The 484,260-nt window shown below is 53.2% G+C and overlaps 4 protein-coding genes across 11 annotated transcripts; 3 read left to right on the top strand and 1 right to left on the bottom strand.

Annotated features, from left to right (window-relative positions):
* Positions 1-55,722: 55,722 nt before the first annotated feature.
* On the bottom strand, positions 55,723-65,343 carry TEDC2 (tubulin epsilon and delta complex 2). Its single transcript, XM_058849942.1, has 11 exons — positions 65,128-65,343; positions 64,760-65,028; positions 64,586-64,684; positions 63,970-64,019; positions 62,839-63,514; positions 61,397-61,450; positions 59,471-59,555; positions 59,026-59,134; positions 58,718-58,819; positions 58,107-58,318; positions 55,723-55,933 (listed from the first exon to the last, which is right to left on the bottom strand). Exons 1-11 carry the CDS (start codon positions 65,341-65,343, stop codon positions 55,790-55,792), a joined length of 2,016 nt encoding a protein of 671 aa, XP_058705925.1. The 3' UTR covers positions 55,723-55,789.
* A 13,449-nt stretch (positions 65,344-78,792) lies between these two features.
* LOC131584575 (ankyrin repeat and fibronectin type-III domain-containing protein 1-like) lies at positions 78,793-323,239 on the top strand. Of its 6 annotated transcripts, none has more exons than XM_058849854.1 (24): positions 78,793-78,924; positions 83,401-83,503; positions 155,739-155,932; positions 161,915-162,132; positions 250,262-250,302; positions 283,718-283,846; positions 307,690-307,891; positions 308,209-308,416; positions 308,714-308,908; positions 309,162-309,275; positions 309,843-309,940; positions 311,380-311,470; positions 313,240-313,347; positions 313,547-313,646; positions 314,174-314,306; positions 315,063-315,182; positions 315,533-315,748; positions 316,044-316,210; positions 316,570-316,720; positions 317,398-317,566; positions 317,830-317,996; positions 318,864-319,074; positions 319,334-320,004; positions 322,041-323,239. In XM_058849854.1, exons 2-24 carry the CDS (start codon positions 83,469-83,471, stop codon positions 322,326-322,328), a joined length of 4,026 nt encoding a protein of 1,341 aa, XP_058705837.1. In that variant the 5' UTR covers positions 78,793-78,924; positions 83,401-83,468; the 3' UTR covers positions 322,329-323,239. The 6 variants fall into 6 exon arrangements, with proteins under 6 accessions (XP_058705837.1, XP_058705838.1, XP_058705839.1 ...); XM_058849856.1 differs by having other exon boundaries at positions 78,879-78,924; positions 83,401-83,539; XM_058849858.1 differs by having other exon boundaries at positions 78,908-78,924; positions 83,401-83,495.
* A 44,227-nt stretch (positions 323,240-367,466) lies between these two features.
* Positions 367,467-370,210, top strand: LOC131584700 (noggin-2-like). The gene has a single exon (XM_058850070.1). The coding sequence runs from the start codon at positions 368,427-368,429 to the stop codon at positions 369,057-369,059; it is 633 nt and encodes a 210-aa protein (XP_058706053.1). The 5' UTR covers positions 367,467-368,426; the 3' UTR covers positions 369,060-370,210.
* A 19,413-nt stretch (positions 370,211-389,623) lies between these two features.
* Positions 389,624-424,195, top strand: NTN3 (netrin 3). Of its 3 annotated transcripts, none has more exons than XM_058849706.1 (9): positions 389,624-389,671; positions 390,717-390,828; positions 400,263-401,258; positions 406,295-406,333; positions 407,545-407,733; positions 413,383-413,532; positions 414,473-414,526; positions 421,232-421,306; positions 421,560-424,195. In XM_058849706.1, exons 3-9 carry the CDS (start codon positions 400,292-400,294, stop codon positions 421,886-421,888), a joined length of 1,803 nt encoding a protein of 600 aa, XP_058705689.1. In that variant the 5' UTR covers positions 389,624-389,671; positions 390,717-390,828; positions 400,263-400,291; the 3' UTR covers positions 421,889-424,195. The 3 variants fall into 3 exon arrangements, with proteins under 3 accessions (XP_058705689.1, XP_058705688.1, XP_058705692.1); XM_058849705.1 differs by lacking the exon at positions 389,624-389,671 and adding an exon at positions 390,220-390,319; XM_058849709.1 differs by lacking the exons at positions 389,624-389,671; positions 406,295-406,333 and adding an exon at positions 390,220-390,319.
* Positions 424,196-484,260: the final 60,065 nt, after the last annotated feature.

Here is a 484,260-nt window from a genome sequence, read left to right as displayed (position 1 = left end):
TGTCCCAGCCCGGGCTGGGGGTGAGCTGCTGGCAGCAGCTCTGCAAAGAAGTCTGGGGGGGTCACTACTGTCCTTGACCAGCCCTGTGTGCTGGGGCCAAGGTGGGGCACCCGGGGGTGGGAAGGGCATTGCCAGCTGGTCAGGGAGGGGATCCTTCCCATCTGCTCAGCCCTGGTGATGCACATCTGGAATGCTGTGCCCAGTTCTGGGCTCCTCACGACAGGAGGGACGTGAAGCTCCTGGAATGGATATTTCACAGAATGAAAGAGACCTCAAAGACCATCTGGTTCCACTCCCTGCTGTGGGCAGGGACACATTCCACTATCCCAGGTCCAACCCCTGTCTGATCCGGCCTTGAACAGTTGAACAAGAGATTGTGCAGCCACAGCTTCTCTGGGCAACCTGTGCAGGGCTCTCCTTTCTGACAGCCAAGGATTTCTTCCTAATAAGCCAACCTTTTCAGTGTGAAGCCATTCCCCTCTTGTCCTCTCTCTCCAGGCCTGTGTCCCAAGTCCCTCTCTAGTTCCCTTGAAGGCCCTTTAAACACTGGAAGGGGCTGTAAGGCTTCCCCAGAGCCTTCTCCAGGTGAACGCTCTCAGTTCTTCTACCCTGGCTCCAGAGCAGGAGGGCTCCAGCTCTTGCAGCATCTCCATTGCTTCCTCTGGACCTTCTGGAGCAGGTCCACAGAGGGAATGTGATGAAGAGACTGATGCATCTCCCTGACGAATAAAGGCTGAGGGAGCTAAGGTTGTTTAGCCTCAAGAGGACACACAGATGAGAGTGGCCCTCGTCCATATCTGTCAGTGTCTGCAGGGAGAGGTCAGAGCATCAGACCAGGATCTGCTCCATGGGGCCCAGCACAAGAGGCAATGGGCAAAAAGTAAAATAAAGGATGTTCCATCTGAACATGAAGAACTTTCCTGTGCACGTGACTGAGCACTGAAGACACTGCCCAGAGAGGGATTGGACTCTCCCTCAGTGGAGTTATTCAAAACCCACCTGGACAGTCCTGTGTCAGGTGACCCTGCTTGAGCAGGGCAGTGGGACTGTTTGATGCACTGTGGTCTTTTCCAGAAAGAACCATTCTGTGATCCCTGCAGGGGGATGGAGCCAGGGGCTGCACGGACAGAGGCTGTTTCTGATGTCCTGAGCTGCAACCTTGCCCCATCCCTCCCCAGCACACTCTTGTTCCTGCCCCTTCCTTGCCTTGTGTGGGGGAAAGGGGAATAAAGCAGACAACCAGGGGTCAAAGTTCAAGCCTGAGTACAGGATTCAGAGGAAAGCCCTGATCCTCACAAGGCAAAGGGCAGAGTGGGATAAGGAGGTATGTTGAAAAGGCTGGCAGGCGAACAAAGCAATGTAGGGAAAGCAGATATCGAGTTTGCTCAGCTGAAGACTTTTGTGAGTCTTAAGTCTTACAAGACTTAAAAACATGAGAAGAGGAGCTCTTGTTTTGTAGGACATGAAATGACTGCATCCCAATTAGTGGTGGCTGGAAACCTTCCCAGTGTTGTTACCTTGAATAAACATCATCAATCCCAGCAGAGCTGAGGTTTCTTCCTGGTAGCGTGTATGAGATTTGTTTGAGGATTTTACAAGCACTTTTCATTGTTAGAACACGAACTTCTGGATGCTTCTCTTCACCCACATCCTTCTACCCCACAAGGGGTTGGAATAGCTTTGAAATCATGCTAGAGATCTCATTTTATGGTTGGGGAGACTGAGCTGGGGTAGCCTTATGACATCTCTGAGCCACACCACAGTGCTGGCCATGCTGGGCCTGGCACCTCATGCATTGTCCCCCAGTCCCGTGAGGTGACCCCAGAGGGAGGAGCAGCTGTGGACAGTCTTTGTCTTGTGCAGCCCCACCTCTGCCTCCATCCGTGAAACTGTGTCATGTTCCTGGGAGCACAGCAGCTGCCAACATGGAAAGTGGCACCAGGAGCACAGGGAGTATTTAGCTTCTTTTAATTGAGAAGCAATTTGAGTTAAAAAGTTAATCATGCTGTCAAGCTTCTGTTCCTCATTTCTTCTCCCCCTCACAGCTGTTTCTGTCAACTAAAAATAAATTGAACCAGCAAACAAAACATGAATAATCAGCTGCCTATGGAGAGCTCAGATCCCAGCAAGAGATGCTCCTTGGGTGATCTGCAGTGCAGAGCCCCTCAGATGGATTCCATTCTTCCCAAACATGGCAGCAGCAGAGGAAGGCTGGGCATGGAGAGGGTTATGTTTGAGGAACAGGTAAAACCAAAACCTGGGTGGGCACTGGGAGGTGAGATTCTCAGCAGCAGTACACCTTGGCCTGGTTTGTTGTCTCCAGAATAGGATGGAAGGACATGCAGGTGGTTTTATCACTGACAGACAAACCAGACTGACTGGTGTGAAGTGGGACTTGCATTACCTGAACACAGCCATCCGACTTTGCTAAGCCTGTGGTTTGTAACCCCTGACCAGAGGTGGCAGGCAGGACAGCAGTGGGACCTGCTCCTTCACCAGCAGGCAGCTGGATGCTGGGTGGGATACACCATCCTAAACAGCTGCACCAATTGGGAAGCCATTACACAGTGAAGAGTCAGTCACTACACAGGAGAAGGTGGATTTGTGCACGCTTTAATCTGTATTGCCAGGTCTTGAGCTGGATTTCAGATCCGTTTAGAGAGGGACTTTTCACAACAGGGAATGGCCTTAAACCATTCTTAAGCCTTGTTGTGTCACTGTCCTATCACACTGTTCCCTGGGAGGGTGCTGAGGCCCTGGCACAGGTTGCCCAGAGCATCTGTGGCTGCCCCATCCCTGGCAGTGTCCAAGGCCAGGTTGGAGAGGGCTTCGAGCCACCTGGGATAGTGGAAAGTGTCCCTGCCCATGGAATGGGATGAACTTTAAAGTCCCTTCAACCCAAACCATTCTGGGATTCTGTGATTTTCCTTTTATGCCTTTTCCTCCACTGAAGAGCCTGCAGAGGGTTGTGTTTCTCCTCAATTCAAATGGCTCCTTGTTTCCTTCTCTTCTGCTGGCTCTGGAAATGAAGGTAAATACAATAAAGGCATTTTTTTTGCCTTGATTGCTGTGATTTAAGCAAGACTCAATATAGGTGTAATACTTCCTTGTGGTTCTGCCAATCCTGGGATTCTCTGGAGGCAAGAGTTGTTACCAGCTCCAGTTTCACTCAAGGTGTTGATCCCTCTTCTGAAGAGACCCAAGGGCCTGAGACCATGGCATCTAAGCAAGACATCCAACAGCAACATTCTCCTAGGAAAACTGAAAATTTGCTGGAAATATCTCTTAGCCAGAAAATATCAGCTCCCACTTTCACAAGTCCATATGTGAGAGAAAGAGGTTCGTTGCTACACAGATCATTTCTCACTCGCTGCCTCCACCACTTCAGCCTTTAAAGCCTCTTCAGATGGGCATGTGTGAAAATCTCTCCTATTTTTCCACTCAATTTGTATATTGCAATCAGATTCAAATGTGCGGATTTTATGGAACGAGCAAAGATGAAGAATTTCAGTCAGATAGGTTTTTAAGAGTGATATAAATAAAGATTAATGTAACACCCCCTCTAAACACTTCAGATAGTGAACAGCTTAACAAGCTGTATTTAGACATTTGGAGTGTGTTCAGTCTGGTGAAAAATTTGCAGACAAACACCTGAACACTAGAGATTGCATTACACACCATTGCAAAAGTAATTTCATACACATAGACAGTGAAATGACATCTGTCTCATTGCATGGCAGAGCTGCATGATTTGCAGAGCTTTTCCCCCTGATTAACATTGTCAAACATAGTTCTAGAACTGGAAAGAAAATGCCTGTGATATTACAGGGCTACATAAAAGTTAATCAGCCAAGCTGAAACTTAAGAGTAATTAGCTGAGCTGCAGTGGTGCCCCAGCTCTGCTGCCTTCAGGACCCAGTGCTTCTGCAGGGCCTGACACGATGGATATGAGGGGCCTGAGGCTTGGGGGAAAAGTGAGGAACATCGAGTCATTTCACTGTAATTTGTACCCGGTCTGTGATTATTCAATCAATGAACGTGAGAGTTTTATATTAGAATGGCCCAAGAATGCATTCTGGCAGCTGTAAAGTGGTGTCTTCCCTGCAGTTCAGAGGGCAAACAAAAGCAATCTGAGCCATTTGCTGCATGAAAGGCTCTAAAGCTCCATGAATGCACCTGGCAAATCACTGTCTGCTAGAGTGGTGAGAGGGGAGGAGGAGCAATTTTCTTTTGAAAGAGCCAATTCTTGGTTGAAATATTTGTACTAGTCCTAGTAATTTCTGTTCCCCTTTTTAAAGGGTGAGATAATTCAGCTCTTCATTACACCCTTAGCACAATATAATGACAACTGGGCTGGAGAGGGAAGTTGCTCTTCAAGGGAGGAAAGAACTCCTCCAGATTTGAAAATCTAACTGTGAATTCACTATAATTGTTTGTCTGAGGTCCCAGGATGATGAGGCAACTATGGCTAAGGTTTTATATCAGGACATCCCAGCATACTCTGTGATGGCCACATCCGTATCCTGAAGGTATTTCCACGTTACCTTACAGAATAATGTGCAATCCCTCTGTTTTACACTCATACTAAAATATATTAACGGTGCTGTGGAGCTGCAAATCAGCAGTGAAGAGCTGGACATCTGTCTATCTTCATCCTTTTTCCAAACTGGTTCTCTCTTAGGAGGACCCTGCTTGGTTATTGGGAACCATCCCAAAAATGAAACCTTTGCCTTGCAAATCATGACATGGAACTACCACGAGGTGGCATCAAACTCATGTGATGGGACATCCAACTTTCAGTTTCGGGGCATTTTTCCAGTTTTAGGACATCTCAGGGCAGGACTCCTAATCCAAAAGGGCTGCACTGAGAATAGTACTCCAGGGTGGTACATGAACAGGCAATCTGCATGGAGTAGGTTAATGCAGTGCTTTCCAAAATCCAGAGCTGGCCCCACCAAGGAAGAGGCGGGGTGAGCATGGCTTTTAGGAACAAATGATTTAGCGGAAGTGTCATGCAGAAAGTTTATTTTCCCGAAAAGATGACTGTGGGTTCTGCTGATGCTCTCTGCCACCTGCCTCTGAAGGCTCAGCCCAGAAGGAGCAATCAGCACGTGGCACCCTGAGCCAGCTCACAGATGTGTGCCTGAGCTGTGTGAAGTCCTTGTCCTGGCAGGATGTGTGACAGGGTAGACCCCAGCCCTGTGTGGGAGGTGGTGGATGATCCAAGAGGACTCCTGGGGGTCCTGCAGGACCCAGGGTCACACTGCACAATGCACACTCAGCCATGAGCAGCAAGGGGGTACTGGGGGTGGGAAAAGTGCAGTGCTGCTGCAGGAAACCCATGGAAAAGGGAGCATGAGGAGTAATGCTAATGGCCCACGGGACCAGCTTTGTGGTTGTGGTGCTGTGGGTGAAACCAGTGCCTTGGCTCAGCTCAGGTCCAGTGCCAAGCCACCAGCTGTGATGGCCACACACAGCTCGGGCAGCCTCAGGAAAGGCTGCGGAGCAGTGACTGGTCTCCAGAGGTTCTGAGGTGATTTCTAAAGGTTCTGAAGGAGGTTCTGGAGGTTCAGTGACTTCACTGTCAGCCCAGGCCTTTCCCATCCCCTAGCTGGTTCCATGTCTTCACTTTGGGGGTCTCTCAGCAAGGCAGCTTTTACTTTCACTCCATTCAAATGGAAGCTTATCCCCTCCCCAGCCAGAGAACACGGAATCTGGCAAACTTCTAAACAGTATCTGATTCTCTTTAAAGCCTTGCACTTTAAACACTTGAGAAGTACTACTTCTTAAATACCCCACACTTCTGTGGAAGCGAGGCGCCTGGAGCAGAGCCAGGGAGCTGAAACTGGGAGACAGGATTCCAGGAGGCAGGGAGAGGAAGCAGGGATGTATCTGCCAGACAAGCACTGGCTGTCATAGCAAGGAGCCAAAGGCTCTCACTATCACCAGACATTCTCCTCCCAAGCTTTTGCTGATACGAGACATTCAGTTTATAACTTTTAATTTATGATTTATTTTTATTTATCTTTTTGTGCCATGTTTACTTGAGGCAGATCCTCAGCATCCTAGAGGCTGAGGTGCCAGGAAGGAGCTGTTGGGCCAATGCCAAAGCCACTGACACTACTGGGTAAGGTGAGCTATAAGTTGGCTCTTGCCTGTGTGAGCACATCTTTCCTACAGGTCCTTAAATGCCACTAAAGAGGACTGGCCTCACAATTCCAGGACAAAACTTCAGAAGTAAAAGCCCCTGGATACCTCTATAGTATTTTTACATGTTATCCTCCTCTCAAAACAAAGTGATTGTGAGCTGGGTCTTCCTTATCTTGCAAGGCTGAAAGCACAGCTTCCCTTCTTGCATAAACTCATCCCTTGAGGACTTCTCACCTCCTCCCTTCATTGGGAGCCCCTCACTTTGTCCCTCCACCGCAGGAGTTAGAGGCACCCCATCTTTCTATTTCCCCTTTATCCTCCAAAGAATTGATTCCCTACTCATCTTCCTTTTCTTTTTGCCTTCTTTCCCCCGAGTTAGGGAAGCACAACCCTGGTTCCTGCTGGGATGGTGTGGGAACACAGGATAAAGGGGGCACCTGGATCACTGAGCTCAGCTCCCACTGTACACAGCACCCATATACTAGGTTTGCTTCAGGAGAGACCTTGGAGCTTCTTCACTGCACATCCTGTGGCACTATGGGCAATGGAGAAGTCTTCAGGATGTTACTGGATGTTTTATAGGTACAGGTAGAAAATGAAAACTTAGAAAGTAAAACACAGGTACTTAACTCCAGTATGCACAGGAGGCTTACAAGAGAGCTGGAGAGGGAGTTTGGACCAGGGCATGGATGGACAGGACAAGGGGGAATGGCTTCCCACTGCCAGAGGGCAGCATTAGATGGGATATTGGGAAAGAATTCCTGGCTGGGAGGGTGGGGAGGCCCTGGCACAGGGTGCCCAGAGAAGCTGTGGCTGCCCCTGGATCCCTGGAAGTGTCCAAAGCCAGTCTGGGTGGGGCTTGGAGCAGCCTGGGATAGTGGGAAATATCCCTGCCCATGGCAGGAGGTGGGATGGGATGAACTTTAAGGTCCCCTCCAACCCAAACTATTCCATGATTCTGTGCCTGGTGCCTGCAGGCCACACCACAGCTCAGTGCTTCCCAGCAGCTGTGGATCTTTGGGAAGCCCATGTGAAATCTTGGAATCAAATAATGAATAATGTCATTAGAGCTGAAGCAGTTTGCCATGGTGAGCTCCATACAAGTGGCTGAAGGAACCGCTGGGCTCCAGCTCTCGCTGTGCTCCGCTCCTCAAGCTCAGCCCCCCTGTGCTGCTGACCCCTCCCAGCCAAGCACTAATTCACAGCAGACAGTGGCATCTGTGGCACCCCAAGTTTTGGGACACATCAAGGAATACTGTCCCAGTTCCATGGTTCCATGCTAATTACACTGCCTCAGCCACTTCATACAGGTTGTAGGGTTGTTTTTATTTCCTGTAAAGAACAGAATGTTTGGCAAAAGAGGAGAGTGAGAATGACAACTGTGTACACATTTCACATGTTTCTAATATTATTTCTCCTCCAGAGAAGAACAGAGGTGTTATTAATAATCACCTTGCCAAGTTTCTGAATTGCTATTTTGAAATGAGCTGGGTGTATAATTTAGGAACCACAAGCAAGGGAGAAAATGTGCTTTCAATTGAATTTGAAATGGGTGGAAAGCTGATGATGCAGTGAGATAGATGCTGGTGATTCTGGAGGGCTAAAGCTGAGTGAAGAAAGCTGTAAAACAGACATTTTGCAGATTTTGTGAAGTTGGAGTCATCTCTAGGACTTGTGAAGTGAAAGGAGGTGCAGGTGGGAGAGACACAGGCAGAATCCATGCACTTGAAGTCCTTAATCTGGAATGGAAAAAGCATTTATGTGGGGCTGAGCATCATGAGGTTGTGTCTCTGCACAAGCCAGACACAAGAGCTGGGGCCTGGGTGGTTTCAGGAGGGAAGGAGGCTGCAATGATGAAGATGCTTGGCAAGTGTGTTGTTGCAGAGTTTGCAAGGCACTGCAAGGAGTAAGCCTTTGGAAATGTGCATGTGAAGGATGTAAGGTAAACTGTGGGGTAGTAGAAGTACTGGGCAACTTTGTCAGTGTTCCCTCTCTTGTCATCTCTGACCTCCTACAGCACTAAGCTCCTGTTTGAAAACAGATGAAAAGAATGTTTCATCTGTTGGGGCATTACAATTCCAGCCTCTTCAGCCATGACTCGGTGTTGCAATGTCTGCATGAGCCTCCATCCACTCAACCCGGAACAAGGTCACTGAAGGAGAAGTTGTGTGGGGTTATTTCTTGCTCTCTGTAACTCCAGCAACATTAAATGTCTTTCCTGCAACAGGCAAAATCCCTTTAAAGCCCTGCCTATGGCTACCCTTCCACCAGAGGTTTCTCTTCTTGCCTATGTCCCAGCACAGACTGCTCAGTAGCAGAACAGGTATTCATTTATCACAGCAAACCCATCTCTGCCAGCCTTAGACCCAGTGCTGCAAATGTTCTTGAGTGTTTTCTGCATCCTGGCCAACAGGCCCCTTGTCAAAGGACAGGCAACAAATGGGTGACAGAAACTCCTGGTTGTGCACTACAACCATTGGCCAGCTGCGGTCACAGAAAAGCTTTTTTGGGAAATGAAGCAACTGTAGAGCAACCATTTAATAAAGACCAAATGCCACACATTAGGAAATGTGGCATTTCCAGCCAGCAGACTCCCAGCCCTGGGAGATGCCAAGATCCCTCAGAGACCCCCATGGCTCCCTGAGCCTGAGTGGCTCAAGCCTGAAGTGCACAGATCTCTGGAGTTCCCCATGGTGCATTCCCTCCTGGCCTTCGTAACACATGGATAATTTTCCAGGATGTGGGTCTCCAAACAGAGCTGCCTCCCTTCCTCAGGGCTTACGTGCCTGGATCCAAGGCCAGCTCTGGTGTGGGTGTGCATATCCCAAATGCAGGAGTGGGGTGCTGTGAGGACAGGGCAGTGAGAAGCCTTGGGGGGTCTTCAGAGCTGCCTTTAAGCTCAGGCTCCTCTCCTCAGGGCCACTGCACGAGCCACATCCCAGCCATGGCCACACTCTAATGTGTCTCTCTGGTTTGGTCCCTGGCCTCTGATGGAATTCTTGGCTTGACCTTGGGCCAAGTCCTTCTGCATGAAGAGATGCTGTGCTCTCCCTTCTCCAACAGGCAGGGTTTTCTCTGCAGTAGCATATATCCACATGGAGTCTGGAGCGTGATGAGAAGGCTGGAGCACAATCTCCCGTGACCTGACTTGGATTAAACACAGCCCTGCCAGGCTGAGCCCTGTAAACAAAGCAGCTTCCAAGGAGCTCCCAGTGGTGCATCTGCACTTCTTGTGAAATCTAAGCCTCAAAGGCCTGCACACACGGTACAAAGACGTCAGTCACTTCCCAGGCTCAGCTTCAGCAAAGAGCAAATTTATGCAGAGCCATGATGGAAATTCATTTCCCTGAGTCTTGCACTGTTGGAATTTCACGGTATCTCCTGTTAAGTTCAGCGGCAATTTTACAAGGTAGATCTTTAGAGACTTGGATTCTTAATATGAAAGAGAACTGGAATATGAAAGGTTGAAGAATATCTTCTAAGCTCTCTGAAGACTGAAAGAAGCTGCTTTCCCTCATGTCATTGGTCTCTTGCAAATAGCAAATGACATGCGTTAAATACAGGTCCAGATCCTCAAATGTATTTTCCCAAATGCCATCGATTTTATTTATGGATCCATGACTGCTTTCTTTGTACTGTGCTCCTCTTCACGGCAAACTTTGCAGAAGTGTAGTAAAGACCCTGGCTGCTGAATCTAATTGCATGAGAATGAATCATTGCACATTTCTAAACAGTTTAACTAGAACAGAAAACAGAATCAAGCTGTAAGACCATCATCTGATTAATTAGAAGGGCAGGGTTCAAGAATTAGGCTGGAAACAGTTTCCCATATGAATTCTTTTGCAATGGAAAGTTAACAATTGCAAAGCAAATCAAATTGGGCAAGCTCTGACAAAATTATTTTTGATTGCTTGGGTTTTGTTTTGTTGGTCTTTTTTTCAATTTGGGACAAATTGTCTGGTTTGTTCTTTTGAATATAATAATTTTCAGACACAGCTGTAAGCAGGGGGAGAAATCACAACTCCCCCTGTATTCCATGAGGCAGGAAAAAGGCCTGTGCCACTGTGGGACACAGTCAGTTTCTTTGCTGTCAGTTAATTACAACATAAGAAGTTGGAATGAATACAAAACCTTTCTCTCTCTGTCACAACTGCCTTTGTTGAGTTTGCTTCCCCCAAATTGTCTCTAAGTTGGTACAAGTGAAATGTCTGTGTCCTGTACTGAGAGGCACCACAGACTGTACTGGCCACAGCTGTGGCTGGAATCTAGGCTAGAACAGAAGAATTGATTCTGTATTCAATGGCTATTTCTTAGTCTTCTCTACTGGATCAGTGTGGAGCTTCTCACATGTAGGTTCAAAACACAAGGTGTGTACACCTGGGCAGCCTTTGGTGAGGATAGGGAATTCCACAAGGTGAGGGGATGGGTGCAGGGTGATGTTCTCCTGCCTGTGAGGCTTTTCAGCTTTTAAACAGCTGACCTGTGTGCTCTAATGACATGTCCTACAATCCATCAGCTTGGAGCTTCCATGCTCCCAGAGGAAACTCTGGATTTGCACTGCCTGAATCGATGCAGCAGAGCAAACCTCGGCCAGGAGCAGAGAGCACGTGGGAGCTCCTGCCTGGCACAGCCTCTCTGAAACACAAGTAGCCCCAGGGCTGGTGGGGGTGTGCTGGGGGCTTGTGTGAGCTCCGGCTTCCAGTGACACTTCTCGGAGAACCGGCCTTTTTCACTCCCTGGCATGGAGCTCCAAGGAGGAAAAGCTTCTTAGCAATTCTTTCTTCAACAGCTGTGATCTTTAGGAGTGGATGAACACTCATCTGCAAAGGAGAACACAGCCAGCAGAGCTGGCTGATGCTTGTCAGTCACCCAAGTCAGCTTTGGGTTTTCCTGCCCGTTCTTGGTCACGGGATTAGCTCATGGTTCTGGTGGTGCCACTCAGCACCTCAGCAGCTGAGGCATCCCTCTCAAACCTGACAAAATCCCCTGAGGTGATGAAGATGCTCAAGTCAAATGGCAGGAGCCACTGCATCTCCTTTCTGCCACCAACAAAGCAGTGGAGGCCACCACAGAGGGCACAGACAAGAAGCCCCAGAACTCCCTGGTTGGTTGAAAACCAGCCTTGTAAAAGTGCATTTTCCCTGCACAGCCTCACAAAGCTGGGGAAAGGCCATAGCAAAGGGGAAAGTGGGCACTGACTGCATGGATTGCATGAGCCTGAGCCCTGCAGGAGACTGCCTGCGGGTCAGGTACTTCCACTGCAAGGACATGTGGATTTCTAAGCAAGAAATCTGTCATCTTGCTTCAGGAAAGTAGGCTTTGGGTGTATTTTCTGTGCATGTGTCCCATCACACTGAGGAACCTCACTCCTCACTCTCTCTCCAGCAGATCAAGCCACACCAAGTCCCACCAGATGCCACAAAGGCTCAGGAGGCCAATTTCGACCTCCCAAATCCCCACTGAGTAGGTGAGTGAAATTTTCACTTTGTTCTGTGATGACCATGATGGGAATGAAGAACTAACACTCATCCAGCCTACATTCAGACCTTAATTAAATCACCTAACCTGAGTCTTGGTGTCCACTGGTGCTGGTGGAGCCAGAAGTGAAGGGCCAGAGCCAGGGCTTCTTGGGCATGTGCATCACACACTGTGTGGGTGTACCACCAAGGCAGACCCCATTTTTTAGGTTCCAAATGCATAAAGTGGGGTGAATTCAGGCAAAAGGGACATCCTGGATGCTGGAAGTAAGATCTGCAGCAGGCAGCCACAGGCTGGTAACTCAGCTGTGGAACTGCCTTTCCTCTTGCTCTGGTGTAAGTTAAATTTAAAGTTAAATTTTTACTCCTGCAAAATCACACCCCTGCTGTATTTCTGTTGTTGGCATTACAGTAGCCCTGAGTGGTCCTTGCTGTGTGTGAGGCCCCTCATATTTCAGGCTCTGCACAAGTGCTGTCAATTGGTTCCAGCCTGAAGCGTGTGCTTGCTTGGCACTGCATGGCAATGTGATAAATCCAAAAAAATTGTGTCCAGGTAGTCATAGATACCAAATTTGAAGATAACATTTTCCAGTTTCTGCTGTAAGTCAAGGTTTTTTTAATATCCTGTGAAATAAACCATTTGCAAGGGAGCCTTGGTGTGAGAAAAGGAAGTTACTGATAGGCATATAATTGCATTTCTGGCTTTATGAGCTACAAAATTACCGGTGATTTCTGTAAGTGGGCTGAGGGTGTAACAGAAGAAGCTTGAGCAAGCAGATCGGAAGAGACCAGCATGGGAACGTGTTCAAAGAGCTGCCGTGGGCTCAGCCTGAGTAATGTGTCACTGACAGCTGGCCAGGAATACACCCAGCACAGTCACTGTCCCGGGAATCTGCAACCCAACACCGGCAAACTCAGAGCCAGGACATCAGCAAGGAGGAAGGGGAGTGTGTCTGCAATAGGAAGAGAAGAGCAGTAAACACAGTTGCAAAAGGAAGAAGGTTGGTGGAAGACCTTGGAACACAGGGAGTGACTGGATGAGAAGGGACAGGATGGAAAAGAGGCAGTCTGCAGGACAGCAAGAGGAGACAAGAGCAAGAGGAACAGTGGGAAGGAAAATAAGCTCAAATTCAAATTTTAACATTATTCATTGTGGATTGGGGCACATGCCAAGGCCTACAAGCATCAGCCCACTCTGGGTGTGACACACTAGGAGAGCTCTCTACAGCTCCCAGCCAGCAGAGCAGCACCTCTCTGGGAGGTTGCACCAGGAGGGTAAAGAATCAGGCCAAGACCTCTAAAAGTGCCATCCTGGCATTGCCCCAGTGCTCAATTGCCCAATTCCCCAATGCTCCAGCGTGTCCACAGTTAAATTATTACTCTATGCTGGTATCTGTCCTCAATAATTACAAAATTTCATTTTCTTTGTGGTGATGCTCTAAGTGAGTGAGCTGGAAACATTCCCAGAGAGAGAAGAAAACTGTATTCTGAAGATATTTATTTTAATTGTTTTATGAGGCGCCCGTAGAAAATGACACTAAGTTCTCTCTGAAGAGGCAGCATTAAAGCGTGGGAGTTTCTCCTGCCAAAGAGGCGTCTCACACTGAGTCTCTGACAGGTCCACTTTGCCTCTAATGGGCTTCTTCATGCTGCTGTACACTCTTTGTGCATGACTGATGGCTTGATTTTCCGCTCTTCATCTCTGCTGACAGTTAGTCAGCTTGACTTGGACTTCTCCAAATTGAGATAAGAGCAAAGTTGCCAGGAATCCAGGTGATCTCAGAGAAGGTCTCAAAGGGATAAAGCTTTCCTGATGGGGTTTCAAGATGTCAACCTGAAGCCATTTTCAAGAATAAAATCGCAGGGGAGGAAAAAAAAAAAAAAAAGGGGGAACAGCAGAAGAATAAAAAGTTAAGAAGAAAAGCTTCAGATGCTCTGGAGTGAGCACTGGACTGGCAGGACCCCCGTGAGGCTGTGGCAGTAGAACTCCTGGACTGTAATTACAAACTAAATATGGCCTTTCAGGGCAGTGTTAGGTTCATGCTTGGTGAAGAAACCGGAGAGTAAATTTCTGGAAACTCTGGTTTGCCACTAGACAAGTTTGGTGAAGATGCTGTGGCCTCTTTCAGTGCTCTGGGCTGTGCTGGGGAGCCACAAGTGACACCATCCCAGGCTGTGAGAGGACCCAGAAGTCATCAGTGTCCCAGGAGCCTTCCCTTGAGCATGACACAGACCCAAACAAGCAAATCTCACATCCAGTGCTTCAGAGTCTGGTTTAAATATCCACAGGGAGCAGTAACTCTGAGAGCCAGATTTCCTTCACTGAATAGGCTCTCTGTAACCACAGCCAGTACAAACTGAGTTCAAAAAAATGTGTTAAAGTCATTAGCTGAAGATTGGGTGAGGAAGTTATCCAGTCCCTTGTGATTATCCATCAAGGCCCAGCACTGCACTCCATTAGCTTTTATGAAACATGCAGGATGTCTGTATGCAGAGAAGATGGTAATTGCTTTAATTATAATTCTTTTGACTACCAATTTTTTATTCACTGTCAAGAAGGTTGCCTGCTCCTGCATTTGAACAGTTTTTATCTCCTCCTTCTCAGGAACATGTTTAGCATTAGCAACAGGTCCTTTAATCTCTACAGCTCCATTCTGGATCAGAGCACAAGGTGTTTGCATGAGGAGAACCATCAGATTTTGGTGCTTCCAGGCTCTCTGCACCTTCAGATGCACAGCACAGCTGTTTCAGGAGCCAGCAGGCACCTGCTTTCCTCCTGTCTCATCTGACCTCAGGTGGGCTCATTGATGTTGCTGCTGTCTTGCACTTCAGCACTTGCTTTGCTCAAATCTTGTAGTTCCAGAGGTGAGGTGAGCTGGCCCTGACTGGGAGCCAGGTGCCAACAAAGCCATCAGTCTGCTCCTCAGATGAACAGGGGAGAGCAAATATAATGACAGGCTTGTGGGTTGAGATAAGGGCAGGGAAAGATCATCCAGCAGCTACTGTCACAGGCAAAACAGACTCAACTTTCCAAACTAGTTTAATTTATTACCAATCAAATCAGAGTTGGAAAATGAGAAATAAAACTAGATCTTAAAACCTTTCCCTGCCACCCATCCCCCACCTTCTTCCTGGGTTCAACTTCTCTCCAAATTTTCTCCCTTCTTGCCATGCAAATCCAGTAGGAAAAGAACTGTTTTGATTGCAGAGCAAAGTTGTATTTCCAGAGCTCACAACTGATGGGAAAGGTCATTTGAATGCATGGAATTAGGATGGAGATTGGGATAGTGCAAAGCAGAATGTTGGAAGATTGCAGAATCTGTTTGGAAGAAGACTGGCAAAGCCATGGATGGCTTTGGGGTGAAGGGAACAGATTGAATCACATCACAGAACTGCCTTGCATGTGCTGCTCCAACTCCGTCTTAAAACTTGAGGCTCTGCTTACTGAAAAGCTCTTCCAGAACCCTGTACTTCTAACAGTCACAAATTGTATTCTATTTTCTAGCCTAAATTTTTCTCCTGGTATATTTATAGACATTAATTATTGTACACACTATCTGTTACATGATATAGTTCTTTCTTGAACTGATGGTTTCTTCTTTAATGTAAATATAGAAATAATAAGGAAAGCAGCACCCTTCAATTGCCTAACAGTTGAGCATCACACATTGACACAGCCTCTTCTCCTGCCTACAGGGAAGTGATGGACAAGTCAGTGCCAGACTTCTCAGAGATGTGCAAGAACAAGAGAGCAGATGCAAAAAAGAGTTCTAAACTTGGCAAGGGGAGATTTGGGTTCAACACTAAGAAAACTTCCTTCCCAGAAGGGGTGACCAGATATTGGAACAGGTTGTCGAGATGGATGGTGGAGTGCCTGTGAAAGGAGATGTTGAAGAAAAGCCTGGGGGTGACACTCAGGGCTCTGGGCTGGTTGCCATGGTGGGGATGGTGCCCAGGTTGGACTCAGTGATCTGACAGGGCGTTTCCAGCTGAATCGATTCCATGATTCTGTGAAATCACAGCCTTTGGGGACAGTGTGGTGGTTGATGAGTGTCCCCAGCCTGTGACCATGCCCAGAGCCCAGGCAGAAGAGGGCTGGGAAGGACGTGCAGAGCCTGTTGAGCGGTGGCAGCATGGCCTTCAGCAGCACCATGTTCAGCCAGAGGCTCTCCTGGCTGCTGCTGCTGCTCTCGGTGCTGCTGATCCTGATGCAGCCCCTGGATCCTTCCAGCCACGCTGCTGAGGACACAGGGATGGCCCTGGAAGAGCAGGACATGGCTCTGATGAGGGACGCCGTGCTGGTGCTGGAGGTGCTGCCGTTGATCTGTGCAGCCATGGCCCTGCTTCTCAAGGGCCTTCCCCTGTGCTGGGTCCTTGGCCAAAGGGCTCAGGAGCCGCTGGGGAGAGGTGAGGGAGGGGCTGGGGCAGGTGGGCCGGTGCTGGGGGCCACCAAGGCCTGGGGCCAGGAGGGTGTGGGGTGAGGGCTGAGAGCCCCGTGGGGAGCAGAGCTGGGCAGGCCCCGGGGGTACCGGGCCTCTGGGGCAGCCCTTTGGCCGAGGAGCGGAGGCAGAGCGGGGACCGAGCCCATGGCTGGGCAGGAATGGGGCCGGGCCGAGCCCCGGCAGAGGCGGCCGGAGCTCTTCTTGCTGCAGCCTGTGCCCGGGGCAGCCTGGCCAGGCCCAGGGCTCTCTGTGCAGGAGAGGCCAAAGGCAGTGCCAGAGGGCTCAGCCCCCTGTGGCCCCGCTGCCCCTTCCATGGGGCTCCCACTGTTTGTGTTGCAGAAGAGCCGGAGCTCCTCGGCCTCTGCCCAGCCACGGCTGCTCTGAGGAGCTGCTGCTGGAGAACAGGGCCTGGATGAGCCCTGGCAGAGGCCGGAGCCCAGGGGGACAAAACCAAGGACATTTGGCCTTTGGCAGAGGAAGGGACTCCAGTTCTCCCGTCAGCTGTGGCTCCCCAGCTCCCACCAGGCTCTGGGCTTGCAGGACTGACAGGAGATGTATGAGCAATGCCAAGCCCTGGGCACTGCGACATTTCCACTAGATAGTGAATCCCTTTGGCCTTTTCTAGGCATAAGTTTCTTAGAAATCTTCCCAAACCCATTTAAAAAAAAATTCTTATTTTTTTTGGCCCTAGTAATAGTTTCACCCATTATTTCTTTAACAGTAGTTTAAGATTTTCTAAGTGTTAAGGTTCAATAAAGTTCCTATGTTCTTTACATTGATATGTTATATTAGCATTCCATATGTGCTGGGGGGAATCCAATTGGTGGTTTTGCACATGAGCTGCAGACCACTTGTATTTTAGAGCTTGGTGCCACAGCAGTATTTGAAAGATTATTGAGTTTAGTGGTGATCTGGGGGAGGGGGTTGAATCTCCCATTAGCAAATTGATGAGGACACCACATGGGGCAGGAGTGTGGTGTCCTGGAGAGTGGGAAGGCTCTGCAGTGGGCCCTGGCCAGGCTGTCTGGGCACAGCACCCAGAGGTTCAACAGGACCAACAGCCGAGCCCTGAACTTTTGACACGAGAAGCAGCTGCAGCTGCAGGCTGGGACAGGTTCTGTGGAAAGGCTCCCAGCAGGAAAGGCCCCGGGCTTCTGGTGGACAGCAGCTGAACCTGAGCCAGGTGTGCCCAGGTGGGCAAGAAGGCCAAAGGTCCCTGGCCTGTGTCAGCCATGGCAGGAGCAGGAGCAGGAGCAGGAAAAGGAGCAGGAACAGGAGCAGGAACAGGAGCAGGAGCAGGAACAGGAAAAGGAGCAGGAGCAGGAGCAGGAAAAGGAGCAGGAACAGGAGCAGGAACAGGAGCAGGAGCAGGAGCAGGAGCAGGAAAAGGAGCAGGAACAGGAGCAGGAGCAGGAGCAGGAAAAGGAGCAGGAGCAGGAACAGGAAAAGGAGCAGGAACAGGAGCAGGAACAGGAGCAGGAGCAGGAGCAGGAAAGGGAGCAGGAGCAGGAGCAGGAAAAGGAGCAGGAGCAGGAACAGGAAAAGGAGCAGGAACAGGAGCAGGAACAGGAGCAGGAAAAGGAGCAGGAAAAGGAGCAGGAGCAGGAGCAGGAAAAGGAGCAGGAGCAGGAGCAGGAGCAGGGCAGTGCCTGTGGCCCTGTGCTGGGCACTGGGGAGGCCAGAGCTCCAGTGCTGTGTCCAGCTGTGTCCAGCTGTGGGCTCCTCAATTCAGGAAGGGCCCTGAGGGGCTGGAGCAATTGCAGGGTAGGGTAATGGAGCTGGGGAAGAGGCTGGAGCTCCAGGAGCAGCTGAGGGAACTGGGAAAGGGGCTCAGCCTGGAGAAAAAGAGGCTCAGGGAGACCTCACTCTCCACAACTCCCTGACAGGAGGTGGCAGTCAGGTGGGGATTGGTTCTGCTCCAGGGAACAAAGGGAGGAAGGGACCCAGAAGGATCATTGAAGTCCAGCTCCTGGCTCTGCCCAGGACAGCCCCAAGAATCCCACAATGTGCCTCAGTGTTGTGCAAACACTGCTTGATCTCTGTCAGGCTGAGTGCTGTGACCAGTTCCCTAGGCTACCAGTTCAGTGTCCAATCACCCTCTGGGGAAAGAAGCCTTTTCTAAAGTCCAACCTAAATCTCCCCTGACTCCAGGCCATTCCCTCAGGTCCTGTCACTGGTCACTGGCAAGGAGAAGATATGAGTGCCTGCCCTTCTTCCCCTCATGAGGAAGTTGCAGACTGCAAGGAGATCTCCCCTCAGTCTTCTCCAGCTGAACAGACCAAGTGCCCTCAGCCAGTCCTCAGATGGCTTCCACTTGAGGCCCTTCACCATCTTCATAGCCCTGCCCTGGATGCTCTCCAGTCACTTTATATCTTCTATTTTGGCATCCGAAACTGCACACATGTCACTGAGGTATGGGAGCACCCCCATCCTTTGGGTGCACCTGTGCATGCACCACCACAAGGCTGATGGTTAGCAATTTGTCTCTGCTCAAAGTCACCTGAGGTCATTTTACTGACATCTGGCTGGAAGGTGGTGTGTCTTCATCAAGGGCTCCAAGGCTACAGAGTCAAATACCCAGAATCTGTGAGACTAAAAATTCTGTTATTAAAGAAAAAAGCCAGGGCATTGCCAGGGATGAACACCGGGAACAAGACTTGTAGGACTGCCAAGGCAGAAAGCATCTGTGACACTGCATTTACAAAACACATAAAATATCAAAAGGATGGGAACCCCTGCTGCAGCCAAATAACAGTATCAGAACAACCTGTAGGCAGAGTGTTCCTGTGTTGATTGAAATCAAGCCAGGTCAAGGAGATTAACAGGCTCCTCCTGGGAATGTATCAAGGGAACTCTGCACGACTGCAGGCAGGCTGAGCCTCCTCTCTGTTCAGTTCCACCAGCAGGAGGACAGCCTTGGACAGGCATGGTCATCCTGCATCAGGGCCAGAGCACTGCCAGTGCAGTTCTCTGATCCCCCTAGGGAATCTCTCACCTAATCTTGGGCCAAAATTTGTGCTGTTTCAGCTTAAGATCTGGCAGAGGAAGCCCCAATTCAAGCAAGTGTTAGAACCCCATTAAAAGCATTCATTCACCTGAGCCATCCAGTGGGAAACTCCAGATCCAGCACCAACACCTGTGACCTGGGCAGCGGCAGGGCCTTGGGCTCTCCCTAGAGAACTCAATATTTCTGTGTTTCAGGAGGGATTGCTTATGGGTGCCATGCTGCCTGGCTATCCTGAGTTTGCTACCACCACAAAGCAGTTTGTGGTGAGAAACATCTGGCACGAAGCTGCAGTTTGTGCCTCTGCTGCTGGGGTTTGCTCTCATCCCTGGCCGATAGCACTGCTCTGCAGCTCAGCACTTCATCAACATTGAAGTGATGGCACAATACACAATAAACATTCTGAAGGCTGCATTAAATACCAGCTTAACATCTTGTCAAGCAAAAGTGACAAACAAAAAAATGAATACTGACAATGTGGGCATCAAGATGAAGATGAATAACATACAACCATTCCTGTGATGTGCAGTGGGCTTACACTATAATATGTTTTAGACACAACTGAAGTTTCCTCAGGTGCCATTTGAGAAAGTAAAACAGCCATTCCCATCTCACCCACCTCACCTTCCTTGCATGCTTTGATCAGCAGAGACTTGGATGAACAGATGGGATTCAGGTCAGTCACTCACCCCAGCATCTGCATTCACTCTGCTCAGCCAGGCACCGCGAAGCACATCAACTGTGCAGCCTGGAGACAGACACTGATGGATCTATTTGCACGCTATTCCACATTTGAGCTTTTTGTCTCTACAGCCTGAAGAACTGGAGATTAAGTGGTTTAATTTGGATGTAAGGCTGGAGCTTCACGGAGGAAAGCAGCCTCCAGAGCAGCAGCATGGGCTGAACTGCTGCAAGCCTACCCTGAAGAGAAATGTGTGTGCAGTCCCATCCCTCCCCTCTCCTAGATGGAGCTGTCTCCAACTCTGCCACACTTCAGGCAAAGTTAGGACCCACAGATTAAAAGTCTGATTCTCTGAAGTTTGGGGGAGCTAGCAAGACACTTAGGAGAGAAGAATTCACCTGTCCTTACACTCAGGGAAGAGTGAGACAGGAACAACGGGAAGCTTTTAGAGAGCTATTTTCAGCCTTTCCCCCAGTTGAAAAGCTTTACAAATTGCAAGTGAGGGTTGTGCCACAAAAGCTTCCTCGGTGTCAGTCCTGTCTCCCAGGAGAGCACAGGTTGGAGAGGTGCATTTCAAAGGGCAGCAGCAGTGCCAGCTGCCAAACAGGGATGGCTTCCATTTAGGATGAATCATCACCAGACCTTATCACAGCATCCAAGGGCTGTCTTTTAAATCATCATCTTCTGACACAAGGCACTGCAGTCCCTGGCCTGGTGCTCAGAGCTTCAGCAGGACATGTCAAGATGAAAAGCAAAGGCTTTGCCTAAGTCATGTGTAGGATCTGCAGCAAAAATGGGAACCAGTTCCAGATGTCCAGTTCTAAAGGCAAAGCATCTGCCTTAAAACCATCTTTTGTCTCCAACAGGAGACAATTTACTTACATTTACTGCCTTATCATAGAGAAATTGAACCCAACACCAGCTGCTAGCAGCCAACAGCAGAGTTTCTTAGAGAGCAAAACTTCCATGTCAGATCTTCAGATCTCTCTCTCATAGCTGAGGGCTATTTTCCATTGGGTTATTGCACAATGCTTAAACAAGAGGATGGGAAGATTCCTGTTCTCAGCAAGAAACCAAGTGAAATGTCAAGAGGAATATGCCTGCATGTTTAGTATTGAATGCAAATATGCATGGAACCCCAAGGCTGAATCCTTTCCTCTGAGAAGATGTTAATAAAATTTTACCCTTCAGCTCACAAGCCTGAAAACAGATGAATAACAGCCACATCGTGGTAAGCTCTGAAAAATTTCATAGCAGAAACAGAAGAACCTTCTGGGCACTCTTTCATTAAAACATGAAGGAAAAAAATAGTGGTTTTTTTAGTAAGACTAGGAATGTCCTCTTTGCACAGCAAGGCTGCTCATGCTCTGTGTTCTGAGGAGTGGCAGCCTGGGAGAGCTGCTCCCTCCTCCAGGGCCAGGTCAGCTCTGTGGCAAAGAGGAATTTGTCCAGTTGGAGCACACAGGGGCGAGGGCTGCCTCCCAGAGGAGTGGTGTTATCCCCTGGGGGAACACGTGTGTCTGACAGCCCAGGGCTGCTCGAAGCTGAGATTTACACCTGCAGAAGGCAAGAGCTTTCCTCTCCTTGCTGGGGCAATCTGTGCATGCCCAGGGGATAAAAAGTGTTGGTGCTGCCTGCTTCTGAGGGACTGCATGGCTGCATGTGCTGGGAGTCAAGATTTAATTCACTTGTGCTTGGTTTCAATATATTGCAACATACCTGCAAGACCCTGAGTTCTGCTGCACAGGGACATGTCTCATCTGAAATTAAATTTCATCTAAGGTGCTGTTTTAATAAAGAATAAGACCAATCATTTCTATGAATCTGCAGTGAAATTACTGAACCCTCTTCAATGTGTGAAGCTACAGACCAGCACAACTATTGAGTTCTTATTCCTCATGGCAGAATTCACTGAATTCACACCAGAATTCACACAGCCCTTTGTTTTTACTAAATTAATCTGTGGTCCTTTGAGGGGGTTGGCTGTTAACACATTCTCCCTCCTGCAGAAATTACACATTAGCATTTCTCCATTCCAGTGAATTCCAAAGAAACTAAGGCATAAAACACAGATGCTTCCACCTATGTTAAACTGGTGTTGAAGAGAAATGAAATGCATTTATGAGTGGAAGGAGAGGACAGGAGTTCATGAGTAGTTCCTGGAGCCAAAAATCCTGTTAAATCCTATTTGTCCCGCAAATACTCTGAAACAACACATCTGACCCGGAGCCTGACTGTGCTTGGAAACAAGGGCAGCTGTTAAGGATGCAGAGGGAAGCTGGAGCTCTGCAGGATGAGGGCTGGGGAACTGCTCAGAAATAAAAATGGTCCACGTGTAAGGGGTGAACTCCAGCAGCTTGATGTGAGATTGGAGGAAAAAATTCTTTCCCATGGTCACAGCTGAGGCATCTGTTAGCACTTCAAACTGGGACCACTGCACTGCTGCACTGTTTGGGGCTTTCCTTTAAAGAGAAGAGGGAAATGGTTCCCTTTAGGGGTGGGAAGCGACTCCGAGGGAACTGCAGAGCTGTGACAAGTGACAATGCCCCCCTTGACTCACATCTCACATGGCTCTGTGCCTGCTCAGCCTTTGTGGGGACTGTGCACCCCGTCACCTGCTGGCAGGGCCAAAGGGGGCAGACAGGCTCAGCACAGGACTCAGACCTAGGCTCATGTCATGGTCAGGTCAAGGCTCAGGACAGGGCTCAGACCTAGGCTCATGTCATGGTCAGGTCATGGTCAGGTCAAGGCTCAGGTCAAGGCTCAGGTCAGGGCTCAGGACAGGGCTCAGGACAGGGCTCAGGTCAGGGCTCAGGACAGGGCTCAGCTGCAGGCTCAGGACAGGGCTCAGGACAGGGCTCAGGACAGGGCTCAGCTGCAGGCTCAGGACAGGGCTCAGGACAGGGCTCAGGACAGGGCTCAGGACAGGGCTCAGGTCAGGGCTCAGCTGCAGGCTCAGGACAGGGCTCAGGTCAGGGCTCAGGACAGGGCTCAGGACAGGCCTCAGGACAGGGCTCAGGACAGGGCTCAGGTCAGGGCTCAGGACAGGGCTCAGGACAGGGCTCAGGTCAGGGCTCAGGACAGGGCTCAGGTCAGGGCTCAGGACAGGGCTCAGGACAGGGCTCAGGACAGGGCTCAGGTCAGGGCTCAGCTGCAGGCTCAGGACAGGGCTCAGGACAGGGCTCAGGACAGGGCTCAGCTGCAGGCTCAGGACAGGGCTCAGGACAGGGCTCAGGACAGGGCTCAGGACAGGGCTCAGGACAGGGCTCAGGTCAGGACTCAGGACAGGGCTCAGGACAGGGCTCAGGACAGGGCTCAGGACAGGGCTCAGGTCAGGGCTCAGGACAGGGCTCAGGACAGGGCTCAGGACAGGGCTCAGGTCAGGGCTCAGCTGCAGGCTCAGGTCAGGGCTCAGGACAGGGCTCAGGACAGGGCTCAGGTCAGGGCTCAGGACAGGGCTCAGGACAGGGCTCAGGACAGGGCTCAGGTCAGGGCTCAGGTCAGGCTGTCGTGCTGGCCAAGGGAGGCTCTGGCTGCACGTCCCCTCGGATGTGCTCCCCAAATCTGCTCCCCATCCTCCCAGGTCTGGTGCTGCACTGGGAGCCTGTGATGCAGCAGCTGCCTTGTCTGGGGCCTCTCTCTGACTCTGTACAGGGAAATGAGTCAGGGTAATGAATGGGGGAGAAAAAAGAATAAGTGAGTAAAGGTATTTCCCTGAAACTCTCTGTGAGCCTGACGGGAGAAATTTAATAAACTTATCTGGGACTGATTCCTTCTTTCCCCTGAGCCCCCCCTGCACCCGGGGCTGGCATGGCTGGGATGATGGTGGTGGTGGATGCACGGCTGGCACCATCCACAGGCACGAGGCAGCCCTGGCCAGCCTGCACCAGGAGAGAGTGGAAAACTACAGAACAATCTGAAGAGCTTTCTATAGCCCCAAGGAGGCCAACGAGGCAATCTTTAAAGCCGTGTTACTATAGCAGCCCTGATGGTAATTTACCAGTACATCTCCTTTTCTCTTCTTCACACCCTTTTCACAACAAAAAAATGAGATTAGGCTCATCTTCCCCAATTACCTCGCCATGTTCCCTCACAGCCCTCAGCTAACAGCTTTCCAGAAAAAGCCCCACAACATCTCTGCACAGCCCAGGGCTCCTATTATTCTCCCCTAGAGCCGTGAGGAAAACAGCCTGTACCAGGAATATCCTGTGGGGACACGGAGGATGGCACAGGAGAAAGCTGAAGCACTTGCACCACAAGTGGTGCCTCTGCTGTGCCAGCCACAGCTCGGGCAGGAGCTGATGCATGAGCAGGAGAGAAGTTTTGCTGGAGGTGGGCAGGAAATATTGCCCTGTCTCAAACCCCATGAACTTTTGGGATTAGGAGTAAAGACACAGACCAGGGCCGGATTGCCAGTGTCTGGTTTTGCCTGTGATAATCTGTTAAAACTTCCCTGTTCCAGGCCAGGTTGGACAGGGCTTGGAGCAACCTGGTTTAGTGGAAAGTGACCTTGCTCATGGCAGGGGGTTGGACTAGGTGATCTTAAAGGTCCCTTCCAACCCAAACCATTCTGTTACTCTATGATTATATGTTAATATGTTCTTCTCTGGACAGAAGAATGAGGTTTGAGGTTTGGTCCCACCTTGGAGGCTTGAGGACTGTAGAGGAGGGGTTTTGGGGCATGGTCCCACTTGAGGAAGCTCAGAGAACATTTAATGCCTGTTAGAAAGCAGGTGCTGGGTGCCCCATTCTCTGTTGCAGCCTGCTCTGAAGGACACCCCATGGGGATTAAGGTCCTTTAGGACCCTCAGCCAGGGCAGTGATGCTGCAGCCCCCTCATGTGCCCACTGTTCCAGTGGCACACTGTTGGATTTTTCTACGCTGATGGCACTGTGAGTGAGGAGCAGAAGAAGCCCTGAGTAAAACTCCAGGCAGGACAGCCAGTGCAGATCTGGGGCAGGTGAGCCTGAACCAGGCTGGTTCAACCACTGCACCATCCTCCTTCCTCATCTACACTCCCAGCATGGATCTGGGGACCACCAAGAGCCAGCCCCTTATCTCTTCTGCTCACCTGTCCCTTTCCATGTGGCAGTGGCTCTGGATGTGCTGAGGATCTCCGTGCCAGAGCTGGTATTCAACATGCTCTTTCTTCCTCAGTACTCTTCCTTTATTCTGTACCAGAGGGGCAATGGGAGCTCTCCCTTCTCTGTTGGTGGTGCCTGAGGAAGAAAGATTGCTCCCACTGTGCTTCCTGCACAAATCAACCTAATTACTGTTCCACTGGCAGCTAATGAGCTTAAAGCTTTCATGGCCAGCACCTCCTTCCCTCCCTGCGGGAGAGCAACTTCAGTCGGGCCTGTCCTTAGCTGAAGAGCTTTGATGGTGGTGGAGGAACAGGAGGAATAATCCGTGGGGAACAGCAGAGCATCATTGGTGCTGTGAGGCTGCTGAGCACACAGCTGTTAGTCCTGGGCAGGGCTCTCTGTGTGATTGAAAGCCTTACCATGGCAGCAAGGAGCAATGCTGATGGAAGGGAGTCTGGGGGCTCACTGCTGCAGGTGCCTCCCTGTTCCCAACCCTGTGACCTGCAGCACCACGTGGACATGGGGACACATTCCCAGGCTTGGTATCACAAACTCCACACACTGCAGATGTGATTGGCAGCACATCTGTGGGGCTGTACAGGCTGCTGGGACATGAAACCCCTGGGATGGACGGCAACACCAGTAAGTGCTGCCCATGGTGACACCTCTGGGTGCACGGCGATCTGGCTGCTTGCCCATGCTGGCTGTCCCCAGAGCAGCTCTTCTGGGGAAAGCCAGCCCATTCCCATCACCAAACAGAGTCACACATCATAAAACCATAGAAAGGTTTGGGTTGGAAAGTACCTTAAAGATCCCCTCTTTCTACCCCCTGGAAACTTTCACTGTCCCAGGTTGCTCCCAGCCCCATCCAATCCCACTCTTGAACACTTTCAGGGATGGGGCAGCCACAGCTCCTCTGGGCAACCTGTGCCAGGGCCTCACCAGCCTCAGTACAATACATTGGTGCTTGTTCTCCCAGTGCCACGTGTGCCCCTGTGTCACCCCAGGATGAGGCAGGTGGAGCTGAAGTCCCTGTTGTGTGCAGTGCTATCACAGATCAGCAGCACAGCCTGGCTCTGGGGTCCCCTTTCAGTGCAGCCCCTCACCCCCAGGCACGGGGCTGTTCCAGCCCTGCAGACCCATCCGAGCTCTGGGCTGCTGCCAGTGACTGAGTGTGCATGGAATGTGCTGCACAGAGGCAATAATGCCATTTTTTAAAACTATGATTGGTTTCCCAATTTCAAAAAAGTTGTCTGGCAGGCTAGGCCCCCTTCCAAGGTTTCCTGGAAATATGAAGATGTCAAGAAGGTGCTGCTGGCAGAGGCACTGAGCCAAGATGAAGCCCATTGCTCAATCCAGTGCTGGCTGGTGCTGCCAGGCCAGGACTGTGACTTCCTAAAGTGCAGTCAAACCCACAAGGGCCACCTTGCTCACAAACCCAGAGCCGAGGAAATTATGTCTGAATTCCAGCTTGGCTGGCTCATCCCACACAACCCAGCTTGTTTTCAAGCCAAGCCCAAGTTTATCCTTTGCTTCCAGGCCTGAGCTGTTGTGCAATGCTAGGCAGCATGTGCTGCCACGCTCCTCCCACCCTCACAGATGTCTTTTGGGGCTGAGTGAGGTGATTGCAGTACACAGAAGAATGGGAAGTGCTTGAGCACCTTGGATGTGAAAGGATGAGGGCAGAAGAGGGGGGAAATGCTCAAAGAAGGTGGGTGAGGAAAGAAGGTTGTGAATATTTCAAGAGAAAGTTCCAGCCATGGCTATCCTCCAGCTACTCAGCAGATTATTTATTACCTTTATTAACTGTGTGTTAAATTATCCTCTTCCTTTAATTTTTCAAGAGGTTTATTGTTTAATTTGTCTGGCTTTTTTTTGAAATGCCTCTTGTAAAAGTAAAGCTTTCAGGAGAGACGAGCATGAAAGGGCATCTATCTATTCCCAGCATGGGCACAGAGCAGTGCCAGGGGACAAGGTACCCTCTGCACTGCTGCAGTCTGGGCAGCATGGCACAGCTCCCTTGGCCAGGCACCTGATGCAGGTGAGAGAACATTTCTTCCCTGAGCCTGATTTCACCAATTAAAATCAACACATTAAAACAAGAATCAAAAACATGAAGTGCCACCCCAGCTGAACCTTTCCTTGCAGACATGCTGCCCTCAGTGCCTGACAGGGGAAATAGATCTTTTGTCAAGTTCTCAAGCAAATAAATTTCCATGTCTTCGATGATGAGGTGCTGGCTCTGAGGCTGAGGAACCCTAAAGGGCCACATGTCCTCACAGCCTTTTCTGTTCAGCTGGGGAGAAGGGGTGAATTGCAGCTGGGGGGATGAACCAGGGGAGAGAAAGGGTCCCTTGTGCAGGTGAGAGCTCAGGCTCTCTTTGGGGTTTGAGAGGGGAACAGATGCCAGTTTACATTTCTGTGTGGATTTAGAACCATAGAATCACAAAATGGTTTGGGTTGGAAGGGATCTTAAAGCTCATCTCCTTCCACCCCTGCCATGGCAGGGATACCTTCCACTATCCCAGGTTGCTCCAAGCTCTATCCATCCTTGTCTTGAACACTTCCAGGGATCCAGGGGCAGCCACAGCTTCTCTGGGGACCCTGTGCCAGGGCCTGTCCACCCTCCCAGGGCAGAATTTCCCCCCAATATCTAAGCTAGACCTACTCTTTGAATTTCAGCTTAAAGCACACAGTAGGTCTGGGCAGCCACCTCTGCCAGGGGAATGTCCCTGGAGTCCCCCCAGCCCAGCACAGAGGAGCTGCAAGGACGGTGCCAGAGCCTGGCAAGGGCTTCTGGAGCAGCGAGGGCACCTGGGAGAGGGGGTGCAGACACTGCTGGGAGCGCTGGCACTGCAGGAGCAGTGACACCGGGAGTGGTGAAACCAGGAGCAGTGACACCGGGAGCAGTGACACCATAGGAGCAGTGACACCGGGAGCAGTGACACCAGGAGCGGTGACACCACAGGAGCAATGACACCGGGAGCAGTGACACCAGGAGCAGTGACACCACAGGAGCAGTGACACCACAGGAGCAGTGACACCGGGAGCAGTGACACCCCAAGCAGTGACACCGGGAGCAGTGACATCCCAGGAGCAGTGACACCCTGGGAGCAATGACACCCTGGGAGCAGTGACACATGGAGCAGTGACACCCTGGGAGCAGTGACACCTGAGCAGTGACACCCCGAGCAGTGACACATGGAGCAGTGACACCTGAGCAGTGACACCCCAAGCAGTGACACCTGAGCAGTGACACCACAGGAGCAGTGGCACATGGAGCAGTGACACCCGAGCAGTGACACCCTGGGAGCAGTGACACCTGAGCAGTGACACCCCGAGCAGTGACACATGGAGCAGTGACACCTGAGCAGTGACACCCCAAGCAGTGACACCTGAGCAGTGACACCACAGGAGCAGTGGCACATGGAGCAGTGACACCCGAGCAGTGACACCCTGGGAGCAGTGACACCCTGGGAGCAGTGACACATGGAGCAGTGACACCCGAGCAGTGACACCCTGGGAGCAGTGACACCCCAGCAGTGACACATGGAGCAGTGACACCCGAGCAGTGACACCCCAGCAGTGACACCGGGCCGGGAGGTTGTTGATGAGCGCGGCTGTGCCGGTGACTCACAGGCTCTGTCTGTACCTGCGGGTGACTCAGCTCTCACATCCCTGCTCTGGCAGAGCTGCAGTGACATCCCAGCCGTTCTCTGGGAGTTTTTGTCACCCTGGGGCAGGGTCGGGGCTGTCACCCGGTCCCCAGCAGGGTCACAAGGCTGGGGACACAGCCCGTGGGTGATGGGGAGCCTCCTGTCAACGAGGCTGAAAGGCCAAAGACAGAGAGGCACGGTTAAAATGGCACTAAAGGAAAACAGGTCCAGACTCCACCGAGCCTGGGTTTGTGCCTGTGTGAGTGTGGGAGGGGGAAGGGAAAGGCCCTTCCCTCCCTCCCCAGCTCAGATCCGCAGCTGGGTCTGCTCTGCTCCGGGTGAGGAACAGCAGCGCACTGCAGACACTGCTGGAATATCCTTCAGGTTTGGTGGCTGAGAACGTGCTGCTACCTTCACTGAGCACCACCAGCCTCACAGAAAAGTTCACATCATCTCTTCATATGATTTCTTGGAGCTCCTGACTGTAGAAGTTGACATTTTTGCCTTGGGTTTTGGCCGGGAGAGGATTGCAACATTGCTCCTTCCCTCTCCCCAGAGATGCCTCCTGAGCCGCTCTTCAGCCATGCAGGGACATGCTGATAGATGGGCTGGGCTTTCCTGCTCTTTCTCTCTTGGACACTGCTCTGACACCTCCCTTTTCCCACCACTTCCTCCTTCCCAGCTCTCCTCTTCCTCATGTCACAGTAATCTTGCACCCTTCCCACTCATTTTTCAGCCTCAGTTTCTCTGGCTATGGATGGTGTGTTCTCTGGATGGGATCTCACTGGCCTCTCAGCCAGCTACAGAACAGAAAATGTGGCCTTGTAGAGAGCCTCTTTGGGTGCAAAACAAGTCAGGGATTTTTACTGTGTACCCCCAGAATGCTGCAGTGCATCTTCCCACAGCGCCTGTGGCTGCAGGTGAGGATGTAGAGCATTAATGCCACAGAGACTCCTCCAGGGAGCTTCTGTCCCAACAGATCAACTCTGCCAGAATCCCACTGAGGAATACTGAATAAGAACAGGATTTTTGACACTGCACAGCCTCTTCCTCCTAATATTCCCACAAGAGATGGTCTAGATCATTGTACTTAAAAGAAGAAATGCTGCTGATATATCTCCCAGAGTGGGTCTGAAACGTTCAGGATGCAGCCACAAAGGAGGGTGATGGTCCCATCCCAAGAGCTTCCCATCCAAATCAAGCAGCAGCTGCAGCCTGTGGGCAGAGGGAGCAGGAAACAGCCAGGAATTGGTTCTGATCAGAAGATGCAACTGAGAGCACCTGTCCCCATCTCGTGACTTGTTGGTGACACAAGAAAGGCAAACGCTGGAGAAGGTCTGAAGAACAATGGGGTCACTTTCTGGCTCTGTACAGGGATGTTCTCCAAAAAAAAGGGAACAAATAGTCCAGAAAGTATTTAGGTCAGAGCCTCAGCAGAAGGCCTCGAATGGGTGGCTCTGTCCAGAAGCAGCCTGGACACAAGAATGAGAGTCCTCACCACCATGGAGGGGGGACCATGTCATTTTGTAATGACAAAAGCTCTGAAGTCCCCAAGCCAAGGGACGAGGTGTCCCACATCCTCCAGGGGCCCAGCTCACTGCCTGCTGCCCACAGAGCAGGCAGCCCTCGCACCCTGGGGAGTGCCCTTGGAGGGGACCTCTCCAAATTGCCAGCTCTCCCCAAAATGTCAGTCTGAGGCCTTCTGGAATGTGGGGTTTTGGAAACAGCCCTCACACTGATGCCATCTCTTTGCCCTACTTTTATCTCCTGTTTACAGGCCAGAGTTGTTTCATGCTCTTCTGTCCCTCATTTCCACTTTTCATGATTTATTATTCCATTTTTATTTAATTTAGCCTATATTTCCTGCTGGAGGGCTGGTCATAGAGTTCAGTGCCTTCTTAACCTTTTCAGCACTGCTTCCTCTGTAGTTAAGACTGTGCCTTAATATTAATATTAATATTAATACATCCTTAGAGGATGAGCTGACAACTGTCTGTGTCACGTCAGCACATGGCAAGGTTCTGTCTCTCAGCCCAAGCAGGTGTTTTCCAGGTGTCTTCCATGGGGTTTCCAGACATTGACTGGCCCCACTGGAGTTACTCTTGATGTCCAGAGACCCCAGACAAGCAGCCCAGCATACCCAGTCCCAACAAATCCAACTGATTCTGGTGATCAGCCATAGGACCTGAGCTGGGGGTGGGGGGGGAGATTTAGGTTGGATATCAGGAAAAAGTTCTTCCTGAGTGAGGAAAAGGTTTTTTTTCCAGAGGTTCTGGCACTGCCCAGGCTCCCCAGGGAATGGGCACAGCCCTGAGGCTGCCAGAGCTCCAGGAGTGTTTGGATGATGCTCTTGGGGATGCCCAGGGTGGGATTGTTGGGGGTCTGGGCAGGGCCTGGGGTTGGACTGGATGAACCCTGTGGGTCCCTTCCAGCTCAGGCTGTGTCTCATGCTGTGGACACCACTTCAGACTAAGGTCAGTGTCTGCACAGGGATTTAGCCCTCAGTTAGGAGCCCTCTTAAATCCATTCTGTGCATGAGGTTACTAGCTTTCTCCTGTTCTTCTTGCAGTAAATATGGAAATTCTCAATTCCTGTAATGGCACTATGATATTTGGCCTAAACAGACTGGATTTAAGTCTGTGCAATGTCCCAGCACTTGGAGCTCTTCACTGGTCAGTTCTAAAAAGCCTTTAAAAAAAAAGGCTTCCTCCTCCTTTAGGAAACAAGGCATTCTGCCACTGAAGGCTGTTTCTGCTCCCATGAAGATCTGCAAAAAAAGGATCCAACCAAGCTACAGGCAGCAGAGTGTTGCAAGAAGATTGTTTTGCTAATGAGAGAGCAGAAGGAACATCAGCAAGGCTGGAAAGCATGAAATGGAAAAGTGATGAAAACAGTCTGCTAACATCTGGCCAGCTCACTCCATTCCCTGCCACCAGTTATTGCAGGAGGGGATATTCAGCAGAACCCCCTGAAAATAACCCCCTACCCTGACATGGGGAGGTGCAGGGGTGTTGTGGGACTTCTAATGCCAATAGCAAATTGTTCAAATTTTTGATTTCTTTCTCAGTGCAAAATGCCTTGGGCTGAGGAGGAGGCACAGGAGAGCATTTGGTAGGGGAGTGAACCTGAGTGTGCCTCCAGATCTGAGCTTTCCTCAGTAGATTAAACCCTCAAATGCCTCTAAAAGCATCAGAATCCCCTGGCAGACACTCTCAGAGGCTGGGGTTTAGCTCCTGTGCTTGGTTCCTGCACTTGAGGTTGGTTTAACTTGAGAACTTCTCTATGCTGGCTCCGAAGTGCTTGCTGGGAGAGCCAGGGGCAGGATAAACAGGCATGCAAACCCAGACTGAGCTGCCTGAACTCTGCAGAGCAGGCTCTGCACCCCAAGAGATCAAAGCTGGCATTTGGGGACTCCTGGGGACACCTGGGTGTGGCACAGAGCCCAAGGCAGAGAGCAGAGACGCCCATGGTGCTTTAGGGAGGTGCTGAAGTGGGACCCTTGGATGCCATCCCTGATATTTTCCATGAACACTGCATCTGTCCCAGGCAGCAGAACCCCACAGGCCCATGCTCAGCACCAGCCAGGCAGGCAGAGGCCAAACCACTCCTGCTCAACACATGCAGGTTTCCCCTCACCCCAGCAGACTCTGGGGACAGTAAAAGCAGCTCAGGGCAGCCCTGCACTGATGTACTGCAGGATTTAATCACAATGGTGAGGCTCTTGCCTCCTCCTCTTGATCCTGTCCTACCCTGATATGGTCTCATCCAAAAATTAAACACTTTAAAAATGTAACAGCTTTTTTATGTCTTAGATCACAAGAAAGCCATGGGTACATTCAGCAGGTCCTTCCTAGAAAAATGCCACCCATCATAGATCAGAATCACAGAATGGTTTGGGTTGAAAGGACATAAAAGATCATCCAGTAACAACCCCCCTGTCATGAGACTGAACAGGGTTTGGAGCAGCCTGGGATAGTGGAGGATGTCCCTGCAGGGAGTGGAATGAGATGAGCTCTAAGGTCCCTTCCAACCCAAACCATTCCATGATTCTACAATTCTATGAACTGTCAAAACCCCAAAGACATAAAAGAGCAGTAATGTTGATTCAGGGTTTAGAAATGCCAGTCAGGTCCTCTTAGCTCTGCCCCCTTGGTGCCCCATTCCTCTGCTCTCCTCTGTGGTTGCTACATCCCTGTGGGAGCACAGCAGCCCCAGCCCGGGTGACCAGGCAGCCCAGCTCTCCAGGAGGGCTTGGACACAGGGACGGGATGTGGAATTCCTAATTATTTGTGTTTGTTCACCTAATATAGCCCAAAATTTTTAGTCAAACTGAAAATCTTGATGTAAAGGTTTGGTAATGTTGAACATTTTTTAAAGCTGAAAGCCAACACTTGCTGTGAGGAAGAACAGATTTTGCATGATTTCTTGTCACCTTTATCCCAGCAGGATCTGGGTCTGGTGTAGCAGGCTGTGAACTAACCCACTTCAGATTGGACTCAAGGATTCACTTAATGTGTAAAACTCACCAGTTCAAATCCTTCTGAGCTCTGGAAAAACATTCCAATATATGATCTTGAACAAAGGCTTAAAATAACTCCCATGGGAATGCTCCACCAGGCAGGAGCACTGCCACGGGCCATTGGCTCCAACCTGGGAGTTCTGAAAATCTTTATTGGGCAGTTTTTAAGCCCAGCAGAGGCAGATACTGCAAATAAAACCAGGCAGCAAAACCTAACCCACAGGGCCTAAGCTGGAGCCGTGGGACTGGTGAGATAAATTTTGCTGGTGTGTGTTGTGCTTTTCTTCCTCCAAAGTGTCTGCTGGGTGCCCTGGGAAGAGTCATTGTAACAGCTCAGTGTAATGAAAAACCAGGGAAAACAACTGAATTGGTGAGTGCCCTGTGGGAAATCAAATCCATGAGCCAGCCCTGCAGGATTTCTGCCAGGCAGCTCTTCAGGAAAACATCCTCAGGACAAAGGACTCGGAATAAATCCATGACTTTGCTGTGAACAGAACATGGAAATGATAAAGTCCTAAAAATGTCACAGGATCATGGAATCATTAAATTTGGAAAGGACCTCCAGGATCATTGAGTCCAACCATTCCTCCAGCACTGCCAAAACCACCACTAAATCATGTCCCCAAGTCCACAGGTGCCTTTTGAACACCTGTGACTCCATCACTGCCCTGGGCAGCTGTGCCAGTGTCTGAGCACCCTTCTAGTGAAAAGATTTTCCCAATATCCAGTGTAAACCTCCCCTGGCCCAGCCTGAGGCCGTTCCCTCTCCTCCTGTCCCTGTTCCCTGGGAGCAGAGCCCAACTCCCCCCGGCTGTCCCCTCCTGTCAGGGAGTTGTGCAGAGCCAGAAGGGCCCCCTGAGCCTCCTTTTCTCCAGGCTGAGCCCCTTTCCAGCTCCCTCAGCTGCTCCTGCTGCTCCAGCCCCTCCCCAGCTCTGTTCCCTTCCCCAGTGCAGAAAGCTGCAGTGGTTTTGCTCACAGGGATCTGGGTTTTGGAAGCAGTGAGGATCCAGGGATGCTCAGGGCTGGTGCAGGGGGGTGGAACATTGCCTGTGTGGGGCTGGAGCAGCACCCAAAAGCCTCCAAAAGCCTCCATGGCATCTCAGCAGAGAAGAACAAACTCACAGGCATAATGCTGTTGAGTATCTAAATGGAATGTTGAAAATGGAGACTTAGCAAATTCATAATTATAATAAATGGATAGTGTGATGTTGGCTCTGGCAAATATTAAATGTAGGTTAAGAAGTTCTGTTAAGATCTGGAGTTTTCCATAGAAGTTTTGTAATGTTCCCATTGGGAAAGTTGAAGCAAGAAGGGCTGCACAGACACTGAGGAGGGATGAAGAAGGAGCTGGGTCGGGAGAGTGACGTGCAGGAGTGTGGGGAGGGTCACTGGGGCTTTGGCTTGTCAATAGCAGAGGTAAGAATTGTTATGGCTGTGAGCTGGGTGCCTCTGGCTGCAGTGAAGCATCCAGAACTGTCTCTTTTTCCTTATTCAGTCCCTTGTTGTGCTTCAATAAAATCTTATAAAATTTTAAAAAGTGAGGTGTTGTTTCTCACAATAATCATAATCCAAGCAGTGCTTTTAAAGAAGGGTTTTTAAATAAATGTTGCTGCCTTGATCTCACTCAGTCAGAGAGAGTTAACCTGTGAGACCTTCAGTGAGAGCTCTCCAGCCCTGACACCGGGAGAAAAAACCACTTCAGTTTCAACAGGACTTCATTATTGTCTCTCTTAATTCCAGCTATTATTATTTTTCCTGATTCCCTCTCCAGAGCCTGAAAACAGCCTGTGTTTTCCACCCTCTGCTGTGCTACCTCCTGCTAGAACAGCTTTCACTGTCCTTTCTCCTCCTGCTCTCTTGAGGATCTCACTGGTTCTCTGCAGTCCTACAGGATGACACCTTTTCCAGAGGGATGCAAACCTATTCCTGGCTGACAGGTGCTGCAGAGTTCCCCAAAACATCCTCACTGCCCATCTAACCTCCCTTTTAATGATTTCCAAATTAGCTGCCATTAAATAGCTGGGGCTTTGCCTGGATTTTTAATGTATTTCAGAGTGTGCATGATCCTGCGCGATGGAGTGGAGATCCTTAGTGGATCTCCTAGTGGAGAGTGATCACATTTTTGACTTCATGTTATCACAGAACCACAGAACAACCTGAGTTGGAAGGGGCCCACAAGAATCATCCCCAGGTCCTGCACAGACACCCCAACAATCCCACCCTGGGCATCCCCAAGAGCATCATGCAAACACTCCTGGAGCTCTGGCAGCCTCGGGGCTGTGCCCATTCCCTGGGGAGCCTGGGCAGTGCCAGCACCTCTGGGGGAAGAACCTTTCCCTGATCTCCAACCTGAACCTCCCCAGCACAGCTCCAGCTGTTCCCTGGTCCTGTCCCTGTCGCAGGGAGCAGAGATCAGAGCTGCCCCTGGTGAGCTCTGCCCTCAGTCTCCTCTCCAGGCTTCTCTAGGCTGAGTGTACTTTTCCTTTAAAACATGAAAGTGAGATTTCAGTTCCTGTTCAGAGCTGGGAGTGCAGGAACAGCCTCTGTAAGTGCAGTGGGATGAGGAGGCCTCTAACAGGACCTGATTTCAGCCTGGCAGGAAGCCCTGACGCTGGAACTGTCCCTGGCATTTTACCTTGCATGCTTTGTGGCCTTTTTCATACACTTTGTGACATCCTGCTGCTTTGTACCTGGTGTTCAATGCGTGGGAATGATGCCTTCTGTAATTTTCTACCATCTCCACAAGTTCCCTGTGCACGGATTTAGGAAAAATGGGGTTTGCATCTTGCCAGATGGGAAACACAGACCAAGGGTGGTGCAGAGAGTCATGGAATCATTTAGGGTGGAAAAGCCCTCTGAGATCAAATCCAGCTGTTACCCCAGCGCTGCCAAGGCCACCTCTAAAACACATCCCCAGGTGCCACATTCATGTGTCTTTCAAACCCCTGCAGGGATGGGGACTCCACCACTGCCCTGGGCAGCTGTGCCAGTGCCTGACCTCCCTTTGAGGGAGACAAACCAAAATCCAATCCAAACCTCTCCTGGTGCAGCCTGAGGCTGTTTCCTGCCCCTTGTTCCCTGATCCCAAGGAGGGTAGTGGGGAACATGCAGGTTTTTTGTCCTGCCACATCTCAGTCCCATATTAAAACATCTCCTTCCTCCTGCTGAGCAGGAGTGAGCTGGGGGAGGCTCTCTCCTCAGCACTGCCCACTGGGCACCACATATTTTCATTTTGAATAAAAAAACAGCAGAATTTTGTTTTAACATTGGCAGTTGGCATTCCATGGATCGTTTAGCTGCATCCTGAATGTCTGAAGAGCTGTGCTTTCCTGTTTCCCTTGGTCTGTGTATTTTAGATGGGCTTTAAATGGAATTGCTGCTTGCTGGAATGAATAGCCACGGGCAGCTTCTCCCTGGTCTCAGAGGCTGTCAGGACAAGGTGGCTGAACTGACACACAGACCCCAAAATGGAAAAAAAAAATGGAGACATTGGTGGAAAGGTCATGGGAGAGATTTTTAAAGATAGTGGAGTCCACGGATCTCATTCTTGAATGAAAACTGAGTGTTTCATGAGCATAGAGGCCATGGATGAGGGTCATGATTTAGCCCCAGCCAGCAAGGAAACAACACAGAGCTGGCTCAGACACTTCACCCTTCCCCTGTGGGAGAGAAGAACCAGAAAGAAAAGACAAACTTGTTGGGTTAAAAGCAGTTTAATAATTAAAATGAAATAGAACATAACAAAAATACTAATAGTGAGGATAATGCAATGAAAAGGAGGGAGAGAGGAATAAAGCCCAAGACAGACAAATGATGCAGTTGCTCCCCACCATGACCAATGCCCAGCCTGTCCCCAGCAGATGGCTCCTGGCCAACCCTCCCAGTTTCCATACTGGGCATGACATTCCATGGTCCGGAATATCCCTCGGGCTGGTTCGGATCAGCTGTCCTGGCCATGATCCCTCCCAGTTCTTGTCACCTCCTGGCTGCCAAAGCATGGGAAACTGAAAAGTCCTTGACTTAGGGAGAGCATTTCCCAGCAACAGCCAAACCAGCAGTGTGTTATCAACACTGTTTTCATCCTGAACCCAAAACACAGCCCTGGCCCAGCTCTGGGGAGAAAATGAACTCTGTCCCAGCCCAACGCAGGACAGGGAGCCCATGCCTTGGCTGCAGGCCCTGCATCCCACTGCCCCTTCCAGGAGGAAGTGAGGAGGCTTTCACAGCCATCTCCCCATCCTCCCCTGGCAGCAGGATCACAGCCTGGCAGAAGGAGCCACCTGTCCCCACCGTGGCGTGTGACACCGGCCGCTCCAGCCCATCTGCTCCTGGCCGGGGCCGCGCCAGCGCTGAAGGACAGAGAGCTTTGTCCCCGTGGGCTCTGCTGTGGCACAGTGCCACTGTGTCCCTGGCAGGTGCCAAGCACAGCGAGTCCTCTGTCCCCCCCTGCCTGATGGCAGCCCCGGCTCAGCTCAGGTGCACAGACAGTGACACCCAGCCCTGCCGGGACCAGGCACGCGGTGCCCGGCTGAGCCCGGCCACTGAGAGCTCCACAGGCAGCAGCTGCTCCACTCACAGAGAGCTGAGCTCAAGCCTCAGCTTTGGAAAATTCTGTGTGGGAATTGGGACCAAGTCACAGGGTTTCTTGTGTCTCAGTTCCATTCTGGCTCAGGAAGAAAATATCTCCCGGTTTTCTTCACAGCTCGAGTGGGAGGTGTCCCATGGCAGGGGTTGGAATGAGATGAGTTTTAAGGTCCCTTCCAACCCAAACCATTCTGGGATTCCATGATCTTCAGGCTTGCACCAAGGATGACTGCCCATGGATGAGGCTCCAGACACTGCTCCAAAACTGTGCAGAAAGCAAAAACAGAAATAAGGGCTTTCTTTTCAGCCTTGTGGCAAACCCACATTGTTTCTACTCCCCATCTGGGGCTCCTGCCATGCAGTGTCACCTGAGCTTTCCTCCTGGGCACTGAAGATGTCACATGGTGCCTTGATGTTTTGCAAGAAGGACAAGCTGTTCATTTAAGATGTGCTCTGACATCATGGTGACAAACAAGGTTAATCAATTTTGGGCTGATGCAAGAGATACCCTGAGCTGGGAGCACAGTTGGCCTTTTCCAGGGCTCTGGAGTAGTCTCTGAACTGAGCCTGCATGTGATGACACAGGGAGAGAGCTGCCAACCCCCAGCAGAGCTCTCAGGAGGTTCTCAGTGCTTGAGAAACTTCAGAGGGAGCACATGAGAGCCTGGGGATCGTTTTGGGTCACAGCATTTGGAACCAGGAGCAGGGGAGCAGAGATACAGGCACATAGATTCTTGGAATGTTTTGGCTTGGAAGGGATCTTAAACTCATCCCATTCCACCTCTGTCCTGGGCAGGGACACCTCCCACTGTCCCAGGCTGCTCCAAGCCCTGTCCAACCTGGCCTTGGACACTGCCAGGGATCCAGGGGCAGCCACAGCTTCTCTGGGCACCCTGTGCCAGGGCCTGCCCACCCTCCCAGGGAACAATTCCTTCCCAATATCCCATCCAGCCCTGCCTTCTGGCAGTGGGAAGCCATTCCCTGTGTCCTGTCAAGCTTTGGCCTTTGAACACCACCAGTGTCTCTGCTGCATTGAGCCCCCATCTCTCTGTGATGCATTTTATGTTACACGATTTGCAAAATCCTTCCAAACCTTGTTGCCCTCAACCCCTGTAAGACCCCAGGGGAAGATGATATAAACCCAAACCAGGGCTCAAGCAAGCAGCAGTGAGAGGAGCTGAACCTCTGAAGGTGTGACCTGCTGATCTCATCTTGGAGATGAGCAGTGGCCTCACCCTTGGCTGCACCCACAGTCCCCTCTCCCCCCCAGGTATCCCCAGCAGTGACGGGGACCTCGCCTGGTGCTGGAGCACCACCAAATGCTGCAGCTCAGTCTACTGGGGGGGACTCCACATTTAAGATATTGAGAACCAGCTTTGAGAGCTGTTCAGAGCTCCCAGGAGGAGCTGGAGTTGGCTGGGACAGCAGGGACACAGGGAGGCTACAAGGATGTTTCTGTGACATTAAGTCTTGCATGCACACAGACCATCAGAAATGGCATTTATTTGGGAAAATATTCTGTAGTTGTCCATTTGGAGCTTCCTAAACCAAGATTAGAGCAACCCCCTAGGAGGGAATGCCAGGTAAGGCAGTCTGTTGGTCATTTCCATATTCCCAAAGGTCTGCTCCCAGTGCCCACCCTGTGCCTGCCATCCTGTCCCTTGTCCCTGCCCTGGGAAGACAGAGCTTTCCATGCACAGATAGGGGAAAAAAGCTGTTAAAATTTCCATTTGTGTCCCTGCACAACAAATAACTATCAGAGGAGTAAATAAATTAGTTGATTAGCCAGGAATCCAGCCCAGCTGTCTCAGAGTTACTCATTATTTTGCTGGCAGCTTTGGAATGGAGCCAATTAGCTGGGCTTGGCTGTTCCCACACCTCCCTGGGCACATGAACATGTTTTTGAAGTGCAGGGAATGGTGATTTTTTTGGTAGGGACGGATGTCCCAGGCTGTGCCAGCTTCCCTGCTCCTGGCAGGATAAGGAGACCTGCACTAGTGCTGTGAGCTGTTCTGGACCTGGACTCTGCTTGTGGGACAGCTTTGGCTCCTCTTTCCTGGAAATTTCCAGACCCAGATGACACCTGGAAAAGCAGCAAAACTAAATGTGGTTTTAAGCCTGTAGGAGCTTGTGAAGGAAGGTGAAATGTGTGTGTTTTTAGGGGGCCCAGGGGCAGCATGGACACACAGTTGTGCAGGGCTTGGGTCACTTCTTCCACTGGTCACAGCTGGTCCCTGACACCTCCACTGGCCTGGAGAGGGACCTCCTGCAGCTGATGGAATGGGTGTGACCTCAGGTGCATTCCCCAGCCCCAAATCCTGTCCCCTGGGACAGATCCTTCCCTGCCACACCAGCCATGGCAGTGGGAGAGCAGAGTGGGCAGAGCAGGGAATGTCCCCTGTCTACAGACACCCACTGCCACCAGGCACCTCACCCCATGAGATGTGGTGGCTCCATCCTTCCATCAGCCCTGCTGGCATCCTGAAGCTGCCAGGACACACAGTCCCTCTCCAGCTGTCCCTCTGTCACTGCTGCTCTGCAGGGCTCAGGGTGTGGGAACAGGGGTGCCCATGGTCCCAGTGAGGACTGGGAATATCCTGAGGGGACCCGGGCTCCACCCTCTGCAGCCAAACCCAGGCAGTGGGAGCAGCCCCACGTGTCAGCCAAGATAAGAAATGAATGTCAGGTTTATTTTAGGGATGCATATTTTTATTTTTATGTTTCCCTTTTGCAACTGTTCCCAATCTGGCAGCAATAGTTCTTAACCCTTCCTTTTGGTGCCACAAAACCTGCATTTTTCCTTTGAATCCTGTTTAGAGTTGAAAGGGAATTGGGGTGGATCTGTCAGAAGCAGGGCCCATTGCTGGGATGGGTGCAGAAATCCCCTCCTTGGGGAGGCTGCCACTGCAGGTGAGTGTCCCTAGGCTAGGGAATGTTCTCCCTACACTGGAAGAGCAGCCCCTGGCAGGGGCAGGTTGTATCGAGCCCTGACTTTGGGAAGCAAGTGCCTTGCACAGCCTTTGAGCCATCTTCCTCCCTGCAGAGCTCCTGCCACGCCTCTGGAGGGTGCAGGTGAGGGCAGTGAGGCGGCACAGCTGGGCCTGGCTGCAGCTCCAGGCAAAGCAGATGAAAATTGGTGTTTGAGTGAGCTTGACAGGTTTATTAATTTTTGCTTTGGTTCCCCTGGAAAAGGTGAAGAGTGTCTCTCAGTCCCAGGTGTGGGAAGGCAGCCACAGCCCTGCCAGCCCAGGGCACTTCCCTGCTCCTGGAGGCAGATGGATCCAACTGTGCAGCAACAGCTCCTGTGCCAACACCTCAGCTGCTGCCTTCGACAACACTCACAGCATCCACGTGAGGCCGATCCCCCAAAACAGGGCTGGGGCAGGACAGATGGCCTTTGCCATGATGCAGGGCTGAGGCACCTGGATCCAGGGTGACTGCTGGGCACCAGAGGCCAGGAGCGGTGCCAGTGTGCGCTGGCATGCCCAGGGGGGATGCTGCAGGGGGGTGCCTGGGTGGGAGGTCCTCTGGAGCCTCTCCAGCTCGCACAAGGAAGGGAATTGCTGTGGCCAGGCAGCTCCCACACATCTACAATGCCACCAGTGGCACCAGATGCCACTTGAGAAGGAGGAGGTGTGATGGTGGCAGTAAACACAGAGCCACTGGCTCAACCCCTACACTTCCCAAGGAAGAGCAACATGGGGTGGTTCCACCTTGTGGCAAATTCTGGATCCCCAGGTGCTCTATGAGTGCAGCCAGACCATGTGGCTCCTTTCATCTTCTTCCTTCCAAGTTCTTTGCTGACCTGAGTGTAACTTTCCCAGCCATCTCTTCTTGCAGCCACAACCCCCACTCAGGGCTGTTTAAGGGGCTGAATTTCCCCAGGACTTGCTCTCAACCAGACATACATACACAAGTTCCTGTGGGGGAATTTCCAGAGTCCCATTCATGTAAATAAACCCTCAGAGGCAGCAGGAGGGGTGGTTGTGTCTGTGCCTCTCATGGCAGAAATCAAATCACTTAAAGCTTTTAACAGAAACAAAACAGAACGTTGGCCTGTGCAGGACTGGCATTGCAGCTCATCCAGGCTGTGTCTGGGATGGGCTCCACTCTTCCAGGTCGTACTGACAGCCAGGAGAGAGGTGATTTGGCTCTGGGAGCCAGGAGAGAGGTGATTTGGCTCTGGAGAACTGGATTTCAAGATCAAAGAAGGGTGAGATGTAACAGGGACTGATGCCAGACGTTTTGGGCTGGCTCCAAGGCTTTCCTCAGGTGCACCTGGACAACCATCCCATCATCCTGTTTAGATGGGTTTGCTTCAGAACGGGGGCAAAGAAGGGCTGAGCACTTGAAAAGTGAGATCAGTTTGGGCAGGATTAGGAGCAGAACCCCTGATCCTGGCAGTGATGGTGACGGGCAAGGTGAGAGCAGAGGGGTTTGCAGGCAGCCACAAATGTGTTTGCTGAAGTATTATAGCAAGGAGAATGAAATAAAAAATTATAATAAAATTGAACTGGCACCTCAAACCCTCAATACATGAACTTATCACTGAGCATCCCTCACACCACACATCCACCACTGAGCCCCCATGGCTGGAAACCCCTGGTTTGCTGACCCTGAGAGGCTGAAATCACACACTATTTAAACACCTCAAAACAATGACCAGGCTTACAAAGAACAGCCTGGGCTCAACATCTGCTAAACTCATCACCTGCCACAGAGCGGGGCTCTGTGACACTGTCCCAAAAAAAAATAAATCCTTGGTCAGATCTGAGGCTGAAAGTGTCTTCAAGCCTTCCGAACTCTGGATATTTGAGGCTGGATTTGTAGGACTGGGCCTCCAAGCCCCGGTACCCCAGAATCCTGAGAATGGTGGCTGTGACAAGCAGCAGCTCCTGGGGCTGTGGAACACGATATAATTATGAAACCAAGAATTGGGCAGGGAGGGTTGAATGTGACAGGGCCCATGCAGGAGCACCCCGGGTACAGGCTCAGCCTTGCTCCTGGCTCTGGGCTCCTGGCTCTGGGCTCCTGACTCTGGTCTCCTGGTTCTGGGCTCTGGGCTCCTGGCTCTGGGCTCCATCCCGGGCTGTGCTGGGCTCTGGGCTCCTGGCTCTGAGCTCCTGGCTCCGGGCTCTGGGCTCCATCCCGGGCAGTGCTGGGCTCTGGGCTCCTGGCTCTGGGCTCCATCCCAGGCAGTGCTGGGCCCCGAAGGGCTCCGGCTGCCGGAGCGGGGCTGCTCTCCTGCTCTCCTGCTCTCTGTCTGCAGCTCTCGGCACGGCCCCGGGGCAGGAGCTGCTTTTGGGAGGCCTCTCTGGCTGTGGGGCTACCTGGGCCAGGGTAGCAGCCAGAGAGGGAGCCCCGTGCCCAGGTCTCACACTTGTTTTTAGAGTAATGAGTTCAAAGCTAAATTCAAAGAATGGGAGCATGGACTTCTTAAAAAAAAAAAAAAAAAAAAAAAAAAAAAAAAAAAGAAAAGAAAAAAAAAGGTGGTAAAAGTGTATTTGCTCTTTTTGGCTGAACCTCCAGTTCCTTCTCCACAACAGCATCGCCGTCAGGCTCCCGCAGCCGGAGGATGCTGCTGCGAGCTCACGGCACGAGCACCCAGCCCTGGGCATCCCCGGCACACGGAGCCCGGGACAGCACCGGGCTGGGCACCCGCAAGGGCAGAGCCCGAGCTCCTCCTCCAGGAACAGCAAACCCCACTCCCCGTTTCTCCCCTGCCGCTCCCAAGATCCGCTGTCCCCCGGCAGGCTCAGCCCCCGACCCGTCCTTGTCACCGTGGCTGTCGCTGCCAGCCCGGCCCTGCTCCCGCATCGCTCTTTGCTGTCCCCCGCACCCCCGCGCCCGTCCTGGCCCGCAGCTCTCCCGCACCCGGATCTTTTCCTCCTAAACTCCTTCTGTCCTGCGCCACACGGCTCCGAGCCACAGCGAAAATCCGCAAGGGGACAGAAGTGACGCCGGACTCTTCCAGCAGGGGTTGCCGGGCTGCCTCAGTTTCCCCGGCACAGAGCAGCGCCCCGGGCTCGCTCCGGCTCCCCGGCGGTGCACGGCAGGGACAGGCAGAGGGTCCCTATCTGCTGACTTGTTCCTTGGCCACTCTCCCGCCTCCTCGGCCACTCCCCGGGCTCTTTCCATGCTGGTCCCAGGCAGGACGGAGCCTCTGGCGTGGCTGGGCTGCCCGTACCCCGTGCCGGGAGCGGGGTGGCCGGGCGCTGGCGCTGCTGGGGTGGAGGATGACGGCAAGCTGACCTCGGGCACGGTCCGGACCTCCTCGGATGCGACAAAGCCGGTGCTGTCACCCCTCTGCTCGCGGAGGGGGCTGTGTGAGCAGGGGGCTCCGGGTGGAGCTGAGCCTGTGCCCCCAGCCCGGGTCATAGCGCTCCCTGCTCCAGGGGAACGGGCTCCTGGCGCTGCCTCTGGCGCTGCCGCTCCCGCTTGGCCCGCCAGCACACATAGGCAGCCACCAACAGGCCCACCCCGAAGATCAAGGTGGCCACCGAGACCACCTTAGCGATGTCCATTTGGGGGCCATTGATGGTGAAGGTGATGCACGTCGCTGCGATGCCGATGACCACGGAGACGATGCCGAAGGGGAAGATGCAGCGGTACCAGGATTTCTCGGTCCCGCCCGTGGCCAGGGCCAGTTTGTTGAGTGTAGCCGTGGAATCGGTGGCTGCGGCCAGCGGCAGCCCTGGTTTTCCTCCCTGCAGACAAGTGAGTGAGTTGGACTTGCAGCCCATCATGTTGGCAAGAAAACCCAGGAAGGAGCAGCGCGATTTGGATGGACGAGAGTCGCTGTGCCGGTGATGGAGGGAAGGTTCCGGATCCTACATGGTCACTTTGTCCGGCTCTCAGGTGCGGACGGGCCGGGATCTCCTCTGCCGCCGCTCCCACTCACAGCTTTGGCTGCCGGCTCCTTTCTGCCAGCCGGAGCGAGGGCTGGAGGAGGATCGGAGCGAGGGCTGGAGGAGGATCGGAGGAGGATCGGAGCGAGGATTGGAGCGGGGATTGGAGCGAGGATTGGCGGTGGCGGCGGTGATCTCATGGCGGTGGGAGGACCGGCTCAGCCTCGCCTCCCGTTAACTGTTTCGGGCTGTGAGCGAGCCCTCAGCCCAGCTGCGATCTCTCTTGGGATGTGTTTTTCCAACTTGCATCTGTTTTCGCCAGCCCGGCCCCTGTCAGGCAGCGCTGGGCAGGGACCCTGTCCCGACAGTGTCCCCAGGGCCACCCGGCTGCAGCCCCTCGGGCAGGGAGATCCCGAGGGATCCGAGCGGGACTTCAGCCACTCCCCTGAGCCCTTCTGCCTCCTACGGGGGCAGTGCCAACACCATCGCCTCATTCCAAGTTGTTTATTCTCCCGGTGCCACCCTCGCCAGCTTTGTCCCCTGGCACAGGGCTTGGGGCGGCCTCACTGGGGAGCCATGGACTGGTGATGCTGGTGGGACACTGCTAAGGGTGACACTGGGGGGAACAGAGTGAGCAGTCACGGGACCTGGAAGGAAAGGGGCTGGAGCTGAGGTGCGAGAGAATTTGGGATTTGAGATGAGCAGGGTGAGATCCGGGAGGGCAGGATGCTGAAAGGCAGCGAGCAGGAGATCAGCAGAGCCACAGGAAGCTCTCCTGGGAAGAAACCTCTCCTTTCCCTGCAGTGCCCACATCCCGACTATCACGATTAACCATTTTTGAACAGCAGTGTTGAGCACAGGTTGGTGATGTTGGTTCTGCACTGCTCCAGCACAGAACCACACGTGCAGCATGTGGCAGAGCCCAGTGATGCTGCCCAGAGCTCATGGGCAGGGAGGAGGCACACACAAACAGCCTGAAGAAGGTTAAGTACTAAATCCTTTTGCCCAGCTCTGAACATCAGCAGATACTTATTTCTGAGGGCAAAAGCTTTTTGTGCCACCTTTACCATGAGTGGATCAGAGAGGCACCGAGACTGGAGAGGCACAAACAGTTCCCATCTCTTCTGGCTTCGCCTGCACTGTTTTATTTTTTAATTGGTTTTCCTGAAGGAGAGAGAAAAAGAATGAGCTATTGCAGCAAACCTGAAGACCTGGAGCCTTTCCCAGGTCAGAGCTTCCCCCAAGCCGATGGGGCCCAGCTGTGTTTCTGCATCAACTGAGAGGAAGCCAAAAACGAGGGAGAAAATCCACACTGCAGGAGAAGCAAAGCTGGGCAGTGAGAGGGAGGCTCTGTGGAAGCTGAGATGGAGAATCAGAGGAGCTGATGGGACTGACTCAGGAAAGGGAAGGTTCAGGCATCAGTCTGCACAGGGGATGTATTATCCTCCCTTTTTTTGTGGGCACTGCTCTTGCCTCCAGCATCCCCAGGGAAGCTGTGCCACTCTGGGAAAGAATAGAGCTGGTTTGGATCAGACTTTGCCCCTCTTCAGGTCTGGCCTGGAAAGCTGTGTGCAACCTGTGAGCACCAATACAAAGGGGGCTGGGTCTGCAGGACTCCTGGCATTTCTTCTTGCTCCCAGTTTCTTAAATAACATTCAGAAATAACAAAAGTGGAAGTTGATCAGGTATCAGCTGAATTCCCAAAATTCCCATGGTATGGCCAGAGGCAGGCAGCTGCAGACCAGGGACCTGGGCTCAGGGGCTCTGGCTCTGCACAGAGATAGCAGTGGGAAAATAGATTAGGCAAACATGCAGCACACGGTGCTCTGCAAACCGAGTTTTGTTATTTACTCTCCTGATTGCTCATTAGAGGGGAAGAAGAGCAGCAGAACTCCATGAGTCAACACCCTTTGAGTGAGGGCACAAGGCTGGTACCACCCAGCACAAGCTCCACTCTCAGCTTTGTGAAGCTTTGTCAAACTTGAAAATGTTCAGTTTTAAATTCACCCTAAGCCAAACACATGAAGAAAGTATCAGCTAAAATAGTTCAGCTGCTGCTGACAGTGGGGTCTGGAAGAAAATACTCCAAGAATGAGCCTGGCAGTGGGCCACTTCCCAAACTTATTCTCAGGAAACTGGTGATGTGGTACCACCCCTAAACACAGCTCCAGCCCCCCATGCTGGTCATACTTCCCTGCAGCATCCCCACACCTCCAGCCTCCACTCAGAGGGTTGAGAAGGACTCTTGGCTTCCATGAAAACCCAGCAGCATTTGTGGATTGACAGCTGTACCTGTTTTTTTTGAGTTGTGCTGAAGAGCAGTGACTGGCCCTGAAAAAGCAGTAGGTGAGAAAAGCAGGTCCCAGCTGGTTAGGAAAACACCCATTTTCATGTCTCAGTTCTGATGCATGAAGGCTTTGAGAATTTGAGTCAGCAACACCGACATGATGCTGCTGCAGCAGCCCTGTGTCTCCTGGGACCAGCCCTCACACCCTCCCTGCTTGCAGTTCCACTGGAGTAAAGCACAGGCACACCCTGTGCCAAACTGCTCCCTGCTCCACCGAGACACAGCTCACCAGACAATGTCCAAACAAGCACCTCCACAACCCCATAGATGCTTTGAAAGAAATTATCTGCAGAGAACCCAGTGCATGTCACAGAGCCACGCTGCCTTTGCTCCTGGTTTGAAAGAAAAAGCAGCACCAGGACAACTCTGCACAGGGCTCGGACTGGGACAGGGTCACCACCAGGAAGTTTCTCACACTCCTGTGTGGAAGGCAGTTGGATGAATTTTCCCTCCTTCATTCAGAGGCCAAATTCAGGCAACTTTCTCTGATTTCATGGTTGTTTTCTATGAAATCACAAATGTGCAATGGGTGCATGGTGTGAGCCCATATTTTTGGGCACTGAATCTTCCACCCTTGGTGGGGCTGACAGGCTCCTCTGCCTGGGTGCTCCACTCCTTCTGTACCCAACCTAAGAGTGTAATTTTCACAGCAGAAATAGAAACTTGTGAATCCTCCTCCCTCTTCCCACAGGAGATGGAAGTGCAGCTGGGACTGGATGAGTCACTTTGCAGGAGCAGAGAGGGATGACATCCCCTCCACACACAGACACCCCCAGGGTCTCTTGGGGTGATGGCTGGGGCACAGGAGCTCTCCCTGCTGTCAGAATCCTGCCCAGAGCCCAGCTTGGCTGGGGGAGAGGCTCCAAAACCTGGCAAAGAGCTGCAGGAAGGAAGGAAAAACCTGGGAAAGTCCTGTTGAAGAAGAAAAGGAAAGAGCAGAGGTGAATGGCTTCAGTGAGTGATAGAATGGTGGTGGCTGAGTAAGAAACCCAGACTCCTAGAAGGGAATGAGGAGGAAAGGAAGGATGAGGAAGCCAGGATCCCTCTAAAACAGATTAATTTCTCCAGTTTTGAAGAAAGGAAGCCCAGGATCAAATGTGATGCTGAGCAGCACAGAAGAAGCAAGGTGCAGGAGGAGATCCATGTTCTCCAGCACTGCCCAGAGCTGTGGCAGGAGGAAGGAGTCCCACGGTCCATAATTACCTGAGTGACCAGAGACACTGCCACCACCTTCTCAAAGCAGACATTAGAGCCAAAATAATTTGGAGACCACATGGAAGTGCTACAGCAAAGAGGGCAGGGCCAGGATGCAGAGTCACCCTTGTGCCACCTGCTCTGCTTATGGCTCCAGGTCCTGCTGTGCTTAGGGTGAACACACTCCCTCCTGCAGCTAAACCACTGCACAGGGGAATTTTGTGTATGAAGGAATTATGCCTTATTTTCTCCAGAACTAGAAGGTAATGGGGCTGGAAACAAGAACAGAAAACTACATACCTGGCAGGGACATCTGTGGGCAAAGATAATAGGAGATAATCTCTGTTACACAATTCATGTATGTCCCTGCATGAGTCAAAGAAGTAATACTCACTTGTGCCCACCTCACTGCTCATTTTTGGAGCACACAGCTCAAAACTGGGGTCTAGATTGTAGAAATTGAGCAACTGGCAGTCCTGAAGCCTTCTCACACAGAGAACTGTGCTCTCAACAAGTGACCCTCATTTGGTTAAAAATTAAATGCCAACAGACCACAGGCATGGACTTATCACAGAGAGGAACTGGAAAAAACAACAAACACCACTAGCTTGTAATAACTTAGAAATCCCTACAATGTTTTTTTTCCTTTAGGTCTGTGAGGAAATTAATAATTCTGCCTTTATTTGGCTAATACAGAATCACAGAATTGTTAAGTTTGGAAAATCATCAGCTCCAACCACTAACCCAGCACTGCTGTGGTCACCACTAAACCATGTCCCAGGTGCCATATTCACACATTTTTTTTAAATCCCTCAGGGAACGGTGACTCCACCACTGCCATGGACAGTCAGTGCCAGTGCCTGACCCCCTTTTCACGATGAAAATCTGGTATGGTTCATGCAAGAGCTTCATGATAGATTAAGACTGGGGTAGGAAACACTGAATAACAATTTATTGCTCAACTGTCCCCCACCATAAATAAACTTTGACTGCAATGAAGAGCTGCAGAGAAATGGGAGCAGGTGAATATGGCACCAACAACCACAGCTGACTGTGGAAAAAACCCTGGCAAAGCCAGTGTTAAGCTTTGAGCAGCTCCATTAATTTTAAGATAGAGCAGGGAAGAAAGTCACACAGCAGGAAAGTGTCATTAAAGAAGCACAGGTGGCATCTCATAGTCCATTTTAAGTTGCCTCATGCCAAGTAAAGCTGGGAAACAGGCAGCAAAATAAATCAGGAGGCACATTCTTGGATCCACAGTGACCTAAGAAGTATTTTCCAGGTCTGTGACTCAGCAAAAGGGAAATAAATAATCAAAGCGGGGGAATAAAGCACCAACAGCCATCAGGAAGCGTGGGGCTGAAAATAGCAGCCAAGTGTCACCTTGATCCAATCCAACAAAGACTTTGGCAACAGTGACAAGTTGCTGGGTGACATCTCTGAGCTATTTTGGGCCCATGGCTTTAGAAGGTGTGGGGAGCCCCTCTGGGCCATCGGCACGGGGAGAATGCCAGTGCCAACCACAGCAATCCACAGGAACTTCCAAAGCAGAGGCTTGAAATGAGGGATTCACATGTCTCACAAGAAGGATGCTTCCCTGTGCATTCAAAGATGGATGGGAGCAGATGGAAAAGGATCATTACATCACTCCCTGGCCACAGCCCCACTCCTTCCCAGCATCAGGGCTGAGCTCGTCCCACCTTCTGCTGCTCCTCAGTGCCCAGCTCGGGCCACAGCGGGCACTCAGCACACACAATACTGAGAACCAGCTATGAACAGAGACAGGAAAAACCACAAAACTGGGAGAAGAGACCCCCAGCAGCTTTGCTGATATCCTCTGTCCTTGGAGAAGGAGCTGTGGGTACCCCTGGCACTGCTTGGGAGCTGGGCAAGGCATCATTGGAGCCGAGTGACTCATACACCAGGCACACTGGTCTTAAGGCTCACAGATAAGAAATGCACCTAATACATTGAAAAAAGCTATTTTACTGTAATTAGTTCTTGAAAGAAAAAAAAAAAAGAAAAAAAAAAGAAAACCCCAGCCTTATCAAAAGCACAAACCACAAATAATGCTGTTTGCATTGTCATGAGCAAGACCCTGAACTCCTCCCTGTGAATGGAGGCCGTGGTGCTCCTGCTGGTAGGAGGAAGGGAGATGGAATCACATATGATTCAAATCATTAAATCTGGGGAGTTTGCTTTTGCAAGGACAGCAGGATCTCTGCTGAGAGCTCTGTCACCCTCAAGAAGACTCCAGAACAGCACAACACAAAACACCATAAAACTGAGACAATACCAGGTAGTTAAGACTGAAAATAGTTGAAAGGATATTGGCAAACACACTGAATTTCCTAATGACCCTAAAAGTGAGCCTGGAATGGTCACAGAAACATGTGGTTATGTTTAAATTTATATGCTCAAATTTGCTTAAATACAAAAAATACTGTCTGATTCATCCCTGCATCCAGTATCCAACCATTACACAGTCAGCAGAATATTATAATTAAAGCACTCTTTATGGATTCACTAAGTTTTTAAAGTTTTGGGGTTTTTTTTTGTTTGTTTGTTTTGTTTTTTTTTTTTTGTTGAGTCACTGTTCCTGAAGGGATTTAAAAGATGTCAAGATGTGTAGATATGGTTTAGTGGTGGTCTTGGCAGTGGAGGAACATTTGGACTTGAAATTCTTAAAAGTCTTTGCAACCTAAATGATTCTCTGATTCCTGTGCTCTCTCCTTTGTGTTCCTATACCTGGTTGGTATCCAGGACTCCAATCTGGAGGCAGTGAGAGCTGCAGATGTCCTCACCTTGCATGACAGCACTCAGCTGCCCAACAATTCCAAAAGCAAGATCTACTGCTAACATGTCCTCTAAGAGACTTCACCTCAAGAGAAAAGTGCTGTATGTTCTGAAATTCAGAGCCTGAAGGAAAACAAAGCCCTGAAGGGTGAGATCCTCAGAGAACACACCTGCAAATTGCAAATCTCTGAGGTTGTGCCAGCTGAACCAACAGCTTTGGCACAATGGTTCTGAGAGAGGGAAAAGGATGCTGAAGTGCTGCAGTGAAAGGCAATGTACAACCCAACATAATCTGTGGGCAGGAAGGAGCTTCCACTGGAGTCCTGCTGACCTGGACATGCAGTTAGGCCTTCCTTAAATCTTTCTTTTAAGCTGGAGCTCAGATGAGACAAATCAATTGTTTCCCTCTACAACATGTAAGGGCTGAGGACAAAGCCAGTGGCAGCATGAGCACACCTGGGAGCTTGTGTTCCCAGAAACCAGGAGGGAAGACTCCAGATAACCTTTTTTGCAAGGCCAGGCTCCTCCACTGTCTCACATCTTGCTTCTAGTTACTTTTTCTTATCCAAACTCCTGATCCACTGGTTATCTTTCTTGTTCTGGATAAAAATAAGTCAAACATCTTCATTTGTGTGCCTAAATAAGCCATTACTGTAAACTTTTGCCTTCTGAAATTACAGTTCAAAACTCCCTTCCAATTTTTTCCCCCTCCCATTCCCAGCTCTTTGTTCCCTGGCACATGTGGCACACTCCTTCCTGCCCTCTTCTTTCTAACTGAGCTCAGATTAATTAACCAGCCATAGATTTTTCTTGATTACAATGCTAAACCCCTTCTTTCTCCACAAATTAAAACCAAGATGATAGATCTTTTCTTCTGGGTGGTGGTTATAAGAATAGTACTCAATCTGCATGGTGGATGGTAGGAACTTTAATACCTATTTAATGAACTGTTTTCATGTCAGACTGAGCAATGGTTAGGGTTTTTCTTTTGTGAGGTTGTTATTAATGTATGTGGAGGACTAGGAAGCTGCCAGTGAAACCAGATGTCAGCTGCACCAGTCCCAGTGTACATGCTTATAGAAGTCAACCAAAATCCACCAGAACAAGAGGCCTTGCTGCAGAGAGCACAGACATACAAAACCAAGCTCATGAGCAAGTGAAATCCCATCAACTTCTGTTTTACAGATAACAAGTGACAAGCCGTGGTGTCAGATCCATCATTTGCTGCAGCCTTTTAGTAACTCCACAATGGTGACAGAACTCAGGACTGGAAATGCACAGCCATGAACTGGCTGCCTGCCCACCAAAAATCCCTGTTGGCTCCTTCTCCTGCATTCATAAGGCTATTAAAGCATTTCCCACTCACTGCTTACAGTATACTGATAATTAGACACCCTGGGACAGTCTGGAGGAGCATCCTGCAGTTCCCACATCCAGCATCCTCAGTGTGCTCTGCATGCATATGGAACCCCAAAATATCCCTTTCAGATTCAGCAGAAGCACACGAGATTTCTCAGCAAAGCTTCAGGTGGAAATCACAAGCTCATACTGAATTCTGTAACTCAGGGAGAAACTGATTTGGGTAAAAGAATATAAAAACTAAAAAATGTGTGTGGAGGACATACAGCTCCCCCCAAGTAGCTCCCTTAAAATCCGAGAGCTCTGTCCCAGCATTTTGCAGCACCAGTGCTCTTTCTAGAACTCTGGACTGGCACAACTTGCTGAGTCAGGTGTTAATGCTTCAGGCTTGACTCACACACAGTTTTAATCAAGTAACCTGCTCTCTGGAGCTCACAAAAAACTCATTTAGAGAATAACATCAACACCAAATTTGTCATCTTCAGAGGGGGCTGGGAGTCTTCCTCCCACTTCAACATTTATCATCTTAAACTGCTCTTTGATGAAATTCTCTTATCCCTCACACAGCTCATCAGGGTTTCCCTCTCCAAACCCTAACATGTGCTCCTGGCCCAGGGAGCTCCTCCTGCCCTTTTCCAGGGCTGGGAGTGTGCTGTGGACAGCCACAGCAGCATGGCACAGGCTGTCATGCTCTGTCACCACTCACATGCTGCCAGACCCCTCAGAAGGACTTCAAGAGGCAGGACATTCCTCCACAGCACTGCTGGTGTCACCTCTCTTACCTGAAGTTATTCAAGTTTGACTCAAGTTATTTCTGTTTTAGACAGGGAGCACCCCTAAAGCCCCACTGTTGAGTGTCTACGTGTGGCACCACCCAAGGAGGGACTTCAGCAGCACTTGGTGGCAGATCTGGTAACACATGCAGGACAAACCCCTTGGAAGGCTCAACAGAACTTCAGAATTAACCACAACTGAGGCGGGGGTTGTCCCTGGATCCCTGCAAGTGTCCAAGGCCAGGTTGGATGGGGCTTGGAGCAGCCTGGGGTAGTGGAAGGTGTCTCTGCCCAAGCAGGGGTGGAATGATCTTTAAGATCCCTTCCAAGCCACATCAGTCTGTGATTCTGTTATTCTCTAATGCTAAGCAAAGATGACTGGTGCACGTGAGATCCTCCAAGAGGCTCTGCTGTTTGCAGTGTGCACTGCTGCTGTTCCTCCACTGGCCAAACACATTTGCAAAACCAGCACAGTCCGTGGAGAAGCTGCAGAGGGGAAGGAGAGAAGAGAGCCAGGGGAAAAGACAAACTGTAGCAGTTGGAAATACTTAGTCACAGATTCTGGAAAGAAAAAACCTGCCTCCTCTTCAGGATCCCATCCTTCAGTATGAAAAACCCAAAAACCTTTTAAATGCTACTGCATGGGACAAAGAAGGAATAAGAGTTGCTAGTCCTCCCTGACCCTAACTGTGCTTTCTCAGCTCATATCTACACAACACTGGGATCATCTATCACTTTCCAAAAATACTGCTCATTTCCTGTATTTCTGCAATTCTATCCCTTGGCATCAAACACTACCTTATGTCTTTGTTTCCTCATCTCAGATGGATGTACTTTCTTCTGGTAACAATGGCACATTCTATAACAGAGCCCCCCCAGCCCCTGAGTTCAACTGCTATTAAATCTCTCTATTTCTGCTATAGCACAAGACTGGTTTGAAAGAGTGAGTCATTCAAATGATTTAAAGTCTTACACATATCTGAAAATTTTAAAATGTGGTGTAGGAAGAGAAACAAAACCCCACTGCACCCAGAAGCAGACAACAACCCAGCTACCTGACATTCTGCACCCCTTCTGCACAACTCCTACAGTGTCAGCTTGCCTCCTGAGTTAGCAACAGCCCCTGTGAACCCTTTCTTGTGGGCTGTCTCCTTTCCCCAGCCCTTTCTCACCTCTGCAGTCCTTGCTGTAGTGCTGAAGTTGCTGCCAATTTACACTGGCCTGCTCTGTGCTGAGCAGCAGATGCTCCATGACTCATGCAGTGCTTGCAGACACAAGTTATCCATAACAGCACCCTAATTAACAATACCAAATGTCAGCTCTCCCATTCAAACATGGGCATGTTCATGTGTATGACCACGTTAATTTAGGAGGCAGTGTCTGCTCCCTTGCAGTGTTCAAGGCCAGGCTGGATGGGGCTTGGAACAACCTGGTCTAGTGGAAGGCATCATCCCTGCCCATGGCAAGGGTGGGGTGAGATGAGACCCCTTGCAACTCAACCCATTCTGTCATTCCATGACAAAAATACAAAGGGAAAGTAAGAGATGTTGATTTTCACCTATCATATGAATGATTTTTATTGAATTTTGAGTGTCAGAAATAGCCAGACAGCAACCTGGGCTTGAAAAAAGATAAGGAAAAAATAATTAAAGTCTTTTCACTGCTAAGAGCTAAATTACGCCACACACACAGGCAAACAGAGTCCAGCTTTGAGATATGGGTCAAAGCCACTAGGCTGTGGTACACTTCCTGAATGGAATTTTAAGTACTCACAAGCAGAGGTTTTCCACTTCACTCCAAATCTTTACCTGTCACTGAAACGCCAGGGAATCTGAGGATTACACACGAAACCAGGCAGCGTTTCTCATTGCGGTGGCAAGGTGGGAAGTGCTGCAGGACCCGCGTTCTGCAGGGCCGGGCTGGCATTGGCGGCTGCAGCGGGGAGCGCGGGGAGCGCCCGCCACCTGCCGGGCACAGCCACACACACCGAGCGAGCCCCTTCTCCTTCCCTTTATCCTTCCCTTCCCATTACTTCAGCCCGCTCCATCACCCCTCTGGCAGCTGGTGAACAGGGAAGCAGCAGCTCAGGTTCTCAGGATTCCTGGATGCTGGAAGGCCGTGCCCCATGATCCTGATCTGATCAGTATAAACCATGTTTTATTCCCAGCTACACTGTCTGCATCCAGGAGCCTGATGTCCTGAGGCAGTCAAGAATCTAGAGCTTGGTAGAGACAGCCTTGGAAGAAAAGCCAAAATCAGAGTCTCTGAAGCCCTGAAGGAGCTTCACAAAACCTCAGCTAACAGGTCAGGAAAGTGATATAGAACAATAGACTCACAGACTGGTTTTAGATGTTGGAAGGGACCTTAAACTCGTCTCATTCCAGCCCCTGCCATGGGCAGGGACACCCTCCACTATCCCAGGCTGCTCCAAGCAGCCTGGCCTTGGACATTTCCAGGGATCCAGGGGCAGCCACAGCTTCTCTGGGCACCCTGTGCCAGGGCCTGCCCACCCTCCCAGGGAACAATTCCTTCCCAATATCCCATCCACCCCTGCCCTCTGGCAGTGGGAAGCCATTCCCTGTGTCCTGTCCCTCCAGGCCCCTGTCCAAAGTCCCTCTCCAGGAGCCCCTTCAGGCACTGGAAGGGGCTCTGCTGGATCCTTCTCTTCTTGGGACTCTCCCAGCCTGGATCCAGAGTAGAGGGGCTCCAGTCTCCTGCTACAAAAGGAAATTTAAAGAAGAAAATAAAAAAAGCCCAATAACAAAAACAACCCCCTGGAATTTAGGTGAATAAACAGGCAGAGTAAAGAAGTTAGTAGAAAAGATTTATTGCTTAGAGCTGTCTTTGTGCAGGACTAGCAGGAGGCTCCCCAGCTCAGTCCAGCAGCTCATCTCTCACCAGCACAGGGAAGTGCCGGCCACCCTCACAGAGCTGGGTGTGGATGGCTCGGAACAGCCCTGCAGAGCCCTCCAGGAATGGCCTGGGCTCCAGGACAGGCAGCAGCTCTGCCATCATCACCTGGCAGGAGCAAAGGAGACACTGTCACCAGAGCCAGCAGCACTCCAGTATTCCTTGAAGTGGCTGCCTAACAAGTGAAATCGAATCAGAGCAGTATGACTAATAACAGGCTAATTGATTGATGGGTATTCTCTTTTGTCATATTTAATAAAGGCAGTGGTTCATTTTCTGCTCATGAACTACCTCAGCTGCCACCCAGCATCTCCAGAGCAGTAAGACAAGTGGCAGCACTGCTGCCCTGCTGCAGGGAAGGCCCAGCACCAGGATGAGATCAGCATCCTGCAAGAAACTGAAGCTGGTGTTGGTTCAGGAGCTCTGCAGCCACACAGTGAAGTGCTCACTCACCCAAGGGTAAGTTCAGCCCTCCACTCAGGACTGTTCCCATCACCTCCCAGTTATGCCAGAGGTCTTAGTGGCCAACTCCAGCCCAAGCAGGCTACAGGGACTGCTCAAGCTGTCCAGCATTCCCTGGCCTGGCTGCTGCTCCGTTAAGCCTATGTTTGGATCTCAGACCATGCTGTCAAACAACCCAGTGCAGCATCAGTATCAGCTCTGGGACTAGGACTGACTGACAACTCAAGCACAGGCCACTTCAATCACTGGACAAAAATGGGTCTTTGGTGCCCCACTCTTGAACAGACATTTTGCCTGGGATTTTTATTTTTTCTTTTTTCATCTGGCATGAAATGATGAAGTCTGAGCAGCCTGCACACCAAAACCCACTCAGCCTGCTGCATGCCCAGGAGAGAGGACAACTGCATGTGTCAGCCACCTCCCTAAAAGCTGCCAGAAATCCAGGAATGTTTGGACAACACTCTCAGGCACAGGGTGGGATTCTTGGGCTGCCTGTACAGGGCCAGCGGTTGGACTTGTGATCCTTGTGGGTTTCAGCTCAAGTTATTCTGTGATTCCATGATTGCTCCCTGCTGGATACAGAGGAAGACCCAAACAGAATAGAGTACAGGGACAGGGGAGCAGGACACGGCTGCTCATCTCTGGGAAGTCTCTTTCTACAGACATGAAAGCTACCTAAGGGGAAAGATGGCACATGAAGGAGTGCTGCACTGCTCCACCTCCATCTACCTGATCTGCTCCTGATACTTAAGAAACAGATCTTCATCATCAAAGACAGGCCAAGAGCTACCAGGAATTTCTATGATGCTTGGCATTCCTCCATGGAAAGGCAATGGACAGGCTTGGCCCAGAAATAGGTATATCCTTTTCTGGGATATTTCTCTTGTAACATGTCCACTTGCTTCACCTGTCCCAAGAGTTTCACTTATCCTGCACACTCTGCACAGAGCTGCTTCAGACCCTCAGGGCTCACCTGGCACAAAGCACCTATTTGGGTATACGTGCAGAAGGAACTTGAGTCAGCCAACAGAGCAGCAGGAATCAGGCTTTGGTCATCACTTCATTTTGGGTGGATAAAAAAAACCCCAAACCCTTCATAATCCATAATTCAGGATTATAGTGCTGAAATCCCATTTGAAGTCAGGTAGCAATCTGTCTTCAGCCACAGAGCTGCAGCCAGTTATTAATAATGCCTCTCTGGCTCACAAAAAATGACTTTGCCAAAGCCTCTATCATTCAGGTCAATGGCAAAGAATAGGTCAAGGAGTAGATTTGATTTCACAGATCTTCTCTGCCCTTTGCTGCTGGCTGAGAAGAACAAGTAATCCCTGTGTGGCAAACTCTCTGCTCAGGCTGCTGAAGAAGCTGACACCTCCTACCCTGTTCTAACAGTCTTGAATGGTAAAAGCAAGAATAGCAGCACAGTGGTTTGAGATTTAAAAGGAAAGTAACAGAACAGAGGAGTTCACTTCAGCTGGATGTCACACAGGAGGGAATGAGGGAACGGGTGCCCTAATAGGGCTGTAAAGGCCTGACAAGAGGGACATTACCAACAACATGTCCACTGCCAAATTCTTTCAGAATAGGTAAATAAAATCTTATCAGGAGAGGGTCAGGCATGTAAGGGCCTCTACTCTGCCCCTAACAATAACAAAATAAGTCCCATTCACCAACTAAGAACAAGGCATAAACACAGAAACATCACTGGGGGAACTTGCTATGCTGCTGCTGCCCATCAACACCTTCTACAGCAGCTGCTGCCCCACAGTTATCCTTTTCTTTCCCTGCTCCAGGAGCACTGACACTTGTCCAGACTCACCTTTTGTATGGCAATCTCTTGGTGCAGCATTGACACTTGCAGCTTCAAGGCAAACAGGTCCCTCAGCTCCTGGAGACTGGAGTAGTAGAGGAGAGGCACAGCCAGCATGTCTGCACTGTCACATGTCTGTCCCCTGGCAGGGACACAGGCTGGAGAGCAGCTCCCCACATCCCCAATGCAGTCTGGGCACAACCTCAGCTGGGACTCCAGAGCTGCCAGGGTACAAGAAAAGGCAGGAGACAAAAACATTCAAGTTAAATCTGTACATGCAGACTTTATGATCTACTTATTGTTCCCAAAAAGTAATGGCTAAAGACACTGTATTAATCAAGGTAAGCTCCTCACACATGGCACAATCAGGACACCCTAAGCTGTGGCCTGCATTGTCCCCTCCCCAGCCCTCTTGACCTGCAAGTGCAGTTCAAAGCTCCAAGTCTCTCCTGAACACAGAGGGGTGGCACACAGGTACCACAGATTTGTTTGCCACCAGAGAATTAAGTGTCCCATTACCATAAAGATAATCAGGAGAAAAATGACCTTGGTCCAGTGTCCTGCAGACAGATGGCAAAGGGCCACCTTCATACTGACCACAAACACAGGGACTGTCTCACCTGCTCGCAGCAGCTGCAGCTTCTGCAGGCACTGGGACACTGTGGATTGCAAACCCTCCAAGGTCAGAAGGCTTTCATACTCTCCTTGCAGAGTGGGAGGGTCTACAAGAGAAGCAGAGAAAAAGTGTGAGCACTCCTCCCCAAACAGCTTCCAGAGTGGCCTTGAGCTCACCAGCCTTCATTTCAGGCAGAGAATGTTCCTGTCCCTCATGTCCAGCACACACCAAGAACATAAAACACATGGAACTGGAGGCCAAATCATCCTTATTCCACCTTCTGCACTCCCACTGCCCTTTTTCCCTCCTTACCTACAGGCTCAGCTTCCACATACTGCCTCAGATGGGAGAAGACATCCTGGAGGCCCCTTAACTCCTCCTCTATCTCTGCAGGACTGAGGCTCAGCTTCGGGGAGCAAAACTCAAACAGCAGCAGATTAAGGAAGGTTCCACAGGACAGCTCTGTGCAGCATCCTGAGCCCCAAGCCAGGCCAGCTGGGATCAGGGCAGAGGGGACCAGCCTGGGAAGTGGCACTGCAGGGGGAAGGTGAGGATAGCACAGCACAGCTGTGCAGGGCATGCTTGCCTTGTGGCCACTTTTGGCTGGATCAGAAGTTTTGTAAGTGCTCAACATCTGTACTGTGAAAAAACCCACTGCCTAGAGACCCAACTGGAAGTGCTGTTATTGGAGGCATAACTCTCCAGCTGGGAGCTCACTGCAGAGCAATTGCACCCCATGCCTGCTAGGAAAGGATACAGTTGTCTGGATCCTCTCCATAAAACGGGTCCTTGCAGCTGCTGCATCTGCACTTGTTTGGTACAGACGACATCTCTGCCATGCCCTGAAATTCCAAAGGGGCAGGAGGTGGAAGTTATGCTCCTTTGTACCAGACAGTGCTCACGCTGAGCTGTGACACACCAGTGTGGCACATCAGTGCTTTAATTACAAGTGTGTCCCTCCCCTCTCTCTCTCACAGGTTATTTATCAGCCATTCCCAACTCATTCCCATGGCTGCTATCAGATCAACAAGGACACCCTGCAGAAAGCATCAGACACTGAAAAACACCTGTTACTCTCTCATTTTGAGAGGAAGGATCAGAAGACAGACAGCACATTTCCATAAGCAGAGTATGAACACATAGCACATCCCTCATTCTGTTGTATTGTCCTGCCTGTGTTTATACCCCATAGGAAACAACAAATCTTCCCTTCCTTTTTTATGAGTAAGTAATTTGCATTTCTGTATATTTATTCTGTTAGTATAGGTGTACAAAAAAAGAGCAGACAGAACAAACTCTCACCCTAACTACTTCATATTCCAAACTTCCTCGAGATTCTTCTTTGATAATTTTTTTGCAGGGACAAAGTGGCATGTTTGGCAAGCAGAATGACAGCAGCGTGTCAGGGATGCAAGGTTCAATGACATTATCAAGAGGAACCTGGCCAGGACTTCATACAAGAGTCCACCAGTTTTTTAGATAAAGCATTGCACAAATAACAGCACTACCAGAGAGATGCATTTCACTCACAGAGTTCAACATCCTCATGGATGCACTGTCCCCATAATATCCTTTCCTTAAGGATTGTCTCCCAAAACCTGCTGCAGTAAGCGAGAGCCATCAGGAGGAAGCTTAAAATAGTTCTGCAGTGCCTGACTAACTCAAGTGTGCATGTGTCTTCTTTCTAGCCTAATGGGTCTTTTAAATCATGTTACAATCTGCAGATTTCAGAAATACATTATGCAAAGATGTGGCAAGGTTAATGGAACAGGAAAGAACAGAAGTTCCCAGGCAAGATCTCCCCTCTACAAGGGATCTTTAGTGCAAAGGTTATTCTCAATCTGTTACTGAGTTGAAAGCAATAGTGGGAAGTATAAAAATTACACCAAAGTGATTAGAATGCTGAAAGGCTCAATTTAGAAGTGAAAAATAAGGATATAAAGTCTTTACAACTTGCAGAAGGGCAGCTAACAAACTGGTGTCTGATGACAGTTTCCAAGGGGAGGAGGAATTCTTGAGGGCAGCACAAGGGGCTATAGCTAGATTTAAGAAAGGGTTTATGCTTAATATCTGAGCAAAGCACATAATGGGCAATCTGCTGAATTACAGCAAGAATTTTCAGAGGAAATGTGGGAAACCCTTCTAGAAGAGTGAAGAGTGGACCAGAGTACACAAACCCCAACCACCTGCATCATCCCTGTAGTAACACTGTAGCTGGCGCTGTGTTAGAGCTCAGCAGCAGGAACCAGCCTCAAACAGAGACAGCTGTGGTGCCTCCAGGCTGCAAAGCCAGGGCAGGGATGGCTTGGGAAACTCTCATCGGATACTGTATACAGCCAGCCATTCCACAGGGTGTCCTGCCTTCAACAGCTGTATGGCACCAGCAGAGACTTCTGCTGCACCGTTAAACTCACGATTAAAGCATTCCAGGAACTTCACCACTAAGTGATTAATGGTAATTAGCACCTGGAAAACCAAAGTACCACTAGTGGCTACAATAACAGGAGAACACATCCTGAGCAGCAGCCTTGCAGTATGGGAGCTCTTCCTGCTCCCAGTTCAGGCCCCATGCCCTGTGGGGTCACTGCCTCCCCTGGGCATGAAGAAAGAGCCACTCCTGACCCCTCCTGACAGCCCTGAAGCTGAGGGTAGTTCTGGACTGAACTGGTCAAACTGGTCTTACCTGGAGTTCCTGGAATAGGCTTTCCTGTAGGAAAGGGGGAGCTTCAGCTGGCATCTGTAAAACAGGAGCAGGATCAATCCTGGCAGCTGGAAATCAATTAACTGAGCCTTGTCCTCCAACAGGGAAAAGGGTGTTTTGTCAAAATCTGAAATTAATTTAGCTGGATTGGGAGATGTCTGCAACTCTGGAGGTTGGATCCACCACTGTCTTCCTCAAGGAAGGAAGATTAGGCTGCTCATTTGACTCCACAGGCATCATGAAGCTGAGCTGGGAGAGCTCCTGCATCCTGCCACCAATCAAAGGTTCATCCAGGATGAGCAGCTGGGCGCAAAACCATGGCACAGCAGAGTACAGACATGGAAACACCTTTAGGGAAGCTTGTCTGCCACACCTTGTTGCCCTACCTTAGCAGGACAGGGCAGCTTTGCTTAGCACCATGTCACACTCAAAGAAATAGGAAAGGGACATTCCAGCTTCCACTGGAAATATGATTCTTAACCCTAAATTGTTATTACAAAAACAAGAGGGTTGACAGTTGTTAGTCACATGCAGACTAGGAATGCAAGGCCACAGGTGGAAATTTAAGTAAATGTTTGAATCCAAATCCCTGTTCCCACAGCAACTGTCACTAAAGTGTCCTGGGGCCTTTCCAATGCTAATGAAGAGGGGTAATTTCCTCCCTGCACAAACACAAGAGTTAGGTTGTGGCAGCTGAAAGAATTATGCCTCAAAACTTTCCAGGGACATCGGATTGAGCCTCAATGTTTTGTTAAAGCAAAAGAGGAAAGAAATTACTTAAACAAGACAGGCTGGCATGAATGCAAAGCCAATCTTCCAAGTATTATTTTGCCACTTTTCCACAAAGAATCTCAGTAACATTCCCTTCACAATCCTTCCTACACCAAACCCTTGAAACAACTGCACTCTAGTCAGTCCTGATACGTGTAGTTACACGGGCAGTGTTACAGGTTAACAGGGACAGTATTAAACCCAGTTGCCATCCCTCCAAACAGCACCAGGCACATGCTTTAGAGAGAGAGAGAGAGAGAAAATTCATGCATTATGTATTATCGCTGTGTAAAAACAGAATAAATAAAAAAATCAATGTGCTATAATAGAGAGTACGCTCAGAGGAAAGCTAAGGCTCAAGAAAACTCTACAGAGACAGCTTTCCAAAACACTCACAGGGGACTATGAAAAATCAGAAGTCTTAATTGAAAGGCTTTCAAAGTCCCAGCCATCCAAGAATAAGCCCTTAAAATGAAAACACTTACTCAACCACAATAAAGGCTTTTAAACTGTATAGGATCCTTCCTCTTGAGAGGCATGTGAGGAGGATGAAGCCAGGCTAGGACCCCCAGAGCAGCCACAGCCAGCAGGATCTGTACACGTGCCTGTGAGTGTGGAGCAGAACAGAAGAGGTGCCCACCTCCCACACTTACCCCTTTTCCTGCAGGGTGCCTGGCCCCAGTGAAATGCTCCTTTCCCATGGCCCTGCAGTGTCCTCCTTTTTGCTGGACTCTCCCAGGAAACCACAACTTTTCTTCCCTGCATCAAGTAACTGCTTGCCATCAGCTATGGAATTCTTTCCCACAGTTGAACCACCTCCAGAAAAGCTTTGCTGCTCATTTGGGGCAGATTCAGACAAGCCAGGTGTCTCCCAGGGTTCAGCTGCAGCACAGACCTCTCTGGCACTGGCACCAGTTGCTGTCCTGTGACTCCTTCCTTGTTTGGAAGTCATTCCTTTTGAGGTAATCTTCCCAGCTATCCTGGGGCCTTGAGAAACACATCTGGCTGGGACTTTCTGCTGCAGTTTCTTCATGTCTGGGTCAGTCCTGTAAGGGGCTCTTAACAGGTATGGAGAGGGCTTCTTCAACAACAAAGGCTTTTTGCTTCCAGCTCTCACCTTCCTGCACTCATGGATATCCTGAACAGGTACAGGCACCTGCTGCTCTTCAGCTTTCTTGGGAGCATGTGCCTCACCTGCCCATTTCTTTCCGGTAGCTCCCTGAGCCTCTAATGGAGTTTTCAAGATGCTTTTCCTGACTTTCAGTGCCTTCTCTAAGGCCCTGTTGAGCAGTTCCAGCTCCTCTAGCTCCTTGGGTGAAGGCCTGTCTTCTGCGAGAAAACATGTCAGAAGGCTCAAACCTGAATGTTCCCCATTTGACACTTCACTAACTTACTCTTCCAGGTAGTACAGAAAGAAACTAAATACAATGAATGGTGCAGGAAGCTATTCAGCTTTTTAGGTGTGGGAACAGTCACTTCACAGAGGATGCAGGCAGGATTGCCAGAAGCTTTAAAGACCCAGGATGGATGTGAGGATGAACCCAGGAGGGCAGTTCTCCCGAGTCAACCTCAACAAGTGACATTCCCACACTTGGGTCAAGCCCACTTTATTGCCGGCCTTGGCTAACGAGGCACGACTCCAAGCTAACCCCAAGAAGGAGAGTGGGCAGAAAAAGGCAGAGAGGGTATTTAGGTGGATGCAGAGCACTGGAATGACTCCTAACACCGCAAATGGCCCGGGGCCGGTGTGACATGAGGGGCACCGGCCCGGGGGAAGCGCTCACCATGTTCAGTGCTGGAGCCTGGCTGTGGCTGCTCCTCTTCTTCATCATCCCTGGAGGGAACAAACAACGAACAGGGGCCGGCGTTGCTGCACCGGGACGAGATCAGCACCTCCGGCCCGCGGGGCCTCGGACACGGCTGAGGGACCAGCGCCCGGGCCTCCCTCCTCCCTCCGGGCAGCCCGGGGATGGAGGGGCCCGGGAGGGCCGTGCCGGGCGGCTCAGCACACACACCGGTCCCGGGCGGCCCAGCACACACCCGGGTCCCGGGCGGCCCAGCACACACCGCTGCCGGGCGGATCACCACACACCCGGGTGCCGGGCGGATCACCACACACCCGAGTCCCGGGCGGATCACCACACACCGGTCCCGGGCGGCCCAGCACACACCCGGGTCCCGGGCGGATCAGCACACACCCGGGTCCCGGGCGGATCAGCACACACCCGGGTCCCGGGCGGATCACCACACACCCGGGTCCCGGGCGGATCACCACACACCGGTCCCGGGCGGCCCAGCACACACCCGGGTCCCGGGCGGATCAGCACACACCCGGGTCCCGGGCGGATCAGCACACACCCGGGTCCCGGGCGGATCACCACACACCGGTGCCGCACTCACCAGCGCCACAGGAGCGCCCGGCTCCGCGCCGCCCGCCGCTCCAGCTCCCGCCGCCGCTCCGCGCCCTCGCCCAGCGCCGTCCTCAGCGCCGCCGCCGCCCTGCAAGGCCCAGCGTGCTCAGAGCCCCGCGGGACCTGACCCGGCCCGCCGGGGCCCTGGCCTCCCGCCCCTCACCTTCGGCCGCAGCCCGCAGGCAGCATCAGCCCGGCCGCGGCCCCGCCGCTCCTCCCGCCGGCCCCGGCTCCGGCCCCGCGCTCGCTGCGGCCCTGCCAGGACCTGCGGGCGGGGCGTGTCCCGCGCGCGGCGGGAGCGGCCCCGGGCCTGAGGCGTTCCGGCTGCCCCCGGGGTCCCGCTGCGCCGCGGTCCGAAGGGTGTCGGGCAGGGGGGTCCCTGTGGTCGCTGTGCTTGCCTGGCGCGGGCGGGACAGTGCCGGGGATTCCCCGCTGGGCCCGGGGAAGCCGGTTTTCCCTCCGCTGCCTTCAGTGCTTCCCTGTCCTTCCTTCGCCCTCTGAGGGGGCTCGGGCACCGCGGGCCCGTCCCACAGCCCGAGGCGCCCGGCCCTCCCGGGGTTTGTTCCTCCCAGCCTTGGCAGTGGAGAGGCCCGAGAACCCAGAGCCCCTGGGCTCCGCACGGGCCCCGCAGCCGGAGGCGGGCCCATCCCGGGCCGGTGTCAGCCCCGGCAGCCCTGGCAGAACCGCCTTCAGCCCAGCGGACACAGCGCACGGCAAACTGCTGCTGCTGCCGCCCGTGCTTTGCATCCGCAGAAAAGATAATTTGTGGGGTGTTTTTGATGGAGAGGGGAATCTGCTTTGCCCTGCGGCCGTGGGAGCTGCCGGGTTTGTAGCGAGGAGTCGGAGTGCTGCTGGATCCCGGCGGGATCAGCTCTGCTGCGGAGCAGTGCAGTTCTCAGAACAGCCCGTAGCTGGCACTGTCCAGGCAGCTGAGAAGCAGGAATCCTGTCCTTCCCCTCGCACAGCAGAACCAAAGTTAACAAAAAAGTTAGGAAGTAGGAAAGAAGTGGTTCTTTGCCTTCAGTGGCTCAGGCTTGAGGTTGAGATGCTCGTGATTCTCTGCAGCCGCGTGACCACAGACTTTTAAAAAGAGAAGCTGAGAATTCCAGGTGATTCATCGAGACAGGGCTTTAAAACCCCTTATAAAACATTGTAAAATATCAGAAAAATCCTCACACATCGTGAGTTTTCACATTCGTGAACTCAACATTCTTCCAACTGTAATTTGCACTTTTGGCACAGACAAAGAATGATTTCTCTCTCGATCGTAGACTTTGCAACGAATCTGGCAAATAGGCTGGCCCCTTCCTGCCCTGAATCGTATAAAGAAGTGTGAGTTCACTGTCAGAGCACTGTGAGCAATTATGCTTCTGGGGCATGAGCCAAGGTAGAGCCCAGCCAGATATCTCTGGGCTCAGCAGGGCTGATGGGAATATCAGACACTCTGAAAATAGTTTAATCAACAAAGTGGCACTTCTCCTCAGGCACCTGCATGCTGTTGGCATTTAAGTATTAAAAACAACCAAAAAAGTGATCAGGCTGCTGTAATTCTGGAAAGTCACCTGAGGCATGAAGCCTGCTGGAGCAGCACTACTGACATGGCTACCTTTGGCATCAAGTCTCTGTGGTTTGGCAGTGCTAAAAATTATCCTCAAACCCCAAAGATCCCTTTGTACAGGAGATGAATCAAGTGTGTGCCCCTCCTGAGCCTCTGGCTTTGTGCAGGCAGTAGAATTCCCCCCAACAGACAGGAAAGGTTTAATGCAGGCACTTTGCTGCTAAGCTGCACCTTGCTGGGAAGAAGGTCTGATGACTATCTGCATGTTGGCTTAAAGATTTAAGTGAGGTAAGGGCTGCTACCATCACAAAATCAGGAGGGGCAAGTGGGGTGGGGAGGGCAAGGCTTTACCTTGTCCCTTCCAGCTACAGCCAGCTCTGGTTAAACCATGGGTGAAACCATGGCAGAGACCTTGAGGTGAGGTGATAATCAGCAGGTGGAGAGCAGAAACCTCCTGAGAGAGATAAAACCACTCCTCTGCTGATGCTCAGGGTTTATAGGTGCTGACACCGGACATTACAGCCCAGCTGCTCCCACTCCTCTCTCCTACTCCCCTCCACACCTCCACGATGGGCTCCTGCTGCCTCGCCTTCTGAGGAGTCTTTCAACCCAGGGCAGGTGCTGGGTAAATCAGCTCCTGCCTTGTCTTATGGGTGGTTGACTTTCCAGTGGATTATTTGACAAAGCCAGTTGAAGAAAAGGTCCCAGGTGTGTGTATCTGACTCTTTTCACTGAGATCAGCTTGTGCTGGAATGGGTAAATGTAGCAACAGGCCCTGCACCAGTACAGACCTGATGTGGCACAGCTGGCATAGGCGACATTTGTGCCAGGGCCTGGATTTTAAGCTAACAGAATCTGAACTGTGTTTCTGCTTCATGACATTGCTTGCTGGGCAAATGCAAGCATTGCTAAGTAACAATTCAACTGGTGCAGAGATTTAGTTACAAAAGGCAGGTTAAAATACTTGTGTGATGTACTGCTGGTACACAGGTCTGGCACCAGTTATTTTTGGGCCTGAAGTCATGAGAATTTGGCACAGGTGAGATGTAATGGAAGTTACACTGTCAAGACTCATTCACTGCTCAGGCTGCCAGGTGCCAGGTGATTTTCTGCAATCGGTATTTCTATTTTCATGAGAGTCCAACTCTCAAATACTTGTGAGTATATAAGTGCCCATAACCCATCATGATAGGATTCCTTGGGGCAAAAGTAGACATCACTTAGCAACAAGAAGAGAAAAAGATTAAACCAGGAGATAAACTTCATCACGAATACACCTCCCCATACTTTCTATGTTATTGCTATATTATATTATTCCATGAGCTGTGCTCCTCCTGTGTGCTGCCCCGGGGATCAGTGCTGTTTGCAGAGCTGGCACAGGAGAATCCTCCCCATGTTGTGGCTTAACCCCAGCCAGCAACTCAGCCCCACACTGTTCACTCACCCCTTCCCAGTGGGATGGGGAGAGCATTGTAAGAGGAAGAGAACTCATGGGTTGAGATAAAGACAGTTTAACAGGGAAAGCAAAGGCCATGCAAGAAAAACAGAACAAGGAATTCATTCCCTGCTTCTCCTGTGGGCAGGTGTTCAACCATCACCAGGACATCAGGACACTGTCACAGGTCCCTTGTGACAGGAAAGGTGTGTGCTAATGTCTTTACAAACAATTCCATGGGTGAGGGGATGAGTAATAACATCTTTGAAATGGATCTTAATGTCTCTACCAGCTTCAAGCAGCAGGTTTGTTACAGAGCCCAGACAGCTTTGACTCTTGAAGCAGACAAGTGGGTCTGCAAGAGCTTGAGTTTCTGAACTTTGGGGTAAAATGACAGGTTCAAGGGGCATATGTGGTAGGGAAAGCTGTACCTTCCTCATTCCTCAGCAAGGGGGAAAGGAAGAGGGCAAAATGTGGCTGGGAGTTTGGGATAAAAGGAGGCTGCACCCTCTGAAACCTCGGGAGAGAAAACCCCATGGGTGTGTGCCCTGGTGGACTCTCTCCCTTTATTAGAATAAAGTTGCAGGACTCCTCTGTCTCCTTTATGAGCCCTGGCTTTTCATAGTGTGATCTTCTGTACAAGCCCTACCAGTAACCACCACTAAACCACATCCCCAGGTGCCACATTTATGTGGTTTTTTTAACACCTCCTGGGCTGGTGACTGTACCACTGCCCTGGGCAGCCTGTGCCATGCCTGACTGCCCTTACAGTGAAGAATTTTTATCTCTAATATCCAACCTAAAGCTTCCCTGGCAGAACTTAAAGTTGCTTCAGCTGGCTGGATAAAAAATGCTGACAGCAGGGACATTCTCACTGGAAAATACTCTGTATCCTCACCCTCTTCCTGAATGTTACATTGGATCAGCCCAGTCTGAAACAAAATGGGGAGGACAAAGGAAATCTCCTGTATGTGAAACCATGAAGCAGATAGTCAGAAAAATTAATCCACAAACACCAGAGGATTATATCCAAAAAGGGGACAGAGGAGTCCTGTAAATTTATTTGAATAAAGGGGGAGGCCATGGGGCATTTCCCCTGGGGTCTCTCAAATTTTTGGAAGATGCAGCCTCCTTTTTATCCTTATTTCCTGACTGCATGTCCCTTTTTCTTTCCCCATTGGCTGAGGCACTTGAGAGGTACAGAATCCCCAAAACGCCTAATACCTGAAATGCCTAATACCTAAGACAACCTTCTAATGTTTACCTCTCCTCCTCTTTGTCTTTTCCTTGTGTCAATTAGTGGAACTCCTTATGGAATTTATGACTCTTCTCATTGTTTCCTTCATCTCTCAGTATTCAGTTTTATATATCAGCAGACCTACAGTTTGTTTGTAAAGACAAATCTCTCATTCCATTTATCAATCAGTGGGATCCTTCCCATTGTTTCTTTTATCTCTCAGTATCTAGCTTTATTTACCAGCACATCCATAGTTTGTTTGTAAAGACAAATCTGTCATTCCTTTCAAGATGGAGTTAGTGTGTATCCAATGGGAAAAGACTGTCGCTGAGGTGAGAAGATCCAAAAGAAAAAGGAAATTCTTTCCAAAGATGTTCTCATGTGTCCAGTTGGGAGTTTGGGCTAGGGGAACAGCCGGTGTGGGGAGTGCAGGGCACTGGCAGCTGGGTTTCCCTGTTCTGGGTCACCTCGGGCTCCAGCGCTGCTTTCTCTGCTTGTGGCCCTGCCGTGGCTGCAGGGACACAGGAGCTGCTGGCATCAGCCTTCTCCAGAGGCTCTGATTTCACTGCTGGAGCAGAGCACTGTCTCACAAGAATTTCCGCCAACAGCAGAAGCCAAAGCCCCGGGCTGCAGTGCAGGTGATCCCTGGCTGGGCTGTGCCAGTCCGGGCTGGCTCTCAAGAGATCCTGTGTGACCGAGAGGGAAGGAAGTGAGGACCCGTGGTTTGGTATTCCAACAAGGAGAGCTGGGCTGTGGAGTGACACCTGCAGAGAGGGAAGGCTCTGAATCTGGAGATTTGGCCGGGGTGTTTGGAAAACATCTGCAGCAATTCATCACTACCCCTCTGAGCACCATGTGCAGGAGTGTTCTGCCTTTGCTGTGTTACTCTGCCAGTGGAGTTTTCTGATGTGCTGCCCTAACAAGTGGGTCTCTCCCCCCTTGTTTCAGTAGAAAATTATGCATTTAACACATGCAGGTCCCCATAAAGCCAGACCAGGAGTTTACAAACCACAGGGGTAGCAGTAGATTAATACTGCCCCTGGGGACTGAATGTGTTAAGGATCATCACATTAACACATCTTCAAAATCCTGAGCCCAGGCTGAGATCTCAGTTCACACCAAATGAAAACCATGTCCCTGGGAGCTTTTGGACAAGGGAAAGGCCTTTCCCGGTTGTTTGCAGAATCACCCATATCACTGAGGTATTTATGGGGCTGTTTTGCCCTCCAGGCTTCTCGCTACCTGATTTACAGGCTGGGAAAATGCAGCCAAATGGAAACCTGAGGGAGATTTCCTTTTTTTCTCTCTGGCCTTCTCACAGGACAGACTTGAGAAAAGGAGATGGGGTTTCTCTGGGACAAAGAGTACCCACCCATTGACCAGAGCTTCTCCTGTTGAGGCATCATGCAAGGCCTTAAACAATCCTGGGACCAAGTCTGGCAGTGAGATTGGCATGATCATTTCATGCTCTGAGTGCTTTCACAGCACTTTTAGTTCCCTGGGAAGTGCAGCTTCTGGGATTGAGGGGTGAACTCTGGGCTCATCACCAGTGGAAGCTGTGGGTACTGAAGTTTGCATGAATTAAAAGGGAAAAAAAAAAAGAAGCTCAAACTCACAGGAAAGAAGAACAAAAACCAAACACAATCAGGAATGAAATGCAAAGATCTGAGCTCTGGGGAAGTTTGAGCCTCATGGAGAATAGAGAGGAGCAAGGGCCAAAGACAAATATTTTTTTATTTCCCTCAGAATTGCTAACAAAGTGTATAACAAATGTATTTTCTTGTCTTCCATTATAACATTACTGGATAAAAGCTAAAACACTGCTGTCTGCTTCCTGGAGAAAGTACAAATAAGGGGCATGCACACCTTGGAGAGGCAAGGCCAGACTCAAACACATTCACATCTATTCCCAAATGTTTGCCTTCCATCTGAAGAAAAGAATGGCAAGCCTTTGGCAGGGCCTAGATTTCCCATCTCAGGACATTTTGGGCCTAGATTTCCCATCTCAGGACATTTTGGGCCTAGATTTCCCATCTCAGGACATTTTGGGCCAGCACAGTGAGGGTTGTTTGTGAGATCTCTGTGCAGGGAATGGAGCAGAGCACAGGTGGGCTCAGCCTGACCACTACACTGCCCCACTGCCTCTGCCAGCTCTGCAGGCACCTTCCCCTGGGCCCATGGCCCCTCCCTGCCCTCTGGCATCAACTGGGCAAACTGGGTAAACTGGGAGCTGCAGCAGGAGATCTTTCTGGCTACTGCCCAGGTAGCAGCTGCCTGCTGGAGGAGCAGATGCCTGTGCTATGTGAGCAGGTCCTGATGGGACCACGTGTGCTCCTGGTGGAGGTGGTCCTGTGGTACAGGAAATTAAAACTCTGGGAAAAGTCCAAAAGGTTGGAAAACCACGTGGTGTAAAGGCACAAGAGAGAAGTGAGCTGGAAGTGATTGTACAAATAAATCTACTTCACTGCTAACTGAAAAGGAGCAAAGACTGAGAAAGAAAAACCTCTGGATACTCCTGTATCCATCAGAGAGATCCACACTATCCACAGGACTGTGCTGGTAGCAAAAAAAGGACAATAAGCCATGGCTTTATTGATTGCTTCTCCTCATTGTCTTTTATTATTTTTCCTATTTAGTTAATAATTAGAAGTTAGATGAGAAGGGAATGGTCAGTTCTGAGTCTGGGGTGTGGTGAGTGATGCTAGAAGAGATTGCAGTAATATATTTAAATTTTACTAAAGCACTTGACACTGTGTCTCAGTTTTCTGCACAAAACCGATTAAGTCATTATACGTGAAAGCTGATCATGGAGAAGACTGCATCAGGTGGAGAAAGGTTTCTAAATTTCTGTAGACATCACTGCCAGATTAAACTCTGATTAATCAATGCAGATTAACATCATCTTTATCTTTGCTGCTGGTGTCAGACAAGACCTTTCAGCTCCAGGCCATCACATCATCTATTGCTCAGGTGAAAGCATTTGATGAGCTCCATCCTGTTCCCTGTGGGCAGCAATCAAGCTCAGAATTGAGCTTGTTTTTCTTTATTCAGTTTCATCTTCCTCTTCTAGAATTCAAAAATTACTGCAGGTCTTCATGTGTTGGAAATCTCATTTTCATTACTCTGAACTTGATTTAAGACCTAAGTTGGAGTTTTTCAGCACAGTTGAAATTCACTTACAAATTCAGCTGTCCATTTTGCATCTCTCTGAGGGCATTCAGCTGAAACCAAGTAAAAGTCTTTCATATACACCAATCTTGATGTGCAAACCCATGTCATCTCTGGAAGGGCTTCTGATTTCTACTTGCATCTCACACTCAGTTTCTAACCCACGTGTCTGCTCATCCTTTCCTTCACTGGTGATATTTGTACTAAAATCACCTTCCACTTCTCATCCTTGTGGAGAAAGTCAGCACTATCAGACAGGTCCAGCTCTCAGATTTTTTCAGAAAAAAAAATAAATTCCCCATCTGCTGTTTTTGGTGCCATAGAAATAAAAACTACTTTTTGTATCATCATTTTAATGCATCATCTCTGGGAAAAAAATATTAGTGGTGGGACCTAGATCATCTAGGAAGGGTTGTTGTTTCCATACCATGCCAGCTGCCCAAAGCAGGAGTTCTCCATCTCTTGAGCAGCTCCACACTTTGATAAGATCTCCACTGGGTGCTTGAGTTTCTGTCTGACCAGAGGCAGAAATTCAGCCATCAGCAGAGGTGGTTGTTGGTTCCTAGCAGGGAACCAGATCAGCCTGCAGAGGAAAAAGTTGCTTCAATTCTCCTCTGTGCTTTGAAGCAAGGGCTGATTATGAGCCATCAGAGGGGCTGTGTCCTAATCAGCAGCTGTGGCTTTTATAAGTCAGCTTTTATGAGATAAGCCAGCCACAGAGACTCTCTTCCATAACCTCCTAATTTCCCCAGGCAGTTTGGTCATGCCTGACACCCTGGAAGACCATGGCAACATTGAAGAGGTTTTGTTTCCATCATAATAAATCAGATACTTCATTCCAGAAGGCATTACAGGATCTGCATCACATCATCTGTAAAAATACAAGGTGAATTCCCTGTGAATTGGGTTTTTATTTTGAACAGGCCTGAACCCAGCTTTGGCCTGAATGAGGAAGGATCTGGTCCAGCTCCTGTAAGGTGAGGGGAGTGCAGGAATCAGTGCAGAGCTGCTGATGGGGTGGCTGAGAACATCTCAGAGACCCTGATGGCCCCAAAACATCCTCCTGGCCTTTATCATAGAATCACAAGATGATTTAGCCTGGAAGGGACCTTAAATTTCATCTTGTGCCAGCCCTGCCCTGCCACGGGTAGGGATGCCAGTCACAGATAAGGGACCAGGAAAGTGTTTTACCACCTTTGTTTTCAGTTTTTATCTCTAATTTGAGCTGACAAAGTTGTTCTGTAGTTCTCTTACTACAGGGGTTGAGTGGCCATCGGCTCCATTCAGATTCAAAAGCTCCAGATAAGGAGCTAATTGTGACTGTGGTGATGTGGTTTATAGGGGACATGTTCCCCTGACAGTGAAATCACCTGGGAAAAGACTCTTCTCTCCTGCCAGATGGAGTAGGGTGTGGACAGAGTCGGGGAGAAGTACTAGAAACTGGGAATAAAGAATTTTCCTGTGTCAGATGAAATAAGCTTTAGCGGGAGCTGAAGGCAGGAGGGGACCAGCCAAAGCCATGGCTCTTTTCTCGAAGCAGAACAGATGCACCAAGTGGTGCTTTCAGGTGCCTGTGATTTTATCCAGGGCTTCCCCTCCCTGACAGGCATGGGAAATATCAGTGGTGTGCTCAGAAATTTGTTGCATGGGCTGTGGTTGGGGACTGTTTGGTCAAATGTCTCTGTTTGTGTATTCTAGACCTCAGATAGCTGAGGAGTTAAGCAGGAGGGTGTCAAGGTGAAGTGGGAGTTGAGAAAGGGGGGATTAAGCCCTGTGTGCTGGCGGGGGCAGGAGTAAACCCTGGGAGTTAATGGCTTGGACATAACCTGGGAGTCTCTGGCCTGGTGAGAAACTGGACAGTTCAGGCCCAAAGAACTGCCCTGACCTGGTTGTATTGAAGATTGAAAAGGATTCAGCAGCTCTCATTCCTTTCATTTCTCTTCCTCTGAGGCAGGGATCTCCCAAACCACTAAAAAGACTGTCTGCTTGCTTGAAGCAGGCTCTCCAGTTTACTGCTGATGGTATCAGACCCCTCCATCCCCACCAGATGTGGGGATGCACCAGATGTGCCAGATCTCTGGAAGTGGGGCAGCACAAGAACCTTGAGCTCCTGCTGCCCACAGAGGGATGGTCCCATAGCACTGTGAGCCCTCCTGGGGCAGATCCATCGCCCTGCAAGCCCAAGAGATTGAGCCTGCTGGAAAAGGAACAAAAGCCCTTCTTCTGCCTGGGGAGGAGGGACACCATCCTGAGTTTATACTGCATCTGTGCAGCAGATCATGAGACACTGCAACACTCTTGAGCTGTCAGATGGCATTTTTAATAAACCCAAACTTGACTTTTTAGAAATTGTTGTTAATTAAGCTCTCCAACCAGAAAGCACAGGGCTTTGATCAGTGCTTCTCAAAGCAAGTATGATCCAATGCTGCATCTTGTGTCAGCTCATTAGGAACTGCCTTCATTATAAATCCTGCTCGTTATCTGAGTCTGAACTGGAAGCCTGTGAATTAAGAGAGGAGTTAGACAAGGTTTTGTAGCTGGGTCTCAAACCATAGACAACATAAACATGGTTTATGCTTTATAGACATAAATATAAACATAGTTTATAAGAAGGAGCCCTTGATGGGAACGGTGCAGTCACTGATGAGCAGAAGGTAAGGCCCAGCAAGTGTCCCAGAAGTGAAACAGGTGTGTTAAACAAGGATATTTGTCATTGTGTCACCTGCACCCCAGCCTGGGTACCCATAGCACGTTTGGAGCAGGACAGATAAACAGGAGAGCACGTGCACCAGGTTCCTTGGAGCTGAACTGCCAGGGAAGGGTCTGGGGGGAGCAGTCCCGGTGTTGGTGTTGGTGTTGGTGTTGGTGTTGGTGTTGGTGTTGGTGTTGTCAGCTTCACTCACCACACAGACAGCACAGCTGGTGTTTTGACCCTGGAGAAGCAGCTCACTGCAGAAGTGTCACCCTGAGAATCAGGCCCTCGATATTGTTTTTCACAAGTTCTAGCCACTTTCCCAGGAAAGTAACTATAAACATAGGTGTTTATACATTCCATTAAAGATATGCCTTTTGATGGACATTTCTCATGGCCAGTGTGGTTGGGAAGGTGTTAACCTGACTATCCAATCCCTGGTCATGGTCAGAAACCTATAAATACTGAAAGAACAAATAAACTTCGCTCTTTCTTTCACCACACCTCGAACCGTGTCCGTGTGACTCATTTTGTGTCCAACAGTGACACAGAAATCTTGTCCATGAGGCTGCCCTGCCATCCTGGAATCATTGCTCTTCATAAGCTTATATAGGACTGGAAAGTGAGAGATGTTCAGTGTCAATTATAGTTCATTTTTCTGGTAACTCACTGTTCCATGGTAGATTTAGAGCTGCCTGGAGGGAGGTTAAGAGTCACTTTGTCCAACTGTCTGGAGAATCAATCTAAAATAGGAAGAGTGGGATGAGGGAGTGTTGAGGAGGCTTGTAAAATTCAGACACAACGCATTCAAACAAGATTTATTTTATACACCAGTTAAACCAGATTAATTTGTTTTATTAAACCAATTCAATAAATTAAGCTAATTAAGCTCCATCAGCATTTGAATACAGATTCATGATGTCCAGTGGAATTGGTTCTACTTGAATGATTTCAGATTTCTTAAGGTCTAGAAGAGTAACTGAGAATGAGCTGGGTTACCCCAATGAGGTGAGGGTTCTCAGCCTCATGGAGATATCAGAGACAGCACCCTGACACAAGGGAAGAATCCCAACTGCAGGCTCTGACCCCCCAACATCTACACCCCAGTTGTTTCTGATCTGTGGTCAGACACAGCCCCATGAGCCCTCACTGGCTGGGGCCTGACATCCCCCAGAGCCACCATGCAGATGTGGTGGGGTTTATCCTGCACAGGAGAAGGGCAGCGAAGCCAGCCAGGACTGGCCAGACTGGGGCCAGGGGCAGTCACTGACTGGAGGGAGAAGGATGCTCATGACACTGTGTCAGCCCTTTGCAGCAGCCTTTACTCCCTGCTGAGGCAGAGTGGTGAATCACAGGATCATGGAATGGTTTGGGTTGGAAGACACCTTAAAGTTCATCTCACTCCACCCCCTGCCATGGCAGGGACACCTCCCACCATCCCAGGCTGCTCCATGCCCTGTCCAGCCTGGCCTTGGACACTTCCAGGGATCCAGGGGCAGCCACAGCTTCTCTGGGCACCCTGTGCCAGGGCCTGCCCACCCTCCCAGGGAACAATTCCTTCCCAATATCCCATCTAACCCTGCCCTCTATCATTCCCCCTTGTCCTGGCACTCCAGGGCTTTGTCCAAAGTCTCTGCCCAACTGCCTTGGAGCCCCTTTAGGCACTGAAAGGGGCTCTAAGGTCTCCTGGAACCTTCTCCAGGCTGAAGAGCCCAGCTCTAGGTGAGGGTCGCCAGCCCTCAAAGCATCTCTGTGGTCCTTTGGAATGGAATATTCATTGAGTAGGAATATCTGAAGTAATCTAAAATCAATTAAACTGGAAAGCCCATCAGCATTCCTTGTTTCCTTTCACTTGTCTTGAGACCTGTGCATTGCTTGGCTTTCAGGAAATGCACATTCTGGACCCCCAGTACCATTCCCCTCATGGACTCCCCATGGCAGAGCAGCATCAGGAACACCTGGGGCCAAATCCCTGCAGAGGAGCAGCACCTGCACTTTGCTCTGCTCTAGGGGGGCAGACCACGTAGCAAGGGCTGTGAAATGCTCCCAGAAAAGCCTCTTCTCTACACCCTGTGGCCATTAACTGCTGTGTGGGTCAGCACCTGCACTCTGCACTGTGGGAGCTCCAGAGCAGCTGCTCAGCCTGAGCCCCTGAGAGGAGCCACATCCATCCCACCAGCTCTCTCTTGGTGCTGATGCTTTGCATCAAGGGTGCTCTTGACTGAGAGGGAAAGTGTTTTTCTTTCCTTATTCAGAGCATTCCTCAAGCATTTTAGCTTGGGAGCTCAGTGTATGCCACAGGTCCTCTGCCAGACATGGGCCTTTCATAAGATTTTTTCTGTCTAATCACACAAAGAAAAATGCATTTGCCATTCTTAGCAGACTCTTTCACTGTGGTGTCTCTTTCTTCATCCCACAGTACATTTTCCCTGGTAAATTCATGTGTTTTACTCTGTGTATGTTTTGTCAAATGTGAAGAAAGAGGGGGATACTGTTTCAGAAACAGACTTATGAGGCCCAGCTATTCCCAGTAAAAAGCCTAATGCTAACAGGGTTTCACAGATGCTTTTTGGGCTGCCCATCAGCACATTTATCTCCACTGGTAAATCCCAGAAGTCTTAACCTCCAAATCTTGCTAATGAGAGATAGTCACATAAACCTTGGGCTGGCAGCAGAGGCTGCTGATACACATCACCACAGTGTGAGTGTTCTTAGAATTTTTGAACTGAAATTAAATGCTCTGTGGCTCTGCAGCATGGCAGGTGGATGTGCACAAAATAGCAATGGGAAGAACATGGAAATACAGGCAGTTCCCTGCCTGAATTTAACAGAGGTGTATATAGTGTGCTCTGGAGTTAACACCAGGGGGACATTATGTCCGTAGCCTCCCATGGTTTCCAGCCCACCCTGCACTGCCCAGGCAACTGGATATCACTGACAAAATCCTATCTAGCCCCAGCAAATGGACAAAGGCAATTTTTGGGCTGGCTGATGAGTCTGCACAAAGAGGCCCTGACCCTGCTTCAGTCTGCAAGTCTGTGCACAGGTCTGGGGAACAGAGCAGGAACACAGAGCAACCTGGAGCTCGCTGTTGTTGTGCACTGCAGCGCTGAGCCACAGGGAAGTGGCGGTGCCAGGAGTCTGTCATTGGGGCAGGAGATGCAGCTGATCCCCACGACACTGGCACACAGGGATGTGCAGCCCCAGCACACAGAGATGCACAAGAACACTTTCCTAAACCCATCAGAGCTGTCTGCACTCCCTGGCCTCAGTGCATGTGGCAGGCTGGGCTGGAGCTGCAGGTGCCCCCAGGCAGCCGGCAGAGGGGTGCTGGGGGCTGCAGAGAAGCATTACCAGCTCCAGCTGCATCACCGGTGGAGAGCAGGACAAGCAGTGGAGGAGAAATGAAATGATCAGCAGGGATGGAGGGAGCACATGGAGGAGCAGCCACTCTCAAAGAGGAGTTCGTAGTGATGGCAAAGCAGTGTGACTCCCTGATCCTCTGGCTTCTCTTAGGGCACCAGGAATCCCTAAGCCATCGAAAGTGCGGGTGTGGAGCCCTGCTTTGATGCAGGGGGAGCTGACACGTGAGCCTGGGGAGCAGTGTGTGTCCTGCCCGCAGCATCCTGCCTCTGTTCACGAGCACTGTGGGTTTGCATGATTTAAAATTAACATCTAGCCCGGGACAGCATTTCACTTTCTCCAGGCATCCTGCTCTAGCAGATGTCTCCAGACTCTGAGGTTAGAACCACTTAAGAACTAAGAAAAGCCACGGGACGATTTCCAGCGGGGTGCGGAGGGGCTGTCCCTGTGCCCGTGTCCAGCGGGGCTCGCAGCAGCTCCGAGCGCTTCCCTTGCCCTCCAGCAGGCTCGGGGGGCTTTGCTGCTCCCCGTTCCTTCCCAGCGCTCTAAGCAGTGATTTCAACCGGTTCTGTTCAACTCGGGACGAGCCGCAAGTGAGCAGCGGGTTCCCGTCCCGGCCGAGGCACGGTGAGCGGGGCTGGGCGCTCCCGGCTCGGGCGGCTCCATCCCGTCCCCCGCGGCCGCCGAGCATCCCGGGGCGGGGCTGGGCCGGGCTGTGCGGCGGGCGGGGGTGGCTCCGGGGCCGCCCCCATCGCCCGTTTCCTCCCCCGGGCCCGGCCGGAGCCCGCTGCCCTCCCTGGCGGCGGTAGCGGGGCCGCAGCCCGGCCGTGCGCTCCGGCTGAGCCGCGGGACGGGCCCGAGGGACGGCGGAGCAAGTGAGCGGGCTTCTTCCCCTTCTTCCCTCTTCTGTCCCCTTTCCCCCTGCTCTCCTCCCTTCCTCCTGGCTCCCCCCGCCTCGCCCCTGGCTGTCGGGAGCGCAGGGATCTGCTGCTGCAGGAGCCCGGGACTTGCAGAACATCTCCTGGCTTTGCGGCATGTTTCAATTTTCTTTTCCTTTCCCTTTTCCCTCTTACACTTGGAGTAGCTAATTGGGTAGGAAAACACGAACTGCAGGGGTGGGATTACTTCATGCTCTTGCAATGCTGTTTTGCTGTTGGATTTGAGTCCTTTGGTGTGAACAGAGCCTGCCTGGCGGTGCTGCCCTGGAGCGCGGCGGGGCCCGGGCGCTGCTCCTCCACCAGCGCCTTTATTCCTCAGCAGCTCTGCGCTTGGAGGGACCATTGTCTGTGCTGCTGCCTTGCTTTCGGAGGAGGCTTGCTCTTTTGAACAGCGGGTCCCGCAGTAATCCCTGTCCATGGTGTGTGCCCAGACGCTTCCTCATCTGGCAGGTTCATTCCATCACCAGGGCTTTTCTCCTTTAGTTTGGAGATTTCTGTAGAATATGTGATGATCTCCAGGGAAGCAGCGATGCCGACAGCGGGCTGTTCGCTTTCCAGCCTGCTGGCTGGTGTCCTGGCTCCTGCAGCCGTGGATTGTCGCTCTGTGGAGCAGCTCCGATTTTTCTCCTCTGTTTGTGAAAGCTGGATTTCTTCAAGTTTGTCTAAGAATGGGGGAACAGGGGAATTTCTTGTGCAGGTGGCACTGAAGTTCATCTAGCCAAATCAGCAGAAATTGCTTCCCTGAGAATACATATGTATAGATATGCTCCCTGAACAATTTATTCTTGAATATGAGCAACAAGTTGTGTGTGTTTTATAGAAATAAATAGAGGAGGTGAGTGCCGGGCATTGATTCCTGAGGCCTGGAGTCAGCAGGATGCTTCAACGTGGGGATGAGCGAGTTGGAGTTGGTCCTTGGGTTGGCTGGATGCATGTTTACACCACTGGAACATCTGCAAGTGAAGGATCAGTTTGTGTTTGTCTCATGCTCAGCTTTCCTGTGTATTCCCCTCCAGAAGGGGATGCAGTGTGGTGCTCAGGAACTCACTTCTCCTTGTTACTCTTCCCCCTAAGGGCACTGTTTTTGCTCTCAACTGGCAGTTCCAGCAGTGAAATAAGGAGGGGGCAATTTGTCTTCCTTCTTTACCATAAATATTTTACCTGTAAAACGGTAACCTCAGAAATACTTAAACCCAGGGAAATTTGCTTTGTGTTTCTTAAGCTTGGGCTGTCTCCAATGGTATCATGCTCTGGGATTGGATGTTCTGCTTTATTTCCCTGAATTAATTTCATTGTGGCACTGAGAATTCCCCTGTGGTCCCTGGAAGAATTTTGAGAAGCATTTTGAGAAGTTCGGAATTGCTAAATAATGTTTTTTCATCCTTGAAATAGAGGTGGGAAATTTCCTATCCCAACCTGCCCCTGGGTACCTGAAAGTTGACTTTTACAGCTTTCAGCTCGGCAAAGCTGGGCTTCATTGACAAATCTTTTTTAAAGTGACTTTTCTCATCTAAAGTTATGAAAAGTTGATACCTCTCATAATAGGTGGATGAATTAGATAAGTAGAGATCTTCCTGCTCCCCTTCTGCTAAGTGAAAATACACATGTTTTTATGCTGACAACAATTGTTTAAATGATTCCCAGCCCCAGGGAGCCTCCAGTCCATTCCTGTTTGCACCCTGGAGCTGTGTCAGTCTCAGATGGCCTTTCCCAGTGTAGGGAAGGCAAATGTTCTTGGTGAGGTTGTTCCCCAGTGAGCCAGAGCCCCACAGAGAAAGCGATGTCCCCTTGGTGTCTCTTTCTGGAGAACAGCCTCATTGGCATGAGACATCTCCATCCTTGTGCAGCAGCAGGAGCTATCACAGCTTTCTCCAGTGACACCTGCTGTGATGCTCATGGGGAGCTTGGGGTGTTCATCTGGGAGAGAACTCAGTGACAATGTCGTGTGTGTTCCTCCAGGATTATCAGAACAGCTGTCAGAGAGGGGTGGGATGTTCTCTCCAGCATGGAGGTCGTTATGGCAATGGGAATGTCAATTCTTAGCCCTTTAGCTCCAGCGAGTCATAACTGAAAAGCAAACACTTTTCTTGTCATCTCTAAGGTTTTGGTTTTTAAGAGGGCAGATTATCACCATTTGCACAGAACTCAGCTGCAGTAATTCCCATCCCTGCCATCCACGTGCAGCATTGCTGCTTTTGGGAATGGCTTGGGAGCAGTGCAGGGCTGGGGCAGAGCCTGTGTGTCTGGAGCCAGCAGCAGAGTGCCTGGGGAATCCCAGGCAGTGTCTGGAGACAGAGCTGCAGAGGATGCTACATGAGGGGAAGCTGAGCCAAAATGTACCCAAGAGCTCTGTCTGTCCTGGCTCCTGGCAGCAGGAGCTGACGTGAGGACAGCCTTGGGGCACTGCTGGCAGGGCCTGGCTGCTCTCAGGTGCAGCAGTGCTGAGGCAGCTGCTCCCTGTGGGGCTGTTTCTGTCCCAAAAGGAGAAATGTTGTGTTGGCAGCTTCCCCAGCACCAGGATGGCAGCGAGGGCCAGGGCTGTGCTCAGCTCCTTGCAGCCTGCATCCTCTCCAGGCTGGTCTTGCACTCCCCTTCCAGCTTGCTTCAAGTTTTCCCAGCTCTAAAGTTGGGATGTTAAATGACATCTTTGTGGTGAGCTGTGGCAGGCGAGGGATGCTGTGTCCTGCTGAGGCTCTGTGGAATGTCACAGCCTGTTTGCTGCAGCCCTAAGACAGGAAGGGACAAGCACCAATCCCTGTGGCTCCTGGCCCTGGGCAGCCCCATGATCCTGTTGCTGCATTCCTGTATTCCACAGCTGTCTTGCTGAGCTGCAGGAGTCCCTCACTTACCTGTGAGACACTTGACCTGTGTCTCACTGGGCCAGAATGAGAGCATAGGGACCTAATCCTGCCTTGGCTGGCACTGCTGTTTTTTGGGGGGGGGGATGCAAAAAGGTATGAGGAACAACCACAGAGCTGGAGGATGGACACAGAGCAGGAGAACAGCAGTGCCATTTCAGTGGCACTGAATTGTCCTGGGCAGGGTTACAGGGTGGGCTGGATGCTGTTGCTCAGGTGGAACCAGTTCCTGTGGTCTCTGCTCCCCTTCAGCTGCTGGGTGGGAGAGGTCCTCAGGCTCCCTTGCTCTGCTGGTGCCATCCCAGTGCTTTCACGCTTTGGGATTGCACCCGTGCTTTGCTCACCACGTGCTGTCCCCAGGGACAAAGGGACAGGATGTTGCTGGCTGGGATCACTTCATGGGTGGGGTGATCTCTCTCCAGGATGGTGCCCAAAGGAAAGGCAATGCAAGAGCACAGGTCCCGTTTTTGTTTTTGGGAGGGAGGGTCCTCTCTGCCAAGACCCCCTGCACAAGCAGGAGAGGTTGTCCCACCAAACCTGGTCCCCTTCAGGGCAGTGGCTGATGTTTGGTGGCAGCGGCTGTGGGCACGGCCCCATTGGGCTGTAGTGGCAATGCTGAGTCCCCAGTGGTGCTGGCAGCCCTGGACAGCAGGGCTGGCACAGCTGGCTCTAGGTGGAGTGTTTGCACTGGGGAGCCCAGGCTTTCAGCAGCTTTAATAGGAAGTTACTTTTTGTGATAAATTGATGGCTTCATTTTTTGACCTTTCAAGCTTTTCATGCATTAGCTACATGTAGGAAATGTAATTTTCCATGCTGAGAAACCAGCTCTGAAGCAGAATGACTGATGTGATCTTTTTTTGGATGTCTGGCAGACCAAATTTAGTGTGAAACAAGGCTTGAGTCCTGGACTGAGCTCTTCTGCCTCAGAGATTTGGTGTCTGCATGATAGAGAGTTGAAAAGGGGAGCAGGGAGAATTCAGTAGAATTATTTTCTTTTGATGGCTGTGAAGTTCCTGGAGAGACACCAAGGCACAAGGGTTTCCAGACTTATACAGGGATTTCAGTGACTGAAAAGTAATTTGAAGGGAAAAAAATAAATGTTAAAATGAGGGAGGCTGAGGACTGCTTGGTCCTGAGCACCTTGGTCTGCAGAGCTCCCTGATCCTGTTCCCACTGCTGGTGGCAACTGGGGTCTGGTCCTGCTGTGCTGAGCAGAGTTCCGGCAGCTCCAGCGTTGCTCTGTGTGCACTGAGGCAGCTGTCTCTGAGTTATCTCTCCCCTTGCTGCTCTTCTAGCTTCCTGGGGATGCAATGCTGGGCTGTCCCTGTTCTGGGGGCTTTGGGGTTAGCATTTATAAGCCTTCTTCCAAAAAAGAGGCAGAAACTTGCCTGTCCTAAGAGCCTGCCCCTGTTTTCCCCACAGCTGCCATAGGTTACAGAACATCCAGCTGAATGTTCTTTGTGTGCCTGCACGTCACAATGGTGCCTGTATCCAGCCTGGTTCTGGGGATGTGTAACCAGTCTAACAGCCAGTTTTGGTCTGTGTTTGTTTACAGGAGGTACCTGGGGACATCACTTTGAGGTGCTCTGTGCCCGTGTCTGCAGCAGCCTTGGCTGGCAGAGGATGCCTTGGCCTCTCGGAGCATCGCAGGTGACACTGTGAGAGCTGCCCACACACACGTGAGCCTGCAAGTGGTAGGAGTCGGGCAGGGCAGCTGCCTGTCTTGCTTTTAATATTTCATAGAGTGCTAAGAATGTGTGACCTGCATGAAGCCCAGGAGTCCCTAGGATGTGAGTGCTGCTTTCACTTGAAGCTCCCCGCTGCCATACAGCGCTGTGCCGGTTCAATGGGAAGAGAACAGTTGCCCTCTGGCTGTGATTGAGCTTCTTAGATCACATCTCTTTGCTATTTTGCTGCACAAACATCCCTTTCTAACAGTGCAGAGGGGAAACTGGACTAATCCTCCCTTTAAATGCATTTAATCTGTGTGTGAACCGTGGCTGGGAACTGTAAGGCACATGGCCACAAAGCCCGAGCACGGCAGATGCAGGCAGCGCTCCTAGTGCAGCCCTGCAAGGCCAGGTGGCTTGAGCTGCTGAACTCCAGACAAGCCTGTGAGGACCTCAAAGAACATCATCTTCTCCCTTTGTTCGGGCTTTTCCTTATCTCTAAGATGAGGAAAAGTGATTTCCCAGCCCTCCTCAAAAGCAGAGCTGTAAAGATCTTGTTAATTAGTGATTGACAAGTGCTTGGAGGCTTTTGGCTACAGGGCAGGGGGAAGGGCAGGATGGGGGTGTTATGTGGCAGCACTGTCTTGAGGTCTTGTCCCTACTGTTCCAAGTGTGGGGGAAATCTCGGCTTGGCCTCGGATGGGAGCTGTGTGGTGCTGGCACTGAGGTGTTGAAGCACAGCCCCGTGAGCAGGTGACTGTGACAGCGGCTGGGTTCCATCAGGCCCTGACTGCAGGTGATTCTGAGTGGGAAGTGTTTAAGCTCTCCCTGTGCCACAGCCAGCTTCCCAATCTGCCTCCTGCTGCCCACTGGGACCCCAGCTGCTCTCCTGAGCAGCAGGATCCTTGTCCCAGCCCTTAGGGCATCATCAGTCAAGGGGTCTTCCCTCTGCTTTGTCCCTGAAACCTGACAGATCCGAGCTTCTCTTTCTTGGGCATCTCTCCTCATGCCCTTGCTGGGGCAGCTTGCTCTGAAGCTGGTACATGCTGAATGTCCCTGGAGTGTCTGTAAGTACACAGAGGACAAAGAGGAGAACATCATTTGAAAAGGTGGCTCTTCATGGATGTTCTTGGGGACGGTCCTTGCTGGTGTGCCGGTGCCTCGTGCAGAGATCAGACTGACTTGAGGGCAGCTGCTGGCTCTGTTTAGTGGCCAATGCCTCGTAAGAGGAGAGGTGTGAGAGCTTTAGGGAGCTGCTGCTCAGCTCCACACACACGGTGCTTCCTGAGGTAAATAACTGTGGTGTGAAATGTGTCAAATCTCTGGGGCCCTCACAGTGAGTCTGGATGCCCAGAGTCGTTCTCTTCATTCACAAAGAAAAGATGTGATGGAGGAGGAGCAAACCTGCTGTGCAGGTCTGGCAGGGATCTGCCCTGGCTGGGATGCCATGGCAGCTTGTCCTGGTGCCTGCTTTGAAGAGGGAGGGAAGGGAGGGCTGCCCCACACACCAGCCCTGCACCTCTGGTTATTGTTCCTGGCTGCAGGGTGATGTTCTCTGTGCTATCAGTCTAGATTGCTTCTCAGGAAACAGCCTCTGGATATGCCAGTGTTGGCTTGGGTTTCCTCCTATGCAAATGAGTTTATAGGAATGTACTAAACTCCTTTACAAAACAGCTTGAGCACTAATGAAAGACATCACTGTATAAGAGAAAAATATTGTTAGTGCATTACTACTGTCATTAACGAGGTCAGATCATTGCCTTGGAACAGAATTAGTTTGTTTTGCTCTAATCTGTTTAGAGCTAGAGTGCTCAATAATTACTCATGTCCTTGTGAAAGGGATGGGACAGCATGACTAGAGCTGCTGCCAGACTGCTCTGACTTTGAAATGAATTGTGCAGATGATTTTTGAGAAGGCATCTTTCCAGCTGCACAGTGCCCCTGGAGTAATGCTGGCAGAGCCCAGCTTCAGCCAGGAATGGTCATGGTCCATAGCACGGCTCCTATGGAAAGAGTGTCCAGAGGGGGATTCAGAGAGGCATTAGCAGCAGGAACATCTTTGGACTCTGCTGTTGTCTTCATGTTTATGATCCTGTTTGACTTACAGCATGTAAATGTCTCTCTGAACTATTCTTTTCTCTAGTCTATGCAAATTTTCAAGACCCCAGGAGCTCTCAAATACAGCTGCTCTCTAAACCAGAAGATTTACTCCTGGGTATTTGCACCTCTAGAATCTTCTCTTTATGCTTTGTTTTGTTTTTCCTGATGTCATTGGTGTATTCCTGAAAAGACAGACTGTGGCCACCAGGATGGATGGACAGGGTGCTGAGAGCCACTGCTGTGGAGGTGCCCTGGCTCAGGAGGAATGATTGTCAGCAGGTCATGCTTTCCCTCATGGGTGTGATGGTTGTGCATGTGGCTTTCTGCATGTGCAGCTGCTGCCCAGCAAGGGAAGAGCTGTGGTAATGGAGACCTTCTCCTGTGCTCAGAGCACTCAGGGTGGGCTGTGAGACCATGGGACCTCCCGTCCCCTCGCTCTCTCTCTAGTCCTGTACCTGTAAGCTGAGTCAGAGTGCAGCTTCTGATCAAAAATCGAGCTGAGCTTAACCATCTCATCCATGCTGGAGGTGAAAGGTTCTTAGGTTCCTCTCCAGCATCTGCCTGGCAGCTCCCTGGGAGTGCAGTGCAGGGGTAGCAGAGCTGCAGCATTGTGGAGTTGGAGCAGGGAATGGCTCTTGCTGGCACTGTGGCCTCCTTTTGGTTGTGCTCTCCATTGTCCTTGATGGGTCCTTGCAGGAACCTGGGTCAGGCTCACAGTGCCACAGCTCAGCAGTTTCTTTTTAAGTGGTTCTTTCCTGCAGAAGGATGAGTTTATTCTGGAGCCCCCAGCTTTTCCCTCCCCTTAATCCACTTGCTGACTTCAGCTAAAGTGGTGCTAATCCTTGCTTTACTTTCCATTTCCTTCCTCGTGTTTCCTTCTGGCTCAGCTCAGATGTGTTTTGTCCCCTGAGGCTGAGGAGCTGCTGCTGGGCAGTGACTCTCTTGGAGGGGTGCCAGGAGTGTTGGAGCTGGGGCAGTTTAGGGCTGGATCTCTGCACCTCAGGGTTTGCCTGTCTGTGTGGCCATAACCAGTGAAGTGTCTCTTGTCAGGAGTACACAGGAGCCTTGCTGGGTCTGCTGCTCCATCAGTGTCCCCCCACCTCATGGGCACTGCAGCCAGGACTGCTCAAGGCCTTCACATCCCTGAGCAGTTATTCCTGATCTGTAGTGAGGCCCAGCAGAGTGTCTGTTCCCGCTGTCCTGTGTTAGGGAGCTGTCACCAGTGCTCCCCAGAAACCACCTGACTTGCTTCAGTCCCACTGTGGTGTTCCTCCAGCATGTATTCAGGTTGTTGAAATCCCATGAGGATCAGGATCTGCAAACACCAGACCTCTACCATATGCCAGAATATCTCAACTACTTCTCCCTGAGCAGGTGGTCTATTGACACCCAGCACAATGTGTTTGTCTGTCCCCCAGCCCTGAGCTCTCAACAGGCCCATCATCTCTCCTGAGGCACAGCCTGATGAGCCCTTACCAGCTCTTCCTTGCTGTCCCACAGAGCCCGTGTCCATCCATGGCACTCTTGGTCACTCAGCTGTCCCAGCGTGTCCTGGGGAGGCCTCAGCAGTGTCCCAGCCCTGCCTCCTGTGTGGGGGGCTCAAGCCAGGCACCAGCTGCACCAGGGGCCTCTCTCTTAATCTGTTTTCAGTTTCCCACATTTTAATTCCATTGAATGCCCTTAATTCCCATGTCACGGAACAAGGAGAGCTCTGTCCAGAAAAGCTCTGTTAGAGATGTGTATTTTGGCAATTCTAAAAATACACCTTGCTCTGCTTGCCCAGGCTTGTGCAGGGTAGCCATGGCAACGTGGCTCCAGGAGCAGGGTTAAAAACAATTGCACCAATGAAGGGGGAAATAGAGCTACTCAAACTTATCAAACCCAAAAATTTAGAAAATATTAAGTAAAAACACCATGTGTGATTCTGTGGTCTGTTTTGGATTGATTGAAATGGTGCCCCTTCCACTCTTAAGGAGCATCCCAAGTGCTGATAGAGCTGGGAATGCTCAGTGTGAAGAACAGACAGCTCCAGGGACACCTCAGAGCCCCTTCCAGGGCCTAAAGGGGCTCCAGGAGAGCTGCAGAGGGACTTGGGACAAGGGATGGAGGGACAGGACACAGGGAATGGCTTCCACTGCCAGAGGGCAGGGCTGGATGGGATATTGGGAAGGAATTGTTCCCTGGGAGGGTGGGCAGGCCCTGGCACAGGGTGCCCAGAGAAGCTGTGTCTGTCTCTGGATCCCTGGAAGTGTCCAAGGCCAGGCTGGATGGGGTTTGGAGCAGCCTGGGACAGTGGAAGGTGTTTCTGCCATGGCAGGGGTGGAATGAGATCATCCTAAAGGTCCCTTTTCACCATTCCATGGCTCTATGAAAGAGAACAGCCTGGCTGAAACATGGGGAGTATTTTTAGGACAAAAGCATGTTCTGAAGAATGGTTTTGGCCAGCAAGGCCGGCCTGTGAGAGGGCAGGTGGATGTTGTAATTTGTGTGCTGAGCTGAAGTCCCTCAAAATCAATGGAGATTCTTTCATTGATGTATTAGCTTAGGGCTGGGAATACAGGCTTGGTAAAAGCGACCAGATGAGTCTGAAAGCAATGTGCTACTGTTTTTAAACTAGATTTGCCTTAATTGTACTTGCTATGCCCTGGCCATGGCCAGAGGAACTCTCAGGAATGTCATCAGCTTGCTGGGGAGTGTCTGTCTAGTGGAGCTGACTGAGCAAGGTGGTGCTTCAAAAAGCTTTAAATAAAATTATTTATAGCACCTTATTTTTTCTGTGCCTCATAGAAAAACAGAATGAAAGGATTCAGGGCACCTCTTTCCAAAGTATTTTCAGGTTTTTGTTGATTTGCAGGTGCTTTCCTTCCCTGGCTGATTGTGCTTTGCCACCTTGTCATGCTGGTGCCATCCTATGTTTTTTGGGGTATGGACAAAGGTGCAAATGTGCCTCTGCCTGATCCTTAGAAGTTCCTGAGCTCAGGGCAGAGAGTGGTGATGTTCCTGCTGCCTGTTCTTGGGCTTGAACCTGAGCTGGTGAAAATCCTGCCCTGCCTGTTCTCCCCAGGAGCTCAGCTTGGCTCTCCATCAGCCCCATTGACCCTGAGGAGCCTCTGGAAGCTTCTTGCTGTGTGTGGCAGCACTGGGGAGGAGGGTCCCAGGGAGGGGTCCCAGTCACTGACTGGTTTGGGTTGTCCTGGAGCACAGAGGCGAGCTGGAGGTTAAAGCTGGGCCGAGGGGTGGATGTGAGGCCGAGGTCCGTGCAGAGGAAGGAAGCGGGGGCGTGCAGCTGCGTGGGGAGGATGCTGCGCCTGCTGGAAAGCACCAGCGGGGTCTCCTGAGACAATTTAGGTGAAGGAAGCTGCGATGAAGTCACTGCTTTACTTGGCTTGGTGGTGGCAGGAGGTGTTGTTAGTGGTGCTGGGGGTGAGGAGTTCAAGTTAAAGGTGGTAGAAAGCAAACGAGCGCGTGTGCTGTGTGCAGGGCACGGTCCCTGCGCTGTCCACACATGGGGAGGTCAGTGTTTCATACAACCATGGACTGCTTTGGGTTGGAATGGACCTTCAAGGTCATCTCATTCCAATGCCTTCCGTGGGCAGGTTTAACACAGCTGCCACAGAGAGGGATCTCTCCAGGATCTGGTCCTTCCCCTCCCTGCACTGGGTATGAGTGACCTCAGCTGTGTCCTGTGAGCACAGTGTGTGCTGGTGCTTTGGGCAGGCTCTCAGGTGGCTGCTAGTCCCTGGGGAAGGCAGCTGTGGGTGTCCCCAGGGCTCCTTGGGGCTTCAGGGGTGGCACTGGCCCAGGTGGAAGAAGTGCAGCCTTTGTGACGCTGCAGCAATTCCTTCCACTTGCAGAGAAGCTTTGGGAGAACAGGAATTGGAGTCTTTTAAGAAGACTTAGGCAAATTTTAAAAATGTTAGGGTGGATGTCTTTAACTGCCTTTGGATTATGGTTTGCATCAATTTGGGTTAATGGAGCTGGAGCCATCCCATAGTGTGGATTTTTTTTGCATAGGTTAGAGCAGAAGTGTGCATGGAGCTGTTCTGGGAGCTGGGCCAGGCTGGGAAGGAGGCAGAGCTGGTGGGGGAAGGCTCAAACAGGGCTGGTGGTGAAGCTGGCGGCGCACGACAGTGCCAGGAGCCTTCCCAGGCTCTGACTTAGGTGCTGGCTCCTGGCCAGGGCTGGTTTGGTGGGTGAGGACTCACAGTGAAGCTCCTGGGGAGGGGATTTACCTTGTGCTCAGGGAGCAGTGAGCCTGGAAGGGCAGAGCAGAAGGGCCGTGTGTGGAACAGCCGAGGGCTCGCGCTGTGACCGACACGGTCACCCCTGCAGCCGTGGCAGCGCTGGCTGATGCAGGTTTGGCTCCAAGCCTTGCTGGGTGGGAGGGAGGTGGGCAGTGGGATCTCACTCCAATCCACAGGCTGCTTGGAAGGGCTCTCCAAGGCTGGGCCTTCCCACATCCTCTCGAGCTGCCACACCTTGCAACGTATGGCGCAGCTCCAGCAGGATTCAGTGCCTGTCTTTTCCTCTGTGACTTTGTGTGGTCTTTGCTCGTAACTTGATGTCAGTCTGGTTCTTCAGCTCTCTGCAACCCTTCCTCCAGCGGCTCTGCTGTTTGTTACATGTCTGTGTGCCTTTCCTTTGCACATAGCAGGGATGCTGTGGAAGTGAAGTCCTACGCTTTCTTCTGTCTATTGCCTTGGTGGCCGTGATCCCTTGTGAAATGCCTTTGCTGTTCCAGCTGAGTGTGCACAGGGATGCAGAGGGATGATGTGTGTGTAGGGAGAGGTGGCATAAAGAGCTCTCTTCCCTCCATGTGAGGTGGAATGTCAAGAGGATCTCTTACAATGTGTGCTTGCCCTATTCCCGCAAAATTACAATTAGCACTAATTAAGTGGAGGTTAACCTCCACTGTGCATCCTGCAAATTAATGGGATGTGCCATTACCTTATCTTGCAGCACTAGAGGTTATTGGAAATTACTTGAAAGTGGTATATTCTTGTGTGTGGTTTGAATTTTTAATTTATGTTAATAGTTCAAGCTTGAATTAATAAATTTTGAATGATGGACCTTTGATCTTTTTTTAACACTCTTGCTTCTGCAGCTTAATATAGCTTTCCAGCTCTTGTCCCATTGTAGTGAAATGAATTGGGTAAACATACATACCATGATAAAAGTATGCAAATAGACCCTGAGCCACAAGGGTGGTGAAGCTGGTCTGGTCTCCATGTGTGGGTGTGCACTGAGGGAGCTCTGCTGCTGCCACTCCAAGGGGGGAATGCAGCAGGATCCACAGGTTTAGTGCAAGATAGTGTGTTATTTCATCTTGGAGGGAGTTCTGGTGACAAAACTCATCTTGTGGCTTTGGGCTTGCCTTTGGAGGTGGTCTTTTGGGTTTGTGGTTGTGTGTTTGAACAGAGCTTCATCCTTCCTGGGCAGTCTTTTCTTGTGTAAGGCTCCCTGCTGTAACACCCAGGGAGCACAGGCAGGTCATCCATGAGCCCAGGACCTGAGGTGCCTTGGCAGTGCCCAGTGCAGGGGAGTGGCCACTGCCCTGGGTCTCTGGCCACACTGGTGCTGCTGTAAGCCAGGTACCACTGTCCTTGCCCATGTGCACCTGTCTCATTCAGCTGCACCATTTGACCAGCACCCCCAGGGCCTTTCCCCAGGGCACCTTCCAGCCACTGTGTTCCAGTCTTGGAGCATTCCATGGTTTGTTGTGACCCAAGTGCAGGATGAGGCACTGAGCCTTGTTGGATCTTCGTACAGGGGTGTTGGCCCATGGATGCAGCCTGTCCAGATCCCTCTGCAGGGTCTTTTTGCCCTCCAGCAGATCAATACCATGACCAACCTGGTGTCACCTCTGTTCTGAGGGTGCCCTCAATCCTCTTGGCCAGCTCATTAAAGATCTGGAACAGACCTGGCCCCAACACTGAGCCCTGGGGAACACCACTAGTGACTGGCTGCCAGCTGGATGGAGCTTGGTTCTCCACTCCAGGGGAGATGGGCCCAGCCAGCCCATTTTTCACCCAGCAAACAGTGCCCCTGGCCAAGCCATGAACAGCCACTTTCCCCAGGAGAATGCTGTGGGGAACAGAGGCTTTACTGAAGTCCAGGTAGACACATCCACAGACTTTTATTGCCATCAACTGAAGAGATCACCCTGTCACAGAAGGAAGTCAGGTTGCTCAAGCAGGCCCTGCCTTTCATGAGCCTGTGCTGGCTGGCCCTGATTCCCTGCTTGTCCTGAACATGCCATGTGGTTGCCTCAAGATGATCTGCTCCATGAACTTCCCCTGCACTGAGGTCAGACTGGCAGTCTGTACTTCCCCAGATTCTCCTTCCAACCCTTCTTGTGGATGAGCATCACACTGGCACTTCCAGGCAGCTGGGTGAGAGCCAGGACTGCTGGTAAATGATGGAAAGTGCTTCAGTGAGCTCTTCCAGCACCTCCCTCAGCACGCTTTGGTGGATCCCATCTGGCATCAGAAACTTGTGAGTGTCTGAGTGCTGCAGCATTTTGCTGATTCTTTCCTCTTTTGGAATTTATGGGGTCTTCATTCTGCTCCTTGTCCCCAGCTTGGGGGGCTGAGTATCCAGAGAGCAACTGAACTTATTATTTGAGCCAGTCCTGCAATGTTTTAAAATTAAAACAGCAGATATCATCTCAGAAGTTTCCCAGTCCCTGCCAGAGCATTGACCTTGTGAGGCTGACTTCAGAGGAAGCCAAATCTTCTGAGCAGGGGGGAGACAACAGCCAAGCTTCCTTTCCCTGTGTGCTCCCAAGATGTGGGGACCCACGGGTGTTTCTGAACCCAGATCCAAGCCTGCCCTTCCGGACTGATGTCGATGGCCCTGCTCCCTGCAGTCCCCTGCTCTGGTGGGAAGCTTCAGTTGTGCTGTTCCCAGCTCCTTATCTCACAGTGCAGGGACTGGCAGGGGCTTCACCGTGGTCACCATCCAGCATTCCTGCTTTCTGCCTCTGTCTGGCACCTGTGTTACCTGGGATTGAGGGGTTTCTGTCTGGGAAGAGCAAATTTACTGGGGGGAAGGGCAGGTCTTAAGGGTGAGCTTGTTATTTTCTCAACCCACAAGAGGGAAGCAGAAGGGTTGGCAGCAGTGCTCTTGCTCTTTATTTTTTGTGGTCGGTTGCTGACTCTGAAATGAGTGGTGGCTGCTGCCTGTGTAGCAGAGGAGATCTTGCAGGAGGGGAAAGAGATGCTGAAAGGGGCTGCCATAGCAGTTGCTTCTTCAACAAAGTGCTCTGGATGGACTGGGTACATCATCCAGTCCAGGATCATAGAGTCCATCTCCTGGACCTGCACGGACACCCCAACACACCCCAACAATCCCACCCTGTCCATCCCTGCCAGTGCTGTCCAAACACTCCTGGAGCTCTGGCAGCCTCAGGGCTGTGCCCATTCCCTGGGGAGCCTGGGCAGTGCCAGCACCTCTGGGGAAGAACCTTTTTATGAGATCCAGTGTGACCCTCCTGTGGCACAGCTCCAGCTGTTCCCTGGGTTCTGTTCCTGGTCACAGAGAGCAGAGATTGAAGCTGCCCCCTTGGGAGGAAGCTGCAGACCCTGGTGAAGTCTGAGCTCAGTCTCCTGCAGGCTGAAGAAGCCCTCAGCTGCTCCTCATATGGGCCCTCCAGACCCTTCACCATCCTCATGTCCCTTCTCTGGACGTTTTCCTGTTTCCTTTGGCACCCAAAACTGTCCCCAGGACTTGAGGTGAGGCTGGAGCAGCACAGAGTTCTGGTGCTGGTGTGATGCTGTTGGGCAGTTTTGGGAGCTCACAATGTCCAGGAAAACAGAGAAACCGTTCAGAACTGTAATGGTGATGTTCTGGAGTGGCATCTCCCCGTGTGGCTGTGACATGGGTTGGTAGCACCCAGTTCCCAGTCATAACTCATCTAGTCCTGGCCTTGCCCAACTGTTCTGGGGCTGAGGTGGAGGAGGGAGAGATGGCTGGGGCTGGATCAGGGACTCTGCTCTGCTGGAGCCAGAGGGGCTTTTCTTCAGCCTTGCAGGGTGGGGGAAGCTGCCTGACCTTTAGTGCAGATTTGTTTCTGCATTACTTGCCCTTTTAACACATGATTGAAAACAGGCTGTAGGGGAGAGGGAGCAAAAGCTTGGAAATCAGGCTACAAGGATTGGTCAGGAGCATTTCTAGGAGAAACAGAGCAGAAAAAGGAGCATGTAGAGGGAATAGATTTTGCTGTTGGTGATGGATTGCCCACCTGTGTGGAGATACAGACCTGGCTCTGGGGTGCTGCCACACAAACTGAACATGAGAGTCACACCCCTCATCGTTCAGTGCAAAGAGCTCGAGAATGTGCCGTCATTTGGCATTTGGGGAGGTTCTGGAAGAGGCTCCCAGAGGTGTTTGCTGCAAACCTCACCTCCTGAAAGTGCACTCACCTCCAGCCATGGCTGTGCCCATACTGGCTCAGTCCTCTGGGGTGGCTTCTGCTGGGCTGTGGGGACAGTGGGCATTCACAAGGTGTATGTGATCTGAACTTCCATCCCTGGGGCTGGCAGGGGGACAGTGCCAGCTGGTCCCAGGAGCCCGCTGTGGCAGCAGCAGTCTGGTCCCTGGCTGCTCACGGATGCCGATTGTTTCCCTGTGGCAACAGTGCCTCGCTGGTGTTTGTGCTGAAGTCTTATGAAATCTTTATATCTTAAGTGTACGTGACCTGTTCATTTATCTTTGGGCACTGGGCAAACACGGAGGGATATTGGATAAAGCACTGCAAATATTTGCAGTTCCCCGGGAAGAGAGGTGAGTGAAACTTGAGGTTTCGTGTTACATGTGGTCCTTTATTGCTCTGCTTTTCAGGTTTAGATCCTGAACTGCTTGGAACAGGGGCAAGGCTGATCTTCCACAGGCAGGGAATTGCAGGGCCCTGTCACCTCTGCCAGTCCTGTGCCTCACAGCTGTGGCTGTCCTGCAGCCTGCATGGCACCAGGATCTGCCTGGGATGGAGGTGGGCACCGACAATGGGCTCTAAACCCTTTGTCCAGGGGCTGGTACTGCGGCCCCGTGTGGAGTCCACTGAAATCCCATGGCTTGGCCAAGTGCTTTGGGACCTTGTGCAGGGATTTCTGTTCTTCTGGACCATCCTTTGGGCCTGGTTGGAGAGAAATGATGAATAGAAATACTGAGGAGTTAGGCTTGTCTCCATATAGAGGGTGGCATGATGTGGTACAGGAGAGACCCCTTCCCAAGGGCAGGGGTGGTATGAGGTATTTGGAAGTGAAGTTTTCTTCTCTGTCATAGACAGCACAGGAGAAAGGCCCATACTTGACAGTGTTGGCTGGAGGGGAAGGTGTGCTGCTGGCACACCACAGGTGTGAGGATGCTGCTTCCAACCCCTAGGAGCATCTCAAGTTGGAAGCCAAGGATTTTGTGTTTCAGCCACTGTTCACTGACTGATGCATCAGTTGCTGTGAACTCCGTGGTCTTTCTGTTCCACCTTTTGGAAACTTGAAAGAAATGTTTCCATGCCTACCCCAAGCAGGTGGGGTGAGATGGGAAGTTCCCAAGCTGTGAGGGTTCTGAGGGATGGTGGTTTGGGGTGCAGTCATGTGCTGCATCATTCATTAACCCCAGGCACTTAAAGGCAAGGAAGTGGACAGTTTAAGGACATCATCAATCTTACCTCCACCCATACTGGAAATCAGAAGAGTAGCCTTCACACTCTGAGCAGGTAACATTACTTAAAGGATCACAAACTCTCCATTTGTTGGGACATAAAATTCAAACATAAGTAGGAATTCTTCTGCAGAAGTGACAGTTGCAGCAGGTCTGATCCTGGAATAAGGGCTTAAGTGTGAGTAACTTGGCTTGGCATAATCAGAGGGATTGCCTGGGGCCAAGTCCAGTGGCAGCAGAGTTGAGAGGAGAGGTTCTGCCATAGACTTGAGTGGTTTTTGACCAGGAATACTTGCCGTGTGTGTACAGAGATGAGCTCAGGATGTGCTAAACCAGGAATCTGTGACCAGCTAAATGTATCTGAGGATGTTCCTGCTTTCCCTCCCCTTCTCCTGTTTGAGCTCTCAGCTGAGCCCCAAGCTGTCACTTGTTCCCCGTTCACTGTGAGCCACGTGAGATGGATTTGCTGTAATCTCTGAGCCAGAGCCCAAGGTTTTCCAGCTAAGCTATGCTTACAGAAATGTTCCCAAGAGATGTTTTCTGGGAGGACTTGGAAATTCAGTTGTAAACAGAGATATCAGAAACATGTGATTATACTATTCCTTTCTTTCCCAGATGATGACAACAATGTTTTCAAGTGACAGAGCACTGTAGTCCTCCAGAGCAGGGGACTGGGAGTCACTCCTGCAGGGTGGCCTTGTGCCTGCCTTCAGAGTGGTAGCTGTGGCATTCTCCCATGAGGTTTTGCTGAGGGCATGGTCTGGCACCACCTGGAGGTGCCCTGGCCCCAGAGCAGTGGATTTGGGAAGTAGACAGATCCTCTGTGTGCAATTCCAAGGGTCCCATTCATCCTCTTTGGTTAGAGCCATCCCTTCCCACTGGGAAGAGCTGGGGCTCTCGGTGCTGCTTCCTCTGGAGTCGTGTGATGAATGTGTGATTCCAACTTTGCTTAGGAAAATTCCAAACTTCAGCACTAAGAGCAGCATTTAGGAAACACCCTAGAGTAGGGCTCAGGTAAAAGTTTATACTTGTGCTTCCTCACATTTTCAGATGTGTCCCTTGACAAGCACATGTTAAAGTATGACTTTGGCCCTTATATCAAATATCTGGACTAAATTTTTACCCTCACCCACTACTCCCTACTCCTCACTGGGGCCAAAATAGATACAAGACTCTTGTTTGGCCATGGTTCTTATCTGGGTTTGAAAAGCAGTATATGCTTTGAGTGGGCCCTTCACAAAACCACAAGGTGTCCCTGGCTCTCAGCAACCATCTGTTTGAAAAATGTTGAGGTTTTTTTTTCCTTTCTTTGGATTTCCTCCAAGCTGTGCACTTTGGGGTTTAGCAAATGTTGAGAAGCAAAGATGTAGCTTACACTGGGATCACGGGGTGTTGAAACAAAGCCTCCTGGTGAAGCTGCTGCCACAGTGATGCTCGGGTATGACCTGAGGCAGCAGGGTTTGTTTTGTTTGCTGGGCTGCTCTTCTGTTGGGATGGGTGATGGGTGTTTGCCCAAACTGTGGCTTTGCTGTTGGTCATAGCAGCAGAAGAGTGAGCTTTGCACTGAAGGATGCTGCACCCTCAGCACAGAAGAACTGAGAGTCTCTGAGCTTGAATCAGCCAGCAGCTGGACACCAGGAGCTGCACAATTTGTTTACCACTCCCTCAGGTGCCACCAGCTGGCTTTTGCATGGGGTCTGGTGTGTGCTGCTGGGTGCAGGGGCTGGCTGGATGGTGGGATGCACCTGGAAAGGTTCTGTCCTGGGTGAGCAGCATCTTTGGGCCCATGTGCCCCTGCAGGATTCAGCTCAGCCTCTTCTCACTGCAGGTGCTCCACCACACAAAGATGAGGTGAACGTGGTGGTGGTGCTGGCTGGGTGATTGGATTTGGTGATCTTAAAGGTCCTTTCCAACATTAATGGCTCTGTGTTTCCAAGCAGGGTCTTGCAGGTGCTGGAAAGGAGTTGTGTGATAGAAGGCAAAGGGTCAACTGTGTGTCAAGGAGTGTTAAGGGTGGAGAAGTTGGTGATGGTAACACATCAGGACTGGTGTGGGGGCTCCATCAGCAGTCTGGAAACAGGAGTTAAATGAAATGTGCATGGATTGAATGAAAATGAAATGAAAACCTGGTCCAGGCTTACAGAATAATGAAGGCTCTGAGTCACAGGAAGGTGTAACTGTCACTCACCTCATGTCTTTATACAAAGTCTAGAAGTTGGCAGTGAAACTCGGGGGTAGTTAATGGAAAAAGGATGAAGGGAGGTGCTGCTTCCCTGAGCAGGTAATGAGTGCCCAGACCTTGGTGCTGCAGTAGGCTGGGGAGGCAGGTGGCTCATTTGAAAGGCACATTCTTGGCCAGCAGGTCTACAGATGGATCCAAAAAAGACTCATGTCTCATGGATTTATTCACTGTCATACCTCATCCCAGAGTTGTGGGTGCTGGGAATGGACCATGGAGCAGCCAGGCTCCCATGTTCTCCCCAAGCAGCCTCTTTGGAGAAGAGCAGGAAAACTGGCAGTTACTGGTGATCTTTGGGGGTGCTAAAATCTGCTGGGGACACTCATGGACAGGACAAACATGTCTAGGACAAGAACATCCCCAGTCTGTCTTGAACTCTGCTTCACCATAAATTTGTCTGTGGCACTGCCAGGCTAAACTGGCTCTACTCAAATCAGGGTCTGCCTCCTGTAAGGACTCTTGTTCCTAGGCTGGAGACTGGGTATCTCTGTTATTAAGTGAATGTTCTGGCTGCAGCAGGTTTTACTTGAGGTCTGCAAAGGTGTTTTGGTGCCCAAATACCCTTGAGGAGAGCAACTTCTCTTCCCAAAGGCAAGTGAGTGCTGGTCCCCATCACGTAGATCTTTACCCCATTCCAGGACTGGGGTTGGCAGAGCATCCAAGTGCAGCAGTGGGAGGGTGTCAGGGGAATAGAAGCAGATCTGGCCTGGGAGGAAGGATGCTGTTTACACTGGGTTTGTTGCAAGCCAATGATTTGTCACTGGCTTTAATGGTAGAACAAAGCATATTTACTCAGCTTGTTTGGCCGGTGAACAAGTGCTGAATAAGAAACTGTCAGATGGGAATCAATTAGAGACTTCATCTCTGAGTGAACAATCCTATTTGACATCAGATGCCCTGTGAAACCCAGTAAGGACAATACTGCTATTTATATGGTTCTTTTCTTGTTCCTTCCCTTCTTCCCTGTCATCATCTCTGCTCTAATATTAGAGTCTGACCCTGTGTGTTGCTCCCAGAGCAAGCACTGACACTAACCCTTTCACGTGGCTCCTGTGAAGAGATCTTTGTCTTTGTGAGGGGGAAGGAGCTGGCTGAGCCTTGCCTCCCTCTTCCCTGCTCCCCAGGGCTGAGGCAGTGATGGCAGAGCAGTCCAGGTAGCAGCTGTGCCCTGCAGGTGGCTGGGAGATGTGGCCCCAGCAGATCAGGGGTGGTGCCTGGGAGCTGGCTGCTGGTTTGGCTCTGAGTTCTCTACTTTGTGCTGCATTGTGGCCTTCTGCTTCTGTTCACTCGAGTCCTTGGAGTGTTGAACAGTGACATGACTCCCTCGCTTCTGCTGGGAGATGTCCTGTCACAAGAGCAGATGAGTCCCTTCCTGTGTGATGATGGCCTGTGGCATGAGGAGAGGTGGGAGTGAGTGCAGAAGAGCAGAGGTGGGGCTGACTGCTGTTGCAAACAAGCTCCTGCCATCCTGGAGAACCTGTAAGACTCCTGTGTTAGGGGACAGTCACTGAGCCCTTGTCACCATGACATCTCCTTGCCTACAACTCTGCTCAGGCTGCCCAAGTGAGTGAGTCAGCAGGCAGTGACTCAGTAAGGTCACTGGATGGATTCACCCTCAGGTAGAGACATTCTGGGCTGCATTTATGACATAACTTGCCTAAAAGTCTCATCACTAACTGCTGACTCTTTTTACCCTTGCCCAGGGCCTCTGGGCAGGCAGAGAGCCTGCATTCAGCAGGGTCCCAGGAACTATCTGCAGCTATCACAAAGGAAAGCACATGTGAATCCCTTCCCTGTCCTGGGGAAACATCCCAGCTGGAACTGTGAGCATAATGCAAAACCACGAGGCTGTGGAAGGTTTGCAGTGGGCTTGCCCCTGCCCTACCTTGGTACCACTGACTGCATCAAAGAGCATTTCCCCTCAACACACCCAGTCCTAAGTGGGAGTGTTCTCATCATGGGTAAAAGAAAAGCTTTTTGGTGAGGTAATTACTTTGCTTTTCTTACCTTGGGACTTATTTTTGAGGTTTGCTCGAGGCTGACAGCACTTGATGTTATCTTTATTTATTTTTCTTCTTATTTATTTATTATCTTCTTAATCTTCTTTTCCTCCCTTTAATGATGGTGCAAATAATATTTGCAACTTCTTATAACTGCTGGCTCTCTAGGAATGCTTCAGTAGAGGTGCAAAATGCAGTAGGATCTTAGGTCTGTGGGTTGGCCTGTAACTGTGGCATTGTCCCTTGTACAGGAGGGTGCCTTCGAAATACTTCTAGATTTGAGGGGTTTTGAAGGGGTTGTGGTCTGCAAGCTGAAAGCTGCCCTTGGTAGCAGGGGTGTGCTGTTAGATTTGGCAGAACTGGGGAGCTCAAAGCCCTCTCTGTGCCTGTTTTGCTGGGCTCTTCCTCCACCCCCTGAGCCGCAGTGAGGTCTCTGTTCCTGGCACACCCTCAGGCAGCATGCTGGGACCAGCCTTGGAGCCCAGCATGGCACTGGTGCAGCTTGAGCACATGGAGGTGGACTTGGAAGAGAAGAGAATCAGGTGAGTGTGCTCTAGGAGAGATCCTTAGAGGTTGAAATGAGCTGTGGTGGCAAAGAACAGCTGATGGTACTGGGCTCGAACCCAGCAAAGCTGTCCTGCTTTTCAGTGACTGCAGCCCCTCTTGTGTATGGCTGGAGCTGATGAGCATCAGTGGATAGGGCACCTGGGAGAGGCAGCATGACCCTGCCTGCCTGGGCAGGTTTTGTCACCCCTCTGTGTCCCACTTCCTCAGGACAGGAGTCCTGCTCTGCTCTCCCTTAGGTGTGTGCAGAGGGGCCATGAAGAGCTGGGCAGGCTGCCTGGGGCTCAGCAAGTGGGAAATCACTTTTACCTTCTTCCCTGAGTTTGACGAAGACGGTTCCTGCACAGAAACACTGATAACTGGCCAGGTAATAATTAGCTGGAACAGGTACCCTCGTAATTACCCCTCCTGGGTACATTGCACTGCCTGCACAGAGCTTGATGCAGGGGACAGCAGGGGTGAGGACTGAGTTTTACCTTCTGGAATATTTTCCAGGGAATGCTGAGCATGTCCTGGCAGTGAAGGGTGGATGTGGAGTGCCTTTGGGTACGGTGGTTCCTGAGGCACACTCGTCCCCTGCCGCTGGGTGGAGAATAGGCTGTGCTGGGAGGGGACAGCTGCCATGGCTGGTGATGTCCTGCAGGAGCTCTGGCTCTTCTTGTGCTCTTGGCTCATCATGGGGAGCTGGATGAGGAGAGGTGGGTGGGAGAGCAGCTGAGAGGGACATGGCCTCGGTGCATGGAGTGGTTGTGAAGCTTTCCCAGTCCAGATGTGTGTGCACACCAGAGCAGAGCAGTGCCTGGGGGCTTGGCCCTTTCTCCAGAGAAGGCCCAGGGTGAGGTGCTGGAGGCTGTGGGAGATGCCAGGCTGGCAGGACATGGTCTGAGCATTGCCAGCACCCAGCCCTGCCCTGAGGGGGCTCCCTGGCCTGGCCCTGGCTCCAGGCAGCTGCTGGGAGACACTTGGCAAGTTCTTACTGTTGATTTTGCCTCCAGTACCAGCATCAGGAAGCACACTGAAACGAATTCAGATGACTATGGGAAAGCCATGGCTCCTGCTGGAGGCACTCCCACCAGAATTCTTAAGGCCTGAAGCATCCTTCTGTGTCTGGATCAGCTCCAGGCTGTAAGTCAGACTGACATGGGAGCTGATGAGCATTCTCTGGGCTCCCAGGAGATGTGCATTGAGTAGATCAGTCCACATACCTGTAAAGTTGTAACTGCACAATATATTAACAATACTTTTCATCTTATCCTGGTATCTCTGTGAGCTGGGTGTCCAAAGAGTTTAGAGCTGTAAAGGCTGGGCCTGGAAGGACAGTGGTGTTCTTTCACACTGCTGCTGGTCAGTTTTTAACAGGCACGTGGCTTTTCTTTGCTTACAGTCTGCTCTAAATGTCCTGGTTAACAACTCTGCTCTTGCCAGCACATCCCATCCAGGATGGCAGCACTTCCACCAGCAAAGGCACATCCATGTCCCATCCCTGTGCCAGTCCCACTGTGCCACAGCTGCTGTGGAGTTTGGCCCTGGTACAGTGCCTGGCATTGCCTCTCAGCTTCTGGGATTTTGGTGTGCCAGGTAAAGGTCAGAACTGACTCTCTGGGCACTCAGGGCTTGTGGTCTGCCTGGATCTCAGCCCCTCCTGGGTCCTCTTTGTCCTGCTGCAGCAGAGGACGCTGGAAGTTCATCAGTCAGACATCCTGCTGTCTCTTGCCCACAGATTTTATTGGTGTGACTTGGCTTACTGGCTCGTAGGTGAACTAACAAGAAACAAAGCTATTTTCTCTCTTGCTTCATGGATTTGATTTGGGTTTTGTTGGCACGGTGTGAAATGGTGAGAGGTCATTAGAGCTGATGTGCAGCCTCAGAGAGCCACTGGAAAAGGGAGAGGTTGGATGGCTGAGGAAAATGAGGCCTCCTGTGCTAGACCCAGCTGTTAGATCAGAAAAATGCAGGCAGAGGCTGGAGGGAGGTTGCACTGCTGAGTTCTCCCTCCGTGCTGGAGCTTGTCTGAAGCAGCAGGATGGTGCTGCAGGGCCTGGCTGCTGCCTTGGCACAGGGAGGAGGAGGATGATGGTGCCAGCCTTGGCTGGGGGAGGCAGCCCAGCCTCCAGAGTCCCTGCCTGACACATGATGGGTGAAATGACCATTTTTTCATACTCTGATACTGATAAATTGTTACATCTGAAGCTGTAGAGTTCTGTTGGGCTTTTGGGGGGCTGAGTTGTATTTGGAGAGGGAAGACTGCCCTTCCTCCAGCTCTGCCGAGCTGCAGGAGGATCTTGCAGTGCCCTGGAGGCTGCACCGGGGTTCAGATCGCTGGCAGTGCTCTAGTGGGAGAAAAACCACCCAGGCAAACACAGTGGGTAACTTGGCAGCCAAGAAGTGGATGGTTTGAGAATTACCAGCATTTTTATCAGTGGACTTTGGTGTGTGTATTCCCAGGCTGCTTTATTGCTCAGGGCTGGTCCAGCACTGGTTATTGCAACTCATCACTTTCAGGGGTAATCAGGCCCTGGGGAGGATGTTTGCAGTCATAAGCTCTTTTCCTTTTCTTTTTTTTCCCCCATTTCTTTCCCCCTGGAGCTGCAGTACTGGAGCCCTGTTATCTTTGAATACATCTGTCCCCATGAGGGGTGGAGGACAGGGCTGGGAGCTCTTGGCTGCTCCAGGAGGGAACTGTGGCAATCGTGGCTCCACTCGTGTCTCCTCCTGATCCTCTGAGCTGCCTCTTGCCTTTGGGACGGGTGACTCCTGTCTCCCAGGAGCCCCACTGCTCTTTGCACGTGCCATTCCCCAGGGCTGAGGTGTCCTGAGCAGCCTAACAGATCCCATTTTGCTTTACTTGGGAAGCTATTTGAGCACTCAAATCAAGAAAACATATGTCTCCTCTTTGTTTATCTTTTTGTTTTAATCTGTGGGTTTTTTGGAACAGGAAAATTTAAAGAAACACAGTTAATCAGGGTGTGGGGGAAGAGCGTTGCTCTGAGTAATGAGGCTGCAGGATTTTGCTTAGATAAGCAACTTTATCAAATCGTGGAGGATACCTGAGGCTTTGGGATATTAATGCTGGATTTACTCCTAATGCAGGTCAAAAAAAAGGTAATTGTGTGTGTGTGTGTCTCATTACCCTGTAGTTTTGTAGAGCAGCTCCATGGTAAAGGAAGAAGCTGAACAAACAACTGGGAAAGCTGTGAGATGCTTAGATTAGGGCAGCTGCCTGGTGAGGAAGTTTGTGCTTGTGTTTAATCAGTGATGTTGGCTGTGTAGGGCTCAGGCTTGGCCTTGTCAGCCTCTGGGCCTGTCAGGAAGAGAGATTTGGAAGCAAGACCAGGGAGAGATATACATGCATATCTCAATCTTATTTTTTTAGTATGTATTTTATGTGTTAAAATGGCTTTCCTGACTTTCCTTGTACTTTGCTGCTTTATTAAGGGGAGTGATGTGGCTTCAACTGAGGCTTCCTGCACTTTGGGCAATGGCCTCCTTTCTGATCTGAAACAGGGGGAAAATGTCTGGCACAGGAGGGAAGCCAGGGCAGGTAATCCTCACCATCACAAGGGCATGGAGTGCCAGGACAAGGGGGAATAGCTTCCAACTGACACAGAGTGGGGTTAGATTGGACACTGGGAAGGAATTGTTCCCTGGGAGAGTGGGCAGGCCCTGGCACAGGGTGCCCAGAGAAGCTGTGGCTGCCCCTGGATCCCTGGAAGTGTCCAAGGCCAGGCTGGACAGGGCTTGGAGCAGCCTGGGACAGTGGAAGGTGTCTCTGCCATGGCAGGGGTGGAAGAATGAGATGAGCTTTAAAACCCTTCCAGCCCAAACAATTCTGGGATTTATGGTCCTCACCGTGAGCAGCTGCAGGTTGCAGGGAAGAGAGGACAGCTTTCCTTCCCTGTCAGTCCCTTGGATACCCACTGCCCTCCCAGCATTGCTCTGTCTCAGGGGAAGCTCCCAGAGGTTTGGGAAGAGGCCCCACAACTTGTTCCTATCAGAGAAATCTCTCTGACACAGGAGAAATAAAAACAAAGAGCTCTTCTTCAGTGTTTACTTTTATTTTCAGAAGACAATAAGTGAGCAGAGGGATCTGCAGGAGGAAATGATGGCTCCCGAGTCCAGGCCCCCCCTCCGCCCTCGCCAGGAAGCTCTCGCTGCACGTGCGCCCGCCTGGGATGTTTGTAGACAAAGAGTTTCTTGATGCTTTTTTTTCCTCCCCCCTCCAGTTCCCTTGCCCACAGGCAAAGAGGATTTGCTCTCTGACATGCTGGAGCCTCGCAGGAGCAGGGCTCTGGGTGCTGGGGCAGCATAGCTGTGCCAGGCCATGTCTGTTAGCAGCCTTTGCCTCGGGTGGTGGGAGAGCTTCCTGATTCTCGCATTTCCTTGGATTGGTGAATGAAACTGCTGCTGGTGCTGATGAGGACGGGAGGCTGAGGTGGCTCCCACACCCCTCCATCGGGCCACCCCTCCTCGGCTCAACCGACCTGGACGGAGCTGGCGCTTCCCAGGAGCCGCAGCTCCCACGGGGCTCCCGGCGCAGGATGAGTACGTAGCTCTGTTCCTATTGCTCCTTTCTGTCCCCCTGGGGTGTTCCTGGGGAGCCACAGGGCTGTGCTGCAGCTTGTCACGGTCATGGGGGTTTGTGTGAGGCTCCTTTGTGTTGGCTCTGGCCATGAATCACTGACAGCTCCTGTGATGCCCCTTTTCTTCTTCAACCAAGAAGAGATGCCGTGAAAAACCAAGCTGAAAACTGAGGAATATAATTCTCCTTGTCATGCTGGTGACCAGGGATGTGGCTGTGCTGGGCTGTGTTGATCAGGCAGACAGGCCCAGTCTGCTCCTCTGGAGCACGTGCTCCTGGTGAGCTGGGCTCTGCCCAGGGACACACGGCTTCCTGGTGCCTTGTTTGGAGCCCTGTGAGTTATGGTGCTTGCTTTCCACAGGGGTTGGAGTTTTCTCTGTGTCATGTTTTTTCTGTGGCTGTGGCAGAGGATCCCAGTTTCAAGCAGACACTGGGCAGTGGCAGCTCTGGTGTGCCAGGTGCTGGAGCAATGGGCAGGTGCCCCTTGCTGGGACCACGTGTGGGGGCCATGTCCTGCCATGGTGCTGGGGACAGCTTAGCCAGGGCTGTGGCTGGGTCATGGACAGAGAGAATTCATGTTTGTGCACAAAAGCAGCAAAGGCTCTTTCATGCAGCCTGTGACTGCCATAGCGTGTCTGGTCCCCTTGCACAGCTCCAGCTGGGGTCTGTAATGTGTGGAGCCAGCTCTGAAAGCAAAGGGCTGTGTGCCTGTGCGAGGAGGAGGAGGAGGGCACGGCTGCTGGTCGGGAATGAAATGGAAGAGCTGCTGCTGTTCTGGGCACATAGCGATGCCGTCCACCCTGCCTGCATCTGCCAGGCTGTGGCCAGCAGCTCCCCATCCAAACAGGCTGCTGGGTGCCTGGGGTGGCTTGTCCTGCCTTGCTCTGTGTCCAGAGAGACTGTGTCTTGCTTTTAATGAGTTTTCTCCATCTCCTTGAATTGGCAGGCAAGGGAGTAACTCGTTCCTGAGTGCCTGCCAATCCTAACAGAGCGAGTGTTTTCTGTGGACTCGCGGCAATCCCCGCTCCTGCCGGGCAGCAGTGTGGAGGGGAGGCTGCAGAGGATCAGGGCTCTGGCCCAGCTGCCATGGCAGGGCTGGAGGGTGGCAGGCATTCTCTAGCAGCTATCAGCTCCCACCTCTGAACTCCTCCAAATGCCTCTGTGGGATGTGGGGTTAATTCCTCTTTTCGGATTCTGGCTCATCCCCTGTGCTGGTCCTGTGGGTCTGGTGCTGCCTGCTCTGCTCCTGGAGGGTCTGACCCGCAGCAGAGCAGCAGCCTTTCAAGCCAAGGTCCCTTTGATCTCAGCCTGGGGAGCAAAGCCCAGCTGAAGGGGTTTAAAGCTGTATGTGCAGCAGGGTCTGGCTGCTCTCTTGCCCCTCTGCTGTGGTAATGAGGAACTGTGGTGTTGTACTGACCTGTGAGTAGTGTGTCTATGTATCCCTTGTGTGGACAAGTGCAGCTCTGCTCCCTCCCTGAGCTGGGGGAAACTGTGACTTGCAGCAGTCCTCTTCCAGATCCCCACCCTGAGCTGGCTGTGACTGTGGAGAGAGTTTATGGCATTGCTGTTACTCCACATGAAGCCTGAAAGTTTCTCTCTATTTTGTTTTCATCCTTATCTTTCCCAGGTGCCTGCTCTTGGAAAGGGTGAGGGGATCTGGCAGCTTTGAGGGCTGCAGTTCTGTGCCTGCCCAGGGACCCAGGCTCCTGGGATGGTGGGGTACAGCCTTCCCCCGGTGCCTGGTGTGGTGTGAGGCTTTCCCTTCTTACAGCAGGGTGGGTGGGCAGGGATTGAGAGTCCTGCCCCGTGCCAGCTCCTGCCAGCTGCTCTGGATCAGGATGGCTGCAGAGGCTGGCACGGCTCCATCTCCCTCCTCCTATGTGAGCAGTGACTGTGTAAGTCTCACTTGCTCCTCGTTAAGTGCTTAGCTGATGGCACATGCAATAGTTAAGGGCACAAAACTCTTTCAGTGACTATGAATTAAAAGCAAAACCAGACAAACAAAACCAGCCCAAGCTCCCAGGAACTCCTGAATGGTCTGCATTTGCTCTTGGCAAAAGGGGGTTTTCTCAACTTTCTTTTGAAGGAGCCTGCTGAAGTTGTTTATTTTCTGCCTCGCTTGGCTGGGACCATTTTTTGCAAAGAAGTCAAAATCGTTAATGTAAAAATAAGAGGTTGCCAGGCCAGTGGTTCTCACTCTGCAAATACTGGAGAAGTATTTGGCTAAAAATGCAGTGACTGGTCCCTGTATGAGCTCAATCTTCTTTTGAGAGAAGACAGGTGGGACTGTTCCTCTAAGGGATCCTGTGTGGGCTGTGGGTTTGTATCTCTGGCTGGTGAAAAGAATAGGCAAGGAGACCAGCTCCATCTTTAATGCCTTTATTGAGGTCAGCTCTAGGTGGGGGAGTTCGACCACTGCTGTTCCCAATGGACCACCCAGAGGAGAAGGTGTTCAGCTTTGCCACGTGGCAGAGCTGGGGCTTCCATCCTCACGAGAGTCCCTGGGCAGACTGTGGCTCATTGTAAACATAGGGTAGTCATGGATAGCAAGTGTTATATTTATGGCAGCGAGGTCTGGAACATCAGTCAGTTGCTCAGTGTTCTCCCTTGCTCTTCAGTGTAGTTTGGAGTCCGGTTTGTGTCATGGCTCGCTGATTCTAGGGGTCTTTAGATGTTAATCCCACTTCCCCTGGGTGCTACCCCCCATGGGAGCTCGGCTCATCACATTCTGGGGGTGCTGGGAGCAGCAGAGGCAATATGCAAGGCCAAGTGGCCATTAACAAGGCTGGTACAACAACATTGGGATTTAACAAACATGACACAGCATGGGGTATTTTAACAAAGAAGGCACCTATGGTGACAACATTCTACTGTTCAAACTGTAAACATCTTTGTGTACTACTCAGGAGGTCACATTTTACTCTTTACAGCTGGCAGTGCTGATGTCCTGGAGTATGGAATAAATCCTCTTCTGGGAAGCAGCTGCTGCAAGACCACGGGACCAAACCTGCAGTGAGCATCCTTTTGGTCCTATGCACAGCTGGACAGTTCTACTTTGTGTGATAGAACAATTTCCCAGGTCCTGTGGCAGCATTGGAAAAGTGGAAAGAATAACAAAGGTTTTGTGGTAGCAGAACTTTGCTGCTCTTTGGCTCTGTCCTGCAGTGACAGCAACAGGGAACCTTTCCCAAGGTGGATTTGTGCTCAAGCACCCTCTCTGCAGAGGGAAAAGCCAGGTGCCTCTCTGAAGTCAGAAGTGGGGGTGCTCATAGCTTCCTGCATGTACTTTCCTCAATTTCTTAGCCCCAGCTGGATAAGTTCTGGAGCGCAAACCTATGGCCAGAGGTGCTGAAACAGGCTCTGGGGGAGACAAGAAGCAGCATCCTATCACAGCTCCTTTTGGGTCTGTCCTTTAACTATTTTCTTTCCATTCCATGAGATTTTCAATTGCCTTGTCCTGGCTGTGGAGGAGATGTGTTGCTGTGGTAAAGCCTGGTTTTGCATGGGCTTGGGGGCAGGGAACCACTCTTTCCCACCCTGGATGCTGTGATTCCCTATCCATAGCCACAGGTGGGTTTTGAAGTGCTCAGCACCCACAGGAATCTGATCTGTAGCTCTGATGTCAGGTGCTGGCAGTGAGCCCTGCCCAGCTCTGTTACCATGTGAAGGGGTTTGCCCTCAGGTGGGCTCGTCTCTGGGCGCTGGTGCCAGGGCAGGAGTAGAGAGCACAAACTACAGCACAGGAATTACACTTCAAACACCAAAAACTGCTGTTTTACTGGGCTAGTCCCAGAGAGGTTGTGGAGTCTTTAGCCCTGGAGATGTTCAAAGCTCAAGTAGAAGCTGTCCTGAGCAGCTGTAGCTGGCCCTGCTGGGAAGGGTCTGGACTGGAGTATCTCCAGAGGTGGCTGCTACCCTCAGCCATATTGTGATCTTCATTCCTTCAGCACCAGGTGAAGCTGGTTCCTGTGACTGCCACCATTTGAGGAACATCTCCAGCTGCTTTGGCTCTTCCCCACCTTCCTTGCCTCAGGAGCTGGGGCTCCTGGTCACTGGCAAGTTGAATATGAGTCACAGCATGCCCTGGCAGCCAGGAGGGACAACCATGTCCTGGGCTGCATCAGGCCCAGAGGCACTGAGTGAGGGAGGGGACTGTCCCTGACTGGGGCAGCCTCACCTCGAGTGCTGGGGGCACTTGGGGACACCACAGTATCAGGAGGATCTAAAACTGTCAGAAAATGCCCAAAGGAGGGACATGAGGATGGGGAAGGGTCTGGAGGGAAAGCCATAGGAGGAGCAGCTGAGGGCTCTTGGTTTGCTCAGCTGGAGGAGATGGAGCACAGAGCTCACCAGGGCTGCAGCTCTGATCTCTGCTCTCTGTGACAGGGACAGGAAATGGCTGGAGCTGTGTCAGGGAGGCTCAGGCTGGAGATCAGGAGAAGGTTCTTCTGCCCAGGCTCCCCAGGGAATGGGCACAGCCCCGAGGCTGCCAGAGCTCCAGGAGCGTTTGGATAATGTTCTTGGGGATGCACAGGGTGGGATTGTTGGGGTGTCTGTGCAGGGCCAGAAATTGATCCTTGTAGGTCCCTTCCAATTCAAGGTATTTCATGATTCTATGATTTTGCTCCTCAGCAGTGCAGGCCCCACGTGTCTGTCGCTGTGTGGGACCATCACAGAGTTCTCAATTCCCTTTGGTGTTGTTCTCTGCCTCCAGCAAACCTCCCTCCCTGGCTGCAGGAGCAGCACAGGTGGAAGAGCAGAGTCACTGGGGAGAGAAGTGCTGACCACACTCCCCTTTGGCTGTGGTCAGGATGTCCTTCATGGCCTTGGCAGTTACACTCATCCCATTTTCTGCACTCTTTTTTTTTCTGCACTCTTTTTGCCTGCATCTTGCCTTTTAAATTCTCTGCAGTCTTCATCACTTGAGTGTGCAGAAGTTTTCTTCCACACTTTTTTCTTTGTCAAATATATGATACTTCCCCTGTACTTCAGGAGCCCAAGGATGCCTCAGGTTTGTTTCAGCTATCCAGGCAAACCAGGGAAGAGAATCCCTTGGCTGAGAGATGCTCACACAGTAAAAAGGGAAAGTAGTTTTGTAATTAGCTGCCTTCTCCTGCCCTGCACTCGGGATGTTACTGATGGGGCTGCTGTGTGGTGAGGGATGGGATGTTTTCTTTTGTGGGTCAGTTTAAGGTAAATCAAAGAGCTGTTCTGCAGCCTCATCTTTCCTATCTCTAATTTGTCCAAGTGTTTCTTAACACTGGGTAATGAACTGGAAGATTTGTCCACTGCTTAAGGGCAAAGCCCATTTGCTGTGTTGTAATAAAATTTCCCTGACACCTTTCTCCATGTCAGACACAGTGATTTGATCCATAACTGCTTGGCTGAGGTTGCAATCTCCAATTTACAACCAGAAAAATAATACTGGCTGAAACTAGGGTTTCCAGGCTTCCACCTGTCAATTGTCATAGAATCACAGAAGATTTTCTAAAGATCATCTCATTCCACCCCCTTGCACTGGGCAGGGACATCATGGCCTGGAGTTCGTAAGATTTTCTGAGGGTAAATAATTTTTGGGAGATGCTTTCTGCTGCCCTGGCAGGCCAGGCCAGGAGCCAGGGAAGCAGTTCACTTGGTTGTGTGCATCAATCCAATTTCAGTCTTGGCTGGCTGAGAGCAGGAGCCCTGATTAGCAGGTGTGACTAAGGATGTGATTCCAATATTCCTTTTGCATCAGTGTCCAGCTCTAGTGAAGCAAAATAATGATTTGCACATCATGGTCTCTGTTGTGTTTTTTGCCCCCACAAATTTGCTTTGAATGTAAATGCTGGAGCAGCAGCAGTTCCACTGTGGAGACTGAAACCAGGCTCAGATTTGTCTGGAATTCAGTGATGCTGAAAGCTGGCAGCCGCCTGTTTTTGTCTGTCACAGGATGAATGTGCAGCAGGCAGTGAGTGACAGGCATGGCAGGATTTGGGGGTTAAAAGCACAGGTGTCACAAGCTGAAACAGAGGAAAATGGAGCAGTGTTGTGCACAAAAAGCACTGAGAGGCCTCTGTTTAGTTTGTGAGCTTTTCCTCTATTTTCCCTAATGGAGGAAAACTCGATGCTGAAGGTTTCTGTCCTGACAGCTTTTGGCACTTCCCTGCACTCCCTGGCTTTTCTAGTGAGCATCTCCTCAGGGGAGGCTGCACTGTGCCATGGGAGAGGCTGTGGCTCCCACTAGCCAAGGCTCCCTGTTCCCCTGGGACAGCAGTCCCCTCAGCCCAGCAGTGTCTGCTGGTGGTCTCACCCTCTTTAGCCCTTTCCCTTCCCATCTCCATGCTCTCTGGAGGGGCAGGCTGGCCCAGGACAGCCTGGATACCTGCTGCTGGGCTTTTTCCCCCTGTAGTGTGACTCATCCTCAGCAGTTCCCACTCCTAGGGGAGGGTTTCTCTTTTCCCAGCAGTTCGTCCTTGTGCCTTGGCTTCTGAACAGGACACACTGCCTCTCTTAACACCCCAGGCTGCAGGCTAACGAGATGGGGCCATGTAATTAATAAATGACAATCAGCATGGCAGTGGGCACTCTTGCCAAGCTGTGTATGTCTGCTGGGGTCAGGAGGAAACATGAATAAGTTTTGGCTGCTGGTGCCAAATAGAAAGGAGAAAGGATATATGAATGTAAAAGGCCACAGTTCTTACATATCTGCTTTTTACTGCTGAATAAGAAATTAATGTAATCCATGAGCTAATGCAATCTGTCATCAGTCCAGTGATTGATAATCATCCTGAAAGAGGGCAGCATGTCCTGGTTAAATATCAGAGCAAGGAAGGGAGGTTTGTCTCCTCACAGAGAGAGACTCAGGCTCATGGCTGCTGGGATCATAGAATCATGAATGGTTTGGGTTGGAAGGGGCATTAAAGCTCATCTCATCCCACCACCTGCTGTGGGCAGGGACACCTTCCACAATCCCAGGTTGCTCTAAGCCCTGGGCCTTGGACACTTCCAGGGATCCAGGGGCAGCCACAGCTTCTCTGGGCACCCTGTGCCAGGGCCTGCCCACCCTCCCAGGGAACAATTCCTTCCCAGTGTCCAATCTAAACCTTCTGTCCTTCATGTTAAGGCCATTAAGTTCCATTAAACTGATCTCATTGCTCAGGCCTGAGAGAGGGGATGAGCTGAAGCTGCAGGGTAGGACAGTGCTGGACCAGAGGTCCCTGGGCTCCGTGTCCCTGCGTGGGTGGGAAGCTCAGCTGTGCTGGGCACAGGGCTGCTCTCCTGTGCAGGACCTGGGTGTCACTCACCTCTCACTGACCCCCTGCCCGTGTGTGGGGGTCACCCAGGTCACTGCTGGGCCAGGTGTGTGTGTCTGTGTCCCTTGCAGAGGCACAGGCTGGCTGGGAGCAGAGCAGGATGGCTGTGGGTGGCACAGGGACTCCCAGTTGCCCAGAGCCCAGCAGGAGCTGCTGTGACAGTCCCTGGGGCGAGGGGAGGGATGGACCCTGCAAAGGGCGAGCCAGGCCATGCTCCCTGCCCTGCTTTCACTCATGGATGGCTGGTGGAAGAGCTGGGGAAGCTGAGCCAACACTTGGCCCTCCAGTGTGAGCATTTGTTGTGCACCATGCCTTAGTTCTGTTGTCATATTGCAGGGAGGCTGTAGGGAATGACCGTGCCTCACCACACGGGTGATGCCAGGACTGGGGACCTGCAGCCTTTCCCTGCATTTCACTGTTTCCATACAGCTGACAAACACCAGCACAGACTCCTGGAACGTGGTGCGACCTGTGGGGATTTCTGGGCAGGTTTTTAATGGGAGTAGTGCCACATGAAGTGGCTGTGACTGGGAAGGTGTGAAGGGTTTGTACGAGGAGTGAGAACCAGGCCCTGTCACATCTGACAGTTTTGCTGCAGCAGTGGTTAAACACATCTGTTAAATCTCCATCCATGACGCCCACTTTCCAGAGTGGGGAAAACAGTTCTTCCTGATTCCCTTTATAGTTGGTGGTGTTTTTCACATTAAGTTGCAGGGAGAATTTGCCTTTTCAGGGAGGATCCCTTGGGAAGCGTGTGCTGGGCTGAGTTGTCCTGGCTGTTCAGCAGCCATCAGTGGCCACTGCTAAATGTTCCCACCTGTGAGATCCATGCTGAGATCACTTGAGAGTGACCCTAGGGGTGTGGGGATGAAGGAGTGTGTGTGCTGTTGTGTGACATGGGCAGCAGCAGGGACAGGCTCGCTGTGCACCGACTGTTCCCTTGGGACAGCAGCCCCTTCAGCTCACAGCAGTGTCTGCTGATGGTCTCACCCTGTTTAGAGCAGAGCTGGGAAATGAAGGAAGTGGGATAAAACCTGTTGTCCTTGGGGGTTTGTTTTTCTGCATATGGAAATCATTGCTGGCAGGGATGTGAAGTGCAAGTGCTGGGAAGGGACAGGATGGGCCAGGTCCAAGGGCAGGAGCACAGGCCCCGCTTGGCTTTGGTCCTCTGAAAGAAATCTTTGGAGCCCCTGGCTCTCTGCCAGTCTGGGGGCAAAAGATAAACAGGGATGATAAATTGATTTAAGCTGGGATGTGTCAAACCATACAAGAAGAGGAGGAGATACAAGAGAGCTGGAGAGGGACCTGGGACAAGGGCCTGGAGTGATGGAACAAAGGGAATGGCTTCAAACTGCCAGAGGGCAGGGATAGATGGGATATTGGGAAGGAATTATTCCCTGGGAGGGTGGGGAGGCCCCGGCACAGGGTGCCCAAAGAAGCTGTGGCTGCCCCTGGAAGTGTTCCAGGCCAGGTTGGACACGGCTTGGAGCAGCCTGGGATAGTGGAAGTTGTCTGTGCCATGGCAGGGGTGAAATGGGATGGGCTTCAAGATCCCTCCCAATGCAAACCCAAACCATTCATGATTCTATGAAAGTCTTCTTGGTCTCTGTTGATATGAGAGTGCTGTTGTGGCCCCTCTGTGTGCTCCAGGCCCTTGCATGAGGGGGTAGCTGTGGTGGTCCCCCTGCCTGGTGTCACGAGTGGGGCAGGCAGGAGAAGGGGAGTGTTGGACACTCGTGCTGCTCTCTGCACGTGGGTTACCACCTCCAAGTGAAAAGCAGCCAAAGCACAGGCTGCAGTGGTGGAGCCGTCCCTCATCTTTTCCCCAAAGCTAAGTTTGCCTTTGCAGACACAAAGGCGTGTCTGTGTCCCTGCCTTGGCAGCGCTCACCATGGCCCAGCGTTGGCTTTGTGTGCCCCGGGCTCCCGGAGCTGCAGATGGGCTGGGGCAAGTGGCTGCTCAATGCCAGCATTGTCTGTGGCCATCCTGCCTCCCCTGGGGGTTCAGCCAGGGGGTGCTGGCTGTGCCCCCCTTGCTGCTCTGGGTCCCCAGCACCCCTGAGAGCCAGGCTCTGCCTGGGGGCACAGAGCTGCTGTGCCAACCCTGTCTGTCCCCGATGGTCCCCTTGCTCCTGCAGGGACCTGTTCTCTGGCTGCCCACCCCCTCAGAGCAGGGAAGAGGATTCCTCCCAAGAGCACGTGGTCCTGCTTGGATGGAGTTGCACCAGCCCCAGCCTTTGCCATCTGCACTGCTGCCCTGTGGGTCAGAGAAAGGAGTGTTGGATATCCCAATTCCAGCAAAGTTTTAATGCTCCTGCACGGGACAGAGGGAGGGAGCCCCTGGGAGAGCACATACCCCAGCAGGTGTAGGGACCAACCCCCTGCACTGTTGCTCCCTGACTCCCTGTCCTCCTCTGCTCTCCCTTTGCCCATGTCTGTCTTAGACTGGAGAAGGTGGAGAAAGCAACCTGTGAATAGTGCAGGAACAAGCTGGGGGTGCTGGAGCTGGGACAGGGGCTTGGTGGATGTGGATCCACACAGGGCCTTGGGGATGTGTGCTGTATGTTCTCTGAGTGCAGCTATGGGCTGCAGCATCCTCCAGGTTAACCTGAAGGAAGAGACAAGCAGGTGCATGGTCAGGGAGAGCTTGTGAGGATCTGGCTGTGGATAAAGTGGTGTTTGTGACTGCTGCAAGAAGAGGTGGCACAAAGCAGCACCTGGCACTAGGGCACAGCATGGGCTGTGTTCCTTGCCTGGTTTCTGCCACCCTCCCTCTTTGGATCTGCCTGTGAACACCTCCTCAGCTGCCCAGAGGTTGTAGGAATGATGGTCAGGGTTGTTTTAATGCCTGAGCAAAGGTGAGAGCAGGTTTCTATGGGTCCCTCTAGCCCAGGGTCCTGGCAGGAGTCTGATCCCTCTGTTTCCTTCCTGCATCCTGTGTGTATGGGGATGGTCAGGGGGGTCTGGCAGCTGTCACTGGAGCCCTCTGCCCCCTCTTCCACGCTGCCACAGTAGAATTTCAGGGTGAGCTCTCTCCTTGAGAACTGGGAAACTTCAAGTGCTGCCCCTGTCTCTGATCCCCCTTGCAGCCCTCCTGCTTTCCAGATGAAGGTGGGAGGAAAGGAGGGAGTAGAAGGAGACTGGAGCTGTTGCAGGGTGGGTCCCCAGGGGGGAAGTGATTTATGTCCCCAGGGTGTGTGGGGTAGGGGCACAAGAGGGTGGCAAGGCACTGCTGCTCCTATGGCTCTGGCACTTGTGAGACTGGGATGCACTGCTGGAACCCCTCACCTGTGCTCAACCCTCCACCCTGTCTTGATCCCACTGCCTTCTTACACCCCACCTCTGTGTGCTCTTCACTCAGCACCCAGACTCTGCTGGGTGGCCCAATATCTGTATCTATCTCATGGAAGTTCCATTTTTAAAAAAAATTACTTCATTTTCACCAGGGCTGTCTCCTGAGGAGGAGGGAGCTCATGCTTTTGGAGCATTGCATACAGCTCCTGCTGAAGGAGCATCTGTCCCCCAGTGCCCTGTGGGAGTTGCTGCTGTCCCTCGTGCCCCATCACCTGCCTGTCCATTGTGCTGGGTGGTACCACATGGGTGGGCTGAGAGAGGCTTCACAGAGGCTGCTCTTTTCTCTGCTGCTATGAAATCTGGTGCTCCTGGGGCTTCTGCTGCAAGATCCATGCCTGGGTTAGTGCTCTGGGGAGAGGGGAAAACGCCTCTGCAGAAGATGGTGGTTAAGACATCAAAGGCATTGAAGCGAGAGGGATGTAACAAATATAATTGTCATGGGGTGCTTCTCTCTCTGTGCTGGGAGTGAGCTGTATGAGATGGAGAGAGATGCTCTGCACAGAAATGTGCTCTTTGGTGGTGTCAGAGGCAGCTGAGGTGTCGGAGATGTCAGGATGACAAAGTGCAATTCCCATCTAAGCTGTTGCCATGAGGTGCTGGCTCTGGAAGGGAGAAGCAGAGCAGGGTGCTAATCCCTTGGGAATGAACAGCAGGCAGAGCACTAAGGCTCTTTTTCCTTTTTTTCCCCTCCCCAGCGCTTGTAGTTCTGACCTAGAAATTCCTTACTACATTTGCTGAGCTGGCTTAGTTAAAGACTTGGCTAATTTCTGGAGGATTAGTTATTCAGAGTATTGGGAGGGAGGGTAATGTCTGCTCCTAACTCTGTGGGCCAACCTTCTCAGGGTTCCTGACTTGGGGACAGCTGCTGGTCTGTCCCCAGGTGTCCCAAGGGCACATCTGCTGTGCAGGTGCCTCATGGGGAGCACATCATGGTGTAGTTGTGTCTTGCTCTTGTCCTTTTATTTGTTTTTACTCTGTTTAAGGAGAAAACCTAATTCTCATCTTCAGTGACACAATTTCAGCTCATGCTGCTGTTCCTCCTCCCTGGAGGTCCCTGTGACTGATTTCCCCAAGGCCCTGTCTCAGTCCTGCCAGTTTGGGGTGGGCACCTCCACCTTGGCCAGGGCTTTCACAGTGGGCCTTGGCCACAGGGATCTCTGGAGTTCCCTGGAGTGTGACCTCCAGGAACAGATCTGCAGAGATCTGCTGGTAGTGCTGGGTTTGGGGGATGCTTGTGCCCTGTCTCTGTGGGTGGGGTGGTGCTGGTCCTCCTTGCAGCCTGCCTGCAAATCACTTTCCAGTCTGTCCAGAGCCACTTTGGAGGGAGCAGGCAGTAAGCTGCAATGTGGGTAGTACTTGTTCCTTTAAAGCCACGTTGTTGTGCTCAGGATCATTCCTCAGATGTGCAGTGACAGCAGCTGTTTTTCAGGTTGCAAATAGCTCCATGCCCTGGAGAGTGTATGGAGGAATGTATTTCCTTGATCTCCACAGGCTCTTGATGTGCTGATGAAAGTGGATTCCCTGTTTAACAGCAAAGTAAGGGCAGGTTGGCAGTTTATTTCTTTTCTATGCTTTTCCCATGGTGTTTTGGGAGGAAGCAGGGAGAAGAGGTTGTCAGCAGCCCTTGGACCCATCTGCAGTGCTTTGGGGTGACTTGGTCTTTTGCTGCAGTTGTGGGAAGGTGGGGGAGAGACCCTCAGCTCTGCTGGGTTCCCTGCAGCCCTGCCAAAAAGTGTCTGGAGAGAACACAAGCTCCTGAGGAGAACTCCTGCAGGGAGTGATTTTGTTGCTGTCTGTTCCTCTGCACAGGGGCTTTGGCAGGAGGCAGAGTTTGTCCTGGACGCCATCGTACAGGCACAGCTGTCACAGCTGGAGGAGCCTGGGCCACCCAGAGTTCTGTAAACCCCCTTTTCAGAAGGCAATACCCAAAACGTCTGTTTCCCTGACCTGTGTGAACAGGCAGCTTTGCTGGCAGTGACTGCAATGCTTTTTGTTTGTGTTTTGGCAGAATGATTGCAATAAACAATAAATGATTTATTAATAACCTGAAAATAGCTGCTCAGCAGCTGAGCAGTGGGATGTGTTTGCACTCTCTCCTTGGCTGCAGGGAGCTTCCAAAGCAGCAGTGTTCAAAGCTGACACGTTTAGCTGACAGGCAGGGGTGTGCAGCTGCTGGGGGCTCAGGCTCTCCCCAAAGCCAGCTGCTTTCACAGGGCAGCTCCCTGCCTTTGGGGAGGGTGTTTCTCTGCTGGATCCATGCTGGTGCTCGTAGCAGAAGAACGTGGAGGTGAGGAGTGCTCTGCCTGCAGCAGCCCCGTGAGCTCTTTGGCTGCTGGGGGACAGAGGGAAGGAGCTGCTGTCACCCCAAAGGGCCAGCCCAGGGCAGTCCCTGCAGCCTCCCACACTGATGGCAGGAGTTGGCATTTCACACCAAGTCATCATCTCAGGTGGTCTGCAGGCATCTGTTCTCCAATTTTTCCAACTTCTCTCCCTGTTGGAGTTTGGAAATCTGGGGGCATCCTTGCTTGGATCAAAGCAATTGAATTTTAGCTGTTATTTCCTTCTGGAAGTCTGCCCTCATGGGTCCTGCAGGAGCTTTCACACAAGCTCCTGAGCCATGAGGGGTTTAAAGGGAGTGGGAAGGGGTGGAAGAGGATGTGAGTGGCTCAGCTTCACCCCACTGTGGGAAACTGGGAGGATCTGGGGCATGAGGACAGTGGTGGGGAGTGAGTGAAGGACAGCTGTGTTTATGGAACTGAGCCCAGCCCTGTGGCATGGGGAACACCACAGGGTAGTGCTTGGCTGCGTGGGATATTTCCAGAGCCAGGCTGGGACTGTGGAATGGCCTTTCCAAGGAGCAAAGCACTGCAGCAGTGGAGGTGGTGGGGGCACTTTCTTCAAGCACCTGTCTCCAGGTGTGTGCAGCATGTGGGAAGCAAACTGCACCAGAGATCCACTGCAGAGGAGTGTTATCAACAAGTGTAACCTTCCTCCAGACATTGTGTGCTTGTGAAGGCACCTGGATCTCTGCAGAGGAGCCTGGCACAGCATCCAAGCCAACAGCTTCCTTTGGAAAGATGTGAGAATTGGCAGCTGTAAGCCCAGAGAGCAGGAAAGAGTGTGAGGTGTACGGGTGCTGGACCTGGAAACTCACACTCAAGACCTGGAAATGCTCCCTGAGCAAGCCCAGGGTGTCAGCTCTGGTTTCCTGGGAAAATTATCTGCAGGTGCCTCATGCTGGGTGGATGGGTTTGCTCGGCAGAAGGGCTCTGTGGATGCCAGTGGGAGCTCTGCTGTGTGAACTCTTCCCCTGCATCTGCTTCCTCTGGCCAAGTCCAGTGTTTTACTGCTCAGGTTCCATTGTGAAGGTGCTGAACACTGAGGGGGTATCAGAGTCCAATTTAATGTGGTCTGTATTTCTTAGGAAGTGGCACTTGCTACACCCTCACTAATGCTGTACTAAAGTGGGTTATCTCCCCAAAGGCTCGAGATTCTTTAGCACATGATGTTCCTGATGCTGTGGCAGCCTGAGCTGCCCCCCAGAGGGGGAGCTGGGGTTAATTCCTGCCTGCCTGTCAGGACAAGCACCTGCAGGTACCTCGCATTCCCAAAGTGCCGTGGTCTCCAGGGGATGGCCGTGTCACTCACTCTTCTCTGGCAAGGAAGACCCTGGGAGGGGTTGAAGCTCCCTGCTCCCCTGGCCTGGGGCTGTGTGTCCTGTTCCTGCAGCCTGGGGAGCCCCTGGATCACTGCCCAGTGTTCCTTTGCCTCTTCCTTGGAATCAAGGCCGGCCTCGCTCCGCAGCCTCAGCTCTGTGTGCACATTGCCTTTACTGCTGATGGAGCTGCTGCTTTAGCCATTGGCTCCTGCATACAGAAAGGGCTCACGAGAGCAACTACAGCTTTTCCTTTGCTCCACAGAGTGCCCGGGGAGCTGCAGTGTTTGCTGGATTTCAGCAGATGAGAGGCGCATCTTTCTTAATAGCCTGTGTGATTTTTTCCAAAGGGACCCATTGCATTAAATCTTTAATCAAGCCAGCTGCTGAGGGAGAACACTCAGGCCCCTGCCTTTGCTGTGGAGCTCTTGCACCACCTGAGAGGTTTTCCCCTTCGGAGTAGCTGGAGCTGCTGCAGTTGGAGCCTTTGGAAGGGAGCTGGGGTGGCAAAGGACCTCACTGCTCCTCTACTTCTCCCTGTCCTCTGCTGTAATGCCACAGGGACTGTGTGCCAGGGAAGCAGGATCCTCTCTGTGCTGTGTGTACTTGGGTCACATCAGCTGGAACAATGTGAGATAAACTGCATAAGGATTTGGGATGTGCTGTTGCAGGGCTGGTAGCAAAAACCCTGTTCCAGCAGATTGCTTCTGCTTGTGATTTCTTTTCTTTCCATCCTCAAAAATCCTTGTTTGCCCCAATTTCTTAAGAGTCTCAGGGTTTCTGACTGTCATTTTTGGTAGGTTTTTTTTTTAAATAAAATGCCTTTTGGGAACCAGGTGACATTTTGCTGAGCCTGGTGCTGCCTGCCCTGCTCCTGGGCAGGGGAGAGAGAGGGCTCTGCTAGCCCAGCTCACGCTGCCCCATCCTGCTAGTGCTGCTTTGGCTTACATGTTGCATTTGCAGTGTGCTCTGACCTTTTCTTCCTTCCTGTCCCCTGCTTTCTTCCCCCACAGCCTTCTCTGTGAGGCAGGAGTAATTTGGGAGGAAAGGCTCATTCATTTTGCCTGCTCAGCCACGAGTGCAGCTTTTGACTGTGCTGGCAATTGCCTTTGATAGACATTTACAGAGACAGCGACCTGTGAAAGAGTAAATCAAAGACTCAAAGCTGGTGCCTGGGAGGCACCTTCATCTGATGTGTTCCTCTGCAAATAGTGGGCAGGTAACAAAGACACATCTGCAAATCAGGCAGAGTTCAGCAGGGGATGCAGCTGCCCAAAGGAAAGGGGCAGGATAGTCAGATTTATCATAGAATTATGGAATCCTGAGTGGGAATAAACCCACGAAGATCATTGAGTCCAACTCCTGGCTCTGCACAGACACCCCAGCAATCCCACCCTGTGCATCCCTGAGCTCTGGTAGCCTTGGGGCTGTGACCATTCCCTGGGGAGCCTAGACACCACTGGTCACCAGAGCCTGGAGAGAGGGTTATTAAGCTTGGATTGCACAGCTTGGCTCCTGTAGCTGTAGTTCTGCATGAGGCTTTTCCGTGGATGAAAAAGATGCTTTATATCTTTATTTCTTTATTTTTAATTTTCATGTTATCTATTTTTATTTGTATCTTGGTGCTTTGAAAAAGCCTTAGCTTTGAGCTTTGACCTCTCTGTGCTCCCATGGCTGGGTTCTTGGGATGCCAGGACCTAATCAGGGGCCAGAGGAGTGCTGGCCCTGATCCTGCTCCAGGGCTGGACTCACTGCCTGCTCCTTGAGGTGATTCAGATGGATTTTAGCCATGGCCAATCTCCAAGGCAGTGGCACCCAACGTGGCAGATGTGCCCCATGGGTGACACCTGGCTCAGACAGCAGCACTCCCGTGCTCTGGGCTGAGTGTCTGTAACAGGAAAGCTGCTCCAAGTGCCAGAGCTGCCCTGTTATCACTTCATCTTATTGCTGAGCCCTGTGAGGCTGCTCGTGCTGTTCCCAGAGCATTCATCCATGAGTGTTCACAGGCCTGGCTGCTCTGCTGGCAGCTCCCACCTTGCCTGCCTGGGACAGCACTGGCCTGCCAGCAGTGACAGTGTGGCCTGCCTGATGTTCTCTGGTACTTTCCACCTACACTGCTTGTTTGCAATTTTCCTTGCTCCATGCATGAAATGCAAAGCAACCTTTTAAAATGTGTTTTCCTGGACGTGGGGGAGGGTTTGTCCATAAGGCATCCCTGCCCTGCCTGCTCTGCATCCCTGGGGGTGGCATGGGAGATGCCAAGCTGTTTGCACTGGGCAGGATGAGGGTCACATTGTCCTGGTGACTGTCCTTCCTGCTTCCCTGGTGCATTATCCCTGCTTTAGGCTGCTGGTGCTGGGTTGGGGAGGTTGGTCCTGCTGAGCAGCATTCCTGTGTGGTCCCTCCATGGGCTCTGAGCAGCATCCTGACACCTCTCCAGGCAGGCAGAGACACCTTTCCAGCCCTGCTGTGAGCACCAAGCAGAAAATCAATCCCTGACCTCTTTAGGTCCCACCCATTTGTGGCTAAATCTCTGTCCAGCAAGGAGGCTGAGGGCTTGGATTGCCATGTACCACTGCAGTGCCTGGTCCTGCCATAGCCCCCACAGCAGAGGGGGCACGGGTGTCAGTGCCCAGGGAGGGAAAGCTAACACTGGTTGGAAAATGAACGGCTGGAAAGGCACAGCTGAGTCAGAACCATCGCCCACAGAGCCTGAGGATATCAGAGTGAAAAAGTCCCGGACTGTTTTTGGCAGCCTGAGTGCTGCAGGGCAGCATGGGGTGGCCTTGCCCATCACGGGGGCTGGTTGCCCTCACTCTGTGGCCCTCCTCTGTCCATGCTCTGCAGCAGCTGATGTGGAGGAGCCCCAGGGGTTTCCTGAACATCCCAAAACTGCTGCTTCCTGTGGGGATGCTGCAGGCCCCAAGATGAGGCAGAGCTGTGGTGGGACCCGTGCTGATGAGCCACGTGAGGCTGCACCAGGGGAACCCATCAGCTTCTGCATTTGAAATGTGTCTGCCTGCTTCAGCTTTTGCTTGTTATGTGCTGCCAGAGGGCTGCTGAGGGCAGATCCAGGTGATTTGGAACAACTTGGAAGAGAATGATGAGAGCTCCTGATTTTGGTGGGGTTGTGGTTTCTTTTTCCAGAATTTCTTTTGGGACATTTGGGAGTGAGTTTTCCCTGCACACCCCAGGCCCCACCTGACACTTGTGGATGTGGACTGGGGGCTCACAAAGGTGCTGGCTCCTTCCACTGGAAGTGAAGGCTGAGGCGAGTTTGAGGGTCTGACAGTGGATGAGACCATGGTGTGACAAAAGGGCAGAGAGCTGCTGCCAGTGAGCTGGGGACCAGAGCAGAGACATCCAGCACTGGACAACTTGGGCTAAGATGCAATCTTCCTTTCCTTTCCTTTCCTTTCCTTTCCTTTCCTTTCCTTTCCTTTCCTTTCCTTTCCTTTCCTTTCCTTTCCTTTCCTTTCCTTTCCTTTCCTTTCCTTTCCTTTCCTTTCCTTTCCTTTCCTTTCCTTTCCTTTCCTTCCCTTCCCTTCCCTTCCCTTCCCTTCCCTTCCCTTCCCTTCCCTTCCCTTCCCTTCCCTTCCCTTCCCTTCCCTTCCCTTCCCTTCCCTTCCCTTCCCTTCCCTTCCCTTCCCTTCCCTTCCCTTCCCTTCCCTTCCCTTCCCTTCCCTTCCCTTCCCTTCCCTTCCCTTCCCTTCCCTTCCCTTCCCTTCCCTTCCCTTCCCTTCCCTTCCCTTCCCTTCCCTTCCCTTCCCTTCCCTTCCCTTCCCTTCCCTTCCCTTCCCTTCCCTTCCCTTCCCCCTTTTTCTGTTGAGCTGTTACAGCTGAGGGAACTTCTCTTGTGCCCTCAAGTGTTGCCGCTGATGATGAATCTATCACATGGACACAGGTCGAGGTGTGGTGAAAGAAAGAGCAGAGTTTATTTTTCCTCCCAGGATTTATAGGCTTTTGGCCATGGCCAGGGATTGGATGGTCAGGATAACACTTTCTCACAGCACTGGCCATGAGAGATGTCCATCACAAGACGTGTAACAGAAAGAATGTTCACATATCTATGTTTACAGTTACTGTCCTGGGAAAGTCCTTAGAAAACTATGTTAGCAAGCTCAGAAGCTGAGTTTTCAGGGTGACACTCAAGCCAGCCTGGCACCAGCTGGGGAGCTGTTGGCACCTGGGATAACCATGCAGTAAAGTAGAATCTCAGGATAGTTTGGGTTGGAGGGATATTACAGCTCATCCCATTCCACCTCCTGCCATGGCAGGGACACTTCCACTGTCCCAGGCTGCTCCAAGCCCCATCCAGCCTGGCCTTGGACACTTCCAGGGATCCAGGGGCAGCCACAGCTTCTCTGGGCACCCTGTGCCAGGGCCTGCCCACCCTCCCAGGGAACAATTCCTTCCCAATATCCCATCCATCCCTGCCCTCTGGCAGGGGGAATCCATTCCCCCTTGTTCTGTCTCTCCATCTCTTGTCCCAAGTCCCTCTGCAGCTCTCCTGGAGCCCTTTCAGGCCCTGGCAGGGGTCTGAGTGTCTGGAACCTTCCCTTCTCCAGGTGAGCACCCCCAGCTCTCCCAGCCTGGCTCCAGAGCAGGGGGGCTCCAGCCCTGAGCCCTGCCTGGGAGGGAAGGCAGCACCCTGAGCTTTGCCTGCAGGCCTGTGGGAAGGGACATATCCTGATTTTAATGGGGTGGGGATTGCACAATGCTGAGCTGCAGCACTGAGCTCTGCCTGGCCCTGGCAGCGATTCCCCTGGCCCCTGGCCCAGGCAGTTCAGCTGCCATGGCCGAGCCTGGGGGCTCTGACCAGGGGGATGCGGGGAGTGCAGCTTTGTGCTGCTGTCATGATGTGACTCCTGCCTGGGTGTCCTGCCAGCGACAGACCCGGCTCTGCTGCCCAGGGGGAGGCAGACACATCAGATAGGGCTCTCCAGCACTGGAGGAGGATAAAATACAGCTCCCAGAGCTGCCTGAGCTGCTGGCAGAGGTGTGTTGGCTGCTGCATGGGACAGTGAAGGTACCGTGGTGCTGGTCCTACCTGCACTGAGAGATGGGGCTGAGGTGTGCTGGAGTCTCTGCTTGTGCAGGGGTGCACGTTGGGCTGAGCTGCGGTTCACAGCAATGTGATGAACAAATCTTTGCTGTACTTCAAGCTTTTTTTATCATGTGGGGATACTGAGGGATGGAATCCTTGGCATTTTAGCTGAACACAACCTGTGTCTGTGCATGCTGATGAGAGCAGATGTAGGAAGTAGCCTGTTCTGTCACACACTTGTGATGCTGGTTTTAGGTATTTGACAGGGAGAGCCATTGACCTCAGTACCTTGTGCTCCACCATCTCCTCTCCCATGGTAGCTGGTAGCTGATGTAGAACTTTCCATTTCTAATTCACTTTCTCTTTTAAGCAAAAGGTGTTTCCCTCCTGTGAGTGGTTGCTGCTTCCTAGAAGTGCTTGTGCAGACCATGTGCTGTGAGTTACTTTTCTCACCACATTGACATCATGAGGTTGGAAGTTTGGGGGGGTTTTCTGCTGTGGAACATGGCTGTGGTGCTGGACCTCCTTCCTCCACTCTGCAGGCAAGGTGTGCTCTGCTTCCCCTGTGTCCTGGCACAGCTTGACAGACCCCAGAGGGGTGTTGGTAAAAGCCTTACAGCTGTTGCCCCCCTCCTTTTGGGGAAAGGCACTGAATTATGGTGGGAACCCAGTGGATCCTTGACCCCAGCTGTTTGGCAGAAACCCAGCTAGTCCCCTCTGGCCAGCTAGCACTTAAATGTTGGGGTTTGAATGTGCTGGATGTGCAGTAGCTGTAGTGCCTTTCCTGGTGTGCTCCAGGCTCTGGCAGGATCCTAGGATGCTTTGCAAGGGCTGGAGCGTTGTCTCCCCACAGCTCTTCAGGGCACAACTTCACACTGCTCATCCCCTGGTGGGTGCTGGGGCAGGGCTCAAACCCCCAGCCCTGGAATGAGTCCCCTCCTTCCCCTGCCCCTGTGTCGGGTCCAGTGCTTGTGTGGCTGTGGGATGAGTCCGTGCACTCCGGTGCTGAGGAAGCCTGCTTGGACTGCCTTGTGTTCTGCTTCTCAGCAGATCAGCTGAGCTGACTAATTTCTGCTCCTTTCTGCTGCTGGTGTGAGTTTCACAGTGTGACACAGACCTGTCCCACAGCCAGTTCCCACCAGCCTGCACAGACACCTCCCTGGAGTTTCCCTTCCCTCTGTCAGCATGGGAGCGTCTTTTGGAGGCAGCAGCGAGGTAAAGGTGAAAATAAAGGTGAGAAGAGCTGATGCTGCAGATGGTGGAGGATGCCAGGGTCTCCCTCTTTCTCTGCATCCTTTCTCTGCAGCAGCAGCAGCCTTGGTCTCACCACACAGGGCTGCGGTGTTGGGTTTGAACCACAAGCTCCTGGCATGAGCATGATGTGAGGATGATGTGAGCATGACGTGAGCATGACGTGAGCATGATGTGAGCATGATGTGAGCATGATGTGAGCATGATGTGAGCATGATGTGAGCATGATGTGAGGAGGATGATGTGAGCATGATGTGAGCATGATGTGAGGATGATGTGAGCATGATGTGAGGATGATGTGAGCATGATGTGAGCATGACATGAGCATGACGTGAGCATGACGTGAGCATGACGTGAGCATGACGTGAGCATGACGTGAGCATGATGTGAGGATGATGTGAGCATGATGTGAGGATGATGTGAGGATGATGTGAGCATGACGTGAGCATGACGTGAGCATGACGTGAGCATGATGTGAGGATGATGTGAGCATGATGTGAGCATGATGTGAGCATGATGTGAGGATGATGTGAGCATGATGTGAGGATGATGTGAGCATGATGTGAGCATGATGTGAGGATGATGTGAAGATGATGTGAGGATGATGTGAGCATGATGTGAGGATGATGTGAGGATGATGTGAGGATGATGTGAGGATGATGTGAGCATGATGTGAGCATGATGTGAGCATGATGTGAGGATGATGATGTGAGCATGACGTGAGCATGACGTGAGCATGATGTGAGGATGATGTGAGCATGATGTGAGGAGGATGATGTGAGCATGATGTGAGCATGATGTGAGCATGATGTGAGGATGATGTGAGCATGATGTGAGCATGATGTGAGCATGATGTGAGCATGATGTGAGCATGATGTGAGCATGATGTGAGCATGATGTGAGCATGATGTGAGGATGATGTGAGGATGAAGTGAGCATGATGTGAGGATGATGTGAGGATGAAGTGAGCATGATGTGAGCATGATGTGAGCATGATGTGAGCATGATGTGAGCATGATGTGAGCATGATGTGAGGATGATGTGAGGATGATGTGAGCATGACATGAGGATGATGTGAGCATGACATGAGGATGACGTGAGGATGATGTGAGCATGATGTGAGGATGATGTGAGGATGAAGTGAGCATGATGTGAGCATGACGTGAGCATGTGCTGCAGCTGGAAGCAGTCAGGTTCCTCGTGCTGGAAAATGGAGGGATTCCAGGAACCCCAGTGTGTGGCTCCCCCAGGCACAGCTAATCCCACCAAATTCCAGGCCTGTGGGTGTCCCTGAGGTGGCAGAGCTCAGGGAGCTGATGTGAATGCCCTGAGCAGCTCTGTGACCGGAGCTCTGCTGCCTGCACGTGGGGATGTGAGTGGGGACAGCAGTGCCTTGGAGCTGTATGGCAGCAGAGTTCCTCTCAGCTGAGGAGTCTCACCATGCAACTGCTCATTTTGGTGGCACTGACCATTGGGGTAATTGTCCTGACCAATGGGACATTAAATATTTTGCCTATATTGTGAAGGATGTGATCTGCTTTGTCAGTTGTCTTATTTTCCTGAAATAAATCGACATTTTCCCTTGGGTTCTACTTGGGCTCTGTACTCCGGCAGTCCTGGAGGTTTTAATTTTACACAACTAGCATTTCAGAAGTTGTAGAGGTTTGTTTTGACTTTGTTTTAATTAAATTGCTATAACCTGGGGGAAATCTTTGTCCTTAATTTAAATGGAAAGCTTTATTCTGAGTAAATCTAACATCCCTGTCTAGCTGGTGATTGTGCTGTTCAGAGTTTTGACAGGAAAAGTTAAAATTTTACTCCAGGCTCGAAAGTTTGCAATCATTGACTGCAACAGTCAGGGCCAGCTCGGTGGCATAAGAGGATTATGTTAATCTATTGTTTGGGAAAGAAGTCAGATTTTGATAGATTCTGTTTTGATGCAGAAATGGGATAATTACTGCTTGAGAGGTCAAAAGAAAATGGTTGGAAATAGAAATGATGCCTGGTATTGGATCCTGGGCTTGTTGAGGATGTCTGTGCCCCTCTGGGCCAGTTCTTCCTGAGGGATGTGGGGCTTGTTTGGGAAGTAGGGAGGATTCCAAATTCCCATGGGGTTCAAGCACCATCTCCTCCTGGAACAGCCTCTCCACCACACAAACCCCAGCTGCCAGGCTGGGTCTGCTGCCAGTTCTGAAAAGTCCAGGTGAGCTTGAGTGAAGCCCTGGGAAGGAGAGGTGCTCAGGACTGTGCCTCCATGTCCATGGGATCAGAAGGACTTCATACAAATCGGAGAGAAGCTCGAGGCTGTGGAGAAATAATTTCCCAGAGAGGCTGTTGCTTATTAGGAAGAGACTTTTCTCTGTGAGGGTGGGCAGGCCCTGGCACAGGGTGCCCAGAGAAGCTGTGGCTGTCCCTGGATCCCTGGAAGTGTCCAAGGTCATGTTAGACAGGGCTTGGAGCAGCCTGGGATAGAGGAAGGTGTCCCTGCCCATGGCAGAGGGGTGGAACAAGATGAGCTTTAAGATCCATTTCAACCCAAACCATTCTGTGATTACATGATTCTATTATTTATCCATAGTTCCCTTCCAAGCAAGTCATGCCCAGTGCTGAGAGGGAGCTGCTCAGGTGCTCATCCCACTCATTTTGTTGTGTATGAGGTGATCTCCTATGCCTGGCTCTTAACTGAATTTTGATCCCTCTCCAGCCTGTGGCCACTGGTGCCACCTCCCTGCCCTGGTGAGCCCCACGAGGGGACCCAGCAGCCGTGGGCAGTGCCCAGCAGTCACAGCTGGCTTAGGAAGCTGTGGGCACAAGGCTGGGGTGAAGGGAGCAGCAGGGTCTCACTGGACAGCCAGCAGGAGGAGTGGGGACAGCACAACACACGGTGAAAATTGTGTGGCCAGGGTGGCTTTGCCCCATGGGATGGCAGCTGGGCACAGCCCCTCCATCCCTTTTCTGCTTCATCTTTCTCAGTCACAACACTGCGAGTCCTGGCCCCTTTTGGGAAGCTTTGGGGTTGTGCACTTGCTAAGGAAACCCTTATAAGAGTCCATGTGGGTGTGACAGGGATGGTGGGGGTGCAATTGTCAGGAGGCAGCTGTGGGAGGGGGCTGCTCCTCCTTGGAGCTCTGCCGTCTGTGGGATGTCGGCAGCGGTATCGATGCAATCCTCTGCTCTCCCAGCCTGGAGACTGCTTGCTCCATATTGATTATAATTTTTTTTCTGAAGACTGATGAAGTTTCCTGGGCTCTAATTGCATGAATTATTCTCCTTTCCATTTTCTGAAACCCTTGATCATGTTAATGAGTTTTCCCATTTTTGCTTTGGGTTTTGCTAGGGCTGGTTTTTCAGAGAAAAAGAACAACTGATGTGCAGTGAGCTGGGTCTGTTCCCAGGCTGTTTGAGTAAGTGGGGATTATACACATCCCAGTTTGTCCCACTTGGGCAGGACCCGGGAGTTTTGTTCCTTTTGATTTGAAAGAATCACAGAATTACAGAATGTCCTGACTTGGATGGGACCCATGAGGATCATGAGTCCAGTTTCTGGCCCTGCACAGACACCCCAACAATCCCACCCTGTGCATCCCTGAGAGAGCTGTCCAGGCACTCCTGGAGCTCTGGCAGCCTTGGGGCTGAGATAATTCCCTGGGGATCAAATGAATTTTGGGTGGATCTCAAGCAGAGTGGGGGCAGAGCCAACCTTTGCTTTTGGGAATGGTTCAGCAGAGGCAGAACCCCTTCCCCAGACAGCCCTGCCAGCTCCAAATGTCCTCAGATTATCCTGCCTTTGTTTCTCCTTTGGCTGTGTTTACTCCCATCACCTCACTGTTGATGTTTTAGACTTTCTTCAGTCCTTTTGAACTCAACAAACTATTTTTAGGAGGTATCAACCAATTTTCTCTCTTTTTTTTTCACTTAGCAAGTATCTAAAGGCCCGTGTGACTCCTCCAGCTGCCTGTGCTGCTGGCTGCTTTTCCCTGCCCTTATCTCTTCCCTGCAAGCCTGAGCCAGGTTTTATGCAGCCGTCAGGGAGCAGCACCAGGGACAGCCCTGCTTTGGGAGATAATTATCCCTGTGTGCCCATGATTTAACTGCACAGTGCTGCGAGTGAGGAGAGCCTTTTGAAGTGGGATGAAATAACCTGGCAATTTCCATCGATCCGGGGGGTTCAAAAGGGAATTGGATTTCAGGAGCATGCACATCCCATGCTGCTCCAGAAGGGGACAGATGCTGATCAGCTGCTGCAGGTGGGTTACTGGATCAGCACTGGCATCTCTGTGCTGGGGGCTGGGGCTGCCTCTGTGCTGCCACACTGGCTTTGGTGCTGACTCCACTTCTGTTTCCCGGGTGCTTCTCTGGGAAGGTGAATTTTCATAGAATCAAAGAACTCAACTCTCACCCCTGCACAGACACCCCAACAATCCCACCCTGTCCATCCCCAAGAGCATTATCCAAACACTCCTGGAGCTCTGGCAGCCTCGGGGCTGTGCCCATTCCCTGGGGAGCCTGGGCAGTGCCAGCACCTCTGGGGGAAGAACCTTTCCCTGAGATCCAAGCTCACCCTCCCTGACACAGCTCCAGCCATCTCCTGTCCCTGTCACAGGGAGCAGAGATCAGAGCTGCCCCTCAGGAGGAGCTGCAGCCCTGGTGATCTCTGTGCTCCTTCTCCTCCAGCTGAGCAAACCAAGAGCCCTCAGCTGCTTCTACAGTGTCCCCTCCAAACCCTTCCCATCCCTGGAGTGCAGCGCTCTCCCTGTGTGATTCTATGGTATTCCGAAGAAAGAGGGTATTTTAATTTAATTTGAGAATGAGGGTATTTTACCTTAATTTGGGCAGCACATCTGGGTTTTCTGCTGGAATTAGAGTAGTTGTGCTAAGTGATATGTTGGTAAATCAGTAAATTGATGTGGTTGGCTCGTGGTAGGTACCAGCACGGAAGTGTGTGTGTAATGCAATAGAGCTGGCAATTACAGCAAAGTGCCTGCTTAGACTGAAATTATTGAGCCTCTTGCACACTCTGCACTTTATAACAGCTGTGCTGAAATGTAGCACTTCCCAGAGGGCTCCACAGCTCTACCAGCAAGTTCACATCACTCCCAGAGCTGTGCTGTTCCCAGGAGCTGGCTCCAGGAGCCCTCAGACATGTTTCTGCAGGGTGCTGGGCACCACAGAGAACCTGCAGTGTGTTGTGCCACTGTGGGCTGGTGTTTGTACAGTGCATGGGCACATTTAGAATCAAGGTGAAATGCTTTGATTAATTCTGGATGGAATTACTTAGGTTAGAAAAGTCCTCCAAGATCATTGAGTCCAACTGTGACCTCAGCACTGCCAAGCCCACTCATCTATCCTCAGAGAGAGAGGCATTTCTTTCCAATATCCCATCTAATCCTGCCCCTGGTCAATGGGAAACCATTCCCTGTTGTTCTGTCACTGAAGTCCCTCTGCAGCTCTCCTGGAGCCCCTTTAGGTCCTGGAAAGGGCTCTGAGCTCTCCCAGGAGCCTTCTCCAGGTGAACACCCCCAGCTCTCCCAGCCTGGCTCCAGTTCAGGAGCATCTCCGTGGCCTCCTCTGGATTTGTTCTGATGTCTCTTGTTCATCTGTTTCTTAAATCAGTTCATGTTTGCATTTAACATATTTCTTCACGTGCATGTGCTGATAATTGGTTTTGAGCACCCTGTGAAATAATGTATTCCAATTTTATTTTTATAACCATCCCAAAACAGTTGATGATTCTCTGGCATGCTGGGTTAACCAGCAGTGAAAAATTTGGCCTCAGTCACTGTGGGTGTATGTAAAATAAAATGGATAAAATGATAAAATGGTGGGTGGAAGAAGTTTACTTCCTAAACCCCAAGAATTAGTGCTCAGAATTAAAAAAAAAAACTAGTGATTATCAAAATTCCTCCAAATTGGCTGAAAGATTTGACTGGGAGCTGATGTGTGACATCAGTTGTGAGTTTTCTGCAGTTTGGAAAATTCCTACCCCAAAGTCCTTTGAAGTCCCCACGGTGCTTTCAGGTGACTGCCCAGGTAACTTGGAGAGCCTGGTCCTTCCCCCGCTGGCACCAGGAAAAGGATCATAAGAAATTCTCTTCCACCTGACCTGAGGACACAGATGTTCTTGGAGGATTAGGAAGCTTCCTCTCACCCAGTTTTGGGGATCTCAGCAGGTATTTTTCCCTTGTGAGGAGAGGGACTGGGTTACCAGGATTCCTGTGATGAAATGACCCCTTTGCCACAGGACATGCTGGGATGAGCAGGCAGCAATGCCTCCAGCTCCAGACTGTTCCTGACGAGGTGCTCAGGCTCCAGCTCCTCCTGTGGCTCCCCTGGCAGCTTTTCTAGACTGTTCTGCTGTCACTGCTCAGTGTCACACCTCCAGTCTAGGACTCCACTGGTGCAATCCTGCTGGGCTCCGTTCTCAGCGCTGCTGGAGCTCTGCTCTCCAGGTGTCAGCCAGCCTAGGAAAGGGCCAAAGGGAAAGGGAGCCTTAAACCAGGCAAGGTTTTCCTTGTAGAGATGGGGTGGCTGCCACGATGGCTTTAACCTGTTTGAATTGCTTCCCCCAAGCCCTGGGAGGTTGGGTACTGGTGAGCATCCCCTGTGCTGTTCAGGGGGAGGGATGAGCTGTGGGAAGCATGGCTGAAGGAGGAACAGGGTGGGCTCTGCATCAGTGGCTGAGTTGCTTTTAGGGATGCAGCTCCCCAGAAGAGCCAGGGCTGGAAAGTGGATGTGTTTACAGTTAAACATGAGATTACAGTGTGAACACTTCACTGGTGTGGAGTGGTCTAGGTGTGGAGTAAAACTCGAGCCCTAGAGAAATAGTTAGGGTCCTCTTGGGCTGTAGGCATGGATGGAGGAGCTGTCAGCCCTTTTCCTCTTTCCCTGCTTCTGCCTATCCATATTTAAAAAGTGTAATTGGAGCAAAAGCTGCTTGGGGAAGCCACAGAGATGTAACCAGATCTGGTTTGCTCACAGTGGGCTCAGGAGCATAGGACTGGGTGCTAAAAGGAGTCTCTGGGAATGGTGCAAGGGCCACCTTTCAGGGCTGTCTGCCTTGTCCCACTGTGCTGGCTGGCCACAGGACCTGGCAGAGAAGCTTCCCAGTTCACACTTAGGATGTCTGAACTGCTGGGATGTAGCTGTGATGATTTCTGCCTGAAAAAGCATTGTGGTTTTTGCAGGCTTGGACTGGTGCTGGTTCCAATATCTATGATGGCTTCACTGTGTTGGGAGGGTTCTGAAATGGGGACTGTTGGTCTCTAGGGCCCAAAGCAGTACATGCACAGGAACGTGTGAGATGACCCAGGCAACCAGGCTGTGTTTGACTTGGGGGTATTTTTCTCCTCCCAAATGCTGTAGCCAGAGGTGTGAGATGCCTGTACCAGGGCTGGGTGATGGCTGTGCAGCTGTGCTCAGCATCCCCCAGGTCCCAGCGCCGTGTGGGTTCTGATTCCTGCTTTAACATCTCCTCCACAGCTCCTCTTAAAAATCAGTTTATGTCTCTGCAAATTAAAGCACTGTTTCACTTATGAAGTGTTTCATTCCACTGGTAAGTGGAAGTGGGAAGCTGTCGCATCGCTGAGTGCGTGGCTGCAAACCCCAGTACGGCAGATTGTTAATGTGAAATTAGAGAGTTCAGCAATATCTTGGCAGATTGCCTCTGCTAATAGGAGGCACCGAGCTCCTCTGGCAGCCAGCTGGTGTGAGAGCCATGTTTGAAGGGCTGGCCACTCATTCTTTGAGCAAGGAAGGGCCTGAGGACTGTTCCATGTCCTTGGGGTGAAGGAGACAGCCTCTCCCTTTCCCCGAGGCACCGGCACAAAAGCAGAGGCTGTAACTCAGTGATGTGGGAGCTTGTGCTGCCTCAGCATCGGCCCTGGTTGTGCTTTCAGGCAGATGGGTTCAGTCAGCCCTGTCCAGGGTGCCTGGGGTACTCTGGGGGGGCTGCAGGGCTGGAATCCCCTCTGGACTATCACTTTTTGGGTGCAGTTAGAGGTGTTTATGGAATTGTCTGAGTTTTCAGGCATTGGCACCTTCAATGCCACCATCCCCAGCTTACCCAGAGGTTTCATGAAGGTAGCGTTTCCTCCTGTTTATTTTCCAAGTGCTGGCATTGTTGGGCTCACGGACTGAGCCCTGCAACCTTGTTGGGAGCCTGACCCTGCCGAGAGCTGTGGCTCCTACCTGCTCCCCACCGGAGGGTTCTGCAGCACTGTGTGCTGTCCCTGCCTGTGGGGTGTCCCCCTGCAGCTGGGACGCTGGGGAAGTCTGCCTTGCTCCTTGGATTTTGTGTCCACCAGTCTGTCGAATCCTCCTGCTGTTTTTGTCTGCAGCCTTCCAAAGTGCCCTTTTGTCCCCAAACAGTTCTGCTTTGCAAATGCCAGAGGAGGATCCCTGGGGCAGCATCGCTGCTCCCCTGCCCTCCCCACAGGCGGTGGAAGGGGGAAAGAGAGGGATTCAAATGAACCCCGCTGTTCCTCTCCGCTCCTCCGGCTGCCCTGTCCAGCCCCCTCCCTCTCCTGTTGCCTTGGCATGGCTCAGGAGCAGGTAACATCACCTGTGCCAGGTGACCCCGCTGTCCTCCTCACACTCCGAGCTGTCTGTGCCTCTGCCCGGTTTCCTCCGGGTGCCGTGCCTTTTTCCATTGCAGGGAAACAGGAGTTTGTCCCCTTCTGCCTCCCCTTCTCCTGGGCTGCTTCCTTGCCAGCCCCTCTGCTGTTCCCCGGCTCCTCCGCTCTCCTGCGGCTCGTGTGACCTGCTTTGACGTGTTGCATTTCACGGCGGAGGCTATCGGGGAGCCGATGGCAGATAAGCGGGGTGAGTGACGGTGTCAGTGCCGTGCTCCGCTCAGAGCCAGCCGGCGGATGCGCTGCCCTCCCCGCAAAGCCATCGAGCCGGGGGAGCGCCCTGGAGCCTCCCCAGCCGCGGCGGAGCCCATCGGAGGGAGAAGGTGGGAGCCGGGGGAGGGTGGCTGTGCGGAGCAGATCGCGAACAGCTTCATTTCCCCGGCTGCCAGAGGGGAGCAGCCCCCGCTGTCCCTCCTCGTGTGTGCCGGGGCGGGGAGGGTGCCCGGGGGACCGTGTGCCTGCCCGCTGGAGATGCTGGCAGGGTCGCCCGTGTCCCCCCGTGTCCCCCCGTGTCCCCCCGTGTCCCCCCGAGCATTCCAGCCCCCTGCTTTGTGTGCAGGTCTGCTCGCTCTGTTTGCCGGGATCAATGTCAGCGCCCGGAGCGGGGAGCGGGGAGTGGGGATGGCGCAAACAAATTATCCCACCACCCCCCTCCCAAAAAAAAACCCAAAAAAAACCCCATAGCGGGGGCGGTGGCCGGGACCGGAGAGCGGGTACCGGGGACCGGAGAGCGGGGACCGGGGACCGGAGAGCGGGGACCGGGGACCGGGGTCTGTGGCTCTGCCGGGAACACCGAGCCGGGGGCGGCCGGCCGGGTGTCCCCGGGCCGGGCTCCGCGGGGCTCCGCCGGCTGCTCAGGCATTGAGTTCCAGGGGGAAAGCTGAGCCAGAGTCCACAGGAGAAGAAAGAAAATAAGGGAGGAGGGAAGTGGAGGTCAGGGAGGGCTTTCGGCAGCGGATGGCCGTCCCTGGCGGCGAGGGGGCTGCTTGCAGGGGATGGCTCTAAGCAGGGAACCAGCCATGAATGCAGGTTGTTTATTTTTTAGCATGGCATCCACACCGGAGGGATAAAAGGGTGTTCAGGGAGCTTGGGGCTCTGCCAGCTGAGTTACCACCAGTTGTCCTTGCTGTTTCCTCTCCTGGCATGGCTGGGAGTCGCCGTCAGACACCCCTTCCCCTTGGATGTGCTTCACTGACTCGATCTGCCTTTGCTCCGTGGGGCTGGAGCAAGGTTTGGGTGGTTTTTTTCTGAAGCCCTTGTTTTTTCTCCGCCCAGCTGGCGTCAGACGCCGAGGATGCAGAAACAAGTGCTCCTGACTAGGGGAGGGCTGGCAGGAGGATTTCCCTTCGGGTTCGCAGCATCCCCGTGTCTGCTGTCTGCTGTGGAAGGGCTTTGTGTTGGAGCGTGGGGAGCAGAGCTCACAGGTCACCTCTAACTGGATCAACCTCGCTTGCTTTAAATGCCTGTCCCTCTTCTTGGGCTCAGGTGTTTGGTGACAGGCTGGAAAGTCATGGTAGGTAGGTGCTGCTGGCAGCTGAGGGTGCCTTCTGCTCTGGAAAACAGGGAGGGAGGAGAACTGGTGGACTCTGAATATCCTTGGGAAGAGCAAGCGGGGATCCTCTCCACGCTGTAAGAACAGACCCTTTGGAAATTCATCTGAGCAGCCGATTTCTTGGTGTTTGTCATCGCCTCTGAGATCAGACCCCATCCCCTTCCTCATCCGAGGGCCACCACAGCCAGGCTGGGCCACCTGCTCAGAGGGCAGCTCCTCCGCCTGCCCAGTGCCACTCGCCGTGGGGGCTCGCAGACCTGTGCCAGCGCTACCGAGGGACCCTTTCCAGCGAGCACTTTTAATTCTTCCTCCTTCACTCAGCTCTGCAGCATCACATGAAATAATATGTGCAGCCACCAGCTGCCCTGAGCTGAGACCTGCGCTCGGCTCAGGGAGACAGGACATAGCACCCTGCAGATCTGAGGGCTCACTGGAGCACGCTGTGGACCGTCCAAGTAACTCGTGGCTGAGCTCCTCCTGCCCTGTGCTGGCTCCCTCCGGCCCTGCTCCCTCGCGGTGCCGAGGGCTGGCAGGGCGCACGGCCGGGGTGTAGCATGCACGAGCGAGCAGAGGGACACGGGGACACCGGCGGGAGCCATGGCTTCATTTGGGAAGCTGACGGAATATTTCAGCCTGAGGAAGTCGAGGCCGGAGCTGCGCTGCAGGCGCTGGAGCCGGCGGAGCGGGAGCTGTTGCTGTAGTGTCACGGAGTGCAGGTACGGGCTGGCAGTGACCCCACTGGCCTGGTGCCTCTGTGTGTGCCCGGGGCTCGGGGGGTGGCATGTGCAATCCTTGGTGCTTTGCTTTCTGTTTTCTTCTCTTGGGGCTGGGAGGGGGCTGGGAGCAGGCCAAGGGCTCTGGAAGCATCACCCCGTTCCTGTCTGGGGCTCCCACGTAGCTGGTGGCTGTGGGATGTCTCTGGGAGGCTCTGTGACCTGGCATCTGTCTCCCTGCCCAGGGCACGTCCCAGGCGTCGGTGGCACATCTTGGGTGTCTGCTGGGTGACCACGTGCACCTGTGCCTGCCTCTGCCTGGTGCTCTCTGCTGTGCCACTGCACTGTCCCCTCATCTGAGGAGCGAGGTCATTGCGCCAAAATCACCCTTCCCTCCTCCTGCCCCGTGCAAAGGCCTCTGCAGGGGCAGTGAGAAGTGGCTACACACGGTGGAGTCTGTGTGTATGAGGTGCTGATGCAGCCTCCTGTCGTGTAGGAAGGGTCTGGCAGTGGAGGGGGGAGCTCCTCTGGGCAGACAGACACACGGTTCATCTGCAGCTCGTTTGGGGTTTGGGTTGATGAGGGGATCACAGTGGGGATGGGGAAGGTGGCATTTGGCTGACTGGAAATCCTCTAGGAGTGCTCAGTGTTGGGGTGGGTTGCACACATCCTTGTGTTGCATGTAAACACAGTTACTGCAATTTAGAAAATTGCTCTGTGCCTGGGTGGCTTCTCCTTGGATGTTTTGTGCAGCCTGTAGGACAGGGCTGGCACTTGGTGCTGCTCTGGGCTCGTCCCCATTTGTGCCTGAGCAGCGTGTCCCCAAATGTCCTGCTGACCGGCAGACGGTGCCTCCCCGCTGCTCTGGGGACACACACGGCAAAAAATAACACCAAGGTGTTCATTTACCTTCCTCCCTGTTTATTGAGCACTTTGTAAAGGTAATTAAAATAGCTACAGATTCAGATGAAGTTGGAGCCCCTCCTGCTGCTGCACAGCCGCCGCTGTCTCCCCTCTTCCCTCGGTGGCTGAAGAGGAGTCGCCTCTTCCCCGCTCACTTGTTTCTCTGGAAACATTCTTAGCAGAGCCAGGAGCTTTGTTCTGCTCCTTTTTGGCATTGTGGACAGAAACCCTGGTTTCTGCCCTCAGGTTTTTGCTGTCCTGGAGTGGAGCTGGGTGTGAGGAAGGTCTGTGGTCCAGGTGCTGCTGAGCACAGTAGGTGCCTGGGGTGTGCTGGGTGCAGCCAAGCGTGTGCCAGTGCCTGGCCAGGGAGAGGAGGAGGTGCCACCCCCATGTGCAGGGTGCCATGGTCCTGGACCTTGGTGTTTGGGGTGAGTTGGGTGGTTTCCTGGGTAATGGGAGATGTCATGGTGCCTTCTTAGCTCTGGGATGTGAGCCACACATGAGCCACAGAAAAGTGGCATTGATGGTGTGTAGCTCACGTAGCAAATTTTGCAGGAGATGCTGGCTGTGCATGTGGGACTCTGAGCAACCTGCTCTGGTGGAAGGCATCCCTGTCCATGGCAGGGGGTGGAACAGGATGAGCTTTAAGGTCCCATCAACCCAAACCAGTGTCTGAGCTGTCCCCTCATGCAGGACTGTGGCTCACTGTGCATCAGACGTGGCCACCAGGGCCACTGCCTGTCAGGGCTCAGCTCTGTGTGGCTCCTCTTTCCCCAGGCAGATCCTGTGTGTGCCCAGGTGCTCTGTGTGGCCAAGCTCGAGTTGCACAGAGCTCGAGTGGATCTGTGGATACTGAGCCTGTTCCCTTGATTGCTCTGATTGATTATGAAACTATCAAACCAAGTGTTGATTGAAGAGTGGGATGCTTTGGAATCAGTGCCACTTATCACCCCAGCTGCTTGAGCTTTGGCCTGTTCCCCCCACAATGTCTGTACCTTGAGACGCCCCAGGAGATCTCCACGGCTGAGATCCAGAAGCCAGCACAATGCAGCTGCTGCGATGTCTGGCCCTGCTCTTGCTTTAGATGGTGCTTCTTCCAGCTCTGTTGATCAACTTTCTGCTTTTACTTCATTTCTTCTCTCTACTGTGGGCAAGTGAAGCACGGAGATAAGATCCTCAGCTCCCGCATTTCCACGCACACGGAGGTAGCAGAGATCCTGTGTGCCAGGCTCAGCAGGGTGATGTGTAACAGCCCTCAGCACAGCCCTGCCCTGCTCCTGCTCAGTGCAGCCAGGCTCCCATCCTGCTTCCCAAGGCTGCAGATCCCCTGGGACCACAGGGAACAGACGTAGGCAGGTACTCAGTGGAGAGCGTGCACTGACTGGAGTTATTACATTCTAAATTTAGTGGTCCCACGCATTCTCACAGGACCTAACAGAAATCAGCAGGTGTGCAGTTATGGTTTTAAATAATATTCCTACATTTTTAAACTACGCCTCCAGATAAAGCAACATGAGTGAGCTGGGATGAGTAAGTCTGCTGGGCTTGAGAATTTGTGGGCTCAGAGTTGTGTGCAGAAGGGGACCCCAGCAGGAGATCATCTCACTCGAGGTGCTTTTGGGCAAAGGCGCTGCTTGCAGGAGCTCTTCAGCCTCTGCCCTCCTGCTCTGCCCCAGCCTGTGCCACAGAGTGGGTCCTGATTTGTCCCTCTGTGTTGTGTCAGCTGGAGGCTCCTCCAGCCTGAGCCCTGTGCTGCAGGGGGGGCTGTGGCAGAGCTCCTCCTGTTATTAAATCAATCACCTGGCCAGTTGTCCCTGGGGCTGGGAGGGACAAGGGGTGACAAGGTGGGGGTCAGGGTGTCCCTGTACTGGGACAGGGACTGGCATTGTGAGTGAACACCCCAGCCAAGCCCAGCCCAGGGGAGCAGCTGATTTATTTGCAGCAATTTTTTTCTGTCTAGCAGGGGCAGTGATGGATGAATGAGAAACTCTGGCTGACAGGCTCCAGAGCAGGACTGCTTCATGGGGGATGAAAGTTCAGAGCATCACAGGGACGGGAGGATTTGTCTGCAGACCCGGGTGCAGGTGCCTGTGAGTGAAGTGCAGGAGGGGCTGGGGGTGCCTGCTGAGGTCTGAGGGATGTTCTTTGTGTTATCTTGTGGTGCCAGCCTTGAGGTGCTTGAGCCCAGCTCTGTGTTTTGTCTGGAAGGGCACAGATGAACTGCTCTGGGGTGGAGGAGAAATGGAAGGGAAAGGCAACTTATATTAAATAGCTCTTCTTTCAGTGATCTATTTGTAAACTGAAAGGTGTGGACAACTGATTTAGGATTCCTGCAGCTTTTGCAAAGTGTGTCAGAACATCAGTGTTGTGTTGTTGTGTTGTCACTGGGCTGAGAGAAGGGCCCTGCCCCGCTGTGAAGGAGTCAGGGAGGCTCCAGAGTGGGCTGGAGCTCTCTGGAGCATGGTGGCACTTCCCAGGCTGCTGTTGGCTGCCAGCGCTGCTCCTCAGTGAGCCACCCTGGCAGAGCTGGGGCTGGGACCCTGGGGCCCTGCAGGGATTCTGGAGGACAGGGATCCCATGTCACACTTCATGGTGTGGGAGAGCTTCTCGAGGACACTCCAGGAGCTGCTGTCAGTCTGGGTGCAGTTTGGGAATGCAGAACTGCCTGACAATGCCAGTTCTATCACCACAGAGGTGACCTGCAACAGCAACTAATTCATTAAAAGAATCATTAAAATCCCAACTAAAAGTTGTTAAAAATCCCAAGTCCTATCCAGGGGTGGCTTTTGAGGGACATTTTCTCCTCTAGGCAGGAACCTGTGGCTTTCACTGTTGGCCTGGGACTATTCTGAGACAGATCCATTCCCTGGCCTCAGGAAGTTGATGGTTGTTCCTTCTTTGACCTCTCCCCTTCTCTGTGGTCCCCAGAGCCCCACAGGGTCTCCACAGAGGGGATGATGAGCTCCTCAGGAGTTCACTGCCCAGTTGATATTCATTTATTGATAAGAAGATATTCAGGATGAGGGAATAGAGGAGGAAACTTGTGCCTGGGTTTGGATCCTGCATTGTGCTCCTGGGGGACACCTTCAGCCCTGGAGACAGCAGAGCTGAAACCCCCCAAAAACCTGGGGGTGGAGACCCCATGTCCTCAGTGGGCTCCAGGAGAGGAGCTGTTCTCTGGCTTGGGGGGGCCTGTGGTGAAAGGCAGGGAAGCTCAGCTGGGGAAGGGGAGGAGATGAGTTTGGCTGTGCAGGGCCTGCAGGGTGGCAGCTTTAGGGTTCCTCTGCCTTTTTTCTCTCAGTAGCCAAGTTGGAAGTTGGTGTTAATTAACAATGAATTAGATTATATAAGAATTAAATTACATAAAAATTCCAGCTTTCTGGGCCTGTTTTTGCCCATGTCATTAGATAATTTCCAGCTGAAGAAGGGGTGCTCGGGGTGATGCTCCATCTTTGCACTCCTGGGGGGCAGAGGTGGCTCCAAATGTTCCCAGGGTCAGAGCCTGTCCCAGGCCTTATGGGAAGCTGGAGCAGGGATCTGCTTTGTGCCATGGGGGGCTGTTACCTCCACTCCTTTAGGGGTCTTTTCCACACTGATATCCTGATCCATATCCTCACTGTGATGGGCTTTGAGGGAGGGAGGGGTGGTGGGGAATGTTTTCCTGGCAGGATTGTGCTTAGTTGTTTTTGGGTGCTTAAAAATATCTCCTCAGCTCTGACAGCATGTCTGTGTTGAAGATTGTGATGGGGGACAGGAGGAACTGGCAAGTTTTGGGGCTGGGAAATTGCACTGAGGGAGCAGCTCCTGTGCTAGCAGCACACAGCTTGAGACAGGTAAAGATGGCACATAAAGATGCCCAAAGGGGTGACTCTGAGGGGCTGTCCTACATGACTGAGAGTTTCACTGACTTCTCCTACTTTGTTTTTCGCACATTTTGAACAAAATGCTTTCTGCTTCCAAATGACGTGTCCATATGGAAAGATATCTGCATTTTACAGGAGAAAACTAGCAAGGAACTTGGAAGTGTTTTGGGTTAAGTTGAAAGTTTCCACTTGGAACTGGTCAATTAGGTGTTTGTGACACTTGTACTCCAAACTTCCCAGCGCTCAGCAGGAAAATGTGTGTGGCTGCAGGGATTCCCATTTTTTGTTGCAACAGATGATTGTAGCCTATGAACAAATCGATGTCCATTGCCACTGCATGGAAGTAGTCAGTGCTGGTGCTGGAAGTCCTAAATCCAGTGTTAGTGACTCAGCCTGTGAGTGCTTCACAGAGGTGCTGAGCATCCATTAATCCTCTCAACTGGAGCAGGCAGCTGAGCCCCAGCACCTCTGCAGCTGGGCTGGGCAAGAATGAGGGAAAGAGCTTCATGAGCTGGAGCTGGAAACTTCTGCCTCGTTCAGCTGGGGGCTGGGAATGTGGTGACAGGATTTGGGGTGTCTGAGGCTGCACAGCTCTGGGTGGGGCTGATTTCAAGGGCATCCTGTGTCCTCTTGGGTGAGGCTTGTTAGGAATGATGCTCCAAAGACTGGAGCCCCTCTGCCATGGAGACAAGCTGAGATCTGGAGAAGAGAAGGCTCTGAGGAGACCTTAAAGCCCCTTCCAGTGCCTAAAGGGGGATTTTAAAAAGAGGGAAAATGACTTTATAGATGAGCAGACAGTGACAGGACAAGGGAGAATGGTTTTAAACTAAAAGAGGGGAGATTTAGGTTAGATATTGGCAAATAATTGTTCTCTATGAGGGTGGGCAGGCCCTGGCACAGGGTGCCCAAAGGAGCTGTGGCTGCCCCTGGATCCCTGCAAGTGTCCAAGGCCAGGCTGGACAGGGCTTGGAGCACCCTGGGACAGTGGAAAGTGTCCCTGCCATGGCAGGGGATGGAATGAGATGGGCTTTAAGGTTCCTTCCAACCCAAAACATTGCAGAATCCTGTGCTGTTTCCCACCTGCCCTGTGTGATTGTGCCTGGTAGGGTCACTTGTGCCCTTCAGCTCACACAGGTGCCCCATTTCTCTCAGTGCTGGTGTCTGTGGTGAGCTCCAGGACTGAGCCTTCTTCCCCTCTCCTCTGTGCCAGCCTCTCCCCAGGCTGTGTCCCCGGTGTCTGATGATGATGACAAGCTGTCAGACGTGAATGACTGTGAGCAGAGTGGCAGTGCCACGGGAGGAAATGACATTTAGCTTTTGTTGCTTGATTGAACTGCCTGGGTTTTGTATATTAAACCTAAAGAAGCCTTTTGGCTTTATTCTCCCCACTGTTTGCAGCCCCGTGCCTGGGATCTGTCAGGAAGGGGCCTGGGGAGCAGCACAGAGAGGAAATCTGTCTCCCCATCAAATCTGTCCTTGCAAGGGGCCTCTCCACCAAACCTTGACTTATCCTGGTTCTCCCTGGTTTCTGTGCACTGGGGGCACCTGGGGGTGTTGCCAGTTCCAGCCCCTGTTGATGTGGTCTCAGCTCCACAGAGCTGCTGGGCTCGCTCGGGGCTGTGGCCCTGTCCCCTCCTGAGCTGTTGGGATGCAGGGGAAGGTGATGTGGGCAGAGCCAGGGATGCTTTGGGGCTCTGCCTCTTCCTGCTCCTCAAAAATCTGCTCCCATGGCTGTGTGTAGAGGGATGTTGAAGATCTGTCCAATAGAAGTGCATGTATGTGTGAGCTGGCAGGGGAAACCTCCTGGATCTGACAGACTCGAAAAGCACATCTGAGCTCACAGGGTCATCTTGGAGCCATGTTTTAGCTGAAGACAAGACTTGCACCTGGTGTCCTCCCTTTCTGCCTGGCTTCCAATCTCCTTTGAAAGTCAATCTTGGGGATGGGAGATGAGCTTGGGAACTGCCTAATTTCTGCAGAAGCTGAAGCTCATCTTTGCCTGGATTAGGCAGAAAAAGATGAATGGGAATCCTTTATTTTGGAGCGGTAGTTGGATGGGGTAGTGGGAGGAAGGGAATGAAGCTGGTACGAAGGTGGATTACAGGGAGAGCGTGACTGCAGGAGTCAGCTCCTTCAGCAGAAAGCCTTGGCCTGTGAGTCACACTTTGCTGGAAAGGCTCTTGGATTCCTCATTCCCACTGTTGTGGCACTGAGTCACAGCTGGGTGGGGGACACAGGTATGAAACAAGCACCAGCAATCCACACTGGGATTTGCTCATGGAGAGAAGGGAGGAAGTGATTCCAGAGAGCAGTGGGAATGTTAACAGCTTCTGAGAGAAGTGGTGGCTGGAACAGGGAAAATTATGAATGGGCTTGTTCTGGGTGCTCTTCTCTGCCTGCTCCTGACTGTGCAGGGCAGCCTGGGGATGTGTGGGGACAGCAGGCAGCTCCTGGGATGTGTGGGGACAGCAGGCAGTCCCTGGGATGTGTGGGGACACGAGGGAGCCCCCAGGATGTGTGGGGACACGAGGGAGCCCCCAGGATGTGTTGGGACACGAGGGAGCCCCCAGGATGTGTGGGGACACGAGGGAGCCCCCAGGATGTGTGGGGACACGAGGGAGCCCCCAGGATGTGTGGGGACACGAGGGAGCCCCCAGGATGTGTGGGGACACGAGGGAGCCCCCAGGATGTGTGGGGACACCTGTGAGCTCCCAGGGTGCAAGGGGACACTGGGCAGCCCAGGCTGAGTGGCTTTGTCACTCTGCTCCAGGTGGGAATGGGAGTTGGGGGGCCCTGCCAGGCACAGGGCAGCTGTGGGGTGCTGCTTGTCCCACAACACCTGGGAAATGTCCTCCTGCATGGGCAGGGAGGGGTGAAGGGAAGGGGCTTGGTGTCCTTGCGTGGCGTTGAGCTGAATGGCACGTGGGGACAGGGGAGGGATGGAAGTGTCAGAGCTGGGAGTGCCCGTGGGATGGTGGAAGAGCCCGGGAGCAGGGAGGAGATTCCCCTGGGATTTGGAAGTGTCTGGGCACAGAATATCCTCTATGCACCCCCCTGGTGCACAGGTTCCTCCTGTGGGGAAGTTTGGGTGGGTTACCAAGGCCCCTTGGTGTGGGAAGAGCCCCCTGAGGAGGAGAGGACTGCTCCAGGGAGAGCACCCAGGTGATGCTGTCCTGCAGGAGCTGGGCTGAGCCAGCTCTGCAAGAGCTGGGGAGGAAGGGAGAGGGAGTATATCAACAAAAGAGATTTTTTCTGGGCTCAGGAAAAAGCATTTCAAAGAGGAAAGGAAAAAAGGACACTACTGTTGGGAATGTTTCAAATGGGAAAACTAGAATACTTCAATAATTAAAGCATTTTTTCCCCCACAAAAATTCTGGGTTTTTTCCTGTAGGAATAGTTGGCAATTATACAAATTAATGCAAGATATTGATATTTTTAGTTTGCATTTTTGGATTTTTTGATGGAAAGAATGCAGATGGGAATAAGCAGCTCCTCCTGGCTCCCTGGCTGTAGCAGCCCCTGGCACGGGGGGTGCAGAGCAGAGCCCCCACCCTCACCCCCCACCGAGGCAGCCCCTGGGTGTGGGTGCTGCTGCTGGAACATCCTTGTGCTTCCACGGGTGTTTGGAAGCCACTGGAGTTGGCATTTGTTCCTGTTGGCTGCTTGGATGCTCTGGGCCCTCTGCTGCTTGCCCCGTGTGCAGGATTTGTGTGGCTGTCTCTGCTTTGGCTATCTATGTTTTGGCTGCAAATCCATGTTTGTAGAAAAACTGGAAAGCTCCAGTGCATTTTTATGTTGCCTTAAAGAACAAATAGATAAAATTTATCACAGAATCCCAGGATGGTTTGGGCTGGAATGGAGCTTTCGTGTCACCTCGTTGCCATCCCATGGGCAGGAGCACCTTCCATTCTCCCATCCAAGCTGGCCTTGGGCACTGCCACAGGCACAGGTTCTTCCCTGGGAGAGTGGGAGACTATTCCAGCTGAGGATTTTAGGGGGAGTTTATCCTGCAGCAGGGATGTGTTTCCCCTGGCAGAACCTGCCTCTGCCTTCCTCTGCAGACGCCGAGCTGCAGCTGCTCACAGAAGTGGCAGAGTCCCCATCCCTGGAAGCACTGAAAAAATGCATGGATGTGGCACTTGAGGACATGGAAAATGGTGGTGCTGCTGGGTTGGTTGTTGGATTTTATAATCCTAGAGGTCTTTTGCAATCTTGTTGGTTCTGTGATTCTGCAGACAGCCTGGCAGTGGAGGCTGTGCCAGGGTTCTTGTCTGGAAGCTGGAAGTTTTGGGGCTCTGTTTCCTTGCACCCCATGGCCAGCCCCCAGCCCAGCCCCTTGGGTCGGTTCCCAGCTGTCCTGCTGGGGCTGGCTGGGACCCAGACCTGATTCTGCTCTGGAGGAATCCTGTCCCCAGGTGCTGCTGCCCAGGCTGGGCTTCCTCTGGGCTGTTTTGAGGCTTTTTGCTCCTGTTCTTCCCCTCACAAGGCAGATAAAATCCATTATCCTGTCCACGAGCAGCTGCTGGGCTTTGCCAGAGCTCTGCTCCCAGCTCCCCTCAGCCCTCATTACTCCTGCACTGAAAACCCTCTTTTTAAGGAATTTTACTGTGGTACACTGGGAGCATAACAATTCTTTACTGTTCAGTGAGCTTGTCTCTCTGACCATGGTGATGACCTGCCTCTTGTGCTTCAGAGGAAAATGAAAACCAGCCTAAAGCTCTGGCTGAAAGGTGCTCCCCAGGAAGGTTTAAAACAACAACTGTGATTGATTATAAACCTGCTTTTTGACAAAAACATATATGAATAATTATTTTTGCCAGGGATTAATAGTCAGAGATGGATCAGCTCGGCTCCTGTTCACCTCCAGTCCTGGAAAACTTGGTCATGCTGCAGAAATTATAGGGTTTCAAGCAAACCAAGCAGCTTCACCAGCTGTCTGGAGCGTCTTTCTGTGCTGGAGCACATCAAATTCAGGCCTGAAGCATCTCCCCTGTGGTTGTCAGGAGCAGCAGTATCCTTTCCAAGATGATCTCAGCAGCTTTTTGTCTCCTCTGTCGTGTGACTTGGATTTTGAAGCAGCAGGGGAGACCAGTCCTGTGTCATGAGACTGGGAACGGGACCAGGAGCTGGGGTTTGTGGTGCAGGAGCATCTGGGCTCCAGTCCTGCTCCAGGGATTCTGCTGGGAATGCAGGGTTGATGGGAGGAGGGCAGGAGGTGGGTGCTGGAGATCACTGTGATGCTGAACCCCTTCTCATCCTCCCTGAAAGGTCTTTGTAAATGCAAAGGAGGCAGTGATGTTATTTATCTTGTAAATTAGTCAGCCTTTTAACATCTGAGCCGGGTGTTTGTCATCCAGTACTTGTGCTTGATTAGGTTTTGTCCCCCAGAATGTTTCAGAGGAGATGGGAGCTACATAAACACCGCAGAAGAGAAGCGGGGTGGGGGAGTGGGAGGTGTTTGCTGTGTCCTGGCCTTGGCAGGTCAGCAGAGTGTGGTTCCTTCCCAGCCAGGAGCGGTTCCTGCTGCGCTGCTCGGGGCTCTCTCTGCCCTTTGCTGTGCTCCTGCTCACTCTTTGCTGCCTCTCTCCTGCCTCAGGGCTGGCCAGGCACTGCTGTGTCCCTGGGGCTCACATCCTGCTTGTGAGCCGACTTTCAGCATGGAAGGAGCTTCCTTCTGCATCTCAAACACTCTTCTTCGTAAGCCTCAGACCTATTCCTTCTGGAGAGTGATCCCTGAGCCTCTTGTGGAGCATCCCAGCTGCCTTTAGCCATCCTGTCTGCTTCATCTGGCTGCCATGGCCTGGCTGTAAGCACGGGGACAGGCACCACACTGGTCCCTGAGGATGCAGGTCACGCTCTGGAGCTGCCAGGAGGGAGGATGCTCGTCTGCTGCACTGTTGTGCTGGGATTCATTTCACCTTTGTCTGCCATCTCTCCCCATTTATCAGAGAGAACTCTGTGAACAGGATAAATGTTCATGTTCCATGAGTATTTCTGCTTCTTTCCCTGGCCCAAGGGAATTTTTCTCTCTGGAATTTTTGTTGTGCAGATGCAGCTCCAGCAGGTCTGAGCTGGGCTCTGCCAGAGCCTTCCCAGGGTCTCATCCCTGCTGTGCCCCTGTTAACGGGGTGTGATCAGGGCAGCAGGAGGGCAAGGGACTGCACAGGGCTCCTCTCACCCTGGGATGTGGAGGGGATGGTCTGGTGGCACCACAGGGACAGAGAGTGCCAGAAAGGGCAGGGTAACCACCAGCAAGGACCCTGTGGGGTGCTCCTGGGCTGAGGAGTGGAGGGAGCATTCCCCCCTCCCTGGCTGGGGATGTTGTTCACTGCCTGCAGCAGAGCTGGAAAAAATGGTTCTTTTAACAAAGAAACCAACATACTTTTGAATGAATGAATGAATGGATGAATGAATGAATGAATTGCAGTGTCTGGCTCCAATGTATTTCCTTATCCGTTCAACAATTGGATTCCAGTGAATGGTGAAATGGAGGCGTTGCTACAAAACACAGCCACAGCTTGTGAGTTTGTGAGTGCTGATGGGAAGGGTTGATGTTTTCTCACCTTGTTTCCCTGGGGATGGCTTTGCCCAGCTTGGCGTGCCGGGATGGTGTCGTGGTGCCAGGAGTGAGCAGCAGCAGCAGCTCTTCAGCACTGGGTAAATACCTGGTGGGGCTGGTGGGACACAGACCCAAGAGCTCAGGGCTGTTCAGGCAGCATCTGCCACAAAAATAACTTCTGCCCCTTTTCAGGACTGTTTGGTGCTTGGCTCTCGGCCTCCTGGGTGCTGAGAGCAGGGGCTCATAGCAGGAAATGGTGCTGAATCCTCCTCCAGGCAGCTCTGAAATGTTTTCCTGAGGGTTACCCTCAGCACAAGGGGTGTGTGACCCCCTGTCCCGCCCTCCCACACCCCTCTGAATCAAAATGCAGTTTGGAGGGACAGGAGCAATTATTCCCTGGATGCTGGTGGTGTTTAATTCAGTGCTTGGGTGATGGCCCTGCTGCAGAGATGCTCTGCAAATCAGAGAGGTGGCAGGAGAAGAAGCTTTTGGAAACCAGCTGGTGGAAATCACGGTATTTACCAGCTCACAGCCGAGCCTAGGAAGGTATTTTTATAGCTTCACGTGGTTGGTTTTTGCCTTTTTTGAACTTGCACACTGATGCTGTTCTGGGTTTTGTTTTGCTTTGAAACTGTCTCACAGTCAGATGAAAGATGCTCTGTTTCAGCTCTCATTTTCCACATTTCTCACACATACCCCAGCCAGCCAGAAAGGCAGGTGTTTTGTTTGGGTGTTTTTTGAATGCCATGGGAAGATTTCTCAGTCATTTTCTCTGGCTTTGTCATCCTCAGGGTCACTGGAAATAGTGCCAGTGACTCACAGCTTTGCTCACAGCTGATAAGGTTCGGAGAGCAAACTGGTGATTTGAACAGGTGAGGATGCCCTGCAAAGGCTCTGCTCTGCCAAAATCCTCAGGCTTTGGTTTCCAAGGCTACTCTGTGTGTTACCAGTTGGCTTCTTCCTCTCACACTCCTTCCCTAGGCTTCACCAAGATGTGATCCCCTTCAACTGCATTTCCTGCCCTCCATGGGGTCCTGCCTCTGCTTTGGGTGTTGGACTGCACTGAGCTGTGTGCTGGGGGCTGCTGCCTCGTGCTTCTGTCCAGAAAGAGCTTCTGAGGCACGACAGCCTCCTGTGCTTCCCCTGTCCTCCCCCTGCTGCCTTCTCCTGCAGAGTCCCTTTACAGAAACCAGCTGCAGGTAGATGTTGGCTTGTCTCCTGCTGCTGTTGGGATGGGGATGGAGAAGATCCTTGCTCAAATCCCTGCTCAGCACCGTGGCTCACAGCAGAGCTCACACCCAGTGGGCACTGTGCACTCCCAGGTGTCAGAGGCACAGTCGTGCCCTGCCTCAGGCTTTGTGAGCTGGGATGTCCCAGCTGCTTCCTGCAGGATCAGGTTCTGTGTCTGCCCTGGAGTGAGGCACCATGGCAGGACAGGACAGATCCTGTGCTGTGGAGCTGAGCACTGTGGGGAAACCTCCCAGACTCCCAGAAGGGTTTGAGTTAGAAGAGTCTTCAAGCTATCTTGTTCCACCCCTGCCATGGGCAGGGACACCTTCCACTACCCCAGGCTGCTCCAAGCCCCATCCAGCCTGGCTTTGGACACTGCCAGGGATCCAGGGGCAGCCACAGCTTCTCTGGGCACCCTGTGCCAGGGCCTCAACAGCCCTCAGCCAAGAATTTCTTCCCAGTATCCCATCTATCCCTGCCCTCTGGCAGTGGGAAGCCATTCCCTGTGTCCTGCCCCTCCACAATCCCTCTCCAGCTCTCCTGGAGCCTCTTTAGGCTCTGGAGGGGGCTCTGAGGTTGCTGTGGAGCCTTCTCTTTTCCAGGCTGACCCCCCAGCTCTCCCAGCCTGGCTCCAGAACAGAGGGGCTCCAGCCCCCAAAGCACCTTTGTGGTCTCCTCTGGACTTGTTCCAGCAGTCCCACATCCATCTTGTGCTGAGGCCCCAGACATGGATGCAGTGCCCCTCCTGCCCTGGCTGTTTAACACCTTTGTTTGCCTTTGGGACTTCGAGCCCTTTGGGACCTGCAAACTCTCCCTGTACCTGTCACACCCAGCTGCATCTCCACAAGCTGTTTCAGGAATGGATGTGGATGTTTTGTTGATTTATTTCCATTTTGCAGCCATTGTTTGTGTTGCCATGGGGCGTCCCCCTCCCCACACTCCCCTTTGAGAGGGGGTTTGCTGGGTAATGGCTCCTCCTGGCTTGTAACATCTCTCATTTTCCTGAATCCAGCTGGAACCCTTGCTGAGTTTTTAAGGTCAGGTTGCTAAGTTACACCTCCTTGGAGGAGTGGGCTGAGAAGTGAGTGAGCAGCCACTGGCTAGGAGGATCTGAGAGCAGTGTCACTCTGCAACAACTGGGCTCTCCTGGCCCCTTTCCCTGCCACCCTCTCAGCCTGTACCACATTCAGCTGTTCTTCCCCAAACCTTCTGCTTTATCAACTTCCTTTGCTCGGTAGATTTAGTGAATTAATTAACTGAGGGGGTAGTGGAGCCCCTCCAGTTACCTGTGGGATGCTGTGCAGTGCTGCAGCAGGAGGGGCAGCACTTTGTCTTCTCTGTCTGTTTTTGGTTTGAGTTTTGGGGCTGTGAGCTCTTTGGAACATGTGTTGACCCCCTTGGACCTTGGGAGTGGCCTCACATGTTCCTCACAGGGCATATGGCTGTCACCAAGCCACAGCTCTGGAGCATTTGGGCAAGGTTTGGAGTAGCTGCTGCCCTCCTGCTCTGCCCCTTTTCCTCCTTAGTGTTCCTCCCCAGATTAACCTTTTCTTCTCCTTGCTGTGTTCCAGCAGCAGCCTGCCTCTGGGATGGGATTAGCACAGTGGCTGCTCAGGTTTGTGTCAGAGCTGCTGGGACTGGCTGCTGTGGCAGGATGAAGGTTTCCCTACTCCCAGGAGTGGGACATCTCTGGAGGGTCACCATCCTCAGGCATTTCCAGGACACGTGCAGGAGGTTTCTTGCTTTGTTCTTGGGCAATTCATAGAAATCAGTGAGGCTTACTGGGGTCTGTTTTGGATGGTGAGAGCAGTGGCTTTAGGGTTATTTTCCCCTCCTGCCACTCTCTCTGGTGCTGCTGGGGTTCTGCTGGGGCTGCTGTGGTGACTCTCCAGTCCTGCTGTGCAGACTCCACACTCTCTGGGTTGGGCTGGAAGTGCCCTCTGAAGAGCAGCTTCCCCCACACAGAAACCAGCTGGGAGGGGAGGCTGGACATGTGTGCAGTTTGTTCCCAGCTTGCAGGAGGGCTGCAGGAGCTGGCTTTTCATTTGCATTAAACTTTTTTTTCTCCCTCCCTTCCCTTTATCTGAGCCCTTCCCCTCCCTTTCCCGGGTTGGAGAAGGACATCACCATGGGCAAGGTGCTGAACGCAGCACAGCTTAGGAGATGAGTTCTGCTTCTTTTCTTCCCGTGCTGCTGGGTGGCCGGGCCGGGGGTGCTGGAGCAGCCCTGGCCCCTGCCTGGCACAGTCACTCCTGTCCCACATCTGTCCCCAGGGCTGTCCCCAGGGCTGTCCCCAGGGACCTGGCCCTGATGGTGTTCCCACATTTTCTCATCTGCCTGTGGACTGGGAGTGGCGGTGCTGTCACTGTGCTCCTGCCTGAGCTCTCACATCCAGCCAGGAGGATTTTTCCACCCCTTTTCATGACTTGATTATGTGCTCTCCTTCCTACCCAAATGCCAAACGGCAGCTAAATATAGGCTACAACTGCATTGATTGTGGCTTTTCTAATTGAGCTTTACACTCCATCAGGGATCTTAACTAATGGGATGTGGCATCCTTGATAGCACCCAGCTGGGACTCCTGCTTGGGAAGCAGACAGAGATGCAATCTGACTTCCCGGTGCTGTCAGGTCCCACCTGCCAGGGGCTGCTGAGGCCTCTGGAGCTGTGCACCAGCTCTGGCTTGGGCTGGGACAGAGTTCATTTTCTGTCCAGGGCTTTGTTTTGGGTTCAGGATGAAAACAGTGTTGATAACACACTGCTGGTTTGGTTATTGCTGGGAAATGCTCTCCCTAAGTCAAGGACTTTTCCATTTTCCATGCTCTGCCATTGGGGAGGTGACAAGAACTGGGAGGGATCATGGCCAGGGCAGAGGTGGACCATGGAATGTCAAACCCAGTATGGAAACTGGGGGTTTGGCTGGGAGAGGCTCATTGCTGCTGAGGAACAGGCTGGGCTTTTTGGGTGGTGAGAGACTTTACTGGGCACCACTTGTCTATCTAGGATTATATTCCTCTCTTTTTCTTATCTCCATTTTCATTACAATAATAACAATAACAACAATAATGATGATAATAATAATAAACACCACCAACAACTGTATTTCAATTATTTCTCAGCTCATGGATTTTACCTTTTCCTGATTCTCCTCCCCACCCCACCAGGGGATTAGGATGAAGCAGGGGCTGTGTGGTTTTTACGTGCCAGCTGTGGTTCAACAAGGACAAGTGGGATAGTAAATCCATGCAGTTGAATTGTGCTCGAGAATTTGAGTTCAGATTTCAGAGCTAAACAGGTTCCTAGTTGCTTTGCTTTTTCTGACAATATAAATTGCTGCCTGAAGATATATAGCTTGAAAATTGCTTCTCTAACAGAGTGAATTCTTCTGTTTCTTTCCCCCATGTGATTCTTGTGAGTGGCCCTGTGAGCACAGAAGGAACAGGAGCACTAAAATGCTAATGGGGTTCTGCAGGTGATGGAGCTGTACACAGGTATCCTGGGATTTACACGCACAGAAAAAGGAATGTTTTGAACTCATTTATGCAGCACAGCGATGTGTTAAGCTCTGTCCCTGTTGCCTTGTGCCAGTGAAATATGTTATGATGAGAGGTACAAATGTTCTGCTGGAATGGAAACTGCTTGGGAAGCTAATTCTGGCTTTGTATCTCTTGGCACAGCTTGTTTCCATGCTGATGCCACTGAAGGGGGCCTGGGGTGGGCAGGATGGTGCTGAGCGCCTGGCACGGCTGTGGCACTGCTGCCCCAGGCCTAGGGCAGTGCTGTCCCTGCCCCAGAGAGCAGCACCTGGGGATTGAGAGAGAATGGGATTGATTTGTACCAGTGAACCTCTGCCCTAATGTCAGGATGTGGCATTAATAATCCCTGCTGTGAGGGATGTGGGGCTGGCAGGGGCTGTCTGCTCCTGCCCTCTGCCCCAGCTGCTGCCCGTGGCCGTGTCCCCTGGGGCTTGGTGTCACTGGCCCTGGGAGGTGGCTGCATGGCTGTGGCACTGCTCTGGCCCTGTGTCTGCTCTCCTGGGTGACATCAGACCAGCACCACTGGGGAGCTGCTGCCACGTCCGGAATGGGAGTGAAGAGGCACCGTGACAAACATCACCGTGACAGCGAGCACTGGGGGCAGGAGCTTTGTCATGATAGACTCTGCCTGTGTGACCCTGAGCACTGGAGCATGAAATAGGATAAAACTTAGTGGTGGAAGGTGCAGGGAGACAAAGAGGTTGCCCTGCTGTCTGTGCCAGGAGCTCAGGTCTGCATGATCACTGGGCTGGAGCCCCTCTGCTCTGGAGCCAGGCTGGGAGAGCTGGGGGTGCTCACCTGGAGAGGAGAAGGCTCCAGGGACACCTCAGAGCCCCTTCCAGGGCCTAAAGGGGCTCCAGGAGAGCTGCAGAGGGACTTGGGACAAGGGATGGAGGGACAGAACACAGGGAATGGCTTCCACTGCCAGAGGGCAGGGATGGATGGGATATTGGGAAGGAATTGTTCCCTGGGAGGGTGGGCAGGCCCTGGCACAGGGTGCCCAGAGAAGCTGTGGCTGCCCCTGGATCCCTGGAAGTGTCCAAAGCCAGGTTGAACAGGGCTTGGAGCAACCTGGGATAGTGGGAAATGTCTCTGCCCATGGCAGGAGGTGGAATGAGATGGGCTTTAAGGTTCCCTCCAACCTAAACCATCCTGGGATTTATGATGTTTCTGGATGGGCGGAGAAAGCTTAGTCCAAGATAGAGGGAGGGCAGTAAGGGGAAATGAAATGAAAGCCAATTTTGTGAGAGGAGACTGAAAGAACTTGTGTTAATCAGCCTTGAAAAATGCTGAAAGGGGCTGAGACTTCATTGTAATGGGAATTAATCATGGGAGCAAACACCATAGAGGGGGGATAATTATTTAAGCTAAAGGTTAATATTGGCAGAAGAAAAAATGAGCATAAGCAGTGAAGAATTGAATTTTAGATGGAAATTTGAAGGATCTGTATCATTCATTATGAGATTTGCCCATGGCAGGGGCTTGGAATATGATCTTTAAGGTCCTTTCCAACCCAAAGCATTCAGTAGTTCTGTGATTTTGGAACATCCTTGGAGTGTGCTGGGGTGCTCATTTGGGACAAAGAACAGCCTTGGGGTGTCAGCACAGGACACCCCACAACAGTGCTGGGTTCTGCTCCATTTTATTGCATTTCTGGGATCCTTGGAGCATGGCCTGGGCCATTGTCATCCCTGAGGAGGAACCTGGGGACTGTCCCTTGGCTCTGGGCTGGAGGAGGGGGCCATGCTCTCCTGTCCCTGCAGGCCTGGGCTGCCTCTGGGCTTTGGAAAGAGGTGGCAGTGTATGGTCATGCTGACACATGGATGTGTGTCCTGCTCATCCCTGCAGATTTGGAGCCCCATCATCAAACTCAGTTGAGTTTTGACCTCGCAGAGACACTGAATTTATGTTTCTGTGTGTTCCATGACACCCTGTGGACTCTGCAGTCCCTGCTGTGTGAGCTGGGCTTTCTGGAGTCTGGACCTTCCCCAGTACCTGACCAGTGATCTGTTTTCTACCTCAAATGCCTTTCTGGTGTTGTGGATGATGTTAACGGGGGTTTCACTGTCTCAAATGAAATTTTTATCCCTTCAGTCTTGAACCATCTTTATTTGATTAATTCAGATTATCTCGGAGTTTTGAGACGGGCTGGGGGTTTGAATTCTTTCTGTGCTGGTTGTGCCTTGCAGCTCAAGATGCAAATCCCCCTCCTGGCCAGGGGAGAAGGCTTCACTGGCACAGCAGCAGCTCTGCTGACAGAGGGTGCAGTGTGGTGCTGAGCCAGGTGTGCCCAGGTGGGCCAATGGCACCTGGCCTGGACCAGCCACAGTGTGGCCACAGGCCCAGGGCAGTGACCATCCCCTGTGCTGGGCACTGCTGAGACACCTCCAGTCCTGGGGACAGTCCTGGGCCCCTCGTGACAGGAAGGACATTGAGGGGCTGGAGCAGCAGGAGCAGCTGAGGGAGCTGGAAAGGGGCTCAGCCTGGAGAAAAGGAGGCTCAGGGGGCCCTTCTGGCTCTGCACAACTCCCTGACAGGAGGGGACAGCCAGGGGGAGTTGGGCTCTGCTCCCAGGGAACAGGGACAGGAGGAGAGAGAACAGCCTCAAGCTGTGCCAGGGGAGGGTTAGATTGGATCTTGGGGAAAATTTCTTCATGGGAAAGTGTTACCGGTGTTAGAATAGGCTGCCCAGGGCAGGTGGAGTCACTGTTCCTGAAAGGGTTCAAAAGACCTGTGGATTTGGCATTCAGGGACATGATTTAGTGCTGGGGTAATGGTTGGACTTACTGATCTAGAGGGCTTTTGCAACCTGAACAATTCCAGGATGCCATGAAGGGTGCTATGCTCAGCCAGGGCCTGTGTGTGTGTCACAGAGGGGTCCTGGCCTGAGGGACTCCTCCCTGCTCCTGACAGCCCTGTCCTGTTCTGTCCCTGCTGCTCAATGCTCCTGTCCTGTTCTGTCCCTGCTGCTCACAGCCCTGTCCTGTGCTGTCCCTGCTGCTCACAGCCCTGTCCTGTGCTGTCCCTGCTGCTCACAGCCCTGTCCTGTGCTGTCCCTGCTGCTCACAGCCCTGTCCTGTGCTGTCCCTGCTCCTGACAGCCCTGTCCTGTGCTGTCCCTGCTGCTCACAGCCCTGTCCTGTGCTGTCCCTGCTGCTCACAGCCCTGTCCTGAGCTGTCCCTGCTGCTCACAGCCCTGTCCTGTGCTGTCCCTGCTGCTCACAGCCCTGTCCTGTGCTGTCCCTGCTGCTCACAGCCCTGTCCTGTGCTGTCCCTGCTGCTCACAGCCCTGTCCTGAGCTGTCCCTGCTGCTCACAGCCCTGTCCTGTGCTGTCCCTGCTGCTCACAGCCCTGTCCTGAGCTGTCCCTGCTGCTCACAGCCCTGTCCTGTGCTGTCCCTGCTGCTCAGTGCTCCTGTCCTGTGCTGTCCCTGCTGCTCACAGCCCTGTCCTGAGCTGTCCCTGCTGCTCACAGCCCTGTCCTGTGCTGTCCCTGCAGGTCTCTGGACAGGAAGCTGCAGCGGCCGCTCCTTGGCAAGTCTCAGACGCTGCCCAGCATTCCGCAGTCGCCGGTGCTGAGCCGGCTGCCCCTGCTGGAGCCCAGGGCCTACAGGGAGGAGATGCCGGAGCAGAAGCCCTACAAGAAGCACTCGGCCTCTGAGCACCAGAAAGGCTGCACGGTCCCTTCTGCCGGTGAGTGCCGGGGTGAGCGCCACCCCTCTGTGTCTGCAGGATCCCAGCAAAGCTTTCCTGCTTCTCCAGGGGCACAAATCCAACTCTAGCCCATGTGGAGTTTATTCTGCTCTGAAAATAACCCTTCTTGGGGAACTTTTGGGGGTTTTGCCCCTGGTTGAGTCTTTCTTTGAGCTCGATACTTAAACCTCCCCATCTTTCATATTATGCTGGTGAAAAAGAAGAATTGGTTGTTGGAAGCCACCCAAAGTGGGGAGGTGATGCTTGGAGCCTTCTGCCTAAGGGTGCTGGGGTGAGATATCACCCTGGGGCCTCTCTGGCCAATGCAACAGGCCCAGGTGCCTCTTTTCTATGTCACACAGCAGCTTCAGGGCACTTGTAGCTGGTCTCCACCAGGAGCGGTGCAGGAACATCATCGCTGTGCTCTTCCCACAGCCCTGGCCTCGGAGATTTGTAAATGCTCCCAGCCTAATACTGTGTGTTGGCCTCTGGGTCAGCCCTGAGGATTTTTGTCATGTTCTTCTACTCTCATGCTGATCCTGATGAAATACTAATATGGCTGGGCCAGCTGCTCTGAGCAAGTTTATTGGCAAAGCTGCTGATGGCCAAAGTGTTTCAGTGCTTTTGGTGCCAGCAGAATCACGCTGGGACTATAAAAGTGATGGGAAAGAGGATTATTAACACTGAAACAAAGATAAAGTCTGGAAGCCAGGCCTGACGGTCCAGTGCTGAATAAAATCCTTATAAAACATCTACCTTCAAACAGCACCCTTGGATTGTTTTTATTTTTATGTTTTTTTTTAAATTATCCATCTCACAGTCAGATCCCTGTGTTGCTCAGCAGAGCAGCTGTCCAAACTGTGGATTAATTTTGATGCTTTGCAGGCTGCATTTCATTTCCTGGTGCTACTAATTCCCCTGCACAGAGCAGATCTTTGCACATCGCTGAGCCCATCCTGCCACTCTTGTCGTGACAGAGCTCCTGGGTGTCCTGCAGCACCTGAGCCACTGCTGCCATGTGTGGGACCTGTGGCTTTTCCTTCAGCCCTTCACATTGTTGGAGTGGGTCTTGGAATGAGAGGAAACCTGTGGGAAAGCCATGTAGCCTCCACCATGAAGGACACGGCACCCAGAGCTCCCTTGCACACCTTGGACAGAGCAAGGTCCCCGTTGCTCTGATGGTGCTTCCAGGGAGCTGTGCTGCAGCTGCAGGAAGGGAGTGGGAGGCAAGTGTAAGACTGTGGGGTGATGTTCTGTGTGAGTCACTGCAAACACCTCACCTTCAGCTGCAGACATCTCCTGTCCTGGGAGTGCAGACATGAACAGCTGTCCTGGAGCAAACCCTGTGCACAGCCCCCCCTGCACAGTGGGAGTCACCAAAACTCTGAGAGCACATAAGAAGTGTTTAAAATCTTACTTTACTCATGGCTGGAAGGGGCTGGGGATGCCAAGAGGGGAAGGAGTAGGAAGACCCTTGGAAACAGGAGGGCTCTCCACAGCCAGAGCAGTGGATGAATGAATGTGTTGTTTTCTGTCCAGATTCTCCCACGTTCTTTTCCTGGCTCAATTAGGAACTGCTAATTAGTTACTCATGAAGGCCATGAAGATGCTGTCCTGGAGGAGAAAAAGAAGAGATGGTACTGCTGGCAGGATGAGATATTTGGACAGCATGATGGGAATGGAGCAGCATGTGGTGCTGCAGGTTAACGAGCTCTGGGATGCTGACGAGGAATGCAGGATTCCCATAAGGATTTATGAATAAGAGCTGGGCTGCTGGGTATCAGGATGGAGAGAAGTTGGGACAGGTTGCACAGAAAGCTGTGGCTGCCCCTGGATCCCTGGAAGTGTCCAAGGCCAGGCTGGATGGGGTTTGGAGCACCCTGGGATAGTGGAAGGTGTCCCTGCCCATGACAGGAGGTGGAGTGAGATGAACTTTAAGGTCCCTTCCAACCCAATCTGTTCCATCATTCTTGGATAAAGTCCTTTCCCTAAAGAAGTGGTGAATTTGCTGTGAGCAGGTACCACCAGTCCCCGTTCAGGGTGAGGGGACACGTGACCAAAACCAGCTCAGGAAGAGGCTCATGCACAGGGACATGGCAGGAGTAGGGCTGTCCTTGGGAGAGGTGATGAGCTCATCTTCAGGGAGAGTTCATGGCTCTTTGGGGGAGGAACTGCATTCTGGCTTGCAGCTCTTTTAGGGCCATGAGTAGAGGAATCACCAAGCAAGATGGCAGAAGTGATTATCTTTGGCATGGATGAGATGTGACCTCGTCATCTGACCACTGGGATGTGTTCCTCAGCCTTTTCCTTTGTTTCCTATGGTTCCAGTGTGGCAGCACTGGAGGATGGATGTGCCCTGACACTTGATGGGAGGCCACAGGAGGTTCTCCTGCTGTGGCACCACAGCTCCTCTGCAGGTCCTTGTGAGGGCACCAAGGTGCCTGGTAGGGAGCTGGGGTCCTGAAGATGATCAGAAGAGCTGAGCCTGTGGCTGCTGAGCCTCCCAGACCCCTTCTTTCCCTTCAAAACAGCCTTCCACCTCATTCCATGAGCTCAGGAACTGGCTGGGCTGGTCAGCAGGTCTGGGTTTCCTGCCGGTCTGGTTTTGTTTTTCCCTTGCAGGTCATCCATAACAGTGCTGGTGTGGTCAGCTGGGACAGGCTATGAGCTCTTCTTCTCCATCCCATATCCTTCAACCCCTTGCCTGGAGCTGCTCCAGGATTAAGCCCAAATCCTTATGGCTACCTGCCCGGAATTTAGAGAGGGGAAGACAAGCAAAAATGGATTTGATTGAACAGGGACAGTGCCTGCCTTGTCCAAGCCATTATCCCTTGGGTGTCACACTGCAGTCTGCCAGGAGGTCTCACATGTGCTGCCTGTCACTTCTCCTTGTTCCCCTGTGGAGATTTAGGAGTGGGACTGAGGAAAAGCCCTCCTTTGCTCTCTCTCCTCTTCCTTCTACAGCAGGGAGGGGATTCTTCTCAGCCTCTGACCACCTGCAGCCCTCAGCTGCAGCCTGCACCAAGTCACTGCATGGTTTACATTCCTGGTCCCTTGCAGTTCTCTCCTCTTGCACCTGGAAAGAGCAGACCAGTCTGGAGCACTTCCCCATCTCCTTTCTCCCTTGTCTGTCAGACAACATGCAGAGCTCTTCAGGAACTGGCTCCATGCCCTGCTGTGGATCTGGGAAGAAGTTAACTGGTACCATGGTTGGGGTGAGTTTATTGGGAATTGTGCCCATGGGAGGAAAAGAAAGAAGCCACAAGGAAACAGCTGGATTTGAGCTTAGACCAGGACCCTGGAATTAATTTTTCTTCTACTTGTAGAGGATATACTGGAGAGGCACTCGGTCTCTGTCCTTGCTGTCCTCTGCATCCTTTGATGTGTGTTCTCCCTGACACCTCAAATTCAGAAAGAAGAAAGCTCTTGCAGGAATTGTTATTGCCAAGCCCAAGGAAGTGGTCAGATCTTGCAGAGGTGCTGATGTTGAGGGCGCAGCTCTGAGTGGCAGAGAGGTGAGCAGCTCCAAGACACAAGAGCATGAACATCATTGGCTTCCAGTCTGTGGGCTTGCTCCTGGTCCTGGCATTTCCTCTCTAGGCTGGATCTAACCTGATCTAGCGAGTGGCATCCCTGTCTGGGGCAGGGGTTGCAATGAGATGAGCTTTTTGTTCCCTTCCAATCCAAACCAGTCTGTGATTCTCTGACTTCTTGATCTTCCCTTTCTGACTGTTCTGGACTTGATCAAAGCTACTTGTTTGGTGACAATCAGGACAAGCTCCTTCAGCAGGTAAAAAATCATTTTGGGGTAGACAAGGTCCTGTGGTGGCTCCCTGTGCTCAGAGAGGAAGGACCCAGTTTGGTGAGGATCACCCCTTGGGCAGGTCACGGAGCAGCTCCTGTACGTGAGAGATGAGACCAAAAGCAGCAAAATCCTTGGGGAACTGGGATCAGTGAGAGCAGATGTGGCCCAGCTGCTCTGTAGGATTTTAAACCCAGCTCCTCATCCTTGGGTGAGGTGCTGTGCACAGAGGAGCGGGTACAGCAGGTGAATCCTTTCCCTCATTGAGTGTATGGCCTTGGCCCTCCCTTGCTCAGGGCAGCAGAGCGGTGGGGGCTGTGTCTGGATGAGCTGTGGGGCTGGAGGGGACAGTCTTGAGGACACAGGGTGGCACAGGCAGTGGCTGGGCCATCTCAGGTGGTCACGGGGGCAGGTTCCTCCCTTTGTGTGCGATTCCCCAGCGTGTCCCGTGTCTCCTGTGTCAGTGCTCCCTGCTGCGCTCCCACAGCGATGCTGTCTCACCATGGCAGTCAGGATCTGCCTCCGATTGACGTGTTTGTGCATGGAATAATCACAGCTTTCAAACAGCAGTTCCTGTGTTGTGTGAGGTGACATTTGGAGAGGAGCAGCAGCAGCTTATTAAACTGAAAGTAGGGGAGGAAAAAGCTACACAATGCTTGGAGTGCTGTGCTCTGGGTTACCTCTTTCGTGGAACGGTTTGGGTTTGGGTGGGAAGGGACCTTCAAGATAATCTTGTTCCACCCCCTGTCATGAGCAGAGACACCTCCCACTAGCCCAGGCTGCTCCAAGCTCTGTCCAACCTGGCCTTGGTCAGGACACTGGATCCTTGGACATGTCCAGGGATCCAGGGGCAGCCACAGCTTCTCAGGGCACCCTTTGCCAGGGCCTGCCCACCCTCAAAGGGAACAATTCCCTCCTAATGTCCGATCTAATCCTGTTCTCTGGCAGTGTGTGTAGGTGGTTCCTCCTCTGGTGGCTTGTAGTCCAGCCTGTGTCTCATCCTATTCCATGTAAACCCCACAGCCCTGCTGGGTAAACTGGGCTGCACTGCTGAACTGGGGCTTAGGGCCACTATCTGCTTTAAACCCCAGCAGTGTTTTGCTCCTCAGCCCTGGTACAGTGGGATCATGGTCATTCATGCTCAAAGGTGCTGGGATTTTCAGAAGTGAGAGGCAAAGGAGGTTGCCTTGGTAAGAGGCTGCAGGAGGGGGAGAGCCCCTGAAGGCAGTCCTGTGAGATGCCCTTTTGGGATAATAATTGAGAAGAGGCTTTTATTGGTTGTTTGTCATGGCTTCAGCAGTGATTTTGGCTGAGGGGAGGAGGCAGGGCAAGCTCCAGATGTAAAGAGGAGATTGGCAACAAAAAGCAGGCAACAATCTGAGCTGAAGGGAAAAGAGCGCAGCAGTGATATTCTGGAAACATCTCCTGTTGTTCTCTTGTCCTTCCCTTTTGTTGCAATGAAATGTGGCCAGTCCTGCCCTGGGATCAGCAGCCCTGCATGGTGCCAACTGTCCTCTGCCACTGCCACCACTGTCTCAGTGCTGGTGGGGTTTGTCCCTGGGGCTCTCAGCCCTGTACTGCTGCATCCTGTTGCTGCTGGGTGGAGAAGGGAGGTCTGCCTTCTGTCCTTCATGGGGCTCTTGATTTGCTCCTGGCTGTGCCATAAAGGGTTTTGTTGGGGTTTTTTTTTTCCTGCAGGAGGAGATGGCAGTAAATACTTTTATAATTTGTAACACTTGTGATGCCTCATTTTTCCCATTCACAAGACTTCAAGGCCAGGTTGGACAGAGCTTGGAGCAACCTGATGAAGTGGAAGGTGTTCCTGCCCATGGCAGGGAATTGGAATGAGATGAGTTTTAAGCTTCCTTCCAACAAAAAGCATTCCATGATTCTAACTGTTTTTGGCTGATTCCTGGGAATTCCTGCATCACCAGGAAGATGGTGGGGACTGTGGGTACCTGGGGTGGGCAGGTTGGGTGCAGGGGCTGTTGCCTGGGGCAGGGGGTAGCTAGGGATTATGGCACTGCTCTCTGAGTGAGTTCCCAGCATCTGGACCCCAGAGCTGTGGGATGGCCAGAGGAGGTCGAGGGATGCTCGCTGAGCATCCCCAGAGCTGGCTCAAGGGGTGGGACACGTCTGGGTCGTGCTCTGATGGGGAGGCATCTCCTTCTCCTCCGCAGGGGAGGCCTGGCGGCTGGAGGATGACTGCTCGGAGCCCCCCGGGGCCCCCCAGCTGGGCACGGCGGTGGAGGACGCCCCGTTCAGCTACTTCCGCACCCGCTCCTTCTACATGAGGAAGAGCCTGTCTGTGGACAACCACCTGGGCTCCCTGAGCTACGCCGTGCACCCGGCCGAGAGCAAGGCCGAGCGCGTCAGGACCAAGCTGCGGCGGCAGTTTGTGAGTATCGGGCCCTGGCCCCCACATTCACACACACCAGACTTCCCAAAAACACTGACGTTTTGGAGAGCTGTTTTTGTGCTCAACATTAGTAAAACAACAGAAAGAGAGGCTGCTTCAGAGTGGGGCAGCAGATGGTGGCAGCTCGACTTTGCCCAGCCTGTGACAGAGCCCCTCTCCTGGGGGGTCCGGTACCCCCAGCTCCCCCTGGGCTCCCACTGGCTCAGGGCAGCTGGTGCTCAGCCAGGTGAAGGGCCTGTTCAGGCACAGTTCTGGCCACTGCTGTCCAAAGAGTGGAACAAGGCTTGAAAGTAGGAAATGAGTTTTTCTGTCCTCAGCTTTGCGTCAGCGGGGAACTGCACCTTCCCAAAGGTTTGCTGGGCCAGCGGCGAGGGGCTGGGGCAACAACGAGCCAGCCCCAGGTCCCTGGGGCAGCTCAGATCTTCCTGGCCCTTGGGAGCTCCTGGTGGCAGGACAGCAGGGATGCGTCAGGGCTGCACCGCAGCTGTGGGGGCCTCTGATCAATGTTTAATGGGCTCTGCCTCCTTCCCAGAGACACCCAGCTCTGGGGTTCGGGTGTCCTTCCCCTGCCTTGTTACCGCCTCGGGGTTGTAATGAGGGCTCAGGTGTCAGGGTGATGAGAAGCACTCGGTGTTGATTTGCAATGGCTGAGAGAGTCGGTACAATGGGAATGGAGCAGAGAATGGGCTGAGGCAGCACAGCTCACCCTGCCCCAGGCTGTGCACAGACACATCTGCTGGGAAGCACAGACTTCCTCTGCCCCAGAAGAAGGGCTGGTCCCTCTGGGCTCACATGCAGTGGGGGCTTCTCGTGCTGTAGCTGGGCAGTGCCACAGCTAAGCAGTGTGGGTCTGGGGACTCACCCTCCCTGCTTGTGCTTGCACTGTTGGATGTAGGCACCGCCTTTGCCCTGGGAGGGCAGCTCTGGTCTCACCGTGTGGGTGCTGTGGGTGACCCTGTGGGAGCTGCTCACAGTCCCAGCACTGAACCTTCTCCATGGGAACTGCTGCCTCAGGCTCAGAAAGCACTTGAAACCTCAGGGATGGAGATGAGCACAAGCAGGATGAAGAACCTGATGAGCAGCTGAAAGATGTTGGAGATGTTTAAGATGAGGCGGCCCTGCTGTGGGGTAAGGAATTGTCTTGGGCTGGACTTGAAGGTCTCTTCCAGCCTAGTCATTCTGTGATTCTGTCTGCTCTTTCTTTCTGCCTGGATCTGTGGCTCCAAGCTGTACCCAGAAGGCACAGGAGGGCACTGAGGTGTTGGGGACTGTTGTCTTTCAGGGATGTTTTTCTAGTATCTCTGTGGGACCTGTTCCCCAAAGCCTCTGTGCTGGGAGATGGGCACAAAAGGTGTAGAAGCACTTGGGTTTTAAGCACAGTGTCCTGGTACCTGCAGAGAACTGGGTTCTGCCCTTCCTGTGGGGCAGCCCCCTGTCCCTCCCTGCTCAGTGTCGTGCCAGCACCAATCTGTGCTCTCTGTGGCCAGTATGATTTGGCCTTTGACTTACTCAGGTTTTGGGGACCTTTAGCTTTCCTTGGTGTACCTGCAGAGCTGACTGCCTGTCAAGTACCAGAGAAGGTTTCCTGTAGGATGTGGGGTTATGTTTTCCTTGCTAAATCATTTCTGGGTTGTTCCAATGTAAAAGTTGTTGCTGTAGACCCAGCCATGGGCTCCAGTCTTGTGAGACCTGCTGGGAAAAGCAGACTCATCCTACTTGGAAAGGGCTTCCAGAAGGCCCTTCAGTAGATGCAGAAAGTGTGGAGGAAGGTGAACTGGCAGTGCTTGGCTGAGGCTTGGGCCATTACAGGACCAGCATTCCTGACACAGCCCCAGAGCCTGCTTTGTAAATTCAAAGTACAGATCCTGCCAAGCTGGGGAAATGATTTCCAAGAACAGTTCTGGGCTCTGTGTCCTCCCAAGGCTGGATTAGTTACTTTCCATCTCTGTGGTGGAGGTGTTGCAGCTTCCCCTGGGATCATGTTGTGCCCATGCCCTGCATGGCAGCGGTTCTGCCCAGCCCTGGCTGGGGGAGGGATCACTGCCAGGTAGGATCTTCTCTCCTTATGCCTGGCACAGCACGTCCAGGAGAGAGCATGATTTGCCTTATCACGGTGGCTCATCTTTTAGGAAGAAGCTGGATTCATTTTTCTGGGCTGTTGCACATCCCCAGCCTGTAATGTCCATTTCTGTTTTTGCTCTTTTCATGCTGACAGTCTGAGCCACCTTTGCTGTGTGATGCAGCTGCTTGGCTGGGTTTTAAATTTCCCCAAAAATAGAATTTTGGGAACTGCCGAGAGAGAGAAGAGGCTCTTGAAGTTTTGGGTGGGATCCTCCAGTGGCAGGGTGGGTGGTGATGGGGCAGAGCTGTTGTCCACATGCATCCAGTGCTGTGTGGCCACCTCACATCCATGTGTGGCCACCTCACATCCATGTGATCAGGTGCTGCCTCATGAAGGCTTTGGGCTGGTCATGGGCACCTGAGCTTGTCCAAGGGAGAATTTGCTATAATTTGGGTGAGAACACTGGAGTCTGGCTGTGACATGCTGGGTGCTGCCAGGGCTGCTGAAGCATCTTTCAGTGCAGAGGGAGCAAATCCTGCCTGGCCCCCCTGTCCTGGAGCAGCTGCTCTTCCCATGCCTGCCAGAGGCCAGCACACCTGCCTTCCTCCCAGGGCACTGGGGAGGGTGGGGTTTCTCCAGCCATGTCACTGGTGCCATGTGTCTGTGGTCCCACTCTGCTGTGGGATGGATCTGCACGTACAGATTACTGGAATTTGCATAATTTGAATTTTAAATGCATTCCAATTTTTGTGATTGTCAGAACAAGTTTTCTTCCTAATAAGCCTTTCCTTTTAACTCCTCCAAGGCCTGTAGTGCTATCAGCATTCCTGCTTTGGAGACAGGGAGAGACAGGCTGATTGCTTTTGACATCTGTCTCTCACTGACACCCTGCCTTGCCCCAGTCACTCCAGCTGTGACAATGACAGTGACCAGGCTGGGACCATGCTCTGATACCTTGGGCATGTTGTTTGGGGGCACTTGGTGATGGCCAAGGGACTGTTTTGGTTTTGTGCCCAGCTGGCTTCTGAGATGGGCAGCAGGAGCAGGGATGGGACCTCTGCAGCTCACTTGCCAGGGGAGGAGAAGGGAGACATGGCTGAGTTACAGACTGTGCTGATCTCCTCGTCTTCACTGAAAACTGGTCATTAAAGGCAGAATTAACCCTGCTAAACTCAGCATTAACCTTATGGAGCATTAAAAGAGGTCACCAGGGCTGAGTCACTCTCTGGTGGCTGTTGAGACAGTGCAGATTGCAGCGACACTCTGAGGGAATTCTGCTTTTCTCTTTTCCCCATGGGAATTGCAAGTTCTCTGTATCTAGGCCAGTCATTCTGGCATTGCCCACTCATTTTGTGATGTTATGGCAAAGACCCTGCTGCCTCTGAAGAGGGGCCAGCGGTGCCCAGGGTCCCACATGCTGACCCAGCTTGGTTTGAGGTCTCTACCCTGACCCCTCTGCTGCTCTTAAATAATGTTCTGCTCTCTGAGCATCGTGGAGGAGTCACTGGGTTTGTGCAGTGGAGGGGGAGGAGAACAGCCCCTGGCATTGCCTGGTGCTGCCCCAGCTGCCCTGACACTTCTGCTCACTGTAGTTCCTGCAGGTTTCAAGTAGGTGACTCAAGGTTGTGTTGCTTTCCAGCCTCTGCACTAATTAATTTTACTCTGTACTCTCATACACTAATTTATTTTTTAATTATTATAATTTGTGTATGGTATTTTTCCAGGCAGTGATTCTGATATGAAATGTCTGTGCCCTGCAGGAAACACTTAGACTCTGTTTGTCTTGGGAGTTCTTCAGATGAGTTGAGCAGAGGAAATTGCTGCCTTACAAAGTGATGGTGACAGAGACAAGGTGAATTGGGATAGCAGAGCCTGGGAAGGGAGGCAGTGAGGGGAGGAACTCACTGTGTGGCACAGACCTGGTCACACCTGGTGCTGACTGGAGTCACTGACAGCACCTGGGCTGGCACCAGCTGACAGGTACCTGTCCAGGTTTTCCTATTCCAATGAATAATGATCAACCCAGAAATGCCTCCTGTCCCTGGTGGTCAGTGCAGTGATGTTGCGGAGTGCAGAAACTGCCTCACCCCAAAGCAGCACCAGTCCATGGAATGTGATTATCCTGGTCTGGGTTTTGGGTGCCAGGTGAGCTGGAGACAAGGTAGGACCTTGGTAGAACCCATCTGTGCATTATCCCAATGGTTTGATCTCGTTCCTAAGTGTGCAGGGACCTCCCCAAGGCTGCTGGGTACAGCCTGTTGTCTCCTGTGTGCAGCCAGTGCTGGAGGCTCTGGTGTGATGCTTATGGTGACAGTGAGGTCATGCTCACCCTGCCACAATCCCTCTGGTGCCAATGAAATCTCACTCTCTCCTTGCTGGATTTTATTGGGTTCTGTTCTGACACTGCTATGAACCATGTGCTCTCGTACCTGATTTCAGAAAGGATCAGCAAACAGACAGAAGATTCCTGGCTGTGTCTGTAGTTCAGTGTGATAAAATAAATAAATATATAAAAATAGAATCATAGAATCCCAGGGTAGTTTGGTGTGGAAGGAGCCCTAAAAACTATCTTGTCCCAACCCCTGCCATGGGCAGGGATACCTTCCACTGTCCCAGGATGCTCCAAGCCCTGTCCAGCCTGGCCTTGGACATTTGCAGGGATCCAGGGGCAGCCACAGCTTCTCTGGGCTGAACAAATGACCATGTGAGAGGCAGGTCAGCTGTGCCTGGTGAGGAGGTGGAGCAGAGCGATGAGAGACATCCTGGACTTCCACACAGAGAGCCCCAGCTCCCAGAGCAGTGGCAGTGAGTGCCTGAGGTGATTGCAAAGGCAGGTGATGTTTGAGCTGTGTATTGCTCCTGTGCCCAGCCCCTCCTCTCCACATTGCTCACTTGTGATTGTTCACTGAGTGCTTAACAGAAAAACCCCAACATGATAAATAATGTGTTGGAGCCAGAGAGCGACTCATTCCCTGGAGAGCAGTCCCTGGGAGCCAGGAAGAGGCTCCTGGTGAATCACCCCACTTTGCAAATTAGTGTGGGAGTGAACAGGCACAGCAAAGCTCAAAACCAAAACGTACCCGGCTCATTTCTCTGGTGAACGTGGTTTTATTTACAACAGCGGCTTGTGACGCCCCAGCTGGTGCTTTGTGGTGCCTGGAGTAAAGCAGGGATGGCTGAGGAAGAGCACAGCGTGCTGTGGGACTGCTCTCAGCATTCCCACACACAGGGAGATGTCTCCTGTGGGAGGAATTAGGAAGCAGAGGAGCAGTTTGTGGGAAATGCTGCAGGCCATGCTGATACAGAGCAGGGGCTGGAGGGGCTGGGGACAGTGTGGACGTGCCACTTTGTCAAAGCCAGGCTGAGACCAGGTACCTGTGACAATCCGTGTGAGCTGGGGTGGCTGAGGCCTCTCCTGTTTGCTGTGAGAAAGGTGGGCCCAGTGCTGAGAAGGTTGAGGGCACAGGAATCTAAAATTAACAGACAGAAGATGTGGGATCCTGAGCTTGAAGGTGGAAGTTGTTGCTGAGGACCAGACTTTGGGTTTGATTTCAATGCTGCTGTTGCAGGGTGGGTACTAGTGAGACTGATGTGTCATTTTCCAAGAATATATGCAGGCTGGCTTTGGTTCTAACCTGGGCCTTTCCAAATACCTTATGCAAACTCCCACGAAATAACCTCTAGATTCAAAATATAACAACCAAAGTGAGAAACCAGCAGGCTCTCCCTGCAAACCTGCAGTGTTTGCTCCCTCTGCTGGCTTTGCTCTAGGGAGGAGAGCCTGGATCCACTTGCCAAGGGCTGGCAATGCTGTGGAGCATGCAGCATCCCACAGGCTGGCAGACAGAAAAACAACAGCTTCAACAAACCCCAGTGCAACATCCTGCACCCAGGTGGGGGCAATGCCAGGCACAGGCACAGACTGGGCAGGGAATGGATCAGGAGAAGTCCTGAGTAGGACTTAAAGGTGTTGGTGGATGAGGGTTGGACCTGCCCTGGCCATGATCACCCAGAAACCCCCCTGGGCTGGGCTGAGCCCCAGTGTGGGCAGCAGGAGGGGGGGATTCTGCCCCCTCAGGTGAGACCCAACCTGCAGAGCTGCCTCCAGCCCTGGGGCCAACAGCAGCAGGACATGGAGCTGCTGGAGAGGATCCAGAGGAGCCCATGGAGATGCCCCAAGGGCTGGAGCCCCTCTGGAGACAGGCTGGGAGAGCTGGGGGTGCTCACCTGGAGAGGAGAAGGCTCCAGGGACACCTCAGAGCCCCTTCCAGGGCCTAAAGGGGCTCCAGGAGAGCTGCAGAGGGACTTGGGACAAGGGATGGAGGGACAGGACACAGGGAATGGCTCCCAGTGCCAGAGGGCAGGGCTGGATGGGATATTGGGAAGGAATTGTTCCCTGGGAGGGTGGGCAGGCCCTGGCACAGGGTGCCCAGAGAAGCTGTGGCTGCCCCTGGATCCCTGGAAGTGTCCAAGGCCAGGCTGGACAGGGCTTGGAGCAGCCTGGGACAGTGGAAGTTGTCTCTGCCATGGCAGGGGGTTGGGATGAGTTTTAACAGGCCTTCCAATCCAATCCATTCTATGACTCTATGAAGTTTACAGCCTCTGATGTGTTACCATTTTTATTTCTGCACAAAGAACATCAAATGCTCAGTGAGCAGCAGGGCTGAGGAGGAGGAGAGCAGAGTCATTTGCCAGCTCCCAATTTTACTCTGCTTCTACAAGCGAGACTCACCAAAAATGTGCACTGTGCCTTTTGGTGTGTGAAGTTTGTGTGAAAAAAGAAAATAACCACAATGATTTAAAATAAGTGATAATATTTTGTGAGCAGGAGTACTCCTCCTCTGTGGCAGGACTGGAGTCTTATGTGAAACTGAAAAGATCTCAGGGGTTGGAACTGCAGCCCTGTCTGGGCTCTTGGCAGGGCAGGGTGGGGCTGGGGATGCTTTGGGCTGCAGCCAGCAATGGTCCAGCTGTGTGAAAAATGGTTTTGGCTCAATCCTGCTGAGCATGAGGCAGCACTTGTGCTGGCATGACCCAGATCGGTGTCTGGTTGGTGTGAGGGGATGCTTCAGCTTCTCCACCCGCCTTTGGCTGGTTGTCCCCTCCCAACAGTTGCCTGTGATGGTGACAGTGGCCACATGTCTGCTGCCCAGACCCTTCCTGGCCTTCACATCCAGCAAGAGAGGTCCTGGCTGCTGGGGATGTTTCTGTTAATCCCAAAGTGCACACTCTGCATTTTGACATCCTGATTTCCCTTTCTTCTGGGGCTTGCCAGCAAGAATGGTTTTGTGATGGCAGGTCCCTGGATCCAGCTGGGTCACTGCTCAGACCAGGTGTACCAGATCCCATCCTCTGCTGCCCACGGGGCCTCTAAGTTCACCCTCAGTCCTTCCTTTTGTTTCCCTGGCACATGTGGTCCTCTGCTCTTCCTCTTGAGCCCATTGCAGTTGTTTCCCAGATCTCAGAAAGGAAATCTGGCTGTTGTAATGTGTCCTCTTGCAGCTCAGACCCACAGTCTGCAGCTCTTTGGGTGCTCTTTGTGTGAGGGAGGCAGGTGCCCGAGGTTTGTGAGCAAATGGTGCAATCCCCACATGCCTTTTCCTGCAATTGGAGCATGCCAGCAAAGAAACTGCTTTGACAGCCTGAGGCTTAAATCCTTCAGAGCACTTCCCCTGCAAGCAGGGAGGTTCTTGTGTCTGAATTAGCCCTTTGGGACATGGCTGTGGCTTCATAGAGACTCCAGAGGATTCAGCTGCAGGACTGGGAGCACCAGGGTGCAGTGGCTGTGTGGAGGTGGCACTTTGTGTGTGCCAGGTGCCATCAGCTGCTGCTGCAGAGCCTCTCCAGGTGCAGCCTGCCTGGGATGTGCTGGAGAAATCACCAGGGGGCTGTAAGGCAGTTTTTCCGTGAGGAACTGCAGAGCTCTGAGCTGCAGGGCAGTGCTGGAGCGGAGCTGCAGTAGCAGCTGTGTGCTGCGAGAGGTCTCTGCAGCACCGCTCTTCACACACACACCCTGCAGCTGCTGCTCCTCGGCTGCCACAGCTTCCCTTTCTTCTGTCTCAACTGCTGAATTCTACCTGTTACTGCTCTGTTGCTATTGCTACAGAGGTCTGAGTTCTCAGCCTCTGAATCATGGGATTCCAGACTGGTTTGGGTTGGGATGGACCTTGAAGCTCATCCCAGTCCACTCCCTGCCATGGGCAGAGACACCTTCCACTATCCCAGGCTGCTCCAAGCCCTGTCCAGCCTGGCCTTGGACACTTCCAGGGATCCAGGGGCAGCCACAGCTTCTCTGGGCACCCTGTGCCAGGGCCTCTCCACCCTCCCAGGGAACAATTCCTTCCCAATAGCCCATCCATCCCTGCCCTCTGGCAGTGGGAAGCCATTCCCTGTGTCCTGTCACTCCAAGTCCTTGTCCAAAGCCCTTCTCCAGCTCTCTCGTACCTCACAATTTCCCCATTCCTTATGCCTGGGAGTCTGTGGGAAGCTCCCAAAGCTTCCCCCAGCACTGGGTCACTGTATGAGCACCCAGTGGTCACATCTGACTGTCCATCATCAGTGAGCACTGTCAGGACTCTGCTCTCCCTGCACATGGAGCCAAGGCTCAGCTCTTGTCACCAGGGTGAGTGTTGGGACACGATGCTGGTGCTCCTGGAGTGTGCTTGTCCTGCTGCAGGTCCCAGCACCTCATGCTGGGTATATCCCAGCACCTTGCTGGGTGTTGGTGATCTCAGCTGGGGCAGGAGGGACTTTGGGGGGATGTTGTTACAGACCAGAACTCCATGTCAATGTAGCTTTTTGTGGCACGCAGCCTTAACTACCCCTCCTGCCCTGCAGCTCCCTGGGGCTGGCAGTGCCAGAGCTGATGTTCAATAGTTCCCTGGCAGTGGGATGTGGCAGGACAGTGCCACCCTGCTCCATGGGACACTGGCATGTACTGGGCAGAGCTGACTGTCCCACTGGGGTTGCTGTGTGTCTTCTTTCCCCCTTCGTTGCACGGTGCCTGCCCTGGCACACAGGGGTGTGCACAACCATGGGCACCGTGACTTGGGGCACAGACTGGGGCTGGTTCAGCTCCTTGGGGAAGGTCTGGAGGGGGCTGGGGATGCAAAGAGCTCCCTGCCATCCCAGTGTCCCTGGCAGGACCCCCACAGCTTCTCTCCCCCTCCAAGAGGCTTGTGGGGAAGCCTGACACTTCCTGAGGAGCAGAGCGAGGCCGATCTCCAAGGGACATTAAGTTTGGAGATTAAGTGGAACATTTCCGGTGGGAACAGGCTGATGTCTGGGCTTGGGTGTCACCTTGCTTTGACTGCAGCAACAGCCTTGTTGCAGTTGGGAAGGATGGAAAAAGAAAGGATCCTGAAACCTAAGAGCTGTTTAGCTATTTAATTTGGTTCTGGTTTTACTCCAAGAATAGAAACAAAGACGATGAATTTGCATCACCAGGAGCAACTTGAGGAGGGAGGAGGAAGTGATGGGACCTCACTAGGGACAGGAATGTGCTGGCAAGAGGAGGGCTCCAGTGACAGGGAGGCAGTTTGACCTGGGGGTTCCTATTAGCATTTTGTTGATCTCACTTGTATTTTATTTAATGGTGAGTTGGTGAGGTTCAGCAACTGAGCCTTATCTCTGTAAGGGAGCACTTGCAGAGGCAGAGGGTGGCCAGGCTGCTGCACAGAGGAAGGTGCCTTTGGAGGTGCCCCATATGCATAATGGGGCTTGATCTCCTGGAAAGAAAAGGAGGAATTTCTGCACTGGCTATTTACATATCACATGTAAAGCTGTTTTCCTCCTTCCTGCTGCTGCAGTTGCATCTCCAGTTTTAGCCCAGTCCCACCAGAGAACAGCCACAGTGGGGTGGTAGAGGGGTTTCTGTGAGAGGGGTTTCAGACCCTCACCCTGGGGGAGGGAGGGCTGGGATGAGGAGGGATGGGATGGATGCTTTGTCTGTGGAGATCTTGACACTCATTTAAGGGCAAGGGGTATGTTTGATGCTGGCCTGCTGACCCTGTCCTTGCTGAAGCTTCTGGGCAGCCCATGAGAAGGGGACCTGGCACACAGGAGCAGCTGGCAGGGGAGCAAGAAGGCTGAATGATATTTTTACAGGAGAGAATTTCCCCATTTCTTTAGATGGAACAGAGGTGCCTTTCCAGAGTAGAGAGGAGCTTTTCTGAGATGTCCAGCTATCAGCATGACAACATCCAACTTGTGGATGTCCCTGTTCCCTGACAGCAGAAATGTCCAGCCTTGTGATAAGTTTCAACACTTCTGGACACTTTGAGGAAAGCAGGATGAAACAGCTGTCCTGGAATGACCCTACATGCTCCCAGTGCCCCTGTGGGGGTGGTGGGGTCCTGGAAAGAGCCCAGTTTCAACTTGGGGTGTTGGGGTCCTGACACTCTTGTCGAGGCCCCTGGGGAGAGAGGGAAGAAACTGATTGCTGGAGCAGATCAGAGATGGAGCTTCAGGAAGCTCCAAGGGACATTGACAGGTCCCTGCTGGGTCCTGGTTCAGCTCCAGCTGCCTTCCCCTCTGGCAGCGACTGTGCACAGGGAGGAGGAGCCACACACTGGGCTGTGGTACCTGGGCTGGGAGGGAGCTCCTGCCCACCCTGGTTGGGGTTTGTGCTGCTTCCCCCCTGGGGGGGATTGTTATTCTCTTTCAGTAATTGGCCTCTGCATCTTTGTGGGTGGGTTTGTTTTTCAGGTTTGAAAGTCAGCAGCAAATTCAGCCCATAGCTCTGCTGATCTTCCAGGTTTTGTCCAGATGACCATTCACTGTTCCATGAGGTACCTCTGGTGACATCTGAGCATTGGCTGTGCAGAAATGTATTGTACAATGGATGGTAGGATGGAGCCCCAAAAGTAGGGAAAATAGATTCCTAGTGCCTGGTGCTGGCCTGGGATGGGGTTTGTTCTGACTGCAGCCCTTGGCTTGCTGTGAAAAGGCACCAAGTCCTTTGCCCTGGGGATTAGTTTTGTGATGCTCCAAAAGGAACACACAGAGCACAGTTTCCTGGAAGCCTTTCTGTTGCTGAGCCCATGGGAAGGATTTGGGCAGGAAGCAGAGGGTGTGCCTAGAGAATTCCTGTGGGCTTCAGGTGAATGCAGCCTTTCCCCCAGAGCTCTGTCTGGTCTGTGGTTCTGTGTGCTTTTACCAAGAGCTTCGGGGTGATGTTTTGTTAATCTCACTTCTGGAGAGCACTGAAGAGGCTGCCCAGAGAATTTGTGGAGTCTCCCTCACTGGGAATAGTCAAAACTCATCTGGACACAATCCTGTGCCATGTGTTATGGGATGACCCTGCTTGAGCAGGGAGCTGGGACCAGATGAGCCCTCCTGTGATCCTTCCAACCTGAACTATTCTGCAGTTCTGTGACAATACTGGTGGTCTGATCCAGCTTTTCTAATCAGGAAAAGCCTGTGAGGAAGCATGTTCTCAGGGAGATACAGCCCTTCTGCCATTCTTCATCGTCTTCCTGAGATGGCGTCACCACCAGAGAGCCTTTGGATGTGATTATGCATTGCCTGATACATCAGCAAAGCTGCTTTGGCATCTGGGAAGCCAAGTGCACAAACTGCAGATCTTCAGCTTGGGTGTTGCTGTGACTGAATTAATAACTGGAGCATCCCTGGACATTGCCTGCTCTGAGTCCTACAGGACACATGGAGCTGGAGCAGCTGAACACGGCATGACCAGAGCTCTGTCAGCTGGGCACAGTCTCCTGGAGGTGTCAAACCAACCAAACAAACTGGGTTTAATTCCCAACACATTCAGCAGATCGGTGTTTTCCTTACCTACCCTGGCAGCAGGCATCCACAGATGATGTCACTGAGCTCTGCAGTGCCTGAGCTCCTTCTGGGGGGTGTCTGTCCTCCTGCCAGGGTGGGTGTTTGTCCAGCCAGGGTCCTGCTTCTGGGTGCCCTGTTCTTGCTTACAGTGGTGGCTGGGAATGTTGAGCTGCAGCCATCTGTCTGTATGAGCTAGATTTTCATGGAAATCCTTGGGAATTTCGATGTGGTGAAGTAGATCTGCCCCAGCACACGTGCCCGGGGCTATGGATGGACCTGTCTGTTCTTGGGAGTTCCTTTCACTGCTCCAGTCAGGCCTGCAGTGCCTGGGGCAGCAACAGGCACGGCTTCCCCTGGGGTCAGGCTTAGTCCTGCACTGTGGGAGCTCTCCTGGGAGTGTTCCAGGGCTCTGCCCGGAGGGATGAGCAGTACTTGGCACACACAGTCCCTCTGCTGCTTTTCCATCCCAGCCACAGTTGGTTTTGGTTCTTGTTCTCCTTGTTTTCTGTGTGTTGGTCAAACAAAAGCTCAGTTGCCTCCCTTAGGAGAGCACTGGGGAAGCCACGAGAGCCACAGGAGCTCCAAGTGTGCTGCAAAATCTTTATTGAAGAAATCAATGCCCTTGCTGAGGAAAGGCGGGATTTTCATCCTGGCAAGGAAATAGATGACAAAGTTACTGTCACAGAGTGGTGGTGGAAAATATCCTGCATTTGGAGACCTCTTCCAAACAGTGACAAGCCACCTTTTTACTGTGCAGGCCTCCTTGGCCACAGAAAGGCATTTAGAGCAGCAGCAAATGCAGATCTTGGTCCAGGGATGTGAAGGGTTTTACTCTGCAGGTTCTTTTTGCATAGGGTAGACTTTTATTTAGTCTTGATTTTGTTTAGCAGTTCCCATCACATACAGACCCGCACCCTCACACCCTTGGACGTGTCTCCTTTCTCCAGGACCATCCAACGCCCCCATGGGCATCACTCCCCCCTTCCCAAAAAGTTATTGTTCCTAGAAAACAGAGCAGCTCTGCTGGAATGTTAATTGGGGGAAGTGAATAACCAGGGCTCCCCTCTGCCTAACCTTCCCCAGCCCCCTCTTAACGAGCAAATTGCATTTATTTAGGCATTGAAGGTCCTGTCTCTCCTCCCCTGGTCAGACTGAAGTGTCCATTGTGCAGCTCTGCCTTGGGATTTGCTGCCATTTGTTCAAGGAATGCTTTTTCAAAGAAAGGCAATTTTTAAGGAGGGTGGGGGGTACAACACCCCTTTCTCTCTTGCTGCAGGGAGAGATGAGTGATGGTGGGCAGAGGTGGGCACAGGAGTGGGTTTGTCATTGCTGCTGTTCCCAGGGTCCCTGAGGCTTCGTGCATGGGAGGGAATGTGTTTCCCTACATTTCCTTGTTGAGGCTGTGGAGGAGGCAGGGAGTGTGAAATCCAGCCCGTGTCTGTAATGGGAAGCAAATGGATCACGTGTGGGTGCTTAGGGTTCTGCTCTCTGCCAGCTGTGGGGCCTGGGTCCCCAGCCCAGCTCCTGCCAGCCCAGCCAGAGCAGCACTGCAGGGCTGGGATCCAGCCAGTGCCCCTGGGGAGGGGCTTTCCCTGCGAGGCTGTGGTTTGAGGCCATCCCTGAAAAGCCACTAACCCATCCCAGGGGGACTGTGGGTTTGTGTCTGTGTTTCCCAGTGGTGAATGCTCCATCGAGTGCAGCCCTGGGAGCCCAGCCCAGCCCCAGGCTGTGGTTTGTGGCAGAGGTGACAATTCCCACAGCTGTGGGGCTGGGCTGGGGGGCAGCTGCCCCTTGTCAGAGCTCAGACACACCATGGTGTAAAGGCTGCAGGTCAAGTTTGCCTGCAGGTTTGGAGGTGTGTTTATCCATGAAAGCATCAATATTTCTGTTTTCCTGCTCACTGGGCTTTAGATCCATCAGTTGAACCATTGGAGGGGTTTTAGAATCACAGAATCATGGAATGGTTTGGGTTGAAAGGGACCTTAAATCTCAACTTATTTCACCCCTGCCTTTGGCAGAGGCACCTTCCACTATCCCAGGCTGCTCCAAGCCCCATCCAGCCTGGCCTTGGACACTTCCAGGGATCCAGGGGCAGCCACAGCTTCTCTGGGCACCCTGTGCCAGGGCCTGCCCACCCTCACAGGGAAGGATTTCTTCCCAATATCCCATCCAGCCCTGCCCTCTGGCACTGGGAAGCCATTCCTCCTTATGTTGTCTGTCCAAGCCCCCATCCAAAGCCCTTCTCCAGCCTTCCTGTAGGCACCTTGAAGTTACTGGAAGGGGCTCTAAGGTCTCCTTTTGGTAGTGACTGTAGGGATGTGGATTCCCTTGGATCCCCATCTCGTGCTGGTTATGTCACAACTGTCCCAGATGTCACAGCCTCGCTGGGCTTGGGCTCAGGACTTAGCACATATGGAGAAAGGGCTTTGCCTAGATGAAACCCTGAAATTTTAGTTACAAATAGGATTGACTGGTGGGGCATCTCTGGTGGTGTTTATTTTGAATTTGTCATGCAGGATGTTTGCACAGGTAGTTCCAGTCCCAGAGCAGGCCCCTGTGGTACCCTGCAGGTCTGGGGCTTGCTGGGAGGGTTATGGCAGACAGGGTGTCCTGGCACTGCCATGAGGTGCTTCTGCCCAAAGCAGATGAGCTATAGAATCCTGGAGGCTCCAGATGGGTGGTAGTGGAGGGGAGAGGTTATTCCTGTCTGATTCTTTCCACAACAGGGAACTGGCCTTGTTTCTTACATACAGTGATTTTTATCATGTCAGCATTCTGCATTTGGTGTTGCTTGGGGGCCCCAGGATTGACTTGGGAACTTGATGTTTGGAGGGAGCTTTGTCTTGTGGTCCTGTGGTGGAGATAGAGGGGAAGCAAGGGGGTGTAAGAGTGGGGTGGCCCTGGAGGTGCTCCCTGGAGAGAAGGAGAGCACCAGGAACAGTGCTCTGGGGGTCTTGGGAACCTCAAAAAAATCCACAGATTTTTTAAATTCCCCCAGGGATGATGACTGCACCACTACTCAGGACAGCCTGAGCCAGTGCCTGACTGCCCTTTCTATGAAGAAATCATCCCCAATATCCAATCTGAATTTCCCCTGGCACAATTTGAGGCCATTTCCTCTCATCCTTGTTCCCTGGGAGCAGAGTCTGGCTCCCATCTGGTTGCACCCTCCTGCCAGGGAGTTGTGGAAAGCCAGAAGATCCCTGTGCAAGAGAAGAGGATGGAGTGTGGGGCAGCTGGGTCCCTCCCTTCTGGAGCCTGATGGATGTAGATGCCCTGTTGGGATCCAAGTACTGCACTGCAGTGGGCAGCAAAATGGATTTGGTTCTCCCACTGCATGAGAACATGAGCAGTGTGTAACTTGATGTGGAGCAGTTTATTGTGACACAGGAAGGTGTTTCTTGGGTCTGACTGCTGGAGCCATAGTGATGCTGAAAGCAGGCAAGGAGCACAGTGCCTGTGTGAAACTAAGTCTCACTCTGGCCTGAGAAATCATAAGGAGGAATCCAAACAGTCCTTGGAGAGGGAAAACAACCTTTGCAGGTGTTGTTTGGATCCTTGTTCTTTACTTGCAAGAAACAGTCGAGGGGTGTAGCTCCTAATTGTCCAATAATAGTGATGTGTTGCTTTAGTGACCAATGACAGTTTTACCTCACAAACCTTCTTGGACCTGTCTATAAAAGAAGATACGGAATAATAAAATATCTTCTCTTGTGTACCCAATCTAGAGAGTCTGTCATTCCCAGTGTGACAGAGCCATGCCTTGCACAGCTTTTGGTCTCCCAGGCTGCCAGGACTGATGTCCACCCTGATGTTCCCCCTGCAGCCCCAGTGCAGCCTGGCAGCCCAAAGAAGAGGCTGAGTGTGCTCTGGGAGGCTCAAAAACCACTTTTTCCCCTGACTGGTTTGGTTATTTTTATTTCTAAAGCTTGCACTTCGGAAACACATCACCCTCACCCCATCACTTCCAGGCAAGTGATACTCCAGACCAAATGAAAAATTCCACAGAGTGGATAAAGTTAAAGCAGGTAATTCTGCAGAAATAGCATTGAATTGAAAACTGAGACCTCAGGCCAGATCTCTGCCATGATGTCCTGCAGGATCTCAGGCCCTTGGAAAGCAAATTCCTCATGATGTGTGCTGAGTTTTGGCAAGCAGGCCTGGGAGGTGCACAGCTCCCAGCAGCAGGAGAGATGAGTTTTGTACTGGACTGATGCTCAGCCCTGTCTTGTACTCAGTCCCTGCCCTTTTCAAAGAATCACAGAATTGAGTTGGAAAGGACCCAAAAGGACCCTCCTGGCCCTGCACAGACACCCCAACAATCCCACTCTGTGCATCCCTGGCAGTGCTGTCCAAACACTCCTGGAGCTCTGGCAGCCTCGGGGCTGTGCCCATTCCCTGGGGAGCCTGGGCAGTGCCAGCACCTCTGGGGGGAGAACCTTTCCCTGAGATCCAACCTAAACCTCCCCAGCACAGCTCCAGCCACTCCCTGGGTCCTGTCCCTGGTCACAGAGAGCAGAGACTGAAGCTGTTCCTTCACTGCCCCTCCTGAGGAAGCTGTAGACCTGATGAGATTCCTTCTGCAAAGCAACCCTCTGGAAGCTCTGGACAGCTCCTGCTTCCCAGCTCTTTCCCATGTGGCACACAGTGCTTTGCACTGATGGGTATCACTGCCTGCCCTGTGTCCAGTTGCTCTCCAGCTTTGGAGCATCTGAGTGTGCAGAAAACACCCGAGAGGCAGCAGAGGCAGGTGTTGGATGCTTGGGAAGGGTCCTCAGCCTGCTTGGCAGCAGCAGCCCCTGCAGGACCCCTCTTTATCAGGGCTCTTGTTTGATGTTGAGTGTAGCAGCAGCAGTGCCTGCCTGGGGACTTGTACCCTCCCTGGTGCTGCCACCCTCACGCTCTGCCCGGCCAAGGCGGCACAAAGCGAGCACTTCCCATCTTCTGCATGGATTAAACCCCACGTTTTTCCTTCCCAGCTCGAGTGCTTGTGCAGCTCCAGCCCCTCTCTGTCATCCAGCCTCTCCTCTCCAGCCCTTGCCTCTGCCCACCATCCCTTGCTTCTCCCTCTTCTCTCCCCTTTGCTCCTCTCTTGCAGCTGCTGCTTCCCACTCAGTGCTGGGCAAGCCTTGTCAGAGCAAGGAGAGGTGCAGGCAGCATTCCCATGTCTGGGATTCAATGGGAGAAGCACTCTGGTGGCAGGAGGAGGTGGCAGGTCCTGGCTTTACCCATCCCCTCCTTTTTTCAGTGCAAAGGAAGGAGAGCAGCAGCTGAACCAGACCGAATTCTGGGCCTTGTCTGTTGTGTTTGGAGACTCTTTGTTGTTCATGTGTTGCTGATTTGTATATTCATGATTAAACCTGCAGCTGTCCAGTGCTGGGAGGATTTGGGATGAATTAGAATGACAAGAGACATGGTCTTTACAAATAAAGTAATCATTTTTCCCTGCACTTCACATTCATCCTTTTTCAAAGGGTCTCTGTGTGACGCAGATTTGCTGCACTTTGATGCTGGGACTGCTGGGAGATGTCTGGATCTTGCAGTGCTCTTTATTCCCGTGGCAGCCGTGGGTGCAGTGACGTGGGAGGAAGGGGCAGTGTGTTAAATGGTCTGATAGTTTCTAATGGTGTCAGATTCTGCCATTTAAATTGGGACTTTCATGCTAGAGAAGAATTGAAAGGGGAAGATGGGCGTGAAAATCGCTGCTGTGGGCCTCCATTCCTCCTCAGCGTCCCTGTCGGGTGCTTGTTGATCAACCTCCCTCCCCATGCTCCCGCTTCCCCTCCCACTGGAGCTTAATCCTCTGCTGATGGCATCCCTGTGTTGCCATGGAAATTGCCATCTGCCAGCTCGGGTGCTTCACCTCTGCCTGTTGGAGAGCTGGAGCTGGGGTGACCCAGTGGGGAGGTGGCACTGCTGGAGCTGTGGTTGGTACTGTGGTGGCTGGAGGTCAGCACGTGCCCTGCAGCAGCAGGGGACTGGGACACGGGTGGCATCAGCAGTGTTCCCATCTGGCACATGATAATTGTGCCTTTGACTTTTTATCAGTGCCAGAAGTTTGACAGTCAGGAGAAGTGGTGGCCTGTGCTGCTCGTGGCCGTGTGGGTGGTTGGTCACTCCCTGGCCCCTGTTTTCCATGACTAAGCAGTTCTGCCTCCTCCTGTTTCCAGGAGTTGTACCCTACATCCATGCTGCCATTGCCTTAGGGTGAGGTGCTTTTAGTAATCACCCACAGCTCACGCTAAAGCTTCCTGAAGTGACTGCAGCTTCTGGTCCTCACCCTCCTGGAGTCTGAGTGTGAGCTACTGGCTCATTAAAAGCTCCCCAGAGAGGCCTGGGACCTCTCAATCAGTGCTGGACAGGTTTCTGGTTCCTCCCAAGGTGGTTGCAGGGACAGATGCTCCATTTTCCTGGCATGGCACGAAGGGCTGGTGTGGGAGTGGTAGCAGAGGGCAGGTGGAGCTTGGGGTGAAGCCTGGCCCCTGGTGTGGGTGGGATGGGAAGCTCATTCGAGGGCTGTGGGACCTGCCTGACTGGGGAAGCAGAGGAGTGCAGATGGGATGGTGCTGAATGTTCTTCCCAAGCTCCACTGAGGAACATCAAAGCCCCAAGAATTCCAGCATGAGAGGAGGGCTCAGTGGGGCACGTCAGGTTTCTGTGGGTCCCTCTGTAGGGATGGTGGTGTCTGGGAGCTCTCAGGGTGATCTCTGACTGTCTTCTGATGCACGCTGGTGCCAGGGGGCTCGTGGGCACATCTTGCAGGAGGTCAGTGCTCTTGCCCAAAGGGCAGCTCAGCTGGAGCTGGCACAGGCTCTTGTGGCACTGCTGGGTGGCAGATACGTGGTGCAGTGTTAGGCACCAGGGCTGGATGGAAGGAGATCCACTGGATCGTGGTCTTACTGGTGTCCAGGGCTAGGTTGGGCAGGGCTTGGAGAACCTGGGAGAGGGGTGGAATGGGATGAACTTTAAGGTCCTTTCCAACCCAAACCATCCTAGGATTCTAAAGAAAAAATGGGTAGAGCTGCATGCAAAAGCTGGAAGGTGTATAGTAGGTAGGACAACATGGAAAGTGCTTTTTTTTTGCTGTGTTTTCTAATTGAAAGCCAAACAGGTTTTAGTTTTACAATCATCCACCTGAATGAAATGAACCTTAAAACATCACCATTTCCCAATAAAAAGCTTTTGACAAAGCAGCTACAAAGTTCCCCAGGAACAAAAATTCTCTTTGAATGAAATGCAGGGAACACATTTGGGAAGAGTGGGTTGAGTAAACCTCCAAGCTGGTTTTTTTCCCCCTTTAAGCAGCACATTTGGAAGATAAGAAAGTAGAAGAAATGTTATTTGATAGCAGGTCTGTTCCTGGAGGGAAGCACATGGAGCACGTGGGGTGTTGGCTGTGCTGTGGTATATATTGGAAGGATGTGTGGTGGGGAGGGCTGGGCAGGGCCGAGATCTTCGTCCCGCTTTTTAGGCAGCACATATGTTGTTATTAGAGGCTGGCTTGGGAAGCCATAAACAGAGCAAAGTTTGCTTTGTTGCCAACACAGATGAGATAAAATAGTTTTATAGAGATTTATGGGGATAATAAACTATGTAGGGAAGTTTATGACACGTCTAGCTGTGATCAGTGAACTTTTAAAGGGTTTATTGGGCAGGGATGTTGTCTGCCATCGATAAGCCTTGTGTGGTGTTGGAATAGTTAGAATTGTGCTGTTGGTATAAAATATTTTGATTTAAATAATGTATTTGCCTCTTCCCAGACCCTCTCCATAAATGAGCCTGGCAGAAACTATATGCAGGGGGAGGGCTGGTGGTCAGTCACCTCCAAATTATCGTCCAAACAAGAGATGAAGCTGAGGGAGATCAGCTGCAGGAACACATCACTGAGCCCCTTGTGCAGTTGTGTCAGCTTCTAGTGCTTAAAACTAGGATAAACTGAATTTCTATCCCTAATCCATTCATTCAGGGTTTCTGATTGCCTAGACAAGCATGTGTCTTCCTGCAAGTAACCAAATAATAGCATAAATGAAGTTCTGCCTCTTCTGGAAAAAAGGGGCAGGAGTGGAAAATGTAGAGACCATCTGAGTGCAGGACAGCACTGCTGTGGGAGGACACTGAACTGAGCATCTCCTGCTATGCCAAGGGAGCTCAGATGTGAGAACAATCTGGGATTCTCCATGTAGCAACCTGGACCTGTGTTCCACAAGAGATCTGAGTGTGAAACCACAACTCTGGCAAATCTGGGATGACAAATGTGCATGGCTGCTGGAGAAGTCCCCACTCCCCTTTTACTTTTAGCAGTAGCCAGATACTATGGCTTTGCACAGACTTGGTCTACTAAATGGTGTCTGAAATCTTGAAGTAAAGGCAGGTTGTGGGTAGAAGAAGCTGCTTTACAGTTAAGTGACCACAGGAGATGAGAGGTGGCTCTGGAATGGGCCTGTGTCCTGAGGTTGTCCCAGCTCACTCCTTGTTGCCCAGCAGCAAAGCCCCAGTAGGACCCCTGGGCTGTGCAGCAGCCTGGCCACATCAGCTCTCACCTTCCTCACCTGTGTTCCATATCCAACAAGCATTATGTGTCATTAATTCTTGCCCACAGCTGGGGGATTTTATGGGGAAGTGTGTTCCTTTCCATCTCTTGCTGTCAGTCTGTGTGGAGCAGAAGGGAGCTGGGAAGAGGCTGCCACAGGAGTGACAGGGCTTCCCCTGTGGTTGAGCTGAGAACCCCAGTGCAGAGGGGGTGGGGTGAATCATGAGGATGGAGTCAGTCTCCAGTTGTGTTCCCCATCCCCAAATGCAGGCATGTGGCCTCCAGATCTCCCTACAGTTTCACCTCACTTTTCCTTGTGCTTGGTGCTTTAGGAAACCTTTTTCTTCTCCTGTATTTTTCAAGCAAGGGAAAGCTGGCCCTGATATCCCCAAACAGGGGAAGTGATTTTAGATAACATTGTCATTTCTGCATGTGGATTTTGCACAGATGGGCCTGTCCCTCTTGCACCCACTGCTCAGCCAGGGTACAGCTCTCCATGGACAGGATGGCCTGGTCAGTGCTGCCTTCCCATCAGCTGCAGCTTCCCTGCCCTCACACTGTGCTCCTGGTGGTGCTGACCTGTAGCTCTGCAGAATTCATGGGGCCTGCTCCAGGCAGGATGCCTGAACCTGCTCTTCAAGGAGAATAAGGTATCTTTAGTTTTCTAAGCACAAAATGGATTTCCATGAGAAGATTTCCCCTGTAGCTTTGGGAGGTGAGCTCCACTCGTGATCTGCAGCCTGCCTGGAGAGCAGAGCCTGCCCATGGGGTGTTTGACAGTGTAGGGATGGAGCCACATTCTCAGAGCCTGGCAGGGCTGAGGCAGGATGGGCTCCTCAGGAATGGTCCAGTGTGCAGCTGGGACCTGAGCATTGGCCAAGGGAGACACAATCATAGAATGGTTTGGGTTGGAAGGGACCTTAAAGCCAATCTCATCCCACCCCCTGCCATGGGCAGGGACATCTTCCGCTATCCCAGGTTGCTCCACACCCCGTCCACCCTGGCCTGGAACACTCCCAGGGATCCAGGGGCAGCCACAGCTTCTCTGGGCACCCTGTGCCAGGGCCTGCCCACCCTCATGGGGAAAAATTTCTTCCCAATATCCCATCCATCCCTGCCCTCTGACAGTGGGAAGCCATTCCCCCCTGATCCTGTCACTGTCTACTCATGTGGAAAGTCTCTCTCCCTCCTTCCTATAACCCCCCTTTAGGCACTGGAAGGGACTCTGAGGTGTCCCTGGAGCCTTCTCTTCTCCAGGTGAGCACCCCCAGCTCTCCCAGCCTGGCTCCAGAGGGGCTCCAGCCCTTGGAGCATCTCTGTGGCCTCCTCTGGACTCACTCTAACAGGTCCCACACATGGGCACTGAAGGATCTGGCTGGAAAGGCTCTGGGACTAGATGGGCTGATTCTCACTCTAAACTCAGCTTTCTCTTCTTTTTTTAAAAAAAACTTGTCCTTTCTCTTGCAGTACACAAGCACTTGTGAAATGCCTCCTGTGTGGTGGTCCCTGCAGAGGTTCAGTGTGTGCCCTGTGAGGAAGTGTGGTGGTGGTGGTGGTTTGCTTCACTCATGTTGTCATGTCTTCCTTCAGTTATGGGATAAATATTAACACCACAACCACCCACTAACTAGGCACTGCCTGCCATGGCTTATCATCCCAGCCCTGGGCTCTTGGAAAAACTTTACAACACCCTTAAGTTTAAAACAAACACACGTGAAACCCAGTCCCTCTGGGTCTATTAGGGCTGACCAGCAAATGTGCATTTCATTACCCAAAATATGCTGGTAGACCCAACAGAGTGAGTGAGCCAAGGGGAAGTAGACCTGCAAAACACTTTGGATAAAATACAAAAAGTGTTTTTTTATTTTTCCACCCCTCCCCTTTCTCTTCTTGATTTCTCCTGCCATGAATTCCTGGGTAAAGACTTGCATTTCTGAGGGAAGCCCGGGCGCCAAGCTGGGAGACGGATTGCGCAGCCCAGGCCCAGGAATGGCAGGAGTGAACCAGTGGGCGGTCAGAGAACACTGTGTTTTAGTTATTTTTTCTTCTTAATGGTGTCAGTGCTTGGCTCCAGGTGCCTGGATGGGAGAGTTCCTTGATGTTGTCCCTCCATGTGGTTCAGAGTCCCGTCAGGGTCCTACAGTGGGAGCAGAGCTTTGCTGGACTGGCATCCTGAGGGAACAGGGACAGGACAGGGTGTTCCTGCTCTGCCTGGGGTGGTTGGCACAGCAGGGACCTGCATGGCTGGGCGACCACGGAGCTTGGCTCTGACTGGATCTGGCTCATCCACCATCAGGAATTCTCTCTTGTCACCTCCATAAGTGGGAGGGAACAGTTTTAAATTAAAAGAGGAGATATTTGGATGAGATAGTGGGAAGAAATTCTTGGTTGTGAGGGTGGTGAGGCCCTGGCACAGGTTGCCCAGAGAAGCTGTGGCTGCCCCTGGTGAAGTGTCCAAGGCCAGGTTGGACGGGGCTTGGATCAGCCTGGGATAGTGGAAGGTGTCCCTGGCAGTGGCAGAGGGTTGGAGTGAGATGAGTTTGGTGGTCCTTCCCAACCCAAACCATTCTGTGATTCGCATGTGATCAGCAGGTGTGGCTCCAAGGTCTGCCCCATCCATGCAGAGTATCTGGGATGAGAACTGGTAACACCCAGCCCTCCATTTATCCAGCCTGGTGCAAATTACAGCCATCAGGGCTCCCTTTCATCCCTTCTTGGTGGGCTTGGCAGCAAAAGCAGCTGCTTTTTCCAGTGGGATTTTGAAGGCGTTCATTACTTTGCAGCGTTGATGATATCTCCTGGTGCTTGGAAGGATTTTGTCATCCGAGCTGTGCTGCACAAGGATCCTGTGTTGGCCTGATGTGCAGGGGAGGCCGAGGCCCAGCCCATTTCCATGGGCTTTGAAAAGCCACACAGCAAAAAGTGTCTAAAAAGTTATCTGCTTTTTTTGGGGGAAACATTTTGCCTTTGGATGACTGGCTCGTTTTTCATGTGGAGCAATGATTTTTTATTCAGTAATGTCCACATATCCCACTGCTCTCCCTCCAAGAAAAACACGGTGAGCTGTGTCACCAGTTCCAGCAGCCTGCTCTCACGGATGGAGCCGGCTGGTGGCTCCACGCAGGGAGTGTTACTGCATGTGAGAAGGTGAGTCACCAGTGGGGCTTTGGGCAGCAGCAGCTCAGGGCATTTTCTCTGGCTGCTTTGGGACAGTTTAACAGAGACATGTCAACTCTGCCCCATTTTTCAGATGGAAAAATAGGTGGGGAACCCATGGTTGATCAAATGAAAGAAAATTCCTCCATTCCAAGTCATATGAAGAATGATAGTGGCCACACTTGTGAGCTCTACCATCAGTTCTTTATTTTGGTGGTACTGGGAAAGGTGGAATTTGGTCACAGTGGGGAAAACCTGCAGAAGGGAGCAGTGATAGAAGAGCACCTGGGGATGGCTTTGGGAGAGGCAATGCAAAAACCACCCCCCATCTGTGCAAACATCATGGAGGGGTGCAAAGAGCCAAGTATCCCAGTCCCTTCCTGTCCCATGCCAGTGGGAACCAGCTTGGATGGGCTTGGAGCAGCATGGCCTATGGAAGGTGTCCCTGCCCATGGCAGGAGTTTGGAATGAGATGAGTTTTAAGGTCCTTTTCAGAACAAACTAGTCTGGGTTCTGTGATTTTTGGCTTTGCCCTTTGCTCTGCGGGTGAAGGAGATGCTGAGCAGCACCTGAGCTGAGCCTGTCCCTGTGGTGAGACTTTACTCAGGCCTTTGTCTTCCTCCCCAGAGGATGAATGTCTGGAGAGACAGACTGGCCTCTGGGAGCACTGAGCCCCGGGGAGGAGCAGCCGGAGCGGGATGGGCTGGGATCTTTGCCAGCATCACTGGGATGGGCTGTGGGAGAAGAGCACCCTCTGCATCTCACAGTCCTGCACGGCTGCTGTGAATGGTCCAAGCCAAGAACTGGGAGCTGTGCAGGAATCTTCAGTGCTGAGTATTCAGCTGGGTGAGCAGGATGTGTTTTCTTGGCTCTGGAGGGACCCACTGCTGCTCGGGAGCTGCTGGCTCTGGGGGCTGCTGTGCTGGCTGAGCACTGGGACACTGATTTTTCAGTGCACTGCAAAGGGTCCCTGATTCAGCACTGACTGCATTTGTTAAAATGAACTAATTTAATACAGGATGCAGAATTCCTGGAAAACTGCTTTTCAGTATTCGCCTGCAGTGTGTGATAAGGTGGTGATCTGCACCCCTTAACAGGTCTCTTTATTACAAATTAATTAATTTGACTCACAATTCACCTTTCAGTATATATCTCAGTCTAAACCCTCCACACTTCCCAGTGCAGCAATGTGTAACCTGGTGCAGATGTCAGTGCTGACCCAGCTGTTGGGCTTGGGTGGCCCCATGTGCTCCTGGTGGTGGCTCGTGCTGTCCCCAAGCCTCACCAGTGGCTTTGCTGGTGGCAGCAGGAGGTGCTGTGCTCTTCCTTTTGCTTTTCAGATTTTAGGATTCCTAGTGCAGGAATGTTAAGAAGCAGAATTTGTGGTTATTTTTTTCCTGTCTGTGGAGTGGCTGTGCCAAAGTGTATTGGGTGGAAGTGGGAGGAAGAATGGAGACTGGAATACTTTCCTGAGTTAATGTAGATGGAGAGCAGAGTCCAGGGATGGAGGATGTATTTTGTCTTCCTCTGGAGTGGAGCAGAGGACCCCTGTAGTGGTGGGACTGGGGAAGGAGAACAAGTGCAAGGGGCTGTGGGGCTCAGTGGGATCCCCAGCAGGGGCTGTGGGTGCTGGGGCCGCAGCCTCAGCTCTGGGACCAGAGCTGGTGTGGGAGGGTTTCCAAATGATTTGCGCTGCAGGGAGGCAAGAGGTTCTGGAAGCCTCAGCTGGCTGATGGAAGCCCTTGCTTTGGCTTTGGACTTTTTCTGTGCCTGTTTATTCCCTTGCTGTCTTTATTCCATTCCACTCGTGCTGAGACCGACCTTCTCCATGCTGGCAGAGCCTCCAGAAAGTGTTCCCAATGTCCGGCTTTCCTGGGGCCTTTTGCTCTTTCCTGCACTGGGAGAAAGGTAAGGGTTTTACCTCCTGAGCCAGTCTGTGCAACAGGTGGTCCTTCTTTCTTGTTCTCTCTTTTCACACCCTTCAGACCTCCAATGAGCACCTCCCCTCTGCCAGCCCGTTTTGGAGTGCTGGGCTGATCCCTGTGCTGGGAGGAAGATGCCTGTGCTGGGGGCACAATCCCAGGATTGTTTGGGTTGGAAGGGACCCTAAAGCCCATCCCATTCTACACCTTGCCATGGGCAGGGACACCTTCCACTGGACCAGAATGGCTCCAAAGCCTTACAAGGCTTCCCCAGTGGTGGAAGAGCATCACTGCAAAGGCTTGGGCTTGCTGAGGATGAAGGAGCCTCCCCTGCCCTGTGTGACCCAGAGGGCTCAGCTGTGGGGCCTGTGTGCCTCCTGACCTCAGGGTTATCATCCTGCCCCTGGCCATGTAAGCAGGTCAGAGACTTGGAAGTGATTTTTGGAAGCTGGATTCTCCTTTGAGGAGAACACAGCAGCACAGATCTTGATGGCTTCAGGACATGTTTCTTGGAGAAGCACACAGGCTGCCTGGGCACACAGGCTGCTATCCCACCAAATTGTAGCTTTTTTCTCTAAGAAGCAAAATGCCTGACTCTAGAGCCTTCCCAAATCTCCTGTTGGGATCAGGAGCCTGTGTTTCTTCTTATAAAAGCAGAAGGGATGTAATTTTTCATGGGTGGAACCATAAAATCTGTCCGCACACAAGGTGGTGCAGGAAATTTCTTCCTGGGTCTCTCTTTCCCAGTGCTGCTGCTTTTCATGTTTTAACCTGGCTGCATCTCCAGCCATCTTCTGCTCCTCCCTGCTCTGTGTGGGGAAAATGGACCTGTAGGTGCAACCACAGCAAGAAAAGGCAGAGGTGCTGTGGTCTGATGTGGTTTTTGGGCTATTCCCAAAGCAAGTAATCCTGCATGGTGGGTAGTGGGTGTCCTGCACAAGCTGGGGCAGGATAAAGAAGGGTTTTCTCCAGGGTTTTTCTACAAGGGATAGCTGTGGCAAAGACCAGCCTGGAGCCTCTGTCCCCAATCTGAGCTGCCCAGATGCTGTCATTCCTTGTGGGGGAACATGAGCTCAGTATCATGCCCGAGACCACATGCACAGAGTCCAGACTCAAAGTCTCCAGGTGCTCGAGATCCAAGTTTACTCAGCAGCCTGTGTTCCCTGTGTGAGTCCAGAGTGGGTTTAGTTAAACATCCTCCCGTAGGAGCTGTGTATGTGGCTCCTCCTGTGAGCCAGGAGTGTCTGAGTGGGGTGGCTGTGTCTCCAGGGGTGTGTTACCCTGCAGAAATAGTTTCCTATAAATAAATAAACTGAGAAAGGGTTTGCTGCTGCAGGATGTCCCTGCACAAAGGCTCTGGTGTGTCTGCAAACCCTCATGTGTAAGAAACCTCACTGACAAGAACAGGGCAAAGTGGCCAGTCTGAGGAGGGGTCTTTGAAGGGAGGATGGGATGGTAGAGCAGGTGGATTCCTCCAGAGCCCACAGCAGGCATTGAGCCTCCCTCCCCTCCCTGGGGTGGATGGAGGGTTTATCCATGGTGGGGGTGGGCTCCAGTGCTGGCCCTGCCTCTGGTGACACCATGGCTCAGACAGAGCCAAAAAGGAGAAGGGATTTCTGGTGTCCTGCTTTGCTGGTAAGGATCTGGTTTGTTGGGAGCTGCTCCTGCTCCCACTGCTCCTCACAAGGGATGTGGCCACAACTCAGAGCAGGGTCAGGTCTGAGGGGAGCCCAGGTCTGGGGTGCCAGGGGACAGGGGCAGCTCTGCTCCTGACTGTGACCTTGGCTCTTGGATCAGGAGAGACACAGCTCACGGTGCCCAGACTGAAACCTGCTTTGGCTTTGGGAAGCACAGCTGGGCTTGAAGAGATCATGGAGTCCTGGAATGGTTTGGTTTGGAAAGGGCCTTAAAGCCCATCTCGTTCCAGCCCCTGCCATAGGCAGGGACTATCCCAGGCTGCTCCAAGCCCTGTCCAGCCTGGCCTTGGACACTTCCAGGGATCCAGGGGCAGCCACAGCTTCTCTGGGCACCCTGTGCCAGGGCCTGCCCACCCTCCCAGGGAACAATTCCTTCCCAATATCCCATCCATCCCTGCCCTCTGGCAGTGGGAAGCCATTCCCTGTGTCCTGTCCCTCCATCCCTTGTCCCAAGTCCCTCTCCAGCTCTCCTGGAGCCCCTTTAGGCCCTGGAAGGGGCTCTGGGGTGTCCCTGGAGCCTTCTCCTCTCCAGGTGAGCACCCCCAGCTCTCCCAGCCTGGCTCCAGAGGGGCTCCAGCCCTTGGAGGATTTCCACGGGCTCCTCTGGACTCTCTGCAGCAGCTCCATGTCCCTTCAGTGCTGGGATCCTCAGGGCTGGGGGCAGCTTTGCCGGTGGGGCCCTTCCAGATGGAGCAGAGGGACAGAATTCCCTGCTGCCCACAGTGGGGGGATGCAGTGTGGGGTTGCTTCCAGAAGGTGAAATGCAGATTCCTGGGTCTGGAGCCAGTCTGCTCCTGTGCTTCCCCTGCCCTGTACAGGGTTTTGTGCCACTGCCAAATGAAGATGGTGGCTTTGCCCGGTACCAGGGCAGCACTGGTGCAGGAGAGCTCTTTCCCAACTGGAGCCCAGAGAGCTGGGATGTCCTGGTGGTTCCAAAAGGGAATGGAATTGCTCTTCCTCCCAAAAGTGCTGAGTGAAACCAAGCAGCTGTTTGGCTAAACCAGGCTGCAAAGGGCAGGGCCTGCTGTGGATGGCTCTGGGCTCTGCTGGTGGAGTTGGAGAGGAGTTTGGAGGAGGAAAAGGAGGAAGAGAACTGGGAAAGGGGGTTGAGACAGCAGGAGTCCCTGGGGCAGGAGGACAGGGGCAGATGGGCTCAAGATGAGTAGAAGGAGCACCCCACATTAGGAACCCCTATGGAGCGGCTTCCATCACTTCTCTAGTGCCACTTGTCACTGAATCTTTCAGAATCTTAAGGGGGCTCATAAAAATGAGGGAGAGGAACTTTTTGTATGGGTAGATAAAGGAGAATAGTTTTAAACTGCCAGAGGACAGGGATGGATGGGATATTGGGAAGGAATTGTTCCCTGGGAGGGTGGGCAGGCCCTGGCACAGGGTGCCCAGAGAAGCTGTGGCTGCCCCTGGATCCCTGGAAGTGTCCAAGGCCAGGCTGGACAGGGCTTGGAGCAGCCTGGGATGGTGGAGGGTGCCTCTGCCCGTGGCAGGGGGTGGAGTGAAATGAGGTTTTAAGGTCCCTTCCAACCCAAACCATTCCATGATTCTATCTCAGGTGTTGTGAGCTGGCAACTCAAAAGTGCCCCATCCCCTCTCAGCTGGTTCAGTCCCTGCTCTGTGAGCCGAGCTGTCACAGCAGCCCAGCCCCTCTGCTGGCACAGGGACACAGCTGGGCCCTCTCTCAGCTCCAAGCTCCCTGCAGGGTCCTTTATTCCTGTGTGCCACTTGTGTGTCTGTAGGCTGGGGAGCACTCTTGTGTCTCCCTGCATGTCCCACACAGGACTGCAGCTCACTCTGGAGGAATGGGGACACTTTCCCATCAGTGGTGCTGCTTTTCTCCTGCCCTTCACCAGCTTGGTTAGAAGCAATTTTGTGGACAAGCCACAATTTCAGTTTGTAATTTGTTTGTCAGTGGCTCTGTGGGCTGGAATTTGTCCATCAAATGCTTTTCCCTGGCTGGATGTGTTTCACAGGGCAGAGGGAAGGGCTGATGCTTCTCTTCAGAGCTGTGATGGGAGCTGTGCACCTGTGTGCTCACAGGGGTATTGGAGATCCAGGCCCAGAGCAAATTGCTTGATTTCAAGACTTCATGTGTTCCATGGGAACAAGTGAAGAGGCACTTTGGCTGTCCTGCTTTTTCTTTCCCCTTTCTCAAGAGGGATTGGAAGGAAGAGAGGGTTAGATGACCACAAGTGTGATCCAGTGGTTGTGGAGCAAAAGCATCCCTTTGGAAGAGCTGACACAGATTCCTTTCCTTTGCTGGAGCTGCAGAGCCTGGCAGTGCTCAGGTGCCTGGACACAGCAAAGCTCTCCTTGGTTTTCACACTGCCCCTTCCTGAGCTGCCCCAGGACCCTGTTTCAGAGGTGATCATCTTCATCCCACAGCAAGTGTGAATATGAGCTGGATTTTGGCTGGCAATGCCCCCCAGCAAAAGGCAGATGCTGAGCTGCATTCCCCAGGCTGCTCCCAGCCCAGAGGATGCTCCAGGCTTGTTTTCCTTTCACAGCTCTACTTTTCTGCCACAGTGAAGGGAGAAATGCTAGGTTACAGCTATCCATGGGTTGTGCTGGTTGGTTTGGCTCAGCAGAGGAGTGTTTCTCAAGCTTTGGCCTGGGGGACAGTGCCTTGTCTTCCTCTGCCTGTGTGGGTGGGTGGCAGCTGCTTGACCCTGGTTCAGATAAAGGCACAGGATGAAAGGGCTCTGACCTGCTGGGACTGAGCTGGGCTGAAAGCAGCGGCTGCAGCCTGGTGTGCCAGAGCTGCCATCTGAGGCTATGGGTATCTGCCACCAAAAATGTTTCCTTGGAGCACCAGGGGTGGGACAGGTTGCTCCTGTTGATGTGTTTGTTCTAAGCACATGCCAGGGATGTGGACTTGCATAGTCCTGGCCAGTGGGGAGAAGGGGCTGGGGTGTTCTTCCCTTTGCCAGTGCCATTGGTGGCTGAAGGGCCATGTCCTGTGGAGGAGCCATGTGGTTTATGCTGCCCTCAGTGGGATACAGGGGTCTGGAGATTTGATGCTCTCTGTTCCTGGAGTTTTCCAAATACCATTCAGCTTTCTGGGCTATTCTGGGAGAAGAGAAGCTTCCCCAGTATCAGCACAGTCAGCTTGGGTGCTTGCAGAGGGGGTGGGGGAGGAGGGACAAGTGTCCTTGGCAAGGCCTTGGCTCTCCTGTGTTTCCCGAGGTCTGGCAGCCCTTTCTCTTCCTAACTCATTCACTGATTGCTGCATTTGATTCTCCCTGTTATTCCACCCCTGCTTTTTGGGAAACACCCAGTGGCAGGGGTCCTTGACAGGGGCTGGGGACAGAGGGGTTCTGTGGGGCTCAGTGAAAGCTGGGTGTGGATGTGTGGGACACAAAACACACTGCAAGCCCTGAGAGCTCCAACTGGGATGTTCAGAGCTGTCATAAACTGATCAAAACCAGATTATCTGCATCCATCAGAGATCTTAAAGGGTCCTTCTCACTTCCTGGGACTTTGTTGTGAGGCTGTGACCACCACATCCTTGTCTGGTCCAAGAGGAGGAAACTCTGAGCTGAGGGGAGCAAGGGGTGGGAATGAGAACCGTGGGGAAAAGTGCTGGTGGTCCTGCTCTGAGGTGTTCCTGGCTCCTGGGGGAGCAGTGTGGTGTTAAATGTCATTTTAATGGGGGCAGCAGCCCCCTAAATGGAGCAAAACACAACATGAGATGAATCAAAGATGTGTTAATTGTGGAAAATGTCCACGACTTTTTAAAACTAATATTGCTGTGGGACTCAGGCTGCGTGTCACAGGAGACCCTGAAAAGTTGGCCCTTGGCTTGGCCCAAGAAGATGGGAGAAAAGCTCCTGGCTCCTGGAATGTCTCTGTTGAACTTTGTGTGGTGGGACAGAGGAGGGAGGAAGAGGAATGCAGGATTTGCTTAAAGGATACTCCACCCTCAGATCAGCAACGATGGAGAAAAGGGAGTGGGGAGAGGGGAGGGAGAATCTTTCTATCACCATAATTGTGGGGGGTAAAGGGAAAGCCAGACCTTCCCCCTCCTTTAGAGTACCCCATCCCGTGGATTTAAACTCTGGCTTTAAAAGGAGAATAAAAAATAATGAGGACGTGGATAGATGGTTTCTTTTTATCTCTACAACTGAAGAGATAAATGTGATATTAATTATGTGACACAGCTTTGAAAATCATTATGTATCTCTGGTTTTTTTAAAAGGGGGTTTCAGATTTCTGTCTGGGACTAATAAAGAAGGACAATTTAAAAAAAAAACCCACAACTTTAAAGATGATCTGTAGAGAGAGTTGATTGTCTTAATTTTCCCTTCTGCAGATGAAGCTTGTTCAGCTCTCCTGTGCCTTGCATGGAGCCAGTGTGGGTGTGCAGGAGCTGCTGAGGGAGGGAGAACCAGGGGCAGCCTGGCAAGTTCAATAGAACAGAATGTGCTTTGGGATGGCTGGGGGTGAGATGGGACCATGGCAGGGGGAAGCATTGAGCTCTGCACCCCTCTGCCCCCAGGAGAGAGGAAATGAAGGCAGTCAGCAGCGCTGAGGAAGCAGTTTGGAATGTTCTGTCGAGGTCTGCAGGCAGCTGCCTCCTGAGCTGGGGCAGGGCAGGGCAGGGAGAACAGCAGGTGGGTGAGTTTTGTGATGGCATTTAGAGTGGTGGTTGTAGGATCCTACAATCATTTAAGTTGGAAAATCACTTTAAGATCAAGTCCAGCCATAAACACAGGACAGCAAGGCCAGCACTAAACCATGTCCCCAAGTGCCACCTTGTCATAGAATCATCACAGAATCTCGGGATGGTTTGTGTTGGAAGGGACCTTAAAGCCCATCTCATTCCATCCCCTGCCATGGCAGAGACACCTTCCACTATCCCAGACTGCTCCAAGCCCCATCCAGCCTGGCCTTGGACACTTCCAGGGATCCAGGGGCAGCCACAGCTTCTCTGGGCACCCTGTGCCAGGGCCTGCCCACCCTCCCAGGGAACAATTCCTTCCCAATATCCCATCCAGCCCTGCCCTCTGGCAGTGGAAGCCATTCCCTGTGTCCTGTCCCTCCATCCCTTGTCCCAAGTCCCTCTCCAGCTCTCCTGGAGCCCCTTTAGGCCCTGGAAGGGGCTCTGAGGTGTCCCTGGAGCCTTCTCCTCTCCAGGTGAGCACCCCCAGCTCTCCCAGCCTGGCTCCAGAGGGGCTCCAGCCCTTGGGGCATCTCCATGGGCTCCTCTGGATCCTCTCCAGCAGCTCCATGTCCTGCTGCTGTTGGCCCCAGGGCTGGAGGCAGCTCTGCAGGTGGGGTCTCACCTGGGAGGGGCAGAATCCCCACCCTCCTGCTGCCCACACTGGGGCTCAGCCCAGCCCAGGGGGGTTTCTGGGTGCACATGGCTGAGGCATGGCCAGTTTCTCATCCATCAGCATCCCAAGTCCTCCTGCTCAGGACTTCTCTTGATCCATTCTCTGCCCAGCCTGTTCTTGTTTTTGGGATTGCCCTGACCCTTGCCACGGCTGCTGGGTCTGCACAGTGCCAGACATTCAGGCTGGAGGGATCAGCACATTTTGTGAGCTGGAGCTCAGGAGCTGTGACCTGTGTGTCTGCAGGACTCAAGCTTACATAGCATGATGCTTCCTAAAAACCAGCCTGCCCCATGGTTTACCAAAACTTCATTGAGGTTGAGCTTGGATCTCACACCTGGAGCAGTCTGTACAGGGGGAATTACTGTTTCAGAGGGCAGAGCTTCCCAAAGTGTGGTACCGGCTTGATATCTTGTCACTGCTGTTTTGGTGAGGAACCTGCTGCCCTGTGCTCCCTGTATGGGGCCAGGGGAGCTGTGGGGCAGTGCAGGTTCTGCTCCACTGCCAGGGGATATGGGAGCTCTGGCCCTCGTGCCTGGGGCCCACCCAGGCACCCCCAGCCCTGCACCACTGCCCACCTGTGCAGCCAGTGCAACTCTTCAGCTTGGCATGAGCTCTGCTGTGAACCTGTCCTGGGGGCACCTTCCTGTCCCCTTCCTCGATCTCACCATGGATGGGCATTTCTACTGGGCAAGCAGACACCTGGGTGAGGAGCAGAGAGGGCTCTTGGGTCACTGCTGCCCATCAGAGCCCACCCCAGGGCAAAGGGTCACTGCTCTTGGCAGTCACTGTCAGGCAGGTGCAGGGTGATGGGGACACAGGACAATGTCATGGTCCCTGCAGGGAAAGGCAGAAGGGAAACACCCTTGTGAGAAAACAGGGAGGTTCCTGCTGGTGTCAGTGCCCTCCTCTCCAGCACCAAATAAATTCTGGAAACAAGTCCCAGAGAAATGCACCCCTGAGTTTGGGTGGTTTGGGTGTCTAGAGTCCATGGTGGCTTTGGGATTTTTATTACATTCATCTGCACTCTGGATGGTGAAAGGCTAATAACTCCTGGATGGGAGCTCTCGAGGGAATTCCATCTTGCTACCAGAGATGGCTTCCAGGGGAAAGTCAGGCAGCTCAGACCCCTTCTCCAGGGAGGATTTTTCTCCTGCCTCATGCGCAGTGGCCAGGAGTCTGATGCAGCCAAGCCTGTTCCACCTTGGCATCTTCCCAAGGCAGGATCATGCCATGGTCTTCCTCCTCCTCCACCCTGCTGGATGGTGGCCGGGCTGCTGGAGGACCTGCAGGATTATGTCACCCTCTGTGGTGGCTCCTGCTGTGTGGTGGCTGCGCTGGGCTGCAGTGGCCCTGCTAATATTTGCTTTATGACACATCTCTGATAGTGCTCGGTGTGTGCTCAGCCGGCCCCCAGGACTCAGCAGCGCCGGCAGGATGTCAGACCAACAATAACAAAAATAAATCACTCCACACTTTCCGTCGGGTGTATATTTAGTGGTTACTGTGCAGGAGCCCCCAAGAGAGCCTGATGTGTTTATCTGGGCCAGCCCTGCCCCTCCCAGTGCTGCCTCCACGCTGGTGCTGCTGCACCCCCCAAGGCTCGGTCACCCTCCGGCTGCCTGTCAGCATCTCCGTAAATTGTGGAGCTCCCCGTGCCCTGGCCCAGCGTGGACTTGAACTTTCCTTGGAACACAGGGAATGAGCAGAGCCCACCCAGAAGGTTTTGATGAGGGGGAGGAGGGAGGCCCAGGGATGCCCTCCGTGTGGTGCTCCCCCTCCAAGCTCAAATGCTGGTGCTCATTTACGCTCAGGAGCGATGTCCCTTCTCCCATGCTGCCTCCCCAGCCTCCTTCCAGATAGAATTTTAAACACTTCAGCCTCAGTGATTGCCTTTCAGCTCCAAAGTTTTCTGAAGAAACAGAGGTGTGTGAGCTGTGGAGTCATTCTTCCTGCTGCCCTTCCCTGCATGCACTGTCTCCAGCCTGTGTTCCCTGTCAGCTTAAAAACCTCAGCCCTGTCAGTGTCCTTGTCACTGCCCGTGCCCCCAGGGGTTCCAGGGCCCATCTCCTGCTGAAGGATGCTCTCTGGTTTGCAGCATTGTTGGGCAGGTGGGCAGGTGCTGTGTAAATGGACAAGGGAAGAGATACCTTCACTCTTCTTACACTCACCTGAGCAAAATCCCTGTTCCCAGTGTGCCAGCCTGGCACTTTTTTAAAGGATCTCATGGAATTTTTTTTTTCTTGAGTAGAACTGAGCTGATAGAACCCCCATAAAATGCAGAAACCTCTGTGCCCTAAATCTTCTGTTGCTTTGAGATACTTGGATGGGGAAGTTTGGGAGAAGAGGTAAGACGTGGCCATTTCTATGGGCAGCACCTCCATTGGGAAAGGCTCTGGCCTCTCCTAGCGGAGAGCTCATCTGTGGTAGTGCTTGGGCTGCAGGGATTGAACCTTTCTAAAGGGTGACCAGGGATTTCTCTATTATTAAGATCTGGTGTATTTTTTCACCAAGTAGTAGAACAAAATTGTTCTTTAGTTTCTCTCCTGTGCATGGGTCAAGTCCCAGTGCTCACACCACTTAGCCTGTTTCTTCTTGGCTAAAGCCCTTATTACCCTTATTATTAAAGCTCTTGGTCTGGCACTTCCAATGCCCAATCATTTGGCTCATGGTGTCATGTTAAGTAATGGGTTTCTGATGAAGTAACCTCAGGGTGGCTGAGCATCACCCTGCTGTGATCCCCATGGCACATGTGGGGCTGTGATCCCCATGGCACACCTGGCTGTGATCTCCATGGCACATGTGGGGCTGTGATCTCCATGGCACATGTGGGGCTGTGATCCCCATGGCACATGTGGGGCTGTGATCCCCACGGCACATGTGGGGCTGTGATCTCCAGGCACACCTGGCTGTGATCTCCAGGCACACCTGGCTGTGATCTCCATGGAACACCTGGCTGTGATCTCCAGGCACACCTGGCTGTGATCTCCAGGCACACCAACACACCACCTCACTTGTCCTTACTCAGAGACCAGGGTGTTACTCTGGGTTTGAGTTCTGCTGCTCCCACTCCTCTGAGCTGCTGGGATCCTGGAGGAGGCTGCAAAGGCCTTTTTGCTCTCCATTCTCCTCCTGTCTTCCCCATGGGACTGAGGAGGGGGCAGCCCCAGCCCTGGCAATGCTCTCAAGCTGTTGTTGGTACCTGTGCTCATGCCCAGCACTGCCTGAAGACAGGACATGTCCCTTTCCAGCTGGGTATGGATGAACCCCTGTGTATCCAGAGGTAATTTCCACCAGGTCCCAGGTGGGCAGGTGCAGCAGAGAGTGAGCAAAGCTAACTGATGCTGTTCTGGGCTCTGGCTCTTTTCTGCATACTGGTCCTCACTGGTGGAGCACATCCCTGGTGCTTGCAGGGCAGGCCAGGGCTTAGCCAGGCTCTGCTTCACCCCACCGTGGTCCCCAAACATCACCTGAGTGCCCACCCAAGCCTGGGAGAGCGCTGAGGGTTGGAAGCAGCCTGGCAGGGAACACCCCTGGGGTGGGGGGGTTGAAGCCCACAGCCCTGGGGTGTGTGGGGAGGAGGCAGCAGGAGACGTGGCCAGCTCAGGCCAGCTCTGCTGGTGGCCCTGGGCAGCCACTTGGCCTCTGAGAGGTGCAGATCTGTGGCCACACTCCCACACTAAGCCCATGGCAGCTGCCTGGCTGTCCTCATGTCCAGCCTCGAGCACACTTTGCTGGGGTGGAGCAATGCTGGAGTGTGAGTAATGATCCAAACCAAACCAGGACATGGCTTTTCTGCCTGCAGGGAGTCTCTGGTCTGATCTTGCTCTGCCCTCTGCAATGTCTTTTTTCCACTAGGACACCCCTCAGGACAAAATGCAGCAGTGGTTTGCACCATTTTAAGCTCAGTAAAGTGTTAGGACCAGGCTTAATACAAAACTTGTGAGGATGTTTTACCCACCCTGCCACCAGCTGATCTTCTGAGTCAAAATCTTTGTCCCACTGCTAATTTCTTCATAGTGGAGATTGTCACCTGCCTTCCTTGACCCCCAGTAGATGCTGTAAGATCTTGCTTTAAGGTACACTGGCAGGATAAGGGGGAATAGCTTTAAGCTGAAGCAGGAGCTATTTAGACCAGATGTTAGGAGTAAATTGTTCCTTGGGAGGGTGGGCAGGCCCTGGCAAAGGGTGCCCAGAGAAGCTGTGGCTGCCCCTGGATCCCTGGCAATGTCCAAGGCCTGGTTGGATGAAGCTTGGAGCAGCCTGGGATAGTTCCTGCCATAGCAGGGGGTGGAACCAGATGAAGTTTAATGTCCTTTCCAACCCAACCCATCCTGCTGGGGTTCTATGATTTCCTGAAGGTCCATCAGAGCAGAGAGTGGCAATGGACAGGGTCTGTTCCCCTGGGCAGTGCAGCCAGACAGGTCACCCCTCCCGGTGGGAGCCAGCTCAAGGACAGCAGACACACCCTGGGGAGGATTCACTTGTGGGAACCTCTTGCTCTGCCAAGGCAGAGGTTGCCTCAGGAGCCCAGTGGATGAGGAGGTGGCCGTGGCCTCCAAAGCCCCAAGGGCCCCATGGAGTCACCTTTGAAAGTGGCTGGTCCTTGCTTCCCGTGGGCCTGGCTGTCCACACAATGATGTAATTCCAAGCATCTCCTCCTCTAGGCAGCTCAGCCTGGATCATGCCATGGGCTGGCCTTACCCTGCTGCTTGCATGGATCATCCATCTTTGCTCCAAGCCCTTGGCAAGGTGGGCAGAGGCTTTTCCCCAGTAGCCCATGGGAGCCAATGTCAAGGTTTCTCTTGGCATCAGTGCATTTCAGATAAGAACTGTAATTGCTGCTCAGCACTGTAAACCTCATCTCTCTGCTCCCAAGCCTAAGCCTGCCTGCCTTGGACTGGGAATGCCATGGAGCAGAACACCTGCATGTCCTGTTTGCTGCAGGGCTGCTCCTGAGCACTGCAGTCAGGTATCATTAAATCAGCACAGTCCCAGCCTGCCAGAAGCCAGGCTGGTTGGCTTTGGAAGCAGTCTGTACCCTGGCATCTGGCAGTGCAGCTGCTTAGAGTCACTGAATGCTGCTCTGAGTGGGTCCTTCACCTCTGGAGTGGGCAGAGCTGATGCCAAGGGCCAGGAGCTGGACAGCCCCAGCCACGGAGAAGTGTGCTGGAGAAATGTGGCTGTGCACAAGGGACAGCATCAGGCACAAGATCTTCAGCTGGCAGGAAAAGCAGCCCCTGCCATGGCAGAGAGCATTGTGCCAAGATCCAGCGGCCTCTGAGGTGTCCCTGGAGCCAACCCACACACTGTCTGCCGGGCTGGGGGCAGGGATGCTGCAGGATCTGCATGGATTGTGCTGAATGCATCCTGCCATTGTAGATCTGGCCTTCAGCCATGCCCTGCTCAGCCCTGGAGCTTTGGGCTCCATCCCCAAATCATGGGCTGATTCCCAGTGACCCTGCCCTCATCTCTGTGGAGCTGTGTGGTAGCTCCAGGCCTGATCCTGCTCCTGACTGAGCCTTGGTGTCCCAGCATCACCTCAGAGATGCCCCGTCCCACCAGCTCACTCCTTCTCCTGACTCCTGCTGGAACTTGGCCTTGACCTGCAAGTCTTCCCTGCTTCTCACAGGGGAGTCATGGTCCTTCCCTGACATCCCCCCAGTTCCTGGCCCTTGCTGCACCCCAACACTTCCCTCTGAGGCTTGGGAGCAAGTTGGAAGAGCTGCTGGGGCTGGCAGCAGCCTCACCAGCATCTGCTTCAACAGAAAGCTGTGAAACCACAGAGCTTTGCAGGGATCACCTTCAAAACACTTCCAGAATCTCCAGTGTCATGGGAGAGGAGGTTCCCACGCTGGGCTGTCTCAAGGTCTGGCCACCTGGAAAAGATGTCACAGGTTTGCTCTGGTCACAGCTGTGCTGGACACTGAGCTTGGACACAGCTGAGCAGAGAGCAGTGCTGAGGAGCAGCTGCAGCAGGGAGTTCTCCACATCAGACATGGTCCCACCTCCTCGAGGTGCAGGAGAGAGCCAGGCCGCTAATGGAGGCACACGAGCACCTAAAGGCTGCATGGAACTACATGGATGGCTCCATGATACCTGCTGCAGCCTGCTGGCCTCCTCAGACAGGACCTGCTCTCTCACCTTGGAAGGGAGCAGCAGTTCTGCTGGAGAGGTGTGGACTGATCCTGCTGGAGCACCTCTGGAGTATTCAGGCTGCTCAAGGCTTTGCAGCTGACAGAACATCCCAGGGAGCACAGCCAATGGACAGGAGTTGGGATCTGCAGATCCCGCCTGAGCTCTCAGGGTCGCTCCCTTTTGGCCAAGAGCTTGGGAGATGAAGCAAAGAGCTGAGGGTCCAAAAGAAAGCAACCACAGCTGAACTCAATGTGACTTTATGGGAAGGAGCCTGTCCTTGCTGGGGAGCACAGGAACAGGCAGGGGGCCCAGGGCCCTGCACTGTCACCCTGCAGAAGGTGCTGCTGTTGCTCTACAGAACTCTCTCTTGGGTGTCTGGGGTCTGTGGAGAGGAAGACTTTGTTCCTCACTGTGATGAAGGACCAGACCATTGTGCTCCCTTCCCACCTGCCTGGGGTAGAGGGAGGTGGTCTGTCCTCCATGGCCACTCCAGGGCTCTTGGAACAGCACACCCAGGGCAGGCTGCTATCTGTTCTGCTTTCAAAATAACCCTTGTGGAGCTCTGTTCCCACAGTCTCCTTAGGAGAGGAGGAATTTGTTCCTAATGTGCCTGTGAAATGGGTTGAGTGGTTTTTTTTACTCCCCATCATTTATATGAATGTGGCAGTGACAAGCAGGAGGGTTTGCTTCCCTCAGATTTTCCCAATGGCACAAGTGCTGACCAAGGAGCAGGGAAGAAATCAGTTACTGGAGTTCTGCCTCCATAGGAAGAAATCAATGAATTTGTGCCTCTGGCATGACAACAGAACCCCCAAACCTCCAGAGACACCCTTGTGCTCTGCCACACACACTGTGCTGGGGGCTGCACTTGCAGCTCAATAATCTGGTCAGAGGGTGCAATTATCTGTGTGTTGGTTCATGTGTGTGTGCACACACTTGCTTTTACACTAGAAACATGGATTTTTGCCTCTTTTTTTTTTCTTTGCTTTTTCTTTTTCTTTTCAGTAACTGAGAAAGACCCAGAAGATGCTTGTTTGGTTGGTTGTTTTTTAAATTTTGTTTCTAAGTTCAAAGGATGAAATATCATAACTGTTAAAGGTCTACTTATTCCTAAAATTAGGTTCTTTATAAATTTAAGAAAGATCCAAAGGATCAAGTTTTCCTTCTTATTCAATGTCTCACTCCTATTGGGATGTTGCATCTGTTGGTTCTTAGGAATCTTGGTGGTTTTTAAGTGCTCCAGTGCCCAGGATTAAGCCAGGAGTGAAGATGGAGGTGGCTAAAAGACATCTCACCTATGGGAAAGCTCAGGTGGGTTGTCCTTCAGCCAGGCAGGGACTCACACTCCTGTGTGTTTCCTGGTCCAGAACTTTCACCAAAGACCTGGAAAGTGGTGGATTTTGGTTTCCAAAGGCACAGGAGAAAGGTTTCTGCCTTCAGCTGCTCTGTTTCTGCAGGACACAGTGATCCTGTGTCCCAGCACTCCTGGTGTGCTCCAGCCACCGGAGCCTGGACCCCTGGGGTCACTGCTGTCCTCAGCTGAACAAGGTGTGCACTGGCTCTTGGTTTGTTCAGTGTTCTCAGGAGCAGGGAGCTTTACCTGGGAGAGGTGGTGTTTTAAACCACCTGTGTTCATCCAAAGGTTTCTGGGAGCAGCAGGTAGGGTATTCCCCTTTGGTCAGAGCAGGGGCAGGTCTCACCTGGCTGTTGGGCCAGCTGCCAGAATCCACCTGAGGGCTTCTCTGTCCATCCTGGGACTCTCTGGGTGTCTCATGGTGCTCCTTGTCTGTGAGGGACAGAGAGGCAGTGGCTGGCACAGACCATGGCTCCCATCTGTGGTCTGTCCAGTCCTGACTGCAGGGGTCACTTCTGCATTTCTGGGGTTTGCTGACATTTTCATGCTGGGTTTCATGGCCTTTGGCTGCTGTGCTGGAGGAAGCTCCCGTGGGCTCTTCTCAACACAGCCCAAGCACTTTCTGCCTCCTTCCCCCAGCCAAGAGCTGGGCATTACCCAACACCTTCATCCAAGAGGAAATGCCTCCCTCTCAAGCCCTGGGGGTTTTCAAGCTTTTATTCCTTTCTTGGGTGCCTGTTTGCAAACAGGCTGTGCTTCACCCAGCTGGCTCACCTGTGGGACAAGCAGAGAGCAATTTTTTGGGAATGGCAGCATGAGCCACTCGCTCAGTGCTTGAGTCACCTCTTTCCGGGTGGGCCATAAAGTCTGCTCTGGATGTAGCTGTTTCATAGCATCCTTTCTGCATCCCTGGGAGTTTTGGTGTGCTTTTGGACTTGTCAAGGGCCTTGGGGCACCCTGACTGTTCGCCATTATCTGCATTTGGTCAGGAGTGGGCAGGAATGAGTGGCTCCTGTGGCTGAGCTACAGCAGCTCAGGCAAGCTGGGATTGCCAGTCTCTACATTTCTTTAGCATTCAGATTTTAATTTAGGCACATCACCTGGCCACCCTCAACCTGCTGAACCCTGCAGGGCTGTCACCTCACCCCTCCTTACATGTGGTGACGGCTCCGCCCGGGCCCTCATTCCTCATGCAGAAGATTTGCTCTGCAATTTGTTTTGTTGCAGTAGCTCTTGCTCTTAATTACAGGGAGCCTGCAATCAAAGCTAAAGTGTCACAAGCCTTGTTGTTGTTCTTGCCTGTGAGAAGTTGCAGTGGTAGCAAGGCAGATTCTGTGTCCCATCCCTGGAGTGTTCAGAGCTAGGCTGGGGTTTGGGGCAGTGTGGAAGCTGTCCCTGCTCATGGTAGGGGGTAGAATGAGATGAGCTTTAAGGTCCCTTCCAAGCCAAACCAGTCTGTGATTCTGTTTCCACTTTTCTTTGCTGGTCAATGAAAAGTGCAGGAAGATCCCTTGTCCTCCAGGCTCTCCTGGATCTGGGTTGGGACCAGCCAGAAACCAGGCACACACCATTCCCAGTGTGCTCCCACCTATTGCCTTCACAGGGGCCTACACAACAGCTGGGTGAGAAGAAAATCCCATTTCCCTGTTAAAAGGAGTGTGCAGATGTCTGAGTGCAGATGCTGCACATTCTGCTGCCGTGTCCTGCAGCTTCCCAAGATTTGGGGTTAGAGTTTCGATGGGTTTAATTCAGCCTAGAGTTCCCATCCAGATCTCAGCTGCTGGATTGCCACAATGTGTGGGGACACCCAAAACCATCTCCACCTTCTTGCTGTGAAGGTGGAGAACCAAATTTATCTGTACAACCCAAATCTGGTGTGTGAAAGCAATGTGTCCTTAGCTGTGCTCTGCTTGGTGCCCCTGGGTATCAGCCTGCCTTGCCTTCCCCTGATGATGCCACTGATAGGGGGGAAATGGGAATGGAAATAATGGCTCATTACCAGTTCTGCACAAACAAAACTTGACTGCTGGGTAGCTGCGAGATAATGACCAAAATTTGGTGGTGGTATCATGTGGAAGCATCTTGCTGTCCTAGAAAAGGATCTGAGGCAGCACCTCCCTGCCTCTGGTGCTGGGATCTCTTCAGCTCAGCTTGCGAGGTACAAGGCTTATCTTAATATTAAAACTGATAATGATGAATGTTTCTTAAATCCTTCCAACTTCAAAACCACTCGTGGTTTGTAGTGTTGTAGTGCCTTTCAGCTGAGCCAGCTCCAAGCTGTCAGCAAGGGGGGAGACAGAGCCCTTGTGCTCCTTGGGAGAGGAGGCAGCTCTACAGCAGGGTTGGGATGTACTCAGCAAACCCACAAGGGGCTGGGGGTGGGATCCCTCCCCTCTTGCCACGCATGGCTCAAGTATTCCCCACCTGTAACACAGCAGGAGTGGAGTCAATGGATACAGCAGATGAAATAATTCTGGACTGAAGGAGAAATTATGAGTGCAGCCCTCAGGTACCTAAAGTGGCTCCAAGAGAGCTGGAGAAGGACTCTGGACAAGGGTCTGGAGTCACAGGACACAGGGAATGGCTTCCCAGTGCCAGAGGGCAGGGATGGATGGGATATTGGGAAGGAATTGCTCCCTGGGAGGGTGGGCAGGCCCTGGCACAGGGTGCCCAGAGAAGCTGTGGCTGTCCCTGGATCCCTTCAAGTGTCCAAGGCCATGAACAAGCTGGTCTAGTGGAAGGTGTTCCTGCAGTGGGATTGGAACCAGATGATCTTGAATGTCCCTTTCAATTCACCCCATTCTGTGACAGATATTATGCTCAGGGTGTAGGTATATCCTCCATTCCAGAGGTGCAGCTGATCAGGAAGAGGCTCCTGAGGATGCTCTGCTCTCTCCTCAGTGACAGGGCTGAGGCTCAGGGGCTGTCAGTGCACAGGGGGTGGGGGTGTTGCAGGCACTGGTTTGTCCCTCCTTACACAGGCTGCCTCCCTGCTGGGGATGCTGCGTGGGTAATGAGGTGGAGGTGGATCAGAGTTAAGCCCTGCCTGGCCTCCCTGTTGCAGGCAAATGGATTTTCAGCTCCAAACAGATTGTCGTGACTGCTGGGACACCCCCATACTTTCTCTTGCTCTGTGGGTGCCAGAAAAAGCTTTGTCTAAAACAGCTTCCCATCAGGGAAGAATGGGTTTCAGCATGGCCTCAAGCACCAGTCTGCAGCAGGACTGAGTTTTGCATTTACTTTTTATCTTCACTGAGCATCTGCTCAGATTCTTCTCTGTGGTTATCAGACAGTAACTGCTACCTTCTCAAAAATGGAGAATTCTCCAAATCACATCCTTGCCTTGAATGTCATGGAATGTCTGGTGGTTCCAGTCCATTCCACCCTGAACAGCAGCTGCTGGGAGTCCCAAAATGAAGGGGGACAGGATGACAGAGGGCTGATTATGGAGGGGAACTCTCCTCCTGTAAATAAGTGCCTTGAAACCCATGCTGGTTATCAGGAAATTCCTCACCTCCCTCAGTCTGGGCCTTTATGAAAGCAGGTGATGGTTTTGCTCCACAGGGAACACCTGCAGCCAGCAGGGTCGGGGTTGGCCCTGCAGCAGCCCTGAGTCCTTGGGGGCTGGAATGTCCCCCCCCAGCGCTGGGACTGGAGCTGTGCAGTGTTTTCCCTTTGTGGAGGGTTTTCCCAGGCAGTGCCCTGTGCTGTGCTGCAAGGACAGGCCAGGAGCAGGGCTTGGGGCCAGTGAGGTGACATCAGGTGCCCAGGAATGGGACAGGGCCAGCCAGCTGCTTTGGAAGTAAAGGCAGGGAAATGTGCTGCTGCCTGCTGGCCACCCAACCCTCCTGCCCCAAATCCCCCCAAAAATGAGCTGCTCCTCAGTGCTCAGGGTGGGGGTGGAGCAGTGCTGCAATACCCAGCCAGGAGCCTGGATAATTTCAGGTTTATTTTGTGTTTCCCAGATACTTTTCAGCAGAGGCTCTCAAAGCACATTTCAAATAATAGGCAATTTTTCCTTTTACTGCCCCTTTCAGGCTACTAAATGCTCTTTTCCTTTTCCACGGAAGCAATCTTGGGCACACGGAAGCTGTTTGGCCTCTGCAGACACACACAGTGCAGCTGAGCCTGGGAGAGGATTCAGTTAAGAGTCTCAGGCATGAGTTCTCCTTTTTATGCTGTTTCTGCCAGATTTGGGTCTGCAGTTCTACACAAAAGGTAGCCAAGGCAAAATAAACGTGGAATTAGATAGTACATGGAAGCAGACTGGGTCCCAGCCAAGCTCCAAATCTGCTCCTGATGCCAGGGTTTGTGGATTGCTGTTAATCTGAGAGGTAGCTTTGTACACTTAATAGGTGTGTGACTGATTTTGGTGCCAGGAGATTGGCTGTTCTCATCAGGTCATTCTTTATTTATAACCTAAAGCAGCTGGAAGTTTCCTCCTGGAGGGACTGGGGGTCCCAGAGCTGCACTGGCAGGGACAGGGCAGGGTTGCTCCTTCTGCTGTCACCAGCCTGTTGTGAGTTGGCCTCAGGGAGAGTCCTGGGGCCGTGGTGGCTGGGGCTGGGATCCCTCTGGCATGGGGAAGAAGCAGAGAAGCCGCTCTGCAGAAGGACTTGCAGCTCCTCTCAGCCCATGGCCTCTCTTGCAAGGAGAGGCTGTGCTGAGAGAGACAGTGCTCAGGACGGAGAGGGACTCCCCTCCCTCTCCCACACAACCCCTTCCCACCCATCCATCAATTTAAAAATAGCTGCTGGGGGGGTCTTTTTAATCCCAAAAGCCTGGTGAGACTGGATGGGGAAGGGAGTGATGTGCCTGAGCGTGAACTCACTTCAATTAACCAGTGCCATGTCAAAAACCACCAAGCTCCCCGTCCTCCTGCCCAGGCTCAATTAGCTCTCCCTTTAATGAGAGCCTGCCTCTTGCCTCGCTCAGCTAATTAAAGAGCCCATGCCAGTAAGCCGTGGCACCAGGTTGACGGTGGGGAGCTTTTCTGAGCAGGATGTGAAGGGAAGAGGGATCACGCTGGCAGCAGCTGCTTGGCTGGGGGCCCTGTGGATTCAGCTCACCCCCACCGAGCTACTGGAAATGGAATATCAGGTTTTAAACCCTGGTTATAAATACGAGTGCGGGAGCTGATGCAACCCTGGCAGACGAGAGCGAGGTGTTTGGAAACAGGAGCCTGCTGGCAGGGAAGGCAGAGCTGCCCCACTCCCCCCCAGCGGCTGGGAAAGCTGCTGAGGGGGTCCCTGTGTCCCCTGCTCCCACCACCCAGACTGACCTGGGGCTTCACTCAGGGAATTTGCCAGGGGAATTAGTGGGCTCCATTGGCTCCTGGGTCTTTCTTCCCCTCTAATAAGTTATTCAGCCTGGAGAAGAAAAATCTCTGGTGAGACCTTAGAGCCTCTTCCAGTTCCTAAAGGGACTACAAGAGAACTGGTGAGGAGTTTTGGACAAGGAAAAGGTACTGGGAGTGACAAGAAAAGTTTCTGAAGCACTTGGGATATCTTGGTTCCTCCGTCCAAGAGCAGATCTGTGCCAAGGTGGGTCAGAGGGCTGGATGGGAAGCTGAGTGAAGGGTGTTCACAGAATCCCAGAATGGTTTGGATTGAAAGGGACCTTAAAGACCATCTCACACCACCCCCTGCCGTGGGATGGAACGTGTCCCTACCTTCCACCAGAAACAGTTTGCTCCAAGCCTCATCAACCTTTCCCTTTGAGAGGTGTTCCATCCCTCAGCTGCTTCAGGACGTGCTGAGTCCTGGAAGCACCCACGGTTTTCTAGGCGAGGTCTGGTGTCAGAGCTCTGGCTGCAGCCAACTCACGACCTTCAGGGAGTTGGGAGTTGAAGTACCAAGCCAAATCCACCTCTGCTCCCTGCATCTGTGGCTGCTCCAAAAATCCTGTTCCCATTAATAGAAAAAATGTCCTGCTGTGAGTGGGCAAATGGGGGTCCCAGTGATTTAGCTGGGGTGAGGCCCTTGCACTGCAATCTCTCAGCTGCTTCACAGCAATGACTGCAAATGACAGTAATTTGTTAGGAACAGACCTTTGTTCAGGAAAGAATTTTGCACCTCCTGAAGAGTATGTTGGGCTAGTATAGAAGAAGCGCAGCAAAGACTCTTGAGAATAATAAACTCTGTAGATTTCAAAGGAATGTCTTGAGCAGCCTAATGGTTTGATATCTGTGAAGTTCCTTGCAGGACTTTGCCACCAGGCATTTATCAGGTGTCAGAGAGTAATGGGAAGCAGGGGAGGGCAGAGCAGGCAGAATCAGAAGTTTTGGGTGTGGGGGCTGCTTTGGCTCTGTGCCCACACCTGCTGTGTTCTGCACCTTTCCATCTTGCCTATTTTCCTTTTCAGCAGTAGTTTTGTTCCTTGCCTGAACTGAGAGTGTGGCACCAGCCCACGGCTCTGCAGAGGATAAAAAGCAGCCCCCGCTCTGCTCCTGCAGCCTGAGCCCTGCTCCTCACCTTCCAAAGCATCTTGCATCTCCATCCCTAAGCCCTGGGATGCTTTGACCAGGTTTGGACGCGTCTGCAAGGGGCAGAGCTGCTGTTTCTGCAGTCCCTGGGGAGGGCAGAGAGCTGGTAAGGAGATGCTGGTGCCTCCCTTAGCCCCGCACCCTTGTCCCCTCTGAAAACCCGCTGTTACAGGCGAGTTCTGTGCAGTCAGTCCGGGATTTGAATCCCAGCACCGCGTCACTCTCCTCTTCAGCCGCCGGAGGGATGCGGTGGGAGCGGGGAGGATCCTTCCCGTGCCTGCGGAGCCCTTTAGATGTCGCGCTGGAGCAGCGAGTCCCCCTGAGCCCTCGGCCTCCTCCTCCCCCTGCTGCTGCTGCTGCTTCTGCTACTGCTGCTGCTGCCCCTGCTGCTGCTGCCCCTGCTGCTGTTCCTGCTCCTGCTGCTGCTGCTGCTGCCCCTGCTGCTGCTGCTGCTGCTGCCCCTGCTTCTGCTGCTGCCCCTGCTGCTGCTGCCCCTGCTGCTGCCCCTGCTGCTGCTGCCCCTGCTGCTGTTCCTGCTCCTGCTGCTGCTGCTGCTGCTGCCCCTGCTGCTGCTGCCCCTGCTGCTGTTCCTGCTCCTGCTGCTGCTGCTGCTGCCCCTGCTGCTGCTGCTGCTGCTGCCCCTGCTTCTGCTGCTGCTGCTGCTGCTGCCCCTGCTTCTGCTGCTGCCCCTGCTGCTGCCCCTGCTTATGCTGCTGCCCCTGCTTCTGCTGCTGCCCCTGCTGCTGCCCCTGCTTATGCTGCTGCCCCTGCTGCTGCTGCTGCTGCCTCTGCTGCTGCTGCTGCTGCCCCTGCTTCTGCTGCTGCTGCTGCTGCTGCTGCCCCTGCTGCTGCTGCTTCTGCTGCTTCTGCTGCTGCTGCTGCTTCTGCTGCCCCTGCTCCTGCTCCTGCTGCCCCTGCTGCTGTTCCTGCTGCTGCTCCTGCTGCCCCTGCTGCTGCTGCTGCTGCTGCTGCTCCTGCTGCTGCTGCTGCTGCTGCTGCTGCTGCTGCCCCTGCTCCTGCTCCTGCTGCCCCTGCTGCTGCTGCTGCTGCTGCTGCTGCTCCTGCTCCTGCTGCTGCTGCTGCTGCTGCCCCTGCTCCTGCTCCTGCTGCCCCTGCTGCTGCCCCTGCTGCTGTTCCTGCTCCTGCTCCTGTTCCTGTTCCTGTTCCTGTTCCTGTTCCTGCTCACTTCCAGCCTGGTCTCAGGACTCGGGGACTCTGCTGGTGTCTGGTTCTGGACAGGTCACGCGGAGCCATGGCCACCACATCACCTGGCACATATGGAAAGGGCTAGCATGTCTCTAGCCTCTGGCCTGGAGATCTGTTGGGATATTTGGGATCTCATGGGGTGTCCCAGGGTGCTGCCTGGTGTGGTTTCCCTGACTGGGAAAGGTACAAATCACTGTCCCTGCAGGAGCCGCCGGGTGTCGCTTACCCGAGCTCCGAGGCATCCTCCTCGCAGGGCCGGGGCTGTCTCACAGCTGACGCTTTGCTCAGGGCTCTTGGCCGGCTTTGGGGAAAATCTCCGTTCACTGGTGGTGACACGGTGTGGGCAAAGTTTTGGGGAACGTTGGGAACTCCTGGGACAGGAGCACTCATGTCCTGTTGCTCCATGTCCCGGTGATCAATCAGAAATCCAGCTCTGGGGTGGGATGCAGGATGGGAAGGGATCAAAACGAGCACTGCATACCCCACTGTGCATCTGCTCTACCCTTCTCCCCCAGGGCAGGCTGGCTGTGACCTCTGTCTCTTCCCCTGGGATTTTTGCCCCGCTGTTGTGTTCCTGCTCAGCTTTCCATTTCCTTGGCCTAATGTTTCAATTTCTTGTTCCTTTTGCAGTCTGAGCCTTGGTCCCTTCTCCTCCCACTGCCCACCCCTGGGTCCTGAGCCAGCTCTTGGGTGATGCTGACCCACGGAAGGGGAGAGCCCTACCTGGAGGAGAGAATGGAAGCTTCAGGGGAATGAGGAGGGGGGGATGGAGGGGGGGTGTCTCCAAGAGACCCACAGCCCAGTGTGGCACCTCTTTGAACAGAGCTGTCCAGGTGTGAAGTATCCTTCTGCTGGCATATGAAATTGCATTTCCAGTCCTCTTTGGGGGCCTGTCCAACCAGAGGAGATCAGGTTATGGACTCAAACTCTTGTGCCCTGCCTGTCTTTGTCTTGGCTAAGCTGTTTTTGGTCTGGCTCATTTTGTTCCTGCCCTGACATTTCCAGGGTGAGTGACATCAGAGGCTCCAGAGTGAGCCACTGGAGAAGGAGGGATTTGGTTGTGGAAAGATTGGATCATTCTGTTCAAAGGTAGAAGATCCTGGTTCTCTGGAGGTAGTTCAAAAAAGCCTGGAATTGCTTCCAGAACTCTGATTACCTGACCTTGGGCATGAGTGCTGTGCCCCCTCCATGGCACCCCTGCCAGGCTCTGGAAAGGATCTTATCCCAGCATGATGCAGCCCAGCCCTCAGGAAACGCTGGGGTGCTGTTTGAGGAGCTGAATCTGATCCTCCTGACCCAATGGCCCTTGGAGCTCCCTGGTTTGCAGCAGTCCCTGTGCCAGGTGCAATGCAGCTTGAATTCCTGCCTTGCGGGTCTGAGCTCTTCCTCCACCTGTGGTGGCTTTGTCTCTCCTTGGTTCCCACCAGGAGATGGATACAGGGAAGCTGCTTTCTGGAGGAGACACCATGAGGTGTGGAAGGGGCAGGCATTTGACTTTCACTTGTAGGTGGTCGCCAGAAAAGTCCCCATGGGCAGGAGGTGTCAGTGTCTGCACGGTGACAAACGTGTCCTCTGTGAGCTAAGCTGGCTTCCCAAACCACCTGGATATGTGCCCTGTAGAGCACGGCTAGTCCTCCACCAAAGGTCAAGTCCTGCTCCTGCTGCATGGGACTTTTACCATCAGCAGACAGCAAGTTCTGGGCTGATGCATTTGGGAGAGGGAGGAACAGAATAAGCAAATACTATTTGTGGTTCTTCTGTGGGTCATTTGGTGCTTGCAAGAAGGAAGCTGTGTTGAGCTGCTGGATGGTTCCCAGGGAGAGGGGACCTCCATGGATTCCAGCTTCTTTCCACAAGGCTGACTATGGTGAAGGGGGAAGGCAGAGGCAAGGAGAGGAGTTACAGGGATGCAGTGCTATGAGGAATGGCACAGCACCTAATGGTGACCAGCGTGCTCCCAGGGCTGGAACGTGATCCCTCCCGGTGCTGCTGGGCCCTGCTGGCTGCATGAGGCACCACCAGCAGCCAGGATGTCAGTGAAACAGGGAAGACATTCTCATTCCCTTTCCCAGCAGGCTGGAGGAACAGAAAGAAGCAGGTTCAGTGCTAGGAGTGTGGGACCACAGATGCCTCTCTCCTCCTTGTATTTCCCCCAGACTTACAGTATGCTATGGGGTTTTTCCTCAGCCCCTCTGCAGCCCTGCATGGAGAGGCTGCAGCACCAGGCACAGCTCACAGGGCTTTGGGACCCACACAACCAGAGCGCAGCGTGTGATCCGTGGGAAATGTGGGATGGTGGCAGGAGGGCAAGAGGAAAGGAGCAAGAGGAGAAGAGTGTCCCCCTGAGCCTCCCCCCCACCCCCGTCCCACCGAGTGTGAGGTGAATTCTTGCTGGCTGGGCTCATGTGAGAGCATTATCCCCAGGATGAGCTCATGCACGAAGCACGCGGGTTATCCGTGTGATTCCGGGTGCTGGGGCACCGCTGGCGGATTCCCTGGAGTTATGTGCAGTTGCCATTTCCATGCATTCCTGGGTTAACAGCCGATCAGGTTTCGCTGTTCACATCCCCATTGAGTGCTCAGGGCTTCGAGGCTGGTGATGGAGCGAAATCCCTTGGCTGTCTGACTTTTGCCTTCCCAAACCTGGCCTTCCCTGTTCCTCTTTCTTGATCAGGCCCTCCCTCCTCTCTCCTATGGCATTGGCCACGTTGCAGGTTCTCTATCCCCTTCCTCATTTCAAGGTGAGCTTTAATTTGTGATGCTGCTAGAAGTTGGTTGGGGTCATTGCTGTGTGGGATTCTTGGAGAACTCCTGTCCCTCGCTGGTGTGTGGATCAGCCTGGCGATGAGCCACCACATCCATCGGAACCCTTGCTCTGCTCCAGTGGGGTGTCCTGGCAGAAAACCAGAGTCTGGAGCGGGATAATTCCCCCCTGTTCCTTTGTCTCTGTTTCCTCACTCAGAGGAGGACCTCAGGGAAGGTGGACAGCTGAGGAAGGAGACCCAGCTGTGTTTGACCAAGAGACTTGGCTCTCCGTTTATCATTCAGTCTCCGGTGGGTCAATGATGGGACCAGGCCTGGAAGGGTGTTTGTGACTACAGTAGAGGGTCAGGTCATCTCAACCACTCCACCCAGACCATGAGAGGGTCTGCCAGGCTCTGGGGCATCTGCACCTGGCTGTTGGGTACCCATGGCAAAGGACACTCTTTGACTTGCTCAGCTCTTGGCTCTTTTCCTGGTGAGGAAGGGGTGGGGGAACCAGGATGGCCATAAGTTGCAGAAAATGAGCTCTTCTAGGTTTCATGGGTGTCCATGTGCAGTAAGAGACTCAGGACTGACACCAGGCTGGGCTGTGTCCCCACCCACAGCTCGCTGTGACAGTCAGGGTTGTGGCCCCTCACCTACACCCATCCAAGGGAGAATCCAGGGAGAGCCCAGGTGTGTCTCCAGAGGGTGAAGGCAGCTCACATGGATCAGTGTCTGTTTCATTAGCATTATTGCACAAGTGGCTGGAGTCTGTTCCTCTGCTTCCCAGGGTCACCCCAGCTTTGAGAGGGAACACCTGCATGGAAGCTCATGGCTATGCTGGCATCTGCCCTGTAACTTCAGGGTGTGAATTTGCTGCCAGTCCATAGCATCAGCTCTGCTTGGAGTGACCTTCAAAGCCAGGGCTAGGCAGGGAGACTGTGGAGGTGATGATGGGGAAATACCACTACCTAGATTTCCCTGGTACCGAGTCAGGGAGTGATGTGGGTGAGGAAAGAGCATGATCACCCTAAATAGGTTTGACTGAATGGCTGAATCCAAGGGCCCACAACTCCAGGGTGGAATCAGCTCATCCCTTGGGACTCTGCAGGGGAGTGCTTGGAAAGAGAACTGTAGGAGGGCTGGACCAGCTGGAGACCAGGTGAATTTTCTTCTCTGCTGAAAGCTGAAGGTGTTGGCTGAGCCTCAGGGGGTTGGGCATGTATTCTGCAAGTGGAAGTGTTGGTGCTGGCTCTCGCAGTCATGAACTCATCCCCTCTCTCCTACTCACCCCTGCAAGGATGGGAACTGTATCCCAATGCAGCAGGGAAGTGTTGCTTTGGATGCTCTAGGAAGTAGCCTTTTAAAAGAAAAATAATGCATGAATCACCCTTTTCTGGAGAGTTCTGTGCTGCCAGTTTGTTAGGATGTGAGCAAGAGGCATTTATGACAGCAGCCTCAAATAAATTGCTGAAACTGTGTGAATGGGGCAGAGGACTAAACTCAGACACCGATTTTATTGTTTTTCCATCTTCTGTGCCTTAAAAAGCAAAAGATGGAGTGACGTGAATAGGTATAAAACATAGTAATGGCCAAATTTGGAAAAATCTTAGAAAAAACTGAGAGGACATGGCTGTGATCATGGCAGATGTGTGTGCTGCCTTCTCCTGCACTGATCCTGTGCTGTGTGGATATGGGCACTGGTGTGGTCCTGCCCTTCTGGGGAGGGGCTGGGCTGACCTGTTAGTTTAGAAGATATTTTATACACATCCTAGCTCTGCATTGCAGCTCTGTTGCTGTTACAAGAACCTTTTTCATTTCCTGCCTTTTTTTTCCCCTGTGCAACATTAGGATGCTGTAAGTGAAGTTCCCTTTGTCGGTGTGTGGAGAGAGGGAGGGCTGAACATGAATTGTTGGAGGGGAGATGCTCCCCTACTTGGGGAGAGGGACTTGGGGAGATGGGGGCAAACTGGGCTCTCATCATGGAGTGATGGTGGGGAGTGAGGTGGAAAGAAAACACAGCCGAGGATAAAATACATGAGTGTGCACTGAGCTGTGCTGGTTCAAACCTTCTTCTTATTCAGCAGCAGTGAGGTGAAGGGTGCTGAAATATTAAGTGGTGGCAATTAGGCCAGGAGTTAACACCTAATTAAGCAGGACTGGGGGCAGTTGCCACCTCCAAGCTTCCATGTCTGCAGGGACATAGCAGGGAGAGACTTGCTCCTGACCATTGGGGTTGTGCCAGTCGTTTTCTGAGATCCATAAAACTCTTCTGGCTTATGGACGAGGCAGCAAACCCAAGGGCAAAATGGAAGTCTTTGGGAGCCAGAGGAGCCAGCCCAGCTCCAGAGTTGTGCCACTCACACCCTCTCTCTGGCCAGCTCTGCCATGGCAGCTCAGGGCAGGTGCTGCCTCGGCCCAGCTTTTCCATCAGGATTATCAGCACCATTCCCAGATCTTGTGCCCACTGAAATCTGGGTCTCAGGGCTCCTGGGGGTTGGATGGGGCACCTGGCAGTGTGACCTCTCCTTACCCTGTGTGACCCCAGCTGGTGATGGAGCGTGCAGTGCGGGCACCTGCAGTGCTCCTCCATCCTCAGGTGCAGGGATGTCGGTGTAGCTGCATCAGGTGCTTGGGGATGTCTGTTCCCCCTGCCCCACTGCAGCTACTCAGCCTAGGCAGAGGAATTGTCTGGGTCAGGTGTTTTGTGCTTCAGAGTCCTTTGCTACCAACTTTGCCAGGACACTGCAACCAGCTGGGAGCTGTTTCCCAGCCCATCAGCCATTCCTGGGCTTGCTGTGGGGTGACAGCCTAGAGGAAGAGCTCATTTCTCAGTGACTGTGAGAGGAGACTCCAGTCCATGAAATTCAATAAATCCTGTCATGTTGTACTTTTTATTGTGATTACTGGGATGCATATCCATAAGGGCTTTTTATGAGACCCAGGCCCTATATTTGCCAATTGGCATTTACTGGCCTTGGTTGTCCTGCTCCTGATTCAGCCCATCTGAGAAATTCCAGGGATGCTGTTGGGCTTTCTTGGGTTATTGCGCTGTTTGGAGGGTGAAACCTTGGTCAGGGGTGGCAATGGAGACACCCTTGCAGCCCCTTGGTGTGGAACAGGACATGGTCCATGGGGCTGGGGATATTTTAGGGCTGGCCACGGTGCAGGGGGAGTTGGCCTGCCAGGACATCCCAGGACATGGCAAGGGAGCTGATTTTCCTATACTAGTGTTGGCTGGCATTCCCAGATGCACCTGGGGAATGCTCATCTGACTTCCAAGATTGCTTCCAACCCCTTTCCTTGCAGGTTCCTTCAACGGGATGACTGCATGGCCTGAGGATGGGGTGAAGTCAGTTCCTGCTTGAACAGCCTGGGTGCTGCTCTGCTTCAGCGTCTGCTGACATCACTGGTGGAGTCAGCATCCCTGGAAGTGCTCAAAAATCATGGGGATCTGGTATTTGGGGACAAAGCTCAGTGGAGCACCTGCCAGTCCTTGGTTAGTGGTAGGACTTGATGATCTTAAAGGGTTTTTCCATAATGATTCTGTGATGTCCACACCATCCTGTGCCTTTTCCCCTGCTTTCTCCCGATGCTTGGGAAGGGGGTGGGTTTGCCATCCCTGTGCTGTGATGTCAGTGCTGTCACCGTGGCACGGCAGGCTGATGTCACAGCGCTGTGATCCCAAGGAGGAGGAGGAGGCTCCTGGCAGGCGCAAACTTGCGGGAGGGGCTGCGGGGGGGAACCATTGAACTCAACCGGGATGGAGAAACGTCAAAGCCGAGCGGGCGTCAGAGCAGCTCCGCTGTCAGTGTGTGATGGCTTTCAGTGTTTGCTTTTATGTGACAGCTGCTTCCAAAGGCTGGCGGCTCTCCAGGAGCCAGGGCGGGGTGAGTGGTGCGGCCGGTCCTCCGGCAGCGTGCCCTGCCCTTCAGAGAGACAGGCTCCGTGCTGCGGACAAGAGGCATTTTTGTGGTTCCTGTGGTTCCCTGTGTTTTTTGTGAGAAGGGAAGGCTGGAGCACAGACTCTCGGCTCGAGTGCACTCCGGGTCAGGCGAGCAGCCCCGGGGGTTTCAGGGCCTGGCCTGGCACAGTGCCCACAGCCCAGGGTGCTGCTGTGGGTCCCCAGGAGCCGCAGCCAGGTCCCTGCTGGCCGAAAGGGAGCTGTGTGCTCCCTAGTGCTGCATCCCTGGGCTCACTGTGCCCACCCTGTGAGCAGGGGCACGGGGTGACAGCTCCTGCCTTGCCTGCTGGGCCAGGGAAAGAGCCTAGGGTAGTCCAGGACATCGGGGCTTTGCCGTGGCCTGGGGTTTCCATGTCTGCTGCTTTGGCATGGGGCTGTGTGAAGGCATCTTTTACCCTGACAGCAAACCCATGGTGACAGCTACCGCGAGGGGTGAGATTAAAACCAGATGCACCCCTCTCTCTCAAACGCCAGCGAAGCCAGAAACAGCCCTCTGGGGATGGATAGTCTGGGAAGGGCCTGGCTGTGCTGCTCTGGCCCTGCTTGGCCTTGGAGCCCAGAGGCAGGGCCAAGCCCAGGGCCAGGGAGTGCCCAGCCGGGGCTGCCGGGCCCGAGTGGGCACTGTGGGGCCTGAGTGGGCACTGTGGGGCCCGAGTGGGCACTGTGGGGCCCGAGTGGGCACCGTGGGGCCCGAGAGGCAGCGTGGGCCGGAGCACACGCGGCCGTGGCTAATGAGAAAAGACATCGCTAATTAGAACAAGGCAGCGCGTCGTATGTGTGGCGCCGGCTTTGAAAGGGCTTTGCGTGTTGTCTTCGTTAGGGGTGTGAGAATGCAGCTCACTCGCTTTTTCTTTCTGAACAAATTAAGGACACATTTTACCCATCAGGAGATGAAATAAAATACGAGCAGGGAGGGAGCGTGCCTGGCGAGCTCCCTGTGCTCGTCCAGCCTCCTCTGCCCTGCGCGTGGCCCAGCCTGTGCTGTGCAGGTGTTGCTGTACCCCTGCCTGCCCTGGCAGCAGCATCTGCTGGCCCCTACCTGCCATCACATTGGGCTCATACCTTCCCAGCTCACCTGGGGTGTGCAGGGGACAAGGTGCAGTGTGGGGCTCCCAGAGGCTTGGCAGGGTGCAGATGCCCATGGCTGGAGCAGCTGGTGGAAGCTGGAGCCCTCAGGATGCTCTGGCCTCGTGGCAAACTGAGGTCTGTACCACGGTGGGATTTCTCTTTTCAGTACTGGCCTTACCAATGACACTCCTTAAATTATTTTTAAATTTTCTTTTCCTGCTGCTGGACTTGACCTCCCCAGAGAAGCATCGTCATCATCGTGGGGTCTGGAGTGGAGGATGAGGTGTGGTCTGGAGGAAGAGACAGGGAATAAAATACAGCTGTTCCTGTGAACCATTGTGATATCGGTGTTCTGCAGTTAATGGCTCCAAGGGCCACAAAGATGCTCTGAGAGCTGGAGCCCCTCTGGAGCCAGGCTGGGAGAGCTGGGGGTGCTCACCTGGAGAGGAGAAGGCTCCAGGGACACCTCAGAGCCCCTTCCAGGGCCTAAAGGGGCTCCAGGAGAGCTGCAGAGGGACTTGGGACAAGGGATGGAGGGACAGGACACAGGGAATGGCTTCCCAGTGCCAGAGGGCAGGGATGGATGGGATATTGGGAAGGAATTGTTCCCTGGGAGGGTGGGCAGGCCCTGGCACAGGGTGCCCAGAGAAGCTGTGGCTGCCCCTGGATCCCTGGAAGTGTTCCAGACTGGGTTGCATGGGGCTTGGAGCAACCTGGGATAGTGGAAAGTGTCCTGGCAGGGGCTGGAATGAGATGGGCTTTAAGGTCCTTTCCAACCCCAACCATTCTGGGATTCTGTGAAATTTGCACAGACAGCTGCCAGCGCCAGCTCCGTGGGAACCTCAGCACTCGGAGCCGGCCGGGATGTGCTGGGCAGAGCACGTGGGCTGTGCTGGGAGAGGCTCTGCAGCCAGCACAGCTGGGGACCTCTGTCCAGTCTGGGGACAGGGGTCTGGCCAAGCAGCCATGGAGGGACTCCTGTCCCCGGCACCACTGTCCCGCTCCTCGTTTCAACCATAGAGCATCAGAACTGCTGAAGCCTGAGAAAAAACCCCAGTGCAGCCATCCCTCCCCCCTCAGTAATCCATTCCCTGAGCTGGATTTAGGGATTCACTGTGGCATTAAATGCAAATAACAGACGAGTCGGTTTCGCCCCAAATGGGGGAGGAGAACGAGTCTGGGAAAGGAGTTTGTGTGCGGTAACATAACCGTAGCTCGGAGGGGCCCATGGCTCCACGCTCTGTGTGTCTCTGCGTGCCTCTATTTTACCCCTAATACTCGTGGACTGCTGGCTTGTAACGTGACGACTTTTCAACGTCAATAATGTATTGAATAACACTGTCAGAAACGGGGAAGCGTTAACTCTTTCCCTCGGCTGCAGCTCGCTGTGGGAGCCTCTGCAGAGGAGCTGTGGTCCCATGGGCAGGGCTGGGGATATTCAAACCAGCCCTGGGGGATCTCTCGTCCCAAGATTGTTCCCTGTGCCTGGGACACATGGGGTCCCTCCCCATCTGATGGTAGCTGGGCTGACGCATGCAGAGTGTGGCACAGAACCACAGAACTTTTGAATTAGTTAGGAATTTACCAATTAAGTCAGGTTAACTGACAAGGCATTGCTTGTTGTTAAATTTGGCACATCTCTGATTTTTTCCCTGTCCTGGTGACCGAGGAGCAGCTTTTAGCATTTCCAGAGTGGATGTTTCCCACATGGGAAGTGCCTCTTTCTCTCGGCTGTACCAGCCCAGCTGGGACCATTTCCCACCTCACACTGGTATGTACTCCTGCCCTGTCCTTGGTGACATGTCCTGCTCACCAGGACAGCATCTCCTTTTTCCCATTTCTTGGTGAATGGAATTTTTTCCCATGGTGGAGACTCTCTTGCTATGGCCAGGAGGCAGCAGTTGATTTGTAAAACATTAAGCACAGAATCACAGAGCCATAGAATCACTAAGTTCGGAAAAGACCTTTAAGATAATCAAGTCTGACCATTAACCCAGCACTGCCAAGCTGCGAGTGGCACATTCACACAGCCTTTAAATCCCTTAAGGGACAGGGACTCCACCACTGTCCTGGCAGCCTGTGTCAGTGCCTGACCACCCTTACTGTTAAGAAATTTTCCCAGTATCCAATCTAAAGCTCTCCTGGTGTAAGTTGAGGCCGTTCCCTTTCCTCCTGTCCCTGTTCCCTGGGAGCAGAGCCCAACTCCCCCTGGCTGTCCCCTCCTGTCAGGGAGTTGTGCAGAGCCAGAAGGGCCCCCTGAGCCTCCTTTTCTCCAGGCTGAGCCCCTTTCCCAGCTCCCTCAGCTGCTCCTGCTGCTCCAGCCCCTTCCCAGCCCTGGACACGCTCCAGCCCCTCAGTGTCTTTGCTGTCATGAGGAGCCAGAATTGACCCCAGGACTGGAGATGCCTCAGGTGTCTCAGCAGTGCCCAGCACACGTCACTGCCCTGGGCCTGTGGTCACACTGTGGCTGATCCAGGCCAGGTGCCATTGACCTTCTTGCCCACCTGGGCACACCTGGGCTCAGGTTCAGCTGCTGTCACCAGCACCCCCAGGCCTTTCCTGCTGGGCACTTTCCAGCCACTCTCCCCCAAGCCTGGAGCTGCAGGGGGTTGTGGTGACCCAAGTGCAGGACCTGGCACTGAGCCTTGTTAAAGCTCATATGATGGGGCTTGACCCACTGCTCCAACTGTTATAATTATTGAATCTGTGCTCCTCTAATGCAAGCAGAGAATTTCAGCTTCAGTGTTTGCCACCCAGGCAGGAAGATACCCAGGCTGGCAGCCCCATCCCTGCTCACCCACCTCTCATCCCATTCTCATTCTGCTCACATTCAGCTGCAGAACAGCAGTGCCAGGGTTTGCCCTGGGGTGATCAAAGTTAAATTTCACAGCTGTGCCCACTGTGTGTGGGTCTGAAAAAGACCTGTTATGGTGAGGGCACAGTGCTCCCACTCCTCTCCTGCCTCTTCGTGCAGAGTCCCTCGGCACAATGGACTGATGTGCCCATATTGCTCAGCACTCACTCTGCATGGGGCAGCCCAGCACTGTCCCCTTTGCCCTGGCCAGGCTGGCACCTCTGCATGGTGCCTTAACACCATGGGCTTGTGTGCTTTGAGCTTGGCTTTAGCGAAGCACACGGCTTCCCAAGCCAGCTAGGAGCTGTTTGGGATTTGCAGCTCTGGGGCTGCTGTTGAGGAGAGGGAGTGAGAAATCAGTTTAGGGGGTGTTGGGCAGCCAGCCAAGGTAAACCCAGCCATCCCTGGCAGCTGGGGCTCCTCACTGCTCCCTGCTACTTTTCCTGCTTGGGGACAGTGCTCAGCATGTCCCTGTGTCCCAGTTTTCTGGAGAGTGAGCCTGCCTTCCAGTTGCATTTCACTGTGCTCTATACCACATCTGAGCTGCACATCCCACATCTGAGGGGGATGGCATGGGATGGTGGGTTTGGATGCTTGGTGACAGGGAGGAAGCTGTGCCCCCCTCCTGACACCATCTCATGGCCAGCCCTGCTGTAGATAGCAGGAGCCTCTGTGAAGGGGACAGATGGGGATGCCACTCATTGGAGTGGCACAAGCAGGGCTCATTTGAATTCCCATGTGGGCCATTTACTTCAGAGTTGGACTCAGTAATCCCTGTGGGTCCCTTCCAACTCAAAGTATTGGGTGAATCTGTGTCCACTCTGCAGCCTTGAGGTGTGATTCCCTTCTTTCTACCCCGGCCACACTTGCTGTGCTTACACCATGTAGGGGACAGCCTCCAGATCATTTTTCATGTTCCTTGGAAGTCCCTGCAGCTCCTGATGTGGCCATGGGGGCACATGAACATGGCTGCTGCTGTCCCTGGAGCTGCATTGTCCTTGTTCTTGCTCGCTGTTCTTGGGGAAGTTTCTAAAGAGGGACACTGGCACCCTGTGGTGCTTCCCCAGCTTCTCCAGGAGCAGCAGTGATTTCCATGAGCCAGGAGCAGACTGTTCCTGCATGATCACTGCGTGCCCTGGTGCCACAGCATCGCTCCACTGTGGCACCCCACGTGCCCTGCTCGCCCAAGGGCTGCTGTGGGGATGGGGCTGCAGGAACACGGCTGCAAGTAGGGAACTGCCTGGGAAAAGCTGCTTTCCAGCCAGTGCAGCTTTGGCTAAGTGCTGTGGGGGACCACCTCCTCCTGTTTGGCCTCAAGGAGAAGAGGGAATTGAAAAGAAAAAAAAGGAAAATGTTGGTTTTGTTTTGGCTGAGGAGCTGGAGCCACAAGGAATGTTGGGAAGCCACAGCTCAGGTTACCCTGTTCCAGCGCATGGCATGGTGCTCTGGCGAGGTGGCACAAGGGGTTTCTCCCTCCCTGCCTCACTAAGACAGAGCACAAAGCCCAGTCCTGGTCTGCAGGAGCTCTGTGGGAAGAGGAATCACTGCTGGGAAGTGGCAGTGTCCGGGCAGGGCAGGGGTTGCTCACTCCAGGTGGCAAACAGAGCTCTCTGGGAGGGGAAACCAGTGCAGGTGGCACTGGGAGAGCAGTGCTCTCCTCACTGGCTGGTGCAACACACACCCTAGAGCCAGGGCTCTCTTCTGACTCATGGTTTGGAGGCATTTGATCATGGGTCGAGCCTCCCAAGGAAACCAGAGCTACATGGAGGAGCACTCAGGCAGAAATGTTCTCCAATGGATGTGTATGGGATCCAAGGCTCCCAAAAAACCACCTTGGAGCCAGTGGTTCCTGGAGTGATGGTTCTGCTTCTGAATACCCTATGCCAGGCTCCCTGACCAGAGCCAGAACTTGCACTAATGAGGACCCTTGGAGATGGTGGACACTGGTACCACAGCACATGGGAACCTTCACATTTGTCCCCCATGGTGCTGGGGCAAAACAAAGAGCTGAGGGCACTTGGTCTGTTCAGCCAGAGGGGACTGAGATCAGACCTCAGTAGTGGCTACAACTTCACCCCGAGGGCCAGCTCTGATCTCTGCTCTCTGACCAGGGACAGGACCTGAGGGAATGGTGGAGCTGTGCTGGGGAGGTTCAGGTTGGATCTCAGGGAAAGGTTCTCCCCCCAGAGGTGCTGGCACTGCCCAGGCTCCCCAGGGAATGGGCACAGCCCCGAGGCTGCCAGAGCTCCAGGAGTGTTTGGATGATGCTCTTGGGGATGCACAGGATGGGACTGTTAGGGTGTCTGTGCAGGGCCAGGAATTAGACTGGATGATCCTTGTTAGTCTCTTCCCACTCAGGACATTCCGTGATTCTGTGATTCTATGATTTTATGGACTGCTCAGACACCAGCTACACACAGGATCAATGAGAGCTCGTGCACAGCCTTGGATTTCCCACTGAGTCTTTTCTGTTGAAGAACCAGAATTTGTCCCAGGACATAACAAGAAATGTCACTGTTGGACACAAAATGATTCACATGGACACAGCTCGAAGTGTGGTAAAGGAAGTAACGAAGTTTATTTGTTCTTTCAGTATTTATAGGTTTCTGACCATGACCAGGGATTGGATAGTCAGGTTAACACCTTCCCAACCACACTGGCCATGAGAGATGTCCATCAAAAGGCATATCTTTAATGGAATGTATAAACACCTATGTTTATAGTTACTTTCCTGGGAAAGTGGCTAGAACTTGTGAAAAACAATATTGAAAGGCCTGACTCTCAGGGTGACAAAGAAACCTGTTTTTCTGGAGTGTATCTGAACACAGAGACACTGGGGGAACAGGGCAGGGGGAGCAGCAGTTGTCCCTGGTCCAGAGCCTTGTGTGTTCACTGTCCAGAGCCTTGAGTTGAGGGGCTGGTTCAATGCCAGAGGTTAGAGGAAGGTTTTGTACTAAATACTGTAGGTTTTTTTCCATCCTGATAACCTTAATCCAGGGCAGGTCACCTATGGCATGCCTCTGGGGCAGGTGAGGTTTTAAGGCCACAGTAGCTGTGTGACCCAGGGCAGGAGAAGTACTTAATTCTTGTGCTGATGTGCAGGCTCAGTGTCTCCATCCAGGTAGGCTGTGATGTGGAGAGGGACCTGGTGTTGCAGGTGTGGGCTGTGTCACACACAGTACATGGTGTGACATGTCAGGTGACAGCAGTAGCCTGTGGGACAGCTCTCACTGTGCAGTACATTGCTGGAGGGCAAGAGGAATTTGCAGACAGGAACAGGACCCCATCTGCTGCTGCCCGTGATGGGTGAGCAGGAGAGGAGGAGCTGGAAGCACCAGCAGGGGCCCAGGAAAGTCTCCTGAGCTGTGGGATGTGGGACCTGCCCTGGGAATGCCCAACCCCACCCCTTGTGCCACTGAGAGCTCTTGAAGCATGACAGGAGGGACCTGAAAGCCCCTTTTCAGGAACAGAGAAGCAAATTGTTTTATCATTTGGTCTCCAAAACCATCCACTTTGGAGGGGACAGCATGAGAGGAAGGAAGTAAGAGCTGAAACCAGTGCAGGAAGTTCCTGAAAGGTGAGAGCAGCCTTCATCCCAATGTGCTGAGCTCTCCTCTCCAGCGTTGTCACCTGAGCACTGAGAGGTGCAAAATCTTAACTGCAAACTCTCCTGACACTCATATCCTCTCGTAACTAATCCAACCATGGCCATTGCTGAGTTCCTCATGTATCTCTTCTGAGTTTCCCATATCCTATGACCTTCGTTTTTGTGGGTCTATCCTGACTCTTCACCACTGTGTGGTCCCCACGGATCTGCTGGTGGTGTCACATCCCCCTGCAGGGGAGGCTGAAGGTGCAGAGCAGGGTGAAAGCACAGAAGCTGTGAGCTCCTGCAGGAAGCAGAGCACTTGTGGGCCAGGTCCTGCAGGTTCTCTTGGCTCCTTAGGTGCTGTGTCTGAGCACGTCCCCACCGTGGGTCAGGGGACACAGCCTCGTGCAGCTCTGACCTCAGCACCAGACACGGGATGGGAGCCAGCGAGGCAGTCAGACTTAGAGCAGGGACCCTGTGCCCAGGGGCGTGGGGTGTGCCCTGGGATGGAACACATCCTGTGGAGAGAAAACCATTCAGCACACAAATGTCCCGGGTGGGGAGGGCAGTGGTGACATCTGCAGTGCCCAGGCTGGATGGAGCCTTTTGGCCATCGAGGTGTGGGTGGCAGGGTGACACCGTGGGCAGTGTCCCCATTGCCAGCGTCCCTTCCTGTGGCACCAGCAGGGAGCTGAGGTGAGCTGAGCTGTGGCTCTGGGCCTGGCTGGTGCCTCACAGCATTTCTTGCTGATTCAAGGGCAGGCAGGTGGGGGAACTGGCTGGGGTGGGAAGTTTTGATAAAAATAGCATGGTTTCCAGCCCATGGATTAGGCTGGGGCTGGATGTGCTCCGTGTAAGTGCTCCCGAGCATGTGCCTTTCCCAGTATTTCCCAAGGCTGGAGCTACTGTTGAGTGACTGTGGAATTAAAGTATCGTTTGCATTTCTACATTCCAGAGCGGTGTCGGGTTTTGGCAGAGGGCAGGCTGCGTGTGTGCCTGTGCTTCCCTGGCCTGTGAGCCCCCAAATGTCCCAGAGGCCATGCACATTGCTTAGGTCCCTGTGAACTCCTGCTCAGGGAGGTGTGGGACACCCAAAGGAGGGAGTGCAGACTCCCAGCAGCTGGACAGCCAGTTACCTCCAGTCTAACACTTCCAAACCAAAATCTTCACCTCAGCAACACTGATTCACTTTTCCAGGATTTTGAAGAATGGGAAGATTGGAATCCAAACACACACGAAGTGCCCGTGGTTTCAGACAGCTCTCCCCAGCATCAGGCGGGTGCATGTCTCCAGAAAGGCTGCCCACAAATGTAACTGAAATCCCAGTCTACACCCAGTTAGCTCCAGCAAAAAGAAAGAAGGAAGTTGTTTCACAGCAGCCAATTCATGTGCTGCCCCTTGGGGGGCCAGTGGGGCTGTGGGAAGGCAGAGAGGCTGTGGGGCTTTGTAGGAGGGCAGTGGAGATATGGAAGGGCAGTGGGGATGTGTGGGAGGGCAGTGGGGATGTGTGGAAGGGCAGTGGGGATGTGGAAGGGCAGTGGGGATGTGTGGGAGGGCAGTGGGGATGTGTGGGAGGGCAGTGGGGATGTGGAAGGGCAGTGGGGATGTGTGGAAGGGCAGTGGGGATGTGGAAGGGCAGTGGGGATGTGTGGGAGGGCAGTGGGGATGTGTGGGAGGGCAGTGGGGATGTGTGGAAGGGCAGTGGGGATGTGTGGAAGGGCAGTGGGGATGTGGGAGGGCAGTGGGGATGTGGAAGGGCAGGGGGGATGTGTGGGAGGGCAGTGGGGATGTGTGGAAGGGCAGTGGGGATGTGTGGAAGGGCAGGGGGGATGTGTGGAAGGGCAGGGGGGATGTGTGGAAGGGCAGTGGGGATGTGGAAGGGCAGTGGGGCTGTGGAAGGGCAGTGGGGATGTGGAAGGGCAGTGGGGATGTGTGGGAGGGCAGTGGGGATGTGTGGAAGAGCACTGGGGCAGTTTTCAGGCTGGGATAAATTAAGCCTCGCTCTGTTGCTGGAGTTGGGGTGGGATGGCACCCACAGGCAGGTTTGCTTCTGCCATGGGGGAAACTGAGGCATGGGAAGAGGAGGGATGGGATTTGCCTGTCTAAACTGAGATGTGGTGATATCTGGGCTGGGTGTCTGGAATGCCATCGTGGGTGGTGGAGGGAAATGGGCATCAGCAGAGAGCTGCTGGTTTGTGGGGATGTGAAGCAGGAGGGGAACACATTTCGATACCCCCATGGTGCCATGGTCTGGAGACATTGCCTGTGCTGCAGGCATGGAAAGGAAGATGGGCCTGCTGATGTTTGCCAAGTGACACGAGAAACATCCAGCAGAAGCAGAAGTAGGGTTTGGCTCTGTTGTGAGCCCTGTGTGTGTTTAGCTGTCTGACTCCATGGAGGGCTTGGCTTGCCCCACCTCAGCTTTGAGCGAGGAGTGTCCTGGTTGTTATGGAAGGAAACTTGCAACAGGAGCTCTGTGGAGGCTCTTACAGCCCATCTCTGTTTCCTTGTCCCACACATCCATGATGCCCACCTGGGCACTCCTCTGTTCAGCTCTGAAGTTTTTTCTGGAAACACTGAAACTCAACAAGATGTGGCCTGGAGCCTCAGCTGGAGGACTGGATTGATGGAAAAGATGGTCCTTTCCCTCTTGGGAACCTTGGGGGTGCAAGGATACAAAAAGAAAATTTGAAGAGGTAAACCCTCATGTTTGTGCTGGAGCGGCTCCCGAGGCCTCCCCTACCCCGTGGGAGTCATTTTCAGATACCAAAATGCAGTTGTAGGTTGTGAGGCTCTTGAGAAGAGTTGATCAAAAGTGAGATTTAGAGTGCTTAGTGAGCAGTGGTTTCTGTCTGAATGAGGGGAAGGAGTCCTGTCCAGTGGAGATGGATGTGTTGGGAGCAGATGTCTTGCTCTCTTACACTGAATGAAGGAGCCATCTCCAGAGGTTTCTTCCTCACTCTTCACATCCTCTGACTTCTCCAGAATGAGACAGGACACATCAGGTGTGGAGCTCCACCCATGGCATTGTGGGGCACTTGTCAATATTCCAGAGAAGTCTCCAAGGCTGATTGGAGATGGAGACATCCTTAATCACCATATCCCCCAGACAGGCACTTCTGCTGTTTCCTTAATCAGCTGCGTGGCTTTGAAGCTCCCCTGATGGTATCTCCTGGACCTGCCTGCCCTGATGCTGGGGCTCCTGCATGGGAGGGAGGTGGTGAGGGTGAGGAGGTAGTTTGTTATTTGTATACATACAAATCTGGGAGGTGATAAAGTATTCTTGATGACAAGGTTACTCCACGAGCGTCCTCCCAAGAGATTCAAGTCCTCTCCACGCAGCCTCTACCTGGCCTGCAGAGCCAGCTACCAGGTCTGCTCTGAACTGCTTCCCTCTGGTTGAAGTTTTTGGATCTCTGATGCTTGGACTCTCTTGGACTTCTCTGGTAAAAAAAATGAAAACAAACACTTGTTCTTCCCCAGAGCAACTGTGCCCCATCCCTGGAAGTGTCCAAGGCCAGGCTGGATGGGGCTTGGAGCAACCTGGGACAGTGGAAGGTGCCCATGGTGGGGGGTGGGGCTGGATGGGCTTTAAGGTCCCTTTCAACACAAACCATCCTGGGATTCCCTGACTCCCAGACACTCTTGTTTTTAGAAACACTGAATAGCAGCAAGGTTTTCCTCCAAAAACATCTTTTCCATGTGGATATTTAGAACACCCCTCATGCATAATACAGTGTCTTGTCAGACACTGGGAATGTTTTGTTATCCCTTTGGTATGTCATTCATGGCAGGATGATGATTCACTCTTGGGACATGACTTTGGGGAAGAGCTCTGGTTATCTCCAAGCCCATCCAGCAGTTCCCTTGAGATGCTCCTTCTGTGCCTCTCCCTGGAGCACCACAAACCCAGGTCTGACCCACCAGGGTCCCTCCAAGGAAGCCCATGAGCTCATAGCCCAGGGCTGCTGTGGCTGTGCCTGGTGCTGAGCACATGTTCCAGGCTCTTGACTCATTTCCCAGGACTGAAGCATGCAGCCCACTGTCTAACCCTGATTTCCCCAGCGTGCCTGAGGCTGTGAGGGGAACAACAGAAAGAAAGGATTCTCTTGGCTTCCCTCTCCTGGTATTTTTCTCAGTGTTTGTAGACATTCTTGCTGTTTCTATTCTGAAATTGTTTTCTTGTGCAATCCATGTGGGTCTGTACTGCTATATTTAATACTTTGCTAGTATCAGATTTTGCTTTCAAGGTCTTTCAAAACAAAACCAATAAAAATAAATCCTCTTGCAGGAGGTCACTGAGGTGGAATGGCTTTTTCCCAAGTGCTGACATGCTTTGGACTTTCCCCTGCTCCCTGTCCAAACTTATTCTGCCTTGCCTAGAGGCTCTTTTCCCCCATCAGCTGTCCCTGTGCCCAGAAGTGAAGGAAGCGTGTGATGTGTGTTCTGTGTGTATTCAGGGCTGCCTGTAGTGGAGGGCATGGAGGACACTTGTGCAGGACAGTGACAGAAACATCTGTCCTTAGTCTGCTGCTGCTGCAGGACTTCTGCTTCCAGGGCCTTTGGTTCTGGGAGCTCACTGGTGCCTTGGCCTGAAAACATCTCTTTGTTTCTAACATCAAAGTTTTTGACCATTGTGGCAAGCAGGTTGCTCAGAGGAGCTCTGGCTGCCCCTTTCCTGGAAGTGCTTAGGTGAAGCTGGATGGGGCTCAGAGGATCCTGGTCTATGGAAGGGGTCCTGGCCTGTGGGACAGGGTTGGAATGGGATGAGTTTTAGGGTCCTTCCAACACAAATCATTACATGACTCTATAAAATCTGTCTTCAGCTTCTTCCAGGCACTGTTGTTTCTGCAGGGGAAACTGGTGGGTGTAATGGACCATGAACTGCCCCAGCTGGCCAGCCCAAGCAGAAAGGATGCCGTTCACAATCCCAACAGGAACTGTCCCATCAGGAGTCCCTTGGCCCACTGCTCCAGAGCTGCTGCCTTGAAGCTGGGCCAGAGCTGCTCTAGAAAGGTCCTGCTGATGTCCTGGCCTTCAGGAATGCACCTGTGGTACCCAGATCTCTGGGAAGAAGATGGTGATCTCAGCTCCCCACATGGCTGGGGAGTTGCTGGGCACTGTGCAAGTGACTGTGCTGTATTCTGAATTTTCCAAAGTTGGGTGACGTAGGAACTGAGGCTCCCACTGCTCTGTTTTATTTTTATTAGCCAAACCATTTAACCAGCAGAATTGTTTGCAGAAGCAAAGCACTTTGGTCCCTGAATCGTTGAGCTTCCACTTTCTATCCGGTCTCAGTAGGACAGTGATCATGTGCTAAATCCCAATTAATCATTAAGAAGATATTTGAGGTTTAACAGCTATGTTATAAGATACAATTTTTACTGGTTTTGACCTCAGTTAAATATGTTTTTAATAGTGGATGGTATTTAATTAAACATAAAATAACAGAGGCTTATTAAATCTTAGAGAGACCTTTCCTAGTGATGGATATTGAATGTTAAGTAAATATCACTTGGTCATTAGAAGCATAGTCAGAGTGGTTTCACAGCTATAATAGGCAGGTATCTGATTACACATCTGCCCAGGTCCAATGAATAAGCTCTTAATAATCAATTGCCACTCATTTAATACATCATAATAACTGTCCTATTAGACCTGAATTAGATCCTTGTAAGAGCAAACAGAGGCAACCTGGTGCTCACTGGGATTTTGAGCAGATTTGGTTTTATTTCAGGTTGATGGTGTGTTTGAGATTGGGGTGGTTGGAGATTGGATGACACTAGGCTGGATGATGGACAAGGAGGTTTCACGTTGTGTTTGTGTGGGACGTGCCCAGCACCACCACCACTCCTGTCAGACCAGAGTGGGGCATGAGGGGTGGAGGGGCTGCTGGCAGCACTCAGGGCTGCAGCCATCCATCTGGGATGCAGGGCTGCCAGAGCTGCCCTGGGGGGTTGGTGGCTGTAGGGTGATGCTGTGACTCCTGGTGTGTCCTTTGGGCCCTCGGTCTTCCTCTAGGGCAGGACATTGGACCAGGCTGGCAGGAAGGAGATGCAGTGCTGCCACATGTTCCCATTAACCTGCAGAACTTGCTGCCATGCAGCACCTTCAAAGCCCAGTCATTAGCTGGTGTCAGGAGAGGTTGAGACTCGTCTGGGGGTGATATTATCAGAAAGAGGCATTTAGGGCACAGTGATGTTTGTAATTCAGGGCTATGTTTAAGGACAAGCCAGCAGCTGACCCTGTTTCTCAAGCTGATTCCCATCTCTCTGCTCCATGAATCCAGGTTCTAGTCCCGTGTTTCTCCAAGTTTTTGTGTCCTGTGTATCAGCAAAGTACTTTCCAGGTTGCCAGCTGTGTGGCTTGAGGGTGGACAAGGACCCTAAGAGGACTTGAGACACTCCCTCCCTACCTCAGGAAGCAGGATGTTGAGTGCAGGAGGCTTTTGCTTCATTTAGAGGTGAAATATGATTTATTTTTGAAGGCCCAGCAAGTGGTGGCTGTTCACCCTGCTGTATGGCAGGAGCTGTTCTGGGGTGGCAGAAGGGAGCTGGCACACCTGGCTGGAGTGGGACTTTCTCCTTACCTGGGAGAGATGGAGGACCCTGGCAGCCTGGCAGCTAGAGATGATCTGGAGAGTTTGAGAAGGGTGGTTGTCATTTGCTCTAAGACAGCACTTTCTTCAGGAATTACTGTTTCCCTCATCCTTCAAAATCCCATCTTGTACTTTTGGAGGAAGTGATAGACCAGGACTGTGAGTTTGGGAGCTGTGGGAATAGCATAGGCTTGGGTTGGAAAGACCTTAAAGCTCTCTCATTCCACCCCCCTGCCATGGGCAGAGACACCTTCTGCTATCCCAGGCTGCTCCAAAGCCCATCCAAACTGGCCTTGGACACTCCCAGGGATGGCCTAGAGGCTTGGGATATCTGTGTGCAGTGCACATGCAGCCCAGCCAGGGTGGAGAAACAACCAGACCATGTCGTCCAAATAAGTTGAACATAAAAAGTTCCAAATACAGAGGTGGCAGCTTTTAAGCAGGAAGAAGCTGCTGCTGCCCAGCACAGTGCCCCTGTGGGAGGCCGGGGGTTTGCATTTCTGCGGGGGGAAGCTGGAGCCCAGAGCACTGCTTTACTGGGACTCCGTGGGTTGCCCTATTAGCTTGCTTACAGCAACATTTCTTTTTTGATTTCTCTGTGCTGCTGCATTTCACAGGCCACAAGTTTTGCTCGCTGCCGTTGTTGCCCAGCGCAGCAGCACTGACTCAGCGCTGGAACAATGCGCGAGGCAGCCGGAGCGCGGTGATTCAGCTGCCGCACAGAGGATGAGCCCGGCTCCTCTGCTCGCTTATTAATCTCTGCTGGAGTGTGAGTCAGGCTCTCCTCGCCCCCGGGCAGGAAAGCAGCCACGGTGGGATTTAACCAGGGAGCCGGGCAGGGGCCTAGGGGAGGATGACAGGCAGGGGCTGCTGCTGTGGCCAGCCTGCCTCTGGTGCTGCTGGCTCTGAGCCATCCAGTGTGTGCAGAGGGGATGTGGCTGTGCCGGCACCAAGGACATCTCTTGGCAGTTCCATCCTAACAATTGCCTGCCTCGCCAGCTCGGGGGTCTTGTTACCTTCCCATGGATTTCCCTGGATCGACTGCAAGGTGGGCTCACAGCCGAACCTTCTTTGTGCAGCCTGTGCCCTCCTGCTGCTTGTCACAGGTTTGGAGGCAGAGAGGTGATTGTGCCCTGCTCACCCCTCTTGGGTCCCCACCCTGGGCCCCTCCACAAGCCTGCAGGCGTGCCCTGACACCCATCCCCCTGGCCAAGGTGTTCTGCAGTGTTCCCCGCATGATGCATCCCTTGGCAGAAGCCACGGGAGCTGTAGGACAGGACTGAGACCAAGCAGGTTCATCACATGTGCAGCAGTGTTACAGAGTGGGGGTCCTTGTGTCCCAGCAGGATCTGGGCCTGGATTGCTGCAGGATACCAGACCTCCAGGATCAGCCCAGGCCAGCCCAGTTACGGCTGTGCCAATTACCAGCAGCACAGGACTATGAGAGCAGGCAGGCTCCAGCCTGGCAGGAGGTGAAGCTGTGAGAGAAGAGGTGTGGGAGCACCCAGGTGCTGCCTTGGGCTTGGATCTGGCCAGGCAGGCAGTGGAGAACCTGCAGGAATTCCTGCAGCCTCCAGCAGAAACACACCTGGGCTTGTGAGACAGGAAATGTCACCAGGGCTGTTGTGCCACCCTTCCTCATCCATGGGATGGGTGCTGGGGCTGCCATACCCACCCAGCAGCTGTGGGGTGGGCTGGGGACACAGGGGGCAGCCCCACATTGCACTCCCCAGACGAGGGGCACCACAGCCTGAGCCTGGGGGTTCACTTTGCCTTCTCACTTTGTTCTCTCCCTGCTCACGGAGCCCTGAGCCGACCCAGCCGCCTTGGCCAGGCTCCCCAGGGCCAGCACAGCCATAAAACCCTCTAATCCGAACAGGCTGGGGCAGAGCCGCCCGCTGCCATCGGGACAACTCTCTGTGTGTGGTTTCCATTTAGTGCAGATTTATTTCCTCTGGGTCGCTGGCTCTGCTGTTGCTCACTCCTTGGCTCTGCTTCTGGGAGCATCCAGCATTCACCTTCTTGCAGCAAGGGGCTTTGGGGGACTGTAACTTCATTGTACGTGTCAATTAGGAAAACACCCTCAGGAATTTCCTTTCTGATGCTGCCTGGCTCTACAATAACCTCTGTCTCCGTGGCTGCTGGCTCCCCAGAGCCCGTCCCGCCAGAGCAAACCGACAGGGAGCTGGGAGCGGGCTCAGCTCCGCAGACGCCTCCAGCTCCTGTTCCAGCTCCCTCTGAGCGCCGAGCCCCATCTCGTTTCCACTTCTGCACTCCTCACTCCCTCTCTGGGCGCTGGAGTTTGGAGTTGTTTTGGAAACCGCTGCGACTCCAGCATGACGTCACCAGGGTTCTGTAGTATCTCTGTCTCCATCCTAGTTAGGCGCTTCCTGCTCCCTGGCTCTCACTCCAGCTCCACTGGCATGTCTATGTGCTTTCTTCTTCTCCACAATTCTCCAGAGATTTCTTTTCAACTTTTTTCCCCCCTCTTCCCTTCATCTCTTACACAGTGGTTTTGTATTTCCCTTTATTTTACTTTTTGAAAAAAATTATTTTCTTTTCTCCCCTCCTCTCCAAAAACAGCCCTTTTGCCCCAAAACTGGCTTCCCCAATTCATTTTTTGTAGCAGGCACCGTGCCCACTCTGCTGCTGCTGGGAATCCCAAGGTGTTGGGATGCTTCTGGCCATCTCATTCCCAAGGGCAAGGGACAGGCAGGGGAGCAGGTGATCCCCAGCCCCAGCAGTGCCATGCTGCCATGGGGCAGGCTCTGTTTTGTGCCCCTCTTGTGCCAGCCTCAGGGCTCAGGCAGCACCTCCCATCTCCTCCCTCAGCTCCTCTCCCACCATCCCATCTTAACCCAGCTTTTCAGGCACAGCAAATCCATTGCTCTACCCCACATCCCCAGCCAGAGCTCCTTGTGCTCTGACACCTCCTTCCCTGTCAGCATCCATCCTGTTCCTGCTGTGAGTACCCACATCCCTGTGCCACCCTGCAAGCAGCCCGTGATTCCAAGCACCGCTGTCTCCTGCCTGGAAAAGCGTATGTGTGGTTTCATCATGACTCTCTAGTGAGTGTTCACTAAGCACAAACAAAATACGATTTATTTCTTTAATTTCTTCCCTCACCACTGCTGAAATGCTGCTCGATTGCAGGCAAACCCCCCAGGGCCGTGGCTTTCCTCCCTCTTCTTGCTGACTCATCCCGACCCCCAGCCAAAGCAGTATGGGGCTGTGCTTCCCATGGGAGCAGTCCTGGGAACAGCTATTAAACAAAAAACACAAATACATATATAATGTGTGTGGGTGGGAGTGTGTGTGTGTACATATATATACATATATATATATTTATATATTTGCAAGGGCATGTAGTGAGAGGACACAGGAGAATGGCTTTGAACTGAGAGAGAGTAGGATTCGATGGGATAGTGAGAAGAAATTGGTCCCTGTGAGAGTGGTGAGGCCCTGGCACAGGGCCCAGAGGAGCTGTGGCTGTCCCTGGACCCCTGGAAGTGTCCAAGGCCAGGCTGGACAGGGCTTGGAGCAGCCTGGGAGAGGGAAGATGTCCCTGCCCATGGCATGGGATGAGATGGGTTTTAAGGTCCCTTCCAACCCAAACCATTCCATGATTCCACAATTCTGTGGTTCTGTGATAGGCACCTGACCTCCCCCTGCCCTGCAGGAGCTGGGCAGTGCCACACCTGCCCATAATGACTGGGTAAACTGAGGCACATGGGGTGAGTGCCAGGAGGGCCATGTGATCACAGCCCTGTTGTGACACACACCATTGCTTTCTGTCCCTGGGTGTGCCTGTAACTTGTCAGGTCACTTAATCCCTTGAGTATCTTTTTAAGGTTATTTGGATTAAAGTTGAATTTGGGCAGTGGCTGTCCCTGGCTGTGTGAACATGTGATACCCAGGGGTGAGACCCCAGGGAAGATCAGAGGCTTTAACACAAACTCCTGTTAAGGTTTTGGCTCTTTCTGAAGAGAAATGGGGTCTGGATGCAAGAGTTTCTTTATCCCAGTTCAGCTAGTTCTTCCTCAGCCTTTTTCCTCCTCACCCTACCCAAAGATCTATGCTCATATTCATTTCTAAGTTACTCTCTCCACCTCTGGTCAGCAGGATTCGGGTGCTGCTCACTTTCCACAAGCTTGTGCTGGACCAGGGGCTCCTGCATCCTCCCTGGTGTGCCCATCTGCCACGTGTCCCTAAAATACACAGGCAGACCAGCAGGGAGTGACCAGGGGACTCCCTGCAGTGCCTCTGGGCAGTGCAGAGCCAGGACTGGGGGTCCAAGCTGTCCTGCTTAGCCCAGGCTAAGCCCACAGGTTTTATGGGGCAGACAGTGGGAGTGGGAAATTCAGGACCCTGTTGGGGGCACAAACCCCTCCTGAGCTCAGAGGCTGCTGCTTTCAATGGGGTGAGTCTGTGCTGAGTGTTAATCTGGCAGTGCCAGCGCTGCTGGCCAGGGCTGGGAGTCACATGGGGACAAGGCAAGGGGAGTGATGCCTTCAGTGGCTCCTGGGGGATGGGGCAGGGGGAACAGTGTCCTTTGTTGCTTGTGGAGCATGGAGGGGTTTGTGGTGAGAGGAGCTGTAAGTTTGCTTCCTCTCGTATCAGCAGCGTGGGCTTGGTGTCTGCTGCAGTTGGGAATTCCCAGTTTTGCCCTTTGGATGGGGGCTCTGGGCTTTCATTGTGGTCACACCCAGGAAATCAGAGATGAAGTGAGTGTTTGGTGAGAGTCACAGCCCATCACATCTGTGCCCCACTGCCACCCCCGGCTGTGCCTCTTTGGGGAACGGCTGCACCCTGAGCTCAGGGCTTGAGGCTTCTCCTGTAGCTGGGTCCTGTAGCAGGGCCCTTCCCTGTGCTGCCCAGTGCCCCAGCACCCACATTTCGAGTGTGGCTGCCAAAGATTGTCCTGTGGGTTTTCACCAATAACCTTTGGATGTGGATGTGGCATTAAAGGACCACTTAGTCTTTGCAAATGCTGGGCTCATGCAAGCTTTTGGGGTGGGCACCCCAGCCCCACAGACCTCTCTGTGCTGGAAAGAAGCCATAGGACTGAGGATGGGGCCACTGGAATGATGCAGGGACCTTAGGAAATACTTATACCCTTGTTTTCTAGGGATAGGTTGGTGTAATTTCATTTCTCTCCATCCAGTTGTTTGGGATCGTCATGCTGCCAGGGTGTGCAGGATGCTCCTTTTCAGGCAGGAGTTGGCAGGGACAGGTAACCCTGCCTCTGAACAGACATTTCCATGAAGTTGCCTCGGGGTCTGTCATTGCTGCTTACCTGGGACAGCCACAGAGGCCTGTAATTGTTGGGAGAGGCTGTGGGCGGCCGGATAGGAATCTTGGATAGGTTGCTGCCCTCCCGGCAGGGAGAGCCTGGCCACCCAGGAGGGAGAGGAGGAAGACAACGAGGAGAGAAGAAGGCAGAAGAAGAGGAGAAAGATAGGGAAGGAGCAAGGACCTCTGTGCAGCTCTGAGTACTACAGAGATGGTGAGTGATTTCACATCAGACTAGGGGGTACCGAAGAGATTTACTGGGAAAAAGCAGAAATGTATTTAAGGCATTTGTTTTTTTCACGAGGTTCATGAAGACTTTGTGGCTCTGGCTGTGGTGAAGGCCAGATGGGCTCAGCAAGCATCCTGGGGGACTGCTGCCCTGTGGGGTGCAGAGGTGAGCTCTGCCCAGACCCCTGTGTGTGGGAGGATGTGCCAGAGGAGGGACCTCCCCGGTGGCATTGTGGCAGTCAGCCCTGAGCTGCTGTGGCTCTGAGCTGTGACTGAGTGAGGTGTGGGTTTGGCCCAGTCCTTACTCCAGTTTTGGAGGGTTCCCATGCCCTCCGAGCTGGAGCTGGGCAGGAGCTGGTGGGATGGGGTGAGCATGAGGACATGGCAGGAGCCGCAGGGTGGGACCGGGAGCGGGTGCCACAAGGAAGGGCTGTGGAGCACGGGGAGGAGCAGGAGCCCTGCCCAGCCCTGAAAGCCCCAGCAGGTTGGGTATGTGCCTTTTGCACGCAGGATGTGTCAGCTGCCTCCCGAGCAGCTGCTGCATTTCAGCACAGCCCGATGCCTCGGCTCTGCGGGAGGATGCCCTGCACTGTAAGAGCCCCCTCTCCGCGCGTGTTGCCCTGCCCGGGGATGCTGGGCTGGGCTGCCCTCTTACAACAACCCAGCTCACCTGGAGCTAGCTGGAGTTTTACTGGAGACCAGGTGGGTCCTGTCTCCCTGGTTTCTGTGTCCAGGGGGCATGAGGACTGTCACCATGCTGTCCCTCAAGTGACAGTGTGCTGCCACCGAGGTCCTTCGTTGGGACTGGGCCTCTCTGGGCTCTCCCATCACGACACTGTCCCACAGGCATTCCTTAGGCTTGTTTGGTTATGGACTGAAACTGGTTTCCAGGTCCTGAATGGTGGAGAAGGGACTGTTTGTGTTCCAAAGGGGCCAGGCAGCGGTGTGTGGTACCAGCTCTTGTGCTGGGTGGCTGCAGGGAGGTGGATTTGGAGCTCTGGATCATGGCCCCTTGGCAGGGCTGGTTGGGAATTTTTCAGGAGAGGGATGCTGGGGCTGAAAGCTCTGCACAGCTCTAACCTGATCTGTTGTGAGACAGCACATGGTTTTGTAAAACAAGATATGGATATGACATGGTCTAAGCTCTCTGGCAGGATTTACTGAGACTGTATCATATCATGGGCATCCCTTCTGCTCCATCTGCGGACGGAGTTGGACACGAGTGCTCTGGCAGTGTTTGTTTAGAGCTCTGCTGTGCTGCACTTGGCCAGGCTGACAGCATCAAATCTCCTCTGCCTGCAGGGACAAATGCTTTGTAGTGATGTGGGGCATTCCAGGGACCCTGTGGTGCCCCATGCTCTGCAGCCTCAACCCAGGGACGGGAGGGCACCACTGGGGCTGGGGATGCCTCTCCCTGGGCACAACTGCCACCACCTTGGCATGATGTTGGATGAGTCTGAGCTCAGTCATTGAACACACCATTTTCTGGAGGCCCTAAAAGGCAAAAAAAAGCTGTTGTGTGATGGGTTCTGATGATCCCCAACCCTCTGTGTGGTGTTGGGGTCACTGGGCCCTGCTGCTGTCCCTTCACCTGGGCATGTGGCTCCCTGCCTGCACCATGGCATGGAGGTGCTGCCCTGTACCTGCTGTGATGTGGGGACTGTCCCAACCAGGCACTGCAACAGGCACAGGTGCTGTAGCAGGTTATAAAATTCTGAATAAATCTGGAAGGGCTTTCAAGCTCCAAAGGGTTTGTCAGTTGTGTTCTCAGTCTCACATCTCTGGTAAAGCTCCCAGAAGCCTTCACGTTGCGTCCAGAAAGGGATGGAAGGTGGATGCTCCCTCACATACACTTCATTCTGCGTGCTGACAGCAGGACTGCCAATAAAACAACTTTTTGTCTGTGGTGGTTTGATGTGCTGCACTAAGAGCATGTGGAGCTGGTCCAGCCCCACCTCCCCAGAACGCTGTGTGAACATGACGTGCGGCTTCTTGCGACCAGTAAATAGCATTTGGGGAATGAAAAGAAAAACAGAAAGGTTGGTTTGTTATTCTTAGTGATAAATGAAAGAGCTGTCAACTCCATCTTGAAATCATGAATCCCTGGGTATTCCTGGGACAGGGCAAAGGAATGCATCCTGCAGTATTTTTTCACTTGGAACGACCATTTGGCTCTTCTTGGTCTGAAGTTAAACTTGGGCTGAGTAACAAATTAATGCCGTCTCTTAGTCACTGTCTGGCCGGGATGGAAACACTTCTGTGACCTGGTTTATCTGCATATCCATCCTGATGGCTTGGACAGGGCTCGCTGTTGGCTGCCAGCTCCTTTCCAGGGTGCTGCTGGCTCCGGCGCCAGTGCCGCACGGTGCCGATGGTGTGGGGGGACATCAAACTTGGTGCTGCTGGTCCTCATCAGGGTCTCAGGGCATAAGAAGAGGTGCTTTCTAAAAGGTTCTTACTTTTTAGTTTTGTTTTTAGGTTTTTGGGTTTTGGTTTTTGGTTTGGGTGGATTTTTTGGTGGTTTTTTTTTTTTTTTTCAATTTTGTAATGATTTTTATTAGGTTGGTTGAGCTGGAGAAAATAATTTCTTCTTCAGGCTGCTTCTGTGTAGAATCATGGAATGGTTTGGGTTGAAAGGAAACTTAAAGCTCATGTTGTACCAACCCCCTGCTATGGGCAGGGACACTTTCCATCATACCAGGTTTCTCCAAGCCTTGTCCAACCGGTCCTTGAACACTTTCAGGGAGGGGGATCTGGAAGCTTCAGACTGGTGACAAGGGGGCTCTGTGCCCAGCCCTTGACTGGTTTAAAAACTGATGAAAGATGGGCTGTAGGCCTCATTTCCATCTCCTGGCCCCGATCTCCATCTCCTACCCATCCTTCCTATCTTCTCACCTCCTGCTGTGAGCAGTGGCTCCACAGGTCTGGTGGGAGGAATATGGAGCTGCTGGGGCACCCATGGCGTCTTCTGTGCAGGAATTCCAAATAGGAAAGAAAACTTGGAAAGATACCACCTGCACTTTGTGTATTGTTTGTGTAGTTCAGGTGAGGAACCAGCTTGTTGTGCAGTTTCAAACATGACAGCACATTCCTGGGGGCTCGGGAGTGTGCGGCCAGATGCAGGGTCACATCCTGCCTCCCATGTTTGTGCCACCTGCCCCTTGCTGCTGTGCCCCAGCCCACACCAGTGCCATGGGCTCATGCTAACAGCATTCCCAGAGCTGTGCTGCATCTGCAGAAATCCAAGAAAAAGGAGGATTTTTATCCACCTCAGATGCAGTGCGGGGTAAGGGGGAGCTTGAGGCTGCTTGTGTGGGGATTCTTGTGTGGTTGGGTGGTGGTCAACACCCACATCCCAGGCTGGGACTGAAGCACCTCCACAGGCGTCAGGCTGAGAGGATCCTGCCTGGTGCTAGCCCTGCCCTGAGGCATCCTCACTCCTCTGCTGCTCAGGAGATCCTGGGCAAGATGGCCTGAAAATTAATTAAAAAACCCCCAAGGAAAAGATGATTTCCTAATGCCAGCCAAGAAACGTGACACTGAGCAAATAGTAGAAAATAAAACAAAAATAAAGTTCATGTTGGATCTGGAAATGGACATTAAATTTGCAGCATCGATGGTGTCTGCGTGCAGAAATGTCGATTTCAGCTCCAGTCTCACAATGCGAAAGTCCCTGTAAATGATATTCCTGTGTGCACGTTCTGCAGCCCTGCGCCATGTCGTTAACACAGAGCTCCTTCTGGGAGTACATTCTTCCCTCATTTTCTATCCCCATACATTAAATTGATAGTTTGGGGGATTACTGCTCTTTCCAAGCTCACATGGGTGGAGTCCCCTTTATATGGCCATGCTGGTATGTAGTGAATTTGAATTGGCGCAGCAGAAAACTGGAAAATTTGGAACAGATAACTGTCTCCTATCTTTATATGGGAACATCAGAGTTCCTAGCTTTATTCTGGGGTTCTTGCCATTCCAAATATAATTTATTCTTTTATATAACTGTTTTCATATGATACACTCTGAAGAGCGGATAATGGTTTGGGGAGGATATAATAATTTTTTTCCCCCTCCAAGGCTGTCTTTCCAATTAATGAGATTGAGAACACGTTCCAAAAATCTATTTTTCCTCTCTGGGCTTTTTCTAATGTACTCAATTTATTCTGTAGTGTGTCTTGTGCTTCCCTTATGGAGTTTGATTCCTAAATATTTGGTGGTGGTTGGCTGGTGGAGCCTGTGTAAGTGCTCAGGGCATGGATGCAGTTCCAGGAGCAGTGAGGGACTGGCTGTCCCAGTCCCTTTCCACTTGGGAAGGTGGACTTGGGGACATAGCAAGGTCATCATTGTCCTCACCTTACTGCAGACTTCAATCTTACTCCCAGGTGGGGTGGCTTTGTGGGAAGCTGTGTGCTTTGTGGGGATGGAGGGATATCCCTGTCCCCTGGCTCCTTCTTCCCTCCTCTGGATGAGAAACAGTGGCCAAGACTGAACCAGTGCCTCCATCCCTCAGGAAAGGCTGTTCCAAGAGAAATGTGCAAATCTCCAGGGTCTCTTTCTTCTTAAAGCCTCACCTGCAACCAAAACACATAAAGTTCTTGTAAGTTTTTCTCTGCTCACATTGGTGATGCTCCCAAAAACCTGTGGTGTATTATCCTAGAATCATAGAGTGGTTTGGAACGGAAGGGACCCATCTCAAGACACCTTTAAGCCATTCATTCATTCATTCAGCAATTCATTCATTCATTCAATCACATTCCACCCCCTTCCCATGGGCAGGAACACCTTCCACAATCCAAGGTTGCTCCAAGCCCCATCCAACCTGGCACTTCCAGGAATGGGGCAGCCACAGCTTCATAGGAGTTTCAGAGAGCTTGCTGCGCTGAAGTGGGTTGGTTGATACGTTACAAGCCTTATTTGAACAAACAAACATACATACAAACAAACAAACACTTTTAACTTGAGAGTAAAAGTGAATTTTTAGGCCTAGAGGAGTTACCTTGGGCCAGTGCTGGTGGCAGAGGGGTGCTCAGAACAGACCTTTCAGTGTTACCCAGGTAGTGAAGTGGTTCCTGCTATGTCTAAGCAGTGGGTTTGCTCTATATATAAATATATATAAATATATATATATACCTGAAAGAGCTCAGGTGCTCCTTCCATGTCACGTTTGTCCCTGTCCTGACCAAACCATATTTTAGCTCCTGTTGGCTTGAGACAAAGCTGAGGCAGCACCCCAGAGTGTGTTGTAGCCTTCTATAACACCCAGCTTGCCCAGCCCCATCAGCTCCCCAGGGATGTGCAGTGCAGGAGGAGCAGGTTTCCCGTGCATTGGGCTTGGTGCTGCGTACTGAGGAGGAAGAGGAGGATGAAGAAGAAGCCAGCTGTGAGGAGCATCCTTGTTTTGTGGCAGGCATATCATGCTGGAAACAGCCCTGCTCTTCCTCCATGGCCAGGAGCAGTAAAGATCATTTTGTGGTGGAAGCCACATTCCTGGGACTGGGGATTCACTTTTACACTGATTGAGTCAGATGTTGTGTGGCCTTGGGGAGCCACTTTCAGGGCCAAAAGCATGAGAGAACTGTTCTCCAATGGTGTTTTGAACTCTGGGTGGATGGTGTTGTCCAGAGAAGCTGTGGCTGCCCCTGGATCCCTGAAAGTGTCCAAGGCCAGGTTGGACAGGGCTCGAAGCACCCTGGGATGGTGGAAGGTGTCCTGCCCATGGCAGGGGATGAAATGAGATAAGATTTAAGGTCACTTTCAACTCATGCCAGCCCTGTAGGATTCTGTGTCTCATGGCTGGGTTCTGTCATGTCCCTGCAGGTCTGTGTGTGCCGTGGTTGTTAATAACTTGTCAGTGGGTGACCAACCAGGTCCCCTGGATCCCTCTTCTGCTCAGCTATGCCCCATTTTCCATGTGTGTTATCCCAGGAGTGATTTGATGACAGAGGACACTTCCTGAGGGTGCTGTGCTTTGTTGGTCCTGGTCCTGCTCACTGAGACGAAGGCGTTGCTGCCTGCTTGGGGGTCTGTGGTGCCGTCTCCCCTGTGGGGCAGCAAACCCCAGGCAGTGGAGGTGGAACACCCCACTGTGGTCCACTTACATCTGGTGCCTTGTCCCTGTCAGGGGGCTGAGGCTGCTGGAGGAGATGGTTTTCCATGAATTTGGTTTTCCACACAGACTGGAGGGGTTCCCTCAGAGCCAGTGCCGGGGGCGTATGAAGGCAGCAGGAGAGACAAGGGAGATACAGAGCTCTGGCCAAGGAGAGGGGGAGTGGCTGGAAGGACAGCAGGGATGGGATGGGATGGGATGGGATGGGATGGGATGGGATGGGATGGGATGGGATGGGATGGGATGGGATGGGATGGGATGGGATGGGATGGGATGGGATGGGATGGGATGGGATGGGATGGGATGGGATGGGATGGGATGGGATGGGATGGGATGGGATGGGACCAGCAGGCTGGCTCTGCAGTGGGGTAGGGTGAGGGTGGGAGTGTGATGGCAGTACCTGCCCAGGTACCCCTGGGGGGGTCAGGCCCATGGACAGCCCCTGACACAGTCTCCTGGAGACTCTCATCCTTGTGCTGCTCACTGCTCCTCCTGGGTGCCTCAGGGAAAGGTCTTCCCCAGCCCAAGCTGCAGCCCTGGGTCCACTTTGTCAGAGGCTGCAGTGGCAGCGGAGCAACCAGGGATGGGAAGGGAGGAGAGGGGAAGGGAGGGAAGAGGAGGGCAGGGAGGGCACCCTCGTTTGCTCTCCATGCTGTAGTTAGCTGGGCTGGCAGGCAGAGCTGCTGTCAGGCTGTTGACACCCAGCCAGGCTCTGGGCACGCAGGGCTGTGTGTAAAGTGCATGCTGCAGGACAGGGTGTAATTAATTAGCTGCAGGCCCTGGGAGCTGGGAGCTTACTACACGGATCCAGCCTCTCCTGCCTTTCTTATTTTTTAAACCAGTGATGAAAGATAGAACTTTACCTATAAATCAGTATAAACATGTAGGAGGATGGAAGTGCTCAAGGTCAGGGTGGACAGGATTTGGAGCAACCTGGTCTAGTGGAAGGTGTCCTTGCCCAGGGCAGGGGATGGAATGGGATGAGCTTTAAGGTCTCTTCCAATTCAAACCACTCTATGATTCTATGACCTGGTATGCCCAAAGATTAAAAAATGACAAAACTATTTGTAAATACCAGGCATCACATGAATGCAATTATGAGATCAGGCAGCTGACATCTCCAAAATGAGGCAAAATAAAAAACCCACCAGGTTTTAGCAGAAACACAGGCCTGGCCACGCTCCCCTCCAGCACGTGCTGTGCTCAGGGCTTCCCGCTATAAATAGCAGCGAGTTGAGCTCCACAGCTCAGCCCTGATCCTGCAAACACTTAAGCCCAAGTACAGCTCCTTCCCGATGTGCTCCAAGCTGCTGTAATAGTTTACAGGCTGTAATCACGAAAAAGAGGGAAAAAGAAGGTGGAGAAGGGAGGGTGTGCAGCCCACCAGCAGTACTGGTGATGGGTGACTGGGCAGCCCGTGCTCCCCTGGCATGTCCTGCACCCTCCCTGCCGCTCCTCAGGGCTGGATGAGCGACACCACGGAGCCAAAGTGCCCAGGCCTGTGCGTGCGTGTCCCTCTGGGTGCTGTGGAGCTGGCAGGTTTACGAGCTCCCGTGGTTTTGCCAGCAATTTGACAAGTTCTTCCATCCGGAGAAGCAGCAAGTGCAGGGTCTGGCTGTGCCGGCCCCGGCAGAGCTCCGGGAGCTCCTTCCATAGGGAGACTCCAACCCAGAGCCTGTGCGTGCCTGCGTGGCTGTCTGTGCATGAATGAATTCCTACAGGCATGCAGCAGTACAATAGGAGTGGAGAAAACAAAGTTTCCTGGATGAGCTCTCAGTAAAGAAATGCTTTGAAGCTTGGGTCAGCCTTAGCATGGTGTGAGCTGTGAGGGGTTTGTGGGTGAGCTCCCCTTGGCACGGGGTGCGTGGCTGGGGAGAGGCTCAGCTGGGGAAAGCAGGGCTGGGAAGATGCTGCAAGGGGTGGGAAGGCAAGGAGGGAGTGCAAATGGACTTGTTTAATGGGGGTGCTGCGGATGCTCATGAGCAGACTCGCCTTTCCTCATGCAGGAAGGCAGGCTGGGATGGAGCTGCTCCTCCTTTCACAGCTGATGAGGAACTCCAAGTCACTGTGAGGGTCTGTGCTGCAGCCAGCCGAGCTGTGTGGGTGTAATTGCTGAGGAAGATGGTGGGGGGTCCCTGGAGCCATGGATTGTGTAATCAGGGCCAGGCTCCTTCCTCCTGCTCCAACAGATTCCTGCTCCACTGTGGAGTGAACCTGCAGGGGTGAGCTCCAAGCTGGAGGAGAATGAAGAGAAAAGAGAATTAGTGATGTTGGGAAATTTGACACTGTTCTGTCTTGGCCTGGTCCTGACGAGTGTACAACCTGCTGGCAGGGCCAGGCTGAGCTACAGAAACACTGGAGTGAGGGACCAGTGATGGGGCTGCTGTCCCTGAGAGCCCATCCCATCACTGCCCTAGGGCTCAGGGAGAGGGATCACAGAATCATGGAATACCCTGGAATGGACCCATGGGGACTGGACTCAAGTTGGACCTAAGAGCTGGACCCAAGTCCAGCTCCTGGCCCTGCACAAACACCCCAACAATCCCACCCTGTCCATCCCTGGCAGCGCTGTCCAGACACTCCTGGAGCTCTGGCAGCCTCAGGGCTGTGCCCATTCCCTGGGGAGCCTGGGCAGTGCCAGCACCCTCTGGGGGTCACCCCATTTTCCAAAGAACCAGGTTTATGTTTGTGTTTCAGGCCCTAGAAAAACACCAAGGCCTCCCCTCCTGGGTCCCAGCTGTGAGAGTGGGTGAGCAGCCAGAGTTCCATTGAGGCTCTGCTGAGCTGAGCTGGAGCTGGGTGGTGCCCACCTGCTCACACAAGGATGTCCTGGCATTGTGAGGGGCTGGGGGCAGGCTGGTGTCTGAGCAAGGCTGTGGCATCAGGGAGACACTGAAACACAGCCCCTCTTCCCCAGTGGGTCTGTGGTGTCTTGGGCAGGTGCCTGGAGGACACCAGGAGCTCCCCAGCTCCCGAATGTGGGCTTTGCTGCTCTGCTGGGGGGTGGCTGCAAGGCCTTGGTTCTGTTCTCTGGATCACCTCATTGTACCGTGTGTGCATAGCCATGTTTCCCTTCTCCTTCCCACCTCAGTGGTCCAAACCCCCTTTTCTCTGGTTTCCACTTGTTTTTCACCTTCTACTGGACTCAAAGCCCAGCTTGGATGTGCCTCAGTGCTTGGATGTGTGTGTCAGGACTGTTTGCAGGTGAGAGCTGGGTCAGGCTCCCGCTCTGAGCTGGCTGGGATGAGGAAGCTGTGGAAGAATGAACGTGCTGGAGCCACTGGCATCCTCCCCTGGCTGGAGGGTCTGGATCACCACCCCCTCCCTGGATCCTTTGCACTCATGGCAGGAAGAGGCAGGATCACAATGGTGAGAGGCTGGGGCTGAGGGCTCACACCCCTCCCAGGGCCCCACAGGTGCTTTGGCCTTGCCAAAATACCATCTTCTGACAAAGACCCTTCTGTGATTCCCAGTGGGTTGTGTCCTCTTCCCTCCTTTCCTTGAGCCAGCCATTCTTGTCTGGGCAGCACTGCCTGCCCCATTTGACCCTTCTGCTGCCACCAGATTTGTTTGCTGAGTCAATCACCCTTTTTTAGACACCCTGATTCTCCATTCCTTGTTCTCCATACTCCAGCACACAGGCAGGATCTGCTCTCCATCCAGGATGGCCTTTGGGAATCTGGGCTGCCCTCAGCTTGGTGGCCTGGAGCTCCCTCTAGACTGGGACCCACACTGAAGGCAGGAGTTACCTCTGTGATTTTCAGCTCAGCAAACTGGTTCATCCAGCTTGAAATTCAGGTTTTAGGATTTGAGGGTTCATCTGGCCTCAGTTGATGTTTTGGGGCTGCTTGGGGCACTGGCAGTGCTGTGGCTGTTTGAGGAGTGCAGTTTTGGGGGCTGGTGATGGCAGGTGGGATGGGTGCTGGAGTCCATGGAGAGAAGGCAGCATTCCCAGAGCCCTCAGCCAGCTCTTGCCAGAGGGCTGGAGGGAAATGGGGTGCATGGAGTAGCCAGCCTGGCCCTGCTCCAGCCCTTGCTTGGGGGGATGCTGTGAGCTGTGATGGGGGCTGCCATCTCCTGCCTCCTCCTCCCAAACAACCACTCACGTCCCAGGCTCTGAATTTTATTCCCCTTCTGACAGTCAGGCATCACCTCCTGATTACTCATAGCTGCAGCATGTTGCAGATCCACGGAGTCTGAGGAATGGCTGTGCCTGGGAGCAGAACCACCAGGATCCAGGGTGACAGCCAGGATGGGGGAGAGGCTGTGCAGCCTTGGTCCCCAAACCCTGCCCTGCCCTGGGGGCCAAGCACCTCCTGCCCATGCCCAAACACCCCTGGAATCTGTCCAGCACAGCTCCAAGTGCAGCTCAGGCACTCTGAGGTCCCAGCAGGTGACAATGGCAGTGTGGCAGCACAGCCTGGAACCAGCGATGGCTCGTGAGTTGGTTTTGCAGAATCCTCTTCTAGCATGGAAAAATCACCCATCCCTCAGTTTTCCTCTCATTTGTTTGTGTGGGCATTGATTACACCGGGAGTTACTGAGCCAGATTTTATTGGAATGACTTAGAAAGCTGCAACCTGTGAGCAGCCACCAATCTTTTGGGATTATTTTGGTGTAGTTGCTAAATAATTGCATGAGGCTTCTTCAGCCTTGCTAATAACTTTGTTCTCCCAGGGACACTGCCTAGAAAAAAAGATGAGCCAAGATTATGCTTGGCAACATTTACGAGAGGAAAAAGTACAACAGGATTGATGCCTGCTGGTGGGAAGAAATAAATAAAACAATATCTCTTTTTGGTTCGTCCATGAACATCCTTGTTTCCAAGCCCAGGTCTGTTATCTCCCCAGCATGGCTGAACTTTGGAATTAAGCACACTCCTTTAAATCACTCATCATTTCTGTCTGCAGCATGTTGTGCTAATTCTGACTAGGGACCAGCAGGGCTGGCTCTGGAGATGAGCTGGCCTAGGGAATCTGGGCTGCTATCTTACCTACATTGTATAACTCACAAAATTATTTAGTTAGTGCCTGAAAAGTGAAGTTAAACGGACAAATTCAAGCATTCCTGTTGGCCCAGATTCATAGAATCAAGGAGTGGTTTGGGTTAGAAAGGACTTTAAAGCTCATCCTGTCCCACCCCTTGCCAGGAGCACCTACCACTATCCCTGGTTTCTCCAAGCCCTGTCCAACCTGGCCTTGGAGACTTCCTGGGATGGGGCATTCATCATCTGGGACAGCACCCTTGTGTCCCACCTTCCTGTCCTGGCCCTGCTTGGGCACTGGAGAGATGTAGTGCATATCCTGGGAAGTTTTGGTGGCTGCCCTGCCCAGTGCCACGTGCCAGGGCAGCAGGGGCTGCTCATGCCCCCACGGGTGCCTCTGCCCATGGCCACAGTCCCTGAGCTCGGTGTCTCAGGAGGAAAGGGTGGAGATGGGTGCAAGCCTTGCTTGAGGTGTTCGTTTTAGAAGGACAAGCTGATAAGAATTATTTCATTAAGGGACTTAAACTGTGCTTCCTCAGCCCTGAGTCATCAGTGAAGTGAGCAAGAGAGGAGCAGCAGTGGGTCCCGCCGGAGGGTGACTCACGCTGCCGCGTGGGGCTCGCAGGGACTCAGAACGGGGTGATGCTCCTCTCCCTCTGTCTCAGGATGGCTGGGGGCTCCCAGCACCCTGAGCAGCAGCAGGAGGTATCTGGGAGCCTGTGAGGCTGACAGCTCCCATCACTCAGCCCCCCTCATCACCCTGAGTAGTTACTGCTGTGCTCATTTTTCTGCTCTCTCAGGAATGCATGGAGTGGTTTGGGAGATCTGGGAATCTCCTGGAGATCTCTCAGCCCAATCCCCTGCTCAGTGCAGGATCACCTACCCTAGATTATCCTGGACACTCAGGACCATGTCCAGTGAGTCTTGGATGTCTCTAAAGATGGAGACTTCACCACCTATCTGGGCAGGTTGTGCCAGTGTTGGATCAGCCCAATTTGGTGGCTGGCCATTGATCTGTGGGGCTTTGCTGAAGCTTCTTGCTTCTGTGACATCAGAGAAGCAGCAGGAGCAGCCATGGTCTGTCCCCATCTCCACCTGGTGGGGTTGTTCAGAGCTCTTGGATGTTGAGCCGTGGTGACACCTTAGAACCACAGAATCACACAATCTCCTGAGTTGGAAGGGATCCACCAGGATCATCCAGACCAACTCCAGGCCCTTCACAGGCACCCCAACAATCCCACCCTGTCCATCCCTGGCAGCGCTGTCCAAACACTCCTGGAGCTCTGGCAGCCTCGGGGCTGTGCCCATTCCCTGGGGAGCCTGGGCAGTGCCAGCACCTCTGGGGGGAGAACCTTTCCCTGATCTCCAGCCTGAGCCTGCCCTGGCCCAGCTCCAGCCGTTCCCCATGAGCTTCTCACCCCAAAGAGAAGCTGCTTCTTGTGTGCTCCCAGCTCTAACCCCAGAACTCTGTGTGCCCTGGGCTGAGCATGAGGATGTCACACATGCAGACTGACGTACCCTGTGCCGTGGGATGGCTGCAGCCTCCCCACTGTGCTGGTGACCAACATGGTGACATCTCCATGCTGTGGAGAGGGTTGACAGAACCACATCCCCATCTTGCTGCTTGTCCAGAGCTCCCTTTTGGTTATATTTTGGCGACAGTGGATCCCTGCCTGCTTCAAAGCTGGGGTTCTCCTCTTCCTGCTGACTTTGGTGGGAGCTCTGTTTGGCTTTGGCTGGCAAAGGGAAGCTTTGGGATAGCTCTTGCAGGCCTGATTAGCATTCGTCCCCGCTGCTCCTGCTGTTTCGAGTTGGAGCTCGCCATTGCCTGGCAACCACAGAGCAAAACTACAACAGCCGCCCGGAGCCCAGGCGGTTCTGCGGGGCTGCAGGCACCGACACGCGGGGACAGGGACAGCAGCGGGGCCACCCCACACTGCTGCTCACTGCCCCCCACCCCACAAGGTGCACGGACAAGGATCATCCCCAGGACGAAGAGGAAGAGAAGAAGGAGGAGAAGGCGAGGGCTGTGGCGGTGCAGCAGCTTTGGTGACACCCAGGTCTGGTGGGTCCGTGTCTGTCTGTCCCATGAGCATGCCACCGTGTTTGGTACAGCCTGCCCTGCACATGCCGTGGTGCAGGTACCATTCTGTGCTCAGGGAGCTCAATGCACTGGGGCCAGGGCTGGGGGCCAGTCCCTGCTGTGGACAAGTGGTGCTGGGGGAAAGACTGGGATGTGTGTGGGGCACACAGCCCCAGCTTCACGGTGTGAGGAGCTGTGCTCCTGCTCTCTGTGTGTGCCATGCACACACCTGGCCATGCACCCAGGTGGGGTCTGTGCAGTGCCCATTGCCCCCAGCGGCCCCATGGGGAGGCTTGGCCTCACTGGGGTCTCACAGGGGACCATGGCACAGCCCATCTGTGGTGCTCTCACACTTCTACTCCATCATGCTGGGGCTGGAGTTGGAGGGACAGGAACCCGAGCGAGCATCGGGGCTGTCTCTGCTTCCCAGTTTTGCGGCTGCTTGGGGACTGATGTGGTATTCTTGGCAGAAGAATTTTGTTGTCCTGCTCCTGGCAGGAACCGTGGGCCTGGGGCTCAGCCCCTGGCCTGCCAGAGAGTCTTCGCAGGTGGTGGTGGCTCACCAAACCCACCAAACCCTGCACTTTGTCCTCTTTCCAGCTGGGCAGATTTGAAAGGACTTGGGTCGCCTCCTGACACAAGGTGCCACATTTCTGCAGGAGACACAGATATGCCTGAGTACATTGAGTTCAGATCTAATGCATCCTCTCACCTCTAGTTTAACTCTGTATTTTTACATCTTTGGCTGCCTGTGGCTAGAGGTCCAAGCTGTCCTGTCCAGCTAGCACACTTAAGACCCATCGGGCAGGAAAATAACATACATGTGCCTTTCAGTGCTTCCCCACACATCCTCATCAGTGATACTTGCTTGGCAAAAGGTTAAAAAAATAAATACATCTGTCTTTTGTGTCTTGCAGAGCCTGGGGTCAGCGGACAAGAAGGACTTTTACCAGCCAAAGTAAGTGGCAGTAGCAGTGGTGAGTAATTGCATGGAAATTCCCGGCTGGTCCATATTACCCAGCAGCTCCATTGCTAAGATTAGACATTTCAGTGTACAAGAATAGCTGCTGCAATTACACAAGTGAGGATAACAGTGGAAGAGCTGTCAGTCTTGCTGGCTTCAGGGCATATGCAAATCCTTCCATCAGGTCAGAAGGAACCGTGACAGCTTGACTGAGCCTGGGGGACAGAGCCGGGAGAGGGGGGTGCACGGGTGACCTTTCCCACCTCTGGCTCCCTCTGCTCCTGGTTTGCACAGCTGAGCTGCTTTGGAGAATCGAAGGGTTTCCTTGTGTGTCACAATGGGCTGATCTCAGAGCGTGTCTCAGCTGCGTATTGACGCTGGTGCCCGTTGGCTTCCACCCGCTGTGCTTGGTACACCACTGTGAGCTGCAGGGGGAGAGCAGGGCAAGGGGCTTTTTAGAGCTATGGACATGAGAAAGTTACTGCAAAGCACTCCACCAACACAAGCTGTTGGTTACTTGGTGTGTGGATTAGGTAACAAAACCTCACTGCTGCATGGCACCTACCAGGTAAGAAGGTTGTGCTTGCTGGAAGCACAGGTTTGTTCCCATTGTCATTTGGATAATGGCAGACTCTGTTAAAAGCCCTGCTGAGAGGTTGGGTTCTGCCCTGGTACTGAAATATGTGTTGTGCTGCTGAGCACTGTGGAACTTTGTGTTGCTCCTGATTTGCTTGGGGAAATGAAGGTCTTCTGAAAAAAAACAACCAAACAAAAAACATAGGTGGATTTGAAGTTGTGGGACAGTGCTCTGATGGGCAGGACTGTCAGGGGAGCATGGCTTTGGAAAATTCAGAAGTTGAGGATATTTCTCCTCCAAAGCTCACTGTCCTTCTGCTCTTGCTCACTCTTTGCTGCTTTCCCAAGCATTCCTGCAGCGCTACATCCCAGAAGTGCAAGCAGTGTGGCAGCACCCTTGGTCTGAGCTAGGCTTGGCTTCAGAGGAAGCACCAGGGGTGACAGGCTGTGTCAGGGAATGCTGTACGGATCTGCCTGCTCGCTGGCTGTGCTGGGAGAGTGTCAGCTGTGTGTATGTTCTTCAGATATCTGCTGATTCCTCTTTATGCCACCAAGAGTTTTTAAAACCCCAGTGCTAGCTTCTAGGGTCCTTACTGAAAGTCTGGTTTGAGGGAGCTCCTCTGCCTGTTCACCCCAAGGCGGTGTGGCTCATCAGCTTTCCAAGACCTCAGGCAGATAAAGACTTCTGGAAATACAGAATATCTGTTTAATCCCACATGGCTTTCTGGGAGATCAGAGGAATATCACAGGAGGTTATGGAGTCATTGTGGATGCCACAACAACATGAACACACATTTGGCAAAGAGCTCATGGCTGTGTTTCTGTGACCTCTGCCAACAGCTGTCCAGGATTTCGGTGCTCCTGAGTGTTGTGCTGTGTTTGTGAGGAGTCTGTTTTGACAAGCAGGTTTAGAACAGATTGAAGTGTCTCCCATGTCTCGGTTCCAACTGAAGCTTTGGGGAGGCTTGAAGTAGGAGATTTGGAGAAAATCTGTAAAGAGCTCTTACTGTTCAGATTTCCTGTCATTTCCTGTGGTTTTGGCAGTTGGTAGCAACAATTTATGGTGCTGTGTTTATAACTCATCTCTGAGAAATGAGGAACGTTTCTCTACCTTGAATGGGTGAACATGGGCTTCCCATCTTGCTGAAGAGTGGGGGCTGCCCACTCTTCAGCAAGCTCTTGTAGGTACAGGATGTTTTATGGGTGTTTATTTCTCTGTTCCACAAGGCCACGGGACCTCCATGGTTTGGCCCAGCAGCTGTGACTTGGCTGGTCATCGCACTGTGACTTTGGTTAGTGCCCAGCCCATTCACACCCCTCAGTGGCTGTTTTGGGGTTGAGATGGGTAAGTTTGTGGCTGTGATGTGGCCTGGTACCACTGCCCCCATCCCATCTGGCATTTTGATCCACCAGTTGATACCACATTGTCTGTTGGAACCCATCTGCAAGGCTGGACCAGGTGCTCTCTGTGGAGCCCTTCAGTTTCTGGCAGGGCTGGAACTGGTCTTCCTCAGCAGAGAAAGGTTGCTGGAAAATGCCAGAGGCTGGGTGGCCCTGCCAAGGACTTGAGACAGCTCAGCTCTTCTGCAGCAGCTCCACAGCCCATACTCACAGTTCTCCAAGCCCTGGGCAAGGCGGTGGCAAAGAGCCAGAGCATGGGAAGCAGCTGGTTCCCAGAGCTGAGCTGAGCTGAGCTGTAGTGGTTCCTGGACACATCTGTGCAATGAGGCTGGTGAGCTGAGAGAAGTCTGGCACTGTGTGGCTGGTCCTGCAGCTCCCATGTGCCAGAGCAAACTTGACTGTGCTTCTGCTTTTCCTTTTCTGGCTTCTGAGGCATTGACTCACCTGCCACCAAAGCCCTGAGCTGTGGGAGCAGGATCGGAGCCACCCTGCTCTTGTGTGAGGCTTTGGGGCTCTCCCATAGCAGGTCCTGAAAGCAGAAAAAGGAGACACACATGCCAAAAGTTTTGTCACTGCTCGTCCTGGGAGTGACTCCTGCTCTGTTCCTTCCATGTTCAGCCATCTCCTGAATTTCCTTGTGTCTCCTGGAGTGACTCCTTTCCTCCCTTTGTTGCCTCTTCCCTTCAGAAATGGAAATGCTGTCCTCACCCCACAGTTCCTGTCAGTCTCTCTCAGCCAGCAGGCGGCTGTTCCCTAAGCTCCCGGAATATCCCAGTGCTGATCAAGGGCATGGAGACGTGTCCACCCTTGCTCATCAACCTCTGATGGCCCTTCCCCACCTCCCAGTCCAGCCATGAGGTTTTGAGGTACAGATCTCCTCAGCACACAGGGAGGTTTTGAGGTACAGATCTCCTCAGCACACAGGGAGGTTTTGAGGTACAGATCTCCTCAGCACACAGGGAGGTTTTGAGGTACAGATCTCCTCAGCACACAGGGAGGTTTTGAGGTAGGGATCTCCTCAGCACACAGGGAGGTGTAATGAGGGTGGATCTCGGCTACAGGAAGTCAGAGGTGCCCAGAATGGAGCTACTGGAGCTGAAACGCTGCTGCTGCCTGCTCTGGGGGATGCCCTTCTGCTTGCAAGGGCTTCAGTGATGGTACTTATAGATATTCCTGCAGGAGCTGGCCCATATCAGGAGCTGGGTCTCCTGGTTTTTTAGTCTGGTTCCCTCTTCCCATGTTAAATAGAAGGATGCAGCCTGAGTCGAGAATGCTGAAGTGTTAATCTTCAGAAAAGTTACTTCAGCTGAGAACTGAAAGGGGTAGGGACCAGCCAAGGAAGTATCAGCACAGGCACATAAAGAGCTCCTGTAGCTCAAATACCGCAAAGAAGAACCTGATGTGTTGGGAATGGCCACAAGTCCAGCTGTTAGTCAACATCTGCACAGGTATCCTCACCTGCACTGACTGCTCCAGCCATCCCACATGAACAGGTACAGGTGCCTTCCTGTGTTTCCAAAACAGAGTGTCCAGATGTCAGAATGGTTTATCCTGACCTAACAACTCTCATCTGATGCAGTCTGGGCATGTGCCTCCCCCAGTGCAGCCCTGGCTGCAGCTCTGCTGTGTCTGGGATCTGACAGAGTTTGTAGGGATGGGGGAAGAAACATCAGTCCCTCTGATGCTCACTCTTTTGTCAGCCACTTTTGGAAGGTGCTGATACAGCTGTACAGCTGTAATGCTGTCAGAATATCCAGGCTTCCAGAGGTCCCTCCAAATTTCTGACACAGGGACCTGACTTCTCTGTCAAGGCAGCAAGGAGACAGTGAGTGAGGAGCCAGGGGCAAGGACAGCATGCTCAGAGACAGGAATAGGCTTTCCTGGGACAGGAGGTAATAACTCTCCTGGCAGGGCTGGGTAGAAGTTTCTTGACAGGAACTGAGGTTGTCCGGTGTGTTTGCTAATTGCCCCTGGCACGCATTTGCTCTTCAGTGTCAGGAACTCATCATCTTTAAAGCAGAAAGAAATGTTGCTAGCAATGACACTCATAAACCCCCTAGCAAATGCAGACTTAAATACCTGGGTTTAATAAAGTGTCAGTGCTTTGCAGTGGGAGCTGCCCTCATCCCCCCTCCCTGCGCTGCCTCCGGTGCTGAGGGCGATGCTCAGCTGTCAGGGAGCCTCACTTGGGAGCAGGGAATATCTGCTAGGCACTCTGAGGTGTCAGGAGAGAAACAGCTGTAGTGACACCGAATGCTCTCCATTGATGTGCTCCTCCTGTCCCTTGGGATGGAGCGGCTGTCCCGGAGCTGTCCTGCAGCAGCAGGATCCCAGCATCCTTTCAGGCAGGCACCTCGTGGCTCTGTCTCCATCTCGGATTAAACGCTGCCCCCGCCCTCTGTCCTCCAAGCTCAGATGTGCAAACACGCGGGGAACCTTTGAAACCACCTCCAGAAAGCAGCAGCTCCTGTTTGTTTTGCCTCAAAGTCATTACACAGAGCTGTCTCTGCAGCTAATTATTTGTCACCTGGCCCTCACAGCAGAACATTTCATCTCCCAGACTCCAATCTTGCCATGCCAGCACTTAGATGAAAGTGTTTCCTTGCTGAATCATTATCTTGTAAAACACTGGTGGTTTTAAGGCTCTAGAAATCGGTATTTACATTTTGGAAGCATTAAGGACCATCATAATAAGTGCGATGTGTTCCTAAGCCAGGTTTTCATTTCGGTACCTCCCTTCCCTTATTGCTGTACTATTGACAATAATCACACACAAATAGGCTGTGTTTGACTTCTGTGGTGCCTGAGAGTTGTTCAGCTGGGAGCTCAGGTTCCAAATGCTGAGCAGAGGGAGGAGGGACACATGGGAAGTGGGGAGGAAGAGATGGTGCTGGTGACACCAGGGATCTGTTGGGTAGGAGAAGCAATGCCAAGATCACCTCTCCATACTGAAGGATTCTCATTGGGGGTACTCAGTGGTGCAAGAAACTGTCCCAAAACCACATGCACAGGTTTGGGGAATGCTCCCAGCCTTGGTTGTAGGAAAGGATGAAGCACCATCACCGACATCTCTGGTGGCAGTGGGATGGCAGAGCCGTGGAGGGCAGAAGAGAAGTGTTGGGGTCTGTGGGGTGGGTGTGGGGTGGGTGCTCTTTGGGTGGGTGCAGGTTGGAAGCTGAAGGGGAGTGTAGTCCTCCAGAAGGGATCATGAACACGATCTCCTCACTTCCAACCCCAAATCCTGGCCAAGGCAGATATCTGGAGAGACAAGGAGTGATCTCCTTTACAGACAACATAACTAAAAAATATTCTGGTACTGGTTGGGGTATCCTGGCAGTGGGGTGAGCCATACAGCAAACTTATAAAATATTTCCTCTGGAGTTTGGCCAGTGGATTCAGTCTGAGCTCCAGGCAGGTGGAGGGGCTTTAATACTTTAGAGTGCAGAGAAAGGAAGGGAATCCTGGCACTTTGGAGAAATGCAGTCATTCAACAAATGCCAGTCAGTGAATGGAGAGCAGAGCTGACCCTGAGCAGCCTGGGAGCCGGGTGTTAGGAGAAGCAGGAATGAGCAGCAGGGAGCTGGGGATAAGCAGAAGTGGGAGTGAACTGGGGGGTATCTCTTGGCATGGGAGAGGGTTGCTCTGGACCTTTGCAGTGGGTGCAGGAGTTCAGCTGATCTCCTGCCAGTTCAGAAGAGGCAGGTCCTGCTCCTCTGGGCTGTGGAGGGAATGGGACGGAGCCCCGAGGAGGAGTGGTGCTGGCAGGGATCTGACAGGAGCTCAGGCATGGAGGAGCCATCACCCTGCTGGTTTGCACTGTGGCCTCTGGGCTCCCTGCCCAGGGTAACATTGCTGTTTGCTTGGGAAGCTGGAAACTGGTACCAGTTTGTAGCCAGGGATGAGAGCAGGGCCCCCTGCAAAAGGCCTGGCTGTCCTGCTCTTGTCCCCTCCCCACAGCAGCCTGGCAGGGCAGCACTGCATTATTTGCCTGGGAGATCCTGCTGAATGAAGACCTTGGTTCTGGGGAAGTCTGGATGAACACAGCTCTTACTCATTTTCTTTTTTATTGCTCCTTGGGTGAGAGTGCTTGCCCTGGGCTCCTGTGCCCACTGAGCCTGCAGGATCATGGTGGGATACTCTGCACACAGAATGGGTCCAGAGGAGGCCACAAAGATGCTTCCAGGGCTGGGCCCTCTGCTCTGGAGACCTGCTGGGAGAGCTGGGGATGTTCAGCCTGGAGAAGAGCAGGCTTCAGTGGCACCTCATTTCAGCCTTCCAGTACTTAAAGGAGCTTATTAAAGAGAGAGAGAGTGACTTTTTTACATGGACAGACTGTGATAGGACAAAGGGGAATGCTTTTAAAGTAAAAGAGAGGAGATTTAGATTCGGTATTGCGGAGAAATTCTTTCCTGTGAGGGTGGGCAGGCCCTGGCACAGGGTGCCCAGAGAAGCTGTGGCTGCCCCTGGATCCCTGGAAGTGTCCAAGGCCAGGTTGGATGGGGCTTGGAGCAGCCTGGGATAGTGGAAGGTGTCTCTGCCATGGCAGGGGGTTGGAATGAGATGGGTTTTAAGGCCCCTTCCAACCCAAACTATTTTGGATCCATGGTTTTTCAGGACACAGATGCCCTGGATGACATCAGGACCCTTCATAGCCAGAATTAAGTATGTTTAAGTATTAAGGCCCAAGAAAGGTTTGGACAAGGATTTGGTTTTAGTGGTCCCTGGAGCCCAATGGGCAGCAGGAGGAGTTCTTGGGGCTGGCTGAACTCATTTCACCATGCACTGGGTGCACAGGCCACAGGAGCACTGGACCAGCCCCAGCCCCTGTGCCCACTCTCCCCTGGAAATGGCCCTCCTGCACCTGGTATAAAATAAAGTTCGAGTTTCTTGTTTCTCTGCAGCCTTTAATGTGTTAAGTGAGGTTGCAGTGTAGGGTCCTACTGTGCCAGTTGTCATAGAAACTTGCAGGGCTTTTTTTCCCTGATCCCCCCAGCCCCTTTCTTTATACCAAAGCAGAGTTAGATTTTGTCCCCCCTGTAATTTCAATTCCTTTCCAATTAAAAACCTGCCTGGGCCTGATTCCCTGTCTCCAGCACTGCCACACAAGGACCCAAGGTCTTTCTGTCATGCTTCCTGTTGTCCCAGCTGAAGGCCCTGTGTTCCTCAGTGTGTAGCACTGAGGGGATTCAGTCCCCATGAAATGCCAGCAGGGATTGAGGCTCAGCCCTTGTCCCCCTGAGGTGCTTTTGGGCAGCACAAGACTCCTTGCTCACCGTGGGGTCCCTCTCCTTGCTCACCGTGGGGTCCCTCTCCTTGATGCTGTTCCAGGAGGGACCAGAGTGGGCACAGTCCCTCCGTGCCTGGGCACTGGGGCTCCCTGAGCCACTGATGGGGACATTGGGATGGCATCTGCCTGCCCTGCTGCTCTGAGCTCCTGTCTGGTGCTGGGAGGATGATGCTGCCAGCTCAGCACTCAGGCTGGCACAGGAAGCACCTGAGCAGCAGCTGCAGCCCTGCAGCGATTGCAGTGCCTGGCATTAATCATGGAAAGGGAATTGAGCGTAGGAAGATGGGCATTTTTTAACCAATAACCAAGCCTGCATTCTCCTCTAAGCAAGAGAGCAAAATGTTTGCTGCAGTGAGTCAACACAGAGATGCTGTAGCCGTGGAGGTACTGCTCCCACCCACTGCAGACATTGGTCCCAAGGACAGCTGGGTACAAAAGGGAGAAGTGGGGAGAGGTGTTTCCTGAGCTGCTCAGCCACTCATCCCTGCTGGGCTTTCTCCAAGACAGAGGGATCCTCTCCCTCATGCTTTGCTTCTGGCATAAGACTTGGTGGGGACTCTGCAGAGGTAGCTGGACTTAGAGCTCCTGCTCTGAGGAGCTCAGTGCCACCCCATCTCCTCATTGTTCCAAGGCCAGGACTATCTCATAGGATCCCAGAATGGTTTGGGTCAGAAGGAACTTGAAAACTTGTCCAGTTCCACCCCTGCCATGGGCAGGGACACCTTCCACTATCCCAGGCTGCTCCAAGCCCTGGCCCTGGACATTTCCAGGGATCCAGGGGCAGCCACAGCTTCTCTGAGCACCCTGTGCCAGGGCCTGCCCTCCCTCACAGGGAACAGTTTCTTCCTAGCATTTAATCCAAACCTGCTCTCTGTCAGATTAAAGCCATTAAACCCCTCCTGAGCCTTCATCCTGTGCATGGCAGGAGTCAGCCCTGGAGCTCCAGTTGTCTGCTGGGATTCCTTTGGGTGGGATTTAGGTCTGTTAGATCACTCCTTTGGCCTCCCATGTGCTGCAGGAATATGAATTGCCCATAAGCTCCTGAGAGGTTTTGGTTGCCTTCTGAGAGTTATCTAATTCTCTGACCATCCCTGAGATGTATCTAATCCTGACCCAAAACTCACTGGAATTTACTGGGCTCCACTTCCCAGTCCCTGCCCCCTGCCATATCTCGCTGATAAAAGCAGTTGGCACCACTCTGGTTTTTGGTGGGTGGCAGATTTTTATCAATAAACTCAATATAGCTCAAATCTTTTGCAGCATGATATTTTCTCCAGCTGTCAGATCAATTTTGTGACTCATCCCTCCAGGCTCTGCTGTTTTAGTGTCCCCTTTAAACGTGGACACCTTAATTGTAGGAGTGGCAGTGGCAGTCCCAGCAGTGCTGTACGTGCAGCTCTCCTGCTCTCCCCCAAGAACTGCATCAGCTTTTTTCATCACAGCATCACATTAGAGCCTTGTGCTGGGCTGCTCAACCGTGGTGACCCCTGACTCTTTCTGGAGGCTCCCTCTTGTCTGGGATCCAGTCCCTGTTCAAAAATACAGCCTGAAATCCCTCTCTGGAGCTGTGTTAGCCCGTGCTGGGCTGCATTATCATGTACAGTGTTTGAATGGGCTCAGCATTACCAGGCAGCCCACATTTCCCTCTCTCCTCATCAATATTTACCATTACATCAATCTTCCTGTCATCCGCTAATTTTTTGAGTGAGGATTTTGTATTTTCATCGTGATCATCAATGGAAATATCGACTGGCATGTTCCCCATGGAGCCTCACTAACGATTCCCCATTGACACCTCCTGTGTCAGACCTGTCAGCCAGCTCTAAATCTATTTAAAATGCTTGATTTGGGCTGCACAGCCCCATCTTCTGAAATCAGAACATCAAGGAGCACTGAGAGCTCTGCCTGCACAGGGCCTTTTCCTGCAAGTGAGTGTTCATTACAGAGTGACATCAGGCTCATTTGACAAGATCACTTCCACCAGGACACACCAACTGACTTTAATTAGAACTTACATCCTTTAATTATTTCTTAATTTAATTCCAGATGAGCCCTGCCTTCTGGGTCCTGTATCAAGCTGACCATTTGGTTGTTAACTAGGTCACCCTTGCTGCTGGGTGGGAATGTTGGGGGGAAGGAGCCATTTCCATCTGGATGTGGCAGCCTGAACTTTGCTCAAAACAAGCAGCAGAGCCCAAAAACCTCTCCCCAGCTTTTGGGTACATGTTGGCTGTGCTGGCTGCTTGGTGCTATTTAGCCATATTCGATACACATGGATGCTAATGATTTAGGAGAGCTTCATCTCTCCTAGGAATTAGTTTACTCACATTTTTTTCCCAAACACAGAATAAATATGGACTATGTTTTCCTTTTCTGCATCATTTGAGCAGTCCTACAGACTCTGCTTTAAAGTAGCTCCAGTGCTCCTTAAAACCAGACCTATTGCCAGCCTTTGTTTGGCTCCCAATAGCATATTTTCCATGTCCAGCCATGCATTTTCCCCTTCTTTAGTTTACCTAATAATTTTCCTATATATTGTAATATTTCATTTGTATTGACCACTCTATTCTGCACTCCATGGCAGGAGGATGGAATTAGATGGAACCCAAATCCTCCCATGATTCCATGATTTTACTGCTGGCTCTCTAAGTCTCCCAGCGAGCTCGTACATTATTTCTTATCCATTGGGAACATACATTTAAGGCTGAGCTCCTGCAGCTGGCTTAGGTATGATGTGCTGTGCCTTGTCCCAGTTCTTGGTGAGAAGGTAAATATGTGTTTATTCAAGCACCAACTGCTAAAAGATCTGTAATTCCAAAGAAAAATGTATAATGGTGTGTATTGTAAGTGTGCAGTGCCCTCCTCTTCGCTCCCTGCCACCCTCCCACGCAGGCACAGCCCATCACATACAGCAGTGTAGCAGTTCCTGGAGTGCTGAGTGCCTTCAATTTCTCTCAGGAGGGAAAATTTCCCATTCCTCATTCTCTGTTCTCCACCTTGCTGCCTCACGTCGTCTCAAGAGCTTTGTCCCTCAGCACAGCACAAGCAGGGCTCTGATACAGTTTCTTGGAACAGCCACAGATTAATCTGGGTTTTTATTCAAATACCATTGTGGTTTTTTTCTCTCCATGCTCCCCCTGCAGTGCCAGATTGACAGCTGGGCCACGGCACTGGAGAATCACACGAGGGTTTGGGTTGGAAGGGACCTTAAGGATCATTGAGTTCTACCCCTCTGCCATGGGCAGGGACACCTTCCACTGTCCCAGGTATCTCCAAGCCCCATTCTTGGAACACTTCCAGGGATGAGGCAGCCACAGGTTCCGTGAGCAATCAGCTGGATCTCCAGGAGCTCCTGTGGCTCTGGCTCTGGGAGGGACAGTCAGGCAGGATTGGGCTGTGCTTGGCAGACTGCAGGGAGACATGGAAATAGTGCTAATTTGCTCAGGGAAAAGTGTGACTAAGGGTGTTAAAGGAGGAAACATGCTGTCTTTCCTGCATCCTGACAAAGCTGTGTGCATGGAGGGTGATCCAAGGATTTCAGCTTTCCTCCAGGTTTCTGGCATTGACAGACACAAGATTTAGGGCAATGTGGTGGCTGTGCAGTGGTAAGGGATGAGGATGAGGGTGCTTATTTGTCTCTTCAGGCTTAGGACATCATGTGAAAGGATATCATGACCAGCACTCCATCTAATTTATGGGGAAATTAATTCTCATCTCCCCTTGGACTGCACAGGGAGCTTGGGAAGGCAGTGCAGAGCTCTGCCATCAGTGCTGCCACTGGTGGCTGCCACATACACTGAATATAGGATGAGCTGATAATAATCACTGAAGAATCATGGAATCCCAGAATGGTTTGGGTTGGAAAGGACCTCAGATCTCATCTTGTTCCAGCCCCTGCCACGGGCTCCTCCAACTATCCCAGGCTGCTCCGAGCCCTGTTCATCCTGGCCTTGGACAGCTTCTAACCACAGCTTCTCTGGGCACCCTGTGCCAGGGCCTGGAACAATGAATAATGGTATTTACACCTAAATTTAAGGCTTGAATGAATCAAGCTGTGGACAGCCCAGGCAGGCTGATTTCAGGCGGACTTTGGAGCATTTTACAAAGGGATTGTGGGAGATCAGCCACAGGAAAACACCACTTTGCCCCACATTAAATGGAAAGGTGTGTGGTGCTTTGAGGAAATGGGCTGGAGAAGCAGATGAAAGGAACTCTGGGACCTGCAAGTTCCCATTTTTAGATTTGAAACAGAAAAGCCTTCCCAGTGAATGCTTCAAGAACACCTCTGGAGCTGACAGTTCTCAAGCAGGGTCTATTGGAGGTTTTCCTTTGCAGTTTGAGGTAGGAAGGGAAAAGCACCCAGGGAGAGAAAGCTCAGCTGCACTCATTGTCCCCTTGGATGTCTGAAGTGCTTTGTTTTCCAGAAGTGCTTATTATTCATGCAGTGTCTCACCAGGCAGCTGGAACAGAGCTCCAGCACGGGGCTGGTCCTGGCATGGGCTCTGCCATAGAGCTGTGCCGTGGCTTTTCCCTCCTCATGGGACATCCCAGCAGAGCCAGCAGTGGTGCCTGGTGCCTGCCTTTGGCACCACTGCCCAGGCCTGCTGGGTCATCTTTTCCTCACGGTGTTGCTCTTTTGTCCCTCTGCATTCCAGACTACATCTGGCAGATGTGGGGGCTTAGTTTTGCTTGTCCTGAGGGTGCTCCCAGCAGCAGTGTTCCCAAAGGAGGCACAGCACAAGACCTGCTGTCTCCAGATGTGTCCAGGCTGCCCCTGTGCCTGCAGTGTCTTCACTGCCTGCTTTAGGTCCCAGTTGTGCCAGACCCCTATTCTGCAATTTGTCCACTTGACTGTCATTTCCATCCCAACTGAATGGTTCAGGATGAGGAGGACTCTGCATCTGAGCTTTTGTCAGGTTTCTCTGTTTTCTCACCTCCCCTCAGCTGGGGTGTGTTGCTGAAAACTGTGATATTAACCAGAAATCAGACTCAGCCTCCCAACCAGTTTCCAGCCATCTCAGAATGTTTTCTAGCCATCTCAGAATGTTTTCTAGCCATCTCAGACTGGTTTCTAGCCATCTCAGACTGGTTTCTAGCCATCTCAGAATGGTCTCTCACCATCTGGGCTTTGCTGCTGTAAATCAATGGCTCCATTAGCCATGAAGCTGATCTCTGAAGGCTGGGTGGGGGAGCGCGGCTGCTTCTGCATACACTGGCTGTGCTTCATTGAGAGTGCCCTGTGGAGTCAATCCCACCTTTCTTTGGGGTTTTGTTGGCTGACTGGAGCCCCCAGTGCTGTCCCGAGGAGGGACCACGTGCATCCTCGCAGCGTGATGGATCCCACGCTCTCAGCTCCTGGGGGATGTCCTGCCCTGCGGGGACACCGGAGGGGGTGTCAGCCACAGCGAGTGAGAAACTGTCAATATTTGTACACAAAGGCCACGCTGAAATCCCTGTCCCAGTCCAGACATCAGAGGTGTCAGTTTTGATTTCCCAAGCACAGAGAGAGCCCTTTCAGCCCCAGCCTGCTCAGACACTGCAGCTTTAATGTCCAAGCACCCAGCGTGTTTCCACTCCCCTCAAATGCATCAATCAGGTCTCGGTGAGGCTCTGAAAGAGCCAGTTTGTTAAACAAACACACTTAGTGTAAAAAGTTTATTCCAGTTAATTGGGACTTCATTGCAATGGAAACAAATTACCCAGCTGTCATCTGCCAAGGCAAACAGCAGCAGGGGAGCAGGGGTCCTGGCCAGGCGGGAGACAAACAGCCATCTCAGGCAACCTTATTTATGGCCTTTTTATGTATTTCTGTATTTATTTGGACATTCCTGAGCCGGAGAGCTGGGCTATTGCCGAGCTGCATGCCCCAGCACTTGCATGGTGCATGTTATCTGCCTCCGGGGCTCCTGGGCAGAGCTGGCACCGGCCCAGCGGGAGCTCCCTGGGGATCCCTGGGCTGGGGTCTGTGTCCCTGGGGAGATCCCCCAGGCATGTCCGGGGCTGCTGCTTCACTGGCAGAGAGGAGGTGCTGGGGGGGATGTCAGGGCGAGCTGCTGCTCCCCGGAGGCCGGGGGGATGTGAGGGATGCGGGGGTCCCTGCAGGGAGCAGCGGGGCAGGGAAGGGGCTGCTGGCCACTGGGAACTTGGCTCCTGTGCTTCCATAGCTCCTTGCCCAGCGCTAAACCTGCTACCCCATCGCAGGGGTGCCCCGTGTGCGCATCGAGCCCACGGGCGAGTCCCCATCAGCGCTCCAGTGCTGTTCTCCCCTCCCAGCCCAGGGAAGTGCTCAGGGGCAGGAGAGTCGGGAGCACTGCCTGATGAGCCTCCTACTCATTCCCAGCTCATCCGATTTAACAAACACCCTGTCAACACCCTTTTTCCCCTCCTGGAGCTTTTATCGCTTAGGAGGGAGCGAGGAGCTGTGATGGGGGAGCCAGGCAGGGAGCAGGGAACAGGGAGCAGGGAACAGGAACAGGGAGCCAGGCAGGGAACAGGGAACAGGGAGCAGGGAGCAGGGAACAGGGAACGGGGAGCAGGGAACAGGAACAGGGAGCCAGGCAGGGAACAGGGAGCAGGGAGCAGGGAGCAGGGAACAGGGAACAGGGAGCAGGGAACAGGGAGCAGGGAGCAGGGAACAGGGAGCAGGGAACGGGGAGTGGGGAACAGGGAACAGGGAACAGGGATGGGGCAGGAAGGGAGCAGGGAACAGGGAACAGGGAACAGGGAACAGGGAGCAGGGAACAGGGAACAGGAACAGGGAGCAGGGAACAGGGAACAGGGAGCAGGGAACGGGGAGTGGGGAACAGGGAACAGGGAACAGGGAACAGGGATGGGGCAGGAAGGGAGCAGGGAACAGGGAACAGGGAACAGGGAACAGGGAGCAGGGAACAGGGAACAGGGAGCAGGGAGAAGGGAGCAGGGAGCAGGGAACAGGGAGCAGGGAGCAGGGAACAGGGAACAGGGAGCAGGGAACAGGGAACAGGGAGCAGGGAACAGGGAGCAGGGAGCAGGGAACAGGGAGCAGGGAGCAGGGAACAGGGAACAGGAGCAGGGAGCAGGGAACAGGGAACAGGGAACAGGGAGCAGGGAACAGGAACAGGGAACAGGAACAGGGAGCAGGGAACAGGGAACAGGAACAGGGAGCAGGGAACAGGAACAGGGAACGGGAACAGGGAGCAGGGAACAGGGAACAGGAACAGGGAGCAGGGAACAGGAACAGGGAACAGGAACAGGGAACAGGAACAGGAGCAGGGAACAGGGAACAGGGAACAGGGAACAGGGAGCAGGGAACAGGGAACAGGGAACAGGAGCAGGGAACAGGGAGCAGGGAGCAGGGAGCAGGGAACAGGGAGCAGGGAACAGGGATGGGGCAGGCAGGGAGCAGGGAACAGGGAACAGGGATGGGGCAGGCAGGGAGCAGGGAGCAGGGAACAGGAACAGGGAACAGGGAGCAGGGAACAGGGAGCAGGGAACAGGGAGCAGGGAACAGGGATGGGGCAGGCAGGGAGCAGGGAACAGGGAACAGGGAGCAGGGAACAGGGAGCAGGGAACAGGGAGCAGGGAACAGGGATGGGGCAGGCAGGGAGCAGGGAACAGGGAACAGGGAGCAGGGAACAGGGAGCAGAGCTCTGCGGGCCCCAGGCTGTGCAGGGAGCCAGGCAGGATGGGGCTGGGGACCGCAGCCGGCACGGATGTGACAGATAAAGCCGTGGGATTAGCAGCGTGTATGGTGTCAGGAGAGCAGCTTCCCCTTCGCTGCAGTCACCCGAGCTGAGCCAGCCTGGGGGAGGCAAGGGCAAGACATGGAATCCTCCCGGCTCCCGACCCTGCTCCTGGGTGGGCTCTCCCTGCCTCATGTCCCTCTCCCTGCCTCATGTCCCTCTCCCTGCCTCGTGTCCCTCTCCCTGCCTCGTGTCCCTCTCCCTGCCTCGTGTCCCTCTCCCTGCCTCATGTCCCTCAGTCCTGCCCTTGGGATCCCGGGGGCTGTGCCATGGCTGGGGTGGGGACAGACCCAGGACGCTGTCCCAGACCATGGATGGGTGCAGCCCCCCACGGCACATCTCTGCTTGGAGATGTACAACAGCTACATCCTGGTGTGGATGGCAGCATGGCACGAACATGGGGGGCTCTCCCAATCCCTTTTGGGATGCATTCTTCCCTGCTGCCCTTGGGGATGTGGAGGACAGGAGCAGCTCTCTGCCCATGTGCTGGGATCTCAGTGGGCTGAGAATTCTCTTGTGTGCCTGGTGAACAAACCCAGGGCTCTTCCACCCTGCTGACTTAGCACAGCCAGGCCAGATTCTTCTGGTGCTGTGAAGTCCTGAAATTCACATTTGAATTTCACATTGCAATTGAGTTGCCATCCAGAGCCTTTTATCCAGTTTCCAGTGAGATCAACGTGACCCACACTCTGAGGTTTCTGTCTGTGATGGCACATGCTCAGGGGTGGAAGGCCTGGACTGGGATATGCATCTTTGGAGGGGTCTGGGAGGGAGAAGGTAGCAGAGCCCAGCATTGATAGATACAGAGATGAGTCCTAAGATCGGGCTGATCTCACCAGAGGGATGTGGGAAAGATGGTAACCAGAACTGGAAAGGACACAAGATTTGGCTCCATTTCTGGAGCTTAGAATGGGAGGAAGAGGGATTAGGGAGTTTAGCTGAAGCACCTCGGTTCCTTGGAGTCAGCTGGCGCATCTTGACAGACAATCTGAAAACACAAAGGTAAGAAACAACAGGGAAACAATGCCATGCTTCCCTGTATAGGAGCTGATGTTTGTTGGAGGCAGAGGCAGCAAAACCCCCTCAGTCCCACACTCCTGTGCCCCCACTCTCTGCAGGATCCTTGGTGGGCAGAGCCAGGGCTCACGGTGCCAGGCATCTCCCTCCTCCACCTGGCAACCCTCTATTATGAGGGATTTTAGTTTTCTGTTTCTAGATTGATTTGGTGGTGGTGGTTATTTTTAGCTCCTCCAGTGCCTTGCAGATTCCTTGAGGGATTCTTTCTTTGCCTCTCCCTCCCACAGGTTTGTTTGTAATGGAGCCACGTTGATTTGGCCACAAGCAAGAGGTTCCAGCGCTGGTGGGGGCTGTGCTGCTGCTCAGGGAGCAGATCTCCCCCTGGTTTAACTCAGCTTGATGTGTCCATGGGGTGCTCCCCTATGCTGGGAAGGAGCAGCGCTCCCCCCTACAGCCACTGGTGTGGATCCTGTGCAGTCCCCACCCAAAATCACTGCCAGAGCACACTGGGTGGCTCGGTGGCTCCTTCTCCCCTTGCTTCTCTCAGCACTGCCCTCCCTGAGAGTTCTCTCTTTTCACTACCCATGGGGAGAAATTCAGATCAGCATCACTGTACATGGAAACAAACCCCAGGCTCCTCCTGCAGCTCCACAGCTAGGCTGGATGGAAATTTTTCAGCATATTTTAAAGCCCAGCACAAAGTAATTCAAAACAAGTTGTGGGTATATTTTGGACTCTGGCGGAGCTGTTGTTATCGCCTCACTTCACCCACTGGCTGTCCCAGACAAGGCTCACTTTGAGTGTTCCCTTCTGCTGAGCAGGGGGCAATGTTTTCATTCCTGATTTAGAGCATCTGTCCCATGGGGGTCCAGCCCTGTCTTCCACTGAGCCCAGCACAGCCAGGAGCCCATGGCTCACCTGTCACCACCAGCTCCAGGGCTGCATTAATGTTCCCTAGAAAATGTGACTCTCTTTGGACTCAGCTGTTCTGCTCACCCGGGGTTGACTCTTGGTGGAGCATGTGTGAAGGTACAGTTTGTGCTCTGTTTTTTCCAGGATTTTTGTTTTGTAGAGCAGGGTGAGTTGTGCTTGTTTTTAGACACCTAAAGTATAGGTTGATACTCAATATAGGTTTGCTGTTTTTCCTAGGGAGAGGCAGCCCTGGGAGGTCTCACTCAGGTAGGGCTTTGGTGGTGGCATCTCCATCACATCCAGGAAAGTGTTTTTCTGGAGCACTGATCTCCGCAGGCTGCTCTTACCTGGGAGATGAACACATGCTGAAGTGTTTTGTTGGACTTGCTCTTCTCAAAGCAGTCCTGCAGTGGCCAGGGAGACAAAGCCTGAAAACCACTCAAGTTTTCAACCAAACCATTCAAGCAAACCTGAAAGCCACTTGCAAGACCACAAGCATCATGGTGTGGCAGCTTCTCTTCCTCTCTGTGGATTAATCAGCTCCACGGAGGTGTGAGGAGAGAGGACACCAGGGCCACTTGTCCTCAAGGAATGTGCTGGAAGAAAAGACAGGGATCCATGCCTGTATGGTGTTCTTAGTGGATTGCAAAGCCTGGTTCAACCATCACCTAACTGCTTTCCATCAGGATCAGGTGGTGGCTGGCTGAAATCATGCCCAGAATTAGCAGAGGGCCTTAAGATACCTCTGTGATGAGCCTAATGCCAGACTCTGCTTTAATGGAGCAACCTGGTGCTGGAGGTGAAAGTTCTGGAATGTGGACCCAGAATCCACAGTGAACTTTCTTCTCTCCTGGCTATTTTCCTTGGTGTTGAATAGCAGCTTTTCTAGGGTTGAAGTTGTCATTGAGGTTTTCCCAATCTTTAATTTTATAATGTTCATTAGCACGGTTCCTGTCAAAGAACAGCACGTTCCCTCCCTGTGCTCGCTGTCTCCCTGGTTAATAACCCTTTGCTGCTTTGGCTCTTTTGGAAAAAGATACAGGAGCTTTGGGAACGACTCCTGGTATAACAGACAGACATCAGCATTGCCAGACAGATCTGAAAAGCAGTGTTAATTCAAAGGGAAATGACTCAGAAGGCCCAGGGTACGCGTTGGGGAGCATTGATCCAACCTGTCTCAACCCATGGCAGTGCCTGTATGTTCCTCCAGCTGCTGAGAGGTGCTCTGAACCCCGGTGGTTGCTTTTCCTTTCAGGAATGGCCCATAACAGCAGCTTCCTGCTCCTCTCTTTTTTTTCCCCTGAGGTTCTGCTTTGAAGATGTCCCTTCCTGAGGCTCGTGGTGCAGTGAAAAGGCATTGTCAGGGTTGGGCAGTGCAGGAGAAGACCTGCAGTGCAAGAGGCAGGTGGAGGAGGCGCATGCTGTGCTTTGGCTGGGCTTGGCTGGGAGGTAGTCCTGCTTTCTGAGCATCTGCTCTGTCCTGAAGCCCCCACCATCTTCCTCAGCTGGGTTTTATCAGCTCTGAAGAACTGAACAAGGGCTCCAAACTGAGGTTTGAAGTGAGCAAGGACAACCATTGCAAGAGCACAGGGCAGATTCCTGCCTTGGGAGAGGTGGAGCAGGTGCTGGCATTGCACCCCAGACGCTTGGCCCAGAGCCTGTGGGTATTTCCTGGAGTTTGGGAGCCTCAGAACAGGGAACTGGCTGTGTCCACTGGGTGGTTTCAGTTAATCTGGATTTAGTTCTGGGGAGATCAGGATTGCTGTGTGAGTTTGGCAGTCAAAGAAAAGGAAGCAAGAGGCACCATCATGATGCTCTAAATCTTGGTAGGTCTTCGGCTTACATGCTCTGGCCTTGACCATTTCAGGGTGTCCTTTCCACTGCCTGTGAAGACACAGCTGGCCCAGAAACATTCCAGCCACTCTTATCCAGAGCAGAGGGCTCAGCCCTGCAAAACCAAGATGTCTGTCTGCAGAACTTCCAGAAACTCAGTGCTGGCCTGCAGTGGCCTGTGGACCTGCTGCCTTGTCACACCAGACTGGTGCTGAGGAGTTGAAAGCCCCTGCTGTGTGACAGCCTGGATGGAGTGGCAGTGAGGTGTGAAGAGTGCTGTGTCCTGGGGACCTGCCTCCTGTGGTGTACCCACCCCATGGGCAGTGTTTGGTGAGCACCAAAGTGTGGTTTTGGCAACAAAGTGCAACATGTTCTGCTCTGGAAGGGAAAAATGACACAGCTGGAGACCATCCTTGGAATAGCATCCGTGTTGCTATTGCCAGTGTGAATGCTCCACCTCATCTTTGTTCTTCAGGGCTACAGGTTTTCCCCAAGGACAAACTCTCCTGTGGTTTATTTTTGCTTTCCAAGTGTCAGAAACCACTTTTGAGGCCTTGAGGCTCACAGCAGCCAGCAGAGCACACCATGCTGGGGTTGGTTGTGTCAGCTGGTGCAAAGTCTGACACTGTGGGCTTGTCCCTGCAATTCTGTCGTGGTGTGTTGGTGGGCAGGTGTTGTCCCATGTCAGAGAGGGTCTTGCCCAGCCTTGGGGCAGTCTCATGTTCTGGCCTGTGGAGCCCAAGCCCATGATACAAAGCAGGTAATGAGAAGGTCACCTGCCTGGCTCATGTCTCCAGTGCTGGCTTTACCCAGGTTGTGGTCTTTGCTGATTCCTTGGTTGGAAATGAAAGTATCTCCTGCATCACTCCATGCTCAGTCCAGGGTGATACACAGCCTCTCACATCTCTGTCCCCCCACCATTGCCCATGCACCCCCGGGCATTTCAGATGTGGCAGCTCTGCTGATGGGCAGTGCCTCATCTGGAGGGTGTCACATCATGTGCCACAGGTTCTCCTGCTGGGAGGTGACTCTTGCATGAAGAGTGTCTTGTGTCAGAATAAAGTGCCTTTCAGCAGCCTGGCTGGCACAACAGTCCTGCATGGGCTCAGAGGAAATGGGCCTGGAGGTGATTTAATGTTGCTGGTGCAGTGTGAACAGCTGGCTTCTGAGGAGTTCAGCTCCCCATGGGTGTTCAAACAGCAAAGGCCAATCCTCACAGCCCTTGGGAATAGGGGGAGAATAAGAATTTCTGGGGAAACTGAGGCATGGAGGTTTTAGCTCACACGTGAGGCTATGCTCTGGCCAGGTTCCCAGCCCTGGAAATGGCTTTGGCCTCTGCTGCAGTGCATCCCTCTTTCTAGTCATCAGCGCCTGGTTTTTGGGTTGCCCTTCCCTGGGCACCTCTCACTCTCCCTCGCTGTGGTGCTGGAGTCCCTCGTGCCCCAGTCACTGAGGAGCTCTCCTCTCACTTGGCTGCAGAAATGGGCTCAGCATCCCAGAAATTCAGGCTTTTGTGCGGGAGCCAATAGTCACACAACCTCCATCCAGAAACCATCATCATCGGCTGCTTGCTTTTTCTTGGTTTCTTTGAACTACAGCTCCCAGGATGCCTGAAGATATGCAGACATCCCGAAGACAGTGGTTTCCCATAAACTTCTGGGGTTTCATGCTTTGCAAGCAGGAATGTTTTTATTGCGTCGCAAATCCCTTCAAGTCCCTCAAACCTCCATGGCAGCCGCGGGGGCCAGAGTCGGCTGCGGGGGAGGAATGCCAAAGGCTTTTCTCTCCTGCATTTTTCTCCTTTTTGCAAGAGGGACCTTTGTAACTCCTTGTCAAGCATTTTCGAGAGAAATTTTGGACTGGGAGGAAGTTTGAAAAATCCATGGTTTGACTGTAGGGATGTGTTTCCTATTCTCCTGGTTCCCATTATTTCAAGGGCTGTTAAGCAGTGTCCTGCATCCCCCATGCATACTGCAGTGCCTTGGGCAAGGTGGGGAGGGGTTTTCACTAAACTGGGAAGAACCAGGACACAGGGAAGAGAAAAAGATGCAGATTCCTGCACCAGTGCAATGAGCCCAAGAGACTGGGGTTTAATTCTTGATGTGCTCACAAGTCCTGAGGGAAAGCCAGAGAGGGACATTTTTGTTTAGCATGGACAGATGTGGTTGGAAGTGCAGCCTGGAGGGTCTCCACCTCCCAGCTCCCAGCCAGATCCAGCCAGGGGCCAGGGCACAAGTTCCACAGCTGCCCCCACAGCTCTGCATCTTCCTGCAGCCTGGGACCAGGAGATGCTGGCAGCGGAGTGGGCTCTGTGGTGTGGACCAGCTGTCCCTAATAATCACTTACTCTCTGTAGGAGAGGAACCGCAGAGGGCAGAATAGTGCTGTGGTAACACGGTGGCATTTTATGGTCGTGTTCTTCTGACCATTAAAATACTTCAATGATTTTTTCTTGTTTGGTGCTGGTGAATACCAGTGTTGCTTCTTATAATCAAACTTGTGGTATTTTGCTATTCTCCTTTTTCTCTTTGGTTGCCCAGGACCCTCTGTAGGTTGGGATTTAATAGATCTTAATTTCTTTGATAGGTCTTTACCAGTTGGAGGAACTTTGTGAGTGAAACACAGAGATACTGGGTGCCCTTGGGCCCCAACTACCCAGATCTTGCAGAGGCAGCAGAGCCATAGCTCAGGCTGTGTGTGTGCCACGGGATCAAGGAGTGATTGGGGTTGGAAGACGCCTCTGGAGATCATTTTGTCCAGCCCCTGCTAAAGCACAGCTTCACCTCCAGCAGGTTGCACAGGATCGTGCCCAGGTGTGGTGAATATCTGGGGAAGGAGACTCCCCAGCCCCTCTGGGCAGCCTGTTCCAGTGTTTCATCACCCCAAGGGACACGTCCTGGCCCTGCTTTGTACCGTTCCTGAGCACTGAGGCCAGTGGGATGCTGAGGGATCCATTTCTTCCATTTCTGGGTGCTTGTCCTGGTGCCTCTGGGGTCTGGGCTCGTTCTCTGTCACCCTTCTCCCATCCTTCACCCTCCCTCAGGATCCTGCAGGCACACCTGGACACGAGTGCATCAGTGTGCCCCAGCTGCCATCACCTGCCTGTCGGGATGGCGGGCGCTGGGGTGAGGTCTGCTGGAAGAGATGGGTGCCAGCCAGGAGCTGAAACCATGGCGGTTCTGAGGCCAGCTCGCCTTAACCACATCACTGCTCCCTGCTCTTGGAAGGGCCCAGCTGCCCAGCAGCCCAGAATAACAAGCTTTTCCATTCCTGCGCGCAGCGTGGGACGCGGGGCCATGGAAAACAAGAGGCGGCTCCAGCGCCAGGGCTGTGCACAGACTAAACAATGGCACATCCCCCCGGGTGTCTGTCCCTGCATGGAGAGCAGGCTGCAGCCACAGCCTGGGGTGGCTGGGGCACCGCAAGGATGCCAGCACGACGTGGTGCTGCCTCACCATGTGTGGGCTCAGCTGGCAGGAGTGGAGGGAGGTGAAGGTCTCAGGAGGACTGAGCCCCTTCAGGAACCTTCTCACCCACCCCTGCTGATTGCACATGAACAAAGAGATTGGTTGGATTTCCTTCTTTTCTTTATTTTCCCTGGTATCTTTTTAATTAGGATAAAAGCTGTAATTTGTAGTAGGAGAATTCTGAAAACCTGGCTTCTGGCAAGACAGGAGTGAGTCTGCACGTTCCTCTGACTTGGCACATGGACAATCCATCATGTTCACACAGCCTGCTTGGAAGAGCCCAAGTGCTCCATCCTGCTGCTCAGGAAGGAGTGATAGATATCTTCATTAAAAACAATCACAGAGGGAAATGATAGAATTCTTAAAAACAAGCAAAGTGATGAGGATTTTGCCCAAGGGAAGGGATTTTTGACCATGTTATTTTGAAGGTTTTATTTATTTGTTGTCTGTATATGGATGAATTTTTGGGTTTAAAGTACACTGTTAATTTTGAGAGTGAAGCACACTGGGATGTGCCAGTCATGAAATGGTCCTTTCCAATGATCTGTTTCATGGTTGGGAGTCAGAAAAAGATCTTTGCGTACCTGCAATCATAGGATTATGGAATGGTTTGTATTGAAAAGGACCTTAAAGTTCATCTCATTCCACTCCCTGCCATGGGCTGGGACACCTCTCACTATCCCAGGTTGCTCCAAGCCCTGTCCAACCTGGCCCAGGGATCCAGGGGCAGCCACAGCTTCTCTGGGCACCCTGTGCCAGGGCCTGCCCACCCTCCCAGGGAACAATTCCTTCCCAATATCCCATCCATCCCTGCCCTCTGGCACTGGGAGCCATTCCCAGTGTCCTGTCCCTCCATCCCTTGTCCCAAGTCCCTCTGCAGCTCTCCTGGAGCCCCTTTAGGCCCTGCAAGGGGCTCTGAGGTGTCCCTGGAGCCTTCTCCTCTCCAGGTGAGCACCCCAAGCTCTCCCTGGATCTGGGGATGGATTCACTTGCAGCAGCTCCATGACATTCCTGGGCCAGGACTCTGGGGCTGGAGGCAGCTCTGCAGGTGGGGTCTCACCTGGGAGGGGCAGAATTCCCCCCTCCTGCTGCCCACACTGGGGCTCAGCCCAGCCTGGGGGGGTCCTGGGTGCTCATGGCCAGGGCATCTCCAGCTCTCAGCCTGTGGCGCCCCCAAATCCTTCTTTTATTTTCAGCTGTTTCACATTTACGTGTTACAAATGGCAGCAACAGGCTCTTGATGTGACAATGGCACAGGTGTGCAGATCCCAGTCTAAATATTGCTTATAATCTGGAGAGAAAACTTCCTGATCACCTTACACTGTCTTCAGGATTCCACCTCTTCCAAGGTCCTGTAGCCCCTTTTGAGCTCACATTCATACCCCTGGGCTCTCAGCAGCACATTCTGCTGCTTCCTTGCTTTGTTCACCCTTGGGATGCTTCCTGTGGGGATGGGTTTCCAGCTGGAAGGTGTCTGCTCAGGGGGCAGATGATAGTGGTGCAGATCCAGTCCTCCCAGTGGCACAGGCATGCTGGGGTGCAGAATGACTCACCAGGCTGTGGCACATGTGCCCAGCATCTCTGTCACAGCACAGATGTTGGTCAGAGAGGGGACAGTGGTTATTGTCAAAATGCAAATGAGTAAAATTATTGTTTTGAGAGACAATTTTTAGGGGAAGGACATGCAAATTTACCTTCCATTCAGATTGTGCATTAGTATTAAAATGCAAAGTTTGAAAGCCAAAACAAAGGAACATTTTAATTTGGGACTCATCAGATGGTTCCTTCTGCTCGGATTAGCATCACACACTTTGCATCAAATGCTCTAAGTTTGACAAAACTCTGTTTTTCAAAGAAAACAAAAAGATGTTCTAAAAATGCCAGCCATTTCCAGGGATTCTGGCTGTCAGCTGTCCTTAAGTTACAGGCCTGGTGCTGAGCACTGGACAGGCCGATGGGAACAGGCTTTGTGGAGTTCAAGGGTTGGGTTGTGTGGTTGTAGGATGTGTGGTTGGGTTCCCTCCTGGATGCTGCTTTAATCTGGCTTCTAAATAGCTTAGAAAAGATTGGATGTTAAGGAAAATTTCTTCACTGGAAGAAATGGAAGAGTCCTCAGGCATTGGAAGGGTGGTCAGGCATTGGAAAAGGCTGCCCCAGGGCAGGGGTGGAGTCACTGTCCTCAGAAGGATTTAAAAATGGTGTGGATGTGTCAGCTGGGGACATGGTTCAGTGGTTGCCTTGGCAGTGCTGGGGGAATGGTTGGATTTGATGATTTGAGAGGACTTTTCCAACCTTAACAATTCCATGAAAAGCTGGTCCAGGGTTCTGCTCTGAGGCACAGGACCCCACAGGTCTGGTGGGACCTAGAGCTCACCTGGAGGCTGCAGACAGCCTTCACCATCGGGGGGAAGGAGCGGGTGCAGGGTCAGGAGCTGCCTGCAGATGACTGAGGGAGGCTGTGCTGAAGGGGTGGGTTGTGTTTCTCTCCTTGGCTTTCCATATAAACACCCTCCAAATAAAACTTTCCTTTCCACAGCACTCGGAAGCAGCTGTGCTGCTTATTTAAACACACCGTGCGGTATCTCCGTCCTGCTCCCCCTGCTTCCCTTCTCCTTCTTCCTTGGAATACCGACCTGCCTCGTGTTGCAGACCAGAAATAGAGACTGGCCACTGACTTGCTAATTGTAATGCAGCCTGATAATGCCAGCTATAATTAGATCAAGGTATCCAAGTGCTTTTGCTGGCAGACGTTTCTGTGACCCTGTTATCACACTTTAAATAGAGGATCCCGTCTGCTCTGCCTGGCTTCTGGCTGCAGAGCCAGGTCCTGCAGAGTCCAGCTTGGTCCTTCCCAGGGAAGCCAGCCCAGCATCAGTCCTGGTGCCTGCATCTGCTCGGCTTGTGAAGAGCCACAGGGCTCACTGACAGGAATTAAACAGGTCCCCCAAAAACTGGCACATGTCAGTGACCACTGAGACTTTTGTTGTTATAAAAATCCCTTTCCCAAGTCCCCAGCGAGCACAGCTCTGTTGGCCAATGAAAGGGGCTGCCCTGGGCTGTGGTTTTCAGGGGGTTGCTCCAAATGTGACCCATCTTTCCTTTACTGTTTTAGGGTAATCAAAGCAATGGCTCATATTGTGGTGAGCTGTGGCAAGGGGAGGAATGGCTCAGGGTCTCAGGATCAACTCACCTAGAGCTGCAGCCTCTTATCCCAGGGCTGTAAGACATCTCTCCTTGTTCCCTTTTGATGAGCCCTCTACATTCTTTCTTCACCCTCTCATGCAAATCCTGTCACTCTTTCCCCATCTGCAGCACCCCCAGGGTCCCTCTCCCTGGCCTTGGGAAGCCTCTGGCTGCTGCCCAGCTGTCCTGCCCTTGAACACCCTCCTCACTGGGTCACAGCTGGCATCCCCAGCTCTGCTGGATCCCACCAGACAGGGTGCTTTGGGTGTGAAGCTGCATCCTCAGCAGGTGGGTGAGCCAGAGTCCTCACAGAGCTCATCCCCTCAGCACTACCTGAGCCTTTGGCTCCTTCTCTGCAGCACCACCCAACCCTGGCACCTCATGCAGATCCCCAGCCCTCTGGGATAACTCATGGAAAAGTTTGGTTGGGTGGATATGCCCAAATTCATCACTTGCTCTCAGTGTGGCTGCCCACAGCTGCTCTGACATGCTGTCTGATCTGTCCTGATCTGTCAGGGAGGGAACTGAGACCCCCTTGAACACCAGTGTGCCCTGGGGAGGGAGAGGTTTCCCAATGTCATATCCTGCAGGCAGGCCTGGGGCTGTCACAGCAGCAGAGCTCACCAGCTAATCACAGCTGAATCATCCTGAGAAGTGGGACACCAAAATCCCAAAGGAAAACCAAGGACTTGGAGAAACTGGATAAGCCAATGCCCCGTCCTTTGGGAAGGAGCCAGACTCCCTGAGATGTCTGCTGCCTTGCTAACCCAGCTGAGCTCCTGTGCTGTTCCATGGGGGAGGCACCTCACTGCTGTGTTCTGGCAGGACATCATCCTAGATTCCCATTTCATAGAATCCTAGAAATCATGGAATGGTTTGGGTTGGAAGGGATCTTCGTGATAATCTTGTTCGACCCCTCTGCCATGGCAGGGACACCTCCCACTATCCCAGGGTTGTTCCAAACCCCATCCAGTCTGGTCTTGGACACTTCCAGGGATCCAGGGACAGAGACAGCTTCTCTGGGCACCCTGTGCCAGGGCCTCACCACACTATAAACAAAGAATTTCTTCCAAACATCTAATCTGAATCTTGCCTCTTTTACTTTAAAATAGTTTCTCCTTGTCCTATCACTATAAAAATTATTCAAGTAAAAGAGCGTGGTGCCTGTATTTCAGTCCTGGGCAGTACCTGGGAGTGGGGGGTGAGTGGGGGTCGAGCCTCCAGAGGTGCAGAGAAGGGCAGTGTCCCATACAGACATGGGAGTTCATCAGCAGAAGCCCTGGGTGGGTGACCCTCGCAGGCAGCACTGGCCATGTGCAATCAGCATCTGTCCCCAAGCTAAGGAAACACTTGGGGGGTCCTCAGGCAGGGTCCTCAGCCCTTCTCAGCTCACCTGGAGCTAAGGTTTGGGCTTGGGAAGTCCCTGTGGGCAGTGTCCTGTGTCAGTCCCCAAAGCAGTGATGGAAGAGCTCAGCCTGTTGTTTGAGTGCCCCAGCCATGGGCACTGCTCACAGATTTGGGAGATTGAGTAGGAGGAATGTCAGCAGAGTGGAATATGTGGCTGTCTGCAGCTCACCAGATTGCCTGCTTGGTCACCCAGGAGTCCATGAAGATTGGAGCCCAGTGGCCCAAAGCACTTTTTCAGTGCTGAGGGCAGGAGCAGGACAGCCTTGGCAGCATGGGGGTCTTGGGGCTGCTTCCTCCTGCACAGCTCAACAGGGGACCCCAGAGATTTTGGTGGGACTCAGAGTAGTATTCAGCATCTGCTTTCTCCCCTTCTCAATGCGAACAGACAGTGAGGCAGGGCCGTGCAGGGTGACAGGGGCTCATGGGGGTGCCAGCAGGGTTTGGGGACATGTCACTGCATCAGGAGCATCACAGCAAACCCAGAGCAAGTGGAGGTGAGGCATCACTGCCTTCTGCCTGGTAGTGCCTCCTCAGCTCAGCCTGGTGCTCCTCACCTGAGCCTGATCCTGCTCAGCTGAGCCTGGTTCTCCTTGGCTGAGCCCTGTGTCCCTCGTCCCAGCCCAGTACCCCCATCTGAGCCCAGGACCCCCATCTGAGCCCAGGACCCCCATCTGAGCCCAGGACCCCCATCTGAGCCCGCACAGGCTCCTGGTTATGTAAAGCCACGGCGAGCGCAACCAGGAGATTCTTCAGTGTCGGAATCTGAGTCACATGGGGCTGTTTTATTTCCCCCTCTGCTAATCTCGTTTCTATAGAAACAAGATTGGGAGGAAAAAAAAAAAAAAAAAAAAAAAAAGAGAAAAAGAGCCAAGCACAGAGCAAATGAGAAACCTGAGGTGATGGGTGAGGGAAGTGGAGGTGGTAGCTGAGGAGTTCAGGCAACGTGGATGGGAGAAGGGGACCCCATTCAGGATGGGAGTGTGCATAGAGGGGACAGGGACTCCCCTGAAGAGATGCTCTGGGATGAGCTGCTGCTCTGGCAGTGGGTGAGCCGAGCACCAGGAGCGAAGGGAGCAGAGGCTGTGCAGGTGAGTGAGCATCGCTCGCGGGCATCTGTCCCTGTCCCTGCAGGGCACAGCTGGCCATGGCTCACTGGGCTCCTGGCCCCGGCTGCTGCTTTGGAGACACTCTCGTGGCCGGGACCACGGTCAGTGGGAAGCGAGCGGGGCTCGCCGGAGCGGTGTGCGCAGCCAGCGCTTGCCTGGAGGCTGACTGCGTGTTCGTGGCCATCAGCTGTCCTTCCCAAACCCTCTCTGCCCCAGAGGACCGCTCCCTGCTTGGGAAGAACCTTTCCAGCTTTGGTTATTCTCCCTCTATTTTATCCTGACTGTACCTGTGCAAATAAGCCGCTGACAGCAGCCGAAGCCCGCAGCTGCAGGGAGTGCGGGGCTGTTGCTCCCAGCGCTGCTCACCCCGGGCACAGCCGCCTTCCCCAGCCCGGCTGCAGCCGGGATGCCCGTGGGAATGAGCCCAGCTCAAAGCTGTTTGTGCTGCTCCCCAAGGCGGCAGGACCGGCTGAAACGCTGCTCGTTTGCCTGGGGTGCCTGCAGCCCATGGCTCATCCCGGGACTGTTGCCTGTGCTGATGGAAGAGGCTGTGAGCTCCCTGCCCACATCTGGGTTAGTTCAGAGCCACAGGCACGTGCTGGCTCCCGAGTCTCAGACTAAGGAGTGTGCAACAAGTGGGAGGTTTTCCTGCCTGGATGTGCTATCTTGTGGGATGGCTGGCTGGTGTGCCATGTGTGCCGGTGAGGGCTTTGGCTGGGTGCCTCGGTGGAGCAGAGGTGTTGCTGGTGCTGGTCATCCTGTGCCGGTGCCTGGGCTGGCACTCTCGTGACCTCGGCCATCCCTCGCCCGTGGCTCGGTGCAGCTGTGCCCGGTGGCTCCTGCTTTCCCTGCGGCTCTGGCCATGGCAGAGCGGTGCTGTGCCAGCAGGGGCTGAGGCACCCTGGCTCCTGCGGGCTCACCCCGGCGGCTGCAGACTGCCAAAAGGCTTTTAGCGGATCGCTGCGCGGGAGGGAGGGATGCGGAGCCGAGGGATCGGGATTTTGCTTGTCATCACTTCCCAGTTGTGGTGTGGGGAATGTGGTGGTGATTGCGAACCCCCGGCCGGATTCACGCCTGTGTGTGGCGGGTGAAGCCGGAGGGATGAATTCCGTGCCCGTGTATTTCTGTACTGAGCTTTGGGAAATGTCACTGCTCATCCGCCTGCCTGGCCAGCGAGGGGGTGGAGGGAGGCGCTTCAGCCCCTTGTCCTCATCCCAGGGCAGCTGAGGGATTTGTGAGCTGGGGTGCCGTGTCTGGTGGCGGCTCAGTGAGCTGCTGGAGGCACAGGCAGGATGGGGACAGGCTGCCAGCTCACCATGTTCATGCTCTGCCTTCCTTCCCACTGCCTTGGCAGGCTGGGGGCTTTGTCAGTCACCCCTGTGGGGTTGGGCTCCCAGAAAACCTGTGGGGCGAAGGGATGGGTACAGATTGGTGTCACACAGTGCACTGGGGCAGCGGGAGCTGTGCCCTGTGCTTAGCTGGACTCTTCCTCCTTGGCCAGGCTGGGGTCCAAGTGCTGCTCTGGGCACTCTGCTCATCCTGGTTGGACGTTCCCGGGCTCTCAGCACTGTCCCTGTTCAGGGTGCTGGGTGCCGTGGCTGATGCCAGGGGGGAGTTTGGCATGCCAGACCCTGCCCCTCCCTGTGCCTGAAGCAGTGGGCTTAGGGGGGACATGGCACATGGCGGCTGTGCATCGCTGTGCCACACTGGTGGTCCTGTCCTCTGGGAATGCCAGCCCTGTTCTGTCCAGACCTTTGGAGGGAAGGGCTGAGGACAGATATTGCTGCAAGAGCCTTCAGCACTGATAATTATTTCTGGGAAAAGATGCCGTGTTCTGACTTAAATGCTGACATGGGACTCTGAGCACGTGTAATCTGGCTGACAGATGGCAAGTCATAGAGGTGTGATTTATGATACAGCACAGTAGCTGAACAACCTCCTCTGGTTGTCAGGAGACAATTCTTCCCAGTGCTGCAGTTGATGCTCCAATTGATGGCTTTTCCCACGTGTCACCTTGCTGTGTGGGGACTGCCTCGGCAGGTGCAGCTGTGCAAGCCCTGACTGCTCTGGTGCTGAGCTGCTGCAGAGGTGCTGCCTCTGATGGAGGCTGGGCAGGTGAGGCTGGATCCTGCCCAGGTGGGCCTGGGGCAGCGCCGTGCAGTGGCAGGGCTGGGGGAGCAGTGCCAGCCTCGGCTCCGTGCCATGGCTGGGATGAAGCTGGCTCAAGATGACACCTGGGACTGCCTGTTCTCCAGACCAGCACTTGTGGGGCTGAGTGTGTGGTCCTGGTGGGGAAAGACACCGAAATCTTGCCCATCAGATAAGCACACAAGGGGAAGAATGCTGGCAATTACAGGGAGTCTGTCTTACCTGCATGTCCTCTGTGCCTGTTTCCCTGCTTCTACCTTAAAATCCCTAACATTGATCCTTCTTAAGGGACAGGGACATCTATTATTGTTTGGAAAGGACTTGGGAAGTAACAGTGTGGTCTCAACAGCATCCCCCTCCCTGTGCTATAGAGGCTCAGCCCCACTGCCACACACAGAGCCCAGACCCAGCAGAATGCCCAGTGCTGTGGGAGCACCCCAGCCCTGCGAGCACTCTGAGCCCAGGGGAGCGGAGCAGCTCAGCACAGGAGCTCGGAGGAGCTGAGCAGCAGCAGCAGGGCCCTGCTGGGGCGAGGGGCAGCGGCTGGGCTGTGCTCAGGTATGATTCATTCCCCCTTCTGCAGCACGGTTTATGTAAAGCAGCTCTGTATAAATTGCCAGATGATCTGTAATGTGCTCCTGGCTTCTAATTAGTGATGCTTCTGCTGAAGCTTTGGGGTCTGGCAGAGGTGAAGGAGGCTGGTTCATGGCTGGATGAGTTGCTGACAGCTCTCAGGGGGGAGGTGTTGGGCTGTCACAGCTATTCCTTTACCTGGGCTGTAGCAGCTGGAGGTGGTGGCTGGTAGGTCTGGGGGCTGAAATCAGTACCCCAAGATTCTTGGTCAACTTCTGACTCGTAGCTTGTCTAGCCTGTCTAGCTTGTCTGTCCTGCATCAGGCAGATCTGGACAGATCTGCCCTGGGCTGGAGAGCATCCATCCCCTGTCTCCCTGTGCCTTCCCCTTGATGCCATGGCTCACAGCAAGGCCACGTGTTCCTGAGCACCAAGGTGGCTTCTCTAGCCCCAGCAACCCATTCTGCCCCCAGGACTAACTCTCCTTCATTCCTAATCCTGATGACGTGTGGCACATTGCCCTGTTTTCGCCCACCAGCTCTTCTTGACAGATGCTGTTGGCTTTATCCAATCTGCAGTGGCTGTTCCTGCCCTGCTTGGGCAGGTGGATACATCCAGGTAAAGCTCCTAGGTGTGTAATTGTCACCGTGGTGGACACTGAGAGGAGCATGTACCGGCACCACAGAGGCACTTGTCACAGGGGCTGCTGCCTTCCTGCATCTGTGCAGGGCATCTAGGATTTCCCAGCCCCTCATCCCTGCTGGGGACCAGTTTGGGAGGGGTGGCTGTAATGGCAGGGCAGGATTCTCCAGGCAATCCCCAGATCTCAGGAGATAAGCACCCCCAGCATCCTTTCAGACGGGGCTGGAGGCCCCACCCCTGCAGGGTGGCAGGAGCTCCTCCTGGGCAGGTGGGAAGAGGCAGGAACTGCCAAATGCCACTGAGGAGGTGCTACAGCAACCAGCAGCACCTGTTCCCACTGCCCAGCCCCATTCCTGGGACAGCCCTGCTCATCCTGGTGTCCACACCATGCCTGGGGCTGCTGCAGAGCACTGTCAATGCCCACCTCTCACCCCTCCCTAAATGGGATCTTCTCCATTCCAGCTGAGCTTTGACACCAGATCAAAGGAGAGTGAGGTGGTGGGGATGGTGTTGGTGCCAGGCTCTGCTCTACGGGCATCAGGATCATGCCTCTTCCTCCGGCTGTGAGTGGGGGAAAGCTGGGGTTTGGGTTTCTTGTTGGGTTTCTTTTAAGGCAAACCTCATCCTTTACATCAAAGTAGGATTTTTTCTCAAGAATGTAAAGAATGACCCTGGAAGGTCTGAACAACTCTTTGCCGGCGACTGGAGAGACAAGAGCCCTCTCCAGAAAGCTGTCTCCACCCCATCCCCAGCAACAGCAATTCATAAGCTGAAAAATAAATCAATAACCAGTTAATGAATTTAAGATGTCTGTGTTTAAAATGTATTGGGAAAAAAACTGTTAGCTGGTCGGTGCTGGCCTAATTACTGTGAGGAAAGGCAGGGAGCTCTCAGTTCTGAGAAATAGATTTTTTTCTCTTTCTTTGGAGGAGAGGAGAGGAGAGGAGAGGAGAGGAGAGGAGAGGAGAGGAGAGGAGAGGAGAGGAGAGGAGAGGATTTGCTTTAGCAATGTGTGTAGGTTCAAAGTTTCCCCCAACTCTGTCCCTCATGCCGCTGGGAGCTCTGTCAAACCACTCCTGTCTCCTTGGCTGCCCAGCCTGGTGCTGGCTGAGCGGTGGGAGCAGGTTGTGCTGGCACATTAAAGGAGGACAGGAGGCAGTGGATGTGATACTTCTGAGTGTGTGGCAGGGCTGGCACACAGACATGTGCCTGGTCATGTGCCCAAGTCTGGGTGTCCCAGCTCCACAGGCTTGTCCTCCCTTGCTCCTGCAGCAGGGCCAGGCTGTGGTGGCGTGTTCAGCCCCAGGCTGGGGGTGCCACCCTCGGCACAGGAGCTCTGGGGTTCTGTGTGCCAGAGGGAGGCAGAGGGCTGAGGGTCTCTGTGCCTCCTCTGCCAATCTCAGCCTGTGTGCCTGTGTGCCACTGGGCGTGGAGACAGGGCAGGTGTGCCCTGTGCCAGCAGCTCTCCCCTGGACTGGGCTGGCACGGATTGGAATGTGCAGCACATTCCCGGGGCCTGTGGATGTGCTTTTCCCAGGTCCCAGGGGCTGGGAGCGACACTGGAGCACCCCACCTGCTGGGAAGGGGTTTTGTCAGCACAGACGGGTCCTTCAGTTGAATTTGCTCCCACACATTTCTGTTTCCTCTTCCAAAACCTCTCCCATATGGGCTGATTTCCATGTCAGTCCTCCTCAGGGAAGCTGTTCTGGTGTTTGGGAGCTCCAGCTGGGAGGCCACAGGAGTTCCAGAGTTTCTCAGAAGGAATATGTGGCCTTTGATTCAGTCTGCTTTGGTTCTCTCCACCGACGTGTCCCTGGCTGTTTCTCCAGTGTTGGCTGTCACCAGCTGGAGGCTGGGGAGGAATGCACAGCCTGGAGAGGTGATTTTGCTGCACAGGGAGCAGAACCTGGCTCTCTCACCTGCCAGGCTGCAGCTCCAGTTTGGCTGACATGGACCTGCGCTGGTCCTGCTGGGCAATCCCAAACCTGCTGCTGCTCTTCACTTGCCACCCCCAGGACTGGTGCCACGGCTGGGAGCACCCTCCTTTCAGCACCAAGCACCTCCTGCCGTTGTGCCCTGGGTGTGCCACTGGAGCCAGGGCTGAAGTGCCATTAACATCTTTCCTCTCCCCTCCCCAGGTCGGAGAGCAGCCTCGCTAGGTTTGCCCACCGCTTGTCGGTGAAGCAGAAGCAGGAGAAGAGAAGGAAAGCTGAGTATGGCTCGGCCGAGCTGTCTGCCTTCCGGCCCAGGTCTCTGAGCATTGAATGGTAAGAGCTGCAGGACAGGACTGGGGGAAGAGGCTCCTGCCTCTCCAGTCACCCTCCTGTCCCTTTTTCCCACTGCTGCCATTGTCAAAGCAATGTCCTGTGGGACAACAGTCCTCCAAACCCCTCCACTTGCTGCAGAGCCTCCCCCAAGGTATCAAACCAGAGCATCCTGCAGCTGAAGGTCTGTCAGGGCTCATGTGGGTAATGGGAGTGTCTGCTGAGCTGGGGCACACGAGCACACAGCCTCTGGCAAACCCCACCACTGCCCCCTTCCCCTTCCCCTTCCCCTTCCCCTTCCCTTCCCCCATGGGACTGGGAGCTGTTGGATGTATCCCCCCTCACTGCCCGGTGCTCCTCCATGGGATCAGTGGGAGCTGGGAGCTGCAGTGGGGTGTCCTCAGCTGCTGTGGGAGCTCTGCCATCTGCAGGGACATTTTCAGGGGCTGCCCTCTGTCACCAGGGCTGGAGCGAGCAGTGAGAGGGTCCTGGGCTGTTCCAGCCCGAGCCAACCTGCGGGACACGGTGCTCCCTCCCTCCCTCCCTCCCTCCCCCCCTCCCCCCCTCCCCCCCTCCCCCCCCCCTCCCTCCCTCCCCCCCCCCCTCCCCCCCTCCCTCCCTCCCCTCTGCAGTGCCTGGAGCCCCTGCTGTGAGCACAGGGCTCAAGGAGCTGTCCCCACTCGAGCAGGGGGTCATTCATCCCAGGTCATTCATCCTGGGTTTCTGAGCTCTGCTGCAAGTCTTGGAAGGAGATCATAGCCAGCCATCCCAGCGCTAGAGGTGACCTGCTAAGGATATTTAAAGGACCTGGAAATTGCATTGTGTTCTGCTTCCTTAGATGGATAAAGGAGGGTAAAACTTAAAAAAAAAAAAAAAAAAAGCTTAGAAATTGTAAGAATGTCAAGTTTGGTGTTCAATTTCCCTGCTTTTTTTGGAGATCTTTCTGGCCCTTATAGTGTGTTCTATCACTTCAGTGTGAGGCTGTGGAACCCTCCTCAAAGGCTTCCTCTATCTGTGAGGTTCCTTGAGCATCAAAGCTCTCCAGGTATTAATGAACCAGACAAAGAATTCAGGATATCTGGGGACAGACTGCTTTCTTCTCCACTTACATAACTTTCTTCCCTTTGCTAAGAGGATGTCATGAGGAAACCTGGTCTGCAATTACTCTCAGTCTCCTAAAGAGACAAATATGTGAATTTGTAATGTAGCAAAAAGAGAAACGAGCTCATTAAAAACAATCAGAGCTTGTCTTTATTCATAACAAAGAAGCATGAGAAACCAGTAAATCTCTTTCCTCTCTAAATGTGTCTTTGAAGCCCCCAGGTCCCAGTTTAGCCCTGTTGGGGGATATTTGTGGTACATTTCCCCCACTCCATAGCATTTTCCTGGGGGAAACCATCTGTCTTGCATTTGGCACACCACCTTGTGCAGCAGCGACTCGCAGCCGTGGTAGATGATGCTCTTTTAGAGGGATTTTGTAAAGCAGTCTGGAAACGAGCTGTGCCTGAGGAGGGACTGCCTTTGCCTTTGGTTTGCCCTGTGCCATCGCACCAGAGCTTGGGGCTGTGAGGCTGAGGAAGACAGACCTGGTGTCCCCATCCTTCAGGGACACAGGAACAGGCAGGCAGGACTCCCACCCTGTACTGGGGGTTTTACCCATGGCTTGGAGACTTCCTGAGCTGGATCAGACATCGCCCTGGCAGCCAGGATTGGGTGGGTTGGGCTGCTGGAGCTCAGGTGCTGGCAGGGCACAGAGGAGGGGTCACCCCAGAGGGTCAAATGCTGAGGGGTGGCAGTGAGCTGAGGACCCTGCTGCCTGCTCCCATCCATCTCACATGCAGAGGTCCTCAAAGAGGCATCTGGAGATTTTTCCAGTCTTCTCTGCAGCTATGACCTGCTAAGGGATCTCCTGGCCTTTTCCTTGGTGTGAAACAGCTTTTCTCTGTGTTCCCTGTACATCACCAGGGATCTCTGCTTATCACAGCAGGATCAGCACCTTCAGTCACTCCAAACCATCCTGGGCTGCAGGTGAGGCTGCTCTTCAGGCTGATGGAAAACTTGGATCATATCCTGGCAAATCTACAGATGCCTAACTTGTCTTCCAGAGCAAATACCTACCCACATCAAATCTGTCTGTATTTGCAACCCAGGGTTACAACTGCATCCTTTCACCTGCTTCTGCACAGAAATGAGCACCCACACTGTGTGTGACGGGTTCAGCTCATCCCACATAGGTAGGAATGGCATGGAAGAGCAATGGACCATGTTTTCCCAAATCAGCAGCTTCTGAGAATCCTGCCCATCTTGACCCCAAGGCTTGAAGGCAAAGGACAGCTCAATCTGCTGCTGCCTGTTGCCAAGGAGGAGGTAGAAAAGCATGACATCATCTGTGCTCTTTGCCTTGAAAAGCTGGGTGTCAGTCTGGGGCAGGGATTAGAGGTTCCTGTTGAAATTCCTACTAAAGCATCATCAGTACAACCTATCTCCACACAGGACAAACTGCACCAATTTTCCAGTGTTCCCAATTATTCAGGTGTTCAGGTAGGGGTGGATGGAGCTGAGGCAGAAGAGATGGAGCTGCACAGGGTCACAGAGTCTGCCTGACACTGTTCCTGCACTGAGCATAGCCAGGCAGGACAGGACACAGATGCCTTTACCTGCACTTGGCCCTTCTCCAGTGCCAGCAGCCCTGGGCCAGGAGGTGCAGTTCTTTGCTGCCACAGTGAGTAAGGGGCTGGATGTCCCGTGCTGCTGCCAGGGCCAGGGATGCTCCCGAGGCAGGGCTCACAGTGTGTGTGCCCACCAGAGCACATCTCCCTGGCTCGGGGGCTGTGGCACGCTGATGGGTGGTGCTTCCCCAGGCACAAGGCAGCTCTATTTCCCATGGCACGTGTTCCTGTGCTGCTGCAGACCAGCAGAGCACGGCCCTGCTCCCCAGCCCGGCCAGCAGCGAGCGAAGCCCTGTTAGTTCCACTTATTAAAAACAAAATTGCTGGGGGGAAGGGAGAGAAGGCAGAGAAAAAGCGAAGTATTGAGAAAACACTTCTTTCATTCATACGTTGTTTACTGAAATAAATACTTCATTATTAGCCCTTTTTTAGGGTATTTTTTTTTAAAGCCAGCACCACAAAGTCCCCAGTGTTTGGGCCTGTGAATGTGCTGGATCACCTCAGCCCATGGCTCCCCGTGCTGGTGTCCTGCTGCTGGGAGGTGCTGGAGAGGAGCTTCCCCAGTCTTTGGGAGAAACCTGGGAGCTGCACATGTCTGGTTTTGCCCAGGTTTGCTGATTCCCTTCTCTTTACTGGATGGTGTGTGCTGGAACACATGAGGTAAAACCTGGTAACTGAGGCAAGGATTTGGAATTTTGTTTATTAAAGCTCTGCTTTCTGTGGTGTCTGGTCCTAACCTAGCTCCCAAGCCTAAACACCACAAGACTACTAAAGCACTCTTGAATTGAAGCCTACCACATTTTGCTGTTGGGGTGAAGAAAGTGAAAGCTGGTGACCTCAAACTGTCCTACAGCAACACCAAAACTCCAACAATCCCTGTTCTCCCCAGTTGGAGTGAGCTGTGACCTCCTCTCCTCCTGTGCCTGTTACCTGAGATATACTCCACATTTATCTTCCCTCTGAAGTGACTCTTAATCCAATGGAAGGGCTGCGATCCCTGGTTTGCTCCTGTGTGGGAGAGCTGGGAGCCTCTGTTCCCTCACATCCTCTGCTCCTTTGCTTATTTGAAGTTTCAGCCCTGGCAAGTTTGTCCTTCTGAAATCCTTTTGTCCCTTCCTTTTCCTTTTTAGCTCTAGCTCTGGCTTTCCTTCATCTGTTTGTTCCTGGGTTTGCTTCCCCTCCACACTCCTTTTCCCATACTCGCCACTTGTTCACCTGATTTCCCTCTGTTTTCTTCTTCATTTCTTACTCACTGCTTTTTCTCTTTGGGCTCTTCGTGTTTTCCCTGTCAGCCAGCCTCCCTGTGATCCATGGTCGGAATAGCCTATTCCCATGGCAGCTCAGGAAAAATGCAGCGCATTCCTGTCTCCCCCCGTGCCGTTATCTTGGTTCTGCTCCTTGGCTGCCCACCACGAGGCTGAAGCCGTGCTGGCAGCAGCGTGTCTGTTCTTGGCGACAGGCGGCTGCCTCGGGCTCAGCCCTGCCTGCAGCTTGTTTTCCTGCCTGACCCTTGGCAGGGCTCTGGGTCCCAGCTCCTCGCTGCTGAAGCTGGGATGCACAGGGAGCTGCGTGCCCAGCAGCCGCCGTGCAGACACCACACGGGCCTGGGTGGAAGGTGCCAAGTGAGCAGGAGCCACCGGACACGGGAACCTCGCTGGCACCAGCTGGGTGCTGGAGGTGGCACATGTGACAGCTGCTGCACTCTGCCTTGTGCTTTGGGTTTGGTTATAAAGAAATTTTTTAAGGGAACTGTTTTCATGGAAGTTATTTTAAGTGTCATAGTGTAATATTTCCCCTTTGAGTGGTGTGGAGGTTCTCCCTGTATGGCTGGGCATGGGATCCCTGCTGTGGAAGTGCCTCCTAGCATTGGTGCTGTCGCTGCTGTAGGCAGATGACCTGTCCCCATCCATGGGGTCCTCACCTCCTGGCACCATGGTCCTGGTGGAGCTGCAGGGCTCGGGGGAGCTGCTGACCGATCCATCCCACTGCTCCTGATCCAGTGCATGGGAGTGCTGCTATTGCACAGCCCGCTGAGAGCCTGATGCTGTTCCCAAAGCTGTCCACAGTTGTGTGGGACTGTCCCCAGGACTCTCTGTGTGACATTTGTCCCTTTGCCAGAGTCAGCCAGCACAGAGAGAGTTGTCATCAACTTTTTGGGAAGCAAAGAGTAGCAGCAGCATGAAGATGGCAGGCTCAGAGCTCCTCCAGGTTTCACAGCCCTACTCAAGCTGTCTCAATCCACAGAAGTCTTGGAGCTCTTTCTCTCCCCAGAGCAGGAAGCTCTTAGTCTGAGTGAGGGAAAACAAGGCAAATGATCCTTGCAGTGGAAGGAGGAAGGGGAAGGCCTGGGAGCTGTGGGGACATGTGGGAGCACGGAGATGCTCTGTGCAGGCCGAGCTGCGGGCACTGCGTTAGCAGCGCTCTCTGTGGCCAGCTGACCTTGCCGAGGGTGTCACTGTCCCCATGCCAGCGGTGCCAGGCACGGATCCCAGGTGAAACACAGCCCCCAGCTCGGCTGGGCCCAGCACAGCTCCCGGGCCGTGTTGAAACGAAACGCGAGGCGCTTTGTCTCAACTGGGAGCTCTTTAAGCCCTGGCTCGGGAACAATGGCCGAGCTATGGGGTCATTTGTTCTGGTATTTCAGCAGCTCCTCATGATTTATGGGATGTTTTGTTCTGCTGCTTGTCTTAGCTTCCCCCTCTCCACCCTCCCCGTCTCCATCCCTTCTCCATTTCAGCTCCTCCTCCCCCTGCTCCCAATTCCCCTAATAGCTGTGGAGCCTCTGTGTGCCTTATGAAGTCATGGTATCTGTGACTTATTGAATTAGCTGGGTGGGAGCTGGGCCTGCTCACGGTGCCGGGCGCTGCCGGGGTGTCGGGGCTCCGGGGGAGCCAGCCCGTGCAGGGCCTCTTGCCCAGGGCTCCGTGCAGCCGGAGCTGCCCCGTGTGGCAGATGGACATTGCCATCAGCAGAACAATGCAGAGTTGGTTTAGAGGCAGTAAATGTTGTCAAGAGGAGCTGCAGCCCCAGCGAACAAGGAGGGCTCTGTGTGCAGATACTCCTGTGCCAGGGGCTGTCCTGGTGCTGCCATCCTCCCACCTCACCTCTCTGGGAGTGAGCTGGGTGCCACTCAGGGAGCCTCAGGGTCCCTGCTGTTGAACCATAACATGGGCAGTGTAGTTCAAGAGCTTGGTTGTGTCCCCAGCTCTGGGGCCATGGCCAGTGCCTCTGGATGTACTGGGGGGAGCAGGGGTTCACATCCCCCTCCCCAGAGCTGGGGGGACAATGACTGTGACAGTCATTTAACAGTGACTGTGAGGGACATGCTGATGGGGGTGGGGGGGAGAGAGCCCTCCAAGTATCTCCCTGAAAGTCCGGTTAACCTCAGGAAAGCATTGCACAGCAATAATTTACCTGTGAATGATCACTTTTTATCCTCATGTTCTGAGTTGCCTGCAGGCAGGCAGAGGCTGGAGGGCAGCTGCTGGTCCCAGTGGGACTGAGGAGGTGCTGCAGCCAGTCCTTAGCCTGGAGGCAGCTTTGGCAGAGGAGCCACGGCCCCTGCAGCTCTGCTTCTCCTGCCTCATCTGCTGGCAGCATCCTGACCTATGGGTGCAGATGGGAAAGACCTTGTGCCTCCCTTCCTGGTGCCACAAGCCTCTGGGAGCCCAGTTTTCCTCCTCTTCTCAGGAGAGGCAGCTCAGCTTGTGATTACGATGGAGCTGGAGAGGTTGGGAGCAGAGCGAGGCCTGGACCCTCTTTGTGCTGCTGCAAACTCCAGCAGGTCCAGCACTCTCATCTTCATTTGTTTCTCATGTCACTGCAGTGGGAGAAATTGAGCCCCCTGGAGAAGCAACAGAAGGAAACTGTTCAGAGAAGACTGACATCCAGCTTCTCCCTATCTGGGACCAGAGCCTTCAGCCAGGTCCCTTCCTCACTGAGAGCACAGGCAACAAATAACATTTAAAACACAAATATAAAGTATTGTACTGATTTTGTGCTCTGGCCACTTCCCTCTGGTATTGCTGGTAGCTGATACCCCCAATAAGATTATTTCTCAGTCTGTTATCCTCAGCACACTTTAATTTCTCTCAAATAGCCCAATTGCCTGATTTGTTTTTTTTTATTGTCATCATCCCTCTGCCATTTCCCATGGCCACGATCTGCAAAGCAGGATGGATGCCTTGGTCCCTGCTGAAGAGTGTGGAGGATGCTCTTCATCCTGCAGGATCTCCACTGGTTCTTCTCCATGAGCATGCCTCTGCCTGGAAGGTGCCAGTGGAGTTCCGCAGCAGGCAGCCCAATCCCCATGGATATACTGGGGGAATTGCAGAGATGTCACAATCCCTGTTATGAAAAGGAAACCTGATGGGTATCTAAATCTCAGTGCAAGTCAAACCTTTCCACACCACCTGGTATTCCATAGAATCATACATAGGAAGCTTTGGGTTGGAAGGGACCGTAAAGCTCATCTCGTTCCACCCTCTGCCATGGGCAGGGACACCTTCCACTCTATCCCAGGTTGCTCCAAACCCCATCCAACCTGACCTTGGACACTTCCAGGGATCCAGGGGCAGCCACAGCTTCTCTGGGCACCCTGTGCAAGGCCCTCACCACCCTCACACGGAGCAATTCCTTCCCAATATCCAGCCTAAACCTTCTGGTGTGAAGCCATTCCCCCTTATTTATCACTACATAGTTCCAATGCACTGGATTTAGAAGGTCTTTGCTCTCCCAGTCCCCTTATCCAGCACACAAAAGTATCTTAGTATGTTTCTTTTAATGGGAATTTCCATAATAGTCCTGGTTTCCTACTACTGGTCAGGTCTTCAGGTCTCTAGCCATGAACCTCCTTCTCCATGAGCCAGTTTGGACTTGGGGAAGGGTAGTGTGGAGGAACTGTGTGTCTAGAGCAGCTCCAGCAAGGGCAGCAGCTCACTCCAGTTCTGCCAGGCTGCATTTCCCTCTGTCCCCAGGAGCAGAAGGGATCATTGGTCCTGCTACTGATGCTTCTGGAGACGCTGGGTCAGGAAACACAGAAATGTGGACATGTCCAGATAGTCCTGACAGCTGGCACTTCCAAGGTACTCCAGTACTTTTAATCCTTATCCCTTGAGCAGTGGCAGTCACTGTTGGGCAGGTTTCCTCTGCTCTTAGATAGTTTCCTCTGGCAGAGACAATTTTGCCTTCCAGGGCTTCAGGAACCTCCTGTTTATCTTCCTGGAGAGTGTCTCACAGTGCCAGGTCGATACTGGATCTACTGGCTTGGATGCTGGCAGGAGCCAGTGCTCTGTGGGGAGGCCAAATGGGAGGGAGGAGTCATGCCAGGAACAAGGAGAGCCATGTCCTTGGATGTGCTGGGACCTCTTTCCACCTTTGATGGAGTCTTACTGCACACTGACTCTTCCCCATCCCTCGTACTCACCCTCCCTGTGTGGGCTGGATGCTGTTCAGGGAAGTTGTGAGCCCAAGTGGTCTCCACATCTGCGGAGCCTTATGTCTGGTATAGGTCAGAGAGTGAAGTTATGTGCCCACTGAGCAGCTGAGGACAAGACCTGGCCCTCATCCCTCAGCTTCTCACTCTTTAAAAGGAGCATGGCAATGTTGACCTCCTTTTTCAGGCACTTTGGTATTCCTGCCCATGGAGAGGGACGGGAACAAGATGATCTTTCAGGTCCTTTCCAACCCAAACCATTCCAGGATCCTCTGACTCTAGGAGAGCTGCTGCTGAAGGAACTGCTGTTGCTCTAGGATGCCTGGCATCTGGGGTCTCATGCTGGCTATCCCCCAGACCCATGGCTGACTTGTGAGCTTGCTCTGAGCTCCAGGCTGGCAGGTCAAGCTTTCCTGGTAGGCTTTGTACATCAGCTTGTGCTGGCACTGTAGTTAAGAGCCCCAAGGTCAAGGTTTCCGTACTGGAAGCAGACTCCAGAGAGGCTAAAACTTCTGCTCAGGGAGCAGCTTCGTTAAAAAGTGTATTTTTTTCATCCCCAAACAGTGTTCTCATTCCTAAGCATCTTTACTGGGGAGGAGGAGGCAGTTACTGAGGTCAGAGGCAATGACAGTAGCAGAGGTAATCTGAGGAGATCCAAGCAGGTATAATCTTAACCCAAATTCTTTTGGTTTTAAATGTCACTGTGCACCAGGTCTTGGAGTTGTAGGGGGATCACAACACCCGTGTGCTGGAGACATCAGCCCCTGCAAGCCTGGTCTGTGTCAGAGGACACCAGTCCTGAAGGAGAGACCCATCAGAGATTCCTGGGGGATCAGTCCCTGCTGTCCCACGCCAGGAACCAGCCCCAAGGGCAGAGGCACCTGGTGGGGCTGGGCTGGGTTGTGGTCCTGGGAGGGGCCGCTCCACCTCTGGATCTCCTTGGGAAGTGGGCCTGGGTGAAGGCAGGGGTTTGCTGGTGCAGGTTCTTCCAGGTCTGACAGGTGCCTTGTCCCTGCCTGTGCCCCCATCCTGCTGCTCCATCCTCCCTGCCCGAGCTGGGCTCCAGAGCCAAGTCCTGCTGTGCCCACAGGTCTGTGTGGGCAGGCAACCTGGACTAGGTTTGCTGTGCCCTGAAATCCCTCAAAGCACCGGGCCAAATCCTGGGAAGCAAGGAGGCTGCTTCTGGACACACATAAGCTGCTGTGACATTTAGTCAGTGCTCCTGCTTTCCCTGTCTGTGCCTGGTGTCCTGCTGCTGTCCAGCTGGGGGCTGAAGGAACCTCAGTGGTGAGCACACTCCTGGAGCTCATTGAGTGAGGAGGTGGAATTGCCGGCAGAGTGCCTGCCTGATCTCTTTGCCAGTGGAAGACAGTTTCTGCCGAGAGATCCCATCCTCCCAGTGCAGCCCTGGCCCTGCTCTGCCCTGGTCATGAGCTCTGGAAGGCTCGTGGCAGGCAGGAAAGTTTTGCTTATGGAGTAGAGCTCAACTCGGGTGAACTTCACATGAACTCCAAGTTTCTTTGGCTGTTTCCTTTCCTGATGATGCAGGCAGGTCAGGATCAGGATCCTACACTGCACAGAGACCCAAGGCTGCCTTCCTCGTGCACCAGCAGGATCACCTCATCCTTCTGAAGCACAGGGGAAGCTTCAATCTCTGCTCTTTGTGAGCAGAGACAGAACCCAGGGAACAGCTGGAGCTGTGCCAGGGGAGGGTCACACTGGATCTCACAAAAAGGTTCTTCCCCCAGAGGTGCTGGCACTGCCCAGGCTCCCCAGGGAATGGGCACAGCCCCGAGGCTGCCAGAGCTCCAGGAGTGTTTGGACAATGATCTCAGGCACAGGGTGGGACTGGGGTATCTGTATGGGGCCACGAGTTGGACTTGTGACCTTTGTGGGTCCCTTCCAGCTCTGGCTACTCCAGGCCTCTGTAATTCTTGGTATTCAGGCAGGAGCACCAGCAGAGAGATTGAGCTGTTCCTGTGTTACACTGGGACTGTGCTGCTGTCACTTTTGCTCTCCCTGGTCTGAGGGGACAGTGGGCACCCCATCCCAACACCAGGGCTTTAGTGGCCTGTTCAGGGTCACCCAGCTGGTCTGTGAGGAGTTAAATCCCACTCCTCATGATGCTCCCACACTTTACCTGGAGATCACTCTTGTTACCTCCCTTGTCTGCATTCAGACCACAGAAAAATTGGGGTAATGGAGCAAGGGAGGCCCTCAGGGCTAAGGGCTTGTTGGATCAGTGATGGGAAGGTTTGATTGCAGTGTGAGCCACCCATGTGAACACAGGGACAAGCTGTGGCATCCTAGGCCAGCATGTGGCAGGGCATGGTGGGCACAGTGGGGTTTTCCAGGTGTGTGTGCATCCTGATCCTGAGGAAGCTCTTGCAGCACGTGTGAAAAGCAGAGTGAGGAGCATGGTGGGAAGAGCTGGGTGTCTGAGGAACAAGAGGGTGTCCTCACCCCTTACCTCACTGCTTAGGGATGAGGAGGGGGAGGAAGGAGGCAGCAGCACCCACCATGTGTTGGGGCCACCAGCTCTGGAGACGTTTCCCAGCCTCTTGGTGGTGGAGGGGCCCAAGCTGGCTGTGTGTGTCTCAAAGGTCCTGCTTGGTGTAACTGTGTGAGCAGGGATGTCCCAAGGGCTTTGGGAGATCTTGGAGGTGCTGTCTCCTCTCACCCCCCTGCCACCTCCCATCTCCAGGGTCCCTGTGAGCTGCATGGAGGGATAAGGAGGGCACCACAGATTAGGGCTGTAGAGCACTTCACAGAGGAAGTTTGTTTGCTCTTACCTTTGCCAGGCTGTAACTGTTTGGGCTGGATTGTTCCATGCTTTTCTGCCTGAGGCTGAACTTTCTCTTTTTTTTTTCTCTATTTTTCCCAATTTTAAGCAGAAGGTTGGGGAAAAACGGTAGCTTTGCCAATTTCTTTTTTTTTTTTTTTCCTCCCGTCTCTTTATTTGAGGGCTTCTGGTGTCTCCACTCTTTGAAAAAGAGACTTGAAATTTGGCAGGGATGATGCATTCCTGCTGGAAATCAACACAGATTTGGTCAAATGCTTAGCCACTGGAAAGCATGGCTGGGCATGTCTGGAGGAGCTCTTCAGGGACCAGCTGCTGGTGTCCCCATTTGCAAAGGGACTCTGGCCATGCTGTGTCCATCCTCCTGTCCCTTTCTCTAAGGGCACCTTGCTCACACAAGTCCAGGTCAGGAGTGGTGGCTGAAGGATCTGTTTCCCAAAACCAAGTCTCAAAAGCAGTTTACCCAAGGCAATGTTGTCTTTGTCCCCATTTCCCCTGCATGGCACTGGCTGTGGGTATCACCTGCCTCTCACCCTCAGCAGAGCTCAGGCCAGCCTGGGCAGTACCTTGTGAGGGGAGGAGAAGATGAGGAAATGCTCCTGTCATGTGAGACCTGGGAAAGGGGGTTTGTAGACCTGCCTGTTCCATGGGTGAGCTCAGCAGTATCACATCCATGTGTGGAAGGACAGAATCACAGAATCATTACAGCTGGGAAGGACCTTCAAGGCCATCAAGTCCAGGCTGAGCAGGTCCTGGTAGGTGGAGGATTGACCTATGGTTTTCATGCCTATGGTTTTCAAAGTTGCTCCTTTATATTAGAATGGAAACTTTTTCTAATTGCTGTCCTGGGGGCTTTGGAAATTCCTCCACGGACTGTGTTATCTTCAGCTGGGGTTTCTCTGCTTTATGGTACCTCAGAGCTTTCTGCAGAGAGAGGAATGGCACATGAGATGGGAAAGCTCTGGTGTGACGAGGAGCAGGCAAGCCCCAGCTGGAAGGAGGTCCTGCTGGTGGTTACTGTCCCCAGTCAGTGCTGGGGTTACAAGAGTGCTTGGGCACTTGTAGGGTGCTTTCTAGCAAAATGGTGGAAAAAGCTGGCTTCTCTTCTTCTACTGCAGGCTTTGGACCCTGGCTCCATGGAGATGCTGTTGTAGTTGGGTGGCAGTGACCCAGCCCCTCTGGTGTTGCTCATGAGTTGGGTGGTGCTGGCATGAGTCCAGCTCCAGGGGAACGTGGTGGGGTGGTCAGAGAAGATTCTGGTGGGTGCTGGCCAGGGAGCTGATCTGGAGCAAGCAAATGCAGCATGAAGCTGTGCCGGGTAAGGGGTTTGCCAGGCTGGAACATGCTGGTCCAGGGAGATCCCAGTGGGGGAGGCTGTTCCTGGTCTGTTGCTGGGACAGTCTGTGGGCAGTGGCTGGCTTGCCCAGCACTGCTGGCTGGCTCCTGCTGGGTGCCCTCCAGTGGGTTTCTGACTCCAGTAACATTTACCAGCTGGGCAGCAGCTCTGGAGCCGGGTGTGTGCCTTCGTCTGCTCTTCCATTGTGACCATTGTCTCCTCCTCCCTGCCGAGATCATTGGCTGTGGGCTCCCTTTTGTAACCTCTTTGGGTGCAGCTCTGGAAGTCTTCAGCCTGGTTTCCTTCAGAATGCTGGTCCCATCTGGCTGGACGTCTTGGGTGGGACAATGGAATGGAGGTGGGTTTCCACCAGAAAGAACATCCCAGTGATGGGCTGGAGGACTGGGAAGTACAGGTGGGATGGAGGTGGCTGAGGATGGAGTCCAGCTAGAGGCATGGGGGAGTGAGCTCAGGACACCTCCAGAAGACCTTCTTGGGTGATTTTTCTACCATTTGATGGTTCTGGAGAAGAGGTGGCTTCCACCAGAAGGCGCATCCTGGTGGCACCAGGTGGCGCAGGAGGTTAAAGGATTTGGTTCTCTGCAAGTCTGGGTGGAAATGGATTGCCTCTCACTGCTGTGATGAGTGTGCAGGTCTCAGCACGTGGAGCTGTGCCCCCATGCCAGGCCAGCCTCAGCCCAGGGTGAGAGATTGGGGATGGGGCTCCCTGGAGCTCGGTTTCCAGCAGAACCAGGAGCTGACCCAAACTTTGAACCCTAGTGGGGGGCCTGAGTGTAGACCCCACCATGCCAGAAAAAGGCAGAGTGATGTGGAGAAGCCACACTGGGAGGGAGAGCTGGGTGGTGTCAGGGGAGTGACGAGACAGTGGAACGTTACCCTGGGGTGAGGCTATGCCAAAACACATGACATCCCTCTGGCACAAGCTCAAGCTATGTTGGGCACAGAGAGGTGAGTGCTTCTTCCTGGCTCTTGGAAGGTTTTTGGTGGGGTGCAGGTACATGGAAGCAGCCCTCAGAGCAGCTGGGACACTGCCATCCCAGCCCCCTTCCTCCTCCCATTGGAACAGCCTCTGGCCCCATGGGCTCTGCCAGCCCCCTGCCCTGCCCTGCTCCCTGCTCCCCCCCTCAAAAGTGTGTGTCAGGACACAAGGAAGGGAACAGGACCAGCCTTGGGTGAGTGTGACCTTTCATCCCTTCTCACTCTTCCCAGCAAGCCAGTTGTGCTCTGGGCATCTCTGTGCTGAGCATCTACCTCCCGCTCTTGTTGGATCCAAAGTGGGCCCCTGTGAACCCACAAGGATACTTTTTCTGCCTTCTTTTGCTTTCAGTGATCTTTAATTTCAGTCATCTTATGACTCAGCTCCTGCATTTGATCCCCTGGAGCATGGTTTGCACACATGCAGCTGTGGCAGTAGTGCTGCTCATTCCTGGCAGGCCCAGCTGGGATAGGGTTTCCTCCTGACAGAGGGGCAGCGAGTCCCCATGGCTCATCTGCTTCCCCATGTGGAACTCTGATTTTACCAGGGTGGTGTTAGTGGCTTGGAGGTGTCTCTTAGGGCTCTGCTGACCAGCTCCAGCATCTGGGCTTGTGAGATCCTGGCAGGACAGCAGTGGAAAAGAGCAGGTGCTCTCTGGTCCCTCTGTCTGCCTGTCCACCCATCCCTACCTGTGAAGGTCTGGCTGGTTGCTGGTGCTGGAAGCATCAGGCACATGTGGGTGTGGGGCTGAACGCTGGTTCTGGCAGTGGGTGTGGGACACGGTCAGCAGAAGGTGATACCACAGAGCTCCCATGGAGGGCACTCTGGGCACTGACCTTTAGGTCCTGCCCCTTCTTGCTGCCTGTTCCCTGCGAGCAGCTCTGGTCTGGAGCAGCTCCTGACTCAGCAAGGAGCAGCCAGGCATGGTGCTGAGCTCCCTCTGGGGTGCTGGGCCTCCTTTCTTGGAGTGCCAGGCAAGCACAAGGTAACAAACCCCTGCAGAGGTTTGCAGGGAACAGGGGTTTATGGAGTGCAGGGATTTGCTGGGCACAGATACTTGTAGAACATGGCTTGTCAGGGGACCACATTTTTCAGGAGACGAGGTTTTTCAGGGGACAGGGGTTTGCAGGGGTTTGCAGGGGACAGGGATTTGCAGGGGACAGGGGTTTGCAGGGGACAGGGGTTTGCAGGGGACAGGGATTTGCAGGGGACAGGGGTTTGCAGGGGACAGGGGTTTGCAGGGGACAGGGATTTGCAGGGGACAGGGGTTTGCAGGGATTTGCAGGGGACAGGGATTTGCAGGGGACAGGGGTTTGCAGGGATTTGCAGGGGACAGGGGTTTGCAGGGGACAGGGGTTTGCAGGGATTTGCAGGGGACAGGGATTTGCAGGGGTTTGCAAGGGCAGCAGTTCACAGGGAATAGAAGTTTGCAGGGTGCCTGCAAGCTCCCACCGAGCCAGGCCCCAGGGCTGTGCGCTTTGGCTCTTGGCACCAGAGTTCTGGCTCTGTCTGCCTCCTCCCTGACAGTGCCAGAGTTTTTGGGTGGTCACAGGGCTGTGATCACAACCACCACTGCCTGTTGTGTAGTGGGTACCTGGCACTGGGCTGACCACACTGGGCTTCCCCAGGAACTTTGATCATGACTTGGGGCAGCCTGTCCTGCTCTGTCCTGTCTCCATCAGGTTCCAGTTAAAACCAAATGCATTCTCCAGCCTAAGCTGCACAGCCATTTGAGCCTTTCCAAAAATGAAACAAATACCCACGGACTGCAATTCGAATTGCAGCTCAATTAGGGCTTGTTCCCAGTGCGATCATAAAACCTCCAGTACGAAAACAAACAACCCAAGCAAACCACATCCAAGCCTGACAGCATCCTCTGGAATGCCTTTAAAATAACAAGGAGGGCAGAGGAAGATGAAAGCAGTGTGGCCAGCGGGAAGAAGGCTCTCTGGCCCTGAGGGGCAGCCTGGAGGTGGGCTGAGCAGGTGTGGGGCAGGGCAGTTTGGGATAGGGAGAACACAGAAGGATGTGATGGAGATGGGCTCGATGGGTACCATGGAGATGTGGACCAGTGTGGAAGTGATGAGCATGACAGAAATGGGGCAGCCCGGGGCCCGGGGTTGGGCTGTTAACGGGAGGATTTCCCAGGGCGAGGAAGAGGAAGCTGTAGAGGTGGTTTGGAGCGTGGTGGTTGTTCTGGGAGAGGCTGTGGTGTGTGAGCAGCGCGGGGGGAGCGCAGGAGCCGGCGGCTGGAATGCGTGTCCCGCGTAACCCTGGCTTGCACCATGTCCAGCCAGTCTGGTGCCGCGCTTCGGGTTTCACGGCGGACTCGAAACCCGGCCATATTTAGCGTGAGCCTCACTGGCCTGTCAGGGAGGGGAAGCCGCAGCACAACTAATAAAAAAAGCCAAACAAAAACAATGTAATTAAAGAGACTCAGCACTGTGTGTTCCCATAGCAAGAACATTTACCCAAGACTTCCTTGCTCATATACTTAATGTCAAGCAGCAATTAAAGACTGGCTTTGTGGCGAAGCAAGGAGGAAGGTTTGCCCTGGCCTGGAGATAGGAGCCCAGGGCTGAGCCATCCCCGGTGCCTGTGCCGGTGGGGAGGGACCGGCAGGTTTTGGCACTGGGAGGTGCCCCGGGGACATGTGTGGGTCACGTAGAGGTGCTGCATCCCGAGCAGCAGCTCCCAAACCCCTCCAGTCAGAGATGCCCTCAGTCAGTAATGCACAGACACACTCAGCTCCATCCCCACAAAAGTTTGGCTGCACAGAAGCAGAAAGCTGGATTTTCTGTGATTTTCCAGGTAGGGACCTCCACACAGGACATGCAGGAGCTCTGCTGGGGTAAGTCCTTGTGAAAACAGTAAAATCAGCAGAGCTGGGCTGAGTTATAAAAGCTTCCAGCATCTCCTTCCTGACCCAGACCTGTGGATGGAGACTGTGTGAGCCTCTGAAATGTCTTATCACCTCCCTCAAGGGATGGTTTGGGGTGCCTGGAGCCAGGCTAGAATGCCAGGAGCCAGACTGTGTCCACTGGTGCCCCCTTCACTGCAGCCCAAGGTGGTGCTCATGGGCTGCTGGTGTTAGCAGCATCAGCTGCCTTGGCTGGTGTACCTGTCCTTGTGCCGTGTCCCTCAGCACAGTGCCCAGGGAGAGGTGCCCCCTGCCCTGGCAGTGCTGCACGAGGTGTGTGTGCAGGAGGATGCCCCTGCATGGCACAGCCAGGACAGCAGCTCTGTGTGATGGCAGAGGTCAGGGGGACACTGCAAATAAAAGTCTGATTTGGGGTACATTTTAATGAGCATTGAACCACAAGATCCTTCTGGTCTCACTTTTAAGCAGTGATCAGGAGGTCTAATTAAAAAAATAAAAAAAGCAAGAAGCAGCAGCATTATTGTGTTGCCGCAGAGTTTTTTCAAGTGTCTCCACTCCCTTCCTCCCCAAAGGCACAGCTGGGCCTGCAGCAGTGGGGTGTTTTATGGGACACTGTCAGTGAGTGATCTATTTGGTTGGCTCCAAGCCTCTCACAGAGTCCTGAAGTCTCTGTCTTTCCCAAATTCAGCCTGTGACTGAAGAGGGAGATGCAATGGGGATGAGACATTTGTGCAGGCTCTTTTGTGCTGTGCCTCAGGAGGACACTGCCAGCCCCCAGCCAGCCCTGTGGTGTGGAATCTCATGTGTCCAGCCTGTGGGAGTCCCTTCTGCCAGGGCTGAGTGAGGACTGAACCCGGGGGATGGTCCTTGCCATGTGCTCCCAGCACAAGTGTTCCCCAAAAGGTGCAAAACCCTTCTGATTTGGTGCAAGGGGAGTGCTCCAAGGGAAGTGCTCCAAGGGTAATGCTCTTCCTCATCCCCTGGAGAGGTGGAGGGCACTGAGCACTGCTGGGCATTTCAGATCTCACCCAGGGTGTGCTTTTCATTTGGATACCGAGCTGCTGGGAGTCAGCTTTCCACTCCAGAGCCTTGCTGTGCCAGGGTGGGCTGTGTGTCCATGGGGGTGTTCTCTGCTGCCATGTGTTCTCACGTGCCATGATCTCCTCGGGCAGCACAGACACCCCGTGGTGTCTGCTGTGGGGACAGCAGGGACGATGTGCTGCCACTGGTGCTCAGGAAGTTCTGCACTGACCCAGGGGCCTGACACCACACTGAGCTCCTCCAAGCACTGGGGTCTAACAGCACTGGGCTTCTGGAGCTCCAACAAAAATGTCTTGGCAGGAGCAGCATCTATATAAGTTAGTTTTTATTGCTAAACAAAAGGGGCATGCTTGCTTCAGCTCCACGCAAAACAAAACCCAGCAGGTTTGCCAAGTGGGGAGAAAAGAGGAAAGCTGGAGGAAACAAACAAACAAACAAACTAACTAACTAACTAACAAAGAAACAAAGTCTGTTTTGATGCCTTTCCCTGGACCCAGGTTTCAATAAGCAAGTGTGTTTTCTAGGCACACAGATGTTTCCATGGAGCAGGAGTGTTTTGCTCTGCGTCTGCATGGCCAGGTCACTGCACAGCACCTAAATGCCTTGGTGGTGTGCAGAGCCCAGGATGGATAACTGCTGTGCCTGCTGCTCCAAGGGCCCTTCTGCCTTGCAGGGATGCTGATCATAGCATTTGGTCCTAGTTCTGAGCGTGCTTTTTGATGGGTTATGAAATCCCACTCTTTGGATGGGTTCCCCTACTCATGTTCCATTTTTAATCCAGCCTCTATTTTGCCAGTCGTGAAAAATTGCTTATGCATAGGCAAAACCAGTGGAAAATGCAAACGCATCAGCAGCTCCTCCTCATGCCAGACATGGCACCTCATGTCCCCCTTCTCCCCAGAGGATCTGCTCTGAGTGTTGGTCTCTGCTGTAGAGTGTTGGTGTCCGTGTCCATGGCCATAGTTATGAACTTGTGCTGCACAGGGTTGAGCGTGGCCCTGGATGTGGGTCAGGCCAAGTGTCCTCAGGTGTGGAGAGACCTCTCACACTCAGATTTTTCTCTCAGAAAACACCTGTATGTTGATTGTGCCACTTGATCTCATAGGATCATACAGCCATGGGACAGCTCAGATTGGAAGTGACCTTAAATCTCCTCTCATTTCACCCCCTGCCATGGGCAGGGACACCTTCCACTATCCCAGGCTGCTCCAAGCCTCATCCAACCTGGCCTTGGGCACTTCCAGGGATCCAGGGACAGCCACAGCTTCTCTGGGCACCCTGTGCCAGGGCCTGCCCACCCTCCCAGGGAACAATTCCTTCCCAATATCCCATCTATCCCTGCCCTCTGGCAGTGGAAGCCATTCCCTGTGTCCTGTCCCTCCAGGCCCCCGTCCCTCATCCCTCTTGAGCTCTCCTGGAGCCCCTTTAGGCACTGGAAGGGACTCAGAGGTCTCCCTGGAGCCTTCTCTTCTATGTGAACATGTGAACATCCTCAGCCTGGCTCCAGAGCAGAGGAGCTCCTGTCCTTGGAGCATCTCTGTGGCCTCCTCTGGACTCACTTTCCTGTGCTGGGGGCCCAGATCTGGAGGCAGCTCTGCAGGTGGGGTCTCACCTGAGTGGGACAGAGGGGCAGATTTGCCCCCTTGCCCTGCTGCCCATGCTGGTCACCTCCTGCTGCGAGCTCCTGGCTGGGGTGAGCTTGGCTGGATTGGGTTGTCTCTCCCTGATAACTGGTTTTTAGGGTTCTCCTGTCCTTTGCCTGTTCCAACCTTGGGTACCCCTGTGAACTGAATTGGAGCCTGGTTCAGGAGAGCATCCCTTGCATCTTGTGCTAACACACCACTGACATCCACATGGCTGTGAGAATTCAGCAAACTCTGCAAGGGCCCAGTTCCTCTTCTGCTCCCAATACCAACCCTTGTCCTCTGAAAGCCATCAGCATCTTCCATCCTTCATCCTTCAGGCTCCCTTTTCCTCAGGCACAGAGCTGTGCTGCTTCCTTGTTTGCTGCATCAGGCTGGGAATGGTGGGAGCAGCTCCCTGGAGTGACAGCCACCCACACTGACTCCAGGGACTGGAGCATAGTGCTGAGCTGATGTCATGTACCTGGAGCCTGCCCTCTCCCTGCCACTTTGGGCAGGCACCAGGGAGCTTTTCCTTCCCACAGCCAGCCTGGAGGGCAGCAGGGACCAGGCAGCCTCAGGGTGTGGCTGGAAGGTCACTGCTGCCAGCAGCAGCACCGCTGGCACATGGAGCTGTTCACAGCCCAGGCTCCTGGTGGTGAGAGGTTGTGAGATGGCCACCATGGTCCCCACCAGCCACATCATAGAATCATGGACTGCTCTGGGTTGGAAGGGACCTTCAAGATCGTTTGCCTCATCCCACCCCCTGCCATGGGCAGGGACACCTTCCACTATCCCAGGCTGCTCCAAGCCCCATCCAGCCTGGCCTTGGACACTTCCAGGGATCCAGAGGCAGCCACAGCTTCTCTGGGCACCCTGTGCCAGGGCCTCTCCACCCTCATGCTAAAAATTTTTTCCTTATGTGTTGCCTGGTGATTTGTGGGCAGGGCGGTGATGCCCTGCCTGTGCAGGTACCCACTGAGCTGGGCTGGGCTGGCCCTGCTCTCCCAGCCCCCTGGGCTCTGTCCTGGCCACAGCAGCCCTGGCTGTCAGGGACTGGTTCTCAGCTGGAGACTCAGAGGGGCTACACCCTTCAACAAAATTCACTTAAAATCAAGGAATTGCAACAATTATTAACACTTTTTACTAGGCCAAGATCTGCAGTGTTGCAAACATTAACATTCAGAATATCCATAAACCACATTATAAATGACCCAGTGAATTTGCTTGTGTTCAATGCTGGAGGAAGGGAAAAAATGAAGGTGCCTTATGCTCATCCATCCTCATGTGCTTTTTAAAAAAAGAAAACCACCTCTATTGCATTGGTTTCCTGAGACAGAATCATAGTTAGAATCACTAAGATTGGAAAAAACATTTAAGATCATCAAATCCAACAATTAACCCAGCACTGCCAAGGCCACCACTAAACAATGTCCCCAAGTGCCACATCCACACAGCTTTTAAATCCCTCAAGAGATGGTGACTCCATCACTGCCCTGGGCAGCTGTGCCAGTGCCTGACCACCCTTTCAGGGAAGAAATTTTCCCCAAGATCCAATCTAACCCTCCCCTGGCCCAGCCTGAGGCCGTTCCCTCTCCTCCTGTCCCTGTTCCCTGGGAGCAGAGCCCAACTCCCCCCGGCTGTCCCCTCCTGTCAGGGAGTTGTGCAGAGCCAGAAGGGCCCCCTGAGCCTCCTTTTCTCCAGGCTGAGCCCCTTTCCAGCTCCCTCAGCTGCTCCTGCTGCTCCAGCCCCTTCCCAGCTCTGTTCCCTGGACATGCTCCAGCCTCTCAAGGTTTTTCTTGTCATGAGAGGCCCAAAACTGACCCCAGATGGATCTGACCAGCCCCAATTCATCCTTCCACAGAACCTCAGCTTCTTCTCTGCAGAGGGGGATGGAGTTTGCTGGTGTGTGGCTTTATGGCACTGCAAACCTGATGTCCACATCACTTCCCTGATGATCACAAACACATCCCCCATGGCCAGAGAGCTGAACTGCTGGGGCAGGCAAAGCACCTGTCCCCTGCTTGCAGACAGTAGGACAATAATTTGCAACAAGAATCAGTTGTGGCTAGGATAAATTTAGCTTGGCTGCACTGAGACTCTTCAGGTGGAGGAGGTGGGATCTCCTCCCACTCCTCCCTGCAGGATGGGGCTTTGCCATGGGTGAGCTGGTGTTGGCTGGTTGGCCTCTGAGAGCAGGACATCTGTAGGTGTTTTCAGCTATCAGTTGCTCTAGGGTAAAGTTTAGCTCTAGATAAATCAAGACCATTTCACTGAGTCCAGATGACTCATAACCACAGGGCAGGAAACTCTTTTATCTTGGGGGCAGCTGGTTTAACGTAGATAGATGTTCACTCCTGAGCACTGAATAATTTCCATCTCTTTAGTTCTCATTAAAAGCAAATTAGAGGAGGGAAAACAGTGAGAAATTTCTCTCTGTCCCTGTTTCTGCCATCTCTGAGAGAGCTTCCTCCCAGCTGTGCAGTCTGCCTGCACTGGGTCATTTGCCATGTATTTTAATTGGCAGAACAAAGGACCTTCTCTCCAAAACACCACTCCGTTTTAAACCTTGATTCTGCAGGCACAAATGGAGCAGGGATCTGTTACAACAGGGTCTGCTCCAGCTTCCATAGAGGGAAGAGCACTCTTGTGTGGGAGAGCATTGTTGCCTCCTTTGAAGAAGGGGAGCTGCAGTGGAATTTGCACATCTTGTTGATGAGCCTGCTGAAAGAGTCACCTTCACCTCAGAGCAGCAGCTGGAGGTGGAGAGGAGACAGAAGAACTTGGGTAGCAGGGAACTCTTAAACACAAGAGAAAGAGCAAGGTTTTGCTGGAGAACCTTTCAAGTCAGTTCCTAAATATGCCAGGCAATGCTTTGCATCTCAGGCTTTGCCTGAGGTCAGGATCTGCCTTCCTGTCTCTTCCTTCCAGAACAGCTCTGCCTGCTCAGGCACAGGTAGCTTTTCTCATCTCTGCCCCAGTGACAGCAGAGATGTGCTGCTGCGCCTGTGCCCTCTGGGATCCTGTCCCTGCCCTCTGCAGAAGGCTGTGTGTGCTGTGTGTGAGCCCTTGGCACGAGGAGCCCTCAGGAGAGGCTGTGCCAGGGGCTGCTCCCTGTCCACAATGACACGTGGTGTGCACAGGCTGAGGACTCCATGTCCAGAGCCAGGCAGGTCCTGGAGACCACAGGACTGGTTTTCCAGCCCCTCCTTGCATTGTGTAGGTATGTCCCACCATGGTGACACATTCCTGGCTGCAGATCCCTTCCTCCCCACCAGAACCAGTAGAACTCTGCTGCTCAAAACTCACCCACTCCCACGTGGCTGCTCCAGGGTATTTTGCCACCTGAAGTGACAAAACACCTGTCTGCTTTTGCAAATGGTGTGGTTGGTGCTCAGTGTCTGATCCGTGAAGCCCCATGTTCAGATAATGTCCATTCCTGGAGCAACCCAGGGCAGCAACTTGACACCGTGGCTTGGGCCACACTGGAGACCTCTAAATCCACAGGCTGAAGCTGGTGAGATGAATGATTGCCAGGAGCCAACCTCCGCAGCATTTTCCACTCTTAAATATCACAGTAATAAAAGGTAAAATCATTAAAGTCCTTCTGCAGCCCACTGTGCCTCATCTGAAATGAGTGAGGGTTTATTAATATCCTGTCTCATGATGATGGCTTTATAAACATCCTTACCACAGGCACAGCCTCTCTGGAGTGTTTTGGCATGATCTTCAGCCAAATGTCATGCTTTTATCACACTTGATATTTAACCAGTAAAGCAAGGGGGGGAAGACCTTGCCCCTAATATATCCCCCTGTGTATAAATATACACAGGGGGATGGGGTCAAAACTGTGAAGAGAGAAACTGTGTGAAGTGTAGCCATGCTAAATGCTCCTTAGACATGATGCTCCTCTCTGGGAACTGTGCCAGAGCTCCAGCAAGAAGAGGATCAGATGTTTGACGCAGTGGAAACCCTCCATGCCATACGGGATGACTCATGGGCAAAAGCCCCACACAGCAACAAGGCCATGCTCACACCAAAGCAGGGGATTCTGACTGGTGGGATAAGGTCTTGATGGAGATAGGAGGATCCTGGCTGCAGGGAAAGGCACAGCTCCCACTCTGGAGAGCCCCAGAAAAGACACCAGCTTTCCCTGTGACTTGTAGATATTGAAAATAAGAGTCAAAATCACGTCCCAATGGCAGGGCACTGGAACTAGATGGTCTTCAAGGTCCCTCCCAACCCAAACCAGTTTGTGATTCTATAATCAGAGAGGAGAAAAGATTTTGTAGGTTAATGGAGGGAGAAGGTAAGGAACAGCTGTGAGGATCTCTTGGTAGGAAGAAGACTGGGGTCACTGGTCCCCATCAGGACCTGGCATTGTCTTGAGGCCCTTAGAAATGGCCCTTAATGTTCCCTGCTCCCACTTTACTTCCAGAGAGTGCCCTTTGCTGGAATAACAACTCCAAGAAAAGTCATGTACCAAAAAGGGCTGAGGGATGGTGGCAAGTGCAGGACATGGGTTCCTGTAGAAGGGTGGGTGTGGAGAAGGGTACACGAGGCTATCCCAAGCCAACAGTGATGGACAGCACTCACCCAGCACGGCTCTGGGGGCTGCTGAGCCCTGCAGCCTCCACTGCTGAGGGGCTGGGCATCCCTGGATGGGGCAGCCCATCTCTGTAGGAGCTGGATGGTGGAGACTGGGTGTGTGGAAAGATTGCCCTGGTGACATGGATCCAGGCTAGTTGTAGAGCAGAGCAGCTTGAGGTTGCTTTGGGCATCCCAGCTTGTGTCTGGAATGAAATGTTTTACCTGCAGGGATCATATGAGCTCCTTGGCACCACTGCAGAGCCATCAGCAGTGGTGAGGAGGAGGAACAGATCTACCTCAGCTGAAAACAGATGGGTGAGGGCATTGCTGGCACTGGCATCCACCTTGCAGCTGCTCACATTGCCCATTCCCTCTTTCTGGCTCTCCTGATTCCTGTCTTGGTCCTGACAGTACAGATGTGCCTCTGCCTTTCTGGCACATCCTCCGTGCCTCATTTCCCTCCTGGCTTTTTCCAGGTCCTCCTCCCCTAAAATGACGCAGCAGATGCGGGACCTGCAGCTGGCACAGGCCAGGAAGCCACCAGGCCCTTCCTCACCAAATGCAGCCAAGAGGCTCTACCGAAACCTGTCTGGGAAATTCCGCGTCAACTACACCTCCTTTGATGAGGGCAGTCTGGTGGGACGGGGTGAGAAGGAGAAGCTCCGCAAGTCCTACCTGGTCAGTGCCTACTGCCTCCAGCCAGATGGGGATAGAGGGTCTGTGGGGGCTGAGGGTCCCTGTGTGGGTGGTGCTGGAACCTGGGTGAGAACACAAGAATGTGTTAAGTGAAGCTGTGGCAAGTTCAGTTGGAGCTGTTCCAGGTGTTTCCTTGGCATCATCCAGATGTGTCTGAAAAGAGCTGATGCTCCCAAGCCCTTGGGATGAGGGCACCCTCTCCCTGATTGGGTTCATGGGGTGCTAATGAGGGTCCAGGGTGTTTGGTGGGATGGAGGGTGCCCTGTGCTCAGCCCAGCTGCATTTCTCCATTCACCCAGTTCCAAAGCAATGCTGCACTCTTTGAGGCTGTGGAGCTGCAGGACCTTGACAGGGTGCAGGAGCTGCTGAAGCACTACAGCCCTGAGGAGCTGGACCTCAACACCCCCAACAGCGAGGGGCTTCTGCCCCTGGACATCGCCATCATGACCAACAACGCTCCCATTGCCAGGGCCCTGCTGCAGGCAGGAGCAAAGGAGAGCCCACACTGTGAGTTGGGACAGGGAGCTGCACTCTGCTCATCACCTGGGTCTCCAGCGTGGTGCAGTGGGGCACTATGGACATTGGATGCAGGTGGGGAGGCGATCACTGGGCTGTGGGAGATTGCTGCAGGCTGCAGCAGGGCTCGAGGGGAACCGTGCGCTCAGGTGGACCCCAGGACCAGGACACAGAGGGGAGGATGGGGTGTCAGGGTGGGGAGTCATTGCCAGCAGAGGCAGAGCTTGCCCTAACCACCTTCTTCTCCCTCTCCTCCTGGGCTCTGTGGCCATGGCCACCCTCCCACAGTTGTGAGCCTGGAAAGCCGCTCGCTGCACCTCTCGACGCTGGTGCGGGAAGCGGAGCAGCGTGTCAACGAGCTGATGGCACAGGTGGTGAACGAGGCGCCCAACGCTGACTGCTCCGAGAAGGAGAAGCAGCTCAAGGCCTGGGAGTGGCGATTCCGGCTTTACAAGCGCATGAAGGCAGGGTTTGAGCATGCCCGTGAGTGACCACAGGAGGGCTGGGGGTTGGGGGGCTGTCCTGGTGTCGGGGGCTGTGGGGCTATGCATGGCACCAGCACCCATCAGAGGGTCCCTGCACCCTGTGGCCAGGACTTGCAGTATGGCTGCATGGAGGGGAGAACGTGTTCCATCAGAGAATACGTCCCTGGGGCTGGGGAGAGGCCCAAGATGGACACAGGAATGTTCAGAGTGACCATCCTCACTGTAGCAGTCCCTGTACCCTCTGTCCCCAGGAGTGCCAGATGCCCCCAGCAGCGTCCACCTCTCTGTGGCCAGCAGCTCCTCATTGCAGGTGACCTTCTGGGAGCCCCTGAGTGTCAACTCTGCCGTTGTCACCAAGTACAAAGGTAAGGACCAGGATTCCTGCACAGGGCAGGGTCACACAGCCACAGCAGGTACCTTGCACCCTACATCAACACAACAAAGCCGTGGGCAATGCTGCCAAGCCCCAGTCAGGCCACTTTTATGCTGGAGCACAGAAGAAGCCAGGGCAGCCTGACCATCACCCAAATGCTCTGAGCTAGACCAAACATCATCCTGCACCAAGGCAAAACTTGGGGTGTCACTTGTAAGCTGCCCCCTCATCCTGCACACTGAGAAAACTTTGTTGTTATGCACCCTTCACCCACTTAAACCAGGTATTTTTGGCTTCTGTAAGAATTTCTTCCATCCCCTACTTTTGAGCCACCAATTAAAGATGCTGACACCATCTTACGTGGCTTGGTGAGGACAGCAGCTCCCTATGACCTTCCCCCCACTAATAATTGCCTTTTCCCCTGCCTTCACTCTGCTGCCTCCATCTCCTGTGCATTTTCAGTCCCCCTGCAGCTGCTGTCTGTGACATGCTGCCCCAGCCCTGGTGGCCTGTCCCCACTCCAGGGCCTCATGGCACGTTGGGGTCTCTCTCCTTGCAGTGGAGTGGAGCTGTTCCCCCACCTTCTCACCATTGCTGGGAGAAGCTGTGATCGACAAGCTGAAGGACCTGCACTTTACCATTCAGGGGCTGGTGTCGGTGAGTGCCAGGGGTGCCCACAGTGGGCAGGGATCAGCAGGGAGAACCCACAGCTGGGAAAACCACAGGCCATAGTGCAGCCCATGGGGAAGGAATCAGGCACTGGCACAGGCTGCCCACAGCAGTGGCAGAGTCATCATCCCTGGAAATGTTCAAAAGACATGTATTTGGTACTTGGGGACATGGTTTAGTGGTGGCCTTGGCAGTGGTTGGACTCGATGATCTTAGACGCCTTTTCCAGCCTTAATGATTCTTTGTTTCTGTGATCATTCTGAGCAGGAACAATAGGATTGTGCCATGCTGCGTGCCATGGGCACAGCTTGGGCAGAGCCAAGTGTGGGGCTGGGAGAGGCATCTGCTTGTCCCTGCACGGCCACAGCCTCTGACAGTGGGGAACCTCCCTGACAGGGTGCCTGGGGACTCGGCAGTGACAGGCAGAATGGGCCCATTCACCCAATGCCTGATTTATCTTCTGGCTCTCACCACACTCCTGTGTCCACCCAGGCTTTTCCTGAGCAATAAATCAATGGCTCATTCCTCTGCCACCTGCACAGTCCAACCCCTTGCCCCAGCCCGGATGTCACCGAGAGGGGAGACCAGCCCCATCTCAATCTTCGGGAGCTCAGCAAGGTCATGGCTGGTGGGACTGTGGCTCCTGCTTTTTATCTTCCTGAGAAGCACAAGAGCCGTGCCTGGGCCAGCACTGGGGACACAGGGACCGTGGTGGGATGGAGCTCCGGATGGCAACATGGGCAGATGCTGGGATACATGGGGTGACCCTTAGCAGGGGCAGGCAGGCAGGGAGCACTGACTGAAGGAGCAGAGAGCACCCTCAGGGAGGTGAGAGCGGCTTAGGCACAGCAGCAGTGCCGAGCCCGGGAGCACTGTCAGGGCAGGAGCTGCCCCCGGTGTGGCAGGAGGGGCTCGAGCAGAGCCCAGAGCAGCACTGCTGCAAGGAACTGCTTCAAGCCCATCAATCACACTCTCAGAGCTGCTTCACAGGCTCCTGTCGCCTTCATGAGTGCCTGGAGGCCTGGCAACATCTGGCAGCTTCACTGGGCTTTAATCAGAGGCTTTAATCACTGTCACTGTGCTTCAAGCCCTTGACAGTACTGGGCCAGCTCCCAGTCTCCAGGGACTCCAGCACCCCAGTCCATGGGACTGAGTCTTTCAGGCTGGAGACTCTCTGGCGAGGGGCATTTGCAATGTCCAGTCTTTCCTCTGCATGCCCCAAACACACCCAGCAGGGCCACAGGGATCCTCTAGTGTCTCATAACATGGACTTTGTACAGGAGGGGAGCTAAGAGCCAGTGACCTGAGCTGTGGGCTCCCAGTGCTTACCAAGGTGTCCTGGAGCAGTGGGCTGGGGGGAATCCTCCTTGCCTCACCTGCCAAGCTGGGAGAGGCGGGGTGTGCTGAGTGTGCTGCTCTCCTTGCAGGGCACAGCGTACCACATCCGTGTGTCTGCCTACAACATGAAGGGCTGGGGTCCCCCGCAAGCCTCCACGCCCCCCTTTGCCATCCCTTCCAGTGAGTACCCTTGGGAACACTCCCACGGGAGCCAGCACAGGGTGGGTGGGGGACAGGGCAGCTCCCTGTGCCATCCAGAGCTTCCTCTCACTGCTGGGATGGGAGCGAGCAGACCCAGGGCAGAGGCAGAATTTGGAGTCTCAGGCCAGGCGGGGAGGCTGTGCCTGGGGTTCTGGGATGCTGCCCCCAGCCAACAGGTGCTTTGCTAAATACTGATTTTTCAGACTTGAATTATCATTACTGCCTGGGAAAGGCTGAGCCATTTCAGGCCACCTGGATCAGCTCATCCCACAGAGGAAGTTAGGAGGTGGCTAAGAGCCAGGATTCAGAGTGGTCCTGGGTGCCAGTGGCCTCCTACTCTGTGCCACCACAAGGTCTCTCCCATCCAGCCCAGACCCAAGGACCTGCATTCCCTGACATGGAGCCGGGATGGGGGTCCCAGCAGAGGCCAGCTCTGGGTTGTCAGCACTCTCCTCCCCATGCTGGCCCTAGGAAGAGCATCAGGAAACAGCCACTCAGTGTCACACAAGGAACCCTGGGGTGCTGCATGGAGAAGGGCCAGGAGGACTGAGCTGGAACGAGCAGCCCAAAGGGTGAAGTTTAGAATGGAAGGGACTCCAGAATGGCTTCTGCCACTTGTCACCAGTCCCAAAACAGGTGCCTGTGTGGTGTCCCATGGGATTGGTGCTGTGAATGAGTAAGGAGCAGCCCCATGGGAGGCTGAGCTTGTCCCAAGGATCAGCCATGGAAGCACATCTTGTACCACCATGCTGCAGGCACCCAGGGAGCAGGGCTGCTGCTCCTGGGGGCAGTGAAGGCACAGGGAACAGGTGGAGGTGAACACTGATGGGTCAGAGATGTGCAGCACCATGCACAGTTCTGGCTGCAGATCCATAGAGCACTGAAATCACCAAAAATACATTTGCATGTCTAGGAATGAACATAGCAAGGGCACAGCAGTCGACTACCCTGGCTTTATCTTGTCCTTGTCATGTTTGCACCCACTTTAAAACTCATTTGCCATCTCACACAGGTCGCATTTCCTGTGACCAAGATTCAGGTGGCATCAATTGAGTCTGGCTGAAGTGAATCAGACAGGAGTGGGGTTTATTTATTTTTATTGCCAGTAATATTTCTCCCTTCAGTAGAGATCCCTTCCTGGCCCAGCAGAATATAGTCAGGCACCTCCCTGGGTGTTTTTAAAGCTACTAAAAATAGCAGCAAGTTCCAGCCAAAGTTAACAGAACTGAACTTTCCATGGAAAACAGCAGCGGGCAGGACACAGGGGGTGTTTAAAGCAATTAATATAAAGTTGAGGGAGAAGAGCCGGCAGGTCCCCAGCCCTGCTCATGGTCCTGCTGCCGTCCCACAGCGGGTGGAGCTGGTGGGAGTTTATTTATGTGTTTGTCGAGGTAAGCCCAGCTCCCAGCGCTCATCTGGAGTAACTGGGGAAGACCTGGAGGAAGAGACTGGAAAGAATTTTCTTTTTTGAAGCCAGTGAAGTGCAGCAGCAACAGACAGAACCTTGTTCCTTCCCTCTGGTGTGTCCCTGCTTCGCTGTGGGGAGGCCAGTGGCCATGGGTTGCTGTGCAGAGCTGGCTGTTCCTGGGAAGAGTGGCACAAAGCTGGGGATCTCCCAGCACATCCAGAGGTGCCCAGCACCCACAACTGCTGCCATGCTGTGGCAGGGGGGGACACCCAGATGATGTGGGAGGAGAGGACCCCTTTTTCCCCAGGCCAAGAGCTGTGATGTTGGTCTGTCCCCACAGACTGGCGGGAGTATGATGGCCGGGCGCCGCGGCGGAGGGGACAGGCTGAAGCTCTGGACCATCTGCTGGGCCAGGTGAAGACCGTCCACCAGCACTGCATTTGCCATGGTGAGCCCACAGCACAGTGCTCCAGGGAGGCTGGAGGGGGGCAGCTGAGTCCCCCAGGGTTGTGGTGTGATCCACAGAGCTGGGGTGGTGCAGGAATAGGTCTGTGCCATGGATGAACAGAGCAGGGGGACAGACAACCAATGGGTTGGCATCAGCTCTTCATCTCCTGCTGCAGCATCCTCTACTCTCTGCTCCACAGAGCCCTGCAAGAACCAGCCCCAGAGCAGAAAGCATTCGGTCTCCAAGAGCCTCAAGCACCTCTTCCACCCTGGCAGCAAGTTTCTCAAGACACTGAAGCGGTGAGAGGCTGGTGCATGGGGTTGGTGAGATCCCCTTTCCCAGCAGGGCCACAGAGCTGCCCATCCTGAGAGCTGTGCCTGCACACTCGGGGCTGGGGGTGCTCAGAGCAGGGTCTGCACCAGGAGTGAGCTGCTGGTGTCAGTAGAGATGAATCCCATGGTCCAGAGATCAAAGGTTCTCTTGGTGTCTCCATTTGGACTGGCCAAGCTGTGCTGGTGTCCAGATCCCTGCACCACCTCTGAGGGTCACTTGGCACCCAACCTTGTTCAGACACAGAGTGTCCCCTGCAGAGTCTGGCCCATCTTTGTCCCATGTGTCGCAGGGCCATGGGCCATGGTATCTGCTGGGACATGTTGGGTTCCTGTTCCTGCTCCTGTACCAGCCACACGCCTCTTCTGCCACGGGCTGTTGGAGAGAAGTGGAGACCTGGGGCAGAGCATCTCCTCTTCCCTCAGGAAAGAGGCCCTTTGGGAGATGGAGCTGGGAGCTGAGGGTGGCACTGAAGTCTGTGTTCCCTCCCATGCAGGGGCCTCTACCTGACAGCCATCTTCTACAAGGATGACAACATCCTGGTGACGCACGAAGACCAGATCCCCGTGGTGGAGATCGATGACACCTACTCCTGCCTACTCATGCAGGATTTCCTCTGGCTCACCAAGGTGGATGGTTGAGGGACCCTGTGCTTGGGCAGAGTGCCAGGAGTGCCAGGATGACACAGGCAGGCATCAGGCAACACCGCTGCCCCTCCAGCCCAGACACTGGGGCTTGGCAGTACAGGCAGCCCATAGACTTGCTGCTTGCTGGGGTTCAGCATGGACCAGGAAACTTCCAGGGAATGGCATTTCATCCCACCCCCTGGAAGCCCAAAGATGGGTGACAGACCAGTACCACACTGGGCAGGCTCTGTGCCAGGGTGGGTGGGCACTGCCTCTCCACAGGGATGTCAGTGGCTGTTGAGCTGCTTCCTCTCAGCATCCTTCCATAGCACCTCTGCCTCTGCTGTAGGATGCACAGGGAGCTGCTGCCAGCTCCTCCAGTGTCAGCAGACTTTGGGAAAGGGCATGTGGGCACCTCAGGGCCAAAATAATTTGCTGGGTGGTCCTTATCTACTGATGGAGAGTGCTTGCTTCTCCCTCCCCACCCTGGCCAACCTGTATTCAAACTTAAGGGATCAGTCCTAGATGAAGATGGATGTCTGAGTGAACACAGCTCAGGGCTGCCCTCGAGTACAGAGTCTGGAGTTATCTCAGTGCCTCTGAGTTATCTCTGTGGCACAGGGATTTATTAGCATCCCTGCTGAGAGGTGCTGCATGCCCAAGAACATTCCTAACCCAACTCAGAGAGGCAAACAATTTCCCCAAAACCCCCTAGTGTGACCCAGCTGCAACAGCAGTGACACTCTATGGTGTGTGCAGGTTTCATGTATGTGGGATGAGATCCTGTGGCTGCGGCAGTGTGTCACCGTGTCCCAGTCCTCCTGCTCCTGCATCCTGCAGACGCGCTTCAAGATGCTGCTCGCCATCTCACAGATGCAGGTGAGGGTCAGCCTGGGTGGGGAACAAACCCTTCAAGTGGGACACTGGGGGCTGAGCTCCCTCAGGAACAGCGTGCAAAGGTACCACAGTCAGGATAAACTCAGGATCTGCTGGCCATGACTGGGTGCCACTCACTCATCCTCCCTGGCAGGACTCCAGCCATGGGACAGTGAGGTGCCAGGTGTCATGGCAGTCTCGTGCACAGGGGCTGGGGACCATCAGGGTGCTTTTCTGGGCAGACTGGTTCTGGACAGGCAGCTGCAGGCACATCCCAGCTGCCCAGACCCACTGTGCCTCTGGGATGTCCCCTGACCCTCTGCGTTCTCCTGCCTTCCCACCCTGTCGCACAGGGGCTGCTGGGCATCCAGGACCTGGGGCAGGTCTTCTTTGAGCCCATCAAAGACAAACAGGGCAACATCCTCATCGTCACCCTGAAGGAGGTGAAGACCAACCAGACCTTCGAGAGCGTCCGCTGGGTCCCCATCTGCAAGCTGCAGACCAGCCGCAAGTCCGTGTCCTCCCCAGAGGAGCCCACTGCTCTGGACACGCTGCTCATCTCTGTCCAGGTGTGTGCTGGGGCTCCTGGGGCAAGGACTGCAGTGGGCTCCCCTGGCAAACACCAGCGCTCCCTGTTCCTCCTCGGCCTGGAAAGGTCACAGCAGAGGGGGAGCAGAGCCCAGCCAGCCTCCAAAAATCCTGTTGTTTCAAGGGGAGGCATCAAGTTGGTGCCAGATTCACCCTGGCAGGACCAGGTTGTCTTCCTGTGCCGCTCCCCTTCTCCAGCTGGACTGGCTGTGCTACAGCATCAGCACAACCCCCGCTGTGAGGACTTGCTCAGTCCAGCAGTGCCTTTGTTCCCAGGACAAGCTGGCTTATCACCAGCGGAGCAGCCATGCCCTCTCCCCAGGCCTCTACCTGGGCTACTTGAAGCTGTGCAGTGCCGTGGATCAGATCCGAGTGCTGGTGCCAGAGCAGCTCCCCAATATCCTGTGCCACGTCAAGATTCGCTCCAACCCCAACATCTCCAGGTGGGATTTGCAGGCTGCTCTGTCCCACCCCGGCTAACAGCATCCATCACCTCCTGCTTCAGCAGCAGCATAATATTCCCTCTTACCTCTGCCATGCAGTGCTCTCAGGCACAGGGTGGGATTTTTAGGGTGTCCTGTGTGGGGCCAGGGCTGAACCTGACAATCCTTGTGGGTTCCATCCAGCTCAGCATATTCTGTGATTCTGATTCAGCTTAGGGCAAACCAAGTTCCCTCCCTACCTCCACCTCTCCCACATCTCTGGGGAGGAGCAGCCAAGCAAACACAGCTCTCAGAGAAATTATGTCCACATCCACCCCAACTGCTCCCTCTTTCACCTGTCTATCTCTGGCCTTCTGCAGGGAGGAGTGGGAGTGGCTGCAGAAGATGGCCAGCGTGGAGGAGCCTGTTCCCACAGAGCCAGAGGCTGACAGGTCCCAGAACCCCTTGTTTCAGGAGCTCCAAGTGGCCATCAAGGAGCTGATGACCCTGGTGAACATCCCGCTGCAAGAGGTAGAGGCAGAAGCCAAGGTCTGAGGCAGAGGGAGGGGACGGGGCTGTGAGCACCCAGATTTAGTTCTGTGCAAGCAGAAAGTGAGTGGTGAGTCTGCCTGCCCAGGGACAGTGTCCACAGGAGCTGTTTGTCCTTCCCACGCTGTACCCCCAAAGAAACAGTGGCAAATCTGTGTTTGTCACTGCTGCCAGTTGTTTGGTCCTGGGCAGCCAGAGACCAGCCCAGCTCTGCCCCTCCAAAGCAGGCTGGTCCCTGGCCAGTGCTGGGCTGGAGCTGCAGCCCCTGGGACCAGACTGCATGGGGAGAAACCGTCCTCCACCATACCATGCCAAGTATCTGCTTGGAAGCAACCCGGCAGCCCCAGTGATGGGCATGTACTTGTGGCTGGGCAGCTGGGAGGGCACCTCCCTGCACACCACTGAGCCATTGCTGATGGCATGTTTTTGACACCCTGCCACCGTGACTTTGACCAGAAGTTTTGAGACTTTTAGGAAAAATTAGAAAAGAAATGATGAGATTATGCAGATCATGCCAGAAGCAAGGAGCCTCTGGTTGTGTGCTGAAACTGCAGGTGGTCCCTGAGGACTACTCAGGGACACCTCCTCTGTGCATGGGGACTGAGCAGAGGCCCTACCAGGTGATGTGTGCAGCTGTTACCTCTGCTGTCTTCTTGCAGGCCAAAGACTTCCGTCTGTACAGCCAAGAGGTGCTGGACTTTGGGGATCAGGTCTCCTTCCTGCTGCTGCTGCCTCCATCAGACGACGTCTGCACTGCTCCAGGCCAGAACAATCCTTATACCCCTCGCTCTGGCTTCCTCACACTGCCACTGCAGATCTTCGAGCTGGGTAAGGAGAGGGAATGCCAAAACCCAACCCTGCTGGTCCTCTTGTCCTCTGAGGCCCCCTGAGAGCTGGGATGGGCAGTGGGGTGGCTAGAGTTTCCTCACTCCCTGGGGAGGAGGGATGGAGGGGTGTACTGAGGCCTGTCCAGGTGGACTAATGGACAGTGCTGCCTCCTCACCTTGAGTGATAGGGAGGAGCCTGCAGGGCATCCACAGCATGGGACCTCATGTCTTTCATCCCCCTCTCTCTCTTGTTTCCTCTCCCAGTCCACTTCTTCACGTATGACCGGGAGTTCATCACGCAGTACTGCCAGGTGTCTGCCCTGCTGGAGCTGGAGTCGCTCCTCTCCCAGCAGAGCCTCAGGGAGGCTTTCTCTGATGCTGAGCTCTCCACTGCCAAGCAGAGGCACCAGCAGGTTCAGGACTACATCCAGGTATGGGGTGAGAGCCAGGCTCAACATTGCCCCTGACCTGCCAGGATTCAGGCAGCAGCATCTGCACCAAGGCTGTTCCCTGGTTTTGGTGGCTCCGGGGGTTTCTCTGATGTGGCTGATGGGCAGCAGAAGGCTGGTTTTTCATAGATTCATGGAATGGTTTGGGTTGGAGTAGACATTAAACCTCATCCACTTCCACCTTCCACTATCCCAGGTTGCTCCAAGCCCCATCCAGCCTGGCCTTGGACACTTCCAGGGATCCAGGGGCAGCCACAGCTTCTCTGGGCACCCTGTGCCAGGGCCTCCCCACCCTCCCAGCCAAGAATTCTTTCCCAATATTCCATCTAATCCTGCCCTCTGGCAGTGGGAAGCCATTCACCCTTGTCACTCCAGTCCCTTGTCCTGTCCATCCAGGCCCTTGTCCCATCCCTCCATACCCTTGTCCCAAGTCCCTCTTCATCTCTCCTGGAGCCTCTTTAGGCACTGGAAGGGCCTCTGAGGTCTCCCTGGAGCCTTCTCTTCTCCAGGCTGAAGTTGCTTTATTGAGCATCTTCTTATTGCAATGATCACATTAAAAATCCTAAGGAGAGACCCAAAGGTTTCTGCAGTGCACATGCCCTCCTTGCTAGAAAAGGGCCTGCAAGTGCATTTTGGGATGGACATGCAAAAAAGCATCCCTGTCCCCAGCACCCTGCTGAACCAGCATCCTCCTCCTACCTGAGAACACTTTCTTTGCATTTCCTGGCCCAGAGATTCCCCCAAAGCTCCAGGGAGAGGTGTGTGTACAGACTCCGTGTTTTGCCATGGGACTTTCTCGTTTCTGTCGTTTGCTGTGTGAAAGGACTCCTCCATTTCCTCTGTTGGCAGCAAATGGAGGAGATCTGGCGAGAGATGCGCTGGATCATGGATGTCCTGCAGCACGCCCGCTACAAGCAGCCCTCCTGTGGGGTCTCTCTCAGCGGCTTCCTCAGCGAGGCCGGGGGGCCAATGAAGGAGCAAACCCGATCCTCCTTGTCCCACCTTGACTACCTTCCGTCCCCAGTGCCCTCACCGGAGACCAGCCGCAAGCTCAACTCTGGTAAGGACCCAGCTGTGCCAAGCTCCTGCCTGCTGGGCCCAGGGGCTGCCCGTGCCCAGTGGGTCGGGGTGGCTGCGCCCGAGGTGCCAGCAGGGCTGGAGCCAGGAGCATGGGCAGGGCAGTCAGTCTCAGCCGGGGCAGGACCTGCTCTGCCGTGTCTGTGACATGGGGATAACCTCAGAGCTTTCCTTGGATTCCTCCTCAACGGGGGTTGTCTGCACTCAGGCTGAGCTCTCTTTGCTTCCCTCACCCTTCTCAGACTCGCACGGGCTGTCGGATGAGGAAGGCTCCTCGGAGGTGTTCCTGGCCACCGACAGCGACTACGACTCCAGCCGGGCGCAGAGCCCGAAGGAGCTCGACCTGGTGTTCTCCTCCTCGGGGCCCGAGAGCTGCAGCCGGAGGGGGGCCCGCAGCCTGCGGGACAGTGCCCCGGACGTCCTGCAGAGCCACGAGCTCAAGACCTCACCCCCAGTGCCGCCACCGTCCGAGGAGCCCCGGCCACCGGCCAAGCTCTATGACAGTGACTTTGTCCTGCCCAGCCGGCAGATCGAGCTGCTGCGCATCACGGAGAAGCGACAGGCGTACTGCGTTCGGACCAGCAGCCTGGACTTCCCCAAGCCCCACTGCCCCGCCCCGAGAAAGTCCTGCCCCGGCTCCGTGGACAGCTCCCCGGCAGAGAGCAGGACCACGGGCCACTGCAGCCAGCTCAGGCTGGGGACTGCCTCGACGCCCAGCCCCGAGCGCCGCCGGGGCGGACAGGGCTCGGAGCCCGTCTGCCGGACGCGCTCGGATGAGTGGACTCAGAACTCGCCAGAGCAGCAGCCAGAGCAGCCCGGGGGCTTGGCCGACCGAGGGAAGAAACCGGGCTCTGTCACCTTGAGGGTCTGCCCTCAGTATGAAACGGGACTCTCCAAAGAAACCAGTGTCAAGGTACCTGAGCCTGTGACAGGTGGCGGAGCGGCTCTGCTGTGCCTGGAGGGACAGGGCAGGCAGGATGGGGACAGACACAGCAGGGCTCACGTGCCCTGTACCTGACACTGCCCTCCCCATCCTCCACTGTCCCAGGGGTGAGGTCCCCTGGACACCCACAGCTCTCCTGCCCTGACTCCCTCTGTCCCTGCTGTAGTGATGAGGCTCCTGGTAGGACAGGGTGTCTTTGTAGGAGCAATGGCTGCTGCTACATAAGGAGTGAGCCAGGGCCACACATAGTGAATTTTGGGGACAAGGCGGTGGGGCTGAAGTTCAGCTCTTCATCTGTGGTTCAGCAGGTGACAGTAGGCTGGTGCTACCCAGTGTGGGCAGGCAGAGCAAAGGACACATTGCCACATCCTTGCCACATCCCAGTGTTCAAGCACATCATCCTTCTGGGCCAAAATTCAGCCGTCACCCCTGCCCTGGCCATGCTCCTCCTACAGCCTCCCCTTCCCAGTTGTGTGGTGTCTGCTCCAGCCTTCCCCATTAGGGAAGGGAGAGCAGCAGCCTTTTGTCTCCAGCCTGTGGAGGCACCTCCAGTGGCGGAACTCACTCCAGTTCCAGCTGGGGCAGCAGGCAAAGCTCCTTCCATGCTCCTTCAGACTATGCCGGAGCAGCTGTGTGACCTGACTTCTCTGCATGAGGGCTTTGTTGCCAAGAGCTGATCCCCCAGCTCTGATCACTCACACCTGCTCCAGGTGGGATCCCCTGGGATTCCCCAGGATGCACATCTTGGGCAGATCCCCCTCTGGCTTTGTGGCCTCCTTTGGTCCCAGCCACAGAGATCCTTCCCTTGTTAAAATTTCCCTTCCGAGACACTCCTGGTGCCCAGGACTGAGGATGATGGAGCAGAAAATCATTAAATCATGGACCGGTTTGGGTTGAAAGTGACCCTAAAGGAATGGCAGAGGAAGAACAGAGCCAACAAGCTGGTTGGTTTGTTACTTGGCAGGTTTGATAGCCAGTGTCTCTGCACCCAGCCAGGACATCCTAGCAGAGACAACTCTGCGTCACCAGATTATTTTCCATTTGAGGAATGCCCATAGATTTCTATGGAGCTGAAGTGCAGCCCTCGGGTTCTTGGCAGGCTGCCCATGTGGCTTTTGAAGTTGCAAAGCTCTGGACACGCCTGCCTGAAAGCGTTTTATGTTCTCCTGGAAGAAAGGCGAGTTCAAAGGCACGCCTCCTTGGCTGTGTAAATCGGCTGAGACCTGCTGTGGCTGTTCAGGGATGGCAGCGCTCACGTGGGCCCAGGGCTGGGACCACCCTGCCAGGGCAGCACTCCTGGCGCTCCACGAGCCCCACACGTGTGCCAAAGGAAACGCTGCCTTGCCTGGGCAAGGGTGGATGTCCTGCCTTTGGGCCTTTGAGGCCAAGCAGCAGCTCCCAGCATTAGCAGCCAGGGCCCTGATGAGCTCATTTTCTTGACAGGATTTGGGATTCACAGGGCTGTCCCCAGAGGAGCAGAGGGCAAGGGTAGCTGTTGGTGGGAGAACCCCAACCTCGTGCATGGGATGAAATTTAGCATCATGTGCCAAAGAGGTTTCAGTTGTAGTTTGGCAGAGCTGTTGTGGTCCAGCTGGTCTGAGGGTCTGGACCCTGCTCACAAGAGGGATTTCACACAGATCCCTCCATGGTACCAGGAGCAGGACAGGCACTGTCACTCTGCAGCTACAGGTGATGAGATGGTGGGGCAGCCTCAGCAGAGCTGTAGGTGACACATGCAAGGGTTGAGTGGCAAGGGAGAGAGGAGAGGAGGCAGGAGATCAGTCCATGAGTTTGGGCCCTGGCATGTTGGGGCACCCCTTGGGCATTCCCTGGACATAGTGTGCCCGTGGCTCTGTGCCAGGCTGCTTCCATCTGCTCTCTGGCATCTCTGGGGCAGCTGTTCCTCCACCCTCTCCGTTCCTCCATGCTGTGTGCTGCCTCCGGCCCCTGTTCCTCCTCATCCCTCCCCCTTACCATCCATCTCTCCCGCCTCTCTCTCTCCACAGCTGCACATCACCAGCCAGACGCCTGCCAGGGAGGTGGTCAAGTTGGTGGTGCTGGAGATGAACGACATCTCACGGGACGTGCTGGGCGGCTCGGCCGCCGTCTTCTACGGCGAGGAGCAGCTGGAGCACTTCGGACTGGTGTTCGCTGCTGGCGAGAGCGAGCGGTGGCTCCCCGATGACTTCTTACTCCTGTCCCTCCACACCAGCCAGCCCGAGGGGCGGTTCTACGTCCGCATCAAGGAGACGTCTCCTCTGGTGCTCCAGTACGGGCCAGCGACCACCGTATGAGAGGAGAGCCGGCGGGACGGAGTGGAGACCTCGGCTTCCAGAGAGCAGACAGCTCGTCTCTGATGCTTCCTTCTTCCACAGACACCCTCTCATCAGGCGTCCGCGGGGTGGAATGGGATCATACTGGGTTGTGTGTTATTTGTTTGTGCTATTTTTTAATTTTTTTTTTTTTTGACCAAAGAGACATCAAGACTCAGTTTTTCTGACTGGAAAAGAGGAGGGTGGAGTCCGGAGACCTCAGAGCTCAGGAGGAATCTCTGCAGGAATGGAATTTTTGAAAGTAAACATCTTCAAGGAGAAAGAGGGGGGGGAGAGAGAGAGAGAGGAAAAATATTACAAGAAGAAGCAGCAATACATTTTTTTTTTTTCCCTTTCGTATTTTTCTGAAAAACCTTGTTTGGGATTCACTGAAGGCAAAGCCACAGAGGATTGCTGAGGAGGGCTGTGGTGTCAGTGAGGAGAGGGCAGGAGCCACAAGGACAACCCTTGGAAGGGTGTTTTCCTATCTGCCCTCCTTTCACTGCACCTGGAGAAATGATTCTTGAACACAGTTCTTGAAACAAAATTATATTAGTATTTTTATTCTGAAAAAGTCAATAATCATTGTGCCAGAGCCACTGGAGTTGGGTAAAGGTGAAGACCCTTTGACTTGTGTCCAAGACTAAAGGAACCCATGCAGCCAGCCCCCTGCACTCGCAGACATGTCAATACCACACTAGAGATTTGCTATAGGGCATCCTCTGCAACCCCCTGGGATTCCCTGTCCCCCTGGGTGCTGTTTTGTTCTGGTGATTGTGCTTCTCTAGTACGTCCTACAGCATGACATATTGTTAGCCACTAGGTCTCCTGTTAACAAGGTAACTTTTCTGATCTCCTGTGGTCCATAGTAAAGACAACTGCTGCTGACCGCATATCACTTGTCCTTCTTGTGGCTTGGTGCGTAGCTTTCCATCATCCATCTCCCAAACCAGCCCTGGTTCCAAGGGCTGGGCTCCTCTTTCCCAGGAGTGTTTAGTGGCATGTTTTCCACACTGTGCAGCATTACATTAACACACAAATCACATGTGTGGGAGCAAAGTACAAGCCAAAAATGCTCTTCTGGGATTCATTGCTCTGTAAGGCAGCAAGATAAGCTTGGGCATGCCAAGGCATCACTTCCATGGGGTGGTGAAACCCCAGAGCTGTAGGGCTGGATGCCTAGGTCTGGTCCTGCAGCCTCCACTGGAGGAAGAACACCGGTAGAGGAGCAAGGATGATGTGAGAGCTCACAGCTGTGTCACAGCTGGCACAAACACTGCGAGCAAGGTGCCAGTCTGGCACCCATTGGCAAGGCAAGGCTCCCAATTCTGATTCCCCTGCAGCAGCTACCTCACTGCCCTTCCCTTGGCACAGAGGGATCAGGGCTGGCCAGCAGCCCACTGTTGCTGGGTGCCAGGGTACAGGAGGGGCTCTCTGGGCAGCCACATGGCTCGACTGTCGCTCTGCAGAGGTTCCTCATTCCTCATCTTGCGGCAAGCAGTGTGGCACGGGCAGGAATATAAATCCCAGCACAAACCCTTCCTGCCCCACATCAGAGCCACTGTGGAGGGGAGGATCCTGTGCCAGCCCCTCAGCTGGTGCAAATCAACCAACACCGCATTGACATCAGTGCAGGCATCGCCATGGGATGTGGAGGCGAGCGACAAAGGAACTTTTTAAAAGGCACTTCTCCCATCTTGTCTCTCCTTTGCTTGTCTTCTGCCTCAAGTTAAAACCAATCCCACTCTCCCAGGTCAAGGAAGAAGTGAGCTGATGAGTGCAGAGGTTCCCATGATGTTTGTCATTGTTGGGCATCCACAGGCACTGGATGTACCAAAAAGGCAGGAACTGCAGAGTGGCCCTCCCTTTACATGTGTCACCTACTGACACTCAGAGCCTGAGGCAAGGCAGAGGGAAGGCACAACTGGTGGAAAACAAAGTGACTTTTTGGAAGTCACAGAGTGAATTCAGTGTTAGATCAGGGCTGTGTACAGAAAGCTACATCTGTGTTCCTGATGCTCTTCAGTATGGAGCTGTGCACCTCCTGATACCCTTTCATTTGACCCCAGAAGGGAAAAAGGCCTCCCCTTTCCTTAAGAATTTGTTCTCCCTTCCTAGAAGCCCTGTTCCATCAAGAGAGACGTAACCATGACCCAAAGCCAGGCACTGGTCTGTGGGGTGGACCTGGGACAATGTCTGCAGCCAGAGCTGGGGCCCTCTGCAGCTGGGAGCTTGTTGCCTACACCTCTGTGCAGAGCTCTGCTCCTGGAAGGGTCTCACGGGCTGTGCAAAGCTTTTCTACAGGAGCTGCTCTGGCCACAGGATCACTTGGCTGCAGGGAGCAGTACGGGACCTCCTCTCCTTGCCTGGGCGAGGAAGAGGGAAGGAGCAGGGGCCTGGGTAGGAGCAGAGTTGGATGCAAAGTTGGAAGAGCAGGAGTTGCACAGCTGTTTTGTGGGAAGTCCCACAACTAGGGACACAGGGATGTGTGATGTCCTAATGCAACACACTCCTCATAGAATGACACAAGATTTGGGGTTGGGAGGGACCTCTGGAGGTCATGCAGTCCAATCCCCTGCCCAGGCAGGGTCTCTTGGAGCAGGTAACATAGGAATGTGTCCAGATGGGTTTCAAATGTCTTGAGAAAGGGGAAACTCCACACCCTCCCTGGGCAGCTGTTCCAGTGCTCTGCCACCCTCCTTGGAAAGAAGTTCTTTGTAATGTTAAGGTGGAACTTCATGTGTTTTTGTTTATGGTCATTACTCCTGCCGCTGAGCTCCACTAGAAAGGGTCTGGCACCATCCTCTTGGCACCTGCCTTGGAGATATTTGTATGGATTGATGGGAGCCCCTCTCAGGCTTTTCTTCTTTACACTGAACAGGCCCAGCCCCCTCAGTCTCTCCGCATAAGGAGGTGCTCATCACCCCTCATCATCTTTGTGGCCTCTACTGCACAACATTCCTTGAAGAATGGCAGTTGCAAGATGGTTGTCTCTTTTCATATTTTCCTTCTCTTCCTGGGTGGTTTCATGGGCACATACCAATGTTTTCTTTCTGAACAGGTTGTTGAGCCTTCAGACACTCTTCTTCACAGTCAAGGAATGGGAACAGAAGGCAGCAGGCTCTGTCTGGCAGTTTTTAAGGCTACCACTTCACTGCTGGGGCTTTGAGATGGTGTGACGAGCTGTTGGGTCAGGGGCATCCAGGGCACTAAGCCCTGGCAGCACCAGGATTCAGAGTTAGCCCTGTAGGTCTCCTTGCCCTGGTACAGAGGGTTGGTGAAGGGGTTTTCTCCATGGGGACCTGGCACTCACTCTGGTATGTGCACCATGGCACAGGCAAAGAAGGAGAATCCCCAAAGCACCTGAGTTCAGCCCTGCTGTCTCCTGCCATGGAAGCTGGAAGAGGCATCATTTTGCTTGTAGCATCCCTTTCCTCCAGTATGAGCAAAGCAGGTGAGAATCCTGGATGGCTGGGACACTGTGCCTGCACAGACCTGTGTCACCAGCCACAAACACCACTGTCCCTGTGGTGTCCCCAGCACTGCCAGACATGGGCACTGCCAGTATCCTGCATACACACACCTGTACCTGTATGTGCACCCCACCTTTGTGCCACGCACCCACCTGAACCCACGTGAGCACCTTCAGTGCTTGCTAACCCCTCTGCACTGGTATCATAGAATCAGGGACTCATTAAGGATGGAAAATCGCTCAAGATCATGGAGTCCAACCATTAGTCCAGCACTGCCAAAGCCACCATGAACCCATGCTCCCAAGTGCCACATCCACATGGCTTTTAAATCTCTCCAAAGGGTCATGACTCCACCACTCCCCTGGGCACCCTGTGCCAGTGCCTGACCACTTATTCCATGAGGAAGTTTTTCCAATATCCAATCTGAAACTCCCTTGCTGCAACTTGAGGCCATTTTCTCTTCTCTTGTCCTTTGTTCCCTGGGAGCAGAGCCCAACTCCCCCTGGCTGTCCCCTCCTGTCAGGGAGTTGTGCAGAGCCAGAAGGGCCCCCTGAGCCTCCTTTTCTCCAGGCTGAGCCCCTTTCCCAGCTCCCTCAGCTGCTCCTGGGGCTCCAGCCCCTTCCCCAGCTCCATTCCCTTCTCTGACCCTGCTCCAGACCCTCAATGTCCTTCCTGTCATGGGGGGCCCAGAAGTGACCCCAGGACTGGCTTGTGGCCTCACCAGTGGCCCAGCACAGAGACACTGTCAATGCCCAGGTCCCACTGGACACTGGCACCACCCTAACACCCTGCACACACCATCCCTACCTGGGTTCAGTACCAACTCTCCCTGGACAATCCCACATTCTGGAGATGTGTATCCTTAAAAATTCTGTCTGAGCTGGGCAGTGCTTATCTGGGAGGTGGGAAGAAGCAGGGTTTGAAGCAGGGGGATGCATTTCTCAGTGTCCCTTGGAGGCAGCTGACATTCTACTCTTCCAGGTGCTGTGGAGCACCAGGAGATGATGCTCCAGAACAATCCATACTTTTGGAGGGTTTCTGTCTCCTTGTAATCATAATTTTGTTAGTCATAATTTTGTTAGGCATAAAAATGGAGGTCAGTGTATTGCTTTTTGCTCCTGGGCACTGTGATACAAAGTGACCTGTCCAGGTGGGCAAACAGATCTTCTCCCTTCACTTCAAGGTAGGCCCAGGTCCAGAATCATAGCAGGGAAAAACCAGAGTACTTCCCTGCAGCTTAATGGGAATATGTTCATTTCCATTGCCAAAGGAGCCAGTGGTACCTCAGGGTATTCTGCTCACATCATATGAATTCATAGAAATAAACCTGAATTGTGACATTGAATTTCCTCCCCAAAATCAGGAGATTGTTGGAATCATTTCTGAAATATCTGATTTGCTTTTCTCCTGTCCAAAGGGAGTTGCTCAGTTTATCAGATATGAATCCAGGTTTGTGCTTCCCAAAGTTTGTTCTCTGAGTCTGATGTCTGTTTGGTTTCTTTTTAGTTTGTCTCAAGGGTTTTTTCCTTTTTCTTTTCTCCTCACCTCTATTTTTTTTTCTTTTTTTTTTTCTTTTTTTTTTTTTTTTTTTTTTTTTTTCCTGGCACACTTCTTTCATTAATTCTGGTTATAGGGGATGACTGAGGAGCTGCTGCAATGGCCACAGAGGTGAGATGTTCCGAGCCTGCCCCTTTGAAGGCAGTGAAAACCTTTCTCCCCTAAAATAGGAGGTGAGAACATGAGTAAGACCCTTCCCAGCCATCCAAAACAGCATGGATGTTCCAGGACTACCCCAGCACATGTAATTACTAAGTTAATTAGTTCTCTATCATCTGTAGGAACTCTGTACCAGCCTGTGCAGTGACACACTCCATGTTTACCCATGGAGTTTATGAATAGTTGCTGTTGAAAGGTGATGTGATGGGATTCATGCTGGTGAATCAAGGGGCTGCAAGGTGCCCACACTTTCCATCCCCTGCCCAGATGCACACAGAAGATGCAGCTCTGCTGAGCAAAACCCCGTTGGCCTGAGGCTTGTGTCCAGGAGCCTTTGCTCAGGATCCCAGTCTTCCCTGGGAAACCACACACTGGTCTGCTCTGTCCACTGTGGGCAAAACCACTTCCCATGTGGAACTGTGCTGGACAGCATGGATTTTAGAGCAAGATTGCAATTTCCCAACCACAAAGACACTTGGGCTGGAGGAGATGAGAGTCTGGGTAACATCAGCACCCTCAGAAAGCTCCAGATGACTTTGGAGTGTCTAGGATTTTTTGGCTTGAGGTTCTCCAAACCCACATACTGACCAGAGAGGAAACAGCTCTTTCCATCCCAAGAAAACTTCTGTGACACAGGGAAGTCTTCTGTTCCCAAAGCAACCTGAAAAATGTTGTTAAAACAGGAACTGAGAATACAAAGATACAAATTCATAAGGAAGCAGTAGTGCATTATTTTATTTTTTTTCCACTTGAAAAGCAAACTGGGATTTTTTTTAACCAAACTCACTTTCACTGAAAAACCAAAATATAGAAACAAGCCACTGACTATCTACAAGTTTATTCTAACTCAAGAATTTTGGAGGATACCTTCTATTGAAACCAAGAATCCTTTATGAACGTTTATACTATGGATCAAATTGAATTTTTTGGTGGGAAGAAAAAAATCCCAATAGATAACGTGTTAAGACAATGTTTTTATATCAGTATTCCCTCAAGCCCCAGCTTAATGCCATAGATCATAAACTACATGCTCAAAGCTGAGTGTGCACTTTGCCATCTTGGGCTTCAAAGAACATTTGAAGATGCAAATGTGCTTGTCCTGAAATAGTTTAATTTGATCTGCACATGAAGATAGCAACAAATTACGATTCTGCTCTTCTTTCTTTGATAGTTTTTAAATGGATGGACTGCAGTCCTCAACTTCTCAGACTCCCAGAATGGTTTGAGTTGGAAGGAACCCGAAAGATCACCTCCTTCCACCCCTGCCATGGGCAGGGACGCTTTCCACTGTCCCAGGTTGCTCCAAGCCCCATCCAGCCTGGCCTTGGACACTTCCAGGGATCCAGGGGCAGCCACAGCTTCTCTGGGCACCCTGTGCCAGGGCCTGCCCACCCTCCCAGGGAACAATTCCTTCCCAATATCCCATCCATCCCTGCCCTCTGGCAGGGGGAATCCATTCCCCCTTGTTCTGTCCCTCCATCCCTTGTCCCAAGTCCCTCTGCAGCTCTCCTGGAGCCCTTTCAGGCACTGGCAGGGGTCTGAGTCTCTGGAACCTTCCCTTCTCCAGGTGAACACCCCCAGCTCTCCCAGCCTGGCTTCAGAGCAGGGGGGATCAGCCCTAATAGCATCTCTGTGGCCTCCTCTGGAGTTGTTCCAGTAGTTCCATGTCCTTCTTATGCCAAGGATCCCAGATCTGGAGGCAGCTCTGTAGGTGGGGTCTCACCTGAGTGGATCTGAAGATGTAGCCCAGGACACAGCTGACTTTTTGGGCTGAGCACATATCAGCCTCTCATTCACCAGTTTCTCCACCTTCTACCTGTCTCAGCCCCCGGGACATCCAAGACTGGAACAGGCTGCCCAGCCTGCTGAGGATCACCCCATCAAGGTGTTTGCTGTGGCAGGAATAGCTGTCTGTGCTGCTCTGGACCCAGCCACATTCTTCCCTCCACCAAAGCCCCATGGGGAGCCAGCCACAGCCAAAGCACAACACAGCACTCTGCAAACAAATGTCACTGCTGCTGCTGGAGTTGTATGGGACCAGTCCCCGTGTATCTGTATGTAATGTATCTGTGGAACTGCTATCAGGTAGCATGAGTTCTGGTGTTTTCCCTTAACACAGCTGGTTTCCAACAATGCCTCGACATTGGAAAAATGCACTGGGTGTCAGGTCATGGAAATCCATCCTGATGAGCAGCTGGCATGAAGAAGGAGGCAGAGAAAGGTGAAGTGTCCTGGAAAGGATTAGAGTGTGTGCTGTGGTTCACAGGTGAGTGATGTGGTGGAAGAGTACTGGGAGGTGTTACAGCTCCATATTCTGATATTCCATACTCCCAGTCCCAGCACTGCTGTTCCTGCTCCTCCATGACCAGCACACTCAGTAAATGATCTGTATTAAGAACAAACCTGCTCTGGTGCCACCCACTGATGCAAAGGTCACAGATGAAGGTTTCCGTACAAGAGCATGGCAGAGATGAGGTCCATGCTGGATTGTCACTCTCAAAAAGGTTTGCCCTGCAATGTCACCATCCAACTGGAACCAGGTGTCAAAGTCTGCTAAATTTATCTTAAAATATGTGGGAAATGAACTGCTAATTCTAGATCCATGTATCTGGATCTGTGGGGAGGCCCTGGCACAGGGTGCCAAAGAAGCTGTGGCTGTCCCTGGATCCCTGGAAGCGCCCAAGGCTGGACTGGACAAGGCTTGGACCAACCTGGGATAGTGGGAGGTGTCCCAGCCCATGGCAGGGGAGTGGAACAAAATGAGCTTTAATGTCCCTTCCAAACTCAACCAATCTGTGGTTCCATGATTTTATGGTATCTTTAAGCCCCAAATACCATACGTGTTTAGGCACAGAGCCAAGGGAGGGAGACTATCCCTGAGTCTCACTGTTATCCCTGTAAAACATGACTGTGGATCCTACTCCCAGGCTGGCAGACAGCCCCTGGCCATTCCAAATTTATCCTCTTGCAGGAGCTGCCTGGTCCTGCCGCCCTGGCTGCTGCAAGCACCAAGTGAGAAACCACGGTGAGGTGGTTGTGTCCAGTACACCCTGACGAGGAGGAAGGATGGGAAGAGAGAGGTGGATGGGCTGCCTGCAGGGTGGGAGCCAGTGCTGCCAGGTTTCACTAGGGGGTTCAGATTTCTTATGTCTGACAAAGGGGAAGAGCCTGTGGTGGGGTCAGGAGTCTAGGCTGAGCACTCAGCAGAGATTATCAGTGCATCCAAGCTCTCAAAGGGATTTCAACCCCAGGTTTCATTGTTTTGACTGAAAATGGAAACATATATTTTTGCCCCAGGCTGAAATACAAATATTTGTACCAAGTGTGGGATTGGCTGGCTCAGAGCCAGCTGGTGCCATTACTGCAGTGCAAGCAGAGATGGAGTCCTGCTAGCAGAAGGCTATGGTCCCTTCTGGTCACCCCTGAGGACACAAGGCTGACTGTGGTGATGGGGACAGGCAGTTTGTACACTGCCGAGGGCTGGGATTCCTGGATGCCCACAGTTTAAGTAAATTAGAGGGAGAACATACAATGGAGAATCTCTAAGAAACACCAGTCTGGACAATTTTGTAGTGGTGTTTCCTTCCAGATGGCTTTCCCAACCTTCCTGCTTTGCTGGGTTAACTGAAGGTCAAGTCCCAACCAAGTCAACTGGACAGTTGCCCTTGGCACTGGTAGGACCAGGGGTTTGGCCTGGGAATGGCTGCCAGGATGGCTTGGGATGGCTTCCAGGCCAGGGGAGGTGATTTGCCACTGCACCCAATTCCTCTCTCAGCAAGTGCAGAGGCAGCAGGTTCCCCCCATGGCTTGGATTCTGTTTTTGGGTCTGGATGGGGATGAGGGACTGAGTAGTGACACTCACTCCCTCAGCTGGCAGCTATCTCCCACTTGCATGTGGACTAGTACAGGACAAACCAAGCCCTTTTTGATTTGTCGTTGATTCTGGGTGACTTCATGAAGCCAAGCTCTGTTGCACTGTCATGCTCTGGCTGGAAGTGGCTTTGAACGGGTGTTTAATGAAGATGCTAATTGAAAGCACGTGGGGAGGAATTTGAGCTGCTCTGAGCTGTCTCGGAGCTCCTCAGATCCCAGAGCCATCATCCCCTTCAAAACAGAACAGAAGAAGAGTTATTACAAAACAAATCATGTTTGTATAGGCGCTTAAAAAATACTCCTCTCCAGCTCTGTTAAGCTCATGTTACTGGCAGGGCTGAACTGGAGAGACCATGTGGGCCATTGAACGCCTTCAGCAAATCAAACCAGCATCCAAAGGAGAAACAAGACACTGCTGTCCAGATCCTGTCCAGACTGCAGCAAGACACAGCGCGATGGCAGCCACAGGTCCTGTTCTGCTTGGCCAGGGGCCAGGACTGGAAATGTCCATCCCCAGCAGAAGGGGGACTTCTGCCCAGTGGGAGTCCTTGCCTTGCAGTTGAGGACTTTGGGGAGCTGGAGGCTGTTCAGAGCTCAGCCCCACATGTTCTGGCAGCCATGGCTTGTGCAGACTCCATCCTCTCTGCCTGGGCATGCACAAAGGAGCTGGAGCTCCATCCTCCTGGACACGCGTTTTCTCTCAGCTGATGGTGTGCATCCAGATCTGGCCACAGCTGGAGAGGTCCTCTTCCCAACAGGGCTGGGGCTACCTACTGGCCACCAAATGTGACCCTGCTGCTCTTCTCCATGACTTGTGTAGAAGGTGCTCCTATTCCTCACCTGGTCCAACTTTCCTGCACCCCATTTTGCCACCCAGCACACTGCAGGGAGACTGGGAAGGATGCAGTATTTTGAGACCTCTCCCCATCCAACAAATTGGATTGGAATTGGCTGGTGAATTGAGAAGTTATTAGGAACAGACACCCCCAGACAATGTGATTGCACAAGCTTCATTTCCTTAGAAAAGCAGGCCAACAGCACAGGAGTCTGTCAGTAAACATGTTGATTCCAGGGTCTTTTCGGCACTGCTCGCAGGAAGGAGCACAGCGCTGGCGCCTCGCCTGCACCTCCAAATGCTGCCTCTTGCTCGGGGACGCCCGGACACAGCTCATCTGTCAGAGGATTGGCAGTGCTGGAGCAGAGGGTGTGTTACCGTGGCTCTTGACAATTGCCAAAAGTCCAAATCTTTCCCAAGGCAGGCAGGGTGGACGAGGTGGAGTGAGCCACTGACTGCTCCGGGGTACCCTGGGCGCAGGGTGGGCACCAGTGGGGCTGAACCAGAAGCATTAGACTCCACCACTGCCCAGAAGGAGCTGAGAACACCATGGTGTTCATATCTAGAGCCATCCACACTTGGAAAGGTGCAGGAGGATGAGATGTCCCCATGATGTATATCCCTACAGCCCAGCCTTTCTGGATTCCAGCCTGCCTTCCGTCTGCAACTCATCTGGGTACCTTGGGGCCATTCCTTCTCCCTTTCTTTCACCCAGACACGTATCCCTGTGCTTCCCAGCCCCTGGAGTTAAAGCCTCTCTGAAGCCAGCCTGGGGGAAGATCTCTTGCAACACTGGAATGCTCTGCAGTCATTACCTCCCTCCCTAGAAATTTTTGGGGTCAGAGGACATAAGTCTCAGTAATCGTCCAACAACGTCAATGGAGCTCCGCTGATTTACACCAGCTGAGAATCAAACCCCTCCCTTTCCTCTCCCATATTTAAGATATTTTCCAGACTTCAGACGTATACAGAGGAGGGAATTGATGGCTCCTGGATTGTTGGAGAGGTTCCAGTTTTGGTCCTGTCCTGGAGTAACAGGAATAAGGTGGCTACCCTGGCTCTGTCTTTGCATGGAAAAGCCACATACCTGTGGTGTGCTAGCCCTCAAGCTGGCAGACTGGCTGGGGCAGGCATTAGTGAGCCCACACATCTGGAAGGTCTCTTCAGGCTGAGATGTGGCTCTGTCACCATTTCTCTCACGGCCAGCACAAAATGCCATCATTGCTCCATAGTGTGCTATGTAGCCCACAACTTCAGTTCCTCATTTCTGCAGCCACAACAAAGTCAAGCACACTCAAACCTTTCAGGATCCACCTTGGGGCTCACCACATCCCTCCTGAAGTCTTTGCCAAGCAGGACATCACTGCCACAGGGCCATCAGAGTTGGAGCAGTTCTGCTGAGTTCAAGATGCACCACCAGGGACCAGAAAACCCAGACACTTTGAGCACAGCCCTGTCTAACTGCAAGAAAAAAACACCCATGAGTCTTGAGGCAGCATCAGTTTCGATAACAGTGACAGTCTGTAACAGTGAAAGTTCATTCTGAGCCCAATGTTTTGGTCTGGGCAGCTGGGCCAGTTCTGAGGGGAAGCGCCTTTAATATTGCTGATAGCTGGATCCAATTTATAAGGCGCTCAGCAGAGACAATCATCAGGGAAGGAGACAAATAATCTTCAGGCAATTAAATTTAATTGTTCCATCTGAAGATTATTTATCTCCCTGCCTGATGAATGTCTCCTCGAAGCGCCTAATAAATTGGATCCAGCTATCACTGATAGTGGCTGCTTTTCCCCTGCAGCGGTGAAGGGTGTGGAGAGCAGAGCAACACTCAGCTCTGTGTGTTGCTTAAGATCTGTCACCTTGGAACATCTTTTTAGCAGACTTGAAAGTGTCCACAGGCTTTATCAATACCCAGCTCTGGTGCAGAGCTTGGCAGTCCTGGGTAATGCGAAAGCTCCCAGACCAAGGGCCCGGGTGGAACGAGATTTTGTTCAGATCTCATGTATTGGGCTATAATTTGAGGTATCAGAGAAAATGTGTACGTCTCTCTGTCTATCCAGCTCTGCTTCATCAGCTTCTGGTCTGGCTGTTTCTGGAAAGGGATGGGGAGGAGGAAGCCCCATCAGCAGGAGGGGGGTGAGAGGTGATGCGCCACAGCCCAGCATTTTGGACAAGGGTATCTTGTGGAATCATGGAGCATGGCATCACTCCTGGAAACCTCCTCCCCTCCCTCCCAGCTTCTCCATCCCTGCCAGGATACACCTCAAGCCTGGAGAAGGTCAGTTTAGAGCTGGCACAAGACCTGTTTCTGTTACCCAGCTTCTCTTTCCATTGCAAACATCTGACGTGCCTGTGAAGTCAGCCCTTTCTCATGCCTTTGCTTGTTTGTAACCCACAATGGAAATGGGTCTGCACTGCATGGAGGGTCCAAGACATACATCCAAGAGACCCAGGTGAATTAAAGTGAAAGAAGTCTCAGAAAGCAGTGTGATCAGGAAATCTTATCAGGAAGAGGGAAAAGTCATCAGTGAGGAGCATGTGGAGCTCTTCTTTCCAGAGAGAAAGAGCAGCAGTGAAGCAGGTTTTCCTCTGTCCTGGTCTAATTCCAGGAGACAGGACGAGTAATCTTTGTTCACCATCATTACCCACCTGGACAGTGAATTACATCTGTGCTCAGAGAATCATAGAAGTGTTGAGATGGGAAAAACCCTCTAAGATCATCAAGTCCAACCTTCAACCCAGCACCGCCAAGTCCACCACTAAACCATGCCCCCATGTTTCCAGAGCTCCTTACAGGCAGGTCACTTGAGCTGAGACTCCGTTATCAGAACGGATTGCAGGCTGAGAATGACAGTAAAATCTTGGAAGTCTGTGGGTGTTCTGAGGGATTGTGCATTTCTAAAATTGTGTCTCTATTTACCATCCAAATGTCAAATAGTTCAGTAGTATTTAATTAGCATACAATAACTGTCCCATTGAATTTGATGGAATACATAATTTTGGAATGCTATTTACAGTGCTAGTTTTCTTACAGAAATCCATGTGTCAGAGCTTTATCCATTATTATAGTCTTTAAAATACGCAGATGTGCCTTTCATGGCCAACTGCATGTTTTATTAATGGGTTAGAACTATCAGATGTATTGTAAATCACAGGACACAGCCACCAGTCTGCTGTTTCTCTGCTCCAGGGTCCCGAGGCAAGGGAGATTAATTGCCTGAGCAGCTCGTACGGAGCAGTGGGACACGTGCTCGCCTCCCTGCTCACAGAGCAGGTTCTCCTGACCACTGCTAGCCCTCTCTGCCCTGTCATCACTGCCTCTCCTCCTGGCCACAAATCTGGCATGCAAACCTCCAGCTGGCACGTACAAACCTTCACATTTATATATAGATAATAAAATTAATTAATGCTCTTCTCCTTCAACTCCCTCTTTTCTCTCCTCTGGTTCATCTTTCACCTGCCCCTCTCCTTTCCAGCCTCCAAAGTCAAGGACAGGAGCAGGGCACCTGGGACCTCTTCAACAGAACCAAATTCCCCAGGTCGCTTTTTTATCGAAGCCCTCACACGTTGCACACATTGCACACAAACACATCCTGTCTCACTCAAGCCAACAGAGCAGCATCTCTCTTCATTAGAATATTCACTAACAATTCAAATGACCTCTTTTAGTGGGACTGGAGATACTGCATGGGTGATTGCTCCATAGGAAATGAGGAAAGGCAGGGGAGGGACATGCTAAAAGTGAAAGCTGGAGTCAGGCTAAATCTTTAGTTGAAAAGCTCTTGGCAAACAGTCAGACTGTGGCTCTGGCCACAGTCAGACCTACCCAGGGATCCCCGGTGTGTGACAGGGCTAATGAGGCCCCATCGTCCGAGTGACAGAACTGTGCCCAAGGACATCCTAACCAAAGGCTCAGTACAATGTTTCCATCTTCCTGGCAGGGCTGAGTCTTGTCAGGAGCAGCTTCCTGCCCTCCAAAAGCTCCCCAGGGATGCTCCCAGCAGCCATTCCCAAGCCAGTGGCTCTGCTGCTCTGCTCCAGCTTGAGTCGTCCCTGTGGGAACACCAGCAGAGCACCCAGATCCTGTTCTGCAGACAAGCCTGGCATGTTTGACACAGAGCTGTGACAAAAATACCCTTTTGCTGCCATCAGGGAGCACAGCCAGGGGCCAGGCACACCAAAGAGGTGAGCTGCAGCATCAGACACATCTAACCCTTGGCAGGATGTTGGCTGTGATCACATTTTATCTGGAGGAGGAATGAGTCTAGCTTTTGAGGACTGTCCCTGGATCAGGCTTGGAGACCCTCATTTGGCCCAGGAAGGTGTTCTTCATGGCTAGCTTTGGAAAGGTGGGAAGGACCAAGCCTTTGGCTCCTGCCTGCAACTTCCCCAAAGTATCCATGGGCAGGAAAAGGGATGGGAGAAGGCTGGAGGAGGCTGGAAAGCACTCAAAGATTTGGGAATAGCAGGACTATGGGCAATGGGAGACATGGTGGGTGCAGACAAGGAAGACAGCAAGGAGGGAATACAGGGTTGTGCATCACCATCTCTGCTTTGTGCATCTGTAATGATAGCAGTGGACATGAGCACAAAGCTAAAATCCTGGATCTGTGCACAATACTCCACTGGAGACAGATGTCCTCTCTTCTTTTGTACACTGTAAATGCAGTACTACTCCCAAACCCAAATGATTCCCCCCATCCAGCATTGTCCCCCATCCCATCAGCTGCAAATGGCACAGATGGCTGGAAAAAACCAGAATAGTTACTTTTAAAAAAAACCAAAAAAACCAAACCAAACAAAAACAAACAAAAACACAAACAACAAACAAACTCAAAACAAAACAAAACAAAACAAAAAACCTAAAAAACCACCCGCCCTCACCCTGTTATTTCTGCATTTTTTCTGCGTGAGGACACTTCCTTCCTTCCAGGAGAAATCAATCCAGTACCAAAGTGTTAACCACTTCCTAGCTGTCTCCTCCAATCAAGGTAAAGTTGTGCTGGTCCCTGGCAAGCATAGCACCTTGCCATACTCCCCAGGCTTCCTCTTGGCTTCTGAATCACCCCTTGTTCCCTGAGAAGAGGGATGGAGGGAGCTGCTGTCACAGCCAAAATCATGGGGAACCTTCAGGAGGCATGGGTGGTGCCGGATGGAGAAAGCTCCAGCCCTGCAGCAGAGCACGAGAGGGTGATGGAGCTCAGCCTGGCTGGCTGAGCAGTTGGCAGATCAGGAGCAGGATGAGTCCTTGGCTGGGACAGCCCGTGAGCAGCCTGGAGGAACTGGAGCCAGCAGATCATGTCCTCATGGGACCGCAGTGCGCTGGAAGGACAAACATCCTGCTGTGCCAGGGACCTGCTCCAGCCTGGGGGCTCCTCTTGTGGCCTCCTCACCCACACAGCAGACCCTGAGATAGACTTTGGGCCCTCCTGTCAGCTGTGTTTAGGAGCTTGAGAAGGGATGTGGGGTGCAGAGCAGGATTGGATGCTCAGTGCTTGCTGGTACAAGTCCACAAGCAAGGGTTGTGCTGCTCACTGGGGTCTCTGAGTCCCCCTGGCCATACCCCAAGAAATTTTAACTCTACTGGGAGTCTGCCACCTGTAGAAGAGCCGCCAACAAGGATCCCTTGCCTTGGACAACTGGGTTTCCATGCATGGAGGAAGCCTAGATGTCCAGGCCTGTGCAGGCTCTTCTTCAGGGCCTGCAGCCCTGGTGTTGTGGTTGAACTCCAGCCAAGATCAGGACACCCAGGTAGTGCCAGCAGCTGCACAGGAGGGATGAGATGTTGTGATGCCATGAGTAAGCAAGGCCAAGGTGCAGGCAGAGGAACTGGTACCCCAGGGGCAGAGGGATGCAGCAGGATTGTGTGGGCAATGCCAGCAGGGCTGTGCTGAGGGGTGTCCTGCACAGGACAGGAGGAGCAGGGAGGAACCAGCAAAGGTCCATCAACATACAAAACACATCCGGCATCAATTTCAAATTTCTCCATTTGAACAGCAGTGTGACAACAAAGTGTTTGTTCCCTCAGGCTTTGAATAGTCAGCTCATGATTCAGGGGACAAGAACAGACCCCCTTATCATCCTGGAGCTGTGGGGAAGTGGAGAGAGGATCTCAGCCCTTAAATCCCCCTTGGATTGCCCACAGTGGGGATGGAGTCCCTCAGCATCTGAATAACAAGCAATTTGCTTCCATGGGACTCTGGAGGTGGTACTACTTGAGGAGCAGAAGTTCTGTGACCCCAAGCCCAAGAGCTGCTGCTCTGTACTCTGAGGTGTCAGGTGGTGACAGTCTGGGCTGGTCCCACTGTGCAGAGGACATCATCCTCCTAAATGTCTCCAGACACTGCTTCACAGGAAAGTCCAGGAAAATACTTGAATTTTGCTGGTGGAAGAGCAGTTGTCAAAGGGCTGCTGCCCCTGCCTGCAGAAGACTGCACATAGGAACCCCATAATGGCAGAGATCCAGATGGGAGGAAAACCCCACTGAGCTTCCTCTGGTGCCCAGAGGGAGCCAAGGGATGCACAGGGGAGGATTAGGGCTGAGGAGTGAGAATGGAGAGTGCTGCAGGACCCTCCAACACGGCCATCCCATCTGGGCCATGTGCAGCTCCCTTGGTGAGATCCCTGTACAAGGAGAGCTCCCTCAGCAGTCCCATGTCCTGTCCCTCCCCAGCTGCCCTTGGAGCACTCCCTTGGCCAAACAGATTGTATCTCTGGCTGACTGTCGCCTTGGAAGGTTGTGGGAAATGGGAAAGGACAGGGAGCTTGGGAGGAGCAGCCTGGCTGTGGGGATGTGTGGGGATCAGGAGGGATCAAGCCAGGCAGAAGGGATGGGGTGGCTGGAAGGAGTGGAGGCAGAGGCTGTGTGATCCAAGCTGAGGGGTTCTGGACCATGGGACGGAGCCGAGGGGTCATGAGCTGGAGCTGCTGAAGGGCTGTGTGGGGGTTGGTGGGGACAGCCCGAGGTGCACTCACAGGCTTTGTGTGCACAGCCCGCACAACAGCTGCTGACAGTATGGTTGGCTCCAAAACTGGTGTTGACAGTCCTTCACTTTTATGGGAACTAAATTTACCCAGACACACGCAAAAAAAAATAAAAAAATTAAAAAAATAAAAAATAAAAATAAAATGGAGAGGTTGGAATTAAAATAAATTGCAGCAGCGCCAGCATCTGCTGCTTTGTGGTGCAGTCTGGGTTACAGAGAGGGGAGGAGAAGTCCCCAAAAGGGAGTAGCACTGGTGTTTACTGCAGCCCCAAAACATCCCCCATTTGTGAGCTGAGTGTGTTTTCACCGTGTTGCCTCAAGAATGTTTGACATCCAAGATGCCAAAGCAATGTACCTGCTGGGTGGTTTCCGCCAGTGGGTTAGCGGGTGTTTGCCAGTGTATAGGGGCAATTTTGCTCTGTTGTTATCACAGAGAAGCTCTACCAGGAGCAAAGAAGCTCTAGCAGGAAAAAGATGTGAGGGTACTTGAAGGTTCTGCCTTCTTCCTTTTTCCCTAGATGCCCTAGAACTTTTGCTTAAATGTTTGATTGTTCTTTCATGTCTTTTCTTTTCCCTCTCTCTCTGGCCACAAATGTACATAGCGGTGTTGGTGTTTTCCTTTGGATGGTTTGGTTCTTGTACTTGGTGTCTTGTCTCCTCCAGATGTGAGGCAACAGATCCAACACACAAAAGATGGGACTGTCCATTTAGTTGTCTGCAAAGAATTCAGGTTGGGCTTCCAAGGGGGTTCTTTTAAAGGTGGAGATGCTCTGGAAGGTGCTCTACCAATGAAAAGTGTGTTGTGCCATGTGGGCACATCTGCCAACACTGTGAGTGCAGAGAGGAAGAGCTGCATTCCCAAGTGCTGCACCCTCCTGTCTCCATCAGCAAGGATGGCAGCATAGGCAAGCCATGGGCACCACCAAACCTGTGTTCCCAAGGCGTGCTCAGCCCAGCTGATGCCGAGGTATGTCCTTTGTCCAGAGTGGTTTGGAAGGGCAGGGATGTTGTCAGGTGACAGTGAGTCTGGTGCTAGCTTGGCACAGCCAGGAGAGGGTCCTGGCATGAACATCATCCTCCCCACTGCAGGAGCTGTTGCATCGCCTGGCTCCTGAGGGGCTGCAAGCACCTCTCTGCAACACAGGATGGGCCAGGACTTTCTTCAAAAGATGAAGAAACATCCTTATTTTTAAATATTGCTGCTACTTTCATGGGCGTTTAACACTGCAAACAAACTGTGCAGCCAGGTTTGCAGAGAGGCTGCTTGTCAGCAGGGCTCGGCTGCTGGCCTCCCAGCAGCTGCCGGTGCACTCTGCTCCTGGGCTCTGTGATTAAACTGCTGCCCAAACAGAGGAGCCCAGGAAAAGGTTTTGATGGCTTTGTGTGTGGCTGGCGTGGAGGAAAACTAACACAAGTGGGCACAGATTTTCAAAGTTCAGGAGAACACTATTTTTAGCTGCCTGCTGTCTCATTTTTCCAGAGGGAAAGTGCACTGCTCTCTCTAAAAATTGAATTCTTGTTGTGTGTTTTTGATTGATCCCTAATTTTTTAATTAAAAAAAAAGATGCTGAAAACAATTAGTCACTTTTTAAAAATTGGAGCCAACAGTTTCTTTTGCTTTGTTCAGCTGTGATGTGACCAAGGCCAGAAGTTATGCTCTGGGTGGAGACTGGAAACCAGGGTGGTTGGCACTATCACATTTAGTGGGTGTGTAAAATTAGTGAAAATGATACCAATCAGTGAGTTATTCTCTGAGAAGGAAGTGCAGCCTCTGAGATGAGTTCTGAAGTCCAAAGGAAATGCTGTCCATCCCACCAGCACTGGACTGCGCTGGGGACAGGGCTCTTGATGCATGAGAGCTTGTCCAGCCTGCAGTCGCTGCTCCTGTCCCATGTGCTCTTCTTGCAGGCATGAGCAGTTCCTCACTGCTCTTTGCTCAGATTTCTGAGGCACCACAGCTCATCTCACTGCTCTGGGGCACCAAGAGGTCTGGCCCAAGCTGCCCTACGTAGACTTAATGTGTTTTCCCTCTTGCAGTAGCCAGCTGGTGACTCCAGTAATGCCACCAGTGCAGCAATGTTGGCTTGACGTGAGAGCAAGGCAGATGTGGTACAGGGTGATGGGTGCTTCACGTTCTTTTTGTGGGTGGGAACCATGGCTCTGCACAGTCAGGGAGAAAATCTGGTGGCAAAGCCAGCCACTGATACATATAGTCCATAGCATTTTAATATGCCCATATTCTGCACAAGTTTCTGGAGCATGGTCACACACCAGGCTTGGTTATGGCAGTAGTCAGCACAGGCAGCACCCATAGTGATGCTTTCCCACCAAATTCCCCAGCTCCTGGAGCCATGTGATGCTCTTACAAAGAAAGGCTGGAGGAGCTGGAACGGTTCAGCCTCGAGAGGAGACACAGCCTTGAGGGGCCCTCATCCCTGTCTGTCCCTGTCTGCAGGGAGGGCTCTGAGCAGGAACCAGGCCCTGCCCTGGGGGCCCAGCAATGGCATCACATACAAAGGCAGAAACTGATGCACAGGAAGTTCCACCTGAACATGAGGAACAGGTTACCCAGAGAGGGGGTGGACTCTCCCTCACTGGAGATATTCCAGAACCATCTGCACACAATCCTGTGTCACTTGCTCTGGGATGACACTGCTTGAGCAGGGTGGTGGTGTTAAGAATAACATGTTACAGTTACTGTTTGTAAACCCCTTATTTACCTTGTACCCCTGTCCCAGGTTTACCTACCTTGTACCCCTGTCCCAAATTGCTGTACCCGTGTTCTTGTTCCATGTTCAGCCAGGCCCTGCCCCCACTGCTCCTAGACTCCCACATGCCAACATTGTACCCCTGCCCCAAGTTCAGCTGGGCCCTGAGGAGGAGGATGACATAAGGACTTTTATGTAAACGAGAGAAACCAGACTCATGGGACGCACATAGACTGATAAAAAAACCCCGAGACAATGAGTCACACAAAAGGGAAGGAATAAAAACAGTACCATGGAACAAGGAAGACCCAGAGGAGTCCCCTGACTTCCCTCCAGAGGCCGACATAACCAAGAGGGGACTCGGATGACAGCCTAGACTACGAGGGCAAGGAGTCTTGGGGACTCCTGTGAGGAAGAAAGGCCCAGCTCTGCCCCAGTGACAAAGCTGCACGGATCCTTCTCTTCTGCGGTGTCCAGTGGGAGCAGTGGTGGTGTGTGTGACCCTTTGGGCCCCCACCCCAGAGCTGTCCTGTTCCATAAAGGCCTTTTTAAAAGGAGCTGGTCTCCTGGCCTGTTCATCACAGTGGGACCAGCTGAGCCACTGTGGGCCCTTCCAACCTGACCCGTTCTGTCAGTCTGTGCTCCTGCAATTCTGTGATGCAGCCACCATTTCTGTTTTCACTGGATAATCTCCCAGCCCTACCAGTTGTGGAGAAAACTGGTTCATCACAAAAGAAAGTCGCAGAACCCAACAGTGGTTAATTACTGCCTAAAAGCGGAGCCCTGTTTCTGGGTGTTAGGGTGAACCCCTGTCTGCCAGGCCAGAGCAGCTCCCCAGAGCCACTATGGCTGCTGTGCTCATGCTGAGGGTCCCTCAACATCCCTCGGGCCACGGAAAGGCCGGCTTGGCTTTCACAGGCCCCAGCAAAGAAGCTCCAGAGCTCAGCTGTGAACCGAGCTGTGTGAGAGTACAGAAGTAAAGGCTCCATCCCTGTGCACCCCCAGAGCACAGCCCGGTGGCTCCGGTGTCCAGCCCGGCCACACGGCCTGGCCGAGGCTGGGAGGTGCGGGCAGGCCGGAGGCGCAGGCACGCTCCTCCGCGGGACTTCAAAGCGAGCTCCTTTGTGTGTGAGCGTGTTTGTTCCCCTCCCCTCAGCACGGCTGCTCTGATCGATGTGACATCACCTAGAGACGCCGCGGGGGGACCCGGCCCCGCCATTGTCCCCGGGCTGGGAGGCGATGTCCGTCTCCTAGGAGGTGGGAGCTGGGGCTCGCAGGCATGCTTTCATCTCCCTCAGCTGCCCCGCTGCCGAGAGGGCTCTTCCCAAGGCACCGGCCTGGGGAGAGGCGTCCCCACTGCACAGCAGAAGGGACACGAGTGAGAGACAGACACGCTCACAGTGTTTAAAGACATCATTAAACGCCCCCGCCCTGGAAGCCCGCACTTGCCATCTACACCCATCTGTTGCTTTTCATTCAAGAGAGCCCGATCCTTTTGGAGAGGGGTGTGTGGGGGTGTGGGGTGTGCTCGGGCCCTCCTCGGCACCCTGGCGAAGGAGGGCGGGAGGCAGCTGGGGCTGGGAGCCATCCCAGAGCCACGAGAGCCTCCGAGTTACCCCAGGGCAGAAGGGAGGAGGTGGTCATCCTGCTCGGATCTCATCCACAGCTCACTGGCACCTTCCCAGACTGGGAGAGCGAAGGCTGGATCCCGAGGCTGGATGGTAGCAAGCACCCTCTGCCCCACAGGCAGGAGGAGAGGACACAGACACGATGCCTCCTTGGTGACAGCCACGGCCCGGCGAGGCACCGGCAAGGCACAGGCAAAGTGGCTTTTTAATGTCTGTTCCTTTCCTTGGCTGTTGCCCACTGACAGCTCACAAGGAGCAGCTGGCCAGGATGGGCCCATCATCCCCCAGCTGAACAGACAGACATCAACACCCCGTGCAGTGCCTGGATTCCCCCTGGAAGGTGTTGGGGCAGGGACCATCCCCCTGAGCACAGAGCACCCAGTGATATCATCCAGTCCTAATTTTGGGCAAAGAGAGTGAGGAGGGGATGGAGCTGAGCTTCCTGGTACCCCTGCAGGCTGCCACCCAGGTGCAGCTGGCAGCAGGGAGCTGGTGCCAGGAACCCTCCTACAATGTCACAGCACTCCTCTCCTGTGCTCCACAACCCCAAGGAGAGGGACAAACTATCAAGGCAACCAGGGATCCCCCCTGTGTTTGACCCTGGGGTTTAGCATAGCACATCTCTTGTCCCCACCCTGTCTGTTACAAATGTGGAAGGTGTCTCCATGAGAACATTTGTGACCAAGGTTGGAGCCAGGGACAAGTGACTGGTGCTGTCTGCCTCCAGAACATGCTGGGTGGTGAAAGGGCCCCCACTAACAAGGCAGAGCCAAATGCCCCCTCATACCCACCAAGGCCCTGCTGGCTGTGGGGCTGTGCTGTGCATAATGGGGACAGAGCACACACAATGTCTCAGGATACTGTCCTCATCCACCCAAAGCAAGGAACAAGACAGCGGGGCTGGGGTCTGCTGTGGGCAAGAGCTCAGGGTTCTGTTGTTAAGATGGATGCACATAAGGAGATGGATGAAAAAGTGAAAAGGACAGTGGTTTGAAATCACAAATGCAAAGGGGTTCCTGTTCTTGCCATGGTTATCTGGGACCATCCTTAAAGACCTGTTACTTCTTCTGGTGGCTTTCCTCATTTCCCCCACCTGACTTGTCATGGCATCTTCACTGGGGACAGGAAGATGGGGTCAGGCTTTGGCTGTCTTTGGGTCAAAATTCCCCTTGATGATAAGCCATGAACACATAAAGCTCTCAACATAAAGATGGACTTAATGATAATGACCAAAGCCATCAGGGCTGAGCTGAGGACACCTCTTCACACTTCCACCCCATGGTCTTTCTCAGAAACTCATGCCAAGGGCAGGCAACTGCTCAAAGTAGGCAGGGCCATTCAGACTCCCACCAGAAGTAGGAAGCCAGAAATTCTTCCATGTCATGCAAGGCTTGCCATGTGGGCAAGCATCCCAAGGAGGGCTTCAGAAAATGTGCCCATTTTGCAGTGACTCAGACCAGAGCGGGTTTTTAACCCCTTGCTGAAGCAGTTTGCTTGCACAGCCATGCAAGAAGAAGGTCCAGGAAAAGGACAGGCAAATTCTGGCCGGGTGCCCATACCCTCTGTGCTCCCTGGCCATGCAGCCCCATGGCCAGAGGTTCTCAGTGCCGTGGTCTGCCTGACATGGTGGTGGAAACAGTGATGGGATGTCCACGCTGAGCAGTGATAGGGCTCTGCCAGGCAGCACATCTGCACCTTACATTGTGCTGGGAAGACCTTGGTGTGTGCTATTCACCACCTCTTCAAGGCACTTGGCATCCCTGCCTGGCAGAAGGAAGAATATTGGGAAGATAAATTACTCAGGGATAGGGCTTGCATCACCCTTCATCTCTTGCCTCTCCTGCCTCCACAGCTGAGTGGTGTCTAGTGCTGAAGGAGTAAGGCAGGGTGGCAGGAGCTGAATTGCTCCTCTGGCCAGTCTCTCCCATCAGTGCTTGCTGCCTCAACAAACCCAGGCTGTCCCTTGGAGAGCAGGACACAGGCTGGGGGCTCTCTGATCTTCCATCCTGGATCTGCCTTCCTGGACTACCCCAAAACACTCACACTTTGCACCCACATGGTGATCTGGGGCTGCTCCCCCACCCACCATCTTGTGAGGGGGTGGCCCTACCCCAGCTGAGCTTGCACCTCACTGAGACATTTTGCACCTACTCCCCACCCAGGCAGACCCCAGGGTGCAGTGGGACCCCTTGTTAGAGGACAGCAGGGAGCTCTTGGAACAGAGCAGTCCTGCATTTACAGACCAAGGCAAAGTCAATCAGCATTATTTGCTGTTGGGATTAACTGGAAGGGAAGCTGATCTTGGAAAGAACTGGACTTAATTATCAGCCCATCGTTAGCTGGCAGGCTATCTCCTCAGCCGGGAAGCACCAAGCTGCTGCCATCGGACACTTCTAACGAGGTGGGCTGGAGATTAAAGATTTACAGTTTCTGATGGGCAGTGCAATTCTCCATGGTGTGAGGAAATTGAGCAATTGTTGTTAGGTGATCTGGCAAGGAAAAGAGAAAGGGCACCTGAATGTGGCTCTGGAGAGGCTGCTGCACGTGTGAGGGAGGAGGTGACCCAGGCTTAATGTGCATTGTCCAGGGAAGGGAACAGAGCTGGGGAAGGGTCTGGAGAACAAGTCTGATGTGGAGCAGCTGAGGGAGCTGTGAAAGGAGCTCAGCCTGGAGAAAAGGAGACTCAGGGGGGCCCTTCTGGCTCTGCACAACTCCCTGACAGGAGGGGACAGCCAGGGGGAGTCGGGCTCTGCTCTCAGGGAAAAGGGATGACACAAGAGGAAACAGCCTCAAGCTGTGCCAGGAGAGGTTTAGATTGTATACTGAGGAAATTTCTCCATGGAAAGGGTGGCCAGGCACTGGCACAGCTGCCCAGGGCAGTGGTGGAGTAACCATCCCTGAAGGGATTTAAAAGCTGTGTAGATGTGGCACTTGGGGATATAGGTAAGTGGTGGCCTTCGCAGTGCTGGGGAAATGGTTGGACTCAATGATCCCAGAGGGCTTCTCCAGCCTTAACAATGCCATGACTCTAAGATTTATAGCCAGAGTATGCTTAGATGACAATCTCACATCCTGGAAAGAGTGGGCTGTGTGAGCACTGTTTCACATCGGTGGCCTTACTCGCATTCTGTGGGCACAGACCAGCAGTGAGCCCAGGTGATTTGTCATCTTCTGAAGGCTTGGCCTGAGAGCCTCAGAAGGTTTGAACCATTGTCCTGGACTTGCTTCAGCCCTTTGCCTGCCTCCCCCAGCTCTGCTCCATCCTGGCATGCATGGGATGAGGTCTGCTCCCAGATATGAGTCTGTGGGGCTCAGCTGAGCACCCTGTGTTTGAGCTGGAGCACCAAGCTTGGCACTGGGCTCACTCAGGACAGGGACTTTCTGTGAGTCACTTAGAGGAAGGAAACATTTCTTCTGTCCTTCCACAAAGGAAACAGGGCTATGAAGGTGTGGGAACTCCTGCTTTAGTGAAAGGAACATGAGAACCTGAGTGAGATGAAGGCATCTCAGTCAGGGCTGGACCCTGCTTGTAAAGGCACAGAGGAGAACTTCCAACCTGATTTACCATGGCAGCAGCAAGGAATAGCCTCTAAAGATCCAGCCTGGAACAGGTCAAGCATGAGCCAGGCCTGGCAGCCTGAATGAGTATGTCTGGGTCAGCATGAGCAGGGCCAGGGCTTTGTAGGTCACTAGATTCCAGAGCAGCGGCAGATGATGCAAAATGGCCCCATGGCACTGTGGGCTATTCCCACCTGGTCAGCAGTCTCTCATGAGGTCCCACACCTGGGTGACTGGCATGGCTGGTGATATGGTATTGTAAAGATGCCAAAAGAATGAGCTTTATCCTCATGAGTTTGTACTGAGTGATAGGTGCTTCTGATACAGCTTCTGTGAGAAAATTACTGTATATGGCTGATTTCTGGGGATTTGCCTTTCCTTTTTTTCAAACCAGAAGAACATAAGTGAGACTCAGGCTCTGGGGTGCACCTGAACACCCCTGGCATGCTGTCTCTGAGCCATTGGGTTTCTCAGCATTTGCTGTCACAGCACATGTGCTGTGCTGTGTCATTTCCCTCATTCTGTGCAGCAAGAGGAATTTAGCAGGCAGGGACTGGGAGAAGTCCCTTGTTTTGCTTGGCTTCAAGAAGGAGGCCTTGTAGCAAGGGAAATGAGGGTAGTGGAATGTCTTCTTGATCAGAGAGGGTGGCACACAGGCTAAGAAGCTGATGTCAAAGTATTGGGGCCATGGGAGTCTTCCCCCAGCTTGGCTGGGCTTTGATGGAGGGGCAGATGGGTGGCCAGGAGCACTGGCAGAGCCCAAGAGATTTGTGCTGGCAGAACACAAGCTGCTGCCCTATGAAGTGATGATGTGTCTGGGTTGTGATTCCCAGCAGGATCCAGAGCCCTGGCCCTTCCAGCAGGAGTATCCTCTCCTCTCCTCTCCTCTCCTCTCCTCTCCTCTCCTCTCCTCTCCTCTCCTCTCCTCTCCTCTCCTCTCCTCTCCTCTCCTCTCCTCTCCTCTCCTCTCCTCTCCTCTCCTCTCCTCTCCTCTCCTCTCCTCTCCTCTCCTCTCCTCTCCTCTCCTCTCCTCTCCTCTCCTCTCCTCTCCTCTCCTCTCCTCTCCTCTCCTCTCCTCTCCTCTCCTCTCCTCTCCTCTCCTCTCCTCTCCTCTCCTCTCCTCTCCTCTCCTCTCCTCTCCTCTCCTCTCCTCTCCTCTCCTCTCCTCTCCTCTCCTCTCCTCTCCTCTCCTCTCCTCTCCTCTCCTCTCCTCTCCTCTCCTCTCCTCTCCTCTCCTCTCCTCTCCTCTCCTCTCCTCTCCTCTCCCTTTTGGATCTTTCTGTGTTTTCTGTCTCCCTGCCCTCCTGGGGCCAGAGGTACTGGGGGGGCTGGTGACTGCTGCACAGTCCTAATGCAATCCAGCACTTTAATCTAGAGCTCTGGCATTGCTGCCTGCCCTTACCAGATTAAATTGTATCTGCACTTCAGGAAAACACAAAAAAAAATTAAAAATCTTCCATGCTGTCTCTAGAACTGGCTTTAAAAAGGATTACACATCAATACCCAGGCACCCTGCTCCCCTCCCTCTGCCACCATTGTTCTTTCCAAGGCGCTCCTCTCGCTTTGATGATGATCACTGGCAGAGTTTCAAAACGATGTATTATAAAATCTTTAAAAAAAAAAAAAAGAAATCCAGTTGCCATAACGTAATGCAGATTTTTGTCACCGCTCCACGGCTTCTGCTTTCAATTTCCAGTGAGGGGGAGAGACTCGGTCGCAGTCAGATGGAGACCAGCTCGCATCCCCACTCTGTGGGCCCCCAAGCAAAATCCCTGGAATTTGTTCCTTACTGTTTGAAGGCAGACATGAGGGAGAAGAGTGCAGACAAGAGAGGGGAGAAGAAAAGAAGGTGCCAGTCCCCAAGGAAGATGGGCACAAACCTAAACTGTGCCCCGGATGGATGTGCATCTCTGGAGCTCACACTTGAGCAGGGATGGGAAAATTCTCACAGAAGCAGTTTTTCATGGAGAGGCTGGGATTACCATCCTGCAAGGTTTTGAGCAGTGATGCAAGGTGTCAGCCTGGCTTTAGATTCCTGCTGTCTGTCCATCCTGCCTTGAAAAGCATCTGATAAGGGGTTGAGCTTTGGTCCCACAGAGCACCTGCTGCTGGGAACAGCCAAGGGGAACACAGTGACGCTGATGCTGCCCACAAAAACCCTTGTCCTGCACTGGGCTGAGAGAGGCCCAGCCTGCCGCTGTCACTGCTGTGCCTTGCTGCAGGCAGATGAGAGAGGCCAAACCAATCTCTGCCAGGTAAAACTCCAGCTCCAACATCAACAGTTTATCATCTATCCCATGGACTGTCATCCTGCCCAGAGCTGCTGCCACAAGCCAAGCAGGCTCAGGGATCAATGCAAAAGGCCACCAGGGTACTCCAGCACATGGCACTGTGGCATTCATTGTCCAGTTTCAAAAAATTAATCCCCTGTCTCAAAAAAAGGTTTTGCAGCTGCAGAGGTTTGGGAGGGTGATGAGATAGGTTTCCCTTTAGGCATAAAAAGACCTGGGACACTTTCAGAAGAGCAGTGAGAGCAGGGCTATAATCCCCCTCAGGTGGGCTTTCCCCAGGCTTGCAGTCCAAGCTGTCACATGTTACCACTGCCATGGTGGGAGGGATGGAATGCAGCTCTCTAAGTGAGGCATGCCTCAAATTTTTGAAGAAAAGGAGCTGTTTCTGAATAGTTGAGAAGTTTCCAGCATTCATATCACAGTGCTGTGAGAGCAAGGCTCAGTCTGGACCAGGCAGCCAGCACCAGCCCTTGTCACAGGGGTGTCTGCAGCTTGGGTGCACCCTCTGCCATACCTAGAGTGGATTTGAGTCCAGTGCATCAGGAGCTTCTTGGGATACAAAGGTTGCCCAGGCACCAAAAGCAATGTGCCCCCTCCATGACTTATCTTTCGCTGGTGGCACTGTGTACCTGACCAGACTGTGCCTGGTGAAGGGGAAATGTCCTGAAGTTTAAAGGTGTCCTGAAGGAGCTCTCACTTCTGCCTCCAGAACAGACCCCAATGGACTTCCAGCTTCCTAAATGGGAGCTGCATCCAATAACTGGAAAACTCAACCAGACTGGGGAGAATGGGGGAATATTTTGGCTCCACTCTTGCAGAACATCCATTTGCAGAGGCTTCTGCTTTGGAAGGGTTGGCCGTCTTCCACTTAGAAATGGTAACTCAACCTGTAGCATGTGAATGTGGGTACAAGTCATCTCCAAGTCCAACATCTTCACCTGTGGAAACCTTCCACAAGTTTTACTGGGGACAACAGCATAGCTGGGTCTCAGTGCTAATGAACAGCTTCAGCCTAGGAGCACTTGGGCATCCCATGATGGATTAAACTGTGGAGAGCAAATAAATATCAAAAAACATTTGAAAATCAAATGTAATCCCTCCGTCCATCAAAGTCCTGGCTGGAGCTGTCAGTGCTCCTCATGGGCCAGGAGTGTCCCTAACTGACCCCCTGTGTCTGTCATCTCTGGGGGCTGACATCTCCAAATGGTTGTTACCTGAAAGGTCAGTCTGCACTTTTATTTACTTGGTTTCTACCAAGGACCACAGAAAACCATCCAGCCTGGTCACAACTGCTCTTCTCCCTGATCTCTGCTCCTATGTCCCCCAGTCCCCTGCAGGCCCTCCAGCTTGCCCTGTCCCCAGTGCTGATCTCATGGGGGGATGGGAGGTGGCTCAGAGGGAAGCATCAGCTGCACAGTGCTGCCTCTTAGAGCTGTCCCTTCTTCTGATCCTAAAAGGGAGCATTTTTTTGGGAGTTATGAGCCTGTGCAAACAGGGCTTTATAAGGCAGCATCACTAATATGCAGCATAACCTCCCTTCCCACAAACATCCTGATAGCCTTTCTGGTGTGAGTTTGGCTTTGTAAGCCAAGCCAATCTGATCAGGAAAATCCTGGGGAGAAAACAAACAAGAAGCCCAGGGAGGAGGCTGGAAGTCACTTTCCAGAGTCAGAGCAGATGTTGTTTAGTAGGCAGTGATGCCACAGATATGCTTGGCTGGCTGATCTGCAGGCACTCAGCAGCCTGGCCATCGGGCAGAGGGGGCTTTGTCCCCACGGTCCTGCCTGCCCCAGCCCTGTTTCAGCCCCTCTTCCCTCAGCAGCCACTGGGACAGGCTTCAGAAGTATCAAGGAGATGGGGGAGTAACCCTCAGTCACCCCTCCTTCACCCTCACCGGGCCATAAAATGGCATTTCAGGGTCAGCTGCTTCTGTCCCAGTGCTGGTGCCAAAGGTTGTGGAAAACCCTTTTTCCCATCTTGGCGATGCCCTGCTCCTCCCAGCCACAATGTCTGCAGCTCCATGCAGGGGGGAGAAGTTGAAGCCCCAGGGAAAGGACTCCTTTTATAAAAAAAATTTATTTTCCTTCCATTTCTCAGTACCCGCCACAGCCGTGTCCGTCCCGTCCTGTCCCCCCCCCCCAATAATGAGCTGTTGTCTTGTGTGGCATTGAGAGCTAAGTAAGCATGAAAAATTGGAACAATAAAGAAGTAGTTCTGGGACAGCAAAGCCCCTTGTTTGACAAGGCTAATTCCACACCCCCCAGCCTCATTTTCTTTCAGCCACCTTCCCCCTCCTTGCTCCTCCTTTATTAAATGAACTGGCTTTTATTGGGGTGGAAACTGGGTTTCCTTTTCCCCTCTCGCCTCCCCCTCTGTTCACATGTAATTTGGAGAGTTAATCTCCTCAGGCAGGAAATGTTGTTTCTTTCACTCTTTTTCTCTGGCAATTTCCATTTGGCTCTTTTAATTGGGGCCCAGACCAAGGAAATGGCCACACCACAGAGCCTGAGCAGGAAGAGGGCTGGTTCTCCTGAGGGGCCCTGAGCATCCCCTCCCACTGCCCCAGCTCACACAATCCCCTAAGGCAGATGCACCCTTTGCCAGGGATGGGAGTACCCAGCTCACCTTGGCCATCGGGACACCCAGGTTGGACTGGGGAGAGTTGGGCTGGAGATGTTGGTTGGTATTTCTGCTTCCTCTCTAAATTCCTCTCCCTGCTTTAGGTCAAGTCACCCAAAGATTTCAAGAGGTAACATCACCCAGGACCATCTCCCCCAACTCTCCACAGTATGGAGGCACTTGGCTGATGATATTTTCCATGAAACCCCTTTGAAAGACATGACATTTTAAAAACACATGGAAACACCCAGATTTGTCTTGATGCTTTCCCTCCAGCTTCTTCTAAAGAAAATAATTCAGTTTTAATGAAAAATAGAGAGGAGGAGACCTATGTTTCCCCCCACAACCCTCTCTCTGTCTCAACCCATTTGCTGAAGGAGATTTACCATTGGTGAGTGTGTGGGGTATGTGGCCCAGTGTGGGCATTGTCTTGGGTGGTGCCAGTGAATCCAACCCATGGTACAGGAAACTGAGATGGATGGTGCTGTGAGACCTCCACATTCCCCAGCTCATGGAGTGAGAGTCACAGAGTCCTGGAATGGTTTTTGCTGGAAGGACCTTAGAGACCATTTCTTTCCAACCCCCTGCCATGGGCAGGGACACCTTCCACTATCCCAGGTTGCTTCAAGCCCTGTCCAACCTGGCCTTGGACGCTTCCAGGAACAAGAATGTTTTTCAGAAAGGAAAAGCGAAATTGCAATCTGTGCTTCACTTGAAGGCAGGGCAAGACCATGTTGAGCTTTTTTTAATAGAATACCCCAGGAATCTACTGGAAACTCATGGGGGAAACCCTTCCTAGAGCAGGAAGCAAAGTCTGCAGCAGCCTTAAGGTGCTGGGAAGCACAAGGAGGCTTGTGATGGAAACAGCTGCTAGAGCCATGCCTGCTGCTCATAGCAGAGTCCTGTTCCCACCATGTCTTAGGATGGTGAAGAGCACTAGGAACAAATCTTTATGCTCTTTGCACCTGCCTGTGACTGCTTCCAGGTCCCCTGGAGACCCAGGGCTGGGAAGATGGAGCATGGCTGCTTCCAAGCAGGGCTTGGAGATTCCAGTCTCCTCCTAACCACAGTTTGGCCTGAATGTTCCCAGCTTTCTGGCAGCAAAAAGTTTTTGGATTGCTGTCTGGCACTGTTCATCACTCCCAACAGGGCAGTGATTCATGCTGGGAGGCTCATTTTTGTTGGATACCCCCATCCCTCCACAGGAAACCTCTGGGATGGACTGGGGCTGCCCATTCATCATCTGCCATCACCCACAGGACTCAATCCAATGCAGGTGGCACCAGTGTCCTGCAGCAGTGGGGACACAGAGGAGGCTGTCCAGAGTCGCTGGCTCCAGGCAGTACCTGGGAAGAAGCAGTTCCATGGGCAGCCCTCGGTCCTGCCACAGGAGCAGCATCCCCCGCTGCACAGAGCCTTATGGCCCTGCAGCCCCAAGGAGAACTGGGGCTTCTGAGTGGGCCATGCATGGCAGAGATGGAAAAAGTGGGTGGAGTTTGGGAATATGTAACCAGCTCCTTGGCATGAATTGCTCTTTCCTGGACAGAGCAAAGTTCTGCTGGTCCATAGTGGTGGGTGAGCGTCCAGACTCTGGAGCGGGAGGTCAAGCAGCTGAGGACAGGGGTACCTGGAGTGAGGATGTCCTCACTCAAATGTGAACCCAGACATGTTCATGCCCAGAGTATGTGAACCCTCCAGGAACTGCAGGGAGGGAAGGAGGCTGGCACTGCAGGCAGACATCACTACCTGCTATTTCCTCTCTCACCTTGGGGACACTCTTAGTGCAATGAGGACCTGAGTCTCCAGGAAGCTCAGCTCCCACAAGAAACCCAAAGGGAGAGACTTCTGGAAGAGTTTTTTAAGCATTATGAGAAATTTTCCTCCTCTCCATGCCCCATGCCTCTGCATGAGGACTCAGGAGCAATGCCCAGCTTTACCTAGTGCAGTGCCTGGGTCATGGCTCAACAATCCAGCCTTGGGGCTGGGTGGGAAGTTGGCTTTGGAGAGAGAGGATGGTTTGTGCATGTATCCTGCCTGCAGGAACACTCATGGAATTCCCTGCACAGGTGCTCAGGAGTGCTGCATTTCACCTGATGCACCTTGATGTCACCTGGGTGGACATGGTTCCTTTTTATCCAAATCAATTAAATCCCAGCAGCATCCCTTTGGACTGGCCAAAATTCCTGGCTCCTCTTCCAGGGAATCTCCAACCCTTCGCCTCCAGGTAAGAGGTCTCATGGCAAGCTCAGGCCAGGCTGTGAGGAGCAGGGAAAGGCAGCGTGCCCTGCTCAGAGCCCGCTGTGCTGGGCAGGGTGAGGAGCAGCCTCCCCAGGCTATTGCAGTATCCCTCGGGGCTGAACCCTGCGTTCCAGGATCCAGTCACAAGCAGCTGGCTGAGCTCTTCAGGCCTGTCCCCAGCTGCCTTGGGAGGTGGCTTATGGCTCAAGGCTTGGACTGTAACAGGTAGCAGGGGGCTCTCAGACACAGCACTGGGACAGGGACAGAGCAGCTGTCCAGGGAGGCACAGGGGGAACACGGTGCTGCTGGACACCAGCAAGGCCTTTGTGTGGTAGGGAAGGGAAACAGGGGTGGAAAAGCTGTGGCAGATCCTCTCACAGAGCCTGTCTGGGATGGAGCCAACCCTGGGTCGAGGCAGCAGTGGCAGCACTCATGGCTGGGCATCCCTGCTGCAGGGGACCAGGGGGACGTGGTTCGATGGGTCTGGCCCGGCTAATCCTCATCCTCATCCCCCCAGAGGGCAGGGAGGAGAGGGTTAACCCTGCCCCGGCTCCTCGCTCTTGCACAAGATGCTGCCACGCTCCCCAGCTCACCGCCTGCCGCCTTCCCCTCCCTCCCCACTGCCCCTCAGAGCTCTGAATAGGGAATTAGCTTTGCCTGCGTTTAGACCTCTTAATTAGCTATTCTTTTTGCTGGGCTGGGGAAGAGGAGGGGCAGAGGAGACCCCCGGCCCCCAGCTGAGCCCTGGGCCCGCTCCTGGAGCAGCACAAAAGGGCCCAGCGGGCAGAGCCATCGGAGGGCGCTGGGGACGCCAGGACCTGTCAAAGCTTGTTTCCCACCTTCCAGAGCCAACCTTTTCTGTCCCAGCCAGGAGACAGCCTGCCTTAATTGGGCTGAAAATCTAATCATTTGTACCTCCGGGCCTGGGAAGTGGGCAGGGGCGGGTACGCAGGGCCCGGAGTGGGTGAGGGAGGAGGGACGAGGGGAAAGCATGTAATGGGGACAGGCAGGATGGAGATGAGGCAGAGGAGGGGTGAGCAGAGTCGTAGAAATGTTTGTGGAGGAGATGAGCGGACAGAAAATTTAGGTTTTTAAGAAGTTAATTAAAAGTTATTCCTTCGAAAAGGGAAAAATAAAAAGCGAGCATCTAAAGAGTGAAAGGGAAAAAACAAATGTACAAAAAGTGTTAGCCACTTTTCCTGACCTCCATCTGGTCTGATGATGAAACCAAAGCCCCTGTAATCCTCACCTCTCCCAGCAGCATCCAGAGTCTGAGATGTCCCTGAGCCATGGGTGTATCTGCACGGCCCTGCTCCCATCCCAGCACCTGCTTTCTTACTCATCTGCTTTCTTGTCCCTTGGGTGCCACAGATTTACCTCTCGAACCTCAAAATAATGTGGGTGAGCCTTGCTCCAAAGAGAAGAGCCAGGAAGCCAGGAATGGCTGTGCATCTTCTGCTCTCACTCTCTGTCTTGGGTCACTGGCTGCTCCAGCTGCCATGCTCCTGCTTCCCTCCAGGTTTCCCAAAGTCCAGGCTGCCTGTGCTGCCTCTGGGCAGGGGATAGAGTGGGGAGGTGCCAGCTGATGTGCTGAGCTGGGTTCAACCCAGTGCCTAAGACTTGGGCACCTACCTGACATGTGGGTTTGTGGAGTGGGAAGCAGTTCCAGATCCACTGCAAGTTGCCAGTGCTGCTCCCGTGCTTACACCACCTAAGCCCTTCATCTTCAAACACCTTCATGCAGCTGCTGTGTCCTCCCCATGTTCAGGCTGACTGTTTTCAGGCAGAGTCGTCAGGGCAGCCCTGGAGCACAAGCCTGTGAGCACATGAGGTCACTTGTGTCTTTTCTCAGTTTCTTTAGTCCTGAATGTTTCACAAATACTCTCAAGCCACACATCTCTAACCACCCTCCCTTTAAGGTGACAACATTTCGTGTCTCCAAAATAACCCACACAAATTCAGATTCAGCATGTTCATGGCCCCTCTCCTGTTTTATATAAAGAAACAGTACTTTCCCCACAGTTTTTTCCTCAGCTGCTCCAAGCATTGGGCCTAATTCTTCAAGAGAGTGTCTTATTAATTTTTCATTTTTTTTTTTCCCCGTTGATCTATCAAAAACTAAAAACAAATCCCAAAGTCAAAGTCTTTATCAGAATTTTATTCCTTCGCTTTCCACAGAGGATCCAGCCCTTCATGGCTGTGCCAGGGAGGATGAAGGAAACTCCTGGGAAAGGAGGTTGCATGCTGTGCCCCATCCCTGCACCAGCCTGTCCACTTGCATGGCACCATGACCAGCCCAGCATTTCCACACTCCCTGCCCAGCATTCTAAACCAGGCAGGCACAATCACAGGGGTCAGGCTACAGGACACAACCTGTAAGATAAGCAGAAGAGACTGAGGCATCAGAGCAGATCTGGATCGTGAAGGGGTGGATACATGGACAAGGCATTGCTGTCTGAGGTAGCATGGGCCTTAATTGTGGACTCCTTCATAGAATCACAGAATCACTAAGGCTGGAAAAACATTTAAGACCACTGAGTCCAACCATTAACCCCACCACTGCCAAGGCCATCACTGACCCTTTGCCAGGTCCCATATCTACATAATTTTTTGAACATTTCCAGGAATGGTGAGTCCACCACTGCCCTAGGCAGCCTGTTCCAATGCCTTGCCACACTTCCAGTGAGGAAATTTTTCCTATTATTCAATGTAAATCTACCCTGGCACAGCTTGAGGCCATTTCCTCTCCTTGTGTCCCTGTTCCCAGGGAGCAGAGCCTGACGTCCCCCCCAGCTGTCCCCTCCTGTCAGGGAGTTGTGCAGAGCCAGAAGGGCCCCCTGAGCCTCCTTTTCTCCAGGCTGAGCCCCTTTCCAGCTCCCTCAGCTGCTCCTGCTGCTCCAGACCCTTCCTCAACTCTCTTCCCTGGACATGCTCCAGTGTATCTGTCTATCCAGGCCAAAGATGCTGTAGAGACACAGAGAAGATGCATCAAGAGTGGAGACTCCAGCCAAAAGAACTGACAGCAGAGCAAGATTCCTGAACCTGACCAACTGCAGTCCAGTGGACCTGGAAGACCTCAGCAGTGTAGGAAAGAGAACAGTGTGCCAGGGAAGAAGAGAGATGAGAGAGCCTGGAGAAATCTCTGGGGTGTGCAAAGACTGATCCCAGTGGGGATGGACCAGAAGGCTGCCCCATGGCACATCTGGATCACCTGCCCTGGGAGTGGCCAGAATGGGATATGGTCTCAGCCAGCTACTGACAGAGCACGAGGATCAGTTCTGCAGCAGCAGCACCCCAAGCCTGCTGGTAAGATGCCTGGAGAGACAGAGATTTTGTTTCTGGGTTTTGGAAAGAGCACATACCCAGCAGTTCCAGTTTCAGTGAGGCAGGCAGGGATTTGACTTGCTGCTCATCCATCCCAAGAGCTCCCCAGAGTGTAAGGAGAGGACCAGACCAAAGGGTTCATGAGCTTATGAATTTATCAGTGCACAGAAGGCCAGGAACTGCTCACCTTGCAGCAGCAGCATCATCATCGTCTCTGGGTGGTTGTGTGCAACAGGAGGGGTTTGAGCTCTGGTTTCAAAGGTTTGGGCAAGGCAGCTCTGAGGCAATGCAGGAGAGCAAACAGATAGCACCAGGCAGAAGGCCAGGATCCCCAAAACTGCCACTGCCCTCATTTGCACAGGGAGAGCAGCAGTGTGGGCTGGGTCAGCCAAGGTAGCTCAGTCCCAGGCAGCGATGGTGACAAATTGCAGGCAGATAGAGACAGGAGATCTGCCCTTGTGATACCCTTCTCTTTTGCAGCAATTGATGCCTTAGCGACTTCCTGAGCCAGGAGTGGTATGCATGTAACAGCCACCATGAGCCTGCCCTCAGTGAATTTGTCTAATCTCATTTCAAAGCTATGTGTATTTTTAGCCCACGCAGCATCCTGTGGCCATGAGCTTCACAATTTAATTACACGTCGCGTAGGATAGTAATGCCCTTGGTCTGTGTGGAGCCCAGCGCTGGCTCCTTTCATTCATAACATCTCCCTGTAACCCCAGCTTCCTGATTCCACTGGAATGGAAATGCTGGGACTCCTGTGACTGGCACCTTTTTAGCTGGAGGAGTCTTTGGAGGCAGGCAGCCAGGGCTGGCCTTGGTGGAACACATGAGGAGCTACAGAATCACAGAATCGCCCAAGTCTGAAGGGACCCACAGGGATCACCAAGTCCTGCCCCTGGCCCTGCACAGACACCCCAACACTCCCACCCTGGGCATCCCTGGGAGTGGTGTCCAAACTCTCCTGGAGCTCTGGCAGCCTCAGGGTTGTGCCCATTTCCTGGGGAGCCTGGGCAATGCCAGCACTTGGGAATGGCATGAATCTTCCCTCAAGCTGAAAGTGAACAGGATGCTTGTGCCCAGTGCAGATGGAGAGCCTTGGAGGGTCTGGGCTGGGTCATATTCCTTGCCAGCCTGCTTCAGCAGGGAGCAGATCTGGGAGACCTGTATGGGGCCTAGGAGTGAAATCAAGAGCTTTGTGGGCACTGAGGTTCCTGGGGCAGCTTGTGTCACCAGTTGGAGATGGCAAGCTTGGGGCTAGGAATCGGTGGGTGTGCACACAGGTGTGAGGCTTTGAGGCAAAGCAGGATCACAGAAAGAAGACAGGCAGATGAGCTGGGGCTGGGCTGGGACTGAGCAGAGCTGTAGCAGCAAAACCTGGAGTATTGCTGCTGTGTTTCCCTGGAGTGGGGCTGCCTGGAAGAGAGCAGCAATGTGTACCCTCAGGGCTTGTTCTGCCATTGCTGACAGGCTGGTCCAGGTGGTTGGTTTGGGACATCCACAGTACATGTGCTCAAATGAGATCGATTGTTGATAGCTGAGAAGCAGAGAATCTGCAGCTGCCCCATCCCTGGAAGTGTTCATCAGGCTGGATGCAGGCTTGCAGCAACCTGGAATAGTGGAAGGTGTCCATGTCCATGGTGGGGGATGGGACAAGAAGAGTTTTAAGGTTCCTTCCAACCCAAGCCAGCCTGGGCTGGAAGTGATCCTGTGATTAGCTCAGATGTAAACACCCCTCTCATGAGCCAAGGGGACACACCAACATTCAAACAGCGCTGCTTCAATAACCAGTGTCCAAATCTTTCCAGATAAGCTGAAGGGTTACAAAACAAGACAGACAAAGTGATGAGCTACAGAATAAGATACTTAATTTTAGTAGATTGTCCCATTCAACACACCCACAAAGCCTGGCTCCAGCCAGCTGCAGCATGGCCAGTCTCTAGCCAGGTCCAGCCAGTGCTCCTGGCATGGGAACAAGCATCAGGTTTATGTAGTCTTTTACTTGTGCTACCATTGCTTCTGGCTTGGTGCAGGAGTCAAGAACACAGCAGGAACCCTGGCGATGACCAGGAGAGGATGGGATGAGCTCTGTGGATGTCTGAAGTCACTGAGAAGCAGGACTGTAAGTCTGACTTGGTTAACTGAAGTTGGCTTGACTAACAAGGAATGTCCTTTGGTGCAGAACATCAATAAATGACTCCTCACTGGAAGAAAACTGCCAGCCCCCTGCTGCGACCTGGAGCAGCTTCAGGTCTGGGCTGTGTATCAGCACAGAGGGTTGTGCTCCTGCAGCAAGTGATGCCTTCCTCACTCTTCTCCAGCAAGGAACCCACAGCTTCTCTGTCTGCATCATCCTGCCTTCCAAGCCCTTAGATGCCACACGCTGTAAGGGATCACCTTTCATACCCCTTCCTCACCTTCACTCTCCAAAACATATTTCCTGTAGGGGGCCAGATGCTGGAGCAAGAAAATCTAGACAGTGCTGAATCAAATTTTTTAGAGGAATATTATATCACATTTTTTGTTGAATACAGGTTCAGACAATCAAGACTTGTTGTGAGTTTAGATCAAATTAAGGAAAGAGTTTCCTCTGTTCCTGACCAGTGGGGGAAGCAGAGCTGGAGACTCCATGCAGATGCCAAGGGAAAGCCCAGTTTCAAAGTTGCAGATGCAGTTGTCCCTCTCCAGTTCACTTCCAGCCTCTTGCAAACTGTGTCTGTGTCCCCCCTCCCATGGCACATGTCCTGGCTCCCATGGCATGCCGCAGTGGCTTGGCTCCATGTGCAGGGGCTGTCACTCCCACTGCTTGCTGAAACGGGGTGCAGAGGAAGCTTTGCCTGCCAAGGAGCTCACCAGGAGTCAGCCAGTGCTGGAGCTTCTCCCCTCCTCTGGCCACCCTACAGGCAGGCACTGGCCTCTCTGTCTGACAGTGCCTGTCCCCAGATGAGACCCCTGCTCTCCCCATCTGCGGTAGAGGATGCGGTGTTTGTGAAAAGGTCACTGTTTCTCCTGGGAGACCCCACAGCCCATGGAGGGCCCATTCAGGGTGGTATGAACAGAAGGGATTTGTCTTCTGGGTGGGAAGGCTCTAAAGAGCCCATTCTCACATTGAAACAGACATTTCACAGCTCTTCCCAGCTTGATGTTGCTCCTTCTCATGTTATTCCCTCCCTCTGCTCCTTCTTTGCTGATGCCCTCTGAAATACCCACCAGGATAAGGACTATGTCAGGGACCAAGGAGCTTCTGATGAAAATTAGCATCTTTTGCAACCATTTGCATGGGCTGAGGGGGAGCGAGATGTCCCAGGGCAGAGCAGCAGCTCCACACACCCACCAAGGGCTGGAGCCAGGCTCAGCTCCACTGCTCCTGCAGTTGAACTCCTTTGCCGCCAACTTTCCAGCCAGAGCGAATGACTGACAGAGACTGATGGTGTCTCTGCCTGTGTGTAATCTTAGAGCCGCCTGGATTTGGGAAATCTCTTTCATTGCTTTAAAAAAATAAGCAAGTGACTAGACTGAAGGGTCCCGATTAACTGGGAAAATCTGGGCTAAAATGCAAATGCCTTCTCAGGTTCTGGCCCTGTGAGACACAGGAGTCCCAGGGGAGGACGATGAAGCCCAGCTCAGGCAGCAGCACCCAAAGCATGGCCCAAGCCCTGACCACTGCCATGTCAACAGGTCCTGAACACGGAGCTCCCATCCAAGCCATCTTGTCTGGAGACATCTTGGGATGAGGAGCACTTGGTGGGCACTGGGATGTGCTGCTGGTCCTGCAAGCCCTCGCTGCCTGCTCTGGCCATGCTCTGGGATGCTCATTCCCCCTACTCCACAACAGCTGCTCTTCTCCAGGCTCCTCAGGCTCCAAGGGACAACCAGAACCAGTCAGAGATGACGTTATTACATTGAATTGTTATTCACAGGCCGACTTTCTCAAACAGGAATTTAGGGAGGATTTGGCACCCACCCCCTGGCTGTGCCAGCTCCCTTCTTGCCACGTCCCTGAGTCACCTGGCTCCGTGTTTATCTCCCTACATCTCCACAGCATCTCACGGACAAGTGTGCTGGTTAAACCATGACAACAAGTAAAGCTGGAGCTGAATCAAGAGAAAAGAAATAGAGTGGCAGAACACAGCTGAGAGGAGGCTGCATGGGTGCAATATAAACTCCCTCAGGGATTTGACCAAAGCCCAAGGAAAGCTGGAAAGCTGTCATTCCCACAGATTTTGAAGCAGGTAGCAGGACTTACAGTCTGCACACAGGAAAACTGGGATGCTGCTCAGTGTCTTGAGTTAGAATGACCTTTGTCAAATGTATAACCTTGTCTCCTGTAGCTGAAATAAATTTAATTTTCAGGCTGAAGGAAAAAATTCCAGATGAACCATGTGCAACAGGCAAGTTTCTTGTCTGGGAACAAGGCTGTGAGAGAAAACAAAAGATAGGCTATTCAGAGCTGGTGTGACCCACAGCACTGGGCTGCAGAGGATGTTCTGAGTTGGTACCAGTTTCCCTCCTTAGACTGTGAAATGGGTGAAAAGAAATCTATTCCATGAGGAGAATCCCTTGAACACCAGCATCCCTGCTCTGCCCCTCCTGGCTTTGGGTTGGGCTTTGTTGAGGGATGAGGTGGCTCAGTGTTAATCATTCTCAGGGGCACAGCAGACTTCCCTGGGATTTAAATATAAAAGGATTTTCCCTCTTGCTGCTAGTGTGGAGTCAACCCTGCCAGCATTGTGGAGCAGAAGGAATGGACCAGAGGGAGATGTGACTGGATATCAGGAAAAGGTTCTCCCCCCAGAGGTGCTGGCACTGCCCAGGCTCCCCAGGGACTGGGCACAGCCCCGAGGCTGCCAGAGCTCCAGGAGTGTTTGGACACAGGGTGGGATTGTTGGGGTGGCTGTGCAGGGCCAGGAGCTGGTGATCCCTGGGGATCTCTTCCCACTCAGGATCTTCCATGATTCTATGAAAAGTGACCTCCCCATGGACAGCACAAGGCCACATGCTGACATAAGATCCTGTTTTCCATCCTGTGTCAGCTCATGCCTCCTGCTGCTTTCCATTAGCTTCTTCTGGGCAGGGACCCCTGTCACTGCAGTGAGAAATGTCCCTCCTGGAGCTACATGAAACAGGAGGGACCAAACCCAGGTACCCTAGAACTGACTTTTGTCCCACAGGAGAGGCACCAGGATTTGAGGTACTAACCTCTGAACACTCTCCTAGGATTGCTCTGGCCCCCACAGACTTTGATTTAGTGGGCACTGGGCCCAGCTCCTCAAAGTCACTGAGGTTCCCTAACTCCTGGCGGTTTAACCTGTCAGACCCTCCTAACCTTTCCCTCTTCTGATGCTTTGATGATGGAGGGGAGCAGTGTTGGAAGGGTGTCTCTCCTTGGGAGAATCTCTGGGATGTACCTTCCCAAGGCTAGTGAGTAGGTTGGAGTGGCTCTGTAGGAAAGACCCAGCAAAGGCTATGCATGTGTGTGAGCTTGGAGCAAGGTGCTCTGAGACCCCACAGTGTCCTGGAGCACAAATCCCCCACTGTGTCAGCTGGCAAGGCAGTCCCACAGGCAGAACCCCAGCATGGTTATGGGAGCACCTCTTGAGGCCACCCACCAGGGCAATATTTGAAGAAGAAAAAAGTCAAAGAAGATAAAAAATTCCTAAAAAGTTAAAAAGACCTTGAAGAGGAAAAAGAAAGATGCAAAAAATTCGCCCATGCACATTTACCTTCAGTGCAGCTCCCAAGACACATCCCCTTTGCCAGGGGAAGATGGGGTGATTTTAGCAGAAGGTGACTGGGGCCACCTTCCTGCCATCCCATATCCTACCCCATCCCATTCTCCTGAAGAGAAACATATGAGCTGGTGAGTAACTTCATTAAAACCAGGATTATTGAACAACTTACATAAATTAAACTTCAGTAGCTCTGTGATGAACATGAGGGACACTCTGTGTGTCCATGTCCCATTCACCCAGCCCTTATGGTGACATTTTTTCCCCGGGAGAATTTGGCCAATTAAAGACACATTATGAAGAGCTGCCAAGAGATCACCAGCCCTGGTGGCTGTGTGGCCTTTGCTGTCCCTGTCACCTTCACCAGGATTTGGGAGCAGCCAGCTGCTGTCAGGCCCTGAATGTGCCCTGCTCACAGCAGACAGCAGGAGCCAGCCAGCCCCTGAGCTGGTGCCGAGGCTGCCCATGGAGCCCTGCCAGCCACTTGCCATGTCAGACTTGGAGAACTGCTCCTTTAGACTCACTGACGAGAGCAGGGTAATGTATTTCTACTGGAAAATAAACATATCTCTAATGAAAACCTGGCAAACCCTGGGGTTTGTTTTTTTTTGTTCTTTAAGTGAAAATTAGGGTTTTTGTCTTGTCAAACCCAAGCCTTTCCTCATATTTGCCATGTCAGCCCATAACCATTATTTCTCAAGCATAAAGAGATCCTGGAAAACTTAAGCACACAGAAACCAGCATAAAAAATACAACCAAAAGAGACAAAATACATTTGTCTGGAAGTTGTGTTCCCCTCTTCTATTTTCCTCTTCTCTTTCCTTCTTCTCTTTTTCTCTTCTCCTCTCTCTCTCTCTTCAAGTGTCTTCAATTCTCTCCTCTCAGTCTCATCTTCCCAAGTGTGGGCTTCCTGTGCTGCTTTTGGCAAGAGACTTTTCCAAGGTTTCAGGTGTGGATATGAAGATTCTGCACCTACAGCTGAAAGAATAGGAACAACTTCATAACAAGCACAGTTCCACTCTGTATCTTTTTATCTGGCTTTGAGTTCAGTTAGTGCTGTCCAACACAATCTAAAGGATAAAACACTGTCAGATGAAAAACTTTGTTAGAAAGAGAGCATCACTGATGCTTTGCTGCTGATTGGAGTTTACCTGCTTACAGACTTCCAGTGAAAACGAAGTTTCAAACATGAACTCAAAATGCCCTTTGTCACAAAAATCTTCAGGTCTTCTTTAGCTGGTGAAAGGATGCCACATAAGGAAAAGAAGCAAAAATAAGCAGCTATTATAAGTAACCATTTTAGCCTTTCAGAAAGTGCCTTTAACATCACATCTTTCTTCTTACATAGAATTATTTTGATAACGCTTTTCTATATGGGATATGTATCCTTTCCAACTTGAAATCCTTTAATTAAGGGCTAGACTGGGAGCTGGGCTGTGTGCCCACAGGGAGAGGTGAGAGGGAAGGTGCACATGAATGCACAGCACTGCTCAGCCTCTTGGTCCTGGGAAGGGAAGGGAAGGGAAGGGAAGGGAAGGGAAGGGAAGGGAAGGGAAGGGAAGGGAAGGGAAGGGAAGGGAAGGGAAGGGAAGGGAAGGGAAGGGAAGGGAAGGGAAGGGAAGGGAAGGGAAGGGAAGGGAAGGGAAGGGAAGGGAAGGGAAGGGAAGGGAAGGGAAGGGAAGGGAAGGGAAGGGAAGGGAAGGGAAGGGAAGGGAAGGGAAGGGAAGGGAAGGGAAGGGAAGGGAAGGGAAGGGAAGGGAAGGGAAGGGAAGGGAAGGGAAGGGAAGGGAAGGGAAGGGAAGGGAAGGGAAGGGAAGGGAAGGGAAGGGAAGGGAAGGGAAGGGAAGGGAAGGGAAGGGAAGGGAAGGGAAGGGAAGGGAAGGGAAGGAGCCTTTGGCTTTCATGGTGGACCTTGCAGACAGAATGAATCCTTAAATTTCCTGCCTAGGGGCTTGTCTTCGTTCCCCCTTACCCCCTTGGAAACTTCAGAAGAAGACTAAGTGAAATGATTCACAGTGGCTAGCACAAGAGTAGGGCAGTTAGCCCACTGCAGTCTTCCAAGCCCCCTGCAGACATTGGTACCTTCCCCCCACTAACCCTGGGACATGCCAAGCACCATTTTCCAGGACTATTGCCTCCAGAAGAAGAAATCTGCTCCAGCCCACCCTGGAGAGCCTCTCCTCTCCCATGGGGGACCTGTCAAAGCAAGGTGAGAGTGGCCAGAGCAAAGACATCTTTGCCCAGGGAGGGATGATTAAGAAACATGTTTATCAAGTCCAGGAGACAGCTGAAGGAGTTAAGTTACTTGAGTGCTTTGGGATCCTTCAGGATGAAAAATGCTGTATACATGTCGGATTTTATTATTACAATTACAGTCAGATGTTAATCACCCCACCAGGATTTACTCAGGCAGCAGTGCCAACAGCAGTACATCTTGCTGAGTAATTGCCCCCTTCCTGACTCTTGTGTGTCTCTGCCCTGAGCTGCTTCTCATTTCTGTGTTTGCTTTAGTCCTGACACTGCTGAGAGAGCTGCATTTTCCCATCCAGCAGCAAGGGACGGCAGAGCGCATCTTGCACATTCAGGTTGCCTTCACTTCAAGCACAGCATGTGCACGTGGGTCAGAAAATAGAAAATGAGAAAGTTTTATGGATCATATTTAGCCTCAGGGGATAGCAATACCCATCTCTTTTGCAAATTGTTGAGAGCTAATGCTGAAAAAGCTGGGAAACCATACAGTTCCATGGGTCTAATTGCAGAGTATGTGTGAGCCAAATGAGTGAACGAAAGCTCCAAGTTCAGAAAACCAAGCTGGGATCATGAAAACAGAAATACAGAGCGAGGGAAGAAAGGTTAGATAGATTTAAACCCCTGCACACAGTAAATTGCTGAATGCATTGGGATCCCACGCTGGCACAGCAGCTCTGTCTTCCCAGTGTCCAGCAGATGCAGACTCAGGGCTGCACGTCCAGCCTCTCTGTTTTAGGGTTTGATTTTAGGTGTGATTTGGTTTTGTTTCCTGTCTGTACCCAACATTTGGCATTTCTGGGATGATGAAGAGCCAGAAGGCGAGGGAGATGCTCTGTTACTTAGTCTAGTAAGTGAAGCCAGCTCTGTACAACCCCCAGCATGTGCCAGAGAGATGCTCTGGGCTGACCTGTCGCTGCAGCCCCTCACTTTGCTAGGTCAGAAACACACTGCGATGAGAAACTGGACCCACAATCCACCTCAGTCCATCTGAACCCTGCTTTGGCTCCAGTGGGTAACTGGTTATCTCATGGCTTTGGGAGAGAGTGACTGGCATGGGCAGGAATGTTCTTACACACTGTCAGCCTGGAGGAACCAGCTGTGTGTCCAATTTCTGGATATTGTTCAAGTGTGAGCTCAGTGCTCAGCAATGTGGAGGTAAAGGAGGTGAGGAGGGTTTGGGGTTTTGCACTGTTGACACACACCAGGCTGGCAGTCTCTGTGCCTCAAAGGCTGTGGGTCCAGCTTTTCTCCAAAAAAATGATGTAGCCCCACACAGCTGAGAAGGAGGTGAAGGAAGAGCCAGTGTTTTAACCTGGCTGGTTATCACACCATGTTGCACTGAGGGATGCAGGGACACTTTCTCTCGAGTGAGTGATGCTTCTGGAAGGTTGCCGGCTCCCTTGCAGAGGGTGCCGAGATGCTGATGCTGGAGTGGTCACACCCTGATGTGCTGTCCCAGAGGGGCGCTAGGGACACGGTACCCTATTCTACTAAAGCTCTTTGTAAAGCTGGAAGCTGGTTTGATGGCGGCCGGGCTCCTGTGGAGAAGCAGACGCGGGGCAGCAAAGCAGCCGTGGAAGGCAGAGGCAGAATGAGGGTCCCGCTACCCGGGGGCCCGCGAGGTGCCCGGACCCGAGGCTGCTGCGGTGCCCCGCTGCTCCGGGGCCATCGCCTCCAGCCCCGTGCCGTGCTCGCTGCTGGGATGACGGCTCCCGGCGAGCCCGGGGCCGCAGGTGGGACACGGCTGAGCGGAGGGGGGTGGGCGGCTCGGGGGGTGGCGGCAGGAGCCGGCTGTCACTCACTGCGAGGTGAAAGTGCCGGGGGGGCGGGGCGGCCCCGCGCCGGGCGCGTATTTAACTTGGGCGGCAGCGGCGGCGCGGCAGAGCGCGGCGGGCGGCGGCGGCGGGCGGGATAGCGGGTGACAGCGGCGACACTGAGCCGAGCCGAGCCGGGCTACACCGCACCGAGCCAGCAGCGCAGGGCACGGAGCGGAGCCGCGGCTGGATGCGCTGAGCGCGGTGGGGACGATCGGGTCCCCGGAGCACCGGCAGCGGCAGCGGCATGGGTCGCCGGAGCTGCTGCTGAGCGGCGGCCGAGCCCGCCCCTGCCCGTCCCCGCCGAGGAGCCGCCAGGAAATAGGGACGCGCCGCCTCGCCGGTGCCGGGGACACCCTCCGGCCCCCCAGCCCCGTCACGCCGAGGATGCCCCGGGGGCCCGCGGGCCGCCCCCACCGCTCACCATGAGGAGGAACCCGGCCGGGCCGCGGGCGCTGCCGCCGCCGCCCGCCGCCGCCTGAGCCCCGTGCCCCGGCCGTGCCCGCGCAGGGGCCGCTCGAGCGCCCCGGCGCCGTGACCCTCCTCCCGCCCCCTCGCCCGGCGCGCCCGGCTATAAAGGAGGGTTTTATTCTCGGGCTCCGGTCTCACGCCAAACCCTGTCACACCGTCTAGACGAGCTGTCGTGGGGCTCGGCCCAGCTGTCACCATGGCGATGGAGACGAGTCCGCTGTGAATTTTGAGGGGGAGCGAGCGAGCGAGAGCGGCGGCGGCAGAGGAGGAGGAAGGCTCGGCCGCCGCCGTGCCCTGCCCTCCCCCGCGGGGGAGGCTCGGACCCCCCGGCGCTGCCGACCGCGGCTGGAGCCGGCCCGGCGGGGAGCCCCGGGAGCCAGCGGCCGCGGGCGCGGGGCGAGCCTCAGATGCGGCTGTCACACAACCCCGGCCGGGCTATTTAAAGTAACGGGCCCCGCCGGACACTGGTGTCTCTGCCTATTTATGAGCCCCCGGGAGCCGGCGGGCGCCGCCGGGCAGCGCTAGGAGCCGAGGCCACCGGGAGCAGCGCCGGGGCCCGCCCGGAGCATGACGGCGATCCGGGCGCTGCTGCTCTGCCTCTGCCTGGGGCTGCCGGCGGGCGGGCAGCCCTTCCTGCGCCTGCGACCCTCGCCCAGCGACAACCTGCCCGTCAAGGACATCGTGGAGCACCCGGACCCCGAGTACGACCCCAAGGAGCAGGACCTGGACGAGAGGACGCTGAGAAAGAAGCTGGGCAGCCATTTCGACCCCGGCTTCATGGCCGTGGCCGTGCCGGGGCCGGCCAACGCCTCGGGCGCCGCGGCGGCGGCGGGGCGGGGGCGGGCGGCGCTGCCGGCCGAGCTGCGGCGGCTGGAGCTGGGGCCGCCCCGGGGCCCGCGCCTGCGGCTGGGCAAGAAGGCGCGGCGGAAGGTGCTGCAGTGGCTGTGGGCGCACACCCACTGCCCCGTCCTCTACGCCTGGAAGGACCTGGGGGTGCGCTTCTGGCCGCGCTACATCAAGGAGGGCAACTGCCTGGCCGAGAAGTCCTGCTCGCTGCCCGAGGGCATGTTCTGCAAGCCCGTCAAGTCGGTCACCAAGACCTTCCTGCGCTGGCACTGCCAGGGCTGGTCCAGTCAGAAGTACTGCACTTGGATCCCCGTGCAGTACCCGCTCATCTCCGAGTGCAAGTGCTCCTGCTAAGCCTCCCCGGCCCCTTGCACTGCCGCCCTCCTCCTCCGGATCACTTTAGGGGGGGAGGTTTTTCGGGTGGGTTTTTTTTTGGGGGGGTGGGTATTTTTGGGATAGTTTTTTTAGGGGTGGTTTTTTTTTCCCCACCCCCCAGAGCGAAGTGGGAGAAGATGAACCGCTTTGGGGTTTTGGGTTGTTTTCTTCTTGTTTTTTGGTTTTGTTTTGGTTTTTGTTTTTTTTTTTTTTTGGTTAATTTTTTGGGTTTTTGTGATTTTTTTTTTGTTGTTGTTCTTGTTTGATTTTTTGTTGTTAATCTTTTTTTTCCCTTGGACTTATTTTAATGTTATTTTATTCAAAAGGGGGAAAAGCAAACCCAGGAACTGCAGGGCAGGCCAAAGGCACAGTAAAGCACTACAATCAGATGTTTATTTTTATACGTATATAGCCTTCTAACAAAAGGAAAATTAAAAAAAAAAACCTGGAAAAAAAAAAAAAAGGAAAAAAAAAACCTACCAGCCGTGTAAATAGAGAGATTTTAAAGGAAATGGGGGAGAAATTGCAACTGTTTTTTTATTATTATTATAATTATTATTGTTATTATTATTATTTTAAAGACATAGGACCACATTTTAAACCCATCCCCACAGAACCCAAGCACTTCCCTGCCAAAGGGAAGGGCAGAAATTTCTTGTAAAGATGTTTTTATCAAAAGGAGAAAAGGGGCGGGGGTGTAAAAAAATGAAAATCAAGAACCACAGCATCCCTGAACGTTTGTTTCTCTGTGCTGTATTTTTTTTTTGTCTTCTCCAGATCTTGTCACTGATGTTTGAACTAATTTGCCAAGCGCTCTAGGGTTTTTTTAAAAAGTGTATAACAATTAATTAAGAAGGAAATTTTAAAGAAAAGTACAAATCTATGAAAGAGTGGAATTGTTTTGTTGTGTGGGAATACATATAGTCATGTAGAGATGTTAAAGGAAATTTTCTGTGTACAGTTTATTTATTTTTAACTTTTGTGTATAGGGAAAAAAAAAAAGCTAGAGATTATGCCAGAAACTATTGGAAATGTTTACTTGAATATTCCTTTAAAAACATATCATTGTAAATATGAGCTATCACTGATCAAAACATTTTTAGCAATAAACTCTATCTTTGAAGAAAAAACCCCGTGCTGCGCTCCAGCTGCCGGGGAGACCAATGGAGACTCGGATTCTTGCTCAGAGCAGGTGATGAGTAAAGGGCTTTGCCTGGGCCATGCTGGTGCAAATCACGAGATGCCCCAAAAGTCGGGACAGCTCCACCGGCTTCTGTCTCTCTGGGATCCCGCTCTGGGATTTCTTTGCGTGTATAACCTGTTGGGTAGAGAGAAAAACACCGACTGGAGAGAAATGTCTCGTAACGCATAAAAGAGCTTCGATGTCCCGGACTGGAAGTGTCATCTGAAGTCCTTGGGAGACTCCATGCTCTGCAGCTCTTGGATTTGGCTCTCCCGCTGGCAAGGAAGCGGTCGAGGTTACTGCCCCGGCCATCAGAGCGCCTGACACAGCTTGGCAGCCCCACGTGTGTCAGAACAAATGCTTTTTCTCGGCTGCCGCTACAAGCAAAGGAGGGAAGGATGGAGATGAGCCCTGCACCCTGCCATGCTGCGCGACAGAGCCCTGGGTCTGGCATCCCTGCCCGCGGCGTCCCTGGGTGTGTGCGGGGGGCAGCAGCAGATGGTGTGGAGTGCCCGCAGCTCCTGTGCCGGGGCCAGGCCGATCCCTGCACTCCCACCGGAGCTCATGGAGCAAGGGCGAGGCAGAAACAGGATGGCTCCACACGGGCAGGCTCCGACAGCTGGGCTGGGGAGGAGCCCAGCACCTGAGACCGAGGGCACTGACAGTGCGAGCCCGCTACTGATGGAGATCTGTCGGTCTGTCAGTCGGTCAAAGGGCTTGGAGTGCGGCCCTGATGGGCTGCCAGGTCATTCCCCTGCGTGTTCTGCATGGGCTGCTGTGCTGGAGGGGAAGGTCTGGCCATTCCCACTGGTGTCTGAAATGTGCCCGGCATCCCTGAGGAACAAACTGCTGCCAAAGGCCCTGGCCAGTGAGAAGTTCTCCCCCAAGGCAGCTGTGAAGCAGCAAGGAGACCCTGCCCCACTCCAGCTTGGCATGCAGCACAGGAGAGCAGCATGATACCAAGCCCATGGGAAGGCACCAGGACCCTCCAAGAGGTCTGGCTTGTAAATCTGCATCATTGTCTGAGGGGACTGAGGTCCAGCAAGTCCCATGAAGCAGGCCTGCAGAGCCTGGAGGTCACAGACTGGAGCTAAAACAGGGAGAGAGTTGTTGAGATGGGCATGGTGGGGACAAGGCAGGAAAGACAGTGACATCCAATAGTCCACATCCCTGCAGAGCACTGCAGCAATCCCCTCATCCATGCTTGAGGAGGCAGGCTGGCCTTTCCACACATTTGTCAGTGAGGGACTGGGGAAGGGGGGGATGCAGAGGGCAGGGTGAAAAGGAGACTTCGGCAAAGACAATGTGCAAAACATCAGGGGCATTTCAGAGAGAAAGGGGAAAGCTCATTTTGCAAGAGGAACAACATCTGTGGTGTGGGGGCTGAACATCTGTAGGAGGGAGCATGGGGGGAAGGCATTCTGGGAAAATATTTCTGACATAATCCCAACAGTATCTGGTGTGTTGGGATTTGGTTACAAATGGCCCTCTAACGTCTTTGTGCGTTTTGTTCTGCTGGTTCAGGGGCACACAGAGACCCCTGCTTTGTGCTAACCTGGGAAATAAACCATTCGCTGGGCTCAATGGCCGAGTTCAGTTGCGCGGGGAAGGGGGGTTGGGAAAGGGGAAGGCGAGATTTGTGTGAACTCAGCAAAAACCAACCTAAAAGCCTCCATGCCATGTGCTGGAGGGAGGAGGGGGGCTGCTTCCGTCTCTGGGGAGAACTCAGTGGTCCCGCTCGAGATGATGGCTTGTCTGGAGGTGAAAGCACGAGAGCTTACAGCCAAGGTGCTCGGTGAGGGCCAGGGCTGGGGAGTGCAGAGCAGCCCCGTAGGGTGTGTGCCAGCCCACCTGGCCCTGCCTTGCCAATGTGGCACAGCGCTGGACCACGGTCACCTGGTGCTTATGTGCGGTGCCCTCATGCCGAGGAGCTTGGCTGCCCTGCGAGGCGGTGTGTGACGGGCGTGTGACGGCCGGGCTGTGGGCGTGATGGCTCGCCTCAACTGCTGAGCCTCAAAGGAGAGGAAGACAAAGGGGAACAAGCCTGGTTCTTTGGTGCGGTTATTGCATTGTCTCCCCAAGCTGCTTGTGATTAAGGGATGAGCTGCAGGGGGAAAGGGGCAGAACAGGCAGAAGCGGCTGAACCCCAAGATGTGGTGGGTGCCGGCTTCTGAAGACACGGGCCTTTCCCACTCTGTTCTGGGGTCATGGCCTGGGAAAAAGGGCTGGAGCCCACTGAGGGTGGGTACCATCCTCTAACTGGGGTCCCGCCTGTCATTGCATTGTCAAAAGCCATGCATGGCCATGGGCACTCACTGACAGGGCTGTGAACCCCCACTCCTGGGCACTCAGCTGTTCCTCCCCTCTGCTGCTGCTGGCAGGGGAACCGTGCCCATGCCCTGTGGAGCCACAGTGAGCCCCAGTGTCCCTTCTCTACACTGAGTCTCCACACTTAAGCAGAAGGTGGTTATCTGGAGGATCAGCCTTTTAACCACTTCTGCCTTCAGGCTGGACAGAGTACAGTGAAGGAAGTTCCATGGGACCCAATGGATGTCCCATGCCCTGCAGGCACATGTCCCTTAGAACAACAGGAAAGCAAAAGCAGCTTTCCACAGACAGCACTGGCCAGAGCTCACCTGCTCTAACACCACATGCTGTTCAGGGGCAGCTCCCTTGGCTGGATCACATCAGGATCTCTTCCTTGTAGTCCCCACAAAGGCTGACTGAAGAAAAGAGCCCCTCTCTCAGGTCTGTGGAGGTCTCCATCTCTTCCTTCTGCATGTCAAGGGCCTTCTATCACTTGGTGAATTGCTTTCCCATACATGAACCCCAAATTTGGATTATCCTGTTTCTCTTGAGAGAGAGAATGAGTTCAGGATGTCTCCTGACACTTGACTCAATGCAATGAAGTCACTTTTCCATTCCTCTTTCACATCCCAGTTTGGTTTTGACACCAGCAGCAGGTTAGAGACCTTTTGTCTCATTGGCAAAAGGTATTTCATCCCCATTTTCTGCCCTGTTTAGCTCATGTCCTTTCAACTAAGGCCAGTGTCCAGGAATGCAGTTTCTGTCAGCACTCCAGCTCTGCCAAGGTAACTCAGATTCACCAGGCCAGAGCTCGCAGATGTTCAGTGCCAGCTCTTGAGATATCTGATGCAGACCCAGGTGATGAGTGATGCAGACCTAAGCCCATCACTCATCATTCCTAGAAAGGCAGACAAATGGACTGGAGGTAGTAATTGCCCTCCTCAAACGTTAAAGCCCAGGCTAAACCTTTTCTCAACATGCAAAATCACGTTCATCTCCTCCTCCAGCATGAGCAAAAGTTGTCAATCTGCTTCGTAGCCTGTCATGGCCACCAGGAGCTATCAGGGAAAGCCAGTGTCTGGTGACATCTCCCTGGTGACAGCTGCTGGTCAGGAGCTCCAGCTGAGCTGGACCTACTTCCTCAGGCACCTCCAGCTCCTCATTCATCACCTCAATGAAAATCAAGCCACGCTGCTGAGGTTAATAGTGCCAGGGTGTACTGTGCTCAATGATCTCAAAGGTCTTTTCCAACCTCAGTGATCCTGTGCTGATCACAGGTGTGTCCTGCAGGGTGGGCAGAGGTGGGCTCATCTCACCATCTCCTCAGGGCTACTGGGTACAAGGATGGGGTTCTGCTTTCTCTGTGCAGAACATACCCCAAGGTGCCTTTCCACTTGTGTGCAGTTCTCCTTCGCTGTGTCCATGTACAGCAAACCCAACCACGTGCCCAGCTGCTGCTCGGCAGAGCAGGACCCTGAGGGGCTCCAGAGCTCTCCAGGAGGGAGCGTAAGGCTTTACTCACTGACACTCCAGAGGTGTCAGAAGGGCTGCTGGCTCATCTGCAAAAGCCATGCACGAGCCTCCCCTCCCCCTCGGTGATTAAAACCAAACATTAACAGCAGCAGCATCCCAGGGACATGGCTGCTTTTTGGCGTTAGCTATTTGGTATTCTGCCCAAAACTGTCAGACACCCCGTCAAGGAGACGGGACGGTGTCATGTGGCACCGGGAGCCCAATCAAAGACACAGAGCCACGAAGAGCAAATCACGAGGAGCTGGGAGGCAGCTCTTGCGAACCGGCCATTGGCTAAAATGGCCCTTTCAGAAGGATGGTGAATGAATCCATTCACAAAAAAAAAGAGCAGGGCCTGTTTGCAAACAGCAAAACAGTCTACATATTTTACTTTTTTTGTCTGGATGAGTCTGACCCAAACCCTGAAACAGATGTGTGGGATGTGGCTGTTGCAGCCATGTCCAAGCCCATCAGTGAATTTCAGTGAATTGATTCTGCCCATCTGTTTGTAGGCCCCACCATTCTTCCCAAGAAACCTCAATCACTTGCCCAAAGAACCTTGGCTTCCTACCGGGCACCCTGGAGTGGGACACAGACCACCAAGGGCCTGTGGACCACTGCTGGGGTATGGTAGGAGACCCTGCTCTCCAGAATCACACTGATACCCTAAAAAGGGAGAGGAGTCCTCAGAGAAGCCCGTGGTCCCAGCAATATGACAGAGCATGTGATGGGAAAGACTCCTTCCTGCATCTGGAAGCTGGGAGTGATATCCAGATATGGGACATGGTTGCTCATAGACCACCTGACTAGGTCAGCCATGTCCTGTCCTTTGTCGCCTGTGAACATGGTCCATGGAAACCAGTGGAAACCCCATGCTGGAGAATGAGAGCAAGGTGCCCAGCCAAGCTCACTGCCCACCCCCCCCCTCCCCCCCATTTTAGGTAAGATTTGGACATTTCCCCAGGGGGTCTTGCATACCACTAAAAGAAGCTGGGCCTTTGGAGCCAGTGCTGCCAGAGCTGCTGGGGGTCCACAGCAGGGACCCTGGAATTCCCGGGATGCTAATTCCATGCACTGAGCAGCAGCATGTCCAGTGCTCCTTGTAGCTCCTCTGCCTCAGCACTGAGTGCTTTGGAGGCAGCCTTTGGGGAGATACCAGGAGGCAGAGTGGAGCAGAGGAAAGCTGAGAAGGGAAATAAAGGCCACATCCCTGGGTGCCATGGCAGGACAGCCTTTGGAGAGCCAGCTCTGAGTCTAGGATGGGAAATGGAACAACAGTGCCAGAGAAAAAAGTTCCTTGTCATGAATGCTGGATCATATACAGGTGTTTGAGCCCATTAGCTTCTTGAAGGGTTGTGCAAGAGCCATCAGATCCCCTCTGAGGCTGGCTGTGTCCTCAAGCATTGTCTGGTCTGTTTCCATCACATTTGCTGCCAAAAGACACTTTCTCTCCAGGAGATGGTACTAACAAAGGACTGGAACTCCAGCCTTGGCTCAGTTTATCTACTTTATTGGGACAGAGACCATATTTCATCCTAGAGCTGAGATTAAGCACTGAGCTGCACTTGGTGTTCTGCTCTTTGACCATATTTTAGGAAAAAGCCTACATTTGTCTCCCCTCTTCCCACCCTGGAACTGCAGCCAGCAATCCTCTTGGACACCTCTTTGAGCCAGCAAAGGCACTGTCAGCGTGTAGCCATCAAGCTGGATAAAGAAGGACACTAATAAAGAACGTGGTGATGGTGTTTGTGAAGTCGTGGTACCCAACAGAACCTGGGCTGAACTGTAGCAGGAGGTGCCCTCTGCCCAGGAGGACCGGGCTGCACCGTGCTCAGCGGGAACAGTGGACTCGGCTTGCTCCAGGACACTGCTCTGGGGGTCCCAACGCCGGCTGATGAAGGGACCACTGGCCAGACACGGCACGGTGGTGTCCTCCGTCTCCCGGAGCTCCCCGGGTGTTCCTGTCCCGGTCTCCCGGAGCTCCCCGGGTGTTCCTGTCCCGGTCTCCCGGAGCTCCCCGGGTGTTCCTGTCCCGGTCTCCCGGAGCTCCCCGGGTGTTCCTGTCCCGGTCTCCCGGAGCTCCCCGGGTGTTCCTGTCCCGGTCTCCCGGAGCTCCCCGGGTGTTCCTGTCCCGGTCTCCCGGAGCTCCCCGGGTGTTCCTGTCCCGGTCTCCCGGAGCTCCCCGGTGCCGCTGTCCGCGCTGCGCCGCTCCCGCCCGAGGGCGCTGAGGGCCCGGCCCGCGCTCACCGGGACGGCGGCGCCACCTGGCGGCCGCTCGGGGCAGGCGGCACCAAAACGGGGCTCGGAGCCCTGAGGGGCCCCGGGATCCAAAACGGGGCCCGGGATCCAAAACGGGGCCCGGGATCCAAAACGGGGCTCGGGACCCAAAACGGGGCTCGGAGCCCTGAGGGGCCCGGGATCCAAAACGGGACTCGGGACCCAAAACGGGGCTCGGAGCCCTGAGGGGCCCGGGATCCAAAACGGGGCCCGGGATCCAAAACGGGGCCTGGGACAGAAAATGGGGCTCGGGACCCAAAACGGGGCCCGGGATCCAAAACGGGGCTTGGAGGTACCTCCATAGGAAGCGGGGGGATGCACCACCTCAAGCATGCAGCCATGGGACATGAAAGAGCCTCTGCCAAGTGCCCTGGGGGAGAAGCACTGTGGGGGAGCCGGGCAGGAGCTCGTCCCTCCGAGGGAGCTGTGCCGTCCTTTGCAGCCCCGGAGCTTGCAGTGCTGAAGCTTTGTGCCCCGGTGGGATGGGACATGTTGGACATGCAGCAGCTTTCCAGGAATTCCAGCTTCGCAGCAGCCACTGCTGACCCTGGGGTCCCATTTGGGCCACCCCACGGTGGCAGGAGACTGTTTTTCCTCTGGAGGCTGCAACAGCAGCAGACAGATGTAAGAACTCCAAAGTTTTCCATGACTCTCCTCTGGGCTGAAGCAAATTTGTTCTTCATGAGGAGTTTTAGCATGCCTGGACTATAAAGGCTGGCCATGGGGGCTGGCAGAGCATCCCCCCATCCTCCCAAAGGGAGCTGTGGAAGAAACACAGCCAAAGATATCCTGCACAGAATAAAGGACATAATCCTCAGTGAGTGTTCCGAGTGAAGTGGGATTCATCCAGGCCCCTCTATCGCTATTCCATACAGGCCGAATGTCTGTGCACAGTTGTTGTCCTGGGCTAGGTCCAACTCTGTTGTCCAGCTCAGTTACTTCAATAAGACTTCAAATTGCCTAACAAATACCACATAAATGTTTAAACCCTGAGAATTTGTACTCTGGGTTCAAAATGTGATTTATCTTCATCTTCTCGTGCCCACGAGATTTATCAGCCCAAATTAAGGGAATGGCTGTTCTCTTTAAAGTGTGGTTCTAGTCAGAAAAACCAACTGGAGTCTCCTCTCAGTGAGTCAAACACATGGCCAAACCAGAAGGGAAAAATTGAGAAACATTTTTCTAAAAACATCCTTATGTTTTTTGGTCAGAAATTTTTGAAGCATAGCTGAATTTAGAAACATTCAACCAACTGTAGTGAGACAGGAATCAGGAAAATAATTGTGAAAATTCAGTCAGGCTTTTGTCCCTCTGTTCTTCTTCAAAATTTTATATTTTTATGTCATTTTTCATCAAAAAGTGCTGGCAAGGACTATGTGGCACATCTGCCTAAGAAAGGCCATTTGCAAACCTCGCTCCCGTGTGGCACAGACAGGAGGTGACTCTGTGGATGCCTACACAGGAGAATAAGAGCTCTTGCTCATATGCTCTGGGCAAACCTGCTGAAACATAGTGCCTTATTTACCAGTGCACTCCTCTATACCCAGGACTAATTCCTGCTAACAAACCTCATGGACTTATAGTTCCAGTCATGTCTGCCCTGCTTCTTTCTTTCCTCTTCTGTGACTCTGAGCTCCAAGGGGAGAGGATGGCTCTGCTGTGCCCTGAGAGCTCTTGGAACACAGCCAGGGAATCCCCAGAGCAAGGATTCAGAGAACATGGAGTTCCTTCTCCTCTCCTAAAAGCTCTTCAATTTGATCTCCAAGGTGCAGGTCATGATCAGAAGGACAAGTCAAAAAAAACCCCAATCTCCAACAGTGTAAAACCTCAAACAAGGCAGAGCAGATGGAGAAACACTCAAGATGAGCCACTGAGTAGTTGCCACTAGGATCCAGAGAGACCGGCTTTGGCAACATCTGTTATTAAGGCAGTGCCATACTGTTAAATGTACCTCATCTGGAGGTGGGAAGGCATGAGTTGGGTGCAGAGACAAATGCCAGAAGGAAACAGCTTCAGGAACTGCATTTGGCATTGGCAGGAAACTTTTTTAGACCAAAATTACATTGAAACCATATTATTTTTCTGCCTGTGCAATTTCCCAACAAATTAAATTGTAGAAAGAAAGTCATGATGGGGATTTTAGAGGTTTCTCCCAGACAGCACCAGAACCTTTTGACCCAGTTTGAACCCACAGACTGTGCATTCAGATTAGGGTGCCAAAAAAGAACCAGAAGTTCTTTTCAGGCCAGATGGTGAATGCTTATCCTTTCCCAGTAAGTGTGAGGAGAATGTTTTAATCCTCTTCAGCTTGCCTGGGTCAGTATGTATTTCTCCCTGCAAAAACCTAATTTATATTTAAGCCTTTTCTGTTCAGTACTTCAGGGCACACAACTAAAGGATTTTCCTGCCTGAAACACTGTGCTGTTAGACAGTTCTGGCTATAGCTCTCACCTGGGACGTACAGTAAAGAAATCTGACCTTTTATGCTCACTGTCTTTGAAGCTTGGAGGGTCCTGATTTCAATCTCAGCAGCAAAGGGCACTTCTAAGTCTTGATTTAAAAGGTCTGAAATTACTCGCATCATCTCCCCTGGCTGCTTGTCTCATCCAGCCAGTCTCACCTCATCTCACCTCACCTGGAGTCAGGCACAGGCAGCTGGATCCCATATGCTGGGCTGTCCTGGGCAATCCCCCAGTGATCATCAGGGCCAGATGTCCTGGGCTGCGGCTTGAGGGGCACATCTTAGTACCCATGTCACATAGAATGACCATGGTCATGCTGTGTGGGGTCCTGCTGATCCAGTCTGGTTGTCATTCACCCCAGCTGTGCAGGAAGGCACACAGGAAGAGCAGGAAGAAGCCCCAGGACTGACTTTCCCAAGACTGAGCCAGACCCATGAGGAGACATGAAGCACAGGAAACACCCTGGTTTCCCCTGACACGGGAAACCAGTGACATTGTCATTATTGTAATGACAATACATTATGCAGACAATGCCCTGAGGGCAGCCCAGCCCCAGGTGACCAGTGATCCCTGATAGCAGCCCTGGCTGGACTTGGCTGCACCATAGAGGATGTTGAGCCACGGGCATCATGCTGTCTCTACCCTACCCTTGGCATGCAGGCAGGGAAGATGTGCAGGGACCAGTCTACAGGGTGAGACCCCAAACACTTTTGAGGAGGAAAAGCTGATAAGCTGTCAACTGGCAGATGTTTGCCAGTGAGCAGAGTGCCCGAACCATCAATGCTTCCGGCATTTGGAGTGCAATCTGCTGTCCACCAGATAGCATTAGCTGATAGTATGGGAGGTTTTTTCCCATGTGGGAGGATGGTTTGCAAGTGTTAAAATTGCTCCTGGTGCTACCAACATCTCTGAGAGACCAGGTGACAAAAAAGCAGGGTCATGGTATCTGTTTTCTCACGATCTCTCCTGTGCAGGTGGGCATATCTGGACAGATGTGAGTGATTTCGATCTTACCATAAAAAGAGATTTCCTCCTACAGGACACATCAGCTTGGCTACTGCTCAGTGGGCTCTGGGAATCACAGCTCTGTGCCTCCAGTCAGGCTCAGGCACCTCCCCAGGACTCCTGGGGCTTGTCATAGGCTTGTCCCTGGGGTGGGTCTTTGCTCTTGGCTTTGCTTAGCATCTCTGAGCCTTTCCTATAAGAGGAACTGCTGGAAGTGTGAATTTCCATGCCTTGGGACTGCTCACTGGAGCACATGCACTTCTAGAACCAGTGGAAAAAGGCACGAGGTCTTATCCTTTGTAGGTGTAAACCCTGTCTCCTTCTCCTTGCAGTGTTCTCCTGTGAGAAACTGCAGTTGTCCCATGCCTCCTGTTCAGGAGTAAAGCTGTGGGGCTATGAGGTCCTTTGCTTTTGCCTCCATGAGCACTGGCAGGTTTTTCTCCTGCCTGCACAGGTTCTGCCTCTGGAGCAGACTGGGGACTGTCAGATGAGCTGTTTGGGTGTTTGAGGCCAAAGCCTGATCCTGGACTACAACTTTCCCAGGTCTGAGATGCTTTTGAGACATCTGCCTCCCAGGGCTGAGGAGAGGTTCTCAGGCCTCCTCAGAAGAAAAGCGTCGCTGACTGCTTGGCACCAGAGCTTGGACGGGAATTCTCTTGTTTTTCCTGAGCAGGCTGAGCGGTCAGCACATACCATGAGCAACAGTCAGAGGAGCAATAAATAGCCAGACCAGAAGGAGACAACCTGTTCAGACTGGACCGCTCATCCCCTGTGCCAGTGGGATGACTACTGCTCTGCGTCAGGGTCTCATGAGAGCCAGGCACAGAGAGCCGCCGTCCTGGCCCAGCCTGCCCCGAGTGCATCCTCCAGGAGCAGCTGTGCCTACTGTTCCAGCCAGCACGTCCCAGGACATGGTAGGCAGCCATTGAGGTTGTCTGTGTGGGATGTCTCTCTCCTGCTCCCAGAACTGTGCCAAAAGGCAGATGCCATCACTGCAGGCTGGCTGAGGGACTGTCCCTCCTGGGCTGGTTCCCATTTGGGATCACACCCAAACTTATTCCTGAGTCCCAGTGAAAGTCCCAGTTTTTCTCGTTCTCCAGGAGAAGGAGTACTTTGTAAACATTAAGGTTAAGTAGCACATCCCAGAAAGCTGTTTTCCCAAATGATATTCCTTCATGATCTTACACCACCCCATGACTGTGGGGTACAGAAGAGATCCCAAATAGCCGGTGAAAGCCCATTGCTAGGCATTTTCCTTTCTCCCCTTTAAGGTCTGACAGAGAAGCAGGCATGAAGGTTGCTCCTACTGCTCCACGTCACCTCTTAGTGAGCATCCAATATGGAATAGCCAGGGGTTGTAAAGTGCTCTGAACTTGAAAAGTGCTAACTAAGAAAATGAAGCCCAACACGAGTGTTATTAATAAATGCCAGCCACTGTTATATAACTCCTAATCATGAACCGCGTCTTTCGGCCCCCATTGTTCCATTGTCAGGCCCTATTATCTGGGAACTCTTACCCACCAACCACAAGAAATAGCCTGGGCTCTGCGGGTTTGAAAACTTTGTTGTTGGAAAGCTTTTCATGCAATTGTTTTTGCTTTGCACTGTTGCCTTCCTCATTGTACAGATGTGGGTGTGTATCACAGCCCACACCCTCTGCCTTTTGCCTCAGGATAACTTTGAAAATGAGCTGATCTGTCTCAGCGAGTGTTTTTCCTAAGAATTCTCTTTAAAAACAACAACATTCAAACAAAAACAAAAAAAACCCCTCGTCATTTTCCTGAAGTGAAGCTTGTGCTGGGGAAAGATGCTGGCCTGCAATCCCAGCAGAATAAGGAGTGCACTGTATCCTCAGAAGAGACTCCCCACAGGAACAGCAGTGCCTGGGCCCAGGCCTGAAGGAGGGAGGGAATTTGGGCTGCCTGGGTCCCTGGAACGCAGTTGGAGCAGGGCAGATTGGGGCTTGCAGGGCTGGACTATTGGTCCCCCCCTGCCCCTGAGCTTTCAGCCACCCCACTTCAGCGCTTCTTGGCCTTTTCACCACAGCCAGTCTCAAGATGGGTTTCTGTGCAGTGGCTCTACCTGGGAGTCCACACGAAACTCATCTGGCATTTGTGCAAGCTTGTAAGGAAGTCTCAGCTCCCTTTTCGGGATGCTTCACGCCTCTCCAGAGGTTTCCATGCCCCAATAAGTGTGGATCTTCGAGGCACTTTCCTACTGGTCAGTGTAAGGTACAGCAGCATGAGAAACTCTGCAGGCTGGTCACAGCTCACCAGTGTAGAATCACTGTCATTCATAGGGCTCAGGCTAGGGCTGGCCACACTGAAAAATGCCTTTCTGGTAAAAATATAACAGTTTTCTGAACTTTGTCGCATTTGGAAGAGAAGTATTAAATCAAAACCAGAAAATTAAATCAGAACCAGAAAATGCCAGCAAAGAGCTTTTGCTGTCCAGTTCTGGAGGCCTGTATTTTCTCTACCAATGTGTTTTAAAAATCTGTGAGGCTTTTTTCTTCCTTTATAGAAAGCCTGAAATGACTTTGATGCTGTCTTGGGCAGGTATTGTTATTTTTCTGAGCAGGGCCTATTATTAGGGTTGTAAATAAATGGTCCCAACCAAAATGGTCTGGAAGCCACCAACCTGTCTGTTCCTGAATGTTTTTTCCTGTAGTTCATCCAGCATCTTGCACCTTTGAGCAGTGACAACCTGTAAGTGCAGTGATGCTCTTGGGGCGGGGATGGAGGTGAGAAGCACCCAGAGCAGTGCTGCAGTATGATCTCAGCATGGTCCCCAAGCTGTGACTGTGACCTTGGGGTCACCCTCCCTCGCCATCTGCAGAGATGGCCTCTGGGACACTGGTCACTTGGTGGCTGGATATGCTCCCCACACAGCTCTGAGCTCTCTCAGTTGTCCATCCTCTGGCCCATCCTGGGCTTTGCAGCGAAGGGCAGGCACAGAACATACATGGCCATCACTGGGTGTTGCCGCTGAAGATGAATAGATCACACGGACACAGGTCGAGGTGTGGTGAAGGAAAGAGAGAAGTTTATTTTTCCCTCCAGGATTTATAGGCTCCTGACCACAGCCAGGGATTGGATGGTCAGGATAACACTTTCTCACAGCACTGGCCATGAGAGATGTCCATCACAAGACGTGTAACAGAAAGAATGTACACATATCTATGTTTACAGTTACTGTCCTGGGAAAGTCTTTAGAAAACTATGTCAGCAAGCTCAGAAGCTGAGTTTTCAGGGCGACAACTGGGCACCCTTCTGCCCAGACATTCCCAGTGCTTTCCCTTTAAGAGAGCAAAGGTGTACGAGGCACAGAGATTGTGTGTGCTGTGCAGGGAGCTGGGGCAGCCCAGGAGACCACTCTTCTGGGATCTCTGCATGCACAGAGACATCTACCTAACAATTGAGGGATTACTTTCCACCCAAAGAATCCATCTCATGGTCCCCTCTTCATTTGTGACACAAGGGAAAATGTGAAGCGGCCAAGATGCATGAATCACTGTCCCAAACAACATATAATGAACTCATAAAATCAAAGGCAGGGTTAGTTTCAACCCGTGCTGCCAGGGCTCCTTGGACATTGTCTGGAATGAATTTAAGTTGTTACAAAACTCTCTGTGTGTTTCTCTTCCCCCCAACCCCCCAAACCATCTTTCTTCTCTCCTTCTTCACACCATGTTTTCCTGAGCTTCTTTCCCTTCCCTCCCTCCCACCTCTCCTTTCCTGCCTTCCTTCTCTCACTGTTCACCCTGGTCCTTCCTTCCCAGCCCTTTGTCCCAGCCCTTCCTCTCAATATCCCTTCTTCACCAACCATTTGGCTGCCAGCCATGTACCACCGCCACCTTGCAGAAAGACTCATTTTCAGGACAGCTTCAGACAAAAGTCTTTAGTTGATTCAGCAAAGCCCATGCCACCTGCTTGCTCTGCCATGGCTACACCAAGGGACCCCTGGGCTCCTCTCTCACTGTGAGCTCAACCCCAGACCATCAGCAGAGGCAGTGGAGGAACAGCCTCCCCAGACAGTCTGGAGGACTGGAGAAATGTGGCTGCATGCATTTGACCATATGCTCACACTTCTGCTGCCTCACAGGAATTCACAGAATCACAGAAACTCCTGAGCTGGAATTGGCCCCTAAACATTGAGCCCAACTCCTGGCCTTGCACAGGACACCCCAACATTTCCAACATTGTGGCTGAGGGCATTGTCTGAACACTTCTGGAACTCTGGCAAGTTTGGGGCTGGGACTTGCCTACGTGCCAGCACTTCCAAAGAGGACAAGGAAGCAGACACTTCGATCCCACCACTGCTTCAAAAACCAGGGATTTGTTTATATCACAGTGGCAGCTGCTGCTTGCAGCTGAGTAGGCTCTGGAACCACAGGAGATGCACGAGTGAGTCTGAGCAGCAGCAGCCCTGCTGCCTCGGAGACCTGGGCTGGTATCCCTATGCTGCAGCTCATGGTCCCAGGAGCAGGCTGGGGCCCCTAACCCTTGGGCAACCAAGCCCCCTGTGCTGTGCCCAACTGAGCAGCAGAGGCACGGCCCAAGCTGCTGAGGCTCTCTGGAATCCCAACCCAAACCTACCCAAACACTGAATTGGTTTGGAGCAAACAAGATCTAAGCCAAACCTCAACCCCAGCCATGCCAGAGCCAGCCTAGCAAGCTGCTCCCAGCTCACACAGGACAGTTCCATCTGCCCGGCAGGTTTGTGGACCTCCTCCCTTGGTGTCTCGCTGGGAACACCCCTGAAGCACCAGGCACACGCTGTGCTCCGATTGCAACATCGTTCTGCGGTGGCCGCCTGCTCCTCCAGCGGTGGTACCTGCCAGCAGGCAGGGCTCGCATCGGCTCCTTCCGATCCCTGCACAAGGCTTGGAGAGGGGAAACGAGAGCACACGGGAGCGGGGTCCTCAGTACGTGAACATGCTGAGGTAGCTGACGAGGTTTATTAAAAGAGCCCCTTGTGCTAAAGCTAAGCTTTGCTTCTGACTTCAGGCCAGTCAACAGCATTTGGGCCCCTGGAAAACAGCTCCTAAAATTCGGGTGACATGTTTCCCAAGAGAAACCCTCACTCTGCATTCACATAATCCCGCTCGGCAGAGATGCCGCTGGCAGGCAGCTGTGCATGCTTGAGAGGCACCCGCTGCCCCGAGAGCATCCCGAGACTGCGGTGGCACAAGGCGTGCAAGACACACACAGCGTCCTCCCACTTGTGACAAGCACAGCATCTTTCTTCTGATGGCAAGAGGACAGGAGCAGCATCCTCCTGCCGACGGGAACATACACTCGGCTGTCAGTGCCCCCGCGGGACCGCTTTGTCCCGCTGCTCCAGTGCGCTCTCTTCGGCTGCCGGAGCCCCTCAGGCACGGACCGAGAGCCGCGGCCGCAGCTGCGGGGGAACGGCTCCACCTCGCGGCCAACGGGCTGGGCTGGGCTCCCTCAGCGGCCGAACGGGCCCGCGGCTGCTGCCGGCTCCATGGGGACACGCGTGTCCCTTCGCCTGCCGTGGGGAGGGAGGATGCCGGTGCCACAGCGGTCACTGCAGTGCAGGGGCACAGACAGGAGTGTAAGGTGTGGGGGCGACATGTTTGAGTGGTCTGCATACACAGCCATGGCAGTGATGCGGGGATGGAATTAGTTAAAGATGAACCAAAATGTATTCAGAAAAGGGCCAGGCTTAGGTCTTGCAGCTCAGGAAGCTGATAAGAGAGAAAGAGAGAAAAATTCAGTTCATGACCCAGCTGAATAGGGGCACTTGGGACATGCTCATCAGCATTGTCCAGGAATGTTTTCACTGTAAGCAGGGCCATGCAAGTCCCTTTGCCATGGGCTCCAAGTAGCCACAGTGGGATAACACAGAGCTGAAGATGTGCCAGAAGAGCAGAGCCCGGAGTGCCTACAGAACTGCCACTTTCTGGGAGCATGGAGCATTTTTGAGGACTTTGTTGTATATTGTCCCCAGCCTCTGCAGCCTCTTTCCACAGCATCCCTCATTCCAAGACCAGGAATGGCAATGTCACCAGAACATGGCCTCAGCACACACCGCTGCAGGTTCAACATCTCTCCAGTCTTGCTAGCAGACTGCAGTCCCTTGGGCTGCCCCACCTTGGCCTGGGGCTATAAGCTGAACATTGGCACTGTGCCTGAGCTGTGCAATGTTAATGCTGGGGTGAGCAGGGCCAGGGCGGGGCAAAGTCTACATAATGTCACTGCAGTGGTAACGTGTTATATGGAGTTATATGCTGGGTTGGTGATGTCACACTGGGTTCCTTTTCCCCAGGCCACACTCACTGCACACCTTTCAACAAACAAACCCTGTCTCCACCAGGGTGAACTGCCCATCCTGACCTTTTTGGATAGCAGAGAAGAGCTTTTGTGGCCCAGAGCAGGGTTATTGGTCCCCAGGGAAGACCTGTTTGGGCTGCCCCCCTCTCCCCACAGTGCTCAAACCCTGGTGCTGCCAGCACCTGGACCCCAAGCTGGGCAGAAAGCCCGAGATGTTTCTGTTCCCCAGCTGTGCAGGGCAAGAGGAAGGACCCAAATGCACCATGGATGCACTGGGCCTACAGGAAGGCTGGTGGTGAGCAGGAGAGTCAGAGTGGAGGGAACAGACTCCCAAGGGCTGCTGAGGCTCAGGTGAGCCCCAAGCCACTGGTGTGACAGAGCATGGCAGGATGCCTTGGGCAAATCACACCACACAAGGAGGGTGTCTGTACTTCCCTGCAAGGTCATTTCAGTTCCTGACAACAGCTGCTGTGACCTGCACTCCAGAAAAAACTATGTGTGGGGACGGAGGTTCTGTCCCCACAGGGTTCTGAGCACAGGGTGGACAAGCAGAGGTGTCTTTCAGGAGACTGATAGTTCCAAAAGGGAGGCAGATAAGGTGCCCTTGGAGTAGTAAATAGCACAGAAAGAAGGGAAACATGAGAAGTATGGAGTCATCCTGAAGATGACCCAGTGGTTGAAATGGGATCCTCTTCTCTTACTGCACTGGGAGCGGGGCCTGTGGGACCAGTCAAAGGAAAGAGTCCACCCTTCTGGCAGTAAACCTCTTCCTTCTCCAGCGAGGGGGTTAAAGAGGGGCGAGGCAGAAGGTAGGGTCTCTTCCCTGCTTGTCTGGAAGCTCGAGCCTCCACCTCAAGGAGCCGTTCCGACACGCCGGGATGGGGCTGGGGCGGCCCGCTGTGACACGTTCTCCTTCCTCGGCGGCGCTGGGGACTGGATTACAGCTGGGCTCATGTGGCGAGTGAGCCGGACGCGGTGCCGGGCCCTGGCGCCGCCGCGCATCCCGGCCCGGGGCCCGGCGCTGCCGCGGCTCCTCCCGCGCGCGGGGCCGCCAGGGGGCGCGCGAGCGCCGCGCACCGACCGCGGGGACCGGAGGGTCGGAATCGGTGCCGGGGTCGGGATCGGTGCCGGGGTCGGGGTCGGTGTCGGGGTCGGGATCGGTGCCGGGGTCGGGATCGGTGTCGGGGTCGGGATCGGTGCCGGGGTCGGGGTCGGTGTCGGTGCCGGTGTCGGGGTCGGTGTCGGTGCCGGTGTCGGGGTCGGGATCGGTGCCGGTGTCGGGGTCGGTGCCGGTGTCAGTGTCGGGGTCGCCTCCGAGCTGCTCTGTGGGCGCAAGGCAATGGCCAGGGGAGTCCTCTGCAGGGCTGGGCTGGCTCTGAGTGTGTGCTGCAGGAAAAGTGCGGAGCAGGGGGCCGAGGTACAGGGGGCAGAGGAGGGCATCAGCCTGGGGGACAGAAGGCTCCAGGGGCACTTCAGAGCCCCTTCCAGTTCCTAAAGTGGCTCCAACAGAGCTGGAAAGGGACTTTGCAGTGACAGGACACAGGGAATGGCTTCCCACTGCCAGAGGGCAGGGTTAGATGGGATATTGGGAAGGAATTGTTCCTTGTGAGGGTGGTGAGGGCCTGGCACAGGGTGCCCAGAGAAGCTGTGGCTGCACCATGCCTGAAAGCACTCAAGTATAGGTTTGAATGAGCAATTTGGTGAAAGATATCCCTGCTGTGCCATTGGATTGGATGATCTTTTAAGGTCCCTCCAACCCATTCAACAATTCTGTATCTGCCCCAGCTGACTTGGTGCTGGTGCTTTTGCTCCAACAGCTTGTGGATGTCTGTGTCCTTTCAGCGATCCTTTGTTGTCTGGGAGGCCTGGCAGGCACCAAATGCTGTGCCTTCATGAGGCACAAGGAGCTGGAATGGATGCAGATTGGGAACTTGCAATGGGCAGAGCTTCCTGCAGACCACAGGGTGACAAACAACACAGTGTGCTTGTCCTCTCGTCCTGCCAGTCCTGCCAGATCTGCCCAGGAAGGCAGCGAATGCTGGGTGATGTCAGCATGTAGAAGAACACTGAAAGGGTCTCACAGTCTGATTCCTACTTCAGTGAGTGTTCCATCCCTGCTGATGTCTGTAGCACTCCCATTTGTCAAAATCAGATTCACATCTTTCTCTCAGGCTCTCCATCCTATGAAGAGGGAATGGGGGAAACAGGGATTCAGGAAACCACTTCTGCCAAACTGAAACTGAGCTTTCACTGATGTGGGGCCTGTGGACAGCAGTCCCAAAACTTTTTCATATGGTGACCAGTGTTTCTAACATCATGTTTGAGTCACTGGATGGTGGGGGTCCAATGGATGTGAAAACAGCAGCACTGAGGTTGTGATGATGCAGCCCCCCCAGCTCAGCACCACCCTGGAGCAGCCAGGCCAGGCTGGTTCAGTATCACGGATCACGTTCATGATTGTCCTTGTGTTTCCTGGTGAGGAAAATGCCTTCAGGTCCATCCCTTGGACAATTCCTACTTCATGTCACTTCTAGCCATGCCCCATTTTGCCTTATTGCCTACCTCATCCCAGACTGTCCCTGGTGCCACACTGTTCTTACAATCCTGGGTCTTGCTCTGCCTCGCAGTCTGATCTGATCCCACACAAAGCAAACATTGGTCCTGCTCTAGTGTCTCATCTGGGATCTGCATTGGGGCTGCTCTTATGGCTTCTGGCTTGACTGCCCAGCTGTCCAAATGCATGAGTGTCCCCAAGAGAGACAGAGGGGCTACAAGACACCTGTAGCATTGGACTTAGAGCCTTGATGTTCCCCTGCTCATGGCCCGGTCTTCTCTGTCCTGTCACCCGGTGGCTTCACTCCTGTTTATCCACGTCCCTGCTGCTGGAATAAGAGGAGAAATGTGTTTAGTGCAACAAGGCAGAAAGCAGCCAACAGCAATTTCCCTGGGGCTTGCAGCCAGCTGGGGTCTGCTCCTTCAGCGAGCATCTGCCAGCCGGCTGGGAGAACTGCTCCTGCAACCTGCTGCCCCAGAGCAACAGGATGTGGGTAACCGAGGGTCCCCCGGGAGCAGGGTGATGGTGGGTGGGGCTTTGAACGTAACGGGTGGGCACTGTGCTGGCACCTTGCCCTTGTTCGCGTCTCCGGTGCTGTCTTCCGTCCCCACATCCATTGCAAGGGCAATTACAAGAGGATGCTCTCCAGGCCAGACTGGCAGATATGGGGGCCGCAGAGCTGTGAACACGACCCCAATGAGGGAAAGAATCCAGGTCCGGGTTTCCTACTCTCCTGCACCGCCTCGTGCAAACTGATTAAATTAGTTTCACCTTTTTTGTGCCCCGCTCGCAGGTGGCCTGGGGATAGCGGAGCAGCGCCCCAGGGGCAGCCCGGAGGCAGCTGCTAGGTACGGAAGTGCCCCGCTTCTTTCTCCCCGCCCAAAAATCAGAGACCAAGGGCGACTCTGGTGCAGCAGCGTGTGAAAAGCCCCTGCACCACGGGATGGAGCGGAGACTCCAGCTTCCTCCGTAAGAGGAGCTGCTCCCGCCTGGTAAATGCCTCATTTGCTCTGGGAAGCAGAGGGAGAATAACCAACCGGCTGCCTTGGCTGCGGCACCGCCGAGCCCTCGGCGTGGTGGGCTACGGCCCGCAGCCACCCGCACTCCGCGGGGATGGACCCGCTGTGGGCTGAGCGAACTCCTGCGGTGCGGCGGGGCTGGCCGGGTGGCAGGTGGGACCGCGACCCCCGGGACCCCGCGGGGATCGCTGCCCCCGGGACCCCGCGGGGATCGCTGCCCCCGGGACCCCGCGGGGATCGCTGCCCCCGGGACCCCGCGGGGATCGCTGCCCCCGGGACCCCGCGGGGATCGCTGCCCCCGGGACCCCGCGGGGATCGCTGCCCCCGGGACCCCGCGGGGATCGCTGCCCCCGGGACCCCGCGGGGATCGCTGCCCCCGGGACCCCGCGGGGATCGCTGCCCCCGGGACCCCGCGGGGATCGCTGCCCCGGGACCCCGCGGGGATCGCTGCCCGCCGCCGGGGCCGCCCCGCTCCCCGCCCGGCTCCGGCCCTGCCCGCTGGGCTGCCGGCGGGGCGGAGGGCGGAGGCAGGGCTGGCAGCGGCGGCGGGCGGCGCACACGCACACACCTCCCTGCATGTGATTAAATGGCTAGAAATCTGCTTCTGATTTCCTCGGGGAGGTGACTTTTCCCTTCTTTTCAACCCGGGATTTATTGGAGCCTTTTTACTCCGCGTCCAGGCGGCGGTCGGGGCTCAGTTTCTCCAATTCTTGCTTTTCTTTTCGTTTTTATTATTTTTTTAAGGGGTGTTTTTTCTTTTCCCTTTCCTCTCCTTTTCGCCCTCCCCCCGCCTCCCCCCCCTCCCTCCCGCAGCCGAAGCAGCCGCGGGCGGGAGCGCGGCCGACTGCGGGCACGGCGCTGGGACCCGCCCGCACCGCCGGGAGCAGCGCTCCCGCTTTCCACTATTTCGCCTTATTTCGTCCTCCACGCACGATTCCCTGGAAATTTGTTATCATTGCTTCCCCCCACCCACCCACCCTTTTCTTCACTTTTTTTCCTTTCTTCGTGCTGCGGCCAGCACCGGGAAGGAGCTACCCCTGCCCGCCGTCCGCCCCGCCGCGGCCCCGGCTCCTCTCGCCGCCGCTCCCGGACCTGTCGCCCACACCGGCCCCGCTACCTGCCCGGCCGCGGTAAGCTGCGCTCCCAACTTCCCGGCGCTCCGGGCTCCCTCTCTCGTCCCCACCGCTCCCTCCCTCGTTGCCTTTTATTCCTCCCTCTCCCCCCGCACTCACCCTCCCTTTATTTCCCTTTCCATCCTTTCACTGCCGAGAGCAGGACCTCCCCGCAGCGGGGCTGCCCGCCTGCCGCCGAGCCCCGCTCCCGTCCCCGGGCAGCTCCGGCCGCCGCCGCTCCGCACTCTGGCCCGGCTCGGCCCGGCCCGGCTCGCTGCCGCCGCCCCGCAGAGCCGGCCCGGGGGCTCTCGGCGCCGTACGGAGCCCCGCAGTGTCGCAACCCCGCTCGGTGCGGGTGCGGGCAGAGGGGAGCCCTGCCAGGCCGAGCCTGCGGTGCCAGCCCCGGCTGACCGGGCACGAGGCATGCACGTGGTCCCCTGCCCGCTGGTCCCACTGCAGGCTCTGCTCCGCTTGTGAGGGCTCCGCCGGCACAAAGCCACCCACCTGGGCGGGCGGCATCGCCCTTGTCGCTATCCCAGGCTGGAGTCTATCGCTGGTCCCTTCCCAGCATGGCTGCTCCGAGAGACTCCCCTTCGGGGTGGCTCAGAGCATTGGCTCCCTTTGGAAACGGCTTCTGTTGGATGTGCTCTGCTCCATTGCAGTTCTGGAGCCAGGCTGGGCAAGACCCTTGGCACCCCGGGCACCCGGCCCTTGAGCCACAGCTGGGATGAGAGCTCTGGCCAGTGAACGTGCAAGTGGGCAGCTTCACGGGAAGAAGGGAAGCTGGGCTGCGTTTGGTGGGTTTGCTTTTGCTTTCCTCTCTTGGAGCTGCTGAAACCTCATTTCCTCAAAACACTATCCTACCCACAGCTTCCCTGGCCCACTGGAGAGTGGGTGGAAAGTCAGCTTTCTTGGGATGAGGACTAACATGTCCATGGGGACATGGTGCTTGGCAGTCTGCTGCATCACCAAGCAGGGTGGGTGAGGAAGGCCCCGTGGGCAGGAGCATGAGCTCCTCTGGCAGCACAGTGGCTCTGCTGGCTTGATGCTCATCTATGCAGTACTTGGGCATGGATACTCCTCTCTCAGGCAGCTCATCCCATGAATGTATGGGATGTAAGCCAGGCTGAGCATCGCCACCTCCATCCATGCCATTTGTGTTGGACTAGTGGCCAGACTGAGACAATACTGAGTGCAGACCTGGATGTGCGCACCCTGCATGGCTGGAAATGCCACAGATCCTTCTTTCCCGGACAAGTTTGCTGTTGCCTGTCTCTCAGAGCTAGGAGAGGCTAGATCTCTCCGTAACCAGTGGAGAGGGATGTGGCTTCAGCTGTGTGCTGGAAACACCCCCCCAAGGTGTTTGGATGGATAGAGGTCAACTTTTTTTCTCTTTTTCTGCAATATCCCATTTACAAAACAGAGGGAGCTGCTGTGCTGCTCTGACACCTGTTTGGAGCAGGCTGATGAGGGGACAAGAGATCTAGCAGTCCAAGATCAGGGTGGGCTGCAAGTATCCCAACATCCCCTCCTCTTCCACCTGTGTGTGGAAGGAAGGTAGGTCTCTGCAGAGGAGAGGGAAGGTGTAATGCCAGGCTGGGAAGAAGCTGATGCGTGTCTGCGGGCTGTGGAAGAGAGAAGCCTGGCCTAGGGATGCAGCTGAGCGCAAGATGCTCACCAGAAATGAAAGCTGCTAGGCGTTGAGGCTGAGGGGCATTTCCACTGCTCTCTGAGCACCAGAACAATGGTGTCTTCTTCTGGGTTGGACAGAATGGAGGTCCCACCTTGGCTGGCTGCTGGAAGTGTTAAGTGTGAGTCCGAGAGGGAGTTTCCCCAGCCCTGAAGGAGGTGAGCATCAGTGCACACCTTGGGGGGTGTGCTGACACATCTTCAGCAGGGAAGCAGCCCACCATGTCAAAAGTGTTGAGATAGCACCTCTGCCTCCTGTTCCCCCACCCTGGTTAGTCAGGCCCTGCTCCATAAGGAAGCAATTATTTTGTGCCCCTTGGAGCCCCTCCCTGAGCCTGCGCAGGACACTTGCGCTTGGTATGGAAACGCGACAGATTTTCCATATTCCACTTTGCCCCGTGATGTTTAAAAACGTACGTGACAGCTTCTTCCTAATGCTGCAGGCTTGGCTGGCACTCAAGCAATAACAGACTGTGGGACACCAGGGGCATGAAATATCGCACCAATAGCCAGAGAGGGGGTAAAAAAAAATGAGATGTCAAAGTGCAGTATGTTTCCAGCCCGTTATTGTGAGCCATCCTCTGCCCAATGTGAGAGATCTTTCAAAGCTGGCCAAATGTTGTCATTTCTGAATACCATTTTAAATATTCATCCAGACTATTTTCAACATCTGTGCCCGTCATGTTGTGAAAATGCAATGAGGGATGTTATGGAAACCAGATCACTTTATTCTCATATGGAGTGGAAAGGGGTGGAAGCAATGAGGACTTGTGGACTGGAACTCTGAATCCCTTGCATCCACTGGGAATAGTGGGAGGAAAACCCTCTGCACCTTGAGGGATACTGCTGAGACCACTCAGTAGAGCCAAGCACTGTGGTAGGAATGTGCAGAGGGGTTCGGAAGACTGCAGTGGAGTTAGGGTTGGGTAAAACAACTGTCTGGTCAAGATGTAGTAGAGGTTAATAAATGGGGTAGAAAAAAGTCATAGAACACCCTGAGTTGGCAGGGACCCACGAGGAATCCAAATGCATCCAGGGAGTGCTTGCTTGTCCTGCAAAGTGGAGAGCTCTAAATGTCTCCTTGAGCTACTCTTGCATTGGGAACTTTAGGAGGAGATCTCCAGCTTGTACTAGCTGGGGAATGCAAGAGTGTTGCAGAAAAATGGATTCAGGTGCACATAACATGGGTGATACTATGCTGAAGTCTCCTCTCCCCAGAGTGGGACCAGTGGTGAGCAGAATGGGCTCACCCATGCTGGGCGTTGGTCCCTCCTTCCTGTGGTCAGTATGGCTTATGAGTTACTACAACTGGTGAGCAGGGATGTGTCCAAGCATCCTGTATTTGACAGCTCCATGCACATAGCTGAATAGCCTGGGGACTGTTTGTTTTATGGTGGATTTCTTTTTTCCTTTATTTTTTGGTTGTTTTCAATAACCTTGGAAATCTGGGCTCCATTGCTGCCTTTTGTAACATTGGGCTGCAACTAATTCAAGCCAGGCCAGATCCTGACCACAGGTATGCCAGTGTAAATTTGAATGGAGTTGCTTACGTCTTGGTTTGGCCCGATGTGAATGGAGTTACTTCGGGCTGATGCCAAAGCACTGAGATCAGAATCTGGCCCATCCTTTCCTGTGTGCAGTGTAATTTGTACGTGTCTCCTGGCACCACCAGGGTATCGTATGGCTTGTGTAATTCTGGCTCCAACCTGCCAAGAGTGCATTGCAATATCCATCACCTGCAGTGCCTGCTGCAGGATGATGCTGCTCTGTAATTGCCCCCCTGAGCTGTGCATGCAGGGGGCTGAGAGCCCAAGGGGCTGCATGGAGTGGGCAGCCCTGTGGTTGTGGGGCCGTGAGCACTCAGAAGCTTCTGATACTTAAATATCAGGAGAGATGAGGGAGCTTGTAAAGGAAAGTGAGGCATCTCCTTTGTGCCATTAGCCATGTCCCAAGTGGGCACCAGTTGCTCCATTAGCAGCTGGGAAGGCGATTAGCACTCCCAGCCACACTGCATCCCTCCAGCCTCTCCCAGCGCACACTCCCTCCCTCTGGAAAGCTGAGCCGGACCAGTACCTTGGCTCCACGGAGTTTTTCCTTTCACTTAAAATACTTCTCAGTTGTGTTTTTATATCCCAGAAACACATGGAATGATTTATCCACAGCCAGAGCAGAGTTTGGGCCTGATTCTGTTTGTTAGGTGGAGGAATTAAGCTTCCCCGAGCTGGCATCGGCATGGTGGGAGAGGGACCTGAGTATCCAAGGATGCTGGCAGCCCCCCAGGATGGATTTTATTCATGGGCTGGGGCAGAGCTGCAGGGGGTTGCTCCCACAGCACATGTGGTGAGGGAGTGCAGATGCCCTCATTACAAAGGCCCTGGAACAAGGTGGAAATGTGCAGGTTGTAGTAGCAGATACAGCTTGGTTAAGGGAGATGCTCTGGTCATTTGTGCCTGGTTTCAGCTTCTCTGAGCACATCATTCCTCTTCTGCTTTGGGTCCTGTCCCATCCTCCCAGTGGCTTCCTTCTCAGAGGGCATCTGAGGTGCTGGTGGGCTTTACTGGGGATGACAATTCAGGAACGAGCAGTCCTCCTGGATCAGTCTTACCCAAGAGTCTTAGTTGTTGGACCCCCTCAAGTATTCAGGTCCTTTGGTCCTTGCCCAGGAATCTTCTCTGCTTCCTGATCCATGCCTTTTGCTGTGCATATTTGTGTCCCATGCGGGTGGGTGGCTCCATACCTGCCCCACATGGCCCAGTCATTCCCATCTCAACCAGTTCCAAGGAAGGCCACGTCTTTTCCTCAAGTGATGCAACTCCCCCCCACACCATGCTGTCCTGACCTGGAGGAGAAACACAATCGACTGCAGCGTGGCAGCAGCATTAGTGCAGGGGCATCGACCTGGGGGAGCAGCACAATTCCCCTGTCATACCTTGGGGTTCTCCCATCCCCTTCCAGGGCAGTGCTGGCTGCTCAGCTTTAGCCATCACCTGCCCTCTAAGCCCACATCTATGCCACAGCAGAGCACCACTTGTGTGTCCCTTCACTTTAATTAGAGAAGGCTGCTCCTGTGCTGCAAAGGTCCTGGGATCAAATTTGGTTAATAACCTGCTTCCCTCCCTGCCCTGTGTTGTTCCACCTAATCCTGTAATTACTTCAGCGAAGTTGCTGTGGCCCCAGTCTGCCAGGTGATGACCCTGGGCCTGCTGGAGGCACCAGCATCCACATTGTGGGAAGTCTCTTCTCCTTGCTCTGCCTCACCTGCTGCACTTGCCTCATCCATTCTGTTTTGGGGACCAAGCACCTACCTGATGGCTCAGCCTTGGGAGAATGGAGCTCCAGGCATGCATCTGCACCCAGCATTACCCTTGGTAGCACTGCCTCCTGGAAAGATGATAGAAAAGGAGCCCATGGTGGGCTGGAGCATTGTCCTGACAAGTCTCCCACAAGGCAGGGAAACACTGCTGGTTGCTCTGAGAAGCATGTGGTTGTAGAGAGAAGGGGTGTGGAGGTGTTGGATGTGGAAGCTAATTTTTTTTTTTTTAAAGCACTTCTGAAGTGCTCCAGCAGCATGATTTCCTTCCAAGCCACACGGCTGTTAGCATGCCCAGAGTGGAGGAGTGAGGAAATAGCCCACCTCAAAAATGCAGTCGCTTCTGGGGAGGAACTGGGAGGGCAGCTGCTTCCTTGGGAAGGGTGAGCCCTGCCGCCACATTCCCCCGGGCCACGGCTGCTGCTGGTGGCAGGGAGCTGACAGCCTCCTGAGAGCCTCGCTGGGGACACTTTTGGGATGCTGTCCCTGGGAAAGGGGCTCCATTGTTCATGTCCCTCCTCATGCCAGATCCAGGAACATGCTGGGTTGGATTCAACACCCAGGAGTCATCCCAATTCTCTCTGCTTCATAAGCAGTGTCTCCATTTGATCTGAACCAGGAGCAGCAAAGTTGGGAAGTGGAAAGCGGGGGGGCAGATGGGGACCAGGGAGAGAAATACCCACTCCCAGGCCTCTCTGGCAGCTTGCCGGCAGTCCCAGGGTCATGCTGAATATGCATAAAAGGGAGCAGATTGCAGCTTGCCCTCCTCTCCAATACAGAGGTGAGGCCCACGGAGACCACTGGCCCCAGCTCTCTTTCAGTGGGATAATGGGGTGAGCTGAGCAAGGAGCGTGCGTGCCTGTGTGTGGTCCTGCGGATGATAATGATTTCCACTCATGCCCTGCCTCCACAGCGCTGATGTGCTGCTGAGCGAGTGTTGGCTCCCTGATGGCCGCTCCCCGACAGCAGAGCCACCAAGACTTTGGCACTGAAACTCAGGGACTTGTGCCTTGGTAAGACTGGCAGGAGGAACGAAGTTTCCCACTGTGGCAGGGAGGATGAGCAAGAGATGCTCATGCCCCCATGCATGCCTAAACCAGCAGTAACCTGGTCTGAGGTTCTAGGCCTGCTGCTCCAGTGCTCATAACAGCTTTGCCTGTGGCCTCTCTCCTGGCTACCAGAGATGCTGCTGCTGTTGCTTTCCCCTGGGCATGGGTTTCCCCACACCTTTGTGTCTTACAAACAGGAAATTAAAAGGCCTTTGCTTGAGCATGTCCCTACTCCTGTCACCTTGCTGCCACATAGCTGAGAGGGTGTGGAGGAGACTCTTTGTTGGCAGAGTTTAGTAGATGCCTTGTTCCATAGATCCTGATTCTCCTTGGAGTGGATGGACACAGCTGCTGAGGACCCCTGGGGGTTTCTCTTCTCTCCTCCTGGTGCAGAGGTTTTCCCCACAGATTATCTCCGTGCTAGTGCTGCCCTGTGGGTGGTGGGATGGGAAGTGATGGCTGCAGCACCTGAACTGCATGCCCTCTGTGGGATGTGCAGTTGGAGGGGGGCAGTCGGGGGGAGAGGGCTGGCAGCATCACAGGGCCAAAGGTGCTGTGATGGCTTCTGCAAGTATCTGCGTGGCCAGGTCCTGCTGGGCGTTGAGGGGGGGGGTCCATCAGCACTTTGCAGCCCCTTTGCTGGGTGAGAATACAGGAACAGAGCTCTGCCAGTGGGCTGGCAAGGGCTCGTGCCCACTGTGCACTGCTCAGCACCAGGCAGGGGCTGGGCACCATCCTGTCAGGATTGTGTTGGGGGATTAACCAGCCACAACCTTTGCTCCACAAGCAGATGCAGGGATCTGGCAGCAGCCATAGCTTCATCTCCTGCTCAGGAGGCAGCTGCCTGCAGTGGGGCCAGGACTCCCAACAGGGCCCTGTAGGCTGCCTGCAGTGGGGGATGCTCTTCACTACCTGGTGCTCATAGCATGACACCTCCTCTGCTGTGGTGACTGCTACATCCCTGCAGTCTCTAATCTTGCAGCCACACTCCTCAAGTAGTGGGTTCTCAATGCTCTGGGCACTCCAGGGAGAGTATCCTTTTGACGTGGTCCACTGGAGCCCAGGCTAGCTCAAATGACACCGGTGCCACACCAGGTGTGGGGAACTGCTTCAGTATGGGAATTACTTAAGGCAGAACCTTTAGAGCCGCTTGCTCTACAGTGTAGAATTGCTAACCGACGTCAGGGATCGGGCAAAGGAGTAAGGAGGAGGTTCTCTGTATGAGGTTCCAGCAAAGAAGGATTTACTGGGGCTGAAGGGGTCAGGGGCAGAAGAGCCCTGAGCACTGCTCTGTACAGGATTAAATACAGTGAGGTTTTAAGGGGTAGGTACAAAATCTTAACCAATCAATAACATGCAGGGGAGGAGCATGAGGTGGGGTTTAGAATATAGGAACCAATGAGGGTAAGGGGGAGGAGAAGACAGGTCTCATGGGCCAATGGGGCCTCGAGGAATCGGGGATTTCCAAAGGGGAGGGATCACAGAGGGCTGGGCTGACTGGGGATGAGCAGGGAAGGGTCCAGAACAAGGGGCAGGGTTTACAATGAAACATAGAGAAGGTACTGGAATAAGGGGTTGGGTCACAATCATGGGTAACATAGGGGAGGGTACAACTTAGGGGCAAACCAACTCTGGGGGAAACATGGGAGAACATAGGAATAAACCATAACAATAAAACTATTAAAACAAACATGGGCCACAACATTCTTTGTCTTGCTGACAGCCAAGTCACCGAGCCACAGGCTGACATGTCCCCAAAAGGCTCTGCAGCATTGTGGTAAAGCTAGAACGGTGCTGCTGGGGCAATGCAGGGACCACCAAAGGAGATTCCAATTTTTCACATCTCTTTTTCCATCAGAAGAGGATTAAGCAGTGAGGAAGCACAGGGGCAGGTTTTGCCTTGGGGGAGATGTCCCAGAATGGGCTGAAACTCCTGTCCCTGTAGCTCCCTTGGTAGGCACAGGCTGTGGCTCTGGGCTGACTGTAGCTGGGCAGGGAGGAACTTTTCCCTGTTAGTGGTTTGGCAGCCTGGAGATGCAGTTTTCTTCCACAGTCATGGCTCCTTTTTCTTTCAAAATGGAGTAACAAACAAACAACAAAAAAAAGCAGTCCTGGATCATTGAAATGGGCTGTGCCTTGGAGCCTCCTTTGGCCAGAGTGGGCAGATGGAAAGGCAGGAGTGGCACTGGGGCTGTAGGTGGGGGTTGGAGGCAGGGATACTGGTCATGCAGAGCATTGTTCCTCAAAGAGAAACACAAGTTGTCCTGTAAAGATTTACTAGTGAGAGAGGGGGCAATCAGGGCATCCCCTCCTGCCTGGTCATGGCATTGGGCTGTTAGAGGATGGACATCTTTGCTTTGGCTCAGCACAACCCATGGGATGGCAGGACTGATGCCACCCACCCCTCCAGGAGGCTCAGGGGTCTGCTATGGCAAGAATGGGGCAGGGCAAATCTGCATTGTGAGGGAGGTCCTTCATTCATTCATTCAGAGCCAGCAGGAGGGAATGTGACCTCCAGACCTCTTCCACTCTTCAAGCCAGTAACTCAGGAGATGGGCCACATCTCCTGGGAGCCACTAAGCTCCCTGGCCCTGTGCTGCAGCTGCTGAGAGAGGAGCCCAGCCAGGTCCTGCATTTGGTTCTGGCCTTTCCGCCAGTAAACAAACACACCAGACCCAGACCTGGATTTCTTGGGGGTGAGGCCAGAATAACTTCCTTTGTTGCTGAGTAGTGTGGCAGAGGAATTTGGAGGGGATCCAGCCCCTGGCTTTGAGAAGCCACTGTGCCCATAACCAGCAAAGAAATCAGTGGTGTGTTGAGGAGCTCCAGGTCTTCATTCCAACAAGCTCCTGCCTCTTGCGCAATGTGCATTCAAGGTGTTTTTGCTGCTTTCTGTTTCTCCTGCTCTGTCAGGAGCTATTTTGTGCCACAGGTGGAAAACTTGGGGTTTGCATCTCCTGTTGCATATGAAAGATCTCCTCTAACTTTTCACCACCAGCTCTTGTCAGCCACGCAGTGACAAGGTCTCTGAACTGTGTGTGACAGCTTGTGCCTGCTGGCAGGCAGGAACATTCCTATCACCACAGGACAGTTTGTAAGAGGCCAGGGAAGGGCTGTACCCTGGTTTCAACCTCTTCCTTCCAAAGCTCAGGCCATTTTCCCATTTCTGTGGTATTTCAGTCCTGCTGATGAGCAGAGAGGGATTGGTGTGGATGAGGCAATATGAGGTAATTGCCTCCCTGCCCTGCTCCCAGGATACTGCATCAGTGGATATAGGGTGGGAAGATGGGTACAGGTGATGCACCAGACATGGCAGAGTTTCCCATCCCTTACCAACCCTCCCAACATGGGTGGTGCTGTGGCCAGGACACTGCTGGTGCGACTCACTCTTGTTCTTCCTCCAGGGAGGAGCCACTTCCCTCTCCCCAGAAGGATGGAGGTCCTGCAGCTCCTGCGTCTGCTCCTCACCACTGCCATGCTGGGCCTGTCTCAGACAGTGAACCCCTTTGTGGCCCAGCAGACTCCCCCAGACCCTTGCTATGATGAGAATGGTGCTCCTCGACGCTGCATCCCTGAATTTGTCAATGCTGCCTTTGGGAAAGAGGTTCAAGCCTCCAGCACATGTGGGAAGCCCCCGACACGGCACTGCAATGCCTCAGACCCCCGCCGAGCCCACCCACCTGCCTACCTGACTGACCTCAACACCGCCTCCAACATGACCTGTTGGCGCTCAGAAACCCTCCACCACTCACCCCAGAATGTCACCCTCACCCTCTCCCTTGGCAAGAAGTTTGAGGTGGTCTATGTCAGCCTCCAGTTCTGCTCTCCCCGGCCCGAGTCCACTGCCATCCTCAAGTCTATGGACTACGGCAAGACCTGGGTGCCCTACCAGTACTACTCCTCCCAGTGCCGTAAGATCTACGGCAAGCCCAGCAAAGCCACGGTCACCAAGCAGAACGAACAGGAGGCCCTATGCACCGATGGCCTCACCGACCTCTACCCGCTCACCGGGGGGCTCATTGCCTTCAGCACCCTTGACGGGCGACCCTCGGCCCAGGACTTTGACAGCAGCCCCGTCCTCCAGGACTGGGTGACGGCCACCGACATCCGCGTGGTCTTCAGCCGCCCACATCTCTTCCGTGATCTGGGCAGCCGGGACACGGGTGAGGAGGAGGGGGGCACAGGCTCCACTCCCTACTACTACGCTGTGGGGGAGCTGCAGGTTGGCGGGCGCTGCAAGTGCAACGGGCACGCGGCACGCTGCATTAAGGACAAGGAGCAGAAGCTGGTGTGCGACTGCAAGCACAACACAGAGGGACCCGAGTGCGACCGCTGCAAGCCCTTCCACTACGACCGGCCCTGGCAGCGGGCTAGTGCCCGCGAGGCCAACGAGTGTCTGGGTAAGGCATTTTTAAACATTTTTGTTTTCTGGGGCTGAAACGCTAAAACAGTGATGGGTGCTGAGCCAAAGCGATGGAGTGTGCTTGTCCAGAGATGCTGGGGAGCATCCCCTGTGCTGGAGGATTGGGAAAGGCTTAACCATCTACCCTGTCTCTGATGCAGGTGTCCTCTAAGAGATGCAGTAGTTCCACCATGAGCCAAAGCAACAAAACCTTCCCAAAAATCACTAATGTCTTCCAACCAGTCAGCAGACCTCAGCACGGGATGCCTGTCTGGGATTGTTTCCCTGGGGTAGCAAACCAGTTGTCTGTGGGCCAGAGGGGAAATCACAGCAGTTCTCTGTGAGATGTGCTTGGGGACAGGGAGCAGGCAGAAAAACCTGGCAGAGGCTGAGGTTCCCAATTCGAAATTTTATCCTTTGTGTTCATTCTGTGCGGTGATTTTAGCTTGTCTGTCCTTGCAAAGGTTTCCCCAAGTGAAAAATATTGTCACCAAAATACCAAACTGATATTAGTTGGCTGTCCTACTTGCGAATACTTACGGGATTTTGGTGGAGACTTTTGCTTTTTGTCCTGGTTTGGAATGGGGTTGGGGGATGCCAAAGTCTTGTGAAGGTCTGGGAGAGGGAGTAACAGCCTTTCGTTCCTCCTGGACAGGAGCCCAGGTCTCAGGGGGTGGTGGGAGGATGGTGACAAGGGAAAGCTGTACCATTAATCAGCCTCTGAAAGGCTCAGTGGATGTGCCAGAGGTCAGAAGGACTTGTTATTATTTGTGATCGATGTCTTGTTGAGAACCCAGCTGTCCACTTCAATATATACATGTTACAGCAGATTTCTTCTAAGAATGGCTAAAAAGGCAGTGGATTCAAAACAAGTGCTGGAGCTGATTCTTTAAGCCACCTCATGCCCGGTGGGAATGTGTCAGCCCTTGTGCTTTTCCACTTGTTTCAGAAAGATGAGTTTTGGAGCTCAGAAAAAACCCTCTACTTTGCACCCTCACAGGGCTGCTGCAGGTAAGGCAGGGGAGGCCTCCAGCAGGTGTGTGAGGCCATGGAAACCCCCAGGACACAAGGAGGACCTCACCCCACTGGCTGCCCCCTCGTGTCCACCACTCTGCACCTACCTCACCGCCGTGTCCTCCAGTAAAGCAGCACGATAGCAGTGGAGGGAGCTCTGCTGGCACAAAAGGGGTTAAACCAGAGAAGGCTCATTTTTGAGTAGCATCTGCAGGTTTTCTGTCCATCTCGTCCAGGGCGGGGTGAGGGTCCCTTGCTCTGAGCATCCTGCCCCCAGCTGCGTCACCCTTTTGGCAGATGGAGCTGAAAAGATAAACGAGCGATGGAAGAGGAGGCGGGGCCGCAGCGCCATCCCTTCAAGCCCCCCCGACAGCCCCGCACACAAAGACCCTTCCCCGAGCTGCGTGTGAAAGTAGTTTTTTCCTGTTGATTCGCTCCCCTTCTTTCTCCCTTTTCCCTCTCGGGCTTTGTACCCTCTCTGAAGGGACCTGAAAGAGCTTCTCCGTCCCTTCGAAGGGCTTAGCGGCTGAAAGCTGGATTAGCTTCCCGAGCCTTCCCCTCTGTGCCTTTCAACAATGACATCTCCCCAGCCAGCAGGAACAGACGCAGCAATTAGCACCAATTAAAAGGAGAGGCTGCCCGGGAAGTTGCCTTTGCCCAGCCTGGGGGCTGCGGGGTTTCGGACTCTGTCCTGTGGTCAGACAGGGGTGATGCTGGCTCCTGGTGTGGATGTCAGGCGTGGCTGGGGAGTGGGAAGGAAGAGGAGGAGAGTGGGTGGATGCAGGAGTTTGGCAATTCAGTGACAGCCCAGGGCCAGGGTGGGGGATCGCAGAGCCCTTAGAGGGGGTGAGAATGGATCCGTGGGGCTGGTACAGCTTCAGGTCATGTTGGAATATGTCAGCTCTTGGCTCTGGTTCTCCAGCATGGAGAATTTGTCTCTGTCAGCTCTTGGCTGTGTGCTCCCCCCACTCTGCATGGGGGTTTGTCTCAGTCCAGTGAGTGGGAGTCTCTGCCTGCACCACCACGGGGATAAATTGATGTCCTACAGCATGGCACGATGCTGGGACATTCATCCATGTATCATGAGGTGAGAACAAACATTTGTTGTTTCACCAGAATTTTTGCCTCTGGGAAATGCACAGGTGAAACAGCCAAGTACTACCTGAGGTCTGAGCATTGGCACAGGGCACAACCCAGCCACGGCTGCCACAAGGTGACTGTGGCGTTCATGGGAACATCACTGTGATGCAATGTTGAGGGAGTCAGCGTGAGTTTGAAGAGCAGGGAGGTTTGGGGCTGTCGCAGCCAGGACAGTGACAGTGGATTTGGCAAGCTGCTGGCTTGGCAAGAGAGCACGATGCCAGCTTTGTGCTGCACAGTGCATGGCCCCGTGCCTGCTTGTTGGACACCGTTGGTCCACAGGCACGGGAGGCTCTCCTGACACACCATAGGGGCTGGATGTCCCGCAAGGAGCTTGCCCTGCCAGAACTGGGATGTTCTGTGCGTCCTCTGCTGTGTCCAGGGCAGGGAATAGGGACGTGTCCCCACCCATGTATCCCCCTGGGACAGGCTGTGTGAAGGATAATCCCAGCAGGATTGCCAGAATCCTGGGAACCCCCCATCTTTATCTCTGCCGATTTACATCTCCTCCCCACCACTGCTGTCGGTTTCAGCCCTCACCCACGAGCTGCTGGGGACAGCCCGGCCCCCAAACACCCGGCCCGGGGAAGGAGGGGAAGCGGATTAGCACGAGGCAGCCACTGGAAGTAATTGATGCACTCGCTGGTGATGCGGGAGCCCTTGTTCCCTTTGTAGCCGCTGCCGCAGGAGCACTCTCCGGAGCACCAGGATAATGCACGGGGCTTGCTTTGATCCGGGGCCTCGGCGGGGAAGGGGCGGCGCTCTCCTGGGAAAGCCTCGCAGGCTGCTCGGGGGGGATGTGGTGATCCAGCCGGGATGTCGGTGCCTGAAAACACCAGTCCCCGGAGCGGTGGTGGGATTTGGAGGATCACATATAATTCCCTTGTGCCCTGTGCCCCTTCCTGTACATTTTCCCCTTCCCTTGGGAGTTCCCCTGACAGGGTTCTCTGCACCTGCTCCCCAGTAGGCGTAGTGGAAACCAATGAGTTCCTAGCAGCACCAGCTATGGTCCTTTCCTGGGAAGAGCAGGGGGAAGGCGATGGCTTTGGGAGATGGGCAAGCGGCCAGCATGGCACTGCCAGCCCTGCCTGGGCACGGTGCAGTATCGCAGCGGATCTGGAGTGCAGGGGAAGGCAGCCACCCCGGCAGAGATTTACACCTGGCTGACCATCCCGAGTCCTGCGCCTCCCGGGATGGGGCTGCAGTGCCTCAGCCTTGTCCCTCGCCCCTCGGGGCGGGTTCTCTCTTGCTTCTCCTCCTGCTTCTTGGCAGCAGCAGAGTGAGCCCTTCTCTCCCAACACCTTCCCCAGGATGGAGGGACAGCGTGCATGAGAAGAAAGGGGCTATTCTGGTCTCGGCTACCATGGAACCGAGAGGTGCAGCCTCATCCTGCCCCGTGTCCCAGACAGACTCTCCTCCAGCCAAAGCAGGGGCGTAGCTCAAATCTGCTGCGGGTTGGCAGCAGCAGCTGGTCTAGGGTTTCGCTGATCCGGCTGCCTTCCCTAACTATTCCCAGGGAGCTTGTAGGGGCGGTGAGGCTCGCTCCTGCCCTGCGGGCTCCACTGCCTGTCCCACGGGTGCCTCGGTGCATGGCGCTGCCTGGCCCGTGCCAGGGACTCTGTCCCAAAGCCCCTCGTGCTGTCATTCCAGGCTCCTACATCTGCAGCTGTCTGGAGGAGGAGAGGTTTTGGGGTGGCCAGAGCCTGGGAAGGGGTTCAAAACACCATCAAAGGGGAGACAAAAGATTGCTCCATTGCAAGGTGTCAACGCTTAATTAGTCTATTATTGCAAATTATTAGATCTTGTGATTGTTTAATTGATCATATGATTGTTTAATTGGGCATACTGTACAAGGGCGGAAGTGAGCTACCAGGTAATTAGCCCCAAACTGTGCAATTAAATTCTTATTAATACCCCAAACAGCAGGGAACATTCAAGCCTTTAATTAGTGATTAACAGGAGACAGACAGAGCTTACAACTGCCTCAGTACTGAGGAACAGTGAGAGTATTTAGCTGGGTAAGAGGGGGACCTGTCTGCCCCAATTAGCTCCGGATGGCTGCGCCAGGGTGTGAGGGGATTGCCATACGTGCTGGTGTGACCCTGGCCCTGAGTGGAGACAGCCACCCAACGCAGGGTGGCCAAGCCCAACCAGATCCCCCTCTTGGCTCTGGAATCCCAGCTTGGCAGTCAGGGACATGGCCCAGAGCAGGCAGCACCACTGCCTCAGGGAGAGAGGATGATGCTGGGCTGCCAGGGGAGGTTTCTTCCCCAGACCCAGCTCCTGGGAGGACCAGAGGGTCTGCAGCATGTTCCAAGGGATAGGTGGCCCTGGGGTAGATCAGGACGTGCCAGGGTCAATGATGCCAGGAAAAGGTTCTGCCAGTTACTCTCTCACCAATTAAACTGGAGGCAGAGAGGGACCTGTGCCGAGGGCAGCGAATCATTTACCCAACAGTTCTTCTCCACTGCCCATTGCCTCTCCTATGGGCTGCCAGCCCTTCTCCTTCCCCAGAGGATAATGGAGGCATTCCAAGAGGGACACAGAACTGCCTTTTGGGATGACCCCACTTGCCTTTCCATGCTGCAAGGGGAAAACAAGGCTTCTCTCCTCCCAAAATTGTTCCTTTGCCACAGTTCTTTAGCAAAAACCACCATATCTTGTCCCTGTCCCATTACCTGGAGACTGCAAGAGCACCCTGACTGTCAAGATACTTCACTGTGTCTCTTCCAGCTCTGGCAAAGCCTGTTTGAATGTCAACATCCCTAGTTCAACAGCATCCTGAGCTACCTGGGGCCTTAGGCAGTATTTGATGCTTTCCCACCACCCACCACAACCCAGAATTTGCCTTAAAAGTCCCTATTTTTCCACTGTCACCAGGGAAAAAGAAAATAGCTCAAAAGGAACAAGCCCCTGAAGGTACCTACAGCTACAATGGGTGTTATTTTGATGCCTGCCATGTGATTTCTCACTAATCTCATAACTCGGGGGAGCTCTGGGGGTAGCCGAGGTTTGAGTGTGCTGGCACTAACCTGCTCAACTCGATCCTCCAAAAAACTCTTTTTTACGGCTGGAGTTTGCTCTTTCTCCCTGCAGCATGCCCATGGCTGGAGCACCAGGGCAGGCAAAGCAGCTTTTGATCTGTGTGGGGTGAAGCTCCCACTGGCGCTGCTGGCTGTGGGGAGGCAACTTCACACGGCCACCAGGCCAGGCCCAGGCAGTTAAATCCGGGCTGACACGTTAATGAATTTCACAGTACGCCTGGAAAAGCTCTCACCCAGCCTCAATTTACCAGCATGGGGAGGGGGCCAGGGCGGGGGGCACCACCTTTTGCCGAAGGAAATCTTGTTCCCATTATCTTTTTGCAAGAGTGTTAAGCTGGAATGGGCAGTGCTTTGCCTTTTTATCTCGCACACATGGAATTGGCCAGGAGGGATGTGTGCTTCCCGGGACTAATTTGTGTGTGCACATGTAAGGGTGTGCAGATGTTTCTGTGCCTGCCTGTCTGTGGGTACATGCATGGCTCTGGGGGTATTTTGGTGCACGTCTGTGTGCACACATGTGCATGCCTGTGTTTGCATGCACGTGTGCTTGCGCATGTTCCTGCATGCGCACACAGGGATGTGAGCACACAGGGGCTGCTGTGTGGGTTTCTCTGCATGTGTGACTCGTGCACACAAGACAGAGCCATAAATATGAAGAGTTCCAGGGGAGGGCTGTCACACAGCCTGGCATGAGGTGGGTGGTCCTGCTGGAAGGCTGGGTGGGCTCTGTCACCAGAAACAGCTACCAGGGAAGGGGCAGCGGGGACAGTGGGGCTGCAAGTGCCCAGATGGCACTGCCAAACCCTCCAGCTGCAGCCCTCCATCCCACGCTTGCTTGCCTTCAGCCTAGTGGTGCCGGTTCCTACACATGTCCTTTCTCTTCTGCCCTGACCTCATGGCACCAGCCCCACAGGGTGGTGGATGCTGCACATCTGGATGGCACGTTGGGATGACCTGCGCTGTGCTGCGTCCATCCCAATCCCAGCAAAACCTCCCATTGCAGTGGGGGATGCCAGGGCAGCTCCAGCCCACCAGGAGGGTCCTGAGTTTCACCTTCAGCCCTCATCATCTCCCCTTCCCTCGCAGCCTGCAACTGCAACCTGCACGCGCGGCGCTGCCGCTTCAACATGGAGCTGTTCAAGCTGTCGGGGCGCAAGAGCGGCGGGGTGTGCCTCAACTGCCGGCACAACACTGCGGGCAGGCACTGCCACTACTGCAGGGAGGGCTTCTACCGCGACCTCAGCAAGGCCATCACCGACCGCAAAGCCTGCAAAGGTAAGCTGGGGGGTCTCCATGGGAGCAGATGAGTGACAGAATCTCTCTCGGTCTCCTTTGTCTCCCTGCCCATCCTTGGGATGTCCTTCTGCTCACTTTGGCAGCTGCAGGTCAGCTCCAGCCACCACCATCCTGAACACCTCTACCACCCCAAGGGCACCAGGCGGGGGTAGCACTTTGAGCCCAGCATCAACTCGAGGTGGAGGAGGATTACAGGAAGGGAGAGAGGAGGTTGCCAGGAGCCTGGGGGGGTTCTGATGTGTTACCATCTCCATTGGTCGGTGTTTGGAGAGATGCTGAGGAGGTGCTGAAGGAGATGTGACTAAATGTTCTGGAAACCAGTCTCTGATAGGGATGTTGGCTGGGATATTGACATGCTTGGAGCATGGGTTGACATTGACATGCTCAGGAGAGCTGGGGATGCTGGTGGAAGTCACATCTCCCAGGTGGGCTGTGGGGCCAGGCCCCACATTGTGTTTTTCAGGTATGGGATGGCTTTTGGGACCTGTTTTTGGGGAGATGCTGAGTACTGTGGCTCCTGGTAACTGTCCTTGAGCCACACTGGCTCCAAGCTGTCAAACTGCAGCTTGACCTCTCAAGGGCCCTAGGCTGTGCCAAACATCATGGAATCTGTACCTCTCCTCTCTCTCCTCTTAACTCCTGGCCAAGCCTGTCTGGTTCCTCTTCCCTCTCCCTGCTCAGCCTGTCTGTAGAGCTTTTTCAAAACAATAGTTTCACCAAAGAATTTGAGATAAAAAAACACTCTGCCTGTCTCTAAGGACTGTTGAGATCCAGACTGGAACATCAGATGGGCAGGAAGTTTGCCATGGCTGTTTAGAGGCTGAGAATTGATCCCTGATCCCTGTTTTTCTGTCTTTGATTGTGAGTCCCTCCTGGAAGGGGCACACTGTCCCTCTCAGATCTCTCTCCAATGCATTTTGCAGCCGCATGGGCCCTGGGCCCCTTCAATGCTGCAAGAACATGATGCTCATGTGTTTATGTAGGGCCTGCAGGAATTACTGGAGCTGGTTTTGGACCATTAATGTTGTGGCCATGGACCTGAATTGAAGGATTTGACTTTTGAGGTTCCCTTGTCAGGCACATTAGTACTGTTGGAGGTCTGGCTCATTCAGGTTGGGATATAATAAAGGAAATCCCTCCATTGCCTGTGCCGTGCCAGTGGCCTGTCCTCATCCTTGCTACATCGAGGAATGCTTGAGAGGATGGAGTGAAGGGAGAAACTTCCCACATTTGCACAGCGTCACAGCGGGAGCAGGGCTGAGCAGGCACTGGCAGGAGGAGCCCTACCTGCATCCAGCTCATTAGCAAACTGAGCTAATCATTTTCTACAACCCAAGCAGCTGACTTGTCATGTCCCCCTCACAGCCCATGTTCCCAGGGACCACAAGCTCTTTCCACCCCATGGCCTTGGCCAAGCCATGCCACAGCTGTGGCTGTGGGCATGGCAGCCTCTGGCACCACACCATTGATGAAGATTGTATCAGGTGCCAGCATCCTTGTGGTTACACAGGGAGACACTGGGAGAGAGGAAGAGGAGGAGGCAGGACAAGGCATGCATCCTGATGGTCTATGGCAAAGCATATCAGATTGTGTCCCGTTCCCAGGAGGGGATGGATGGCAGCAGCCCCCAGTTCCTGCAGCAGCAGCACCAAACTGGGGCAGCTGCAACAGAATTCTCTTTTCCACGAGGATTCTGTCAAGTGCTGAGGTCTGACAGGCAGTCCCAGCTCTCCCCCAACACTTGAGAGGCACCAGGGTGGCTCTGCTGCCTCCACCTCACCCTTCATCTCCTGCAGGCAGCACCTCATCTCCCAGCCCTCCCCAAGGAACAGTTTCTGCTTTTCTTTGGATTAGGGAGGGTCAGGTTGGAGATCAGGGAAAGGTTCTTCCCCCAGAGGTGCTGGCACTGCCCAAGCTCCCCAGGGAATGGGCACAGCCCCGAGGCTGCCAGAGCTCCAGGAGTGTTTGGACAGCGCTACCAGGGATGGACAGGGTGGGATTGTTGGGGTGTCTGTGCAGGGCCAGGAGTTGGATACAATGACCGTATTTGGCCCCTTCTAGCTTGGGATATTCTGTAATTCTGACCAGCTCTTTCTACTTTTGCTCCAAAACTGATACAATCCCAAGCAAAGTGGACATCCTGCAGGCATTCACCTCCCCAGGGGCCCCAGCACCACTTCCCTGGGCACTGGGGGGGATCAGTTTCTACTCTGGATGGGAAAGAGAGCACTTACCAAAGAGCAATAATAGAAAAAAATGCCAAAAGCTAATAAAGGAAGCTGGATTTAGCTGGGATCAGGAAGGATTACTGAATATAGCATGGGGTTGTGGGAGCAGAGCTTCTGCAGGTTGCAGTGTTTCCTACCTGGCTGTGGCTCAAGTCCCTCTCCTTGCAGAGTCAAGGATGGGGGGCAGAGGGGGCCTGGCTGCTCCCATCTGCCTGTGCCCACCATTTGTCAGTGCAAGTCTTGCTCCACCACCTCCACAGGGCAGGAATTGTGCAGCATTACCGTGATGGAAAGTATATCTGATCCAAGGTGGCTCCTCTGGAGGGGTCAGGGAGGGCAAAGCATCCCAGGATGCCCAGGAGTTGATGGGATGGGGTGAGCACAGATGCTGCAGCTCAGGAGAAATGGCAGCCAGCGATGCCTGGGCTGTGGGAGGAGCAGAGGAGTGGGACAGGTCTCCACTTGCAGATAAGCCTCTGTCCCTGTGCCAAGCCACAGCCACTCTGCCAGTCTGGGCAGGGGATGCTGCTTCCGGAGGGCTGGCAGGGTTTGCCTGTGCCTTGAAAGCACTGCAAAGCTCAGCCGAGCCAGATGAACATGTGCACAGGGCCGACCCCTGCCACGGTGCATATGTTGAGGAGGATCTGGCAGCAAAGCTGGTACCCTGGGTCTGGGGAGCCAGTTCCTGACTCTCCCTCAGGGAACAGAGTTAATAAGATGCTTCTGCTTCTTTGGCTGCTGCTCCTTCAGTAAAACAGAAAACATTTCCACCCCTCCCTTATCTAGGGGTGGATCTGCCAGGATTTGGAGCTGCTTAGAGGAGGACCAAGGTCCCAGGTGCTGGCAATGGAGAGCTGGTGCTCTCAGAGAGGCATATAAGTACACAGAGATGTGACAAGATAATTTGGACTTGTTTTTTTCAAAGACGTGTACCATACCTGCATCTCAGGTATCTACACTCCTTCAAGAAAAAGGTAAGGTAAGGATCCTGACAGTGGATGTTTAGAGCATCCATGGAGCAGTCTGCTGTGAATTTGAACAAAGGCTTTTGGTCCTAACACAGTGCTGGCCCAGGGCAGAGACTGAGTATTACAATGAAGGCAGATGCTCATAGAATCACAGGCTGGTTTGGGTTGGAAGGGACGTTGAAGATCATCTGGTTCCAAGCCTCTGCCATGGGCAGGGACACCTTCCACTAGACCAGGCTGCAGATGGCTCAGTTAATATTCAAGAGGCAAATCACCCAGCGGCCAGGAACTAATACATCTTATTTAAACAAACACCAGCACATGCTACTAAATAACTCTTCAACCATGGTTTGTGTCTGCTGGGATGCAGCATCCTTGAAATAGGCACAAAAATACTGGCTGCAGGTTGTGTATATCTGAGCAGAGCCCTCACCTGCTGGTGAGCAGGCAGTGCTTCCCTCCCACTGCCAGCATCACTGCTGGACCCTGCGGGACAGAAAAGCTGGGAGGATGGAAAAGGCAGAGCAACCTACAGGATTAATTCAATGGCAGTAATTGAAAAGTCAAATAAAGGATGGCTGTGCATTAATCTCAGTAATTTAAACAAAGCTGTAAGCTGTGAGCTTTCTCCAGTGAAAACTGGTGAAGCAGTAGCAGCTAAGCCTCAAGATGCAAAAATACCCTCAATATGAGGTGCAAGACATGCTTTCTGGCAAGCACAGCTTGATGAGTTAAGCTCCAAGCTAGTGACTTAATCCACCATTCAAACTCCATGGGCCAGATCCTGGCAGCCAGAGGCTGGGAGAAGCAGGGCTCAGTGTGTGGGCAGCAGTGCAGAGCTGCACTGTGCCCCCAGCCCTGCCTTCCCTGGGGCTGGGATAGGCTCCCTGAGCCAGACCCCTCCACAGGTTATTTCAGGATAAGGAAGGACAGAGGTGCCACAGCCGCAGTGGTGGGATGGACCATGCTGCAATGTGGGACCCACCAGAGTAAGCACTCTTGTCTGGGATGCTCTTCCCATGGGAACAGGAAGGAACAATGTATTTTTGTGGGACTGTGGGAAATCCCACTATGGCAGGGCAAGTGGCAGAGATTGGTCTGGCAGAGACCAAGCTTGTACCCTAATGACACTGATTGATTGTGCACTTAAAATGCGAAAAGGTGCCTTAATTACTGATCTGGGTAAAACATCCAGAGTCACTGAAATCTGCCTTCCACCGCATGGAGAGAGCTCAGCTTAGATGAACTGGATCCTGATTGGGCTGAGATTTGTGTCTGTCCATAAACTTTACACCAGGAACAGACCGCTGGGGCCCAAGAAAGGCCCCATGTTTCCAACAGCCCTGTGTCATGCCAAGACTCCCTTGCTCGCTGCCATTTGTTATCACAGCTGAGCCCCCAAAATATCCCTGTCAGAAAGATGTCCGCTTCCAGTCCTAGCCAAGATCTGATAAGGATGGAGCATCTGGTCCCCATTAGAGGCTGCTCACTCTGGTTTCTGGCTGTGCAGGAGGGGGGCTCAAGTGCCATGGTGCTCCCACCAATCCCATCTGGTGAAAATTAGGGAAACGTTAACATCAGGGGGCTGTGGGGGCAGGTGGGGGAGATGTTTTTGTTTTGCTTTGAAATCACGTTCAACTCTTACGCTGATGGAGGCCAAGATAACCTTCAGCTCATAGCCGGCCCAGCTCCAAGAAAGCGGATGGGAAGGTCCTCTCCTGAACAAGCATCTCCTTCCCACATCCCTGTAGACAATCCTCAGTGGGTCCATCATCCAGTGTGATGTGATGGAACATTCTTCTGAGAGCAAAGACAACTTCACTCACCTCAGGTGTGGCTTGTCCCTAGAGAGACTGTGGTAGAAAGATGTGGGATCAACCTTTGCCCAGGGTGTCCAGGAGTCAGGAGGGGTATCAAGGCTTATGAGCTTGGGAAACATTGAGAAAACCTGCTTCATTCTAAAACCAAGACACAGTCAAGTTTTGTGTAAAATCTCACTGTTGGTTCAGCTCCATGGAGTGGAAAGCTCGGAAGTAGGGGAGCAAGTGGAGAAAATGTTTTTTACTGCTGTGACAGGAACATCTCCCTGGAGTTGAGATGGGGGAAGATCTCAAATAACATCTGGTGGCTGCAGGCCCCTGTGGGAATTGCAGAGGCTCCAGGTGCTCATCCTGAGCATCCCTGTCAGCAAGGCTGTACCCTGGCCAACCTCTTTGTCCACTTGCCCTCCTGCCTAGTGCTCACAGCACATGTGGGGCCATGGTTGGTCCAGACCCGTGGGTCTAGCTGGGTCTGTACTGTGCCAGCCCCACCAGCTGATTTCCAGTGGTGCTCTGGAAGGGTCCTTCTCCTCTTCACCTCTTTGGGACTCCACCTTGGGGTTTGTGTTGTGCCTCCCCTCTCACATAATGATTTCTCTCTCTCCCACTCAGCTTGCGACTGCCACCCAGTCGGTGCGGCCGGCAAGACCTGCAACCAGACCACGGGGCAGTGCCCGTGCAAGGACGGCGTCACCGGCCTCACCTGCAACCGCTGTGCCAAGGGCTACCAGCAGAGCCGCTCGCCAGTGGCCCCCTGCATCAGTGAGTGCCCCACGCCTTGCCCTGCGCTCAGGGACCCCCACAGGCACTAGGGGATGCCCCTTGTCCCCCTCTCGCCTTCGATGGTTTGTGGTGGGTGGGAGGCTCAGACAAGAGCTGTCTGTCCTTATGGATGTTCTTCAGGAAGTGGTCAAGTAGGACTCTCTGATCATTTTCTGGGGTGACCTGGGTTTCACCTGCCCCAGCACAGGAGACTCTGGATGACCCCTTGGGTCAGCTTGCTGAAACAGCTCTGCTGGGTCCCATCCATGGTACAGCACCTGCCCTCCTCACCCAGCTGAGCCCTGAGTGTGGTCACTCAGGCAAGGCCAGAGTCAGCATAAGACTGTGTTTATTGTCACAGTGGGCTTGAATTTGACCCAAGTGGTAGAGGAACAACTTCCCACCCTGCAGCATTTGCTGGGCTGCTGGAGCAGTGGCAGTGTGGGTGACTGGTGGAGCTGGCTCCTCTCTCTTTGTTCTTCCCCAAATTTGAATTTAGGAAAGAAATTGCTCCAGGTTTTGCTGCCAAGAGTCCTGAGAAAGTGTTATCTTTTCACACATTTATCCCTGTGCTGGGCAGCCTGAAGCATGCTGAGATCAGCCAAGCACTCAACTGATGTCCAAACTGAGTTCAGATGAGCTGGGCACCTGGGGAGCATCCATCCCTGGAGCACACAACCTCACACAATTACTTAGGGTTCTTGGGGACTGCAGAATTGCAGCCTGGCCCAGTTTACTGAATTCAGTCTGTGCATCTCTGGGTCTGTGCATCTCTGGGTCTGTTCAATGGACTGCAATGGTCAGATCAGATTCATCCCATCATCTCTCATTTGTGACCAACAAAATCTCCTTGTGGCCCATTTTCGGAAGGCTTTCTCCCAGTTGTCACCTCCATAGCTGAGGATCTCATTCTTAAGATACCTCTCCCTTTCTTTTCCAGAGATTCCTGCCATCAACCCCACCTCCCTGGTCACCAGCACAGAGGCACCCGCAGGTAAGTGCTCCATGTCCCTGGCCAAGTCCATGGCCCCAGCCCTGCCCAGAGATCTGGGGGAAGATCCCACCTTCCCTCTTCCTAGCACAGCACGGGGGAGGGCTGAGCTCTACCAAGTCATTTGGCAAAAAATTAATGGTAAAACATTTTGGTAAAAGATGTGACTAAAATTTAAAATCTTGTGTATTTGTGGAAAGGAACTGACTAAGATTGATGGACTTTTTTGGGAAAGGCATTTTCCATCTCTTCCAAGGAGGAGAACAGGGATGCAGCCCACTGGGGCCTTTCCATCCTTTGGCAGGTTAAGGCAGGGGTTGTGGCATCTGGCACCAGTGGGTGCTTGGGAGCTGGCTTTGTTTAACCTCCTTTTATCAGCACCAGTGCAAGAGCTTCCTCCTCAGTGTCCTTGGCCTCTGCAGGACCCCAGCTCCCTGGGAGAAGCTGGGACAGTGGGGGTCTGGCAGGTCTCAGGCAGGCTCTGGGGCTCCTGTGCTGGGGCACAGACTGCTGGGTCTCCCCTGGGACATGGGTGACATGGTGATCACCTCATCCAGGTCTGGAGACGTGAAGGGTCTGGGTATGAGCTGCTTGTCCTGGCTGTGCAGTGTGATGGGACCATGGGTGATGGGACCATGGAGGGGCCAGTGCCACTGCTGTGGTCACCCAGAGAGAGGCAACAGCTCCATTGACAGACTGCAGGCGTTGGACAGGTGAGGGAGGCATGGCTGCCATGGTCCTCAGAGCTCCTCAAGAGCTGCCCTGCTTCTCCAGACTGGAGCGGTAAGGTTGGCATCTCAGTGCAAGCTGCAGGTTCACTTGTGCTTCTGCAGAGGCTTGGCTGGGGTTGGGCACTGCTGGGTGGGTGCATGGATGCTCCATGCACTGATGGATTAGGGTCCTTCTTCCAGCTTGGCCAGGGACCAAGGTCCCACTCAAGTACTCTGAGCTCCCACTGTGTCATGGTCCATCCCAACAGCACCAAGCAGTGCTGTGCCAGCCCCTGGATCCAGTGCCACCATGCTCAGCCACCAGTGCTGCAGGATGTACCCAGCAGGGTAAAGAGGGCTGTGGCAGGGCTTCCCTCCCTCCCCTCTTCCTTCCACAGTCCCCTCAGCACTGCAGTGTGGCTGTTCCCAGCCATCCCAAGTCTATCCCCTGTAGGGATTCCAAGCCAGGTAGAATAGGAGAAGCTAAGAAAGAAGCAGCCCCTTCCCTCCTTGCATCACCCCTCTTGCTGCTGTCCCCAAGAGCCTGGTCTTCCCCTGCATTCCACTGTGGTGAAATAGACATCCTGAACAATCCTCCACTCCATCCCTTGGCATATGCTCCTGTGAAGAGAGCAGGGGCCCCTCCAGCTCCCCAGACCCATATTTAATGAGCAGCTTTCCTGTGCCCTGTTTGGGGTATATCTATCCCAAGGAAGCCTACAACCTTCTTGGAGAGCCAGTGCCCTGTTTGTATCCATCTCCTCAGTTCCCCTTACCATGGCTACCTTGCCTTGGCTGTGGAAAATGCCAACAGCCTCTTCCCAGCCTGGTGTGTGCCTGGGACGTGCTCTCCAGCCCTCTGGAAACATTTTCCAGGATGGCTGCTGCAACCCTGTGCATGAGCTTGCTGGCTACAGGAGAGCCAGAGACGAGGTGTGTCGAAGAGATGGAATTTTTGGCCCCCTCACAACAAGGCAGACACTGGGAGGCTGGAGCATGTCTAGAGACAGGAAAAAATTTGGGGAAGGGTCTGGAGCACAAGTCTGATGAGGAATAGCTGAAGGAGCTGGAGGGGCTTAGCTTGGAGGAAAGCTACTCTTTCCACAACTCCTGACAGGAGGGTGCAGCCAGGGGAAGGTAGGGCTCTGCTCCCAAGGAACAAAGCATAGAACAAGAGGAAACCTCAAGTTGTGCCAGGGGAGGTTCGAGTTGGACATCAGGGAAAATTTATTCCCTGCAAGGGTTGTCGGGCAGTGAACCAGGCTGCCCTGGTTCAGAAAGCAAGATGTGGCACTTTGCAATGTGGTTTAGTGGGCATGGTGGTATTTGGTTCAAGGTTGAACTTGATGATCTTGGAGACCTTTTCCAACCCTAATGATTCTGTGTTCCTTTGGCAGAAGTAAAGTGTGTGGATGGGGATGGAGTTGGGAGATGGACAGGAGGAACCTGTAGCTCCTTGCAGAGCAGTGCTGGCTTAGCACACGTGCACCCCAAGGAGTAGTGCAGAGCCTGGGACCTCTGCACAGCCTGACACCCCACCCAGCACCTATGGGCACTGCTGAGCCCTCACAGCCCTGTCCCTAGAGGCTCTGGAAAAGAGGGGCTGTTTTCAGGACAGTGAGGAGCAGCCCTGCCTGGATCTGGCAGGTTTCACTCCTCACTGTGGCAGAGGAGGAGAGCTGAGACTTGGGGTGCACATCCTGCCCCATGGGAAGACGCCGGTACCGAAGTGATGCAGGGAGCTGCGTGGGATAGGGCAAATCACCATCACCTCTGCTCCTGCCTGCCCTGCCCACCCTGCCAGCTGTGAGGAGGGAGCTGGGAACATCAGGCTTTGGGAGAAGGGAAAGAATGGGAATGAGAGATCTGGCCGGTTTTGTTGCCACCAGAGAGTGCTGCATGGAGCAGAGTTAATCAAGGTGACTCCCCTCCAGTGCTTTATAAATAGGAACAGTTTCACAATGATGTCTGAGCCATTCAGCTGGGCAAAAATAAATAGCACTGGCGGAGACCTGTGTTGTTTGCTCAGTTTTAGCAGAGCAGATCTGCCTCAAACTGCCTCCAGTTTATCTGTGGATTTGTTGGTTTAAGATTTCTGGCTTCTAGCTCAAATATCCTTAATGCAAAGTAGCTGCCTCTGCCCAGAGTCTGCGCCACTGGAGGATCAGGGGACCTAGTGCGGGTCCTGCTGCTCCCTTTGCTGGGGTGATCAGAGTGGGGGGGGTGATGCTGCCCTGGCTGGCACTGCCAGGGTTACCTGCACCTGGTCTGTGTGTCCTGCAAGCAGGGCTGCCAACAGTGATTCTTTCTGCTCTCACCCTGCCTGCTCCCTGGTGCCCCTCTGCTTACATCCTTCTGTTCCAGGAGCCCCAGCTATCCCTGAGCAGGGCACTCCCCAAGGGGCCCTCAGCACCTCAGGCTGCCTCCAAGTCCCTTCTCCCCCCATTTCCCCAAAACCTCCCACCTTGCCTCTGGCAGCAGGTGCTGGCTGCAGGAACAGGGGGACATTGTTCAGGGCTGCCATGCTCAGGTGCTGGGATTCCCGCCCTCTCCCCATCCTTCTCTATGCTGGGGTTCAGTCCCTGGGTGTGTCCAGGCTTTTCACTGACACTGCCATCTTCTGCATCACTTTTCCCAGCTTTGTCATGCCTTTCCAATCTTCCAAAGGCTTTGAGGTCTAGCTTTGAAGTCTGTGCCTGAGCAACTGACTGGCTTGGTGATGAAACGTCCTGGGTCCACTTCTCATAATTTTTATTACTATTATCTTGAAATATTTTCCACGTAGTGGAAAAAAATAAAATCCATGTTTTCCCTGTTAGCAGAATTAACAAAACTCATGGAGTGCAAAACAGGGGTTTAAGGGAATTCAAAGTAAGCAGTAAAAGATTTGCAGCCATAGCACCTAATTAAGTTACATCTCTTAAAACAAAATATTGCTTTTTTTTCAAGGAGAGGAGAAGTAAACCAGATGTGCAAACCTGCCACCCCTCACACACACTCTCCCCCACAGGAGGAGCCTGCCCACACCAGGCCAGTGGCTCTGGTTATCAGCTGCCTCCTCCCACTCTGCACCTGTAACATCTCCTGAGATAATGGCAGTGTTAGAGCTGGGGCTGTAGCACGTGCCAAGGATACATTTGTGCCTGGGATGGGGCTGTAGTGAATCCCAGGGATGCAGCAGTGTCAGGGATGGGGTTGTAACTCATCCCAGTGATGTCTCAGTCTCAGAGATTGCTCTGTAACTTGTCCCAGGCATGCATCAGTGTCAGGGGGCTGTAGCATATCCTGGAGATGCAGAAGCATTTCGGGATTTGTGGGTGCACTTTCATGCCATGGGCTGTGTGAGGTCTCTGCTGACCCCCAGCCCTTCTGTGGGGCTTGGTTGCCCCATCCAGTGGCACAGACACAGCAGAAGGGCAGCTAAAGCTTCTCTTCTCCCCATTGCCCCACAGAATGTGTAGAGCCATGGCTTCTCAGTGCCTGTATGTGGGAGCAGCCCCCATCTGGCACACAGCATCCCAGTGCACTTGGGAGGATGGGACCATGGTCCATAGCTGTGTTGTGATCAGGACTTGGGGGCTAAGATCCCAAGCAGAGCTGTCCCATGGCAAAACCCTGCAGGAATAGGACAGGCTGCTCAGGGAGAGGCAGTCTGGGGAGCACAGGCAGGATCTATCTGCCCTGACATCCCTTGCCACTTTCCACCACACCCAGTGATGGAGGAGGCCACGTGCTTGGGGCCAAGGAACACAAATGCCTCCAGTTATTTGGACTTTCTTTTTCTTCCCAAGTTTCTTAGATAACTGGGGCAGGAATTGATTTTACATTTGAGGACTGTTCCTCAGCACAAAGACGTGGTTAAAAAAAATCCCCAAACTAATCCTAAATTGTTAATTCCCAACACCATTTTCTGGCTCCTTTGAATCACAGTGTTATGTTTCTAATCATAAGCAGCAACCCAGGGCAGTTACAGGATTTCTTTCTGCTTTTCTTTCATCCCCATTGCCAAGGGAAGGGGGTGGCAGGTTAGCTGAGGCTGCCCCACAGCCTGCTCTCACCACACATCACCCTACCCTCCACCACCCCAGCACCCATCATCCCAGTCCATGCTCCAGCCGAGCACCCAGGCCATGCCACCCTCCTCCCCCACAGCACCCGGTGTCCATGGGTAGGCCTGTGACAACTAATGCCAGGTGCAGGAGGGTTTTCTGTGCCCCTTTGCCTGGGGAGGAAAAGGTCTCCTGTCCTGACAGGCGTTCCCCAAAATAAGATGGGAGCCTTTCTTTAGTGTCCCTTTCATGGAGCAGGAAGGGACAGAGCGCTGTGCTGAGATGGGCCTGTGGCCTGTCTCAGGGGTCTGGGATGGGCTGGGGTGTATCCCAGAGAACACAGCAGGCTGAGGCTGGGGCTGTAGCAAATCCCAGGGATACAGTGGGTGAGGGCACCTTCAGTGCCAGCCCCCATATGGAGAGGCCCTGAGCCCCCTCTGTAGCCATCACAGCTGCTTCAGGGGAGGCAGCAGGGCCAAGGCATCTCTGCCAGCCCAGGCAGAGGGGCAGTGTGGCAGCATGGGGGGCTGAACTGGGAATCAGAGCTCATCCCCCTCTGCCAAGAATTAGCTTCACGCTGCACTGCTTCTGTCACTGACAAATTTGGAACAGGTGGCATGAAGTCCCAGATAAAAAGGAGCTGGGCAGAGAGGAAAACAACAGAGCCCAGGGTGAGTTTGCGCTCCTGGGCTTCTTTCTTTCCTCATTCCTCCCCTTGGCACAGGGTTCTGTTATTCCCCGTCTTCCCCCAGAGCTTCGCCTCTATCCCCAGTGATCACTGTGGCAACCCACAAACAAAGACAACTTTAGAGGCTGCTGGCTCTGTCCTGGGCTGCGGGGCCAAGCCAGAGGGAGAACCTGCAAAAGGCAGAGAAAAGAAGAAAGATGGGCTCAGAAAAAAACATGCCATTTGGAAAGAGACAAATTGAGATGTTCAAAGGAAGACGGCAGGGGAAAGAAAGGAGGAGAACAGGGCTGCTTCGGGCAATTGTTGGGATCAAAGGCTTTGGGGAGAAGGAAAGAGGCATTCCCTGCCCTCCCTCTGCTTGAGATGCAAATCTGTGGGCTTTAGAAATGCACAGAAAAAAAGCTTCCTGGAGGACAGGAGCCTTGGGGAACAGCAGGGTGGTGGAGGACAGCATGGTGGCCTCCCCAGCCCATTTGGAGCAGCCTGAGCAGGGGATGCCTGGGCAGCAGGAATGATGTAGCAGAGCAGAGCCACTTCCCTCACCTGCTGCCTTCTCACAACCTGAGTCCCCTTTCCCACTTATGAGAACCTATGAGGCACAGGTCCCTGGAGGGGCTGTCCCCTGAGAGTGCTTCCCACCACTGGCCCTGAGAGCTGAATCACTCTGAGGATCACGACCCCCTTGGTGTGGTGTCAGACCTGCCTTTGGATCTGCCCTCTGTGGGGCTGATGGTGGAATTGGTGCCAAATCCCCTTTTGCCACATTACCCAGCACTGCAGGGTCACAGCTGTTGTGTTGACTCTCCTTGGCCATGGCCCCTGCGAGCCCTCCATGGAGGCCACTATCACCTCACCTGCATTCCTCCCATCCATCCTTTTCTGTGTCTGGAAGGAGTCCTCAGGCTTCCTCCAGCACCCTTGTGCTGACTTATCCTGCAGGACATTGTCACCACAAGTGACAGAGTCCGCTCAATGCACCCAAGGCCACTTGGTTCCTCTTCCTTGATGTGGTATCAGACATTTGTGCTGATCTTTGAGCTCCCAGCCCTTGTGAGGTGCCAGGGGAGCAGCTGAACTCAACAGACCCTCATCCCCAGCAGTGCTCAGGCCCTGACTCAGGAGGAGTCAAGTACTCACCACCTTCTGCCAGGCTGGGTCTTGCTGCTGTCCCCTCCACCCCACTCCCTCTTCCCCTGTGGTGGGATGAGTCCCCACGTGCCTCAAGCCACTTAGTGCTCAACCCACTGTTCTTCTGCTGCAGACTGTGACTCCTACTGCAAACCAGCCAAGGGAAACTACAAGATTAACATGAAGAAGTACTGCAAGAAGGACTATGGTAAGGACCTTCAACCTCTCTGAGCCACCCTGGGCTTTGCTCCAGAGGCAGATGTGGGCTGGCTGTGGGTGGAGCAGATGAAGGCATCCAGGGGGTGGGGGACACTCCATATGGAGAGGGGTCCCCAAATCAGCCCTGCCAAAGTTGCAATGGATGAGGCAGGTGGGGCTGCTGGGAAAGGGCAGTTCCTGTCCCCAGCCTTCCTTTGGGGAGCAAAGCAAAGCATCACTGTGCCTCCCCTTTTTTCCCTCAGTGGTCCAGGTGAACATCCTTGAGATGGAGACGGTGGCCAACTGGGCCAAGTTCACCATCAACATCCTCTCTGTCTACAAGTGCCGTGATGAGCGGGTCAAGCGCGGTGACAACTTCTTGTGGATCCACCTGAAAGACCTGTCCTGCAAGTGCCCCAAAATCCAGATCAGCAAGAAGTACTTGGTCATGGGGATCAGCGAAAATTCCACTGACCGGCCCGGACTGATGGCTGACAAGAACAGCCTGGTCATCCAGTGGCGGGATGCCTGGACACGCCGTCTTCGGAAACTGCAGCGGCGGGAGAAGAAGGGCAAGTGTGTGAAGCCCTGAGGGGTTTGCACCCACCCTGTCCCCCATGCCCAGCCTCAGCCCAGCTGGGTGCTGCCAGACTGCACCCACAGACTCTGTACATATATATAGTGTGAATGGACTCTTTGTCTATAGTGTATATTTTGGCAATGGTTTCCTGTTGTGTGCGTGTGCACGGGTGGGTGTGTGTGTCAGCCCTTTAAGTGTGTATTAAAAATAATGCAGTAATGACAAACCTTTAATGAGGAGCAAAGTGGAGCAAGGTCTTGTGGGTGCCTGTCACCTGAAGGAGTTTGAAGGGGATTGGTGTCCTGCTCAGGGCATTCTGGAGCTCATTTTCAAGGCTTTTATATTCCCTTTAACACAGTTGTCTCCTGCCCAGCGCTGACATCTCAGTTGACAGCTCTCCCTTCTCCAGCGTCTACCATCAATCTATCAGATTCTTCCTCACTCTGAAAATGTGCTGCTTCCAGACCTCTCTCTGCCTTTCTCCTTGCCCAGGAGGAACAGGAGGTCAGAGTCTTCCTTCCCTCATTCCAGTGTACAGGCAGGCTGAGTGGAAATTGTCCAGTGCTGCAGAGTGTCCAGCCCCAGGAGCTCCACCAGGAAGGACAAATGAACTTTTACAAGACCTGATTCCTTGGTGATCCTGGGCTCACATGGACCAGTGCTGCTGGCTGGGGCAGGACCTGTGTAGTGCTGCAGTGCCATAGGGAGGAGCCAGGCCCTGGCACTGTGCTGGTGGCCACTACCAGGCAGGACTGTGTCCACCGGGGAGAAAGGAACAGACCTGGCAATCCCTAGTTGCCTAGTCCAGACAACCCAGTGAGAAAGACCTGGACACATCATTTTCCCCTCCCATGTCCACCTGCTCCATCTGAACCTTAGCTGGACTGGACAGGCCGACCAGAGCCATCATGTATCATCATCCATCCCCCCAGGTCTATGTGCCTTTATTTTCACCTGGTACCAACTGACATAATTGCACCTGTTTCTGTTGAGATGACACCAAGTGACATCTGCCTTGGCGTGCATCTTCCAGAGCTGGCCAGACTGTGCTCTCCTGGGAAGAATTGCTGTGGCCAAGGTTGTCCAAGGAGATGCACAAGGCAGAGGTGACAGGAAGAGAGAGGAGTTTCCATTGATCCACCTCTAGTCTTTTATATCTTCTTCACCATGTATGAGTTTCTGGTTACACAGACACCAGTATCTTCCCATGTTGAGATTGTAGCGGTCTTGGCTTAATAAATACAAATAGAAGTAGTAGGTGCTCTGACAATAGATATTCCTTTCCACACAAACCTTGCCTTGCTTACTCAGTGAGGGGTTGTAGCCTACATCACAGTCTTCCAGTCCATTGGGATGAAACTTTACCCTTCCTAGCCCATGGCAGCTTGTGTGGACTCCCCATGTCATGGTGGTGCTTCCGGGCTTCAGCATCCCAAGGTGCTGCTGGAGCTTCCAGCTGAAGAAACTAGTGGAGCACTGTTGGGTTTCAGGAAAAGGGAATTTGGAGAGTGAGTATCTAGGCCCTGGGGATCTGTGTGGACATGCAGGTGCATTGGTGAAGCTGCTGGACATGCTGGAAATGACGTTTCAGAGCTGTGGAAGACTTGAAGTGCCATTGTTCAGGTCCCATGGGTACTTGGATGCCTACAGAGGGCATGGCCAGAGGTGTGGGGAGGCCAGAAGCTGAGGGGTAATGGGTATGTGGGACCACTTGGATGAGCTGATACTATCCCCGCTCCCGACACAGACCCTCTTCCCTCCTCTCTCTGAGCTGAGGGGACCCTCCCATCCCTGGTTCCTCTTGTTTGGATTGTCACAGTCATGGCCTCTGCCATGAGATGGTTCTTGATGTAGTTGGGACACCCAGTACTCCTCTTCCTCCCACAGCTGCTTTCACCAGACTTGCCCTTGGCTCAGGCTCACTCCAACCCCATACACCCAACAGACACAGAATCAAAGAATGGTTTGGGTTGGAAAGGACCTCAAAGATCACCTTCTTCCAAACCCTGCCATGGGCAGTGACACCTTCCATTAGACCAGGTTGTTCCAAGCCCTGTCCAACCTGGCCTTGGACACTTCCAGGGATGGGGCAGCCACAGCTTCTCTGGACAAATGCAGGAGTCCTCACACAGAAGTCAGTGGTGGTACACCCTTTGGGTGTGCAAAGACAGGACTTTCATCAGGATCATCCCTTCTGTCCCAGACACTGCTCAGCATCACCCCATGTGGTGTGGGGATTCTCTGACTCCTCAGCAGCCACAGTCCAGAAAGAGCAGGGCAGCACCGCTGTGCCATGGGATACCTCTCAAGGCAGGGCTTCAGCAGCACATGGTTTCTCCAAGCAAGGAAAGGCACAATGTATCTGTGTTCCCCGAAAATACTGGCCACTTCCATCTCAGGCAGGGAGCTCCAGGATTTCCTTTGGCACCTGATTTCTCCTCTACTGAAGGGGCTACCTAAAACTCTTTGAAGAATTTGGTGATTAGAGTTCTCCATTTACCCTCCAAGGCAGCTCTTCCCTCTTCTTTCACCTCTGCCATCTGGGACTGTTGAGGAAGGATGTCTCCCAGCTGGCATCTCAGTGTCTGCTGGGGCAGATCAGAAACGCCAGAGCAGAGCCACCATGCCATGGTCTGTGCTGAGGAGAGGAGCTCTCTGTCTCTCCCTTTGGCTCACGAATGTCTTAAAATCCTGGCTGAAGGACTGGAGGAAGCCACTCTGCACCTTCACTGAGTTTGATCCCTGAAGGACTTCTCTTGACATCCCTCGCTTATGTCATCTCCGTGTCCAAAGCAAGAATTCACCTTTCTTATTCCTCTTCCTCTGCCTGGCGTGGTCAGCTGAGAACTGCAGACTGCACATGGATGTGGCTGTACCTGGGATGCTGTAGCTGGGTCACCCTGAGCTGGTGCCAGTACACCAAAGGCAGTGGAGAAGGCACCATGGATTTGCTCAGAGGTGCTGCTCATCCTGCCCTATAGATTGGGCAGGGATTGGAGCACACACCAGCACAGGCATCATTTGGTGGAGAGCTGCAAATCCAGGGGCAGTTCCACATCCACCAGCACCCACCCAGCCCTGTCCACCCCTTTGGTGGTGGGGACTGCTTTACACCACTAGGAGCTGCCAGAGTCAATGGGTGACACAGGGCAGAGGGCTCAGGTGGCAGCAGGGTATGTGCACTCACACAGTCCTGGTGGCTGCAGCCGGCAGCTATAGGCTTTGCAAGGGCAAAAGAGAGAGACTGCAAAGCAAACTCTGCTTGGCACGACAAAGCCATATGTTTTCCAAAATGGGTCTTCAAGGAAAAAAGTATTAATTCAGGAAAGCATCTGAAAAGCCTTTGGTGTGCTCTGGTGCATTCCCAATTCCTTGAGCACAGATCCCCCACCCTGTGCAGCAGCTGGTGGAGCTCAGTGTGCCGAGAAGCACCGTGCTGGGACCGGCTGCTGCAGGCGGCGGATGCCGGTGCACGTGGGAAGGGCCAAAACCACCACGCACATTTCCATCCATGTTTTTTTATTTAACAGGTCTTTTCCCAGTATTCAGCTGGGTCAAAGTATTTGAGACACAAAGGCAGAAAGGCAGGCCAAGTTTGCAATTTCCCCCCTGCTTTGGGACTGAATTTTGCAGCTGGTTGAAATTTTTCTCATTTCAAAACGCCAGTGGACATTTTTCATGAAAACCCGGAATATGGCCAAGGAAAGAGAAAATGTGAGAATACTACAGAAAAATCAGTGCTCTTTTTCTGTGTTACCCAGCCAGCTCCACTCGTGAGAGATCACAGGAGTTTGGACAGCTGAACCCCAGCCTGACTGGACAGACAAATGGATGTATGTGTAGAGTATTTTCCATCATTTTGTTCTTGGTAACCGAAGTCTATATAAATAAAATTTGACTGCACACAGAAAAACATGCTCCTTAGGTGAAACAGGATCAAGCAAAGAGCATTTTGCTTGGCTAACAGGGCACAGCTCAGTGCTTGGGTGTGGGAATATTCTTCCTGGTGAGGATCTGAGCCTCTAAGAAGGGGTAAGATCTACTTGGAGTGACCCCTCATAGTCATAGGTCATAGTTTGACCTGGTCTTGGTCTCCTTGTTCTCCTGATGCTCTCTGGTACACAGAGCAACTTCTGTCCATGCTACCATGCAGATCCAAGTGGATCTTAGTAGTGGCTTCAGCTGTCAGAGAGCAGTGATGGTGGCTCTGCCAGCCCATACTCTCCAGGCTTCCGTGGTTAATAACTTTTGCCACCTGTGGACATGATACTAGGCAACTGTGGCCTGCTGCCACTCCTCAGGTGTGGTGACCTGTCCAACCAACCATATCTTGTCCATCCAACCAGTGCCATATCCTCTGTCCCGTGCCCTTGGTACTGCAGCCCTCTGTCCATCACCCTTCGCCCAAGCACGGTGTTTTATTCGGCACTTTACAACCCTCACAAGTTTCATTAACATCCTAAATTTTTCTTCCTAAGCAAAGCACAGCCTCTGCAATTCCCAACCCTCCTCCTGTCCTCTCAGTCCCAACCAGGGCTCTTTCACCCTCTCAGGATCCTTCCAGAGGGGCTGTAGGACCAGCACAGGGCACACTTTTCCCACTCATGATCATGTCAAACAAGTGTTAGGGGAATTTAGTTGCTCCAAGCCCCTCCTGTCCTTGCAAAGCTGTGAGAAATGTGCTGTTCTTCAATATGCCTAGTGTATTTTTACCAGCCTTGGGGGCACTTATTACATCAGTGTTAATCACCTGTCATTCATTCATTTGTTCATATAGTCCTTCATCCAACCTATCTCCTTGTTCGTCTTTACAAGGGCACAATTCACTGGTTAAACACATGCTCCCCGTGTGCACAGGATATGCAGCACCTGTGGGGTCTGGGGGCATAAGGAGGTGGGGGGCTCAGTTCAGCAGGGCCTGGGGAGCAGGGAGACAGCTTCCCACGTCAGCTGTGTGGGGGAAACATGAGGAAACCATTAATAGATGGGCTGGCCTGCGCCGTGTTTTTCTAAGGAAGAGCCAAAGACGGGGAACAGCTGGGGTCAGCAGGGCACCATCTGGAGAAACCCGTCAGCTCCCTCCTGCTGGGATTTTCCCACCTCAGTGGCAATGGAGAGGATGAGGCAGGAGGGAAGAGCGGTCCCCACCAGCACCCTGGGGATGGGGAGATCCTGCTGCAAACACGGACCTGCACATGTCCCGAGCTGGCCCTGAGGCATCGCCCTTGTGTCGTGCCAGGAGGTTTCCAGTGGCACAGGAGATGTGGCATAAAGAGAAGCATCCTGCCCAGGGTGCTGCTACCCCATGAGAGCCATGCTGGTCCCCCCACATATTGGGTTCAGCATCCTTGTGCAGAAATCAATGATTTCTCTGCATAGGGCAGGATCAGGCTCTCAGCATCAAAGGAGCCATCAAGGTTGGTCCTCTATTTAAACAGCCACTGCAAGAATCAATAAACAGACAATGTTTTAATCTTGGACAAGGTGCTCTACCCCAAAATCTTGGAGAACCAGCCTCTCCACTGTCAAAATAAACACCACACGCTGCTTCCCCCCACCACACCCACACAACGGGAAACTGTCATCTGTTCAGGAGCAGGAAGAGGTGGCACTCCCAGAATATGGCTGGTCCTGGAGGATTCCCTGTCTGAGATGAGGCAGTGGCCAGCCCAGGCACAAATAGTCACCAGCTGACTCCTGGGTTGGCCACAGTGGGGATCATAGTCCTGCTCACAGCACAGGGAGTGAAGACATGAGGATGGGCAGAGCAAACCCAGCTCAGCACATTCGAGGAGTTTGGAGGTGCCTGGGTTGGGTCTCTCCCTGGCACTGACATCCCCACAGAGACTTCTGCAGCAGCAGTGGTTAAAGCCAGGTGCTGCATCCTGCCTGTCCTCTCCTGTCCCCTGCCCGTGTCCTGCCAGACACATGACAGTGGGAGAAAATTGTCTCCAATGCTTAAAGCTCTGGGGCTGGTCTACAGGTCACTAATCTGACCTCAGGGCCATTTGAGGCTTTTGGTATGTGGTGACTCTTGGGTTTCCCTTCCCAGCCCTGCTGGCCACCCATGCTTGATCCCTGTAGCCCCGGGTTGGTGCAGCTCAGGTCAGTGTCCTGGGAGCCCTGGGTGCACCCCATGCTGGGGTAGCTGGGGTTTGCTCATCCATCAGGAAACCAAGCACACCCCAGCAGGCTCTAGCTGGCATCTTGAGACAGAAATAAGGCGGATTTGGCTAGCACACACATACAGACTGTCCCTTTTCCAGCAAAACCAGATGGTACCTGGAGCTGGGAGAGAGGCAGGGTGGTCAAAGGGGGCCCTTGGACTGGCCAGGCAGTGCTGCCCCCACACCAGCAAGGCTCAGTCATTCCTGTACCCTGCCCAAATCTGAGCCACTGGCAGCACCTCCACCTCCATCCCCATCCTTATCCTTTGCTCTGTACTTCCTGAGCAATCCTTTTCTGTCAACCTGCTGACCGTAGGGGGAAATTCCTGGTCCTAACTGTTATGCAAAATTAGCTCTCAGGGAACGCCTGGTGCAACCATGGGGCCTTCGTCTGCTCCGGGTGCTTTCAGACTTCCCTGGCATCCAGTGGGACAGCCATAAATCTCTGCTACTGCCTCCAAGTCGAACATTTCCTCCGAGCCCCATTATTAATTTTCTGAAAGATCCCATAAACCCCCAGATGGAAAAATATGGAGATATTTGCACATGTGCCGTAAAACACATTGCCCATCTATTTCAAATGGATGTGGCAATATATAAAACATACTTAGGGCATGAGCCAGGTTTCACGGTATTTAAACAAGGCAGCATGATGTAATTGGAATTTACAGTGTAAGAGCAGATTGAAGCTGGGCCATGGGTGCGTACCATATATCTTGGATCTCCTGAAGATTTGGCCTGTTCTGGAATGGCAAATACCTTTTGTACTTGCCACCTATATTTTAAGTGGATCAACAGCTCCTTTCACGAAATATAAGGGTTGGAAAATACATATTTTTTCCACCTGAATTTTGGAGCCTCTCTGGAGAGGAGAGATCTGCCCTGTTTCCTGTAAAGAGCATGATTCCTAGGAATGATGTGTCCCTTTGTTTTCCTTGTCCCCCAGCCCACATGGCTCCTGTCCCTGGGAAGCACAATGCCACCACCTCTCCCACTGCATGGCCTCGATGGTGGGGATGAGGACTTCAGAGTCTCCATGGTGTGGCAATGAAGACCTGCTACCCATAGCCACTGTCCAAGGCCAGACTGGATCAGTCTCAGACCAACCTGGTCCAGTGGAAAGTGTCCCTGTCTAAGGCAGGGGGTTGGAAAGGGATGTTCTTTAAGATCTCTTCCACCTCAAACCATTCTATGATTCCCTGGAGCAGGAGAGGGGGGTGAGCCTCAAACACTGCTCTCCACTGCTGGGAAGAGAAGCTGGAGCTCCAGGGGCTGCTGGCAGGGGCACAGGCAGGAGCTGGTACAAGAGAGAGCAGCCAAGAGAAGAGCTGTCACCATCAGGCCCCCCCCAAAAAAAACTGTGGGGAAGCCTTTCAGGTGCCTCCATCTCCCTGCAATGATGCCAGTATCAGGGAAAGTGATGGGAACCACTCCACAGCCAGGCGATGGGAGGATGATGGGAGAGTAGAGGATGTTTAGGGACCATCCAAGCTGTCCCCATCACCAGTGCAAACGCACCTCTGCCACTCATCCCAGGACAGGGGGGCAGGTAGGCACAGCAAGGCTGAGAAGTTTTTGGCTCCAGCAGTCCAATTCCTCCCAGCAAGATCCTGATCTCTCCCTTCTCTGCACACTGCCCAGACCCCCATGGTGCTTGCCAATGTTAGGAATTTTGGGGAGCTGAGGGTTGCCAAGGGACTACAGACACGGCACTCTTTGGCTGCTGCTCCTCAATGCTGACCCGCTTGGCAAAGGAATATGGTGCCCCATGGTTGGGGCAGGGAGACAGTTATGGGCCCTCTCTGACAGACAGGGAAGATCCCCCTAAGTTACCCCAGTCAAAGGGAAAGGCAAAAAAGGGAAAGATAAAAGACCCCAATGCATAAAAATTTGAATTTTACTCATATATGAACTGGTGGCTCCAGTTCACTCGCCAGTGCCACTGGTAGGCTCTGGGCACAGGGCTGATGATGGCCTCATAACCAGCCCAAGCGTCCCAGGGTGCTGCAGGGCACTGGGGTGGCTGTGGGCACTCAGGGGGATCCTAGGCAACTCATCTGCAAGCTGAGGACAGTGAGAAGGAGCCAGGAGCCTCATCAAAGAGTCCCCTGTGCCTGCCAGCTTCAGGCAGGGCTGGTGCATCTGGTCTGCCCAAACTCATTGTCCCTCTCCACCCCCATCTGAGCGTTCAGAAAGTTTGGATGAAAAATTTCTGAAAAATTAATAAATCAAATCCTTCCCTTCCGGCGGGAGGAAAACCCCTCCAAAAAATGTCAGTTAGAAATAATCCAAGTGATTTGTTTGGAAAATTTTGAAGTGCAGGTCCTCCTGAGAGCCAGAATGGCCTCTCGGCCTTGCTCTGCAGAGCCAGGAACCAAGAGCCAAGACCCTGGTCCAGGGCAGAAAGCCTGGATGCTCTCATAGTCACAGCTCAGGCTGGAGCCCAAAGGAACTGCAGGCCACCTGCAGCCCAGCCAGGACTGGGACCACGCAAGCCCACCTGGAGCCTCCCCAGGGCTTTCCAAATGCAGCCATTCAGCTTCAGGGGATTAGGCTGGATGCTGCAGAGAGGGACAGTCAGCTGGCTCAGCTCAGGCAAATTGGCTTTTTCAGAGGTAAAACCAGTTGGATTGGGGATTTCCTGACCAGCTCTTGTCAACCAAGCATGGTGCTGGACATGGATGAGACACAGGACTAGTGTATGCTACCTGCTGGTGTGGAAACCAGGCTAGGGCTCCTCGGCAGCCCCTGAGCTGTCATCCCATGGGATGTTTTCCTGCTCCAAACCTCCAGACTGAACTGCTCATGAATGAGCCGAACTGCTCTGGAGAAGTATCTGAGCAGCCATTAGCTGGACAGTACGTGTTGTTTCTCGAGATCTCCTCTATCATGTTCTGAAGGGCTCTTACTGCCAGACAGAAGGTCTCTGAGGGTTTCTTGTGAGCTTCAAGTGTACAGCACAGCAGAAACTGCTCAGCAAGGTTGTTTGTGTGCACCCCTAGACCTCTCAGAGACCCACATATTAGAGGAAGTTGAATATCATGTCTCTGAAAGCTGGCAGCCTTTCCATCACTGCCACAAGGGAGACACCTGGAACCAGGTCCAGGCTGGGGAGCTTGGACCTCACCAAGCCAAAAGTATCAACCTCATCTGCTGAATTTTTGGCTTTCTGCTAATAGTGGGATGTGTCCTGCAAAGGACTTTGTGCTGAGTGCTGGCAGAGGTATTTGGCTCCTTGGATGCTCTGGAGCCAGTGGCATGTCTCTTGAGTGGGTTAAATGATGTAGAGCTGCATTCTACCATCCTCACTGCCTCTTAAAGGCACATTTCTCTGTGATGAGCTCTTTCAGGCCTGTTGTGGCCATTCACAGGTTGTGATCAGGTTCTTGTCTAGGCTGACTGCAGTGGTCATCCGGTGTTTTGGCTCTTTAACTCAAAGGGGAACAAGAAGGCAACAAAATGAGCTTTTCTTGGACACCCCTGTGGAGTTATTTCTCCAGGTGCCATTAGAGATGCAGGAAGATGAGAAAGCAAATAGTATCAGTCCTGTGGCTTTACCTGAGGAATCTACAAACCACTTTTCCACCACAGGAAGGGTGGGAATGCAAGAGGCTGGGAGCATTCAAACCCAAACAAAGCTCTGACAAAAGGATGCAGCCAGAGGTGATGGCTCAGGAAGGGATAGTGTGGATAATGGGAGATAAGCACAGTGCTAGCAACTCTGCCTGAAGAGATTGCTGAGGTGAAAGCTCTAGGCCATCAGAGGCCCATGAAAGCCCTTGCCTGTGTGGCACATGGTGGGCACTGAGGCTATGGCCCTAACCAGCACATTAGCAGGAGTCAAGAAAATTGATAGAGAAACCACTTTTCCATATAATGGGGCATCCTGTCATGTTCCCACTGCCCTCCTCCATCTTTCTTTCATTCATCTCTCTTGCCTTTGACCTCTCCCCTCCTCCCACCAAATTTTCTCTTCTCCCAGGTTTCTTGCTGTTTGGCTGCTCATTCTCCCACTCCTGTCAGGGATGATAAATCGCCCCCACAGAGGAGCGTCATCAACATACCAGACCCATCCTTCATTTGACCTCAGCTCTGAGTCACTTCCAGGAGGTAAGAACTGAACAGGAGAGAAGATGACCAGTCAACACATTGAAGTAGGAACTGGTCCATTGCCCTTTTTTCCTCCAGTCACAAATCCTGTCCTCTCCAGTCCTACATGTGTAGTGAAGACTGCACATCCCTCTGGCCATCATGCTGTGCATCCAGCTGGGGCATCTTATGATGAAGAGATGCCCATGTAGACATGCCCCTCTCTTTCTCTTGATCTCCCTCACCTTGCTCCCCCCTTTCCTTCCCCCAACACACATCTGTTCACGTAGTTCCAGAAAATTTGTTTCATATCACCATTGAGCCATTTATTTATTTCCAGAGAGTTAAAAGCCTGTCTCCCTTGATTTAGTGAGTAAAGAGTGCCTAGGAGGGAGCAGAGAGAAGAAAAGAATGAAAGAAATAAAATAATGAAAAAAAAGTCTTGGGAACATCTGGAGTTGCTCTTAAGCAAGATGCAATATTCTTGGCCAGATGTTGAATGACTGGCTTCTTCTTGGAAAACGTCAATATGTCAGATGTTGAAATCCCACCTAACACCGTCTTCCTTACCTTCCTTCCCCTCTTCCTTGTCCTGCTCTGCTTGTGCTGCCCACACCATCCTGCTGGGATGGCACCAAGTAGTTTCTCTTGATGGGTGTCACTGTGAGGCACCAATGGGCCAAGCTTGTCACTTGAAAACCACTGGTTCACCAAGCAGAGGGCTGTGGAGAGGCTGGATGAGCTTACAGTGATGCTGCTTGTGCTGCTTGGAGGCAGTGCCAGGCAATGGAGAAGGCATCTCCAAGAGGTTCCAAAGAACTGGGAACAGGGCTTCAGCAGGCAAAGATATCTGGGATCTCTGGCAGCAAACCTTTCCCAGAGAAGCAAAGAAAGACTTTCAATCTTGCATAGCTGAGCAGACAGCTGCCAGCGAGGTGGGGAGGGCACCAACACACTGGAGGCCGTGGAGCCGCTTCCTTGGGGAAAGGAGATGCTGTTCACACTAGTCATTCTGACTCACCAGCATCAATACAAATGATTCTGGGGATTTATACCAGCTTCAGGGCTGGCTAGGAGAGTGGGGAGAGCAGATCACCAAGAGCTGGTGTAGCCAAAGGGGTGACATCCATCCTGAGCTGGACACGCTTCATGTACCACAACACAGCTGGAGCTGTCACCCCTCCTGGCTGGACCCAGCACAGCTGCCCAAGCACTCAGCTCCTGCAGGCGCCCCTCTGCAGCACCCTGGATGTGGTCCATTGCTCCCACCCTATGGTGCCCATCCATCACTTGAGCCAGCACATCCAGCAGCACCACACAGAGGTATGTGGGAGTTAAATATTCCTTCTGTCCACCACTGGTATATAAATTATGAGCCACAATGTAAAAAAGCAGAACAGGGAGTTTACCAGGGGCAAATCCTCATTGGCTGCTCAGAAGGAGGACTGGCACCCAGGACAAGAGGAGTGCTGGGTGGCACCTGCCATGCCAGGCAAGTTCCTTTTCCATCCTGGGTGTCCTGCAGAGGCTGAGGTCCATCCACCTGTGCCTGACCCAGCCTCTGGCCTCCGCTCCCAATGCTGTAACTTCAGAGTCAACCCATGGCCTCCTCTAACATTCTGCTCTTCAGCATCCTACAGCCCAAGGCTCTGCTGGTCCAGGGCAGTCACCATGGCCAGGATCACAGGACCATAGGACCATCCTCTTCCCTCATTCATACTGTCATAAGAATTAATAAGGAAAGAGAAGCTGTGGCTGCCCCGTCCCTGGAAGTGTTCAGCCCAGGCTGGATGGGACTCTGAGCAATGTGATCTAGTGAAAGGTGTCCCTGCCCATGGCAGGGGGTGGAACTACATGATCTTTAAGGTCCCTTCAACCTAAACCATTCTATGATTCTGCTGTCAGTCCAACCCTTGTGCTGTCTAGGATCTTGTAGTTGGCTTTCTGCTCCCACATTTCATTATGGTGGCTATCAGGAACCCAGGGTTTATGGCCAACTGTATTGGAGGTTTTGGGAGCTGGAATCTGTCCTCATGCCTCAGCACTCTCCAGGTGCCAGGAGGAGCCCTCCAGGGCTCATGGGGGACCTCCCACACATCAGAGATTATGCTTGGTGGAGGATGACCACCAATGCCTTCCTACTGAGCTGAGCCAGGTTAAAAAGAGACCAGCCTCCCCTTCCAGTAAGAGTGGAAAAATGAGGGCAGAGGAGTAAAGGACAGCTGATCCAACCCTCCCCTCACCAAACTCTGCCTGCATGTGTCACCTCAGCAGGTATTGCACAGTGATGGTTGGGATCTGCCCACAAGAGGTTCCAAGTCACACCAGCAGTGCCCATGGGCAGGCAAACACTGCTGTTTGGAGAGGGGTCACTTTGGGTGCTGCTCTCCTCAGCTTCCTGCTAGCTAGAGGGTCCCAAAGCCCCTTATTAAAGCTTGAAGAAACTGAGTAACCACAGGCAGAAGGAGCATCTTCCTCCTCTTCAGAACTGGGACCGGGACCACCAAGGCACATGTCGGGGTCTGTCTTCAGCCTTCCCTGCACTTGTTTCTTTTTCCTGGACCAAAAAGTAATAGCTGGAATGCTGAGAGCACAGTCACAATCCACTCCTGGGACCCATTCATCTCCCCATGGCCCACAACCCCCACTACCCTGCACAGATGGAATTGCAGAAAGACACACAGTCCTCCCATCTCTGTGGGTCCCAGCTCTGCAGGCCCTGGGCTGGGCTCCCCATGGCTAGGACAGTGGGGATCTGCTGAGGAGGTGTCAGCTCTCCCAGCTGATCAGTACGGGCCTGCAGCAGGAGGGCTTGGTCCTTGCCATGGCCTGGTGCACCAGCAAGGAAAGTCTGGGAGAACAGATGGCCACTGCTCAGGGTCACCTTCTCCAGGTGCCCAGAACCTTCAACCCCACATGACAGCAAAGCTTTCTACTCCCTCCTGCTGTGTGTGGGGACATTTACGGTCCTTAATCCATGGAAGGGTGACCAGGATATGATCTGTATGGAAACAGAGGCAACTCTGAGGAGTAAATCAAGCCCTGGTCCCCTTTCTGGAGACCACCCTCCCCAGACTGCCTGGGAAACCATCTGACCCTCTATCCCTCCACAGGGATTGGATTAGGGGGTCCAGCCCCATTTACATGGGATTCCCTCTCCCTTGGAGCAAGCTGCCCTCCAGAGGTGAAGGCGGTGTGAAGTGGGGTGACAGAGAACCAGACAAGCAAGATCCTCCGTGAAACCCCCACGGGGTGCCCCCACTCCCGCGCCCCCACCCCAGGGCAGCGGGGCCGGCTGGGAGGGGTCGGCAGTGCCCGGGAGCCGGGCTCAGGTGGTCGCTGCCGGGGCGTGGGGCCGGGACTGTGGTAATGACAACCAGGTGAGCGGGTGGCGATAAACCCCCAGGAATGCGGCGGCGGCGGCAGCTGCGGCCCCGCGAGTCGCTCAGCCCTTGGATGGGCCAATTAAGTAAATAGAAAATTTGGAGCGCAGGATCAAAGCCCGAGCGCGCGGGCTTTATTTATATGGAAAAGGTCAGATTATATTGGCAGATGTGTTAAAGGAGCGAGGAAAAAAAACCCTTTCAAAAACATTGGCCCTGATTTGAGGTTTCCTGACGGGTGGGACGGGGCTTTTTCTTTCTTTTCGGGCCACGGGTGCGTTGGAGTGCTGGCAGTGCTCTGGGGGCAGCTGGGAAGGGCACGTCTGGTGCTGGGCTCACTGCCCCTGCCCACCCACCTCCTGGACCCTCTGCAAGCAGCACAAACACCAGCAACAGGGTCCCCCTGGCTCAGAGTACCACCTTACACTCGGTGGTCCCCCAGGTGATGTGGAGTTGGTCCCTCAAGTGGACCTGATGGGTTCTGCCCAGTGTTTCACCTCCCTGTTACCCCCAGCAGCTCCATCAGTCCTGGACTCTGCACTCCGAGGTGATGTCCCCATCCACCCAGTGTCACCCTGGATGTCGCTGGCAGTCACTGTCTATCCCAGATCACTGTCCCACCACTGCTCTGCTGCATGTTTGGTTTTCCCGGCTTGCGGAGTTGGGAAGCCCGCCTGTGTGATGTTCCCCCAGGGACAGCAGAGAGCCTGGCGTCCCCTTGCTCTGCACTTCCTGCTCCTGTAGGGCAGGGAGGACTCCAGGATCAGCTGTCAGTGATGAGCCTGGGGACATTCCCACTACCCTCAGCACTGCCAGCAGTGTTTTGGAGCTGATAGTAAGGCTGGGGCTGGAATGGGTCCCCTCGGATCACACTCCAAGTCACCACGTCCCCACTGGTGCTTGGCCAGCCCTCCGACATGGCAAATGGGAGCAAACATCACCTCCTTTAGCACTCCAAAACTGCGGAAGGATGCCAGCTTCAGCATCCTGTGTCCCCAGGCTTTGCTCTGCTTCCCAGAAGGAGCGTGGGGGTCCCAGCTGAGGAAACTGAGGCAGGGGGGTGGGAGGGGAGAAGGGTAATGTGGTGCGAGCAGTGGAGAGCGGCAGCATCCAGCAGCAAGGTGGGGAGGTGGCAGGAGGGACCTGTGATGGGGGAATAGAGGAATGCGCTCGCCCGAGCAGGAAATTGTTGGGCTCGGAGAGCGCGGGACCCGCCTGCAAAGAAAACAAGCGGAGGCCGAAAGGCAGCGGGGGCGCAGCGCCGGTGGGGGGGCAGGAAGGGGGTTCCAGGGACAGGATTGCCGGCTGTGCTCCCGATCTGGGCAGGTGTGCTGGGAGCCGCTGCTGCACCCACTGCTGGACCTGCTGCCAGACCCACTGCCGGCCGTGCCAAAGCTGCAGTTCAGCCACGGGACCCTCATTTCTTCTGCATGGGCAGGCATGGAGCAGAGCAGCAGCTCCAGAGGTGCAGTTAGCTCATCTTCTACTTTTGGCCTGGCTATGATTCAGTTTCCCTAACCTTAAAATCAGTCACAGGCAGTGGCAAGACGCATCCTGGGGTGGGAACAAGGTGTCTGTGGGGTTGAGATCTGCAGGGCTTTGCTGTGCCAGCCCTGGACCTCACTCAGGGTCATGACCAAGGGAGCTCCTCCTCTCCCATGTTATGGGAAGGAAAGCCCTCTGTCACCACTGATCACCTTCCCAGGTTTTCTCCACCTACGCACTGGGTGCCACAGAGGTGAGCAGAACACACAGGGTCGGAGCATGTCAGACCAGGAGCAGAGGGAAAAGACAAGGATGGTTCTGCTGAAAAGGGATGCTGCAAGAGGGTAAAGCCAGAGTGGCGCCTGGGGACAAGGGGTCCCTCGTGTTCCTCATCTTCCTGGTCCCCCATGGGGCTGCCACCACCCTGGCCACCTGCTTCACCTCGTCTGCACCAAGGGCTGCTCAGTGCAGTCCTTGGGAGGGACATGTCTGAGTGGTCTCTGTTCTCTTTAAGGGACATCATGGCACAAAATGCCACCTGGATCACGGTGCTGCTGGGAAACTCCACTGGTGCATAATACAATATCTGGCACTGGCATCTATGGCTTTATCTGCAACAGATCAGGTTGGAGCAAAACCTTCTGAGACAGCATCTGGAAGCGGTTTAACCCTCACCAAGTTTTGCATGAAATACCAATTTTCCACCCCTTTCATTTAGTTTATTGAAATTAAGAGGGAAAACTTCTCCTCCCACCTTCTCCTGCTTCCTCCCACCCCTGGGTTCTCCTCTGGGCTCAAGCTTCTCACAGCCCTTCTGGAAAAGCAGAGTATATCATGGAGCTGCATGTCCAGCCAGGAGCACCTCCCCATACTCTGCCAGGCAATGGGGCTGTGCCAGCACAGCATCATCAGAGGGGTCTGAGAAGATGAACGTTGTGCCAGGCCAGAGGCAGGGTCCAGACAGAGTCCAGGCAGGGCAGCAGCAGGAGCAGGATGGTGTGGAAGAAGCCCATGGTGGCCAGCACTGAGATGGCTGGAGCAGGGGTGGGTGCAGCATCCCAAAGCAATAACCTGAGGGAAGGGCACAACTCATCCCATGGGAGCTGGGCAGGAGTTGTGCAGAGCAGCCAGTGGCACCATGAGGGGATATGCCAAGCTGTTTCCAGTGCTGAGGTTTCAGGGGAGGGATGTTTTAACCAAATCTGTTGTTTTCACCCCAGACTCCATAGAGCTGAGCCACAGGGCCTCGCTGCAGAGCAGGGACACATAAGCTGCTGAGAAACCATCACACACAGTGGAAAATCAGCCAGATTTCGAGCTCTGCTCCAAACTGCTTTAGCAGCTGCTAGGCTCCACAGCCTCTCCCTGAAACTTTTCTTTATATCTGGAGGCAGAGGGACAGAAAGGGACAGCTTTAGGAAGGGCAGTGTCAGCTTTGCCACAGGCTCTGCCTGCCAGGAGCTGCCAGCCAGGTTGTGAGGGGTCCGGAGGGGCTGGCTCGCACATGTGCCACGCTCATAGGATCTGAGCAGGTGTTTCCAGGATGGAGCTGGCACATCAGCCTTGGGGACAGATTTCCATGTGTTTGCCCGTGTGAGGTGGGGGCTGTGGAGGGAGTGTATCACTCCTGGCACAGGGCAGCAGCAGTGTGCTGTCCCAGGGGAGAGCTGGCAGGGGACAGGGAACTGGCTCTCTTCCCACTGTGGGGACAAGGGGCAGGACTCAGGAACATGCCAGGCTCCTGGCCAGGGGGGATTTACTGAAAAACCAGGAGCTGCACTGCCTCAGAAAGAGACTTGGGTACTAAAATAACTTCCAGGCTGGAAGCACATCCCAGACCTTGCCTGGCAGGAGACGATGAAGGCCGATGTCCAGCTGTCTGCAGCTCTCACTGGCACAGATCCATCATGCCATGGGGACAGTCATTGCAAGCTCTGTCTTGGACATCTGAAGAGCACTGGGAGTGTCTGGAGGCAGCACCAACCCAGGCTGCCTTACAGAGCCTGGGAGTGGGATGGGGGATTGTGAGGCTGTTTGTCCCCTCACTGGGTCCTGGGGTGGAAGTGGATGGCATGGCACAGCTGTGTGGCAGGGTCTGTGCTGGTTGCCCCTTGCTGCACAGCTCCACCCCAGCTATGCCACAGTTCCCATGGGACTCCAGCACGGATGGCACCATGCAATTCCACCTTGCAATGCCACCACAATGCTGCTGCCAAGGCAGAACATCACTTCCTGCCACTCCTGCTCCTGCAAAAGAGGGATGGAGGAAGAGGGGCCCAGTATGCACATTGTTAGGGTGGAGTGAGTGGGAAGGGGGGCTTTAGCTCCCTCATGACCCAGAGACCTGCTGCAGGAGGGATGGGGGAGTCCTCTCCTGCACCATGCTGGGGGCTTTAGAGCTGCTCCTCTCCTGCACAGCCCCCAAGCCCAGCTCCCCACTCTCATGCCTCACTGCCCCCCATGAGCAGCTGGAAGGGCATTTGTTCTCTTCTGGCATTGGTCCATGCAGATCGCAGCTGCCAGTGGGGGAGGGGAGGCAAGGTGAAGCCAAAAGTTGTAGAATCAGGCGTGTGAAGTGCAAGGCTTAGCTGTCCTCGATTCCATCCTTCTCCCACCCCCGTCCCCAGAGGACTCTGCCTTCCCCCGGTGCCGCAAGCAGGGCCAGAGCGAAGCAGTGGATGCACCCACCTGCAGCAGCCACAGGCTCAGGGGCTGCACCAAAGCCCCTTTGCTCTGGAGACAAAGGGAGGGCTGCTGGAGGCTCCAGGAGCCTTCTCAAACGCAGGCACCACCCAGCATGCTGCTGCCTCAACATCCAGCTGTGTCCTCATCCAGATCCACTGCAAGGGGTGGGCACAGGCTGGGGCTGGGCCCTGGTTTAAGACATCACCCCTAGGGGTGAGATCCCAGTGCCTGTCTGGGGCTCTGTGACCACAGGACACATCCATCACTACTGCAGGTGTCAGTGGGATGGCACCCAATTCCCACTCATGAGGTGGGGAAGTAGAACCCTTAGGGACACCTGGGAAACCCATGTCCCAGCTGGGTGGCCAGTGAGGGACAGGCTGCAAGAAGAGTCAGATCCCCCACACAGCTGGATTTCAGCTCCTCACGGTGCATCTCGAGGGTCCCACCTGCACATCACACCTGGGGAAACTGAGGTTTGGCAGGGGGGAACCTGTCCCGGTCTGGCCTCATCAAGGTGCCACCAGCATCCCCCTGGGCATCTGGGGATCTGGGGGTGTCCATCCCTGTGGCACGCCAGTGTGGAAGTGGGATGTGACAGCTCTTTACACACAAACAGCCCCTCTGAGGTTACTTCCATGCACTCAGTGATAGCTCCATTCCCCAGAGCCAGCAAATGCATCCAGGGCAAACAGCCTCTCTCCTCCACCCCTGACTTCTCCATCTTGAAAACCCCTGGGGTGTGCCAGGGCCCAAAGCTTCCCCCTTGCAGAAAGTTGCACCTATTTAATTAGAGGTGTGAAATGATCTCATTAAATCCATGTTAGGCTCTTAGTCCAAACTGCTCCCACAGCACATGAATGGCTTGATTCCACTCTGCTTCATCCTTTTCTTTTTCATTTTTTCCTTTCTTTTTAGGCCTGGTTTCCAAAGCACTCAAAGTTTCTGCACTCATGGTATGTCCAGCTCTGTAACTGTTGAAGCCACCAGCCAATTTCAACTGGAGACAGTGGAGAGATGGAGTTCAGGGCTGTTCCATCCCCATGCATTCTCTAAGAAGGGTGGGAGATGCTGCATCCCCAGCCCTGTTTTCACTGGATACAGCAGGACCCAGAGCAGGAGTTTTCAAGATACAAATCCCAAAGCCAGGGCTCACTTAAACCTAAGAATAATCTGATCTTTCCTACTGGAAATTTTGCCTTGATACTGCCTAGGCTGATTCACTGCAGGAGTCGTTTTGACTGAAATATCAATTTTAAAACACTCTTCCCATCTAATAATCACAGAATCAAAGAATCTCCTGAGTGGGAAGAGATCCATCAGGATCATCCAGTCCAACTCCTGGTCCTGCACAGGACAAACCAAACCATCCCACCCTGTGCATCCCTAAGAGCTCTGTCCAAACACTTCTGGAGCTCTGGCAACATCGGGGCTGTGCCCATTCCCTGGAAGTGCCAGCACCCTCTGGGGGAAGAACCTTTCCTTGATATCCACCTAAGCTTCCCTGATACAGCTCCAATAACACCAGCTGAGGAAAAGGAAATGAAGAACATGAAACTTGTCCAGTGCACTGCCCAGGAGCTGTGTCAGGGCATAGTGCTCACACCATCTTACCCAGCTAGGATTAATCCCTACAGATTACTATTACACCTTGCAAATAAATCATCTGTGGGGGTGCTTTCTAGACCTGTCAGACAGAGGGTGGCATTGCATGGGGATGAAGGCATCCTGACCATAGCTGGAAAGGCTGTGTGCCCTGCACTGCCACAGTGGAAGCAGGCAGGGGCTACCCAGTACAACCAGCTGGCAGCAGAGGGGCCTGGAGTCCCGGAGGTGCTGACCCATCCCCGTCCTTGCCCTTCTTCCACTGCCCTCCAGTTCAGTCCCTCCATGCCCTCCCCGCTCCCGCTCCCTGCTCAGGCCCTCGCTCCCCCCTTTCTTGGCTGGGTGTTTGCCGGCACAGGTGCACTCTGGTCCTCCCCACCACTGCCCTTTTTTTAATTAGACGATAAAGAAAGCGTCCTTTTGAAGCAGGTAGGGGATTCCTCGCATCCCTGGCATTGCTGGGCTGCCTGGCTGTAACCCTATTCCAGTTAAAAGCTTTCTGCGCCCATCCACGGCCCCACACCTGCAGTCAGATCCTCGCAGGCTGCCCCCTCGGCCACTCGTGCAATTACCCAACGTGATGATTAACTGAGAGAGCACAGGAGGGATGGGGGCTTCCCCCTGCCACCTGCCACTGCCTTCACCTGTGCTGGGGACAGGTGGGTCCCCCACTCTGGGCAGCCCAGCATCCAGTGCTGCCTCTGGAGACATCTGCCGATGCTGCGTGCTGGGGGGACCCGGGACTCAAAGTAATTGTCCCCTCCCTGTACCCATCTCAGGAACTGGGTGCTGTGGGTATAGGGATGTTTGGCACAGAGCCTGAAACTGGGCTGGCATCTCTGCTCTTCCCACCCTGGGGAGAGAAAACCAAGCAATGAGGCTTAGAGTCCTCTTCTGGGCAGGGTCTCTGCTCCCTGGCCTCAGGCAGTCTGGAGCCCTTAGGCAGATGGAGCAGATCGTCCCGCACCCAGGGCAGTCACTCCCAATGCACGTTCTCGCCGCCAGCCCGTGAATGCCCCCCTGTAGCCCAGCGCCTGTCCCCGGGGACAGGACACGTCCCCTTGTGTGTCCCCAGCGGCCCCGGGCCGTGCCTGGCAGCGCCGCACGGCTCCGTGTGCTGCCCGTTCTCTGCGGAACCAGTCCAAGGCACTCCGGCGTGTGCCTGTGTGGTCCGCAGCAGCTCCCCAGCCGAGATAACCCACGCGGAGGGAGCCCCAGGCTGTGCTTTAAATCTTCCCGTCCTTTGCCAGCCACCTCCAAGTGTCCGTCCCCCTGTCTCATGGCCAAAATCCCCGCTCTGATCCGGTGAGGTGCCCGGGCAGCCCTGCAGCCACCCCGGCGGGGACAGCCAGCGCTGGCAGCGGGGACGGCATTCACATCCCGCTGGAAATCAATTCTGCGCCCTGGCAGCTCTATTTCCACGCTCCCATGTTATTCTTTCACTCGGTCATGGGTAGAATGACTCTGTTTTCCTTCGGCAGTTTTGGTTCTTTTTCCTCTTTTCTTTCTTTTTTCCTTTCTTTCTCAGGGCAAAGGATGGGGTCAGAGCGAATATTCATTTCCACGGTTGCAGCTCATTGAGAACAATAAGGGCAGTAAACAGAGGGCAGCATTGCTCAGGAATGTGAAGCATTTGCCTGCGGTTTAAAATTACTAATTTTTTCAGAGGCAAGAATATATATATCCATAGATCTATAGATCTATAAAGATTTTTTTTTTTTTGAGACTTTTAAGAATAGGCCAAATTCTGCTTCCCCACATCACCTTCTCCCCAGCATCTCCCAGCTGGTTTTTTTTTGCCTCACTGTGTTTGTTGCAAATTGGCACTAAGTGTGAGAGATGATGAAAGGCTGCATGAGCTAGGGATCCCGGGGCAGCCTGGCCCTGGAGCAGGTGTGGAGGGGAGAGACTCAAAGTCACCATTTGAATCCGCAGAAGTCACACCTGGTACCTGAAGATTTTGGGACTGGACACAAACAGAAGTGCTGCCTGTGCAGAAATGAAAATGAAATGTGTCTGGTGGGGAGAGGATGCCACCCTGGGCATCACTGTTGGTGGTCCGGCCTGTGGGCAGGGGAAATTGCAGGACACGTGTCCCTCCCCAGGGTGCTGCAGGTCAAAGCCAGGCTGTGCCCACACAGGGAGCTCATGATGCTCTCAGGGTTGCCCATCAGGAGCACGGGGAGGGGACAGCAGGGCCAGCGGCTGCTGGGAGGGAGCGGGGATGACCCAAGGTGCTCCAGGACAGCCACAGTCAGCTGCTCCTCTACCTGGTACCCAGCACTTTGCCAGTCAGCTGGGACAATTCCTACCTCCAGCAGTGGAGCAGGTGCTGAGAAGAGCTGTGCTCCACCACTGCCATTAGCCCAGAGCTGCTCTCCCAGTGCCACTCCATCCCTTTTCCTTCACCACCATACAGCCCTACAGTTGCTCCTCTTGCAATAGGAGATGTTCTGGGAAGAATAAAGGGAAGGAATGTCTCCACTTCCCAACCTCAGGGGGATCATTGCACTGACAGGACCCAGTTTTAGAGCTTCTCAGCTGCCCAGAGCCACAGCTGGCACCCAGAGCTGTGGGACTTGGCCTGGGGGCATCTGCAGTGTGTGATGTGAAGGCACATGTGCTCCTGCTCAGCTGCATCAGTCTCTACATCTCAGTCAATTCCTCCCCTCACAGGGGGCAGAAGGACCAGAAGAGTCAGCTGAGGACATTTGGGCTCACAGCTTCACTTCCGAACAAAACGGAGGGAAATGTTTTATTGAGAGCAATTGCTTTCATAGCCTGGCCCCAGCAGACACCCAAGCATCCTGTGTCAGGCTGATTAGCTCCAGATCCACACACGCTGGGTGTGTGGGGATGGTTGCCTCCCACTCTCTGCTCCTGCAGCCCCCCAGCCCCGGGGCTGCCCCATGCCAGTCTTCCACCCCACATTCCCAAAAACATCAGGCTCCACTCGCAGGGAGCAGCTGCGGTTCCCCCCATCTGGATCCTCTTTGCAGATCCAGCCCCCAAACATTTTGCTGCTCACCCAGAGGCTGAATGGAAACATTTGGGTCCTTTCTCTTTGTTTGTCTTTTCCTCTTTGTGGCCACAAAACCCCCTCTGTGCCTTCTGCTGTGGCATCAGGGCTCACCCTGGGCTTCTCTACCCTGTGGGACATCAGGCAAAGGCCATTGCAGATCCTAAAAACAGGACCCCACATCATGATCAGCCCAGGCTAAGGAATGAATATGGAGTCCCCTGGCTCATGCAGTTTGCTTCCACAGGCCTTTTACAAGAGCTGCACAACTTGAACAGTCACAAAGCATGAAGGATTATAGCAAAAAGTCCATAAATCAAGTAAAAATACGTGGACATAAAGCTGGGAAGACATTTGTCTTTTATTGTCTCTTCAGACAGGGTTAGCATTTAAAGGCTCTTATCTCCTTCTTGTGGCTTTTCAGTTGGGCTCCAAGCCAATAGGTACTTCTTGTCCTTATTCTGCATTAAATTACATCACAGGGACAGGAGCCTGGGGAGCAGATTGCCTGGACAATGCAGCCAATGCATCCATGCCTGCTGCCAGGAAGACTCACCTTGCCTGGGCTCTCCTCCCAGCGGCTGTGGCAGCTCTCCTGCCCTGACAGCCTCAGCCTGTTGTCCAGCCTCAGCTGGTGGAACTGCTCTATCCACAACTTAGCTGATGCTTTGGAACCAGACAAAGGGACTGCAACCTGTCTGGAATTAGTCTGGATCAGACCCACTCCCACTAAAAGTCTGGATTGCAGTGCTTAGATGATGGAGAGAAGTCCCAAAACCTCAAGGGCTTGTGAAAACAGTTGGGGAAATCCCATCTCTCCTCCTAACAGAATCTTTCCTTGCATCCTTCCTGTTCCCACTGCCAACAGACACCCTGAACCTGCAATGAGCTCCCATCAGCTGGGAGCCCCAGATACCCCCAGGACTCCTAACCACAAGGAATGGTCAGGAGGGTGCAAGCTGCCAGAGTGAAGGAGTGGACTTATTGCAGGAGAATCCCAGGGAAAACACTGCCTTGGCCAAAACACCTCTGCAAACCAGCCAAGAGGCAGAAGCTTTCAGTGAGCTCGCAGCAAAGGGAAGGCCGTGATGGAGAGGGTGCACAGCCTCCCCAGTCTGGCAAGCAGTCCCCTCAGCAGGGTGACTGGCCTGGCTGTGGTGACCCACAGTTTCAGGACAGGCTGTTCGTGCTACAGAGCTGGGTTTGCTTAATAACAGGCTTTGAATTGAATGTGCTTTTAGCAGGGTTCCCTGCTGACACCAGACATTGGCTGTATGATGAAAGACCTCTGCTCCCCCAGGCCAGCACCCCATGACTTCCTTCTCCAGACCCTCCCCTGGAAAAGTTACTGTCTCCCACAGAAGTTCCTGGGGAGTATCAGGACACAGGAAAAGTGAAGATGGCCATTGGATCCCCATCTCACCCATCCCTGCAAGAGCTCTCCCAAAACAGGGTCATGGTCCCAGAGGATCCCAGCACTATGGTGTGGTCACGAGTGGAGTGTGTAGCCAGAGTCACCATGCCAGGAGTGGGGCTGTGGGTGCTTGGTGGGCTGTGTCCCAGCAGATCCCTGCTCTTGCATTCCCTGCATCCAGGCTGGGTGGGGGATGGACAGGGACCTCTGCATCTGCTAGCAGCTGCTCCTCCAAGAGCCACACGTGCCTGCACCCTGCCACCCTCTGATCCCCCAGCTCTCCATCACCTGGGGTCTCTCCCATCACACCTAAGAGCTCTTGGTAGACCAAGGCCTCCTTCTTCTGCAGAACTTACATCTTCCAAGGGCCAAGGGGATAAAAATATGTGGCCAGCACCTCTGTCCCTGTTGTGTACAGCCTCCTTTCCCAGTCCCAGGGTTTGGCAGTAACTGGGCAGCCTGGCTTTCCCCCACCATGGGTCCGCAACCTCTGCTGAAACCCAGAGGATGCTGGGGCTGCAAGACACTCACTTAGATGGCCAAGCAGGATTTTTTTCTTCCCAAATCTTGTCTTGTCCTTGTAGCAGCAGGTTGCATGTGGACAGGGGTGTACAGATTGAAGCATGGCTACAGGCACTAGGTGAGGAGGGAAACTCCCCGTGGCTCCCAGCTGAGCTCCCAGTGCCCCCAGAGCAAGGACTACAAGATCAAATGGAAGAACAAGCTTCAGCACCCTGTTTAAACCAAATATCTGACTGGACACCAGTTGGAGGGACAGTCCTGGGCTGGCAAGGAGATGCTGCACTGGGGACACAGAGAGAGGAGCAAGTGAAATTACATGGCATACAAAAGGTTAAAGGCATGCTTCCCACCCAGCCTATGCTGTGTGCCAATACTCCCAGCCATGTGTTTGAAATCCTTTCTGCTATCTCCTGAAAATATTTACAGTACATGCAGATAAATTAGCTGTAGCGCTTATTACGTCTCCCTGGAAATATATACAGCAGTTAAAGATGTTTAAAAAAAATAGTCGAAAGCCGTCTTTTTACTATATCTGGAAGATATTTCACAGTGCAGGGAATTTACAGGGCTGGGTGGTGGAGAAAGCGCATTTATTTTCACTTGAGTAGAGAAAGTTAAAGGACCCTTCACTGGAGTTTATTTTCATCTCTGCTTGTGAGACAAGGAGCCAAGGCTGGCTCGGGAGCGAGCCAGCACAGCGAGGCGGGGGCGCAGGGCAGGTTGGGGTAGAGTGGGGATGGAGACCAGAATCCTGGTGGCACCACGAGCCATGACACATGCTGCAGGGCATGCTGCCTGCCAGAGCTCCAGAAAAAACAGGTGACATGGAGGCTGGGGACACCAGCGCCAGGTACCCCTGGAGGTTCAGAGGACAGGACACCTCTGGTAGTCTGGGCTGCCCGGTCCTTGGTGGAAGACTTCCCTCCGACCAGGGGGACATCAGCCACTCTCATTCCTCACAGACCTTCTTCCACAAAAGACATGCCTGTCCCCTTGCCCCAAACAGACATTTCTGAGGGCACTGAAATTGTCCAGAGCCCCCATGTTGCCATCACAGAGCAACATCCTCCCTGCACACATCTCTGCTAAGCCAGCCTGAGAAGCTGCTCCCATTCCCAGTGCCAGCCCAAGTCAAGCAGCTCCGCCAGGACAAGCTGATGGGGCATCATCACACCCACTGGTTGCTTTGTGAGTTTTTGTCTGAAGGAGGAAAGTGGTAACTGGAATCATCTCCATGAACAACTTTCTTAATAGCTTCCAGGTGAAAAACAAGGTGGTCTTTGAACCCACAACAGAGGCACCGGTGGTCACACTTGCCCCATCTTCAGACCTCAAGGCTGACCCTCCTCAAATGTCCTTTCCAGAAACTCCCAGATCTTCACACTGAGGTGAAAGAGCTGTGGTAGAACATCACTCCTCTGTCAGCTCCTGTAGCTGGTGTTGTTGTGTCCAGTGAAATTCATTGATGGAATCCTCCTCCTCCTGTCTTTTCTGGCTTCTCCCTTGGCTGAAGTTTCTTGTGGTGAAGACACCTGCCAGCTCAGAGTCAAAGACCGAGGTCCTCAAACGCCCTGGTTGACTCACGGTCACTGACCCAGCATGAGATGACAATGTCTTCTGGGCCACGGGTACCAAGATCTGGAATCAAGTTGCTGTCCCTGACATATGAGTCTTTTGAGAAGCCATTTGCTAATTCCCCTGAGTCACTCACTCCCTCTGGCTGTTTTGAAATTCATATCTAATGAGTGGTTTGGGTGAAGGAATTCTGCAAAGATGCAAACAATTCCTTTGCCAAAATAAATGGAGTCAGAACTGGGCTTATAAACATATAAATAATTTCTAGTTTTTAGCTTGCAAACATTATACTTGTTTCTTGGTGCAGATTTGGGGGAGAGCAGGAGGAGCAGGGTGGGGAGGAAGCCAACTGAAATTCCCCCACAAAGGCAGCCCAGGCATTCCTCAGGGCATAACATGGGGCACCAGCCACCACCCGGAAAGCCTCCAGGAGAAAGGAGCTCCAGAAAGTACTCCAGAAAGTCTCTAGGAGGAAAACTGGGCTTTCTACCAGCTTTTTTGGTTATTTGCTCCTCAAACAATCATCTGCAGCAAATTAACCAATTCTTAATTTGCTCTCCAAGTGAGGGATGACATGTCCTGGGCCAGGCAGGGAGGAGAAACATCCTTGGGGCTGCAGAACATTGCACAGGGGACAGTGTGATTACACTGCACAGGGCTGGCTAAACGTGCCTGCTCTTCTCTGCTTCACACAGGATTGCTACAGGACAGGAGAAAAATGATGTAAATCATCAAAAACAGTCAGGCAGAGCACAACCCTGGCATGGCCTGCAGAAGATGGAGCTCACTGGGCTGCAGCTCCCTCTGCCATTCCTCTGACTCCCATGACACTGGTGGGGACACAGGGGGCCCTTGGCTTTGGCACCCACTTGCCCAGGAGCTGGGTGGTGGCAAACCTATGCTCCATGATGGGAGCTACTCCTATGGAAGAGGTTTGCACCAAGCTCATGCTAACCACATTTTTTCCCAAATAAAGTGTTCTAGCGTGGTCAAATTTGAGCATATTCCAGGAACACAAGATGTAGCTCAGCCTCTCTTCCCTCTCTACTTGCCAAATTGCTTCAAAGACAGAATTTTAAAATGAGAACAAATAATTTATTTTTTCCCTTTTCCCCATTCTTGGAAAGAGCCGTGGTATCCAGCTGAAATTTTCCCCAAAAATTTAACTGGAGGCTGCAATCCACCCTGCACAAAATTGCCACCCACCCTGGGATGGTTTGGCAAAGCTGGCAGCAGCTGCAGGCGGTTTTTCAGCAGGAAGCACTGAACATCCTTGAGTCAGGGGCACCTCCAGCTCCCCACCCTGAGCACATGGAGTCCATCTGTGGCACACTCGGAGCACAGTCACTTCATTTATAGGACACTGAGGATGTGCCTCAGTCTTCCAGGGGCTCTTTCCCCTGTTTTTTTCCCAAGCCTGCGGAAGCCAGGCAGATATCCAAAGCCGTTCCTCACTTTCACAGCAGATAAGCTAATTGTCGGATGTGCCCTTTGAGATAAGCAGAGCTGGGGTTTATGAGGGAACATGTGTTCTTGGGAAAGCTGTCGCCCAGCTGCAATGCAGGTGATAATCCAAGGTCTGGCAGGCTCCCTCCTCAGGGAATCAGGGTGTTCCTCAGCCACGGGGGCTCAGGGGCAGTTGTCTTGGGCCACAGTGATGTGGTTTTGGGGGCTCCTCTCCTCCTTCCCTACTTCATCATTGCTGAGCAGGGAAACTGCAGTGCAGAGCACTACCAAGTCCTCGTAGAGAGAGACCCAGCTCTTCAGATGATTTGCAATTCAGCCAAAAGTTTTATGTTATTGAAAACCACAAAAAAAATCACAGTGAGGTCGGGCCAGGCTGTTTGTGATGGGGAGGATTCCCTGACACAATGGTGAGTGCTGGGTCCCTGCTGGAAGCATGAATAGCAGCAGGATGGTATCTCCCCCCAGTCCTTGAATACTCACATGGCTCCATCTCTGTGGCACTGGCATGGCACTGGTCAGCACTGAGGGAAGCCAAGGCACGGGAGCTGAGGCTCAGTCCAGAAAGAGCTGAGCAACAGGAAGCTGTGGGTGACCCTGAAGACTGTGGGCTCCTCTAGCCAAAAACCTCCAGAGGGGGCCTGCTACCCACACAGCCTCCAGACCAGGTCTGGGGGCAGATTTCCAAAATTTCACATCATTGTCAAGGCCAGGGACCCCTTAGAGGCCCTTTCACCTGTCCCAGCCTGCCCTGACTGCAACCAGCCTGCCTGGGAGCAGCCAGGCCCTCAGCTCTCCACTGCTTGGAAGGCAGAAGCTGCCATGGCACAGCAAGGCTCACCCCTGTGTGAGCCATGTGCCAGCAATGCTATGCTGGAAGCCTGTGCTGCCCAAGCAACTTCCTCCAAAATCTCTCCTACACAGTGTTCCCTGTCACAGGGAGAGAGCTGCCATGCTCCTCCAGGGCCACAGTCCCATGCCAGGCATGAAAGGCACAAGGGTGTTGTGAGCCAGCATGCCCCCAGTCCCAGAGGGTCCTTGGAAGGTTTGTGGGAGAAGGCTGCGGGAAGAGACCTGCTTCTCTGCCCCTCAGGGAGACTGACCCACTGCCTGGCCCCTGCTCAGACACCAGCCCTGCTGCCCTGACCAGGACGTCCCGGCCTGACTCTGAGGGAGTCACTGGGAATGAACCAAGCAGCATGGCTCCCAGCACTGGGGATGTTCTGTCCCATCTGACTCCCAGCACTGAGGATGCTCAGTTCAGCCCAGCTCTGATCACTGTGGATGCTCAGCCCACTCTGGCTTCCAGCACTGGAGATGCTCCATCCAGCTCAGTTCCCAGCACTGGGAATGCTCCATCTAGTCCGGTTCACACCACTGGGGATGCTCTGGTCAATCCAGCTCCCAGTGCTAGGGATGCTCCAACCAATCCAGTTCCCAGTGCCACCACCCACAGCTGCACCTGCAGGACCCGATAGCAAAGGCCCCCACACCTTGTGATCCCTCCATGCCCCTCCCCAGAGCTGCGGCCAGGCCGCTCTCCCTCGCCCCCCCCCGCCACGGGTGAGCCACCCTCGCTCCACTGTCCCCTCCCTTGAGCAGCCATCACTCACCAGGCTTTGATTACGGCCACAAAGGAGCCTTGGAGGAGCTACAGGAAGCTGGAGGGAGGCAGGCAGATGATGAAAGAGCTGTCAAATGGGATTAAACAGTAACCGTCTCCTACACTGCTGGGCAGCAGGAAGGGGGACAGATTGTACTGGATTGTAATGCAGGAGCCCTCCCGCTGCCAGAGCCTGCCAGCACCGTCCCCCATGGGCTGCAGTTGCCGTGCCCTCCAGTGGGCAGCTGGACAGAGGGACAGAGGGGCAGAGGGGCAGAGGGACAGGCAGCCCTGGCGGATGGTGGCATCTGGCAGAGAGCACCCACATCCACAGTGACACCCCTAAGCCCCGGGTGAAACCCCCCTCTGTGCTCTCTCGTGAGCTAAGGAAGCCACACTTGGAGTTCCCAGGCACAGAGAGCTCCCAGGGCTTTGGATGGAGGCTCTGCCCACCCCCAACCTGCAACTGGTGATGTCCCCCTGTCCCTACCAGCATCTGCTGCTGCCAGCATGGCCCTGGTCTCTCCTGCCAGCCAGTCAGTCCCCAAGAGGCAGATGGTCTTGCAGGTGACACCTCACTTGAAGTGTCCTTCTTGCCAGCCCTTGGGTAGAAACTCCTTTTTTCCTTGCCTGTCCTTCAGGCAGAGAATCCCAGAGGTGGGGAAGGGTTAGAGAGTCCCCCAATACAGGGACACACCAGAGCTGTCCAGGGAGGTTGTGCAGCTCCCCAATGTCACAGGTAACGCTCATCCCACCATGCAGAGCCCTGACGGCAGGATGGGCATTGGAGAATCTGCCCACCTACACATCCACCTGCCAAGCCCAAGCAGCACAGCAAGCAGCTTACAGGGTTCCACAAACTCTGGAGCTGTCCTGTGCATGGCATGGACATTTCCTGGCTTTTGCAGGGGTACATGGCATCAGAATCTCAACACTTGTTTTATGAAACACCAGGGTGTTGGCAGGTCTCCTGGAATGCTGAGCTACATTACCAACCATGTCCTGGTGCTCCCACCCCTCCATTCTCTGCTACTGCTCTGGTTCTGCCTTCACACCTACGACCAAGTAGCACATGTGAGTTTGGGGTACTGGAAGCCCAGTGGGCGTGCTGTTGTCAAAGATCCCAAAAAAACACTCATTCTGAATCTAAAGACCAGCATTGCTGGGGCTGTTCAGGCATAGAAACAGGTCAGAGGTCCAGCAAACCCATACCCACCAAAACTGGGTCTACCCTGGCCTGGACAAGCATCTCCTTCTTCCTTCTGTATCTCCCAACTTTTGGGTGCTCCAGCATCACTAGGGCTGCTTTTCTCCCCCAGGGGGTGATACAGCAGGGTTGACCTTTCCCTCCTCTGCATGGAGGCCATGTGCTAGGGTGGGCACTGTGAGGCTGTCTCCCCACAGACAAGGGACAGTCAGGGGGCCCAATCCTTGGCTTTCCAAGCCCCCAGGCAGCAAAGCCCTTGGGATCCCCCATCACCCCAGTGCCTCCCCACCCCAGGTCCATGTGGGAGCCCCAGCCGGCGCTCACAGACAGACCCCTTCCACCCCCACCCCCGAGCACCAAGTCCTCACCACCCACTCTGCCAGCAGCAGCCCCAGTTTCTCACAGCACCCTCTTTTCTGAGCCATTCGTCACGGCCCCCGGCACAAAAGCCAAGGAGAGAAAGAGACAAGGAGTAGGAAAAGGAAGGAAGATTTAAAAAAAAAAAAAATAAATAAATAAATAAATTAGAGAAAGGAAGCAAGACGGAGAGAAAGAGAGAGGACAAGGCGTGAAAAGGGCCAGGTCTGTCGCCGAGAGGGGAGGAGGGGAAATTATGAAATAAATGAAGCACCTCAGCAGTTCAGGGGACACTGGAAGACAGCCCGACCGCGGCTGAATTTTAAATGCCTGCCACACAATCGGTCCCATTTTGCGAAGAGAGGAAGCTGTGTCCAAAGACCCTCATGTTTATTCATGAAGAGCCTCGCTGGCTCCTCCCACCCTATTGTCTTGGGGTATTTATTTGGGGGCATCTGTCTGGCCCGGTGAATGGCAGAGGGGTAATAAATGGGCTGGTGGGGCCGGGGAGGGGAACGGGCGCAGCCGAGGCGGGCAGTGGGCTGCCCTGTTTCCCAACCCCCTTCCCACTCCTCCTCTCAGCCCCCTGAGGGGGTGCTCCTGCCCCCCGCACTGTCCCCAGCCCCCAGGGACAGCAGGCAGAGCTGCCCAGAGAGCCGTGGCTGCCCAGGGGTGACAGGCCTGGAGGGGCAGAGCTGGGTGCTGCTGGAGCCGCAGGGTGCTGCGGGGCCGGGGAGCGGCAAGTGGCCGTCCCCAGAGGGCCAGCAGCAAGGCCAGAACAGGACACAGAGCATGGTGTGCCACTGAGAGTGCTTGTGCAGGACGGGGCTTGCAGGGGACTGCATGGCTGGGGACAGTGACAGGCAGTGGAAGGGCACGCAGCCCCCCGGGACACGCAGGCACGTTTCACAAAAAGGAGGTTCTGATTTGCCCACACAGAAGGGCAGGGAGCTCATCGGGGACGGTGAGGAGACCTGAATCCCACATCTGCAGGGCCAGGCCATCCTCTCCCATTTCTCCTGCTGGCAAGGAGCACCTTCCTCTGGTGGAAACTCCTCATCCTCCCATGGTGGGACATGTTCTTCATGGGGAGCAAGGAGGTAGTCATCATCCAAACTCATTTTGGTCATGTCAAGGGGCTCAGGCACTTCAAAGCCCAGAACCAAGACACTGGGATGTCCTGGGGATGTGGGGCCCACGTGCTGCCAACCTGGCTCTCTGGGAAGCATATCATACCAGAGGAACCCAGCAGCTCTCCTGCCAGTGGGGTTGGTGAAGTGTGGGGGTAGGGTGGCTAAGATTGTGCAGCCAGCTTGGCTTTATCTGTCTCAGCCTTTCCTTCCCCCCCATGTTGAGGGACCTGTGTCCATCCTGACTCTCACCTACGTGGGACACAGGAGTGACACTCATTTGCAGAGTCATTACAAGATCACCCATCAGGAAGCTGGAGCTCATCAAATTCAACCTTGAAATAGAAGCTACAGCCTGGCAGCTTCCAAGGAGAGAAGCAAGGAAAGGAGGGGCTCTTGATGGCACAAGAGATGGTGCATGCTATCACCCAAATGCTGGCAGAGGTGACGTGATACCAGGAGCAGACCAGGGCTGCTCAATAGCAACCTTCACCTCAACAGCAAGAACCCACGTGGATTCTCCTGCCCAGGTACCAGGCACCTGAGGATGGTTGGGAGATGGCTGAGCAAGGACCATCAGCCTGGCTGGCAGTTCAGGGACCAGATGGTGCCATTGGCAGGGGAGCACGAACCCCTCTCCACTTGGGCCAGGAGCCAGGACGATGTTACGGCTCCCCACCAGCACCAACAGCCTCTCTTGGGACAGGGAGGCAGCCAAGGAACAGGTTCCCACACCCACTATCACACTCAAAACACACAGGTGTCCTCAGTCCTGCATGGGAGCCAGCACTGTGTGGACCAGCACACACCCCCCCAAACGCTGCGGGTGGGAAGAAGGCACCAGAGCCATGCCTGACTCCATCCCCATCACTGGTACAAGCTGGCTCAGCAGTTTGCTTGCAAGGCCTATCTGGGGAAGTATTTTTGGAAGGGCATTAAATTATAGGCATAAGTCACCTCACAGCCATATAAGTGCAGGCACAGCTGCCAGCTGCACTTCTCTGATCTCTCCCATTCTCAAACCTTGGCAGAAAGCTCCCCTGAAGTTGCAGCTGGTAGTCACCAGATCACTTTGAATCTTGCCTCACCTCCTCTCCACATCCCAGCCCCTGTGCCAGCTTGTACCCCATCTGCAAGTTTTGGGACTATGCAGGCTCCACACAAGTGCCTCCACAGGCATAAGTCCCTCTGGGACAGCCACACCAGGGAGCAGATCTCCATGAGGCTGGGTGAGGGATGTCCCCCAGCGACCAGCCTCTTGGGACAGCACTAGAGACAGACCAGCCAGCAATGCTGCTGAGGATCCTACTTCCACTAATGTTACTAAACACTTGAAACCACCATCCCCAGGATTTTACTCCTAGACCTTAACCTCCTGATTGGGGTGACAGAACATGGTATGAGAGGAAGGGCAGGAGAAGCTGGTGGGGAAAGAAATAGGTAGGAAGATCATCCCAGAAAAATCAAACACCTCTTGAACCAAAGTGGAGATGGGGAAGTGAAGTGATCAGCAGGAAGCCTCCAAAATCCCGTCCCCTCTCCACTCAGGTGCCATAGGAGAAAAGATGGGGAAAATTACCGTGGGTGAGAGAAGATGGTGACAAAATAGGCTCCTCACCAACTTGCCTGCCTATGACTCTGGCAGAGTGTTTTCCAAGCACTCTGTGTTTTGGAGACCTCACTTCCCACCAGAGAGACACTTCCTAGGTCGTAATTCGGACAAGTTGGCTTTGGTTGCGAGAAACCAGAAGGAAAATCCTTCCAGTCTTCCCGGCTTCTGTAGCTGGATGCAAATTGCGCGATAAAAATCTGCAGCCAAACACCCCTGCAGCCAAGGAGTAAGGAAGGAATGCTGAGATCCAGAGGGGATGGATGGCTGCTGCCACAGGGTGAGCTTGCTGGCACACATGCTTGGCTCTTCATGACAAAGGGAGAAAGCCAGGGGGCACATCCCCAGTGAGCACCGGCTTTGCTTCATGGGGGTGCTGACAGGTTGGAGAGCACATGGGCAGGAGGCTGTGATCCTCCCACTGCCCGTGGCTGCCAGCCCTCCCAGCCTGCTGGTCCTTTGCCCTGCAAGGTCTGGAGGTCCCTGCAGGGACAGCGGTCAGGTGATGCCGGCATTAACCCAACTAGGAGTGATCCTTGGGATGGAGCTGGGTGGAGGCAGGGACAGCAGGAGGGAAGAGACATGGGAATAGAGAGTGTCACAGAGGCACTGCCTTGTCTGTCATGTGCCATTTGGTCTCCTGAACCTTAGAGCCACTTGAGTTAGAGAAGGCTCAGCCAGACTTGGGGCACAGCCTGTCCCAGGGCCACAGCAGCTGCTAGCAGCCCCTCACAGGACACTTCACTGCAAATGAGACACTGGCAGGGTCATCTCTGATTCTGCATCCAAGCCTCAGGATGCCCTGTCCTCCTCCCATGGCCATGGGATGCAGGATAGTGTCCCAGTTAGGCTCCACGTGCCCTTGGGGAGAGAGGACAGCCATGAGCAGCACTGGTTGCCCACCACCGATGGGGAAGCCCACTCTGTTCTGCACTGATCCATCCATTCCTTGGCCACTCACCCATCTGCCATCACTCAGCACATGCTGATGGTGGAAGAAGCATCTTCGGCAGCCCAACATGACCCACAGATACCTTGCAAATTCTACACACATGGAGAGCTGTGAACACCTCCCCATGCAGACACCAACACATGATAAGATCCTCAGCTACACAAGCTTGCTCCTGGGGAGATATTTAATCAGGCAAGGGGAACAGCTCCAGATGCCCAAACCTGCTAACAGACAGATGCAAACATTGAGCAAGACACCCAGAGCCCACGACATGTGCATACACACAGTCAGACACATCCGTATGTGATACCTCATTAAACATGGGCAATGTACAGCCCCAGATTAGGACTGGCTGGGCTGTGGGCACCCAGCCAGACTGGGATAAGGGTTCAACTTCAACTTTGATGAGTCCTGAAGTCTCACAAGCAGATCTCGTGGGATTCTAACACCCTCAGCCACCAGCAGGCACAGAGGGACAGCCCCGGACTGGAGCAGGGGACAGAAATGCTAAAGTTCATCCAGTCCTGGAAGTAGATTCTGATCCCTGAGCCCGTGTTGGGTGTCTCTGGAGATGTCCCATTCCTGGGAGTGCTTGGGGTTAGGTCGGACAGAGAAAGATTTCCAGGAGGATGGACCAGATGTTCTTTAAAGAAGTGGGCAAAACCACTCTCTGATATTACGACCTAGAGATGGACTTGGCTCCAACGCGTGGGTCCCGCTCGTGGGACAGTGGTGGGAGCAGACGTCGGGACGGGGGGGGACGTGCATCCCTCCCGGGCCGAGCCTGCGGCGGCAGGTCCCCGCGACCCCCGTCCCAGGGCCTTTGCTGCCACCTCTCCGCACTGCCTGGAAGGACAGCCCGGCCCCAGGGGATGCACAGCCCGGCCCCGGGGGATGCACAGCCCCGGGGATGGACAGCCTTGCCCCGGGGGATGCACAGCCCGGCCCCGGGGGATGGACAGCCCGGCCCCGGGGGATGCACGGCCCGGCCCCGGGGGATGGACAGCCCGGCCCCGGGGGATGCACGGCCCGGCCCCGGGGGATGCACAGCCCCGGGGGATGCACAGCCCAGCCCCGGGGGATGCACAGCCCCGGGGGATGCACAGCCCGGCCCCGGGGGATGCACAGCCCCGGGGGATGCACAGCCCGGCCCCGGGGGATGCACAGCCCGGCCCCGGGGGATGCACAGCCCTGCCCCGGGGGATGCACAGCCCGGCCCCGGGGGATGCACAGCCCGGCCCCGGGGGATGCACAGCCCGGCCCCGGGGGATGCACAGCCCCGGGGGATGCACAGCCCTGCCCCGGGGGATGCACAGCCCGGCCCCGGGGGATGCACAGCCCTGCCCCGGGGGATGCACAGCCCGGCCCCGGGGGATGCACCGCCCGGCCCCGGGGGATGCACAGCCCTGCCCCGGGGGATGCACGGCCCGGCCCTGGGGGCTGCACAGCCCGGCCCCGGGGGATGCACAGCCCCGGGGGATGCACGGCCCGGCCCCGGGGTCACAAAGCTTCTGCCCCCAAAGGTCTCTCCTTGCTCTCACACCCTGACCCCTCTGTGTCAGCAAGGTCAGCCCTCATGGGTTCCAGCACGGAGGAACTCTGTGGAACCTGTGAGGTGCCTCCCCTGCTTTTACTCCCCAAGTGCCCCACAGAAGCCCCACATCAGCTGCATGCCAAATCACCTCATGCCCCATCTGCCCCACACCTCATGTCCCATGCCACCCATGTTCCTTCTGGCCCCATCTTAAATTCCTGTGCTGCTCTGGGCCCAGTGCCTCAAGCAGGTTGCCCTTGCTGTGCTGCACTTCCCACCTCCAGGGGCTGGTGGATGTGCAATGAGGATTAGGTCCCAGAGAGGACAGGCCAGGGGATGTTCAGAACAAGTGATGAACCGCAGGAGTGTAGCTGTCCAAAGCAGCCTCTGCCCACAGTGCAGCTCTCCACACTCCCTCATGGAACACCACAGCTGCCCAGCCAGCAGCTGGTAGGATGGGACTGGGACAAGCCATGAGGTGGTTGTTTGGGATCTGGAGGCCAACAGGCCTAGCAGGACACTCAAACATAGGAGTTAGGCCCCCTCCATAACCATTTCCCATTGGAACAGGCAGTGGACTTAAGCAAGTGATCCTGAGAGATACCACAAGCATGGAGCAGTGCTTCCTTCTTAGCATCACTCTGAGCACAACATTCAGCTTTAAGCAATGTCTCTCCTGCCAAATGCCAGATTGTCTTCAAACCCCATATGGGCATCCTAGAGAGAAAGAAAGCCATAATATCGCCAAAACCAAACCCCCAGAAGCAGGCCTGGGAAAGAGAAATGCTTCACATCTTCATTGTGTCACCAAGTCCTCAGCAGTACAGAGCAACAGGGAAACACAATTATTGAGACAAATGCAGCTGCCTCCCACATGAAAGAAACAGAACTGGTCCAAGCCAGGGAGCTTGGGAGGAGAGAATGAGAAAATTTTCATTAAATTTTTTTTTTAATGACAGCAGGGCTGAATGTACATAGTGCTCACACACACAAACACAAGACAAACAAACAAAAGCTCTGACACACCCTGAGGTCCTCCAGTGATGCCTTGGATTGGTTTGGTGGGTGGGAGAGCCTCCCTGTAATGCCACCACCTCAATGGATGCCCCTCTCCTACACTGACAAAAGGCAGCCTCACACATGCCTGGAGATGTGGGTCCCAGAGCTCATTTGATGTTCTTTCCATTGTTTTGCTTTAATGAGTTGCTAGCAAGGGATGACCTTTCTCTCTCTCTCCTCAACAAAGAAATGAATACAGTTCTTAAAATCATGGGGGAAAAGAAAACATGTCAGGAAGCACGATGGCCACAGAGCTACTAAACAGGCTGCTGATGAAGACCAAGGGAACCACAGTGAGCTGGCATGGCTGAAGAACCATGGGGGCCAGGAGGCATCAGGAGGACTTAAAGAGAAGGGGATGCTCCTGCAAGCCTAGGGCTGCAGGTGCAAAGCACTCTGGGGCTTGCACTTTCACCGAGGCACACAAAGCACTGTTTCACCAAGAGTTCTTCTGGGGTGGGACTCCATCTGTCAGCCAGCAAGGGGATTCATGCTCATCCTGAAGAGCTGGCACTCCAGAAAGGAACAAGACCTGCCCATACCCACACACCAGACTTGATGGGGTCCAAATTCACAGATAACCCCTCAGGCCCCTGTTCCCCACCACCCCAATACCTGCTTTGGGTACAACAGCAAGGCTTGGACCTCACTGACCCTGCCCAATTGGGCTTTACCAGGTTCTTGTCCATCCCTTTGCCAGGGATAAGACAAAATCATTAAACACTGAGGTCAGGTCAGCCCTAAAGGTGACCTTCAGCCTAGATTTGTCCTGCCTGAGTCCTTACAGACCTCCAGAGATGCCTTCTTCACTTCAGGGGCAATGCTGCTCCTCCCTTTGGCACAGCGTGCACCACTATTCAGCTCTGGGACAACAGTGCTAAAGTTCTGGTTTCTGCTGATCTGGTGACACCAAAACAGGCCTGTGACACTTGCCCAGCTTCAGCTAGGCAGGCCATCCCTTCAATGAGCTGTGAAAAGTGAGGAATGGCTTTGGACATCTGCCTGGCTTCTGAAGGCTTGGGAAAAAACAGGGGAAAGAGTCCCTGGAAGACTGAGGCACATCCTCAGTGTCCTATAAATAAAGTGACTGTGCTCTGAGCTGTTGTCTCCATGGCTCAGTTATTCTTGACTGCACAGGTGGCTGCTCTGGGGGCTCCAATAGAGAGGGACACAGCAGCAGTCAGACCTGGGAGCGGCCGGTCTATTTTCATTTGCCTCCCCCACCCTTTCCATGGCATCTCCAAGCTCTGAGAGAAGACACAGCCATGCACTCCCCTCCACCTACCCCAGGCGGGCTCTGTCTACTACCACAGGCTTTAGAAAAGGGGCAGGTTTTCCCTGGAATTTCCCATCCTTTCTGCCTGCTTCAAACCATGTTGTGTGTTGGCAGCTCCATCAAATCCCTGCCAACATCCAAACATCTGCAACTCCTTAGCATGCGGCGTTCTCTTTCTTTATTTCATTGGTGTTACTGGAGTTAACCTCCCTGCTCCCCAGCTTCTGGCCCCACATCCACCACCCAGCATCTCTGATGGCCAGGGTGGTTGCTTATGGGTGGCAGTGTCACTCCCAGCCCCACAAATGCTAATCCTGCCAAGCTGTGGGTATACGGCATCAGCTGCTGCCTGTCACCCTGAAAACTCAGCTTCTGAGCTTGCTAACATAGTTTTCTAAAGACTTTCCCAGGACAGTAACTGTAAACATAGATATGTGTACATTCTTTCTGTTACACGTCTTGTGATGGACATCTCTCATGGCCAGTGCTGTGAGAAAGTGTTATCCTGACCATCCAATCTCTGGCCGTGGTCAGAAACCTATAAATCCTGGAGGGAAAAATAAACTTCTCTCTTTCCTTCACCACACCTCGACCTGTGTCCATGTGATCTGTTCATCTTCAGCGGCAACAGCTGCCCTCTCCTTGGATGGTCGTTTTATTTCGGTGGGCTGGTTTCCCCTGAATTTTGGAGCTCTTGCAGAATGTTTAAGCTGCTGCTGCTTAGCATGGAGAAGCACAACCACTATCAGAACTGGTGGAAAGATTTGAAAAACCTCCTCCCCATCTTCTGTCCTCCTGGTGGCAACAGCCAGCTCTTCTTCTCCCTTCCATCTTGCTGATGTCCACCCATCCATGGAGGCTGGATGTCCCCTTGAAGAAATACAGCCACTGACCCTGCCATACTCCCATGGAAACAGCTACCTTTGGCCCCATGCACCATGCTATGCCATGCCATGCTGTGCCCATAACTAACCTCCAATTCTTTCCTATCCCACCCTTTTCTTCCACTAAGCAAATCCTCCTTAAAAGCCCCTTTTTCCCTGTTTACACCTGTGCTGGCTCAGGGGAGAGCAGAGATGTGCTGCAGGTCATCCAGGTTACCCCCAGAGCATGGCCAGATGCAGGGACCAGAGTCTATCCTCCGCGGATGCACAGCAAGGGCACAGAGTCAGAAAAAAATTCTGTGGGAGGTTTTCCATTGGAGGACACTCCTTCCCTGCTCAGTGTTCAGGGCTGGAAAGCTCTCGGAAAGTGAAAGGGGTTGACACTTCTTCTGGCAGCAGAGTTCAGTAGGGGTCAGAGCTAATCCAAGCAGAGCCGATGGGAGGGGAGGGAGGTGGTGGGGGAAGCCGAGGGTTGACACGCTGAGAGGTAAAAGCTGTGTCAGACACTCCCAGGAGGGAGGAAACAAATGTATAATCAAAACAAAACCGGCTGGGGCTCGTGTGGTTGATGGTGGGTCTCCAGGGGGCTCAAATTTTATGTTTAGCTGCTGCAGTCAGCACAGAGGGAGAGAGAGGATGGGATGGCTGCTGTCAGGGGCCACAGTCAATGCAACCAACTTGAGCTGAGGATCTACTTGGCCTCAAAGCCATCAAGATTCCCAATAGTCCTCAAATCAGCCCATGGATGCTCAAGGCTTGTTCTAGGTCCCATTTCCAAGGGATGGTTGGGTGAAAGCTCAGGCTGACAGATACCCTGGGAATCATGTTAGGACCCAAAAACACTCCTGCTTCTTCATCCTGTGTTTACACAAAGATCCAGACACTGGAAACACAGCCACCAAGCCAAGCTCCCCACCCCAGGAGAAGAGATCAGGACAACTCAACAAAACCTGAGCTTTCACCCTGAGAGCTGTGCTATGCTGCTCCCATTGCATCTGGAGACAGCATTGGTGCAGTCCTGAAGGGTCCTGGAGGTCCCTGGGCAACCACATGGCTCTGTAAACCCCACATGTATTGTCCAGGGCACTGCACACATGTGAAGAGCCAGCACAGATCTAGAGCTCAGGGGAGACCTTCGCCTGCCAGTGCATGATTGACTTGGTGTTGAGCCTCAGGCACTGGTCCAAGCCAAGGGATGATACTAAGCAGTGTCTGATAATAAAATCAGCACCAGACAGCACAGCCCATTTGTTTCAGATCAAGGGGATTACGAAGATTTTTACAGGTTTGCTAACAAACAGGGTATTTCTGTGGAGATGTCTGGGCCATATCCATCTTTCAGCCAGAAGTCTCAGCTCTGACATGGGGAGCTGTGGGCAGAGCATCTGTTTTTCAAGCATACTTTTTGTTCATCTTAACAGAGTGCAGGACCAAAAAACAGATCAAAATCAACAAAATGCAGGGGTTTCTAGTGGTTTTGAATGTTTTGGGGGCTGAGTTTTTTCACTTGGAGGATTGAAATTATTCATTTCACAAAAAGGAGTGGAATGCATGGGCACAGTGATGTTAGGGGCACACAGCTGGAGTAGGGCATTTACATGTCCTGTTCCTCCAGCCCGGCATGCTCTGAATCGGTTGGTATTTGGATTGATGCTCCTCATTAGGCTCCCAGCCCTGACCCATCCATTACACTGGTCCCCAGCCTTGAGGCAGGACTGGAAACCCCAGGAACTGAAACCCCCAAGGGAGGATTCCCTTCAGCAGCACCTGTTCATGGAAAATTAGCAATCTGTGTAGGCAAAAATCTGCACAAGCTATCAGGAAGCTTTTAGAATATCTTACAGCTTCTGAGTCTTCAGATCATGCCCATGTCACATTTTCATGTTTTCTTCATGGTGGTGGCAGGTAAAGCCTTCCTTTTCCTTGTCAAACCCCCTCAAAAGAGCCAAGTGGAAGCCATTGTCCAAGCACTCCAATGTCCTGGCCATTAGGGGAAACATCTGGAATTGGGAAGGAAAACTTGGCAGAGTTTGAGTGCCAAGTTGTGGTATCCAGGTCTCTGATGTATCAGCTACAGGAGATATGGAATGCACTAAAGGCTGCCTGAGTCACAGCACCATCCTTTAAACCACTCCCTCTCCCAGTGTGCCCAGTGTGAGTGATAAATCCAGGAGGAGATAAGTGGTGATTAAGTACATTGCCTGGGAGCAGATCTGAATGGCCTCAGATTGGTGAAGATTCACAACCATAATTTCTCCACCAAAATTGTCCTGGTTTTGATTCATTGCTGAGACTTTCACTGCAGCCATCCTCTCCCAGCGCCCAGGCAGGTGACTGTGTCTGCTTTACAGGCAGGGAGGGAAGGCACCAGCAGTCCCAAGGCCGGCAGGAACCTTTGTCCTCTCAGCAGTAGGACACATCGGGACAATGGGGTGCTTCAGTGGAGCAGAGTCTGGCTGGGACCAAACACAGGAGCAGCCACCCTCCATGAGGACTCTAAGACAGGGTAGATGGACCTGAAGCAAAGAGGGCATGATGAGGGGCTGCTTATGCACCAGGGTGTCTTGCCAGGGCCTGACACCCTTCCAAGGACACTTCCAGTAGAAAGAGTACAGTCTCTCCTGCTTGCCCCACAGACCACTGGTGTGGTGTCCCTGTCTGCCCATGCTGAAATGGCCAGAGGCCCCTCCAGCACATTCCCTGGGGAGAGCCCCAACCAGCACAAGCCCATTCCCCTCTAATAGATTGGCAGAGCCAAGATCCTCTGACTGCATGGCATTGGAGGGGTTAAGAAAACTGAACCTGCCGCAAGAGATTTGAGCAGAAACTCCACTGGAGACCTTGAAATCCTGTTAATTGATGCCACACATGTGCTGCATTTAACCTTTGCCCTTTGCTGTAATAGTTTACACAAGTGGCACAAAGGCTGATGCGCAAGGGCGGTCTGCACGAGCCCTAGCCCACAGCAACCACACCGGGCATCCTCTGAGCCAGGGTCCCTTTCTCGGCGCCACGCTCTTCCATCCCAAAGGCACTAGTGATCCACTTGATGGGAATTTGGGCTCATGAGCCCTTGCACAGGAATTAGCAGCTGTTTTCAGGCAAGTCCCAGGCAAAAAAAGAGTAATTTTTCCATTATTTGCAATAAAACCCCTGCTGCAGCCTCTGGGGAAGCACAGCCCTGCCAGCTGGTCCCCAGGCAGGTGGCATCCGCATCCTACTGGGTCTCACCCAGGGATGCAGAGAGGAGCTACTGCTGGTTGTGGTTAACACCAAGGGTGTAGGACAGCATCTCCCCAGCCCTGTCAATGGGAGGTTTCTTCTTTATCACTCAAGAAAATACTGCAAAGTCAAGACTGAATAAAAGGTCAGAGTTATTGTCATTTTAACCTCCTATTATAGTCAGGCAAGGGCCAGAGCAAATGAGTCCTCATGGCTTTATCCATCCTAAAGTCACCTGAGTAGGTAAAATATTAAAATATAATTTTGTAACTTCTATCTGATAGGGGTCGTGCTTCAAACCAGCTTGTTTCTTCCACTACGCAGGCTTTGGGGCTGGCCACAAGATGGGCATGCTCTGACAGCAGGGCACCAGGAGGAATGAAGAGATGGTCTCCAGGGCAAGGCAGGAGAAACCAGGATGTGTCACCACTGGGGACTTGCAGGGTTACCTGTGATGATGCCCTTCATGCTGCTCCTCAGCCTCAAGAGCTGATACTTCACCCAGCACAGCAGTGCCCAGGTCACAAGTGAGCAGTGGGATCCAATTCCCGATTGGCATGTTGGCAGATATGTGGTGGATCCCCCACATTCCCTAGGCTGGATCAGCCAAGATGCAAAACTCTTGAGTCTCCAGGGCCATGAGCACCAGGAGCAGCCCACCAGCCCCTCAGCCATGAACGGTGCTTATTGTGTCCCTACTGCAGTGTAGGCAGCTGTGAGCTGTTCTTGGTCAACTCACAGGTGGATTTACACCCTGTGTTTCATCATGGCTGCTGTTATTACCATCTTGTCTTCACCAATCAAGGGATGCAGAGCCATGACCCAGGTGTCAGCTGAAGAAGAAACTGACACTGTATATTCAAGTGCAATAGCAGTTCTCAGGATTGGGTGCTGTGAAGGTAAGAGCTTCCGGATGTAAGAGAGTTAATATGATTATCTACACCCATTCCTACTTCTACACCTCCCAGGAAAGTTCCTTCTGGTAGAAACACAGGGCAAGGAGAAGCACCTCATGATGGGGATCTGACTGCCAGAGTCACTCTAACCCACAGCTGCCTCTCATTCACAAACTGCTCCATCAAAGACAACTCCCAGAGGTTTCCCTTCAAGTTCATACCCAAAGATGCAAACAAAAGGTCAGTTCAAATCCGTCCATTTCTCTTCCTCTTGAGAAGATTTAAATGAGATGTCAGAGTTCATTTCACTGTTTTTGCCTTCCCTCCACAGTCTGTTGGGGGACTGTCATGGAGAACCCTGATGCTGGTGCAAAGATGTGCTTCAGGAGAGATACAACCCCTCTGGGTTCTCCCAACCAGCTGCAATCTTAAACCCAGTGACACAGAAGGTCCTGTTGTATTTCAGAATATTTGTGACCAACCAAGCATGGGTCAGCCAAAACATCTGGGGGAATAGGACTGTCCTGGGGGAAGCAGTGGGCATAACACACAATGGGGCAGCTTGAGGGCTTCTCAGAAATGCTTTGGGCCACAACTGACAAATCCAGATCTCCAAGAGACCAGCACCAATGTGCTTTAATTAGGCTTCAGTAGGTCCTATCAGGGGGTGTGCCACCCAAGTTTTGGGCTGTGGTGGTGCGGGAGACTTGAGAGAATCCCAGCAAATGGGAACCTCTCCCCAGCACCATCCCCAGGCAGGAAACCTGCAAGAGCAGCTGCCAGAGCCGCTTGCCTTTGGCATCAGGAGAGGGAGACGAGGCAGAGAACTTCAGCCTGGGCTGATCAGCCGGGCCCTTGTTTTATCTGCAGATGTTCTTGACGCAACCATTAGAGCTGCCCGGCCAACATCCCAGGGACGACTCCCTTTGAACGGCCGCTTTGTCTGGTAATTTTATTTACACTTTCGATGCCAATGTTTATCCACTCTTTAAAAAGCTATTCAGAGCGTCTCCCAAATTAACTTCAGATGTGAGAGCAAGGGGAACATTCCCTACATCATATTTCATACACTTTTGTGTTATTTAATTCTTGGAAACTCTTTTTTTTAAATATAAAAATATTTTTTAAAAAATCTCCGAGGTTTTGGAGAGTTTAACCTCTCCCTGTGTGGTCTGTAAAATCTGGCTGTAAAGCTCTTTCCTAAAGTTCACAAATGCCATTATAAATCATCTGCTTATCTTGCTTATTGGGTTTCTGCTTTCACTGACACACATCCTGGATAACTGCTCCAATTGGCCTCCATCACCAATGGGCCCATGCCCCTGGCAAGAGCAGCACCTGGGGATGGCTGGCATGGATGTCCACAGGAGATGGGGGTGAGGTGCAGAGCGATGGAATAGGTGGGATGGCATGGGAGGAAAGAGGTATGTGGGGGGATGGGGTGAGTGGAACAGGATGGGTGTGATGGGATGAGATAGAGTGGGATGGAACAGGGTAGGATGGGAGAGGAAGAACAGAAAATGGGATGGGATGGGATGGGATGGGATGGGATGGGATGGGATGGGATGGGATGGGATGGGATGGGATGGGATGGGATGGGATGGGATGGGATGGGATGGGATGGGATAAAGTTATGATATGGGTTGATGGTTAACTCATAAAGTTATGAGATGGAGACCAGACCAGACCAGACAAGAGAATTTGATCTTCTCCACTTTACCACAAACCTCCCCTCAGATTCCAATCTTTTTCCTCTAGGTGCCTTAGAAGAATGAAGCTGACTTTCTGTAGAGCAAAAAGAATCCCAGAGCAGCCTGGTATTCACAGGGCTCATTGGAGACCCACAGCCAAGTCCCTGGAGGTTGGAGTAGGTCACCAGCTCTGCTCTGCACAGAAGCAGCTGCAGTGGCCCAGCAGACTTGAGGTCTATCCCCTGGCAAGGGGCTGCACCATCAGCACCTGGAGCCAGCCAAAGTGCCTGTGGACATTTCTGCACTGATTCTCCCAGCAATGACCAGCTTCACTGGAAGAAGGCATCATCTACACCCAAGGTTCACCTCTCCATTCACCGCTGTCTCCCGCACAAAAGGCATCACTGTCAACAGTTAGCTCTTGTGTTGTGGTTTTCCAGCTCTGAGGGAAGTTAAAAGGATTATTCCCAGGAAGGCAACTTTCACAAAAAAACAGTAGGTAGTTTGAGACAACCCCCAAAACCATCTATCAGAGCCCAAAATCCTGCTTGGATGCAGTAATCATCCAGCTGTCTCTAACTCAGCAATCCTGCCCACAACCCAGGATGTCCAGTGGAGGAAGCCAAGCAGCCGAAGGAGCTGGAGGACATCTGGGAGGGCAGACTGTTTCTGCTGCTGGGCCAAGCCAGAACAGTGTCCAATAAAAACCAATGCATCTCCTGGGACCCTGCAGCTGTGAAGAAACCTCTGGAGAGGACTGAGGAGGACCTGATAACAGCCCAGGGCTTGGACAGGGAAGAGGGAATCTGAAATGCTGTATTATTTGGATTCAGCAAGTAAGACATCCATGCAGTTAACACCTGCCTTGCCCCATGGTACAGTGTACAAGAGAAATCCATTCCTGACCAAAAATGGGGTCTGGGGACACTGAGAGTGGCTTTTTATCGACCCTGCAGCTCTGATGATGGGGGACAGCTATGCAGATTCCCTGGCAGGGACTTTCCAGGTAGGAGGTGATGCTGCAGGCCATGTGCCAGACTGCAGGGCAGCATCCCATTGACTTAGACTGGAGCTGCTCATCCCTGAGCACCTCACTCTGGGCACTCCAGAAGGGATAGAGATCTCCATGGAGATGGCTGGGGTGGGAGGGTAGCCAAGAGGAATGCAGAGGAGGCTGCGGCACCAGTGCAGGCATGGTCAGGCATCCAGGTGATATGTGAGAAGGGTTTATCAGCTTCCCTTGGTGGCAGGGGGTGGAGGGGTGGTACTGCAGCCTCTTGGCAGGCTCCAAGACATCCGTTTACAGAGTACTTGGGGATGCTCAGAAGCAAGGCGCCACACAAGCATGAAATGTCATTACAAAGGATATGATTTAAGGCCAGGCATGGCCAGGAGGGGAGGGGGATCCAGTTTGCATGGAAGACTATACAAAATAAATCCTGTCCAAAAGGCTTCCTGCCTCCACAGCAGAAAGTGGAGCTGTATCAGACGGCCTGTCTCTGCCATGCTCTCCTTCTTCCTTTTACAGGCATAAGGAGATGGTTTTTTTGCTCATCTTTGCTGCAAGACTTGCTGGGTCCTGCCAGCTGATCCACAGCCAAGGGGAATGTTGAAGGAGGAAGGAAAACAAAGGGATCCAGATCCCCTCCATGGTGGGACCTTCACAGCCATGTCCACCCTCAGCTGGGCAACCTGCAGGGTCAGCAAAGGGATGTGGGCACCAGAGGGACATAGCACTGACATCACTGGCCAGATGCAAAGGTTAGGGGAGGCTGCAGAAAAGGTAAGCTGGTGAGCCAGAAGCCATTTCCCCAGTGTGCCACCACTCTGCTCCTCCCAGAGCCAGGCTCAGGGCTTCTCTCTCCTCACCCCAGGTGCCATGGGCACACATCTCCTGCCGCTGTTCCCAGTTCAGGCCTCTGCTCAGATAATCACTCTGCTCGAGTGACCCAGCCTGCCCTTGCCTGCCTGCCTGCAGTGACAACCTGCAGCACTGCTGGCACTGTTGGCAGCGCACAGAGGGGTGGCACACAGAGCTGGCTGCATCCCACCACTGGGAGATGAGCTCCAAAAAACCTGCAGGGAGAGCATTGCTCAAGCCCTAAGCCATCATGGATGTGTATACATGGTCAGGAAGAGCTGAGAATGATCCAGCCATTTGAGGGGAGGTGATGGGGAGAGCTGGGCCAGTGTTTCTCTCCTCTCACTCCTCTGCCCACAGCCATGCTCAGGTGGACAAGGCTGGTGCAGCTGAGGATGTGTCCAGGTGTCCAACCTGCCACAGACTGTGTCTGTCCATCACTAAAGCTCCATGATGGGCAGCTAATGGTCCTGGGGCAGCAGCAGGGTGCTCAGGGCTCATCGGCCCATGCCCCAGCCCCACGGCCTCCACTGGAACAGGAACAAACAAAAACAGGGCTCCAGTCCTTGTGACACCCATTCACAAAAAGAGTAGGAAGGAAGATCCTGGTAATTATAGTTAGCCTGACCTCAGTACCTGGTAAGGTAATGGAGCAGTTTATACTGAGTGCCATCACACAGTATGTACAGGATGGTGTCGTGGTTTTAAACTAGTAATTAACAAAAGGGGAAAAAAAAATTACTTATTTCTTGCTGTGAGATATGGATTAAAACAAGAGCAAACCAGGCATAAAATTTAAAAGGAATAAAGAAGGTTTATTGACAAACTACAATAATAAGAACACCAGAATAAACTTCCAGAAAAAACCTTTTCATTTCTTACTGCTCACCATTCTTTTGTTCACATGACAACAGAGACAAAAACTTTAGAACTTTGATGGTTTAAACAGTCCCAATTCCTTCTACAGTCTTTTCATCAGTCTCTGTAGAGAAACAGAAGTTTCTTGCTGTTAATTTATGGAGTTTCTCACAAGAAAACTATTTTTGTTATAGTTTTCCGTTTCCCTGATATCAGCTGCCTAGAGCTGCTGTTATCAGAAACCACTCCTCCCATCTCACATCACCCTGAGGTGTGTTATGGGTCATGAGTTTAGGGATAGCATTTTTAAGGATAAGTTATTCAAAGGCAAAAAGTATTCTTCATCTGTTTCTGTGAGCTTCACTAGAAAACAGTTTTCTCATTGCCTCTCAAGGCTTCAAGTCTCCCAGCACTTCACTATACCATAATTACTCTACTTTTTACTCAAATTTACACTTTGAACACTCTATTCCTCCCCATACTCCGCCATGAATTAAAGGAGTTCTTTTCAGGACTTTATTGTCCATCCCCATAGTTTTAACAGAAAGATATTTCAGCTTAATTAAAGCATCTTCTTAATTTTCTACCTTTCTTGAAGCTTCTTTTTTTTCTTGTCACTGGTAGTTTATAAAGTCTCTTTTCATGTTGATCACTCTCCTTTTCTCTCTCTGGATAAAAAGATTAATCCGCAAGTCTCATCTGGATAAGAAAGAGTTAAAATCTTGCCCAAGCTTTTGTAGATGGTTCGGTGATCTCTGCTGAACAGGAGCTGAAGCTGTCTGCGATGGAAAGTTCCTCATAGCTGCTCTGGAGAGTGTGGTCGGTGTCTCTGCTTGCTGCAGGCCCAAAGCCCCTCTCCTTCTTTACTCGGCAGTTTTTGGTGAATTCCATCACAGCAAAACCTGCAGCCAAGCCAGGAACCGGCCTGGCCCGGCTTGGCTCGGGGCAAGCCCCCGCAGGCCCCATCTCCCGGCCGGGAGAACGGCAGGCCCAGCCCGGCCCCTGCCCGGCCGCATGGGCTGGGCAGAGAGCGAGAGGCCGGAGCTCTGCTACCTTTCACAGCCAGAAAACAGAGAGAGCAAGAGAGCTCTGGTTTTACACTTTAAGGTGGGGTTCACAAGTTGATCCCACTTTTCAATGGCTAAAACTGCTGTCAATTCTCAGCAATGACTGATAACTGGTCAGGAGAAAAGACTCCAGGCAGTCCCCAGCAACTCCAACTTTCCTTAAAGTAACTCCATGACAGATGGCCAGGGTACCAGACCCAGCCACCATGGGTTTAGGAGAGGTAGGTCATGTTTGACCAACCTGATCTCCTTTTATGACCAGGTAACCTGCCTGGTGGATGCAGGAAAGGCTGTGGATGTTGTCTATTTGGACTTCAGCAAGGCCTTTGACACTGTATCCCACAGTAAACTCCTGGAGAAGCTGGCAGCCCTGGGCTTGGGCAGGAGCTCTCTGTGCTGGGTTGAGAACTGGCTGGAGGCCAGGCCCAGGGAGTGGTGGTGAACACTTCTGCATCCAGCTGGGGACCAGTCACCAGTGGTGTCCCTCAGGGGTCTGTGCTGGGGCCTGTCCTGTTCAATATTTTTATTGATGACATGGATGAGAGTATTGAGTCCTTCATCAGTAAATCTGCAGGTGACACTAAGCTGGGAGTGTGTGTCCATCTGTTGGAAGGCAGGAGGGTGCTGCAGAGAGACCTGGAACAGTTGGATGGGTGGGCAGAGTCCAATGAGATGAAGTTTAATAAGTCTAAGTGCCAAGTCCTGCATTTTGGTCACAAAAATCCCCTGCAATGGCTGGGGACAGTGTGGCTGGACAGTGCCCAGGGAGAAAGGGACCTGGGGGTACTGGTCCACAGCCGGCTGAACATGAGCCAGCAGTGCCCTGGTGGCCAAGAAGACCAACAGCCCCTGGCCTGGATCAGGAATAGTGTGGCCAGCACGAGCAGGGAAGTCATTCTTCCCCTGTACACGGCACTGGTGAGACCAAACCTCGAGTGCTGTGTCCATTTCTGGCCCCCTCAGTTTAGGAAGGACGCTGAGACACTTGAGCGCGTCCAGAGGAGGCAACGAGGCTGGTGAGGGGCTCGGAACAGAAGCCCTGTGGGGAACGACTGAGGGAGCTGGGGTTGTTTAGCCTGCAGAAAAGGAGACTCAGGGGTGACCTTATCGCTCTCTACAACTCCCTGAAAGGTGGCTGTAGGCAGGTGAGGTTGGTCTCTTTCTCCAGGCAGCAGCTGACAGAACGAGACAACAGTCATAAGCTGTGCCAAGGGAAATACAGGTTGGATATTAGGAAAAAGTTTTTTATGGAAAGAATAATAAAGTACTGGAATGGTCTGCCCAAGGAGGTGGTGGAGTCACCATCCCTGTTGAGGTGTTAGGGCTGGGTTGAACTCGATGATCTTGAAGGTCTCTTCCAACCTCGTGATTCTGTGATTCAGTCAGCAGGAATCCCCCCTGAGACTCATCTCCATGGCTGCAAATGGAACAAAAGGAAATAGTGGCCAAAAGGATTCCCAAAAGTGCAGCTTCTTTTATTTTTAGGGAAATTTCAAAGTGAAAATTTCTCATTTTCAACTTTGCTATGAATTTTTCCCTCTTTCCCCACACAGGGCAGGTAAGAAGTCAAATGCTATTTCCATGGGGAAGAAAACATTCTCCTCTCCCCTTTCCTGTGCATTTTCTAGGAAGGAGAAGAAAATCTTGATAAAGCCAGAGGAAGGGGAAGCCCATTGAAATAAAACAGCCAGCAGCAAAATCATTGGGAAATGTTAAATGAACAAGCAAATGGTTCATTGCTCTTAAATTTCAGACCAAATTTTCTCTGCATAGCACATGGATCTCCATCCTCATTGAAGCTCAGGCAGAAGAGAAGGAGGTTCTCTATGGCTTCTTTTGGTGATGCCTCTTAAAGCCTTTCATGCTCCTTCATTCGGTTGTGTGGTTTCCCGTTTTGCCACAGAGAAGGGGAACTCTTTTCCCAGGAGGGCTGCCTCCAAGGTCTGGATTGTTTTCTTTGTCCATTGGCCCTGAAGGAGGGCAAGGAGATACAGCACCAAGCCTGGATATCCCTCTGATTTGGCCTTAAGTCAAGCAAGACAAACCCTGGCCTACAGGCATTTTAATGAGGAATTTGCAACACTAATTAGAAAAATAAAGGCATATTCACATATAACATATAACACAAAGGTTAAGTTGAAAGATCCAAGGTCTAGAGAGGAGAAAAACCAAAGAGGCCCCAAAGTTTCCGAGTTCCTGCTGGCTTTGGAGAGAGGTCCATGCCTGGGGAAGTTCAAGCTTCTCCAGATCTCCAGGCTCTGCAAAACCTGTGCTGAGGCTCTCCAGTGAGCAGGCCTGCTCCCACAGTTTCCGGCATTTCCTAGTGAGGGAAGGTCTGGGAAGCACTGCAAGAACAGCCTTTTGCAAAGTATTTTGGCACCCTTGCTTCCAACAGGGATGCAGAAAGTACAAAGGCTAGAAAACCTAAAAAAAATAGGGGGAGGGGGCTAACTGAAAGTTTCAAGCATTAGCAAGTTTGACTTGGGGGTGGTTCAAGTTGGAGGTGAAAGTTCGGGCGAGGTGCTCATTCTCCATGAGTCAGAGCATCCGGAGTGGCAGGAAGCTGAGGATCAAGAGGCGTCTGTCAGGGGCAGACACTTTTATCAGAGCCAGCCCCTGGGCCGAGTGCTCTGCCTGGCCAGGGCAGCCTGCGGCTGGGAGCTGAGTTTAGCCCCGTGCAAGGCTTCGCAGCAGGGACAGGGGTGACAGCCCCTGAGACACCGTGATGTGGGCACGAGGGTCAGGCAGCTGCTGGCAGCGCTGCTTCTGTGGTTCGGCAGCTGGAGATGAGCACAGGATCAGCCGCTTTCCCTCGGAACCTTTAACAGCCTGCCTACCGCGGAGCCAGGCACAGCCACCCCGGGTGACCCCGCGACACCGCCCGGGAGGCGCCGAGAGCGGCACCGGGCTCCGGAGAGCCGGGCAGGGCAAAGGATGGGTGCTCTGCTGACGGCTGCCACCCTCTGAGACACTCTGGAGACCTCTGAAATTTTAAATTCTTCAACAATGGAAAATTCTTTCCTCTCCCTGAAAAAAACAAGCAAACAAAACAAAACAAAACAAAAAAACCCCACACCTCAATTTGGGAAAATTGAACCATTTTTGTTCTGATTCTGACTTTCTTTGATTTTGATGTTTCCATTTTGCCTTATAAAACATCATGCAACAGCAGATTACAAAGTGCCATTTTTTTCCCTAACCTGCCCTGGAAATGGCCTGTCCTGAAACTGCTGAAAGGACGTGTTCTGATACTGCCAGAAAAAAAAATACGGAAAACAGCTATCAAACCAAAATCCATGCAGTTTCCCAGAGATCAGCCATGCAATACTTCTCAACCCTGCATCCTCCCATAAGCATTTTGCTGACTAATCACACATGCAGCACTTCTTTTCTGCTGAAACACCACATCAGCATCCCTTGCTCTGCTGTTCAGCCAGTCTGTACTCCAACCTCCTACACATCCCCTAATTTTGGGTGTCTTACAATTTGTGCTCTCAGGGTTTTTGGAAAGAGGCTTGCAGACATGCAACAGATGCTTGATGGAGCTCAGGAACTGTGTGAAGACAGAAATAGCACCCTCATTTTGCAGGCACCAAGACAAGCCAAGGATGATGCTGCTGCTGGCTGGTGTGGCTGCCCCACCTAGTACTTCCACCTGGCAGGAAATTGATATACAAGGCTGGAGGGTTTGTCAGGTCCCAAGTGGAAGCTGCACCTGAGCCTGGTAAAGGTCTTCTGCTCAAGCCCCAAGGTGGCCCCAGTATGGTCCAGGCTGGAGCCCATCCTGAAACCCTCAGCCCATCCTGAAGACTTGCTTTCCATCAGGGTTGAGCCCAATACAAGCAGGAGACACATGAGCATCCCTAAAAAAAATCTGTTGACTGGGAAGAGCCTCTCCCAGTCTGCTCTGCTCTTCAAACCCAGTGCCAGTCCCTGCCTGTCCAGCAGTACCCATTTCTTGGGAAGGCTTTGAATATGGAAGAAAACAACATATGCAACCCAGTTTACAAAAACAAAGCCCAAACAAAGGCCATAAAATCTAATAATTAACAGAGCTAATAAGCTGAAGGCCAATTAGGCTACACATATTAGGTAATGACAAGTAGTTTGCAATAACCACTTCTGAATGGACTTTACCCAATATGCATTTAATTAGAGTTTAATAAAGCAACAGCATGTTCTTAAAAGCCAATTAGAAACATATTCACTGAGGTTTAGAAGCTATGTAATAGATGCCTGTAGGAACCAGATACATGCTGATTACTTAGCTATTAATCCTCAATAAAGGGTCTAATAATAATTTTGTTCTTCAGGAGCAGGCAGCTGCTTTATTAAATCTTAATGAAACGCATACTCAGGAGCTTTCCTTCAAAGCCAGTCTGTGTTAGGAAGATGGGTTTAGAAGTGGCAGTCTGCTGAGAGAAAAGACCCCCTCCTCATCACCACCTCTGCCACTGTGGCAGCAGGTTTGAGGCCAACTCTGCTTCCAGAGCAGGCAGTAGATATCAGCAGCCACAAAAGTGAGAGATCACCAAGAGCACCATGAGACATTTCACCTTGTGCTGAACATTTCCTTGCACAGAGACATGTCTCCATGAAGCAGGATATCCATCTGATTCATGGCTCTATGTCCAAAGCATCCCTGTGCAACTCACATCAGGAGCGGAGCAAGGCCCTGAGGTCAGTGAGGTGGTGCCACATTCCATGAGGATCAGCTCAGCCACTTCTCCAGAAGTTCACTCCTTCCTGTACTCACGGCTGCCCAAAAAGGAGTGATTGAAGTGAGCTCCCTTCCACCATCCCCCAAAGAGGAGTTGGTTTGATTGAGGGTCTGGGCCACTCAGGTGGTGGATTCCTGCCTTACCTCTAGGACTGGAAGTTAATCTAAATATATAAATCTAAATATAATGGCAAGCCATTATTATATTCCCATGGACACACATCCAAACAAGCCATGCCCACACCTTTCCACCACAACTCCATTGGAAAGCCAGAAAAATGCCATTGCAGGCTTAAAAACTGACACATTGCAAAAACTTTTTATAAACACCCATCTGTGTTTTCACCTGCTGTTTCCCCTCCCCTCTAACACATGGGCTTGGGTTTTTCATGTCGGCTGGAAACTTCAGCAACTGCAGCTGGGATGCAGCCACACTTTACCCCTACACTGACTTGAAGATGAAGATGTACCTGGTCCTCACCCTGGGAGCAGAAACCACCCCAACAGAGCAGCTAAGTGTCAGCTTAGAGCTGCCAGCCCATCCTCCTCTGCTGTCACAGCCAGCCAGAGCTGGTGCAACAGAGCCAGAGTCAGCACCGGGATGGATCCAGGCCCCACAGCTGGAAGTAGCACCATCCAGCAGCACAAGGCTCTGCCTGCCAGTTCAGACTGGGACTGAGAGGTGCAGGTCCCTGTGTGTTCCTAACTGAGGCCAGGCCTGGCTCCCAGCCAGCAGCCCTTGTTAGCCCATCAGGACTCAGCGGTGTTGGGACTGCACGTCTGGCCACAGAGAGGCTGTGGCACTGTAGGGGCCCCATTCCCTCTCCCAGCTCCAGGTCCCAGCCTGGTGCAGACCTTTGCAGAGGATCAGTCAGGGCAGGTCATGGGAAAAGCAGTCCAGGGCAAGAAGCAATGGGAATGAGAGAGGGGGGGTGGTGGGGTGGCCCCTGCAGCCCTGAATTTCAGCTCTCTGCCAGGCTCCCCTGGGGAGGGAATGGATAAAGAAGGGAAAACACCTGGGATACATGTGTGACATCCCAAATATGCTGTCCTCTTGAGCACTCTCAGTGGTTTTACACTCTAATTAGCCCGGTTAAGATAACCTCTGCCTCCTGCTCCCATGCCAGGCAGGGTGTCCAGCTCACTCTGTCACGGCAAAGTGCCTCTGAGTCCTCCTGGCTGTAGGGCTTTGCAGCCAGGGGAGCCACTTGGAGGGGCAATGCCCCACCTGCCCATGGCCAGGGAGGGCACCCACAGAGAACTCCCATCTCCACAGTGGGACTGCCTCCACCTGCTCTCCTGTCTTTGAGGATCACTTGCTCCTCCCCACCCAGGCTCATGCACAGCACTCTTCACCCCAGGGCACCTGAGCCCCCCCTTCACCCAGATCCTACACCACCTTCCCAGCCCCATGTGGGCATCTCTTGCAATGCCCCACTGCAACCAGAGCAAGTGTCTCACCAGGACACAGTCAAATATCCTGGCTCACCCTTAAGGGTGCCTGAAACCTCAGGATCCACATCCCCAAAATGGGGAGACCATCCCTTACCACATCAGCAACTTCTCTGGCTAAACATCTCCAAAAAAAGGAGTCATGATTAGCCCTAAGCACAGTGCTGGGGGTGTCTGTAGACAGCTCTAGGCCTGGGAGCTGCTGGTTCACATTAGCTGCTATCAGGCCTTGCTGCAGGTAACATCATCTCCTATGATATTAATTCATGTTTTTTCACAGAAAAGGGTTGCTTCTTTCCAGTCTCAAGGAGGAGATCATCTGCTGCACAGATCATCCCTACTAACAGCCCAAGCCAAGGGAAATAAAGGAATGAGGCATTTCATTATCTCAGTAAAGAAAAGATAGACCCAGCCAGGGTGCAGATTGCTCCCACCTGCACATCTGTCCCTCTGCGTGCCCTTCCAGCTTGGCATCCCACTGCCCTGTGGGGATGGAGAGCCTCAGCTGTGGCTCCTGGTGAGACTGCATACATGAGGTGAAGGACTGGGAGCTCCCCTCTTCCAACCAGTGAAATACTGGCTTACCCACAGGCATACACTTCTAAGCATTTGCTCTGGGGGATGTGGCAGGAGAAAGATAATCCATGTGTCCACCACAGACGCAGGATACCTCCATCATCAACCTTCAGGTGGTCCTTCCCACCCAGCCACAGGTGCCTAAACTCCACACTGCTCTGCCCACAAGCTCAGAGCAGAGACCCCTTGGCTGGGCAGAGCTGCCCAGACCTGTACAGGTTTGCTTGTTCCTATATCTGGCACATCCTGCTCTTCTTGTTCTGCCAAGCCTCACTTGCCTACAGCATTGGTGAACAGCAGTTTTCTGCTGATTTCTGGAACACACAGCTTCTGGAAAAGTAATGTCTTCTCTCCAGGACAGTTCTGGTTTTCTCCCAAAGACCAAGCCTCAGGCTTGTTTAGCCAAACCTGAGCAGTTTGACATCAGCTTGACATGAAACCTCCTGAAAAGCTTGGTCCAAGGAAGAGAGTGAAGAGGGAAGAGACCCCCACCAGCTCCAGAGGGCACAGGCTGGCATGTGGGAATGGAAAATAAGGTTTTCAGCACTGAGCATTGCTGCCTTTTTTTTTTTTTTTTTTTTTTTTTTAATTTCCAGCCCAGGGAAGATTTTGAAAAGTTGCTTTTTCCACACTCTTGAGGACAAGTGCAAATTCTGAAATACCACAACTTTCACAAGGGTGAAACTCCTGATTTTCAGCCACTTTCTCCCATGGTGTCTCAAGGAGTTCCAAGTCACCCATGAAGAAGGTGTCTCACACACATATATATATATATATATATATATATATATGTGTGTGTGTGTCTGTGTCTGTGTGTCTGTGTGTCTGGGTTGCACCCTGGAACTCTTGGGAGCTCCGTGAGGCACAAGCCCACAGTATGGTCCCTTCTCCCAGCCTGGCCTCTGCACTGGATCTGAACAATGATGCCATCCCCACCAGCCCTTGCTGAGCCACCAAGGAGGTGGAGACATGGGAATCATGGAGTGTACAAGGTAGGGAAAGAAGGATGATCACGTACGTTTGGGGCATCCTGAAGATTGTAACATCAGTAAAAAATATGGAGGCAACTGGGGTATATTTAATGAAGATACTCAAGGGAAGGATAATTTTTTACAGAGAAAAACCCCCAAAATATCTGTCTGGAAGTCAAGCCTGAACTTGAGCCACAATAGAAAGTACACAAAGCAGGAGTCTTCAGCAAAGGTGCTCTCATGCAGGGTCTGCTTTGCCCAATATCTCTCCCCTGTGCCCTATCTCCTAGTTTGTTGGGTCCTACATTCAGAAAGAATGCTAAGAAAAGGCGAGAAAATAATAATTTTGTTGGGATCTCACAGGGGTCCATTTAGAGGCACCCCACAAGGTTCCACCAAAAAGACTGGACCTGTGTGTCCAGTCCTGCCAGATCACAGAAGAATTCACATGAGACCTTCCCAGGAGAGGAGTCAGCTTAGGGACATCCAAATCACTGCCTTCAACAGCCACCAACACACCAACATTTCTCTCATGCCTTTTTGAATCAAACATGGTCAAACATGGTAGTATAAAACAAGCCTGTCTGTTGGTTAATTCTGAATAAAAGCTGTAGCTGAGGCACCACAGATCACCACAAGCTGGTCTCAGTCCTGTAGGGGCTGCCAGCAGAGACCAGAAGAGTTTGTCATATGGCAATTAGCTGCAAGGAATCCCCCAAACCCTCCAAAGCTGCTGCTCTCAGCCTTTGGCCCTTGCAATAAACTCACCACTGCTCCCTTTTTCAGCTGGCAGCTGGTCCTCATTTCTAGACCTGTTTCCTTTCTACTAATTAATCATCTCCAAATGTGTCTCTGCCTGAACATGTGGCCAGAAAAATTATGTCAGAACACACTCTTTGAGACCCAGTCGTGCTGCATGTGAGGGCTCAGGAGGCCCAGTGGCAGAGCTGGGATGACCCTGTGTGACCGCCCTGCTGCATGTCCAGGGCACAAGCAGCTCTTGGCAGGGACAGTGGATGGAGTGGATTGAAGAGGATCAGCCCCTTGTGCTGACTCCTGACCCCAGTACCCCACAGAGGGAGGCAAGAGTTGGCCCCATTTTCATGTGCAACTGCAGCTCCTCTCCATGCAGAGCTGGGGCTGAAGTCTCAGGGGTAAAAATCGGGTTCAGGAGACAAAAGAAAAGCAAAGGGTGGATGAAGAACTCTGCAGAGCCGGCCCAACAAGGTTGGCTTGGCTTACATGGGTACATGGCTGACAAACCCTGAGTAGAGCTGTCTGCACAGGGAGCCAGCCATGGGGAAACAAAAACAGGGACTCATGTCCAGGATACCAGAGCCAGTGGCCACCCCAGTCCTGAGCAGAGGAGCTGGAACCAGAGACCACTCCAACACCTTGGGGTCTATTGCTTCATCTCCCTTCCTCTTGGAACAGCTGGAAGGAACCAGTTTTTCTTTTATTATCTTGGATCAGACTTGCACAGTGAAAGTGCTCCAAGGCCACCTGTGCCAGGACATTAACAGAGTTTCACAGCAGAACAATGAAGTAAAACAAGGGGAAGCTTTTTGATCTTTATGCACCTGACACTCTGAGGGAGCAGCAAGCATGAAGTTGCCCTTCCCATCCAGGTTTGTGACTGTTCCTCATGGCCATGGCCTCAGGCATCAGCACTGAGCCTCTTCTCTGCTGCAGCTGGGTAGACCACAGAGTTCTGGGGACAGTAAAGCTCTGCAGATGAAGGATGCCAAATGAACAACCTTTTTGACATTTAGTCTCTTTTGAAATGGTAATCTGTATTTCGAAGATTTTATAGAACCAAGGAGGATTTTGTGCTATGTTTTTCCAGCTCTGCTTCCAAACCCCATCTACCCCATCAACAAGCAGTTGTGGTTAACCTCCAGAAAGGGAAAGGTTGAAATTCCCAAGCTGATGGCCAGTCCCAGAGATGATGAGTCCTTGGTACAAGTCTGCAAGATGTAATGTGTCTTGGGTTTCTGCAAGTGAAAGAACTGTAGGGAGGCAGGACTGTCCCCGTGGTAGGATTGTTTTCCTTCTTTAGAACAGATTGGCTGTTACAGCTCAAGTCTGCAGTGCTAGCCTGGAAATTGGGTGGTGAATAGACTGGATAGAGACTTCAGCATCCCCTGCCTCCAGATCCACTGGAAATTTGGGGGGGTCTTCCTGTAAGAGCAGAGGAAGAGCAAGCCAGAGCCACAGTAACATCCAAAGCAACATAGGCAGGAATGAGCTGGTTGTGTTGGCCAAGTCACAAGAGCCAGGTCTTCATTTTATTGGGACAGTGATGATACCCTTTCCACCCCAGGAGTGAAACCATGGGGTTGTCAGCCCCTGTGCAAAATATACGCTCCTGCTCAGCTCCAGAGGTTACATAGTGGAAGGAGTGTTTCCCTCATGCCGTTGAAGGAGGAGCCCAGAAAGTTCACACCTGTCAGTCTCGTTTCAGTGCCCTGTAAAATCCTGGAAAATATTATTCTGGGAAGTATTGAAAAATACCTGGAGGACAATGCTGCCATCAATCACAGACAGCACAACTTCATCAGAAGAAAGTCCTGCTTGTCAAACCTGATTTCCTTCTAAAGGCAGGGTAACCCAACTGCTTGATCCAGGAAAGCCACTAGATGTGATCTTTTTGGACTTCAGCAGAGCTTTTGATATTGTCTCTGCCAGGATCCTTCTGGACAAAGGCAGCCCACAGCTGCCTCACAGGTCAGACACCAAGAGGGACAGTAAGTGGGGTGACATCAGACTGGTGTTCAGTCGCTTATGGGGTTCTGCAGGGCTCCAATCAAGTTCTCTCCAACATCTTCATTAATGGCTTCGATGCAGGACTTAAAGGAATACTAAGGAAGTTTGCCAACAACACTAAATTGAGAGGAGCTGTTGACTCCCTTGAAGGCCCTGCAGAGAGACCTTGACAAATGAGACATGGCCAATCACCAACCATGTGGAATTTAACAAAGGCAAGTGCCAGATTCTGCACCTGAGATGGAGCAGTCCTGGTTGTGTATATGGACTGGGAAGGAGATGCTGGAGAGAAGCTGCAGGAAGTGACCTGGGGGTCCTGGTCAAGGGCCAGTTGGATCTGAGTCAGCACTGTCCTGGAGCCAGGAGGGAAATCCCTGTCCTGGGAGAACCAGACTCAGCATCGCCAGCCAGGCCAGTGAGGGGATTGTCCCATTCTGCTCTGCACTGGGGTCACCTCACCTCAAATCTTATGTCCAACATATAAAAAACATGAAGCCATTGGAGAGCATCCAAAGGATATTGTAAGGATGGGAAAGAGCCTGGAGGGGCCATATGAGGAGCAGCTGAGGGCACTTGGTGTGTTCAGCCTGGAGAAGAGGAGAACTGAGGGCAGACCTCATTGAGGTCTTCAACATCCTCCTGAAAGGCAGCACAGGGGCAGCTCTGATCTCTTCACTCTTGTGACCAGTGACAGGACTCAAGGAAATATCTGGATCTGAGGGACGGTTTAGGTTGGATATCAGGGAAAAGATTTTTTTACCCAGAGCTTGGTCAGGCTCAGGGGACATGGTCACAACTCCTAACCTGTTTGAGTTCAAGAAGTGTTTGGACAATGCTCTCAGGCACAGAGTGGGATTCTTGGGGTGTCCTCCATAGGGCCTGGAGTTGGACTCAATGATCCTGAAAGGTCCCTTCCAATTCAGCATGTTCTATGATTCTACTATTCTATGATAAGGACTGTTCAAATACCACCATGCAGATCTCATCTATCGCTAGTGTCACTGCATGGGTTCGATTACCCAAGGTAAGCAAGGGCTCTAGCTGAGCAAGCCAGCATTTCTTCATGCTGTAAATGAGCCTGAACCTTGCCAGATCAAATGTCATGGGGGCTGCAAGCCCTGGACCCTCTCTAGAAACCACCTTCACCAGGGCCCTGCCAAAGGGAGACAACGTAGCAACTACAGGGCAAACAGGTCTCTAGAGCCATCCTCAGAGCCTCTGGCTTCTGCTTATGGCATAGCCCTGCAAAGACCTGCCCCACTGGCAGGGGGTTGTACCCACCAGCATCACACCCTCTGGCCCAGAGGAAACAGCTGGAGCTGAGTTGGAGGAGGTTTACCCTGGCCACATTCCCCATGCTAGCCTGCACTCTGGCCTCGCTGCCAGCTTTGTTCCAGCATAGGCTGCATGCAGGGTTTCAGGACCTCCTCCTGCTGAGGGATTTATTTGTGCCAGCCAAGTTGTCCAGCAGGATATGAGCTGCCTGGGTTGCAGATGACCAGCACACAAACCTCTGCCAAAGGACTGATGTCCTGAGAGAACACGGCTGGCAGCTCAGAGCTGCCCATCCAACTCCCAGGGGCTGTGCAAACCCTCTATCAGCCCCTCAGCCATTCTGGGTGAGTGAAAAGCCCTCATCTCATCCAGGACATGAAAGAACTGCTTCCAAGTTTTACTGAACACACTCCCACATTGCTGCCCAGGGAAAGGGCCAAACGCCTGTGGAACTGAGGCCCTCAGACACATTGCACCAGTGGCAGCTGCAGAGCACAATGTGTGGTGGAGCAGAGGGCAGGCTGAGTGTGAGCAGCAGTGGGGCTCTGCAATCAAGACTTTTCCCAGCCCTTCCCAGCACATTAGAGGGAATATGGGAGCCCCGGCCAGAGGTGAGGGGCGGCTGATGAATGAGGTGATAACTCCTCAGCAGATGGTTCCAAAGGCTGCACCACACTTGGGGGACAAAGACAAAACACAGAGGTGAAGCCCAGATGTTTAATTTCAGCATCTGGATGTGATTCCTAAACAGAGACACTCACATCTGACTTCTGCCTGAAAATAAATGGTTTGTTTGACCTTCCCCTTAGCCCGCCCCAATATTTCTGTGTCTCTCCTAAACACACAGCTGGGACCAGCCATGTGCCAGACAAGTGCTGCAGGCATCACTGTTGGCACAGCAGCTGTGGTGGATGCAAGGGATGCAGCATCAGGGATTGCAGGGCAGGGCACAGCACAGACCAGAGCCACCAGCCTGGAGGGAAGAAGAACATCCCTCTGCACTGCAGCCACCCTGTTTTGGGCTCCCATTCAGCACATTTCAGAGCAGGACACCAACCCTGGGTGTCCACTCTGCCCAAGAGCCTGCTCACAGCCTACACTCTGCCAGGTGTCTGCTCCTGCCCCAAAAAGTCCCATGGAAGTAGAGAGGGATGGGACTACAGAGAAGGACTGATCTGCAGGCATGTCCTCCTACCTTCAATCCCCGAGATCCCCACCTGAGATGCACCAGAGCAGCCTGGCTATCTGAGCACCCCCTTGGCTCACCCAGGCACCCCAGCACTCAGCACAACCTGGGTCTCATTTCACCACAGAGGCCACAGCATCCCATCACCCACAGCAGGGACTGGTAGCAGGTGCTCCCAAAGCCAAGAAGGGACAAAGCTGCTCAATGCCTCAGGAGCACTGGAAGAACCTGCTCAGAGATCCAGGTCTCAAGGATGTGTTGAAACCAAGCAGTGCCCTTCAAAAAAGATATTGCATCTTGGATCAGAGATGCCGTGCACTGGAGAATCCACCACACTCCTAATATATGGGAATAGTAGGTGTTGGGTGGTGCTGAAACTGACAATGAAGATAGTGATTAGTGATGACAGGCAGTACTAATTATGGCTAATCTGCAGAATGGCCAAGTCTGAGGGCAGTGTGTATGGCTGATGGTGACAAGTGTTGGCAGCTGGAGGACGCCACAGTGACCACAGAGATGTCAGACAATGCTGGTGGCAGACAGAGCAAACAAGTGGTGACACAGTAATCTGTTACATGGGTTGTTTGTAATCCCGCAGACACATCTGGTTCCAAGCATGCCACAGTCCTGCAAGGCTCCTGGAGGATAAAACAGGCAGCACAGGAGGTCAAACCTCTCTCTGCAGCTTCCTGTGGACGGTGTGGGGTGAGAAGTGGTGATATGGTGTGGTGTGCCACACCAGCTGACACTTTGGTCCACTCCAGCCCAGCTTCACCTGTGCTCTTAGAAGAGCAAGAAGAGGGCAGAGCCAGCATGGTGGTGCA

Source organism: Poecile atricapillus, chromosome 14 (assembly GCF_030490865.1).
Source record: "Poecile atricapillus isolate bPoeAtr1 chromosome 14, bPoeAtr1.hap1, whole genome shotgun sequence".
NCBI lineage: Eukaryota > Metazoa > Chordata > Aves > Passeriformes > Paridae > Poecile > Poecile atricapillus.
This window is presented reverse-complemented; position numbering and strand designations above follow the sequence as displayed.

Bases quoted from the DNA above. Each gene is read 5' to 3' on its own strand.
- TEDC2 (XM_058849942.1), bottom strand. From the start codon at position 65,343: ATGCAAAGCACGGGCGGCAGCAGCAGCAGTTTGCCGTGCGCTGTGTCC. The intron at 64,020-64,585 runs GTGAGTGCGGCA...TGTTCCCTCCAG, and splicing joins CGGGCGCTCCTGTGGCGCTG to GGATGATGAAGAAGAGGAGC. The intron at 55,934-58,106 runs GTGAGTCTGGAC...TGCTCCTGCCAG, and splicing joins AAGAGATTGCCATACAAAAG to GTGATGATGGCAGAGCTGCT.
- NTN3 (XM_058849706.1), top strand. From the start codon at position 400,292: ATGGAGGTCCTGCAGCTCCTGCGTCTGCTCCTCACCACTGCCATGCTG. The intron at 406,334-407,544 runs GTACCTACAGCT...CTTCCCTCGCAG, and splicing joins AAAGGAACAAGCCCCTGAAG to CCTGCAACTGCAACCTGCAC. The intron at 413,533-414,472 runs GTGAGTGCCCCA...TTTCTTTTCCAG, and splicing joins GCCAGTGGCCCCCTGCATCA to AGATTCCTGCCATCAACCCC.
- LOC131584700 (XM_058850070.1), top strand. From the start codon at position 368,427: ATGACGGCGATCCGGGCGCTGCTGCTCTGCCTCTGCCTGGGGCTGCCG.
- LOC131584575 (XM_058849854.1), top strand. From the start codon at position 83,469: ATGCCTTGGCCTCTCGGAGCATCGCAGGTGACACT. The intron at 155,933-161,914 runs GTGAGTGCCGGG...TCTCCTCCGCAG, and splicing joins CTGCACGGTCCCTTCTGCCG to GGGAGGCCTGGCGGCTGGAG. The intron at 313,647-314,173 runs GTGAGAGGCTGG...CCTCCCATGCAG, and splicing joins TTTCTCAAGACACTGAAGCG to GGGCCTCTACCTGACAGCCA.